Here is a 576,716-nt window from a genome sequence, read left to right as displayed (position 1 = left end):
CATCCCATAGATTTTCATATGTTGTATTTCCATTTTGATTTGCCTCAAGGTATTTTTATTTCTCTTCTCATTTATTCATTGACTCATTGGTTGTTCAGTAGAATGTTGTTTAATCTCCACATATTTGTGAATTTTCCAGTTTTCTTCTTATAAAATCAGATTTATTTTCATGTAGGTGACACTTGATATTTAGTTAGAAAGACAGCAACCAGACCTCTTCTGAGTGCCAGACTCATATTCCACATGCCTACTCAAGATCTGAATTCTATCTGAAACTCAACATGTCCAAGACTGAAATAATGATCTTCTCCCTACCACCATCACAACCATACACACAAAGACACCTGGAGGGAAGTGTTCCATACTTTAAGTATTCCTTATCCAGTTTTACAAGGAAGCAATCTAAGTGTCATCCTTAACACCTTTTCCTCTTACTTCTCATATCCTATCCATCATCAAATCCTTATGTTTACCTTTTAAGTTTATCTGAATATGTCCATGTATAACCAGTTCTATTCCTAATACGCTATCAAAGCTACCACTATATCTTGTCTGGAATAGGCAGGATAGCCTCCTAATCTATCTCTTTGTTTCCACTTTCCCCCTTTCCCTAAACTACCTGTTCTCTGTACAGCAGCTGGAGTCATAGTTTCAAATTGCAAATCTAATTGTGTCACTCTTAAAACCATTCCATGGCTTTCCACTGTATTTATAGTTAAGAGTTAATCTTTACCATAGCCTCCAAGACATTGTATTATCTATATAATCACCCCTAGAACTTCATTTCAATCCAATCTCCTCCTCACTCTCCAGGGTGCTTCAGCCATGTTGACCTTACTTCAATTTTCAAACTACCATGTTACTGCCTATCATAGGGCCTTTGCACATACTGTTCCCTTTGCCTGGAATATTGGTTAGAGGTGTCTGATTGAAGAGGAAACTGGTGTCCTCCTTCTCCGGTAGAACACAGGAATGCAGCAAAGTCCTAATGTAGCAATAGTTGATCAACGTTTTAGGTGCAGGTTTAGACTTGAGACAGCCTTATGGAGGTCCCTGTGTACTTGAGACGGGCATGGATAGCTGCGATAAAACAATCTGATGGAACTTTGGGGTCGTGAAGAAAAGATGACATAGAAATGAACTATGTCCTAGCAGATGCCAGCCTGGATAAATCAGGACCCACGCAAATATAGCCCTCTATCATCGATGTCTACATACCACATAGCCCCCAACCGTGCCCTGAAAATCTGATTCAACCCTGAGGGAAGATGAGGAAACACTTGGTGGAATAAAGGCTTATAGTAGAAATTAAGTTCAGTTATAAAAAAACGTTTTATTTCTTACACATTTGTGTTTTTGGACTGAAATTTGTACCCTATATGCACTGAATATACATTATCTGTTATTTTGCGTGATTGATTGTCTACTTACTTCACAAGATTATAAACTTCATGGGACTAGGGACTGCCCCTGTTCTTGTTCACCAATATATCCCCAACACATAGCACAGTTCCTGATATACAGTAGGCACTATGTTTATTTTCTAAGTGTGTGATTAGTCCAAAATTACATTGATAAATGGTTTATTTAAAAAAGAAATCCATTGTATTAGTTTCCTAGGGCTGCTGTAACAAAGTACCATAACCTGGGTGGCTTGTACCAACAGAAATTTATTGTCTCACTGTTCTGGAGGCTAGAAGTTTGAAATCAAGGTGTCAGTAGGGCCATGCTCCATCTGAAATCTGTAGAGGAATCCTTCCTTGCCTCCTCTTAGCTTCTGGTGGTTTGTTTGCAATCTTTGGTATTTTTTGGCTTGCAGCTACATGGCTCCAATCTCTACATTTGTCATCACATGGTGTTCTCCCTATGTGTCTCTGTGTCTTCACGTGGTTGTCTTCTTATGAGGATACCAGTTATATTGGATTAAGGGCCCACTCTACTCCAGTATGAACTCTTCTTAAATAACTACATCTGCAATGACCCTATTTCCAAATAAGATACTAATACATTCTAAGATACTGGGGGTTAGGACTTAAACATACTTTTTTTGAGGGGGGGCACAATTCAACACAAAAAACCCACATACCTCAAATATTTCATTGGTTCTCTTAAGTACCAGGCCTTGTGTTTGCTGTTGTATATTCATTATGTCAATCGTTCAATCCTCACACTCAATATTATTCTCATTTTACAGAAGAGATAATGGAGGCTCAGTAAGAATAACTCACTTGTTCAAGGTCATTTAGCTAATAAATGGTGAGTCTGGGTGTGTCTGACTCCACCATAACATGCTGTCTCTCAAAAAATATAAAGATGATGAAATTTTTATTTTTCTGTTTTTCCCCCACCTATGAATTAATATATGAAAATCAAACTACTCAGTGTATGTATACATATTTTTATTTCATTGGTGAATCTCTGGTGAAAAATATGCTATTCTACATGATAGGTAATTAAAATAATAGTGACACTTACATTTGTAGAGTACTTCTCAGTTTTTCAAAACATTTACACATAAATTTTCTAAATTAATCTGACCATAAACTTGCAGTTCACTAATAATTCAAAACAAATATTATAAAGTGGATTAATTTACCCAGCCAAAAAAAACAATTTGTTGATCATAGGAAATCAGTGCAGGATATTTTTATCTAGTGTTGTCATCTCTGAGTAAATGGAAAGGCTCTTTTATTTTAAGAATGAATTATGGCTTTTACTTCCAGTAGATTATCCCATTTCTAAGTATGTTGTCTACTTAGTGCAAAGTTAAGCGGCCAGTGGCTGTGCGTTTTAAAACTCAGAACTATCTGGGAGTGAAATTGGAAGCACATTACTTAAGCACTTAATAGTTGACTTTGTGAAATCTATACATCCTGAAAAAAAAAAAAACTTTTTAGTATTTACTATAATAAATGAAAAAGCAGATGTTGGCCCATGTGGGAAGAAAAAATCAATTTTAAGAATAATCCCAGCAAGATATTTGTAACAACTAGCCCTTTGGCTACTGTATAAAATTGTAACTACTTCTGGCTTTATTCCATTGAATATACTATGAAAACTATTATAAAATCAGACCAGGAGTCATAGCAAAATGTGCTAACAAAAATTTTCAATAATTCTGAGACTCTTAACCTCCTGGCCCCTGAACAAATTGCTAGGTTGCTTATACCTGTCTTCTGTGCCTTCTCTCTGAAATGAAACATCTCTTTCCTTCAGTAAGGACCCAGTACCCTCAAACTGTCTCCTAGCATTCTTCCAGATCTGTTTTGCCTATACAATACTTTGAGCTTCTCCCTCCACCCTCCCTATTATAAAATTCTCTGTGTATTTTTCATATTGCAAATGATTGGATAGTGTAGAGATGCCTGATAATATGTTATTCCATCAAGAAATATTGATGTATCAGTTAAGAATGCACTTTGCTGCATGTAACAAAAAATCTTACTATAAGGACTTAAAGAGATAGGTTAGGGATTTAGCAGTCTAGGGCTGGTACTGTAGCTCGATGGTGCCATCAAAGACTTAGATTCTTTCAAATTTCCTCCTTTACCATTCTTAGCAATATAGACTTATGCTCTCATGCTTGTTGCCTCATGATTGTGAGATAACTACTGTACCTCTGGGCCTCACAACTAAGATCCTGGCAGGAAAAAGAGGAGAGTGTGAAGGGACAAAATGGTGAAGGACTTTCTCTTAGCAAGGTTTCACCTTTCAAATCAGAGGAATTCCCTCTCCAGACACTTCCTCATACATCTCATTGATCAGAGTTACTCTTAATTTATTTAGCACAGCTACAGGGAAATTGGAAAATAGAGTTGTTTTTAGCTGGAACATTACCACCATGAACAAAACAAGGCTTCTGTTACTAAGGAAAAAGGAAGACATGTAATAGGCCTGGAATAAATGCAACAAGCAATATCTGCCACAATAGGTATTTTGATGGAAAGATGGAAGGAAGGAACAAAAGAAGGAAGGAGGAAAAGAAAGGAAGGAAGGAGGGAAGGAAGGAAGGAATAAAGGAAGGAAGGAAGGAGTAAAGGAAGGAAGGAAGGAAGGAAGGGAGGGAAGGAGGGAGGGAGAGAGAAAGGAAGGAAGGAAGGAGCGAGGGAGGGAGGCAGAAAGGAAGGAAGGAAGGAAGGAGGGAGGGAGGGAGGAAGGAAAGGAAGGAAGGAAGGAGAGAGAGAGAGAAAGAAGGAGAGAGAGAGAGAAAGAAGGAGAGAGAGAGAGAAAGAAAGAAAGAAAGAAAGAAAGAAAGAAAGAAAGAAAGAAGAAAGAAAGAAAGAAAGAAGAAAGAAAGAAAGAAAGAGAGAGAGAGAAAGAGAGAGAAAGAAAGAAAGAAAGAAAGAGAGAGAGAAAGAAAGAAAGAGAGAGAGAAAGAGCAAGAAAGAAAGAAAAAGAAAGAGAGAAAGGAAGAAAGGAAGAAAGGGAAGAGGCGGAGTCAAGGTGGCGGCTTAAGCAGACTCGGAACTCACCTCCTCCCATGGACACAGCCAATTTACAACTACTCGTGGAAAAATTACCCCTGAGACAGAACTGAAAACTGGATAAGAGGAACTCCTGCAACAACGGACAATCCTAACTGAGATAGAAGAGGCAGAGACTCCCTTCTGGAGAGGAAAAATGCCGCCTTCACAAGCCGCCAGCTTCACGGCCGCCGGGAGCAGCCCACAGGTACACAGCCCTCCCTGGAGGCATGGGGCCCTGAGCCGGGGAGCGCCCCGGCTGTGGGCATTTTCTGGACCCAGCACAATTGAGACCAGCGGCATAATATCTGACTTTGCCTGCTACTAAAGCATTGGGGAGTACCCCCAGAAAACCCAGTTAACAAAGAAACTAAAACTGGCTCTTAAAGGGCCCATGCGCAAACTCACCCGTTTCAGAAAGCATCCTAAAATCACCAGAAAGAAAGGTGAACAGTGCTGTGGTGAAAAGAGACTCACCTAATAGGCCCTGAGTGCATCTCGGTGAGGGGTGAGACCTCTCCAGGGACTGGGACATTGGAGGCAGCCATAGTTGTGGCACAGTGTGGGCGTGCTGACACAGACGCCATTGGAGTTCTCCCTGAGGCCTGCTAGCCCAGGGTCTGCCCCACCCGCTAGAGCACTGATTTAATCCAGCTCAGCCAGGGCAGGCAGCCCACCTTAGAGACTGGCCCCACCCAACAACAAGCCCTCAGGCAACTTGTGGGCCTGCATAGATTGGTGACTGGATTCTCTGCAGCCTGGCAACTGAGCCGACTTGAGCAGGGCAGGGTGTGCACAAGGAGCGGGTGGAGATTGTGGGGCAGTGGCGGAGTGTGTGGGGCTCCCGCCTTGGAGAGACTGGGTCTGCTTGGGGAGGTCAGGGCGCTCACACGGGGCAGGACTGTGTTGACTGTGTGTGTGGACCTGTGGGCGGCAGGGTTTGTCAGCTGCAGAAGACTTGTGCTTCTCAAAGACCCACATAGGAGGTTTGCCCCACCTTCTAAAGCCTGAAACGATTGGGTGCTCCTGTGCCTGAGGCCAGCGCCACCCAGCTGCAATCCTCAGAGAGCTGACAAGAGACCTAATAGGCTAGAGGCTTACACCAATTGTAAGGCCCTGAGCCTAACAACCTGCCACGCTGGGGGCCTACTCACTTAAAAGAAATACTGCAACACAAATGTGGTATTAGAACTTGCAGCCAACTGTGCTGGGGCTCCCCAAACCTGATAAAGAGACTGAAGGGCCCACAACAACTACAAGCAGCTGAGCATTATAACAGCTGGCCAGGAGCATAACTCAGCCTCCCTGGGCGCCTACAGGGAGAGCAAACAGGCCACAACATAAGGACACATGTAGCCCACATAGGGGTCACCCCTGGAACATTGAGAACTGAGGGAAGCACACAGGAAGCCTCCTAAGGCATCACTTACATAAGCCTCCCCAAAAATAAAGTCCAGGACCAGACGGCTTCCTTGGTGAATACTACCAAACATTCAAAGAAGACTTAATACCTATCCTTCTCAAACTCTTCCAAAAAATTGAGGAGGGCCGGAAGCTCCCTAACTCATTCTACGAAGCTGACATTACCCTGATACCAAAACCAGACAAGGACAAGACAAAAAAGAAAATTACAGGCCAATATCACTGATGAACATCGATGCAAAAATCCTCAACAAAATACTAGCAAATCGCATACAACAATATGTTAAAAAGATTATACACCATGATCAAGTGGGATTTATTCCAGGGATGCAGGGATGGTTTAACATTCGCAAATCAATCAACGAAATACACCACATTAATAAAATGATGAATAAAAATCACATGATCATCTCAATAAATTCAGAGAAAGCATTTGACAAGATACAGCATCCATTTATGATAAAAACTCTGAATAAAATGGGTATAGAAGGAAAGTACCTCAACATAATAAAGACCATATATGAGAAACCCACAGCTAATATCATCCTCAATGGTGAAAAACTGAAAGCTATCCCTCTAAGAACAGGAACCAGACAAGGATGCCCACTGTCACCACTCCTATTTAACATAGTACTGGAAGTCCTAGCCAGAGCAATCAGGCAAGAGAAAGAAATAAAAGGGATCCAAATTGGAAAGGAAGAAGTGAAACTCTCACTATTTGCAGATGGCATGATTTTATATATAGAAAACCCTAAAGAATCCACCAGAAAACTTTTAGAAGTAATAAACGAATATGGTCAAGTTGCAGGATACAAAATCAACATACAAAAATCAGTTGCTTTTATGTACACTAACAGCGAAGTAGCAGAAAGAGATATTAAGAATACCATCCCATTTACAATTGCAACAAAAAGAATAAAATACCTAGGAATAAACTTAACCAAAGAGGTGAAAGATCTGTACACTGAAAACTATAAAACATTTCTGAAAGAAATTGAAGAAGACACAAAGAAATGGAAAGATATTCCTTCCGTGCTCTTGGATTGGAAGAATTAAAATAGTTAAGATGTCCGTACTTCCTAAAGCCATCTATAGATTCAATGCAATCCCTATCAAAGTTCCAACAACATTTTTCACAGAAATAGAACAAAGAATCCTGAAATTTATATGGAACAACAAAAGACCCCGAATAGCTAAAGGAATCCTGAGAAAAAAAGAACAAAGCTGGAGGTATCACACTCCCTGATTTCAAAATACACTACAAAGCTATAGTAACCAAAACAGCATGGTACTGGCACAAAAACAGACACACAGATCAATGGAATAGAATCGAAAGCCCTGAAATAAACCCACACATCTATGGACAGCTAATCTTTGACAAAGGAGCCAAGAGCATACAATGGGGAAAAGAAAGTCTCTTTAACAAATGGTGTTGGGAAAACTGGATAGCCATATGCAAAAAAATGAAAGTAGACCCTTACCTTACACCATACACAAAAATTAACTCAAAATGGATTAAATACTTGAATGTAAGACCTGAAACTGTGAAACTTCTAGAAGAAAACATATGCAGTACGCTCTTCGACATCGGTCTTAGCAACATCTTTTCAAACACCATGTCTGACTGGGCAAGAGAAACAATAGAAAAAATAAACAAATGGGACTACATCAAACTAAAAAGCTTCTGCACAGCAAAGGAAACCATCAACAAAACGAAAAGACAACCTAACAATTGGGAGAAGATATTTGCAAACCATACTTCTGATAAGGGCTTAATCTCCAAAATATATAAAGAACTCATGCATCTCAACAACCAAAAAACTAACAACCCAATTAAAAAATGGGCAAAGGACCTGAACAGACATTTCTCCAAAGAAGATATACAGATGGCCAACAGACACATGAAAAGATGTTCAAAATCACTAACTATCAGGGAAATGCAAATCAAAACTACAATGAGATATCACCTCACGCCCGTCAGAATGGCTATAATTAACAAGACAGGAAACAACATGTGTTGGAGAGGATGTGGAGAGAAGGGAACTCTCCTACACTGCTGGTGGGAGTGCAAACTGGTGCAGCCACTATGGAAAACAGTATGGAGATTCCTCAAAAAATCAAGCATAGAACTACCATATGATCCAGCTATTCCAGTGTTGGGTATTTATCCAAAGAACTTGAAAACAGCAATTTGTAAAGGTACATGCACCCCTGTGTTCATTGCAACGTTATTCACAATAGCCAAGACTTGGAAGCAACCTAAGTGCCCATGAAGGGACGAATGGATAAAGAAGCTGTGGTAAAATTACACAATGGAATACTACTCAGCCATAAGAAACGATGAAATCCAGCCATTTGTGACAACGTGGATGGACATTGAGGGTATAATGCAAAGTGAAATAAGTCAGAGGGAGAAGGTCAAATACCGTATGATTTCCTTCATTAAGTAGTAGATAATAACAACAATAAACAAACACATAGGGACAGAGACTGGATTGGTGGTTACCAGAGGGGAAGTGGGGAGGGAGGAGGGTGAAAGGGATAATTTGGTACATGTGTGTGGTGATGGGTTGTAATTAATATTTTGGTGGTGAACATGATGTAACCTATGCAGAAATAGAAGTACAGTGATGTACACCTGAAATTTTTACAATGTCATAAACCAATGTTACTGCAATAAACAAAAAATTAAAAAAAAAAAGGCCAAGAAACTAAAGAAAAAAAGTTTTCAGCTTCATTAGTCATCAGAGAAATGCAAATAAAACCCACAATACAATATTATTAAACATTTAAACAAATGAAATTTTAAAAGTCAAATAACATATATTGATAAGGTAATGGAGCAAAGTCCTATGATCTGCTTTCTGCAAACTGGAGACCCAAGAAAGCCAGTCATATAATTTAGTTGAAGTCCAAAGACTTGAAAGTCAGGAGAGCTAATAATGTAAATTCCAATCCAAGGGCAGGAGAAGATGAGATAAGATATCTAGCTCAATCAGTGAGGCAGGAAAAAAGGTTGAATTCCTCCTTCTCCCACCTTTTGTTCTATTCAGGCCCCTCAAAAGATTGGATGATGCCTGCCCACATTGAGGAGGGCAATCTACTGAGTCACTGATTCAAATACTAATCTCATCTGGAAATAACCTCATAGACACCCAGAAACAACGTCTAGTCTGGGCACCCATGGCCCACTCAAAATGAGTAAAATTAACCATCACAATACCCAAAAGGAACGCAATACACGTGTAACAAATACTCATAGTGGAACTATTCACACTTGCCTGAAAATGAAAACAAGTGAAATATCCACCAAAAGGGATAGCAAGGCATTGAACATGGGATTCAAGAGAGTGGTTACTTCAGGTAGGGAAGGCAATGGGACAGAATGAGGAAGGACTATATATATATATTTAAGTTAAAGCCAATTTTCTACTTTTAGGCTTGGGAATTTGTTTTTTAGGCATTTATTAAGATATAGGGAGGGAGGGAAGGAAGAAAGAAGAAAGGGAAAGAGAGAAGAAAATAAAAGAGGGCTTTTCATATCCAATGATAAGAGGGACCAATATATCATATCATATCAAAGGAAATTGATATGTCATCTGGAAATTATTAAAAATTTTAGAGTTCATGTATGAGAATCATCTCAACCCAATTATGACATGCCTTTAATACCTCATTTGAAATTGAAATTATTTTTAATTGGCATATCCACAACCTTAAATTCAATTAGCTTATAGAAACCAATGACTCACAAAATCTGTATCTCCAGTCCAAAATTTGCTCCAATAGCTTGTTGAGCTCCTTAATTTGCATGTGGAAAGAAGTATGACTCAGGAGTTTGGAGTTTAATTTGAGTTTTATTTCATGTACACCACCTACTGGTTTTATCATTTGTTTAACCTTTTTTTAAAGAATAACTTATTCTCCTTTCAAGTCTACTTTTATTTTTATATTTCCTTATATATTTAAAAGGATTATAGCCCTCTAATTGTCAAATCCAGAAACCTTTTTCTCTCAATAACATTCCATATAATGTCATGAACATCTATTGATTTCACGTCCTAAATACACATCATATGCCTATTGTTTCCTTTTATTCTCAATTACTTATTTCAAAATTAGTGAATAAAATTCAACTGATTATTAAAAAAAAAAAGAAAGGAAGAAAGGAAGGAAAGAAAGAAAGAAGGAAGGAAAGAAAGAGAAAAGGAAAGACAAAGGAAAATTTAAGAAATCTAACAGTGTCATTCCAGACATCAGTGAAAAGGCCATGGGGGAGATATTTTGGAGCATAAGGAGCCTTTTTTGAGACCACTCAAATTATCCATATTGACAGGAGGCTACTTTGTTAATATAATAAGAGATACCAGTTACTGAATACCTACTTTATGCCATGCACTATATGCATTTAATTTCATTTAATTAATTTAATGAAATAATTTATTTCATTTAATTTTCATAGCAACCTTATGAGATAGGAGCACACAGTCTAATTACAATACTATGTAAGAGGTGCTAATAATAGGACACATATCCATGGGAACACAGAGGAGCAATGCATATAATTCAGATATGAGCCTTGTACAAGTTGAGATTGTATATATCTGTTTTCAAGATTCTTTTATTGGTAGTATAAGAGAATATGGTATGGTATAAAGGGCAGATGCCAAATCTAGGTTTTTACTGTAGCCCAGTAAGAAAAGTATGCTTGAATTTACACTAGGCTTGAATGCTATTGTTGATTTTTAAACTTCAGGTCATGTCTACCCAGTGCAGGCAAATTTGGCTCTATTTTTCCAGCAGTATCTTGAAAGTACACCAACAGATAATTTGTCTTGGCGGAATTGCTCATTCTGGAACACCTGTCAATGACAATCCCATAAGAACTAAATCTTTTTCTCAAATTTTTTAGATAATTTATTTATTTTATTTATGGTTTGTTTATTTGGTTGATTAGTTGTTTGTATTTTACCCAATTCAGATAAAGTGGTCATCAATTGCAACTGCTGCTGCTGGTTATCTCTCACAAGAAAAGACTTTTTGCAAAGACTGAAAGAAGATGTTTTGCATGCCTTTCTGAACAACTTGCAGCAGATTGAGAAGTTCCATAATGCATTTGAAAATCTGTTTCCTTTTTAAAGAGCACCAGGTGTTCAGTGCTACACACGAGAACTGCCATTGTTAAAAATACAAAGAAATGAATTGAATATACGGATATTCTCTTAATATGACCTTAACAAGAAAGAGATTTCTCAGTCTCAGACATACATGTTAAGTGTTGGCTGATTGGTCTTCATGAAAAATAAAAGCAGCCTTTCACTAATACCTAAACAACAGCTAACAAAATTCAAACTACCCACCTTAAATACTGAAGAAAATATGGAAGTCTGGCATTATAGACGTAATATCCAGCATTGAGGTGATTCATATTCATATAGCCATTACAAGTGTGCTTTCCTCTTCACACCCAACATTTATACATCTCAGCTTTTAGGTCTATTTTTGTTTTATTTGGCTTTATTAAAAAATGAGTTTGTAATTCAAGTAACCAGAGAGTGTCTCAACAGTGAAGCTACCATAGCTGCCAATATTATCTTAAAGTACAATGACTGCTGTTGAGGGACCTGAATCAATTATTTGACTAGTTATACATGTTTGTACATCTTCTATTAAGTAGAGGTGAGGTGTCCTGAGTTTCTCATTTTTAAGGTTTTTTCATCTTTTTCAAGTGAATGGGAGTTGCAGTGGAGGAAGTTAGGGAGAGAGATGAGGAAGAAAAATTAAAGGCATCTGCAGAGTAAAAGTGGTAAATTTAGTTCACAATCAAACAGAAAAATGATGAGAATGAGAATGAGGTGTTTTAGGTAACATTGAATTGAAAATTCTAAGCCTGTACAAAGCCTTTTGATGCGTGGTTATTATGTATATATGGCCTCTTTTATCTCTGCAAATGGTTTCTACATCATTACTGGTTTCTTCTCTGCAAGGTATTTTGAGTTTGAACAATGGAAATTTTCTGTGTCCTTTGGGCCAGAAAAAATATATGTTTATAGTAGATAAACACATATCTGGTTCACTTTTGTTTTCTGGACCAATCTGGTATGTATAGTTGAGGGAATTGTTGTAAGCCATCGTTTTCTTTGGATTTAATTAAGATGGTAAATTCCTGAAAGCATGAACCCCATCTTCTGTATATTCTAAAGTACATATACTGTGACACCATGAGCCTTATCCTCTCAAGTGACTAGGCAATATGTGCATTTGGCCTGATTGCACTGGGAAAAACATGCTTCTTCATAATTCCGTCCCTGATCCTGGCTCTGGCTCTAATTCTAATCAGCTCCTGGACTGACTGATTCTTCCTGCAGCAATGGCTACACATAGTTACTGACCTTGGCACCTATTAGGAAGTGTCTTAGAGGTACAAAACAAAGGCATGCAGCTGACTACTGAGTCTGATCTGATTTCCAGAGAATTTGTAAGGAAGCACACAACCCCCATTCATCACAGAAACTCTGTAGGTTTACAACAGCTCAGCATCTATGGATTTAAAGAATCAAGCAGAATAGAATTAATCAGGATCAAGAATCTATAATGCTGATTCTAAATTGTTTATTCCACCTCCAGGAATTAGTTTCAATCCCAGTTTAGATAATGCAATATGATTCCCTTCATTCTCAAATACGTTACAGGTTAACTCCATATATCCAAACAAATAGAAGTTATATTGCACCAGCTACTTTCAAAAGGGCTATCTTATATCTCAATAGATAATGTGTAAGCAATATGAATTGCTATAACAGCAAACTCCTCTATGCTCTTACCATAACTGATCTTTTTAAACAATTTTTTTGTAATTACAAAAGTAAACATATTCCATATGCAGAAAATTGTTAAAACACAAGAGTACAAGGACCAAAACTTTATTTGTAATACCACCACCCAGAGATAATCATGGTTAACCTTTTTGCATATATCTATATATCTTTAGTTACATTTATAACTACATTTCTGTATATATTCCAAAGGGATATCATATTGTACATACTTTTTGAAGCCTATATTTTAACTTAGCATTGGATTGTATTTTCCTATGTCAGTAAATATTCTTTAACAACATGATTTTTAATGGCAGTATACCTTACCTCCATAGGAACATACTATGATTTACTTAAAACAATTTTTCATTGCTGGACATTTTGATTGTTTCTAGTTTTCCATTATTATAAATCATATCATGATGAAAATCCTTGTATATTAATTTTTGCATACATTTCTGATGATTTCCTTAGTATAAATTCCTAGGAGAGGAATTGCTGGATGAAAAGTCTTGCATATTTTAACACTTTATATGTTTGTTGCCAAACTATAGCTGGCCTTAACATAGCATGTTTACATTATGTCTTTATATTATATTGCTGTAGAAAGAGAACCCATCAGTTTTTTATATGAAGATACAGCTAAACATAGATTCAAATATTTATATTGGCTACCATTTTTTGCACATGATGAAACATCTGTAAGTGCATTTATTTCTATCTGGCTGTTATTTGTGTGCCAAATCAATGTTGCACACAGCTATTTTTTATTAAATTCAGGATACTACCCAGAAGCTTTCACCTGAACACAGATATCACCAAATAAGACTGGAAAAAGCAGAGCACCAAGTGATTTTTCATCAGCTGAGCCGAGCATTTCCAGAGTGTGTGTGTACCCTGAAAACACAACATGAGTGAAAGTGTAGTGGGGTCAAAATGGCAAGGGTCTTTCAACAAGCCTATACCAAGTGTCTACTTTGTACAAGATATTATGCTACGTACCCTGCATTTGCATGTGCATGGGGTAGGAGAGATTGGTGCAAAGTCATATATAGAAAAATAGAGGCTCTGCTTTCAAGGACTGCCAGGAGATTGTTGCTAGAGAATGGGATAGTCAATAAAAAGGCTATATGGGGGACCTGGCAAAGCCATCTCACCAAAAAAAAAACAAATCTAGACGAGTAGAATAAAACTAAAAAAATTGGTTTGTGACAATCAGAATCAAAGTTTGTTCTAATAACTCTGTATTTTAATCTCATTACCATTCTCCTAATATGAAAAAAAGATTCCCCCAAATTATGCTATAATGCAAAAGGAAATATTCACACACAGAATATAGACAAATAGTGTATTTTCAAGTAAGTCCTAATGGTAATGCTTCATTGTGAAAAATGGTTGTAGAAAGAAGAATTGATGATCATAAAAGGCAGATAACTTTAGAATTGAGGTGGGGATAAGGAGAGGTTTATTGAATTTCAAAGCATTTGTGCTATTATTTATTAAACTTTACATTGATTCTTTGACCACCTACTATATTATTGGCACTGTGCTAGGCTCTGTGGAGACAAAGACAAATAAGACAAGATGTCTGTCCTTATCTAATGGAGAATAGCAGCAATAAATAATGATAATGAATAATTTATATTGAAGCCTTAGTATTTGTATCAGGATTCTTGGTTGCAAAAAGCAGAAATTGACTCTGGCTAAATTAAGCATAAAAGGGTAGTTCATACACTCTCAGTCTGATGGGACCAGAGAACCAAACTTGGTTTCACAGGTTGCACTGATGAGATCACTGACCATGGAAACTACCACTGGAACTTACTTATACTGCTACAGCTTCCAGTAAGTGGACATAGTTTCTGCTACTGCCACTAGCCCATCACCAGAATTATTTCTGGGTGACCCCAATGTCCTCACATTTCTATCTCCCATTCAAAGCCTGTGGTGGGTGATACTGATTGGCAGAGGGTTAATAGTCTCATGCCTTATTTGCAAAGGAAGTTAGAAAAGGGAGTATCTGCTTTTTTCAGACTCTATTGTGAGAAATAGGATATGCCTCATAAAGTGAAGGATTGCCAAAACATAAGCAGATGTTCAAGATGCTAGGCAGCTACAAAGAACTACAAATACCCATTATGGTCAGACACTGTGCTAAGTGATTTATATACCTTTTCTCTTTTAATCTGCAGGGAACCACTATGTTAGGTGGGTGTATCAGTTAGATTAGCCTAGGTTACATTGGAAAAAAACTGCCAGATCTCAGTGGCTTATAACAACAAGTGTTTATATCTCACTCATGCTACATGTCCATGTGAGTCAGCGGGGTAGGGAGGTGGTTTTGTTTTCATTGTCCTCACCTGTGGACCCAGACTGACAAAGCCTTCAGCATCTTGTTATGCCACCATCTCAGTATGAGATTTTACAGTTTACTCTGTCAGAGGAAGAGAGTAAGAGTTAAATCATGGAGATTAAATTCTTCAATTCGGAAGTGAAACAAATCAGTTCTGCTCGAATTTCATTGGCCAGAAATACTCGTCTAATCATGTCTAAGTTAAAGGGGATGGGAAAGCATAATCCTCCACATATCCATAAGTAGAAAGAAAACTAGATTTAGGGTGAATATTAGTAATGTGTTCTGTAGTAGACACTACTTTTATTAGCACTTTCAGTTTTCAGGAAATGTAAACACAGAGAGTTTTAGTAAGGTAGTAATAAATGACAGAACTGGAATTTGAATATTTTCTAAGGTTATATTAAGTTTTATAATAACAATGATATCTAACATGCATTGAGAATCACTAAGCATCATTTTAATTTTCACAACAACCCTTTCAGACAGGTTCAATCATTGTCTGAATTTAACAGATGAGGAAACAAGGGCTCTGAGAGGTTCAATAATTTGCTCAAGTTTACACAGCTAGTAAATAATGGATCAAGCCTGGAAGGAGTAGTGTGGTTTCAAAGCTCATGTTTTAACTACTCTCCTACATAGCCTCCATATACTCTGCTTTCTAACACAATATAAATAATATATGGTTATCAACTGATTTGAATGAATGTAATTGACTACTCAAAGTGGGTTTTTTTTGTAATAGATCTCTAGAGCTACAAGGGATTTTACAGATTGCCTAGTCCAATCATCTGTTTTTTCTCATTAGGAGATTAAGGCCAAAAGAGGAAAAGAGGTTTATATAGAGTCATTGTTATTTAGTGGTAGAGCTAGGACTCAAATACAGGCCCTAGGCAATATTTAGTCATACATTAAACCTGCAGAAGTTTTCTGCATTTTTAGATGCTAAGATTACCTCAGAAGCTTATCCTAGAACATATCTCATCCAGGCTTATGGATATGTCCTCTTTCCTTCATTCACAAGGATATTCTCACTTGTTTGCAGGGAGGCTATGGAGTAGGGAGAGAGAGAGGGAGAATGGTAAACCTATTTGGGTAGACCAACTAACAAAACTTGAGAGGATGATTAATTAAGGGTCTTATAGAGCCTGTTTCTGCTTTAGTTGTGAATTGACTGAAGGAAGAGGAATAACAACCTGGCTTATCCTAGTCAATCACTAAGAGAGTGTCTGAAAATGCCATCACAACTCTCCTAAATGGACCCAAATCAGAAACTGATGAAAAAAGGTGAGGTGAAAAAAGATGAGCAGGCTTCATCTTCTTCTGCTCACTCTCCTTTGTAGCATTTTATTCCCATTCCAAATGTTTGTTTGTTGTGATAGTTAGAATAGCTTCTGTTTAGTAAGTTTCAATCCGATAGTAAGGACTCTTTACTATATTTGTGTTTTAGTTAACAGCTAATTCTATGGGGATCTTAATTACACAGAGTTCTCATTATGCATTCTTGGAATAAAGCAGCTAGAAAACACTGTTTTAAATCAAATCAACATTTACAGCCCTTGTCTAGTACATGGAAGGCACCATGCAAGGTGTTTCTTACCAAAGCTTTTCTAATAGTTTGAAATTCAGGAGCAAGGAGGGTCAGATAGGGAGGAGGAAGAATTTAATTAGTAGAATAAGACTACCGGTGGTGCAATTAAGTCTATAAATGTGTCCTTCTGATATATAAATAATAGCATTTCCGAGAACATGGGGCTGGAGTGTAGTTTGATGTCGGATGCAGTCCATTTTTATTAATAGCTATACAATTAAAGTTGATGAGTTGTTTCCGTGTTCTTTGGTGGTTTTATGTGAGTGATTACAGCTATCATCATTGGAGCTTTAATATGAATTCTGCACCTGGTGGAAATGCACAAAATAAAATTAATTGCTAAAAGAAACTTCCTCCAAATTGTCACATGTCACAAGGAGAAATCTATTTTATTTGTTTGTTTGTTTGTTTATTTAAATTAGGCTTGGGAAGTATGAGAAGTAAGCTATCAGCTTTGAAAAATTTCTTTTGGTGACATTACTGGAGAAGAATCTATCCAAAACCAAAATTATCCTTTCTCTCAAACTAGCAAGTTCTGATTTTTCTATTTCTATTTTAATTTTCCATCTCCCTACCCTACACATCCAAGAAATGACTGAGTTCAGTAAATTCTAGAGCCATGAGGAGTCTCAACTCCATCTTTTCATTGCAATTATCTTAACCCAGACCTTCAATACCCTTCACTTAAATCATTACAGTAGTCTCCAACTAGTTTTCCCACCAGCGGCCTTTCCTCTCTCTTATCTAGTGGTTCACAAACTTTAGTGTACATCAGATTCACAAGAAAAGCTTATTAAAACACAGATCTTGTGCTCCTTTCTAGAGTTTTTGATTCAGTAGGTCTGGAACCAGGCAAGAATTGTATTTGTAACTAGCAAATCAATGATGTTGATGCTGCCAGTTCTGGGATCGCCCTTTGAGTAGCCCCACTCTAAACTGCCCTTTTTCTTTTATACTGCTGTCAAGTCTATCTTCTTAAAGCATAGCTCTGATTATGTATCTCCATTGCTTACAGAATTTCAGTGGATCTCCATTCCCTAACAAATAAAATTGTCTTTATCCTGATGGAAAAGCTTTCCTCTGTCTTCTAGCCCCATCTATCTTTCCCACCTTATCTTCTACCTTTACTCTGTAAGATGTTAGGTTACATACAAGAGCTCTGGAATTAGATATGCTTGGATTTGAATCCTATCTCCACCATTTAAAGAGTGGGGAGTTGGAGAATTATCTTTGGCCTCAGTTTCCTCATTTATAAAATGAGCATAATAGTACCTACTTCTTAAGGTCTTTGTTAGGATTAAGTCAATTAATACACATAGAATACTTAGAACAATGCCTGGAATTCAATGAATGGTAGTTATTATTGTAAATACACTACACTTTAGTCTAACTATACGTCTCATCATTTCCCAAAAAAGCCCCCCTGCTTTTCTTTCTTTACAGTTATGCGTATATTCATGTCTCCCTTCCCCCTCAATCTCTACCTTTTGCCAAATCCTTCTCATTTCTCAAGATTCGTCTCAAATGCCAACTCTTCCAGAAAATATTCCTTTACTCTCATCCCCCAGCCAGGAGGAATGATACTTATTTCTCCTAAATCTACATACCATACCAACATGTACTTCTTTCACTGTGGGTTTTTTTTTTTTTTTTGTATTATAGATAATCATACGGTTTTCATGTCTCCCCTAATTGATTGTAAATTCCTAGAGAATAGGGTTTAATGACTCCCACCCTCAGTACCCGGTAGGTACTTCACCAGGTCTAAAAGGCCTTGCATGAGCTGGTACCTGCCTATATATTCAGCCTCCTCTTGCATCAGTCTACCCCTTATTCTGTGTATTTTGGTCGTATTGAAATTATCCATTCTGGAATGCACCATGTTCTTTTCTACTTCAGAGCCTAACACATGCTATTCCCTCTACCTGCAACATTTTCTTCTGGAGATCTTCCTTGATATATGATCTGGAAGCACCCCGCACTTCTTTGTCATAAATGACATCACATTTGTATGTAGTTGTTTTATGTCTATTTTCCCCATTTCTCCATGAAGAAATCGAACACATCTGTTTTGTTCACACCTTATATCAAATATCTAGTATACTGTTTTTAACCTGCTTTGTTCACCTAACACAATATCATGAACATCTTTCTAGATTGATAAATATAAAACTATATACTCATTTTAATGGCTTCACAATAGTCGACTTTATGAATGATCTATTATTTATTTAACCAATCTTCTATTGATGGACACAAGTTGTTTTCAATTTTTCAGAAATTTAAACTAAGCTTCAATGAACATCTTTGTACACTTGCCGCATTTTTCCTTGGAATAAATTCCTAAGAAGAAAACTTTCTTAGTCAAAGAGTATGAGCTTTTAAAATGCTCAGATTTCCAGTTTTCAGACATGTGAAAGCTTAGGAGTCATCAACAACAAAAAGCTGGACAAACTGAAAATCAACCACTTTTCTTGTCCCCATGAGAGAAATGAGGTCACAGGGCAAACTGCCACCTGGAAATCTGCAGGGACAGGCAAATCCTAAGAGTAACAGCTGAGATCACCTTATCTGGAACAGAAGCTGCTGGAAACATAAAGTTTACAAGAACACTTAAATGACAATTTTGACAAATTGCTGGAGGCTGATCAATACATAAAAAGAATAATACATCACAATCAAGTGGGGTTCATTCCAGGGATGCAAGGCTGGTTCAATATTTGTAAATCTACTAACGTAAGTCATCATGTTAACAGCCAAATAAGGAAAACCATATGATCACATCAATAGGTGCAGAAAAATCATTCGACAAAATGCAGTACCCACTCATGATAAAATTTCTCAACAGGGGCCAGCCCAGTGGCATAGTGGTTAAGTGCGCGTACTCCACTGAGGCGGCCCGGGGTTCACAGTTTCGGATCCCGGGTGCACGCCGATGCACCACTTGTCAAGGCATGCTTTGGCAGCGTCCCATATAAAGTAGAGGAAGATGGGCACGGATGTTAGGCCAGGGTCCGTCTTCCTCAGAAAAAAGAGGAGGATTGGCAACAGAAGTTAGCTCGGGGCCAATCTTCCTCACCAAAAAAAATAACAACAAAAACAAAAATTCTCAACAAACTAGGAATAATTATGAACTTCCTTAACCTAATAAAGTTTATAAACAATAAACCTACAGCTAACATCATACATAGTGGTAAGAGACTGAAGGCCTTCTCCCTAAGATCAGGAAAAAGGCAAAGATATCCTCTCTCATTACTCTTATTCAACATAGTACAGGAAGTCTTAACCTGTGAAATTAGGCGTGAGGAGGAAATAAAGGGAAAACAGATTGGAAAAGAAGAAATTAAACTGTCCCTATTTGCAGATAACATGATTGTCTATGCAGAAAATGCCAAAGAATGTACAAAAAGGAAAACTGTTAGAACTACTAGTTGAGCTCGTCAAGGTTACAGGATACAAGATCAATACAGAAAATTCAACCGCTTTCCTCTGGAACAGCAACGAACGACTGGAGTTTTAAATTAAAAAAAAGTTTACAATAGCATAACAAATGAAATACTTAGGTATAAATCTAGCAAAATCTGTACAGGATCTGCATGCATGCATAAAAATACGAAAAACTGATGAATGAAATCAAAGGAGATATAAATGGAGAAATATTCTGTTTTGATGGGTTGGAAGACTCAATATTGTTAAGATGTCAGTTCTTCCCAACTTGATCTCCAGATTCAACATAATCCCAACAAAATCCAGCAAGCTTTTTGTAGATATAGACAAATGGACTCTAAAATTTATATGGAATGGCAAAGGACCTAGAATAGCCAACACAACTCTGAAAAAAAAAGAACTAAGTTGGAAGATTCACGTTACCTGCTTTCAAGGCATCATAGTCAAAGTTATCATAAGGAAAACAGTGTTATACTGGTGAAAGAATAGACGCATTGATCAGTGGAATAGAATAAAGAGCCTAGAAATAGACTCACATAAATTTAATCCACTGATTTTTAACAAAGGTACAAATAGCATTCAATAAAGAAATGACATTCTTTTCAACAAGTGGTGCCATGAAAATTGGATATCTATATGCAAAAAAAAATGAACGCAGACACAGATCTTACACCTTACACAAAATTTAACTAAAAGTGGACCATAGGCCTAAATATAAAATGCAAAACTATAAGGCTTGTAGAAGAAAACTTAGGAGAAAATCTACACAGCCTTGGGTTTGGTAATGAGTTTTTAGATACAATACCAAAAGCACAATCCATGAAAGAAAAAAATGATAAATTGGACTGTATTAAAATTAAAAACTTTTTCTCTGTGAAAGATACTGTTGCTACAAAGAAATGATAAGCCAGAGACTGGGAGAGAATATTTTCAAATTCAAAACATATGAAGGACACTTAAAACTCAATAATAAGAAAATAAACAACCCAACTAAACATGAGGAAAAGAGCTGATGAACAGAAAACTTGCTCTCGAGGATATACAGTTGTCAAGCATTTAAAAGATGCTCAATATCAGTTGTCATTAGGGAGATGAAAATTAAAACAACAATGAGATACCACTGTAGTCTTATTTGTATTGTTAGTATTTAAACAAAGCTGGCAAACAACAAACAACAACAATAAATGGAGAGAATGTGGAGCAGCGGGAACACACATTCATTGCTGGTGAAAATACAAAATGATCCAGTCACATTGGAAGCAATTTGGGCAGTTTCTTGAAATACTAAACATAGTGTTAACCATATAATCCAGGAGTTATGCTCCTAGGTATTTTTCCAACTGATTTGAAAACATGTCCACACAAAAACCTGCACACAAGTATTTATAACAGCTTTATTCATAATTACCCAAAACTGGAAGCAACCAAAATTCTGTTCAATCAGTAAATGGATAAACACACTGTGGTACAGCCACACAATGACATACTATTCAGCAATAAAAATACATGAGTTATCAATCCACCCAACAACATGGATGAATCTTAGGTACATACTTCTAAGTGAAAGAAGTCATTCTGAAAAGGCTACATACTTTATAATTCCATTTGTATGACATCCTGGAAAATGCAAAACTATAGAAACAATAAACAAGTAAGTATTTACCAGGGGTTTGTGGAGGGTTGACTAGGTGAAACAGGAGGATTTTTTAGAGTGGTGAAACTATTTTATATGATACTGTAGTGGTGGATACATTATACTATGCATTTGTCAAAACCAATAGAAATTTATAATACAAAGAGTAAACCCTAATATCTTCAAATCAAACCCAATCTATTAGGAAGTAAGGAGATCTCAGGATGGAATGCAGATTGTGACAAAATATTCTAACTGTATCAAAGAATTTCACTGAAGGGGACAGGGGTAAGATACTGACTTAAGTAACTTTGGAAGTCAGTGAAGACTGTAAGACTGAAGACAATAGAGACTGTATATAAACACTTTACCTTTGCTGATAGTTGTTTCACACAGAGTATGGGTCAACAATTCTGAAACCACTAAACATGTATACTTGAACGCAATGATTAAGTAAATTATAACAGATAGTGGGAGCCTAGCTACTCATTCTTGGAGTGAGAGGTTAAAGTCAAGCAAGGGGAGAAGGCTAGAATGATTCATGTGGTAATGGATTAGTGCTGGGGATATCAGTATAAATTCATGTTTAGCTGAATATACATACAGATGAATACACATAGAAATATAGATACGTGTATATACATGGGTTAGTATACACACATGTATTTCCTCATTCTGTCAGCTAAAAGGGCTTAGAAGCAATAACATTGCAGTAGCAATGGGCACATCTAGGGCCTCAAATTTGATTTCTGATACCATTCTCCAATAAAAGAAACTTGGGCTCCCTGGAGAGATGACAAATTAGAGAGCTGGAGCAGGGAATATACAAGATGAGCCTGGAACCTGAAAATTAAAAAAGTTCTCAAGCACATACACATACACACAGAGAGAGAGAGAGAGAGAGAGAGAGATGACATTTCAAAGGATCATAGGAGCCACATGAAAGAGTTCCCAAAGGACAACGCTAGAACAGTTTGAGCAACAAAATAAAGTGGTATTGGATTATAACCTAGAGTATAAAATAAATATCCGTGACTGCATACTAATTTAAATAAATGATTGAATGTAAATAAATGGAACAATAGAGAAAAACTCCATTCAGAAGAATTCCAAATAATTTATGTGGATAATGTACCCTCAAGGAAGTAGAGTATAGCTATATGTAGGAGTGTAGGCTACATATAGTGACTTTCCTGCAGAAAGTGCAGTAGGAAAAAGAGGAAAAACAATAACTTTACAACTGGGAAACCTGACAAACACTGCTTCAGTAATAACTCATGTTGATAGTATGTACACTTGATATGATATGATGAGAATGACACTTTACCTCTGTGGTGTTCCTCCCCAAAGCCAATAATCCCGGTCTAAGCGTGAGAAAACCTTCAGACAAACGCAAATTGAAAGACATTCTACAAAATACTCAATCAGTACTTCTCAAAACTCTCAAGGTCATTAAAAACAAGATAAGTCTGAGAAACCATCACAGCACAGAGGAACCTCATGAAACATAATGACTAAATGTAATGCAGTATCTTGAATGGGACCCTGGAATAGAAACAGAATATTAGGTACAAACTAAGGAAACACAAATAAAGCGTAGACTTTAGATAATAATAATGCATCAATATTGGTTCATTAGTTGTGATGAATATATTATAATAAGGTTAACAATAAGGGAACCTCAGTGTAGGGTATATGGAGCTGTCTGTAATATTCTTTCAACTTTTCCTCAAATCTAAAACTATCCTAAAAGTTTAAAAAGTTTATTAATTATTTTTTAAAAGAAACTAGGCTAGAGTGGAAGATTTCTACCAGTAAATATAATTTAGTGATTAAAAGTTTAGTGCTAGATCAGGAGGAGGCAAACAGATCAAAGACAAAGAGTAGAACCCAGAAATTACAGTCATGGGAATATAGTATAAGCTTAAAGTGGCATTTCTCTAAATTTGAAAAAATGTGGAATATTTAAAAAATTATGTTGGAACATTTTTAACAATGCAAGGTATGTTCAGAAAATGATATGACTTGTGAAGTGGTTGAGGGATGGGATGTGTTGAGGTGAGGAATAGAGAGAAAAGACAGTACAGGGATATGGGGAAAATATCAGAGTTAGTATAATAAAGTGATTAGAAGCTTTATCCTTTGGGTCAGGCTGACTTTGGTTTAATTGCTGACTCTACCAATCAGCAAATATGTGACTTTTGGCAGAGAGCCAAACTTCCTAAATATTGTTTTTTTTCATCTGTAAAGTGAATATAATAGCTTCCTTCTTAATAAGGAGGGCTGAATGAGATAATTCATGAAAAACTCTTAAAGACCACATGGCACAAGGCATGTGCTAAATAAATGTTATTATTGTAAAAAATGTAGTTCAGCTGTTAATTGCTTTTACAACAATTAATTAAAGTGGTTATTTCCCATTCACTTTCTAACACTGGAATTATCAGTCTTTTGCCAATTTTATAGGTGAAAAATGGCACCTTGTTGCTCTGATTTACATTTCTTTGATTATTAGTGTGACAAAACATATTTTATTATGTTTAGTGGCCATCTATATTTCTTATTTTGTGAGTTGCTCATTTTTTTCTTGGGGGGCATTTTCTTCTGATTGAGTTGTATAATTTCTTTATATATTAAGGATAGTCAATCTTTTAAATCATATATGTTGCAAACATTTTTCCCCAAGCTTACCTTTTGCCTTTTAGCTTTATTTGAGGTCAGATAATTTTTAGAGGTATCTTAGTAGTTGTAGTTACCAACAGAATTTCCTCCAAAGCAAAAAAATCTTCAAATCTTACAAATGCAATATACCTCAGTTCTCATAGCCCAACCACCCATTCATCTCTTTACCAAACCCAGAATTTCCTTCTATAACTTTCTTGGGAGATGATCGTCCGTGATCTGCTTGAATATTTCCGATTGCAAGAGTTCTTTACCTCATGACATTGAATGTATCACTTTCAGACAGTTTTAGTTATGAAGTTCTTTCTAATATTAAACTAAAATCTATCAATTTATGATTTCCATCTGTTGCTTTGGTTGTCTCTTTAAGATAAACATAAAACGATTCTTTCTTTTCCACGTGACAGCCCTTCAAATACTTTAAGGCAGATCTCATTCTTCTCCTTAGCTTTCTTTTTTCCAACCTGAAAGGTAATTGTTAACATAGGATAAATTTTTTGACAGTTATTGTTAAGGGTGTGATTGTGAGGAGGTAAGCAATTTATTTTTCAATGGAATCAAAATCAAGTTGGTGCCTTCCACCTGTGAATCTTTTATTTCATTCAGAAAGGTCCTCCAGATAGGAAGATAGTGGGAGGAAAATTAAATTTGCCCCATTGTTTAAAGTTCACCTCATTTTTTCCTTTTACTGAATAGTTACTGTGTTATATATGTGATATGGAATGTGTCACTTTTTAGGGCAATTGTAATAAGAAGTACACCACATTAAAAAGGTGCGTCAAATAAAACATTTAATAATTTATAGGAGATTAGCATATCCCCAAGTTTAGCAGCTAGTCATCCCAGTGTGCTGGTTCTTGGTGTGCCTTGTGTTTATGTATATAGAATTTGGTAGCAAAGTGAAAGTTGCTCCACGTAATTTAATCTAACAAAAGTTTATGTACATGCATACAACTCTTACATACATACAAAGAAATCATAGATGATAACTTTTCCTTTTGCTCAGAAATAGAGTATTTCCTAACATCATTCTTATTTATTCTTCGTAACATTGTTCTTATTTTTTAAAAAAATAATGACTATATTTAAAAGAATAATAATAGCAATGAGACTTTCCCTTTATAAACATTCAAGTAATGCATAAAGGAACAAAGAATAAATTTTTAAAAATTAAATCACACCACTCAGAAGCAGCCATTGTTAATATTTGATAGACATCACTCAAGACATCTCACCAGGTGCATATACTGATAAAAGAATGGATGAATGGTCGGATAGATGGACACTGTATCAGTCACCTATGGCTGTATGACAAATAACCACAAAAAGTCAGTGGTATTCAAAAATAAGCATTTATTTCTCATTCACGCTTCTATGGGTTGGCTGGAGAAATTCTTCTACAGCCTGCAGGTCTGTCAGTTGATTTTGCTCCTTATGTTTCATTTTGGTGCTCAGGCTGCAGGAGCGGTGGCTACCCAGGTATGTTTCTCTCACAGTAATGGCAGAACTACCAAAGAGCCAAACAAAACTGTGCAGACACATTTCAAGCCTCTGCTTGTATCTCGTCTACTAATATCCCATTGGCTAAAGCAAGTCATATGACTAAATCCAAAGTCAAGGATCAGAGAAGTACACTTTACTTACCTAAGGCCAAGGCAAAAGTGTGGATATGTAACTCTATTTGTAGAGTCTATTTATATATAAAGAGTGAATAATTGGGACCAATAATTCGATCTATCACACATGGGTAGATAAAGGGATGGAGAGAGAGTCTGATCATCTGGTAGAATTATACAAAAATATAGTCTAAGTTTTCAATTCTATTTTTAAATGAAAGCATTAAATTAAATGTTACTTGAATTTAACAGAAGAAAAAGAAACAACTAAAGGAGTTGCTTAATGTCAAGTAAATGTTTTTCCACCACAGGATATGTTTTTTTAAAAATGTCTTTAAATTTTTAATAAAAATGATTATAAAAATATTGATTTTTTAAGTTATATTTAAACTTCTGACACTGTCTATTGACTCCTTGCTATTAAAGATGAGGAAATCATAGTCTTACACTGCCTTCCTTCTGTCTTCTCACCTCCTGATTTTGTATTATTAATTTTACCGTATCAGTGGTATATGACATTTATATTCTCTTCTGTAATCATAATTCCAATAATTGTTTAATGTTAGTTCTATATGTAAAATGATTTGATAATTGCTACTATTCTTTTTACAACAGCTTCTCTGTTCCCTTTTTTAGTATTTTATTTTACTTTTAATTTCTTTTATGGATATGATCATTAGGTAATTATGTTTTTAGAAAAGTTTCATCGTTACTGTATTCCTCGAGTTGCTGCATGTTTATAAATGACTCATGATTGTTTTCCAACCTGAGATGACTTAGTTTGGTGTCAGGTTTTGGGATCACATTTTCTTTCCCTTAGAACTTTGTAGATTTTGCTTCAACAATCTCTGATATCAGGCATTGCTTCAAATAAATCTGGGGCCAATCTGATATTACCTCCCCTGGAAAAGATCAGTAACTTCACCAGGATATGTCTTGGTGTTGATGGGTCAACCAATTTTTCTAGCGCTATTTTGTGCCCTTTTGTTCTGCAAATTCAAGACTTGCTTAACTTTAGGAAAGTTTTCTTCTCATTTTTTAAAAAAGTATTTTAAAATTTGTATCAAAGTCAGTTCCAAAAGTGAAAAAAAAAAAAAAAACACTGCAAGGCTTATAATGAAAATAACAGTCCCCTGTCCCCGCCTCACTCAACTAAGTCCTGTTCCACAAAGGCAATCACTCTCAAATCTTCTAGCGGTTTATTCAGCTATTTGCCATCCTCAAGCCAGCCTGAGGATTGAGAAGTTTAGATTTGTTTTTAAACAGGTGTCCTTTGAACAAACTTTTTCTTGGGTCACCATTTCAAAACCTTTCTCAGTCTTATTTTTGTATTACTGAGAAGTTTTTATTTTAGTTTCATCGGCCCAGTATCAGAAGGTTTTGTCTGGTCCCTTATTGGTGACAACTAGTCTTTGGTCAAGTTCCAGAGACATAAAGCCATACAGGCACCATCCTTGCAAAAATGTTGCAGCTCTTATGAGGTCTTTTTGATGTAAAACTGTGCCTCCTCCAGGCCGAACACCTGCTTCCTTTGTGTTTTCTCGCTAGAACACTTACTCTTGTGCATAACTTTCTAACTGGAACAATTTCACCACGGACAATTTGGAATTACAATGGCGACTTTGAGGAACTTTTAATAAAAGCAAAATTAGTATTTTGAGAAGTGCCGTCCTACAAAAAACCCCCACAACTCCAACTGACCAATGGTCTGCTTTCTTTAACTGGTATGAGGAGACTTGTAAATGCAATTTGGATTCAAAAATTGCCTTCCTAAAAGATTCTTTAGCTCGAGATAGTGGAAAATGTGAGAAACTTAAAAAATTGTCTCCCTAATCTATACCGTTAGACAGCATTAAGGATTGCATCCTGATGTTATATTTCCAATGTCCTTTCCACTTTTTTGCTGATGATTTAAAATCAAAAGTCACAGTTACAGAATGTAAACAACAACAACAAAAATGTCTGGCAAATCATGAACTGCAATATTTAGCTGAACACTTTGAAGAGATTTTTGATACCAAAAATGAGGAAATTCCTCATGAGAAAACTGTCTTATTTGTCCAGAAGAGAGATAATTTTGTTTGATGTGGGAAACAGTGTCTTCTTTGTTTCTGCATTTCGGGGATTAAGAAATGCTGGCTTTTTACTGGTTCAGCTTGAGAAAATTGTCAAGGACCCATGTTATGTCAAATTAGCTGTATGACACTCTCATTTGTGTTTGCATATGTCAAAATATCTTTTTCTATACTTAAACTTTCTTCTCTCTATTTACAGAGAAGAAATAGTCATTTGCCTGAATCCGGCTCCCTCTCATTTTTTCTGTTTTACTTCCTCTCTTTTTCCCTCTCTTGAGAAACTTCAAAGATTAATCCATCAAAAAATCAGTTAGTCGTTATGTGCACACCGTAGGAATACATAGATCAGATAGACTGGTAAACTTACTATGACATATTTTTTCTTTAATATCCTAATAAGTTAATTATATTTTAAAGCTATAGTTAAACATGTTAAATTATTACCTTTTTGTATACGTTTACTTCTGTGCATGCCTAATTGCATATACTCTATACATAAATGTATATTAATAAATAATTTATTACAAATTGTTATATGAATAATGTACCAAAGAATAAGCCTTGGAGAAATTCAAAGAGGCTGTCATTAACTGTCAGAGACAATCTCAGTTAGGAAAAAGGAAATGGGAAAAATTAGGATGCTCGTTGTGTAGAGATAATATTTGCACGGTTCCCTATGGTATCTGTTCTCGCTTGCTACAGTGAATAATAAACCTAACTGTTCAACTACAGGTGTGCTCCTGCTGGTCTTTGGTTGAAGGACATTGATAGTCCTTTGTGTCCACAATTTCACTATGATTAGCCAATTGTATGTGAATGTTTTCATTCAATGTGCTGAATTAATTCCTTGATCATTTCCTCTCCATTTTTCTCTCTTTTCTCCTTGAACTCTTATTAGTTAGATGTTTGACATCCTAGACTAAATTACCAAATTTTATTATCTTTTCTCTTTTATTTTCCATCTCTTCGTCTTCTTTTCTACTTTCTCGGAAATTTCCTTAACTTCATATTTTCAGCCCTTCCCTTATATTTTGTTGTTTAATTACAGTTATGAGATCCAGAGTATAGAGAGGACACAGAAAAAATGTGGAATTACTTTGGAAAGACCCAGTGGAATATCATAGAACTGCAGAGAAAAGAATTGAACACCAAACCTAATCAAGTCCACTGATCTAACTTCCACTACAGAAGAAATGAGAGGTAAAGACACACATTAAAGTCACCTGAGGAGCAATCAGTCAAATCCAGACTGTGGGAAATTCTACAGGACAAAGCATTCAGTTTCTTCAATCAGCAAATGGTAAGGAAAAAGGAGAAGGTGATCTGTTACAGATAAAGATATTTAAGAGACACATCAACCAAATGCAATCTGTGGATCTGGTTTAGAGCCTTATTCAAACAAAACAACCATAGAAAAAATATTAAAACAATCTGGGACAATGGAACATAGACCAAGTGTTAGAACATATTAAGGCATTATTTTTTAATTTTTTTGGATATGATAATGATGTTATGTATATATTACCTATACTTTTTTGCATGTTTGAAAATTTCCATAATAAAATCTTTTTAAAGACTGCAAGGAAAATGGAGCTGAACTCAAAACCATCACCATGACATTTTCATTTTACTGTTCACCACTGACCTCTTAGCCAACAGAGACTTCCAGAGAAGAAGTGGGGGGAAGAAGAGAGAGGAAAAGAGTAATTGTCATATCACAACGCTGAAAGCCTATGGAAAGCCTGTGACTTAAGAGGACTTGCTGTGAGCCACATCTATCTCTAAAACAGAAGATTGAAGGGCAACATACCCAAGGAAAAGTAAAATAACAGATCTGGTGAGAGGGGCTCCTAAATAAAAACACCCCAAAAAACTGCAGACATACCTGGATTTCTCCCCACTTTCTTATCCTATTATTCAGCAAAAAGACTGTTCCAGTTTAAATAGGAGGAATCATCAGAAAAGAACTTGCATAGCATACGCACATAGATACTGCAAAATAAAAGGATTAAAAGAACGTAATCAAACATCAAAAGGAAAACATACAATTCCAGGTAAATTTCCCAGAGAAATATTCCAGAATTCAGAGAAACAGTTCTTTTGTGCCTCAAAAAAGCCATAGACAATGTTAACTCCTTTTAAGAGAGATTAATGAAGTGCTCAAGAAAAAGAAAGTAAGGTTAAAAATGGAGTTAAAATGAAAGCCACAGAGCTCAGAAAAACTGACGATTTACTTTTGTGGAAATCTACCCAAGGACTGAGGAGACTGGTTTTAGACTTCCATATACCTCCCTCCGACTGATCCCAACTTCATGGTACCTAGCAGTTATGCTTCCTGGTTTGTGATTTGGAATTGCAGCTATTTACTTCTTTTATTGAAAATGGAGATTATTTTCCTCGTTTTTTCATTCTTATTGTTGATATTGGTGGATTGTAACATAGAGGGTAGAGTAAAATTGCCTTTATTCTGCCATCTTATACAAATGGATAAGGTAGCAAATGATTTTTTAAAAATTATTTTATAGAGGTCATATTGGCTTATAACATTGTGTAAATTTCAGGTGTACATTATTATATTTCAGTTTCTGTATAGACTGTGTCGTGTTCACCACAAATAGTCTCATTTTTATCCATCATCATATATAAGTGACCCTTTACCCCTTTGGCCCTCCCTCCGCCTACTTTCCCTCCGGTAACCACCAATCTATTCTCCTTATCTGTGTGTTTGTTTGATTATCTTCCACATATGAATGAAATAATATGATATTTATATTGCTCTGTCTGACTTATTTTACTTAGTATAATACTCTCAGTGTCCATCCATGTTGTTGGAAATGGCACAATTTTGTCTTTTTGTGGCAGAGTAGTATTCCATTGTATATATATATATATATATATATATATATATACAGAGACCAGATCTTCTTTATCCATTCATCCATTGTTGGGTACTTGGGTTGCTTCCACATCTTGGATATTGTGAATAATACTGCGATGAACACAGGGGTGCATATATCTTTTTGAATTATTGACTTCATGTTCTTTGATTAAATACCTAGTAGTAGGATAGCTGGATCATATGGTATTTCTGTTTTTTAATTTTTTGAGAAATCTCCATACTGTTTTCCATAGTGGCTGCACCAGTTTACATTCCCACCAGCAGTGTATGAGGATTTCCTTTTCTTCACATCCTCTCCAACGTTTGTTATTTCTTGTCTTGTTAATTATAGCCATTCTGATGGGTGTGAGATGACATGTCATTGTAGTTTTGATTTGCATTTCCTTAATAATTAGTGACGTTGAACATTTTTTCATGTGCCTGTTGGCCATCTGCACATCTTCTTTGGAAAAATATCTTTTCAGATCCTCTGCCCATTTTTTGATCTGGTTGTTCATTTTTTTTATTGTTGAGTTGTATGAGTTCTTTATATATTTTGGAAATTAACCCCTTGTTAGAAATGATTTGCAAATAATTTCTCCCAGTTGGTGGGTTGTCTTTTCCTTTTGTTCATGGTTTCCCTTGCCTTGCAGAAGATTTTAGTCTGACATAGTCCTGTTTGTTTACTTTTTCTTCTGTTTTCCTTGTCTAAGTAGACATGGTATTCAAAAAGATGCCGCTAAGACTGATGTCAAAGAGTGTACTGCCTTTGTTGTCTTCTAGGAGTTATATGGTTTCAGGTCTTCAGTTCAAGTCTTTAATCTATTTTGAGTTAATTTTTGTGTTTGGTGTAAGATAATGGTCTACTTTCATTCTTTTGCATGTGGCTGCCCAGTTTTCCCAACACCATTTATTGAAGAGGCTTTCCTTTCTCCATTGTATGTTCTTGGCTCCTTTGTCAAAGATAGGTGTCCATAGATGTATGGGTTTATTTCTGGGCTCTTAACTCCGTTCCGTTGATCTGTGTGCCTGTTTTTCTGCCAGTGCCATGCTGTTTTGATTACTATAGCTTTGTAGTATATTTTCTTTTTTTTTTTATTGCCTGTTCTCATTCTAAATAGGTAATCATTTTGTACCTAATTTCATATTCATGATTTTGTATTCTTTTTCTTTCTTTTTTTTTTTTTTACTTTTGTTCACTGGAGTTCCAATATTAGGTTTTCTTTTTTCTTTTTTGTTTATTGCAGCAACATTGGTTTATTGTACAAAATATACATTAATGTAGTATATTTTGAATTCAGGGATTGTGATACCTCCAGCTTTGTTCTTTTTTCTCAGGATTGCTTTGGGTATATGCGGTCTTTTGTGTTTCCACATCATTTTTAGAATTCTTTGTTCTATTTCCATGAGGACTATCACTGGGATTCTGACTGGGATTGCATTGAATCTGTAGATTGCTTTAGGTAATAGGGACATTTTAACTATGTTTATTTTTCTAATCCATGACCATGGAATATCTTTCCATTTCTTTATGTCTTCCTCAATTTCTTTCAATAATGTTTTATAGATTTCTGCTTATAGGTCTTTGACCTCCTTGGTTAAATTTATTCTTGGATATTTTATTCTTTTTGTTTAAATTCTAAATGGAATTGTATTCTTGATTTCTCTTTCTGGTAGTTCATTATTAGTGTATAGAAATGCACTTGATTTTTGTATGTTGGTTGTTTACCCTGCAACTTTATTGTATTCATTAATTATTTCTAATAGTTTTTTGGTGGATTCTTTAGGGTTCTCTATATATAGAATCACGTCATCCACAAATAATGAGAGTTTCCTTCTTCCGTTCCAATTTGGATCCCCTTTATTTCTTTTTCTTGCCTAATTGCTCTGGCTAAAACTTCCAGTACTATGTTGAATAAGAGTAGGCACCCTTGTCTTGTTCCTGTTCTCAAAGGAATAGCTTTCAGTTTTTCACTGTTGAGTATGATGTTGGCTGTGGGTTTGTCATATATGGCCTTTATTAAGTTGACGTGTCTTCCTTGTATATCCACTTTATTGAGAGTTTTTTTTTTTTTTTTTACCATAAATGGATGTTGGATCTTGTCAAATGCTTTCTCTGCATCTGTTGAGATGATCATGTGATTTTTTTATTCTTCATTTTGTTAATGTTGTATACCACATTGATTGATTTGTGGATGTTGAACCATCCCTACATCCCTGGAATAAATTCCATTTGATTGTGGTGTACGATCCTTTTTTTTTTTTTTTTTTTTTGTGAGGAGGATCAGCCCTGAGCTAACATCCAATGCCAATCCTCCTTTTTTTTGCTGAGGAAGACTGGCCCTGGGCTAACATCCATGCCCATCTTCCTCTACTTTATATGGGACGCCGCCACAGCATGGCCTAACAAGCGGTGAGTCAGTGCGCACCCAGGATCCGAACCAGCGAACCCCGGGCCGCCGCAGCGGAACGTGCGCACTTAACCGCTTGCGCCACCGGGCTGGCCCCGGTGTACGATCCTTTTTATGCATTGTTGCATTTGATATGCCAATATTTTGTTGAGGATATTTGCATCTACGTTCATCAGTGATATTGGCTTGTAATTTTTCTTTTTCGTGTTGTCCTTGTCTGTTTTTGATATCAGGGTATTGTTGGCCTCATAAAATGAGTTAGGAAGCCTCCCATCCTCTTCAATATTTCAGAAGAGTTTAAGAAGGATAGTTATTAAATCTTCTTTGAATGTTTGGTAGAATTCACCAAAGAAGCCATCTGGTCCTGAACTTTTGTTTTTTGGGAGATTTTTGATTACTGTTTCAATCTATTTTCTTGTGATTGGTGTATTCAGATTATCTGTTTCTTCTTGAGTCAGTTGTGGGGGGTTGTATGATTCTAAGAATTCATCCATTTCTTCTAGGTTATCCAATTTGTAGATGTATAACTTTTCATAGTATTTTCTTATAGTCCTTTGTATTTCTGTGATGTCCATTGTAATTTCACCTCTTTCATTTCTGATTTTATATATTTGTGTCTTCTTTCTCTTTTTCTTCGTGAGTCTGGCTAAGGGTTTGCCAACTTTATCTTCTCAGAAAAATCATCTCTTAGTTTCACTGATCCTTTCTATTTATTTTTAGTTTCTCACTGATCCTTTCTATTTATTTTTAGTTTCTATTTCACTTATTTCTGCTCTGATTTTTATTTTCTCCTTCCCTCTACTGATTCTGGGCTTTGTTTGTTCTTCTTTTTCTAGTTATTTTAGGTATAGTGTAAGATTGTTTATTTGACACTTTTCTTGTTTCTCGAGGTATACCTGTATTGCTATAAACTTCCCTCTTAGTACCACTTTTGCTGCAGCCCATATTTTGGTATGCTGTGTTTTCATTTTCATTTGTCTCCAGGTATTTTTTGATTTCTACTTTGGTTTCTTCATTAATCCAATAGCTGTTCAGTAGCATGTTGTTTAATCTCCACATATTTGTGACTTTTCCAGTATTTTTCTTGCAGTTAAGTTCTAGTTTCATAGCACTGTGGTCAGAAAAGATGCTTGATATGATTTCAGTCTTAAATTTATTGAGGCTTGCTTTGTTTCCTAACATATGGTCTATATTTGAGAATGTTTCATGAGCGCTTTAGAAGAATGTGTATTCATCTGTTTTGAGATGGAATGTTCTATATATGTGTATTAAGTCCATCTGTTCTAGTGTTTCATTTACAGCCACTGTTTCTTTATTGACTTTCTGTGTGGATGATCTATCCATTGATGTAAGTGGAGTATTGAGTTCCCCTACTATTATTGTGTTGCTGACAATTTCTCCCTTCAGGTATGTTAATAGTTTTTTACATGCTTTGGTGCTCCTGTGTTAGGTGCATTTATATCACTAAGTATTATGTCTTCTTGGTGGAATGTCCCCTTTTTGATTATATAATGCCCATCTTTGTCTTTTGTTATCATTTTTGTCTTAATGTCTGTTTTGTCTGACATAAGTGTAGCTACACTTGCTTTGTTTTGCTTGCCATTTGCTTGGAGTATCATATTCCACCCCTTCACTCTGAGCCCCTGTTTGTCTTTAGAGCTGAGATGTGTTCCCTGGAAGCAGGATATTGTTGGGTCTTATTTGTTTGGTTTTTGTTTTTTTGGAGGAAGATTGCCCCTGAGGTAACATCCGTGCCAATCTTCCTCTATTTTGTATGTGGGACGCTGCCACAGCACGGCTTGATGAGTGATGTATATGTCCATGCCTGGGATCTGAACCCGCAAACCCCAGACCACCAAAGTAGAGGGTTCGAACTTAATGACTATGCAACTGGGCCGGCCCTTAGGGTCTTGTTTTTCAATCCATCCAGCCACTCAGTGTCTTTTGATTGGTCAATTCAATTCATTTACATTTAGAGTTATTATTGATATATGAGGGCTTAATACTGCCATTTTATCTTTTGTTTTCTGATTGTTCTACATTTTCTTTGTTTCTTTTTCCTTGTATTTCTATCTGCTATTTCCATTTGGTGGTTTTCTTTGATTTTTTTTTCTCAGTTTTCTCTTTATTTATGACTTGTGACTCTGCTCTGATTTTTTGTTTTGTGATTACCATGAGATTTGTATAAATGATCTCATAGATGAGGTAGTCCTTTTTCTGATAGCCTCTTCTCTCCATCAGCCTAAGCAGGTTACATCCCTTTCCTCTTCCCTTTCTACATTTTCATTGTCACAAATTATTCTTTTTTGTGTTGTGAGTTTGTGACCAAATTGAAGTGGTTACAGTTATTTTTGATGCTTTCTTTCCATTTATCCTTTATGTTAGAATTGTTTAATAACCTATTCTGACACAGAGCTGCAATTTTCTGATTTTGCCCCTCTATTTATCTCCTTGCTCTAAGTTTTGTTAACCTTTGTCTGTATGTTTCAGGTAGGAGGGCTCCTTTCAACATTTCTTGTAAGTCAGGTCTAGTGGTGATGAACTGAACTCCCTTAGATTTGTTTGTCTGGGAAAGCTTTTATTTCTCCTTCATATCTGAAGGATAATTTCACTGGATAGAGTATTCTTGGCTGATAGTTTTGTCCTTCAGTGTTATGAATATATCATTCCAGTTTCTTCTAGCCTGTAGTGTTTCTGCTGAGAAATGTGATGAAACCCTGAAGGGGGTTCCTTTGTAGGTTATTTTCTTCTCTCTTGCTGTCCTTAATATTTTTGCATTGTCATTGACTTTTGACAGTTTTAATATTATATGCATTGGAGATGGTCTTTTTGGGTTGATGTAATTAGGAGTTCTTTTGGCTTCATGTATTTGCATGTCCAGTTCTTTCCCCAGGTTTGGGAAGTTCTCAGCTATTATTTCTTTACGTAAGCTCTCTGCTCCTTTCTCCTTTTCTGGTCCTTCTGGGATACCAATAATCCTTATATTACTTTTCCTAATTGAGTTGGATATTTCTAGAAGAATTTATTCATTTTTATTAAATCTTAGTTCTATCTCCTCCTCCACCTGAATCATTTCTAGATTTCTATCTTTGATCTCACTAATTCTCTCCTCAATATAGTCTGCTCTATTTTTATTGCTTTCTACACTATTTTTTATCTCATTAATTGTGTTCTTTGTCTCCAGAATTTCTGTTTGTTTGTTTTTTTATAGTTTCAATCTCTTTGGTGAAGTACTCCTTCTGTTTAGTAATTTTATTCCTGAGCTCATTGAACTGTCTTTCTGAGTTTTCTTGTAACTCGTTGAGTTTCTTCATGGCAGCTGTTTTGAATTCTCTGCCAGTTAGATTGTACTCTTCTGTGACTTCAAGTTTGGTTTCTGGAGAGTTGTCATTCTCTTTCTGTTCTGCCATGTTACTGTAGTTCTTCATGGTGTTTGATGAATTGAGCTTCTGCTGGCACATTTGTGGCAGTAATCACCTTTTCTTATTTGGGCACAGCTTTGGTTACTTTTGTTATGAGCTGCTTCTGATTGTCTTTGAGAGCTTGCACTTTCCACCCTCCACTGCCTCTGCTAGAAGCATCGTCAGTGCCCTCCTTGTGCTGTTTGTGCCTCTAGGGCTTCTGGTGCCTTGCTGCTGCTGATGTTGCTGCAGTCTCAGGTGTTGCCACTGAGGTCACCCGATTGTGAGCCCTTCTGCTGCTTCCAGGGTCTCCTGGGTCTTATGTTCCTCCACTGGCTCTCCACAGGTTCTCCACGGGCTCAAATGCTGCTGCCCCATGTACCACCTGTGCCGCTCCTCCCAGGTTGTCTGGAGGTGCTGGCTGCAGTGCTGCCAGGAGTACTTGGCTCATGGATGTTGCTGTCACTGCTGGAGGCCTGGGGATCCAGGAACTTGTAAGCAGCCCCCATTGCTGGCGGAGCCAGTGTCAGGCATGCTGCCACTGGGCTTTAAGTCACTGGTTCTGCTGTGGTTCCTGAGGCCTGTGGTCACAGGTCCTACCTGCCACCAATGGTGGGGGGGCAGAGCAGGGTCTAAGCAGGGAGATGTGGTTGTTGCTGCTCTCTTGTGTAGCCTCTTGTCTCTGGGACCAGCCAGTGTACTCTGAAAACCCAGGTCAGGGTGCCTTGTCCCAGCCAGGAAAATCTGAGTCCTGTACATTTCCCCACTGTTGGAAAGGCCAGGCGACTACTGGGGGATGGGTTGGGGCACCATGCTGAATCTACTGGGGGAAGGGCAGGGAGCAAGCCACACCTGTTTTTTCTGCCCCCACAGCATCTGCTTGCAGGTTTGAGGGCCGGGTCTGCTGGGGGATGGGCAGGGACTCATGGTGTTTCTGCTCCCACTGCGTCTACTTGCAGTTGCAGGAGCCGTGGCACCTGTTGTTGCTGCTCTTGCAGAGACTGCTCACAAGCGTGCTCGCCAGTGCAATGATCCACTCCCTGGATCATCTCTGCTGGAGGAGAGGGCTGGGGTTGCTCCCCCAGTTCCACTGCCTCCCAGGGGTCCAGTCTACCCACCTTCAGATGTATAGATGCATAACCCTCTTAGGCATCCTGTTGTGCTGTGTAGGAAATCCTCTGCTGGTCAATTGAATTCCAATTGCTTGCAACATAATGGGGAGAGACAAAAGGAATAACTCACTCTGACATGATGCTGACATCATTCTCACAACTGATTTTTTTTAATCATCTGGTCCTTTAAACAGGTAAGATGCCACCTATCCTTCCTTTTACAGATGACACAACTGGGACTCATAGAAGTTAATGACTTACTCAAGTCACTTGGTTACATAAATAATTAAAATTGTGGTCCTTTATTAAAATGCAACAGCAGTTTTAATTAGAAAGTCATATAATATGCTACATTCTGAGGAAAACTTGGCTAAGTATCAGGAAATGACTGAGGTACTGGCATCTGTACATATGACTAAAATCTAATAAAAAGTGAACAACTGTTATCACCAACAAAAATGTCTGGCAGTCAAAATGTGCCCATTTATTATTGTGGGAGATTGTAGCCCAGTTAATGAGGTAGAGTGGCAGGGAAATACTACAAAATATAATCAAAACTTCAATTCTACATTCTGAGAAGCTACAAGATGGGTCTCTTACCATCATGATTGATAACTGTAAGTGGCACTTTTTCAAGTAAAACAAAAAATGTATTGGGTAGACTAAAGCTGGGGCAAAAAGACCTCAACTCCCCCTAGAATTTAGGTATTCCTAGTTCAGATGCAGATACAATCCCAAACAAAGGCCACTGCTTGAATCTGGTTTTCATACACAATTTGTATGGAGTCAGAGAGCATACTTACTCCTGTTCTTCAAAGGGAGACGTGAGGAGGAACTGGATTTATTCCCAAATTTCTTGTATATAGAGCCCTAGGGTCTTCACTGAAATTCTTAGAGAACAGTATCAATAGGGTAAGTTCGAGTTATTTCTGAGCCATCTCGTATCGATGTTTCTGGGTATATGTAGAGAGCTATGTTTCTGGGTATTCTCTAGAGAGCTTTGGGACAGCTAAGATTACAAGAGGGGGCAATATCATACATATTTCTTTATTGAATGAGTTTCCAATGATCTTTCAGTAATATTTTTAAATAGCTATACAGTCCTAGGCCTTTTAGATGGGAGAACCCTGCTGGGAGCTACCCTTCGGAGTTGGCATTGTAACACACAGTTAGTTGCCTTGAGTCAGAGATCTAAATGAACATTACCGAATAGAAATATGAGAGGCTGACACTCTAGGGAGTTTTGCTGATAGAAGCTGTTAGGGAGACATCACTCTGAATGGTAGAATTGATTTCACTGTTTCACTATCATCAAACAGATTTGCCAAGAGCCTGTGAGTGGCATGGTTTCTGGAAGCTGGGTCTCAGGGAAGAAAAAGAGTAGGCATCCTTGTTTTATCAGTTGAATGGGTCCCTGAATAAAAGTTAGGAATATTAGAACCTAGTGCTCAATTAATATCCAAGTACTATACCATGTGAATCAAATGGAATCCAGAATACCTATTTTAAACATAACCTGTATTCCTGGCAAGGCTCTAACATTGCTCAGAAGTCAGTTTTTGACCCAAGATGACAGTGACATTCAACCAAGTTTGATGTCAGGCTGAAGTAGGAACTTCTCCAAGTACTACTTTAGCCTGGCTGAATTGTTGTTCAATTAAGAAGCCTAATATCCAACCTTGTCAGCCTTAAACGCTCATAGGCTGAAATAAAATGCCAATGAGAAAATTCTTAGAAATATTCTTTCTCAAAGAATGTCCCAAAAGAAATGCAGGGGTAGGTTGCCTGTAGTAACTCTGTGTCTCTTATACCATGATCATACTAAATCCAATAAACCAAGAAGAGTCAAACTTTAGGAGACTTTCCATTATTTCTAAAATAAACCCCACATATACAATAAGAAATTGAACTAGAGAAGCAATTGGTGGTATACTTAAGTGAAGCGGAACAAATGCCTCAGTGCAATGTCAAGGCACACAGTGTACAGTTTGTAATGTCCCTCAGATAAAAGACAAAAAGTTTTTAAACTTCTTGAGGTCCAGAGAACACTATCCATTGCCATGTTGACTGAAGCTCTTGTCAATAAGTAACTGAGTTTAGCTAAAGCTCCAATTTTGTGAGATCATTGATTTCTTTGACTAAAAGTTTAAAACCAATCTAGGCCTTTCTAAATTTTTTATTGAGGTAACATTGGTTTAAAATATTATATAAATTTCAGATGTACATCATTATATTTCAACTTCTGCATAGACTACATCGTGTTCACCACTAAAAGTCTAATTGCCGTCTGTCACCATACATACGTGCCCTTTTACCACTTTCACCGTCCCTCCACCTCCTTCCCCTCTGGTAGCCACCAATATATTCTCTGTATTCATTTGTTTGTTTGTTGTTGTTTTTTATCTTCACATATGAGTGAAATCATATGGTATTTGTCTTTCTCTTTCTGATATATTTCGCTTAGCATAATACCCTTGAGGTCCATCCATGGTGTCGCAAACGGCAAAATTTTATATTTTTTATGGCTGAGTAGTATTCCATTGTGTACATATACCACATCTTCATTCATTCTTGCATGCATCGGTGGGCACTTAGGTTGTTTCCAAGTCTTGGCTATTGTGAATAATGCTGCAATGAACATAGGGGTGCGTATATGTTTTCGAATTAGTGATTTTGTGTTCTTTGGATCAATAGCCAGTAGTGGAATAGCTGGATCATATGGTATTTCTATTTTTAATTTTTTTTGAAAAATCTCCATACTGTTTTCCATAGTGGCTGCACCAATTTACATTCCCACCAGCAGTGTATGAGGGTTCCCTTTTCTCCACGTCCTTTCCAACACTTGTTATTTCTTGTCTTTTTAATAATAACCATTCTGATGAGCATGACGTGATATCTCATTATGGTTTTGATTTGCATTTCCCTAATAATTACTGATGTTGAACATCTTCTCATGTGCCTGTTGGCCATCTGTATATCCTCTGGAAAAATGTCTTTTCAGATCCCCTGCCTGTTTTTTAATTGGGCTGTTTGTTGTTGTTGTTGAGTTGTGTGAGTTCTTTATATATTTTGGATATTAACCCCTTATGGGATATGTGATTTGCAAATATCTTCTCCCAATTGGTAGTTCATCTTTTCATTTTGTTGATGGTTTATTTTGCCATGCAGAATGTTTTTAGTGTGATGTAGTCCCATATGTTTATTTTTGCTTTTGTTTCCCTTGCCTGAGTAGACATGGTTTTTGAAAAGATACTGCTGAGATTGATGTCAAAGAGTGTACTGCCTATGTTTTCTTCTAGGAGTTTTATGGTTTTGGGTTTTACATTCAAATCTTTAATTTATTTTGAGTTAATTTTTGTGTATGGTGTAAGATAGCAGTCTACTTTTTTTCTTTTGCATATGGCTGTCCAGTTTTCCCAATGTTTTTTATTGAAGAGACTTACTTTTCTCCATTGTATGTTTTGGCTCCTTTGTCAAAAATTAGCTGTCCATGAATGTGTGGGTTTATTTCTGGGCTCTCAATTCTGTTCCACTGATCTGTGTGTCTGTTTTTCTGCCAATACTATGCTGTTTTGATAACTACAGGTTTGTAGTATACTTTGAAATCAAGGAGTGTGATGTCTCCAGCTTTGTTCTTTTTTCTCTTTGATGTATTTGAATAAAAACTAAAAAGTTTAAAAACAATCTATGCTTTTAATACACAAACACTTGACTTTTCCTACCCACAAGTTGGGTTGTTTGTACTATCATGTAATCAAAGAATTGTGGGTGTGATCAGTATTTCCTTTTCTGTAAGATCTATAGAAATTCATTTCACACATACTCCACGTGTGAGGTATTTGTTGTTGTCTGTGCTGTTGAGTGAATTCTGACTCCTAGCATCCCTGCGTACAGCAGAGTGGTACCCTGCCTGTTTTTTTTTTTTTTTTGCCATCTTCTCATCTTCTGACACTATGTCAGACAATCCTCCTCTGCTATTCATAGGGTTTTCCTGGCCAACTTTTTTGGAAGTGGATGGCCAGGTGATTCTTCCTAGTCTGTCTCAGTCTGGAAGCTCTAATGAAACCTGTCCACCATCGGTGACCCTGCTGGTATTTACAAAACCAATGGCATAATGCAACATGCAGCCACCACAGTATGACAATTGACAGATGAATGGTGTTGTTCTTTGACTGGGGAACAAACCTGGGACACGGTAGTGAAAGTGCCAAATCTTAAACGCTAGACTACCAGTGCTGGCTTTACATGCGATGTATACTCAATATTAATTATGTACTTTTTGCAAGGCACTGTGCTAGGTGCATGGGTGTGAATAAAAATATGGATATGATGGAGTTTCTACCCTATTATCTAACAGGAGATATAAGACATGTACCCAGAGACTCTACCACAAGGTAGAAATTGAGGTATAGATGAAAAGGTTGGGGTGGATGAGGAGAGAATTGCCATTTGTTAATCACCTTCTGTGTGGCAGGCACTTTTTGGTACACTATTTTATTTGATTCTCATATTACAAGTCTATTACATAGCTATTATTATGTCCACTTTACAGTTGAGGAAACTGTGGTTGAAAGAGATTAAGTTGCTCAAAGCCACCTGGCCAGTAAGATTCAGAGCTGAGCTTCACACGAGTGCAAGTTGCAGTGCTCAAACCAATCATTAACCTTGCGCCTTAGACCTCTGTTTCTTTTTTATTCTCCATTTGGTAACACACTACCCTGACATTCTCTTATCTTTCCTCTCCCCACCCTACCTCTTTATTAGAATCAGCTTTCAATAGGAGGAAGCATGTGTGGTGAGCTTTCAAATGACACAGAATAAAATTATAATCTTACTTCTACCTCTATTTAGTTGCATGAGCTTGGGTTCAGAGAGATCATGATAGGCTTCATGTTAAAATTACATTTGCTCTTGGCCTTAAATAATTATTAAGAATTAAAAGTACAAAGATGGTGAGGAAAATTTTAGGGATAGGGAAGGCAAAATATAATCTATATGTTTTGGTGACTGATTGACTTTACAGTGAAGGGGAAAAAGGAGAAAGGGAGGTGAGTCAACATACCTCTAAGACTTGGAGCTTAGGTGAAAGGGATGTAGGCAAAACCAATAACAGAAAAAGGGAACACGTGAAGGGAACAGGTTCGTGATGAGCGAAAGAAGATAAGAATAGTGTTTTTGCACATTTTGAGGAATTAAGGGGAAAATGTCTAACAAGCAGACGGAAATCAGATTAGCTCAATCAAAAAATTAACCAACTAATGTGTTCCCTATTGAAGGTAATCTCTTGTCTTAACCAATCTAAAAGGAACTTGAAAGGTGAAGCACAATTTTAGACATTGATGGAAATCCAAAATGGGGATATCTTTGACCTTTGGGGCTTTCAAATCACAAGCTTATTCCATAAAGTTGTTTTGATCTTGAGTAATATTTTACCCTCCCCCCAGCTGCATTCTACCCTTACTTTGAGTGGGTGCTGTTTGTTTATTCAGAAATTGGTTTTTTTATGGTTGTATTAGTGATGCAAATAGAAACAGAAAATTAGCCAGCTCCAGATTCCTGAGTGAAAATATCATAGTTTTCATAGAAAATTTGAATATAGATGGTTTCACAGATTAGAGTTTCCATCTTGTTTCTAGACATAATTGAGATAATGTTGAGCAGGGGGAATCTTTGGTCTCAGAGTTGCTTTTCACTGTTATGGGGTCTGTATTCTAGATTCTGCAGGCATACACTCGCGCATGAATGCATTTATTCATAAAACATGTATTGTGCACTCTAGTATGTGCTGGGCATATAAATATAAATATAGTGTTTATGCATGAAACTTTGATGGTAATATCATCTGAGGGAAAGCAGCGGTAATTATTAATTTACTATTTCCGTTTCTGGAGACTTTGAAACCAGGATGATAAACAGCAAGAAGACAAATTGAAATGGATCTACTTTCTTTTAGGAAACTGAGAAAAATGCTGTGCCAAGGTGATGAAGTAAGACTGAATTTAACATTAAGGAGTGAAGGTTGTGGGACCAGGATACCCAAAAAAATATGGGCCCCCAAATGCAGAACTAACTTTAAGAGTGCCTAAGGGGAAAAATTTGAGAAATTTCAGCAAGGTCTTCCCCCACTTCACCTGCTCCTATTACTTAAAACAGCTATTTCAGGGGCTGGCCCGGTGGCGCAAGCGGTTAAGTGCACGCGCCCCGCTGCGGCGGCCCGGGGTGCGCCAGCTCGGATCCCGGGCAGGCACCGACGCACCGCTTGGCAGGCCATGCTGTGGTGGCGTCCCATATAACGTGGAAGAAGATGGGCATGGATGTTAGCCCAGGGCCAGTCTTCCTCAGCAAAAAGATAGGAGGATTGGCAGATGTTAGCACAGGGCTGATCTTCCTCACACACACACACACAAAAACAGCTCTTTTGGGGTCAGAACCTTTCATTCACTATTAAGCAACTTAACTTAGAATGCAGATGCTCCTGTAAGAAAAGGCACGGTGACTGACATCTGCCGTGAAAAGCAGTATTTGTTAGGAAGGTCAGTGAGTGTCTGAATGGAGAAAGGCAGTATGGTGAGGTAAAAGGCAATAGAGAGAATAAGATAGAGGAAGCAGAGGCAAACTTTGCTGATTACTTTACTGTTTTACCTGAAGATCAAGAGTTTTGTGGAGATTACTAACATAAATTGAGTGGTTGGCAAGTCTGAGATCTGGCCCTGGGAAAAGCAGCTTATTTTATCCAAATACAAAAGTTAATGATTTGATCCCAAAAGTTTATGTACCAGTATCAGATCTGATACCAATATAGAATTTATCAATCACTTCACAGCTTCTCGTGTCCTCTACCCAAGGCACACTCTTTTTTCCCCAGTAGTGAAGAAAACCATATCAGAATCAGAAAGCTGCTCGTTGAGATAGAGTTACTGAGGGTAAAAGAGGTCATACGATAGTTTTGAGGGATATTTCATTAGCGGTAATAAACATTTTGTTATTGTACCCTAGAGTATAGTTTTCTAGTGGCCATAACATTATGTCTGGCCAAGACAGTAACTCTACTGAAGGAGAGGACTGGAGACACACCAAGAGTTATTTCCCCAGGTTTACCTTTCTTGAGATGCTAAACTCACCACTCAGTTCTATTACTCACTTCCACTTTTCTCAGATAAACCTCCAATCTCTTTGTAGTTACTACTCCTACTTTGCAATAATCCTGTTATGGAACGATTTCCTTAGTGGCCTCTGAGAAGGCCTCTAGAAAATCATTTACTGTACCAGATAATTTGATACCAGTCCAATTTCTTCAGTCCAGATCTGAAGAAGAGGCAAACCTGCAGAGTTCTCAGCAATTAGTGAAGTACTCTAGAAAGTAGCAAACACTTATAAAGTGACTTGGAGGAAGCAGGAGTACAAGAAAAGTAGGTGTCCTTTCCTTGACCTCTTATTTATCTCACTTTTTCCTCAAATGTCCATTAAAAAAAAGAGCTGAGTATCATTGCTATTCTATCACTTTATCTCTAACATATAGGGATTGAAGAAACAGAATTTTTAAGAGCTTACTATCTCCTTAAAAACCATATTTTGATACCGCTATTTTTATGTACTTGTTCTCTCTTCTTCTATTTTTCACACAAAGTGAAAGTGGGGGCACATGTGCCAATACTCCTGTCCTTAGATGCAATACCACTCCCTTCCCGACATGATCTCCATTCTTCCACTCTACTTGAAAATCCTACCAGTACTCCTGCTAGTTCACCAATCCCAGAGCTGCAGGAAATAGCCCTAACTACAGACTCAGGCCCAGCCCAAGCTCTGGCATCAACCCTGTTCCTAGTGAGGGAGAATTTGTGGAGCTCTAAATCAGTAACATGTTAGTTTAGCATCAAATCAGTGTTTCTGCTCTGACTTTCTATCTTGCTAGGAAATGCCATGGTAATTGGGCTCTTGCCCTACACTCCATCTTCCATTAACTAAGAGCTTCTCTTGATGTCCACTCTGACTTTGTAGACTAAGATTTTGCCTCGTTCTCCCCTTGAGTCATGTTCTGGCCTGATATCTTGTGGTCAGATACTCTCTACTGGACCTAAGTGATACTGGCTCCTTGCATATGCTGGCTTTTTTAAAAATAATCACTAATTGCTGAGACCTCTTTATATTTGCCTTTTCTTCAGGTCTGGACTATTCCGCTACCAAATGATCTAACTACAGAGACTTTTCATATTATTTCAAGGATGGGTATTTTATAAATAAGACAGCATCTAGGCATTTACTCTAAGATATTTCAGAAGAAAGCCATTTGGCCTGTTCACCATTGCTGAGTCCTTCCAGTTGTACAGGATTCTCTCAATTGGGTATTAGAAGATATTAAGGAATTATTATTAATTTAGTTAGATGTAACAATAGCATGGTGGCTATATATTTAAAAAACACAAAGCCTTTATCAGTAAAAGCTGCATACTGAAATGTTATGGAATAAATGACATGATATCTTAAATTTGCTTTAGAATACTCATGGGGAAAAATTTAAATGTGTGCAGGTGGGGATGGGGTGAATACATGAAGTAAGATTGGCAAAATATCAAAACTCGTTGTAACTGGGTGATGTATACATTGGAGTTAACTATACTATTCTCTCTACTTTTGTATATATTTGAAAATTTCCATTATAGAAATTTTTATAAAAAAGATGCCCTCAATTTCCAAAACTATTAAACACGTCTGCATATGTGTGTATACACATATGTTTATGGCTATATACATACATATGTATGTTCATGTATATAAAAGTATAGAATTTAAAATCCTTGTGGCATGGTTGAGTGAGGAAGGGCTTTGGTATTAGCTAGACCTGGTTCCTAATCCAGGCTTCACAACTGATAAATTATGCAACCTGGGAGTAAATTGCTTAATTTCTTTAAACCTTGGTCTAGTCAATTGCAAAATGGAAATGATAATACCTACCTTGTATGATTACTGAATGGATAAAATAGAGTCTAGCACATAGTATCTATCTATCTATCTGTCTGTCTATCTATCTATCTAACTATCTATCTATCATCAATCTATCTGTAATCTATCTATCGGTCATCTACCTATTATCACTGGAAGTCCTATAGAATTGCTTGGCCATCCAAAAACATATGCACACTTATATGAAGCATATGATTACTTTATGGTCGAATCAGCTTTTCTTACGTTGTGTCTCACAAAAACTGTCTTCACATTTGAATTGTTAGATTAAGCATTTGTTTGACTTTTTTTGTGTGTGCTATTCTTCTTGCATTGGTTTCCTAGTCCTATGAAAAAACAACTTCTATCATTTTATAGACGGTAATTGAGGCCTAGAATGGTAAAGACACTTTCCTAGGTTCATGCAGATAATAAATGGCAGTGTTATGAATATTATGTATCATTTAGAGATATTATTTGTATCTTCCATTTTTTTTCTACTCCATCAAGCTGCTACGTTAAATCTTGGTTACCTTGGTTTTCTTCTCCATGCACTGGGTAGGAAAGGGAGGAGGAAACACCAAAACACCATCTTTAGCTTTTAAAATGCCGGTGATGGTGCTGGCCCAGTGGCATAGTGTTTAAGTTTGTGCACTCTGCTTTGGCTGCTGGGGTTCGTGGGTTTGGATCCTGGGCACGGACATACACACCACTCATGAAGCCATGCTGTGGTGGCATCCCACATACCAAATAGAGGAAAGATTAGCTCATATGTTAGCTCAGGGACAATCTTTCTCAAGCAAAAAGTTGAAGATTGGCAACGGATGTCAGCTCAGGGCCAATCTCTCTCACCAAAAGAATATATACATATACATATGCCAGTGATGCATTGAAAAATCACTCTTAATGAATACATTATGTTTAAAAAGAGTTGTTCCTTTCACTTTAAACTTTGTTCCTGAAAATGCTTTCAATCTATTTCTTCTCTTTGCAAATAAAGTGTTTGTTCATGTTGTAAACATCCCACTGAACTGGGGCTCTGCAAAACTGAGATTTAACCTGGGGACTACTTGGCTTAAAATCAACTAAATCAAACAGACACACATGTGCACATATACAGATTATTCTTAAGGTGTAACCGTTATTAGTTCAGTCCATTAGTCAAACATAAACCTCAACTGTTCTTTTCCTAAGCTGAAATTAGGGAACACTCACTGACTTGACTAGATCTAGACATAGCCTCAGTGGGTTGGTCACTAAGAATTCCCCTGGTTGAAAACAGGCCCCAAGGGGGCCACAAAGGTTTTTCTGTCCTGTTAGTTTTACCTATTTGTTTGTGAGAAAGAAGGGCAGATGGCCAGAAACAGTTGGGACTAGGCATTAAAACGAAACTAAGGGGGATACTTATGACAGGAAGTCATGCAATTATTTTCTACTCTATTCAACCTAGAGTGAATATTTGTGTCTTTGAAAATTATAGGGTAGGAAAGAGGTAGTATTGTGAATGGCCCACAATAAAAAGAATGGTTGAACTCTGATAATTTCTATCAGAAGAGTTCTTAAAATAATACAAATAGAAATAGGACACAGTGGGCTATAATCTCCTCTTGTTTACTTGTCCCTTTATAATGGGTTATGCTTATGACAAGGGGTAGGATGATATATAGATACTTATATAGAATTTAATTATGATAAAGCAATGCCAGTACTTATCTTTGAGCTTGTGATAATTACTATGCAAATAAAGGACTACTTAACAGGAAAACCTTTGTGTGTGCATGTGTGTGCACATAATCATGAAATATTAAAGCCAAAAAGGACATTCGAAAACATTTAATCCAACCTCATCATTTTACAGATGAAGAGATTGAAGCACAAAGAGTTGTAATGGCTTGACTAAAGTCATATAGCTAGGGAGTAGTAAAGCCATGATTAGAATTTAGCTTTTCTCAAAACTTGAAACTACTTAGCACAATACCCTCAAAGTCCATCCATGTTGTTCCAAATGGTGAGATTTCATTTTTTTATGGTTGAGTAGTATTCCATTGTATATATATACCACCTCTTCTTTTTCCATTCATCTGTTGATGGGCACTTAGGTTGTATCCAAGTCTTGGCAATTGTGAATAATGTTGTAATGAACATACAGGTGCATATATCTTTTTGAATTAGTGTTTTTGTGTTCTTTGGATAAATACATAGAAGTGGAATATCTGGATTATATGGTAGTTTTATTTTTAATATTTGGAGGAATCTCTAAGTCAAGACAGAGAAAGACAAATACCGTATGATTTTACTCATATATGGAGGATAAACAAACAAACAAACAAACAAAGACATAGATTCAGAAACCAGATTGGTGGTTAGTAGAGAAGGGGCTGGGGGGAGGGCAAAAGGGATAAAGGGGGACATTTGTACGGCAATGGATGGCAATTAGACTTTTGGTGTGAACATGATGTAGTTTATACAGAAGTCAAAATATAATGATGTACAGCTGAAACTTATATAATGTTACAAACCAATGTTACCTCAATAAAAGAAAAACCTTGAAACTACCATCTACAATTGAGGAACAGTGTTTAATAGTAATTAGGACTGTGGGCTTAAAGTCAGAACACCTGAATCCGCAATCCCAGCTCTCCCCTTTCTTAGCTGTGTGACCTTATCCAACTTACAATCCTCACTGTGCCTTGGTTGACATTTTTACAAAATGGAGATAACAGTGGCACCTCATTGCTAACAAACAGGTGATTAAAATAGTTCCTGGTACATAATAAGCAACCAATAGATGTTAGTTATCGTGTTTACTAGTCAAAGTTTCTCTGCTTATCATGCTACTTACTTCCGGCTTAGAAAAATCCAAGGTAACTTTTCTGAATCATTACTGGATCTTTAGAAAGAAATCTGTGTTAAAAAAACAAGAATTATAGATGAATGCTGTTGGTGTGATCTTCATTAACTAATGTGTTCATGCATAATCCTTAACTGGAATGTTGCAAGCAGCCATGAAATCTATAGTTATGTGTTCCATAGGACTGTTTATAGCGTCAGTCCTGAGAACACCAAGACAGCATTGGTAACTTCACCAAGAACATCAAAGTTGGTCTTTGGTGAGCTCATCCATTAAGTAGCAGCCAGCTGTGTTGCAGGAAGAAGGTGGTGGTAGGGTGGGGTATGGGAAAGGAAAGGCTAAATTGAGTTTCAAAGTGGAGAATGAGTAAAACCTATTACTCTGGCTGGTAGTTGCTTTGGAAATAAGGCAATAATGAACAGTGTACAAGGTATACAAAATATTTTTCTTTAAAGGAGTTTAAAGCTCCCTCCTGCAGCTAGGAACATGAGCCTAAGTCAGGTTACTCTTAGTCAAATACATTTGAAACCAGAGCTGAAGAGTGGGGGGACAATGTATTGTTCTCGGCTGTTTTTAGAGTGATACTTTCCCATTTTTGATCAACAAAAGGCTGAAGGCTAGAGTACCAGCTGAACTCTTCAGTTATTGGCCAAGTTAAGACTTAAATCTAGAAATCTTGATTTTTTTACTCAATGTTTTGTTACTAATAATAAGAACTAATATTTGCTCAGTTCTTACTCTGTGAACTTCAGTTTCCTCATATTATAAGCAGAAGATATTACCTAACATTCAGGGTTTTAGTGAGGATTAAAGAATATAATATACACATATTTCACTTGGAATAGTGCCTGGCACATAGTAAGTGCTCAAAAAAAGGTTAACTGCTATTCTCATGCTCCAGCCTAGGAAGGCTTCTCTTAAAATCTGGTGTTTAGAATTGCATTCAGTGTATGTTTCTGCTCCAGGTTTCACTATTTGCATTATCGTTGTCTCTGGTACCAGGATATAAGCTTGCCTCTAGGACTAAGATATGGGCCTCTACATTTTGTACAAGAATTTTTACAGAGGGTTATTAAGTAACTAGTTCAAGTTCATCCAGCATGTAAGTGGTGAAGCTGGGATTCAAACCAGGATTCTTTTCACACTGAGCTTGGTACATAGTAGGCACTCCATGAATCTTGCCAACAGTGAATGGATGATTCTCAATTTTATTTTGTCATTCACTCATTATACCATTCATGAAATATTTATGTACCTCCATTGTTCTGGGTATTACATTTTTGTTAAGAGTTTAATAGTTCACTGGCATTTAGGAAACCACACTACATTATTGACTTATATTGAACTAACTGCCTGATCAGATTCAATTCACCTGATTGCACTGTCATTCAGCCTATATTTCTCCATCTTGTTCACATGGATATCATGAGAGACCCTGTTAAAGACCCTGCTAACTGCCAGATACAGTCTTTTATTTTAAAATCTTAAATATTTTACAGTCTTCCTTTTAAAATTAGCTCCAGATGCTGCATAGTATAATGGTTAGGTGCTATGATTTGAAGTTGGAACTGGGTTTGAATCCAGGCTGTTACTTTCTAGCTGTGTAGGCTTGGACATGCTAGTTTTAAGTTGGTTTAAGGTCTCTAAGGTTGTTTCTTCATCTGTAAAATGAGTATAATCATATAGTATGAGATAATGGTATAACAATACAAAATTGTAAGATGTAATAGTATAATAATATGAGAGTGGTGATACAAACTCTAGGGCAATTGTAAGGATTAAATGCATGTGAAGTTCTTACCATAGTGCCTGGCACATAGTAAGTGTTGTTATTACTGTATCTCTCAAATGGATATAGTAAGTACCTCATAGGGTGGTTGGCAGGTGCAAATGCAATGATGCATGTAAATTGCCAGGCATATAGCTGGACCTCCTCCACCTACTGTCCGCTCTCTTCCCTGCGCTTACCTTCCTCCCCTTCTCCTCCAACTCCCCTCACAGCCCAAATGCTCAAGTATAGACTCGCGATAGATCAGCTCAGGAAGCTTGACAATAGCTCATCCTCCACATCTCTCTCCACCCCCTGTTAGAACAGTGAGTGTCTGTTCTACGAGACCCACAAGCCTCCCAAAAGATATTAGTTTTCCAATGGATTTTTCACAGACCGCTGCTGAACCACAAGCTAATTAAAATGTTTACTCACTGCAGATCTGAGCTCCATCATATGTAGTGACTTGGTGATGAAAGATAAATCCTCCGAGCTAGTCAGTCCTCTGTGTGATTTCCTTTATATGAAACAATTAACTACACATCATGACTTGATATAAATGAGCCTATATAACAGCCTTTCACTGGTCCCTTAAGCTTGGGCTTTTGCAGCATACTGTTTAGCTGGCCATGGTTGTGTTCTGGTGGCCACTGACTGAATAAAGAAGGAAACACTAAAGCCAACACAGAATTAGTAGCTTGCTTCATTTCTGCTTATTTTGTTATTAGATTACTGTAGGTAAGTCACTTCTAATTTCTAGGTCTCAGTTTCCCCAGCTATGAAATGAAGGTGTCCCTTGGATCATTTATAGCCTTAATATTTATGATCCTATATGATGTGGGTTCTTTTTTTCCTATATAACTGATCTGACAGTGACAATACCTCACATTTGCAAAGGTATTTTACCTTTTTAATAAAAGGACTTCCACTCACATAATCTCATATTATCCTCACTATTATCTTGTAAGATACACAGGGCCAAGAAACTTGAACAAGGCACATGGAGGTTAAATGACTTGTTCTTGGCCATACAGCATATTAGCGACAGAACCAGGATGGGACCCCAGCTCTTCTGACTCCTAATCTAGTGTAAGCACACAGAAAGATGAATTACTGTAATATGGCTGTGTGCTGGAAGAGTCTCCACTTAAAAAATTATATCACCTGTAACTTCATTACTTTTTAAGGTAATTTATCTTCATTATTTTTAAGAGGATAAAGCTGTCACTTTCTTGAAGTATTTTTCTCTGAATACACAAGTTCCTACATAACAGAAAGACCAATAAGTATCATCTGGTAACCATTATAATGGATCATAAGCCCCCAAGAGCTGGCTGACTATCTCAGTGATGTTACTTCGTAATACCCATGCTGTGAAGATATTCTCCCCTCACCAAATTTATGCGAGTCAGCTAAGTAGTAGATGGAGAGCTTTAAATAAAGGTGTCTCCTAGACAAGTGTGTAGAATTATCTACAATAACTCTATTTAACTAGATTTAGCAATTCAGCAACCTCACCTTTTTAGAATTGCATTTGGAACCAAGAAAGAAGTAAAAAAAAATGTATCTGAGCAATAAAAATGATTGTTAAAAGCCAATACACATTATTCACAGGAGAACCCCTTTGAGTCTTTCCCCACGGTTCTCAGAAGGCTGGTTATCTGGTATCTAAATCCTCAGCATATTACAAGTGAGAAGAGGGGCTACAAGAGGCAGGCACACTGACAGCCAAACAGACAGCTGACAGCCTGAGAAAAGATGAGGAAGAGAAAGAAAAGCAATAAAGTCTAGAAACAAAAATTCACAAAGAACAGCAATCTAGGTTCATTTACCCAGGGAGGAATCAGGCCCCAAGGGCATCACTGCATAATAACATAGTACACTATTCAGATTCCGAATGATGTCCCTAACTCATTAAAACATTAGACTAAAAGAAAAGGTTAAAAAAATTTATGGATTTTGTTCTCTGCTTAAAAAGACAGGGGAGGGGCCGGCCTCGTGGTGTGGCGGTTAAGTGTGCGCGCTTCACTGCTGGCGGCCCCTGTTCGGATCCCAGGCGTGCACCAACACACCGATTGTCAGGCCATGCTGTGGCAGCGTCCCATATAAAGTGGAGGAAGATGGACACAGGTGTTAGCTCAGGGCCAGTCTTCCTCAGCAAAAAGAGGAGGATTCGCATGGATGTTAGCTCAGGGCTGATCTTACTCACAAAAAAAAAAAAAAGATAAAAAGACAGGGGAAAAATTCTAAGGATTGACAATGTTCTCAAGAGCTAAATTTTAACTTCTCTAAATCATGAAAATAAAGGAAGACACCTACTAATTAGGTTTTACTTTTATTTTGGTTTCTTTTTACTTCAGAGTAAATCAGCCTTAATTAAAATGAACATGGAAGAAGGATTATTTTATTTTTAAGGAGAGTGGTTAAGAAATAAATCTCAGCTATCTGGAAATCCGTGCTGATTGGAATGACTCATTCCTGAAGGTTCTTCATAGCTGAAATTTACTGCAGTTATATAGCAAATTAGTTAGCATGAGTGATTTTTCCCTAACTTGCCATCACAGACAGAAAATTGCCTACACTGAAATATCCACTAAATTGGCCCTCAATTAATTCCTTTCTGAGCATGGTAACGTCGCAGAGCACTTTAGGCAATGAGATACCAAACGCTGAGCTGGCTGCATATCCCTTTGAGCAAAAGAGAATGTTTAGGATAACAACAGCAAAGGTGCAAAAGACACCAGTACATTCCTAGAAGCAATGTTTCCTGCCTAAATTGTATGTATACCTTATAGATACAAAAAAGGGGATTTTTTATAATATATGGTCTCTTTCCAAAAATCTATGTCTTAATATATTGCAAAAATCTGTTTATTCTTTCATCTCATAAAAAGGTAGCTGTGAATGCTTTAGTCCATCTTCCTGTTATTCTCAGTGGGCACTCTTATATACCTGTGGCAAATAATGTGAGGATGAGTAGAAGAGAGCTATAAATTCAGTATTTTTTTTTTAATTTTCTTAGTGTACTTAATAATTAGCTTTGGAAGAGAAATGAAAACTTCCATGCAGGACACAGGTGCAATGAAGAATTTGGGAGGGAGAGGGCATTTATTCAACACTGGCAAGATTATGATTCTTCAAATGGTGTATTTTAGCTCTCTGCCCCCAAATTCTGAAAATAATTTTCTGAAATTCAAATTAGGGTCACATATCCTAAGCTTCATGCATCTTTTCTGAATTATGAAGATTGAACTGTGCAGCTTTATAGCTGATGCCAACTAAATGATTATATATATATATCACTTTAAATTTGAATGACAGCCTATTTCTAAAAAAGATAAGACAATCAGCAAGTTATAGTTGTACTATTTTCTCTATGTTGAAGAGACATGTTCTGGAATTGCTTGAGATGAGAAAGCTTCAGACAACTTTGAGCCTAGCGACCCATAAGACTGAACTGTTCCAAGGGACCTAGACTTTGATATTTCTGGGAGTCTAATAAGTAGATCTTGGGATAGAAACTAATTGTAAGGGCATATAAATTAGACTAGTTTCTGATGCAATATATTGCTGCTCTAAGTTGGTTGAGGGTGTTACACAGCAGGGGAATGTGATAGGTAACCAGTAGGGTTAATTGCGCTCATTATTGGCTTGGTGCAAAATAATTAAAACACACACACAGACACACACACACATCAGATCATGGCTTATCTTGGGGCTACATTGTAAACTGGTAGAGCACTCCTTTCCCTGCAATGCTCTGCAAGGGAAACAGTCCTCTTGTCCCCCCCCCTCCCCTCTCCTCTCTTTTTCTCTCTTCTATTCTTCTCTCCTCTTCTGTCCCCTCGTCTATAATTCTTCAGTAGCAGTGAGAATGTGTTATCCCCGAAACTGTTAGGCAAACAAGATACCTCAGCATATTTTGGACAGAAGGTAATGTTTTCTAAACATTTGGCTTGCATTTTCTGCTTCTAATGTAATTTTTTGGTCTAGTTTCGTGGTGGGGATGGTGGATCCTGTTGATTTTAGTCACTTGTGAGTTCACTTTGAATGTATTCATATGCTATGTCATAGAGTCGGTTGTCTTAAGCCTGATTAAATGAGGCTGATTGAGCTTCCCAGCAAGCATGCTGCCAGAATCTGCTTAGCAAGAAGTGCAGTTGGAATTGAATGCTTCAGTAGACAAACACAGGCAAGTCTATATACTTCTTTATGTGCTGGTTGATATATTGGTTTTATATTTGCTTGGCTTTCAATCTCTTGGATGAGAGTTTTTTTCTCTTTTAAAATTAGATGATGTCGTGTAGTCAGAAATGTATGCAGCACTTGTGGAGAGTTTTCAGGCAGGATCACGGGAATGCCGATGAGATCTGGAATAAAAGATTTTGCTAATGTCAGCGACCCTAGTTAATTGTCCAGCTTCTTCCTTGTTTAGTGTGTATCTCTTTTTGAAAATGCTTATGTTTCAGGACAATCACTAGTATGGTGGAAAGCGCAGTGCTCAGGGTAGGCACTGTGATAGAAAATGACAGAGGCTGCTTTTTTTGTGAGTACACTCTCACCAGGGAAACTCCTTAGGAAAACTTAGAAACTGTTATCTGGCTGTATATCTGTAGCTCATAATACGTAGGTAGGAAGATAGAAAATGCTTCTTTTTATGTATAAGTACCACATGCAAGGCTTTTAAGGTGGGTAAAATTGTCTACAGTCTCTTACTGGACATGAATGAAGTCAGTGTTTAAAAATTAGAGGCTAAAAATGCCATTGGAGAATGATCTATTTTCTTATGCATGATTTTATACTATTCTAATATAATTAAGGCCATGTTTATTATTTCTGCTGTGGAGAGTCGAGTTGTTTGCTTTTTGGAACAGGGCACAAATAGACTGTTTACATATCTGTTACACTAGGAATTTTTTTCAAAGACATTTGCACTTTGCGGAAGAAAATAATTCAACTTTTACTCAGGTGGATTGTGACTTCTCAGAATTCATGATGCATAACAAAATCAGCCATTTTGATGTTAATTTTGCTTATTGTGATGAAATATGAGTGCATAAATAGATTGGTCTTGCTTATTAACACTTTCTTTTACAAAGCCCGGATATGGCTAATATCAATGGACAGCTTGTTTAGCAAAACAAAAATGGTGAGTTTGTTTCCAGAGTTCTGTGGCTGTCAACTCAGACTAGTGGAAATGCTAATTACACCAAGTATTTCATCCAAGATGATTTCTCATGTGCCTAGATAGCTGATAGATATCTGTGCGTGCACACCCAGAGAGAAACAAGCGCTCTGTTGAAAGATGAGATGAGTCAAATGCCAAAAAAGTTGCCGATACAAGTCATTTTCAAAGTTGTATAGAGGAAGTGAGCAAAAAAGAGAATTTATGATGACAATAAAGGGTGAATCAAAGCCTAGAGTGATAAAATCCAGTTGACAAATTAAATAACACTTATTGCTACTTTTCAAACCTGCACTGACAACTTTGAAGAGAATTTAATTAAATCTTGGCTAGTGTATTTGCCTATTATTGGGAAGTACCCATATATTTCTCAGTGAGTATTTAGTTTGCCACTTCCACACAATAAATTTAGTTTCTTAATATGTAATTAGACTTTTATCCTATTATTATTCAGATTTTGTTAACATAAATAATAAGAAAAATATTTATCAGTCTAAGACTCCTGGATTTTCCCAAGTTCTAACATGCCCTCTGAAAGTCACTTGTTAGATAAGGCAATTTGAGATTGTCTTACTGTAGTACCCAGTGGGTTTGTAAATATGAGTGAAAGCATACCTAAACTGACAACACTTTGTTATTAAATTTATATGCCTATTTTTGAGACTTAAAACTGTCTCACGGGTACTGGCTACTCTACATGTAGCCAGGGATGTATTTTCCAACTCTGAGAAAATGTCAGAAAACTATGCTTTAAAATATTTACATTTTATTTCACTAAGCCTTTATTGTGCATTTTCATTGCAAAGAATGCCACTTAAAGGCTTAAGCAGTATGATGGTGCTTTAGTCTTTCACTTAGCAGAAGGACAATTAGTTCAAAAGTAACTTTCCTGTCATTTTCCTGATTAGTGCCACTTTACTGCCTGCACTTGGCAGATGGCTATTTCATTACTAATCGAGATGAAACTCTAGAAGATGTCTAGTATTCAAGTGATATCTACTGTCTCCATAAGAATTGCCTCAGACTCATCCACTGGCTGAAATTTACCTTTTAAATACATTGCACTGCCAAAGACTGATTAGGAACCCTCGTTAGTTTCCTGACATATTCTCACTGCTCCTTTGGGTTAATTACATTTATTTAAGATCTATAATGCAACTGTGAAAAGTCAGCAATTTCCAGAATATCATAAGTATATAACAAGAAGTGCAATTCTGGGTTTAAAGCTGGTGAACTTTGGCATTCAGTCAGATATTTGATTATTATAATCAGGTTGTCCCAGCACTAATGGTATTTAACGGTAGTTTGAGGTTTCTGCTCTTTATTTTCTACGAATAACATTATAATTTGGATATAGACATATTTAGGGGATTAAAGAACATTTTATCAGAGTCTCAAATACATACATCTTTGTGTATGACAATGGAAATAAGCTCTAAAGTGATGAGAGGACACTTTATTAGGGAGGGCTAATCCAAAAGGTGCTAGCAGAATACATCATGTTCCATTGCTAATTCACAGTTACAACTCAACAAATCACCAGGTGTTTATTAAGCTTTATTGTATGTCAGGTACATGTAGGAAAAGTAGAATAAAGCTGCATGTGTTATATTCTGTTCAATTGTTAATTAATTGTTTAAGTAAAGGCTGCAGCTAAATGCTAAACCTATCTAGAAGGCACATTTACTCTAAGAAGCATTGGCTATATGTGGTCAAGGCAATTTTTACATACTGATTACAGTGTACCTTTATAAAAGAAAATGCATTTAATAAGCAGTTACAGGATTTTAAAAAATGTTGCTAACAACAGTCAACTTGGGTTAGGGATTGTTTATACAGTTTCCGAACTGTACAAATTATTGTTTTTTTTCTTTTCTTCTGACTTTTGCTCCTTTTTTCCTCTCTGAAGCCTGAACAGGTAACGCTTTATATGTTTTATTTTGCTTACTTATTAGTCCCCATGGGAAAAGATTTAATGGGAAAAGAAGTTGAAATAAGACGTTTGAGATTTTCTGTGGATTGATTTCAATTATCCATGTTATTTTTGTACACTGGTATTATGGCTAAGTAGAAGTTGACTATAATATCAAAATAGAACCTAAGTATACCAGTCACATCAAAGAAGGCATCAATATTTTTTGTTCTAATTTCAAAAATGACTAGACCTTTCCTAAATACAGAAGCAAAAAGAAAGGCAGATAGCATGGAGAATTTTGCTACTGCCTAAAGCCCTGATTGAGTTTTACAACTAACACAGGGATTTGAAATGCAGAGGGCCATTAAAGATTAATTAGCAGCTGGGGAAGGTTAGTAGAATACAAATAAAATACACATTATCATTTAAAACAGAGCCTCTAGTACATCCAGTAAAGGGATTATTAAGTAAGCTTCCAGATACCATCGGTGGTGTTTATTTTGCTGAACTATAAACCAGTTTTGGCTATGTATATGTTTATGTGGAACTACCACCAGCAGGTGAGTTTGAATCCGTCTCCCTTTTTTTTAACCTATATGTAAATATCAAAAGTGAAAAAAGAAATTTCTAATTTCAGCTGCTGAAATGTGGTCATTATGAAGATTCAATTTTGAAGAAGGCAGGAAATTATGAAAAATATGAGAAACATATAAGTAAAGAAAATAGCAAGAATATAGCAGTCAGATGCTGGGAAATACCATCAGTGTGGGTAAGATATTAGTTGATGGTGGGAGATTCCTCTTTTTTAATGAGCCAAATTTTGCTTTACTGAGTGGCATCCTAGGGATGGCTCTTAAAATACAGGCAGTTCTGGATTATCTACATGAATGGGGGTGTACAATGGTATGGATATTTGGAAATTGTGTATATTTAACCAAAATTTGTTATATGTTATATATTATAAAACTATTATTGGAGTGGGACATGATGAATGTACCTTCCTAGTTGCATATAATATTAGGCTTACAAGAGCAAGAGAAAGAGAACAGAGAGCAGGGGAAAGCCAGATTGGGATAAAAAAAATGCTATGGGTAATCCATATGCAGTTAATTGAGACTTAGCTGTTTATTTTGATGTTCTGTTGAATAATCATTGAAAAAGCTGTATTTCTTTTATATTTGTAGCTTCTGCAGATGTCCCCAGAGGGTACAATTTTAATAAACTGAAAGAACATAAATGACCTAGGTTCCTAAGTGTGTAAGGTTTTTATGCATATATAAACATGCATTACAGTCGAAGAACCGTAGGATTAATTTACCAGAGTTCATGTTAGTCATGGAAATCCTAGAGTCCTTAAGGAGGCGGTAGTTGTAGTTAGAGGGGGAGTGATGGAGGAGGGGTGGTGCACACAGATGTAATTTCTCTCCTGTCATGAACGTGTTTATCTGTGTGACTTATACTCCAAATATATTTTGGACACCATAAATGAACCTGTTTGTCATGACTTCATCTTGAGTAAAAAGCCTATTTTCTTAGAGTCAGAGATTGTGTCTGGTTAATGCAAGTAGGAATTCCACTGTCCTTGCATCACCTCTCTTCATGTTTAGCCTTTCTGAGAACTCATTTGCCAACTCTGGCTGAGGCCATTTCTGATCATTCTATCTACTTATTTTCATTGATGATTTTATGCTTTAGTTCCTTTTAATAGTTAACCACTGCAATTCTGACAGGCAGTCATGTCAGTAATTAACCAAAAGTTTTGCCGACTAATTAATACATACGTGATAAAATAATAACATCCCAATTGTTCTCTGCTACAGCAGGGAGTCCCGTTTGTGACAGATAAAAATAATTAAGTCACCAAGACTGTAAACTTACTTGGTGATTGTAGGTTAACTAAAATGCAGCTTTTGTTCATCTATACTCTTGATGCAGTTACAAATGCAGCTGTTGAATACCTCAGAGACACAGCTAAAAGAGAAAAAAGAGAGAAGGGATAATTTCAGACGGCTGTGAAAGGATAGACAAGGAGTGTTCTGCAATTGTTTATTAAATATTTTAATAATTGAGCAGTTTAAAATGAATGTTTCATTTTTTAATGACCAATCTGAAGGGAGAGGATTTATTTTTACTGAAGGGAGAAGGTTTATTTTAATGATAAATCTGAAGGAAGTAGGTGATATGGGAATTTTGCTTGGTGAGTAACAAGAAAAGTGATGAATTAACAGATTAACTCTATTCTTTAAAAATGATATCCAAATTAAATACCTATGTTAATGTTTCAGTGCTACAAGACGTCAGTAATGGATCTTCGAATCTCTCTGGTAATATTATTTTCTCTCTTGTATATTAATAATTTCTTTCTGTTATTATAAAGTTTCTGTTTACTCTTGGGCAGTTCATAATTATGGGAAAAATTTCTAAATGTCCTTTATAATTTGGGGTAGAGGCATAGAGAAAACTTAAAATGTCTATAGTTGCTATTTAAACAAAAAAAAAATAACTTCCTTTTAATATTGTCAATACAAACAGCCTGACCTTTCTTGTTTCCTGGATGATTCTGTGACCAGAGCTAATTAGGCAGTTTTACATAATATCCTGCTATCTTTTGACGTAGTTTAACTGGAAAATATCACAAGACATAATTTCTAAAATGGATTATAATGTTGTGCATCAATTTTGAACATCCATTTGTTTAAATAATCTGTAGGTAATTTACTGATATGACTAGCAACATTGATATACCTACTTCTGGTTTTGCAGAGCAATATTTTTCATGTTATCTGACAGCATTGTGACCAAATCAGCTTTTGAAAGAGACAGTATGGAGTGATTTGGGTGTGGGGAAGACTTACCAAAATATCTCTGGTAACTGCTTAAAATTAATCCATGAAAGATTACTCCTTTTGAATCTTGAACAAATTTAATGTTTTAGACTCCCTTATTACATTTAAATACCCAATGGTCAGGGGACCACCTTAAAGCAAATCTGTATCAATTGAGAGTTTATTGGAAATTCACTTTCCTGAATATGGCCTGTCTAGATTGGAAGACAGAATGAATATTTGAAGGAATGAAAAGAGGTGTGTGTTAGGGATGGAGGGTTGACAGCAGAAAATAACTTAAAATTTTGCCTTTGCCTTGCTTCTATTTGTGGCTAAATCCAGATATTGTCTTTCGCTGAGGTCATAATTTTAAAACCAGACCCTAATCTCAGGCTGTGCTAAAATGTTGACCCTTTGAATTTTAAATAATCCCTTTCCGTGTTAGGTTTCATGATGTGCATTTTTTTTCTGGTTCTTTTTGAGACATCCTTGTCATGGCAATTATACCAATAAAATTAATACTTATTAAATAAATATAAAAGAATCTCAATTTGTGTGAAGAAGCTATGAGAGAAGACAGCAATATTAATTTAGAGAACTTCAAAACCTACAGGTTACTAAATTATGCCTCTTTTTTTGTTTGTCAGATTCAATTGATTACATTGAAATCCAACAATAGAATTCTTTCGCCTAATAAAGCATGCTTTATAGTATAAGGCTTATAAGAAAATCAGATAATGATGTGGAATCACCAGATCCCTCCTTAGGTCAAGAATCATTAAAACTGACCATGATTTCATAGTACGTCACATAGTACATATCTTTGTTGCTATTGAGTTAGATTTTTTAACTTTTCAATGTACCATTTTTGCCATTCTGCTAATTTATTTATATTTGATGTGTTAAATATATTTGGAGTTTCATGTTTTCATTCTAATTAGTTTGTTTCATTCTACTAACTTTCATTAAAAATTAAATTGAATAGATTTGAAAGAGGATAACTTTGAGAAATTAAGCAGCTTAAAATGGTCCAGCTGTTGAGGCTGGGGCTGCAAAGGGATAGCATTTGGTTTGTCTGAAACTGCTGCCTGATGCCTGTGGGTGGGTTGCTCTGATTCCAAATGCAAGGACTTCTTATTAAAAATTTTGCAAACACATGAAGAAGAAAAGTCAAATCTCACCACCCAGATTTAGTAATAACAACTATTAACTTTTGGTACATTCCTTCATGCTTTTCATTGACTACATGTAAGTATAAACATAGTTAAATATGCTTTTTAAAAGAAAAATTTACATCATATATGTATATACAAGTAAATATAAATAGTTTAATCCTGACTCTCTTCACTCAACAAAATAAACGTTACTCTTTGGCATTACATTCAGACATGATGTATTGGCTGCATAATACTCTATCACTTGGATGCACCATAATTTATTTAACAAGCGCTCTATTATTTACGTTGTTTCTAATTTTTTATTTTTAATAATTATGACTTTGAGCATATGTATACAAATATTTGCCCATATCCCTGATTATCTTTTAGAAGTTAGAAAGTTAGGTCCATGGGTATGAATAATTGTAAGGATATTTGTATGTTGCCAAATCACTTCGTGGAAAAGTTGTACTGCTTAGTGATCTTACCAGGAGTGTATGAAAACATTATTTGACCTCATATTTATGAGGTTTTATATATATATGTGTATACATAGTGTTTGCCAATTAAAAAGCAGAAAGCACCCCACAATTTCATTGTTTTAATGATAATATCTTTGTTGCTATTGAGTTTGAATTACTTTGTATATTTATTGGCCTATGTATTTCTTTATTTTTTCACGTCCTCTGCACATGTTTCTAATGGGTGTTAGAATATTTTCTTATTGGTATGTAAGAATATTTTATATAATGATATCAATCTATTATTATATTTATTGCAAATATTTTTCTCAATTTATCACTTGACTTTTAGTGTTTATGGCATTTTGACATATAGAAGACTTTTCAAACTTTTGTCATCACATTGACTTTTTCAGTAGTTCTTATGCTTAGAAAGTCCAATCTTAGATCCAACAAATTATTTCCTCATTAAATATTTTTTCATCAAACTATTTGATGCATTTGGAATGAATTTTGATATTAGGTGTGAATAATAATACAACTTTGTTATTTTGTTTCCAATTAGCTACAATAATTGTTTCATAACAATTTATTCACTAATTCTTTTTTCCACTGCTTTGTGATATCATGATTCTGATAAAGTGTTTTCCTTCAGAAAGCTACTACAACAGCATTCTCCCCTGAAAATTCTGAACTAGTTACTGCATTCCAAAATGTTACCCATACTTCTGTGTATGCATATTCCATGCTCTTTGATCACAGGTGCCATAGCCTCTTGCAAATACTTTCCTGCCCCCACCCTCTTAATGCCTAGAGCAGTGCTGGGCACAACAGTAGGTATTCAATATGGCACAGTGGCTAAGGGTAATGGCTCTGGACCTGGACTCTCTTGGTTTGAATCACGGCTCTGCCAAATATAGCTTTTTGCAAGTAACTTGTCTTCTCTAAGTCTCAGTTTCCCCATCTGTGAAATAGACATAGACAATCATACCTATCTTGTAGAGATTTTGTGAGAATTAAATGAGATGAAACATGTAAAGTCTTGACTTCAACGCTTGGTGCAGTGAGTATTCAAGTGTTGACATTTTTAAAATTACTATTGTTATTATTGCTATCATTATTATTGCAGTAGCAATGGTCAGGGCCAGCGCCGACAATAGAAGAGCCCTACTGAGGACAGAGAAGTTCACTGCCTCCTGGATAGAGAAGCACAGGCAATCTCAGAGTTAACTTTGTAATGACAGGCATTGTGGTCTCCTCTTTGTCATAGCATCATATGCCAAAAGAAATCAAGGGACAAGGGGAGGAAAAGTGCCAGAAGAGAATTCTGTAGGTATGTAGGTAACATACTTATTCTATAATTTTATTAGAAACAATACAATAATATAACCATTTTCCCTTGTTGGTTGCGTAGGGGCGCTAAGGTAAAAATTATTTAAAACAGCTCCTTCGTTGACCTGATTTGGCCTTAAAATGAGGCAAAAATCATAGAATGTTACACACAAGAAACCATGTAATCCAAACCCCTTGTTTTACAGATGAGGACACAGACTCGCACAGAGAGGTTAAATGACTTACCCAAGTTTACTTAGAATGTTACATGTTAAGTTTGAGTTTGAACTCAGGATTTCTGAAATACAGCCACGTGTTCTTTAAATTGCCTCCCTACCCATAGCTTAATTTGAAAATGGAGATAGAATAGAGAAAAACAATTACACAACTCTTAAAATACTATATAGTCAAATTTCTAAGATTTCTAGTCCTAGGGTAAATTAGCAATGATGTTTTGTATTATAAAGTACATTTAATGGAAAACAATTGGACGCTGTGGTTAGAGATCAAAACAATTTTTATACTAAAACTGATAGCACTAACATATTTACTTGAACATGGTTATCAAGTTTGAGTTTAAAAAAATAAAATGGACTGTGATTCAACTGTGCCTCACTTGGTAATAACTTCATGTAAAGCCAGTTATTCCAAGTTAGTGCTGATTGAGCCCAGTGATATCTGCAGAGCAGCTGGAAGGAAAGGCATATTCCAAAATGACTGCTCATATATAAACATTTCTTTAACAAACGCAACTTATTTTTCATTGGTATTATTCCTTGAGCTCTATATTCTTAACAGGTGATCCAGAGACAGAAATTAAAATAAAATTAATTAATTCGGTTGGTAAACTGACTAACTAGGCTGCTTTGATCCTCATTCAGATGAATTCAGTTTGGATAAATTATTTTCCTTAAAATGTAATTCCCTGATTTCAAACTGCCTCATAAATGAGGAGGGTTTGAGAGGGAGCAGAGATATTGGTGACGTTAGTGGATCTTATTAGCATTCCAATCATACAGGCCTCTCATGACTCCCTTTCAATTTTTTTTTTCTTTTCATTAAAACAGCTGCTGGCTTTGTGTTCTTACAGCATGGTGAACTCTTCAGTTTGTATAATATTTTTAAACAGTGCTTTAAATTGTGGGCACAATGATAAATGTAAGAATATGGTATTTTTTATGTGCATTGCTCTGGAGCTCTCAGCTCTATTCTCTCAAAACTCTATCTCTTTGATCCCCCACAGTAGGTAATAAAATATTAGAATTCTAAAAACTGGCACAGGGCAGTATATCTGACTGTCATAACTGAGGCGAAAAATATAGATTTGACTCAGTAGCAAAATGAGGCTCAGGGGTAACTTAATACCTTCAACCTTAAAGAGATAGAGAGAGAAGATTAACAGAACAATTTATGGCATAGGTACTTTTCTTTAGGTTTTCACCATGCTTTTCTTACTATCCAAATAGAGAAACAAAATGAAGAAGTATTTACCATTCCAGTCCAAAATAGGTCTGGAATGCTTGAGAACATATGTCAGAATCCTATTCTTCATGTCAGCTGTGCCCCTCGTGTGAACTCAGGCATGATACTTACTAGGACCTTGTACCAATAGCATAGTCATGATTAAACAGGTGATGTGAAGTTCTCAGCCACTATGCTTATTTCCAGCCTCTCTACCCCTTCTCCTGCTACATTCTTTTTCTCAATAGAAAATTGAAATGGCATTGTAATTTGAGGCAGTCCTATTGCAGCACTCTAGCCAGTAAATTGTCGGGCCCTCTAGGAAGGCCAGTATTTTTCTGCCAAGGACTGCTACTGAAAAATGTTAAATTATTATAAAAACCATAGGCTAGGTGGTCCATATAAAAACCAGACCGTGATGAGCAATCTGCTCTTATCTGTGTGTTTGTCTCTTTTCCCTAATGCGGCTCATTAGGGGCTTGTACATGAGAGAGAAGATTCAGTGTTGAGTACTCTTTTCTAGATGTCCCTGTTCAGTTACCTCTTTGTACAAAGATAGAAAAAATATTAGAGGCCATCCTTCTTGTTTTTTGACATAGAAGACAAAGTTTTACTTTTTTCCCCTTCTAATGTTCTTAAGCAAGAATGGACAACCAGTTCAAAAGAACAAAAAATAAAACTTCATTAACTTGTGCACTATTTCTATGAAGTAGTGGTTTCCCTTACATTTACTGTACAAAACACTTTCATAAATTTTGATCCTCAAGCAGCACTTGTAGATGCTATTGACCCTATTTTGCAGATGAAGCAATTGAGGCTCAGAAATAAGTGACTTGCTCAAGGAAATTAAACAATACAGCAGGGATAAGACTGTTGGATTTCCAGGTAAAGGGAAAACTGAGAAAGTTAGACCAGAGAAATAGTTTAGATCATATGAGGCTTGAGAAGATTCGTCAGTGCCCGAGGCAAGCGGATATAAGGCCCCTAGCATTTTTTTCCCAGGCTAATGCAATAATTCTGAATGTAGTCTAAATCAGCACAGTCAAATCTCCATTTACAACCCACCTAGGAAAAATAATAATGCAAAGAAGGATTTTAAATCTATCCATTCATAATCAGTGCACCATGTCAATGCTTTTTGAAGCATCTTATTTGAAGAGACAAATCACAATTTTATATAGTCAAGAAATAGGTGAAGTCACATTCTTGGTCAGGAATCACTTGGCCTTTAGATAGGTAAAAGTACTATTACTGAAATTCTAAAGGGGATCCACTGTCCCCAAGAACACACATTCGTGGTTTCTGAAGTTATTATAGATATCAAGGCATGTCCTTGATGAACAAGGAATATTGAGAATGTAGCCAGTTTTCCCGTCATGTGTAACTACTTTTGCTATGGTGAGTATACTATTTTCCCATGACATTGAGTCACTAAGAAACTTGGGAACTTTCTCTACAAATAGATGGGGGAGTATTTTTGCAGGATTTAGACTAGCAAAGTACAGTACAGTAGTCCCTCCTTATCTGCAGTTTTGCTTTCCATGGTTTCAGTTACCCACAGTCAACTGAGTTCTGAAAATATTAAATGGAAAATTCCAGAAATAAACAATTCATAAGTTTTAAATTGCTCGTGGTTCTGATTAGTGTGATGAAATCTTACGCTGTCCTGTTCTGTCCCGCCTGGGAGGTGAATCATCCCTTTGTCCAGTGTATCCATGCTGTATATGCTACCCACCTATTAGTCACTTAGTAGCCATCTCGCTTGTCAGATTGAGTGCTGTGGTACTACAGTGCTTGTATTCAAGTAACCCTTATTTTACTTCATAATGGCCTCAAAGTGTGAGAGTAGTGATGCTGGCAATATGAATATGCCAAAGAGAAGCCGTGAAGTGCTTCCTTTAAGCGAAAAGGTGCAAGTTCTTGACTTAATAAGGAAAGAAAAACATCATATGCTGAGGTTGCTAAGCTCTACAGTAGCTTTTATTACAGTATATTGTTATAATTGTTCTATTTCATTATTACTTATTACTGTTAATCTCATACTGTGCCTAATTTATAAATTAAACTTTATCATTGGTATGTATGTATAAGAAAAAACATAGTATACATAGGGTTCATTACTATCTGTGGTTTCAGGATATCCCACTGGGGGTCTTGGAACATATTTCCCGCAGATAAGGGGGGACTACTGTAAGTGCTCAGCAATGTCATATGTATCATCTTTCAGATATTTTTGGGATTTGCCATTTTGACATTAGCCTTCTCGCTTTAATTTTTTGCAGTGTATTCTTTGAGGAAAAAATCTATTCAATTTGTTTGATAGTAGAAGACGTTTAGTCAGGAAAGAAGCCAGAGCAAACACCAAGTTTTTTCTCTTGAAGGAATCATGCTGAGATTTGAAAGGGCAAAAACTGATAGACGGTAAAGCTGAGTCATAGGACTAGCCCTTTGGCCAAACTGTGAAATAGGACAAGTACTTCTTAACCCCAACTTTCCACCTTTCTGTCCATGTAGCGTGTGAAGTTCTGTATCTTTTCCTGATATCTTTTCCCTTTATCCACTTATCATACTAAAAATTTAATGTCCTTGGCCTCAATCTCTTGGCTAAGGAATTGATAAACCACCAGCAAGTTGTTAACGAGCACAAATGAGTTTTAATCTGTCACCCTCTGGACCTTCAGATTTGTGCATTAACCCAAAGGAGGGAGTGAAAATGTTACCCACTGTGACAGGCTACTAACTACTAGGGAATTTGAGGGCCAATGTGTGTTTTCCATGTCCCTTATATAATACTATGTACAGAGATTCCCACTGCCTGCACGTGTACTGCAAGTTCTGGTAAAGGATTTAAAAACTAAGGGTGTAAAGGTTGTAAAGAGGGGAAGTAGGAGAGGCAGGCTCAATGGCCTAGTGGGCTCTGCTTTGGCCACCCTGGTTAGGTTCCCGACGCAGACCTACACCACTGGTTGGTGGACGTGCCGTGGCGGCAACCCACATACAAAATAGAGGAAGATTGGCACAGATGTTAGCTCAGGGCGAATCTTCCTCAAGCAAAAAGAGGAAGATTGGCAACATATGTTAGCTCAAGGCCAATCCTCCTCGCCAAAAAAAAAAAAAAATTAAAAAAATTAACAAAAAAAAGAGGGGAAGTGGGGGATATAGCTCAAATTAATGCTATTGATTTCAAAATATGAAACATTCTACACTTAGCTCTATAGTAATGATTTCTAGAATTAGTAGCATGTAGACCTTCTGCAGAATGGTTCTCAGTGGGATAATTTACACATTCCCTGTGCTTACTAGTACACATCTAATAAGTGCCATACTGAGACTTCAATTCAGGTCTCTGTGCCTGACTCCAAAGCCACTAATTTTCATATCAGAATTTCCATACAAGGCACGATCCACTCTCCCTGCTTTCTCTTTCATGTTTTTTTTTTTAATTTTATTTATTTATTTATTTTTTCCCCTAAAGCCCCAGTAGATAGTTGTATGTCATAGCTGCACATCCTTCTAGTTGCTTCTCTTTCATGTTTTTAATCTCATTGAATTCAGTTCTACTTATTCCTATGCCCCTCCTCCTGCCTCACCTTTTCACCTCTCTGGTAGCTCATCTTTTGTGTGTTTTGACACTCTTATTCTCTTGTGACCAAACACTTCGGTATCTGTCTATGTCCAAGGAATCTGGAACTAGATGACTTGGGTTCAAATTCTGAATCCACCACTTATTAGCTTCATGTGAACTTAAGCTGGATACTTAACCTCAGTTTCTTGATATGTAAAATGGAGAGATCATTAATTCCTATATTACAGGGTTGTTTGTTGGATTATATGAGCCAAAATGCGTAAATCACCTAGAACAGTGCCTGGAATATTTTAAATGTTCAATAAATGTTGGTTTATTATTATTTTTCTTCCACCATCTTGCTTTAGTTAAAGCATGGATTTTACCTGAAATGATACTTAAAACTTTACCTTACCCCTGTGCTTCTCATTCTCTATATAGATGGAATTGTTTGCCTCTACAATCTCCATGCCACCTCAATATTTCCCCATATGTTCATCCTCCTTTCCCTCTGTTGTAAAAGAAAGTGTTCCTATTTTTCTTGGTTAACCCTTTATCTCCCATGTCCTTAGCAACCTAACTTTTTTCTTTCTTGTATGTTTGATGTTTCCCTCTCCACTAGCTCCTTCCTCTCAGTCGGCAACTATCCTCAAGGATCATCTCTTCCTCTCAAATCTTTCCCTATCTCTATTGGTTATTCAAATTTCAGTCCTATATCTAGTCTTTATAACACTGTTAAACTTTTTAAAGGTAGATGTGTGGCATGAACTTTGCAGGTAGAGAGCAATATTCCAAACCCCTCTCTAATATTTACAAGCTGGATAATCTTGAATATGTTAACATCTCTGAGCCAGTTTTCTCATATAGAAAACGGGAATAAGAATAACTTCCTCATTGAACTGTTATAAGAATAAAATACTATATTTTAAAAAGTGCTTAGTGCAGGTAATGTTCTATTTCTTGATCTTGGTGTGGTTAAATAGGAGTGTTCAGTTTGGGAAAATTCATTGAGCTGTACACTTATGACATGTGCCTTTTTTTGTATAAATGTTATACGTTTATTTTAAAAATTAAATAAGTGATAACACAGTTCTTGACATGGAGAAGGTACTCAATAATTGTAGATATTATTATTTTTATTAGTAGTGATTGCAATTTGGATTCCACTTGTACCACTCCAAGTTCATCAGTGACCCCTAATCAATATATCCAATGCCTTTTCCTGTTTGAATCTTTGAATCACCTTGAATCTTTTTCCTCCCTTGGCTTCCTCAATATGCCTGAACTATTCCACTGAAATACCAGTTGACTCAGCCATGCTTTTGTTAGCAGACTTCTTTTTAATTATGAAAAATTCTGTGAATTCACATACATACACATTCAGAACTTTCCATAAATATATATAAATATATTTCCATAAATATATTTATATATATTTATTAACAGAGTTTTCCTATCTATGTAAGAAGAACTGCAGAGCCATTATCAAGAAGTTAGTCAGAGGGGTTAGTTTTGACAGGTTATTTGAGTTGATAACAACAGATGTGGAGATGAATACTCATACAAAGTAGGATTTGGGGATCATCTGCACTGAGCAATAGTTTAATTTCAAGAAGTAAAGGATATCATCAAGGGGGTGTATAAAAAGTTTATATTTGTCAGAGTAAGAGGAGGAATAGGAGTAAGGGGACAGGAAAGGAATTTTTGGAGAGGTAGGATTGGAGCTATACAATAGGATTCCAGACAATATACTATTGTCTGGAAAGCCAAATCTTGTATTTGTGATATGCAATTAATTTTACATTAATCTCTGAAGGTAAAATTGAAATAATTGCAATAAAAGGAACAAAAAATCATTAAAAGTCACTGATATTCCCATCTGAGTGGTGGGAGAGAGAACACTAAGACAGGAGCTAGACAATCTGGATTCAAGTGTCAGTCCTTTTATTTAGCTAGTAGTGCTGCACTGGGTAAATAATTTAAACCCCTGAGCTTCAGTTTTCTCATCTTCTGATGGGTATGATAATCTCTCCTCTCAATCATTTTCAAAACTTTGCTGTGGGGCTCAAATAAGATAATATATGTAGAAATGCTTTGCAGCTCACATGGCATCACACAGACGCAGGAGACGATTTGCAAGGTACTTGTTACATATCCCCTCCCATGCACCTGCCATGTGATTGGGTGCTACTACAGTACAGCAAGTGATGTCAAGGAGAGAGATGACCAGTAGATGGATGAGGGCTGTAGCTTAGGGAAGTAGGTTGGATTTGGGATGCATCTCCCAGAGTACAGACCTGGTGGTGAGCTCTCTTGCTTTTAAGAGTCAGTGTTGTTTGAATTCCATTCTGAACGTGGCAACCTGCTGCTTATTCATAGGTGAGTCACTCTTTCTTATAAATTTGTAGCCAAGTCCCGGTAATCAACTGTGCCTGACTTGTATAGGGGGGGTCAGTGAAGAAAATAAGAAAGAAAAGAAATGAGGTGTTTTTGTTGCTACTGCTTTTATTAGCTAATATTGTAAAGATGAAGAATAAATATCTGAGGAGTTAAAGGATCAACTAATGATGTGTTCTATTTAGATTCTCAGATGGATATTTGTGATTTTGCAATCTGGAGAATTTAATTTTATTGGAAATGCTAAATTTCAGGGTTAAATATTTGGGAAATGGAACTTCATAACTGATATAATTTTTGGAATCTTTCCGGCCTTAAACAAATCAGAGGTCTATCTTGTCTGAGTTACTCGAGCCTTACAAAAAAGGAAATGGAAAATATGAATCAAGTGCAATTACTCAGTTAAATTGGATTCATGATTTCATTTATATCTTAATAAAATAAGGAAATGTGCTAATAGCACTTTTGCCCCTGTCTTACTATTTGGCAGGCTTTTGCACATGAAGTAGAAGAGAGAAAAAAAAGCAAAATATCCTGTTTATTAGATGGTATATTCAAAATGGCAATCCATAATGTCTCTGAAAAGCTTGGAAAGCTGTAATTTCTATACTAATGTATGGTATGGTTATTATTATGGGAATTGTGCCAGAGATTCTTTGCAAATATTCCTCATAGTAATAGAAAACTCACCAAATACAACGTAGTTCTAATATTTATCAAAATGAATTACTGACTTTTATTAAGTTATTATCAAGTCAGGAATTTGACTGGTTCTGTTAACAAAATGTAGCAGTGTCTATGTACTCATAAGAATTTAGTCCTGTTTTCTGGCAAATGATACATCATTGGTTGAAGGAAATGAGAAAATACATCTGAAAGCCCTTTGAAATCTGTGACATGATATTCATAAACCCTACTACTGTGTTTTTATTCTTAGTTTTCTTTATTATATAGTTTAAAAAATCTATATATTTGTAAGTATATATAAATATTTTAATATATATATATGTGTGTGTATTATATATATAATCTTAAGGGACAAACAGAAGGGGGATTGAGAAGTAATTAAACTTCACCAGGTTTCCCTAATTACTATTCAGCACACAAAGGTACTTATAAATTACAAATATTTTAAAAGGGAGGTTGGCAACAGTATTAACAAATTAGCACAGATTAGTTTATCAGATTAACTTGCATGAAGCTGAAACTCTGGGGAATAACAGCAAATGAAGTGTTATGCCCCAGCTCCAAAGAGATATAGCCCATTAATTAAATAAAAAAAGTAAAATGTCCACAATTTGAATGTGCCAGCTTTAATCTAGCTTCTGTGAATACATAGGCTTTTGAATGACACGTTCAACTGCCAAAAAGGTAGTCTTTGGCTGCAGGAATCCAAAAGTTATGTCAATCATCATCATCATCGCTTCAATTTGTATAGCAGATATGTATAAGATTCAGAGGTTGAGCAATAAGGAGAGAAGCTGCTTTGAAACAGCTGATTAAGGTGGAAAACATCTGTTTTTGTAAAAGTGGATGTGAGCCAGAATCTTTTATCCTGCTCGCTAACTGATTCTAATAATTTCATTTGGTCAGAAGTCAGTCATGTATGTTCACACTTGTAAAACTCTCACTATTTTTTATATTGCTTCTACCTCTTCCCACTCACTATGCCCTGCTTTCCTCTCTCATCATTAGTGTTTGGACGTTTTTTGGTTGTTGTATGTTTTGTTTTGTTTTTTACCTCTTCTTGTGTCTAGATTCTGGGAGACAGAAAACCTATGTGTGACTTCTTCCCAAAACTTTTTCCATTTGCTTGAGATGCCATTTAATTCTGGTACGTAGGGGGTTTGATGGAAGGAGCACTGCACTGAGGTTCAGATGCCTGGGCTCTTTTTCTAGTTCTGCCACTAAACTGTGTGACTTGGAACAAGTCTCTTCTATCTTGGCCTCAGTTTCCTCATCTGTAAATAAAAGGATTAGATAAAATCATTTTTTCAGGTCTATTCTAGCTACGTTTAGCATTCAATTATTCTATTTGGTGGACTAGATGGTCTCCCTTGGTGATATGGAATGCCTTTGGAAATGTTTTCCAGTGAATAGAGCTATTAGTAGAAATTTTGATTTAATTTACTACAGTTTGTAGATGTTTGCTTTGATAAAGAACTTTAAACATAAATGCATTCACCTATTATGGTACCATATCTGGTCACAGTTTCAGGAACACTTGGTTCAGGAAAAGGAATACTGAGATATGATATTGAGGAGGGCTCCAATAGCATGAGAGAATATTTTCAGCTTTGTTTAAAACGGGGTTCACAAATTCACAAGGTCAAGGGATGTAGTGTTCTGGTGAGGTGATAATTTGTGTTCAAATGAAACAAAATATTCTTCCAAGTTTCATTCTGAGCACCATGTACTAGCGTGGGTCCACTTTAAACCGGCATCATCTAACACCATAGCACATCAAAATGGGAGCTGCTTGAACTAATCGTGAGAGTGTAAGGCTACTAGAGACCCTAGCTCTAGCCTTCCCCCACCTTTGCCTGCCTCAAGTCTGGGCCTCAGTTTTATGGTCAATAAAGTTAGATTAAGAAAGCAAAAAATGGTGGATTTTCCATAAATGCTAGAGAGGGGCACGTCTTCACTTCAGCTCAGCATTCCAGCGATGGTCTCTTTTATTGAGAAATCTGTGACCACCTGTTGTTGCCAGGTTAGTTTTGTTCTTCCCTTGAAGTCACGCTCACTCTGTGTGTGTGTTTCTGTGTGTATTTAATCTTCTCTTGAGAATCCTTAAAGTACGCCCACAGATATTTGGACGGTATCTCAGGAAAAACAAACTTTTTCAATAGCGATTGAGTGGGGGGGGGGGTGAAGGGCGAAGCCCACTTCCCCGGCCAGCCCCCTCCCCCACCCCGCGTAGGCAAGAGCTACGTCACCCGCAGCCGGCGGCTCCTTGGCACGCGCCGGGCGCTGGGGGCAAGCGGTGACCGGCGTGCGGGGCGTGGGGCAGCCAGGACCGGTCCTTCCCCGACCCAACCGCCGGCTTGGTAGCTGAGGGAATCCTGCCCCGGCGGCGTCGGGCCTGAGAGGGTAGGGAAAGAGGCAAGTAGCAAGGTGGCTTGCTGTAACCCTCGGGTGCGGCTGTAGGGGGAGGCGTTTATGGTTCTGAGGAGCATCCCTTTGAAAGCCCTAAACGGCTACGCGGTCTGAGGGGAACGCGGGTACTTCTGGAGGGAAGGAAGCCTACAGTACTGCCTGGGCAGATGGGCGGGGAGAGTGTGAGGGTGACCAGGCGGCCCTCGGTCCCCTGGCCTCAGGTAGTCAAGCTGCCTCTGTCTCGCACATCAGGTCTGAGCCCCACATTGCAAATTGAAGTCCTGACAGACTAGTGGGAGACCTTTGGGTGAGGACAGGGCTGGGAAACTGTCCTGCGAGAAACCCAGGACCCGAGGACGGAAAAAGAGGGTGCGGCAACGATTAGGTTGGCCAACTGACAACTTGCTGGGACGGGGCCGTAGATTGGATGACTCTCTCTGAGGTAAAAGTCTTTAGAGACTTGTTCACAGGGACAGAGTGAGGCAGAAGTAGGACGAAAAATACGGGGTTGGGGGCGCTAGTTCGGAAAAGGCTGACCAGCTCCACATGAGGAAAATTTCCCACAGAAATTTAGCTGTTGGCAGGCGCACGCTGCTGCCTCATCGAGCTCTGTGCCATTTCTGTGGCGGCTATTCCAACCGTCGAATTCCAACCTTTTGATTACGTATCACCTCTATTTTTTTTTTAATCCCCTGAGTCGATGATTCTCCTTTTATGATGATAATATAATAATCCCTCTTAGAATTATTTATATTATTCTCTTATGGGAAAAGAAATCCACCATAATATGATTTAGAATTTTTTGTTTAAATATTAACACCTTATTGTCTTGGATATGGATGATAGAACTTCTATGGTTGTGCGTTTAAAATACATTAAGCTTAATTAAATGCTAACAATTAGAGGCTGTTCAGCTTCTAGTTTATCCCCCTACGTAGGCTATAGACCCAATCCTTTCAACATAAAGGAATGAAATTGGAAAGAAAACAGTTTTCAAAGCTAGTCAACATAAAAATAGACTCTGAGGTCTTGAGGAGGGAAAATTTCTATTATCTTAGTTCACTGATTTTTTACTTATTTTATTTTTTATTCTTTTGCGAGGAAGATCGACCCTGAGCTAACATCTGCCGATCCTCCTCTTTTTGCTGAGGAAGACTGGCCCTGGGCTAACATCCGTGCCCATCTTCCTCTACTTTATATGGGACGCTGCCACAGCACGGCTTGACAAGCGGTGCATTGGTGTGCGCCCCAGATCCCAACCAGCCAACCCCAGGCCACGGCAACAGAGTGCGCACACTTAATCACTTGCACCACCAGCAGGCCCCTGATTTTTTTTTAATTTTATTGTTTGTTTTGCCAGTTTTTCCTTTCCTTTTCTTGACCTTTTAAAGCTGAGATGAAAAACTTTGGTGAATATTTTACATAGCCATATGAATTTGCAAGAGCAGAAAACAGGCAGTAGTTCTCCTCTTATCTGGCATTAAAGGAAGAAAGCAATGAAAGCTGGAAAGACCAAAAACAAGCAAACAAAAAAAATAAATAAAGAAGAAAAAAGAAAAAAGCCATTTAGGTAGATTCAAGAAGTAATGTAAATGTTAAATAGCAAAAAAGAATAGCAAAACCACTGCACACCAAAAACCCCTTTCCTTGAAATTAGAGGATTTTAGGTGATGTTATACAATCATAGAAAGCACAACTACATCTTTTAATTAATGAAATACCCTGTTCCTGGCACATAGTAAACACATATTACACATTTGTTGAATGTGCTTGAATGAAATGAAATTTTTTCCTCTTTATTTTAACAAACTCTCTGCTAAATGCCAGAACTTTGCTAAGTGTTTCTGGTTTACTTTATTTTTATTTTTTTCAGAGTAACTGAAACCTTCAGTTTCAGGAGAGGTTCAGTTCACCTCTGGAGCCTACCCAAACCTCCTTTTCTTTATCTACTGACCCTCCTCTGTACAGCCTCTCCTACCCTCACACCTCAGGTGAAGGGAAAATCAGAGAAGGATCAGCAAGTTGCTGGTGCTGGTAGGCTCGTTGCCACTTTCATCATGCATTTTAAGACTACAAGATAATCTGACAGTAAGCATCAGGATTCTTTCAGATCTTCCTATTCTCCTAGCAGCCCTAATTTTCAGTCTGAAATTGTTCCCCAAGTATGTAACCGTAATACCTGATTGGAGGTTCTAGAACTGTGTTTTCCAGTCTGGTAACCACTAGCGTCATGTGGCTATTTAAATTTCAATCAACTAAAATTAAACAAAATTAAAAATTGTGTTCCTGAGTCTCAGTAGCCACATTTTACATGCTTAATGGTCATATGTGGCCAGTAGCTACTGTATTGAATAGTGAAGATGTAGAATATTTCAACATTGCAGAAAGTTCTGTTGGCCAGTGCTGCTCCAGAAAGGCTGTTAGACACTTGCCATTTCTGCAGTTTAAAAGATATTCAGATTCAAACCTAGTTTTCTTGAGGGGCAAGATATAGGTAAACACAAAATATGCTGTATAGTTCAAGAAGTGGCAGTTCAAGGCAGGGCCTGAGTTAATTGGCTAAGAGGGTGAAAAAACATGGCAGCACGACTCATCTAATTTGGTCACACTTATTTAGACTTGGAAAGTGACACCTATATTCAAGTTTTTTCCAGGAAGGGCTTTAGCTATGATTTTAGACCAATTGTGTAACATGAACATATGTGATTTACATTTGTAAAGCATTTCTACATAGCAAGGTCATACAATTTCGTTAAAAGACAGTAAATGAAAGGGGAAACAGTTAATTTGGAGAGCATCTGCATTATCACAATCTTACTTTTTAAATTGTCATTAATATGTCCTTTGTGTCTTTATATGCCCTATTGTGGGTTTCAAGAGCTGAGTAATATAGGTAGGAACACTGTGAGCTGCAACAAATCAGAGCTTCAAAACTACCAGGATTAATAATGATTCACATTTCTGTAATGAATGTTGTGCATTTTAGAAAGCGTTCTTCTCATTTTTTCTCCTCATGGGTCTCACAAGACACTCCTGATGTAGGTAGGACAGGTATTATTATTTTTTTTTCTCAAGGTTCTTTTCTGTCTAGTCTTCTTTGGCTTGACTCAGATGCCACCTGCTGCATGAAACTGTCTTTTTCCTTGCAGTTAAGCATAAACTTCTTAGGACTTTCTCTGTATGGTACTTGTCTTAAGCTAATTAACAACACTGTTAATAGTTTCACAATTCCTGGAGGGCAGAAGTTGTCTCAGATTTATATATTTTTTTGCATTTTTAATTTTATTCTATTGAGGTACAATTCACTTAATAAGGTTAACCATTTTAAAGTATATAATTCAGAGGTATTTAGTATATTCACTCTATTGTGCAACCATGACTTCTATCTAGTTCCAAAATATTATCACCTTGAAAGTGAACCCCATACTCATTAAACAGTCACTCCTCCCTGCCTCCCCACAGCCCCTGGCGATCACTAATCTTTCTTTGTCTATGGATTTACCTATTCTGGATATTTCAACTAAATGGAATCATACAGTATGCAACCCTGTGTGTCTGTCTTCTTTCACTTAGCATAATGTTTTCAAGGTTCATCCACTTTGTAGCATATATCAGTATTTTGTTCATATTTATATTTGAATTTTCATATTTTACTAAAGAGACACTCAATAAATATTAGTTTATTTAATTAATGGTGGACTATTTTACCCCAAACTCCCATACTTGACAGCATATGCTAATATTATACCATCTGTATAAATAGATAAGGCCTGAACCTAAGTTCTGTTATTTCATTCTTAGCTACTCAGTCTAAGCCTTAAACATTAACTGCCAGATGATTTTCTCTATTTATCCATGCTGAGATATGGCCCAATCGTTTTGTCTTTTCCAGTGAGATCCTACTGTGACAGCCTCTCCCATTGAAGTTCGTGTGTGGATAGAAGGTAAGATGTTTTGAGACATCTTAGCTCTGCATATGACATTTCGTCTTTTACAGGCTCAACTGCCCAAATTTCACAAAATATTAACACATAAAAACACATATTATTGGGGCCGGCCCAGTGGCGAAGTGGTTAAGTTCGTGTGCTCCGTTTCAGCGGTCTGGGGTTCACAGGTTCGGATTCCACGCGTGGACCTTATCAAGCCATGCTGTGGCAGGCATCCTACATATAAAGTAGAGGAAGATGGGCACGGATGTTAGCCCAGGGCCAATCTTCCTCAGCACAAAGAGGAGGATTGGCAACAGATGTTAGCTCAGGGCTAATCTTCCTCACCAAAAAAAAAAACCCAAACAAACAAACAAAAACCACATATTATTTTGCAGTCTTTTACAGAAGATGCTTCAGTATTAATGCTTTGAACCTGAAATCTGTAACTTAAAGATCATAACATTATGTTTTAATAAACATATTCTAAGAATAATTTCCCTGTCATGATTAGTGTCTTTCTTGTATGAATATTGGAATTAATGTATTAATTAAATTTTAATTAATATATTAATATGTGATTTGGGACTTAATAGAATTAATATATGATTATTGGAAGCAACCAAACATTCTAAAATAATGACATGAGATGAACAGTAAAATACACTACCTAACGGATGTGATTTACAATCTTCTATTGAAAGGAGCCAATGCTGACTTAAGAGAATGGACTATATACAGGAATAGATGCAATGAAAGGAAGATTTCATTGCAATTAATTTAATTAATTTTGTTATTAATTATAATTTGTTACATTTAATGTGTAGTTAAACTTCAAGAGCAAAGGCTATGCCTGCCTCCATCACTTGCTGTACACATTAATAGATACTAAAAAAATGTTTACTGATTTAACAGGGAGGAAAGATCCGAAGTCGTCTTTTATCAGGTGTCTTTATTAGCACCATACCAAGGAGCACTTTAGGAAAGATTGGCAATGCTTAGCATTTTTTAATTTTAGAAACTCTTCTAAAGATGATTAATTACTATGGATCTTTGCTTTATTGCAGTGTTTTCTTTACATAGTGATTAGTAAATATGCTTTAGCATTTTCTGTTGTGTTAAGAAAAATGGATTATGCACTACATAGATGAAAATAATATATTATCATTACAGAATTATAGTATCTTTTTCAAGTTTTAATTCTCTATTCATAAAATAGCTTCAGTGCAATAAAATTTCCCTCACATTAAGTTGAAATTGTACAGTTGTCTAGCACAATATATGTGAGAATTTATTATAAAAATAATTTCACTTATGTCAATAAAATTATTTTTATGCAGAGGCGTTTCAAATGAAGAATAAATTCCAAGTTTTCTTGGTTGACATTTTAATTCTAATTTTTATAATTTTTTATTGAAGTTTAATTGGCATACAATATCCTATTAGTTTCAGATGTACATCAATATTTATATACATTACAAAATGCTAACCACAAGTCTAATTATTATCTGTCACCATACAAAGTTATTACAATATTATTGACTGTATTCCCTATGCTGTACGTTACATCTCCATGACTTATTTTATAACTGGAAGTTTGTACCTCTTAATCCCCTTCACCTATCTCTCCTACGCCCCTAACCCTTCCCCTCTCTGGTAACCACCAGTTTATTTCCTGTATCTATGAATCTGTTTCTGTTTTGTTTTATTTGTTCTATTGTTTTTTAAATTCCACACATAAGTGAAAACATATGGTATTTGTATTTCTCTGTCTGACTTATTTCACTTAGCATAATTCCCTCTACGTCCATCCACATTGTTGCAAATGGCAAGATTTCATTCTTTTTTATGGCTGAGTAATATTCCTTTGTGTGTGTGTGTGTATACATACCATATCTTTCTTCATTCATCTGTTGATGCACACTTAGGTTGCTTCTGTATCTTGGCTATTGTAAACAACACTGCAATGAACGCAGGGGTGCATATATTGCTTCAAATTTGTGTTTTCTTTTTCTTCAGATAAATATCCAGAAGTGGAATTTCTGGTCGTATGGTAATTCTATTCTTAATTTTTTGAGGAATCCCCATACAGTTTTCCATAATGGCTGCACCAATTCACATTCCCACCAACAGTGTACAAGGGTTCCCTTTTCTTCACATCCTTGCCAATACCTTTTATATCTTGTCTTTTTCATAATAGCCATTTTAACAGGTGTGGTAGTATCTCATTGTGATTTTGATTTACATTTCCCTGATGATTAGTGATGTTGAGTATCTTTTCATGTGTCTGTTGGCCATCTGTATGTCTTCTTTGGAAAAATGTCTAAGTCCTCTGCCCATTTTTTAATCAGTTTTTTTTTTGATATTAAGTTCTTTATATATTTTTGGTATTAATCCCATATTGGATTGTGATTTGCAAATATCTTCTCCCATTCAGTAGGTTGCCTTTTTGTTTTGTTGATACTTTCCTTCACTGTGCAAAACTTTTTAGTTTGATGTAATCCTCTTTGTTTATTTTTGCTTTTGTTACACTTGCCGGAGGAGACTGGTCCAAAAATAATATTGCTAAGACTGAGGTCAAAGAGCCAAGTGCCTATGTTTTCTTCTAGGAGTTTTATGGTTTTAGGTCTTACATTCAAGTCTTTAATTCATTTTGAATTTATTTTTGTATGTGGTATAAGATAGTGGTCTGGTTTCATTCTTTTGTGTGGAGCTATCCAGTTTTTGCAGCACCGTTTATTGAAGAGACTGTCTTTTCCCCCATTGTATATTCTTGCCTCCTTTGTCGTAGATTAATTGGTCATATAAGCATGGCTTTATTGCTGGGCTCTCTGTTCTATTGGTCTGTGTGTCTGTTTTTGTGCCAATACCATATTGTTTTGATTACTGTAGCTTTGTAGTATAGTTTGAAATCAGGGAACATGATACCTCTAGATTTGTTCTTCTTTCTCAAGATTGCTTTTGGTGATTAGGGGTCTTTTGTGGTTCTATACAAATTTTAGGATTCTTTGTTCTAGTTCTGTGAAAAATGCCCTTGGTATTTTGATGGGGATTGCATTGAATCTGTAGATTGCTTTGAGTAGTATGGATATTTTAACAATTTTAATTTTTCCAATCCCTGAACGTGGTATATCTTTCCATTTATTTATGTCACCTTCAATGTCTTTTGAGTGTCCTATAGTTTTCAGAGTACAGGTCTTTCACGTCCTTGGTTAAATTTATTCCTAGGTATTTTATTGTTTTGGAAGCAATTGTAAATGGGGTTGTTTTCTTAATTTCTTTTCCCAATAGTCATTATTAGTGTGTGGAAATGCAATCTATTTCAGTATATTAATTTTGTATCCTACAACTTTACTGAATTCACTTATTAGTTCTAATAGCTTTTGAGTGGAGTCTTTAGGGTTTTCTATATGTAGTATCATGTCATCTACAAAGAGTGACATTTTTACTTCTTCCTTTCTAATTTGGGTGCCTTTTATTTCTTTTTCTCATCTGATTGCTGTGGCTAGAACTTCCAATACTATGTTGAATAAAACTGGTGAGAGTGCTCATCCCTATCTTGTTCCAGATCTTAGAGGAAAAGTTTTCAGTTTTTCACTGTTGAGCTTGATGTTAGCTGTGCGTTTGTCATATACGGCCTTTATTATGTTGAAGTACATTCCTTCTATACCCACTTTGTTAAGAATTTTTATCATAAATGGATGTTAAATTTTCTCAAGTGCTTTCTCTACATCTATCAAGATGATCATATGATTTTTATGCTTCTATTTGTTAATGTAGTTTATCACGTTGATTGATGTGTGGATGTTGAACCATCCTTGCATCCCTGGGATAAATACCTCTAGATTGTGTTGTATGATTCTTTTCATGTATGTTTGAATTTGGCTTGTTGATATTTTGTTGAAGGTTTTTGCATCTATGTTCATCAGGGTTATTGGCCTGTAATTTTCTTTTTTTGTGGTGTCTTTGTCCAGTTTTGGTGTCAAGGTAATTCTGGCTTTGTAGAATGAGTTTAGAAACATTCTTTCCTCTTCAATTTTTTGGAATAAATTGAGAAGGATTGGTATTAACTCTTCTTTAAATGTTTGGTAAAATTCACCTGTGAAGCTGTCTGGTCCTGGACTTTTGTTTTTGGGATTTTTAAATTACTGATTTGGTTTTGTTACTTGTAATTGGTATTCAGATTTTGTATTCTTCATGAGTCAGTCCTGAAAGGTTGTGTGTTTCTAGGAATTTATTCATTTTTTCTAGGTTTTCCAACTTGTTGGTGTACAATTGTAGTAGTCTTTTATGATGCTTCGTATTTCTGTAGTGTCAGTTGTAACTCTCCTCTTTCATTTTTGACTTTATTTATTTGGGCCATCTCTCTTTTTTTCTTTATGAGTCTGGCCAAAGATTTCTTGAATTTATATTTATAATGAACCAGCTTTTAGTTGCATTGATCCTTTTTTTCAGTCTCTATTTCATTTATTTCTACTCTGATCTTTATTATTTCCTTCCTTCTACTAACTTTGGGTTTTGTTTGTTCTTGCTCTAGTTCTTTAGGTTTTTAAACTGTTTATTTGAGGTAGGCCTGTATTGCTACAAACTTACCTCTTAGAACTGCTTTTGCTGTGTCTCATAGATTTTGGAAAGTTGCATTTCCATTTTCATTTGTCTCAAGGTATTTTTTAATTTCCTTTGTTTTCTTCATTGACCTATTGGTTGTTGGGTAGCATGTTGTTTCATCTCCACATGTTGGTGCTTTTTCAGTTTTCTTGTAATTGATTTCTCGTTTCATACTATTGTGGTCAGAAAAGATGCTTGATATGATTTCAGTCTTCTCACTTTTATTGAGACTTGTTCTGTGGCCTAAGATGTGATCTATCTTGTAGGATATTCCATGTGCACTGGAAAAGAATGTATATTCTGCAATTTTTGGATGGAATGTTCTGTATATATCTATTAAGTCCATCTGGTCTAATGTGTTGTTTAAGGCCAATGTTTCCTTACTGATTTTCTGTCTGAATGATCTGTGCATTGATGTAAGTGGGATGTTAAAGTCCTCTACTATTATTTTTTTATTTGTTTTATTTTTGCTGAGGAAGATTCACTCTGAGCTAACATCTCTTGTCAATCTTCCTCCTTTTTTACTTGAGGAAGATTCGCCCTGAGCTAACATCTGTGGCAATCTTCCTCTATTTTGTATGTGGGTTGCCACCACAGCATGGCTGATGAGTGGTGTAGGTCTGCGCCTGGGATCTGAACCTGTGAACCTGGGCCACTGAAGTGGAGCATCCAGACTTAACCACTATGCCATGGGGCTGGCCCCGTAAAGCCCCCTACTATTGTTGTGTTACTGTCAAATTCTCCCTTTATGTCTTTTAATATTTGCTTTATATATTTTGGTGCTCATATGTTGGGTGCATACATATTTATGAATGCTATATTCTCTTTTTGGATTGACTCCTTTATCATTATGTAATGTCCTTCTTTGTCTTTTGTTACAGTCTTTATTTTAAAGTCTATTTTGTCTCATATGAGTATTGCTACCCCAGCTTTCTTTTCATTTCCATGTGCATGGAATATCTTTTTTCGATCCCTTCACTTTCAGTCTGTGTATGTCTTCAGATCTGAAGTGAGTCTTTTGTAGGCAGCATATAGATGGGTCTGTTTCTCTATCCTTTCAGCCACCCTGAGTCTTTTGATTGGAGCATTTAGTCCATTTACATTAAATTAATTATTGATACATATTTACTTATTACCATTTTGTTAGTTGTTTTCTGGTTGTTTTGTAGTACTTCTGTGTTCCTTTCTTCTTCACTTGGTCTCTACCTTGTGGTTTGATGGTTTTCTTTAGTGTCATAGTTGGATTCCTTTATTTTCATCTTTTGTGTATCTATTGTAAGTTTTTGGTTTGTTGTTACCATGAGGTTCATATATAGACCCATATATATATAGCAGTCTATTTTAAGGTGATAGCTGCCTAAGTTCAAATGCATTCTAAACACACTACATTTTTACTCACACCCCCCTATTTTATGTTTTTCATGTCAGATTTTGCATTTTTTGTTTTTTGTATACTTTCACTACTTATTGTAGTTGTTGTTGATTTTACTACTTTTTTCTTTTAACCTTCATACTACCTTTTTAATGGCTGATCCATTGCCTTTACTAAATATTTGCCTTTACCAGTAAGATTTTTTTTTCTTTCATATATTTTCTTGTTTCTAATTATGGCCTTTTCTTCTCCACTTAAAGAAGACCCTTTAGCATTTCTTGTTAGTGCAGTTTAATGGTGATGAGCTTCTTTAGTTTTTTCTTTGGGAAACTCTTTATCTCTCTTTCACTTCTAAATGATAACCTTGCCAGATAGGGTATTTTTGGTTGGAAGTTTTTTCCTTTTAGCACTTTAAATATATCATGCAACTCCCTTCCGGCCTGCCAAGTTTCTGCTGAAAAATCAGCTGATAGTCTTAAGGGGGTTCCCTTGTATGTGACTTGTTATTTTTCTTTTGCTGCCTTTGAGATTTTCTCCTTATCAACTTTTGCCACTTTAATTATAATATGTCTCAGTATGGATCTCTTTGGGTTCATCTTGTTTGGTACTCTGTGTGCTTTCTGGACCTGGATGTCTGTGTCCTTCACCAGGTTGGGCAAGTTTTCAGCCATTATTGCTTCAAATAAGTTTTCTGCCCCTTTGTCTCCTCTCCTTCTACGACACCTATAATGCGAATGTTAGTATGCTTGATGTTGTCCTATAGGTCCCTTAACTCTCCTTATTTTTTAAAATTCTTTTTCTTTTTGCTGCTCTGATTGGGTGATTCCCACTATTTTGTCTTCTAGATTGCTGATCTGTTTTTCTGTATCACCTAATCTTCTGTTGATTTTCTCTCTTGTGTATTTTCATTTTAGTTATTGTATTCTCTAGCTCTTATTGGTTCTTTCTTATATTTTCTAACTTTTTGTTGAAGTTCTCACCATGTTCCTCCATTCTTCCCCTGAGTTTGATGAACATCTTTATGACTATTACTTTGAACTCTTTATCTGGTAAATTACTTATCTTTGTTTCATTAGGATTATTTTTCTGGGATTTTATCTTGTTCTTTCGTTTGGAACATATTCTTCCATCTCACCATTTTGTTTGACTTTTTGTGTTTTTTTCTATGAATTAGGTGAAATAGCTACCTCTCCCAGTCTTGAAGGAGTGGCCTTGTGTAGGAACATCCTCTGTGTAGACTGTGCATGCCAGGTGGCTTTGGCAGGCTGAGTGGAGCTGGAGTGGATGTGGGCCAGAGAATTCCTGAGGCATGCTGCATCCAGGCCATATCGGTGTAATGACTGGAGCTACAGTGGTCACGGGATGTGGGGTCCCAGGGCATGCTGTGGCTGCCTTGGCAGGATGGCTGGATCTGGAGTGAGCATGAGCTGAGGGGGTTCCAGAGGGTGCAGTGCTGGGGCCGCCTTAGTGGGACAGCTGGAGTGGGCACAGATCAGGGGTGTCCTGGGGTGTGCTACACTGAGGATGCCTTGGCAGGACAGCTGGAGCTGGAGTGGGCTAGAGAGGTCCTGGAGCATGCTAGACTGGGGCCACCTTGGCAGGATGGCTGGAGTGGGTGTACCCTGGGGATTCCCAGGGTGCACTGCATTGGGGCTGCCTTGGTGGGATGGCTGGAGAAGGTGTGGGCTGGGAGGATCTCAGGGCATGCTGGGGTGGCCTTAGCAGACTGGATAGAGCATCTGGACTGTGTTCCTGCCCAAGCTATCAAGTTGGAGGGGAAATGCAAAAAATGGCACTCGCCAACACCTCCCACCTCAGAGAGAGTTCCAGCAGTTCCCTGCCTGCTTGGCAGATGCTCTAGGGTTAGTAAATGGATTCCTTCCTGTATAGTATAAGTGCCCTATAAAGCACTGTTTTTTTCACTGTTCCTCAGGGCCCCTTAGTGATATTCTTTCTTGCTCTAGGTCACTAGAGCATTGAGGGTGGAGTTTCTGTTGATATTGTGTCTCCATGCCTTTCCTACCCATCTCTATATGGTCCTTCTATCATTTGTTGTGCAGAAACTGTTCAATCAGCCCTTGATTCTTCTTCCAAGGGAAATGTTCTATATCTAGGTGTGGATTCGGTGTGTCTCTGGGACGAGGTGAGTTTAGAGTCTTCCTACACTGCATTCTGGACCCTCTAACTTTTATAATTTTTAACATTAAAAACTTAAACACTCTAAAGTCACCCTCACTCAGTAGTTTAGGGAATAAAATCTTGGTTTGTGCTTTTGGAGGGAAATTCCAAGTTTTCTTAACTGCTATTACTATTTTTTTTCTTCTGAGTTATTCCTCTTAATTTTCAGACCTTGCATTTGCAAACCACTGAGAGTAGTGTTAATGCAAGAAAAAAATGTCTTCCTCCCCTGTGCCCATAACATTTCCTATGCTTCTTGAAGCACTTTCTGCCTATTATTTTATTTGTGTGTGTAAGTGTGTGTTTTATCTTTTCCCTATGAAACTGTAAATAGTTTGAAGACAAGGGTAATATTTTATTCATCTTTGTATCTCTGACAACACTCAACATAATACCTTGCAAAGAGTAGCTGCTTAGCTTATTTTTTTATTGACAAAATCATGACTTTAACATTCTCCTTCTCAATTTTTCCTATAAACTTGCCCTTATGACCAGCAGCTTTCAAGTTGCCACACTAAACTTTTGTTTAGTGATATTGGTGAAATCTTATAACAGTAATTGTAAAAAAAAAAAGTAATTTCAAATAAGCAGGCCATGAATTATAGGCATCTTACCTCAATGCTTTTAATTTTCTGATCAAATATAAGATTAAAGACCTTTTCCTTACTGGTATCCTAGCTTCATTTGTTCTTTGGTTTATTATTTATTTATTAACGTTATTAGAAAGGTAAAATGTTTTCTGTTATCTGAAAAGAAAAACAAAGATGATTATGCCGATTTGACTTACTGGACCCCTTTTACACAGTTAATTTAGAGGGAAAAAGCTGGAGCAGGATAGCACTATTGAAACTGAGAATATCAGGGTAGGGAGGTTTCAGGTAGCTGTTATTTTAGCTTTTTCGAGATATTATCATGCATAAACAGGTTACTCTGGAAAGATAATACTTACAGCACTGTCTATTGAATTTTGGGTGCAGTTTGAGACTCAAAAGGGACTATAGAGGAGTACTCTGCTATTGAGACTGCCAGTGTTTAGAAAAATTATTATTCTTTCATTTTGATTTGTTTTTGTTTGTCTGTTTTGTTTTGTTTCTGAGTCATGTAGATGGAGAGTTCTGTGACCCTGAGTCACATTTCTAGACCAGTCCAGATCCCAGGCCTTTCAAAAAACCTCATGTTGTCCTCAGAGTCACTGAAGATTAACACAAAAACTTCATTTGGTGTGGGTTTAATAACAGGTGTTTTTTAAATTTTTTTCATTGAGCTGTAATTGACATATAACAATATATTAGTATTGATTTGTTTTTAAGTAAAGATGTTTTTAGATCTTAGTACAAAATAGAAAGTGTGATTTAAATTTAATGGGTGGAGCATCTTGAATCCATTGAAAGAACATAGGCCGAGAGTTTGGAGACCTGACTTCTAGGCTTGATTGTACCACTAAACCCCATTGTGACCTTAGACAAGCGACTTGGCCTTTACGATTTGTAAATATTTCTTTACAATTGGTTTTGTTTATTTCTCAGGTTTCTTTATTTCTTTATTTCTCAAATTGACAATACATATATATATGTCTGAAAGGTGTATTGTAATGAAAAATAAAAATCAATAATAGAAATATTTGGGGAGGATTAAAGTACAAAATAAATGTGAGATGTATTTAATCATTATTCTACTAATTTTTATCCCACTATCAAACTATTATTATTATTCTAGTGGCTACACTGTCAGCAGCACCAACATATTGTTACTCTCTCTTTTTTTTTTTAAAAACAGGTCTTTATTTTATTTTTTTTTAATTTTTTGTTTATTGCAGTAACATTGGTTTATAACATTATATAAATTTCAGGTGTACATCATTATACTTCTATTTCTGCATAGATTACATCATGTTCACCACCCAACTACTAATTACAACCCATCACCACACACATATGCCGAATTATCCCTTTCGCCCTCCTCCCTCCCCACTTCCCCTCTGGTAACCACCAATCCAATCTCTGTCTCTATGTGTTTGTTTGTTGTTGTTATTATCTACTACTTAATGAGTGAGATCATCCAGTATTTGTCCTTCTCCCTCTGACTTATTTCACTTTGCATAATACTCTCAATGTTCATCTATGTTGTCACAAATGGCTGGATTTCATAGTTTCTTATGGCTGAGTAGTATTCCATTGTGTATATATACCACATCTTTAACCACTCGTCCCTTGATGGGCACTTAGGTTGCTTCCAAGTCTTGGATATTGTGAATAATGCTGCAATGAACACAGGGGTGCATGTATCTTTATGCATTGGTGTTTTCAAGTTCTTTGGATAAATACCCAGCAGTGGAATAGCTGGATCATATGGTAGTTTTATCCTTAATTTTTTGAGGAATCTCCATACCGCCTTCCATAGTGGCTGCACCAGTTTGCACTCCCACCAGCAGTGTATGAGAGTTTCCTTCTCTCCACACCCTCTCCAACACTTGTTGTTTCCTGTCTTCTTAATTATAGCCATTCTGACAGGCGGGAGGTGATATCTCATTGTAGTTTTGATTTGCATTTCCCTGATAGTTAATGATGTTGAGCATCTTTTCATGTGCCTGTTGGCCATCTGTATATCTTCTTTGGAGAAATGTCTGTTCAGGTCTTTTACCCATTTTTTAATTGGGTTGTTAGTTTTTTGGTTGTTGAGATGCACGAGGTCTTTATATAATTTGGAGATTAACCCCTTATCAGATGTATGCTTTGCAAATATCTTCTCCCAATTGTTAGGTTGTCTTTTCGTTTTGTTGATGGTTTCCTTTGCCGTGCAGAAGCTTTTTAGTTTGATGTAGTCCCATTTGTTTATGTTTTCTATTGTTTCTCTTGCGCGGTCAGACGTGGTGCTTGAAAATATGTTGCCAAACCAATGTCGAAGAGCTTACTGCCTATGTTTTCTTCTAGAAGTTTCACAGTTTCAGGTCTTACATTCAGGTCTTTAATCCTTTTGAGTTAATTTTTGTGTATGGTGTAAGGTAAGGGTCTATTTTCATGTTTTTGCATGTGGCTGTCCAGTTTTCCCACCACCATGTGTTGAAGAGACTTTCTTTTCTCCATTGTATTTTCTTGGCTCCTTTGTTGAAGGTTAGCTCTCCATAGATGTGTGGGTTTATTTCTGGGCTTTCAATTCTATTCCATTGATCTGTGTGTCTGTTTTTGTGCCGGTACCATGCTGTTTTGGATACTATAGCTTTGTAGTATATTTTGAAATCAGGGAGTGTGATACCTCCAGCTTTGTTCTTTTTTCTCAGGATTCCTTTAGCTATTCGGGGTCTTTTGTTGTTCCATATAAATTTTAGGATTCTTTGTTCTATTTCTGTGAAAAATGTTGTTGGAACTTTGATAGGGATTGCATTGAATCTATAGATTGCTTTAGGAAGTATGGACATCTTAACTATGTTAATTCTTCCAATGCAAGAGCACGGAATATCTTTCCATTTCTTTGTGTCTTCTTCAATTTGTTTCAGCAATGTTTTATAGTTTTTGGTGTATAGATCTTTCACCTCTTTGGTTAAGTTTATTCCTAGGTATTTTATTCTTTTTGTTGCAGTTGTAAATGGGATTGTAATCTTAATTTGTCTTTATTCTACTTCGTTGTTATTGTATAGAAATGCAACTGAGTTTGTATGTTGCTTTTGTATCTTGCAACTTTACCGTATTTGTTTATTACTTCTAAAAGCTTTTTGGTGGAGTCTTTAGGGTTTTCTGTACATAAAATCATGTCATCTGCAAATAGTGAGAGTTTCACTTCTTCCTTTCCAGTTTGGATCCCTTTTATTTCTTTTTCTTGCCTGATTGCTCTGGGTAGGACTTCCAATACTATGTTAAATAGGAGTGGGCAGAGTGGGCATCCTTGTCTGTTTCCTGTTACTAGAGGGATAGCTTTCAGTTTTTCGCCATTGAGGATGATATTAGCTGTGGGTTTGTCATATATGGCCTTTCTAATGTTTAGGCACCTTCCTTCTATACCCATTTGATTCAGAGTTTTTATCATAAATGGAAACTGTATCTTGTCAAATGCTTTCTCTGAATCTATTGAGATGATCATGTGATTTTTATTCTTCATTTTATTAATGTGGTGTATCACGTTGATTGATTTGCGAATGTTGAACCATCCCTGCATACCTGGAATAAATCCCACCTGTTCATGGTGTATAATGTTTTAATGTATTGTTGTATGCTATTTGCTCTTATTTTGTTGAGGATTTTTTCATCGATGTTCATCAGTGATATTGGCCTGTAATTTTCTTTTTTTGCGTTGTCTTTGTCTGGTTTTGGTATCAGGGTAATGTCGGCTTCATAGAATGAATTAGGGAGCTCACCCCCTTCCTCAATTTTTTGGAAGAGTTTGAGAAGGATAGGTATTAAGTCTTCTTTGAATGTTTGGTAGAATTCACCAAGGAAGCCATCTGGTCCTGGAATTTTATTTTTGGGGAGGTTTTTGATTACTGTTTCAATCTCCTTACTGGTGATTGGTTTATTCAAATTCTCTTTTTATTCTTGATCCAGTTTTGGAAGTTTGCATGATTCTGAGAATTTATCCATTTATTCCAGATTGTCGAATTTGTTGGCATATAGCTTTTCATAGTATTCTCTTATAATCTCTTGTATTTCTGAGGTGTCTGTTGTAATTTCTCCTCTTTCATTTCTGATTTTACTTATTTGTGCCTTCTCTCTTTTTTTCTTGGTGAGTCTAGCTAAAGGTTTGTCAATTTTGTTTATCTTTTCAAAGAACCATCTCCTGGTTTTATTAATTTTTCTATTTTTTTTTAGTATCTATTTCATTTATTCCTGTTCTGATTTTTATTATTTCCATTCTTCTACTGATTTAGGGCTTTATTTGTTCTTCTTTTTCCAATTCCTTTAGGTGCATTGTTAGATTGTTTATTTGAGATTTTTCTTGTTGTTGAGATAGGCCTGTATTGCTATAAACTTCCCTCTTAGAACCGCTTTTGCTGTATCCCATAAATTCTGGCATGTCGTCTTTTCATTTTCATTTGTCTCCAGGTATTTTTTGATTTCTCCTTTGATTTCTTCGTTGACCCAGTCATTGCTCAGTAGCATTTTGTTTAATCTCCACCTATTTGTGGCTCTTCTGATATTCTTCTTATAGTTGATTTCTGCTTTCATACCGTTGTGGTCAGAAAAGATGCTTGGTATTATTTCAATCTTCTTGAATTTATGTAGACTTGTCTTGTGGCCTAATACATGATCAATCCTGGAGAATATTCCATGTGCATTAGAAAAGAACGTGTATTCTTCGGTTTTTGGATGGAATGCTCTGTATATATCTATTAGGTCCATTTGTTCAAGTGTGGCATTTAAGGACAATGTTTCCTTATTGATCTTCTGTTTGGATGATCTATCCGTTGGTGTAATTGGAGTGTTCAAGTCCCCTACTATTATTGCGTTACTGTCTATTTCTCTTTTTATGTCTGTTAATAATTGCTTTATATATTTACATGCTCCTAATTTGGGTGCGTAGATATTTACAAGTGTTATATCCTCTTGTTGAAATTTACCCTTGATCATTATGTAATGCCCTTCTTTGTCTCGTTTTACAGTTTTTGTTTTTAAATCTATTTTTTCTGATGTGAGTATTGCTACCCCAGCTTTCTTTTCTTTGCCATTTGCATGGAGTATCTTTTTCCATCCCTTCACTTTCAGTTTGTGAGTGTCTTTAAGTCTGAAGTGTGTCTCTTGTATGCAGCATATACATGAGTCTTGTTTTTTATCCAATCAGCAACTCTATACCTTTTAATTGGAGCATTTAGTCCATTGAGGTTTAAAGTAGCTGTTGATAAGTATGTACTTACTGCCATTTTTTAACTTTGTTTTTTCTCAGTGTTTTAGTAGTCCTCTATGCAGAATTGATGGTCTATTTCGTTTGACCTCTGTCTGAAAGCTCTACCCTTTAACTCCCCTCCTTTCTCCTTTTATGTTTTTGATATCATATCTAACCTATTTTTTGTGCATTTGTATCCATTACCATATTATCATGGAAATAGATAATTTTTCCTATGTGTGGTCTGCTCTTTTCCCCTTAAATCAGTCCCTTTAACATTTCTTATAGCACTGGTTTCTTGGTGACAAACTCCTTTAATTTTTTCTTGTCTGGGAAACTTTTGATCTCTCCTTCCATTTTGAATGATAACCTTGGTGGGTAGAGTATTCTTGGCTGTAAGTTTTTTCCTTTTAGCACTTTAAATATATCGTGCCACTGTCTTCTAACCTGTAAGGTTTCTGCTGAGAAGTCAGCTGATAGCCTTGTGGGGTTTCCGTTGTATGTAACTTGTCTTTCTCTTGCGGCTTTTAGGATTCTCTCTTTATCTTTAATTCTGTACATTTTAATTATGATGTGTCTTGGTGTGGGCCTCTTTGGGTTTATCTTGTTTGGGGCTCTCTGTGCTTTCTGTACCTGAATGTCTATTCCCTTCCTTAGGTTAGGGAAGTTTTCATCTATTATTTCATCATATAGATTCTTTGCCCCTTTGTCTCGCTCTTCTCCTTCTGGGACACCTATAACATGGATGTTAGTGCGCTTGATGTTGTCCAAGACGTCCCTTAGACTGTCCTCACTCTTTTTAATTCTTTTTTCTTTTACCTGTTCAGCTTGGGTAATTTCTTGTAGTCTTTCATCCAGCTCGCAGATCCGTTCTTCTGTATCCTCTACTCTGCTTTTGAGTCCCTCTAGTGAATTTTTCATTTCCAGTATCGTATTCTTCATTTCTGATTGGTTCTTTTTTATGTCTTCCAGTTCTTTGTTGACATTGTCACTGAGTTCATCTATTCTTCTCCCCAGATCAGTGAGCATCCTTAACACTCTTTGTTTGAACTCTGTCTTGGGTAGATTGCTCATTTATATTTCACTTAGCTCCTTTTCTGGGGTTTTGTCCTGTTCCCTCACTTGGAATGTATTCCTTTTCTTTCTCATTTTACCTCCCTCCCTGTGCTTGTGTCTGTGTATTAGGTAGGTAAGCTACGTCTCCTGCTCTTGGATAGGTGACCTTATATAAATGATGCCTTGGAGGCCTGCAGTGTGCTTTCCTCAGTTCTCAATGTTCTAGGAGTGACCCCTATGTGGGCTACGTGTGTCCTTCTGTTGTGGCATGATTGTTTTCCTTGTAGCCACCCAGGGAGGCTGAGTTATACTCCTGGCAAGCTGTTGTAATTCTCAGCTGCTTGTAGTTGTTGTGGGCCCTTCAGTCCCTTTATTGGGTGTGGGGAGCCCCAGCTCAGTTTGCTGCAAGTTCTAATACCACATTTGTGTTGCAGTATTTCTTGTAAGTGAGTAGGCCCCCTGCCTGGCAGGTTGTTAGGCTCAGGGGCTTACAATTTCTATAAGCCTCCAGCCTTTAGGTCTCTTGTCAGCTCTCTGAGGATTGCAGCTGGGTGGGGCTGGCCTCAGGCATGGGACCACCCAATTGTTTCAGGCTTTGGAAGGTCGGGCAAGCCCCCATGTGTGTCTTTGTGAAGCACAAGTCTTCTGCAGCTGACAAGCCCTGCCGCCCACAGGTCCACACACACGGTCAACACAATCCTGCCCCCTGTGTGCGCCCCGACTTCCTGAAGTGGACCCAGTCTCTCCACGCTGGAGCCCCACACACTCCACCACTGCCTGACACTCTCCACCTGCTCCTTGTGCACGCCCTTCCCCACTGAAGTGGGCTCAGTTGCCAGGCTTCAGAGAATCCAGTCACCAATCTATGCAGGCCCAAAGGTTGCCTGAGGGCTTGTTGTTAGGTGGGACCTGTACCTAGGCTGGGCTGCCTGCCCTGGCTGGGCTGGATTAAGTCAGTGCTCTAGTGGGCGGGGCAGACCCTGGGCTAGCAGGCCCCAGGGAGAACTCCAATGGTGTCTGTGTTAGCACTCCCACACCAGGCCACAACAATGGCCGCTGCCAATGTCCCAGTCCGTGGAGATGTCTCACCTCTCACCGCAATGCACTGAGAGCCTATCAGGTGAGTCTCTTTTCACCAAAGCACTGTGCACCTTTCTTTCTGGTGATTTTAGGTTGCTTTCTGAAACGGGTGAGTTTGTGCGTGGGCCCTTTAAGAGCCGGTTTTAATTTCTTTGTGAACCAGGTTTTCTGGGGGTACTCCCTCATGTTTTAGTAGCAGGCAAAGTCAGATATGCCACACATCTCGATTGTGCTGGGTCCACGAAATGCCTACAGCAGAGGCACTCCCGGCTCAGGGCCCCAGTCCTCCAGGGAGGGCTGGGCACCTTTGGGCTGCTCCCGGGTGGCCGTGAAGCTATTGGCTTGTAAAGGTGGCGTTTTTCCTCTTCAGAAGGGAATTTCTGCGTCTTCCACCTCAATTAGGATTGTCCTTTGTTGCAGGAGTTCCTCTTATCCAGTTTTCAGTTCTGTCTCAGGGGTAATTTTTCCACGAGTAGTTGTAAATTGGCTGTGTCCGCGGGAGGAGGTGAGTTCAGAGTCTGCTTATGCCCCCATCCTGACTTCTCTCCCCCATATTGTTACTCTTTATGGACTTACTTATATCTTACAGGTTTAGAAGATTGTTATCTTTGTCTATATATGGATTTTAATAACATAAAACCAGGTATACCTTAGCTTAGAAAGCATTAATTCGGGGATAATTTTCTTTCAGAAAATATTTGTTGATCTGGAAATGATGAATTAAATTGGAGAGCTTGCAAAATTAGAAAATTAGCAAAGTTCACAGTAATGGGCACTTAGGGACATCTTCATTGCTGACATACATTCACATTGTCAAAATCATTGGCTTTGCACGCTGTATTTGATAGGCAAATCATTCTGCTATAGTGACTATGACAATATTGAATTTATCATTCTGGAAGAGACTTGTGAATGAACAGGGCTTAAAATTAAAAATAAGTTAAGGGGCTGGCCCAATGGCGCAAGCAGTTAAACGCGCACACTCCGCTGCGGTGGCCTGGGGTTCACTGGTTCACATCCCCGGCACACACCAACGCACCGCTTGTCAAGCCATGCTGTGGCAGGGTCCCATATAAAGTGGAGGAAGATGGGCATGTGTTAGCCCAGGGCCAGTCTTCCTCAGCAAAAAGAGGGGGATTCGCAGATGTTAGCTCAGGGCTGATCTTCCTCACAAAAAAAAGTAAAAAAACATAAAAATAAGTTAAGAATGGTAGGTAGAAAAACATCAAGAAAGAGGCCAAGTAATCATTATAGTCTATTTTCTGAAATAATAAAAATACATACATAGGTTTTGGAAGAAGTTAGGTTTAAATCACCAGTTATGAAATTTGATGCATTAACAGGAGAGAAAAATTGTATTTGTAGGTAGGACCCTTTCAAGTGCCTCTTAAGTTACATTTCACAGATGACTGGCTGTGGTGTCTTTATCTCACATCTAAGGTTAGCATAGTGTAGCAGGATAGCTATAGACACTTCTGAAAAAAAAAAAAAAAAGGATGCCACTCTTCCTGGTCTCTATCCTTATTCAAGCTCTGGGGCTGGAGATTTGGTCCTGATAGTTAATACCAGATTGGGATGACTACAGCTGCTACTTACAGACAGGTTGTACCAGATTTACTAAAGTAAGTTATTTACTTTCAGATTGCATGTTGGGCACTTGGGGAACTGCCTTAGCTCTCAGAGTTCCAGATGCTATTACTGGGTATACCGATGCACTTATTTTAACAGTCTGTGTTATAGATGTCAGTGACCTATGGCATTGCATAGAAGATGAATGGCCTGTGTATAAGAAGACTGAGAATATCTTAATATCAGGTATATAAATTGAATAGTGAACCCCTAATAAAAGGAATCATACTTATTGTAGAACCCAATTTTTCCTGAGTCATTAAAGAAACTAGAGTTTTGAGTTTTTTTTTTTTTAACACACTTTATATTTAGGGGAGTTTTAGCTTTACAGAAAAATAGAGGAGCAAGTACAGAGAGTTCCCATATATCTCCTGCCCCTACACATGCACAGTCTCCCTCACTATCAACATTCCAAACCAGAGTGATGCATTTCTTACAATTGATCAACCTACATTGACACATCATTAACACCCAAAGTCCATAGTCGACATTAGGGTTAACTCTTGGTGTTGTGCATACTTTGAGTTTTGACAAATGTATATGACATGTACCTAACGTTGTAGTATCATATAAAATACTTTCACTGCCCTAAAAATCCTCTGTGCTCTGTTTATTCATCCCTCATTCTGCCCTAACTGCTGGCAACTACTAATCTTTTTACTGTCTCCATAGATTTGCTTTTTCCAAAATGTCATTTAGCTGGAATCATGCAGTATGTAGCCTTTTCAGACTGGCTTTTTTCACTTAGCTATATGCTTTTAAGGTTGTTCCGTATGTTTTCATGGTTTGATAGCTCATTTCTTTTTACTGCTGAATAATATTCCATTGCCTGGTTGTCCCACAGTTTATTTATCCATTTACCTACTGAAGGACATCTTGGTTGCTTCCAAGTTTTAGCAATTGTGAATAAAGCTGCTGTAAACATCTGTACAGGATTTGTGTGCACATAAGTTTTCAACTCCTTTGGGTAAATATCAGGGAGTGTGATTGCTGGATCATATGGTAAGATATGTTTAATTTTGTAAGAAAATGCCAAACTGTCTTCCAAAGTAGCTGTACCATTTTGCATTCCAACCAGCAATGATGAGAGCTCTTGTTGCTCTATATCCTCGCAGCATTTGTTGTCGTCAGTGGTTTGGATTTGGACCATTCTAATAAGTGTGTAGTGTCATCTCATTGTTTTTTTAATGTACAATTCCCAAATGTTTTTGAAAAGGCTATCCTTTCTCCATTGTATTGCTTTTTCTCTTTTTACCAGTTAACTATATTTATATGTGTCTATTTCTGGGCTCTCTATTCTGTTCTGTTGATCTATTTTTTGATTTTTCACCAATACTGTTCTATCTTGATTACTGTAGTTTTATGGTAAGTCTTGAAGTCAGGTAGCATCAGTCTTCCAACTTTGTTCTTTTCCTTTGATATTGTATTGGCTATTCTGGGTCTTTTACCGCTCCATATAAACTTTAGAAGCAGTTTGTCAATATCCACAAAATAACTTTCTGGGATTTTGATTGAGATTGCATCAAATCTATATATCAACTTGGGAAGAACTGATATCTTGACAATGTTGAAACTTACTATTCCTAAACATGGAATATCTCTCCATTTATTTAGTCCTTCCTTGATTTCATTCATCAGTTTTATAATTTTCCTCATACAGATCATGTACATATTTTGTTAGACTCATACCTATTTCATTTTTTGAAGTGCTAAATTAAATGGCACTGTGTTTTAATTTCAAATTCCACTTGTTCATTGTTGGTATATAGGAAAGTGATTGACTTTTGTATATTAACCTTGTGTCTTTCAACATTTTTATAATCGTTTATTAGTTCCAGGAGTTTTCTTATACAGATTTTATTAGATTTATGCCTATTTCATTTTTGAAGTCCTTAATGTAAATGGTATTTTGTCTTTAATTTCAAATTCCACTTGTTCATTTCTACTGTATAGGAAAGTGATTGACTTTTGTATATTAACTTTGTATCCTACAAACTTGTTAAAATCACTCATTACCAGGATTTTTTTTCAATTATTTTTAGTTTTCTATATAGACCAGCATGTCATCTGCTAGCAAAGACAGTTTTATTTCTTCCTTTCCAAGCTATATACTTTTTCTTTTCTTTTTTTTTTTTTCTCTTGTTGAATTGTCTAGGACTTCCAGTATGATGTTGAAAAGGAGTAGTAAGAAGGGACATCCTTGCCACTTTCCTGATCTTAGGGGGACAGCTTCGAGTTTCTCACCATTAAATATGGTGTTAGCTGTAGATTTGTTTGTAGATGTTTTTTATCAAGTTGAGGAAGTTCCTCTCTGTTCATAGTTTGCTGAGAGTGTTATCATGAATAGGTACTGGATTTTGTCTCATGCTTTTTCTGCATCTTTTGATATGACCGTATAATTTATTTTCTTTTGCTTGTTGATGTGGTGGATAACATTCATTAATTTTCGAATGTTATACCAGCCTTGCATATCTAAGATGAATCCCATTGGTCATGATGTATAATTATTCTTTATACATTTTTAACATCAGTTTGTTAATATTTTATTAAAGATTTTTGCATCTATGTTCATGAGAGATACTGTTATGTAGTTTTCTTTCCTTGTGATGTTTTGTCTGGCTATGGTATTAAGTAATGCTGGCCTCGTAGAATGAGTTAGGAAGTGTGCCCTCTATTTTGCATTCTGGAAAAGATTGTAGAGAATTGGTATAATTTTTCCCTCAAATATTTGGCAGAATTCAACAGTTAACCCATCTGGGCCTGGTGCTTTCTGTTTTGGAAGGTTATTAATCATTGATTAATTTTCTTTAATATATATATAGACCTCTTCAGATTATTTATTTCTTCCTGTGTGAGTTTTGGCACATTGTGTTTTTCAAAGATTTGGTCTGTTTCATCTATGTTATAAAATTTGTGAGCATAAAATTATTCATAGTATTGCTTTATTATTCTTTTAATGGTAGTGGGATCTGTAGTGATGTCCCCTCTTTGATTTCTGATATTAGTAATTTGGATCCTCTCTCTTTTTCTTTTAGTAAGCTTATTTAGAGGCTTACCAATTTTATTGATCTTTTCGAAGAACCAAGTTTTGGTTTTGTTGATTTTCTCTATTGATTTCTTGTTTTCAGTTTCATAATTTCTGCTCTAATTTTTAATTCTTCTCTTTTGCTTACCTTGGATTTAATATTTACTCTTCTTTTTCTAGTTTCCTAAGGTGGAAACTTAGATTATTGATTTTAGATCTTTATTTTTTTAATATATGCATTCAATGCTTTAAATTTTCCTCTAAGCACTGCTTTTACTGCATCTCACAAATTTTGAGAAGTTGTATTTTCACCTTCATTTAATTTAAGATATTTTTTAAATTTCTCTAGAGATTTCTTTTTTGACCCATGTGTTATTTAGATGTATGCTGTTTAATCTTTGAATATTTTTGAACTTTTCAGGTATCTTTCTGTTATTGATTCTTAATTTAATTTCATTGTTGCCTGAGAGCAGACATTATATTACTTTTATTCTTTTAAATTTGCTAAGGTGGGTTTAATGATCCCGAATATGGTCTATATTGGTGAATATTCCATGAAAGTTTCAAAAGAATGCATATTCTGCTGTATTTGGATGAAGTAATCTATCGATGTCAGTTATTTATTGTTGATAGATGATGCTGTTGAGTTCATCTGTGTCCTCATTGGTTTTGTGCGTGCTTGAACTGTCCATTTCTGATAAAGGGATGTTGAAGGCTCCAAATATAACATCGATTCCTATATTTATCCTTGCACTTTTATCAGTTTTTGCCTCATGTAGTTTGATGCAGTGATGTTAGGTGCATATACATTAAAGATTGTTATGTCCTTTTGGAGCACTGACGTATTTTTTGTTATGTAATTCCTTGTTCTGAATTCTGCTCTGTTTGAAATTAATATAGCTATCCAGCTTTCTTTGGATTAGTGTAAATATAGTATATCTTTCTCCATCCCTTTACTTTTATTCTATATGTGCCTGTGTATTTAAAGTATGTTCCTTATAGACAACATAATGTTGGGTCTTGTTTTTTGATTCACTCTGGCAATCTCTTCTAATTGGTATATTTAGACCATTGACATTTAAAGTCATTATTGGTATAGTTTGATTAATATATACTGTATTTGTTACTGTTTTCTATTCATTACCATTGTTCTTTGTTCAAATTTTTGTTGTCCACTCTTTTTCTGCCTTTGTGGTTTTAATTAAGCATTTTATATATATTTATATATTTACAATTAATCCAGTCCACTTTCAAATAACACTATACCACTTCACTGATAGTGCAAATATCTTATAATATCAAAATACTCGTAATTCCTCCATCCTGTCCCTTGTATCATTGCTGTTATTCATTTCACTTATACATAAGCTATAAATATTAAATATATTTTTGTTATTATTATTTTGAGCACACTGTTATCTGTTAGATCAATTCCAAGTAATAAAAATAAAAGTTTATATTTTATTTTTATCAATTCTTTCTTTAATACTTTTCCTTTCTTTATATAGATCCAAGTTTCTGACCTATATCATTTTCATTCTCTCTGAAGAACTTATTTTTTAACATTTCTTGCAAGGCAGGTCTACTTGCAACAAATTCCCTCAATTTTTGTTTGTCTGAAAGTCTATTCCTCCTTCACTTTTGAAGGATTATTTCACAAGATAAAGAATTCTAGGTTGGTGGGGGTTTTTTCTTCCCACAAGGCTTTAAATATTTCACTCTGCTCTCTTATTGCTTGCATGTTTTCTGAGGAGAAGTTGGATATAATTCTTTTTTTTTTTTTTTTTTTATTGCAGTAACATTGGTTTATAACATTGCAAAAATTTCAGGTGTACATCATTGTACTTCTATTTCTGCATGGACTACATCATGTTCACCACCAAAATACTAATTACAACCCATCACCACACACATGTACCGAATTATCCCTTTCACCCTCCTCCCTCCCCCCTTCCCCTCTGGTAACCACCAATCCAATCTCTGTCCCTATGTGTTTGTTTATTGTTGTTATTATCTACTACTTAATGAAGGAAATCATACGGTATTTGGCCTTCTCCCTCTGACATATTTCACTTTGCATTATACCCTCAATGTCCATCCATGTTGTCACAAATGGCTGGATTTCGTCGTTTCTTATGGCTGAGTAGTATTCCATTGTGTATATATACCACGGCTTCTTTATCCATTCGTCCCCTGATGGGCACTTAGGTTGCTTCCAAGTCTTGGCTATTGTGAATAAGGCTGCAATGAACAAAGAGGGGCATGTACCTTTGCAAATTGGTGTTTTCAAGCTCTTTGGATAAATACCCAACAAAGGAATAGCTGGATCATATGGTAGTTCTATCCTTGCTTTTTTGAGGAATCTCCATACTGTTTTCCATAGTGGCTGCACCAGTTTGCACTCCCACCAGCAGTGTATGAGAGTTCCCTTCTCTCCACATCCTCTCCAACACATGTTGTTTCCTGTCTTGTTAATTATAGCCATTCTGACAGGCGTGAGGTGATATCTCATTGTAGTTTTGATTTGCATTTCCCTGATAGTTAGTGATTTTGAACATCTTTTCATGTGTCTGATCGCCATCTGTATATCTTCTTTGGAGAAATGTCTGTTCAGGTCTTTTGCCCATTTTTTAATTGGGTTGGTAGTTTTTTTGTTGTTGAGATGCATGAGTTCTTTATATATTTTGGAGATTAAGCCCTTATCAGATGTATGGTTTGCAAATATCTTCTCCCAATTGTTAGGTTGTCTTTTCGTTTTGTTGATGGTTTCCTTTGCTGTGCAGAAGCTTTTTAGTTTGATGTAGTCCCATTTGTTTATTTTTTCTATTGTTTCTCTTGCCCGGTCAGATGTGGTGTTTGAAAAGATGTTGCTAAGACCGATGTCGAAGAGCGTACTGCCTATGTTTTCTTCTAGAAGTTTCACAGTTTCAGGTCTTACATTCAAGTCTTTAATCCATTTGGAGTTAATTTTTGTGTATGGTGTAAGGTAAGGATCTACTTTCATTTTTTTGCATATGGCTATCCAGTTTTTCCAACACCATTTGTTGAAGAGACTTTCTTTTCCCCATTGTATGTTCTTGGCTCCTTTGTCAAAGATTAGCTGTCCATAGATGTGTGGGTTTATTTCTGGGCTTTCAATTCTGTTCCATTGATCTGTGTGTCTGTTTTTGTGCCAGTACCATGCTGTTTTGGTTACTATAGCTTTGTAGTATATTTTGATATCAGGGAGTGTGATACCTTCAGCTTTGTTCTTTTTTCTCAGGATTCCTTTAGCTATTCGGGGTCTTTTGTTGTTCCATATGAATTTTAGGATTCTTTGTTCTATTTCTGTGAAAAATGTTGTTGGAACTTTGATAGGGATTGCATTGAATCTATAGATGGCTTTAGGAAGTATGGACATCTTAACTATGTTAATTCTTCCAATCCAAGAGCACGGAATATCTTTCCATTTCTTTGTGTCTTCTTCAATTTCTTTCAGAAATGTTTTATAGTTTTCGGTGTACAGATCTTTCACCTGGATATAATTCTTATCTTTGCTTCTCTATAGGTAAACTGTTTTTCTCATTTGGCTTCTTTCAAGATTTTTTCATTTTCTTAAATTTTCCTCAATTTGAATATTATATGTCTAGGTAAAGGTTTTTTTTTTTTTGCATTTATCCCGATTGGTGTTCTCTGAGATTTCTGGATCTGTGGTTTGATGTTGGACATTAATATTTGGAAATTCTCAGTCATTATTGCTTCAAATATTTCTTCTGTTCCTTTCTTTCTTTCTTCTTCTTCTGGTATTCCCATTACACATATGTCACACCTTTGTAGTTGTTCCACAGTTCTTGAATATTCAGTTCCATTTTTTTCAGTCTTTTTTCCCTTTGCTTTTCAGTTTTGAAAATTTCTATTGACATATACTCAAGCTCAGAGATTCTTTCCTTAGCTGTGTCCAGTCTACTAATGAGCCCATCAAAGGCATTATTTATTTCTGTTACAGTGTTTTTGATCTCTAACCTTTCTTTTTGACTCTGTTAGAATTTCCATATCTCTACTTACATTACCCGTCTGTTTTTGCATGTTGCCTACTTTTTCCATTAGAGCCCTTATCATATTAAACACAGTTGTTTTAAATTCTCAGTGTGATAATTCCAATATCCCTGCCATAGCCGTGTCTGGTTCTGATGCTTGCTCTGTCTCTGTAAACGTGTGTTTTTCTCCTTTTAGTATGCTTTGTAATTTTTTGTTGAAAGCTGGACATGATCTACTGGGTAAAGGGAACTCTGGTAAATAGGCCTTTACTGATTTGGTGGTAAGCTTTGGGGAGAAGGGGAGCATTTTATGTTTCTATGACTAAGCCTTATTTTTAGGTGAGCCTGCGACCTTGGGCTGTGACCTTCATAAGTTCCTCACAGTTTTTTCCCCCACATTTGGTGAGGCAGGATGGCTAGTGGGGGCTGGAATTTGGTATTTCCCTTCCTCCACATGGAAGGTAGAGCAGGCTAGAGTAGGGTATTTTCCTTCCCCCAGGTAGGTTAATCTCTGATAAAACCCCAGTGGGTAAGGCTCTGGTAAAATAGTTTTTCTTGAGGTTAGGCCTCCTAAGAACTGAATACTCTGGTGTATTTAAAAATGGTTCCTTTTGTCTCCCTCTGCAGGAGGCATAAAGGGATTTTTCTGTGATATTCACTGTTAAAAACCTGGTAGGGCTGCCATTGGTAAAACTCACAAAAGTTCACACTCCATATGACTGGACCCACCCTTTCCCCCCACTGGAGTTTTTAACTCTCAAACTTATCCACACTGAATTTCTATCTATTCATCAATTATGGTTTAGGTTTTCTACCCCAATACTTGTTTCCGAGAAAGCTTCTGCTCATAACAAAGGTCATGCTCTTTGTAATTTGTGATTCTCCTTATCCACCTGTTGGCCTTTCCAGTTTTGGGGGCAGCAGCTTTCCCTGTGACCCACTCTTCTATTATGGAACTAAGAACAGTTGTTGATTTTCCAGTTTGTTTAGATTTTACTTATTATTTGGATGGAGCAATGACTTCTAAGCTCTTTACATTCCAGGCAGGAAATTGGAAGTCCTCCTGGCTTTGATTTTTTACGTTTTAGTGAAACAATAGGATGCAGAGCATGTCTGATGCAATTTTGCATGTTCAAATATCTTCCATGTCAAATCTAAACAAAACTATATATAATTCACTTTGAGATCCTGATAGCTTTGGTCACATTCCTTTTGTTCTTGTCCTCGAATGAAATAATTGTTTACAATCTGAAATGCAGGTACCAGATAAAGATTTTTTTGATGTTTCCAGTTGTTAGTATATTGCATTTGCTCTTATTGTCTGAGGACGACGTCTAGCACTAAATCATAGGATTTTTTTTTATAAATATATTTTTAATTTATCATGATTTTGGGTTGCTGAGATATTTTTATGACTGATTTGCCTCTGCTTTATTAGAGTCACCATACTCTTGGTTAACATCCACAACATTACAAACTGATAAAAATCCACATGTCTAAATTACAAATGCCACTTCTGACAAGTTGGTTAATATCCACAACATTGCAAACTGATAAAAATCCACGCATGTCTAAATTACAAATGCCACCTCTGACAAGAGCACTAAATCATAGTTTTCAGTGAGCCAGTAAGGAATGTTTATATCTGATATGAGTAGTATGCATAAATTACTAACACAAAAAGCTGTAAAGAGAAAAAACAATTTCAGTACATGAAGGAGCCTCTTTCAGCAGAGATGACATATATTCCTCCTTAATAAGAGATAAAGGTAGACCAAAAATTAAGAGGTAATTCAGTTTGCATTGACCCCTTTAGAAAATTATAGATTTAGCTTAAGAGTTTGCTTAATACGTAATTCCCTGACTTCAGGCAGGCTGGAGGGAGGAGGGTGGAAGGAGATCCAAGAAATTGAGAGGAAAAGCTGCTGGCGTCAATTGAGCTGTTCAGTATTCCCATCACATAGCCTCTGGCAACCATTTGGAATCTTTTGCTCTTCATTAAATTACTACCTGCTTTGAGACTGCTTGACAGTAACTGTGAATCTCCCCAATTTCTCACACTGTTAGTACCAGTCCTTTGCCAGTTTTTTTTTATCTGCTTCCATGCGTGGGGGATATAGCATGTTACATGTTAATTACTTATAAGGAAGATATCTTAATTGCATAGAACTCTTCTATAGGAGATAGAAATAAAACTCAACTTTTTTTCTGGTGAAATATCATGTGAAAATTAGGTATTTCTTAAATATAAAGTAACCTTTAGGTATGTGTGGGAATTCAGCTGTTTATGTTCCCAGTCAGGGCCCCACTGAGTACTCTTCAGCTATGTGGCTTATAGTCCCATAGCACAATAGAACGCTAACTTGAATTCAGTGAAAATGACACTTTTTAAAATGTATTGCCTTGCAAGTTCTTTCCATTATTGAAAAGGTGTTAGTTTAGAATTGATATAGACTATACTTTCTAGCTGGAGTATATCTGTAAATAGTGTTTTCTAAAGATAATGCTTCTTTCAGGATAATTAATTGGCACTTAGTTCTGCTGGGATGTGTATACCTTTCATGAAAATTTTAATGTATTTAAAAGTAACATTTATTGTGTATTAAGAAAATATGGAGATGAAAAAAGCAAGAAATTAAGAATCATCCATAATCTCTATAATTTCACTAACCAGAGGTAACATTTTCTGTATATGCTTCTAGAAAATTTTATCTGCATAAACACGTGCAGATATATTTTTCCTTTTATTTTTTTTTTTTTAAATTTCAGGTGTACGTCATTATATTTTGACTTCTGTATACACTACATTGTGTTAACCACCAAAATCTAGTTTCAATTCGTCACCATACAAATGTCCCCCTTTACTCCTTTCACCCTTCCCCCACCCCCGTTCTCCTCTAGTAAACACCAATCTGTTCCCTTTGTCTACAGTGTTCATTTGTTATTGTTATTTTTTCTATCTTCCATATATGAGTGAACTCATATGGTATTTGTTTTTCTCCATCTTACCTATTTTGCTTAGCATAATACCCTCAAGGTCCATCCATGCTGTTGCAAATGGCAAGATATCGTATTTTTTATGGCTGAGTAGTATTCCATTGTATACATACACCACGTCTTCTTTATCCATTCATCCATTGATGGATACTGAGGTTGTTTCCATGTTTTGGCTATTGTGAATAATGCTGCAATAAATGGAAGGGTGTATATATTTTTTGGAATTAGTGTTGTTGTATTCTTTGGATAATTACCCGGAAGTGGAATAGCTGGGTCATATGGTAGTTCTATTATTAATTTTTTGAAGACTTTCCATACTGTTTTCCATAGTAGCTGCAGCAATTTACATTCCCACCAGCAGTGTACAAGGGTTTTCTTTTCTCCACATCCTCTCCAAAACTTGTTATTTCTTGTCTTTTTAATAATAACCATTCTGATGGGCGTGAGGTGATATCGCATTGTGGTTTTGATTTGCATTTCCCTAATAATTACTGATGTCAGTTGAACATCTTTTCATGTGCCTGTTGTCAATCTGTATATCTTCTTTGAAAAAATGTCTGTTCAGATCCTCTGCCCATTTTTTAATCAGGTTGTTTGGTTTTTTGGTGTTGAGTTGTATGACTTCTTTATATATTTTGAATATTATCTCCTTATCAGATATATGATTTGCAAATATCTTCTCCCAGTTGTTAGGTTGTCTTTTCATTTTGTTGATGGTTTCCTTTGCTGTGCAGAAGCTTTTTAGTTTGATGTAGTTCCATTTGTTTATTTTTGTTTTTGTTTCCCTTGCCAGAATAGACATATGCAAAAAGATACTGCTAAGATGGATGTCAAAGGGCATACTGCCTATGTTGTTTTTTTCTAGGAGTTTTATGGTTTCAGGTCTTACATTTAAGTCTTTAATCCATTTTGAGTTAATTTTTGTGTATGGTGTAAGAGAGTGGTCTACTTTCATTGTTTTGCATGTGACTGTCTGGTTTTCCCAACACCATTTATTGAAGAGGCTTTCCTCTATCCATTGTATGTTCTTGGCTCCTTTGTCAAAGTAGGTGTGCATAGATGTGTGGGTTTATTTCTGGGCTGTCAATTCTGTTCCATTGATCTGTGTGTTTGTTTTTCTGCCAATACCATGCTGTTTTGATTACTATAGATTTGTAGTATAATTTAAAATCAGAAAGTGTGATATCCCCAGCTTCGTTCTTTTTTCTTGGGATTGCTTTGGCTGTTTAGGTCTTTTGTTGTTCCGTATAAATTTTAGGATTCTTTGTTCTATTTCCATGAAAAACATCATTGGGACTTTGAACAGGGATTGCATTGAATCTGGTGATTGCTTTAGGTAATATGGACCTTTTAACTATGTTAATTTTTCCAGTTCATGAACATGGAATATCTTTCCATATCTTTGTATCTTCTTAGAATTCTTCAAGAATGTCTTATAGTATTCAGTGTGCAAGTCTATCACCTCCTTGGTTAAATTTATTCCTAGGTACCTTTTTGTTGTGGTGACTGTAAATGGGATTGTTTTCTTGGTTTCTCTTTCTGCTAGTTCATTTTTAGTGTAGAGAAACACATCTGATTTTTGTGTGTCGATTTTGTACCATGCAAATTTATTGTATTTGTTTATTATTTCTAATAGCTTTTTGGTGGATTCTTTAGGGTTTTCTATATGTAAAATCATGTTATCTGCAAATAGTGACAGTTTTACTTCTTCCTTTCCAATTTGGATACCTTTTATTTATTTTTCTTGCCTAATGGCTCTGACTAGGACTTATATTGAATAAGAGTGGCTAGAATGGGCATCCTTGTCTTGTTTTTGTTCTTAGAGGGATACCTTTCAGTTTTTCACCAATGAAGATAATGTTACCTGTGGGTTTGTCATATATGGCCTTTATTATATTGAGGTACTTTTTTTCTGTACCAATTTTATTGAGAGTTTTTATCATAAATGGATGCTGAATCTTGTCAAATGCTGTCTTTGTAGGTATTGATATGATCATATGATTTCTATTCTTAATTTTGTTAATGTGGTGTATCATGTTGATTGATTTGCAGATATTGAACCATCCTTGCATCTTTGGAATAAATTTTTCTTGATCATGGTGTATGATCCTTTTAATGTATTGTATTTGGTTGGCTAATAATATTTTGTTGAGGATTTTTGCATCTATGTTCATTAGCAATATTGGCCTATAACTTTCTTTTCTTGTGTTATCCTTGTCTGGTTTTGGTATCAGGGTAATATTGGCCTTATAAAATGAGTTAGGAAGCTTCCTGTCCTCTTCAATTTTTCAGAAGATTTTGTGAAGGATAGGTGTTAATTATTTTTGGAACGTTTGGTCGAATTCATCAGAGAAACCATCTCTGAACTTTTGTTTTTGGGGAGGTTTTTGATTACTGTTTCAATATCCTTAATAGTGATTGTTCTATTCAGATTCTTTATTTCTTCTTTATTTAGTTTTGAAAGGGTGTATGATTCTAAGAATTTATCCATTTCTTCTAGGTTATCCAATTTGTTGGCATATAGTTTTTTATAGTATTCATTTATAATCATTTGTATTTCTGTCTTATCCATTGTAATTTCTCCTCTTTCCTTCCTGATTTTATTTATTGGAGGCTTCTCTCTTTTTTTCTTAGTGAGTCTAGCTAAAAAATTGTCAATTTCGTTTATCTTTTGAAAGAACCAGCTCTTAGTTTTATTGATCTTTTCTGTTGTCTTTTTAGTCTCTATTTCATTTTTTCTACTCTGATTTTTATTATTACCTTCCTTCTACTGACTTTGGGCTTCATTTGTTCTTCTTTTTCTTGTGTCTTTAGATATAATGTTAGATGGTTCCTTTGACATTTTTCTTGTTTTTTTTGAGGTAGTTGTGTATTGCTATAAACTTCCCTCTTAATACCACTTTTGCTGCATCCCATAGATTTTGATGTGTCGTGTTTTCATTTTTGTTTGCCTTCAGGTATTGTTTGATTTCACTTTTGAGTTCTTCATTGATCCAATAGTTGTTCAGTAGCATGTTGTTTAGTATCCACATATTTGTGACTTTTCCAGCTTTCTTCTTGTAGTTGATTTCTACTACAAGAGATCAACTGTTGTAGTTGAAAAAGATGCTTGATATGATTTCAATTTTCTTAAATTTGTTGAGACTTGCTTTGTTTTCCAACATATCCTTGAGAATGTTCCCTGTGCACTTGGGAAGAATGTTCCACGTGCACTTGAGAAGAATGTCTATTCTCCTAGTTTTGGATGAGATGTTCTATATATATCTGTTAAGTCCATCTGGTCTAATGTTTCTTTCAAGGCCAGTGTTTCCTTTTTGACTTTCTGTCTGGATGATCTATCCATTGATGTAAGTTGGGTACTAAAGTCTCATACTATTATTGTGTTGCTTTCAATTTCTCCCTTTAAGTTTGCTAATAATCACTGTATATTTTGGTGTTCCTATGTTAGGTTCATATATATTAATAAATGTTATGTCTTCTTGATTTATTGTCCTATTTATCATTATATAATGTCCATCTTTGTCTCTTATCCTTTTTGGCTTGATATCTGTTTTGTCTGATATAAGTATAGGTACACTGGCTTTCTTTTGGTTGCCATTTGCTTGGAGTATCATCTTCCATCCCTTCACTTGGAGCCTAGGTTTGTCTTTAGATCTGAGTTGGATATCTTGGAGGCAGAATGTTGTTGGGTCTTATTTTTTAATCCATCCAGCTACACTGTGTCTTTTGATTGGTGAATTCAATCCATCTAAATTTAGGGTGATTATTGATATATGAGAATTTAATACTACTATTTTATTTTTGTTTTCTGGTTGCTCTATATTTCCATTGTTTCTTTTTTCTTGTGTTTTGGTCTGCCGTTTCAGTTTGGTAGTTTTCTGTGATGTTTTTCTCAATTTCTTCTTTTTTACGTTTAGTTTCTGCTCTGAGTTTTTGTTTTGTGGTTACCATGATGTTTGTTTAAAGGTCTCATAGAAGAGATAGTCTTTTTTCTGCTGATAGCATCTTATCTTCATTTGCTTGTTCAAGTTCCATCCTTTTCCTCTCCCCCTTCTTTTTGATTTCACAAAATTTTGTTGTCACAAAAAAATTTGTTAATAAAAAATTATGCTGTTTTGTATTGTGAGTTTGTTACCAAATTTAAGTGGTTGTAGTTATTGTTAATGCTTCCTTTACCTCTAACCTTATAACTGTTATAATTCAGTTTTTACTAAGCTATTTTGATATAAAGTTGCAATTTTCTGATTCTGTCTACTTATCACCTTGCTCAATTTTGTATACCTTTGCCTTTTCATTTCGGGTAGGAGAGCTCCTTTCAACATTTCTTATAGGGCAGCTTTAGTGGCAATGAACTCCCTCAGCTTTTGTTTGTCTGGGAATGCCTTTATTTCTCCTTCATATCTTAAGTGTAATTTTACTGGATAGATTATTCTTGGCTCATAGTTTTTATCTTTTAATATTTTGAAAACATCATTCCACTGTCTCCTGACCTGTAGAATTTCTGCTGAGAAATCTGCTGATAGCCTACTGTGGGTTCCCTTGTAGTCTACGTTTTTTTCCTTTGGCTGGCTTTAATATTCTTTCTTTGTCATTTACTTTTGACAGTTTTATTGTCATGTGTCTTGGAGAGAAAGTCTTTTTACACTGAGATAATTAGCTATTCTGTTAGTTTCATGGTTTTATGTATATTCAATTCCCTTCCCAGGTTTGTGAATTTCTCAGCTATTATTTATTTAAATAAGCTCTCTGCTCCCTTCTCTCTCTCTTCTCCTTCTGGGATACCCGTTATCCTTATTTTGCCCCTCTACTTGATAATTCTTGTAGAATCTCTACATTTTTTAAAAATTTTAGTTCTTTCTCCTCTTGTAGCATTTCTGGGTTTCTATCTTTGAGCTCACTAATTCTGTCTTTCATACGGTCTTCTCTATTTACAGTGCTTTCCTAGGCATCCTTTATCTCATTTATTGCATTTTTTAGCTCCAGAATTTCTGTTCAGTTCTTTTTTAGAATTTCAAACTCTTTGGTAAAGTATTCCTTCTTTTTGTTGATTTTATTCCTTGGTTCATTGAACTGCCTTTCAGAGTTTTCTTGTAGCTTGTTGAGTTTCTTCACAACAGCTATTTTGAATTCTTTATCAGTTAGATCACATTCTTCCATGACTTTATGTTTGATTTCTGGAGAATTGTTATTTTCTTTTTGTGATGTTGTGTTACCATGGCTTTTTGTGTTGCTTGCTCAATTTTTCCTCAGCTGGTGCATATGTCATAGCAAAAACTTTTCTTATTTAGTTATAGCTGTGTTTGTTTTGATTCCAACTATTTCATTGATTGAAGATTAGAGCCTTTTCTTTTGTTTTTCAGTCGGTGCCACTATAGCAATAGTTTTTGATTCCTCTTACCTGATCTGTCTCTGGCTAGATTTGAGGATCTGCATGTTCTTTCCTCCACAGCCTCTATTAGGGGTGTCGCTGGTAGTTTCATAGTTGCTGCCTTTGCCTCCAGAGGTCACTGCAGCCACTTGCTTCATCACTAGTGGTAAAGGAATGAATGACATGTTTGTTGTTTCTGGGATCACCTAGTCGGAAGCTCTACTGCTGTGATGAGGGGAGGAGAAGGATGGGGAGGGAGCTAAGTTCATGAGCCTCCACCTTCACTATTGCCCATTTTCTTGTGGCTTCAGGTGCTGCTACAGCTGGGATATCAGAGTTGTGTATGTGCCTCTACTGCTACAACCAGACTCTGAGCAGAGGCTGGGGCCCTCGGGCTCTACTTCTGCTGTTTTGCCTCCCATCGCCACAAGTGTCACCACAACTTGGAGGCTGGAGTTGCACATATACTTCTGCTGCTGCCCACCCTGTTCTCTCTGGATGGGAGTGGATGGCTCAGCTACTGTGGCCAGGGCGTTAGGATCCTGGGCACTGCCTCCACTGTTCCCCTAGTTGGCTCCAATGCACCCACCTTTGTATGTACCAATGTGTATCTCTCTGGCAGCCTAGTGTGTTTGGCAGTATAGCCTTTGTTGGGTCATGGATGTTTTACTTGCTGTAGATTGAAGGGGAGGGAAAAAGGGATCATCACATGCTGAGAATATGATGACATCTTTTTCCTTTTATAACATCGGGTTAGCCATGTAGTTTTCAGGACTCTGACATTTATTGCAGTTTAAAGCATATGATTTGATCCTACCAGTTACTGAATAAAGAAGTAAAGGATTCTTTTTGAGAGTGTCTTTATTAACTTTCTCAGGCATTAGGTACCAAGTCCCTCACAGGAATGTCATTTACAAAATGGATCAAGACTAATTAACAAATCTATTTTTACTATCTATTATTTATTTATTCGCTCACTGAATACACATTTTTCTACGTTATATGCAAAACACTGTGTTTGGCATTGATGGGGATTCAGGAATGTATCAGACAACATCTTTTTTCTTTTTAGCTTCATTTCAAAGCTGGCAATACCAAAGGGGAAGAATGTTCTCAGAGAAACATTATTGAAAATACACAAATGCCAATAAGCTCTTTTGTGATTTTGGTCTAATAGTCATCTTTACACTCTTGAACACTTTATATCAAGTGAGTTATTTAGAAAATGGAGAAACTCAGGCACTAAAAGGTGAAAACAATAATTTTGGGGTCAATCATGGAGCCAATTAACTACTTTTGATGATGAACCAATGCAGGTCTCTAGGCACTAGCTCCAGCCCACTATAGCATATGGTGAACCAAGGGACTTTAGGATGGGATGAAAGAAGTAGATCAATTATTTTATAAAAATGTAGAAGACTGTCCCTGCCACTTGACAACCTTCCTAAGTCATGAGTGGTCCAAAGACATAGCTGTTCTTCCTCTTCACCTTTTATTTCTCATGCTCTCACCTGTAATACAATTTTCAGTGGGAATTTCCTTTATACCCATCTACTGCATTCTTATTTCTAAATCATGGTACAGTGAAGAAGAAGTTTGTGATCTTCACAGGTTGGTTCTAGGAACAGATAGAAGAGCAAGGGACAAAATACTTAGAGTAGATTTGGAATCAGATTCAGCTGTATCTGTCTTCTAGATTGAATACTATAAGGAGATAACCAGCATCTCCAAAGACCTTCAGAGTCAGCCAGACTGAAACAATCAAGTGTTAAAAGCAAGGGGAAAGGGCAGACTGAAAAATAATTGGTATATAATTCTCATACAGTACCCTACATTCAATGAAATAAAACTTTTGAGAGAGTGAACAAAAGCAAGACTAAACTTTGCAGGCAAAGTATTTTGTACAATTTTCTGTTGTTAAGAACTAAGAAAAGATGTTTTAAATTCTCTACACAAAATACAAATCCATTCAACTTCTCACCTTGTTTCATGAATCCTTAACATTTAATGAGCAGAGACTTTTTCTCAACATAGAACTTAAATTTCCTTTATGAGGATAGTGGCGTTTCTCAATGAGAAAAAAATTGTGCCTCAAGGAATACCACAATTAAATATATATCTGGTAACATTTCTGTGTTCTATTCGTAGGCATAAGTGCTGCCTAAACTTCCTTAGCATGTAGAAGAGAACTCTTTATTATGTAATTATGAAAGGGAAAGGGCATCCTCTGAAACACTTGCTTGTGGGTATAGTATTTAGTATGTAGGTCAGAATGTATGAACTTTTACCACTTAAGTATTTTTAGGTGAAATTCAGCAAAATTCAATGTTTTATGTCTTTAATAACTATTTCCTGGGATGAATTTAGAATGAAAAACATAATATTTTGAGTATAAGCTTCCAGCAGGCTCTATTTATTCTTCAAGTAAAGATATATAATCTTGAATGAGAATCAGACAGGAAGGAAGATGTGCATTAATAAAGATATTAGAGTTGTATGACCAAACAGCTATTCATTCTTGTTAAGTTAGGATTATGTAGGTTTTAGTTCAAGGAGCACTAGAGTCAGTTCTCTTCCCTTGAAAGCACATCAAATCATATTTTTATGGGGAAAATCAACAAAAGAAAATATTATTGAGTAAGTACCAGGAATATTGACAAACAACTTCCCTCTCCATTTCCTGCCCTATTCATGTAATCTTCTCCAGTCAGTCTTGTAGTGTAACGAGAATGAAGTTAATAATATACCTTGCTAAGTGTCTGACACCATACAAGTCATTTAACTACTCTGAGCCTCAGTCTTTTCATTGTTAGGTGAGAATAATACATAACCTGCCTGCATAGCAGGGTATTTGCAAGAATCAGAAAAGGTGATAATATGAATAGAAGCACTTTGTATGTTGTAAAGTACTACATGTAAAATAATAATTTTATTCCAATATTTGCATTATATTGGGATATATTTTCTTGTTAACAACTATGGATAACTTGTGTTTCACATTTTTGTTTTTCTAGTCTTTATCTTGTTTTCATCCACTTCCTTTCCCTCTCCCTGTGAATGTCTTTCTCCCTGCCCTTTTGAAAATTTTTATGAAGAAATCAGCAATCATAGCAAAATTGTAGATCAAGTTAGATAAAAAGGAGGAGGTTATCTACGTGTATTTGAGTTAGTGGATTTTAACAGTTTTTAACAGACACCAGTCACTTTGGGAGAGGGATTATTATGTTTTCTCTTTTATAATCAACTCATGTGTGAGTCTTTTTAAATTATTTATTTACTGAGATAATACATAAAATGCATTCGATTTAAGTGTATAGCTTAATGAATTTTTGTATGTATATGTTTTTATAAGACCACAGATAAAAATATAGAACGTTTCCAACATCCCAAAAGTTTCCCTTGTGCCACTTCCTAATCTATTCTTCCAGAGATAACTAGTATTCTCAGTTCTGTGACCATCAAAAAGTTTTCCTTGTACGTGAACTTGATATAAATGGAATTGTGCAGTTTCTCTTTTTTGTGTCTGGCTTTTTTTATTCAGCAGGATATCTGGGAGATTAATCCATGTTGTTGCATGTTTTAGAAGTTTGATTTTTATTGCTATGTTGATGCCAAAATTTATTTATTGATTAAATGGATAGAGATACTATTGTCATAACATAAATATATATGCTATAAATATTATTATACATGTCTTCAGTCGACATGTACCATCGTTTTATTGGGTATGTACCAAGGAGTGGAACTACTAACTTAAATGATAGGCATATGCTTGATTTTAATAGATAGTACCAAACAGTGGTCCAAAGAGGTCAGACCATTTTACACTCCCATCAACAATGAATAAGAATTTCACTTGCTTCACATATTCAACAACACTTTGAATTGTCAGACTTTTACATTGTTACCATTGAGGAGAGAGTGTGCTTGAGTCTTTTTTTTTTAATTTTTTGTTTATTGCACTAACATTGGTTTATAACATTGTATAAATTTCAGGTGTACATCATTATACTTCAATTTCTGCATAGATTACATCATGTTCACCACCCAAATACTAATTACAAGCGATCACAATACAGGTTCTGAATTATCCCTTTTGCCCTCCTCCATCCCCTCTTCCCCTCTAGTAACCAACAAGCCAATCTCTGACTCTATGTATTTGTTTCTTGCTGTTAATATCTACTACTTAATGAGTGAGATCATACGGTATTTGACCTTCTCCCTCTGACTTATTTCACTTTGCATAATACCCTCAATGTCCATCCATGTTGTCACAAACGGCTGGATTTCATCATTTCTTATGGCTGAGTAGTATTCCATTGTGTGTATATACCACATCTTCTTTATCTATTCCTCCCTTGATGGGCACTTAGGTTGCTTCCAAGTCTTGGCTATTGTGAATAACCATGAAATGAACACAGGGGTGCATATATCTTTATGTACTGGGGTTTTCAAGTTCTTTGGATAAATACCCAGCGGTGGAGTAGCTGGATCATATGGTAGGTCTATCCTTAATTTTTTGAGGAATCTCCATACTGCCTTCCATAGTGGCTGCACCAGTTTGCACTCCCACCAGCAGTGTATGAGAGTTCCCTTCTCTCCACATCCTCTCCAACTTGTTGTTTCCTGTCTTGTTAATTATAGCCATTCTGCCGGGCGTGAGGTGATATCTCCTTGTAGTTTTGATTTGCATTTCCCTGACAGTTAATGATATTGAACATCTTTTCATGTGCCTGTTGGCCATCTGTATATCTTCTTTGGAGAAATGTCTGTTCAGGTCTTTTACCCATTTTTTAATTGGGTTGTTAGTTTTTTGGTTGTTGAGATGCATGAGGTCTTTATATATTTTGGAGATTAAGCCCTTATCAGATGTATGGTTTGCAAATATCTTCTCCCAGTTGTTAGGGTGTCTTTTCATTTTATTGATGGTTTCCTTTGCTGTGCAGAAGCTTTTTAGTTTGATGTAGTCCCATTTGTTTATTTTTTGTATTGTTTCTCTTGCGCGGTCAGACATGGTGCTTGAAAATATGTTGCTAAGACCGATGTCGAAGAGCGTACTGCCTATGTTTTCTTCTAGAAGTTTCATAGTTTCAGGTCGTACATTCAAGTATTTAATCCATTTTGAGTTAATTTTTGTGTATGGTGTAAGGTAAGGGTCTATTTTCATTTTTTTGCATGTGGCTATCCAGTTTTCCCAACACCATTTGTTGAAGAGACATTCTTTTCTCCATTGTATGTTCTTGGCTCCTTTGTTGAAGGTTAGCTCTCCATAGATGTGTGGGTTTATTTCTGGGCTTTCAATTCTAGTCCATTGATCTGTGTGTCTGTTTTTGTTCCAGCACCATGCTGTTTTGGTTACTATAGCTTTGTAGTATATTTTGAAATCAGGGAGTGTGACACCTCCAGCTTTGTTCTTTTTTCTCAGGATTCCTGTAGCTATTCGGGGTCTTTTGCTGTTCTATATAAATTTTAGGATTCTTTGTTCTATTTCTGTGAAAAGTGTTGTTGCAACTTTGATAGGGATTGCATTAAATCTATAGATTGCTTTAGGAAGTATGGACATCTTAACTATGTTAATTCTTCCAATCCAAGAGCAAGGAATATCTTTCCATTTCTTTGTGTCATCTTCAGTTTGTTTCAGCAATGTTTTATAGTTTTTGGTGTATAGATCTTTGACCTCTTTGGTTAAGTTTGTTCCTAGGTATTTTATTCTTTTTGTTGCAATTGTAAATGCGATGGTATTCTTAATTTCTCTTTCTGCTACTTCGTTGTTAGTGTATAGAAATGCAACTGAGTTTTGTATGTTGATTTTGTATCCTAACAATTTACCGTATTTGTTTATTTCTTCTAAAATTTTTTTGGTGGATTCTTTAGGGTTTTCTATAAATAAAATCATGTCATCTGCAAATAGTTACACTTTCAATTCATCCTTTCCAATTTGGATCCATTTTATTTCTTTCTCTTGCTTGATTGCTCTGGGTAGGACTTCCAGTACTATGTTAAATAGGAGTGGGGAGAGTGGGCATCCTTGTCTGGTTTCTGTTCTTAGAGGGATAGCTTTCAGATTTTCACCATTGATGATGATATTAGCTGTGGGTTTGTCATATGTGGCCTTTGTTATGTTTGGGTACTTTCCTTCTATACCCATTTTATTCAGAGTTTTTATCATAAATGGATGCTGTATCTTGTCAAATGCTTCCATTGCATGTATTGAGATGATCATGTGATTTTTATTCTTCATTTTATCAATGTGGTGAGTCACGTTGATTGATTTGTGAATGTTGAACCATCCCTGCATCCCTGGAATAAATCCGACCTGATCATGGTGTATAATCTTTTTAATGTATTGTGGCATGCGATTTGCTAGTATTTTGTTGAGGATTTTTGCATCGATGTTCATCAGTGATATTGGCCTGTAGTTTTCTTTTTTTTGTGTTGTACTTGTCTGGTTTTGGTACCAGGGTAATGTCGGCTTCGTAGAATGAGTTAGGGAGCTTCCCACCCTCCTCAATTTTTTGGAAGAGCTTGAGATGTATAGGTATTAAGTCTTCTTTGAATGTTTGGTAAAATTCACCAGGGAAGCCGTCTGGTCCTGGACTTCTATTTTTGGGGAGGTTTGTGATTACTGTTTCGATCTCCTTACTGGTGATTGGTTTATTCAAATTCTCTATTTCTTCTTGATCCAGTTTTGGAAAGTTGTATGATTCTAAGAATTTATCCATTTCTTCCAGAATGTCGAATTTGTTGGCATATAGCTTTTCATATTATTCTCTTATAATCTTTTGTATTTCTGAGGTGTCTGTTGTAATTTCTCCTCTTTCATTTCTGATTTTACTTATTTGAGCCTTCTCTCTTTTTTTCTTGGTGAGTCTAGCTAAAGGTTTCTCAATTTTGTTTATCTTTTCAAAGAACCAGCTCTTGGTTTTATTAATTTTTTCTATTGATTTTTTCGTATCTATTTCATTTATTTCTGCTCTGATTTTTATTATTTCCCTTCTACTGATTTAGGCTTTGTTTGTTCTTCTTTTTCCAGTTCCTTTAGGTGCAATGTTAGATTGTTTATTTGAGACATTTCTTATTTGTTGAGATAGGCCTGTATTGCTATAAACTTCCCTCTTAGAACAGCTTTTGCTGTATCCCATAAATTCTGGCATGTCGTATTTTCATTGTCATTTGTCTCCAGGTAGTTTTTGATTTCTCCTTTGATTTCTTTTTTGACCCAATGGTTGTTCAGTAGCATTTTGTTTAATCTCCACGTATTTTTGGATTTTCTGGTTTTCTTTCAATAGTTGATATGTAGTTTCATACCATTGTGGTCATAAAAGATGCTTGGTATTATTTCAATCTTCTTAAATTTATGTGGACTTGTTTTGTGGCCTAATATATGATCAATCCTGGAGAATGTTGCATGTGCATTAGAAAAGAACGTGTATTCTTTGGTTTTTGGATGGAATGCTCTGTACATATATACTGGGTCCATCTGTTCTAGTATGTCACTTAAGGCCAATGTTTCCTTATTGATCATCTGTTTGGATGATCTTTCCGTTGGTGTAAGTGGAGTGTTAAAGTCCCCTACTATTATTGTGTTACTGTCTATTTCTGTTTTTATGTCTGTTAATAATTGCTTTATATTTTTAGTTGCTCTTGGTGCGTAGATATTTACATGCATTATATACTCTTGTTGGATGGTACCCTTTATCATTATGTAATGCCCTTCTTTGTCTCTTTTTACAGTTTTTGTTTTAAAGTCTATTTTGTCTGATATGAGTATCGCTACCCCAGCTTTCTTTTCATTACCATTTGCGTGGAGTATCTTTTTCCATCCCTTCACTTTCAGTTTGTGAGTGTCTTTAGGTCTGAAGTGTGTCTCTTGTATGCAGCATGTATATATGGCTCTTGTTTTTATATCTATTCAGCCACCCTATGCCTTTTAATTGGAGCATTTAGTCCATTGAGGTTTAAAGTTGCTAATGATAAGTATGTATTTACTGCCATTTTTTAACTTTTTTTTTCTCTTAGTGTTTTAGTAGTCCTTCTCTTTTCCTTTCTCCTTCTATACAGAATTGATGGTCTCTTTAGTTTGACCTCTGTCTGAAAGCGCTACTCTTTAACTCCCCTCCTCTCTCATTTTATGTTTTTTTTTTTATAATTTTTATTTATTTATTTTTCTCCCCCAAAGCCCCAGTAGATAGTCGTATGTCATAGTTGCACATCCTTCTAGTTGATGTATGTGGGACGCGGCCTTAGCATGGCCGGAGAAGCCGTGAGTCAATGCGCACCCGGGATCCGAACCCGGGCCGCCAGCAGCGGAGCGCACGCACTTAACCGCTAAGCCATGGGGCCGGCCCACATTTTATGTTTTTGATATCATATGTAAGCTCTTTTTTGTGCATTTGTATCTGATACCCTCTTATCATGGAAATAGATAATTTTTCCTATTTGTGGTCTTCTCTTTCCCCCTTAAATCTGTCCCTTTAACGTTTCTTGTAGCACTGGTTTCTTGGTGACAAACTCCTTTAATTTTTTCTTGTCTGGGAAAATTTTGATCTCTCCTTCCATTTTGAATGATAACCTTGGTGGGTAGAGAATTTTTGGCTGTAAGTTTTTTCCTTTTAGCACTTTAAATATATCGTGCCACTCTCTTCTAGCCTGTAATGTTTCTGCTGAGAAGTCAGCTGATAACCTTATGGGGTTTCCTTTGTATGTAACTTTCCTTTCTCTTGCGGCTTTTGGGATTCTCTCTTTATCTTTAATTCTGGACATTTTGATTATGATGTGTCTTGGTGTGGGCCTCTTTGGGTTTATCTTGTTTGGTGCTCTCTGTGCTTCCTGTACCTGGATATCTGTTTCCTTCCTTAGGTTAGGGAAGTTTTCATCTATTATTTCATCAAATAGATTCTCTGCCCATTTGTCTCGCTCTTCTCCTTCTCGGACACTTATAACATGGATGTTAGTGTGCTTGATGTTGTCCCAGAGGTCCCTTAGGCTGTCCTCACTCTTTTTAATTCTTTTTTCTTTTACCTATTCATCTTGGGTGATTTCTTCTCGTCTTTCGTCCAGCTCGTGGATCCATTCTTTTGTATCCTCTACTCTGCTTTTGAGTCCCTCTAGTGAATTTTTCATTTCCAGTATTGTATTCTTCATTTCTGATTGGTTCTTTTTTATATCTTCTAGTTCTTTGTTGACATTCTCACTGAGTTCATCTATTCTTATCCCCAGATCAGTGAGCATACTTCACACTCTTTGTTTGAACTCTCTGTTGGGTAGGTTGCTCGTTTCCCTTTCACTTAGTTCCTTTTTCTGGAGTTTTGTCCTGTGTCCTTACTTGTAATGTATTCCTTTGCCTCCTCATTTTTCCTCTTTCCATATGCTTGTGCCTGCATATTAGGTAGGTCAGCTATGTCTCGTGCTCCATCACCTTATGTAAGTGATGCCTTAGGAGGCGTTCAGTGTGCTTTCCTCAGTTCTCAATGTTCCAGGGGTGACCCCTTTGGGGGCTACATGTATCCCTCTGTTGTGGCCTGTTTGTCCCCCCGTAGATGCCCAGGGAGGCTGAGTTATGCTCCTGGCCAGCTGTTGTAATTCTCACCTGCTTGTAGTTGTTGTGGGCCCTTCAGTCTCTTTATTGGGTGTGGGGAGCCCCAGCTCAGTTGGCTGCAATTTCTAATACCACATTTATGTTTCAGTATTTCTTGTAAGTTTGTAGGCCCCCAGCCTGGCAGGTTGTTAGGTTCAGGGGCTTACAATTTCTATAAGCCTCCAGCCTTTAGGTCTCTTGTCAGCTCTCTGAGGATTGCAGCTGGGTGGGGCTGGCCTCAGGCATGGGACCACCCAATTCTTTCAGGCTTTGGAAGGTCGGGCAAGCCCCCATGTGTGTCTTTGTGAAGCACAAGTCTTCTGCAGCTGACAAGCCTTGCCGCCCACAGGTCCACACACATAGTCAACACAGTCCTGCCTGTTGTGTGTACCCCGACCTCCTGAAGCGGACCCAGTCTCTCCAAGGCGGGAGTCCCACACACTCCACCACTGCCCCACACTCTCCACCAGCTCCTTGTGCATGCCCTGCCCCACTGAAATGGGCTCAGTTGCCAGGCTTCAGAGAATCCAGTCACCAATCTAAGCAGGCCCACAAGTTGCCTGAGGGCTTGTTGTTGGGTGGGGCCAGTCTCTAGGGTGGGCTGCCTGCCCTGGCTGAGCTGGAGTAAGTCGGTGCTCTAATGGGTGGTGCAGACCCTGGGCTAGCAGGCCCCAGGGAGAACTCCAATGGTGTCTGTGTCAGCACGCCCACACCAGGCCACAACAATGTCCGCCGCCAATGTCCCAGTCCCTGGAAAGGTCTCACCTTTGACTGCGATGCACTCAGAGCCTATCAGGTGAGTCTCTTTTCACCAAAGCACTGTGCGCCTTTCTTTGTGGTAATTTTAGGTTGCTTTCTGAAATGGGTGAGTTTGTGTGTGGGCCCTTTAAGAGCCGGTTTTAATTTCGTTGTAAACCAGCTTTTCTGGGGGTACTCCCCAATGTTTTAGTAGCAGGCAAAGTCAGATATTATGCCACTTGTCTCAATTGTGCTTGGTCCACGAAATGCCCACAGTGGAAGCGCTCCCCAGCTCAGGGCCCCGCTCCTCCAGGGAGGGCTGTGTACCTTTGTGCTGCTCCTGGGTGGCCGTGAAGTGCCGCGGCTTGTGATGGCAGCAGTTTTTCTCTCCAGAAGGAGTTTCTACCTCTTCCACCTCAATTAGGTTTGTCCGTTGTTGCAGGAGTTCCTCTTATCCAGTGTTCAGTTCTGTCTCAGGGGTAATTTTTCCACGAGTAGTTGTAAATTGGCTGTGTCCGCAGGAGGAGGTGAGTTCAGAGTCTGCTTACACAGCCATCTTGATTCCTCTCCTCTATGCTTGAGTCTTAAAACCTATTTTATTATAGCCAAATAGTTATACCGACTTTCTTATGGTCAGGTTATGCCTGTTATATCTTTTCACATCCTTTTACGTTCCATCTTTCTTTGCCCCTGTGCCTTAGCTGTGTCTGATAAATACCGTATTACAGGGTTTTTAAATCCGATGTTACAATCTCTGCCTTTGAAACAGTGAGTTTGTTCCATTTGTTTAATGAAGTAATATATACGATTTTTGCATACCTATTTCTGTGCTTTTTTCCGTGCTCCTTTTTTCATTTTCTTGATTTTAGATTCTTTAAATATATTTTTCATGTATCTTTTTCTGTCTACTGTTTATTCTTTTAGTGATTATTCTGGAAATTTCACCCTAAACAGTTAATTTTACAAAGTCTAAAATTGAACAGTTAAACTCTTTTCCAAACAGTTTGGAATTTCAAACGTTAGCTTCAGTCATCCTTTCCTTAATATACATGCTAATTTCATCCAGTATTTTAGTTTGGTACTTTTGATAACTCCCCAAATTTGACATCATAATTTTATATAGGGATATATTTACTTTATACTAAAAATATTTAGCTGAACCCCATATTTCCTTCTTGTCATCATCATTCCTTCTTTTTCTTCAGACCGTCTTTCTGGTATCATTCTATTTTTTCCTGAAGTTCATCTTCTGGGAGTTCCTTTAGTGAAAGCCTGAAAAGTCTTAGCTTGGAATTTCTCCATCTCCTATCCATGATTCTTCTCTTTGATCCAGTGTAGAGATCACATGCAGTCCAATAACTAATTCTCTAACATGACCTCCTTGTATAAGTACTTCTGATAGGGACCCAGAAATTGCTGTTCCTTCTGAGTGAAGTTCACAGATAAATCTTCAAATGAGAAAGTAATGTAGTCATTTTTTGTTGCCCATGCAAGATGATTAGCAAGTCTAAAATTTGTTCTATCCTGTGTCTCTTTTTGCCTCAGCTCAAAAGCTCTAGAATGAGGTCTTGCCTAGATCTCTTCAGTGAGAAGGAATTCCTGGTTCCAGGGCCTCCTTTCTTATCTCATACAAGAAGGCTTGTTTCTGGAGAATCAGTACCTGTAGACTTGGCCATTTCCTGCATAATACTGCAGCTTCCCCTATAACAGCTATCACATTTATCTTCAGAGGGAAGGGCCAACTTGCATTGTTTTCCAGTTGTTCCACTCTATCAAGTTACAATAAGTTCTTTCTGTTCAGCCATGGGTTCTATCACCTCAATCTGACCTGACATGTAGTCACAGCTGAAGACATCCATGAATATTTGTGTCGCATGAGGATAGCACCACCTTTTAAAAATAAATTGGGCCGGCCCCATGACTTAGCGGTTAAGTGTGCGTGCTCTGCTGCTGGCAGCCTGGGTTTGAATCCCGGATGCGCACCGATGCACCGCTTCTCTGGCCATGCTGAGACTGCGTCCCACATACAGCAACTAGAAGGCTGTGCAACTATGACATACAACTATCTACTGGGACTTTGGGGGAAAAATAAATAAATAAATAAAAATTAAAAATAAATAAATACCCCAATACCAATCCCCATGGGCCTTGAATATCTGACATCAAAGGACAAGGAATCACGTGATACCCTCTAATCAACTCTTGGCTCTTCCTTTACCAGGTAATTTGTCTTGAGAACTGAGGGTGTCATTTAGCTTATCTCAACAAGCTCATTGTAGATTGATGAAGAAAACCCAGGGCTATTCATGCTAACCTCTGGTTTTCTCAGGCAGGTAAGCACCTTCTAGATTTAAATCATAAGAAAAAGTTTGGAATAAAATGGTTGCTGCTGCCTGAAAGATCACCTGATGGGCAGAAGAATAACAAACTATAAAATTCTTGATAAAGCAGAACATTTTGTAGCATTTAAAAAGTGTTTTCTCTTCTTTAGCCTCAGTCACATTTTCAAGGAAATAAATTCATTATATCTTGGGAGGATGGCAGAAGCTATAGTCCATTTTTTATTCTCCTTTCTTTCTTTCTTTTTTACCTCTAATTCAAATAATATACATTATGGGCAAAGACTAGAATATTCTATCCTTGTTGATAAACACAAGAAAATAATGGGTACTTAATTACTTGGCTATTTAGACTCAGGTAGACAGAAGGCTCTATATGTGGTGAAACAGTTTTAATTTCACTATAATACTTATTTCTTATGGATAAGTAGCCTTTTGACAGTGTATCCCAGAGGTGTTAGTGGTTTTAGACTGCTGAGTATATTTTGTTAGAGTCTCTTGTAATGAAAATGAGCTATATTCTTTTTATATAATTGCAGATGCTTTCCCTAGTGTTGATTCTCTGTCTTTTTTAGTTTCTCCCTCATCTCCTACAAGAATTCAATTTTTGAAAATTATGGTAAAGAAATCGGTAAAGGACATAACAGTGAGTGTAGCAGAGATTGGTGTTTATGCAATGAACAGAATCGTGTCCTCCCCATAATTCATATATTGAAGCCCTAACCCCCATTGTGACTGTATTTGGAGATGGGGTCTTTAGGAGGTAATTAGAGTTAAATGAGGTCATAAGGGTAGCACCCTAATCCAATATGATTATTGTATTTATAAGTAGAGGAAGAGAGACCAGAGTTCTTTGTCTCTCTCATGTGAGGACACAGCGAGAAAGTGGTGGTCTGCAAGTTAGGAGGAAGAGAGCTCTCACGAGAACCTGATCATGCTGGCATGCTGATCTCAGACTCCCAGCCTCTAAATTTGTTAGAAAATAAATTTCTGTTGTTTTAGCCACCAACCTATGGCATTTTTTTTTTATGGCAGCCTGAGCTAATATATTTATTATTATAAAATCTTAACTAGATGTTGTAATTAGTTATCATTAGACTACAGACATTTTATCAGAAATAGAAATAGCATAAGAATATATATGGACTTAAAATCAATATTGTGAAAAGCAGTCTTTGGGTTTGTCTCAAAGTTGATACGTAGGTAGCTGAGTCACTTATACCATGTGCAACTGTGGCTTTATATGGTATCTTGATTTTCAGAATAATGCCCTGAAAATCCTAGAGTGTCTTTGTTATCAAACAGAAGTTCAGTTATAGTAATGAGGCTATACTTACTAAGAGAGCAAAATAAATTCAGACGTTTTTAGAAAGGATTACCAAACAGAGCTCAATCTGTTTGGTAGGTAATTTGGTAATAACTCTGTGCCAAATTCTGAACACATGAACTAAAAACTATAATACCTGAATATTGTAGATTTTACTATGAATTTTTATGAAAGTAATTAACATTATATAAAAATCATATTTAATAAACTTTTAATAAGATATTGATTTTTTGATTCAATATTTGTATATGTTGCAAAATGATCACCACAAGTCTAGTTAATGTTTGTCACCATACATAGTTACAGATTTTTTTTCCTGTTATGAGAAATTTTAAGATCTACTCTCCTAATTATCAAATATGCAATAAAGTATTATTAACTATAGTTGCCATGCTGTATATTACATCCCCATTACTTATTTATTTTATAACTGAAAGTTTGTACCTTTTGACTCCCTTCACCCATTTCACCCACCCCCCACTCCCCATTTCTAGCAACCACCAATCTGTTCTCTGTATCTATGAGCTTATTATTGTTTTTTTTAGATTCCATGTATAAGTGAGATCATATTCTATTTGTCTTTCTGTCTGACTTATTTCACTTAGCACTATGCTCTCAGGGTCCATCTGTGTTGTTGCAAATGGCAAGATTTCATTCTTGTTTATGGTTGAATAATGTTCCATTGTATATGTATGCCACATATTCTTTACCCATTTATCTGTTGATGGACATTTAGGTTGTTTCCATATTTTGGCTATTGTAAACAGTGCTGCAATGAACATGAGGGTGCATATATATTTTAGAATTAGAGTTTTTGTTTTCTTAAGGTAAGTAGCCAGAAGTGGAATTGCTGGATTATATGGCAGTCCTATTTTTAATTTGTTGAGGAACCTCCATACTGTTTTCCATAGTATCTGCACCACTTGACATTCCCACCAACAGTGCATAAAGGTTTGCTTTTCTCCACATCCTCACCAACACTTGTTATTTCTTGTATTTTTGATGATAGCCTTTCTAACAGATGTGAGGTGATATCTAATTGTGGTTTTCATTTACATTTCCCTGATGATTAGTGATGTTCTGTATTTTTCATGTACCTGTTGGCCATCTATATGCCTTCTTTGGAACAACGTCTGTTCAGATCCTCTGCCCATTTTTTAATTGGATTATTTGTGTTTTTTTTCCTATTAAGTTTTATGAGTTCTTTATTTTTTTTAATATTAACTCTTTATCAGATATATGGTTTGCAAATATTTTCTTCCATTCAGTACGTTGCCTTTTTATTTTGTTGATGATTTCCTTTGCTCTGCAGTAGCTTTTTGGTTTGATGTAGTCCCACTTGTTTGTTTCTGCTTTTGGTGTCAGATCCAAAAACATCATCACCAAGACCGAGTTCAAGGAGCTTACTACCTATGTTTTCTTTTAGGAGTTTTATTTTATGGTTTCAGATCTTACATTCAAGTCTTTAATCCATTTTGAGTTAATTTTTATGTATGGTGTTAAGATAGTGGTCTAGTTTCATTCTTTTGCATGTGGCTGTCCAGTTTTCTCAACACCATTTATTGAAGAGACTGTCTTTTTCCCATTGTATATTCTTGGCTCTTTTGTCATAAATTAATTGGCCATATATGCACGCATTTATTTCTGGGATCTCTCTTCTGTTTCATTGATATATGTATCTGTTTTTATGCCAATACCATACAATTTTGATTACTATAGCTTTGTAATACAGTTTGAAATCAGGGGGCATGATATGTCCAATTTTGTTTTTCTTTCTCAAGATTGCTTTCGCTATTCGGGGTCTTTTGTGGTTCTATATAAATTTTAGGATTGTTCTATTTCTGTGAGAAACGCCATTGGAATTTTGATAAGGATTATGTTGAATCTGTAGATTGCTTTGGGTAGTATGGACATTTTAACAATATCAATTCCTCCAATCCATGAGCACGAAATATCTTTCCATTTATTTGGGTCTTCTTAAATTTTCTTCATCAATGTTTTGTAGTTTTGTGTATAGAGATCTTTCACCTCCTTAGTTAAATATATTCCTAAGTATTTTATTGTTTTTGATGCTATTGTAAATGGGATCAGTTTCTTTATTTATTTTTCAGAAAATTCATTGTTAGTGTATAAAAATGCTACTGACTTTTGTATGTTAATTTTGTCTCCTGTAACTACTAAATTCGTTGATTAGATCTAACACTTTTTGGTTGAGTCTTTAGGATTTTCTATATATAAATCATTTAGTCTACAAATAGAGAAAATTTTACTTTTTCTTTTCTAACTCTGATCCATTTATTTCTTTTTCTTGCCTAATTACTCTAGCTAGGACTTCCACTACTATGTAGAATAGGAGTGGTGAGAGTGGGCACCCTTGTCTTGTTCCTGATCTTAGAGGAGAACCTTTCAACCTTTCACCATTGAGTATGATGTTAGCTGTGTGCTTGTCATATATGGCCTTTATTATATTGAAATGTGTTCCTTTTATGACTAATTTGTTAAGTTTTTATCATGAATAGATGTCGAATTTTGTCAAATTCTGCATGTATTGAAATGATTATATGATTCTTTCATTCTATTAATATGATGTATCATATTAATTGCTTTGCATATGTTGAACCATCCCTGCATCCCAGGTATAAATCCCAGTTCATCATAGTGAATTGTCCTTTTAATGTGCTGCTTAATTTGTTTTGCTAGTATTTTATTGAGAAGTTTTTGCATCTGTGTTCATCAGGAATATTGGCTTATAGTTTTCTTTTCTATTAGTGAGCTTTTCTGGTATTGGTATCAGATAATGCTGACCTTGTAAAATGAGTTTGGGAGTGTTTCCGCCTCTTCAATTTTTTGGAAGAGTTTGAGAAGAATTGGTGTTAACTCTTTAAACGTTTGGTAAAATTCACCAGTGAAGCCATCTGATCCTTGGCTTTTCTTTGTTGGGAGATTTTTGATTGCTGATTCAATTTCTCTACTAGTAATTGGTCTATTCAGATTTTGTATTTTTTCCTGAGTCAGTCTTGGCAAGTTGTATGTTTCTAAGAATTTTTTCATTTCTTCTAGTTTTTCCAGTTTGTTGGCATATAGTTGATCATAGTAGCCTCTTAGGATCCTTTGAATTTCTTAGGTATAAGTTATAATGTCTCTTTTATTTATAATTTTGTTGGTTTGGGTCCTTTCTCTTTTTTCCTTGGTTGGTCTAGCTAAGGGTTTGTCAATTTGTTTATCTTTCAAAGAACCACCTCTTAGTTTGGTTAATTTTTTCTATTGTTTTTCTGTTCTCTATTTCTTTTATCTCTGCTCTAATATTTATTATTTTTTGGGCTAACTTTGGGCTCAGTTTCTTTTTTTTCTTGTTCCTTAAGGCATAGATTTTGGTTATTTGATATCTTTCTTGCTTCTTAATGTAGATGTTTATTTGCTATGAACTTCCCTCTTAGAACTGCTTTTGCTGCATCCCACAAGTTCTGGTATGTGTGTTTCCATTTTCATTTGTCTCAAGAAACTTTTTTATTCCCCCTTTACTTTCTTCATTGATCCATTGGTAGTTCAGGAGAGTGTTCTTTAAATTCCACATATTCATGAATTTTGCAGTTTTCCTCTTGTTACTAATTTCTAACGGCATGCCACTGTGGTCAGAGAAGTTGCTTGGGATGGTTTCAATCTGCTTGAATTTTTTAAGGCTTGTTTTGTGGCATAACATATGGTTTCTCCTAGAAAATGTTTCACATGTGCTTGAGAAGAATGTGTATTCTGCTGTTATTGGATAAAATGTTCAGTATATGTCTGTTATGTCCATTTGGTCTGTAGCGTTTTTCAAATCTGCTGTTTCCTTATTGATTCTTTATCTGGATGATCTATCCTTTGTTGAGAGTGGGATATTAAAGTCCTCAACTATTATTGTGTTACTGTTTATTTCTCCTTTTAGCTCTGTTAGTTTTTGCTTTATATATTTAGGTGTCTCCAGTGTTGGGCACATAAATATTTACAATTGTTACATCTTCTTGATGTGTTGACCCCTTTATCATTATATAATGACCCTCTTTGTCTCTTTTAACCATTTTTAGTTTGAAGTCTACTTTGTTTGATGTAAATATAGCTACCTCTGCTTTTTTTTGGTTATCCTTTGCTTAAAATGCTTTTTCCATCCCTTCACTCTCAATCTCTGTGTGTTTTTATGGGTAAAGTGAATCTCTTATAAGCAGCGTATTGTTGGATCTTGTTCTTTTATTCATTCAGCCATTCTGTATCTTTTAATTGGAGAATTTAATTTGTTTATTTTAAAGTAATTATTAACATGTAATGACTCACTATTGTCATTTTTTAATTTTTTTCTGTTTGTTTTGTAGATCCATTGTTCCTTATTTCTCATACTGCTATCTTTTTTTTTGTTTTGATATCCTTTGGTATCAGTATACTTTGACTTCTTTATCGTGTTCTTCGTGTAATTACTACAGAATTTTCCCTTGTGGTTACCATGAGGCTTACATAAAATATCTTAAACCTGTAACACCCTATTTTAAACTGATCACAACTTAACTTCAATAGAATTTATAAACTTTATACTTTTACTTCCCCTCTCTCTCACATTTTAGGTTATTGCTGTTACAATTTATGTGTTTTTTTATATTATGTAATTAATAACAGATTATTGTAGTGACTATTTTTTTTACTATGTTTGGTTTTTATTTTTAACTTTTAAATTAAATTTGCAAGTTAATTATACACCACTATTACCATATTGCAGAATCTAACTATGACTATATATTTGCCAGTGCTGGTGAAATTTACTCTACCTTTTTATGTTTTTATGATGTTAATTAGTGTTCTTTTACTTTCCCTCAAAGAACTCCCTTTAGCATTTTTTGTAAAGCAGGTCTGGTAGTAATGATCTCTCTCAGCTTTTTTCTTTGGGAAAGTCTTTACCTCTCCTTGATTTCTGAAGGACAGCTTCACTGATTATAAAATTCTTGCTTGACAGCTATTTTCTTTCAATATTTTGAATATGTCATCTCATTCTTTCCCAACCTGAAAAGTTTCTATTGGGAAATCCACCAAGTCTTATGGGGGTTCCCTTCTATGTAACTTCTCTTTTTTCTCTTGCTTATCTTAAAATTGTTTCTTTGTCTTTGACATTTGACAATTTAATTATAATGATTTTTGGTGTAGTCCTGTTTGGGTTCAATGTATTTGGGGTCCTTTGTGCCTCATGGATCTGGAGGTCCATTTCTCTCCCCAGGTTCAGGAAGTTTTCAGACATTATTGCTTTGAATACACTTTATTTCCCTTTCTCTTTCTCTTCTCCTTCTGGAACTGCCATCGTGTGAATATTAATTTTTCATTGTGTCCCATAATTTCCATAGGCTTTCTTCAGTCTTTTTCATTCTTTTCTCTTTTTGCTTCTCTAAATGGGTAATTCCCTATGTCCCATCTTCCAGGTCACTGGTTATTTCTTCTGCATGGTAGAGTCAACTTTTGAAACTCTCTATTGAATTTTTGAGTTCAATTATTGTATTTGTCAACTCTAGGATTTTTTTTTTTTATGTTTGCTATTTCCTTGTCAAACTTCTCATTTTGTTCATGCATTGTTTTCTTAATTTTCTTTAGTTGTCTGTCTGTGCTTTTTTGTAGTTCACTAAACTTTCTTAAGAGGATTATTCTGAATTCTTTGTCTGACAATTCATAGGTCTCCATTTCTTTAGGGTTAGTTATTGGAGCTTTATTAGTTTTCTTTGGTGGTGTCGTATTTACATGATTTTTCATGATCCTTGATTCCTTATGTTGGTATCTGCATTTGAGTAGTCAGGTTCTCCTTCCAGACTTTACAGGTTTGCTTTAGAAAAGACAGTTCTCCACCAGTCTGCTTAGTTTGAGTTTCTGAGTGTGTCTGCTGGTAGTGTCCTTGGGCAAGTGGGGCCTGCTATTATGGTCTGTTTTTGGGCAAGCAAACTCTTTGAGCTCTGAGGACAGGGATGGGGATGTGTGTCACTGGCTGAGAACAGGTGGGTAGGACTGATGGCTTGGTTCCCTACCCAAGTGAAGCTGTAGGATCGGCTCTGCAGTTGCCTGGATTCTCTGGTCAGGCTTACTAGATGGTTGGGACTGGGTACTCTATTCAGTAGTAGATGGAACTATGAATTAGCTTCCCTGCCCTGGAATGGCAGCAGGATGGGACCCAGGGCCTGTATAGCTCATTGTTTGGGGACCCAAATCCGGCTAGGGTGTGCACTGAATTTTCTGGTCAGGTGAGACCACCAGTTTTGCTCTGCAGATGGGGGAAGACAAGGCCTGTGTTCTCTATTCAAGTGCCGCTATATGTAGGGCTGTTGAATGGACTATGCAGCCTCCCATGTGCTCTGGTTGGTTTCCCTGGTTGGACAGGCTAATGACTGTATTCAGCAATGAGTCTGGCTACAAATTGGATTCCCTGCCTGGGCACAGTGGGAGAAGCAGCTCTAAAGCCAGTAAAGCTCTGTGTTGTTTTAATTCAAGCTGATCCACACCCTAAGTTCTTTGACCAAACAGGGCCACTGGCTTTACTCTGAAAACTGTTGTCTCTGCCTGACCAACTATTAGCTGAAGGGCCTCTGGGCTGCATAGCTTCCAGGATTTGTCTCCAGCCCTTCTGGTCATATGGGGTCAGAAGACACTCCCAAAGTGGGTGGGACTGTGTCTCAGCTCCCTTGCCTGGGAGGGAGGGGGGCCATTCCAGGCTACTCTGAATTTCCCAAGCAGGCTCTTTGGTTGGGAGGGGCAGGAGGAGTTACCCTCAGCCTTGGCGATGAGTTAATTACCCTGTTTATTCATAACGTGGGAATGCTGTACACCCACTACTCGCTTTGCTCTGGGGGCAATCAGCTCTGCTCACCCTCCTCTCTTCTCAAGTGCTGCTGGGCTGTGTTGCTTCCAGGAGTTGTGATGAGCTGTTCTCCTCAGATGGGGCCTGAAGACACTCTCTACAGTGGGTGGGGCTGTGATTCTACTCCTTACCTGGGCATGGGAAAAATGGACTCTAGGGCCAGCAAAACTTATTTGAGGATCTGAATCATGCAGATCTGTATTCTGCCGAGTTCCCTGGTCAGTGTGCAACCCTGACTTGCTTCTGCAGTTGAGTGAAGCCACTGGTTGGAATTACTTGGGCACTGCAGGTATGAACTTGGTCTGCCAAGATCTGTGTGCTGGTTTTTGAAAACCCATTCCCCCTTTTCTGTCACAGTCAGATTTCCAGTGGTTGACCCCCGCAGATTCCTCTTCAGTTCTCTTGGTGCAAGCTCAGAGTAGAGGTTCCCACAAAGCAACCTATAATGCTGGGGTGGCTGGTTGTCCCCCCGCGTTCTATTTTCCCACTGGAGGAACTGGAGGCTCAGGGGAGACCTCTCAGGATGGTGCTGTGCTGACCTCGGGAAGGGGCAATATGGTCAATGTGTAGCTGCTTCTCTTATACTTCTAATGCAGTCTTGGTCTCTGTGGTGCAGGGAGGTGCTTCAGCCTCACCCCCTTCTTCTATGATTCTCTAAATGGTGTCTTGTTCTTGAATAGTTGTTGTTTTTCTTGTGAGGGGAGAGAAGTCAGGAACAACATATGTCACCATCTTGGTGATGTCACTCGTGCTAATATTTTGTTGAGAGTTTTTGCATCTATGTTCATCAGGGATATTGGCCTCTAATTTTCTTTTCTTGTGGTGTTCTTGTCTGGTTTTGGTATCAGGGTAATGCTGGCCTCATAAAATGAGTTTGACAGTGTTCCCTCCTCTTCATTGTTTTGGAAATGATTGAGAAGGATTGATATTAATTCTTCTTTAAATGTTGGTAGAATCGCCAGTGAAGCCATCTTGTCCTGGACTTTTGTTTCTTAGGAGGTTTTTGATTCCTGATTCAATGTCCTTAATCCATCTGTTCAGATTTTTTATTTATTCATGATACAGTTTTGGAAGGTTGTATGTTTCTAGGAATTTATCCTTTTCTTCTAGGTTGTCCAATTTGTTGGTGTATAATTGTTCATAGTATTCTCTTATGATCATTCGTATTTCTGTGGTACCAGTTGGAATGTCTTCTCTTTCATTTCTGATTTTATTTATTTGAATCTCCTTTGTTTTGGTGAGTCTAGCTAAAGGTTTGTTAATTTTGTTTGTCTTTTCAAAGAACCAGCTCTTGGTTTCATTGATCTTTTCTATTGTCTTTTTAGTCTTTATTTCATTTATTTCTACTCTGATGTTTGTTATTTCCTTCCTTCTACTAAATTTGGGCTTCATTTGTTGTTCTTTTTCTAATTCCTTGAGGTGTAAAATTAGGTTGTTTATTTGAGATTTTCCTTGTTTTTTGAGGTAGATATTGCTGCATCCTATAAGTTTTGGCATGTTGTATTTCCATTTTCATTTATCTCAAGGTGTTTTTTGATTTCTCTTTTGATTTATTCCTTGACTTATTGGTTTTTCCCCTGTATATCTTTGATTGCAGAACTTTTTCCATTTACATTTGAGGTAATTATTAATAGGTATACACTTATTGCCATTTTGTTGATTGTTTTGTGGCTGTTTTGTAATTCTTTTGTTCCTTTCTTCTTCTCTTTGTCTCTTTCTTTGTGATTCTATGATTTCCTATAGTGGTATGTTTATATTTTTTGCCTTTATCTTTTGTGTATCTAGGTTTTTGCTTTGTTGGTACCATGAGGCTTACATAAAATAACTTATATTTATAATAGTCTATTTTAAGCTGATGGCAATTTGTTTGAATGCATACTAAAGCTCTATATTTTTACCCTCCCCCCTTTTTCATGTTTTTGATGTTATAATTTACATCTTTTTACCTTGTATATCCACTGATAAATTATTGTAGTTATAGTTATTTTTGCTACTTTTGACTTTTAACCTTCATACTAGCTTTATAAGTGAATCACCCACCACTATTAAAACATTAGAGTATTCTGAATTTAGCTCTGTATTTACATTTACCAGTGATATTTATACTTTTGTATGTCTTCCTATTACTAATTAGCATCTTTTTATTTCAGCTTGAAGAAGTCCCTTTAACATTCTTGTAAGTCTGATCTAGTGGTGATGAACTCTTTCAGCTTTTGCTTATCTGGAAAATTCTTTATCTCTCCTTCAATTCTGAAGGACAACTTTTCTGGGTAGAATAGTCTTGGTTGGTAGTTCTTTTCTTTCAGCACTTTGAATATATCATGCCACTCACATCTGACCTTCTAAGTTTCTGCTGAAAAATCTGCTGATAGTCTTATGTGGGTTCCTTTGTATGTAACATGTTGCCTTTCTCTTGCTACTTTTGAAACTCTCTCCTTGTCTTTATCTTTTGACAGTTGAATTACAATGTGTCTTGTGAGTCTCTTTAGATACATCTTACTTAGAACTTTCTAGGCTTCCTGCATCTGGATGTGTGTATTTCCCTAGGTTAGGGAAGTTTTTAGCCATTATTTCTTTGAATCTTCCCCTTTTTCTCTCTTTTATCCTTCTGAGACCCTTATAATGTGAATATTGATCAGCTTGATGGTGTCCCATATGTCCCTTATGCTATCTTCATTTTTTTTCATTCTTTTTAATTTTTGCCTCTGTCATTGGATTATTTCCACTGCCCTGTCTTTGAGTTTGCTGATCCTTCTTCCCCTTGATCTGGTTTGCTGTTGAACCCCTCTAGTGAATTCATCAGGTCAATTATTGTATTTTTCAGCTCCATGATTTCTGTTTGGTACTTTTTGAAGTTTTCTATCTCTGTGTTGAAATTATCACTTTGTTTATGCGTTGTTCTCCTGACCTTGGGGATCGTCTTTTTGATGGTTATTTTGTGTATTCAATCAGGGAAATTATATATCTCTATTTCATTAGGTTCAGTTTCTGGATTGTTATCTTGTTCCCTTATTTGGAAAATATTTCCCTGTTTCTTCATTTTCCTTGACTATCTGTGTTGGTATTTGCACATTAGACAAAAAAGCCACCTCTCCTAGCCATTACAGACTGGCTTTGTATTGGAGGATCTCCTCACCAATCTGCCTGGCTAGATATTCTTGGGATCTCTCAAAATTTCATGCTAGTCCAACCTGCTTTCATTGTTCTTAGCGGCCCCCAGGTGTCTATGCCATATCTTGTCAGCAATCTGAGACAAGAAGACTTGAGGAAGAAGTCAATTCCCCAGGCAGCCTCCAGATAAGTTGTGTTTTTGGATGTGTAGTGAACCTCTTTCCCTCCCTAGGCAGAAGTTGGGAGCTGTGGTTTTTCATCTGCTCATTCTGTGCTGAGCCATGGGTGTGGCTATGGAGACAGACAGCCTGAAATGTATACTTTAGCCCTGGGCTAAAATATAATGTGTCCCATGTCCCATCAGTGCTCTGAGACATGCTGGACAGGGCCTAGTCTTCTTGGTAGCTCCTGGAATAGCTGGGGCATTGGACGTATGGTGCACCTCTTTCTCTCTCCAGGGAGAAGCTGGGAGCTGGGGTTTTTCAACTGCTTGCTCTTTGCTGAGCTGGGGGGAGTGTTTTCACTGGCCCTGGGTGCTAGAATATGCCATGTCCCATGTTCTTTCAGTGCTCTGAGATAGGCTAAACAGAAGCCAGTTCTCTGGGTAGCCTCTGAAAAAGTTGGGACAGTGAATATGTGGTACACCTTTTTCCCTCCTCAGGGAGAAACTGCGAGCTGGGTGGTTTTATTTTGATCATGTGATGCTGTTTTGGTGGCAGAGATTATGGCAAGAGTTTATCTGGAATTTCCTTACTAGCTTCAGTGTGGCTGGTTTTGTGCTCACCCATGGTGCAGGAGCCTGTTAGTTTATGAGTTTCTCACAAAGGGAATCTGTCCATGAATTATTGTTGAATCAGTGTGTTCATAGAGGGAATAGAGGTCCAGGGCTTCCTATTTTTCCATCTGGCTAACATCACTCTGTATTTTTATTTTGTCATGACTTTATGGTTCTCTATACTTTCCATATAATAACTAGTTATCATAATTATAGTTCTTAAATGTATATTGCATTAGTTTACTATGACTGCTGTAACAAGTTACTACAAACTTAGTGGACTAAAACAACACAAGTTTATTATCATAGAGTTCTGGAGCAGTAGTCCAAATTCAATTTCACTGGGCTAAAGTCAAGGTGTTGTCAGGGCTGGGTCTTTCTGGATGCTCTAGGGGAGAATCTGTTTTTCTGCATTTTCTGGCTTCTGGTTGCCTCCTGAATTCCTTGACTACACCATTCTAACCTCTTTCTTTCATTCACATCTCTTCTCTCCTATAGTCATATCTTCTGCTTCCATCTTGCAAAGACACTTGTGATTATGTTTTAAGGGCCACTCAGATAATCCAGAATCCTCCCATCTCAAGATACTTAATCATGTCCGCAAAGTCCTTTTTGCCATTCATTCACAGGTTCCATACATTAAGATATGCATATTTTAGGGTCCATTAGTCAGCCTACCACGTGTATGTACGTGTAATATGTGTTGCTTGGAATAAGGTGCTAGGTAGGAGTTCCCACTTTGAGGAATGAAAGATAGATATAAATACGTTATATGCATATATTTCAACAAGTCTGTGGTTTTTAGAGTCTACTTTGAGAATATAAAACACATAGATGAGGATAGCATAGTGGGCATGAGGTAGGCAGGCAATATTAAGCATTTGAAAATACTATAGGATAAAGATTTTCATGGAGTTTGCCTTTCTTGGCTCCTACTTGCAAGTCTATAGGCAATGTTTAAATACCAGGAAAGCCTCTAGCAAAGGAGGAATGTTGGAGGAAAAGTTTGGTGCTTGAAGAAAATAGCAGCAGTGAAAAAAATACAGCATTTCAGGGGGAGAAAAACTGTGATTTCTTTAAAGCAAGGTTTGAATTGAAAATGCCACTCTTTTCATAGGGGAGCAAAAATAGTCCAATGTAGCCAACTGAGGAATCATAGTACTGCTATTCTCGGACATGCTGGAGGGTTTGAATAAGTGTAAAGAATTGCCTGAGTTGATGATTCACATGAGAAAGCCATATAGTATAATTGACAGCATAAATATTTACATACACTATCACGGGACTGTCTCGAAAGTCTAAGAAAAGTGGTATAGAGGATAATTGGTTCTAGACTTTCCTTTTGGTTTCCAAGGTTATAAACAGCTAATGAATTCTGAACAAGTTTAAACTCCAAAGAGAAGTGACTCATTCTGTTTTTTGTTTGTTTGTTTTCACTTTAAAGTAAAAATAGAGGAGGAAAGGAATGGACTGTGTGGGAAGATGAGTGTGTGTGGGGAGTTTCAGATATAAGCTTCTTTAGCTTATTCCATAAATGAATGAAACCTACAATTTTTAGTAAAACATGCCTACCGAATTTTATGTAGATTATTTTTTTTTGTGGTAGGGGGAGTATCAACTTGGCATAATTTATCACTTTTAGTAGCTTTCTAAGATTATTTATATTCACTCTAATAAGGTACATGCTGCAACACATTGTAACGAACAGTCATGTCACTTCATAGAGACTCAGTAGTAACCTATAAAATATAAGTAATGACAGACAACTGCTAATTTTATAATTACTTGGAGATTAAAGCTGTTTGTAAAAACTGTTCAGAAGTAGCATATATTTGTATCTTTTGACTCATCCAGTTTCCTTAAAACCCAAATCTATTGATTTTATTTTTTAACTTGTGGAAATTTCAAATATGTGTACAAGGTAGAGACAATTATATGATGAACCTTGAAACATCCATCGTTTAGCTTCAATAATTATTATGATTTAAATTGTTTCCACAGTACTTCTATTCTTTTCTTCCCTATCCCCAATATTCATTTGAAGCAAATTCCAGTTGTCACATGATTTCATCTGTAAATATTTCAGTTTGTATTTCTAAAAGATAGAGACTAAAAAATAACTACAATACCATTCCACCTAAAATTATCACTCATTCCTTAATATGCTTTTTGCATGTGTGAGAAAGATTAGCCGTTAGTTAACATCTGTTGCCAATCCTCCTCTTTTTGCTGAGGAAGATTGGCCCTGGGCTAACATCCATGCTCATCTTCCTCTACTTTACATGGGACACTGCCACAGCATGGCTTGATAAGCGGTGTATATGTCCGTGCCCGGGATCTGAACCCGCAATCCCTGGGACACTGAAGCGGAGTGAGTGAACTTCACCACCACGCCACTGGGCCGGCCCTTCCTTAATATTTTAAATTATCCACTCACTACTCACATTTTACCAATTGTCTTACAATTTTTTTCAGCTTGTTTAAATAGAAGTCCAAATAAGGTCCATATGTTGCCATTGACTGACATGTGCCTTTCAATCTATGTTTCCTCTTCATTTCTTTTTTTTCCATTGTAATTTGTTGTCATTAAAGAAACTGATTTGCATCCTTATAGAATCTTTTAGCAAATTCATTTGTTCCCTATATTTTATGTAGACTGGTTGTTGTATGTAGAGGTTAGATCACAAATCTATTATTTTAAATAGGTCTATTTTTTTGTTCCTCATCTAAGATCCAAGGAGAGAAATATGTCCAAAATATCAATTTGTCACTTTTGTAATTCTTGGAATACAGAGCTTTAGTAAAACAGTTATAAACAGGCTAACTCTTGCATTAGATGGATTAAAGGGAAATGACAGGGATCACTTTAGTTTTCAACTGTTTGTTTTTATTGTCAATGTAACTGATTTAAATGTTATTTATAAGACATTTAAATAATTATTATAAGTTTTTGAGGTAATATGACCTAGTGAAAAGGGCTTCTAATCATATCACCTAGAAATGTCATCTTGAACTAATCATTTATCCTCCTGAATATCAATTTCACCACCTAGAAAATAGGGATAATACTAATCTCAAAGAGCTTTTGTGGAGATTAAATGAGACACTGCTTGTAGAACACTGTATCTGTATCTAAATATGTTACTGCACAAAGATGAGGTTCTCTTGCCTGACGCACATAAAAAGCCAATTATTATGGCATCAACTTTTGAGAAAAGAAAGAAAACTTTATTGCGAGGTTGACCTGCAAGGAGATAGGAGGCAAAGCTCTCAAATCTGTCTCCTCGATCCAGGGCTTGGGGTAAAATTTATGGGATAAAATGGCAGGCTGATCTGAAGTGTGGAGAAAGATGACTGAAAGTAAGGAGAAGTGAGGTAATTGATGATCTGTGCAAGTGTATTCAAACTTCATGGCTCTTCATAGGATGCCTGTTCACAAAATGGTGGTGTTAGCATGATCTGAGGGTGGAGTTTTTGACCCCTTGATGTCAAAAGGGTCACCTATCGGGCATTTGCACAGGCCCAGTTGATGGGTTGGTGGTCTCAACCAGCCTGAATTGGACAAGGGATCAACTCTCAGTTCCTGAAAACCAACTCTTAATTACTCAGTTGATAAGAAGAGGTCAGTTGAACTGGTCCTAGTGGGCACATGGTTACAAATCTATGTATCTCTTTCTATCAGCTATCTATCTATCTATCTATATCTATCTATCTATCTATCTATCTATCTATCTATCTATCTATCTAATCTACCTATCTATCATCTATCGTGAGAGAAATATGCACTCATGCACACTCATGAGCTCTGCTTCTAATTTTCCCCCTTGACTAAGTAATTGTAATAGCTAGACCTTATATATACTATATATACTTTGTGTACTACAAGTCAGTTTAAATCCTAAGTATTTGGAACTAACTTGTTTGTAGTGCACCTATAGTAGTTTGACTTTTTCTTGTAAAGCCTTTTTTTTTGTTTGCCCTTGTGATCAGCCTTTCTTAGTAGAGAGGAAACTGTGGCTCAGAATATCAACTGAGTTGTCATGGGAACACTACAGAGCTAGAGATCTGAACTCAGGTCTTCTGATTCTGATTCCAAAGAATACTCAGGTATTCTTTCCATTTCACTGTCTCAATGAGACTGTATAGGCAAAGTCAAAATACCTTACTTTCTCAAACAAAATCTTATTTGTATGCTAGTGTAATACATATTGGATGCGAGTGGAGCTAAACAGGGCATCTTGGTGATTTTATGCCAATGTGATAAAGCAAGGGGAAAAAGGAAATATGTGCCAGCTGTGTTAAAATGACATCGTGCAGCATTATGCCTTTTCTATTACTAAGAAATCAAAATACTATAACACAGACATTAAACAAACTTGTCAACAGGTAAAGTTTTGCTTGAAAACTGTAAAATATATTACACACAGGAGTTGGCAAGTGCTAACTTGTATGTCAGCATTTATTAGTTGTTACAGAACCTGAAAAACTTATAAATGGAAAAAAATGGCAAATCATATTAATATGAGATAGGAAAAAGAGAAGTCTTATTTGGAAACCATAGGTATAAATTCAATTCTGGGACCAAATGAGAGAACTGAGAATTTGAAACTTCAAGTTTTATTTGATTTTATAGTGATACAATCTTAGTGCATAATTTTTCATCATATTGACAGATCAGTGTTGTTCATTCATTAATAATCTGAAATTGACAACTAAGTGGGTGTGGTATACAACAACAATATTGGAACAGAAATCATGTGCATTGGCTTGCAACAGTTCTATGCATTGGGGCTAAGGCAGTAAGGAAATGAAAAAATCTTCCCATATTTGCAAGTTATGGAGACCTCTGCTTGTGTCAATTAATCTAGAATAACTACTTTATGTAGTAAAGTGTCATTTTGCTTTTATATCATACCATACTGAGACACCAATCTGCTAGGCTTTGAAGATATAGGTGAAATAATTGTTGGCTTTTGAAACAAGGGTACTCTATTTTTGTTTAATGGCCTAGTGAGTGCCTATAATAAATATGTGTAGTAATTATCTGATTTTGAACGAGTGTTTGTAGTTTCCTGTTCCAGGAGAGCAAACCTTTTACACCTAGTTAATTGCATTTGGAGTAGGAGGGCCATTTTTATTTTCAAGAGTTCTACCATGTGGATGTATGGATCACAAAGACTTTATCTCTGAGAAGTGTTCTTTTCTCTTTTAATGAGAAGGATGTAAGTGATAGCACTGTGAGAACAGTAGAGATCATATATCTTAGTGACTTTTATCATGGACTCCATTTAATTGAAATAGATTGAAAATTGTAAAAATGAGAATTGGAAAACTTTTATCAGCCTCCATTTTTTATTGTCTCACAATGGAGGAATAGCAAGTCAGATACATGGAATGTCAGATCTAGAAGAAATCTTAGGGATATTTTAGTTCAACTTACTTATTTTTATGGATACAAAAACTGAGGCTCAGAATGTTCACACATCTTGTGAGTTGGTTAGTGGCACAGCTCTGTTTCGAATCCAGTTCTGAATTCTAGTGCTTTTTAAACCACATGCATTGCTCTTTTTTGATACTTTTTGATTACTAGTGTATGAAACTTAATTAACAGTCGATTCTTTTAAAATATTATCCTGGGATAAAACATAATTCCACACGATTTAAAGTTTAGTTAGTTAGTTTAAAATTTAGTTGTCCATGAGAGAGAGAGAGAGAGATCTATTAGAGATATGCAAACCATATTTGAAAAATTGGGATAATTTTAAATGCCAGTCCTTAGGTGCTATTTGAATATTCAAGTGACCATGTCAGAATGGATTCCATTGTTTATTCTCTTCCCAGAGTTATGAAATACTTGTGAAGTCTGTGCTTTGATTCTTGTTAATCCCTTCACATGAACTGTCCTCCTTTCATTTAATATGACTCATTAATCAAGCTCAAAACCTATGTCTTCCATGAAACCCTTTTTTTCCATGATAGCATTCAATGAGTTTGTCTAATTTACTGTGATTACTGTATGGTGACTCATAAAAATACCTATTTGATCTCCCTTCTCCATTGATTTCACATAGTACTTATATCTTACTTTAGACATCACAATTTAGCATTCAAAAGTCAGAGTTCTCGAGATTTCCTTAAAATACACTGGGATTAAGTTGCCTTTTGAACAATTAAGTAAAATTGACCCAGCAGAGCTTGTCAAGCAAAAACTAGGGTGGAGAGATGAGATTGTTCCCCCAGGGCACCAAAATTTAGAGAATATAAAAATGTAAAATAATAGTAATGCAATTTTTAAAGCCAACTCTGGCTTTGGAGTTAATGCACGTTGGCATTAACATCAGAAATTTTTAAGATGGGTAAAGCAATAGGAGGGTATCAAAAGAGATATCTTGATTATTCAGTTTAAGATTAATTCCTCCCTCCATCTTCCTACCTGTTGTAATTGTCCTTACTACCCCATTCTCTCTGATCTTGGTCCTATTGCTAATCATTTTTTAGTATCAATTACTTTAGCATTTCTCATACAAGCACGTTTTTTTTTCAGAATCACTTGCTCATCATTAATATCACCATGCACCAGAGAATTATCTAGTATTCTTTCCTTTGGCACAGTCTTGACAGTAACATGCAAAAAGAATATTATGGGAGTTGTAGCACTAACTTTCTATTTTGGAAACCTTGTGCTTTTTGGTGAAAGTGAGGAGGGAGTCACAGGAGAAAATAGACAATAAATTTTCATTTCTATACAATCTCGTGGTTGTACAGGAATACTTTTTTTTATTGTGCTGTGCTTTTTACTGTGCTTCATAGATACTGTGTTTTTTATTGAAAGTTTGTGGCAGCCCTGTGTCTAGCAAGTCTATTGGCGCCATTTTTCCAACAGCATTTGCTCACTTCATGTCTCTGTTTCACATTTTGGTAATTCTCGCAATATTTCCAACTTTTTCATTATTATTATATTTGTTGTGGTGATCTGTGATTAGTTATCTCTGATGTTACTATTGTAATTGTTTTGGGGTGCCACAAACCATACCCATATAAGATGGTGAACTTAATTGATAAATATTGTGTATGTTCTGAGTGCTCCACCAATAGGCCATTCCCCCAGAGGAATAGAGATTCCTCTGATGGATCTGGGCAAAGTAAATTGGAAACCTTCTGGAAAGGATTCACCATTCTAGATGCCATTAGGAACATTTGTGATTCATGGGAAGAGGTCAAAACATTAACATTAGCAGGAGTTTGGAAGAAGTTGATTCCAACCCTTATGGATGCTTTTGTGGGGTTCAAGACTTCAGTGGAAGAAGTAACTGTAGATGTGGTGGAAATAGCAAGAGAACTAGAATTTAGAAGTGAGACCTGAAGATGTGACTCAATTGCTGCAATCTCATGATAAAACTTTAACGAATGAGGAGTTGCTTTTCATAGATGAGCAAAGAAAGTGGTCTCTTGAGATGAAATCTACTTCTGGCAAAGGTGCTGTAAAGGTTGTTGAAATGACAACAAATAATTTAGAATATTACATAAACTTCATTGGTAAAGCAGCAGCAGGTTTTGAGAGGATTGACTCCAATTTGAAAGAAGTTCTATGTGGGTAAAATGCTATCAAACAGCATCACATGCTACAGAGAAATTGTTTGTGAAAGGGAGTCAATCAAAGTGGCAAACTTTGTTGTCTTATGTTAAGAAATTGCCACAGCCACCCCAACCTTCAGCAACCACTACCCTGATCAGTCAGCAGCCATAAACATTGAGGCTAGACCCTCTACCAGCAAAATGATTACAACTCGCTGAAGACTCAGATGATGGTTACCATTTTTTAGCAATAAAATATTTTTTAATTAACAACTAAAACACATAAATACTCCTAACATATTCTTACCCCCTTTTCCAGTCTAAAGAAATGATTGTTAATATTTTTCACCATTAAGATCCCTTTTATTATTCATTTTTCTGTAAGGGCCCCATATATTAAAATATTTTCTTTACCAAAAATACATTTATTAAATAATTGTGTTAATTGTTATAAGCCAACATGATTTATGTTCATAATTTTGATCAGTGAGGTATGACCAGTGTTACCATAGTAAGTTAATATAATTTGAACTCAAAACAAAGAAATTTGGCTTTTAGTATACCTGTGCATCTTTATTACATCTAAATATTTGATTTTGGTTAAGCTTTCTAAAATACTGAAAATAGCTTTCACACTCTTATAACAACATCAATGGATCGACTTTATATATTCCACTATATAATTCATTCACATATCCTTAAGAAAATAAAGTTTCTTCAGGTTAATTCTGTAAATCTTCATCTTCTCAAATAGGCTTCTATTTGTTTATTTTCAGAATGATTTTGCAGACGTTTCTCCTGTATTATATAAGATATAACACTTTGCATTTGTTGCAGATTGGCTGGTAGAGCAATATTCCCAACATGCTGAAATATACAAATGGATAATACTTTATCGTACTTCACCTCCTATCTAAACCAAATTCTTAACATTCAAGATCCTTCCATTTGTATGCTTTCTGAGAGCTCATGTGTCCTTTCTTTGGAGGAGTAAATGATCAATTTTGCTTCTAGTCACTGAGTAGAGAGGAGCTTCAGACTTTTCTGAGAAGGTACCAAATGAAGACATTAGTTTATAAGGCAGTTAATTAAATGTAGATTACAGAAAAGATAGACTTTCATCATCTTTGAAAGTCTTTAAAGTCGACAGTGGTAAATACTATGTGGAAAATACTTAGTATATGCACCATTGATGTATTATAAATAACTGGCACTTGACAACAGTTATGGTCAGCGCAGGGATCTGAACATAGTATTGAAAAAACATTGCCCAGAATTGGTAAGCAAAAATCATGACTTCCAAGGTTTTGCATGACTAAAGGAACCCCATTGAATCAGTTAAACTTAAGGCAAAATCACAAACCATCACATTGATTTTTTTAAGAATTAATAAATTTATTAATCAATAAAATTTAATAAATTAATAGATTTTAAAAATTAATACTAAAATAATTATTTTTAGAACAGCTTTAGATTTACAGAAAAATAATTGGAAAATACAGAGAGGTACCATCTACTCCCACTCCCTCGCACACAATCTCCTCTATTATTTATATCTTATATTAGAGTGGTACATTTATTACAATGTACCACATCAATGTTAGCCCATTGTTATTAACTAAAATAACTTGTTTACATTAGGTTTTTTCTTTGTAATGTACATTCTATCGGTTTTGACCAATGTATAATGACTTGTGTCCATCATTAACGTATCACACAGAATAGTTTCAATGCCCTGTGCTCCACCTATTCATCCCTCCCTGCCTCCCCCTTAACTCCTGGCAACCACTGATCTTTTTATTGTCTCGATAGTTTTGCCTTTTCCAGAAGGTCATATAGCTGGAATCATACAATATGTAGCCTTTTCAAATTGGCCCTTTTCACTTAGCTATATGCTTTTGATTCCTTCATGTCTTTTCATAGTTTCATAGCTCTTTTGCTGTTTTTTTTTTTTTGGATGTCTCAGAATCTATCCATTCATCTATTGAAGGGCATCTTGGTTGCTTCCAAGTTTTGGCAATTATGAATAAAGTTGCTAGAACCACTATGTACAGGTTTGTGTGGACATAAGTTTTCAACTCATTTGGGTAAATATCAAAGAGAGCAGTTGCAGGATCATATGGTAAGAGTATATTTAGTTTTATAAGAAACTGTCAAACTGTATTACAAATGGCAGTACTCTTTTGCATTCCCATAACCAATGAATGAGAGCTCCTGTTCCTCATCCTTGCTAGTCTTCGGTGTTGTCAGTGTTCAGGATTTTGGCCATTCTAATAGGTGTGTAGTGGTATCTCGTTGTTTTAATTAGAAACTCCCTGATGACATATGATGTAAGCATCTTTCCATATGCTTATTTGCCATGTGTATATATTCTTTGGTGAGATGTCTGTTTAGATCTGTTGCTCTTTTTTTTTTTGGTGAGGAAGATCAGCCCTGAGCTAACATCCATACTAATCCTCCTCTTTTTGCTGAGGAACACCGGCTCTGAGCTAACATATATTGCCAATCCTCCTCCTTTTTTTCCCCAAAGCCCCAGTAGATAGTTGTATGTCGTAGCTGCACATCCTTCTAGTTGCTGTATGTGGGACACGGCCTCAGGATGGCTGGAGAAGCGGTGCGTCGGTGTGCGCCCGGGATCTGAACCTGGGCTGCCAGTAGCAGAGCACGCGCACTTAACTGCTAAGCCACGGGGCCAGCCCTGTTGCTCATTTTTTAATTGGATTGTTTATTTTCATATTGTTGAGTTTTAAGAGTTCTTTGTATATTTTGGATTCCAGTCATTTATCAGATATGTGTTTTGCAAATATTTTCTTCCAGCATGTGGCTTGTCTTTTTGTTCTCTCAATAGTGTCTTTCACAGAGCAGAAGTTTTCTTTTTTAATTTTAATGAAATCCAAACTGTCATTTTTTTTCTTTCATAGATCTTTCTTTTGATATTGTATATAAGAAGTCATAGCCTAGCCCAAGGTCACCTAGATTTTCTCCTATGTTAACTTGTAGTAGCTTTATAGTTTTACATTTTACATTTAAGTCTATAATCCATTTTAATTTAATTTTTGTGAAAGGTGTAACATCTGTGTCTAGATACACTTTTTGCATGTGAATATCCAGTTCCTCCAGCACCATTTATTGAAAAGACTGTCTTTTCTCTTTTAAATAACATTGATTTTTGTTTGTTTATGAAGAAAGTATCATTGAGGGCTTGCTCTGTTATCCTGGAATATTCATTAAAGATTAATCTAGATTCTATAGAGTAATACTCTTGTGCTTTGTTTTTAGATATTTGTAATATAATTGATTGAATCACACAATAAATGTTTATTGAGCATTTACTATGTGCTGGACACTGTTCTAAGTGCTGGCAGTACAATGGTGAGCAAACACATATGATTCCTGTTTCTATGAAGTACAGAGACTAGTGGGGGAGAATTACAGCATTCATTGAATTTCAGTCAAAATGCTCTATTGAGATCTTATAGAGCAACTAGTTGTCTTCATTGTACAGAAAAGGACAGTAAGGTTAGAAATTATAAATTACTCCCTCCAGGAAACACAGTTCTTGGAAGAGATGAGACTAAAATCCATGTAAACTGGCTCTCAGTTAAGTGTTATTCCTGCTCCTCTATCCTCTCTGTTTTGTCTTATATGCTAATTAGAAAGTTCATAACACCTATGGTGAAAATAATGTACTCTTTGAGTGGAGATAGATACATTGCCAAATGTTGAACCCAAAGAAAAAGGATTTTTACTAAAGAAAAACAGGAAGGCTAATGATATGTAGTACTCTTATGTCATGAGTTGAATCAGGCAGACACAGACTAAAGAAGAGAGAGCCTTTGAAACTCACAGCCTGTAAGGGAAGACGTCATCATCCGTAAGACTGATCTTTGAAACTGGAATAACCAAAGAGAATTGGAGCCACTTCATCACTTGTTCCTGAAGAAATGGGTTAGAATAAATTATAATATTTTCCTAGATGATACCTTCTTTGACTTAGAAAATTCGTCAAACAAAACAAAATAAAACAAATATTATGCTGCTCACTCAGTAGACACTAGCACATCAGGGGCACCCAAAAATATTTGTTTTGGAAAATAATCATTTATTTGAATTTTTTAAAACTTAAACTATTTATTTTGAGATAGTTATAGATTCACATGCAGCTGTAAGAATTAATACAGAGAGATCCCAAGTACCCCTTAAACAGCTTCCACCAACAGTAATATCTTTTAACATTATAGTACAATGTCACAACTGGCATATTGACATTAATACAGTCAAGATACAGAATATTTTATCACCACAAGGATCTCTCATGCTCTCCTTTTATAGCTACACCCAATTCCCTCCAACCCTACCTACCACCTCTTAACCTTTGACAACCACTAGTCTGTTCTCCATTTCTGTAATTTCATCATTTCAAGAGTGTTATATAAATGGAATCGTATAGTTTGTAATCATTTGAGTTCCTCTTTTTTTCATCCAGCAGAATTCTGTGGAAATTTTTTTCCAGGTTTTTGCTTGTGTCAATAGTTCATTTTATTGCTGAGTAGTGGTCAGTGGTATGGATAGTTAAATCACCCTTCAAAGGAAATCTAGGTTGATTTCAGTTTTTGGCTATTACTACTAAATCTGCTATAAACATCGATGCACAAGATTTTGTGTAAATATGTCTTAATTTCTCTGAGGGTAAATGCCCATGAGTTCAATTCCGGGTTGTATAGTAGTTGCATATTTAGATTTTTAAGCAACTGCCAAATTGTTTTCCAGAGTAGTTATACCATTTGACAGTCCCTCCAGCAATGTATGAGTAGTCCAGTTTCTCTACATCCTTGCCAGCATTTGGTGTTGTCACTATTTTTTTTTTTATTATAAGCCATACTGATAGGTGCTTAGTGATATTTAATTGTAGTTTTAATGTTCATTTTTCAAATGGCTAATGATGTTGAAAATCTTTTAATGTGCTTATCTGCTCTCTGTATATCCTTTTCAGTGAAATGTCTCTTTATGTTTTTTGCGTATTTTCTAACTGTATTATTATTTTTTTGCTGTTGTTGAGTTTTGAGTTATCTATATATTACAGATAATAGTTATTTTTCGAATATGTTGGTTGAAAGTATTTTATCCCACTTTATAGCTTGTCTTTCAGTCCTCCTAATAGCCTTTTGCAGAGCAAAAGTTTTTTTTTTTTTTAATTTTGATGAGGTCCAGTTTATCAATTTTTACTTTTATGGATCATGCTTTCATCTTCAAGTCTAAGAAACATTTGCCCACTCAGGTATCCCAAAGATTTTCTCCTATGATCTAACGTGAGATAATTATTTTGTGTAGTGTGAGGTTTAGGTTGAGTTTTATTGTTTTGCTTATGAATGTCCATTTGCTCCAACATCATTTGTAGAAAAGGCTGTCCTTTCTAAAATGTGTTGATTTTTTCCCCTTTGTCAAAAATCAGTTGGATATATTCGTATGGATCTATTTCTGGATTCTCTGTTCTCTCCTCTTGATCTATATGCCTTTACCTTTGTCACTGTCATACAGTCTTGATTACTGTAGCTATATAAGTCTTGAAATAAGTTAGACTGATTCCTCCCACTTTTTCTTCTTGAACATTATTTAAAAACTATTTTAGTTCCTTTTCCTTTCCATATAAATTCTAGAATAGTCTTGTCTATCTCTATGAAATTTTGCTATGATTTATATAGGAATTATGTCAACTTGTATATCAATTTGGGGAGAATTGACATCTTTACTATGTGGAGTGTTCCAATCCATGAACATGGTATGTTTCTTCATTCATTCAGATGTATAATTTCTTTCATCAGCACTGTGTAGTTTTCAGAATACAATCACTATACATATTTTGTTACATTTGCACTTAAGTATTTCATTTTTTGAGTCTGTGCGCAGGTTTTTGTTTGGACATAAGTTTTTAACTCATTTGGGTAAAAAAAGTGCAATTGCTGAATCGTATGGTAAGAGTATGCTCAGTTTATAAGAAACTGCCAAACTGTCTCCCAAAGAGTTGTACCATCTTGCATTTCCAACAGCAATGAATGGGAGTTCCTGTTTCTCTACATCGTCTCCAGCATTTTGTGCTGTCAGTGTTTTGGATTTAGGCATATAGTGGTATCTACTAATAGGCATACAGTGGTATCTCATTGTTGTTTGAATTTGCAATTCCCTAATGACATATGATGTTGAACACCTTTCCATTTGTATATCTTTAGTGAGGTGTCTGTTCAGGCTTTCTGCCCATTTTTAATTGAAATGTTCATTTTCTTATTGTTGAGTTTTAAGAGTTCTTTGTATATTTTGGATAACAGTCCCTTATCTCATGTGTCTTTTGCAAATGTTTTCTCTCAGTCTGTGATTTGTCTTCTTATTCATTGACATTGTCTTTCACAGAGCAGAAGCTTTTAATTTTAACGAAGTCCAGCTTATCAGTTATTTTCTTAATAGGTTGTGTCTTTGGTGTTGTAGCTAAACATCATTGCCATGCTCAAGATAATCTAGGTTTTATCCTATGTTATCTTCTACGATTTTTATAGTTTTACATTTTACATTTAGGTCTATGATGCACATTGAGTTAATTTTTGTGAAGGGTATAAGGTCTTTGTCTGGAGTCATTTTTTTTTTTTTGCATGTAGATGTCCATTTCTTCCAGGTCCATTTGTGGAAAATACTGTCTTTGGTCCATTGTATTGCCTTTGCCTCCTTGTCAAATATCAGGTGACTCTATTTATGTGGGTTTACTTCTGGGCTTTCTATTCTGTTTCATTAATTTCTCTATTCTTTACCAATACCACACTGTCTTAAGTACTGTAGCTTTATAGTAAGTTTTGAAGTTGGTCAGTGTCAGTTCTCCACCTTTGTTGTTCTCCTTCAATATTGTATTGGCTATTCTGAGTTTTTTGCCTCTCCGTATAAACTTTAGAGTCAATTTATCGATATCCACAAAATAACTTGCTGAGATTTTGATTGAGATTCTGTTGAATCTGTAGATCAAGTTGGCAAGAACTGACAGCTTGACAATATTGAGTCTTCCTATCCATGAACATAGAATATCTCTCCAATTATTTAGTTCTTAAATGATGTCTTTCAACAGAGCATTGTAGTTTTCTTCAGATATATCTTGTACATATTGTATTAAATTTATACCTAAGAATTTCATTTCGGGTTGCTAACTCATATGGTAAATGGTAGTGTATTTAATTTCAAAATACACTTGTTCCTTGCTGATATATAGGAAATTGCTTGAATTTATATATTGACCTTGTGTCTGGCAACTTTGCCCAAATAACTTATTAGCTCTAGGAGTTTTATTGTCAGTTCTTTTGGATTTTCTATATAAATGATCATGTCATCTGCAAACAAAGACAGTTTTATTTCTTCCTTCACAATCTGTATACCTTTTATTTCCTTCTCTTGTCTTATTGCAATAGCTAGGACGTCTAGCATGATGATGAAAAGGAGTGATGAGATGAGACATGCTTGCCTTGTTCCAGATTTTAGTGTGAAAGTTTTGAGTTTCTAACCATTAAATATGATGTTAACTCTATATTTTTTGTAGATGTACTTTATCAAGTTGAGGAAGTCTTCTTCTATTCCTAGTTTGCTGAGAGTTTTTATCATAAATGGGTGTTAGATTTTGTCAAATGCTTTTTCTGCATCTATTGATATGGTCATTTTATTTTTCTTCTTTAGCTTATTGATATGGTGAATTACAATAATTCATATTTGAATGTTGAACTCGCCTTTCCTATCGAAGATAAATGTCATTGGTCATGGTGTATAATTCTTTTAATATATTGTTGGAATTGATTTGCTAATATTTTGCTGAGGACTTTTATGTTTATGTACATGAGAGATATTGGTTGTAATTTTTTTCCTTGTAATTTCTTTGTCTGGTTTTGGTATTAGGATAATGCTGGCTTCATAAAAGGAGTTAGAAAGTACTCCCTTTGCTTTTCCATTCTGGAAGAGATTATAGAAAATTGGTATAATTCCTTCCTCAAATATTTGGTATAATTTGCCGGTGAACCAATGTGGGCGTGGTGTTTTCTCTTTTGGAAGATTATTGTTTTTCAGTTTTTAAAATAGGTATAGTTTTATTAAGATTGTCTATTTCTTTTGTGAGAGTTTTGGTAGATTGTATCTTTTAAAAAATCGGTCCATTTCATAAAGTTTATTAAATCTGTGGGCATAGAGTTGTTCATAATATTTCTGTCTTATATTTTTAATATTACCTTTTTCATTTCTGATATTAGTAATTTGTGTCCTCTCTCTTTTTTCTTAGTTCTTCCGATTGGAGACTTATGGGTTTTATTGATCTTTTCAAGGAACCAGCTTTTTGTTTTGTTGATTTTCTCTATTGAGTTCTATTGAATTCTTGTTTTCAGTTTCATTGATTTCTGTTCTAATTTTTAATACTTCTTTTCTTCTGCTTTATTTGGATTTAATTGCTCTTCTTTTTTTAGTTACTGAAGGTGGAAGGTTAGATTATCGATTTTAGATCTTACTCTTTTTTAAATATATGCATTCATTTCTCTAAATTTCCCTCTAAGCACAGCTTTTGCTGTATCTCACAAATTTTATTAAGATGTACTGTCACTTTCATGTAGTTCAAAATGGTTTTTAATTTCTTTGGAGATTTCTTCTTTGACTCATGTGTTATTTAGAAGTGTGCTGTTTAATCTCTGAATATTTTTGAATTTTCGAGGTATCTTCCTGTTATTGATTCTTAATTTAATTTCATTGTTGCCAGAGAGCAGACATTGCATGATGTTTATTCTTTTAAATTTGTTAAGGTGTTTTTGATGATCCTTAATGTGATCTATATTGTTGAATGTTCCATGTGAGTTTCAGAAGAATGTGTATTCTGCTGTATTTGGGTGAAGTAGTCTATACACGTCAATTATATCCAGTTGATTGATGGTGCTGTTGAGTTCAACTATATCCTTACTCATTTTCTGCATGCTGGATCTATCCATTTCTGTTAGAGGGGCATTGAAATCTCCAACTATAGTAGCAAATTTATCAATTCTCCTTGAAGTTATATCACTTTTGCTTCATGTATTTTGAGTCTCTGTTGTTAGGTGCATTCATATTAAAGATTGTTATGTCTTCTTTATTGTTATGTAATGACCTTCTTTATCTCTGATAAATTTCCTTTATCTGAAGTCTGCTCTGTCTGATATTAAAACAGCTATGCCCAATTTCTTTTGTTTAGTGTTAGCATGGTATCTTTCTCCATCCCTTTATTGTAGAATATAATTGCCGTATTTCATGTGAGTTTCTTGTAGATAACGTATACAAGAATTGGTTCTGATTCTCTCTGACAATCTGTCTTTTAATTGAAGTATTTAGACCATTGACATTTAAAATGATTATTGCTATGATTTGATTTATATCTACCGTATTTCTTACTGTTTTCTATTTTTTGCCCTTGGATTTTTTCCTATTTTTGTCTTCTACACTTTTTTCTGTTTTTTGTTGTTTTAACTGAGTATTTTATATGCTTCCATTTTCTTTCCTTTCTTAGCATATCATTTATCCTTCTTTTTACTTTTGTTCATGGTTGCCCTAGAGTTTGTACTATATATTTACAGCTAATCCATGTCCATTTTCAAATAATACTATACCACAAATGCAAAAATACTCAACAAAATACTAGCAAACCAAAATCAAGAGCACATTAAAAGGATCATACATTATGATCAAGTGAGATTTATCCCTTGGATGCAAGAATGGTTGAACATATGCAAATCAATAAATGTGATACACCACATTAACAAAATGAAGGATAAAAATTACATGATCATCTTAATAGATGTAGAAAAAGAATTTGACAAAATTCAACATCATTTCATGATAAAAACTCTCAACAAGTTTGATATAGAAGGAATGTACCTCAACATAACAAGCCATATGTGACAAGCCCACAGCTAACATCATACTCAAGGATGAATAACTGAAAATTTTCCTCTAAGATTAGGAACTAGGCAAGGATGCCCACTCTCACCACTTCTATTCAACACAGTACTGGAGGTCCTAGCCAGAGAAATTAGGCAAGAAAAAGAAATAAAAGACACTCAAATTGGAAAGGAAGAAGTAAAATAGTTTCGGTTTGCAGAAGATATGATCTTATATATAGAAAACCCTCTTACATAAAGAGTCAACCAGAAAACTAGTTGAACTAATAAAAGAATTCAGTAATGCTGAAGGATATAAAATCAACATACAAAAATAGTTGCACTTCTATATACTAATGATTAAGTGTCCAAAAAAGAAATTAAGAAAATAATCTGATTTACAGTTGCATCAAAAAAATTTAGAATACTTAGGAATAAAGTTAACCAAGGATGTGAAAGATCTGTATACTGAAACTATAAGACACTGATGAAAGAAATTGAAGAAGACATAAATAAGTGGAAAGGTATCTCTTATTCATGGATCGGAGAATTAATATTAAATTGTCCATACTACTTAAAGCAATCTACAGATTTAATACAATCTCTATCAAAATTCCAATGGCTTTTTTCACAGAAATAGAAAAAATCCTAAAATTTGTGTGTAACCACAAAAGACCCCTAATAGCCAGAGCAGTCTTGATAAAGAAGAACAAAGCTGGAGGCATCACACTTCCAGATTTCAAGCTATGTTACAAAGCAGTAGTAATTGAAACAGTATGGTATTGCATAAAAACAGACACATAGACCAATGAAGCAGAATGGAAACATCAAGAAAAGTCCCATGCATATATGGTTAACTAATCTTTGGCAAGGGCTACAAGAATACACAATAGGGAAAGGATGGTATTTTCAATAAATGATGCTGGTATAACTGGATGTCCACATGCAAAATAATGAATTCAGATGCTTATCTTAAAACACTTAAAAATCTAACAAAAAATCAACTCAAAATGGATTAAAAACTTAAATGTAAGATCTGAAACTGTAAAACTCCTAGAAGAAAACATAGGGAAAAAGCTTCTTTACATTGATCTTGGCTGTTATTTCATGGATGTGACCTCAAAAGCACAGGCAACAAAAGCAAAAAATAAATGAATGGGGCTACATGAAACCAAAAAGCTTCTGCATAGCAAAGGACACAATCAACAAAATGAAAAGCCAACCTATAGAATGGGAGAAAATATTTGCAAACTATATATCTGATGAGGAGTTAATATCTGAAATATGTAAGAAAGCATATAACTCAATAGTAAAAAATCAAATAACCCAGCTAAGAATTGGGCAAAGCAACTGAATAGACATTTTTTGAATAGAAAACATATAAATGACCAACAGGTATGTGAAGAGGTGCTCAAAATAACTAATCATCAGTGAAATTCAGATAAAAAACAATGAGATACTATCTCACACTTTTTAAGATGTTTATTATAAAAATACAAGGAATAACATCTGTTGGCCGTGGTGTAGAGAAAAGGGAACCTCTTGTACACCATTGGTGAGAATGCAGATTGGTACAGCCATTATGGAAAACACTATTGAGGTTCTTCAAAAAATTAAAAATAGAACTGTCATATGATCCAGCAATCTCACTTTTGGATATATATCCAAAGGAAATTAAATCTTGAAGGGCTATCGGCCCTTCCTTCCATGTTCTTTGCAGCATTATTCACAATAGCCAAGATACGGAAACAACATTAGTGTCTATTGAAGGATGAATGGATAACAGAAATGTGATATATATATATAGAAATATTATTCAGCAATAAAAAAGAACATGGATGGTTCATCAACAACACGGATGAACCTGGAGGACATTATGCTAAGTGAAATAAGCTAGAGAAGGAAAAGAAATGCTGTATGATCTCACTTATGTGTGGAATCTACAAGAGCGTAGGATGGTGGTTGTCAGGGGCTGGGGGTGGGAGAGATGTTGGTCAAAGGATACAAACTTTCCGTTATAAGATGAATAAGTTCTGGGGATCTAATTACTGCATGGTAACTATAGTTAGTAATACCTTATTGTATACTTGATATTTGCTAAGAAAGTAGATCTTAAGTATTTTCACCACACATAAAAAGTGGTAATTATGTGAGGTAAAGGATGTGTTGATTAGCTTGATTATGGTAGTCACTTCACAATGTATGTATATATCAAATCATCACATTGTACACCTAAAATATATACATTATTTTTGCCAATTATACCTTTATAAAGCTGGAAAAAACCCAAATACCAAAAACTAAATAACACTATACTACATCAAGTATAGTGCAAGTACCTTATAATAACAAAATATTCTTAATTTCTCCCTACTGTCCATTGTATCATTGCTATCATTCATTTCACTTATATATAAGCAGACAGAAGTATATATATACATATTAATAATTGTATACATTGTTGCTATTATTATTTTGAACAACCTATTGTCTATTAAATCAATTAAGAATAAGAAAAATAAAAGTTTTTATTTTACTTTCACTTATTCATCCTCTGATACCCTTCCTTTCTTTATGTAGGTATGAGTTTCTGATCTATGTCATTTTATTCCTCTTTAAAGAACTTGTTTTAATATTTCTGCAAGGCGGGTACAACAAATTTCCTCCATTTTTCTTTGTCTGAGAAAGTCTGTATTTCTTTCTCTTTTGAAAGATAATATGAGAGGTTACAGAACTCTAGGTTGGTGGTTTTTCTCCCAACGCTTTAAAATATTTCACTCTAATCTCTTTTTATTTGCCTGGTTTCTGAGATGTTGGATGTAATTCTTATCTTGTTCCTTTACAGATAAGTTGCTTTTTTCTTCCGTATTCTTTCCATATTTTTTCTTTTTCTAATTTATTTGTAGTTTTAATATGATATTCCTATGCCTAAGTGTAGTTGTGTTTGTGTGTGTGTGTCAATTTGATGCTTAGTGTTCTCTGAGCTTCCTGGATCTGCGATTTGGTGTTTAACACTAACTTTTAGAAATTCTCAGTCATGATTGCTTCAAATATTGTTTCTGTTCCTTTTTCTCTTTTCTCCTTCTGGTATTACCATTGCATATATGTTACATCTTTTTCAGTTGTCCCACAGTTGTTGAATAGTCATACTGTTTTTTGTTTCCACTCTTTTTTCTTTTCAGTTTAGTAGTTTCTATTGACATATTCTCAAGCTCAGAGCCTCTTTCCTCAGCTCTGTCCAATCCCCTAATGAGCCCATCAAAGGCATTCTCCATTTCTGTTACAGTTTTTGTCCTCTAGCATTTCTTTTTGATTCTTAGAATTTCCCTTTCTCTCCTTACGTTATCCATCAATTCTTGCATGTTCTCATTTTTTTCCTTTAGAGCCCTTAACATAGTAACTACAGTTCTTTTAAATTCCCAGTCTGATAATTCTGGTATCCCTGTCATATGTTATTCTGGTTCTGATGCTGGTTCCGTCTCTTCAAACTGTGTTTTTTGCCTTTTAGTATGCCTTTTAATTTTTTGTAGAAATTTGGGCATATGGGTCAAAGGAACTCCAGTAAATTGGTCTTTAACAGTGTGGCAGTGTGGTTTGGAGGATGGGGAGGTATTCTATGATTAGGTTTCAGTCTTTTGGTGAGCCTGTGACTCTGGATTGTAAACTTCATCAGTGCTTCTCAGTACTTCCCCCCTCCTTAAGTGGGACGGGATGGCTAGAGGGGGCTGTTGTTGGGTATTCCTTTTCCCACACATGAAAGGCTAGAGGGTACTGGATTTGGATATTTCCTTTCCTCCATATGCAAGGCTAAAGCAGGCTGGAGTAGGGAATTTTTTTCCACCAGGTAGGTTAGGCTCTGATAAAACTCTAGGAGTTAAGGCTCTAGTAAAATAGTTTTTCCTGAAATCCGACCTGGTTAAGAAGACCAGAATGCTCTGAAGTATTTCAAAATGGTTACATTTCCCCTCCTCCTGCCACAAGTACAAAGGGACTTTTCTCTGATACTAAATGTAAAGACCTAGTAGAACTCTTGGAGGTAGCAGTCAAAAAAGCATGGGGTCGTCTCTACGACTGGGTCCCCCTGGAGTTTTTAACTCTTAGACTTGTCCACACTGAGCCTACTGCAATTCATCAATTAGTTTAGGTTTTCCTACCTGGCACTGGTTCTCTCAGAAGTTTCTGCTGATGGGTTTCTGCTTCTGTAAGTTGTGATTCTCTGTATTTGCATGTCTGTCTCTCCAATTTTAAGAGCAGCAGTTTGTTCTGTGACCTCACTTCTCTGACAGTTCTAAGAAGAGTTGTTGGTTTTCAGTTTTTTCAGCTTTTCACTCGTTATTAGCATGGAGTGGTATCTTCTAAGCTCTTTACTTGTTGAACTGGAAACCAGATTTGCTGTAGGGTTTTTTGTAGAAGCTCTTATCAAGTTGCGGAAGATCTTCTATGTTCCCAGTTTCAACATCTAAATTCTGGGTGTTGAATTTTGTTAAATGCTTTTCTACATCAATTGATGTGTTTATGTGATTTTTCTTCTTTAGTCTGTTTATATGGAAAATGGCATCAATTGATTTTCAAGTATTGAACCATCCTTGCATCTCTGAAATAAAACCCACTTGGTCATGGTGTTTAATTCTTTATATGTATTGTTGAAATTTATTTGCTAATATTTTGTTAAGGAATTTTGCAACTATTGAGTTTTCTTTTTTTTTGTACTGTCTTTGGCTTTGATATTGAGATAATTTTAGCTTTAAAAAATAATTGGAAAGTCTTTCCTCCTTTTCTATTTTCTGGAAAAGATTATGTAGAATTGATGTTAATTCTTATTTAAACATTTTGTAGAATTCTGCAGTGAAAACATGTGGGCCTTGGCATTTCTTTTTCAGAATTTTTAAAAAATTACAAATGCAATTTCTTTAGTATATATTTAGCTATTCAAATTATCTACTTTATATTAGGTGATGTTTTGACTCTGAGAAAGTGGTCCTTTTTATCACAGTTGCTTACTGTGTATGTATAGGGTTGTTTACAGTATTCTATTGTTATCTTTTGAGGTCAAGTTCTATAGTGATATCCCCCATTTAAGTACTGATATTTCATTCTTGAAATTTGTAGGTCTTTTCTTTCTCTCTTCATTAGTATTGCCAGAGGTTTGTCAATTTTATTTATGTTTACAAAGAACCAGCTCTGTTTCATTGACTTTTTTCCTGTTTTCAATTTCATATATTTGTCTTTCAATCTATATATATTCCCTCTGTTTTCTTTGGGTCTATTTTGCTCTTTTTCCTCTAGTCTCCTCTTTTGCTCTGTTTTCCTCTTTTTCCTGAGATAGGAACTTAGGTTATTTATTCAAGAATTTTACTATTTTAGGGATGCATTTATTGTTAGAAATTTCCAACTTAGCACTGTTTTGACGGTGTCTCATACATTATGATATGTTTTATTTTCATTTTCATTTGGTTCAGTGTATTGATTTGATTTTCCTTGAGACCTCTTTGTCCCATGGTTTATCTAGGAATGCATTGTTTCATTTCCAAGTGTTTCGAGAATTTCCCCTTATTTTTCTGTTATTGATTTTTAGTTTCATTTCATTGTGGTTTGAGATTATTCTTTGTATGATTTCAATTCTTTTGAATTTGTTGAGTTTTTTTTTTTTATGGCTCAGGATATTGGTCTAGCTTGGTATATTTTCCATGAGCATTTGAAAAGAATGTGTAATCCTGCTTTTGGGTGAGGCTTTTCAGAAATATCAATTAGATCTTGTTGATTGATGATGTTGTTGAGTTCTTCTATATTTACTGATTTTCTATCTACTTGTTTTATCAACTGCTGAGAGCAGTGTTGTGAAACCTCCAACTATAATTGTGGATTTTTTCTCTTTTCTTCTCAGGTCTATCAGTATTTGCTTCACATATTTTGTGGCTCTGTTGTTTGGGGCATATATATTTAGGATTGCTATTGCGTCTTGGCAGATTAATACTTTTATTATTATATAATGTTTCTCTTTGTCTCTGGTCATTTCCTTTGCTCTAAAGTCTACTTTATTGGATATTAATATAACCACTCCTGATTTGCTTTCATTAATGTTTGTATGACATATCTTTTTCCATCTTTTTGATTTCAACTTGACTATATTATTATATTTGAAGTGAGTTTTTTGTAGAAAACATGTAGTTGAATTATGTTTTTTAATCCACTCTGCCAATAATTTCTGTCTTTTAATTGGTATATTTAGACTATTTGCATATTTCATTACAACTTTCATGAGATACAATATACATGCCATCATCATTTAAAGGTATACAATTCAGTGTTTTTTAATGTATTCACTGAGTTGTGCAATGAACCTCACTTTGTACCTTGAGAAGATTTTCATAACCCTAAAAAGAAACCTCACACCAATTAGCAGTCACTCCCCAAGCTCTAGCCCATGGCATCCGCTAATCAACTTTTTCTGTCTATAAATTTGCCTACTCTGAAATGAATGAATTGAAATGATGAAATAAAATCATGGAACATGTGGCCTTTTAATTCTGGGTTATTTTGCTTAGCATGATGTTTTCAAGGTATATCCATGTTGTAGTATGTATGAGTCCATCATTCCTTTTTATGGCTAAATAATATTCCCCTTTATAGATATACCAAATTTTATTTCCCCATTTATCAGTTTATGAACATTTGGTTTGTTTCCATCTTTTTCAGTTATTATGAATGATACTACTATGAACATTCACGTACATATTGTTGGGTAGATGTATGTTTTTAATTATTTGGGTATATACCTAGGAGTGGAATTGCTGATTCATATGGTAACTCTGTGTTTAACATTTTGAGGAATGGCCAAACTGTTTTCCCAAGTGGCTTCATCATTTTACACTCCCACCAGCAATATATGAGAGCTCCAATTTCTCCACATTCTTACCAACACTTGTTATTGTCTTTCTTTTTATTATAGCCATCCCAGAGGATGTGAAGTGGTGTCTCATTGTGCTTTTGATTTGCATTCTCTAATGACTAATAATGTTGAACATCTTTTAGGTACTTTTTGGCTATTTGTATTTCTTCTGTTGAGAAATTTCTGTTCAAATCCTTTGTCTATTTTTTAACTGATTTTTTTTTAATTTTTGATTTTTATAGACACAAGTATCATATGATATATAATTTGCAAATATTTTTTCCCATTCTATAGGTTCTCTTTTCACTGTCTTGATGGTGTTCTTTGAAGCAAAAAAGTTTTTAAATTTTGATGAATTTCAATTTTCTATTTTTCTTTTGTTACTTGTACTTTTTGTTTCATATCTAAGAAAACATTGCCTAATCCACAGCCACCAAGATTCACTTCTGTGTTTTCTTTTAAGAGTTATATAGTTTTGGTTCTTACATTTAGGTCCAGAATCCATTTTGTGTTAATTTTTTATCCATTTTGAGTTGTTTTATGTATGGTGTGAGATGGCTACAAATGCATTCTTTTGAGTATGGATATCCAGTTGTCTCAATACCATTTGTTAAAATGGCTGTTCTTATAGACGATATGAAAGGGCTACACACTGTGTGGTTCCAAGTATATGATATTTTGAAAAAGCTAAAGCTATGGAGACGGTAAAAAGGATCACTGGTTGCCGAGGGTTCAGGAAGAAGGAGTGAGGGACAACAATGTGGAGCACAGGGGATTTTTAGAGCAGTGAAAATATTCTGCATGATACAGTAATGATAAACACAAGTCATTATATGTTTGACAAAACCCATAAAATGTACAACACAACGAGTGAACCCTAATGTAAACCATGGACTTTGGTTAATAAAAATATATCAAAATTGGTTTATCAAATATAAAAAAAATATGTTGCACAAGTGCAAGATACAAGTAATATGAGAAACTCTGTGGTGGGGAGAGTAGATATCTGGGGACTCTCTGTACTTTCCATCGATTTTTCTATAAACCTAAAACTGCTCTAAGAAAATGAAAATCTGTTAACTTTTAAAAAGTTAAAATTCCCAATGAATTGTCATCATTGTACAAATCAATTTACCATCAATGTAAGGGCTTATTAATGAGTTTTAAATATTGCATTGACCTATATGTCTAACTTTATGCCCGTACCACTCTGTCCTGATTGCTATAACTTTGTAGTATGTTTAGAAATTGAGAAGTATGAGTCCTTTAACTTTAATCTTCTTTTTCAAGGTTGTTTTGTCTATTCTGGGTCACTTAAACTTCCATATGAATTTTAGGATTAGCTTGTCACTTTCTGCAAAAAAGCTAGCAGGTTTTTTGATAGAGATTGTGTTGAATCTGTAGATTGCTTTAGGAAATATTGCCATCCTAACAACATTGTCTTCCCATCTGTGGACATGAGATATCTTTCTTTTATTTAGGTATTCTTTAGTTTTTCTCCAACAGTATTTTATAGTTTTCATTGTACAAGTCATACACTTCTTTTGATAAATTTATTCTTATGTATTTTATTCCTTTTGGTGCTATTATAAATGCAATTTGTTTTCTTAATTTCATTTTTGGTTGCTCTTTGCTGATGAGTAGAAATACACATTATTTTTATATTGATCTTGAATTTCGTATCCTTGCTGAACTTATCAGTTCTAATAGATGTATGTGTGTGTGTATGTGTGTGTATTATTTAGGATTTTGTGTATACAAGAGCATGCCCTCTGCAAAAAGAGGTAATTTTGTTTCTTCCTTTCCAACCTTGATTTCTTATTTCTTTTTCTTGTCTAGTTGCCTTGGTTAGAACCTCCAGTACAATGTTGAAGGGTAGTGGCAAGAGCAAGCATTCTTGTCTTTTTCCTCTTCTTAGGAGGAAGGCATCTAATCTTTCAACATTAAGTATGATGTTCTGTTGGTTTTTAGCAGATTCCCTTTATAGAGTTGAGGAAATACTTTCTTTTCTTAGTTTAAGTTTTTTATCATGAAGGAATATTGAATTTTGTCAAATGCTTTTTCCACGTCTATTGAGATGACCATGTATTTTACTTTCCTTTATTCTACTAATATGGTTTGTTGCATTGATTCATGTTTGCATGTTGAAACAACTTTGCCTTCCTGAGATAAATATCACTTGGTTATGTCAAACATTTATATTTAATGTGATTATTGATATGTTAGCTTAAGCTTGTCATATAAATTTTTTGTTTTTGTTTGTTCTGTCTGTTTTTTATTTGTTTTCTTTATCCTTCCTTTCTAGGAGTTACATGATTGTTTTTTAGAATTTAGTTTTGATTTTTCTATAGTGTTTTTGAGTGTATCTTTTTGTGTACTCTTTTAAGTGATTGCTCTAGGTATACATACACACACACACACACACACACACACATTATATATACATAGCTTACCACAGTCTACTAGTGCCATCACTTTACATGTTGAATGAAGTATAGAAAACTTACCTCCTTTTATGTCCTTTTACCCTCCCCTGTTTATAATATAATTGACTTGAATATTTGCTCTATATACATTTAGAACCACATCAGTGTTATAATTTTCCTCCAAACATTAAACGTAATTTAGAAAACTGAGAAGGAAAGCCTGTTGAATTTACCCATCCTTTTGTTTATCATATTTGTTTTTCCGTTCTCATATTCCAAATTTCCATTTTATCTTTCCTTTCCAATTAGAAAAGTTCCTTTAGCCATTCTTTTAGGGTGCATGTGCTTGCGAAAAATTCCCTTAGTTTTCTTTCATCTGAGGATGTCTTGATTTCCCCCTTCATTCTTGAAGGATATTTTCCCTGGTTAAAAGATTCTGGGTTGACAGTTCTGTTTTTTTGGCCTTTGAAACATATTGTGCTACTTCCTTCCGGCCTCCTCGGTTTCTGATGAGAAATCTGCTGTCATTTTATTGTTTTTCCATTGTCGGTAAGATCCTATTTCTCTCTCACTGCTTTCAACATTTATTTTCCCTGTATTGAGATGTAATTGACATATAACATTGTGTAAATTTAGGTGTACAATGTGATGATTTTATAGACATATATATTATGGATTGATTACCACAATAAAGTTAGTTAAGGTTATTTAATACATCTATCACCTCACATAGTTATTTTTTTTTGAGGTGAGAACATTTAGGATCTACTCTCTTAGCAACTTTCAAGTATATATTACAGTACTGTTAGCTGTACATTAGATCCCCAGAGCTTATTCATCTTATAACTGTGTTTAAAATACTTGTCATATAATTCTAACATATCTGTCATCTCAGTGTTGGCATCTATTAATTATCTTTTTAATATTCAGTTTGAGATCTTCCTGGTTCTTAGTATGATGAGTAATTTTAAATTGAAACCTGGACATTATTATGTTACGAGATTCTGGATCTTATTTAAATCTTCTATGGTAGCTGGCTTTCCTTGACTCCACTGCAGTGGTGGAAGGGATGGGGGCACCAATTCATTGCTTCCTGGTGGAAGTAGAAATCCAGTTTCCTCACTCAGCATCTGTAGACACTTGAGTGAGAGCATCTTGTTACTTCTGGCTGGGGATTCCAGTTTCCCAAGTGATCTCTACTGAAATCATGGTTTTCAGGGTTGTGGGCTCATTACTGGTTTGTGAAGATAAAATTCCTGGCTCCCTAATCTGCTTTCTCTGTTACATCCCTAGTGAGGGTGGCAGGTAAGGGGGAGTGGAACAACTTGTTACAGCTTGGTGAGATTGGAAGTGTAGGCTTCCCACTGGACCTTTTATGGAATGGGTGAGAGTTGTGACACTTTTCTCTGTGGTGTTTGGCTGGATTAGAGCAGTTAAAGGTTTTCTGTATTGCTAGAATTCCCTTTTCTTGGTCCCTTGGCTAGGGAGAGCAGGCTTTTTTCAGGACTTGCTTTGTCTGCACCTGTTTGTGTTTGAGTTCCTGAATTCTTTAGCTCCAAGTGTGAGATATATGAAGGGAAAAAAAACCCACAGGGAATTCACTACCCTCTCTTTCCTTGGATCCCCAGGTTGCTAACCAGTCTGTCTTCTTCTCTCCATCTTTCAGAATCTTCTTATGTTTTCTTTGTATATAATATCCAGAGTTTTTAGTTGCACTTAGCAGAAGGAATAAGGAAAAGTACACATATTCCATCTTTGAGGAAGTGGAAACTGTTTTTTTAAGGAGTAAAAATATTCATCGTAGAAAAAACAAAGTTTTATGGATTTTGAAATGTAGAGTCATTTTATGCTTTGGTAGTGTTTTTATTTTGAATTATATACTATTGGGGAGGAACATATTTTACAATGCTTAGTGCCTCTAAATATCTTACTCTGGCCATAAAAAACAAACAAAAAGCCCAACACCTCCTGTAATGCTATTTGATCTAGTCAGCTTGTACTAATATAGATCTTAGATAAAAGGGGCTAAAATTTTATCCCTGTTTTCATCAACCAATTAGAACATATTGAATGCCTGATAGTTACTCAGCAGGTGTGGTAGGTATTGGAGGTATATATCCTTATTCCAACAGTGACTATTTTTTGTTTGGTATGGTGCCTTATGGTTTTCAAAGCACTTTTATGCCCTTTATCTAATTTGGCCTTAATGAGACAGGAAGGTATTATTATTCCAGTTTTTCCTTCCTTTACAGAAGGAAATTAAGGCACAGATAATTATTTTAAAACTGTATTACTTATTTTAAATTACCAATTACATATTGTTAATATGTAAAACTTGATTGATTTTTGTATATTGACCTTATATACTGCAACCTCACTAACTCAATACTAATGAAAACAACCCAGTTTAAAAATGGGCAAGAGACATGAATAGACATGTTACCAAAGAAGATATAGAGATTGAAAATAAGCAGATAAAAAGATACTCGATTATTAGTCCTTAGAATGCAAATTAAAACCACAATGAGATACCATTACATACCTATTAGAATGACAAAACAGAGCAAAGCCAAATGAAATAAAACAAAACAATAAGCCCAGAAATCCCTGGCAATACCAAGTACTGGCAAGGATGCAGTGTGAATTGAGCTATCAGACATTCCTGTTGAGAATGCAAAATGATATACCACTTTCTTTTATTTGTGAGGAAAATTAGCCCTGAGCTAACATCTGTTGCCAATCCTCCTCTTTCTGCTGAGGAAGATTGGCCCTGGGCTAACATCTGTGCCCATCTTCTTCCACTTTTATTTTTTTTTAATTTTTTTATGTTCTTAATTTTTTGTTTAATGCAGTAACATTGGTTTATAACATTGTATAAATTTCAGGTGTACATCATTGTACTTCTATTTCTGCATGGATTACATCATGTTCTCATGTTCACCACCCAAATACTAATTAAAATCCATCACCACACACATGTGCCTAATTATCCCTTTCTCCCTCCTTCCTCCCTGCTTCCCCTCTGGTAACCACCAATCCAATCTCTGTTTCTATGTGTTTGTTCTTATTATCTACTGCTTAATGAGTGAGATCATATGGTATTTGACCTTCTCCCTCTGACTTATTTCACTTTGCATAATACCCTCAGTGTCCATCCATGTTGTCACAAATGGCTGGATTTCATCGTTTCTTATGGCTGAGTAGTATTCCATTGTGTATATACATCACATCTTCTTTATCCATTCGTCCCTTGATGGGTGCTTAGGTTGCTTCCAAGTCTTGGCTGTTGTGAATAATGCTGCAATGAACACAGGGGTGCATGTATCTTTACGCATTGAGTTAGCTAGACTCACCAAGAAAAAAAAAGAGAAGGCTCAAATAAGGAAAATCAGAAATGAAAGAGGAGAAATTACAATGACCACCTCAGAAATACAAAAGATTATAAGAGAATAATTTGAAAAGCTATAAGCCAACAAATTCGACAATCTAGAAGAAATGGATAAATTCCTAGAATCATACAACCTTCCAAAATTGGATCAAGAAGAAATAGAGAATTTGAATAGACCAATCACCAGTAAGGAGATCGAAACAGCAATCAAAAACCTCCCCAAAAGTAAAAGTCCAGGACCTGACGGCTTCCCTGGCGAATTCTACCAAACGTTCAAAGAAGACTTAATACCTGTCCTTCTCAAATTCTTCCAAAAAATTGAGGAAGGGGGGAAGCCCCCTAACTCTTTCTACAAATTCCTCCACTTTTGTATGTGGGACACCTGCCACGGCATGGCCTAAGAAGCGGTGTGCAGGTCTGTACCCAGGATCCGAACCTGCGAACCCTGGCCCACCGAAGCAGAGTATGTAAACCTAACCACTATGCCACCAGGCCAGTCCTGATATACCACTTTTGAAAATAGTTTTGTATAAAGTTTGACATACACTTACCGTATGACCTAGCAATGCTTTACTGGTATTTATCCAATAAAAATTAAAAGTTATGTTAACACAAAAACCTGTACATGAATGTTCATAGCAGCCTTATTTGTAGTAGCCAAAAATTGGAAAAAAGTCAAATGTCCTTCAATAGCTGAATGTATAAACAAACTATGGTACATCTATACAATGGAATAATACTCAGTAATAAAAAGGAATGAACTACTGATAACATAGCAACATGTGTAAATGTCAAATGCATTACGCTAAGTGCAAGAAGCCAAACTCAAAAGGCTATGTACTGTATTGTTTCATTCATATGATGTTTTAGAAAATGCAAAACTATAATGACAGAAAACACATCAGCAGTTGTCAGGGCACGGATTAAGGGAAGTGCCTGACTACAAGTGGGAATGAGGAAATTTTTTTCGGTAAAAGGACTGTTCTATATCTTGATTGTGTTAGTGGTTACAGAACTGTATACATATGTCAAAACTCATACACTGAAAAGGGTGAAATTTACTGCATAAATTAGATTTCAGTAATAAACAAATAAATATAAAAATATATCTGAAAAAAAAAGAGCAATTGTTACACTATTGGTCCAAAGTCTTACACCTTCTAAATATCTACAAATATTATATTGTAAGCTCCTAAAAAGCGGACACCATCTTCCATTCTTCTCTGTATCCATAAAACATAGTAAAGGTCCTGGCACATAGGAGGCACTTATTAAATAGTTGTTAAATGGATTTTCAGTTTTGTAAGTTTAAAAATTGCCTTTTAATCCGGATTAATGACCTCAAGATATCCAGTCATCAAATAAAGATAGACTTATGTTTTTCTTTTTTTTTTTAATTTTTTGTTTATTGCAGTAACATTGGTTTATAACATTGTATAAATTTCAGGTGTACATCATTATACTTCTATTTCTGCATAGATTACATCATGTTCACCACCCAAATACTAATTACAACCCATCACCACACACATGTGCCGAATTATCCCTTTTGCCCTCCTCCCTCCCCCCTTCCCCTCTGGTAACCACCAATCCAATCTCTGTCTCTATGTGTTTGTTTATTGTTGTTATTATCTACTACTTAATGAAGGAAATCATACTGCTGCTGCTGGGTATTTATCCAAAGAACTTGAAAACACCAATGCGTAAGGATGCATGCACCCCTGTGTTCATTGCAGCGTTATTCACAATAGCCAAGACTTGGAAGCAACCTAAGTGCCCATCAAGGGACGAATGGATAAAGAAGCTGTGGTATATATACACGATGGAATACTACTCAGCCATAAGAAACGATGAAATCCAGCCATTTGTGACAACATGGATGGACATTGAGGGTATTATGCAAAGTGAAATAAGTCAGAGGGAGAAGGTCAAATACCGTAGACTTATGTTTTTCAAAACTAAATTTACTAATGCTGGGAAAAGGGCAACTACATTTTAGAAAGATTTTCAACCACAAAGAAAAAATCAAGGAATTTGGGATAGGTCTTATGCAAATGAGAATATCAGGCATCCTGACTAATCCAAGCTTTTCTGTATTTGATTCCTTTGATTCACTGAATGAAGTGGTTGTGATTTTTTGGAAGGGGCAGAACTAAAGTTTATATTTCCCTACTCTGTGTCTATTTTAAATGAGATGCCTTAGCAGCCCAAGCTGACCAAAATTTTCAGCCATGTTGATTTTTCATCCTCCAGGCTTAGCTGTATGACCACCATGTAAGTGATACTGACTTATAATAAAGCTTATTTAAATGATTTTGGAATCAAATTGCATGTTACATTAATCATCACTATATAGCAAATAACATTTAATACATTTCTGGTATATTTTGAACACTGGAGCTCTAATTTACTGACTTGTACATGTATTGATTATCTATTCTTGCATAACAAATTACAGCAAATTCAGTAGTTTAAGATAACACCATTTATTTATCTGGTGGTTTCTATGGGTCAGGAATCCTTGCATGGCTTAGCTAGGTCCTCTGATTCAAGGTCTTTCACACGGCTGCAATCAAGGTGTTGGCTGGGACTGTAGTCATCGCAAGGCTTGACTGGGGAAGAGGTCACTTCTAAGCTCATTCATATGGTTGTTACCAGGATTCAGTTCCTTTTGGATTGTTGGACCAAGTGCTTCAGTTCATTGCTGGCTGTTGGCTGGAGGCTGCCCTCAGTTCCTCCGCATGTGGATTTTTCCATAGAGCAGTTCACAACATGGTAACTGGCTTCATCAGAGTGAACAAGCAAGAAACAGAGAGTGCTAGCAAGACAGAAGTTATAGTCTTTTGTGACCTTATTTTGGAAGTGACATCCCATCACTTTCACCATATTCTTTTGGTTAGAAGCAAAGGTCTAAGTCCAGCGCATACTCAAGAGGAGGTAACTACATAAGGGCATGGATACCAGAAGTTGGAAGCTGACTACCGCAGTACTCTTAAGGGCCAGAATAGGGCCAGTGCACCTCCCAAAACACTTTATTTAACATATTTTCCCGGAAGGCTGTGAGTCAGTACCCTTCAGTGATGTTCTAAAATTCATAAAATTCTTTTGGGGGTTGGGGTATTATATATGACAAACATAATGTCACAGAGGATGAGGTTGGTAGTGAGAAAAGGGAGGTAGTGAGATGAAAAGCCGTTAGGGAAAGGTAATGCGAAAGAAGTAAAATAAGCATAGGTTTTCCATAATTTTATAGAACATTGTAATATTTCCATGTAATTTATTTTTTTATTAAATGATTGTGTGCCTTGTTGGTTCTAGTTTACTGTACAACTGCAGGATCCGGGGACAGCCGCAGACCATCTTAGCAAATCCTACCACAATGTATACCCAATGGCAGACTGCAGGGTATCAGCTTCACTGCAAAACATTCAACAACTGGGGAACTGTGGATTTTTAGTTTTCCCCCGTAATAGGATCTAACTGTATATAATTGACCATCTGTTCTGACTATCCTCCTGTGTGTTTTGGTAGTTGCTTTCCCAGCCCCAAATCCAAGCCCTGCTCTGAGACTTTATCATCTTTGGTCTTCTTAACTCTCTTCTCTAGGTTATTTAGCATCAGAAAGAACATGCTGGAGGTTATTTAGCTTAGGATACCATACATTGATATAATTATGTTTAATATAATTATGGTTACTACAGTGTCAATTGACAAAATTAATTAGGAGTACTTAAAAAGACAGTTTCTGAAACTGTTTTTTCTCTACTCAGAATGACATTTTTAATTCCTAAGAATGGGAAGAAAACCAAATAAACAAATACTTCCCTAAGTAGCTCAAAGGAAATCTGATGGAATATCAGGGTCTCTCTGCAGTGGTAAATAGGTCTTTGTTCCATGTCCAAGGGTAACACATGAGCTTTACCTGGTGTTTTAAAATGCAGCTTTTTATTATTATTTAGGTATAATGAGGCCAACAGATCAGGATATGATTGCCATTGAAAAGAAAGTTTGTTACAGTTCCCAAATGGATGGGGCATGTCCCACCATCCAGGGCCACATGGGGAAGCAAATGAGTCAGTCAGGAGGGAGAGAGTGAAGGAAGAATGTGGGCAAGAACCTTATTGAGGTTTCTGCAAGAAGGGGCAGGTGAAGCAAGGTAAGCAGGTTTAGGATTGGCTAGTTTGAATAATTTCAGTGGGCTCTGTGGTGTGGGAGCTGTCTCTAGTTGTCTGATAACCTGGCCCTGAGGTGATGAGGGCAGGGAAATAGTGTTCCAGAGTGTAAAAGCCAGATAGAAGAAGTGGTGGGGGGATGTGGGCTCTGGATTGGTTAGTTTGCATGTGAAAAGCAACTCTCACAGGAGAGTTGTTGTTTAAGATCTTTAGGAATTGGCCAGCCCTGGGAGGTTCAGTCTCTCCAGAGTCAGCAAAGTCCCAAATGTCAAAGCATTGGAAGTACAAAAAATGAAAAGGCATGATTAATAACCTTGACCTCAGCTTATGATACATCTTTTGCAGAATAGATGCTCCACACATTTTAATTTTTTTAATTTCATTTTTAAAATGATATACAAGAAAATTGACCTTTTTGATGTACAATTCTGTGAATTTTAACACATGTATAGAGTCAGGTAACCACCAGCACAATCAGGATATAGATAACAGTTCCATTATTCCAAAAAACTCCCTTGTGCTATACCTATGTAGTCACATGCTTCCTCCATCCCTAACCCCTGGCAACGACTGATCATTTCCATTACTATAGTTTTGCCTTTTTGAGAATGTCATATAAATGAAATGATACAATATGTAACTTTTTGAGACTGGCTTCTTTTACTCAGGAAATGCATTTGAGATTCATCTAAGTTGTTATGTGTATCAATAGTTTGTTTCTTTATATTGCTGAGTAGTATTTCCTGGTATGGAAGTACAAAAAAACATGCTTTGTTTATATATTCATCCGTTGAAAAACATTTGGATTGTTTACAGTGCTAGCAATTATGAATAGATCTACTATAAATATTCATGTACAGATTTTGGTTGTTCCATGTATTTTTGTTTACCAAATGGTGAATATAAAGTCAGCTTCTTTTATACCTCAGATTCTACTCCAAACACCATCCCATCCTTTGTGAATGCTCTCAGATTCAGTACTTTAATTCACTCTCTGACCAAGGTGGTTCTAGTTCTAAAGAAATTCCGCTTCTTTAGAGGAAGAAATTATGAAGAGCAACTACTACTGTATTGAAATTTAAAGCAGACCCAGACATATTTACTCATCCTTCAGTATGTCTCTGACAACTCTTATCTCTTTGTACGTATTAGCACAGGAGCTTTTAAGAAGATTTAAGGAATTCTTCAGACTCAGTTGCTTCCCTTAAAGATGATTTGGCTCTTTTGGGAGCAGTTTAACCCTGCTCTGGCATTTGTATAGAGTGAAATAAAAACCGAGTCCTTTTTGGCCCAAATCCTTTGTGGATGAGAAATATAATTAGAGTAAATCAGCTTTGAAACATTTATTGATTGACATCTACAACTGGGGAGGTAGGTTTATATTTTATTGAATTAATATAGAGGTGGTTCATTGATGTTCTGAGTAAAAAGTGATGTATAGAGCATGTTCTTTTAATTTTTTATAAATACATCTTTTCATCCTGATGAGAGAGAGTAAAAGGAGAAGTAATAGCTAATTTTTATTGTAAATTTGAACCCTATGGGGACCAACAACAACAATAACAACAAATAAAATTTGCCTATTGATGCAATGATCAGGGTTTTAAATCTGCAACTTTATATGAGATTTTAAGATGTGCTTTAACAGAAGTAGTAAATGCTGCATAATAGCCTAATACGAGCAGGAGCAAATACTAATGGTGGGTAAAAGTGAGAGTTCCCTGGACCAATCCTCACTCTGATATAAATCTCTGAAGTCTTTCCACTATTTTAGACTTTGAGATATAGGTGGGGATATGTTTGGGATACGTAGAGTTTCAGAGAATGGTGGGATAGCCTGACCCTTTGGTAAAGCCAGTTTTATGTCTCTGGTGCAAATCTTTTGACAACTCACTGCCATGTGCTTGGTAGGTCACTTGATTGCTCAGTTTATGGAATTTCTCTTTGTTGTGATAGTAAGCATGACTATGGGCTCATCCAAACAGGGTTAGGATTTCTGGCATTTAAGTAACAAAAGACACTCCCCCAAACCCAAAAAACTGTGCAATGATTTTTCACTTGTGTATCTGAGAATTGTAGGATATTGGACTGGAAAGGAGCGTGGGGAATTGTAGGATATTGGACTGCAAAGGAGCATGGGTATCATTTAGTGCACCCTTCTTGTTTTACAAAAATTAAATGAAGTCCAGAGAGATTAAGTTGCCCAAATCCACATAGGTAGTGACAGAGCATGACACAACTCAGATCTCTTGACTTCTGCAGTCAGAGTATTTCATTCCATAGATGAAAATGTTAAGTAACAAATCAAAGCCAGGAAGAGGCAAAGACAGTGTTTCTCAAAATTTATTCAATTAAACGTCTGAATCTCTTAGGGTGTGGGGAAGTGAGGTGCTTTCTAAAAATTCAGAGTCCAGTATTGGTGGTGAACATGATGCAGTCTATACAGAAACTGAAATATAATAAGGTACACCTGAAATTTACACAACGTTATAAGCTAATATGATTTCAAGTAAATAATTTTAAAAAATTCGGAGTCTAGGATCTCACTATAGATATATTGAAGTAGACTCTCTGGGGATGGGGCCCCAGATTCTGCATTTTAACAAGCTTCCCAGGTGATTATAATCTACCCTAAACTTAAAGACCCATTGGGCTAGTGGGCCACATCCAAATAAAAATAAATTTCACCATGTATCTTCTAATCTTTAATGGCGAGAATAATAGACAATTACTTTTGGCAAGACATGATCTTTTGGTACTCTACAAGTCATATCTTGTAGATTAACTGTCTTTTTCCCAGAGTAGCCTTGGTATCCAGGTGTTTTTTTTTTTTTTTTTTTTTTTTGGTGAGGAAGATCGACCCTGAGCTAATGTCTGTGCCAATCTTCCTCTATTTTGTATATGGGATGCCTCCACAGCATGGCTTGGTGAGCAGTGAGTAGGTCTGCACCTGAGACCCGAACCTGCGAACCCCAGGCCACTGAAGTGGAGCGTACGAACTTAACTGCTATGCCACTGGGTGGCCCCCGGTATCCAGGTTTTTGAGGGAAACATTAGGGCACAAATATAACAGCAGGATTCAATATAAATTCAACAATATTATATAAATAACATTTATTTATTATTTATATAACTATTATATAAGTAATTTATATAATAAATAAATTAGAGTTATAACATATTATGTAATAAATTAGAATTATATAGGGCTGGCCCCGTGGCTTGGTGCTTAAGTGCGCGCACTTCGCTACCGGCCGACCGGGTTCAGATCCCAGGCGCGCACCGACGCACCGCTTGTCCGGCCATGCTGAGGCAGCGTCCCACATACAGCAACTAGAAGGATGTACAACTATGACATACAACTATCTACTGGGGCCTTGGGGAGAAAAAGGGGAAAGAAAAAGGAGAAGGATTGGCAATAGGTGTTAGCTCAGGGCCGGTCTTCCTCATCAAAAAGAGGAGGATTGGCATGGATGTTAGTTAGCTCAGGGCTGATCTTCCTCACACAAAAACAAATAAACAGACAAACAAACATTATAATTATATAATATTATATATTATTATATAAATTATTTATATAATATAAATAACAAATGAAACAGCAGCTTTTCTGTTCTACCTGGGGGATTGGTAGAGACAAAAGTAGAAGGGAAAATTGTACTATATGCAAAAATATAAGATATTAACACCATGTTTGGTTGTACTCAATTAGTTTGTAGATTCCTGCCTAGTAATAAAAATGAAAAAGAGAATTGTAGGGACAGGGATAGAGTTAAAGAAAAGGTTGAAAAGAAACCAGCATAATTTCATTTGCTGTGAGAGTATGTGTGTTCATTGTTTCAACAATATATTCAAGAATATGTATGCTTCCATTAAGGAACAATAAAAAAGTTTAGGGTTTAGTGATCTTTTTAAAAAATGTGTATTGCCTGCAATGTAGACAAAAATAAAATAATGCATCTAATCCTTTTTAAAATTATTTATCAATTTATCTGGTATTACAAGTTTTCTTGGTATGTTATTTTATAATCTTAGTGACTATAAGCTATTGTTGGATTTAAATTTTATTACATGACTAGTGTTATATTTAAGTTTCATCACATTTTAGATAAAAATAAAAAAATAAAAATAAAAGAAATTTCATCACATTTTAGACATTTTAGAACATTTCATGCTTGTAAAATTTTGTATAAGTCAGTCTGTGTGTACACACATTTGAATAACCTTCCTCCTAGAAAGCACCATTTACATTGGGCATGCTTGTAGCCTATCTTTCTAACTGAGTTTCCATAAGGTTCTGGGCTGGCTCCCCAGTATGAGACCATGAGAGCTACAGGGATGTAAAATACCACAAACATTTTACTTATGAAAGTCATAGGGAGTAAAAAAAGCTTAAGAATGTGTTTGTCACTTCTCTTTTGTTTTTTCGGTATGCTCTTGACTACCAGAAATGCCAAATAAATGTTTGGAAACAAAAATTTACAGCTTTGAAAAACATTTAAATTTTATCTTATTAGTGAATAGGATTATAAAGTGCTTTGGATTTGAGAACAGGCTTCCACTGAACACCTGGCCTTTGCAGTAGACTCACATAGTAGTATTGTATAACACTGATCATCATATGATATGATCTATTGGTACTTGAAGAGAATGAGGAACTTTAGCAACAACATTTAATCAAGCTAGAAATGATGAATTGGAATGTGTTTTCTGAGTAGGATGTGTTTGAGTATTGAAAAAACATTTGAAGGGTGAAATTTCAGGTGTGAAAATCTGGTTGTGTTCACTTGGGCAATTAAATGAACTATTTTGATTCAATTTACTGGTTTCTAACTTAATTACATATTGATTAGTATAGTACAGTATTAATATATTTAATTAAACCAACCATACATATAAATACACTTACATGGTTCAGACTTGGTAACTTAGAGATTAATTTTATCCTTTATACCCATCACATTGAATATTTTTATACACCATACAATGTGGCAGTTCTGGGAAGGAAGAACTAATCTTTATGGATAATATGTGATTTTGAAATTTCCAGTCTCAAAAGGAACTTTAGTATTGATAGTACTCAAAAAGCAGAAACAACCCAAATGTCTATCAACTGATAAATGGATAAACTAAATATGTATATACAATAGAATATTTTTCTGTCATAAAATGGAATAAAATACTGATATGTGCACAACATAGGTAAACCTTGTAAACATTATGCCAAGTGACAGAAACCAGACACAAAAGGCCACCAATTATATGACTCCATTTATATGAAATCTCCAGAATAGGGAATTCCATAGAGACAGAAAGTAGATTAGTGTTTCCTTAGGGCTGGGGATGATGGGGAGATAGGCGGTGATAGCTAATGTGTATGGGGTTTCTTCCTGAGGTGATGAAAATGTTCTAAAATTGACTGTTGTGATGGTTGCACATATTTGTGACTACACTAAAAACCATTGAGTTTTATGCTTTAAAAGGGAGTGCCTTATGGTAGGGAATTATATCTCAATAAAGCTGTTATTTTAAAAAGTAACTTTAGGTTGAATTTAAAGAATTAAGGAATTTTCCAAGGGTGGAGATTTTTGAGTGGAGAAGTCCACTAATTCTTGCTATTACGATATTGTTGTTTTCATGATATACAAGTACTCATGGCTGAAATAGGGTTTCTTTTGGTGTACAATCATCATTTATGGACGAGATCTGTGAGTTGTGGCTTTAAGAAATATATCATAATTATGATTAGGCTGTACTGAAATCAGTTTTTGATCTATGTGTCCAAGGCTTTTGTCAATGACTTCATTTTCCATAAGATAAAACATCATTTGGATTGGAATGACCTTTCATTATCACATTGTTGCTTAACATCTAGTCATGATTCTGTAATTCATAACATATTCCTTAGCAATAAGTTAATGATTCACTTTGTGGAAATAATAATATATAATGACCATGAATAACCTTACTAAATCGTAGAGCCATTAGACCCTTTGATCTCTCTCAGGTATTTATTTAAGCTCTCATTTTTTTGAAATACTGTAGTGCATTATAGTGGAAGAATCACTGGACTAGCATTTTAGAAAATTGGCCATCATTGCTCTGACAGTAACTGGCTGTTATGTATAACCTCTTTAAACTTCATTTTATTCATTTTTGCAATGAGAGGGTTGGCCTAAGTTTTCTTTAAGGTCAATTCTAACTGCAAAATGTAATATTTGATTTTATATATCTTTTATGGAAGCTGCTAAAAGCCCCTCCCCTCAACTTAAAAAAAAACAGATATATTTGGGACATTTAATATTTACAAAAGTAAAAATCCAGGGTTCCTATAATCAGAAAGTGGGCAGAAATATTCATTTTCTCTAGACCTCACTTTGAACAAGAGTGTATTAGTCTGCTTGGGCTGTCATAACAGAAGACCACAGACTGGGTGATAAATAAACAACAGGAATTTATTTTTTCACAGTTTTGGAAGCTGGAATTCCAAGATCAAGGTGTCAGTAGGGTTAGTTTCTGGTGAGACCTTTCTTCCTGGCTTGCAGATGGCCACCTTCTCACTGTGCTTTATGTGGCCTTTCCTCTATTCACATGCACACTTCTGGTGTCTCCTCCTTTTCTTATAAGGACGTCAGTCCTATCAGATTAGGGCCACACCCTTATGACCTCATTTAACCTTAATTATTTGCTTAAAAATCTTCAGGGCCAGCCCTGGTGGCCTAGTGATTAAGTTCAGCACACTCCACTTCAGTAGCCCAGTGTCGGTTCCTGGGTGCAGACATACACTGCTTGCCAGTCAGTGGCCATGCTGTAGCAGTGGCTCACATACAAAATACAGGAAGATTGGCAACAGATGTTAGCTCTGGGCGAATCTTCCTCAGCAAAACAAAATAAACCCCCCTGTCCTCAAATAGACCCACATTGAGAGTAAGACGTCAACCTATGAATTTTGGGGGGAAACAGTTCAATCCATAACATTCCACCCTGTGCCTTCCCCCAAAAAATTCATGTCCTTCTAGCATGCAGAATACATTTAGCTCATCCCAACAGCTCTAAAAGTCTTAACCCATTTCAGCATACTCCAAGTCCAAAGTCTCATCTATATATCATTAAAATTAAGTGTGGGGGAGACTTGCAGTATGATTCAGCCTGAGGCAAAATTTCTCTTCAGCTGTGAACCTGTGAAACAAGACAAGTTATGCACTTATAAAATACAGTGGTGGGACAGGCATAGGATAGTCATTCCCATTCCATAAGGGAGAAATTGGAAAGAAAGGATGACAGGTCCCAAGCAAGTCCAAAACCTAGCAAGGCAAATACCATTATACCATTATGTCTTTTTTTTTTTTTTTAAAGATTTTATTTATTTATTCTCCCCCCAAAGCCCCAGTAGATAGTTGTATGTCATAGCTGCACATCCTTCTAGTTGCTGTATGTGGGACGCGGCCTCAGCGTGGCTGGAGAAGCAGTGCGTCGGTGCGCGCCCGGGATCCGAACCCGGGCCGCCAGCAGCGGAGCGCGCGCACTTAACCGCTAAGCCACGGGGCCGGCCCTATACCATTATGTCTTAAGGCTCAAGAATAACCCCTTTGTTTCAATGGTCTGCCCTCTGGGCCCACTGTGGCAGTGGCCCCATCCTCTTAGCCATGGGCTGCAAACCCTTCCCCTCAGCCACAGGCAGTGGTCTTGCCCCTGAGGCTCTGAGCAAGGGCAACCTGTCCTGCTGAAACTGAGGAGGTGGCCCCACCCCAAAAAACCAAAGGGGAGACAGCTTTGCCCCCCAGGCCTGTGTGCTCTGGGCCTCTGGTGGCAGTGATAGCCCTGCCAATCTCTAAATCACCCTCATGCTTATTATTCCCTTTTCTTGACATGTTCGCAGCTGCGTAGCTCTGTTTTCCATTCCTCTAGAATCTCGGAAGTCCAAAAGTCTTCCCTATTTTATATTGTTTCTAACCCTCTTAGTCCAAACCGGCAGTGTCTTTGTTGATACAATCCCACCTCTAATCCTGGTTTCTACTGAGATGGCTGATTAAATCCGTGGGTAATCTCTTTATGGTGTGATTATCTAGCTATACTCTTGGTGTTCTTTCCAAGACATGCTTTCTCATTTTTTCAAAATGGATGGGCTGAAAATTTTCCAAATCTTCAAGTTCTGTTTCCTTTTTCTTTAACAATTCCTCCAATTTATCTCTCTCTTTTTGAATTTTACTATAATAAGTAAGGAGGAACCAGGCCACAACTTCAATGCATTGCTTGGAAATCTCCTCTGCTATATATCCAAGATCATCATTCAAAAGTTCTATCTTTCACAAAACACTAGATACAATTCAGTCAAGTTCTTTGCCACTTTTTAACAAGGATTGCTTTTACTCCAGTTTCCAATAACAAGTTCCTCATTTCTGTCTGAGATCTCATCAGAAGCACTTTTAAAGTCCTTTTTTTGTTTAGTTTTTAAAAGCATTTTATTTTGAAAAAGTTTGCACTTACATAAAAGATGTAAAACTCTACAGGGTTGTTTTATACAGTCCTTTTTTTAAAAAAATTAAGAGTCTCTTCAAATCAATCCCACCTTTTTCCAACACACACATCGAAAGTCTCCTGGGGTCTACCCATACCCAGTTTCAAAGCCACTTCTACATTTTTAGGTATTTGTTATAGCAGCACCTCACTTCTTTGTACCAAAATCTGTATTAGTCTGCTTGGGCTTTCATAACAGAACACTACAAACGAAATGACTTAAACAACAGGCATTTATTTTCTCATAGTTCTGTTTTTTTTTTTAATTTTTTGTTTATTGCAGTAACATTGGTTTATAACATTGTATAAATTTCAGGTGTACATCATTATACTTCTATTTCTGCATAGATTACATCATGTTCACCACCCAAATACTAATTACAACCCATCGAGGCTGGAAATCCAAGATCAAGGTGCCAGCAGGATTGGTTTCTGGTGAGACCTTTCTTCCTGGTTTGCAGATGGCTACCTTCTCACTGTGTCTTCACATGGTCTTTCCTCTGTTCATGTGCATATTCCTGGTGTCTCTTCTTCTTATAAGGACACAAGTCCTATTGGATTAGGGCCACACCCTCAAGGATGACCTCATTTAACCTTAATTATCTCTTTCAAGTCCCTGTCTCCAAAAACAGTCACATTGGAGGTTATGCTTCAGTGTATGAACTTTAGGGGAACACAGTTCAGCCTATTGCAGATGTCTTCTGGGACAACTGTGTAAAGTTGAAATTTTGAACATATTCTATTTTAAATACATGAGGTAGATTCATTATTTAAAGGCAGCTAATAATAATTACTTTGTAAAGAATCTTTCTTTCATAGTAGTAATAGTAATCGTGGTGGTGGTGGTGGTGGTGGTGATGGTTGCAGTAGAAGTAATAAATCATCTGAAATTTCATATGTATCAAGTAATAGAAATATAAAACTTTTATTGTCCATCACCAAAGCTTAAGAGCTTAACTATTGTGCTATGTATGATTAAAGTCCATTTGAAAAAAATAGCAATTATTAACAGCATCATCCTTGTTGTAGGAGGTAAACTGGCCAATCTGCAAATGAAAATGTCCTGAATTTTTCTTCCTTCCTTCCTTCTTAAAGTCTAGTGTTTTTTCTGCAATCATTTGTTGAACATTATATACAAGTCAATATGTTGGGAATGGGGATTAGTGGTGAATTGACATTTTCATTGCACTTCTACATGTTCTTCCAAATATTTGTAATACGGGCATATCTATTTTAAAAAAATCCATTCTGCTACATAGTCCTTGGCATCAGTACTATAGCTAGCTCCATATCTCTGTAACATAATATATTGGATATCATTATAGGTTGAATTAATTAAATATGAATGGACTAATCTCACCCAATTGAGAAATATCACCTTATTTTTGCTTAACCATGTTAATGCTTTCCTATGACTCTTCAAATCCCTAAACTAGGATAACTTAAGTCACTTCTAACACATTTTAAAATGCCTTATTCATGTGAATGTCCAAAGAAAAATTCTCACAATAACTTTGTTATGAGTGATAGAAAGGAGAAAGGTGACTTCTGAATTATTCATCACTTCATTTCGGCTTCTAGAAATAATATATTATTATATACTGTTTGACGTAAAATTTATTATTGTTAATATTAATCCACTTATTCGTAGAATTGTGCTTAGCAGCATATTGTTTGTTAATGTTAAAGAATATATTAATTAGGGCCATGGTTTTAAAAGAGCCGTTTTTCAAGTGGAAATGTTACCTTTAACTCCAATTTATGTAGAACAAGCAAATCTTTAGGCTTGACTAATAAGGTTACCTGGCCACATGTAAATCTAGCTGCTATGTGATTTATGAGAAATAATGATTGTATGTTTATTTGTCCATTAAACTTATAGTAAGAGATTTAGTTTTATAAACTGACAGCTTTTAATATGTATCACACAATGGTAATTAGTTAAAACATTAACTGGATTTTAATATACATTGATTAGGATAAGAGGATTTTTCAATAGCTTCATTTCTCATGTTTTAAAACTTAAATGCAAGACAGGAAATAACAAGTGTTGGAGAGGATGTGGAGAGAAGGGAACTCTTATATACTGCTGGTGGAGTGCAAATTGGTGCAGCCACTATGGAAAACAGTATGGAGATTCCTCAAAAAATTAAGTATAGACGTGCCACATGATCCAGCTTTTCCACTGCTGGGTATTTATCCAAAGAACATGGAAACACAAATGTGAAAGATACATGCACCCCTATGTTCCTTGTAGCATTATGCACAATAGCCAAGATTTGGAAGCAACCTAGGTGCCCAACAAGGGATGAATGGATAAAGAAGATGTGGTATATATAAGCAATGGAATACTACTCAGCCATAAAAAATGATGAAATCTTGCCATTTGTGACAACATGGAGGAACCTTGAGGGTATTATGCTAAGCAAAATAAGTCAGAGGGAGAAAGTCATATACCATATGATCTCACTCATAAACAGAAGGTAAAAACAACAACAAACAATCACGTAGAGACAGAGATTGGATTGGTGGTTACCAGAGGGGAAGAGGGGATGGAGGAGGGCAAAAAGAGTGATTAGACACATGTGTATGGTGATGGATTGTAATTAGTCTTTGGGTAGTGAACATGATGTAAGCTACACAGAAATTGAAATATAATGATGCACACCTGAAATTTATATAATGTTATGAACCGGTGTTACCACAATAAAATAAATAAATAAATAAATTGGAGTATAAATAAAAAATAAAAAAATAAAACTTAAATGCAATATTTATATGTAAATATATTATACACGTGTACACATATAATACTGGAAAAAGCCACGTTCTTCTCATTTCTAACTGATTTTATAGAATATGTTACAACATGAAGAATACACCATTTTAAGCTAAATCATGTTTATTAAGACATAATAGAAAGCAACAATCAGCATTTTCAGAAGTGTTATCTATATATACTTTACACATTCAATGCAACAACATAAGCTATTATAGCATAATTTTTAGACCACAAATGAAGAATAATAATTCCTCAAGAGAGTGTTCCTTTTTGTAGCTATAGTCCACTAATAGTTTGCAGGTGCTAAATTATACACCCCAATTATCTTATCACAGTTTGCCACCTGTAGGTTCACTAAGCTGTATGTATCCTCAAAAGTAAGCATGTGGCTTCACTGTACATGGTTGGTTTATTTTGGAGGATTTGATACACTCCTGCACCTGCAAATAATTATGAGTCAAACACTAAATGTATAAGAATGAAGGCTATCCTTGAAAATGTTAACAACTCCTCTAAAAATATAACGTTTGGAGAGCATATAAAAGTAGCCCAAGACCTGTTCATTAAACCTTAAATGGGTGACTACCTGGTAAAATAAATGATTTAAATTGGAATGAGATTCTCCTAACATAATAACCAAAATATCCAGGATATAATTTAAAATACTCATCACACCAAGAATCAGAAAAATCACAACTTGAATGAGAAAAACAATCAACTGACACCAACACCAAAATGAATCAGATGTTGACATTATCTGATAAGGATTTTAAAGCATCTATTATAAAATTACAAATTCTGTTGAAATAAATGAAAAAAATAGAAAAGCTCAGAAAAGAAAAGGAAGTTATTAAAAATAATTCAATGAAAATTATGGAACTTAAAAATACAAAAACTGGAATAAGAAACTTATTGGATGGGCTCCATAGTAAAATAGAAATGACAAGTGGATAGAATCAGTGAACTGATGACAGATTAGAAGGATTTTTCCAATCTGAAAAAGTGAAAAAAATAGATTAAAAAAAATGAACAGAGCCTCAGGAACCTGTGGGACAATAATAAAAAATTCAGCATTCCTATCATCAGAGCTCCAGAAGGGGAGGAGAAAGAGAGTAAGGCTGAAAGAGTAATTGAAGAAATGATGTCTGGAAACTTTCCAGATTTGGCAAAAGGCATACACCTACACATATAAGAAATTACCCCAAAGAAATGGGAGTTTTGGATGTTTCATCTTTAGGATGAACCCAAAGAAATTCAAGTGAAGACATATCATAATTACATTTCTGAATACTAAAGACAAAGAAAATATCTATAAAACAGCCAGAAAGAAATGATACATTACCTATAGGTGAACATAAATTTGATTAAGAGCAGATTTCTTATATGAAACCATGGAGGTCAAAAGAAAGTGGTGTAACATTTTTCAGTAGCAGAAAGAAAACTGTCAAGCATAAATTCCACATTTAGTGAAACTGAATGAAAAAATGAAAAAGAAATAAAGATATTCTCAGATGAAAGAAAAGTAAAGGAACTTTTCACTAAAAGTGTGGCTAACGGAAGATCTTCAAACAGAGAGGAAATGATTAAAAAAAGAGGAAACTTAGAGCATCAAAAAGGAAGGAAAAACAATGGAAAGTACACAAATGTGAGTACATACACAAACTATCCCTCACCTCATAAGTTTTAGAAATAATGTTCGATGATTGCAAAAAATAATTATAACATCTGATACTCAAGGCAATGCTATTTAAAAGTGAGGAAAGTGGAGAGACCTAATGACCTAAATGAAGGTAAAGTGTCCACACTTTACCCAGAGCAACTACTAGGAAAACCACGCAATGAGATAAACTCAAAAAGTAACATGGCAGACTTAAGTTCTAATATATTAATAATTACCTTAAATGTAAGTAGCCTAAATATGCCAACTAAAAGGAAGAGATTGGCAGAGTGGATGAAAGAAAGAATGATCCAGTTATATGGTGTTTACAAGAAACTTACTTCAAATTCAATAGCATAGATTGAAAGTAAAAGGATAGGAAAGATACACCATGAAAATATTAACTTAAACAAACAGGAGTGGCTGTATTAATATCAGATAAAGTAGAGCAAAGAAAATTTACTAGAGATGAAGAAGAAAATTACATGATGATTAAAGGATCAATCTACCAGAAAGTCTTATGTGAACCACCAAAATAACAGATCCTTAAAATACATGAAGCAAAAACTGATAGAAATGAAAGGACAAATAGATAAATCCACAATTATTGCTGGGAAATTCAACACACTCCTCTCAGAAACTAATAGAACTACTAAATAGAAAATAAGAAAGTCTATATAATATCTGAACACCACAATCAACCATCAAGATCTGATTCTTATATAGAACATTGTATTCGACAAACAGAATATACATTTTTTTTTTGTGGGGGAAGACTCACCCTAAGCTAACATCTGCCAATCTTCCTCCTTTTTCCTTCCCTTTTCCCCCCAAAGCTCCAGTACATAGTTGTGTATACTTGTAAGTTCTTCTGGTTCTTCTATGTGAGCCACTGCCACAGCATGGCTGCTGACAGACGAGTGGTGTAGTTCTGTGGCCAGGAACCAAACCCGGGCCGCTGAAGCAGAGCACGCTGAACTTTAACCACTAGGCCATCAGGGCTGGCTCAGAATATACATTTTTTGCAAGTGCCTACAATGCATATTCTAAGACAGACCATATCCTGGGAAATAAGACAAACTTTAATACATTTAAAGAATTGAAATCATACAGAGTATGTTCTCTTACCATAATGGAATCAAATTAGAAATCAATAACAGAAAGAAACAGCAAAATCTCTAAACAAACACTTGGAAATTAAATAACACACTTCTAAATAAAATATGGGCCAAAGAAGTCTCAAAAAACTAAAGGTATACTTATAACTGAATGAAATGAAAATACAACATATCAATATATGTGGGATGCAGCTAAAGAAGTCCTCAGAGGGAAATATACAGTATTAAGTGCTTATACTAGAAAGTAGTAAACATGTCTAATCAATAATCTAAGTTCCTACCTTAAAATAAACCTGAAGTAAGCAGAAGGAAGGAAGGAATAAAGATAGCACAAATCAATGAAATTGAAAATAAGAAGACAGGGAAAATCAATGACACAAAGATCTAGTTCTTAAAAAAATAAATGAAATTGATAAACTTATACCAAAACTTATGAAGATAAAGAAAGAAGAAATAAATCACCAATACCAGGAATGAAACAGGAAATATCACTACAGATACTACACTACACTAGAGATCCAACAGAACACTACAATAATTAAAATGATCAAAATGAACACCATGAACAACTTTAAACTCATAAACTTGACAACTTAGAAGAAATGGATCAATTCCTCAAATACCACAAACCTCTAAAACTCACAAGATGAAACAGATTATCTGAATGGTCCCATAAATATTAAAAATTTGAATTCATAATAAAACTTCAAAAAAGAAATATTCAGGACCAAATTATTTCACCAGGAAATTCTATCAAACATTTAAAAAAGAATTAAAGTCAATTTTACACAATCTCTTCCAGAAAATAGGAGGGAACACTTCCCAACTAATTTTATGAAAACAGTATTGTCCTGATACCTAAACTAGAAAAAGACAGAACAGAAATTAAAAACTACAGACAAATATTCTTCACGAACTTAGACATAAACATCCTCGACAAAATGGTAGAAAATAGAGTTCAGCAACATATAAAAAGAAGTATACACCATAACTAAGTGCAGTCTATTCCAAGGTTGCACGACTGTTTTGACATTTGAAAAGCACTCAGTGTAATCTACCAATATCAACAGCTTAAAAAAGAAAAATCATATAGTCATATCAATTGATACAGAAAAAAAACACTTGACAGTATTCAATACCCGTTCATAATAAAAACTTTCAGAAAACTAGGAAAGATCAAAAGATAAGGATAAACTGTTCCTAAATGCAGATGACATGATTGTCTACATAGAAAATCCCAAGGAATCTACAAAAAGAAAAAACCCTCATAGAATAAAAAGTGAGTTCTTCTAGGGTGCAGAATAAACAATCAAATGCAATGAATTGCATTTTCATATAGTAACAATAAACAGGTGGAAACAAATTATAAACATAATACCGTTTATAATCACTCCAAAGAAAATTAAATGTTTAGGTATATACTTAACAAAACATGTACAGAATGTGTAATATTAAAATTAAAAATTGGTGATGAAAGATATCAGAGAAGACTTAAAAACTTCAGAGACATATTATGTTCATGGATTGGAAGACTCAACTATGTCAGTTTTCTCCAAATTGATCTGCAATTTCTATTAAAATTCTGCAAAGTTTTGTAGACATAAACAAGCTTATTCTAAAATGTATATGGAAAGGTATGGGCCTAGAATAGCTAAGAACATTCTTGGTAAAAAGAATAAAGTTGGAGGAATCACTTTACCCAATGTTAAAGGTTACTATATGGCTGCAGTAATTAAGATAGTGTGGTATTGGCAGAGTAGATACACATAGTCAATGGAACAGAATAGAAAACACGGATCGACATAAATATTCCCAACTGATTTTTGACAAAGGTGCAAAGGCAATTCAACAGAGAAAGGACAGCCTTTATTACAAATGCTGCTGGAGCAATTAGCTATCCATAGGCAAAATAATGAAATTGGACCTAAATCTTATATCTTATACAATAATTATCTCAAAATGGATCACAGATTTAAATGTAAAATTTAAACTATAAAACTTAGAACCAAAAATGGGGAAAATCTTTGGGATTTCGGGGTAGGCAAAGAGTTCTTAGAATTGACACTAAAAGCACAATTCATAAATGGAAAAATTGATAAATTGAATCTCATCAAAACTGTAATTTTTTGCTCTGTAAAAGACCTTGTTAAGGGGAGCAAAAAGACAAGCTACAAACTGGGAGAAAATGTTTTAAAATCACATATCTGACAAAGGAAGAATTCTGAAATGTCAACAGTAAAAACATCAAACAATCCAATAAGAAAATGGGCAAAAGACATAAAGAGACATTTCACCAAAGAGGATCTAGAGATGGTAGGTAAGCACATGAAAAAAGGTTCAACATCATTAGCCACCAGGAAATACTAATTAAAACCACCATGTGATATTTGTACACATCCATCAGAATGGCTAAAATAAAAAAAGGATGACAACCTCAAATGCTGGTGAGAATGTGGAGAAACTGGATTGCTCGTACATTGTTGGTGGGAATATAAAATGGTGCAGTCACTCCGGAAAACATTTTAGCATTGTCTTATAAAACTAAACTGTTAATTACCATATGACCCAGCATTTGCATTCTTGGGCATTTATCCCAGAAGAATGAAAACTTATGTTCACACAAAAACACAAAACTTGTACATGAATGTTCATAGCAAATTTATTTGTAACAACTGAAAACTGGAAATGACCCAGATGTCCTTCAAAAGTTTAATAGTTTAAAAAATGTGGTACTTCCATAGCATGGAATGCTACTCAGAAATAAAAAGGATTACTATTGATACATACAACAATTTGGATGAAATCATCAGGGAATTATACTGAGTGAAAAAATCCAATGCTAAAACGTTACATACTGTATGATTCCATTTATATAACATTTTTTAAATGAAATTTTAGAAATGAAGAACAGATTAGTGGTTGTCAATGTTTAGAGACAGGGATAGGGTAGGGCAGGAAGGAGATGAATGTGGTTATAGAAGGGTAACACATATAATCCTGATGGTGATAGAACTGCACTATATCTTAAATGTGGTGGTGGGTACACAAATCTACACGTGAGAAAATTGTATAGAACTAAATACACACAAACACAAATGAGTACATGTAAAAGTAGGGGAGATTAAATAAGATCAGTGGATTGTATCAATGTCAATATCCTAGTTGTGATATTGTACTATAGTTTTACAAGATGTTATCATTGTGGATGAAGTGTACACATAATCTCTCTGTATTGTTTCTTACAACTGCAGAGTCTACAATTATCTCAAAATAATTTATTTCCCTTGGAATAAACTCCTTTTCTTTGTAGCATGAAAAAAATGTTATGGAGAGCTACATCAGTTTTAGATAATTTGCAACATAAGCAGATACAACCTCAAATATTCTGCGTACAAAAATGTGAGCTAACAAACAGATAAAATTTAGGTGTATTATTCACGCCATGTCTCTATCACTACCTACCTTGAGTAAGTTATTTAATTTGTTTAAGCTTCAATTACCTGATTTATAAAATGAGGATAGTAACAGTTCCAAGCTTATAGAATTCTTGTGTAGATTAAAAAAGTACTGTAAGTAGAGTGCTTACAGTGCCTGACATACAGTGTATGTTCAATAAATAATACCTGTTATTAGTATTATTTTTATGCTACTAACATAATATATGTAATCTTAATCATAATTATTTGTTTGCATTTTGGCATCTCCCAAATGTTTCCTAATGGACCAATTAGATACTATAAATACAAAAATAAATAATACATGCTCCCCACTTTGAAGTAATTCTGTTGAATTTCGGAACAACTAGGGGAGAGTACTGTTCTATCCAACTGCCCCATTTAGTGTGCAGCTATTGATGTTGAGTTTCTTGCTTTCTGGCAAATGATAAATCTGACCAATGATGGGAAGAATCCATTCTTAGAAGAGTTCTGCAGCATACTTTACACTGCTGATGAAGCCAAAACTAAACAATAAATGAACACCCCTCCCCAAACAAGCAAAACAATCTACCACCACCACCATCACAACAACAATAATACTATCAAAAATTTTTGCTGCCTCATCATTGCCTAGAGAAGAGTCTGTAAATCCCTGTGACAGCTTTGAAGGCTCTCCATAATTTGACACAAGTCATTCTTTCTTGATATCTATTACTATAAGCTACACTACCCATCATTCTTTTCCTTTACACCTTCAAGTAACCCTGTACTACCTGCCTTGCAAGAATGTGCCTGGATTTCCTGTCTTTAATTTTTCCACTCTTTGTCCTCTTCCTAGAGAGGTAGTCCACACCTCTTTGCCTATAGAAATCCATTTCATTCTCCAAGATTTAGTTCAAATACTATCTCATCCATATAGTCTTCACCTATATTCCCCAATAGAATGGACCTCTCTTTCTTCCATCCTCTCATAATTCTTTCCTTGGATCTCTATGGCATGTATCATATTTCAGCATTGGTGATATATTTACCTGGAATCTCCCAGAGAGTTAAGCTTTTTGAAGGAGGACATGGTAAGTTCATCCATTTTTATATTCCTCACAGTGCCTCAACAGTATCTTGCACATAAAAAACGCTCACTAAATGTTTCTTGTATTCAATTTATTGAATATAAAATGGCCCAAGTTTGGTGATGATTTTTGTGGACATAAGTGAACTATGAAGTGAGGTTCTGTGCCCCCCCCTTTTTTTCCTGAAGCACATGGAATGATGAAGAGTTTAAAATTTGGATCTAAACTAAAAGATCAATGATTACAAATTCTCCAATTTGAATATAAATAATATCAACAGATTAAGTAAATAGTGACCTCAGGAGAAAACAAATCTATGGACGAATATTCAACCTCTGTATCTGCCAGCCGTTTCTACCCCAGCTTTATTGAGATATAATTGACGTATAACATTGTGTAAGTTTAAGATACACAATGCATTGATTTGATACACTTACATATTGCAATTTGATTACCACCATAGTGTTAGCTAACACCTTCATTATGTCACATAATTACCATGTCTTTTTTGTGGTGAGAACATTTAAGACTTATTCTCTTAGCAAATTTCAAGTATATAATACGGTGTTGTTTTCTATAATTACAATATTGTGCGTTAGATCCCCAGAACTTATTCATTGTTTCACTGAAAGTTTGTATTCTTTGACCAACATCTCACCATTTCCCCCACCCCCAGACCATGGTAACCACCATTTTACTCTGTTTCTATGAGTTTGGCTTCTTTAGATTCCACGTGTAAGTGATATCATACAGTATTTGTCTTTTTCTGTCTGACTTATTCACTTAGCATATCGCCCTCAAGGTCCATTCATGTTGTTGCAAGTGGCAGGATTTCCTTCTTTCTTATAGCTCAATAAAATCCCATCTTCTTTATCACACCTAAAAAGCTTCTGTAGAGCAAAAGAAACAGTCAACAAAATGGAAAGGCAACCCACAGAATGAGATAAAATATATGAGATCTTCTTTTTCCATTCATCTGTTGACAGACACATTATTTCCATAACTTAGCTCTTGTGAATAACACTGCAATAAATGTGGAAGTGCAGATATCTCTTCAATATTCCGTTTTCATTTCCTTTGGATGTATACCCAGAAGTGGGATTGCTGAATCATGTGGTAGTTGTATTTAAAATTTTTTTAGAAACTTCAACACTGTTTTCCATAGTAGCTGTACCAATTTACATTCCCACCAACACTGTACGAGGGTTCCCTTTTCTCTACATCCTCACCAACACTTATCTCTTGTCTTTTTGATGATAGCCATTCTAACATGTGTGAGGTGATGTATCATTGTGGTTTTGATTTGCATTTTCCTGATAATCAGTAATGTTGAACATCTTTTCATTTACCTGTTGGCCATTTGTATGTATTCTTTAGAAAAATGTCTACTCAGCTTCTCTGCCCATTTTTAATTGGATTATTTGGGTGGTTTTTGGTGTTTAGTTGTGTAAGATTTTATATATTTTGGATATTAACCTTTTAACAGATATATGGTTTGCAAGTATTTTCTCCTAGTCTATGGGTTGCCTTTTCATTTTGTTGATTGTTTCTTTTGCTCTGCAGAAGCTTTTTTGTTTGATGGAGACCCACTTATTTATTTTTGCCCTTGTTGCTTGTGCTTTTGGTGTCATATCCAAAAAATCATTGCCAAGATCAATGTCAAGGAGGTTTATCCCTATGTTTTCGTCTAGGAATTTGTGGTTTCAGATCTTACATTTGTTTTTAATCCATTTCAAGTTAATTTTTGTGAGTAGTGTAAGATTGGGGTCCAATTTCATTTTTCTGCATGTGGTTATCCGGTTTTCCCAACACCATTTATTGAGAAACTCTCCTTCCTTATTGAGTATTATTGGCTCCCTTGTCAAATATTAGTTGACTACGCCGCCTGCTTTTTGACTTAAGCTACAATAATGTGCCTGGAGTGGACTGCCTAAGTTTGAATTCATGCTGTGTCACATCCTTGCTTGTGACCTTGGACAAGTTAACTTAATCTCTTTGGGCTTCTGCTCCCTCATCTGTAAAATGAGAATAATAAATAGACCCTATATCAAAGGGTTATTGTGAGAATTCAATGAATTAATCTTGGAAAGTGCTGAGCATATTGCCTTGCCATATAGTAAGCACTCAACAAATATTATTATTGAAAGAGACAAATGGGATTTTGTTTCATTTTTTAAAAAATATTTTGCTCTTGTGTTTTGTATTCTGAGGGACTGTATTGAAAGAGATTGATGACAGAAGCTGTAAGAACAAGGATTTTGTTAAGTAGTTCCCACAAGTTGTCATATTCCCTAAATCAGTTTGTCCTAAACTTTAACCTATCTTTATGGTTTTTGTCATGTCTATGTGCTGAATGCACACAAAATTTGCTTAATATTTTCCTTTATTTCAACTCTCTAGTTAAAATTTAAATATATATATAGTTAGAAAGGGAATTTTACATCATTACAATAAGTGGAAAAGTATTATTTATCATAAATAGAAGATGTATTAACAAACATTGAAATAGTACAAAACTGTTAAAAAGTAAAAAAATATCCCCAAATATCTGTATATCACCTAATGCTAGTTGAAATACCATTACTGGTGTGCATAGCACATTTTAAAAACATTTGTCCTAGGTAATACTTTAAATATCCTAAGTGTGGATCACATAGGATATCCATACACAGGTTTTTGTGTTTGTTTTGTAACTTTGTGCCAGGTACTTTAATGGACCGAATTATGTACAGTTGGAGAGAGGTTAGGGATTTTTCCCTTGATTATATAGATATCAAAAATGGCACATAAAGCTATTTCTTTTGCTTTAGATGTAGGAAGAGAGTTTCAGCTTTTATAGTAATACTAGCCAGATGATTCAGGGAGAACTCCAGGAAGGTAGTGTTAGTGTTTTTGCAAGTCTGTCTCATGGTAAAATGATTTTAGGTCAGATTTACCAAATTAAATAGTCCACAAGCAGGATATTAAGAAGTATATACGCAAGGTTTTAAAGAGCAATTGGGAAGTCAACTAGAGCATGCTAGGTGGCTTTAAGGTCAGGAAATCGACTCCCAAGATACAGAGACTCCTTATGTTTCAGTTCCTTTATTTCAAAATGAAGACCCCATATTTCAGCTCATGGATTGTGTATGATGTTCATTAAGGAGCATAAGGTGCGTTTTACTCCAAGTGGAAACTTGGTCAACACAATTCTTTAGAAATTGTCAGGATTCCATCTGTTGTCTTCCATGTAATGTACACATTAAAGTAACAATCTGAGATTACTTGTAGACTAGAGTAACAGAATATTTTTGAAAGTATCTTTGTTGAGGGTAACCTTCTGAAAGTAGTTTACAATAGAATAGCATCAGGTCTAGTTGATTATAGGAGTAGATTCATCAGAAAAGCAAAAGATATTACTCATATATCACCATGGTTGTAGACTGCAAGAGGGAGTGGAAGCAGGGAGCCTATGGCAAATGATTCTGTAGACCAAATGAAAGATGTTGGTTTGAATAAAAGATAACAGTGGTGACAAAGGAAAAATGGTAGGCTATTATTCAGCCATCCCAAGATGTCTTTTCTGAAGAAGATTTAATGTTATGGGAAAATGCTCATGGTGTAACTTGAATGTTAAGGGAAGCTAGTTACAAAACTGCATATGCAGTATGGATATACACAAAAAATATCTTGCTGAGTAATTTTCATTTTCTTCCTTATAACTTTATGTAATTTACAAAATTCTATACAATAAGCATGTATAAATTGTTTAGGTGATAAAATAAATTTTAGAATAAAACACATTGTGATGTACTTAGAAAGAGCTGGACTGAAAGTTTTGTTTATTATTATTAAGTACCATCTTAGCTTGAGTGATCTTGAGCAAGTGGTTTAGCATTTATTGGGTTTTGAGTGTCTTAACCAAAAAGACAGACGTTGGATTAGTTGACCTCTAAAATCCCTTTCGTCAGTTCTTCAACTTCAGGGGCAATGTTATCTTCTTTTATAGCCCCTCCCCCCAAGTTCAGCACAATGCTCAATGAATTGGGGGCTTATTAACAATAATTAATTGACTGGAATTTTGTATGGAGCATGCATTCTTATCTTCATGTTTGTGCTTACTATAGTATTTTCTTTCTCTTTTTAATAACTTTGCTAGCAGATGAAATTCAATGGGTACTGGCCAATGTTCTGCTCACATAATCTTTAGAAAATGAGACCATATGACTTTGGATGGTGTTTGCCACTGGCAGACGTACTAGTGTCTAGCGTGTGTTCCTTTTTTTTGTCCGTGGGAAGAGTAGCAGGCTGGGTTGGCCATGATGGAAGTAGTAAAACTCATTTTCAAATTGCTAGTAAGTTGTCCAATGCTTAAACAGTCGCAAACACTATTCATAAGTATATAGCTGAAAATTTTTATCTTTTAAATTTATCTCAGTAGGTAGCATTTGGTTTTATTTTAAAGCCTGATTTCCAAGCCAGCTCTTTTATATTGTACAGGATATCCAAATAGGTGGTTCCTGTTTACCCATTCAAATACTAAATGGAGTATTCTTTAACAAGTGTGAAAGGTGTTCTTATGCATTACTCATAAGTAAAAGGAGAGTTTAAGGCTATAAAGGCTGTTCTGTTTCAGAACAGGCCTTTTACAAATTGCTTTTTTTCTTTCAATTCCAGTAATGGTTAAAAAGCCATTTGCGACAACCTGGATGGACCTTGAAGGTTTTATGCTAAGTGAAATTAGTCAGACTGAGAAACACAAATACTGTATGATTTCACTCATATGTGGAATCTAAAAAAACAAAACAAACAGGCAAAAACAAACTCATAGATACCCAGAAGAGGTTGGTGGTTACCAGAGGAGAGGGGGGCTGGGGGGTGGACAAAATGGGTGAAGAGGGTCAATTGTATGGTGCTGGATGGCAACTAGACTTTTGGTGGTGATCACTTTGTAGTGTATACAGATGTTGAATTACAATGTTGTCCACTTGAAATTTGTATAATGTTGTATACCAATTTTACCTCAATAAAAAAAGCAATTTTTGTCTCCTACCCATACATTGAAGTTATTTATGAAGCACAGTTAAATCTTTTAAAAATTTGGAGATATTTAACAGAGTAAGATATATACACGTAGTCATACTAATAATTTGTTAGCTATGAAAATAAGTCTATTATACTGTTTTAAAATGTGGGCTAGGATAGTTATTTTTTGTGCAATTTCTTCTCCGTTAAGTGTGTTGTGTTTTTGCATTTTCTTTTGTTTGTATTGATGATAAAAGTATAAATTCACCTCTTATCCATTGATTTAATCATTTCTGAAGATATTTTGATTCCTTTTCTTTTAAAGTTGGGGAATTTAATTTACTTTGGCAAAATAATCTGAAGATACACAATCAGATTCAGTAATAATAAAAAATATGCATGATCTCACTGATAAAAAAGAAGTTCAGCAAATATGCTTTCAGTTCAAACAACTGAAACACTGAAATAATTGCCTTTTTCCATTGTATACTCCTTTCATTAGAAAAATAAACTTGTAAATCATGATTTAAAAAAAAATCTAGGGAATGTTTTGAGATTAGTTCAAATGTAGTTTAGTATTTCATAACTTTTATCTATCATAAATTCATAGAGTTTTATTTATTTAATGAATTTTGTGTTTATTGTAATGTGAATGAGAGATCTCAGTGTGCAAAGCTCTGTCCTATGTGTTGTCCAGATAAGGAGACAAAACGGTCCCATCCTCTGAAGTTCCAGGTTAAGTTCTGTAAAGGAAGACATAAAGGGAGAGGGGGAAAAAGAGAGTTCCTTGCACTTAAGAACTTACAGCTGTAGAGTGTTTTACCGCTTATGTGACACTTGATATGAAGCAGGTAGAATTCCAGTTTCACGGACAGAGAAACTGAGACACAGGGAAGTTTACTTGCTCCAGCTGTATGGTAAGACCAGAACTGGATAAGTTTTCTGCTTCCAAGTCTTGTGCCTTTTTTACTTTACTGTAGTATTTGCTATGAAGAGTAGTCACAGGAAGAAGGTTTATGTAGATCCAAGTTTCTCATCTATATTATTTTCCTTCTCTCTGAAGAACTTCTTTTAGCATTTCTTTCAGGGCAGGTCTACTGGCAACAAATTCCCTCAATTTTTGTTTGTCTGAGAAAGTTTTTATTTTTCTTTCACTTTTGAAGGACAGTTTTTCACTCCACTCTCTTCTTGCTTGCATGGTTTCTGAGAAGTCAGACGTAATTCATATCTTTGCTCCTCTTATATGGAAGTTTTTTTTTACCATTTGGCTTCTTTCAATATTTTTTCTCTACCTTTGAGTTTCTAATGTTTAATATGATATCCCTAGGTGTAGCGTTCATAGACGTTTCACATTGGAAAATGTGAAAGTAGGTTAGTTTTAAAATGTTGTTCTAATTATACTCTGTATAAAATGAACTGTGAAACGTCAGGGGAAATGTAGTCTGTTAAAATTAAAGCAGATATGTAAATTTTTGATATGAGGTAATGGAAAGATTATTAGACTGAATGTCAGGAGATCTAAGAAAATCACTTAGCTTCTCTATAAAATTGGAAAATATAATTTTTTCCATGTTCAAACTTACAGAAGAGTTGTGGCAAATTAGAATGCTATTAAAAGTACTTCTAGAATTATAAAGCATTGCACAAATGAAGATAACTATTATTACGTCCAGAGTTTTACCCAACACAGATTTATCCAAGGTGGTATCCATAATGATATACAGTGATAACAAAGAACCCATCCTAATAGTTAGATTGTATGCCCCAATTTTAATATTCCTCACTCTATTCTTTATTTCCCTAATCAAAACATATACAATTAATCAGCTGTCATTCACTCTACATTTTGCTGTTTTAAATAGAGACATTTCTTTAGCTTTCTTGTCATAAATGAAGGGAGCAGATTCCTCCCAACTGATGTACCTTTTCCAAGAACCTCCTTCCAAGCCTACTACTTTAACAGTGGAATTGCAGTTTAGCCTCAAGGTTAGGTTTCTAGGGGAAATAGCTCCATTATAGCATAGTACGTAAGAACATGGGCTGTGGACCCAGATTGACCTAGTTGAAATTCACCTGTACCACAGACTAGCTATTAATTTCCACCTTCTTTGGGAAAATAGGCTCTTCCAGGCTAGCCTTCCAGGAATGCTTTCCTTACGAAAGCTACAAAACAGAATTCAGTATTCACTTCTTATGTAAGAGTTATGATCTAAACATTACTGTCATGTGGGGATATTTTTTCTTAAAAATGATTCTTTTAGGACAATTTTAGCTTCACAGCAAAATTGAGAGGAAGGTACAGCAATTTCTCATATACCCCCTATCCCCACACATGCATAGACTCCCCCATCATTGACATTTTCCACCAGAGTAGTACATTTGTTACTATTGATGAATTTACATTGATGCATTGTAATCACCCAGTCCATAGTTTACATTAGAGTTCTCTTTTCATGTTGTACGTTCTGTAGATACGGACAAATATATAATGATATGTGTCCATTATTATAGTATCACACAAAGTATTTCCACATCTCTGAAAATCCTATTCTTTCCTCCCCACTACCTCCAACCTCTGGCAACCACTGATCTTTTTACTGTTTTCATAATTTTGCCTTTTCCAGAATGTCATATAGTTGGAATCATACAATATGTAACCTTTTAAGATTGGCTTCTTTCACTTAGTAACGTTCCATGTTACTTCTCCATGTCTTTTCATGGTTTGTAGCTCATTACTTTTTACCGATGAATAATAATCCATTGTCTGGATGTAAAACAGTTTGCTAATCCATCCATGTATAGATGGACATCTTGGTTGCTTACAAATTTTGGCAATTACAAATAAAGCTGCTATGAACGTTCATGTGCAAGTGTTTGTGTGGACATAAGTTTTCAACTCTTTTGGGTAAAACCAAGGAGAATGATTGCAGGATCTTATGGTAAGAGTATGTATAGTTTTGTAAGAAACCACCAAAATGTCTTACAAAGTGGTCGTACCATTTTGCATTCCCACTAACAATGAAAGGGAGTTCCTTTTGCTCCACATCCTCACTAGCATTTGGTGTTGTCAATGTTCAGAATTTGGGGCATTCTGATTGGTGTGCAGTGGTATCTCATTGATGTTTCAGTTTGCATTTTCCTCATGGCAAATGATGTGGAGCATCTTTTTAAGTGCTTATTTTCCATCTCTGTATCATCTTTGGTGAGGTGTCTATTAAGATCTTTGGCCCATTTTTTTTATCCAAAATGTTCATTTTCTTATTGTTGAGTTTTAAGAGTTCTTTGTATATTTTGGATAACAATCCTTTATCTGACATGTATTTTGCAAAGATTTTTTCCCAGTCTGTGGCTTATTTTTTCATTCTCTTGATATAGTCTTTTGCAAAGCAGAAATTTTTAATTTTAGTGAGGTCCAGTTTATCAATTCTTTCTTTCAAGAATCATGCTTGTTAGTATGAATCTAAAATGTCATTACCAAACCCAAAGTCATCTAGATATTATTCTGTTATCTTCTAGGAGTTTTATAGTTTTGTATTTTACATTTAGGTCTATGATCCATTTTGAGTCTTTTTTTTTTTTTTTGCATGTGGGTGTCCAGTTGTTTTAGCACCATTTGTCGAAAAGACTATCTTTGCTTCATTGTATTACATTTGCTCCTTTGTTAAAGATCAGTTGACTATATTTATGTGGGTCTATTTCTCAGCTCTGTATTCTGTTATATTGATCTAGTTGTCTGTTCTTTCACTAATACCAAACTGTCTTGATTACTGTAGCTTTTATACTAAGTCTTAAAATCGGGTAGTGTCAGTCCTCCAACTTTGTTCTTCTCTTTCAATATTGTGTTGGCTATTCTGGATATTTTACCTCTCCAAGTAAAATTTGGAATCAGTTTGTCAGTATCCACAAAATGACTTGCTGGGAGGGATAATGTTTTTTATTAAACTCTTTTTATTCATCCCTTTAAAGGCATCTTATCATGAAAGAACATGTTGGTTTTATTATTTTCTGAAGTGGAATCAATTTAAAAAATAAAGCCTATATCAGGTTATAAATTAAAGTGATAACAAACCACATGCCTAATAGAATTTTCTTCAAAAAATGAGTTAATTACATGCTTCTTGCAACAAAAGGAGAAGAACTTTCTGTGCTTGACTAACTTGCATGATGTTTTTATCCTCTAGCTTTGTTTACAAAGTCCATTAGAATCCGTCCAGGAAGTGATGTTAATTCAGTTATTTGTCAAGCTGTGCATAAATTATACCATCCATTCAATCGGCTTCTTTTTATTTCAGAAGAAAGCAAGGCAATTTTCTTCTTAAACATAAATCTTGAACTGTAATATGTGAACTCCATAAATACTTCCTATAAAACAGTACCATTAACACCAGTCATCACAGAGCGCTATAAGTTAAATGGCTGGCACACACTAAAAGCTGTCTTTGGTTGATGTGTAGTTATTCTAATACTGATTTTGGTGTAAAGCATTTGTAGAGTTGGTGATAGAATTACACTTCATACACATTTATAAACTGAGTTTCAGGTTGAGGAGAAATATTACTGCTAAGTACCACTTAATGAGCATTTACTTAATTCTGAACACTCTTCTAAGCACATTGCCTGTATTGTTTCATTTATTCTTTACAACTGTCTAAGGAAACTGAGGCACAGAGGTGTTAAATAATTTGACCAAGGTCACATAGCTAGTATGTACTGGACCTATGATTTAAATATAAGCAGTCTATTTCTAGAGTTGGAGATCTTAACCACTATTCTACGTTGTGTTCCAACATTTGCTGAGCACTTACTATGTGCTAAGCACTATTCTAAATGTTTTAAATGGATTGCTGGGATATGAGGTTGCCCTTTGTCTATTCTCTTGACTGCCCTGACTCACGTGTATGAAATAACCTCATATATAAAGCCCTAAGCCTTTTTTTGCCACGCTGGGCACCTTTGACTTGAAATAGAGATGATAAGGTTGAACAGGAAATTGCTGAATATATCAAATAAGTGCCAGTGGTGGAAGTGCCTTTCAGGTCCCTGAGCTATTTTATAATAAGAGCCCTCAGGGCTTTACCACTCCTCTTGAGATCGCCTTTTCTATCTAAGCAAATAAATATCACCTTGACATTAAAAAGATATTTCATCTTCATTGAGAAAGATTGTTCTGAGAGACTTGAAATGTCTTTCTAAATTACGGTTTTCTTCATCCTCTCTCAGCAATGATTATAATGAGTTTTTTCTTATGTGTTCAAAACCTATGTCTTTGTAACGGATTGCTTTGCCTTTTAACATCCTAAATGGATCCTTAAGGTCTACAATGAACTGGACAATTTTAGATCTTGACATATTTATTAATCTTCAGTTAGATTATTTGTTTTAGGATAGCTCCAGGTCTGCTCTTGATATAAGACTTTAGCACATATCTTTTAAATCATTCAAGGCCAAGTATTTCTAGGGCTTGGAATATTCTAGTCCCTCTCTGGAAGCCAAAGAGTAATAGTGAGCCCTCAGATTTATAGCAGAATAGATGCCTCCCTATAATTCGGACCACAGCTATTTTCCTTCTCCTCTCTGCTCCTAGACCTATTTTATGATACTCTCTCAACACTTCAGCCCAGCTACATCACTCCGTTCTCTTAAGTCATAGCACTTACTACCTACACCTATTATTTGGCAAGTGAAAAACAATCTCCTTGAAATGTCTTTTGCACTGTTGTCTTGCTTCTTGACATTTTATTATCAAATAGACTTTAAACACCTCAATGACAGGGACCATGTTACTCTTTGTCTCTACAGACTGTAGAATAATATATAGTATATCATGAGGGTTCAATAGATATTTGTTGGTTGATTAATTTATTTATTTTTAAGGAAATGCTAGTATATTCTGTTCTAAAACGTCCTGTGTATATAGGAGAACACAGCTCCTTTCTCAGAATAAGAGAGAGACTGATGGGTAGAGGTGAGGTGGTAGGGGTGGGGGTAGAGGTGCACATGCATGTGGGGTGGGAGGGAGGCTGTTTTTTGGTAAATATCAATTGTCAATTTAAAAAAAAATTTATATCAACAACAATATATTGACTTCTGGTGACAAATAATTGGAATTATAGGGAACATGAGATTAAAATCATAGATTTTGAATAAAAACTATATACTGTCTTTTTTTATACAAGTGTATTATTTTTATTTTACAAATATTACAACTGAGGTTCTAAGAGATTAAATGATTTAAACATAGAAGTGATGAAGGGAGAGTTAGAACCCAGGACACTGGTAATTTATGGCATAGCTTGTCATTTTCATCTTTACTAAAGTTTCTGTGTTGGGTATTGTCTCACTAAAGGAAAAAAGACTTTTAAGACTCATCTTTTGGTGTACAGAAGTGGTAGCTGGGATAGAAAAGGTTGCTTGAGGAGAAAAATAGGCAGATCAGAAAAAGCAAACTCATGGTGGGAAGAAGTTAGAGACTAAGGAGGAGTGTTGTAGATGATTCAGGACTTCAAAGCTCCAAGTAGTCAGAGAAGTTTGTGGCAGTAACTTATCAACACAGCAGAGAAGAAAGATAGCTAGAGTTGAGTTAGCTAAATTAAGGGTGAATTTGTTATAAAATCCATTAAATTTTTCTAACAACTTTTTCTGGGAGAAGTGGGTCATGGTGTGCAGGGCAATTGTGTATCTTTGGAGAAAATACAGCTTATCAGATTTGTGAGATGCAGCAAAAGCAGTGTTTAGAGAGAAATTTAGAGCATTGAATGCACATATTAAAAATAAGAAAGATCTAAAATCAATAATCTTATTTTACACCTTAGGAAACTAGAAAAAGAGAGCAAATTAAATCCAAAGTAAGCAGAAGAAAAGAAATATTTTCATTTTCACGTAGTTCAAAATGTTTTTTTTAATATCTCTGGAGATTTCTTCTTTGATATATGTGTTTTTTAGAAGTTTGTTGCTTAATATCTAAGTATATTGGGATTTTCTAGCTTTATCTTTCTGTTATTGATTTCTAGTTTAATTTCATGGACGACTGAGAGCAAACATTGTATGATTTATATTCTTTTAAATTTGTTAAGGTGTGTTTTATAGCCCATAATGTGTCTATCTTAGTGAATGTTCCATGTGAGCTTGAGCAGAATGTGTATTCTGCTGTTGTTGGAGTAAGTAGTCTTTAGATGTCCATTATATCCAGTTGATTCATAGTATTATTGAGTTCAACTGTGTCCTTACTGAATTCTTGCCTGCTGGAGCTGTCCATTTCTGAAAGAGGGGCGTTAAAGTCTCCGATTATAATGGTAGATTCATCTATTTCTCTTTGTAGTTCTATAAGCTTTTGCATCAAATATTTTGGTGCTCATTGGTAGGTACATACACATTAAAGATTGTAATGTCTTCTTACATAGTTGACTCTTTTATTATAATGCAGTGCCCCTCTTTATCCATGATAACTTACCTTGCTCTGAAGTCTTCACTATCTGAAATTAATATAGCTACTCTTTCTTTATTTGATTAGTGTTAGCATGGTATATCTTTCTCCATCCATTTACTTTTAATTTATATGTCTTTATATTTAAAATGTGTTTCTTGTAGACAATATATAGTTGGGTCTTTTTTATCTACTGTGACAATCTCTGTCTTCTCATATGTGCATTTACACTACTGGTGTTCAAAGGGATTATTGATGTAGTTGGATTAATATCTACCATATTTATTACTGTTTTGTATTTGTTGTCCTTGTTCTTTTTTTGTGTGTGTGAGGAAGATCAGCCCTGAGCTAACATCCACGCTAATCCTCCTCTTTTTGCTGAGGAAGACTGGCTCTGAGCTAACATCTATTGCCAATCCTCCTCCTTTTTCCGCCCCCCCAAAGCCCCAGTAGATAGTTGTACGTCATAGTTGCACGTCCTTCTAGTTGCTGTATGTGGGACACAGCCTCAGCATGGCCGGAAAAGCGGTGCCTCGGTGCGCGCCCGGGATCCGAACCCGGGCCGCCGGTAGCGGAGCACACACACTTAACCGCTAAGCCATGGGGCTGGCCCTGTCCTTGTTCTTTTATCCTATTTTTGTCTTCCACAATTTTTCTGCCTTTTGTGCTTTTAACTGACCACTTTATATTCTATTATTTCTCATTTCTTAACATATCAGTTATACTTATTTTTGTTGCTATTGTTAGTGGTTGCCCTAGAGTTTGCAATATACACTTACGGTTAATCCAAGATCACTTTCAAGTGACACTGTATGACTTCACGGGTAGTGTGAGTATCTTATAATAACAAAATAATCCTAATTCCTCACTCCCATTCCTGGTATCATTGCTAAGATTCCTTTCACTTATACATAAGCATACAATAGCATATACATATACACACACATTAGCATACATTATTGGATACATTGTTGCTATCATTATTTTGAACAAATTGTTGTCTGTTATATCAATTAAAAATAAGAAAAATAGGGCCTGGCTCCAGCCCCTCTCTACCATGGTTTGGAGGCAGTCTTGCCCACTCAGGGATCCAACAGCAGCCACACCCATCCATGCCCCTGGTAATAACCCCACTCATCTCAAACCCAATGCTGACTCTGAAGCAGCCTTGAGACCCAGCTCCATCCTCACCATACCATGTTCCAGAAGCAATCCTACTCACCCAAGGACCTGGCAGGAGCCAATCCCATCTAGGCTACCAGTAATACGCCCACAAACTGGATAACACTGCAGATCTAGATGCTCCCTGTGACCTGGCTCCAGGCCTGCTCTACCATGATGCAGAGGCAGTTCTGCCTGCCCAGGGACCTAGTGGGTGCCACACTTGTGTATACCCCTGGTAACAGGCTCACTGACCTTGGACCCAACTGCATACCCAGAAATAACCCTATGACTTGGCTCCATTATTGCTCTTCTGTGGTATGGAGTTAGTCAGTTTTGTCTACCAAGAAACCTGGCAGGAATCATGCTCATCCATGCCTGTGGTAATAAATGCCCACCAACAGGACTGCAGTGAAGACTGAAAGAGATGCATCTTCCTTCATAAAAGCACAGGCATGCAAAGAAAAGCATGATACAGATCATGAAGAAACAGGCAAACATGACACCACCAAAAGAAACTAATAAATCTTCAGTCATCTGACTCTAAAGAAATGGAGATCCATGAATTGTCATTATTTTAACAATTCAAAATAATCATTGTAAAGATCAGTGAGATATAAGAGAACACAGATAGACAACTAAATGAAATAAAAAACAATACATAACAAAATGAGAAGTTTAATAAAGAGATAGAAATAGAAAGAACCAAACAGAAATCCCAGAGTTGAAGAATACAAAGACTGAACTGAATTTCAGCAATTTGAGCTGTTTAGAGAGCTTCAACAGCAGACTCAATCATGCAGCAGAAAGAATCAGTGAACTTGGTGACAAGTCATTTGAAATTATACAGTTAGAGGAACAAAAAAAAGGATAAAAAATTAAAGAAAGCATATGAGACTTAAGGGACACCATCAAGAGAGATAATATTTGCATTATGGAAGTCCCAGAAGAAAAGATAGAGAAAAAGGGACAGAAAGCTTATTGAAAGATATAATAGCCGAGAACTTCCTAAATCTAGGGAGGGGAATATACTTCTTAATTCATGAAGCCTAAAGCTCTCTCAAATAGGTTGAACCTAAAAAGGATTATAGTAAGACACAGTATGATCAAATTATCAAAAGTCAAAGACAAAGAGATAATTTTGAAAGCAACAATAGAAAAGCAACTTTTTACATACAAGGAAGCCCCCATAAGACTATCAGCAGATATCTCAGTAGAAACCTTGCAGGACAGGAGAGAGTGTGATGATGTATTCAAAGTACTGAAAGAAAACACTGCCAACCAAGAATAAGTTACCAGGTGAAACTGTCCTTTAACAATGCAGGGGAGATACAGACTTTCCCAAACAAACAAAAACTAAGTGAATTAGTCACCACTAGACCAGCCTTGCAAGAAGCACTAAAAGGAAATCTTCAAGTTGAAATGAAAAGAAGCTCAATAGTAACATGAAAGCATATGAAAGTATAAATCTCGGTGCTAAAGATAAAGACAAACTCAGATGTATTATAATACTGTAATTGTGGTGTACAAATCATTTTTAACACTAGTATGTAAATCAAAAAACTAATGCAGTAAGAATAACACTAACCAAAGAAAATTGTTAAAGGGAACACAATACAGAAAAAAGTAAAATCTGTCATCAATTACATAAAGTGTGTGTGTGGGAAAGTATAGACTTTCTGTATGTGATTGAAAATAAGCTGTTATCATCTTAAAACAGACTGTTATCACTATGAAATACTTGATGTGGACTCCATTGTAATCACACGAAATATGTACAGTGAATACATAAAAAATAAAGAGAAAAGAATCAAAGCATATTAGTTAAAGAAAAAACCCATCAAACCACAAAGAAAGCCAAAAAGAGAAAAAGAGAGGAACAAGAGAACAACCAGACAGGAAATAGTTAACAAAATGACACTAGTAAGTCCTTGCTTACCAATAATTACTTTAAATGTGAATGGACTAAACACCCCAATCAAAACACATAGAGTGGATGAATGGATTAAAAAAACAAGGGCTCAACTATATTCTATCTATAAGAGACTTACTTTAGATTTAAGAACACCAATAGGCTGAAAATGAAGGAGTGGAGAAAGATATTCTGTGCAAGTGCTAACGAAAAGAGAACACTGGTGGCTATATTTATATCAGACAAAATATACTTTAAGTGAAAAACTATCATAAGAGACAAATAAGATCATTATATCATGATAAAAGGGCCAATCCATCAGGAAGATATAACAATTGTAAATGTATATGCACCCTAAATCAAAGGTCCTAAATATAAAATTAAATATTGATAGATCTGAACAGAGAAATGGGCAGCGATGTAATAATAGGAGGAGACTTCACTACCCCACTCTCTACAGTGGGTAAATCATCTAGAAACAAAAATCAGTGAGGAAACAGCAGAACTGATCAAGACTGTAGACCAAATTGGCCTAATATTACAGTACTTGCCATTCAACAGCAGAAGAATACACATTCATTTCAAGTGCACATGGAACATTCTCCAAGATAAATCACATGTTAAGTTACAAAAAAATTCTAACAGATTTAAGGTGATCAAAATTATTCCTAGTATCTTTATGGGCCACAATGGAATGAAATAAATCAATAACAATAAGAAAATGAGAAAATTCACAAATAGATAAAAACTAAACAACATACTCTTGAACAATCATTGAGTCAAAAAGGAAATCAAAAGTGAATTTAAAAAGCATCTTGATGTAAACAAAAATAAAAACACAGCATACCAAATCTTATGGGATGCAGCAAAAGCAGTACTAAGAGACAAGTGTATAGCAATAAATGCCTACTTTAAAAAAGAAAAAAAGATCTCAAATAAACAACCTAACATGATACCTCAAGGAAGTAGAGAAAGAAGAATCTAAGCCCAAAGTTTGCAGAAGGAAGGAAATAATAAATATTACACTAGAAATAAATCAAATAGAGACTAGAAAAACAACAGAAGTCAACAAAACAAATGATTTATTGAAAAAAATAAAATTGATAACCCCCTTAGCTATGCTAACTAAGAAAAAAAGAGAGAAGATTCAATAAAATCAGAGATGAAAGAGGAGATATCATAATGGATTCCTCAGAAATAAAGAGGATCATACAGGTCCATTATGAGCAATTATATGCCAACAAACTAGATACTCTAGAATAAAAGGATAAATTCCTAGAAACATACAACCTACCAAAACTACATAAAGAAGAAATAGAAAGCCAACAGACCAATATTGAGATTGGATCAGTAATCAAAAATTTCCCCAAAAGAAAAGCCCAGGACCAGATGGCTTCATGTGTAAATTTTACCAAAATTTCAAAGAATTATTGTCAATCCTTCATAAACTCTTCCAAAAATTAGAAATAGAGGGTACACTTCTAATCTTATTTTATGAGGGCAGCATCACCCTGATATGAAAGCCAGACAAAGACACCAGAAGAAAGAAAACTACAAGTCAATATCTCTGATGAACATAGATGCAAAATCCTTAATAAAATACCAGCAAATGAAATTCAGCAACACATTAAAAGGATTATATACCATGACCAAGTGGGATTTATCTTTGGGATGCAAGGATGGTTCAACATACACAAATCAATCAATGTGATACACCACATTAACAAATGAAAGATAAAAATCAAATGCTCATCTCAATGGATACAGAAAAAAAATATTGACAAAATTTAACATTCATTCGTGATAAAAGCTCTCATTAAAATAGGTAATGAAGAAACTTACTTCCACACAATAAAGACTGTATATGACAAGCACACAGCTAACATCTTAATCAATGGGGGGAAAACTGAAAGCTTTTCCTTTAGGATCTGGTACAAAGCAAGATTGACCACTCTCATCACTTTTTTATTCAACATAGTACTGTATATCTTAGCCAGAGTAACTGGGCAAGTAAAAGAAACAAAAGCCATCCAAATAAGAAATGAAGAAGAAAAATTTTCTCTATGTGCAGATGCCATGATCATATATGTAGAAAGCCCTAGATATTCAACAAAAAACTATTGCAAATAGTAAACAAATTCAGTACAGTTGCAGTATACAAAATCAACATACAAAAATTAGTGGTGTTTCTATACACAAACAATGGACTATCCCAAAAGGAAATTAAGAAAACAATCCCATTTGAAAAACCAACAAAAGGAATAAAATATTTAGGAATAAACATAATGAAAGAGGTGAAAGATTTGTACACTGAAAATTATAAAACATTAATAAAGGAAATTAAAGAAGACATGGATAAATGTAAAGACATCCCATATTCACAGATTGGAATTATTAATATTGTTAACATGCCCATAAAACTCTTAGAAGAAAATATAGGCAGTACACACATCAGTCTTAGCAGTATCTTTATAGAATACCATGTCTACTCAGGCAAGGGAAACAAAAGAAAATATAAACAAATGGGCCTACATCAGACTAATAAGCTTCTGCAAAGCAAAAAAAAAAAACGATCAACAAAATGAAAAGGCGGCCTACAGAATGGGAGAAAATATTTGTAAACCATGTATTTGATAAAGAGTTGATATCCAAGACATATAAAAAACTCATATAACTCAATAGCAAAAGAACAAATAACCCAATTAAAAAATGAAACAAGGTCCTCAATAGAACTTTTTTTCAAGAAGATATACAAATGTTTAATAGGTTTCTGAAAAGCTGATCAACATCACTAGTCACTAGGGAAATGCAAATCAAAACCACAATGAGATCTCACTTTACCCCTGTTAGAATGGCTATTATCAAAAGGACAAAAGATGAGTATTGTTGAAGATGTGGAGAAAAGGGAACTCATGTACACCGTTGGTGGGAATGTAAATTAGTATAGACATTATGGAAAACAGTATGGTGGTTCTTCAGAAAATTAAAAATAGAACTACCACATGATCCAAAATATCACTTCCGTATATTTATATATTCAAAGGAAATAAAATCAGTATCTTCGAGAGATATCTGCACTCCTATGGTCATTGCAGCATTATTCACAATGTCGAAGATCTGGAAACAACCTGAGTGTCCATTGATGGATGAATAGATAAAAAGATGTGGTATACATATACAGTGGAATATTATTCAACCTTAAAAAAAGAAATCCTGCCACTTGTGATGACATAGACGAACCCTTAGGACATTATGCTAAGTTAAATAAGCCAGACACAGAAAGATAAATGTCACATGATCTCACTTACATGTTGAATCTAAAAAGAAAGAAAAAGTTGAACTAATAGTAGCAGAGTGTAGAATGGTGGTTACTAGAGGCTGGGGGTTAGGGAAAAAGGGGAAATAGAGATAAAAAGGTGCAAACTTTCAGTTATAAGATGAATAAGTTCTGGAGACCTGATGTATAGTATGGTAACTGTAGTTAATAATGTTGTATTGCATACTTGAAATTTGCTAAGAGAATAGACCTCACGTGTTCTCACCACACACAAAAAATGGTAACTATGTGAGGTAAAGGATATGTTAAATAGCTTGATTATTGTAGTCATTTCACAACGTATACATATATCAAAATCTCACTATATATAATAAAATATTATTCAACCTTAAAAAAGAGAGAAATCTTGCTATTTGCAACAACATAATGTGGAAGAGACATTATGATAAGTAAAATAAGCTGGAACCAGAAAGACAAATACTGTGTGATCTCACTTATATATGGAATCTAAAATAGTCAAACTCGGAGATGCAAAGAGTAGAATGGTGGTTGCCAAGGGGTGGAGGGATGGGAGTAATACAGATATGTTCATCAAAGAATACAAAGTTTCATTTATGCAATGTGAACAAGTTCTGGAGATCTAATGTACAGCATAGTGACTACAGTTAATAAAACTGTATTGTATACTTTAAATTTGCTAAGACAGTAGATCTTAAGTGCTCCCACCACACAAAAAAAATGGTAACTGTGTGAGGTGATGGATATGTTAACTAGCTTAATTGTGGTGATCACTTCATAATGCATTTGTATGTCAATACATCCCATTGTATATTTTAAATATATGCAATTTTAGTTTCCAATCATACCTCATAAAGAAAAAAAGGAATAAGGAAAATAAAAATTTCATTTTACTTTCACTTATTCCTTCTCCAGTGTTTTTCTTTCTTCATGTAGATCCAAGTTTCTAACCTATATCATTTTTCTCTCTCTAAAGAACTTCTTTTAACATTTCTTATAAGGCAGGTCTATTGGCAACAAATGTCTGTTTTTTATTTGTCTGAGAAAATCCTTAATTCTCTTTCACTTTTGAAGGATAATTTCTCAGGGTACAGAATTCTAGGTTGGTGGGTTTTTTTCTCTCAACACTTTAAATATTTAACTCCACTTTCCTTTTGTTTGCATGTTTTCTAAGAAGTCAGATGTAATTCTTACCTATGTTGCTCTTTAGCTAACATGTTTTTTATCCCCCTCTGGCTTCTTTCAGGATTTTTTTATTTATCTTTGATTTTCTGCAGTTTGAAAATGATATACACATGTGTAGATTTTTTTGGCATTTATCAATTTTTTGGCATTGATTTTTTGTGTGCTTCCTGCATCTATGGTTTTGGTGTTTGACATTAATTTAGGGAAATTATCAGTCATTATCATTTCAAATGTTTCTTACGTTCTTTTCTTTATTTCTTCTCCTTCTGGTATTCCCCTTATGTAGATTTCACACCTTTTGTAGTTGTCCCAGAGCTCTTGAATCTTCTGGGTTTTTTCAGGTCTTTTTTTTCTGTTTGCTTTTCAGTTTTGGAGGTTTCTATCGAGATATATTCATTCTCAGAAATTCTTTCCTCAGCCATGTCCAGTCTACTAATAAGCCCATCAAGGCATTCTTTATTTCTGTTATGGAGTTTTTGATCTCTATCATTTCTTTTTGATTCTTTCTTAGAATTTTCATCTCTTTGCTTATATTACCCATCATTACTTGCATGCTGTCTACTTTATCCATTAAACCATTAGCATATTAATCATAGTTGTTTTAAATTCCTGGTCCGATAATTCCAACATCCCTGTCATATCTGAATCTGGTTCTGACACTTGCCATGTCTCTTTGCCCTTCAGTACATCTTTTAATTTTTTCTTAGTAACTGGATGTGATGTACTGGATAGAAGGAACTGTTGTAAATAGGACTTTAATAATGTGGTTGTAAGATGTGGGGTGAGGGGAAGTGTTCTATAGTCCTGTGATTAAGTCTTAGTTTTTTAGTGAGCCTGTCTCAGTCTTTAGTGAGCCTGTCCCTCTGGACTGTGAACTTCACACATGCTTCTTAGTCTTCTCCCACCATAAGTGGGACAGGATGTGTAAAGTGGGCTGGAGTGGGGGTACTTCCTTTCCCTTAGATCGGTTAGGTTCTGATAAAACTTTAGTAGATTACACTCTGGTTAAATATTTTCTCCTGAGAGCAGAAATTCTTAAGAAGAACAGAATTTTGTGTCATAAATTTAAAAATGGTTCATTTTCCCCTCCCCTTGCTGATAGCAAAAGGAGATTTTTTCTTCAATACTCACTATGAGAACCTGATGGAGTTTCAGGAGGTACAACTGAAAAAAGTGTGGGACCCTTGATGACTGGATTTCCCTGGAATTTTTAGTCTCTCAGATTTGTGTACACAGAGCCTCTAGAAATTTGTCAATTTCAGCTCATGTTTCCCTATCCTGATTTTGGTTCTGGTGGAGGTTTTATCTTGTAAGTTTCTGCTTCGGTAATTTGTGGTTCTCTGTATTTGCCTGTCCTTCTCTCCAATTTAGGGGGCAGTGGTTTGCCTTGTAAGCTTACTTGTCTTACTGATTTAAGAAGATTTGACTTTTTAGTTTATGCAGCTTTTTACTTGTTGTTAGGATTGAGTGGTGACTTCCAAGCTTCTTACATGCCATACCAGAAACTAAAAGTTCTGATTAAGGTTTTAGAGCTGTTATAATAACAGATATAGCAACATAACTAGTGCTTTCTCAATTTTTCAGAACATAATCTATTTTAAATGTATGTGTCCTAGGTTTTAAAATTCAAGATGCTTTGAATGGAAATATTTAATAGGTGAGAGCACGATCATAAAAATAGGCCAAATGACTTGCTGCTTGCCATGACAAATCTATGGCAAAGTTAGAGATCTAATAGAACATATGCCAATATCAATTCCCTTGAAAGAACTATTAGTGTGTAGAAATCTTTGTCTGAAGCTGTTTGTTTTTAAATATACCATTTTGTTTTGTCTTTCATCTTAAGATGGCAGTAGACATGGTGGTGAAATTCCATTGTAGTGAAATTTAGTGATACAACTCTAGAAAACTGTTCAGGTAGCTAAGGAGCATAATAAAATACAGACTTGCATGTGGAATGGAGACTACCAGTGTGTATGGTTTTAAAAGAGAACATAGACTGGGGTTCATATTCATTATATGACATACTTCTAAGAGACACAGATAGTAAGAAAATTCTAATTTTTGGAAATAAGTTATACTTATTGATTCTTTACAAATTGAAACAGGGAGGTTTTTTTTTTGTGTCTTTTCAGGGGAAAACATACAGATTCTAATTTCTAGAGTACTTTTTCATAGAGCATAGCTATTGTAAGGAAACATCACATATTCAAGCACCTTTTGATTTGCCTTTAAATGCGACAGATTTTGAGAAAGTATATAGATAACTAGGGTGGGTATTAAGCAGTATTTTTTCTCTTTTTTCTTTATTTTTTAAATTTTTGTTTGTTGCAGTAACATTGGTTTATAACATTGTATAAATTTCAGGTGTACATCATTATACTTCTAGTTCTGCATAGATTACATCACGTTCACCACCCAAATACTAATTACAACCCATCACCACACACATGTGCCTAATTATCCCTTTCGCCCTCCTCCCTCCTCTCTTCCTCTCTGGTAACCACCAATCCAATTAAGCAGTATTTTTTATTGTACTTGTATGCTTCATTGGTATATTTCTTTTGATTTGAATTTTCTTATTTCATTCCTATGAGCTAATTCTATTTCTTTGGGGCCCTGGATGTATTTTTACATTTATTTCATATCCCTACCAATACTTGTAATTTCTTTATATTATTGGGTTTGTTATCTTGTAGAGTTAATGGAAGGAAGGTTAATAATACAAAAATGTTAAATCTGGTTATTTATATAGATTTGTATTTATCAAAATACATTTACAAAGCCTGAGTTATTGTGCCTATAACTATTTTTATTGTCATCTAATTTCAGTTAACATAATATTAATTAGCACATATACTTGAATTTTGTTGATTTCCCATCAATGTCATGAGGAGAGATAAATTCTCTTTTCTACATTTCTCCGATTTAGGACTTCAGTGTCCTAGAAGTTTAAACTGGGTCATACTTTCTACAGCTCTGACAATATTTTAAAAGTAGAAGATGAAAACAACAAAAAAACACGTAGAAACAGAGATTGGATTGGTGGTTACCAAAGAGGAGGAGGGGAGGGAGGAGGGCAAAGGGTTGATTAGGCACATGTGTGTGGTGATGGACTGTAATTAGTATTTGGGTCATGAACATGATGTAATCAATGCAGAAATAGAAATATAATGATGTATACCTGAAATTTATACAGTGTTACAATCCAGTGTTACTGCAATAAAAAAACTAAACAAAAAGCTAAAATAAAATAAAATAAAATAAATAAAATGTCTCATGTTTTAAAGGAATAAAAGGGAATTTTCTGGAGAAATAACTGTGTACCAGTCATTATGTTAGGTGGTTTGGATATACTCATTTCATTTAACTATTAAAACAACTCTTTTGAGATTGTTAGGTCTTATCTCCATTTGACAGATAGAACTGTGGCTTAAAGAGGTTGAACTTCTTTCCTCCCTGAAAATCCCATGCAAAACCAGGTCTCAAGGCTCTCAAAATATACGTTATTACTACCACATTTTATCTCCCTAAATCCATAACTCTGTGATGTATTGCTTTTTCCCATCTTGAACGTAGTTATTTAATATTGTCTTCTTGTTTTCTCCCTTTCTATATTGCTTCTGACATGTTTAAATTTATTGTAGCCTGGTTATGGTTTGTTTTGTTCCACTTAGGTGCTGCTGTAAATGGGACACTATGGGTTACACCATTCCTATATGCTGAGATGATGCTTTTTATCACTGGCATTAATATTTGTTTTCACAATTCAGTGAAAATATAATGGAAAAAGACAGCTTGCCTTCCATTATGGTCACAAAACAAACTAATCTCATTTTAAGAACATAGTATTTGAAATGACACAAGTTCAGCAATTATGGAGTTTGTATATTTCTTAAGATACCGAACCTAGATTTTATTCCAGTTATAGTGCTCATAGAAATAAATTGCCATTATAAGGAGGTTTTGTGTGTTAATATGGAAATTAACATTTAGAAACCGATAGCACACAGTTGTGAAATTTAGGATGTCTGGTATGGTATTTTAAAATCTAATCGTAAAACAAATTGACAAGTATGTGTACTCTAAGTGGTATTCTCAGAGAGATGTCATACTATCTAGATGAATTATTATTAGATTCCCCTTCTGGCAATGGTTTAGGCCAACCATTTTTCATTTGTTGAGAACAGAGTTGTACTTTGCTGACCGGTTTGATTTATTTGCTGAGGAATCAATTCCACATTTGGGCAACTAAGTTTATAGGGAAGGTATCAGGTATGGTGAGCTTGAAGGAAAATTGTGACCATGAGTCTTATTGGGATAGACTGCCAAATTCATCAAAATTATTTCAAGCAATGGTTCACTAATCCCAGAATTACTTTTCATAAAGTTCTATTTGGACATATATTTATTTATTTTACTTGAGTTATGCCTGTGTATAGAGGTGAACAATAACATAACATAAATATAATACAATACATAAATTCAATAACATAAGTAGCTATTCTGTCCAGGAAACATCCTAAGTAATATAAAAGAGGATAGACAACCAATTGATCTTTTCAAATAATAGTATTTTATTTCATTTGCCACAAAGTTATTTTTTCTCTTAATTATTTACATCAATTTTATTGAGGTATAATTTAGATACATTAAAATGCACCTATTTTAAGTGTACAGTTTGATGAGTTTTGACACATGTATACATCCATATACCATGACTACAGTCAAGATGAAGAATCACCCCAATAAGTTTTCTTGAGCCTTTTTGTGGTCCATGCCCCCATGTCTGGCCCCAGGTAACCACTGATAACTGCTTTCTGTCACTTTAGATAAGTATTACATTTTCTAGAGTATCATATAAATGTATACTGTTTTGTTTCTTGCCTCTTTTGCTCAGCATAATGTTTTTGAGATTCATCGATGTTGTGTGTGTATTAATAGTTTACTCTTTGTATTCTTGTAAAGTATTCCATTGTATGGATATGCCACTATTTATTTATTCATTCATCTGTTGATAGTTTATTTTCTCGTTGTAGATTATATGCTTCTCCTCATACTTAGTAAATTTTTATTGGATGCAGTACATCACAAATTTTTATGTTGTTTAGTGCTGGATTTTGTCTTTATTCTTAAAGGGTGGTAGGTTTTTTTCTGTCAGACAGTTAAGTTACTAGCAGATCAGCTTGATCCTTTCAAGGCTTGTATTTAAGTCTTTTAAGGTTGGATCTAGAGTAGCCTTTACTCTTCTGCTAATTTATTTCACTGCTAAGGCATGACACTTCTGTTGTCTCTACAGAATACCTCACATTTTTAATGAAATCTCTCCACTATGGCTCATAGGATCTCAAGCTACTCTCAGTCCTCTGTGAATTCTGGGAATTATTTGGCTTAGATCTCCTCAGTAATAGTTCTTGATTTGCAGTTGTTCTTTTTCTGGACTTATAGCATTTCACCCTACATTTGTACACAATGATATTCAGCCAGAAATTCAAGGTAGCTATGATGAGATTTATGGATCTTTTTCTATGTGTGGTATTTTCCTCTGTAGTACTCTGTCCACAAATTCTAGCCACCTCAGCTTCCCCAAAGTCCATTTCTGTGTCCTCATTTCAGGGAGAATGTCAGGCTCTTTTTGAACTCTCCCTTCCTGTGCTGTGGTCTGGAGATTGCCTCCAGGCAGAAAGCTGAACTGATTATAGGGTTTACCACTTTTATTTCTCTTCTCTGGAATCATGGTCTTGTGTTACTTATTCAATATCTGAAAATTTTTGTTCATATTTTTGGCCTAGTCTTTTAACTGTCCACAGCAAGAGTGCAAATCCCATAGCCCTTACTCCTTCGTAGGTGGTGGTGGTAATCTAATTTTTAAAAATTATTTTATTGAGGGGGTAATCTAATTTTAAAAAGGTAGAAATAGATACTGCAAATATCTTATGTCTCCATAGCTCTGGCTATAAATTTCCCTTTTTACATTATAACAAATTGAAAATGAACAGTGTCCAACACTTTGCAGAATTACACATATATTTAAGTACCCCAAAGCTTAAAGTTTAGAATTATTCCTGTTCTAGTATTCAACCCTAGTTGCACAGATGAGAAAACTGAGGTGCATAGATATTTGGTGACTAGAATCAGAAGAAATAGGACTATTGTCCAAATTTTCTGACTCTCAGGACAGCATTGTTTCCTCTATACTGGTCTTCTAGTAGCTCTGATGATAGATGACTGATTGGCTTGCTCAGAATCCTATACTCAGGAAATTATAGACTTGTGCTAGTATTGCTCTTTGCATAAATGATTATTTCTGAATTCTTATTAGAATTTTCAGTCACTTGTTCCTAAAGGCAGGAGTATATCAAATTTAAAAGCAAAGTGTCTGGTTTTAAAACCTAGAGCTCTTTTCTCTCCCCAACAAATTTACAAATGTCATGATTGGCTTATTCCAGGTACTAATGTTTGGTAACATTCATTTTCCCACTATTGACACTGATTAGGCTGTGTATATGTCTGAATCCAGAAAGAATCTAGCTATAGCATCTTTAAACACTATATTAAATTTATATTAATACATTTAGAAAGTGGTACAATTCCTTAGTGTAGTAAGTACTCCTCAGGGTTAGTGGATTTATTTCAGAAGAGTGAAGAAAGATGTGAGGCCCTTAGGATATAACTTATTTGTAACCACATAGATAGTCCAAAGAATTGCTCTATTTGTGAGATTTAAGCACTTTTGAAAAATGACTGTAAAAACCAAGCTTTTAATAATGTAAATTATTATGTATTGACATGTGTTATTATGTAGTGATATAGTGATTTATTGCGTGGTGATGGATGATATATACACGGCTAAACTAAGCCAAATGAATTAAATATTGATAAAAATTATTTTTTAAAAATATCTGATGGTAAGGTAGCTATTTCACTGTCAGTTGGTGAAGCATTTGAAAAGAGATCAAGAAACTTCCTTTTTTTACTATATACAGCTTTTTTCTTTCTTTTCTTTGCCTTTTTTAAACAAAATTAAGAATAATGAATTAATAAGTGAATAGAAGATCTGCTTATTACTCAAAAATACCACTTTAATAATACTTTCCATTTTCTTTGAAAGTACCAATTATTTTATAACATCTCATTTAGTAATTTTTTGGCATGGGTGGGTGAGGTAATTTCTAAAGAGTTGTTTCAAGGTTATTACTCTGCAGTTCACATTCAAGAAAAGAAAAATAGTTTAGCTAGCTGTTCTGCTACACTTTCATGGGACACTGTCTTTTTGTTTTTGTTTTGTTTTGTTTTTTTGCAGTGGCCCTTTATGTTATATTCCCAGAACCATGCATATGGACTCAATAGGCCCCATATGTAACCTGGCATAACTAGATCCCTAGGCACAGTGGCTTTGTATTCTTTCCAGGTTTTTCTCACAGGCCTCAACAACTGAAATGTTTGTTGACTATTTAAAATCATATTTGGAGGAGTTAAGGGAGCTGTTTTCTTGTACCAGTAATGGTCAAACACCTTGCAGCACTATTAAAAATGACATCTTGGGGCCGGCCCGCTACTGGCAGCCCGGGTTGGGATCCCGGACATGCACGGACGCACTGCTTCTCTGGCCACATACAGCAACTAGAAGGATGTGCAACTATGACATGCACCTATCTACTGGGTCTTTGGGGAAAAAAAGGAGGAGGATTGGCAATAGATGTTAGCTCAGAGCCGGTCTTCCTCAGCAAAAAGAGGAGGATTGGCATGGATGTTAGCTCAGGGCTGATCTTCCTCATAAAAAAAAAAAAAAGACATATTATTCCATTTGCTATGTTCATTCCCCAATCCCTTATAGATCGATTCATAAAAGGCTGGTAGAGAGCAAGAGGATATATATATATATATATATATATATATATATATATATATATATATATATATATATATATATTTACATACACACACACTCCTTATATAAATAATCTGACTCAAAGAAATCAGTGATTTTTCCAAAGTAACAAAAGTAGTTTATGGCAGAATTGAAGGAAAACAGTCTGATTTTCTGACTCCTGGTCTAGTACTTTTGCTGTATCACATTCATTGTATCGTGCCAGAATGAGTTGCTCAAAAGATTGAGGATTTCAAGGTTTCAGTGCTCAAAAATCTGTTACTAAAAAGTGTTTGAATCTTAATATTTTCATGCAGGGACTTGCTTGTTTTTTCCTGATAAAGTGGACAAATTTTGGAAACTTCTAAATTTTAGATTGAAAAACAATTTGTATATGAAATAAATAAAATATTTCTACAGTTATTATGCCTTTATTTTCTGAATATCAATTACTCTCTGATTTAGTTAATAAATTATCATTCTCTTTTTCAGTTTCCAGAATTTTCTGGAAATTGCATGTCCTTTTAGATTTCCTTACAATTATCTTCCCATTTTTGTGTTACATTTTACGATAGCAATGACAATTTTCAGGTAGGGTTGTATAGTATTGACTTTGGACTCTCTTTCTTGAAGCATTAACATGACAAATAATATGATTGCCAGAAGGAGGTAACATGATTTGCTTTATTTCCTTGGAGAGGAGACCATTGTGTAAAATCTTGTGAAGAATGTAAAACCTAGGAATGTCCATTTTTGTAAGATAGCCCTTTGTTTTGAACTTCTTCTAAAGCAGTTACTTAGGTAGCTTTCTGAATTTTGGAACTCATTTCATAATAGTAGTGATAGAAGACCAGATTTATATATGATAAATCAATATTTTATTAAAAGCATCAACCCTTCTTGCATAAGGCCATTTTAAACTGGGAGAAGTACAAGCGCTATAGGCAGATGATTAAAATTGCATTTAGTTACTCTGAGCCTAATTGAATTGGTTTGATTATATCAGGAGAAAATACAGAGAGATGAAGATTTATAATGAATAAAAATATTCTAACTCACCATCAAATGTTATAGGACTAGAGGACATATATTTTAGGAACATTCAATACTTTAACTTAACCAGCTAGAATTCTATTTTTAAGCTCCATCCTATTCAACTTTTTGAAATTAAGAATTTTCTTTTTATAAGAAATAAACATTTCATTGCAAAGTGGAAGAACAACGTCCTTGGCTTCTTTACTTTCAGAAGCAGACTCTCTTTTCCCCTGAATAGTTTAACATATAAAAAAGGAGAAAATTCATGTAATTGATTTTAGGCATATACAAATCTGTGTACAGATATAGAAAATAAAAAATATAGCCTCCACTTTTATGTTATCTTACTGAAGGCTATGATGGCCACTTTAGCTGGCTAACATCTGGAAAAGATTCACAAAAAAAGAGAAAAAAGTATTTTGATTTGGCATCTAAGTAGAGAATTGTGTGGTTTGACATAATGGTGAAATAGAGTTTTTTGAGCCAATTATCAGTATAATGAGGATGCACCAAGGGAAGAGTAGACTTGTGGATTGGTGAGGGCATAAAGGGAAATAATCATGAAGAGAGAGAAGAGAATAAATACAGTCAGAGGAAGATCTGCTTGGTTTTATTGGCTTGTGTCAAAGACCAATCTTTTCAGTATTCCATCCTTTTCAGTCCTTTGTACCAGGCTTGCTTCAAAGGGACATTTTGATCTTTTTAAGATGTTACTGCAATAAACAAAAAATTAAAAAAAAAAAAAAAGATGTAGTCCTGGCATGGGCATTAAGTTACCCATGAACAACACTGAGAGTTTTGGCAATGAATGCAACACTTGTACATGAGGTATCTTGAGGGGTTATTAGTTTTGTGGGTTTTGTTTTTATAATTTGGTTTGGCTTTTTATATTGTTGTTTAAAACAATTTATAGTTGTTTGATAATTACGAATTGATAATTTGTAGATTGGTGTGAAGAAAATGAATTATTGTAAGTGGGAAAATAAGAATATGAATAAAGTTAATTGAACCTTGTAGTGAGTATGAAAAATTATAAAGAGAACATCTATCACATAGAGGAGGTCTGGTGATTCATATTGAGGTATAAAGACTAGAGGCTAAAGGTATGCTCGAGAAGTCCCTGGCAAGAATCCATTAGCATTTTCTCTTTTACACTAAAGATGAGATCATTTATTTCTAATAATCAAGTCAGGAGTTCTGACCCATAAGATGGCTGAATTAGCCAAAAATTGTGAAAGGGAACCTTTCTCTTTGATTTCCCTTTCACCTAGCTTTTCATCAACATCTTACTCCTTCTCCCCATTCAGCCATTGCCATTTATTATCTGTGTCCCATCAACATACATAATTGCATTACCTTCCATTCTATATACTGGACTAGCCCTGGTTATGGGCATAGGCACTTAAGGTTTATATAAGTATGCATGTGTCTATTCTCTTGGTCTAGTATGTAAGTCATAAGGTGAAGGAAATAATTTTTGTCTCATTCTATTTCAATGGGTAGCTAGCCTCACTCTTATGGATTAACTATCTGGATCCACAGATATAAGTTATAGGATCTTTGTGGAATCATTTGAAAACGTAATAATGAACAAACAATTGAGTGATATTAAACGTTACTATTGATTAATCCATTTCTCCTCAGTGTGGCAGATTGAGTAGTGGGAATTAAGAGACAAGAGTCAAATTTACATATTGGAGGACTTTATTTTTTGTCCTTATTCAATATTTCTGTTGATTCAATTAAACCACATTATAGATCACCAGTTGGAAAAGGATAAAAAGAAAAACATGCTCTTAATGCAGGACATTTTCCAAAATATCTTGTGATCCTGATAGAAAATCTTGTGAAAATGGGTGACCTGTAGATGAATGTGGTGTGCTTTTATTTTGCAAAATACAAATTATTAAGATTTGAACCAAAAAGCTTCTGAGTATTTTAAAAAATGATGAAAGTTTGGAAACCATTCTCTCCTATTTTAAATTAGAGGGTTTTCTTTTGGGGGGTGGATGGAGAAGCCCACAAAATAACAGAATACATATATGCAGAAATACTTTCATGTAATGAGTTTTTGACTTAGATTCCAGTACAGAGATTGAGCCAACATTTTCGAAAGTTGACCAGACATCTTCAATTACATGTTAAAAGTAATGCTTTTGAAATAGTAACCTCTTGTTAGTTACTTTTTTATTTAAATAAGCAAGTTATTTGGTTAAGTTGTATTTGGAAACAACACCCTCTTTTTGAAGATCAGAGAGTACTTTTGCAAAGTCAGGAGGTTGATGAGACTTCCCAGAGTAATAGACAAATGTCTCTGGATCCTTGAGAAAGGAGAGCAATAAACGGAAGAGATAGAAAACTAGGTCCACACACAAAAAAAGTAATTCCACTTTTTGCCCTACCTCTTCCATAAATTTCAGGCCCATTGTTTAGTCTGTTCCTGATTATGACCTCCCCTATCTGTACCTCTTATTTTTTCCCACGTAGTCTATGATGGACGTTTATGTGGTTTCTAGTTTTTGGCCATTATCAATGATGCTGCTATAAACACACTTGTACAAGTTTTTGTCTGGATGTATGTTTTCAGTTCTCTTGGGTATATACCTATAGTGATACTGCTGGGTCATATAGTAGCTCTATGTTTAACTTTGTAAGGAACTGTCAAACTGTGTTCCAAAGTAGCTGTACCATTTTAAATTCCAAACAACATTGTATGAGTGTTCCAATTACTCCACATTCTTGTCAACGTGTCGATTTAACTAAGTCAAACTTAATTAAATTGTATTTATCGATTTGTATAATTTATTATCTTTTTTTATTATAGCTATCCTACTGGGTGTGAAGTAGTATCTCATCGTGAGTTTGATTTGCATTCCCTAATGACTAATCATTCTGAGCACCTTTTCTTGTGCTTATTGGCCATTTGTGTATCTTCTTCAGAGAAATGTCTATTCCTGTCTTTTGTCCTTTTTTTTTTTAAAAACTGGATTACTTATCTTTTTATTGTTGAATTGTAAGAGTACATTTTCTAGATGCCAGCCTATTATCAGATATATGATTTGCAAATATTTTCTCTTACTTTGTGGCTCGTCTTTTTAAATTTCTTGATAATATCCTTTGTAGCACAAGTTTTTAATTTTGATAAAGTCCAATTTGTCTATTTCGTTTCTTTTGTCACTGTGCTTTTGATGCCATATGTAAGAAACCATTGTCTGATCTGAGGTCATGAAGATTTACTGCTGTTTTCTTCTAAAACTTTTATAGTCTTAGCTCTTATGTTTTGGTCTCTGATCCATTGTGAGTGAATTTTTATATATGCTGTGATGTAGAGGTCTACATTTATTATTTTGCATGTGGATATCCAGTTGTTCCTGGACCATTTGTTGAAAAGAATATTCTCTTCCCATTGAATTGTCTTGGCACCCTTGTCAAAAATCAAGTGACATTGAATGTAAGGGTTTCTACACTTATTTTTGTCGTTTAATGAAGTTCTTTAGACTTTGAAATTAGTAAAGCCCCACTACTGTGGATACTCTGCCAAGATATAGAATTTGCTTCCCTAAATGGAACCTTCCATTGAAATGGCATTTATTAAAATGAAAGTTTACTGGTAGGAAAAACAAATGAAATTCTCCAGAAAGCCAGTAGATACAGTGGGAAGAGAGAGAAAACTAGATCCACAAAAAATAAAATGTCAAACATAAAAGTAGAAAGGCCTAAAATCCAGGAAATAATACATGGAAAAAGAATATAGTGTCATTGAGTTCACTTACCTGCCAATACCAGAAAGTCATTTAAAATATTCCTGTTTTTTTGTCCATACTTAGTATATGTTCAGGGGAACAAAAAACCTGTTAACATCAAATGATTTCATAATCCAATATAGTCAGTATGTAAAACTGCTAAATCCCTAATTCTCTCTTGAGTGTATCATGGTCCTAGTTCATTTATATATTTTTTGGTCTTCAATGTCAAATATTTTTTCCCACTTTGCTAACTGATTTTCTAAAACATGTGAGCTTTTCAACCCAATAAAATATGTGTCTAGAAATTGGATTTCTAGACACATTTTTTGTTGTTACTCGTGCAAAGAAAGATGACATTTTTCCTTCTTTCCCTCTCCTCCACCTTATTTATTTTTGAGCTTTCAAATACATTTACTCCTGTCTGAATAACACCAGGAATTAAAATGCCAGCCCAATTTGTACATAAAAATAGATTATGGTTCCTATGGTAGATTTCAGAGTTAGACAATATTGCTGAGGATTTAATTGGCACACTTTCCAAAATTTCCTGTGTTTATGTCTGGGCTAAAAGTCAAAATGCCTCTTGGGGCAAGAGGTAAAATGTGTCTACAGGCTAAACACTGGCGTAAGCTTTGACTAGTACGGCTGAAATAAAAAGTTGTATTATAAGTTATTTATATAAGTGAATATTTTTATTCATGTTGTATCCACAAATACTTATATTTGTATAGGTGAATTTTTTCACTTATTGAAAGTTGTGAAAATCATAAATAAAATTATTTTCTGATATTATATAAAAGATTATGGAGGTTTCATTTCTGGAAAGCCAGTGTGAGGAGCTCCACAGACCCATTCCCCAGAGAAACAACCATAACTGGTGAAAATTGTAAAGCAAAACAAAAACATTTAAATTATCTGGAAGTTGTCATAAGGGCATAGAGCAAATGAAGAAACATTTATACAGGAAAATCAACTAAGTCTTGGGAAGAACAGTGAGAGTCTGTGACACTCGAGCCATGATCTGCTCTGCCTTCCCCCTAACCAGCTCAGAGTTATGGAAGCTCCACTTGGGCTGGTGTGGCCCCGAAGATTGGATTCCTTCTCCCTTCAGCTCCCACTCAAGGGATATGGCACCAGAAAGGGGAGTATATCTCACCCCCTTCAGCTTTGAGTTTCAGATGCGAAATTTGGTTAGGTGCAGCCATGAAGTTGGGAGCTCATTTTCTCCACCCAACCTCTACTCATAAGACAGTGGCTCTACCTCAGGTTTAGCAAGCAACAGTAGTTGGCCCCCTATCATAGCTATGTCTGTATATCTATCTATCCTTAAGGGCAGGGATTGAGCATTACATTTTGTATTTACTTCAGTGCTCGATAACCATTTACTGATCAATTGAAAAGTAAAGCATTAAGCAGGCAATTTCTTTTAGGAAAGGACAAAAGAAATTGAACATTTTCTGATGTTGTGTGATATAGAGTGCTTTCTGCCTCATTCAGTATATGTGAAGTGCACTAATTACATTTTAAGCATTTATTTTCAAGTTCCATCCAGTGAGAGGCTGAGAGATATTTTTAAACTTGGGGGATACATTTCACCATGTAGTTGGAACCATGGACAAGATGGTCTTGAACATACTCAGGATTTCTATAGGTTGACCTTCTAAAAGTGATTATATTCTTTGTATAAAGTTCTCTCTTTGAAAAGGAGAGCTTTTTAAAAAGTGAACTTTTCATTTCCTTCAGTGCCTAAATTTCTCCAGATAAGCTCAGATTTTTAGTGTTGTTTAATCATAAATGATTTATTATTTTGACAACCTTAAGTTCACCTTAATTTTTAACTTTAGATTGTCAAATTTTATTATGTATTGCTTAAGATAAATTGAGACTAGGAAAGAACAACCACACAGTAGTAATGTAGTAGAGAGAAGGGCATAGACTTTATTTCTGTATAATTTTTAATTCTATGTTACTGCTTCTTATGTGTACCATTTCAATGATTTGTTTCATTGGCTCTAACTCTCATACCTTTATCAAAAGGCACAGTTTTGGAATTATAAATGACCAGTTTATTATACACAGACATAGTATTAGTGATTTTAGGAAAATTAAGTTGAAATGAGATGTAAAATTAATTGCTCATAATTTTAAAAATGATTTTCAATCTGAAAATTAAGGAAGACTCTAAACTTCATAGGAAGGAAATATCTTGTACTAGAAATGTTATAGGAATTACCAAGAATGTGGTCTGTGAATTTAAAAGCTGATGAATGGAACAAGTCTTAGATTAGTTGGAGAAGGCAACTGTTTTAATGTTATGACCTAAAGGAGCTTATGAGAAAGCCTAATCCCTAGTTATTTTCTCACTCATAATTGGTATTATCCTGGATTCAGTGATGGAAACACTGAAATGTATTAGGCAAGGTAATAATCTAATCTGATTTGCCTTTTAGAAAGATCATTCTGGTCATTTCCTGTTTATAGAAGAGAATGGGACTGGTCCATTTTGATGAGAAGAAAAGGGAGATGAGAGTAAAGCTTAGTACTATGTAGCCTGTTAGGTTGCCATTTTAGGAAATCCAGGGCATTACAGGACAAGAAAAGAGGGAGAGGGCTCTGAAGATAGTGTCCACTCTAAATTTCAGTCTGGGTAAGAGCAGAAAGGCAATGATTTTATATAAGATAATTTCTGAAAAGCTTTTAAATAAAATCACAGATTCACAAATCAGTAGCACTTGCATTGGCCTGATTTTCAACACCAGTTTTCTTTTTGTGTTTAATGGTGATCTAAATTTGACACCTATCAGACTATGTGCTCATAAATTTGTATGAAAACCTTGTGTTATTAATGTGAAAGAATACGCAGAATATTCTAACCTTTCTTAGTCTGCTGCTTTTGTACTGCCGAAGGTTCTGCCCTCATGCTGAGGGTTAGACATCATGGGACTAATTCTCAGTCTATTTGGTATATATTTCCCTATTCTTCTTTGGCTCTATATCTTGTGAGAGGGATTCTTATCAGATGTTCATTTTTAATTTGTTAAATTTCTGAGAGCTTATTAAAGTTTATGGAAGTTTTTAAGTCTAGTTTAATACCAACCAGTCATAATACAATATTACATAGCAGAAAAATCCCTGGCCAGAGTTAGGATACTCTAGTTCTAGTCCTAAAAACGTCACTCACTAGCTGTGTGACCATGTTTGCTAGGACCCCAGCCAGCTCTAAAATTCTTTGATTTTTGTGATTCCTTGCTGATTTGAACTTCAGATGTAAAATCCATGCTTCAAGGAAAACTGCTATGTTTATTTTTTGTTTTGCACCTAAAAAAATAGGCTAGAGGCTTTGGGGTCTTCTCAGTTTATTCTCATATTTAAGCATAAATCAATAAAGTAATTTGTGTGAACACATTTGTCTAACACTTCCCTTTTTAGTGTCACATTTCTTTGACAGTGTGCTCTTTTACTGTCTACAGAACACTATAGTTGTTGAGAAAGAATAATGATTAAGAGTGTAGGGATCAGTAATATTTGGTTATTTGTCATAGTTAAATGACATGAACTCATATAAAGTTCAAAAGATAGTTATTTACCCATGATAAAAAAAAGTTTTGGTACATGTCTTATTACCTATTGTGCTCTTCACTCCTCTCCTAGAGTATGTTTGCTGCTGTGATTATTATAAAGATGCCTCACAAAAGCTTTTATTTTCAAGTCCCAACATTGTATATTCTCAATTATTTAACCAGAACATTCTGTTTTCTCCCATTTTGACTTTTATTCTTATGATGATCTTCTTACTAAAGACAGGGATAAGGACAAGGCTTGGTCAAAAAGAGGGCTCAAAGGAATCTTACTAAAGTTTGATCAAGGAGGGAATCCTTGTTAGTCTCTCCTCTTGTTCAAGGAAAAAGACAGTATTAGAAGAGACAGAATTATTTCCTCTGAACAATGTAAGTCCATTTATCATTCAGTCGCCTTTTGTTCATGAAAGACAAGCTGATCATCTGTTGAGATTTGGTGACAGTATAGGGTACTTGCTGTATGGTGCAAGCAATCAGGCATTTAATGATGGGGATTTCTATGAAAATAAAAAGACAAAAAAAAGATTAATGATTGGACCAGACCCTAAACCCAGTTTGTGGGTCCCGAGTGTAGCCAGTTGTGAAGATTTCTAGATATTGGGCTCAAACCATCTTTAGATGCTACAGTGAGGATGGCAGTGGCAATCTGACAGATTTCCCAGTTTTCAGTTTGAATGTTTGGGTGATAGCATAGACATCAAAGAGGTTTCAGTAATATTGTCCACAGTCACAGTTATTTCCTGGAGCAAAGCATGGAAGATGCGGGGGTTCCAGTGAACTTCATAACTTAACGTAGCAGCAGCTATAGGCATGTAGGTTGCCCATATATGATCTTCTGTGGTGATGAATTTTTTGAAGTTTATATCAAGTTGTCTGGCCTCAATTCTCAGGGCTTCCTTAATCCTGGGGGGAAAGGCCAGCTGCAAGATAACCTAGAGTCCCAGTAAGAATCTGGGCAGTCAGATTTTAGTTCTCAGTGACACCAAATCAGGAGGATGAGAGAAAATTTGGAAATACTAGTTTGGAGCATTGTAGCCAAATATTGAAAGAAATTAGAATTTGGTAAGAATTAGAAAATTTGATAAAGATTGACTAAACACGTATGATGGCAAGATCCAGGCCAATTTCTAGGTAAATTTAAAAAAAAAGACATATAGTTTACAAATGGGTGCAAAATACCTCAAAGACAATGAATGGGACTAGCATCTGATAACCCACAAGAGTGTGCTATAGTTTCTACTGAAACATAAAATTTCTCTTTATATTCACCTCCCGTCCACCCATTTTGATCAAAGATAATAAAAGTAAGATTATTCTTGTTTACAAAATAATTCTGGTCTATGAGATTTGGCCTGATGATTTACATAAGTGCAGCGAGAAGGGTGATTGATTACATAGTTTAATTTGCTTCAAGTTTTCATAAGGAATTTGCTTGAAGTTTTCATAAGGAATCTTAGATTGGACTTTTTAAAAAAATTTATCCATCTATTTATTTATTTGAGGTAACATTTATTTATAACATTGTATAAATTTTAGGTGTACATCATTATATTTCACTTCCTGTATAGACTATATCAAATGCCTTGAGGCTAGGAAACCAAGCTGAGAATTCACCACTAGACTTCATCTGCAGTACCTATAGATTTGGGTGAAATCCTTTCTTCTCTCAGTACTCAAAATATCCCGAGGTTCCTGAGCCTGCCAGAGAATGACCTTCCTTACTCACCCGTAAGTCTGGGCGCCATGTTAGCCAGGTACCAAGCCAGTTTTCCCAAGAAAGTTTTGTAATCATTGGTTCCATAAAGTCAACCTTACTTCCTTAAAACTCTCTGGTCATAACTGATTCTATGCACATCATTCTTAAATATGACACACCAGTCAAAGCATTGGTTATGTATTAAGTTTTTCTAATTATGTCCTGTTACAAGGAGGAAAAATTCTTATTGAACTTATGAAAATAATTATATTGCCATGAAAATGAGAATACTCAAGAAGAGTTTCCAAATTCTTGAGGGATCAGGCAGGGGGAAAAAGATGTTTCATTTCTGTTCACAAAAGTATAATGTACTAAACTTTTGAGTTATAGATAGCTTAAGGAAGAAGAAAAAGAGGTTCCTTAAACTGGGAAAATAGAACATTAAAGCATTAATAATATTCCAAACAAAAGCCATTATCACCCCTCATCAGTTTACATTAATTCAGTCCTATGTAATTAATTCTTGTTCTGCTCGATCTTGGTTTAGCAGTTTCATGAACCCATTAGATTTTCCACTAAACTTCTGGAAATCCTGACTCAGTCCAGTGGTATGGTCTCAAAGTTAGTTAAGCAATGCCACCAGAAGCCTGTATTCCAGAGTACCTGGCATAATCATTTTCATGGGTCTCCAAGATGGTCCCTTTTTTTTTTTTTTTTGGTGGGGAAGAGTGGCCCTGAGCTAATATGTGTTGCCAATATTCCTCTTTTTGCTTGAGGAAGATTGTCCCTAAGCTAACACTGTGCCAATCTTCCTCTACTTTGTGTGTGGGATGCCGCCACAGCATGGCTTGATGAGTGGTGTGTAGGTCCACACCTGGGATCTGAACCCAGCAACCCAGGGCTACCGAAGCGGATTGGGCAAACTTAACCACTATGCCACCAGGCCAGCCCCAAGACAGTCCCTTTTTGTTGAAGATGAAGCGCTCTAGCTTGTAGCTGATTGTAAATACTTTCAGAGAAGCCTCAGTGTAAAACCAAAACTACCTATGGATGACTAAAAGACTTAAAATGGCTGTGGTTAAAGCTCTGATGAGAGTTCATTTTACAAGGAAATTTGGTTGTTTCTGGGGCATATGACACTTTAAAATAATAGCTGGAATTATGACTGATAATATACTTTTTTGTAATTTCTCTTTTGATTTCTTCTTTGACTCATTGGTTGTTCTGTCACATATGATTTAGTCTCCACATATTTGTGAATTTTCCAGTTTTCTCTTGCAATTGATTTCTAGTTTCATACCACTGTGGTCAGAAAAGATGCTTGATATGATTTCAGTTTTCTAGATTTATTAAGGCTTATTTTGTGGCCTAACATATGATCTATTCTGGAGAATGTTCCATGTGTGCTTGGGAAGAATATGTGTTCTGTTGCTTTTGAATGGAATGTTCTGTCTATCTCTAAGTCCATTTGGGTCTAGCGTGTTGTTTAAGGCCAATGTTTCCTTATTGATTTTCTGTCCATATGATCTATCCATTGATGAAAGTGGGATATTAATGTCCCCTACTATTATTGTATTGCTGTCTATTTGTACCTTTATGCCTGTTAATATTTCCTTTGTATATTTAGATGCTCCTATGTTGGGTGCATAAATATTTACAAATGTTATATCCTCTTGCTGGTTTGACCCCTTTATCATTATATAATGACTTTCTTTGTCTGTAATTACAGTCTTTGTCTTAAAGTCTATTTTGTCTGATATAACTATAGCTACCCCAGCTTTCTTTTGGTTACCATTTGCATAAAATATCTTCGTCCAACCCTTCACTTTCAGCCTGTGTGTGTCCTTATATCTGAAGCAAGTCTTTTTGAGGCAGTGTATAGATGGGTCTTGTGTTTTTATCTATGCAGCCACTCTTTGTCTTTTTTTGTGCGTGTGTGAGGAAGATCGGCCCTGAGCTAACATCTGCCAGTCCTCCTATTTTTGCTGAGGAAGACTGGCCCTGGGCTAACATCCATGCCCATCTTCTTCCACTTTATATGGGACACTGCCACAGCATGGCTTGCCAAGTGGTGTGTCGGTGCATGCCCGGGATCTGAACTGGCGAACCCCAGGCTGCCGCAGCGGAGTGCGTGCACTTAACCGCTTGTGCCACTGGGCCCCCACTCTTTGTCTTTTGCTTGGAGAATTTAGTCCATTTACATTTAAAGTAAGAGCACAAAGATGGCGCCAGCTGGCCTCCATCCCCAGAAAGGAGAGTATTTTAGCAGGCTTCTAGATTGTGTTAAATTAGATGACTTCTAGATTGTGTTAAATTAGATGCCTGCCCCTCAGGCTGATGCTTTAAAATAAGCAAATAAGCCTCTTTCATAGAAAGTCTGGGAACTTGTCTGTCAGATGGCTGCCTCTGTGCTGGGTCTTGAGGTGCATGAGTCTGTGCAAGCCCTTTAAGAACTGTTTCTCAGTTTTCTATAACCTTGTGGATCTCCTGGACACAAACTCCATTGGTTTTCAAAGCTAGATGTTTGGGAAGCTTGTCTCTCAGGCACAGGTATTAAAAGTTGGGGTGCCAGATGTAGGGTTCAAACTCTTCACTCCTCAGGGAGAAGCTTGGAGCTGTGAGTTCCCTCCCAATTGCGGTTCACTGCACCACGGCCGGGGTTTGTTGCGAGATTGTGTCCCAGCCTCTCCTGCCCGGTTCAATGTTGGTTTTTTTCTCATTTTTCCGATGTGTAGGAGTTGCTCAGCTAAGTTTTGGGTTTTTTTTCAGAGGGAATTGTTCTGTGTCTAGCTATAGATTCAGTGTGTCCGTGGGAGGAGATAAGTACAGGATCCTCCTATGTTGCCATCTTGAACTGGAACTTCTATATTTTCTTTTTTAATGTAAACATTTCCCTTTAAGAATCATGTGTGTTTTTTCTATTTTGCAATGTTCTTTGTTAAGATTTAGTATTGAAATAGGGTTATCTCCACACTACCAAGATAAGAGAATCACTGAGGACACAATGTATTTGATTCAGAGACCTGGGATGCTTTTGCGGTACTTGATTCCAAATAGCCATCTCCCAAAATAGATGAGATTTGAAGCTCACTCAGTTTAGAAGAAACTCTAGCATCATCTCACAAATAAGTAAAAACACATTTAAAAAGTCAAGAAACTGAAAGTAAATCTTTGATAGATTCGTAGTTACTCAAGGTGTGATGTTTGAGCTTCCTGTTCCCATGCGCCTATTCTGGTCTGTGGCATAAATTTAAATTTAGTGCTTTTAATCAATAAACAGATATTTATTAGTTACTAATTGTGTACAATGCTAGGTGCTGTGGGGGAATACCATAAAGTATATAAATCACAACCCTAGTCACAATGCATATGAACTGGGTAGATACAACGTGCAGAGGTGAAACTAAAACTAAAAGGTTACAGCTAAAGAATGTATATGATGAGTGTTAATTGCAATATCAACAGCTCAATATTGCAAAGACACTCCTCTCTGCAGAGCGCTGGTAGCCTAGAGGGCATCTCTGTGAATTACAAGTTGCCCCCTCTGGGCAGCAAATTAGGAAAAAAGGCTCTCCCTCTGAGCAGACATAAGCCCTTTGGGAGCAATGGTTAGAGAATTGACTGTGCCTGTAGGTGAAGAAAAAGGGACCATTTCCTCCAAAGGGAATATAGCCTCACATCAGGGCCCATAGCTTTGAAGGCAGAATGCAGCTGAATTTTAGTCCTCATTTGCTGCCTAACCTGCTCATCTTTGCACAAGTGCAAAACCATATGTTGTGACCTTGTGCTTCTGTTTGGCTTTTAGAGTGGCAAAAATACTTCAGAATAATCTACAAGGTTGTTTACTTCATTTCCTATTTATTTATCATCTTCAGTTAAGGGTCAATGAAAAAAGTGAAAAGAATTGAAACAAAGCAAAAAAAGTCAAAATTATTACTTGATTAGTGAAAGAATAGAAACTGTGGGCTAAAATAGGATTAGAGTGCTATCTGTGCCTATATATTAGAGTCAAGAGTAAATTAAATCTGCTTATGTGTTAGAAATTAAGGACCTTTGCTATGGTGTCTGCATTCAGGATACTTTTAAAAGAGTTGTTTTCCTATTTTCTCTTGAAAGTATTTAGAGGCATGATTTTTTTAAGTATATAAAAATTTTAACATTAGAATGAATTTTAGTTGTGAAAAACTATGAACTCATCTTCTTTATGGGGATATATAATCCCTACAGAAGAGAAATTGAGAGTAAATTCGTATTTGTGACATCGAAGCCAGGAAAATGGATTTCCTTTCTAGGTACGGTACTTTGTGGGCTGGTCAGACTGTATTGAGAACCTGTCAGACTGTATTGAGAACATCCTGATAGACATCTTAATTCTTTCTACTGCACTTCAGGCAAATATAGTGGGCAATTTTCTTGCAGAATTCCTAGATTCCACAGTGACAGCTGAAATAGAAATTGTTGGTATAAGTGGCTTATAGCAGAGCTAATGTGCGTACTGGCAATTTCATATTGCCAGCTTGAGACCAGTGAAACTAACCTGGTTCCAGACACAAAGTGCTATTTCAGTACTCTAAATAACATTCTGAAAGAACATTGTAATTCATCTTCGTAACGTGGGCAATTACTACCTGTATACTGAACTGGTTAGAGTCTAATGTTTTTCAAAGTGGTTTGAGATTTTTTTCTAAAAAAAAAAAAAAAGCAAAATGTGTGTGAAAAAGTTACATCTCTTGACCTTCAATGGGGGTCATGCCAAAAGATCCCCCTAAGGTTATGGTACAGGTGTCTCAATAATATACAAGGTTAGAGAGATCTACTGTTTACAAATATTTAGTTTGATCTAGGACTTGATGTCTGTTGGTTCTTTGTTCTTATTGTTAGACTTTCAGAGGACATGCTATCTTTCTTGAAACAGTTATCTATTCCTTGGGGACAATCTTTTGTTTGTCCCTACATGCCTCCTCAATGGTTCATATAGTACTTAACACAACAAGGTAGGTGCTAAGTCCGTGTATGCTGATTGGTTCATCAATACAGTAACACACACTGAAGGCAAATGTGTAGCATCTGTTCAGACAGGCTCATAGCTTCAGTTGATTTTAAGTTGGATAGTTTCTAGTACTACCAATAATGTCACATACATCTTGAACTTTTCTATCAGTGTTAATCTTTGGTTCCTATGAAATGTTTAATTTTTAGGATAAAATTACCATTCAAATATCCAAGAACATAGCCAATGTTTCTCAATCTCAAGAGGGATGTTATTGATATTTGGGGGGAGATGTGGGTGTAGATGAAGGCATAATTCTTCCTTGTGAGGGACTGTGCCAAACAATGCAGGATTTTTAACATGCCTGACTCCTCCCCACTAAATACCAGTAGTGCTCTCCAGTTGTTTTGAGAACCAAAGATACCCCTATACTTTTCCATACTACACAGGGGGAATTGGGGACTGCCTCTGGTTGAGATCCACTGAGTCAGTGATGCAGTATTAATTTGCATTTGACTTCCATTTATGGGAGTATCTACTGTGTTCTGGAACTTGTTCTAGGAGCCAAGAAGAATGCAAAGATGAATTTATGCATACTCCATAATTTCCATTACCTAGCAGGGAAATAACATGTGGCAGCAAATAAGTACAACATAAGGAAGATGAAAGTGAAGAGAGTGAGAAAAAACACAGAAGAAACATATTTGAAAGAGACGTAGGATTTTAAGTGAGAGGTGATGGGGAGAATTTTGAGTGTGGGACATAGCATAACAAAGGCACAGACATGGGAAAATTCAGAAGGTTTGCAGGAATGTAAATAATTTGGTTTATTTGAATAGAGGCTTTCTGTATTGTAGTAATTTGAAATGGAGCCAGATTATGAAAGACCTTGAGATCCAATTTAGGTTTTATTTTGTAGTGTGGGGAGCCATTGAAGGCTTTTGCGCAAGGGAGGGAAAGAAATCAGAACACTGAGGCAATTCTTAATGAAACATTACTATTATAGGCTAGATATGTAGATAACAGCAATAAATTTAGGTGGTACAATCATAAAGAGGGAATGAAAAGAAATGTTTTGCTGTTTAAGTAGTTGAAAAGTCTGCCAAAGGCCAACTAGATTGGTGTGCTAAAATAAGGAAAAGAGCTTTTTTTTAAAATCAAGTATACAAATAGTTTTCACTTGAGTATCCACTGATTGGTTAGTGGATGCTGGCTGTCTAAAACAGTATGTCAAAAAGGAATCTATGGTTGAATCCTAGCTTAAGGAGAGTGTGGTGATAATTAATTATATCTGACATGAGAATGGAGTTGAGGAGTAGAAGGACAAATGCCATGTATTTGCCATCCCAACTACAGAGCAAAGGTTTAGACCAAATAAAAGTCTAGAGGGCAACTATCAGAAAACAGTGAGAGGAAATTCAGACAACTGCCACAGTGACTAGACGGTGTTATATAGACTTCAGTCTTGCTTAGAGTGAAAAGATATATTGGTCCTAGAGATTTTTTTAGTAATATCTGCATACGTGGATTAAAATTCATTATGAAGTGGTATCTCCCAAAGGAAAAGAGCACAGCTTATATAGAAAATGTAAATTATCAGGAGTTTTAGAGGCTGATAAAAGGAAGGTATGAGTTTATAAGCACAAGTGGCTACATTGCTGATTTATTTAACTGCTTGGTAATGGTAAAACCTGGTTCAAGTTAATTTGCCCTATTTAAAGATTTAGTTCTACCATTGATCTGAGACCTATTTCATTTACATCCCATCTGTTTTCTGGTTTGTTGAATGAATTTCTAATGGCAGTGGATTCTAAAGTATTGTTTAATCATAAGGTCTAAAAGCTGTTACCCACCATCCCCCCAAAAAAGAAAGTCAAAAATTCAAAGTTAAAATTTATGCAACCATTTCTAATCCCTGAAGTTTATGCCATGTTTTTGTGGGGAGGTAAGGGATTATATGGGTGGAGGATAGGGTGGATATTTTGTTTTGTTTTACTTTTTTTCTGGAGTGGGACAGAAGTAGGAAACAGGGATTATGAAAACACTGATTTATATGGGAAATTATCTATGGATTCTTTGAATATGGTATTTTCCTTACCTTCTTATTTTCCAATCATCTAGCATCGTTGCCGTCTAACTTCTCAGCTAGACTTCACTGAACAGAATCTGGGAAGAAGTAGGGATTAAGATGGGGATCAGTAAAGTAGATTTAATTCCAGTCCTTCTATTTATTAAGGGGTCCTCTGGAGCTATTCAGGGAGTAATTTAGGTCGGGTATATCTTCTTGCCACCCATCTTATCATCAGGAATAATGACACAAACAGTTCAATGCTTGTTTATCATATATGATGCACTGTGCTGAGACCACTTTACTTCCATTATATTATCAAATACTAGCAACAACTATGGGCAAGGTGTTATCATTACTTTAATTTAGGAAGTTGGAGTTTAGAAAGATGAAGTGACTTTCCTGAAATCATGCAACGAGTAAATGTCAGAGCCTGGATGTGCACTGAGGCAGCTTGGTTTTAGTGTTTTACTCATAACCATTGAATATACCACTTTTATTATGCATTATATGGATTATGCATATAAACATATATACATAATATTATATATACATATATATGGATTATATTATGATCCAGAGCTTTTGTCTATGTCCCTTCGTAAGTTCAAATCTTCTTTGAATGTTATCTCCCAAAGGAAAAGACCAGAGCTTATACAGAAAATGTAAATTATCAGGAGTTAATTATCAGCAGTATGTGTATGAGTAAATTATCAGCAGAATGTGTATGGACAGGTGTGAGCTGAAGTGTTGTGTGGCAGTGTATAATTCCACAGCTGACAGCAGTGGATGTTGAAAGAACGTGCAAAGGCCCCTAGACCAGCTTTTCTTTTTTTTTTTGTCTTTTTTGTTTATTGCAGTAACATTGGTTTATAACATTGTATAAATTTCAGGTGTACATCATTATACTTATATTTCTGCATAGATTACATCATGTTCACCACCCAAATACTAACTACAACCCATCACCACACATTTGTGCCGAATTATCCCTTTTGCCCTCCTCCCTCCCTCCTTCCCCTCTGGTAACCACCAATCCAATCTCTGTCCCTATGTGTTTGTTTATTGTTGCTATTATCTACTACTTAATGAAGGAAATCATACGGTATTTGACCTTCTCTCTCTGACTTATTTCACTTTGAATTATACCCTCAATGTCCGTGCATGTTGTCACAAATGGCTGGATTTCATCGTTTCTTATGGCTGAGTAGTATTCCATTGTGTATATATACCACATCTTCTTTATCCATTCGTCCCTTGATGGACACTTAGGTTGTTTCCAAGTCTTGGCTATTGTGAATAACGCTGCAATGAACACAGGGGTGCATGTACCTTTGCTTTTAAAAACACTTTCATTAGATCTTCCTTAGAAGCAATATGAACCAGAAAATGGATACGAATCTGAAACAGATTCCATCACTTCACCAACCAACAGCCTATACCCTTGGATCGCTGGATTTTGGACAAAGTCCATACATATCATTTTGGCCTTCAATTATATGTGTGATCTTTTGAGCCACTGATGACATAATTAATAAGGTAGTCTGATTAACTTAACTCACGCTATAAGCATGAAAACTTTGCTAATCAAGAGACATGGTCATTTCTTTAAGGAAGCATGAAGGCTGGTGAAGCTAAATGCCATGATGCATAAAATTCATTGCAAATATCCAAGGAGACATTTAGCAAGCCTAAGAATTGATTAAAATTCCACAGTCAATCAGCATGCCCCTTCCAAGTGAGAGCGTCAATTAAAGGCAGAAATCTCATTCTCAACATCTGACACAATCTTCCACGTTTTAAAACCATCTGTATTTTGATATACTTTCTCACAGACATAGTGGTGATGTTCAAATTACTGCCAAGGATGTATTTTATGATTAAATACTAAGCTATCAATCTGAACATATGTGACTTTCAAGCTGATTTATATGGCATACACACCCACACTTACCCAAAGTTTCCATTTTTATCCCATGTCACTTTGTCCCATCAGAGCTTGCTATTAATAGTATTGATATACAAGTTTGGGTCACAGTGTTATTCTCAAATACTGTTTGTGTATGAATATGTGCATGCATGTGCTTGTATAAATTTTAAATTTATTTTCCCAAATCTATGAGTAATTTATATAGTCATGACCCCATTGTATATTTATTGGGATTTAAATAAGTCATCAAGATTACTCTGTGTGTTTTGTTTATAAAAATTTAGAGATTTTCTTTTTAGTTTAAGAAGCTGCAAGACCCACTGTCATAATAATAACTAACATTTGCTACTATTCTAAGCACTTTTCATGTATTAACTCAATTCTCACAACAACCCTATGATGTAGGAACTACTATTATCCTCACTGTACAGATGTAAAACTGACTCAAGGAGAGGTAAGTCAATTACTTAAGGACACAAAAGCAAGTAAGTGGCTGAGTTAGGATTTAAATTTAAGAACTCTAACTCTAGATCTCATGCTCTTAACTACTATGCTATACTACTTCTCATAATAATTGAGATGCCTAAGATTGGAAATGGCTTCTGATGACAACTACAAAATATCTCCTAGAACGACATGCTTGAAGATGTAAGAGATAGCTGACCACAATCTCAGAGTAATCTAAGTGCAGCCAGCTAACCACATCTGTGAATTTTTGGAAAGATTATAATACATCTGTACAACTCACCATTCCTTAATTTCACTCATTTGTTCAGCAATGATTTAATGAATGCTTCTACGTGCACAGAAATTGTTAGAAATTGTGGGGGATAGGAAGAAACACAACACAATCCCTGCATTTAAAGAGCCTACAACTTGGTTTTAGGCAACTAAACAAAAACACAAACAAAAAGTTAATAAAATGTATGTCACACTAAAAGAAATATGCCCAAGAGTTAAGTGAATGAGAAATACTGTAGGTATTAGTTAATCAGAGAAGTGAGAGATCAGATGAATTTGAGTGACTGGGCAATGTTTTCACACACATGTCCTACACAATGAAATTGCGACCCAGTATTTCCTACCACTATAAGCAGCATGTAATTCAGCTTCACCAATCAATGCTTTATGTTTCTGCAGTCTACTATACTGTGAATGGATTAATACAATACTATTTCAAGTCTGATTTGGATTCTTATTTATACACGCTATAAGTATATGGAAGAGGACAGGAAAAATACTGAAAATAATTCAGGAAAAAAATTCTATATATTCCTGAATCGTATTAGTCAGAAATTGGCAAATTAAATTATTTAAACCAATAACACAACTGAAAATTAAAGAGATGGACCTACAGCCAAAAGCATTTCAAATTTTCTGAAATTCAACAATTAAGAAAAATCCCATCTATCTATATTTTATAAGGAATTGGTATGTACTTGAAATAGAAACAAAAAACAAGGCCAAAAAAGACATCAAATGTATTTCAGAAGCTCTTCATTTACTGAATTTCAAGCAACAGATGATTGTTAGCATTTTAACTGAGAGCTTCTTCAAACTAGCAAGGCATAAAAACTGTATGTGATGGAGCCTAGACATACTACTATGAGCAAATTACAAAATTAGAATCCAGAGATAGCCAGGAATTTCAAATGTACAAAACAAACCTCACACGAACAGAAAACTGTCACTTATATTTGATGTTACAGAACAACAGTTGTACATAAGAAAGATGTTAAGTAAATCCAATAGAACTTATTTTAAAATATAGTAAAAATATTGTAGAAATAAACCGGCTTGAAGGAAAACATATGGTATGAAATTACAAAACTAAATGAGCAAGCTATAGTAAAACTCCACCTAAATATTGAGAATTATATTTAAAATGGTTATTTGAAATTACAAACAAAATAAACTCTAAATATTATCTTCTTTAATGAGACTATGAGCATAGATAATTTAAAGTAAATGCATAATACACATCTTATATGTATTTGTAATTCCAAAGGGGCATGTTGATTTGTGTGTGTATATATACATGTGCGTTTTGTACCAGATATGTTTCATAATTTTTGAATGGCTTATGTTGCTATTTAAATTATCAAATGGCCACTACTTGCATACTACTTTGATAAAAGTGTAATACCAGTGAATGGTAGCTACACATTCTGCCATGCATGTAGTGAATTGTGTAAGAACACTTGTAATAAAGATGTTTCTAAGAATGCTAAAAAAAAAAAATCAAATGTCAAATGATCAGTTGGGGGTGGGGAGGTTGATTTAAAATGTTTATATAAACGAATCACAAATTGGATGAGGGACCAAAATATTAAACGTTGAAAATACCACTGACAAAAAAAAAATAATTCCTGTTGAGATCCAATTTTTTGCTGCCTAGAAGAGATCCCTTTGCCTCAACAGGAGTCATTTACAAAACAGATCCCAGATAAAATCGTGAAATAAGAAAAGCTGGTCTTCGGGCAAGAGAAACAATAGAAAAAATAAACAAATGGGACTACATCAAACTAAAAAGCTTCTGCACAGCAAAGGAAACCATCAACAAAATGAAAAAACAACCTAACATTTGGGAGAAGATATTTGCAAACCATACATCAGATAAGGGGCTAATCTCCAAAATATATAAAGAACTCATGCATCTCAACAACAAAAAAACTAACAACCCAATTAAAAAATGGACAAAAGACCTGAACAGACATTTCTCCAAAGAAGATATACAGATGGCCAACAGACATGTGAAAAGATGTTCAAAATCACTAACTATCAGGGAAATGCAAATCAAAACTACAATGAGATATCACCTCACGCCCGTCAGAATGGCTATAATTAACAAGACAGGAAACAACATGTGTTGGAGAGGATGTGGAGAGAAGGGAACTCTCACACACTGTTGGTGGGAGTGCAAACTGGTGCAGCCACTATGGAAAACAGTATGGACGTTCCTCAAAAAATTAAGGATAGAGCTACCATATGATCCAGCTATTCCACTGCTGGGTATTTATCCAAAGAACTTGAAAACACCAATGTGTAAAGATACACGCACCCCTGTGTTCATTGCAGCATTATTCACAATAGCCAAGACTTGGAAGCAACCTAAGTGCCCATCAAGGGACGAATGGATAAAGAAGATGTGGTATATATACACAATGGAATACTACTCAGCCATAAGAAACGATGAAATCCAGCCATTTGTGACAACATGCATGGACATTGAGGGTATAATTCAAAGTGAAATAAGTCAGAGAGAGAAGGTCAAATACCGTATGATTTCCTTCATTAAGTAGTAGATAATAACAACAATAAACAAACACATAGGGACAGAGATTGGATTGGTGGTTACCAGAGGGGAAGGGGGGAGGGAGGAGGGTGAAAGGGATAATTCGGTACATGTGTGTGGTGATGGGTTGTAGTTAGTATTTGGGTGGTGAACATGATGTAATCTATGCAGAAATATAAGTATAATGATGTACACCTGAAATTTTTACAATGTTATAAACCAATGTTACTGCAATAAACAAAAAAAAAAAAAGAAAAAAAGAAAAAATATAAAAAGCAACGGGAAGGTAACCTGGCAGAGAGAACTGACATTTACTCTATCAGATACTCAGTCATCTATAGAGATTAGGTTGTTTTATTAAACGTGTATACTTCACAATTCTTTAATTTATTCCTACAGTCGTATTGATAGTACATTACATTTTAGTGCAAGTATCTGCTGCAGTTCATAAAACAGAATGTGGAAACTGGGATGTGTGAAATATTTAGGGCATTATAATTCACTCTCCAAACATCATGAAGAGTAAGGAAAGCTCAAGTCATCTCTGACAAGTCATTCAACTTTCAAGTATAGTTACTGAGTGGAGTTTCAAGTGCATATGAGCATCATCCATAAGAACATATATCTCATTCTATTGAACATAACTAGATATAATTTTCCCCTAGCCAACTGCTAGCATGAAAACTGACCCATACAAATTTCAGTTTATTTTTCTATCATATTTAATCACTGTAATGAATTAAGTACTGTAAAATCTGCTATAAACGGGAAGATTACCTTAGCTTTTAAATTTCTTTTGACAGAGTTACACAGCTTCCTCTTGATATTTCTGATTTACTTTTAGCCATTCATATAATATGTAGTCTTCTAAATCAAATACTTAATTCTTTCCCTTTAATGAAAGGAAATAATAAACCTGAAAAATTAGCTGAGAGAGAGAAAGACACCCAAGCCTAGGTAGGTACTTTGCAACTGTTTGAATAATATTGCTGGTTATTTTCTAGCGTGGAGCAGAGAAGTTTTCTCTATCATGAAGTTCCAAGAGATGGGAAATGGGAAATCTGAATAAATACCTGTACTGATAGAAGTTGGGATTATTCCAGGTGGCTTCACTTTTTAAAATTTAAAATACAATAAGAAACCTTACTAATTTACAAGTAATCAAGGGTAGGCCGGTCTGAATGTAGGGATAGAGAATTATAAAAATTTAAAATAAAAGAAATATGGTTTTATTACTTTGAGAGGCAGCTTATAATAAGAATGAAACTAACAAAAGTCATTACAGGTCATTAATAGATCTTGCTTTAATAAATAGATAAGAATGCAAACATGATTTATTTAGCTTATCAGTACAATGAAATATATATTTGGAAATTACTTGACAAGTTTTAAAAAGTAATTTAAATATTCCTCATGAAATCTTATTTACATTATCTAATTAGTTAGAAAATTATCTAAAGATATTGTAAAGGTAAATATTCCCCTGACTTAATTATTTTTTAAAAAACAAAGTAATGAAATCTGTATTAATCAGCTTATATTACTATTAGTTCCCAGAATATTAGCCACACTCACTTTCACAGGGATGTTCAATGTCAAATTTCAAGTAAATTATAAGTTAATTTTTGACTATTTCCACTGTGTTCTACTGTTAATATGGATAACCAAAGATGAATGATAATTTCATCATTTATTCAGTCTTCTGATGCTTTCAATTATTCAAAGCTCAGTAACCTTTCATGTCAGGTTATATTAATTTATTTTCTCTATCATATGATACATTGTGTCATGTTATTTATGGATCTTCTAATTACTTCTCTCTAAATAGATCTAGATATCACAGAAGCAGTTCATTAAAACATATACCTGAGAAACTTTGGATATTTTTGCTTTGATTATAGTTATGAAACAGTTTACCCAAGAGACTGTAATCTCCCCAAATAATTCACATATATTAATGGTATAGATTCTTAGTTGATAAAATTCCAAATATTAAAGCAGTCACAAATCAAAAACCACATTTTATCTCAGTTCAAATAAATCCATTTTAAATATTATTATAACAGATTACAAATATGCTTTCAATTATAATCTCTGACTGTACCTGCATATTTAACAGGGTCTCTTTTGTTAATTAAATTTTGTACTTAAGCATTTCTGTAAGGACCTACAAAAATTAGTCTCTCCAAAGCCTTTCTAACTGAAGATGCTGAATGTAAGATGGAGTGTTGGAATAAAAAGTGTAAACGAATCATTGACGAAAGAACCACAAGCAATTCTATGCCAGTAGAATTGTATAGTTATTTTACAAGAAGGTATATAGCTCTATTTTCCTTGACATCTCCTTTACTTCTTTTATGTCTTTTTCAGAGTGGGATTACAGTTTTCTGGTATATGGAGAAAACTTTGAAAGAGCGGAAATCAACAGAGAGAAGCTACTTAACATCACCTGTCAAACACTTAATGAACTCGGCATAATCCGGACTGACCACCAGGATATCATATTAAAAGCAGTCGCTAATATTTATAAAAAAGTGAGTATAGCACTGTCCTATATTGCCTACAAAAAATGAATTAAGGACAAGAAGTGTGTTTCTGTCTGCTATATGATCCACAGTAAATTGCGTGTTTTTTGCCTTTCCAGTTCAAAGGTAGTTATGACTGATATGGTCTCTAATTACTCTGCTTAAGAATTCTGTGGGCCCTTCTCATTCCTATATTTGAATTGTGGCACTGTCTGAAGTGGTTTCTGTTTCTTGCAGTGCCTTAAGGATGATGTGTCTCATCATTCTTGGGAAAACTCAAGGATATTCTGCCTAAAGTTACTTTCTCCCGGAAATGAAAGTTGGAGATGGATGTTCTAGGGAATTACCTCAGAAATTCCTGTAAGATCAAAGAATTGAGAGGACTGCTATATCTACTGAGGCTCAAAATGAATCAAAGAATGATGAGCGAGTTATCAAGGCCAGACATGACATTCCAGACAGTTGTCTTTGCACCTAAAAATAGAGTTGTGATTTTATATAATAGCCAAGTCAACACAAAATTCAATGATAAATACAAAGGGCAAACTATTTAATAAAGATAAAGAAAATTTAGAGTTATTATTTCAGGGCTGTGATCATGCTAAAATCCATCCATCCATTCAATAAGTATTTATTGAAGACCTTTAATTACTTGAGTAATTTAAGCAATATCATATGCCTAATTGTGTCTCATGAGTTTGATTTCCCATGTTTTCTTTTGACAGGCTTAACAACACTTTCTCTCTAATAGATTTTAAAATATTCTAATATACCATATCTCTTTTGGATGAATTTTATCCTTTCACTTTTCTGTAAGGACACTGTGTACTTATTTTTAAAATAGTCTTTGTGTGTCTTTTTCATTTTCCAGTTAGACTTTATACGAGTATGACAATATGTATATTTGATTACACTTTATATCCCATTAAGTTAGGTATTCAATTGAGACTATTAACTAGTGAATACCGTGAGAATCTTTGCACACTTCCTGAATGAATTGAGTGTGTCAGTCATAAAAGGGCTCAGTTTTAGCAACAATCGCCTAGACTATTTAAGCACCAGTTTATTTCCATATGGAAGACTTGTGCTGGAGACTGTTGGTTATATCAAGAGCTCAAGTAGTTGTTCTCTACAGAGTAGAATAGCATTTTAAAATATTTGATGGGGGAAAACCCCTAACAGTATCAGTTTCTTTGAACTAGCCAGCCATTCTCTAGAATATCTTGACATCAAAGTGCAGTTGTTCCTTGTTCTTATATAATCTCATAAATTAATTTTTGTGACTAGGCTACCATGTTACCCATCCTCAGCAGTGTGTTTCAAAGGAGCTTCTTTTGATGAAAAGGGAAAAAGGATTTGTAATGTATAAATCGGTACTTCTGTCAAGTTTATTGAACTATATATGAGCCGGAGATCTTAAAAACATATACCCTCTAAATATTTCATGACCGTGTTTATCTTGCTTGGGATCTGTCTGACTAAAGATACTTTCGCTGAATAGCCAAGCTGTAAACCATGTTTCATTGAATTTCAGATGCTACCATTGAGGTGTGCCATTATTTCATTTACCACTATGAAAGAAAAAAATGCGATCAATTAGACTAAATGCTTTCTTCTCACGTGGATAAGCAATCACATCCTGATTTTAGAGATTTTAAAATACAAAAAAAAATAATCTGCCTCTTCCAATCAATGAAATATGGTATTATGTAAGTCTATATGGTCCCTAAGGCATGGGTTGTGGTAATATTTTGGAAGATCAAACTGAAAAGGTACACATATTCCTAGAGGTCGTAGAGAGATGAGTTTTTATATAGCTAGTTGATTTTTGGTAAGGCTCTTTCTGACTCAAATTCTGAAAATAAGCCAAATATCATATCATATCTTAACTGGACATCTGGTGCTTCCAGGATGGAACAATCATAACTACATTAGAAGCAAACAATCATAACTACATTAGAAGAAAATTCATCAAGAGAATGTAAGCTGGAAATAATCAAACAGAAAACGTGGTCAGGGGACAGGCTGTGAATAACAAATGATTTCTTAGGGGAAGAGGAGTATATTTGTTTTATTTTTGGGCTTTCATGGAGGAATGAAAATTGAAAAATGAGAGGAGAAAACAACAATCATGGGATATAACTATTATCCTTGGCATATATTTAATAGAAATCCATCATTATTTTTTAAATGTCAAATGGAAAGTGGGTACATGGACCACATGCATACAGATTTTAAATATGTCATAAAAGATAAAATTAAGAAATATAGATAAGAAATAATGGTACAAAATAATCAGTTTTTCAGCACGCTCTGTATTACAATTTTATAGAGCTCAAATATGGTTTATATGTGGTTAGAGGGTGGGAAATCAGGTTTAGAGATAAAATTTTGAAGGCTAACACCATACCAGGTGATAGTGGAAACCTTGGGAATTGTTGATGGAGAAGATCAGAAAGCTCAAGGTGGAGATTTTGAGGTAATAATCTTAATAATACCACTTGACTTTGCATAGCAAGAAATCGTTTATAAAGTACTATCCCATATTCTAGTCTGATTTTAACAACTTTGAGAGATAAGAAAAGAACATCAGGCATTCTAAAATACACACAAAAGTAAAAATTAAAAAAATAATATGATAAAAAAAGAAAGAAAGGAACATTAGGGATAAATGCTATTATGCCCATTTTCTAGATGAAGAAACCAAGGGTCATAAAGTTTAACTGTCTTGCTCCATGATTGCTTGATGAGTAAATGATGGAGATAGGTCTAGAATTCAGGTCTTCTGGCTCAGTATTCTTAAATCAAAGCAGGAAGCAGAGAAAGGATGAAGAGGAGTGAAGGAGAGAATGAATGAGAGGGATCTAGACGCTATCAGAGGAGCCAGGAAATCACTAGAAGTTAAGGAAGATGTGTTTGAGGAGCACATTGTCAGCAGAGTCAAATGTTACCAGAAAGGTAAAAGAAATTTGTATCACACTTTTAAAGGAAGTAAAGTTGGGGGCAAAATAGTTTCCTACGTTAAAAATTAAGTATGTTTGAGCCAGCCCTAATGGTGGTTAAAGTTTGGCGTACTCCGCTTCGGTGGCCTGGGTTTGGTTTCTGGGTGCAGAACCACACCACTTGTCTGTCAGTAGCCATGCTGTGATGGCAGCTCACATAGAAGGACTTACAACTAGAATATACAACTATGTACTGGGGCTTTTGGGAGGAAAAAAAGAGAGAGAGAAGATTAGCAACAGTGTTGGCTCAGGGCGAATCTCTCCCAGCCAAAAAAAAAGAAAAAAAATGCTTATTTGTCATGCATTAAAAGAAAAATTAAGTATGTTTGACAGGGAGATATAGGTTAACCAAACATAACAAACTTATCTGTGTTACTTCTGTCGGGCCCTTCTTAAATATATCATTTGCTTCATGGGCTACTGCCATTATCAGGTTTGCATATTTAAAATAAGCTAAAGAAGAAGAAAGAATTGTTGAATTTTCATGCTTACACATACTCATCTTTTCTTGTTTAAGAAAGTAGTATCATGTATTATTAAAAACCTCAACAAGAACTTTATGTCCCTGGTGGAAGATCCCTCCTTTCTAGAAAGACAAAGGAGCATTTACTGGCAGATGCTGATGTATAATCACATCTTTTTTTTTTTTTTTTTTTTTTTTTTTTACTGTATAGCCGCATGCAGTCAGAAATATTCAATGGATTTGTCATCAAAGCATAAAAGTTGAAAATCTGGTTTTAGTGGATTTACCATTTTTGCTACTGGACTTTCTCTTCTCTTTGAGTTAATTACAAGGAACAATACTAGGCACAAACAATATCAAAGGAAATAGGATATTATTGATGTTTTAGATGTTAATAGATGTGTTCATGCACATTTGGCAGTGTGGAGACAGTAAACTAATTTGGATATGCATCAAAGGGTAATCATTGAAGTTTTATACCAGTTAATAAATGAAAATTGTGTTTCATATAATTAAAGTTTAGGTTATGTGAAGATAATTACCGACAAGTATGATAAGGTAATATCATTATAAGTAGAAATTCAGCTCTGTGACAGCAAGGACTTATGTCCTTCAGAGGAGTAGGGAAGTTTCTTTTTCTGGAATGAAATAATAGTAGTTAATTGAACTACAAATCTGATATGTCTTTTTAGTATCACAGATCACCATAATTACTATCAGTGCCATTTAGAGAATTTGGGGAGCCTTTTCAAGGATTTACAATTGGTCATCTATTCTAGTAAAAATAGCAGTTGGGAAATAATTGGTAGGATATAATTTTTGCAAAAGTAGAAAAATAGAAGGAATGGTGGCAATTATATTTCAAAATGTCCGTATTGTAATCAAAATAAGTTTTTCCTTTTATTATATGAAAAAGTAATTTATTTTTGTGTTCTTTTCTGATTTGTCCTCACACCTAGCTCATGCTTAAATCTGGGGCAGAATTCATTACTCTATAACAAGAAACTTAAGTTACGACTTCCTGTTTGAAGCTTTTGAGTACGGAGACTGCCATCAAATGTGGGTTAATAGTTTATTTTACCGATTATTTTCTTATATCTGAGAAATCCAGAAAAATATAGAAGAAAGACACTCTATTGCTTTCCTTATGACACTATTGCTCAGTTTCGTGTAAAATCTCATGTACTTTGAAGGTTGGAATAGAACGCTAGATATTCTGAAAGTTCATTTTCCTATATGCTTCCTCTTGAAATATTGAGTAAAAGGATGTGAAAAATGTCTGCCTTTACTTCCATTGTGAAACTAATTCAAAAAGTCCACTAAAAAATTCCAGTGGAATCAGACTGCCAAGCAGTGTTTTCAGATACTCAGGCTACTGTTCCCTCCTTCAACCCTGTAAAATATAGTTTACTGTACAGCTTCCTTTAAAAATATATCCAGTTGCCTTTTGGTCCCATGTTGCTGTAACAAATGGTCCTAAGTTGTAATCATGTTAGAAGAATGGAATGTGATTTAAATGATGACAAAGCAGATGGTTTACTATTCAGCAGTTGGAAGGAAAGATTAGTAACTGATTTCTTGGCTTCAAGACTTAACTCATTCAAGTTAATTTTACCTGCAATGAACTTCTTTGAAGATTATCTAAGACAAAATTTAAAAATCTTTATCTCCCATCTCAGAAACATAAACCTTTTCAGCATGTGCTGATTTTTCATTAAAATGCCCTTTATTCCTTTTTCTTTCCCACTACAATGAAGCTAGATTTCAATAGCTCTAAACAGATTATATAGGAAAAAAATTCCTCAGTTAATTTACTTACTAAGTACCCCAGAGAAATTTGTTAATGAATGGCAAAATTTGAGGAACTTGCATTATAATGAAAGATCTTTAAGTGTACTGGAACAGAGAAATAGGAAGATAGGAAAATAATTGGGACTGCTTATGGTGTAAACTGGATATAGTCTTACTCTGCCTCTGTGATACCATAGTTATGGCTAACTAATTGCATATTCTAAAACATTATCACCTTTTCTATCTGCTTTTCATTCTTTATGTTATAATTATATTGAAGTTGATCAAAACTCAGTGCTCAAATACTTAAGCCTTTTCACCCAGAGCTAAAGGGATGGCTCTCTGTTCTGTGAAGGGAGCCTATGCAGCATATATTCATATCTGTTAACTTTAACAGCTCCTGTTATGCCTTACCATCAGTATATGTTTGCAATTAAAGTTCATCTTCCTGTTTTTCTATTCTTTAGCATTCCAAGGAAAAAAATATTAAGTAATTATAAAGCCATGCAATCCAAATAACCCTCACTTTTTTTAATTTTCTTCTACAATCTCATTTTTCTAGCCCTATTAATAGATATTAAAGTTAAATATAAGGACTAAAGACATGTAATGCAAAAACTAATGCCTGACCAACTGCTTGACTAGGTATCTGGTTCCACAGAGGCAGATTGCATGGGAAGCTGAAAGTTAGGGGAATTATGTTATTATCTCACTAGGTGATTTATCACTTACATAGCCTATAGAGCAGGAAGTTCCTCAAGTTCATTCATAGTTATTTAAATTCCAGAATTGGTAGCTGGTTGATTTTTATATTGACTCTGAGGTAGGTTACAGTCGTGATGGGGGACTTGAACTATTTGGACAGCTGCTGGAAATGTCATTCTATTAATAGCAAGACATGTGTCTGACTATGCCTACCATTCTTTTTCTTTATTACTACTTACTAACTATAAGATGACATGGTCACTCTCTCCAAGGCTTCTATGACTTCTAAATAGTTCTTTCATAGTCAGAATTTGGACCAGAGAAACTGTTCTTATCATGGTTTTCTTTTCTAAGAGTTGAAATTGCCGAGAGTGCAAGTCTCCAGACTCAGGTGAATTTTATCTCAGGGTATGGGGGTGGGAACTAAATACCTATACATATTATTTCAGAAGGAGGCTCAGTAATCTTGAATGGGAGAGATGCCAGAAGCTTAAGAGATAGGAAATTTTTTATCTTAAACAGCTGTTTTACAAAGTTTCTCCAAATATAAATATTTTTAAGATGTAGAAACGTTGGTTGGATACAAATACAGTCAGGTTGATTTTTACATGATTAAATAACTGCACTAAAATGATATTATTGAGTGCATTTAAACTTAATTCTCACAGAAATAGAATTGAAACTCACTGAGCAGAAATTACCCACATAGTTCATCTTATATTTGCTTTTTTAACAGCTTAACTTCATTTTAAAATCTGATTTCTTCTTCCTTGGCTGTATTTTCTTCATAAATTGTCTTGATTTTTTTTTCCCCTTAGAGCAAAGTTGAAGAGCAAGCCATGCAAGGAGAAGATCAGGTAAGAAAACAACAGTAACAACATCAAAAAAATCTATTGAGGATAATTAGGTAAAAAAAATAGTTTGTTGTAACACTAAGGACCTAGGTATGATGAGACAGATGTACTCAGCTTTATAATTTCATGGTTCAAAGTATAGTTACTAAATTTCTTTGGAATTGCTACTCTTAACAGCTGCCTGTAACGTGGGAAAAAAGTGAGTCAACTGGGATCTTTTCTATTTTGTACACCAAGTATCCAGCTGGAAACATCTGCATGACTAATGAGTTCACTTTGCATGGGACAATTTAATTCTGTTTCTGTAAAAGTTCTAGCATCTGATCTCTTTTGGCTCTGGGCTTTCGGGTGCTGTGGTATTTGAATACATTGTCACCTCCCTTCTCTTCTGTACTATTTAAGCTCTGTGTGCATGTGATATAGTGTATAATGTTGTCCAAGTTATTACTGGACAATTACAAGTTATTTTGTGTTTTTGCTAGTGTGTGAGAGTTTCTAAGTAGTGGGAATTTCCCTATTTTTTCCATTTTTTGGTGGGTGGTATATTTGTTTACCAGAGAATTTCTTGTAATTAATTTACCATTGTCCTAAGGATGTGTTTTGTAAGTGAGAAAAGTTTGCAAGTGAATATACAGAGGGACTGTTAAAGCACGGATATATTTTATCAAAGAGAGACTGATTTATCCATTTTCAGTCATAGAACTTAACAGAAAAGAATCATCAAATATGGTTAGCCATGGCAGGTATGGAAAAGACACTTAGAGATTCATTTGTAAATGGCATTGTAGACAATCAACTTAGTGTAGATTGTTCACAATGTATGGATTTTTAAAAATATGTCATTATCATCCTTGGTGGGATTAAATTGGATATGTAAACACTCAATTAGAAAATCTGATGATCCCTTATTAGCAGTGAATAAGATGGACATCTTAAACCTAGCTTAGATTGTAAAGAGTTTCTATTGAGCTATTTTTGAGGATTGATATGAACTCTCTCCTGAGTTCTGAGATTCTTGGGGATTCACATATTTTCTGGTTTTAATCACTTTCAACCTACTATTACAGTATATTTTTTAGTGTCTATAGTCATCCCCAATAGGAAAAGACAAATATATTTGCAGTTGTAAACTAATTGTTGTCAAATTTAGAGTTCTCCAGTGAAATTTTATCAAAATGCTGTTTGAGTTAATCTTATCTGGGGCCACCACATTCATTTATCCACAGATACTTCTGTTTGTTGTAGATTTTTTCTTTATTTTTAATTCAAGGGTACTATTGGAAATGCATTCGATTAGTTGGGTGTATGGCAACCTCAAAGATATCGCATCTCTAAATTATTCAACAGAGTGGTTTAGAATTTAGACTGTAGAATCAGCCTGCTTGGGTTTACATTCCAGATAAAACTTACTAGCTAAAACCTTACACACATTACACAATGGCGCAGAGCTTGCTTTGCTTTACCTGCAAAATGGAGACAATGACAGTGCTAAAAATTGTAAATATTACCTGAGATAATTACTTCTAGTTTTATTGTACATAGTGCTTAATAAATATTAGCTACAGCTGCTATTTCTCTCCCTCCTCCTCCTCCTTTTCCTTCCATTCTTCTGCCGCTTCCTCCTCCTCCTTCTCATTATTATTATTAATTATTATTATTATTATTTGAGACCTCTATCCCATGCTCTCCTGGCTCTTTGTCCCCAAACCACACTACATAGTTCAGCCAGAATAATCTTTCTTCAGCATCATCCTCAAACACTCCCTTGTGCAAAAACCTGATTAAAATCAGACTGTTAAATCTACCATTCAAGGCCCCTCATGAATTTAACACCTATCTATAATGCTAGCTCTTCAATTCATTTCTCAGCATTTCTGACTTTTATACTTTATTTCAGGTAATTAAATCCTCTTGCTATTGCTGGTCAAAAACAACAGGTGCTAAGAATGAAAAGGAAAGGCCATGGCTTTTTCAAGCCATCTTGAAAAATTATGATGGTAGCAGTAAAAGCAATAATATTAACAGCTAACATTTGTAAGCTTTACCATCTGCAAAACAGTCATATATAAATAAATATATATAAAGAACTATGTTTATATAAAACTATGTATAACTATATCTATCCATCTATCTAAATTATATACTTTCAGGCTTACAAAATGCTTTACAGATCCTTTCCTAACTGATGTTTTTCCTCACTCAGACAAGGGTCAAGGATTTGTCTGGAGGGGCCAACATGCATAAATAATACATGCATTTTTGAGTATTAGAACAGACCATAAGGAGTCTTTTTTGAAGAGAATACCACAAGCCTTCTTAGAACAGATAGATTAGTGGCTTCAGAACTGATGGTCAAGTCCCTAGGGATTTACTGGGGATAAGACTCTTCAACTAGGAGTTTGTGAGGAGGGGTCATCCCAAGTAAAGAGAAGAATTTGAGCAAAGGAACAAAGATCAGAAAGCACAAAGTGTGTTTGGAAGACAATGAAAGACCATAGTCTTTCCTATAGGGATGTAAAGCAAGATTAGGCTGGAGAGTCAATGAGGATGTCTGTAATGGTTTGAATTGCTAGGAATGGAAGTTGTGGAGAAGTAAAATTCTAATGTGGGTTCCTAACCCTTTGATTTCTTAAGGCCCAAAGAGACTACTGTTGGCTTTGTGTACAGAGTCATCTTATAGGTTCCTTTTCTTTCATGTTTTGGTTATCACCACACTTGGTAGAGAAGAGAAAAAACATGGTTATCTTTGCCTTTGTCACATGTCAAAACACTCAGGATTCTTATTACCCTTGGATGTATGCCTTTTTTAGATGGCAGGAGCTTTGTATTTAATCTTTTCTGTATCTGTACACCAAAGTCTAACTTTTTTAGGCATAATGAATGAAAATTAATGAAAAAAGTGAAATGATAAAGCAGTGGTGTGCTGGTAAATGTTTAACAACTGGCTACTTGGAAAAAACAGGCATGATATATAAATATAGACATAGATAGATAGATAGACAGAGATTGGATTGGTGGTTACCAGAGGGGAAGGGGGGAGGGAGGAGGGCGAAAGTGATAATTAGGCACATGTGTGTGGTGATGGATTGTAATTAGTATTTGGGTGGTGAACATGAGAACACGATGTAATCCATGCAGAAATAGAAGTATAATGATGTACACCTGAAATTTATACAATGTTATAAACCAATGTTACTGCAGTAAACAAAAAAAAAGATATATAAATATATATGAACATGTATGATATAAATTTACTGATATTAAATATATGTAGCACATAATTTACAATAATAATAAAATGCGCAGTATTCTTTATTGTAAATTCCATATAGGCAATTGATTTTCAGGGAACGCTTTCATTGATTTTTAATGAAGTCTTGTCTTGTAGCCAACTATGTTTGTAGTTAACAAGTGAATGTAATTTCACCATGAATGTTAGGTGATATTTTTGTTTATGTTAACAGCTTACACAAAAGTGAATCAATGAATATGTATATTGAAAGTTCACTCTTCCATCAATAATATGAGTTACTTCTTGGTTGAAGCAAATGATAGTTTTTGAAACTCAGAAGAATATTTACTCAACTTTTTGTGACACACAATACGATAGCTACAGACATGACAGTCACACCTCTAAATTTAATCTGCATTATTAACATTTCTCCATCACTTTTATAAATAAATCTAAACAATGAACAAAACAAGAAATCAGGACTTGATTTGTAGAATCAGAAGTTTGTCAATTTCCATGGTATAAATATTCCCTCTGCAGCTGATTTCAGTCTACTAATGTGATGGAGTTGGGAAGAAATTGACAGTAGTACACCACCATACGATAAAATAGATGTAAATGACTCAAGAGAACAGATAATAGTAAAATGTGGTAAAATGGTAAAGAGATGGTGAGTTTTGAGCATTTATTGCCTTTGTTTTAAACATAATTTATTTAATTGTAAATTTATTTAATATATTTATTTTTAATAATGGCTGTGTTTAACAGCCAGCTTCTAAAATTCCTGACAATTAACCAATTACCTCTAGCAAGCCAGTATGAGCTAGCTTTAGTATACCACTGGAAAATAGTGTCATTGATTCATTAAAATCTCTAAGTGATCCTGGGTGTTATCAAGCATATTTTTTATTGAGATGTAATTGACATATAACGTTGTGTAAGTTTAAGATGTACAACATGTTAAAATGATTTGATATATTTATATATTACAATATGATTACCACTGTATCGTTAGCTAACACCTCTATCACATCACACAATTATTTCTTCTTTGTGGTGAGAACATTTAAGATCTAGTTGCTTAGTGACTTTGAAGTATGTAATGCAGTATTGTTGACTATAATCACAATACTTTGTATTAGATCTCCAGAATTTATTCATCTTCTAACTACAAGTTTCTACCCTTTGACCAACATCTCTCCCATTTCCCCACCCCACAGTCTCTGGAAACCACCATTCTACTCCCTGTTTCTAGGAGTTCAGTCTTTTTTAGATGCAAATCAAAACCACAATGAGATGTTACCTCACACCTGTTAGAGTGGCTATCATCAAAAAGACAAGAGATAACAAGTGTTGGTGAGGATGTGGAGAAAAAGGAACCCTTGTGCACTGCTGGTGGGAATGTAAATTGGTACAATCACTGTGGAAAACAGTATGGAGGTTTCTCTAAAAATTAGAAATAGAACTAACATATAATCCAGAAATCCCACTTGTAGGTATATACCCAAAATAAATAAAAACAAGCTATTGAAAATATATCTTCACTCCCATGTTTATTGCAGCATTATTCACAATAAACAAGATATGGAAACAATTTAAGTGTCCATCAATGGATGAATGGATAAAGAGGGTGTGGTACATATATGCAATGAATATTATTCAGCCACAAGAAAGAACAAAATCCTGCCTTTGGTGACAATATGGATGGACCTTGAGGGCGTTATGCTAAGTGAGATAAGTCAGACAGAGAAAGGCAAATACTGTATAATATCACTTATATATGGAATCTAAAAAAGCTGAACCTGTATCAAGCATGTTGAGGCATTGAACATCATTAATCATACAGAGGAATTCACCATAGTAAAGTAGCAGTTGTTAAAATGATTACTACCTATAAACCTTTCCTGAATGCAAAAGTCTGCATATTTAATAGTATCTTTAGTATTGATCATTTGTGGTATTTTTATAGCATTTTTTGGGGGAAACTTTCAATAAATTTTTAAACAGTAAATACACCACCAAATATTATAGGAGTAGGAAACATCAAGATGGGAAAACAAATGAAAAAGAATAGGGAGTCTGAGGTGGAGGAGCCTGAGGCATGGAGATGGTAGCAGAAGGCATCCATCTCAATAGTGACGCTGAAATAAATATCTCCAGGTGTATCAGTTTTCTATTACTGCCATAATAAATTACCACAAACTTAGACGCTTACAACAATACTAATTTATTATTTTACAATTTTGTGGATCAGAAGTCCCGTATGGGTCTCAGTGGGCTAAAATTAAGGTGTCTACAGAGCTGCTTTTCTTTCTTGATGTACTAAGGGAGAATCCATTTCCTTGTTCATTTAGGTTGTTGGCAGAATTTACTTCCTTATAGCTGTAGGGCTGAGGTCCCTGTTTCCTTGTTGGCTGTCATTGAGAGTGATTTTTAGCTTCTAGAGGCTGCCCACATTCTTTGCCTCATAGTGCCCTTTCTTCATCTTCAAAGCCAGAAAAGGCTGATTGAGTCTCTCTCATGCTTTGAATCTCTCTTCCCTCTCCTTGCATTGTGACATGTCTGCGGCCTCCTTTTCTGCCTTCCTCTTCTGCTTTTAAGAGCCCATGTTATTGCACTGAGCCCACTTGGATAATCCGAGATAATCCTTCCATTTTTAAGGTCAGCTGTTAAGCAACCTTAATTCCCTTTTGCCACATAACATAATAGACTCATAGGTTCCAGGGATTATGACATGGACGTCTTTGTGGAGGACCATTATTCTGTTTATCACAGCAGAGCTTTTCTATAAGCAAGATTTGAAGCTACTGATCTTTATTTCTGCTTTTACCCCTTTTGGTGTTAAGTAATGATGCCCTACCACTCTTTTCTTTCCATCTATTCCCCAGGAATGTCTGTTGTTAGACATTTTATTCACCCTTAAGTATAAATGGCTAAAATATCAGTGTTAGCGGGGAAGCTACATTGTGTTTAGATTAAATCCTTTACATCTTTTACCTCAAGCAGCTGATTTTTAATTCTGTTACTACTGTGTGACCTTGGATAAGTTATTTAACTTCTCAGATCTTCAGTTTTTTCATCTACTGAATAGGGTTCAAACAGATCCCTTGCACCATTGTTGTGAGAGTTAGAAATAGTATAAGTAAATCCTGAGTCCAGTGCCTAGTATATAGTAGGGGTTCAATAAATGATACCTGTTATTATTATATGCTATTATTTCATTGACTATGTTCCATTTGAGGTAAATTTTACTTAGTCCTGGGTCATCAATTATGTACCCTGTCTATAGTGCATGTTTACAGCCAGATGATTATATTTTACAGTAAAAAATCTCACTAAGTATTGGTTTCTGGCATTGATGGATCTAATTTACACAATTGATATATCTAATCTAGTGTAAGAATTTTAAGAATAAATTAATATACCCCTGAAACTCCTAATAAAGACTTTTCATTGGTTATCAGTAACAGATAATAAGTTTTTTTTTTTTTTTTTAACAAAGACACTATTTACATTATGGTGTGTTTGGCTCTTTAGCCATGTAAAACTATAAGCCATCCTTTACTTTAAAAAATTCTACTACTTTTTGAAATATAATAATATACACCTGAAATTTGTATAATGTTATAAACAGCGTTACCTCAAAAAATTTTACTACTTGAATACTCTATATACAGTTAGTTATCAAGCCCTGCTGATGTTTTTCTTTGTTGCTTCTTTGAATCTATCTCTTCTTTTCCATTCTCACTGATGAGGTACAAGATGTGGCTGTGCTAGCCAATAAAGAACAGAAATGAGAGTCATGAAAATCAGGTAGGCTGAGGAATTATAAGATCCTGTAAGTCAGGTGATGAAGTCCAGGAAGTGAGATGTATATCTAAGGAGATGATAGTGATCATCAATGGTGTTTTTAAAAGCATGGTATTGGTTGGATAGATTGTGTTTCCAGTGGCAAGGAACAGACATTTAAGTGTTTGAAATTTGTTTGGCAGGATCTAAGAAGAAGGAAAAGCCTAACCACATCCTCTTCTTTCTGTTCTTTCAGACGGCTACCAAGCCTCAGATCTTTAGGAAACAAGAAAACTTATAAGAAAAGTAAATATATAGGATATGAGACTATATTCCTCTGTATCTCTGGTTAGCTCTTCTAACGATTTATGAAAACTCTCTTTGCTTTATTAAAAACAATCTAACTTTTTCTCTTTAATGATACTGATATTTGGAAGTCTATAGAGGATAATAACATTTCTAAGTAAAATATTTAGCCACTACTAGGCAGCTCATCTCCATAGACCTGGATATTTTGAGTCATTCTGCCTCTCATATGCTATCTTTTGGCAACCCTTTGATGGCGCAACTACACTTTGGGAGCATAGCTGATCCTTTGGAACTAGTATCTTTTTCTGAAGTACAGTGTAATGGTTAAGTGTACAGCCTCCAGACTCAGACTAGCTGGGGTTGAGTATTTCCAATAACTTATTTTTTGTGACCTTGGGAGATAATAATTATTATTTAATCTAACATTTGTTGACTACTTTTTGTGTGTCAGTTATTGTGCTAAGTAACTTACATGAATTATTTTATTTATTTCTCTTTGCTTTTTTGCATCAGTTTCCTCATTTGTAAAATGAGGTTAATAATAGTTTATATATCATCGAATTGTAATGAAGATTAAATATGTTAAGGTAATGCAGAGTGCCTGACTCAAAAATAGCACTATGTTAGCTGTTATTATAATGATTATCATTAGTCCATTCCACTCTTCTTTCTTTTTTCAAATTTGCTAGGAGCTAAAAAATCCTTTTTGAATGTTCTGGCGCCTACAAAATTCAGCAGGTGCTGACCACATGTTGTTAACTGATCTTGATAAACAGAGTAAAGCATGCTAGTTTAAATAAGGTCGCAACCTCTCTCTTGCCCCATGGTCTATCTGAGTTTGTAGGAACTTAGTTTTATGTTACTATGCTTTCAGATTGTTCTAAAACCCCAGTAGCTACTCCAATGGCTTCAAATTTTTTTCAGATAAGGTAAATGAGAAGGTGTGATCTATGGAAGTTGCTTTGTTTTAAAAATTAGATCACAATAGGTTCATTTGTTTTTTATTCAGCCTCTGTGTTCATGGAACCATGAAGTATTTGATTATCTTCATTACCTATTAAAAACTGCAAGATTTTCCCTGATGTGTAGTGACAAATGACATTTTATGAATTATAGCTGATATGTCTTCTTTCAGTAGGCTTTTACTATACCTTAGATTTTTTAAACATCTCATTAAGAATTTTTAAAACTTTAATTTTAATGTAACGGTAGTTCTATTTTTACCATTCAAAGAAAATATCCATTTTTATATCAAAAAGCTCTTTAAGGTGCTCTTTTTTTTTTTTTTTCAATATTCTTGGACTTTTCCCTAAGTCCAAATCTGTCCAACTATTGATGATTTTTATGTCCCCTTTCTTATTTCCTTCTCCATTTATCTATACTGCATACCACCCCTCTTCCCAATACTTCTAGCTTGGATAGTGGATGGTGGCAGCTATTAAGAAGAATATAGACTTTCAGCTGAGGAACCCTTGTGCCTTTTGCATGAGTTTCCTGTCAGGAGAGCAGACATTAGAATAAATAAATAGGTTCACGAGGCTTCTAACATCACTTATCCATCTACTAGACCCCAAGAGGGAGACGTCAGGCAGTATAATCAGTTCGTGTCCCTTAGCACATGCTACCAAACCCAGCATTTGAGCCCTTATCACTCAGTAATACACGTCATTCGTAATTATAAATTCCCCAAAATCAAAGGATCCATGCTATAATATCATGAATGTGTCATTGAGCTGTTACTGGAAGCCAACTTGTGATCATATGAAAACTTCCATCCCCAAATAACTTCCAAAGCACTCCATCATGAGTAGACTTGAAAGACAACAAAGCTCAACTTTTACTTTTAGTATCTGAAGTTTTCTCTCTTATCTTAGTTCTTTTGATTGTGACTCAACTTTTTCAGTATAGTTATCCCCTTACTTGCTGTTCTTTGTATGCATGTTGTGACAAAGATTGTTGAAATGTGTGAGGTCTTATCATCAGAGTTCATTGCTTGATGTAATTTATTTTCTATGGAGATTAAAAACTTTATTTTACTTTCTCCATGCCCATAATAAAATGAAAGGACTTTTTCAGTATGCCTTCTCAATGACATACTCTATTACTGTTAAACAAATAGACAGTTTTCTTAATCTGTATTTTATTTGGAAATAGAAATGCATCATTGCACCTAAAATGATCTAGTACCTGGCAGTTCAAGATTGCCAAATTCAGTCTTATGACATTTGTGAAGGCTGTGTTGCTCATAGATCAGATACTTTAAGTGCCTTCTATCTTCTATTTTTATTAAGTTTATAGTGTATCTTTGGAGGTACAATTAGTATAGAGATTTTATAACTAGTTTTATCACTTTCTCTGAACAATGTGGAATCTTAATATGACATATAGAAAATAGATAGCATGGATGATACATTATTGAAAAGTACCATTTATGAAAAATACAGTGGAGTCTGCTGTTCTGAAGCTCTGTTATTTGATTTGAAGCATTTTATTTTAAATCAAATTGACTCTTCATGCATGTATTTCTATCCGTACTACATTTGTGGGAATAGCATCCCCAGTCACTACTATAAAATTAGGGGACTGAATGGATAAATGCAATAATAAAATCAGTCCTTGTTGTGAAAGGCTGAGCTGTGTTGAATATCATCTTATTATTTATAAAGTTAGTGTTATTCAGAAGGACCTAGCCGTTTCTCACTGTTGGTCTCTGTGCTACACTGTTTACTATGGTTTTCAATAATCTGCGCTGAGTGATGTCACCCAAATGGTGGAGTAGGAGACTCTGGCCTCCATCCACCCACAATACCAAAAATTAGAGCTATCCATGAACCAAAACAGCTCTGGAAGAGTTCTGGAGTCCAATTAAGAAACTTCAGCAACACAGTAGAACAAAAAACTTAATAACTACACAAGAAGCGAGGGAAAATGGCTTTATTTTGCCTGTATCATTCAATCATCAACCTGGCATTGATCAGAACCAAGAGGGAACGCCCCAGCTAACAAGACTTCTTGCAGATAAAGGAAGAGTGGGATGAGTGAACTGCTTCCACAGCCTTTCAGAAATACTCAGTGGGATAAAAATAGTCTCTTCAATAAATGGTTTTGGGAAAACTGTATATTCATATGCAAAAGAATGAATTTGGACCCCTATCTTACACCACTCACAAAAATTAACTCAAAATGTATTAAAGACTTAAATTTAAGACCTGAAACCTTAAAACTTCTAGAAGAAAACATTGGGGAAAAGCTCCTTGACATTGGCCTTGTCAACGAGTTTTTGGATATGACACCAAAAACACGGGCAACAAAAGCAAAAATAAACAAGTGGGACTACGTCAAACGAAAAAGCTTTTGCACAGCAAAAGAAACAATCAACAAAACGAAGAGGCAACCTACATAATGGGAGAAAATATCTCCAAACCATGTATCAGATAAGGGATTAATATCCAAAATATATACGGAACGCAGACGACTCAATTGCAAGAAAACAAACAACCCAATTAAAAAGTGAGCAGAGGACCCATAGACATTTTTCCAAAGAAGACATACAAATTGCCACCAGGTACATGAAAAGGTGCTCAACATTGCTAATCGTCAGGGAAATGCAAATTAAAAGCACAATGAGATATCACTTCACACATGTTAGAATGGCTATTATCAAATGAAAAAGAGATAAGTGTTGGCAAGGATGTGGAGAAAAGGGAACTGTTGTGAACTCTTGGTGGGACTGTAAATTGTTATAGCCACTATGGAAAAGAGTATGGAGGTTCCTCAAAAAATTAAAAATAGAACTACCATATAATCCAGCAATCTCGCTTCTGGGTATATATCCAAAGAAAATGAAATCACTATCTTGTTCATTACAGCATTATACACACTAGATATAAACAATCTAAGTGTCCATTGAATATTATTCACTCATAAAAAAAGAGGAAATCCTGCACTTGCAACAACATGGATAGACCTTGAGGGCATTATGCTATGTGAAATAAGTTATACATAGAAAGGTAAATATTATATGATCTTACTTATTTGTGGAATCTAAAAAAAGCTGAACTCATAGCATAGAACGGTGGTTGCCAGGGGCTTGGGGGTGGAGGAAAAGAGTAGATGTTGGTCAAATGGTTCAACATTGAATAAGTTCTAAGGATCTAATACACAGCATGGTGACTTACTCTATTATATACTTGAAAGTTGCTAAGAGAGTAGATCTTAAATGTTCACACCACACAAAAAAATTGTAATTATATGAGATGATGGATATGTTAAGTACACTTAGGGTGGTAATCATTTCACAATATATACATGCATCAAATTGTCACGTTGTAAACTTATACTTAAACACTGTTATATGTCAATTATATTTCAATAAAACTGGGGAAAAAATAGAGGAGTGAGTGAATGATAAAAATGTCTGCTCAACATGAAGAAAATAGCCTTAGAGTGATATTAAAGAAATGTGAATACACTGTATGTAGCAAATCTCTGCAGTTACGCATAGAAATGCTTTCTTTTAAGAGTGAACTATTAGGATAATAGTACTGTTGAATAAATGATATTAGTAAGTGGAAGCTCTGCATTGAAAATAAACATGGGGAAGAAAGATGTAGAGATGTAACTAAAAGAGGTGACTTTTCTGATCATAAAGAAGAATCACTCTCTGAAAGTCTAGCATTTCTATAGCTAATGGCCTCCATTGTAAAAGGTTGACATTGACTTCTGAGAAGCTGAGGTTATTATTAAGGAATAACTTAATAGATACTTTGAAAAAATGTTTTTTTTTGTTCTGTATTGAAAGTAAAGGAGAAAATTATCAAAGTTGGATTCCAAAGATTAGACTTTGCATAGTTAAGACAGGAAACTAGAAGTATTTTTGCTAAAGTAATGTGAGAGGGAGATCATAATGTGGAAATTTACTGTAATTTAGTTAGAGTGAGTCTGACTGACTGAGGAAAGTTGTTAATGATCATGCTGAGTGACTTCTTTTAAATGACATTAGGTCGTACCTACACTATTGACAGCATCTGTGCTTTATGTACTATAAAATTAATTATGAGTTTCAGAAAAGAGTTTATATTCCAGAAACAATGCTAAAGTTTTAAAGTTCTCTTGTGAAGTTCCATGCTACAGCATGTTTTAAAATATCTCAATGCTTGCTCATGCTTTGCTAATGACTACTATTGGAAGCAGATGTGAATAGTGAAGTGATGGACTTGAGCAACTCCAGGAGTTTTGCAGTTGATAGGTTTTTCAAAGGGTTGAAATAGTGGTGTCTGTTGCCAGAAATATGAGAAATGAATAGCATTGGAGAACAATAGGTTATAGGCATACTCAGGGGAAAAATAAGGGTTTAACTTAGTCTTAAAAATAAATTGGACAGATGGAGTTCATTTTCCTTTGCTTCATGATGTCTATACAAATAATGTTTTGATATCTTCATACAAATAACAGACAAAAGTTTATAATACAGGCATTTTAACAATTTATGCACATGTAACTTTTCTATTAATGTAATTAGTGTAAACTAATAGACTAAATTCTATTCACAAAACTAAATATATGTATACATGTGTGTATACATATATTTGTGCATATATACACACATATATACATATGCAAATGTGTATATATGGATATGCATACATGTATACATATGTATATATACATATAGTACACACAAATATATATGTGATTTATAAGATATTTTATATCTTTTCACAAACACACTATAGTGTGTATAAAAATTAAGATATAAAATTGGCAATCTGTGAAAATATTTCAAAAATTATTGGGCCAGATGGAGCATTTTGAAATGTTACAATACAATAATGTCAGCTATACTGACATTATGCCAAACATTAGGATGAAAATGGGAGGAAAACTGTCACCCACCTTGATGTTCAATATCATGCATAGGTTTAGCTAATTTTTCTTATTTTTAATCTGAAACTTTGAGTGTTATGTAGTTCTTAATTCCTCTGTGCCCCAGAAGTCAGTATGTCTTAGAAAATTAATCAATAATGTCTTCTGAAACCAAAAAGCTTATTCCAAGTCAACAGTTTGACTTGAAGTAGTAAAAAAATGCTCAAAGAAATGTGTACCTTATATCACTTAGAGATGATGAATTACCATGGTATAATAGAGGGTAATATTCTGATCCTGAGTTGTGCTAAAAAAGGGTAAAATTAATTCTGGCCAGTAAAAGTGGAGTAACATAACATGCTCCTAATTTAGTTCATTCAACAAATTGGGTTGAATGCCAACTATATGCCAAACGTTCCTCAATACTGCAATAAACTTGACAGCATGTTCCCTGTACTCATATAGCTTATATTCTAAATAAAGAAGATAGCCAATAGAGAAGAAAACAAATGAATAATGTCGTGATGTTTGAAAAAAAGCAGCAAAACCAAAATATGTTCACATAGATTTCATTTTTCATCATGTTTCCTAGAATGTTGATCACAAATGAAGCGTAATTATGCATTAATATTTAACCTCTGACTTATTCAAAGAGATATTACATCTACTGATTTAATTGAAAACTCCAATTTTGAATTTTTTTCACATCACCCTGGGCAGTAAAGCAGCCTCTGCCCATAGTCCAAAATAACACAGTTTCCATTGAAGGAAGAGAACTGAGGGCAGGAAAACATTCTTAGGGTGATATCTGACATTTTTCATAAAGCTGAAGGAATCACATTTTGCTGGAAGCTATATTTTTCAAAAAAATCCTTTAGTAATCTAACATATATTTGTGTGTGTGTGTGTGTGAGAGAGAGAGAGAGAGACAGAGAGAAAGAGAAAGAGAGACTACGCTAATAAGTGAATTCCTGAAAATGCCCTTAGGAAATACGTTTATTGTTATGTCTGTTTACCTTTCTACTTCAAAGGCCAATTGTTTAAGCAAGTGATTGTACTTCAAGTAAAGCTTTTGAACATATTAAATTGTATACCTTGAGACTGACTCCCTGGTGTGAAATGCCAAGCTCGCAAAAGAAAACACACCTGCTAAATAACAATACATTTTCATGAAGTAGTTGTAGCTAATCAAGATAGAAGCCTTTCACAGAATGTAGTGAATCATGGAGATCTTATTTTTTACACTAAAGGCCACATCAAATACCAAAGTATTGCTTTTTGTTCACTTTCAATTACTCAAATGGTTCAGGATCTTATAAAAAACACAAATCTTTTTTTTCCCTTTAAAGGAATATTAAACTTGTGAATGTTAAGTCAGATCATTTTTCCAGCTTTATTAAGACATGATTGAATAATAACATTGTGTAAGTTTAAAGTGTAAAATATGATGATTTGATATAAATATATATTGCGAAATGTTTACCACAATGAGGTTAGTTAACATATTCTTTACCTCACATAATTACCATTTTGTTGTTGTTATGGTGAGGACATTAAAGCTCTATTCTCATAGCAGCTTTCAAAAATACAATGTAGTATTGTTAACTGTAGTTACCACGCTGTCCATTAGATCCCTAGAAAGTATTTGTCTTATAACTGAGAGTTTGTACCCTTTGACCAACATCTCCCCATTTCCCCCAACCCTCATTCTACTCTGTGTTGCTGTGAGTTTGATGTTTTTAGGTTCCACATATAAGTGAGATCATACAGTATTTGTGTTTCTCTGATATCTCTCAGAATAATGTCCTCAAGGTCCATCCACTAGTCACGGATACCAGGATTTCCTTCTTTTTTTCTGGCTAAATAATATTCCATTCTATATCTATATCTGTATCACCTATCTATCTATCATCTATCTATCTATCTATCTATCTATCTATCTATCTATCTATCTATCTATCTATCTATCTATCTATCTGATCATATTTTCTTTATCCATTCATTCATTGAGGGAAACTTAGGTTGTTTCCATGTCTTGGCTAATATGAATAATTCTGCAATAAACATGGGAGAGTGGTTATCTCTTTGAGATAGTATTTTCATTTTCTTTGGATATATACCAAGAAGTGGGATTCCTGGATTGTATAGCAGTTCTATTTTAATTTTTTGAGGAGCCTCCATACTGTTTTCCATAGAGGCTGTACCAATTTATATTCCTAGTAACAGTGCACAGAGTTGTCTTTTCTCCATATCCTCACCAGCATTTATTATCTCTTGTCTTTTTGATAATAGCCATACTCACAGGTGTGATATGATGTCTCATTGTGGTATGGATTTGCGTTTCCCTTATGATTACTGATGTTTAGCATCTTTTCATGTACTTGTTGGTCATTTGTATGTTTTCTTTGGATAAATGTCTATTAAAGTCCTCTGCACATTTCCTAATTTGTTTGATTTTTTGTTATTAAATTGTATGAGCACCTCATATATTTTGAATATTAACCCCGTGTCAGATATAGGGTTGGCAAATATTATCTCCCATGCCGAGGGCTGTCTTTTCATTTTGTTGGTTGTTTCTTTAGCTCTGCAGTAGCTTTTTAGTTTGATGTTGTCTCACTTTTGATTTTTCTTTTCGTTGCTTGTTGCTTTTGGTGTAATATCCAAAAAATTGTTGCCAAGACCAACGTCAAGAAGCTTTTTCCCTTTGGTTTGTTCTAGGAGTTTTATAGTTTCAGGTCTTATGTTGAAATCCTTAAGCCATTTTGTGTTCATTTTTGTAAGTGGTATAAAATAGAGGGCCAATTTCATTCTTTTGCATGTCGATATCCAGTTTTCCCAGCACCATTTATTGAAGACACTATCCTTTTCCCATTTGAGTGTTCTTGGCTCCCTTGTCAAAGATTAGTTGACAATATATGCATAGGTTTATTGGTTGGCTCACAAATCTGCTCCATTGGTCTATGTACCATACTGCTTTATTACTATAGCTTTGCAACATAGTTTGAAATCAGGAAGTGTGATGCTTCCAGTTTTGTTCTTCTTTCTCAAGATTGCTTTGGCTATTAGGAGACTTTTGTAGTCCCATTCCCATTATATGATTTTTTTCTATTTCTGTGAAAAATACCATTGGGATTTTTGATAGGCATTGCACTGAATTTATAGATGCTTTAGATAGTATGGACATTTTAACAATAGTAACTCTTCTAATTCACGAACATGTGATATCTTTTCATTTATTTGCGTCTTGTTCAATTTCTTTCATCAATGTCTTATGGTTTTCAGTGTACAGAACTTTCACCTCCTTGGTTAAATTTATTCCTAAGAATTTTTATTGTTTTTCGTACTATTATATATAGAGTTGTTTTATTTTTTTTCTCTTTCATATACTTCATTGTTAGTGTATAGAAATGCACGTGATTTTGTATGTTGATTTTGTATCCTGCAACTTTACTTAATTCATGTATTCTAATGGCTTTTTGGTGAAGTCTTTAGCGTTTTCTATGTATAAGATCACGCTTTCTGCAAAAGACAGTTTTACATTTTCCTTCCTATTTGGATGCCATTTATTTTTTTCTTGCCTAATTGCTCTGGCTAAGATTTCCAGAAATGGAGTTTGAAATGGAGTGCTGAGAGTGGACACCCTTGTCTGGTTTCTGATTTTAGAGGAAAACTTTCGAATGTTCAGTGTTGAGTATAATGTTGGCTCTGGGCTTGTCATATATGGCTTTCATTATGTTGAGTTATGTTCCTTTTGTACCCAATTTTTTGAGCGCTTTTAAAAAGAAATGGTATTGCATTTTGTCAAATGCTTTTTCTGCATGTATTGAGGGGATCGTAGGATTTTATCCTTTTTGTATTAATGTGGTATATAACATTTATTGATTTGTGTATGTTGAACCATCTTTTCATCTCATAGATAAATCCCACTCATTCATGCTTTCTGATCCTTTTAAGGTGCTGTTGAATTCAACTTGCCAAAATTTTGTTAAGAATTTTTGTATCAATATTCATCAGGGATCTTGGCTTGTAATTTTCCTTTCTTGTAGTGTTCTTATCTAGCATTGCTATCAGGGTGATGCTGGCCTCATAAATTGAGTTTGGGAGTGTTCCCTCCTGTTCAGTTTTGTGTATGATTTTGAGAAGGATTGGCTCAATTCTGCTTTAAATGTTTGGTAGAATTCTCCCATAAAACTGTCAGGTCCTGGGCTTTTCTCGCTTGGGAAGTTTTTAATGACTGCGTTAATCTCCTTTGTCATTATTGGTCTGTTCAGATTTTCTATTTCTTTATGATTCAGTGTTGGTAGGTGTATGTTTTTAGGAATTATCCATTTCTTCTCTGTTATCCAATTTGTTGGTGTATAATTGTTAATAGTTGCCTCTTATGAGCATTTGTATTTCTGTGGTTTCAGTTGTAATATCTCCTCTTTCATTTATAATTTTGTTTGAGTCCACTCTCTTTTTTCTTTTTCATTCCAGCTAAAAGTTTGTCAATTTCATTTATTTTTTTAAATCAACTTTAAGTTTTATTGATCTTTTTCTATTGTCTTTTTAGTATCTATTTTATTTTTTTTCTCTAGCCTTTATTATTTCTTTCTTTTTGCTAACTTTGGGCTTAGTTTGGTCTTCCTTTTCTAATTCCTTGAGTTGTAAAGTTAGGGTATTTATTTCAGATCTTTCTTTTTTCTAAAAGTAGACATTTATCACTATACACTTAGTACTGCTTTTACTGTATCTAACAGGTTTTGGTGTGTTGTGTTTTCATTTTCATTTGTCTCTAGATACTTTCTGATTTTCCTTTTAATTACTTCCTTGACCCATTGTTTTTTTTTAATTTTCATGTATTTTTTTTAAATATTTTCAGTTTTCCTCCTCTTATTGATTTCTAGTTTCATACCATTGCAATTAGAAAAGATAATTAATATGATTTAAATCTTCTTAAATTTGTTAATGCTTGCTCTGTGGTCCAACGTGTTGTCTATCCTGGAGAATGTTTCATGTGCACTTGAGAAGAATGTGTTTTCTGGTGCTTTTGGATGGAATGTTCTGTGTATGTCTGTTAGGTCCATTTGGTCTATAGAGTTATTCACATCCTCTGTTTCTTTATTAATTTTCTGTCTGGATGATCTATCCAATGTTGAAAGTAGGGTATTGAAGTTTCCTATTAGTCTATTGCTGTCTATTTCTTCCTTCAGTTCTGTTAATATTTGCTTTAAATATTTAGGTGCTCCAATACTGGGTGCATATATACGTACAATTTTATATTCTCTTGATGAATTCACCCCTTTATCACTATATAGTGTCCTTCTTTGTCTCTTGTGACCGATTTTGGCTGAAAATATTTCATCTAAGTATTGCCACACCTACTCTATTTTGGTTACCATTTGCATAAATATCTTTTTTCATCCCTTTACTTTCAGCCTGTGTATATCCTTAAAGTTGTAATGAGTCTCTTGTAGATATCAGATTGTTGGATCTTGTTTTTTAATCCATTTAACCACTCTGTGTCTTTTGATTGGAGAATTTAGTCCATTTACATTTAAAGTAGTTATTGATAGGTAAGGACTTACTATTGCTATTTTGTTTTCTGACTGTTTATTCTTTTAGTTCCTTTACTCCTTTCTTCCTCTCTTGCTGTCTTCCTTTGTGATTTATTTTTTATAGTTCTATGCTTGAATTCCTTTCTCTTTATTTTTTGTGTATCTACTTTAGGTTTTCTCTTTATGGTTATCATGAGGTTTACATAAAACATCTTATAGATATAACAGTGTATTTTAAGCTGATAATAACTTACTTTTAATCACATACAAAATCTGTACACTCTTACTTTTTCTTACCCCATATATTATGCTATTGATGTCACACTTTACATCTTTTTATATTGTGCCTCCAATAACAAATTATTTTAGCTATAGTTATTTTTAATATTATTGTTTTTTAACCTTTATACTAGAAACAAAAGTGATTTACACACCATCATTACAGTATTAAGGTATTCTGGCTGTGAATTATTCCCCCTGCCTGGGTGTAGCAGGGGAACCCTCCATGCTCAGTACAGGCTTTGCTCTGCAGGTGATCAGCTCTGCCTGCCTGCGTCCCTGCTCAGTCATTTTTGGGCTACACAGCTTACAGGTGCTCTCGCCAGCCAGATGGGGCTGCGAGACACCTTCCATAATGTGGGGCTATGACTCGACTCCTTGCCTGGGCATGGGCAAAAGAGGCTTTAGGGCTGAAAAAGTCCTCATTTGAGGACCTGAATCAGGCAGACCTGCACTTCAATGAGTTCCATGGAAAGAGTGTGCCACCAACTTGGTTCTGCAGATGAGGAGAACCAGTGGTTGGGATTAACACTTGAGCACTGCAAGTATGAACTTGGTCTGCCAACTTTTACATGCTGGTTGTTGAAAGCTTCTCCCCCCTTCTCTCTCACAGTCAGATTCCCACTGGTCAAGCCCTACAGATTCCCCTGCAATCCCATTGGGGCAAGACCAGAGTAGCGGCTCCCACAAAGTGACCCACAATTCTGGGAAGGCTGATTGTCCCCCTGGGCTGTCTTTTCCCACTGGAGGAACCAGAGGCTCAGAGGAGACCTCTCCGCATGATGCTGTGCTGGCCTGGGGGAGGGGCAATGTTGTCAGTGTGTAGTAGGTACTTTTACTCTTCTGATGCAGTTAGTCTTGGTCTCTGTGGTGTAGGGGGGTGCTTCAGCCTGACCTCCCATGTTCTAGGATTCTGTCAATGGTGTTTGTTCATGAATAGTTCTTAGTCGTTCTTCCTGTGAGGGGGAGCAAAATCAGGAATGACTTATGTTGCCATCTTGGTGACATCACTCTTCAATTGATAGCATATTCTGAATTTTACTATATATTATGTTTACTACTTAGTTTTATGCTTTTATATGTTTTCATGTTGTTACTCAGCATCCTTTCATTTTAACTTGAAGAACTCTAGCATTTATTTTAAGGTAGGTCTGGTGGTGATGATCTCCCTTAGCTTTTGTTTGTCTGGGAATGTCTTTATTCCTTATTCATTTCTGAAGGACAGTTTTTCCTGGTATACTAATCTGAATTGTCAGTTTTATTTTTCTTTCAGCTCTTTGAATATATTCAGCAGTTTGAATATATTATCCCACTGTTTTGTGGCCTGGAAGGTTTCTGCAGAGAAACCCACTGATAACCTTATGATGGTTCCCTTTTATGGGATGTGTTGTTTTTCTCTTGATGCTGTCAAAATTCTCCTTCTTTTTGACTTGTAACATTTTGATTATAATTTGTCTCAGAGTCATTTCTTGTAGGTTGATCTTGCTTAGGGTTTTGAGCTTCTTATACCTGGATGTCTTTATATCTCCCCAAATTTGGGAAGTTTTCAGTTATTATTTCTTTAAATAACCATTCTGCCCTTTTCTCTCTCTCTTCTCCTTCTGAGATTCCCATGATGTGAATGTTTGTTCACTTTATGGTGTTCCATAATTTGCATAGGCTTTATTTACTCTTCTCTATTCTTTTTTCTTTTTGTTTCTCTACTTAGCTAATTTCAAATGATCTGTCTTCGACTGCACTGATTTTTTTCTTCTGCATGATCAAGGCTGTTATTGTAGCTCTATTGAAATTTTCAGGTCTGTCATTGTATTTTTCAGCTTTGGGATTTCTGTTTTGCTCTATTTTACAGTTTCTATTTCTTTATTAAACTTCTCATTTTGTTCATGCATTATTTTTCTGATTTCATTAGTTGTCTCTCTGTGATCTCTTGCATTTTATTAAATTTCTTTGAGATGATTATTTTGAATTCTTTGTCAGGCACATCATAGGTCTCCATTTCTTCAGGGTCAGTTACTGGAGTTTTTTAGTTTCCCTTGGTGGTGTCATATTTGCCTGATTCTTCATGTTCTATGTAGCCTTGCATTGATGTCTTTGTGTTTGAAGGATCAAACACCTCCTCCAGTCTCTACAGACTGGTCCACAGGAAAAAACCTTCTATCAGTTCCCCATGCTAATGGGATTACCTCCATATTTGCTGTTGTGCTGGTTTGGAGCCTTTTGAGTTATGAGGCTGTCTCTGGGTCTGTAGTGTGCCACGCTTGATGAGCTTGTTACCAGGGGCTCAGGCAGGTGTGATCTTGTCTGGACCCTGGGTAGATAAGACTACCTCCAGTACCTTGTTCAGTAGAGTGGTGATGGGACAAGGGTCTGCTTCAGGGTCCACAGTTGGGTCCTCAGAGAGCCAGCTTATTACTAGGTGTGTGGATGAGTATGGCTCCTTCCAGGTCCCTTGGACGGCTCCTGCCTGGCCATTGGATAGCTTCCTGGGCGGGCAGGACTGGCCCTTGGTCATGGCTGAGAGGTTCTGGAACTGAACCACAGGGCTGTTTCAGGTTTCAAGCCAAGACTGTGGTCTGCAGACCTTGCTCTTGAGGCATGGATTTGCGTGTCTCCTGCCAAGTCGCTGGGTAGGCAGGACTGCTTCCTGATTGTAACTGGAGGGGCTGGAGCTGAATAGAGGTCCATTTCAGGTACTCCTGAGGTGCAGACACGTGCGTTACCTGTCATGTCCCTGTGCTGGCAGGATTGCTTACAGACTGAGGCTGGGAGCTGTTACTGAATTTAGGACCCTTTCAGGATCTCTGGGAGCACATATTGGAGTGTCTCCCACTGGGTCCCTGGGATACTACTGCTTGTGGACTGTGGCTGGGAGGAGCTAGAGCTGAGTATAGTGCCCTTTCAAGATCTCTGGAGGCACAGACAGGAGTGTCTACTGCTGTGTTCCTGGGCCAGCAGGTCTGCTGGGGGACTACAGCTGGAGCCAGGTATAAGGCCTTTTCAGGATCTCTACTGCTTTGCAGACAGGGGTGTTTCCCACTGGGTCTCTGGACCCACAGGACTTCTGGCAGATTGTGGCTATAACGGGGCTAGAGCCAATTATCAGACCTTTCAGTATCTCCAGGGGCACAGAGAGGGGTGTCTCCTCCCTGGTCTCTTGGTCGGCAGGTCTGCTGGTGGACTGTGGCTGTGAGGGGGCTGGAGCTGAGTATAGGCCCCTTTCAAGATCTCCAGGGTTACAGATAGGAGTATTTCCCACTGGGTGCCTGAATCTGCACGTCTACTCGCAGACTGCAGCTGTGAGGAGGTTGGAGCTAAGTATAGGGCTCTTTCAGGATCTCTAGGCATGTAGACAGGGGTATCTCCTGCTGGGTCCCTGTGCCACCAGGGCTGTTTGTGGACTGCAGCTGGGCTGGACTAGAGCCCAGTTATAGGGTCCTTTCAGAATCTACAGTTGGATCAAGTTTAGCAGGCTTACCTCCAGGTGCTCCCAGACTATAGCCAAGAGGGGCTGGAGCTGGTTCACCAGCCACTTCAAGATCCACACCCAAGACCAAGGTCTGTATGCCTATTACCCAAAGCATGGGTGGGCCTGACTCCTTCTGGGTTCCTTAGCATATGGTTCTGGACTGTAGCAGAGTCCTCAGGGCTACAGAGCTATTTCTGAGTCTGTAGCCAGGACTACATTTGGTGAGTCAGTTACCTGAGTTTGGGCCTACCTTCTCAAAATGGCTCCTCTAGGTCTTGGACTGGACTGAGTTTTATAATTTCCTACCTGGATCCCAAAGCTTCTATAAAGGCACTTTTTTTGCATGGATGGATGCCAAATTATTGTTGATGAGTTGGGATATGAGCAGGGGACATCTTATTCAGCCATCTTCCTGATGTCATTCCATCAAAGTTGTATTTTTAATAACTCAAGCAAGCTTCTGCCACCCTATCAGCCCCTGGGACATCCTAAGACTCCTCATTTCTCTCCTAATCCATATCTTCTCTATATGTTACTTTATTTTTCTTGTAACTTACATTAATTCTTGTTGTTCTATCAATTTCTTCTATAGAATATATCTGGCCTTATATCATTTGCTCCTCAGAAACACTCTCACCCACACTTTGGTGCCTGCATAGGCTCTATGCTTAGCTCTACAAACACTTCCATTTCCCGACTGGACATCGTTTGGCTGATCTTGGCTGGCTTTAGTACAACCCACACTAGGAATTTGAATGTTTTGGAGGGGGATGATGGGTGGCTGTTTCCTCAACACTTGTGTTTGTTCTCATTCCAGGATTTAGTGTAAAATAGCACATTGTATATGGGCTCCCACCTACTGAGTCAGCTGGACTCATTGTCCCTTGCTGAGCCCTGAGCCTTCTTGGAAATAAGTTACATTTGGAACTCACTATGTTGTATATTTAGGCAATATTATCCTTTAGTTTATATGTCTTTTAAAGAATCTGAAAAGGATGCACAACTGGAATAAGTGTGTTGTTCCCAGAAAGTGGCTTCTTAGTCAACAAGGAGAAAATACAGGAAGGATTGTTCTCTGAGCTCACTGTTTTTTGATGTTTTTTATTAGAGACTTGGCTGAGGAATAATGAGAAGACTAAGTGTTAAGAAAATGTCAGACTGTAATATGTTGTGGTGTAGTTCACTGGTAATTAATCAGAATACAGAATTAGGGGGCCAGCCCCATGGCCTAGTGGTTAAGTTTGACACACTCTACTTCAGCAGCCTCGGTTTGGTTCCTGGGAGCAGACCTACACCACTTGTTGGCGACCATACTGGGATAGTGACCCACATACTAAATAGAGGAAGATTGGCACAGATGTTAGCTCAGGGCAAATCTTCCTCAGCAAAAAAAAAAAAAAAAAAAGAATACAGAATCAGAATTCAAAATGACCCTTATTGAATATAAATTAAATATTTCAGTGGCATGTCACTATGGGCTTTTGCAGAGGGTGTAGGGATGCAGTTTGCAAAATCATTTTATTGTTATTAAGTAAATGTTTGTTGGAAGGCAATTCTGTTTTTTTATCTTGTGTCTACTTTTGAACGCCTCACCAAAAATGGGGTATGGAGATATATATACGTTGTGATTATACATTATGTATTTTAAAATGCTTTTCAAATATTGTTTATTATTTTTATTTTTTTGCTGAGGAAGATTGGCCCTGGGCTAACATCTGTGCCCATCTTCCTCTACTTTATATGGGACGCCGCCATAGTATGGCTTGACAAACGGTGCGTCGGTGCAGGCCCGGGGTCCAAACCTGCAAACCTCAGGCCACCAAAGCAGAGTGCACGCATTTAACTGCTATGCCACCAGCCTGGCCCCAAATATTGTTTATTTTTTATTATTCCTTTTCATCAACTCAATAATTCTATGAAGAACAGCAGAGTTTGTTTCTATTTGACAGATTGAGAAACTGAGGTAGAGTGGTTAAATAATTTGATCAAGGTTACAGAGTTAGGTAGTGGAAGTGATAGGACTAGAGTGTGGATCTCCTGACCCTTTATATTTTATGTTAGCCTTCATTCATTCTTTCAATAAATAAATACTTTTAACACCTTCCACATGTCAGGCATTATTCTGGAGGCTGGGGATATGGTGAGACAAAAACATTCATGGTTCCTGCCCTTATTGAGTTTATACATACCAAAAATATGAAGATTAGTAGATAATGAAGTAAAGACTTCTAAAAGGCTGCACATAGTAGAAATATTGGGTAAAGATATTTAAAAATGTAGTTTGGTATGAAATGTAAAGTAAGAGAATGGTTAAATGAAATGTGATATTTCTATGTGTTAGAGGTATAACATACAGGAGAGAAAGTCATGGAAAGAAGAATTTGATTTAAAAATGTATGTATGAAAAGGTATTTAGGGACTGTTTTGTTATGCCCATAGGGATGAAGGAATTAGGAAGGTACATTAAAGAGAAGGGACATTTCTTGCATTATCGTGTCTGAAAAGGAAAACTAATGAGATGGCATTGTTTACTATGAGGGATGAAAAAAATTCTAAAACAGTTAAAAGCATGCAATTGTGGCCGATGATTTTGTCATCAAAGCAACGTATGGAAGAGAAAAAAGTGGATAAAGTGGGAAATAATAAATGGTAAAGAATGAACATTTTTTAGAGGTAAACAAGTATGTGTAAATGACTTTTTTAAGTCTTGCAAGTAGCCTCTGCTGGAAACAGGAAGAAAATAAATGTCTATGTAAGAATGTTTTCTTTATAAATATTTGTGTTTTGGCATTTTTTAATCCTAAAACTTTTAGGTTATCTTTTTGTGATATGTGATTATTTTCATAATTATTAATGATGGTAGTGATAAAAAGAATAAATTAAAACCATATGTTTATTTACAGTTTAAAGAATTATTTCACATCATTAATCCACTTTTTCCTCAACTATAACTTAGCATTTTTAACCTTCAACCTTTGACTATAATCTAGAGATTTCATTAAGGATATCATTTTATCAGTAAGAGAATTAAATCTTGAGTCAGTCAGTTATATGATTAGTAAATTTTAGGGATCTTTGAGTTCAAGTCTAGCGCTGGAAAAGAGCATCCGAGTGCTTGGGAACTCTTTTATAATGCTTATACTTTTGTTAATGAAAGCCACTGATTTTATATTTAAAAATGTATTGCGTCTGGAAAGTACAACTATTATGGATGTGCTCTATTTTTAAGCATCAGGAGCTGTGTCAGATAATCACTAAGCAATGTAGAGATTTTTAATAAGAGTCTGCTATTTACCAGTATTACGTAGATTATGACTTTAAGTTCTTTGGAGAAAATTGTCCCATATAATGCCATTTGCATCACAGTAGGAGACTCTCATTATATTATATTGTCTTTCATTTATGTTACTGTCTATCCTACTGGGTCCTGAAAACAAAATATTTCTCCATGTTTTGACTTTAATCTTTGTGTATTTGTGGCTGGTTTTAGGCAAATAGCAAAGTAGGTGGATGTTTCCACTCAATAGATAACTGAAAAATTAAACAGAAGATATAACAAATATTTTGTCTTCTGTATAGTTAACTTATATAAGGCCAGGTCTGGGGACTTATAGATCTTATTTATGATTCAAGATATAAACAAAGAAACATTAGAGCCTTAATTTAGCAGTAAGCCATGTCCACACTATGGAATTTAAAATGGTTCTTCCACCTTTCCACAAGACTATGGTACCTAAATGAAGAAAATGATTTGGTGTAATATTTAGCCTATTTTCTATTTTTAATTGAAGTATAATTGACATACAAGTATAATTGAATACAATAGTGATTCGATATTTATATACATTACAAAATGATCAGCACGATAAGTCTAGTTACCATCTGTCACCATACAAACTTATTACAATGTTATTGACTATATTCTCTATGCTGTACATTACATCCCCATGACTTATTTATTTTATAACTGGTGTTGACCTTAACCAAATAGACAGCCAGTTATTTCTTCAACAAAAATGGTTTATTTGAGATTAGCAAAGAATTGCAGTTGAGGGTCTGTAACCATGGTGAGCCACGTGAAAGTTCCCTAGCAGCAAGGGAGGAGAAACTCTTTCATAGAGGGGAAGAGGATGTTGGGGGGGCCCATTGTAAACAAAGAGTTTGAAGTGTAGGGCTTTTCATTGGCTGAGTTGTGACAGTCTCTCATCAGATAAGCCTCTTGCCTGGTCAAGAAGAGAAAGTCTTCCTTCTTCCTGTTGGGCTCTGCTATTGATGTAGGGCATGAGAGTTCTCCCTTTTGGCCTCCCAACTCCAATTTAATTAGGTTTCTATTTATTAATTTCCGCATTTTCCCTTTTGATGGAGATCTTTCTCTGCAAGTATCACTGATCAAGGGTCAGGTTTTTCCGGTTTCAGCAGCCTTTTGTCCCTCAATGCCAGGAAGGATAATTCCTGAGTGTTGTGTCCCACATCACACGGAAAGTACACAGATTGGAAACTTATTTAGGTCACATTTGAATAACAGGGAGGAATAGAAGGGAAAACTCTCAGGAATTTTTCTTTTCTAAAGCCCATAAGTTTTCAATATGATAGGCATTGGAGCTCATCTGAAGCATTATGTCACCATCAAAGGTTTGGTAGACAAAATTCCAACAGGCCTGGTCCAGACATCTTGGGAAAGCTTGTATGTCATCTGCTTCAATTCTGTGAAATATTTACTTTCAAGTCACCAGATGATGTGCAGGTCCAGTCAGAGTTTGGTGTTGTCTTTAGGTGTATCATGTAAATCCAAAAGTCTTTGAAGGCTTTGAATCCAGGGGTTTTGAAGCACAAGAGTTGGATAACAGTACCTGATAGGGACCTTTCCAGTGAGGTTGAAGAGAGTCCTTCTGGAAGTGTCTTTTCCAATAGATGAAAGCTCCAGGTTGCAAGATACGATGCTTAAGTTCTTCGTCTCCTTGGAATGCACTGTGAAAACATCGCTTTACCAAAACATGGTTATTTTTAATAGAAGCAATTAGGCCTTTAAAATATTAGAGTAAATATCCTTTTATCAGCTATGGGTCAAAAGAGGCTGGAGCCAAATGCATTGGGCATCCTGTGACTATCTCAAAGGGTGAGAGTTTATGAGTTCCAAAGGGGGTGGATCTGAGATTTAGAAGGACCAATGGCAAAGCTTTTGGCCAAGGTATTTGGAGGGTCTCTACAAATTTTGCCGATTGAGCCTTGATGATGCCATTGATGTGTTCAACTGAACCAGAGGATTAGGGTGGTGTGCACAGTGAAAATGTAAAACCAGCCAAACAGCACAGACTTGTTGAAGTACCCGACCAGTAAAATGGGTTCCTTGGTCACTATGAAGTTCAAGAGGAATTCCCCAGGTAGGGATAATCCTTTCCAAAAGGACTTTAGCCATGGAAGAGGCATTAGCCTGTCTGCAAGGGAAAGCTTCAGTCCAGTGAGAAAACATACAAACCTGACTAAAACATATTTATATCCATGAGATGGAGAAGCTGTATGACATACATTTGCCAAACCTTGAATGGTCCATTAGGCCATTTAAAATATCCAGGAGCAGTGCAAACAAGCTTCCCTGGATTGTATTTTGGGCAAGTGGGTCAAGTGAGGTAGGCACTTTTTATGGTCTTGCTAATATTCTCCCACCAATATTGATTCATGAATGCTATCATTTTGTCAGTAGACCAGTGGTTTAATGCATGTATAGTGGTTAGGAGTGGAAATTTTAGAGTCTCTGGTAGGACTGAGTTGTTATATGACTTGAACCAGAGCTTTCTCATTTTATCAAATCAATAATTCTTGAATTTACACTCTTGTTTTTCCTTTTCTGAGGCCAATTCTTGGGCTTCTCTAGTCAGTTATTCTGACTTACCATTTGGGAAAATATCCCTTTGGACCATGACAGAGGTTTGGCTATTATTGGTTCCTTTAAGGGCTGCATTCATTGTGGAAATATAAGAAAGGTGATTTCCTTTAGCTTCCAGAGTGTCAAGTTTAGAATGCCCTGGGATCTTAATAATAGCTAAAGCAGCAGGTAAAAGTATAGCATCCAACAATTCCTAAGCATAGGGGACATTTTTAATTTTATTTCCGCTGGAAGTAAAGAAGCACGTTGCTTCCACAACATTCCATAATCATGAGCTACTCTGAAAGCATATCTACTATCAGTATAAACATTGGCAATCTTGTCCTTGGCTAAAGTACAAGCCCGTGGGCTGAAGTAGCCATAGGTAAAGGTGCTTCCTCAATGATATCAAAAGGAGTTTGCACTAGCATCCCCAGCACAATATTTGTCATTGTCACCTTTAAATAAAGACCATCAGTAAACCATGAGAAGTTAGTGTTACCCAAAGGAGTTTCCTGCAGATCATCACGAGGAGTTAGGAGGTGATCCATCAGTATTAAGCAGTCATGAGGGACTTCATTGGTAATGGAGGGGAGAAGAGTAGCAGGGTTAAGGTTGCTACAACATAAAAGAGTTATGTGAGGAGCAGTTAACAAAAGGAATTCATAGAAGGTGGGGCACTGGCTGAAATATGTTGAATGTAGTGAGAATTCAGGAGGGCTTCTACTGCATAAGGTACAAAAATGGTTAAAAGGGACCCCGCCAGTGCTTTTCTCGGTAGCTTTAAGCAAAAGGGCAGAGGCAGTAGTGGCTCTAAGGCAAGGGGGGTATCCCTGTGCCACAGGGTCCAGTTGCTGGTTATAATACCCTATGGGTCGATGATGGTCCCTGTGTTTTGGGGTGAGTACCCCAAGGGCTTTTCTTTCTTTTTCATGTATAAAAAGGAAAAAGAAAATCTGATAATTGGGATATCCAAGGGCAGGTGGGTTCACCAAACTCTTCTTTAAGGCCTTAAAGGCTATGTCGTCCTGTTCTTCTCATAAAATTGGATGGGGTTGTTGTTCTTTAATAAAATATACAGAAGTTTGGCCATAAAAGAGTAATTTGGAATCTAATTTTGGCGATAACCAACTAGCCTGAGAAAATATCGCATTTGGTGCATAGTTTTGGGTTTTGGGAAACTTAGGACACCATGAAGCATATTTGAATATAGATGTAGTCCTTGTTCTGATATCTGATGCCCTAAATATTGAACCTGGGTTTGGGCAAACTGCAATTTGTCTTTGGTGACCTTATGTCCCTTTTAAGGCTAAAAGCTTTCGCAATTGGATGATGTCTTACTGTGAGGAGACTTAGGAAGGAGAACAAAGAAGCAAATAATCCACATATTGCAACAAGGTAGAACCTCTAGGGAACTTTGTATCATCCAGAACAGCCTTCAGGATTTGTGAGAAATAAGGAGGACTCTCAGTAAAACCCTGAGGTATTACTGTCCAGGTGAATTGTTTTTCTTCCCAAGTGAAGGCAGAAAGGTATTGGCTAGCTTCATCAACTGGAATGCTAAAGAATGCACTACATAAATCAATTACCATAAAGAATTTGCTTCCAGTGAGAATGGATAACAGTGTTGTTTATTGCTTGGGGGTCCTGGACAAACCTCCACCCTCAACCCGTGGGTTTTCTCACAGGTAAAATATGAGTATTACAAGGACTAGTACAAGGCCCTGAGCCTTGTATTATGGGCTTTATACTTTGAAGAACTTATTTACTTACAGGGTATTGGTTACTTCTGGGGCCAGGTTTTGAGAGATCTATTTGAATCTTAGTGAAAGTTGCTCTGTGAATGTTACCAATATCAATTGGAGATTTAGCCTGTAAGAAAGGTGGTAGCTGATTCAACAGGGACAAATGATTAGCGTTTGCAGAATCAGCTCTAGTACTGTCAGAGATGGAGCAAATAAAAGATGTCAAAGTGTTCTTTAATTCACTTGGTTGGCTGTTTTGATGACTGCTGTCAAATTCTAGAATTATTTTCGCCTTTCTGGAGAAAGAAATTCCCGCATGATATTTTTCTAAGAAGTCTTGGCCTAATAAATGAATAAGGGTGAAATAACTAAGGAGAAAAAGAGTGTGTGTCTCTCAAAGAGCCTAAACAAAAGGAAATAGATTCAGAGACAGGGACCTTTTGATGTTTATTAGAAATTCCTACTGTTTGAACCATTTTAGTATTCCAGGCAGGGAGTGCTTTATAGTAGTGGGGTTCAGCACTGAGAGTGTATCTTCAGTGTCAGGAGAGAAAGTGATTCATCTCCAATCTGGAGAAATGTTTCTCCAAGCCTATTAAGAGGGAGGATTGGGATGAGCCCCTGTAGTTCCTCACAGCCGTATCATTGGAAATTTGGAGAACATTGGAAAGTCTCATTAGAGGGCTGAAGGCTCTTGAAGCGCTTAAATTTGTAACAGTCTCTTTTCCAGTGTCCTGGCTGTTTGCAATAATAACAGAAACCAGGAGTTTTTTGGTTTCATTTAGGGGCCTTCATTTACTGGAGTTGAAAATTAAGAATTTTAGTGGTCTTTCTTTTAGGTGACTCATCTAGAGTATGAGAGTGTTTGTTTGCCAGATTAACTAAATCTGGAGTACATAGTTTCCCAATGCATCCTGGTTCTTTTACTAGAAGGGAAAGGTCCTGGTTCAGCCATTTAATAAGCATAAAGGTAAAAGCTACCTGGTAGAACCAACATCTGAAGGAAGACCAGAATTTTCTTTAAAAACAATCTGAAGTTGATTGTAATAGTCATGAACAGGTACCTCAGGTTTTTATGCACAAGCCTGAATTTTGTTCCAATCAACGGGCTTTGGGAAAGCCCCATGAATTGCCTGATGAAGTCGTCTAGCAATTGCTGGGGCCCGATCATACAACAGGTCAGCAGATTGGGCTCCTGGTTGTAATTTTAGAGACCTTTCAGGATTTTCCCAATTAACAGTTTTCATCCAGTGCTGGGCCTGGCCTTCACTGACAAGCGTATGAACCAGCTGATATAAATCAGAGAAACCGGGTTGATAAGTTTGAATGACTATGTTAAATTCCTCAGCAAATCTGTAAGGATCTTCGGTTACTTGTGGAAAATCTTTGACTATAGCTTGCAGTTCAGCTTTAGTCCAGGGAATATAAGAAATTAAGAGTTTAGCTGTTGGATCTTTTTTTTTTTTTTTTGAGGAAGATCAGCCCTGAGCTAACATCCATGCCAGTCCTCCTCTTTTTGCTGAGGAAGACCGGCCCTGAGCTAACATCTATTGCCAATCCTCCTCCTTTTTTCTTTCCCCCTTTTTCTCCCCAAAGCCCCAGTAGGTAGTTGTATGTCATAGTTGCACATCCTTCTAGTTGCTGTATGTGGGACGCGGCCTCAGCATGGCTGGACAAGTGGTGCCTCGGTGCACGCCTGGGATCTGAACCTGGGCCGCCAGTAGCAGAGCACATGCACTTAACCGCTAAGCCACGGCCGGCCCCTAGATCTTCAGAAGGCTTAATTTTAAAGGGACAGGTTCTGATCCGTTCAGAGGAAGAGGGAGTGTGGAGAGGTTCAGGGAAACGGGGAAATTGGGCAAGAGGGTTAATATGGGAGAACTGAGAGCATAGAGGAGGTGTAGGTGGTATAGACGGGAAGGTGGGATATGGCGTCAGAGGTGGAACCCGAGCATGAGGAGCGGGGGAAGAGGAACATGAGGCTTTGGAAGCCATTTTATCTTTCTTCAATCATTTATTCATGTCAGTTAATCTTAACATTTTATTTTGCAAAGAGGCAATTTTAGTCTCCTGATAACGTTTGGAAGCCTCAAAATACCAACTGAAATAGATGTTCCATTCAGTTTTCAGTTTTGGAAATTACAGAGCTATGGTTGTCCAATTCAGTTTTAGGAAAAGTAAGTTTAGTGAGTTCAAAAGTTCCCCATAATGGCCATTGATAGTCTAAATTACTTCTGGTTATATCAATCCATTTAGTTAAAAGTGCACATAAGGAATGAGCATGGTTTTTAAATTTAAAATCTGCCATGGTCCCTGTAGATAGGGCTCTCTCAAAATATTTAGATAACTGGGATCCCATTTCTTAGAGATTTTTCTCTAGAGTAAAGAAATAATTCTCAAACAGCCTGAGCAGCTCAAACAGCCTGCAGCCTTAATACCAGCCAGTCCCAAGAGAACAGTCTGATTTCATTAAGGTGGACCAAAGGTCAAATCAATGCAGTTCTAAAGAACAGTCCAGTTCCCAAGGGAATCAGAAGGAAGGTTGATCAACGTGGTTCTAAGGACTACTCCTAAGGGAGTCAGGCCAAAGGCTCGTTCCAATGAACAGCACAGTTCCAATGAACATTCCAAAAGTCATAACAAAGGCTAATCAGTTCCAAGTATGGGAACAGTCCAGTTTCAAAAGGAATCAGATCCAAGGTTGTTGCAGTTCAAAGAAACAGCCTGATTCAAAGAGTCAGGCCAAAGTGCCACCCGAGTACTTGCAGAAAAATAAGGCCCTAATCAGAAAAGGATGAAGCCTTGAAATAGATCTTGAATAAAGTGTGGAGAGCCTCAAACACAAAGAGGGCAGAAGCTCAGATCCAAGAGAAAGACTTACCCTCAAACTCCAGGGTTGGCGAAACAAGCAGGAGCTCAGTGGGCTCTTTTGTGGGTACCACATTTGTTTCCTCCACATCCTCCAAGTCATCAGGGATCTTCTCTGGATCCCCATACAGGCCACCAAAATGTTGACCTTGAACAAATAGACAGTTATTTCTCCAGCAAAAATGGATTTATTCAGGATCAGCAAAGAATTACAGTTGGGGTCTTCAACCATAGTGATCCATGTACAAGTCCCCCAACAGCAAAGGAGGAGAAACTCTTTTATAGAGGGGAAGGGGAAGTTGGGAGGTCTATTGTAAACAAAGAGTTCTAGGTGTAGTTGCTTTTCATTGGCTGAGTTGTGACAGTGTCTCATTGGCTAAACCTCTTGCCTGTCAAGAAGAGAAAGTCTGCTTCCTATTGGGCTCTGCTTTTTTTTTTTTTTTAATTTTTGTTTATTGCAGTAACATTGGTTTATAACATTGTATAAATTTCAGGTGTACATCGTTATACTTCTATTTCTGCATAGATTACATCATGTTCACCACTCAAATACCAATTACAACCCATCACCACACACATGTGCCGAATTATCCCTTTCGCCCTCCTCCCTCCCCCTTCCCCTCTGGTAACCACCAATCCAATCTCTGTCTCTATGTGTTTGTTTATTATTGTTATTATCTACTTTTGATGTAAGGCATGAGAATTCTCCCTTTTGGCCTTCTGACTGCAATTTAATGAGGTTTCTGTTTATTAATTTCCACATTGGAAGTTTGTACCTCTTAATTCTCTTCACCTATTTAACCCAGCCCTCAACGCCCCCCCCCGGTAACCCCCAGTTTGTTTCCTGTGTCTGTGAATCTGATTCTGTTTTGTTTTATTTGCTTTGTTTTTTAGATTCCACATATAAGTGAAATCATATAGTATTTGTCTTCCTCTAACTTATTCCACTTAGCATAATACCTTCTAGGTCCGTCCATGTTGTCACAAATGGCAAGGTTTCATTCTTTTTTATGGCCGAGTAATATTCCACTGCATATATATACCACATGTTCTTTGTCCATTTCTCTGTTGATAGACACTTAGGTTGCTTCTATGTCTTGGCTATTGTAAATAATGCTGCAATGAACATAGGGGTGCATATATCTTTTCGAATTAGTGTTTTTGTTTTCTTTGGATGAATACCCAGAAATGGAATTGCTGGAACATATGGTAGTTCTATTTTTAATTTCTTGAGGAATCTCCATACTGTTTTCGATACTGGCTGAACCAATTTACATCCCTACCAACATTGTACAAGGGCTCCCTTTTCTCTACATCCTTGCCAACACTTATTTTTTGTCTTTTTGATAATAGTCATTCTGACAGGTGTGAGGCCGTATCTCATTATGGTTTTGATTTGCATTTCCCTGATATATTTAGTCTTTTTTCAGCCATACAAATTCACAGTACCTTTTGCAGAAACCTCTGAGAAAATTCCGATATTGTTAGGTAGAAAATATCACTTAGGCTTATCAGTATGGGTCAATATTCTCTAGATAGATCTGTTCCATTCTCAAATTCTCACTGTGCCTGCTACAATAATCTTATTCAGCTATGATTCCTGCCCCACCTACATTGGGCAGAATAATGTTAGAACATGCAGCACACATAATCAATCTGGCAGTAATATCAAGAGTATTTGGATAAAGCTGGTACATAGAGAAGAGTCTGCTCTGCCAGCTTAATGGGATAAAATATGTTTCTGAGAGCTAAAGGAAGTACACATGACATTTCTCTCTACTATTGTTATTGTCATCAGTTCTTGAAAGCTCTATACTCTCTAAAACTAATGAAGATCATATACTAACAAGAAATAATTAACTGTCAACTGGAAAAAAGAATTGATTTATTTCATTTCATGAGTCGTAATAGAATCTTAAAAGTCTATAATTCAAATTTTAATGGAAACATGAGAGATTGTCTCTCTTGGCTCTCAGTCTGCTTATAGAATCACAAAGAGGTTGAAGTAAATAAATACCTCTTTTGGCACACTATGACCTTTATGGTTTCAGAGGAATTTCAATATCGTAGAGCAAGCTAACATTTGAGAAACAGTTTTGTTAGACACCTTCATGACTTTATTGATATGTGTAGTTAATAATGAAAAATTCACATTAGTCTGCTAATATATGTGGCTTTTAAAATTTTTCAACAAGATTCTCTCTTTTACCGTTTAAATAATACTATTTGCTGTTAGCTATCCATGCTAAAATAATCACCATTATGACACTCCTGGGATTTAACTTCTCAATTCTAAACATTCCCAAAGTATAAGTTAATTGACCTACTTCTTTTGAATTTACTGAAAAAATGTTTTCTATCTGCAAAATAATTCTAAAACAAAAAAAAAGAGAAGACATATATCTGATTTTCCCTCTTTAAAGGAAGTCTAGTTAAGTATCAACCGAAAAAAGGATAGTATTTATCAATTGTTTAACCTTAAAAGAATTTTCAAAAACTACATTAGAAAAGTCAATCCAAATTTACTTAGAATATCAGAGGGACTAGCAGTTTAATTTCTTTTAAGTTTCATTAGGACTGTAAAGAGATTACCTGCCATTTAGTGTCTGGTCATTTAGAATTCCTAAAATATTGTGATTCTTTTTGGCATATACTAATTATATTTAAATAATAATAGGTCTGTATTGTATAATATTTGATATCTTCAATAATTCTATGCATGGACAAAGCAGGATAAAGACCAGACATAGATGTCTTTCTATTTCAGCACACTGACAATAGTATGGCATACGTCAAAAATTCCCGTCTTTCCCTATCCCTCTAGGGCCAGATACATTTAATAATGTAGTAGAAAGAGCACCGGGTATCAGCAGGCTTCTGTTTCCAGGATATGATCGGCTAATAATTAGCTGTGTGACCTTAGAAAACCATCTATGTTAGCTGGTAACTGAAAAATATTCTTAAGACTACAAAGTCAGGAAATATGTTACCCATTAATTCCTTAAAATTACTGAAAGATGTATTTTAGCTGACCAAAAGATGAATAAAAAAGAATTCAAGAACAGAGAAGTTGCAGTATAAAAGAATGGCAATGAGCAATGAAACTAGTAAAGCATAGTTTGTCAAAATAATCTTCGTTACTATAGTTATAAACAACACAAAATTTTGAAAAACTCTTGAAAGATAAAGTATATACTCCAATAATATTAATTTATTTTAATATTCATGATAATCATTTATATCTAAAATCCTAGATTATATCAATAAAATTTGAAAAATGTTGGGAAGCAGAAGATGGAAGTAAAAGCATGCTAATGTTTATATCTTAAGTATTGGCATTGATAATTTCATTCTGGAATTTATAAATAAAAAAGTAGAACCCATCATTTTCTATATCACTTTCTTTTCCATATTCTAAAACATTTTGAAAGAAGGAAAAAATGCCCAAATACACATTTTACTTTGCCAATCAGCAAATGTAAACCAAGCTTATTTGCAGGAGGTGGATGCTACAAAACAAAGCTAATCATCAGGAAAGTGGAAGATAACCTATTTTTAGGTTGATTTGTGATATTTAAAGTGAAACACTACAAGTGAACATCCGAACATATCACATAACATTTTACATTAGGAAGAAGTAATTATTGAAGAGATGTGCATTTGGTTTTCTGATTTCATAGAATCCCTATAAATATGATCTTTTCACATAATATCTTGTTGGACCCAGGCCAAAACTACTCATAAACTTATTTCTTACATAATTAAATAAAATGTCCCTGCACCTCAAAATTTTAAAGATTAAAAGGGCAGGTCATTTTTAATAGGTTCCCTCACTACTTAGTGAATAACAGATTGTTCCTTGACCATTAAACCAAGAAGTTAGAGTAAATTCTTCCAAAAAGGAGGCTACATGGGGCCTTATTGCAACTCTGTGGTTATTTCTGATAGCCATTTGATGAGGCCCTGGACAAAAGCGTAATGAATGGGAGTGTGTGTACGCATGTTCATGCAAAGAGAAAATATGTAAAAGAGATAATGTCTAATCACTTGAAGTGGTACATTTAAATACAGGTACCCAATTAATAATTTTACAGCTCCTGTATGTTTAAATTACCAGCTCTCATAAAGGACTATACATGGTTTCTGGGGCTCTGAGATAAATGAAAACTAAGGATACCCTTTCCTGTCTCTCAGATCTATACCTATTCCTGTCCGGAATACAAAGTAATATGGATTCTCCCCTCACTAGATTGTATTCTGAAAAAGAAATGAAGTAAGTGTACTAATAAGGCAGGACCAGAATTAACATGTCCTAACTGTAGGCAAGTAGTTTTTGCCACATTCTAAAATTACATACCTCAATATTCCCATGGCCGATGCTTATTGCTTTCATGCGTTTTATGTAACTACCACCATAAATGATATATAAGTATTACCAGAAACAGTACAAAAAGAATGAAAAGTGTTTGATGTTAATTTTGCATCCTTCTTATATTACTTCAGCTAAATGGTATTGCTGTTGAACCTATTCCATATTTGTAGTGTGTTAGATAAGTGCTGCCTTATTTCTTCCCCCCAAACTCCCACTTTAATTTCAGAATGACAAAAAGATGCCTACCAGATTCAGAAAACAAAGTGAACATCTTGAGCATGCTATTGATCGTGTTCTTGTCATGATATCGGAAAGAAGAAGGGCTCGTACTCTCCATGGCGCTAATGAACAACCACCTCATAACATTCTTACAGCTGCTCTTGAACTGATTAATATGGTCAAGATGATACTAAACACTCTGGAAAGGTAATTCCTAATATCTAAACTGTAAAGCCTTAAGATAGTTGCATTTTTCTCTCTTTCTCCCTCTTCGGAAAACTTATGTATGGATTGGATTTTATTTCTACGATATCTTTCAAAGATATTTACGGATTTTTATTGATGTTCTGAATATCTCCATAGGGTGAACAACATAATTATATAACACCCTTTAAATGAACCAATATTTGATCATCTTACAGAAATAGTGTTTGTTTTACAAAGGATTCACTTTGGGCTTCCTTTATAGATCCAACTCTGCTGCTGCATTAGAAACAGCACTTGTTTTTCTACAGTCCTTCAGGAATGCACAAAAGTTACACCAAAGTTCTAAATTACCACATCTAGACTCTTCACAGCAACAAAACAGTATTTTTCTTTTTCTTTTTCTTTTTTTTGTGAGGAAGATTGGCCCTGAGCTAACATCTGTTGCCAATCTTCCTCTTTTTGCTTGAGGAAGATTTTCCCGGAGCTAACATCCGTGCCAGTCTTCCTCTATTTTGTCTGTTGGACACCACCACAGCATGGCTTGATGAGTGGTGTGTAGGTCTGCACCCAGGATCTGAACCTGCAAACCCCGGGCCACCAAAGCAGAGTACATGAACTTAACCACTATGCCACCGAGCTGGCCCTCAGTTTTTTTTTTTTCTTTATATGCTAATTACATTAGGGATTTTTAATAAACAAAAGTCAGTCCAGTTTTTAAAATTCTGTGTTGCTAAGAGGAGGCTATGGAAATCAAAGGCTATTGAGTTCTAATCTTGTTTTGATAATAACATCTATATAACATTAATATTTAAATTTACTAATTGTTGTTTGGATCAAAGACTGTAGTCAACTCTATTTTCTACACACAAATCAAGCATTATATGTGTATTTATTCCTAGGCCATCTGCTTCTGCTATCAGAAAGTATTACATCCCAAAGATAGAGAGGTTAGATAGTGAGAGAGGGAAGCATGCTTTTATAATTAACGAGAGAAGTATAAGAGGGAGAAGTCATGATACTTTTCTTTTCCCTCTTTGTTACCTGCTCTCTTACTGATTCTTTATCATCTCTTTTCATTGCAATTGATACTTGATTGATAAACCCATTTTGTTCACATAAAGAAGGGATGAAGTGACTGACCCACTTATTCAAAGAAATTTCATATTGACTGTTAGGGGAAACTTAGGAAATTCATCAGTTCCTCTACTTCCTCTCTTCTGAGCTCCTTACAAACATGCCTCTGGTAACAAGCTGAAAAACAGAAAGTAATTGGAATAATTGGAATGAACTCAACTTAAGGAGAATAGGAAAGGGGTAATCGTCAGACAGCAAAGATAGCCACAGCACTGAGTAGGAGCAACAAAGAGGACCCCCAATATAAACATAATCTGTTTCACTGATAGTTGATAATTCACAGTATTAGATTTTCTCATTTTATTAAAGTAGTTTCATTACAAAATTCACATGGGGCCAATATTAAGAGGGGCTCTTTGGCCTAGTCTTACTACCACCAATTTGAGGTGAGCAAATCGCTTCTTTGCTTTCATCAGTGGAGCCAGGTAAGACTAAAGGGGACTTATATTGCTCCTGCAATACTCTGTAAAAGTAGTCCTTAAAACAACCAGTTATATTCCTCTTTAAGAAATGATATAATCTATACAAAGTGACCTCAGATAATAGCTTTTGAATATGGCCAATTTATGGATCATCTTAGTATCTTTTTTACTAATTGCTTGAAGATTTTAAAGTTTAGTTTAAAACATTACAGATTCTCATAGTCCTTGCTTAGGAACTAGTGACTACTAAATTTATACTGAATTTAAATTATTTTAAATTTATACTGAATATAAATTATTTATACTGAATAACCTTTTTACTAAGCTGAAGACCTATTGAACATTCTAAATATGATCTTTGAACACATAAAAATGTTATAAATAAAACACATCAAAAAACACAATGGCACGTCTTGCACTTGACATGAGTTGCTATAGACCACCTCAGTACTTTAAAATTTCTTGGCTTTAATCTCTTCTCATTTCCCAAAGACCTCTTGGGAAAGTCCCTATGTTTTGAAAATTGTGTCGGGGACTCATCTGGCTCATTTTCGATCAGATAGTAACATGGATTTTAAAAATGATTGGGGGTCAGCCTAACTTGATTTCCTACAAAATAATTAAATTTCCCTTACCAAATATCTGATTAGAGTGTCAATTGGAGGAATTGATTCTTTTCTCTCTGAAATTGAATAATTGTGTTACTGGGGAAAATTATTTCTATGGTTTACACTAAAATTTGCCTCATCTCTGTGTTTCTAAGAGAAAATATGGGGAAGATGCTGTTAAAATGTAAATTTTCCATTATTAGATTTAATATTGAATTTTTCTGAAATTGTGAATCAAACTATTATTTGACTTGGTTTAATCAAATCTATAATTTCAGGCCTAAAACTTATTTCAGTTTTATTAAAAAGAAGGATATGAATCTGGTGAGTCATCTTGGTAATAGAAATAATAATTATTTTTGAGAATTCAAGTTAATTCAGGAGTTAATTCAAGATGTCATCATGAAAAAAAGGGGAAAAGGTAGTTGTATGACTTCGCCCCAGGAAGAGTTTCCTCTTCCTTTTTTGTATTTTCCTAAAAAGTTTAGCCATTTTAGTGAGTTACTTTAACTTTTTCAACTGAACTACAGCATGCAAAAGATTGACTTTACAAGTACTGTAAGCTTAGACATATATGATAGAGCTTCATTTAAGTACAGCTTTATTAGTAATAGAAGGAACATTTTAAGATTTACTGTAGAACTTATGGGCTTTAAAAAGCTCTTAATTATGGTGCTAAATGGAAATCCTCAAGTTTGTTGACAAGGATTTCTTTCATTATGTTATATTTCCATTAGTCATTAAAATTTTAAGTGGTTTACTGATTTGAGGTAGACAGAAATTATGGTAAAATTCATATAATAACTCAAGACCACTTATCCAAGCATAACTACCCAAGATTCTACCTGTAAGAAAACATAAATTGAGCATGTTTCACATTGAGGATTAAGGGAGAGGGTGGGATGAGGTGATAGGCTCTACACTAGCCCAATATTTTCTTGCCTATTTGCTCATATATTTTTTTCGTTTTGGCCTAGAAATAGATGAGAAAAGAAAAACTGCCTAGGGAATTTTGCTCACATGTTTCATGCTCTGGACATAGTTAAAGGAGATTGTTCTATGGATCTGGCAGCTACTTTTGTCACACAAGTTTATAAATTTAATTATAAGAAGTAGTTTGAATCATTACCCATATTCTTATGTGCTTTAGAAATAGACCTCCAGAAAATGGCACTTTCATGTAAATATCAGGGATTGTAATCTCCTAGGAATTTGAGTCAGTTTATAAATTACTTTTCCTTGCTAATTCTTTTTTTTTTTTTTAATTTTTTGTTTATTGCAGTAACATTGGTTTATAACATTGCAAAAATTTCAGGTGTACATCATTGTACTTCTATTTCTGCATGGACTACATGATGTAGTCCTTGCTAATTCTTAAAAATAAAACTTCATTTCCCTTGTGAGAGTAAATGTGGTTTCAGCCCTGTAATGCTTGTTAATTTATTTTACAAATGACATTCTGAAAATTGTTCTCCATTTTTGGAATATAATAGGATAGGTGAAGTGAGTGATCTTTTTCCAACAAAGCTATGTAGGTTTTATCACCTCATTCAAATTACTGCTTGTAATTACAGGTCCCCAAACCACAGAAGCCTAAGAGCTATACTAGATAAAAATAATAAAGGCAAAACTTTTCAATTGTCTGTTTTGTCCTAAGTAAAATATATCTTTTTCATTTGTGACAAATACAATGAATTACCAGATACAGACAATCTCTATTTTTCAAGGAATAAATAATCTATTTATAGATAACATAATTAATATTTGATGTGTTTCCTTCCTCCTCTTGTTCTTTTCATGTAGCCATTTGTACAGTAAGCTAGCCAAAGTAAAGGAAATAAAAAAACTTAAAAATTACCCACTCTGCCTTCCACCTTTTTATAGTAACTTGAAAACAGCAATAACTACTGTAAATTGTGCACCTTCCATACTACCACTTTATTGAGACCATAGATATATTACATTGATCAGCTTCCATATAAGTTTTCTGTTATTTTTTGATATAACTCTGTGATGTCTAAAATTCAGATGACCCTTGGCACTTTTTCAAAGTGATCTAAAGCTCTATATATTGTGGATTATAATTTTCGATTTCCTAAGGCATAAATCTGTGGTATTCAATGAAATGGAGATTGATGGAATCTCTTGTCATCCTTCTCTGGCAGGCCTCCATTTGATTGCATGTCAGAGTTTTCCAGTCTGAAAAGCCATCTCATTAAACATATCACATTACTGAAACATTTCTCTGAACAGGTAAGACATGGTTTTGTTGTGCTGTTCTCCATACATCCTCATATGCATTTATTCATCAAACCCTATGCATTTATCTTCAGTAACATCTATACAACCTATTTCTTTTTTTAAGGTTTCCAGTGCCAAAACTGAAATTCAGGTCCATATTTTGTTATATAAAGATAGAATATTTGTATAGCTACTTAATGGATTTGTCAACTCAAATCTCTTTTCTATTTATTCAATTAGAATTTACCACTATTTCTGCATTATTCTAAAATAACTATTAAGCTGATCAGAAACCTTCAAATGCTCACCTTTATCCAATGAACATAGTCTAAACTTGTTAAAGTACCATTCACAACCTTCCTTAGTCCATAATCATTGATTATCATATCCTTCTGTTTTATGTGACCCCTATACTATCATTAAGATATTTGACTCATTCATCCTTAAATGTTCCATGTACAATTCTATCTCTATCCTTTTTATCATACTATTTTCTCCACCTAGGATTTACTACCATGACTTCTCCCCTTATCTAAGTAACATACTTCTTTTAAGGAGTAGTTAGTTAATTCATTTATTTGTTCATACTTCCATTCAGCCATTAATCCATTCATCAGTCAAACAAGGTGACTCCTTTTGTAGTTACTATTTTCTGGAATTTAGCATATGGTACTTTGTAAGCTTGTATTAATTCCATAATCATTTGAAGTTTAGCTATATGCAGAAATGTGTACTAGGCTTTATAAAGGAGACACGAATGAATAAGATAGAATTCTTCCCCTCAAAGCCTAGTAGGATAATGAGATATTTAAACAATCATGTTTAATTTTTAACATATAGATCATGCCTTAACATATACATCATGCCTTAATAACAACTCTGAGGTCAGGGATTATCTTACATTGTTTTATATTAAAATTGTTCAACATAACCTTTTGTACATAGTGAGTGACTAATGAATATTTCCTGATGTTTAAACATACCTAGAATTCCTGAAACAGTATTCATTATCACAAGTATTGTGTCCATGTGAATTGTATTTGTTCTATCAGAAATTAGTTCGAAGATTGGTTATATGTGGGAATATACAATATTAATAGCTAATACCTATATAGCAAGTACTACTTGTCAGGCATTGTTCTAAGTGCTAGTTATAATAACTTTTTTAATTTTCAAATATTCATTTCAAGCTGGTTGACTGGCTTAAATTTCTTCAGGTCATGGTGAATATAATGAGAAGACCAGGAAGAATACGAGTCACTAAGGCCCAACTATATTTTGCATTAATCTGCAGATGGGATTTTTGGTTCAAGGGGCCTCTTCTCAAATCAGTCCCTAGCATTTCTTCTTGTCCTATGATAGAAAGAATCATGGCAAATTTTATATCTTATGAAAAGCCTTAAAATTAGACTGCTGTTTTCAGCAAAGTCACTCCAGATTGTTATTAGACCAACCATCTCACTGAGAAAAATTAGAAAATACGGACAAAATAAAATAAACTCTTCTGTTTGAGGACATCAAAGACATTAAGGCAAAGTGGACACATAAATAAATACAAAGCTACAGAAATATTGAAAGCAAAGGGATGGAAAAAGATATGCCATATGAACAGATAGATTAAAAATAAAAAACCTGGCCTAGTTATATATATATGAATTAGATTTTAAGGCAAGAAGCATTGTAAACTAATACTATATTATATAATTAAAATTTGCTAAGAGAATAGATCTTAAGCATTCTCACCAAAAAAAAGGTGACTATATATGAAGTTATGGATCTGTTAATTAACTTGATTGTGGGAGTTCTTTCACAATATATAGATATATCAAATCATCATGTGTACGCTTTAAATATATTACACTTTTATTTGTCAATTATACCTTAATAAAGTTGGGGGAAAAAGGCAAGAAGAAATCACAATGAGAATTTGAAAATATTTTGAACTGAATGATAATGAAAATATGATATGGCAAACTGATGACATGTAGTTTAACTTACACTTAGCAAAGATTCATAGATTCAGTGTATTTAATAGAAAAGAAGAAGAGCTGAAAATTAATGATCTAAGCATTCATCTCAAGAAGCTACTACAAAAACAACAAATTAAATCCAAAATAAATATAGAAAGAAAAACATAATTAAAATAAATGCAGAAGTTAATGGAATAGAAAGCAAACAAGAGATAAGATAAAAACTGCAAATTAGATTATTTGAAAGTAAAAATTATAAACTCTGACCAAACTTTTTAAAAACCCACAAATACAATATCAGAAATGAAAAGGAGGACATCACTTGAGATTCTACATATATAATATAGTTCATAATACTCCTTTTATGCCAAAAAGTTGAAAATGTACATGAAATGAAAATATTCCTAGAAAAAAAGATCACAAGAAAATTGACACAAAAAGAAACAGAAAATCTGAATTGTCCTATACAAAAAATCTTACTAATTAAGTGTCATCCCTCCACCAACAACATTAAGAACACAGGGATCTTGTTAGAAAGGCAGTCTCAGGTCTCACACCAACCTACTGAATCAGTATCTGAATTTTTACAAGATCTCCATGTAATTCATATACACATTAGTATTTGGGAAGCATTGTATTAAATAAATTGAATCCATAATTATAAGTTTTCCCACAAAGAATACTCTTGCCTAGATAATTTTATCTGTAAATTCTTCAAAACATTTAAGAGAGAGATAGCACTAACCCTATACAAACTCTGCCAGATAATAAAAAAAAAAGAAAGCACTTTCCAACTGATGTTATGAGGCCCTTATAACCTTTTTATACCAACTTTTATAAAGACGTCACAAGAAAGGAAATTTATAGGCCACTCTCTCCCATGAACAAAGAAGCAACAATCTCAAAACATAGCAAATTGAGTCCAGTGATAAATACCCATGAACAAAGAAGCAACAATCTCAAAACATAGCAAATTGACTCCAGTGATAAATAAAGATTATAATATATCTCAGGCCCATTAGCATTATTCCAGGAATGAAAGGTCAGTTTAACATTTGAAAACCAATTAATATAATTAACCAGAGTAAAAGAATAGTGGTGAAATGGTGAAAAGATGTAGAGAAAGCATTGAGTAAAATTCGTCATCTATTCATGATAAAAACTCATAGAAAACTAAGAATAGATGGCAATTTCCTTTATTTGATAAAAGCTGTCTACAAATAAAGTACAGCAAATATCATACTTACTGATGAAATATTGTGAACCTTCATCCATGAAATCCAAGAGATCAGTATGTCCACTATCTTTACTTCTATTCCACATTGTACTCAAGGTCCAAGAATGTGCAATAGGACTAGAAGAAAAAAGGAAATGTGTAAGTGTGGGAAAGGAAGGAATGAATCTGTCATCGTCCTCAGATGACAGAACTGTGTTCATAGAAAATTCAAATCATTCTACAGATTAAATATTAGAATTGATAAATTAATTCAGTAAGATTGCTATACACATGGTCAGAATACTAAAATCAATTTCACTTCTATATACTAACTTCCAGTAGTTATAGAATGGAATAAAAAACACCATATGCCATTTCCAATAGCATGCAAAAGATCAAATGCCTAGGAAAAAATATACAAAATATATGGAAGATCTCCTCATAGAAAACTATAAAATATTTTGAGAGAAATTAGAGAAGGCTTTAATGAATGGAGAAATATCTCATGTTCATGGACTGGAAGAGTCTATGTTTTAAAGATGTTGGTTCTCCTAGTTTTATCTATAGATTAAATGCAATTCAAATCTAAATGCCAACAGGATTTTTCTTTGGAGACTGGCAAGTTGATTCTAAAATTTGTATAGCAATTCAAGAAGCCAAGAATAGCTAAGTCAATGTTGAAGAAGAAGAAGTTGGTGAACTTACACTACTGGATTATAAAACTTATTATAAATCTATATTAAGACAGTATTGGCAAAAGATAGGCACACAGACCAATGAAGCTGAATAGTGGATATAGAAATGCCTGGGACTTATAATGGATGCTTGATTTATCATTAAAGGACACTGGGGAGTAGTGAGATGAGAATGGTCTTTTGATTTCTACCTCACACCATAGTAAAAAATTCTGTACTAGGTGGATTGCAAATCTAAATGTCAAAGGTAAAACATTATATTAAACATCTCTTAAACAATACACAAAAAGCAAATATTGATAAATTGGACTTTTGTTCTATTAATAAAAAGAACTTCTTTTCATAAAAGTTATCATTGAGAAAGTAAAAATACTGGCTACAAAATGTGAGATGGTATTTGCAATAGATATAACCAAGAAAAGAGTTAGAGCTAGAATTTACAAAGAACTCTTACAGAGCAATAAGAAAAAGACAATTTAATGAGAATATAGGAAAAGACCTGAACAGGCACTTCAGAAAAGAATATTTTGAAATAGCCAGAAAATGTGTGGAAAGGTATTCAACCTTACTCATCATCAGGGAAAATACAAATAAAAACCATGTAGATGCTATCAGGCACTCACAAGAAAGGCTAAAGTTATAAAGACTGACAATACTAAGTGTTATGGAGGATGTGCAGCAATTAAAGTTCTCATACACTGGTTGAAGGAGTATAATTTGTTGTAACCACATAGGAGAACAGTTTCAGAGTATCTATTAAGGATGAATATACAAATATTATATAATACAGCATTACATTGCTAGGAATATACCCAACATAAACATATACATCTGTGCACCAAAATTTATGTTCATAGCAGGATTATTTATTGTAACCCCAAACTGAAAACAACCGAAATATACCTCAACAGTAGCGTGGATAAATAAAATGTGGTCTATTCATATAAGAAAATACTAGATAGCAATGAAAAGGAATAAATTATAAATATTAAAAACAAATTATTGAACGAAAGAAGCTAGACAGATGAGCATATACTGTATTATTTCACTTATATAAAGTTCAAAACAAATCTAAGCCATGATATTAGAAGTCAGACCAGTAGTTATGTTTGGGAAAGGGAGGGTGTGGAAAGGGCATAAGAAGAGTTTCTGCAGTGCAAATTATTTTCTATTTCTTGATCTGGGTGGTGGTTATATGTGTGTTCTCACTTTGTGATAATTCATTTATCAGTACTGTTAGGATTTGTGTACTTTTCTACATGTAGCCCGTATTTTAATAAAACTCTTAGTTTGTATGTATGTTCCTCAAAATACTCCATGTCTCCTCTACTTTTAGATGTAACTGATACTTATATTATCCATATGAAGGATACCCCTATAAAGAGATTAATTTCATGCTACCTTGCCATATTACATGAAATCACAACATCAATGTTCATTTTCTAGAGTAAGGCGTTATCCCCTGAATATCTCATGAGTGAGTCCATGTTATTTGGGACTCTGGTCTCTAATTTTGCCTGGATTTCATGGTATGAAAATTAGAAAATTTACTTATACATTATTTTGTGGCCTTGATTTTGGATGAGCATTTTCCCATATATATTCATGAAAATATTTCACTATGTTGTCTAAAGTTTTCTCATAATCACATTTTTAAAAATATAATTTGTAGGAATCTTTCACCTAGGAGAAAAACCTGAAGGCATGTCTTTTTCATGGATAAGAGTCTAATTTTTCCAAAGACCAGTCATGTCCACAAAAATAAAAGTATTGCTTTTTTTCTCTAAAGCTTCGAAATTATTTTTAGATTTTCCATTTGAATACTGAATAATGACATTGAATAATTAATTGAGGTGGTGATAGTTTTCCAGATACCTCTGTCTTTTCATTCTTTCAGGAATAGTATAGGGAATATTATTCTATATATTATAACTTCTGTCATAAAAACAGCTAAGTACACTGTGATGTATTGTGCTTTTAATTCACCTTTCATAGATGAAGGGATGGAAGAGGCAGAGGAGAGTAAGTTAATTAAGAAACTTTTGTCGGGATCATCATTGTAATCTCAGTGTGGCAAATTTTTTATCATCCTTAATGAATCACATTTTATCCAATGTTAACTCTTATGTCTTATTCTTCAGTTAAAATAAGCAGACTGAATTTTCTTTTCATTATATTGAAAGACAGGAAAGAACTTGAGAAATTTCCAAATGTTTTTAAAGTTATTGTTATAACATAATACATTGTTCAGGGTTGCCTAGTTGATGGAGAATCAGGTTCCCTCACCAAAAATACTTTAAACTATTTCCTAATGTTGTTTTAATGTGGGACATTCTGTCTTTTTAAAAATAAATCTTTCTTAATTTAGATATAATTTACATACCATACAACTTACCAATTTAAGTAGAAAAATTCAGTGCCTTTTAGTGTATGTGGAGTTCTGCAACCATCACCACAAATGATTTTAGAAAATTTTTACCACCCCTCAAAATACCCCATCCCCATTATCAGTCATTCCCGATTTCCCCAACTACCACCACCACCATGCTTTACCTCAGCCCTAGGCAACCACTAAACAACTTTCTGTCTCTGTAGATTTTCTTAGTGTGTACATTTCACATAAACGAAATAATGTAATATGTGATCTTTTGTGACTGGCTATTTTCACCTAGGATAATGTTTTCAAAGTTCATCCATGTTGTATCATGCATCAATACTTCATTCCTTTTTATTGATAAATAATATTCCATTGTACAGAAAACTGCATTTTGTGTATCCATTCTTAAGTTGATAGACATATGGGTTGTTTCTACTTTTTGGGTATTGTGAATAATGCTGCTGTGAACTTTCATGTACAAGTTTGTGTAGACATATGTTTTTATTTCTCTTGGGTATATACCTAGGAAAGAAATTTCTAGGTCAAATGGAAACTCTATGTTTAAATTTTCAAAAAAGTGTTAGTTGTGTTCTAATGTGTCTGTACCATTTTACAGTCCCACCAACAGTGTATCCAGGTTCCAATTTCTTCATATCCTGGCCAACACTTGTTATTATATGATGTTTTGATTATAGCCATCATTGTGAGTGTGAAGTGCTATGTCATTGTGGTTTTGATTTGCATTTCCCTTTTGGCTAATGATAATGGCACTTTTGCCCATTTTTATATCTTTTTTGGAGAAATGTCTGATTGTATCCTTTGCCCATTATATAATTGGCTTGTCTTTTTATTACTGAGTTGTAAGGATTCTTTATATATTCTGGATACAAGTTCCTTATAAGATATATGATTTGCAAACTTTTCTGCCATTCTGTGGGTTTTCTTTTCACTCTTGGTGGTGTTCTTTGATTCACAGAGGTTTTTAATTTTGATGAAGTCCAATTTCTTTGCCTTTTTCCTTAGCTGTTGGTGTTTTTGGTGTTGTGTTTTTGGTTTTTCATATCTTAGAAATTATTTACTAACCCAAGGTCATAAAGATTTATGCTTATATTTTCTACTAACAGTTTTATAATTGTAGCTCTTATATTTAAGTTTATGATACATTTTGTGTTAATTTTTTGTATAGTGTGAGATAGGAGTCCAACTTCATTCATTTGCACATGGATACCCAGTTGTCCCAGCACCATTTTTTGAAAGGACTGTTATTTATCCATTGAATTGTTTTGGTACTCTTGTTGAAAATCAGTTGACCATAAATGTAAGGATGTACTTGTGAACTCTCAATTCTGGTCTATTGATCCATATGTATACCTGTGTGCCAGTACCGCACTGTCTTGCCTACTGGGAGCTTTGTAGTAAATTTTGAAATTAGTTACCTGTGAATCCACCAACTTTTTTCTTCTTTTTAAAGATTATTTTGACTATTCTATATTCTTTGCATTTCCATATGAATTTTGAGATTAGCTCACCAATTTCTGTCAAAAAAAAAAGAGATGGTGTCAAGATGTGCCATAGGCAGACTCTGAACTCACCTCCTCCCACAGACACAACAAATTTACAACTACTCTTGGAACAATTACCCCTAAGAGATAACTGAAAACTGGATAAAAAGAACCCCCACAGCAAGGGACGGTGCTGACTGAGGTGGAAGAAGAAGAAATTCCTTTCTGGAGAGAAAAAAGCCACCTTCTAGCCATGACTCTTCATAGCTGGCTGGGAGCAACCTTAAGGTTGAAGCCCTCCCTGGAGTAGTGGGGGATCTGAGCAGGGAAGCATTACCACAATAAGCAACTTTTGGACTCAGCACTACCAAGACAAGTGTCATAATACCTAGCTTTGCTGGATATTAACTACAATGGGAAATAACCCCAGAAAAGCTGTCAGACATAAGGGGAAAAAAAGCTTGCTATTAAAGCGCCCACACACAAATTCACTGGTTTCGGAAAGCAACCTACAATCACCAAAAAGAAAGATGCAAAGTACTTTGTTAAAAAGAGACTCACCTGATAGGCTATGGGAACATCTCAGTGAGAGGTAAGACTTCTCCAAGGACTGAGACATTGGCGGCAGCCATTATTGTGACTTAGTATAGGCATGCTGACACAGACGCTGGCAGATGCCATTAGAGTTATTCCCCTGGCCTGTTAGCACAGGGGTCTGCCCCACCCACTAGAGCACTGATTTAATCCAGCTCAGCAAGGTCAGGCAGTCCACCCTAGGGACTGGTCTCACCCAACAGCAAGCCCTCAGGAAACTTGTGGGCCCACATAGGCAGGGTGCCTGGAACCTCTGCAACTGGGCGAGTGGGTCTGCCTCTGTGGGGCAGGGCATGTGCAAGGGGTGGACCTGCATTGGTGGGGTGTGCGGGACCTCTGCAGTGGGACGATTGAGTCCATTTCAGTGAGTTAGGGCATGTGCACAGGGCAGGACTGTGTTGACAGGGTGTGTGGCCCTACTTGTGGTGGGGCCTGTCAGCTGTAGCAGACTTGTGTTTCTGAAACAGCTACATAGGGGATCGGCCCCACCTTCCAAAGCCTGAAACAATTGAGTGCTCCCTGGGGATGGCCCCACTCAGCTGCAACCCTGAGAGAGCTGACAATAGCCCTGCAGGCCAGAGGCATGCAGCAATTGTAAGCCCCTGAGACTAGCAACCAGCCACACTGAGGGCCTAATCACTTAGCAGAAAAACGGCAACAGGAATGTGCTATTAGACATTGCAACCAACTGTGCTGGTGTGCCCCACACCTGATAAAGTGACTGAAAGGACCATAGTAGCCACATGGAGCTGAGCATTACAACCAGCTGGCCAAGGGGACAACCTAACCCCCCTTGGCACCTGCAGCAAGAGCAACCCTGCCATAACAGAAGGACACACGTAGCCCACACAGGGTCACTCCTGGAACATTTGGAACTGGTGACTAGAGGAAAGCACACGTCTAGGCCTCATAAGTCATCTCCTACATAAGGCCACCTCTTCAAGATAAAGAGACATAGCTGACCTACCTAATACGTAGAAACAAGCACAGAGAAAGAGGCAAAGTGAGGAGACAAAGGAATACGTTCCCAGTAAGGGAACAGGAAAAAACTCCATAAAAAGAACTAAATGAAACAGAAATGAGAAATCTGCCTGAAAAAAAGGGTCAAAAAAAAAAGTCATAAGGATGCTGACTGATCTTGGGAGAAGAATGGATGAACTCAATAAGAAGTGCAACAAAGAATTAGAAAATATAAAAAAGAACCAATCAGAAATGAAGAATACAATACTGGAAATAAAAAATTCACTAGAGGGACTCAATAGCAGAGTAGAAGATACAGAAGAATGGATCAGTGAGCTGGAAGAAAGACTAGAGGAAATCAGCCAAGCTGAACAGATAAAAGAAAGAAGAATTAAAAAGAATGATGACAGTCTAAGGGACCTCTGGGACAACATCAAGTGCACTAACATCCACGTTATTGATGTCACAGAAGGAGAAGAGAGAGACAAAGGGTCAGAGAACCTATTTGAAGAAATAATAGCTGAAAACTTTCCTGGCCTAAGGAAGGAAACAGACATCCAGGTACCAAGAATTAAAGATAAAGAGACAATCCTAAAAGCCACGAGAGAAAAGGAACAAGTTACATACAAATGAAACGCCAAAAGGCTATCAGCTGACTTCTCAGCAGAAACCTTACGAGCTAGAAGGGAGTGGCACCATATATTTAAGGTGCTGAAAGGAAAAATAACCTATAGCCAAGAATACTCTCTACACAGCAAGGTTATCATTCAGAATGGAAGGAGAGATAAAGAGTTTCTCAGACAAGCAAAAACTGAAAGAGTTTATCACCAAGAAACCAGCTTTACAAGAAATGCTAAAGGGACTTATTTAAGTGAGAAAGAAAAGACCACAAATAGGAATAAGAAAATTATCAAAAAAAAAGTAATAAAAGCACTGGTAAAGGCAAATATACAATAAAGGTAGCAGATCAAACTCATTTGAAGCTAATATGAAGGTCAAAAGGCAAAAGTACTAAAATTTTCTGTTTCCCTGATAAGAGGGTAATAGATACACATGCACAGAAAAAGAGATTAGATATGGTATCAAAAACATAAAATGTGGGAGGAGGGGTATAAAAGAGTAGAGCTTTTAGAAAGAGGTCAAACTAAAGAGACCATCAATTTAATATAGATTGCTATTTATGTTGGTTATTATATATGAACCTCATAAAAATCACAACCCAGAAACCTGTAATAAATACACAAAAAATTAAGAGAAAGGAACCAAAACATAATACTAAAGAAATCCATCAAACCACAAGGGAAGAGAGCAAGAGAAGAAGAGAGGAACAGAGGAGAACTACGAAAACACCCATAAAAAAGTTACAAAATGGCAATAAATACATACTTATAAATAGCTGCTTTAAATGTCACTGGACTAAATGCTCCAATCAAAAGAAATAGGGTGGCTGATTGGATGAAAAAACAAGACCTATATATATGCAGCATACAACAGACACACTTCAGACCTAAAGACACTCACAAACTGAAAGTGAAGGGATGGAAAAAGATACTCCACACAAATGGCAATGAAAAGAAAGCTGGGGTAGCAGTACTCATATCAGACAAAATAGACTTTAAAACAAAAACTGTAAAAAGAGACAAAGAAGGGCGTTACATAATGATCAGGGGAACAATCCAACAAGAGGATATAACACTTGTAAATATCTATGCACCCAACATAGGAGCACCTAAATATATAAAGCAATTATTAACAGACATAAAAGGAGAAATAGACAGCAACAGAATAATAGTCGGGGACTTTAACACTCCACTTATACTAGCAGATAGATCATCCAGACAGAAGATCAATAAGGAAACATTGGCCTTAAATGACGCATTAGACCAGTTGGACTTAGTAGATATATACAGAACCATCCAAAAACCGCAGAATACACATTCTTCTCAAATGCGTGTGGCACTGTCTCCAGGATAGATCACATATTAGGCCACAAAACAAGTCTCAGTAAGTTTAAGCTGATTGAAATGATACCAAGAATCTTTTCTGACTACAATGGTATGAAACTAGAAATCAACTACAGGCAGAAAACTGGAAAAGCCACATATATGTGGAGATTAAACAAAATGCTACTGAACTATTGGGTCAGTGAATAAATCAAAGGAGAAATTAAAAAAATATTGGAGACAAAGGAAAATGAAAATACAACATGCCAAAATTTACGGGATACAGCAAAAGCAGTTCTAAGAGGGAAGTTTATAGCAATACAGGCCTACCTCGACAAACAAGAAAAATCTCAAACAATCTAACAGTGCATCTAAAAAAACTGGAAAAAGAAGAACAAACAAAGCCAAAATCAGTAGAAGGAAGGAAATAATTAATGAAAATCAGAGCAGAAATAAATGAAATAGACACCAGAAAGAAACAGAAAACATCAATGAAATTAAGCTCTGATTATTTGAAAAGGTAAACCAATTGACAAGCCATTAGCTAGACTCACCAAGAGAAAAAGAGAGAAGACTCAAAATCAGAAATGAGAAGGAGAAATTACCACAGACACCTCAGAAATACAAAATACTATAAGAAAATACTACAAAAAGCTATATGCCAGCAAATTGGATAATCTAGAAGAAATGGATAAATTCCTAGAATTGTTCCAGCTTCCAAAACTGAATCAAGAAGAAATAGGCAGGGCCGGCCCCGTGGCTTAGCGGTTAAGTGCGTGCGCTCCGCTACTGGCGGCCCGGGTTCAGATCCTGGGTGCGCACCGACGCACCACTTCTCCGGCCATGCTGAGGCCATGTCCCACATACAGCAACTAGAAGGACGTGCAGCTATGACATAGAACTATTTACTGGGACTTTGGGAGAAAAAGAGGAGGAGGATTGGCAATAGATGTTAGCTCAGAGCCGGTCTTCCTCAGCAAAAAGAGGAGGATTAGCACGAATATTAGCTCAGGGCTGATCTTCCTCACAAAAAAAAAAAAAAGAAGAAATAGGCAATTTGAATAGACCAATCACCAATAAAGAGATCCAAACAATAATCAAAAACCTCCCAAAAAATAGTGGTCCAAGACCAGATGGCTCCCTGGTGTATTCTGCCAAACATTCAAAGAAGACTGAACACCTAGCCTTCTCAAACTCTTCCAAAAAACTGAAGAGGAAGGGAAGCTTCCTAACTCGTTCTAGAAAGCCAACATTATCCTGATACCAAAAGTAGACAAGGACAACGCAAAAAAAGAAAATTACGGGCCAATATCACTGATGAACATTGATTCAAAAATCCAAGGGGCCGGCCCGGTGGCTTAGCGGTTAAGTGTGTGCCCTCCGCTACTGGCGGCCCAGGTTCAGATCCCGGGCGCACACCGATGCACCGCTTCTCCGGCCGTGCTGAGGCCGCGTCCCACATACAGCAACTAGAAAGATGTGCAACTATGAGATACAACTATCTACTGGGGCTTTATGGGGAAGAAAAAGGAGGAGGATTGGCAATAGATATTAGCTCAGTGCTGGTCTTCCTCAGCAAAAAGAGGAGGATTAGCACGGATGTTAGCTCAGGGATGATCTTCCTCACAAAATAAATAAATAAATAAATAAATAAATCCTCAACAAAATACCAGCAAATCGAATATAAAAATACATTAAAAAGATCATACACCATGATCAAGTGGAATTTGTTCCAGGGATGCAGGGATGGTTCAACGTCTGTAAATCAATCAACGTGATGCACCACATTAACAAAATGAGGAATAAAAATCACATAATCATCTCAATAGATGCAGAGAAAGCATCTGACAAGATACAGCATCCATTTATCATAAAAACCCTGAATAAAATGAGTATAGAAGGAAAGTACCTCAACATAATAAAGGCCATATATGGAAAACCCACAGCTAATATCATTCTCAGTGGAGAAAACCTGAAAGCTATCCCTCCAAGAACAGGAACCAGACAAGGATGCCCGCTTTCACCACTCTTATTTAACATAGTACTGGAAGTCCTAGCCAGAGCAATCAGGCAAGAAAAAGAAATAAAAGGGATACAAATTGGAAAGGAAGAAGTGAAACTATCACTATTTTCAGGTGACATGATTTTATATATAGAAAACCCTAAAGAATCCACCAAAAACTTTTAGAAATAATAAATGAATATGGTAAAGTTGCCAGATACAAAATCAGCATACAAAAATCAGTGGCATTTCTATACACTAACAACAAAGTAGCAGAAAGAGAAATTAAGAATACAATCCCATTACAATCGCAAGAAAAAGAATAAAAAGCTAGGAGTAAACTTAACCAAAGAGGTGAAAGACCTGCACACTGAAAACTATAAATCATTGTTGAAAGAAATTGAAGAAGACACAAAGAAATGGAGAGATATTCTGTGCTCTTGGATTGGAAGAATTAACATAGTTAAAATGTCCATACTTCCTAAAGCAATCTAAAGATTGAATGCAATCCCTATCAAAGTTCCAACGACATTTTTCACAGAAACAGAACAAAGAATCCTAAAATTTATTTGGACCAACTAAAGACCCCAAATAGCAAAAGGAATCCTGAGAAAAAAGAACAAAGCTGGAGGTATCACACTCTCTGATTTCAAAATATATTACAAAGCTATAGTAAGCAAAGCAGCATGGTACTGGCAGAAAAACAGACATGGAGATCAATGCAACAGAATCGAGATCCCAGAAATAAACCCACACATCTATGGACAGCTAATTTTCGAAAAAGGAGCCAAGAACATACAATGGAGAAAGGAAAGTCTCTTTGATAAATGGTGTTGGAAAGACTTCACAGCCACATGCAAATGAGTGAAAGGAGACCATTTTATTACACCATACACAAAAATTAACCCAAAATGGATTAAAGACTTGAATGTAACCCCTGAAACCATGAAACTTCTAGAAGAAAACATAAGCAGCATCCTCTTCGACATCGGTTTTAGCGGCATATTTTCAAGTACCACGTCTGACTGGACAAGGGAAACAATAGAAAAAATTAGCAAATGGGACTACATTAGACTAAAAAGCTTATGCACAGCAAAGTAACCATCGACATAATGAAAAGACAACCTTACAATTGGGAGAAAATATTTGGAAACCATATATCTGACAAGAGGTTAATATCCAAAATATATAAGGAACACATACATCTCAACAACAAAAAAACTAACAATCCAATAAAAAAATTGTTGAAAGATATGAACAGACATTTATCCAAAGAAGATATACAGATGGTCAACAGGCACATTAAAAGATGTTCAACATCACTAATTTTTAGGGAAATGCAAATCAAAACTACAATGAGATACTACCTCACACCCGTCAAAGTGCTTATTATTGAAAAATCAAGAAATATCAAGTGTTGGAGAGGTTGTGGAGAAAAGGGAGTCCTTGTACACTGTTGATGGGAATGTAAATTGGTGTGGCCACTATGGAAAACAGTATGGAGATTCCTCAAAAAATTAAGAATAGAACTACCATATGATCCAGCTATTTCACTAGTGAGTATTTATCCAAAAAGCATGAAAACACAAATGCATAAAGATATATGCACCCCTATGTTCATTGCAACATTGCAATAATTCATAGTAGCTAAGGCTTGGAAGCAACCTAGGTGTCCATCAAGAGATGAATGGATAAAGAAGATGTGGTGTATATATACACAATGGAGTACTACTCAGCCGTAAAAAAGGATGATATCTGGCCATTGGTGACATGGATGGACCTTGAGGGTATTATTCTGAGCAAAATAAGTCAGAGGGAGAAAGTCAAATACTATATGATCTCACTCATAAGTAGAAGATAGAAACAACAACAAACAATCTCATAGAAACAGAGATTGGATTGGTGGTTACCAGAGTGGAAGGGGGGAGGGAGGAGGGCAAAAGAGGTGATTTGGCACATGTGTGTGGTGATGGATTCTAATTAGTATTTGGGTGGTGAACATGAGAACATGATGTAATCCATGCAGAAATAGAAGTATAATGATGTATACCTGAAATTTATACAATGTTATAAACCAATGTTACCACAATAAACAACAACAAAAAAATAAGAAATGTGAATTTCATATAAATTTCACTTGCCATGAAATATTATTATTTTTATTGTTTTCAACATTTACAAATGTAAAATGACATTCTTAGCTCATGGGCTGTACAAAACTGACATTGTGCCAGATTTGGCTCACAAGATTTAGTTTGCTGACCCCTGGCTTAGAGCAATAAAGGTGTGTTTCCTGCTGTTGCTATACATTTGAAACACTCGTTGACAGAGGGGTTCCGCTCATTGTAGTTACTTAGAAATCCCCATGCTAATGGAAGCTTCTTCTCAACACATGCTTACACAATCATGAAGGCAAGAAAAGGGAATATATGGAATTGCACACTAAAGCTTCCAACCAAAAGGGGTACTCATTGCTTCTGTTCACATTTTATTAGCCATAGCATGTTACATAGCCTCTCTTAACTTCAAGTGAAGCAAGTAAGTGTGGAAGTACAGCTCTATCATTTGCCTGGATGGAGGAGAAACTATCATAAGTCATGCTTTTTTTTTTCAGTCTTAGGCCTCTGAAATAGCATCTTATCTAATCTACCATCCCTACTTCCTGTCTCACTGTACTCCAATTTAACCATCAAGCTCTGTCACATTAATTAAGCACAGCTTTAATTATATCATTGGATTCCTAGTGCCTTCAAATTAGAAGTTCTGATTATAGCATTTAGGGTCTTCCGTAAGTTGGGTCTCAGGGACATTTCAAACTGTATTACCCATTTACCCCCTAAACAAATCCTGTTTAGGTAAAATTCCATTTTATCTATAATGCTGGCCATTGCACAAACCTACCCTCTTGTAGTTCATTATACTATACTTTCTACCTGGAATTTCTGATGGAAGTGGATACCCTGACTGAAAATGAGAAGCCCACCGTCTGTAAGTCCATTGAAAATTAAGAAGCCTGAAAAAAATTAAAAAGGAGTATTACTCATACTCTGGCCTAAATTGAGAAATGAGCAACTAAGATTTAAATAAACAACTGTTGCCAAATAAGCATCTCCCACCACTGCTCCACCTCCTTCCTCCAGCAATTATCAGAAATAGTACTTAAGACATTGCTTAGAGTATGTACGTGGTTCTTCTCAGTAGCCACAAGCTCACATATCACTGCCCTGTGTTTATAGGAGGAACATTAAAGACTCATAAACACCTACTGTCTGCTAGGCTTTGTGTTAGCCACTAAGGATGCTGAGATGAAACAGTCCTCATCTTAAAATAGGGCTAGGTATCCTCTGTAGCATGAGAACATCAATTTTTGGGAGATGAGGTATAGAAGTAGGGACGTGGGTGTATTGAAGACAAGCTTTGTATATTCAATCTTAGAAAGTCAGACTTGTAAAGGCCCCTAATGAATGTCTACTCTATCTGCCTCACTTTATGTGTGGGAAAAAAGAGACCCAGAGAGGGGAAGTTACTTTCCATGGTTACTACCCCATGATAGTCATTGAAAAAATATAGGGTACCTGATTCTCAGACAAATGCTCATAAATAGTTATATGATTCTCAGATGGAAATGATAACTTTCAGCTCCATTTCACAGGTGGTATACTTATCAGCATACTGGCATTCTTGATGAGATTACATACACACTACTCAAAAGGTAAGCTTCTGAAATTGCATCCTAGGTCCTTCCTTCACCTAATCCCACTCCAAACATATTGACAATGCAGAGATGCAGATAAATCATGAGGGTTGCTTAGAGTCTCCTTTAAGTCCCTTCCACATACTGGCTAGTCAAACAGTGGTGGCCGTGGCCTAGCTCTCTAATCAACTGGATACCACATAAACACTTTATATTGCACTTAGTTGATGCCAAGCATTGTGTGTATGTTAATTTGTTTAATCTCTATGACAGCTGTATGAGATAAGTATATTATCTCTTTTTTACAAATTGGGAAGCTAAGGCATGAGGAGTTAAGTAATTTGCCTGAGGTCACACAGCTATTAAGCAGTGGGACCAATACTTTGAACCCAGGTGGTCTTGCTTTAGGACAGGGTTTCTCAACCTTGGAACTATTGACATTTTGGGCCAGATAAGTCTTTGTTGTTGGGGGGACTGTCTTGTGCATTGTAGGATGCTCAAAATGTCTCCACACATTGCCAAATTTCCCCTGTGGAACAAAATTGCCTCTGACTGCAAACCACTGCACTAGAGTCTGAACTCTCAACCATCGTTGCCTTTAGATAGTATTTCAAAATCCTTTACCTTGATGGCTGTTTCTCAATAAAATAACACTGCTAAATAAGTGAATATATATGTATACAAATGCAAATATTTAAGTAGATGTTATTTGGATTCATTGTTAATTGTTGTTTTCCATTATCTTTTGAGTCCCTTCTAGAAATTGAATAACTAGTTTTGCATAGTCTTCAGTTGCTTCTTAGGAATGAGCAAAGAAAATGGTTTCTTGAGATGGAATCAACGCCTGTTGAAGATGCTGTGAAGATTGTTGAAATGACAACAAAGGTTTTGGGATATTACATACTTAGTTGATATAAAGCAGCTGCAGGGTTTGAGATGATTGACTCTAAGCTTGAAAGAAGCTCTGTGGGTAAAAAGCTATCAAACAACATCACATGCTACAGAGAAATCACTTGTGAAAGGAAGTTAATCAGTGTGGCAAACTGCATTGTTGTCTTATTTTAAGAAATTGCCATAGCCACCTCAGCCTTCAGCAACCACCACCCTGATCAGTCAGCAGCCATCAACACTGAGGCAAGACTCTTCACCAGCCAAAAGATATAACTCACTGAAGGTGCAGATGATAGTTAGAAGTTTTTAGCAATAAAGTATTTTTTAATTAAAGTATGTACATTTTTTTAGATATAATGCTGTTGCACACCTAATAGACTACAGTATAGTGTAAACGTAACTTTTATATGCCCTTGGAACCCAAGAAATTCATGTGACCTACTTTATTGTGATATTCAGTTTATTACGGTGGACTGGAACTGAACCCGCAGTATTTCTGGGGTATGCCTATACAGAAAGCTATAAAAGACAGTTTGGGAGGCAATTAGAAAATTTTAAGTATAGACCGTACATTAGGTATTAGTTAAAATTAATGTTATATGTGATAATGGTATTGTGGTTAGTAGCAGAACGCTTTTATTCTTAGGAGATGCATGCCGAACTACTTAGTACTGAAGTGTCATGATGTCTGCAACTTATGTTCAAATGATTCAGCAAACATACATGCATGCACACACAGGCATATTTACATACATACATAAAGAGATAACACAATTATGGCAAAATGTTAACAATTGGTAAATCTAGGTAAAGAGTTCCCAAATACCCTCCACCCATCTTTTACTACTGTTAATATCTTACACAGTCATAGTATAATTGTCAAAACCAGGAAATTATCATTGGTACAAGCTATAAAATAAACTATAGGCCTAATTTGAACTCCGCCAGTTTTTGAACTAAAGTCCTTTTGCTGTTTCAGGATGCAATTCAGGATACCACATTGTATTAGCTGTTTATGCCTCTTTATCTCCTTCCATCTGTGACAGTTCCTCAGTGTTTTCTAGAATTTCATAATTGCGACTGTAGAATACTGGATACATATTTTATGGAACATCTCTCAATTTGGATTTTTTTGATGTATTCTCACGATGAGATTGAAGTTATACATTTTATGTGCAGTTTTTAGATTTTATTTTAAATTTACATGCAATAAAATCAATTCTTTTGCATACAATTCTATGAATTTTAACACATCTAGATTTGTGTAACCATCACCACTTCAGGATATGGAACAGTTTCATCACACCCCAAATTCCTGCATACTATTTTTTGTAGTTACGACCTATCAAACCCTAACCCTTGACAACCACTGATCTGTTCTCCATCACTTTAGATTTTTTCTTTTTGAAATGCCAAATGAATGGAATCATAAAGCTTATACTCTTTTGAGACTTACTTCTTTCACTGATCATTGAGATTCATTCAGGTTGTTTCATGCATCAATAATTTATTCATTTTTATTGCTGAATAGTGTTCCATTGTAGGGATGTACCAGAGTTTGTTTATCCAGTCACTTGTTGAAGGACATTTCTGTTTCCATTTTTTCAGCATTATAAATAGAGCTACTATAAACATTTGTGTATAGGTTTCTGTGTGAACATGAATTTTTATTTCCCTATGGTATATGTAAGTGTGGGATTGGTAGGTTATATGGTAAGTGCATGTTTAACTTCGTAAGAAACTATGAAACTATTTACCAGAGAGGCTATACCATTTTTCACTCCCACCAGCAATTTATGAGAATTCCAGTTGCTTCCCATACCTTTCTAGGATTTGGTAATATCAGTATTTTTAATTTTACCCGTGCTAATAAGTATATAGTAATGTCTCATCATGGCTTTAATTTACAGTTCCCTAATTGCTAATATGCTAAAAATCTTTTTATCTGCTTATTTGCAAACCATATCCTCTTAGATGAATTGTATTCCCAGGTCTTTTGCCCATATTTTAATTGGGTTGCTTGCTTTCTTACTCCTGAGTTTTGACAGTTCCTTATAAATTCTGAATACAGGGCCTTTTTTGGAATTGTAATATGCAAATTTACTCTTTCAGTATGTACCTTGTCTTTTTGTTTTCTTAACAGTGTCTTTCACAGAGCAAAAGTTTTATTTCTTTTGGAGTCTAATTTATAATTTTCTTCTTTCATGTATCTTGCTTTGGATCACATCTAAGAACTCTTTGCCTAACTCCAAGTCACATATATTTTTTCTATATTTGCTTCCAGAAGTTGTATACCTTTAGGTCTTATATTTACATCTATGTACCATTTTAAGTTAATTTCATATAAAGTGTGAGATTCATATTGAGGTTTGTTTTTCTTTTTTTTTTTTGCATATGCATGTCCCATTGTTACAAAATGATTTGTTGAAAATGTTATCTTTCTCCATTGACTTGCCTCTGCATCTTTGTGAAAAATCAGTTGGCCATATATGTGTGGGTCTATATCTGTACTGTCTATTCTATTCCATTGATCTTTGCATTTATCCCTTCACCGTTACTACACTGCCTTGATTATTGTAACGTTGTAATAAGTGTTCAAATCATATAGTGTGGTTCTTCCAACCGAATTCTTTCTCAAACATTTTTTGGTTCTTCTAATTCCTTTTCCTTTCCCTATAAACTTTAGAATCAAATTGTCTATATTTACAAAAGTTATGCTAGGATATTGATTGGAATTGTATCAAGCTGTAGATCAATTTGAGGAAAATAGACATGATTACTATATTGAGTCGTTTAATCCCTGAGCATGGTATGTCTCTACATTTATTTAGGTTTCCTATGAAATGTGATTGATTTTTTTGCATGTGTTTACCTTGTATCCTGCTACTTTGATAAACTCATTTTTTTTTAGTTTGTTTTTTAAAATTTTTTGTTTATTGCGGTAACATTGGTTTATAACATTGTATAAATTTCAGGTGTACCTCATTATACTTCTATTTTTGTGTGGATTACATCATGTTTTCATGTTCACTACCCAAATACTAATTACAACCCATCAACACACACATGTGCCTAATTGTCCCTTTCTCCCTCCTCCCTCCCTCCTTCCCCTCTGGTAACCACCAATCCAATCTCTGTCTCTATGTGTTTGTTTGTTGTTGTTATTATCTACTACTTGATAAAGGAAATCATACGGTATTTGACCTTCTCCCTCTGACTTATTTCACTTTGCATAATACCCTCATTGTCCATCCATGTTGTCAAAAATGGCTGGATTTCATCGTTTCTTATGGCTGAATAGTATTCCATTGTGTATATATACCACATCTTCTTTATCCATTCGTCCCTTGATGGGCACTTAGGTTGCTTCCAAGTCTTGGCTATCGTGAATAACACTGCAGTGAACACAGGGGTGCTGCTGGGTATTTTCTCCTGTTGCATAAGTTACCTTTTCAATTTTTGATGGTTTCCTTTGCTTTGCAGGAGACTTTTAGTTTGATATAATCCTGCTTATTTATTTTTGCTTTTATTGCCTTTGATTTTTGGAGTCAAATCCGAAAACTCACTGCCAAGACCAATGACAAGGAGCTTACCTCCTATGTTTTCTTCTGGCAGTTTTACAGTTTCAGGTCTTACGCTCAAGTCTTTAATCCATTTTGAGTTGATTTTTGTTTATAATGTAAGAAAGGGGGCCAGTTCCATTCCTTTGCATGTACCTGTTCAGTCTTTCCAATGCCATTTTGAAGAGACTGTCCTTTCCCCATTGTGTTTTCATGGCTCCCTCATCAAAGAATAGCTAACCATATATGCATGGGTTTATTTCTAGGCTCTTGGTTCAGTTGCATTGGTCTATGTGTCTGTTTTTATGCCAGTACCATGGTGTTTTGATTACTCGAGTTTTGTAATATAGTTTCAAATCAAGAAGTGTGATGCCTCCAGCTCCATTCTTCTTTCTCAAGATTGCTTTGATTGTTTGGAGTCTTTCGTGGTTCCATACAACTTTTAGGATTGTTTTTTCTATTTTTGTGAAAAATGCCATTGGAATTTTGATAGCGACTGCATTGAATCCATAGATTATTTGGGTAGTATGGACATTTCAGCAATAATAATTCTTCCAGTCCAAGAACATGGGGTATCCTTTGCTTTGTGTCTTCTTCCATTTGTTTCATCAATGTCTTATAGTTTTCAGTGTACAGATCTTTTACTCCCTTGGTTAGATTTCTTCCTAAGTGTTTTATTGATTTTAGTGCTATTGTAAATTGAATTATTTTCTTAATTTCTTTTTCAGATAGTTCATTGTTAGTGTATATGAATGCAGCTTATTTTTGTGTGTTGATTTCAGATCCTGCAAAATTACTGAATTTATTAGTTCTAATAGTTTCTTGATGGAGTCTTTAGGGTTTTCTATATATAAGATCATGTCATCTGCAGAGACAATTTTTCCTTCTTTCTTTCCAGTTCAGATGACTTTTATTTCTTTTTCTTGACTAATTACTCTGGCTAGGACTTCCTGTACTGTGTTGAATAGAGGTGATGATTATGGACACCATAATCTTATTCTTGATTTAGCGGAAAAGCTTTCAGCTTTTCACCATTGAATATGATGTTAGCTGTGGACTTGTCATTTACGGCCTTTATTATATTGAGGTACTTTCCTTCTATATATAATTTGTTAACAATTTCCATCATGAAAAATATTGAATTTTTCAAATACTTTCTTTGCATATACTGAGACTATAATATGATTTTTATCCTTAATTTTGTTAATGTGGTATATCACGATTATTGATGTGTGGATGTTGAAGCATCTTTGGATATAAATCCCACTTGATCATGCTGTATGATCCTTTTAATGTGTTTTTGAATTCAGTTTGCTAATATTTTGTTGAAGATATTTGCATCTATGGTCAACACTAATATTGACCTGTAATATTTTTTTCTTGCAGTGTTCTTGTCTGGCTTTGGTATCAGGGTAATGCTGGCCTTATAAAATGAGTTTGGAAATGTTCTCTTCTTTTCTATTTTTGGAAGAATTGAGAAGGACTGGTATTAGTTCTTTAAATGTTAGGTAGAGTTCACCAGTGAAGCCATCTGATTCTGGAATTTTCTTTGTTTAGAGGTTTTTGATTACTGATTCAGTCTCCTTACTAGTAATTATTCTGTTCAGATTTTCTATTACTTCATGATTCAGTCTTGATAGGTTATATGTTTCTAGAAATGTATCCAATTCTCTTAGGTTGTCTAAATTTGGGGCGTATAATTATTCATAGTAGTCTTTTATGATCCTTAATATTTCTGTGGTATCAGCTCTAATGACTTCTCTTTCGTTTATACTTTTATTATTTGAGTACTACCTAATTTCTTTCATTGCTGAATATTATTCCATTCTACAGATATACCATATTTTATTTACCCATTCATTAGTTGTTAGAAATTTATATTTTTCCACTGTTCGAGTATTATAAATAATGCTGCAATGAATTTTTATGTACAGGTTTTTGCATGGACATATATTTACATTTCTCTTAGTTATATATCTGGGAGTAGAATAGCTAGGTCATATAGCAACTCAATGTTTAACTGTTTGTATAGCTGCTATGCTCTTTTTCAAACCAGCTGCACCATTTTACATTCCTATCAGTAGTGTGTGAGAGTTTAATTTCTCCACATTGTCAGCAACACCGGTTATTATTTTTCTTTTTTATTATAGCCATGCTAGTGTGTGTGGCATGTTATCTCATGGCTTTGATTTGTATTTTCCTGAAGGCTAATGATGTTGAAGATCTTTCCATGTGCTTATTGGATATTTATATATATTCTCTGGAAAACTATCTATTCAGCTTCTACCCATTTTTAATTTGGTTGTCTTTTTATTATTGAGTTGTAATAGTTCTTTATGTAATCTAGGTAAAAGTCATTTTTCATATATATGCTATGCAAAACTTTCTGCCATTCTGTGGGTTTTCTCTTCCATTTCTTCATCATTCTTTTGGAGCACAGGTTTTTAAAAAATTATTATATTTTTAAAATTTTTGGTGAGGAAGATTGGCCCTGAGCGAACATCTGTGCCAATCTTCCTCTATTTTTTTTTTTTAAGTGGGATGCTACCACAGAGTGGCTTGATGAGTGCTATGTAGGTCTGTGCCCAGGATCTGAACCTATGAACCCTGGGCCACTGAAGCGGAACACGTGAACTTAACCACTATGCCACCAGGCCAGCCCCTAAAAATTATTTTTATTTTAATATTGCCCAGGCTGTTTTTCCTTTTGTTACTTGTACTTTTGTTATCGTATCTAAGAAACCGTTGCTTATTCCAAAGTCACAAAGATTTACACCAATATTTTCTCCTAAGAATTTTATAGTTTTAGCTCTTGAATTTAGACCATGTATCCATTTTGAGTTGATTTATGTATATGGCATGATGTAGGGGTCCAAATTCATTCTTTTGCTCATGGAAATTTAGTTTTCCCAGCACCATTTGTTGAAAAGACTATTGTTTGCACATCAAATTATCTTGGTACCCTTGTTGAAGATCAATCGGCCATAAATGTGAAGGTTTATTTCTGATTTCTCAATTCTACTCCATTGATTTTTATGCCTATCCATAAACCAGTGCCACGGTATCTTGATTACTGTAATTCTGTAGTAAGTTTTGAAATTGGGAAGTGTGAGTCCTCCAACATTGTTCATCTTACTGAAGATTATTTTGGGTATTCTAGGTCTCTGAATTTCCATAGGAATTTTATGATCAGCTTGTAAATTTCGGCCAAGAAATCAGCTGTGATTTGATAGGTAATGTTTTGAATTTGTAGATCAGTTTGGGGAGTATTGCCATCTTTTAACGATATTAAGCTTTCTGATCCATGAACACAAGATGCCTTTCCATTTATTTAGATGTCTTTTAATTTCTTTCAACATATTTTGTGGTTTTCAGATTATAAGTATTGCACTTCTTGTGTTAAATTTATTCCTAATTATTTTATTCTTTTTGATGACATTATAAATGGAATTATTTTCTTAATTTTGTTTTTGGCTTGCTTATTGTTCCTGTATAAAAATACAATTTATTTTTTAATAACGATCTTGTATTCTCCAAAATTGCTGAATTTGTTTATTAGTTCTAATAATTATTTCATGGATTCCCTCAGGAATCTCTATATACAGCATCATGTCATCTGTAAGTAGAATTTTACTTTTAATTTTCCAATCTGGGTGTCTTTTATACCATTTTCTTGCCTAATTCCTCCAGCTAGAACCCCCAGTAAAACGTTGCATAGAAGTTGCAAGAAAACACATCTTTATCTTTTTTTCTGATCTTAGGGGAAAACCATTCAGTTTTTTACCATCAGGTATGATGTTCTCTGTGGTATTTTTTTTAGATGCCATTTATCAGGTTGAGGACATACCTCTCTATTCCTAGTTTCTTGAGTGTTTTGTTGTTACTATGAAGGTGTGTTGAATTTTGTCAAATGCTTTTTCTGCATCTGTTGAGATGCTGATGTGTTTTTTGTTCTTTGTTATTTTGATGTGATACATTACATTAATTGACTTGTATATTAAACCACCCTTGGATTCTTGGAATTCCCTGGTCATGGTAGATAATCCTTTTTATATTTTGATGGATTCAATTGGCTAGTGTTTTGTTGAGGATATTTGCATACCTGTTTATAAGAGTTATTGCTCATTAGTTTTCTATTCTAGTACCTATTGTCTTGTTTTGGCATGAAATAAGTTGTGAATTACAAAGTATTCCCTATTCTTCTGTCTCTTGGGGGATTTGATGTATAATTGGTGTTACTTCTCTCTTAAAGATTTGATAGAATTCACCAGTGAAGCCATCTGCCTCTGGGGTTTTGTTATGGGAAGTTTTTGATTACTAATTCAGTGTCTACTTGATGGAATTTTATTCAGAATTTCTAGCTCTTCTTGAGTCAATTTTGGTAGTTTGTGTGCTTCTATGAGTTTGTCTATTTTATCCCAGTTATCCAATTTATTTGTACACAGCTGTTCATAGTATTCCCTTATAATTGCTTTTTCTTTAATGTAACTAGTAATGTCCCCTCTTTAATTTTTGATTTTAGTAATTTTATTCTCCTCTCTCTCTCTCTCATCAGTCAAGCCAAAGGTTTGTTAAATTTGTTGGTCTTTTATAAGAAAAAACATTTTTGGTGAGTTTTCCTATTTTTTTTGTTGGTCTGTATTTTATTAATTTCCACTCTAATTCATATTATTTTCTTCTTTCTTCTTGCTATGGGTTTAATTTTATCTTATTTTTCTTTTCTCTTAAGATGGAAGGTTAGGTTGCTGATCTTAGGTCTTTCCTTCCCCCAGATTTATTGACAAATAAAAATTGAGAATTGGTATTAATTCTTCTTTAATTGTATGGTAGAACTCACCAGTAAAGCCATCTGGTCATCTTTTTTGTTCAGAGGTTTTTGATTACTGATTCAATCTCCTTAATCACTATTGGCCTGTTTAAATTTTCTGTTTCCACATGCTTCAGTCTTTGTAGGTTGTACGTTTCTAGGAATTTATCCATTCCTTCTAGGTTATGCAATTTGTATTGTATTGTTGTCTATCTCTCCCTTCTGATCTATTAATATTTGCCTTATATATTTAGTTGCTACAATGTTGTGTGCATATATATTTACAGTTGTTATATCTGCTTGATTAATTGACCTCTTTATCATTATATAACAACTTTCTTTTTCTCTTGTTATAGTTTTTTACTTAAAGGCTATTTTGTCGAAGTATAGCCACCCTTGCTCTCTTTTGGCTTCTATTCGCATAGAATAACTCTTTTCATCCTTCAATTTTAGCCTATGGGTGTCCTTTAAACTCAAGTGTATCCCTTGTAGGCAGCACATAGTTGGATCGTATTTTTTTAATCCATTCAATTACTTTATGTCTTTTGATGGGATAATTTATTCGATCCATTTATCTTTGAAGTAATTACTGATAGGTAAGTACTTACTATTGCCATTTTGTTAATTGTTTTCTGGATATTTTTCAGTTCTTTTGTGTCTTTCTTCTTCTTATGCTGTCTTCCTTCATGATTTGATGAATTTCTGTAGTAGTATGTTTTAATTCCTTTCTCTGTATATTTTGTTTATCTGCTATAGTTTTTTTGCTTTGTAATTACTATGAGGTTTACCTAAAACATCTTGTAGTTAAGACAGTTTATTATAAACTGATAACTTTAATCACATACAAAAGCTCTACCCTTTTACTCCCCCACACACATTTTGTGTTTGACATCAAAATTTACATTTTTATATTCTGCAATCATTAAAAAATTACTGTAGCTATGGTTATTTTTAATACTTTTGTCTTTTACCTTTATACTATAGTTGAATGTGATTCACATACCCCTTACAGTATTAGAGTACTCTGAATCTATTTACTTGCCTTTAATGGTTAGTTTTATACTTTCACACATTTTTATGTTACTAATTAGTGTCCTTTCATTTCAACTTGAAGAAATCCCTTTAACATTTCTTGTAAGATAGGTTTAATGGTGATGAACTCCCACAACTTTTATTTTTCTGGGGAAGTCTTTATCTCTCCTTCATTTCTGAAGGACAGCTTTGCCAGGTATTCTTGATTGGCAGTTTTTCTTTGTTGCTTTGATAATATCATCCCACTCTCTCCTAATCTGCAAAGTTTCTGATGAGAAATCCACTCATAGACACATTGGTGTTCTCTTGTATATGATGAGTCTCTTCTCTTGCTGCTTTCAAAATTCACTCTTTGTTTTTGATTTTTGACAGTTAGATTATAATGTGTCTCAAAATCTTCTTTGGGATGAACCTGTTTGGAGACTTTTGAGCTTCATGAACTTGGATGTCCATATCTCTCCCCAGATTGGGGAAGTTTATAGCCATAATTTCTTTAAATAATTTTTCTGCCCCTTTCTCTCCACCTCCTGGTACTCCTATTATGTGTATATTAGGTCTTTTGATGGTGTCCTATAAATCCCTTAGGCTTTTTTCATTCTGTTTTGGTTTTTTCTCCTCTAACCTTATAGTTTTGAATGATTTGTCTTTAAGTTCACAGATTCTTTCTTCTGCTTGATCAAGTCTATTGTTGATGCTCTCTATTCCTTTATTTATTCTTTGCATTCTTCAGCTCCATAATTTCTGCTTTGTTCTTTTGTATAATTTCTATCTCTTTGTTGAACTTCTTATTTTGTTCATGTATTGTAATCCTGATTTCATTGTCTATATGTGTTCTCCTACAGCTTGCTGAGCTTCCTTACAATAATTCTTTTGGGTTCTTTGTCAGGCAATTCATAGATCTCCATTTCTTTGGCGTCAGTAACTGGAAAATTATTGTGTTGCTTTGGTGGTGTCATGTTTCCGTGATATTTTTGTGTTCCTTGAAGTCTTGTGTTACTGTATTTGTATTTTATTTTATTTATATTTTATTTTATTTATTTTATTTTATTTTATATTTTATTTTATTTTATTTTTTTGTGAGGAAGATCAGCCCTGAGCTAACATCCATGCTAATCCTCCTCTTTTTGCTGAGGGAGACCGGCTCTGAGCTAACATCTATTGCCAATCCTCCTCCTTCACCCCCCCAACCCCCAGTAGATAGTTGTATGTCATAGTTGCACATCCTTCTAGTTGCTGTATGTGGGACGCGGCCTCAGCATGGCCGGAGAAGCAGTGCGTCGGTGCGAGCCTGGGATCCGAACCCAGGTCGCCAGTAGCGGAGCACGTGCACTTAACCACTAAGCCACGGGGCCAGCCTGTATTTGTATTTTAAAAAAGCAGCTACCTGCTCCAGTCTTTTCTGACTGGCTTTGAGAGAGAAATACCTTCAGCAGTCAACCCTGCTACAGATTCTGAAGTTTTCATACCCCTTTTCTATGAATGTTTCTGGTCCCCACCTTTTGTTCACTCTTGGAAAGTAATTTTTAAGTAATTTTGTATGCCTTTTCTTAATCCCCCAAAGCCAGGTCAGGTGTTGAGAGCATTCTGTTTGTTTTCCCTAGGATAGTGCCCTGAACTGCTCAGATCTTTTGCTTTTTCATAGTTCCACAGAGTTGGGCCAATTTTCTGTGCATGCTTGTGAACAATTTGCAAAGGCTGACACTTGAAGTCCATGGGGGCACAGCAGGGATATGTCCATGAGGGAGGAGATTGAGGGTGAGGTGCATGGAGTGGTGGGGCATCTATGGGTCAATTGTGAGTGTCTGCAGGCAAGGGATCCCAATCAGTTCATGGATAGGCTTCCTGATGTAGTCTGTGAAGTGGTTAGTAAGATCTGCAGCCCTTTGATGAGTTCTGAGCCCTGATTGCTGTGTTTCCAGTCTTTCCCAACCCCTCAGCCGTGCTGATCACTTCTGCATTCTGGGTGGGCCAAAAAAAATTGGGCCCCCTAGGCAGTGTCCCACACAGTTGGGGAAGCTGGAAAATCACTCACATTACTCTCACTTTCCTTTATGGTAGAAATTGCAGACCAAGGGAGTCTCTCTTGGCACTGAGCTACGTCACCTTGAGGGAGGGGTGATGTGGGTAATATGAAACTGTTGTGCTTGCCTTCTTTAATGCATGTAGTGCTGGATTGTTTTGCTCCAACAGTACGCTGGAACTTCTCCTTTGGACTCCTGGACTTGCACAAAGGTACTCTTGTGCGTGGATGATTGTCAAAAGTGATTTTATGTAGGGAGATGATGGTAGAAAACTCTTATTCCACCATCTTGCTGATGTCACTCGTTTTTTAACATAGGCATATACAGCTATAAATTTCCCCAAAAGCACTGTATTAGCTACATCCCATAAGTTTTGATATGCTGTGTCTTTATTTTTATTTATCTCAAAGTATTTTTTAATTTATTCTGTGATTTCTTCATTGACTCATTTGTTATTTAGCAATGTATTGTTTAATTTCCAAATATTTGTGACTTTTCCAAATTCTCTACTTTTATTTATTTCTAATTTCACTCTATACTTTGCCTGATTTTAATCCTTTCAGGTTTATTGAGGCTTTTTTATGGCCTAATGTGTTCTATCCTAGAGAATATTTCAAGTGCATTTGAGACAAATGTGTATTCCACTCTTGTTTGACAGTGTTCTATTCATATCTGTTAGGTTTACTTTGAGTATAATGTCGTCGAATTCTTCTATTTCCTTGTTTTTCTTCTATCTAGCTATTCTTTCCAATATTGAAACAGGATTATTGAAGTCTCCAACTAATTGTTGAAATATCTATTTCACTTCTCAATTGTGTCAGCCTTTGCTTTGAGTATATTAGTTTATGTTGTTAGGTCCATATATTTTTATAAATTTATAACTACCTTACAGATTAACCCTTTTATCAATATACGATGTTCCTCTTTATTTCTAGTAATATTTTTTGTTTTAAACTCTATCTGATCCAACTTAATTCAGTCCCCTCTGCAGGGACAGCTTTTAAGGCCAGTCTTTGAAGTTTGTTCTGACCCCAGGAGAGGTTTTCTTTCCTGTCTTTTTCCTTGGTACTCTTTGGTAAACTAGTTGGCCTAACATTTAGCTTGTTGCTGTCATGGAGCTACCAGCTTCCTTTTAATTACTTACCACTAAAATCTTGATTGTTTTTGAGAGTGTCCTTAGGCTCAAACTCCCCCACAGTCTGTTCTAAGTAAATTCAATCCCTTTGGAGAAAGTTCTGGAGCTGTCTGTTCTTATGTCCTGTCTCTCTCCTTGAGCAAAATATTTGAGCCACAGCTCTGGAGCTAGGGACAGGAACAGTGGCTTACTTCTCATATAGTGATGCCCTTGTTTTATGAGCACGTCACCAGGTGTGCAGTATAGTCTTTTGTCTTCTTGGTTTGAATCTCTCAGTGTGGAACTTCCACTCTAGGAGTGAGCTGAGGTGAAGGATGATTTGGTCCCTAGTATTCTCTGCCTTCCACACATGAGGCAGAGCCTCTACTCTATGAATGGAGGCTGAGTGGAAAAAGGAAACCCTGACTTTTTTGCTGCACTCATTTGGAATTTAGCTTCTGCCACATGGAGCTGGGGAGGATGAGAATTGCTGGTGGCCAGTCCCTCTAATGGAAGATACTGTAGCCCTTGATTCAGAGCTGGTGGTGAGAAAACCTCATCTTCATGACCACAGTCACCTGAAATGGAGTTTTCATCACACTGATCTGGGAGGTGGGTAGAAGAGGGACATATTATAGCTCAAGTGCCAGCAACTCTTGTCCTTCTGACCAAGATTTGATAGATTTTCTAAAATAAATATTTATTCATTTGCCATATGCCCCTAGGACAATTTCCAGAAATTTAAATGGTTGGTTTTTAAAAAATTATTTTCAATAAGTATTTATGTTTCACTGGAAGACTGGCCCATGGAGCTCCTGACACTGCCATTCCAGCAATGGATCTCTATCCTGGGTTTTTTGAACATTATATTATGTGCCTCTTGGTCTTGTTGAAATTATGTGACATTTTGCATTAGTATGCAATTATTCATGTTATATTTAGAAGACACATTTTGAACAGCCTTCTGTAGGTTGTGGCTCTAATATAACTTCAGTTTTCAAAAGTTTTGCAACGTTACCTTATTTGCCTCACGTTTGTGCTACACAGTAACCACTCTGAGAATTGAGCAGTGGACTCTCCCACAGTCTGGTACTCAAAATTTGTGTATACTGTTTAGGGTTATGTCTATGAATATGTAGTTTGAGGATCAGCTCCAGCTCTCGTAAACAACTTTAGGGGGTAATTTTCCTAACCTCCTCCCTCTCCTTGATCTTTCCAGAACTTTCTGGTTCCCTGAGGCTCCTCTTTTCTGGTTTTTCTGCCAGACACCTGAGACTTTTTATTTTCTTCCACTGCACATTTTCTGAAAATCTGTCCTCATCAAGGAAGGCACCATGAGAATATAGAAGAAAATAATGGGTGTTCTCACCTCCCTCTAGGGACCACAAATACTCTGATTAAGAGAAAATTACCCTCTCGGAGTTTTAGGTTTTTGCTGGCACTCGTCTTACTGCCACTGCCACTAGAGGATTCCTTTGCATGCTAGAGTATGAGAGAATGAAGAAAAGGAAGAAAGAGAAAAATCCTTGTTATTTCCATATACTTTCTGAGAGTTTGAGACTCTCTTTCCCCCTCCTGTAGCATTCATGCAGCTTTCTCTGTCCACAGTAATTCCCCCCTGCTCAGTTTAAGTCTGAATTGAGTTCAGACCAGTAGTTACTACAGCAAAAAACATGGTAAATTTGCCACTGGTTCTGTGTTACATCAAATTGTGGCCTTTTTTTCCAATCCACTGTTACTATTTTTTCTCAAAGTCATCAAATAGCTGGTTCAATCATTCTGTCCTGATTTGATTGTTTTAGTCAGTGGGATAGTCAGAGAGTAGTCCACTTACTCCATCTTATCTGGAACCAGAACCTCATAGATTTAAACAAAAATGTATTGTGTTATAATCCACTACTGCATCATCCTTTTAGATGTTCAGATTGTCCAAAATCTAATCAGTGGAGACCCATTCAAGCCAATTTCTTTGTCTTTTTGACATGATCATATTAATCTCTGATCACTTTCTTGATTTCTGGACCAAAACTATTTTCCAGGCTTATTTTTCCCCAGACTTGAAATAAACCATTTGTTCAAAGATCTCTGGTTCACCTTAGCTGGGAATGATATTAGTGGCAAAACTTTGGGTACTAGGTGTGATCTTCGGTACTGGGGTGTCATTGTTTCTAGGCCTTTATAGTAGATAGATCTAGTATGGGGTGGGGGGAGAGAGAGAGAGAGAAGGACAGAGGAGGAGAAGAGAGGGAATATTAGATATATTTTTAACCATGTGTTCATACTGATTCTTCCAACTAAAACCCAACTCCATAGAGTTCTTTCTTACCATCCTTCATTTCATATTTTATATCATTTTACTCATAGTGAGGAACCTGGCACACAGCAACATTAATATATTTGCTCATTTACTCTATTCTACAATTCACTAAAATAATTTAGAATTACAACATCAATGCCAACATCAGCAATAAACCTAAGTTCAAGATTTCTTTGCAGTTCTTTATGAACTTGGAATATATCCCACTAATTGTGTTTATTCAGCATTCTTGGAATATATTCTCCTAAGTGTGAATTAACTAGCAGGCGATCGACCTGGTTAGGTTCAAACCACAATTTCTTTCTTGAGTTATCTGAGTAGTGGTTCAAATTTCACTCCAGCTGTTTTGGGTCTGTCCTACGCGTGCATAGCTCATGGGTAAGCATGAATTTTTTGAGGATTCATACACAAACTAAAGAACCTTTCTTCAACTTTCTCTACTCAGTGAATTTTCCCTCAGTATCCAGCCCACAAGGGGTTTCTATTACTGGTTCCTCTAGACAAAAAGACTAGGTTTCTAACAATTTTAGCCTCCAGAACTGCCTCAGTTACTTTGCTTCTCAGCAACTGGATCTCTCCCTCAGGGCAAAGTCATGAGAGGTAAACAAAACCAAAAACTAGGAAACTCTCCCCTTTTTGTTAGTGCTGTCGAGTCAATTCCGACTCCCAGTGACCCTGTGTACAGCAGTGCAGAACCCTGCCCAATCTTTTTTGCACCATCCTCTCACCCTCCAGCGCTATGTCAGACAATGCTCGACTGCTATTCATAGGGTTTTCGTGGCCAATTTTTTTGGAAGTGGGTGGCCAGGTCTTTCTTCCTAGTCTGTCTTAGTCCGGAAGCTCCACTGAAACCTGTCCACCATGGGTGACCCTGCTGGTATTTGAAATACCGGTGGCATAACTTTCATCGTCACAGCAACAGACGGCCACCGCAGTATGACAACCAACACACAGGTGATATGGTTCCTCGACTGGGAAACAAACCCAGTGAGAGTGTCAAATCTTAACCACTAGACCACCAGGACTGGCTGATTTACCCCATGTGGTCATAAATCAAAATATTGACTCCTCTACACAGTTTACTTGCATTTGTTTACTATTCAGTGTCCTCACATAGTTTTTCTTTTCAACTTTGTTTAGAGTTTTAAGTTTTAATAAGTAGGAGGGTTGGACTGAGGTGGACTTACAGTGGAACCTAACTTATATAGTGGAACCTAAACATTCCTTATTATCTTTTGATAGTTGCATGATATTTGATTGAATAGATCAATTAGTCTTCTGTGGATGGACATAAGGGTGCTTCTAGTAATTTCTTATTACAGATAATAGTGCAGTGAATGATCTAGTGCATGCTATATTTTGTATTTTTGGAGCTCTATATTCAAGATGATTTCTAAACATGGAATTGCTATGTAAAAGGGTATACATATTTTGTTACGTATTGCAAAATTCCCCACCATAGGGGTTGTACCATTTTCTTTGAACTGTCCATGTCTTTTGTTTATTTTTCCTTTAAATTTTCACTCTAAAATTTTAAGAGCTCTTAGTATATGAGGGAAATTATTTCTTTATCTGTTGCATACATTTTATCCAAGTTTGTCATTTTTCTTTTAATTTTGCTTTTTGTTTGCCGTGCAAATGCTTTTAATTTCTTAATGTAATTTTGAGTCTTTATTAGAAAAGTTTTTTCCACAAACTAAATTATAATGGAATTTATCTGTGTTTTTTTTTAACTTGTATGGTTTCCTTGTTTACAGTCAGATCTCTGACGATTTGGAGCTTATTCTAGTGTATGGTGAAAGATATGGATCCCATTTTCTATTTTTTCCAAAAGCTTAACCAGTAGTCCCAACATTTCATTTAATAAAAATGTCCATCATTTCTCCAGGATTTGAAATGACTTTTATCATATATTAAATATATATACTTCGGTCTACTTCTGAACTTTTAATTCGGTTCCATTGCATTGTCTGTCCACTAGTGCTTTAATTATAGAGGCTTTTATAATATGTTTCAATATCTACTAGGTCACTTCTCATCTGTCCTGTCTTTCAGGACTTTTCTAGCTATAATGATGCAAAGTACTTCTGAAACTAAGTTTGGGTAGGAAAAAGCACACTTGAATCCTAAAGGTGAGTACACAGTAGGTAAAAGGAATGTACAGATAGGAAAAGCCAGGTACATGAGGCTAATTTTTCACTCTTTAAAAAAATTTCCTGGGAATGGAACTGAAAGGATAATTTTCTTCCCATGTCTTCTCTAAGGTAACAGTTGTATTTACCTGTGTTAACTGAGGAGAGGTTTACAGAGTGGTGCTTTCAAATTAAAAGAAATGTGGATTTAAAATGTTGTCTAACTAAATTTTCTAGGTAGCTGAGCATTTCTATACAAAAGATATTTAAATGAATACATTTTTTGATGTTTCATAGTAGGAGCTTTCCAGGGGAAATATCTTTGCTGTGGAATCTCCAGTGCACATTAAGCATATTGATAGTAATTGTAAATAAAATACATTTTTTGTGGTATATTTTGCATTGTTTAGTGAAAGCTGGAAACTTAATTTGTTTATACATATTGCATGATATCTCAGCTAAGATATAGTGAATTTATATTTTCTAGTGCGTTTCATGAAATAGAAACTAAAGAGTTTTATTCTCTGACTTCCATATTGTTAGTCCCATAATAAAGGATTCCAAATGAATCTTAATTATTATGTTAGCATATTAAATTGTATCTGTTTGCCATATTCTAGCATGCAAAGTCTCTTTCACTACAGATCTTAAAGAGATCAAATTTTTAAGCAGTGTTATCAGTCATCGCTTTCTCTCTTAGACACACACACATATTGTGAGATTTTAAAAATAACCTATTATTCTTTTCTGATGGGAAGGCCTAATTTATTCCTGACTTAACATTTATTGATGATATATATTGGATTCCTTATAATTTTAACTTTAAGGATCATGTTTGTGGATGTTCATATCATGTCAAATTACAATTCTCGTAGAAACTAGCTTTAATTTTCATAAACTAGACTACTTGGTTGGGGAGAAATAAGTTAGTTAAGAAATATGTGGCCTTGTCGTCAGTCTCCAAATGATGCCAAATATCTAAACATTTGGAACACCAGTGAAAAATGAAGCTAGACTTGAATTATATTGATGCTGATAAGAGTTTTTATAAATACATATAGATATCCAGCAATTGCAGTCAGAAGCATATTTCACTGAGAAGTGAGAAGTAAAAAATACATTTGCCTTAATAAAGACCATATATTATAAACTAAATTCTTGTCGTAGATTTCCGTATACAGAATGTGGGACTTTTGACCTAGAGCATGTATGTAAAGATAAATAGGAAGAAGAGATGATTATTTTGTTTTTTAGAGCTCTTCAATGCAATCAGTTTTCCCCAAATGAAGCTGCATATTTCGTTCCACATTTTGTCTGCTTGTTTAAAAATAAATAATTTACTCTACCTAAGGATATTTCAATGTTTCTTTATTTTAACAAAGTTAAGATGAATAGAATAACTTTTAAGCATCTGGATTATGGATACCAATAATTATTCTGTTAAGACAAATAGACATAATCCTAGTGTTAAAAGACAGAGTGGTTTAAGTATGTCTTTAAAATTTCTTAATGCTTTTCCAGAAATTGTCACTCTGATTAGTTTTTTCCAGTACCTTTTTTTTTTTTTTTGAGGAAGATCAGCTTTGAGCTAACATCCACGCCAATCCTCATCTATTTGCTGAGAAAGACCGGCTCTGAGCTAACATCTATTGCCAATACTCCTCCTTTTTTTCCCCAAAGCTCCAGTACATAGTTACATGTCATAGTTGCACATCCTTCTAGTTGCTGTATGTGGGACGCGGCCTCAGCATGGCCGGACAAGCGGTGCATCGGTGCGCGCCCAGGATCCGAACCCGGGCCGCCAGTAGCAGAGCGCGCACACTTAACCACTAAGCCACGGAGCCGGCCCCTTCCAGTACCTTGTATTGGATTTTAAAAATTAGATTGGATAATTGTCTCTCCTCAGTGGTAAGACAATTAAAATGTTTTCAACCTGTTGTCTTTATTAACAAACTTTAAGCAAGTTTAACACATTAATATTTTTAAATCATTTTTGTTATTGTGGTAAAATTAGATATAACAGAAAAGTTGCCATTTAACCATTTTAAGTGTAAAATTCAGTGCCATTAATTATATTCATGATGTTGTGCAACCATCACCACTATCTATTCCCAGATTTTTCACCACTTCAAGCAGAAACTCTGTACCCATTATGCAATAGCTTCCCATTACTCCCTTCTCCAGACTTCTGGTAATCTCTAATTACTTTCTGTCTCTATGAATTTGCCTATTCTACACATTTCATGTAAGTGCAGTCATACAATATCTATCCTTCTGTGCCTAGCTTATTTCAATTTGAATGATGTTTTAAGGTTCATCCATGTTATAGCATGTCTCAGAACTTGATTCCCTTTATGGCTGAATAATATTCCATTATAGATATATGCCACACTTTTTTTTATTCATTTATCTGTTGGTGGACACTTGGGTTGTTTCCACCTTTTTGCTGCTGTTAATAATACTGCAATGAACATTTGTGTACAGGTATCTGAGTCTCTATTTTCAATTCTTTGGGGCATATACCTAGGAGTGGAATTTCCGGGTCATATGGTATTTGTATATTTAGCTTATTGTGGAACTGCCAAAATGTTTTTCACAATATTTTCTTAATTTTACATTCCCGCCAGCAATGTACAAGGGTTCCAACTTTTCCACATCCTTGTCCTAGCTATTGTTATTTTCCATGTTTTTCATTACAGCCATCCTGTTATGTATGAAGTAGTATGCCATGATAGCTTTAATTTGCAGTTCCCTGACAACTAATGGTTTTGAGTATCTTCTCATGTGCTTATTGGCCATTTGTGTCTGTTCTTTGGAGAAATGTCTATTCATATTCTTTGCCTATTTTTAAATTAGGTTGTTTGCCATTTTTTTGTTGAGTTATATGAAATCTTATATATTCTGGATATTAAACCCCTATCAGATATATGATTTGAAAATATTTTCTCCCATTTTGTAGGCTTTTAAAATTTTTCTTGGTAATATTCTTTGATTCACAAAAAAGTTTTTTTTTTTTAATTTTTATGAAGTCCGATTTATTAATTTTTTCTTTTGTTTCTCATGCGTTTGGTGTCATATCCAGGAATCCATTGCCAAATTCAGGTCATGAAGATTTACTTGTATGTTTTCTTCTATGAGTTTTATGTTTTCAGCTCTTTTTTTAGGTCAGTGATTCATTTTGATTTAATGTTTGTATATTGTGTGAGGTAGGGTTATAACTTTGTTCTTCTGTATGTGGAAATCCAGTTGTCCAATCACTATTTGTTAAAGAGACTGTTCTTTCCTGATGGACTTGGCACCCTTGTTGGAAACCATTTGGATATAGATTTATGGGTTTATTTCTGGACTCTCAACTCTGTTCCACTGGCCTGTACGTCTATGCATATGCCAGTACCACACTGGTTTCATTACTGTAGCCTCGTAGTAAGTTTTGAAATCAAAAGGTGTGAGTCTTTCAAGTTTATTCTTCTTTTTCAAGATCATTTTGGTTATTCTTGGGCACTTGCAATTTCATATGGATCTGAGGATCAGTTTTTCCATTTGTGCAAAAAAGGCAATTGGGGTTTTGATAGGGTTTACATTTAATAAGTAAATTACTTTGGGTAGTATTGACGTCTTAATATTTCATCTCCCAATCCGTGAACATGGATGGGTGCCTTTCCATTTATTTAGGTCTTTAATTTCTTTCAGCCATATTTTGTAATTTTCAGTGTACAAATCTTTCACCTCTTTGGTTAAATTTGTTTCTAGGTATTTGATTCTGCTAGATGCTATTGTAAATGAAATTGCTTGCTTAATTTCCTTTCTAAATTGTTCATTGCTGGTGAACTACAACTGATTTTTGTGTGTTCATATTATACCCTGTAACTTTCCTGAATTTGTTTATTACTTGGTGTAGCTTTCTTGTGGATTCTTTGGATTTTTTATGTATAGGGTCATATCATCTGAGAAGACAGATCATTTTTCTTCTCCTTTCCATTATGGATGCTTTTATTTCTTATTTAAGTTTAATTGCTCTGGCTGTAACGTCCAGTAAATGTTAAATAGAACGTTCAATGTAGGTTAAATAGGTTAAAAAAAAAAAAGCGGAATAGGTGAATGCAGGCATCTTTGTTTTATTCTTGATCTTAAGACAAAAGCCTTCAGTCTTTCAGCATGGAGTATAACGTCACCCATGAGTTTTTCATAAATGGTATTTATCATGTTGAAGAAATTCTCTTCTATTCTTAGTTTTCTGAGTGTTTTTATCATGAAAAGGAGTAGGATTTAATCAAATGCTCTTTCTGCATCAATTGTAATGATCTTTGATTTTCCCCTTCATTCTGTTACTGTGGTATATTACATTGATTGATTTTCTTATGTTGAACCATCCTTGCATTGCTGGGATGAATCCCATTTGTTCATGTACATAATCTTTTTAATATACTGTTGGATTCAGTTTGCCAATATTTTGTTTAGGATTTTTGCGTCTGTATTTATAAGAGATATTGGTCTGTAATTTACTTTTCTTTGATGTCATTATCTGGCTTTGATATAAGGGTAATACTGGCTTCATAAAATGCATTAGGAAGTGTTCCCTCCTCCTCAACTTTTTGGAAGAGTTTGAGAAGGATTAATGTTAATTCCTTGAATTTTGATTGAATTCACCAGAGAAGCTATGTGAACCTTGAACTTTTTTTCTTTGTTCAGAGGCTTTTGATTAATGGTCCAAACTCTTCACTAGTTATTGATCTTTTGATATTTCTATTTCTTTTTGAGTCAGTTTAGATAATTTGCATGTTTCTGGTAATTAGTGTATTTTATCTAGGTTATCTAATTTGTTGGTATGCAGTTGTTTATCATATTCTCTTGTTATCTTTTTTCTGTCATGTTGGTAGTAATGTCCTTACTTCCATTTTTTATTTTAGTTATTTGTGTCTTCCTTCTTTTATTCTTTGTTAGTCTAGCTAATTGTTCGTCAGTTTTACTGATCCTTTCAAAGAATCAACTTTTGGTTTTATTACTTCTCTCTATTGTCTTTCTAATCTGTATTTTATTTATGTCCACTCTAATCTTAATTATTTTCTTCCTTCTCCTAACTTTGGGTTTAGTTTGCTCTTCTCTTTCTAGTTCTTAAAAATGCAAAGTTAAATTACTGATTTGAGACATGTCTTTTTTTTTAATGTAGATATTTACAAACATAAATATCACTCTGATCATTGCCCTCACTGCATCACATAAATTTTCATATATTGTGTTTTCATTTGCATTTGTCTCTAAGTATTTTATAATTGCCCTTATAAGTCTTCCTTGGACCTATTTGTTATTTAAGAGTATGTTGTTTAATTTTTATATATTTATGTATTTTCCAGTTTTTTTTCTGTTATTGGTTTCCAATTTATTCCATTGTGGTTTGGAGATATTTTCTATGATTTTAATATTTTAAAATGGATTGGGACTTGTGGTTTAACGTATGATCTTCCTGGAGAATTTTCCATGTGTACCTGAGAAGAACGTATGTTTGGTTGTTGTTGCAGAGTATTCTATATATTTAGTTTAGTCTAATTGGTTTATAGTGTAGTTCAAGTGCTCTATTTCTTTTTTGATCTTGTGTCTAGATGTTCCATCCTTTATTAAAAGTAGAATATTGAAGTCTTCAGTATTGAAGTCTTCAGTTATTATTGTTCAACTATCTCTCCCTTCAATTCTGTCAATGTTTGTTTCATATATTTTGGGGCTCTGTTGTTCAGTTATGTGTTTATCATTGTTATATCTTCTTGATGAATTCAACATTTTATCAATATATAATATTCTTCTTTGTCTTTTCTAATAGCCTTTGACATAAGTTTATTTTCACTGATGTTAGTATATCCACTCCAGCTCTCTTTTGGTTACTGTTTTCATGGAATGCATTTTTCCATCCCTTCAGTTTAAGCCTGTTTGTCTTTCGATCCAATGTGAATCTCTTTTAGGAACCATATAGTTGAACTTTTTTCTCCATCCTGCCGATATCTCTGCCTTTTGATTCTAATGTTTAATCTATTTATATTTAAAGTAAATAATGACAAATAAGGACTTACTTTTGCCATTTTGCCGTGTTCTCTGTATTTCTTATAGATTTTTGTCCCTCATTTTATCTGTTACTAACTTCTTTTGTGTTTACTGAATTTTTTGTAGTGATATGTTTTGATTTTCTTCTCATTTCCTTTTATGTATATTCTATAGATATTTTCTTTGTGGTTGTCATGGGGATTATATACAATATCTTAAAGTTAAAACTGTCTAAAATTTGTGTTGATACCAATTTAACTTCAATTGCATACAAGCACTCTACTCATATACAGCTCAATTTCCCCTTTATGTTATTGATGCCACAAATTGTATATGTATACATTTGTACCCAGTAACATAAATTTTAAATAGATTTTAATTATTTTTATGAATTTGTTTTTTAAATCTTGTAGAAAATGTAGAGTTATGAACCAAAATTACAATAATACTGGATTTTCTATTTGCCAATGTATTTACTTTTACTTGAGAGATTTATTTTTTCATATATATCCTAGTTCTGTCTAGCATCTTTTCATTTCAACCTGAAGGACTTTCTTTAAGATTCCTTATAGGGCAGATCTAGTGATAATGAACTCTCTCAGCTCTTGTTTATCTGGGAATTTCTTGATTTCTATCTCATTTTTGAAAGACAGTTTTACCAGATATAGAATTGTTGGTTAATAGGTTTTACTGTTTTCTTCCAGGAGGTTAAATATATCATCCCACTGCCTTCAGGCCTGCCATGGTTCTGATGAGAATTCCTTTTACTTATGAATGGCTTTCTGCTTTCACAATTCTCTCTTCATCCTTGGTTTGTGACAATTTGATTATAATATGCCTCTTGTGAATCTCTTTGTGTTTATCTTACATGGAATTTATTGAGCATCTTGGATGTGTAGATTCATGTCTTTCACCAAATTTGAAAAATTTGTGTCCATTATTTCTCATATATTCTTTCTGTCACTCTCTTTATCTCTCTGTATTCTCCTTCTTGGACTCCCATTAAGGTTATATTGGTCTGCTTGGTGGTATCCCACAGGTCTCTTAGTTTTGTTCATTTTTCCTCATTCTTTTTTTCTTTCTGATGTCAGACTAGATAATTTCAATTGCCCTACTATCAAGTTTACTGTTTCTTTTTCCTACTTCCTCAAATCTGTTGTTGAACCCTTCTAGTGAATTTTTCACTCAGATATTTTACTTTTTAGCTTGAGGATTTCTGTTTTTTCCTTTTTGTAATTTCTATCTCTTTATTGATATTCTTATTTTTTTCATACATCCTTTTCCCGATTTCCTTTAGTTCTTTGTCAATGTGTTCTTTTAGCTCTTTAAGCATATTTAAGAAGATTGTTTTAAACTCTTTGTTTAGTAAGTCCAACGTCTTGCCTTCCTCAAGGATGATTTCTGTCAATTTATTTTGTTTCTTTGAATGTGCCATACTTACCTGTTTCTTTATATGCTTTATGATTTGTTTTGCAGGAAAATGAACATTTGAGTGTCATAATGTGTATAATGTTGGAATCAGATTCTTCCCCTTTCCCAGGGCTTGCTATTTTTATTTTATTGCCTAAGTCTGTTGTAGTCCTTTAGTATAGTGATTTTTTCAAACTATTTTACCAAGACTCTATTCCTCTTCCTGTGTTGCTACTGAAGTCTCTATTCACTTACCTTGTGTTCAGCTAGTGTTTTGACAGATTTCCTGAATACCAGGAACTAAATATAGAATAGAATCCCACCTCTCCAAGTCTTTTCAGATTAGCTTTGTACTGAGACTCTTCTTAATACATAGCCAGATTGGTATTAAACCTATAGATCAGCTCAAGGTAAAAGCTTAATGTATTCTCAGATGTTTTATGAGAATTTGTCTTGCCCTGGGCATGCATGTTGCTTTCTAATTTCCCCTGTGTGATTGGATGATTTGAATGCTCTAATTTCCAAAGAAATTCTCCCCGGATTTTCCTACCAGATTCTAGGTGGTCTTATTGTGTGTCTCAACTGTAGCATTTTGCCCTAGGCATCTGCAGGTTGTTTGTTCACTTTACAATATTTTTGAGCAATGCTTGCCACATTTTCAGCCTTAGAGAGTTCCAAGTTTGGCAAAATGGATATGAGCACCTTCCATCAGTTCTTCAGGTAGACTCCAGATATGTTAGAGGAGATATACACAATAATTTGTGATTAAAATTTGCTCTGTTCCCTCTGAAATCAGGGAATAGGGTCCCATATTGGGAACATAGGTTGCTGTCTACACTAAGGAAGGGATGGGGCAAAGACAGTTATAATAGCCACAAAGCTTTCCTACCATTTTTAAGCTGCCTTTTTCTTGATTCAGCATTTGTTGGGTTGCTTTAAACATTTAAATGTTTTCCATAGTTTGAAAAAGTTGGTTTTCACAGTTTATTTTTGTTGTTCAATGTTTCTGTAGAGGGACAGAATCTTGGACCTGCCTACTCTGCCATTTTGTTTACCTACACATTAATATTTAAATATCTCCATTAAGGATATTTTTTATTATTTGATTGATATTTTTTATTATTTGTTTGATATTTTTTATTAAGAACATCCTTTTGGATCAGCTTTTCTGAATTGAAATGTCAAGAGTTTAATAATAAATCATTTAACATGACAAACAGTGTAAGCCCAATTATTTCTAGATAATGTTCAGTTTAATAAATACATAGAGACTTCTGATTAACATGGTAGCCTGAGTTAGTGCTGAAGATATTCCATTCTATCCACACACATAGAAATGCCAGATAAAATTTAACAAAAAGTCTAATACATATTTGAGCTCAAAATGAGGAAGGAAATACCCAGATGCCATGTAAAAATAGTGAGCTCAAAATGAGAGTAGTAGAAATTGTTTAAATGTGCAGTGGTTCATGTGTATCGGATTCAAATATAGATCTTAGGTGCTTAAACCATGGTTTTAACACAAAAATATGTAAGATATTGCGCTTTAATTGGAGAGCTGGAAAAGAAACCCCTACATAAGCTGACAAACCTCAAAGTGCTTTCATGTTCACATAATTAGCCTGAATAATATTCTGCCCATTAGCCTAGGAAAGCAGCAGAGAAGCTTTTGATCCCCTTTTGGATATTAGCATAAAAAATGATACTCATAACAAGTTGTAAACCCAAGCCTGTACCTTGTTCATATCTATGATCTGAACTATAGAATCACTGTGGTGTGAGAAGAGAAAGCTGAGAAATTAACATAAAACATATCCATATCCAGTAAAACCTCTTGGACGCTCGCAGAGACAAAAGTAAAACCACTCTGTAAGGATACCCTCAAAATGCAAGACATATTAGTTAAATTTAAGGGGCTTAAAAAAGTTCAGGAGAACCAGACCAAGGTGTTTTCCTTTGTGAAGAAGGTGCCAGGTGTTATCATGAAAGACAAAGATTATTAACATCTCTTTCTCTCTTGTATCTCCTGGTGTCAGAGGTCTTTTCTCTCTAGGTGAAAGGTTGTTGCTCTCCTTCCACTGCTACAAAACTGGTGTACCATATTCCAGTAGCTATAACGTCACTTTTTTTCAGCAATAAAGTGGAGGACCATTTATTGCCTATTTGACTATGAAATTTGATCAACAGATGTGTGACCTATTTTCATGGAATTCCCTCAAATATCATTAATTGATCTGCAAGACTTCATTCTTACTTCCCCAGAAAACCATGTTTCTATCAGTGATCCAACCTTGTCCCCGAAACTATGAATAAACTGTCAGATTTTAACCTACTTGCAAACTAACAATTTAACCTGCCACAGTTTTATAGATCTCATCAGAAGATATGAGATTCCTTGTCAGATACAATGGAATTTATTACTCACAGCAATAGCAGTAACTAGAGTATCATTTTTTTCTTGGGCTGGTTCCCTGAGCCCCAATTGTCACAGGATGATGTGAAGAGAGTCAAGTGACATCTGCACACAAAGTGGTTGTGTTACAGGAAAAAACCTGAGTTTAGGAAATCAGAATCTTTAATAATGGGAAGTAAGCATGCTTGCCCTTTGTGCCAGAGTTATAGATTATCTATATCATGAAAAGCCATTTGCTATACTAGCATCCTTGAGAAGATCATCCAGAGCAAAAGCAGTCAGAGCCTCTGCTCACAAGAAATGCAGACACATGAGAGACACATGGAGAATTGTCTCACAACAATTGACATCCCCACAAATGAAAATAAAAGAAGAACGTGAAAGTCATTATAAATAAAGTATGCTTGAAATGATTGAAGAGAACAACAAATTTATTTAAAAAAACATAATATAGTAAGTAGAGAACAATATGAAGAAAAAGAATGGGGGATCTGAAAAAGAACCAAATAAAATTTTGAGAAAATAAATCTGTAGTAATTTAAATTTAAATAATCATGGGATAATTTAAATGCATATTAAAAACATCTAAAGAGGAAATAATACAGAATGTATTATATAGAAAGAGAGGAAAATAGGAAAAAGAGGCTAAAATGTGTACAATTTAATTAAAAAGTTAATATACATCTAATTTAGAGTTACCAAAGGAGTAAATGGACATAATGGAAATGAAGCAATATTGGAAGATATACTGATTAAAAATTATCCAGAACTGATTAAAGATATGAATCCTTAGATTCAGGAAATTCAGCATGTCCCCAACAGAATAAAGCAAAACAAAATAAAGAACTACATACACACTAGCATACATAGCAGTGGAATTGCATACCATCAAAGAGAGAGAAAATAGTCTTAATATCTATCTCAAAGAAGAGACAGATCAACCATAATAAATGACAATTAGAGTAATAGCAGTCTTATCATCGCCAAAACTATATACCAGAAGATAATCAAATATCATCAATTCTGAATAAAATAACTTTTAAGTTAGAATTATTTAATTCAAGAGGGAGGGCAAAATAAAGATATTTTCAGAAAAACATTGCAGAAGTTTACTATTCACATAGCCTCACTGAAAAAATAATTAAAGGAATCTTTAAGGAAGGAATGAGAAGCAAGTAGCTATGGTAAGGAAATAAGCTATGGTGAGTGACAGCTGGTATGAGAATTACCCTTCTACCACAAAAAAAACTATAAAACCTGGATAAAATGTATAAAATAACTGTTTACGAGTGTTGAAAAACAAGCAAAGCTACATCAAGAGAAGGAAAATGTATGACGTGAGCCCGAAATTCACACTGGATTTTCCCGAGGATGTTTTCAAAACCACAGTGCAGAGAAATAGAGCATAAGCACAGAATAGCAGCCCCACTGGGAAGATAATCTCAGGGCCATCATGGTAGTTGGGCCTTGGAGAAGGGGTGATTCTCAGAGAGGAGAAGGCCATAGAGAAAGACCTGTAAAAATCTGAATAAAATTTACCTTGGTTTTTTACCTATTTCTAGGTATTGCATTTTCAAAGTAAGACTCTGATAGGTCTATCAGAAAACAGCTGCTAGGAATTTGGAATGCTAGGTAGATATTTCATAGGCTGCACAATTCTTGGCAGATAGAATTTCAAGTTTAGACAAAACCAGGGTGAAGAGACCGTTTTGAATACCCAGAGCCTTCAGTTAAGACCTCAGAAAAGCCCTATTCTATGGTTAAGGAACACACTCCAGGAGAACCATCTTAATAAAGTCTAAAACCGAGTCTAAACAGGATCAAGGTGACCCAAGGTAATTTAACTGTCTGCCACAATATTATTTAACATACTTTAAAGGAAAATACCATAATCCAGAACCTCCACAATGTGTCATCCACAATATCTGAAATATAATAAAAATTACTAGATATGCAAAGATAGGAGAAAATGATTAATAAACAAGAGAAATAACAGTCAAAAGCAGTATACCAGAAATTATCCAGATATGGGAGTTAGCAGAGAAGGGCGTCAAAATAATTGTGATTATTATAGTTAAGTGCTATGGACTGAATGTTTGTGTCCCCCAAAATCCATACGTTGAAGCCCTAATCCCCAATGTGGTGGTATTTGGAGACAAGACCTTTGGGAAGTAATTTGATTTAGATGAGATCATGAGTGGAGGCCCATGATGGGATTTGTGCCCTTATAAGGGATTGAAGAGACCAGAGCTCTCTATCTCTCTCTGCCATGTGGGGATACAAGAAAATGGTCATCTTCAAACCAGGAAGAGGGCCCACAGCAGGAATGCAATCAACCAGCACTTTGATCTTGGACTTCCCAGTCTCCAGAACTGTGAAAAATAAATACTTATTTGTCAAGCCACCCAGTACATGAAAATTGGATATAGTAGCCTGAGCTGATGAAGATATAAAGAAAGTAGAAAAAAAGATGGATAATTCCAAAAAGTAATTAGAAATGTATAAAAATAATTAATTGTACATTCTAGAATTGCAAAATATCATATCTGAAATTAAGAGCTATTTGGACAGATAGGTTCAACAGCAGGCAGTATTAGTGAATTTGAAGATTAAGTAAATTGAAAGTACCCAAACTAAAGCACTGGGAGAAAAAAAGAATGGAGAAATGAGAACAGAACACGTATGACATGCTCAAACATTCTAACACACATGTAATTTGTATCCCAAAAGGAGAGGATAGAGATAATGTGACAGGAGCAATATTTAAAGCAATAATGTCTAAGAATATTTTTTCAAATATGATGAAATACGTAAATCTACAGATTAAAGAAGTTCAGCCATCCACAAGCAGGATATAAACAAAGAAGACTTTGCCTAGACACATCGCAGTCATTTAAGTAATCATTTAATTTATTGAAAAATCAAAGACAGAAAAAAAAACTTAAAATTGGTCAGAGAAAGAAAACATTCTTCAAAGAAGCCACAATAAGATTGATGGCTGACTTTTCAGCAGAAGCAATGGAAGCCAAAAGTGGGATGACAAACCATGCTGATTTCTCCTAGACTGAGAGATTTTCCAGGAAGCAGGACTTTCAGTGCTAAAACTGAAAAAGTTCCAGGCAAACCAGGATGGTTGGTCACCCTAGCCAATGGACAATTTTGTGATAACTTTAAAATAGTGAAAAACAAAAGTCCTTGCCAACTTGTATTCTTCATAATTGAAGGCCAAAACGAATATATGTAAATATCCTTCAAAAATGAAGGCAAAATTAAGATGTTTTAACCAAAATAAATGCTGAAAGGATTTGTCACAGAAGACCTGCAAGACAATAAAGGAAGTTCTTCTGACTGAAGGAAAATTATCTCAGATGGAAGTAAGAAATTGCAGAAAGGAATGAGGGGTCCCTAAAATGGTAAATATATGGGTGAAATATAAATGAATATTGCCCATTTAAAACAAGAACAACATTAATGTATTATAAAATGTATAACATTCATAAAAGTAGAAAGTATGACAGCAATAGTGCATCTCTTTTGTAAAATTCTAGGCATTGTTTAAGAAGTGGTGAAATTACTAATTTAATGTGGACTGAAATCAATCATACACATATTGTAATCTGTAGTGTAGCAGTTATCAAAATAGTTCCTTGGTCTCAGGAACTATTTACACTCTTAAAAATTATTTTGGATTCCAAAGAGCCTTTGTTTATGTGGGTTAAATCTATTGATAGATTCCATATTAAAAATTCAAGCTGATAAATTGTTAAAATATTTATTAATTCATTTAAATGTAATAATAGTGAACCCATTACTTGTGAAAATAAATAGCATATTTTTATGAAAATAAATGTTTTCTAAAACAGAAAAATAAGGAGAAGAGTTACTTTTTTTTATATTTTTAAATACCTTTAATTATGGTTTAATAGAAGACAGCTGGATATTCATATTGCTTCTGCATTTAATATATTATGATATCACATGGCATATCCCTCTGGAACACTCCACTCTACACTAATGAAAAATGAGAGTAAAAAGGCAAATACTCTCAATAGTATTATGAAAATAATTTTGACCTCATGAACCCCCTGAAAGAACTTGGGGACACACAGAGTTTCCCAAACCAAACTTTAAAAATCTACTCTACACTAACCATGGAAAGAATATGAAAAGATGGCATAAGTCAAAATCTAATAGATGAGGAAAAGTGAAATAATGCAAATATTTAATCCAAAAGAACTCCCTAGAAATTGGAATAAAGAAACAAAGAACAGATGAAACAAAGAGCAAACAAATGTTATAAAAACGATAGATATAAATGCAACTATATCAGCAATTACCTTAAATGTAAATAGTTTAACACTCCGTTTAATAGACAAATATTTGAAGACTGTATTGTAATTAGATCTATATGATTTTTATGAGTTACACTTTACATATAAGGACACAGAAGATTGAAACTGAAAGGATGGAAAAGATATGTCATGCGAAACTGAAACTAAGTGGTGTTCAACAACCTGGATGACTATTACAGATAGTATGATGACTGAAAAAAGCCAGAGAGAAAAGAATATGTACTGTATGTTTTCATTTGTATGAAGTTCAAAGTAGACAAAAATAATTGATTATGAGATAAAACATTGGTTTACCGCTTGGAGTATAGACTGGGAAGAAGCATGAGAGAACCTTATTGGGTACTGGAAAGTTTTTATATTCTTACTTGTGTTGTGGTTATGCAGGTATATGCATATGTAAAAAAATATCATCAAGCTATAAATTTATGATCAGTGCACTTGCATGTTATTATAAAATAAATAAATGAATTTATTAGAAAGAAACTAGTGGGCAGGAAAATCATTAAACATGTCATTTATCTTTATAAGCTTTGGCAGTTAAATAAGACTAATTTGTCAGTTAAAGAAAAGATGGAACTAAAATATTGGACAATGATAACACAAAAGATAGAAGAGAGGAGATTGGAGTATAAGAGTTTTAAGGTCATTGTATTGATCAGAGGAGGGTATAGGTATTGATTAAACAGATTAAGTCTGCTATGCATGTTAAGGTACATAGAGTATGTAATGTCTTGACTAGTAGAGTGGAAAACAAAGAGAATGAAGAAAATGTGTTTTAATAGAATGCAGGGAAGATGAAGGAAAGGAGGCAAGAAAAAAAACATGGTACATAGAAGACATAATAGGATGGTAGAATAAGTCCAAATGTATCATAATCAGAATAAATATAACTGGATAAAAGCCATCTGTTAAAAGACAGAGACTTGCAGATTGGTGCTATTTCCCTGGATTCTGAAGGACGCCTTTCTGTAACTTGGAAATGAATAGATTATTTGAAACACGCTAGTATTATTATTTAATATTTATTCTGTGTCTTTAAATAAATAACAGATTTTATATCAACAATTAAACACTAATTTTCTTTGTTTCTTTTTCTTGCAGTCTGATCTCAGCCATGAAATGGAATCTGATATGATAGATGTGGTAAGTGGTCTTCTAAGATTTTGTTTTATAAAGTAAAATATTTCACATATACTATATTCTTTTTAATACTACAGTACTAAATAATTATATTTCCTTTAGTACTCTGTATAAAAGTATAACTGCATACATATATAGTGCACGTTTGAAGGATATTTTGGTTTATCTTGTGTGTCACCCAATAAAATTGGATGAAACAAGGAAAAAATTAAATATCTTTTTACAAAAGATAATATTCTAAAATTTGAGGTAAAAATAAGGCATTAATTAATTGAAAAAGTATAATTATAATGGACAAATATGAACAGTATCTTTCCAGCATACTCTGAAACAAAAACAAAAAATAGTTCTTTTATTCATATTTCTGATTTGGAAAACTCTTCCCCTGAGAAATAATTTGCTTGTTTGCAGCTTTTTTTGGCAGAGACTGGAACTGTTCTTTGGAGTCTTATTTACCCAAGAGAACAGGCCTTAATACACTTCATAAGTCAGAGTTCTTTGAAATCATGTATATCCAAAATATCAGCATTGAGAAATTCATGTACATAAAATGCCACTGTTGGGGAAATATTTTTTCCTCAACTAGTCCCAGCAAAAGAAAACTTGAGCCTACACCTATTGCCTTAGGTATCTATATTCATTCTTTGTTTAGAAAAAAAATATGATAGATTGCCTGAATATTTTAGATGTGACTGAAATGATTTGAACTGCTTATATTTCCTCCTTTCTAAATCAATCTAGTATTCATTTGAAGGAAATTTAAGGGGCTCGAATACTCATATAATTGTAAATGGTTTAAGAGTAGTTTTTTAGCTTTTGGTTTTTGTTTTTTTGTGTCCATTACTTAGCAGTTGTTTCAAGCCTAAAGAAAGCATCTAATACTAAGTCTTTTTTTTATTTTTTTGGTGAGGAAGATTCGCCCTGAGCTCACATCTGTTGCCAATCTTCCTCTTTTTTTGCTTGAGAAAGGTTTGCCCTGAGCTAACATCCATGCCAATCTTCCTGTGTTTTGTATATGGGTCACTGCCACAGCATGGCTGATGAGTGGTATAGGTCCAAGTACGGGATCTGAACCTGCAAACCCAGACCACTGAAGTGGAGCATGCCAAACTTAACCACTAGGCGATCGGGCCAACCCCCAATTCCACTTTTAACATAATATCTAGAACAAAAGAGAAGACCTCTCTGCTTTAGAAACTACCTCTTTTTACAGTTTGATGATGTTTGAACGTAATTTCTTTGGCTTTAAGACTTGTTCCTTGTCAGAAAAAAATATCTCTGTGGGATATGCAAAGTTAAGCAAGTTCATGTTTTCCTTTTAAGTGCAAGAAATTTTTTGAGTCCTTTCTGAAAAACAGGTTTTGATAAGAACAAGTTTAAATAAAGCGCGAGGACACTGAGTTCATAGAGGGGGAGACTGGAGAGGAAGAAAGAGGAGGAAAATAGGCTACTTGATAGTTTTTCCTAGGGGCAGGAAACTTTGCTCTTGAAGCATTTGTTTTAGTTAAATATAAACTGAATTCAACTTCAGTAACAAACTAGGAGCCACCAAAGGTATAGTTGCAAATGAAGTGGCTCCGCATTCTGTATGTGCCATAAATCATCATCACATTTTTCTCATTATTAAGTCAGAAAAAGTCCTGTGCCTGAGATTATCCTATTTAGGAAGTCATGAAAAGACTTGATTTATTTCAAAACATTCTTCATGCTTTTGTAGACTGGAAGGCTGTAGTGACATGTTATACAAATGGAACAAATCTTGAGCTTTCTAATAGACATTACTGCTTAAATATAAAGAAATAGATTTTTAAATGTTTTTTATTAATGATATTATAAGCACACAATATCTGTTATCTAATGTTTTATTTTTCACCCTGTTTTCTCCAAGCATTCCTGGCCCCCCCTTCCATTTTATTTTTCTATATCCTTCAGGTTTTCTCTTCCTAATCATTTCTATTTTCTCTTGCTCTGTTTTTTCTCTTTCACTGTTCCATATGGGACCTGAAAGTAAAGTATGATGTGAAATACAGGAAATGTTCATAGACTTGGAGAATGTATATGATGTTAAAACATGTCAGCTTTCAAAAACTAATTTTAAAAACCACCTAAAGTCTAAAGAATTTTTATATGTTTCTAGCCACATTGCTCAGGATTTATAATTATAGCTATGTCTACTCTCTAAGACGTGCTTCTTCGTCAGAAATTATATTGACATTACAGTGATAGAAAGACATGCAGGAGAAAGGAAAAATTATCCTTGTCTTTCTCTATAGGGTGGTCTGTTTTAAGACTTCCTAAGTGCCTAATATTGTAAGATACAAATATTTGGTTCTCCTTAGAAAAGCACAAATTGATAATATATTGGCTCAGCTGTCAGTTCTGGGATCCAATTTTTGGTATACCTCAAATAAAATGAAAAATATCATAGAATCATATATTCTTAAACTTGGAAGGCACTTTAGTTTTGGTCCAACCATCCACTCTAGTATTTGAATTACTTCTCATGTATTAAACAGGGCCTAACATATGCCAAACACTGTGCTTGTTGCTTAACATTCATTTAATTTCATTTTATTCACATAATCCTTTTGATGTGAAGTACATTTTAGAAATAAGGAAGCTGAGGCTGATAGAGTTCTAAGTCATTTTTTCAAGATCATACAACTAATAAGTTGCACATATTGGATTTGGATTCAGGTTATTGTGACACTAAAACCCATCTTCTTTCCTTTATACCACGTATGTATACAGCCTGTGCTCATATACCTGCAGTTCTAGGAATCTCTCTACCTGGGAAGCTCATCATAGATAGCTCTCACTGTTGGAAAGTCCTCTCTTAAAATGATATAAAATCGGCTATTCTATAGTGTCCACCCATTGTTCTTACCTCAGCTACCAGAGGTTGACAGAACTAATTTAATTATTCTTCCACATAATTGCTCTTCATATATTTTACAAAAGCAATATTCTCTTCCTCAGATAAACACTCTCAGTTCCCCTGACAATTGTGGTTGCTGTGGTGTGAATATGGTACAAGGTATCCATGATTCCTTTTAATGAGGTACTCAGAACTTATTGATGCTCAATAACTATGACAGCCAGTATAGAGCATTAATCTGTCACATCTCTTATTCTAAATGCTGTACTATTTTTAATGCTGCCTAAGATGGAATTCATTTTTTATTGTTTTGTTTTGACTTCCCCCATCACACTCCTGACAAATTGTGCTTTTTGCCCAAATAATAATAGAAAATACTTTCATAACATTTACTATGTGCAGACACTCTTCTAAGTATTTTACATATGTTAACATTCATTAACTAAAATTCCATAGTCATTTTCCCACAGCCACTATCATTTCCCCCCTTCCTGCACTTTAGTATTTGTTTTTTAGAAATTATGCAGTTGGCCTTATTGAGTTTCATCATTACCACTTATTCAGCTCTTTTACAACTCTAATTCATTCACTCAACAAATGTTTACTGAACATACATTACATGCTATGCACTGTTCAATATACTAGCAACAAAATAGGCACATATCCCTGCCCTCATCAAGTTTGAATCAACAGATAAATAAATAAAATATATAGTATGATAGATGATGGTTAGTGTTACAGAGAAACATACAGTGAGGAAATAGGATCAGGTGCTGGCAAACAGGGTTGAATGTTAGGGAATGCTTCAATGGAAAGGTGACTTGAGCAAACACCTGAAGAAGGTGAGAGATCAGGCCTTGAACCATGTGGCTATCTGGGAGAAGTGTGTTCTAAGTTGAGTACATAAAAGGCAAAGAGTATGAGTGAGGTACATGCCTGATGTATTCCAAAAATAATGAGAAGGCCAACGTGGCTGGAGTGAGATGTCGGGGGAGAGGGAGCGGGGAGTAGAGTAATCAAAGCTGAGGTCTGAGTAAATGGATGGGGGGCAGATTGCATAGGTAGTGGGCCTCTGTAAAGATTTAAGTGTTTTTCCCTCAACATTTCCTTATTTGAATTTTCAAACTTAGAGAAAAGTTGAAAGAATTATACAGTAAATAGTGATATCCATACCACCTCGATTCTACAGATAACATTTTACTATAGTTGCTCTATCAAACATCCAAAATCTATCCATCCATCTACCCACCAATCCATCTTATATTTTATGGTGCACTTCAAAGTAAGTTGCAGAAATCAGTACACTTCACCCCAAATACTTCAGCATGCATGTCATTAACAGAACTTCAATACTAGTGTTCAGTTCAATTTTATAGATAAAATTTATAAAAATTAAATGCACAAATCTTAAGTGTGTCATTCTATGAGTTTTGACAAATACACACATCTGTTTAACCCAAACCCCTGTGAAGATATGTAACATTATCCTCACCCTAGGAAGTTCCCTCATGCTCATTCTGAGCTGAGTCATTCCTGATGCCCTTCCCTCACGTTCCCACCCCCTCACTAGGAGGCAACCACAGGTCTGATATTTTTCCACCTCAGATTAGTTTTGACAATTCTGGAAATTCATATAAATGGAATTATACATTATATGCTGTTTTTGGTAAGGCCCTTTTCACTCACTATAATGTTTTTTATATCAGTTGATTTTTCCTTTTGTATTGTTATGTATTATTCCGTTGTTTAAATATACCACAGTTTATCTTTTCTTCTGTTGATGGACATTCCTATTGTTTCCAGTTTAGGGCTATTATGAATAAAATTGCTATGAATATAGTTCATGGAAGGATTTTTTTAAGACTATTTTTTTTAGAGCAGTTTTAGGTTCACAGCAAAATTGAGAGGAAAGTACAAAGATTTCCCATATACTTCCTACCCCTACACATGCATTGCCTCCCGCGTTATCAACATCCCCCACCAGAGTGGTACATTTGTTACAATTGATGAACCTACATTCACACTTCATAATCACCCAAAGTCCATAGTTTTTATTATGGTTCACTCTTAGTGTTGTACATTCTATGGGTTTGGATAAATGTACAATGACATATATCCATCATTATAGTGTCATAGAGTATTTTCACTGCCCTAAAAATCCTCTGTGCTCCGTGAATATTTTTCACAGTTTTTCTGAGGACATACATTTTCATTTCTCTTTGAAAACACCTAGGAATGATATTGCTGGGGAAGATGCATGTTTAGTTTTATAAGAAACTTCTATAGCTTTTCCGAAAGCAGTTATATCATTTTGTACTCCAATAAAAAATGTACAAAATTTCCAGTTGCTCCACATCCTTGCCAAAATTTGGCATTGTCAGGCATTTCTATTTTAGTCATTTTGGTGGGTGTGCAGTGGTATTTCATTTTGGCGTTAACTGATTATGTTAAGCACTTTTTACACCTGCTTTTCTGTCCTTTAACATATCATTTTTTATGTGCATAGGGTCTGCTCAAAACTTTTGCCTATTTAAAAAAAATGGGTTGTTTGTATTTTTATTATTGAGTTATTGGAGTTCTTTATATAGTCTGGATACCAATCCTTTGACAGATATTTAATTTATGAGTATTTTCTCCCAGTGTAGAGATTGCCTATTCATTTTCTTAGTGTTGTCTTGTAGTGAGGAGTAGTTTTTAATTTTGATGAAGTCTAATGCATCTTTTTTTTTCTTTTATGCTAGTGTTTTCTCTGTCATGTCTAGTTAAACTTTGCCTACTCCAAGTTATGAAGATACCCTTTTATGTTTTCATTGAAATACTTTATAATTTTAGTTCTTACATTTAGATTCATGATCCATTTCAAAATGATTTTTTTTCTGTACAGTTTAATATAGGGGTTACAGATCATTTTCCATATGGATATTAAGTTGTTTCAGTACCATTTGTGGAAAAGAGTTTGCTTTTTAATTGTATTGTTTTGGTGGTGGTGTCAAAAATTGAATGACTGTGTAAGTGAAGGTCTGTTTCTGGCCAGTTTATTCTGTTTCATTACCTATTAGTCAATCTTTATGCCAGTACCACACCATTTTGATTACTGGAAATTTAAATTAATTCCTAAAGTCAGATAGTGAATAAAATTTCTACCCTTAGAATCACACACTTGGATTTAAATATTAGGTCTTTGGAAGGACCCTGTTGAAACCATACATGTTAACTCATTGTACAATGCACAGTGGGGCATTAACATAGTATTTCCCGCTGACATATTAGCACCATTTAGACAAGACTTTTGCTTATTTTGTTTATTTGTTTGGATTTGGGGTAAAATGGAGCCAAGGAGGAGACAGGAGGCAAGTGTGGCCTGAGGCCAATCCCGAGGTTCTACTCTAGCGTATAATAGTACCTAGTTTGAAAGAAACTGTGTTGGAAGAAACTATGAGGTGAGACTTCTACCACAATTGGAATGTCTTTTTTCCCTCTTTGCCTCTGTAATTTCCCAGGTGCTTTATTCTGAGGTGCATCAAAGGGCATGGTAGGTAAGGAAGGAGCTCATTCTTCTTTAATCGCCACCAAAGAAGACTACCTATATTACTTGTAGAGTAAAATAAACAATTCCAAAAGAAGTTCTATGCATGCATCATAATTTCTAAAGGCTAAAAAATGAGTGTTTGTATGACTGGCATTTTTCAGGTGGTGTCTTATATTTTTAAAATTTATGTAATTCACGTTATCCAATCTCCTTCATTTTGTATGACCTAACTAAATATAGAGGCTTTGGTTATTTTTAATCCACAACATTTATTTCTTTTTCCAAAATCTTGCTCTTGGGAGTAAATAATCTATCTTTGTGATTGGAAGAAGTAGTAGCCACATCTGCACCATGAATCAGATGAAAAATGCAGTTGGATAACTTCTGTGACAGTTTTTGTGACGTGGAACAAGAAGTAGGCAAGAGCAAAAAGTGAATGAATTTTCTTCTTTTATTTGAGAATAAGTAATTGCAAGTAAAGGTCAGATTCCAAATAAAAGCAGAGTAATAGCAAATGTACATATTAGTTCTCAAAAGCTGCACTGATGGTGCCTTACTTAAAGATATTAACAGCTAATACTTACATGGTGCTTACCACATGCCACACACTATTCCAATCACTTTGCATACATTTACTCATATAAACCTCACAAAAATTCTATGAGATATATGCTTATAATTATTCCCATTTTACAAATGAGGGTTCTGAGGCCCAGAGAGATTAATTAACATGTCCAAAGTCACGCTGCTAGTTATTGTTGGAACTAAGCCCGGCTTTAGAGTCTGTGCTGTTAACCACTATACTGTACTTCCTCTCTGTTTATAACAATCCTACTCAGATTCAGCTACCCTTTTCAAGATTAGTCTGATTGTTAATTTACCTCTTAACCCAAATTTATGTGACATTCTTTTATCTAAATCAGAAAACCCTAGGTTTGAGAGAATTTATATGAAGATGGAGGAACAATTAAAGAGTGAAACAACAAAGGGAAAAGACAATAGAAATTGCTGCAAGGGGTAGAGATTTAAAAAAATAAGATGGTAACAAAGTATATACTTTTCTAGGGTGTTGTAAATGTTTGTTTATACTTCATCAGATACTAACTTATTATGGCAATTGGGTTCATGGAAGCTTTATGAGAAGAAAACACTGGAATGTGGATTTTTATTTAAAATATGTTGAAGAATGTGCTATCTCATAGAATTTTGCAATAAATACTCTTTTAAGTCAACTAATTTATTAATTTAGAGTGAATTTTTCATGTCTGATCAAAAAATATGTGTGCTAAAATTGTACCTTCAGAATTACATTCAGAGTATCAAAAGGCAGTGCAGTATTTTGAATACTCAGCAGGTACTATTTGTACATAATGTTATTCAGTGATTTTTCAGATGTTTACAGGAAGATTGGAATGAAATAGAGTCCCCTGTGCATTGATTTGACTTAATGATCAGATTCCTTTAAAACCACTGAAGGTCTTGATGTGAGTAATGTGACAAGTTTCTGGCGCATAATAAGTGGTGATGGCTTTAGAAATTAAGATGCCATTTGAGTGATATGATTGATAAATTAGGATCACCAGAGAAGGCAATATAATTGTGCCCAGAAGCATCCATTATCTGAAAATAATAGCTTTTATGAAATGGAGAAATTAAATATCTTTGTAAAACAATTTAAAGATTGTTGTTTAAAGGGAGGCAATGTATAGATTCATTTTCATTCATCGTTTTTCTTTTATATTTGTCCTTTTTCAAATGAGAAAGAAATGAACTTTCATTACTTTTTAAATTTGTATGTTTTAACAATTTTATTGAGATATAAATCACATATAAAATTCATCCATTTAACATGTACAGTTCAGCGGATTTTAGTATATTTACAGAGCTGTACAACAACATAATTTTAAAACATTTTTATCACCGAAAAATGAAACACCATACCCAACATGTGGCAACGTAAAACATACCAATATGTGACATTTTGTGACTGGCTTCTTTTACTTAAAATGTTTTCAAGGTTCATTCGTGTTGTAGTAAGAATTAGTTTTTCATTTTTTTTTACTGCTGAATAATATACCATTGTATGAAGTATGGATATACCACATTTTCTTTAATCATTTATTAGATGATGGCGATTTGGGTTGTTTACATTTTTTAGCTATTATGAATAATGTTGCTACGAACATTCATATACAAAATTTTGTGGTCACGTATGTTTTTATTTCTTTTGGGTAGATACCTGAGAATGAATTGCTTGGTCATATGGAGAATCTGTGTTTAACATTTCAAGGAAATATTTTCTAAAGTAACTGCATCATTTTACTTTCCCACCAGCGATGTTTGAGAGCTCCAATTCCTCTGCATTCTTGCTAATGCTTGTGATTGTGCACCTTTTATTATAGCCATCCTGAAGATATGAAATGATATCTCATTGTGATTTTGATTCACATTTCCTTAATGATGTTAAGCATCTTTTCCTGTGTTTTTTTTGACATTTGTTTATCTCCTTGAAAAAATGTCCCTTCAAATCCTTTGCCTATTTTTAATTGGATTATTTCTCTTTTTATTATTGAGTTGTAACAGTCATTTATATATTTTGAAACAAGTCATTTATTTTGGATATAATTTGCAAATATTTTCTCCATTGTGTGGAGTTTCATTTCACCTTCTTAAAATGTCCTTTGAAACAGAAAACTTATTTTTTTCGAGATTCCTGATAGATATAATTGACATATAACATTGTAATAAGATTAAAGTGTACAATTAGATGAATTGATACAGGTATATTGTGAAATGTTTATCACAATAAGATTAGTTAAAACATCCTTCATTTCACATAATTATCATTTTTTTATTATTTTGTTTTGTTGCAATAACATTGGTTTATAAGATTATATAAATTTTGGGTATACATCATTATAGATTACATCATGTTCACCACCCAAAGACTAATTACAATCCATCACCACACACATGTGCCTAATCATCCCTTTCACCCACCTCCCTCCAACCTTCCCCTCTGGTAACCACCAATCCAATCTCTGTCTCTATGTGATTGTTTGTTGTTGTTGTTATCTTCTACTTATGAGTGAGATCATACAGTATTTGACTTTCTCCCTCTGACTTATTTCACTTAACATAAATACCCTCATGGTCAATCCATGTTGTCACAAATGGCCAGATATCATCCTTTTTTATGGCTGAGTAGTACTCCATTGTGTATATATACCACATCTTCTTTATCCATTCATCCCTTGATGGACACTTGGGTTTCTTCCAAGTCTTAGTTACTATGAATAATGTTGCAATGAACATAGGCGTGCATATACCTTTATGCTTTTTTGGATAAATACCCAGCAGTGGAATAGCTGGATCATATGGTAGTTCTATTCTTAATTTTTTGAGGAATCTCCATACTGTTTTCCGTAGTGGCACACCAGTTTACATTCCCACCAACAGTGTACAAGGGTTCCCTGTTCTCCACAACCTCTCCAACACTTGATATTTCTTGTTTTTTCAATAATAGCCATTTTGATGGGTGTGAGGTAATATCTCATTATAGTTTTGATTTGAATTTCCCTAAAAATTAGTGATATTGAACATCTTTTCATATGCCTATTGACCATCTGTGTATCTTCTTTGGAGAAATATCTGTTCAGATCTTTTGCCCATTTTTTAATTGGGATGTTAGTTTTTTTGTTGTTGAGAAGGATAACTTCCTTATATATTTTGGATGTTAACCTCTTATCAGATATATGGTTTGCAAGTATCTTCTCCCAATTGTAACGTTGTCTTTTCTTTTTGTTGATGGTTTCCTTTGCTGTGCAGAAACTTTTTAGTTGGATGTAGTCCCATTTGTTTATTTTTTCTATTGTTTCCCTTGTCCAGTCAGATATGGTACTTGAAAATATGCTGCTAAGACCTATGTTGAAGAGCATACTGCCTATGTTTTCTTCTAGAAGTTTCATGGTTTCAGGTGTTCAAGTCTGTAATCCATTTTGAGTTAATTTTTTTTTAAAGATTTATTTATTTATTTTCCCCCCAAAGCCCCAGTAGATAGTTGTATGTCATAGTTGCACATCCTTCTAGTTGCTGTATGTGGGATGCGGCCTCAGCATGGCCAGAGAAGCGGTGCGTCGGTGCACGCCCGGGATCGAACCCAGGCCGCCAGTAGCAGAGCGTGCACACTTAACCGCTAAGCCACGGGGCTGACCCCTTGAGTTAATTTTTGTGTATGGTGTATGATAATAGTCTACTTTCATTCTTTTGCACGTGGCTGTACAGTTTTACCAACACCATTTACTTAAGAGACTTTCCTTTCTCCATTGTATGTTCTTGGCTCCCTTGTCAAAAATCAGCTATCCATAGATGTGTGGGTTTATTTCTTGGATCTCGATTCTGTTCCATTGATCTCTGTGTCTGTTTTTCTGCCAGTAACATGCTGTTTTGGTTACTATAGCTTTGTAGTATATATATATATATATATATTTTTTTTTTTTTTTTGGAGTTGTAGTGTATTTTGAAATCAGAGTGTGCGATACTTGCAACTTTGTTCTTTTTTCTCAGGATTCCTTTGGCTATTTGGAGTCTTTCGTTGTTCCAAATAAATTTTATGATTCTTTGTTCTGTTTCTGTGAAAAATTTGACAGGGATTGCATTCACTTGTGTCAGGGGAAGAGGGGGAATCTCCCTCTGCCCTTTTCCTTAAGGTTCTTATGGCTGGCCAAATAATTAACAAGACAGGTTAACAGGAGAAAATAATACCAAGTTTAATAACATGTATACATGGGAGAAAGCAGGGACACTGCATTTCTCAACACAATAGCAGAAATTTTCGTCTTAAATACCATGTTTAACCAAAGACAAGGAGGATGTTGGGGGTGGGGGTGTCAGTTACAGGAGATTATCACTAAAGCACTGTAAACAAGAGTAAGGTTTATTATGCAGTTTTAAGGCCTCGCCTTCCACATTGATAAGTTTCTAGAAATGAGGTCATCCCCGCTCTTCCCAGGACAGAGAGTGAGATACCTTTACAAATGGAGACTTCCCTGGTAAATGATTGTCTGGCAACTCCTCGCAGGGCCATCCAGAGAATGTGGCCAGAGAGACAGAACTTCCTATAAGATGGGCTTGTTGGTGCCTTTTCTATTGTAACCTCTATCCTACATTATCTTTATAGCCGTCATGATAATAACTCCTTCCTGAAACAGATGTTTTGTTTTAAATTCTTTAGGCAGTTTGGGAGGGGAAACTCAAATATTCTTCCTGAGTTCTCTGAGTCCTTATTGTCTTCAGCTCGAAATAATCCGAATACCAGAGTGGTGCCTCCTGGGGTAGCTTGCCCTGAGCACCATCAGTTGCTTTAGGAAGTATGGACATTTTGACTATGCTAATTCTTCCAATCCAAGAGAACAGAATACCCCTCCATTTCTTTGTGTCTTCTTCAATTTCTCTCAACAATATTTTATAGTTTTCAGTGTACAGGTCTTTCACCACTTTGGTTAAGTTTATTCTTAGCTTTTTATTCTTTTTCTTGCGATTGTAATGGGATTGTATTCTTAATTTCTCATTCTGCTACTTTCTTGTTAGTGTATAGAAATGCCACTGATTTTTGTATGCTGATTTTGTATCCGGCAACTTTACAATATTCATTTATTATTTCTAAAAGTTTTTGGTGGATTCTTTAGGGTTTTCTATATGTAAAATCATGTCATCTGAAAATAGTGACAGTTTCACTTATTCCTTTCCAATCTGGATCCCTTTTATTTCTTTTTCTTGCCTGATTGCTCTGGCTAGGACCTCCAATACTATGTTAAATAAGAGTGGTGAAAGTGGGCATCCTTGTCTGGTTCCTGTTCTTAGAGGGATAGCTGTCAGGTTTTCTCCACTGAGAATGATATTACCTGTGGGTTTTCCATATATGGCCTTTATTATGTTGAGGTACTTTCCTTCTATACTCATTTTATTCAGGGTTTTTATGATAAATGGATGCTGTATCTTGTCAGATGCTTTCTCTGAATGTATTGAGATGATCATGTGATTTTTATTCCTCATTTTATTAGTGTGGTGTATCACGTTGATTGATTTGCAGATGTTGAACCATCCCTGCATACCTGGAATAAATCCCACTTGATCATGGTGTATGATCTTTTTAATGTATTGTTATATTTGATTTGCTAGTATTTTGTTGAAGATTGTTGCATCAATGTTCATCAGTGATATTGGCCTGTAATTTTCTGTTTTTGTGTTGTTCTCGTCTCTTTTTGGTATCAGGATAGTGTTGGCTTCGTAGAATGAGTTAGGAAGCTTCCCCTCCTCTTGAGTTTTTTGGAAGAGTTTGAAAAGGATAGGTATTAAGTCTTCTCTGAATGTTTGGTAGAATTCACCAGGGAAGCCATCTGGTCCTGGACTTCTGTTTTTTGGGAGGTTTTTGATTACTGTTTGGACCTCCTTACTGGTGATTGGTCTATTCAGATTCTCTATTTTTTCTTGATTCAGTTTAGGAAGGTTGTATAATTTTAAGGATTTATCCATTTCTTCTAGATTATCCAGTTTGTTGCCATATAGCTTTTTGTAGTATTCTCTTATAATCTTTTTTTATTTCTGAGTTGTCTGTTGTAATTTCTCCTCTTTCATTTCTAATTTTGTTTATTTGAGACTTCTTTTTTTCTTGGTGAGTCTAGCTAAAAGTTTATCAATTTTGTTTATCTTTTCAAAGAATCAGCTCTTAGTTTCATTGATGTTTCTATTGTTTTTTTAGTATCTATTTCATTTATTTCTGCTCTTATTTTTATTACTTCCCTCCTTCTACTGATTTTGGCTTTGTTTATTCTTCTTTTTCCATTTTCTTTAGATGCACTGTTAGATTGTTTATTTGACATTTTTCTTGTTTGTTGAGGTAGGCCTGTATTGCTATAAACTTCCCTCTTAGAACTGCTTTTGCTGTATCCCATAAATTCTGGCATATCGTATTTTCATTTTCATTTGTATCCAGTATTTTTTGATTTCTCTTTTGATTTCTTCATTGACCCAATCATTGTTCAGTAGCATTTTGTTCAACATCCACATATTTGCGGCTTTTCCAATTTTCTTCCTGTAGTTGATTTCTGTTTTCATACCGTTGTGGTCAAAAAAGATGCTTGGTATTATTTCAGTCTTCTTAAATTTATTGAGAATTGTTTCATGGCCTAATATGTGATCAATCCTGGAGAAGGTTCCATGTGCATTTGAAAAGAATGTGTATTCTTCGGTTTTTGGATAGAATGTTCTGTATATATCTACTAAGTGCATCTGGTCTAGTGTGTCATTTAAGGCTGATGTTTCCTTATTGATCTTCTGTTTAGATGATCTATCCATTGGTGTAAGTGGAGTGTTAAAGTCCTCTACTATTGTTGTGTTACTGTCTATTTCTCCTTTTATGTCTGTTAATTGCTTTATATATTTAACTGCCTCTATGTTGGGTGCATAGATATTTACAGGTGTTATATCTTCTTGCTGGATTTTTCACTTGATCATTATGTAGTTTCCTTCTTTGTCTCTTGTTACAGTTTTTGTTTTAAAGTCTATTTTGTCTGACATAAGTATTGCTACCCCAGCTTTCTTTTCATTGCCATTTGCGTGGAGTATCTTTGTCTATCCCTTCACTTTCAGTTTATTAGTGTCTTTAGGTCTGAAGTGCATCTCTTGTATACAGCATATATAGAGGTCTTGTTTTTTTTATCAAGTCCACCACCCTATGCCTTTTGATGGGAACATTTAGTCCATTGACGTTTAAAGTAGCTATTGATAAGTATGTACTTATTGCCATTTTTATACATTTTTTCTGTGTATTTTAGTAGTTCTCTGTTCCTTTCCTCTTCTCTTGCTCTCTTCCCTTGTGGTTTGATGGCTTTCGTTAGTATTTATGTTTGGGTTCCTTTCTCTTAGTTTTTTGTGTATTTATTGTAGGTTTCTGGTTTGTGATTACCATGAGATTCATACATAATAACCTATGTATATAGCAATCTATGTTAAGTTGATGGTCTCTTTAGTTGACCTCTTTCTAAATGCTCTGTTCTTTTACTACCCTCCTCCCACTCTTTATGTTTTTGATATCATATCTAATCTCTTCTTGTGTTTGTATCCGTTACCCACATATCATGGAAATAGATCATTTTTTCCTATTTATGGTCTTCTCTTTCCCCTTAAATAAATTCCTTTAGCATTTCTTGTAGGACTGGTTTCTTGCTAGTGAACTCCTTTAATTTTTGCTTATCTGGGAAACTCTTTATCTCTCCTTCCATTCTGAAACATAACCTTGCCAGGTAGAGTATTCTTGGCTGTAGGTTTTTTTCCTTTTAGAACTTTAAATATATTGTGCCACTCTCTTCCAGCCTGTAAGGTTTCTGTTGAGAAGTCAGCTGATAGCCTTATGAGCTTTCTTTTGTATGTAAATTGCTGCCTTTTTCTTGTGGCTTTTAGGATTCTCCCTTTATCTTTAATTCTGGACATTTTAATGATGTGTCTTTGTGTGGGCCTCATTGGGTTTATCTTTTTTGGTACTCTCTGTGCTTCCTATACCTAGATGTCTGTTTCCTTCCTTAGGTTAGGAAATATTTCAGTTATTATTTCTTAAAATAGATTCTCTGCCCCTTTGTCTCTCTCTTCTCCTTCTGGGACACATATGACATGGATATTAGTGCACTTGATGTTGTCCCAGAGATCCCTTAGACTGTCCTCATTCTTTTAAATTCATTTTTCTTTTACCCATTCAACTTGGGTGATTTGCTGTAGTCTTTCATCCAGCTTGCTGTTTCCTTCTTCTGTATCGTCTATGCTGGTTTTGAGTCCTGCTAGTGAATTTTTCATTTCCAATATTGTATTCTTCATTTCTGGTGTTTCTTTTTTATATTTTCCAATTCTTTGTTGAAGTTCTCACTGGTTTCCTCCATTCTTCTCCCAAGATCAGTGAGCATCCTTATGACTTATTGTTTGAACTCTTTGTCAGGTAGATTGCTCATTTCTGTTTCATTTAGTTCTCTTTCTGGGTTTTTTTCCTGTTCCCTTGCTTGGAGCATTTTCCTTGCCTCCTCATTTTGCCTCTTTCTCTGTGCTTGTATCTATGTATTAGGTAGGTCAGCTATGTCTCCAAATCTTGGAGAGGTGGCCTTATGTAGGAGATGCCTGATGAGGCCCATCAGGGAGTCTGGGCTGTCCCCTGGGCCAGCTGGTTTTAATGCTCAGCTGCATGTGGCTGCTATGGAGCATTGAGTCGCTTTATCACATGTGGAGGGCCCCAGCACAGTTAGCTGCATTGTCTAATAGCACATTCCTGTTGCAGTTTTTCTGTTAAGTGAGGAGGCCCTCGGCATGGCGGGTTGTTAGGCTCAGCAGCTTACACTTGCAGTAGGACTCTGGCTTACAAGGTTCTTGTCAGCTCTCTGAGGATTGAAGCTGAGTGGGGCTGGCCCCAGCAGGGGAGCACCCAATTGCTTCAGGCTTTGGAACGTGGGGCTGATCCCCTATGAGGGTGTTTGAGAAGCACAAGTCTTCTGCAGCTGACAAGACCCATGGCCCGCAGGGCCACACACCCCATCAACCTGGTCCTGCCCCGTGCATGCACCCTGACCCCCTGAAGCAGACCCAGTCATCCCACTGCAGACGCCCCACACACTCCACCCACTCCTCATGCACACCCTGCCCTACAGAGGTGGACACACTAACCAGGCTGTATAGGATCGAGACACTCAGTCTAAACATGCCCACCAGTTGCCTGAGGGCTTGCTGTTAGGTGGGGCCAGTCCCTAGGGTGGGCTGCCTTCCCTAGCTGAGCTGGATTAAATCAGTGCTCTAGTGGGTGTGGTAGACCCTGAGTTAGCAGGCCAGGGGACAAACCCCAATGGTGTCTGCCAGCGTCTGTGTCAGCACACTGGTACTAGGTCACAATAATGGCTTCCAGCAATGTCTCAGTCCTTGGAGAGGTCTCACTTCTTACCAAGATGCACCCAGAGCCTATCAGGTGACTCTCTTCTATTTCCGTGAAGAATGTCATTGGGATTCTGATTGGGATTGCATTGAATCTGTAGGTTGCTTTAGGTAATATAGACATTTTAACTATGTTTATTCTTTCAATACATGTACACGGGATTTCTTTCCATTTCTTTATGTCATCATTGATTTCTTTCAATAATGTCGTGTAGTTTTCATTGTATAGGTCTTTCATCTCCTTGGTAAGATTTATTCCTAGATATTTTATTCTTTTTGATGCAATTGTAAATGGTATTAACTTTTTGAGCTCTCTTTCTGTTAGTTGGTTATTAGTATACAGAATTGCAACTGATTTTTGTAGATTGGCTTTGTACACTGCGACTTTGCTGTAGTTGATTATTTCTAATGGTTTAGGGTTTTCTACATATAAAATCATGTCAGCTACACATAGTGAGAGTTTCACTTCTTCATTGCCTATTTGGATTCCTTTTATTCCTTTTTCTTGCCTAATTGCTCTGGCCAAAACCTCCAGTACTATGTTGAATAAGAGTGGTGAGAGTGGGCAGCCTTGTCTTGTTCCTGTTCTCAGAGGAATGGCTTTCAGGCTTTCCCCTTTGAGTGTGATGTTGGCTGTGGGTTTGTCATATATAGCCTTTATTATGTTGAGATACTTTCCTTCTATACCCATTTTGTTGAGAGTTTTTATCATAAACGGATGTTGTATCTTGTCAAATGCCTTCTCTGCATCTGTTGAGATGACCATGTGGTTTTTATTATTTGTTTTGTTGATGTGGTGTATCACGTTGATTGATTTGTGGATGTTGAACCATCCCTGCATCCCTGGTATAAATCCCACTTTATCATGGTGTATGATCTTTTTTAATGTATTGCTGCATTTGGTTTGCCAATATTTTGTTGAGGATTTTTCCATCTATGTTCATCAGCAATACTGGCCTGTAATTTTCCTTCTTTGTATTGTCTTTGTCTGGCTTTTGTATTAGGGTGATGTAGGCCTCGTAGAATGAGTTAGGAAGTGTTCCATCTTCCTCTATTTTTTGGAATAGTTTGAGAAGGATGGGTATTAAATCTTCTTTGAACGTTTGGTAAAATTCACTGGAGAAGCCATCTGGTCCTGGACTTTTATTTTTGGGGAGGTTTTTGATTACTATTTCAATCTCTTTACTTGTGATTGGTCTATTCAGATTCTCCATTTCTTCTTGGTTCACTTTTGGGAGGTTGTATGAGTCTAAGAATTTATCCACTTATTCTAGATTGTCCAATTTGCTGGCATATAATTTCTCATAGTATTCTCTTTGTATTTCCATGGTATTTGTTGTAATTTCTCCTCTTTCATTTCTAATTTTGTTTATTTGAGCCTTTTCTATTTTTTTCTTAGTAAGTCTGGCTAAGGATTTGTCAATTTTGTTTATCTTCTCAAAGAACCAACTTTTTGTTTCATTAGTCCTTTCTACTGTTTTTTTGGTCTCAATTTCATTTATTTCTGCTCTGATTTTTATTATTTCTCTCCTTCTGCTGACTTTAGGCTTTGTTTGTTCTTCTTTTTCTAGTTCTGTTAGGTGTAATTTAAGGTTGCTTATTTGGGATTTTTCTTGTTTGTTATGGTGGGCTTGTATCACTTTAATTTTCCTCTCAGGACTGCTTTTGCTGCATCCCAAAAGGTTTGGTATGGCATATTTTCACTTTTGTTTGTTTCTAGACAGTTTTTGATTTCTCCTTTAATTTAATCAATGATCCTTTGGTTGTTCAGTAGCATGTTGTTTAATCTCCACATTTTTGTCACTTTCCAAGTTTTTTTTCGTGGTTGATTTCCAGTTTCGTAGCATTATGATCTGAAAAGATGCTTGTTATGATTTCAATTTTCTTAAATTTATTGAGGCTTGCTTTGTTTCCCAACATATGGTCTATCCTTGAGAATGTTCCATGCATGCTTGAGAAGAACGTGTAGTCAGCTGTTTTTGGACGGAGTTCTCTATATATGTCTACTAGGTCCATCTCGTCCAGTTTTTCCTTTAAGTCCACTGTTTCTTTATTGACTTTTTGTCTGGATGATCTATCTATTGGTGTAAGTAGGGTATTAAGATCCTCTGCTATTATTGTGTTGTTGTTAATGTCTCCTTTTAGGTTTGTTAATAGTTGCTTTATGTACTTTGGTGCTCCTAAGTTGGGTGCGTATATATTTATAATTGATATGTCTTCTTGGTGGAGTGTCCCTTTTATCATTATATATTGCCCTATTTTGTTTCTCTTAACCTGTTTTATCTTGAAGTCTACTTTGTCTGATATGAGTATGGCAACACCTGCTTTCTTTTGTTTGCCATTAGCTTGGGCTATTGTCTTCCATCCTTTCACTCTGAGCCTGTGCTTGTCTTTAGAGCCGAGATGTGTTTCCTGGAGGCAGCATATTGTTGGGTCTTGCTTTTTAATCCATCCTGCCACTCTGTATCTTTTGATTGGAGAGTTCAATCCATTTACATTTAGGGTAATTATTGATATATGAGGGCTTAATGTTGCTGTTTTGTCACTTATTTTCCAGTTTTTTTGCATTTCTTTTGTTTCTTTTCCCATTTGTTTTAGACTGCCAATTCAGTTTGGTTGTTCTGTCGTATGACTCTTCTAGTTCTCTCTTTGTTTATCATTTGCGATTTTGTTTTGATTATTTGTTTGGTGGTTATCTTGAGGTTTGTATAAAAAATCTTGTATAGGAAATAGTCCATTATATGATGGCCTCTTATTTCCTTATACTTAGTCAATTCAATCAGTTTCCTCTTCCCCTTCTAAGTCGTTCTTGTTATACCTTATTCTATCTTGTGTTGTGGCTGTGTGTTTACAGTGATGAGGTTATAGTTATTTTTGGTGATTTCCTTCCTTTGATCTTTGATTTTGGTATTTGAGTCGTTGCTAACCTATTCTGGTAAAGATCTACTATTTTTCTGATTTTGTCTACCTATTTTTATCCTTGCTCCAGGCTATGTATTCCCTTTCTCTTCTTTTTTTGAGGCCTCAGGGCCTTCTTGAGTATTTCTTGTAGTGGGGGTCTCGTGGCCATGAACTCCCTTAGCTTTTGTTTATCTGGGAGAGTTACTATTTCTCCATCATATTTGAAGGATATTTTTGCTGGATAGAGTATTCTTGGCTGAAAGTTTTTGTCTTGCAGTATTTTGAATATATCATTCCAGTCTCTCCTAGCCTCTGAAGTTTCTTTTGAGAAATCCACTGAGAGCCTGATGGGAGTTCCTTTGTACATTATTTTTTGTTTTTGTCTAGCTGCCCTTAATATTGTTTCCTTGTCATTGACTTTAGCCAGCCTTACCACTAGATGTCGTGGAGTGGGCCTTGGCCTATTGACATATTTAGGCAACCTATTGGCTTCACTTACTGGTATTTCCTTCTCCTTCCCCAGATTTGGGAAATTCTCAGCTATTATTTCCTTGAATAAGCTCTCTGTTCCTCTTTCCCTCTCTTCTCCCTCAGGAATACCTATAATTCTTATGTTACATTTCCTAATAGAGTCAGATATTTCTCAGAGACTTTCTTCATTTCTTTTTAGTTTTAGTTCTCTCTCCTCTTCCATCTGGAGCATTTCTGTATTCCTATCCTCTATAATGCTAATCCTTTCCTCCATATTGTCAGCTCTGTTCTTTAAAGATTCCAGATGCTCCTTTATTTCCTCCATTGTGTTCTTCATTTCCATCTGTACTGATTGATTTTTTTTATGATTTCAATCTCTTTTGTGGAGAATCTCCTTATCTCATTGAATTGTTTTTCTGTGTTATCTTGTATTTCGTTGAGTTTTTTTATGATAGCTATTTTGAAATCTCTGTCATTTAGGTTATGGATTTCTGTGCCTTCAGGGTTGGTTTCTGGGTGCTTGTCATTTTGCTTCTGGTCTGGTGATTTCATGAACCTTTGCATTGTGTTTCCTGTATTCACTTTGCCTTTCCTCATCCTGGATGTATCTGGTTGCAATTTCCACCTGCCGCCACCGTGTGGGGGTTAAGGGCTGTGTAATATGAGCCCCCTGTGCTCTGCCCCGGCTGTTCGCTGTGATCGGCCGGCCTCTCGGTCTGGTCTTGTTGGCTGAGCTTCAGTGTTGGACATGTGGGGAGGGGGGGCTCTCTCTTTTGCCGGCTGGGTCCCAGGCGTGGGGGCCTTCTTGCTCACCCCTCATTATCTGCCTCCTGGGGTGCTCAGATGTTGATGGCACCCCTGCAGTACTTCTGAGTCCTCCATGTGGGAGTTTCCCACTGGCTGAGAGAGCCCCAAGAGCTACAGTTTCCCCGCAGAGGGCCGCCCCTCCCCCGTCTCTGAGAGCCGTGGAGACCCAGATCGCTGATCTGATGGGGAGGGAGAGGAGTTTTCCTTACCTCTCCCCGCTTCATACAGGGGCCCCAGCCAGTCCTCTCTCAGATCTGTGGCAGTGTGGATCTTTCCGATCTTCCTTTTTGCTGTCCAGGAGTCCATTGATGGTCTGTGACTGTTCCTTTTCTTGTATCTTATCGGGGGAAGAGTTTACGGGAAAGCTCACTCTGCCATGATGCTGACGTCACTCCAGGTGAGTCTCTTTTCACCAAAGGACTGTGCACCTTTCTGGTGATTTTAGGTTGCTTTCCGAAATCGGTGAGTTTGTGTGTGGGCCTTTTTAAAGCAAGCTTTCTTTTCTTTATGTCTGATAACTTTCCCTGTTGTTGTTGGTAGCCAGTGAAGCCAGATATTATGACACTTGTCTTGGTTGTGCTGGGACCAAACAATGCTTATAGCAGTAATGCTCCCCCGCTCAGGTCTCCCACTCCTCCAGGGAAGGCTGCATACCTTTCAATTGCTCCCAGGCAGCCGTGAAGTCTGTGGCTTGTGAAGGTGGCTTTTTTTTCTCTCCAGAAAGGAATTTCTGCCTCTCCTACCTTAGTCAGGACTGTCCCTTGTTGGGGGGGTTCTTTTTATTCTCTTTTCAGTTCTATCTGACAGGTAATTGTTCCACGAATAGCTGTAAATTCGTTGTGTCCATGGGAGGAGGTGAGTTCAGAGTCCAGCTACACTGCCATCTTGACACCAACCTCCATTTTGTTATTTTTATGGTGAGAATATTTAAGATCTATTCCCATAGCAACTTTGAAGTATACAATATTTTATTCTTAACTGGAGTCACCGTGCTGTACATTAGATCCCCAGAATTTGTTCCTCTTATAACTGGAAAGTTTCTATGCTTTGACCAACATCTCTTCATTTCCTCTATCCCTCAGCCCTGGCAACCATGAATCGACTCTCTGTTTCTATGAGTTTGGCTTTTTTAGATTCCACATATAAGTGAGATCTTAAAGTATTTGTCTTTCTCTGACTTACTTATTTCACCTAGCATAATGTACTCAAGGTCCATATTGTTGCAAATGGTGGGATTTTGGTCTTTCTCATAGCTGAATAATATTCCATTATATATATATGTATATATAAGTGTGTCTGTGTGTGTGTATACACACATACACACATGTTTGCATAAACACACATATATATATCACATTTTCTTTTTTTTTATTGAGATAACATCATATCTTTTCAAATTAGTGTTTTCATGTTCTTTTGATAAATTCCCAGAAGTGGAATAGCTGGGTCTTGTGGCAGGTCTATTCTTAATTTTTTGAGGAATCTTCATACTGTTTTCCATAGTGGCCTCACCAATTTACATTCCTACCAACAGTGTACAAGGGTTTTTTTCCTCCACATCCACTCCAACACTTGATATTTCTTGTTTTTTTAATAAGAGCCATTTTGATGTGTGTGAGGTGATATCTCGTAGTTTTGATTTGCATTTCCCTAAAAATTAGTGATGTTCAACATCTTTTTTTTTTTTTGAGATTTTATTTATTTATTTCCCCCCAAAGCCCCAGTAGATAGTTGTATGTCATAGCTGCATATCCTTCCAGTTGATGTATGTGGGACGCGGCCTCAGCATGGCTGGAGAAGCGGCGCGTCAGTGCGCGCCCGGGATCCGAACCCGGGCCGCCAGCAGTGGAGCGCGCGCACACCTAACCGCTAAGCCACGGGGCCGGCCCTCAACATCTTTTCATGTGCCCGTTGGCCATCTGTATATCTTCTTTGGAAAAATGTGTGTTCATTTCCTCTGCCCATTTTTTGATCAAGGTTTTGTTTTTTTCTTGTTGAGTTGTATGAGTTCTTCATGTATTTTGGAAATTAACCACTTGTTGGATATATGATTTGCAAATATTTTCTCCCAGTTGATGGGTTGTCTTTTCATTTTGTTCATGGTTTCCTTTGCCATACATAAGCTTTTCAATTTGATGTAATCCCATTTGTTTATTTTTCTTTTCTTTCCCTTGCCTGAGGAGACGTGATATTCAAAAAGATACTGCTAAGGCTGATGTCGAGAGCCTATGTTTTCTTCTATGAGTTTTATGGTTACATGTCTTACATTCAAGACTAATCCATTTTGATTTAATTTTTGTGTATGGTGTAAGATAATGGTCTGCCTTTATTCTTTTGCATGTGGCTGTCCAGTTTTCTCAGCACCATTTCTTGAAGAGACTTTCCTTTCTCCATTGTATGTTCTTGACTCTTTTGTCGAAAATTAGGAGTTCATAAATGTGTAGGTTTATTTCTGGGCTCTCAATTCTGTTCCATTGATCTGTTTGTCTCTTTTTCTTCCAGTACCATGCTGTTTTGATTACCATAGTTTTGTAGTATACTTTGAAATCAGGGAATGTGATACCTCCAGCTTTGTTCTTTTTTCTCAGGATTGCTTTGGGTATTTGGAGTCTTTTGTTGTTCCATATAAGTTTTAGGATTCTTTGTTCTATTTCTGTGAAAAATATTGTCTGAATTCTGACAGGCATTGCATTGAATCTGCAAATTGCTTTAAGTAATGTGGAATTTTTAACTGTGTTAATTCTTCTAATCCATAGCAAGAAATATCTTTCCATGTTTTTGTGTGTCTTCCTCAATTTCTTTCAACAATGTCTTAAAATTTTCAGTGAACAGGTCTTTCACCTCTTTGGTTAAACTTATTCCTAGGTATTTTATTCTTTTTATTGCAATTGTAAATGAGATTGTAGTCTTGATTTCTCTTTCTGCCAGTTTATTGTTAGTGTATAGAAATGCAACTGATTTTTGTATGTTGATTTTGTACCCTGCAACTTTACTGTATTTAATTATTATTTTTAATAGTTTTTTTGATGTATTCGTTAGGGTTTTCTATATATAAAATCATGTCATCTGCAAATAGTACCAGTTTCATTTCTTCCTTTCCTATTTAGATACCTTTTATTCTATTATTTTCTTTGCCTGATTGCTCTGGCTAGGACTTCCAATACAATGTTGAATAAGAGTGCTGAGAGTGGGCATCTTGACTTATTCCTGTTCTTATAATGAAAACTTTCGGTTTTTCACCATTTAGTTTGATGTTAGTTATGTGTTTGTCATATATGGCCTTTACTATTTTGAGGTTCTTTCCTTCTATACCCATTTCATTGAGAGTTTTTATCATAAATGGATGCTGAATCTTGTCAAATGCTTTCTGTGCATCTTTTGAGACGATCATGTGATTTTTATTCTTCATTTTGTTAATGTGGTGTATCATGTTGCTTTATTTGTGGATGTTGAACCATCCTTGCATCCCTGGAATAAATCCCACTTGATCATGGTGTAGGATCTTTTTATTGTATTTTTGTATTTCGTTTGGTAATATTTTGTTGAGGATTTTGCATCTATGTTCATTAGAGATATTGGCCTATAATTTTCTTTTCTTGTGGTGTCTTTGTCTGGTTTTGATATCAGGGTAAGGCTGTCCTCAGAAAGCGATTTAGAAGCACTTCCTCCTATTCAATTTTTTGGAAGAGTTTGAGGAGGATATGTATTAATTCTTCTCTGAATGTTTGGTAGAACTCACCAGTGAAGCTGTCTGGTCCTGGACTTTTGCTTGTTGGGAGGTTTGTGATTATAGATTCGACCTCCTTGCTAGTAATTGGTCTAATCAGATATTCTATTTCTTCATGATTCAGTCTTGAAATGTATGTTTCTAGGAATTTCTTCTAGGTTGTCCAATTGTTGGCAAATAATTGTTCATAGTAGTCTCTTATGATCCTTTGTATCTCTTGTATTAAATAAGTTTGAGTTGTAACATCTTCTGTTTCATTTCTGATTTTGTTTATTTGAGCTGTCTCTCTTTTTTTCTTGATAAGTCTAGCTAAAAGTTTGCCAATTTTATCTTTTCAAAGAAACAGCTCTTAGTTTCCTTGATCTTTTCTATTGTCTTTTTAGTCATTTTCATTTATTTCATTTCATTTTTTTCTGCTCTGCTCTGTTTTCCTTCATTCTACTAACCTTGGTTTCATTATTTCTTTTTATTCCTCATTCCTAGTGGTATAAAATTAGAATGTTCATTTGATATTTTTCTTGTTTCTTGAGGTAGACCTGTATTAACTTCCCTCTTAGAACTGCTTTTGGTGCATCCCATAAATATTGGCATGTTGTATTTCTATTTTCAGTTGTTTCAAGGTAGTTTTTGATTTCTGTTTTGATTTCTCTGTTGACCCACTGGTTGTTCAGTAGGCTGTTGTTTAATCTCCACTTATTTGTGAATTTTCCAGTTCTCTTCTTTTAATTGATTTCTGTTTTCATACCATGTGGTCAGAAAAGATGCTTGATGTTTCAATCTTCTTAAATTTATTAAGACTTGTTTTGTGGCCTAATGTATGACCTATCCTGGAGACTGTTCCTTGTGCACTTGAGAAGCATGCATATCCTGCTGCTTTTGGATGGAATGTTCTGTATATATCTATTAAGCCCATCTGGTCTAATGTGTCGTTTAAGGCCAATGTTTCCATGTTGATTTTTCTTTCTGGATGATCTATCCATTGATGTTCCCTACTATTATTGTGTTGCTGTCTATTTCCCCCTTTAGTTCTGTTAATATTTGCTTCTACATTGGATAGGAGGTGCTCCTATGTTGCGTGCATAAATATTTACAAATGTTATATCTTTTTGTTGGATTGACTCCTTTATGATTTTATAATGCCCTTCTTTTTCTTTTATTACAGTCTTTGTTTTAAAGTCTACTTTGTCTGATATAAGTATAGCTACTCCAGCTTTCTTTTGGTTTCCATTTGCTTGGAACAACGTTTTCATCCCTCTCCTTTAAGTCTGTCTGTATCCTTAAACCTGAAGTGAGTCTCTTGTAGGCAGCATATAGACAGGTCTTATTTTTTCATCCATCCAGTTACTCTATGTCTTTTGATTTGAGAATTTAGTTCATTTACATGTAAAGTAATTATTGATAGGTATGTACTTATTGCCATTTTGTTAATTATTCTCTGGCTGTTTTGTCATTCTTCTCTGTTCCTTTCTTCTTCTCTTTCCCTCTTCCTTTGTGGTTTTATGACTTTCTTTAGTGGCATTCTTAGATCCTTTCTCATTATCTTTTGTGTTTCTACTGTAGGACTTTGCTTTGTGGTTACCATGAAGCTTACATATAATAACATGTATTTGTAGTAGTCTATTTTAAGTTGATAGCAACTTAAGTTGGAACACATTCTAAAACTCAACATCACCCCCACCTTTTATGTTTTTGACATTACATTTTTTTATTTTGCATAACCCTTAACTAATTGTTATACTTATTGTTAATACTTTTGTCTTTTAACCTTCATACTGGCTTTATAAGTGATTAATCCACTATCTTGACCATATATTTACCTTTAGAATGAGATCTATACTTTCATATGTTTTCTTGTTACTGATTAGTGCCCTTGCTTTGCAGCTTAAAGAAGTCTCTTTAACATTTCTTGCAAGGGTGATTTAGTGGTGATGAATTCCTTTAGCTTTTTCTTGTCTGGAAATCTTATTATCTCTCTTTCAATTCTAAATGATAACATTGCCAGGTAGAGTATTCTTGATTGGAACTTTTTTTCCTTTCAGAACTTTGAATGTATTGTGCCACTCCCTTCTGGACTGCAAAGTTTCTGCTGAAAAATCTGCTGATTGTCTTATGGGGGTTCCCATGTAAATAACAAGTTGTTTTTCTCTTGCTGCTTTTAAGATTCTCTCTTTTTCTTTAACTTTTGACAATTTAATTATAATGTGTCTTGGTGTGGATCTCTTTGAGTTCATCATATTTGGAACTCTTTGGACTTCCTGGATCTGGATGTCTGTTTCCTTTCCCAGGTTAGGGAAATTTTCAGCCATTATTTCTTCAATATGTTTTTTCTATCCCTTTTTCTCTCTCTTCTTCTACTGTGACGCCTATAATGTGAATGTTGGTCTGCATGTAAATCCATTAAGCTGTCTTCACTTTTTTAATTCTTTTTCTTTCTTTTTGCTGTTCTGATTTGGTGGGTTCCAATGCCCTGTCTTTGAGGTCACTGGTCCTTTCTTCTGCTTCATCTAGTCTGCTGTTGAACCTGTCTGGTGTATTTTTCAGTTCAGTTATTGTATTCTTCAGTTCTGTGACTTGGTTTGGTGGTTTCTTATATTTTCTGTCTCTTTGTTGAGGTTGTCACTGTGTTTATCCATTCTTCTCCCAAGTTCAGTGAGCACTTTTATGACCATTACTTTAAACTCTTTATCAGGTAAATTACTTATCTCCATTCCATTAAGGTTTTACTCAGGTTTTTTTCTGGTTCTTTTGTTTGGAACATATTTCTCTATTTCCTCATTTTGCTTGACTCTCTGTTTGTTCCTATGTATTATATGAACTTCCTACCTCTCCCAGTCTTTAAGGAGTGGCCTTGTGTAGCAGATGAACCTTATCATTCAACCTTCCCCTAGTTCTTGATATTCTCACAAAACTTTGGATTGTCCAAGAGCATATTTTATTTTTAATAGCTCCCAGATGTTGAGGATATGCCAGACCAGTCAGTATCCCAAAGGGAGGGTTCTCAGTCAGCACTTAGTTTCAGGCTTATTGAATGTCAGACCCTTAAGCAGCAGCTTTTAAGATATGCAAATATATACAGTCCTGTGGGACCACAAGCTTTTAAGATATGCAAATATATACAGTCCTGTGGGACCACAATTGTAAACCCTGCTGACCTCCAGACCAGGTGATCTGGAGGTATCCCCTAGGTGATAGTTGCAAAAATCAGGGCTCCAGATGAATATATAAGCTCCTTTCTGGAAGATAACAGTAAGCTGTAGGGAGGCAGAGGGAGAACGCAAAGATGGTGTCCTCTGGCATACATTCCCTGAGAGTACCTCTGTAGACCTCTAGATGTAGGGCAAATCTGAAGCCTGCCCTTCAGACTGAAGCTCCAGGACAAGTAAATAGTCCTCTTTCACTGAAAGCTTGGGGGTGTGTTTCAGTCTGCTCTCTATGCAGTTCCCTGGGGGTGGTAGCCTGCCAAGAATTGTCTCTCCAATTGTTACAGTGCTTCAAGACCCAGAAATGCAAGCCCTCTGGCCCCCAGAACCAAGCAACCAAGGGGCATCCCCTGTGCAGCAGCTGCAAAAACCAGGGCACCAGACCTGAAAACTGAGGCAATAGACACTTGTAAGAGCTCCCCTCCAAGAGATACTAGTGCTCTGAAGCACAATAGAGAGAGTAAGAAGATAGCACCTGCCTTCTGAGGTGTCTGGAAAGGTTACAGTCAGCCCTTATATGTGTGTTTGATTAGAAGCCTGCCCCTCAGGCTCCAGCTATGATGATTAGCTAATAGGTCTCTTTCACAGAAAGACTCAGCCCCTGGGTCTGTTGCCTCTTGCTGTGCCCTGAAGCTGATGGCTGTGTGACAAATCTATCTTCATTGGTTATATTCCTGTGGAACTACAAGCATAATCCCTGCTTGCCTCCAGAACCAGGTAATGTAGAGGTGTTCCCTGGCAGCAGCTGCAAAAATTGGGTTGCCAGACAATGGTATAAGCTCCTTTCTGGGAGATACCAGCAAGCTGGTGTGATTCAGTGGGAGAGTGCAAAGGTTGTATCTACCAGTCTCTGTTTTCTGAGGACACCTCTGTTGGCCTTACGTGTGTGCCAGTCCAGAGGTCTGTCCTTCAGGCCAAAGCCTCTGAATATGCACATATGCCTCTTTCTCAGAAAAAATGGGGGTGTGATTTAGTCTGCTCTCCGTGCAGTGTCCTGGTGGTGGTAGTCTGCCAAGAACTGTCTCTCTAATTGTTAGAGTTTCATGGGACCCAGGAATGCAAGCACCCCTGCCTCCAGACCCAGGCTTTGAAGGAGTGTCCCCTGGGCTGCAGCCACAAAAGCTGGTGCACCAGACATGAAAAAAAAAAAAAAGAAAAAAAAAACAGCACCAGTTGTGCTTTAAAGCTCCCCTCTGGGATATACTGGCCTTCTGGAGCATGGCAGAAGAATGTGAAGATGGCAGCCACTGAAAATAAAAGAAATAAAAAAGGGGAAAAAAAGTATAGCTCCTGACAGTTCTCACAAGGCAGAGAGAGAGTGCAAAGATGGTGCCCACAGGCTTTAGCGAGGTGGAGGGAGAGAGCAATGATGGCATCTGCCAGTTGGACGGTAATGATGGCACCCCCTGAGACACAGAAATAAACAATGGTGCCTGCCACCCTCCAGCTTTAGGAATTTAGAGGTAGAGTACAAAAATGGTGCCTGCCCACTCATCTGTTCCCAGAAATTATCCCAACAGGCCCCTGCCCCTCTGGCGGGTACTTTAAGGTTAGCAAATAAATCTCTTTTCACATATAGTATGGGTGCTTTTCAAACTGCTGCTTCTGCACCAGGGCCTGGGGTACATGAGCAAAGCATTAGGCTGTGCATGAGCCTTTTAAGAGCAGTTTCTCAGTTTGCCACAGTCTTTTAGGTCTCATGGACGTGAGCCCCATTGGTTTTCAAAGCCAAATGTTTTAGAGGCTTGTTTCTCAAGTGCAGGTTTTAAGTGTTGGAGTGCCTAATGTGGGGTACAAACCCTTCACTCCTGAGGGAGAAGCTCCAGATTTGTGAGTTCCCTCCCAATTGTGGTTCACCACGCCAAGGCTGGGGTTTATAGTGAGATTGCTTCTCAGCCTCTTCTACCCACTTTGATGTGGCCCTTTTCTTGCTTGATGTAAAAGAGCTGTTCAGCTAGTTTTCAGAACTTTTTCAGAGGGCATTGTTCCCTATGTAGCTGTAGATTTGGCCTGTCCATGTGTGGAGGTGAATTCAGGATCTTCCTATGTCACCATCTTGGGCCATTTTTTGCATTTCCTTGATTATTGACTTCACGATTTTTGTGTGTTTTTTTGTTTTAATTTTTTTCCAGCTCTTTTTGAAGTACAATTGACAAATAAAATTACATATGTTTAAGGTGTATCATGTGATGGTTTGATATACATATACATTGTGAAATGATTGCCACATTCGAGCTAATTAAAACATATATCATGTCACATAGCTATCTTTTTTTTGGTTTGGTGAGAACACTTCAGATCTACTCTCAGCAAATTTCAAGTAAACTATGTTATTATTAACTATAATCACAATGCTGGAGATTATATCTTTAGAATTTATTCATCTTATAACTGAAAGATTGTACCCTTGAGCAAACTTTCCCTATTTTCCCCACCCCCAGTTCTTGGTAACCACAGTTGTACACTCTGGTTCTATGATTTTGACTTCTTTAGATTCTACATAAGAGTGAGATCATATAGTACTTGTCTTTTTGTGGCTAATTTCAATTAGCATAATGTCGTCAAGTTTCATCCATGTTGTCACAAATGGCAGGATTTCCTTCTTTTTATAGCTGAATAATATTCCATTGTATTTTTCTTTATCCATTCATTCATCAGTGGACACTTATGTTGTTTCCTTGTCTTGGCTATTTTGAATAATGATTCACTGAGCATGGGGTGCAGATATCTCTTTAGGATACCAATTTCATTTTCTTTCGACATATACCAAGTAGTGGGATTCCTGGATCGTATGGTAGGTTTTTTGTTATTTTTTGAGACATGTCCATACTATTTTCCATGATGGATGTACTAATTTACATTTCCAACAACAGTTTACAAGGATTCCCTTTTCTCCACACCATCACCAACACTTGTTATCTCTCATCATTTTGATAATAGTAATTCTAATACATGTAAGATAGTATCTTATTTTGGTTCTGATTTCTGTCTCCCTGATGATTAGTGATGTTGAGCATCTTTTAATGTACCTGTTGGCCATTTTATGTCTTCTTTGGAAGAATATCTATTCAGATTCTTTGTCCATTTTTTAATCTGGTTATTTGGCATTTTTTGCCTTTGAGTTATATGGGTACTTTATATGTTTTGGATATTAATGCCTTATCAGATATATGGTTTGCAAATATTTTCTCCAACTCCATAGTTTGCATTTTCATTTCCTCCTTTTATTGATGATCTTCATCCCAATATAAAAGCAGTATTTCTTCCTCCAAACACCACCTCTTCGATCCAACCAATGGATCAAGGAGTTATAGCAGTTTTAAGGCCTACTACCTGAGGAGGACCTTTGTCAAGGCTATTGCTGCAACTAAGGAAGACACAGAGAAGACACTGATGCAATTCTGGAAAGATTACAATATCTATAACTGCATCAAGAACCTTGCTTGTGCTAGGGGTGATGTCACCAAGGAGTGAATGGCATATGGAAGAAGACGCATAAGAGATTCATCCATGATTTGAAAGGGTTTGCCAAGAATGAGAAAGTTGCAAAAATCAACAAGGCCAGGGTGAGATGGCAAACAACTTTAACCTGGGTGTGGATGAGGATGACATTGAGGAGCTCTTAGAGGTGGTTCCTGAGGAATTGACTAATGAGGAGTTGTTGGAGCTGGAACGAGAATGCATAGCTGAAGAAAAGGCAAGAGAAAATGAAAGAAAGAAAAGAAGAAACAGGAGAAGAAAGAGAAGAAGAACCCCCAAGAAAATTCACAGTGAAGGGTTTAGCAGAAGCTTTTGCAGACATAAACAAGCTCCTTTAAAAATTTGAAAACAGACTCCAAAACTGAAAGGTTTTCACTAATAGAGAGGAATGTTCATGGTGCATTATCTGCTTACAAACAAATCTATGATGATAAAAAGAAGCAAATCAAGCAAGCCACCACGGACATATTACTGAAAAGAGTGACACCTCCTCAAAAAGAGGCTCAGGCAGGTCTTTCAGGAGATATTCCAGAAGAAGGCACTGTTATCATAGGCAATGTCAGCTCCATGCATGTTATTGCCCCTGAAGATCTTCCAATGGGACAAGATGTGGAGGTGGAAGACAGTGATATTGATGAGCCTTACCATGTGTAGGCATAGGCTAATGTGTATGTTTGTGTCTTAGTTTTTAACAAAAAAGTTGAAAAAGTAAAAAAAATAAAAATTTTAAAAATAGAAAAAAGCTTGTAGAATAAGGATATAGAGAAAGAAAATATTTTCATACAGCTGTACAATGTGTTTGTGTTTTAAGCTACGTGTTATTACAAAAGAGTCAAAAATTTTAAAAAAATTAAAAAGTTTATAAAGTAAAAAAGTTACAGTAAGATTAATTTATTATTGAAGAAAGAAAAATATTTTTTATAAATTTTGTGTACAGTATTATAACATCTACAGTAGTGTACAGTAATGTCCTAGGCCTTCACATTCACTCACCACTCACTCCCTGAGCTCCATTTATGGTAAGTGCCTTATGCAGGTGTACCATTTTTTTGTCTTTTGTACTGTATTTTTACAGTATTTTTACTGTACCTTTTCTGTTTGGATACACAAACACTTACCATTGTGTTACAGTCATCTATAATATTCAGTACAGTAACATGTTGTACCAGTTTGTAGCCTAGGAACAATAGGCTATACCATGTAGCCTAAGTGTGTAGTAGGCTATATCATTGAGGTTTGTGCAAGTACACTTTATGATGTTCACACAACAATGAAATCACCTAGCAATGCATTTCTCAGAATGTATCCCCATCATTAAGCTACACATAACTGTAATATAGTTTGAAATCAGGAAGCGTGATTCCTCCAGCTTTGTTCTCATCAAGATTATTTTGGTTATTTGGAATCTTTTGTGGTTCCATATGAATTTTAAGATTGTTTTTTTTCTGTTTCTGTGAAAAATATCATTGAAATTTTGATAGGGATTGCAATGAATCTGTAGATCGCTTTGGGTAGAATGAACATTTCCACAATATTAGTTCTTCAAATTCGAAGACACAGGGTATCTTTCACTTTATTTGTGTCTTCTTCAATACCTTTTACCAATGTCTTATAGTTTTCATTGTACAAACATTTCACCTCTTCATTTAAATTTATTCCTAAGTATTTAATTTTTTTGATACTATTGTAAATGAGATTGTGTTGTTAATTTCTTTTTCAGGTTGTTCATTATTAATATATAGAAATATAACTGATTTTTGTACGTAAATTTTGTATTCTGCAACTTTACTGAATTTGTATATTAGTTCTAACACTTTCTTGGTGGATTATTTAAGGTTTTTTGTATTTAATATCATGTCATCAGCAAACAGAGATGATTTTACTTCTTCTTTCCCCATTTGAGTGCCTTTTATTTCTTTTTCTTGCCTGATTACTATGGTTAAGACTCCCAGCACTATGCTGAATAGGAGTGGTGATAGTGGGCGCACTTGTCTTATTCATATTCTTGAGGAAAAGCTCTCAGCCTTTCACTATTGAGTATGATGTTAGGTGTTGGCTTGTCATAAATGGATTTAATATATTAAGGTACATTCCTTCTATACCTAATTTTTTGGGAATTTTTGTCATGAGAGGATAATGAATTTTTTCAAATACATTTCTGCATATAAGATGATGGTATAATTTTATACTTCATTCTGTTAATGTGGTGTATTACATTTATTGATTTGCACATGTCAAACCATCCTTGCATCCCAGGAATATATCCCACTTGATCATGATGTATGATTCTTTTTTTTTTAAGTTTTTTTTTTGAGGAAGATTGGCTCTGAGCTAACATCTGTTGCCAATCTTCCTCCTTTTTTCTTTTTTTCTCCCCCAAGCCCCAGTGGGTAGTTGTATGTCATATTTGTACATCCTTCTAGTTGCACTATGTGGGATGCTGCCTCAGCATGGCTTGATGAGTGGTGCATAGGTCCATGCCCAGGATCCGAACCTGCAAAACCTGGGCCACCGAAGCAGAGCATGCGAACTTAACTGCTACACCACCGGGCTGGCGCCTGTATGATCCTTTTAACATGCTGTTAAATTCGTTTTGTTAGCATTTTGATGAGGAGTTTTGTTTCTGTACTCATTAGGGATAGTGGCCTATAATTTTTTTTTCCTGTAGTGTCCTTATCTGGCTGGTATATGGATGATGCTGGCCTCGTGAAATGAGATTCAAAGTCCTTTTTTCTCTTCTAATTTTTGGAAGAGTTTGAGAAGGATTAGCATTAATTCATCTTTAAATGTTTGGTAGAATTCACATGTGAAGCCATCTGGTCCTGGGTTTTTTTTTTGTTGGGAGGTTTTGAATTAGTGTTTCAATCTCGACTCTATTGATCTGCTCAGATTTTCAATTTCTTCATGATTCAGTCTTAGTAGGTTGTATGTTTCTAGGAATTTATCAATTTTTCTAGATTGTCCAATTTGCTAGTGTATAATTGTTTATAGTAGTCTCATGATTCTCTGTGTTTCTGTGGTAGCAGTTGTAATAGCTCCTCTTTCATTTATAATTTGAGTCTTCTCTCTTTTTCTTTGTTAGTCTAGCTAAAAGTTTGTCAGTTTGGTTTTTCTTTTCAAAAAAGCACTCTTAGTTGCATTATTTTTTTTCTATTGTCTTTCTAGTCTCTATTTTATTTATTTCTACTCTAATTTTTATTATTTCCTTCCTTCTGCCAACTTTTGGCTCTGTTTTTTCCTAATTCCTTGAGGTATCGAGTTAGTTTGAGAACGTCCTGTTTTCTTAATGTAGGAATTTATTGCTATAAACTTCCCTCTTAGAAATGCTTTTGCTGCATCCCATAAGATTTGGTATGTTGTGTTTCCATTTTCATATGTCTGTATGCACTTTCTAATTTTCCTGTTGATTTCTTCTTGACCCACGGGTTATTCAGGAGTACGTTGTTTAATACATACATATTTGTAAATTTTCCAGTTTTCCTCCTGTTATCAATTTCTAGTTTCTTACCACTATAGTCACAAATGATACTTGATATGATTTTAATCTTCTTAAATTTGTTAATACTTGCTTTCTGGCCTAACATATGATCTATCTGTAGAATGTTACATTTCTATGAGAAGAATGTGTATTCTACTGCTATTGAATGGAATGTTCTTTGTATGTCTGTTAGGTCCATTTGGTCTAAAGTACAGTTCAAGTCCAGTGTTTCTTTATTGATTTTCTGTCTGGATGATCTATCCATTGTTGAAAGTGGGTTATTTAAGTTCTCTGCTATTATTGTATTACTGTCTATTTCTCCCTTTATGTAATATTTGCTTTAAATATTTAGGTGCTCCAATGTTGGGTGCATATATATTAAAAATTGTTATATTCTCTTGATTAATTGACCCCTTTATCATTATATAGTGACCTCTTTTCTTATAATTGATTTTGACTGAAATTCTGTTTTGTCTGATATAAATATACACTCTTCCACTCTCTTTTGGTTACCATTTGCATGGAGTGTGCTATCCTATCCCTTCACTTTTACCCTATGTGTGTCCTAAAAGCTAAATTGTGTCTCTTGTAGGAAGCATATTGTTGGATCTTGGTTTTTTATTCATTCAGCCACTTTATGTTTTTTATTGGAGAATTTAATCCATTCACATTTAAAGTAATTATTGATAGATTAGGAGTTACTATTGCCATTTTCTGCCGTTTTAATTGTTTTCTGACTGTTTTGTAGTTCATGTATTCCATTCTTCTTCTCTAGCTGTCTTCCTTTGGGATTTATTTTTTGTACTGGTATGGTTGAATTCCTTTCTCTTTCTCTTTTGTTTATCAAAAGTTTAAAGCTTGCTTTTTTTTGTTACCATGAGGAGTACACAAACCTCTTATAGATATAAAAGTCTTTTTTTTTTTTTTTTGGTGAGAAAGATTGGCCCTGAGCTAACATCTGTTGCCAATCTTCCTCTTTTTTCTTGATGAAGATTGTCGCTGAGCTAACATCTGTGCCAATCTTCCTCTATTTTGTATGTGGGATGCTGCCACAGCATGGCTCCATGAGAAGAGCATAGGTCCGCGCCCAGGATCCAAACCTGCAAACCCCAGGCTGCTAAAAGTGGAGCGTGTGAACTTAACCACTATGCCACCAGGCCGGCCCCACACATTACATCCTTTTATATTGTGCATCCATTAAAAAAATTTATAGCTATAATTATTTTTGATATCATTATCTTTTAACTTTTACCCTAGAGATAAAAATGATTCATGCACCACCTTTACGGTATTAGGGTATTCTGAATTTGACTATATATTTACCTTTACCAATGAGTTTTATACTTTTATATGTTTTCACGTTGTTACTTAGTGCTCTTTCATTTCAACCTGAAGAACTCCTTTCAGCATCTCAGTCAGGTCTACTGGTGATGAACTGCCTTAGCTCTTGTTTGTCTGGGAATGTCTTTATCTCTCCTTCATTTCTGAGGGACAATTTTACCGTGTATAGTAATCTTGGTTGACAATTTTTTTTTTAGTACTTTGACTATATCATCCCACTTCTTCCTGGCCTGCAGAGTTTCTGCTGAGAAATCCACTGAAAGCCTTATGGCTAGTCCCTTGTATGTGATACGTCATTTTTCTCTTGTTTTTTTTTTTTTTTTCAAAATTATCTCTTTGTATTTGACATTTAACATTTTGATTATAATGTGTCTCAGGGTTATCTTCTTTAGGTTGTCCTTGATTGGGATCCTTTGAGCTTCATGTTCCTGGATGTCCATATCTCTTCCAAGATTCAGGGAAGTTTTCAGCTATTATTTCTTTAAATAAGCTTTTCATGCCTTTCTCTCTCCTCCTTCTGGTACTCCCATGGTGCAAATTTCCATTCATTTGATGATGTCCCATAAGTCATGTAAGCTTTCTTCACTCTTTCTCATTCATATTTCTTTTGTTTCTCTAACTGGCTAATTTCAATGACCTATCTTCAAGTTCACTTATTCCTTTCTCTTTATGGTTAAGTCTCATGTTGAATCTCACTATTAAATTTTTCAATTCTGTCATTGTATTCTTCAGCTCCAGGATTTCCATTTAGTTCTTTTTCATTATTTCTATTTCTTTATAAAACTTCTCATTTTATTAACGCATTGTTTTCCTGATTATGTTTAATTTTCTATCTGTGTTTTCTTGCATTTCACTGAGTTTCTTTAAGATGATTATTTTGAATTCTTTGTCAGGCAATTCATAGATCTCCATTTTGGGGGCAGTTGGTTATGGAGCTTTATTAGTTTCCTTTTATGGTGTCATTTTGCCTATTTGTTTATGATCCATGTAGCCATGTGTTGTTGTCTATGCATTTGAGGGAGAAAACACCTCTTCCAGTCTTTCCCGACATGTTTCAGCAAGTAAAGATCTTCTCTTATTGGTTCCCTGGGCTGTTGAGATTATCTCTGAAATCTCAGTTATGCTGGGTTAGAGCCAGCTAATGAGGCTATTACTGGATCTTCAGTGGGGTCTACATGTGGCCAGCTTAGATCCTGTCTGATCCCTGGGTAGACAGGACTACTTCCAGGATCTTGTTCAAGAGGGTGGCACTCCAGAGGCCTGGCTAAGCATGGATCTCTGAGTGGGAGAACTGCTCATAAAGCACAGCTGGGACAGTTTGGAGCTAAATTGCAGATTCATTTCAGGGTCTGCTGTCAGACTGAGTTTGGCTGACCTGACTCCTGGGGCACTGATAGGGGCATGTTTCCTGGGGGGCCCTGGGCCACCAGGACTGCTTGAGGACTGTGGCTGGGGGACCTGGAGCTGAGCATGAGACTCTTTCAGGATCTCTAGTTACACAGATAGGAGTGTCCCTCATTAGGTCCCTGGGCCAGCAGGACTGCTTGCATACTATAGCTGGGAGGGGCTGGAGCGCAGTAAGAAGGCTATTTCAGATTCTATAGTCAGACTGTGTTTGGTGGACTTACCTCTAGGGCTCCCAGACCATGGCTGAGAAGGTCTGGAGTTGGATAACAGGTCACTTCAGGTTCCAGAGTTGGGACCAAGGTCTGCAGGCCTATTACCCAAGGCACAGGTGGGCTTGACTCCTCCTGGGTCCCTTGGTGTGTGGTGCTGTTAGCAGGATGAAGGCCAAACATGGACGTTGCTGAGTCCACAGGGGTAGGGAGCTGTTTCTTGGTCTGTATCTGGGACCACGGTCAATGGGTTAGCCACCAGGGTACATGCAAGCCTGCCTTCTCAAAATGGATCTCCTCAGTCTTAGACTGTACTGGGATTTCACTATCTTCTACCTGGACCTCAAAGATCCCACAAAGGCATTTTTGTCTGTGGATCACTGCCAAATTATTGTTGTAGAGGGGCAATACTCCACGATTTTTCTGATGTCCCTCAAGTTCACCATATTTTAATGTTTATTGTCTATGTGTGCTTTCTCTTTTGTGAAATATCTGATTAAATATTTCCCCATTTTTTTTCTATTGGGCTGGTTGTCTTTTCTTCTTATTGGTTTGTACTTTGTTCCTTGTATATTCTAGATATTAGTCCTTTGAGATTACATGTTTCAAATGTCTTCTCCCAGTTTGTGGTTTGTGTTTTCACTTTTTTCATGGTTATCTTTATTTTAGCATAGAATTTATCAATCTTTTCCTTTCTGGCTAGTGATTTCTGTCTATTGTTTAAGAGATCCTTCATTATCCCAAGGTCAGAAAGTTTTTCTTCAGTATTTTCTTCTAAAAACCTTTAAATTTTGCATTTCACATTTATTATTAATCCATCTGATTTTTTTTGCGTAAGATAGGGCAGATATCTAATTTTATTCTTCTCCAAATGGATAACAATTCTTCCAGCACAATTTATTGAATAGTTGCTGTTTCTCTACCATTTTGCAACACCATTTCTATCGTATATCAAAGTTCCATATGTATGTGTATCACTTTATGGATGCTCTATTTTCTTCCATCAATTAATTTGTCTATCCTTGTACCAATACCACTCTATCTTAATTACTATTGCTTTCTAAGAAGTCTTCATATCTTCTAGGACATCTCCACTTACATGCTCTAATGTAGAGTTTCTCATACTTGCCTGCTCATAACTACTACTTGGAGCACTTGTTAAATATATATATTTCTTGTTTCTACCCTATGCCTACTGAATAATAATAATAATAATAGTTATCTCATGCCTTTATACACAAAGCTTTTTACATGTATTACACATACATAATTTACACTTGAATTTGCATGTATGTAAATATGTGTGTAAATATGTATATGTATTTTCATATATGCACCAGGCTCTATTTTACATATATTCACTCCTTTAATCCACACAACAATCCTATGAGGTAAGGTTCTATTGTTATGCCCATTTTATACATTAGGGAACTGAGGCAAACAAAGGTTATTTAATTTACCTACAGTTACACAGCTGTTAAGTGGCAGAGTTAAGTTGTGAATCCAGGAAGTCTGGTTCCAAAATTGATAACTTTGACCATTGTGCTATACTATCTATTCTGAATCTTCAAGCGGCCTATTAATCTATATTTTTCACAAGTGTTCCTTGTGATCATTAAAGCTAAGAAAGAGAGACATTGGTAGGAAGAATATGTAAAATTTCTGGTACTGGCTTATTTTATTAACATGGTAGATTCTTCTAACCTATAATTCTGTTTTTTTCCCAAAAGTACCTTGCTTATTCACTACCAAATTGAACATTATGGTGTATCATCAGTGACCTAAATAAATATGGTTCTCAGACAGGATTTAGTTCAAGATTTAAGAAAACAGGCACTTTGCAATGCCTGAGCCTAATAGACCACTTTAATAGTATTAAGAAATAAAATTAAATTCTTCGAATATTGTTAACTTCAAAGAAAATCATCCTCCACCATAGATACTTAATTCCTGTCCTAAATGCTACCACCTACTCTACACCTCTCATTAGTCATTCAGGTGCCACAGGTAAGATATTTATTTTTTTGATGGTATTGCAGGTGCATTCAAAATTGCTTTCACTTAATGATTAGAAATGAGCCCCATTTGGGCAGTGGTGGTGTGAAAAAAGTTAGCAGGATTGAGAATGCTGTTTTTAGAAAAACTTGCTTGGAAGGTTGGGCCTTGGCTGGAGTCTGGGAACTTGGATTTTCTCTGCTTGCTGAATGATAAGAGTGGCTCATTGCACCTATAGTGTTTGTACAAACAACACGGTTTATGCTGAACACCTGATTTCCTTCTGGGACTCTGGAATTTTCATATGTGCCAGGCAGAGTGTGCCTACGTGATCAACCCCCAGTAAAAAACCTTGTATACTGAGTCTCTAATGCGCCTCCCTGGGCAGAAACATCATACACGTTACTTCAATTTTGTTGCTGGGGATAGAGTGTGCTCTGTGTGATCCCTCACGGGGTGGAGAAAGCATAAGGAAGCCTGCATGTGGATTCCTCCAGAATCTGCCAGTATCATTTTATGTTATGATCCAGCCATGTACTCTTACTAGTTTAATAAATTTTAGCCATGAGTACAACTACATGCTGAGCCCCATGAGTCCTAGCAAATCTCCAAATGGGGGGTCTTGGGGACCCCCACCCCCGATACAGGTGGTATTACTGCTGCTCCTGCTGCTGCTTCTTGGATCAATATGATGTTTTGCTTCCTTTCCCAAGAGCCACATTACAGCACAAGGTGCCAATGTTTCCCTGGTTATACTGAGTAAGCTGTGCAGAATATTGATTTTTTCATTTTCAAATAAAACTTCTTGGAAAACGTAACTGAATTATTCTCTATTTTATATTTAATTTTGGAATACAAATATCTACATAAAGTGGGAGGATAGGTTTGATGATTTCTCAATTCTTTACTGTTCTGAGATTCTGAAATTCTACAATTATAGTGAGCCAATATTAATTCCTCTGAGGTTTGGTCCAGATAACATTACAGGCCATATGCTATGTGTCATAGATGAGGTCAGACAGTAAAGAACATGGACTTTGCCCTTATTCCTTGATCAAAAACCAAGGAGATAGATGGCTTAAGGAAATCATTTTTTCTACATTATAATAATTAAATCACATAGATAAACAAATCATTATACACAGCCAGCTAAAGAATTCCAGAGCCTTAAAAGAGCCATATCATCCAGTCCAGTGTTCCTGCCCCATCCTCTCCACTATCTAGACAAAATGCATTTTTATTTATCTGAGGTTTAAATATAATAATGATGATACCACCTTATATTGGTATAGGTTATTATAGTTTTAAAGGTACTTTTTTGTACATCAAGAGAGACAATATTGTACAATGGTCAAAGTATAATCTTTGAAGTCCAGCAGATAGAGGGTCAAATCCTGCCTCTACCTCTTATCATCTATAAGACTAAGATAAATCATTTGACATCACTTGATTTCCCCATCTGCTAATTGGAGCTAATAATACCAAACTCATAGGGTTATTGTGAATTTAATTTAGAACACAGACTCACACACACATCCACATTGCCTGTCATAAAGTAGTCTCTCAATGAATAGTCTGTGAGGTAGAGTAGACAGCTATTGTCTTTCCTGTTTTACAGACACTGTCAGAAAGATTAATTAATTTGCCTAAAATTATATAATAAGTTGGATTTACTATGCTGCTACTGGATTACAAATTTTTCATCTCTTCATAAAGTTTTCTATTAAATCAGTGGTAAGCTGATATTTGAATTATTTTGCGTGGGGTGTTTTGTTCTTATAATTCTTATTTTTTACAAATTTGTTCAGTGGTCATTTCAGGGCCAACATCCATGGCTCACTTAGCTCCTGAGTGGCCCATAAAGAGTCTTCTAACGAGGATTCTTCAGTATAATCAAGTCTTCTGTCCTTTTAAGTTATGACAGAGGATAATCATTTTGGCTTAGATATTCTTTGGTGCCTCCAAATATGTGCCTCTAAGTTGATAATTGCATCTGAAATTTTAAATTGAAGCAGATATCTCATATCCCATAATGAGTGCTTGGGAGATCTAATCCACTCTCCATAACATAGTGGATATGTTCTTAGGCTTATGGTGAGTAGTAGTTTCACCTTTGAGAACTCTTATATGGAAAGGGTAAACTGAGAAAAGAATATCAAGAAGAATGAAAAATTATTTCAGATGATATTTGGCCTTTTCAATATTGACCAGTATTGCCTATTCAATACTGGTTTTAGATTTGGAAAATACATTTTGTTTTGGTTTCAATTAGATAAAGGGGCTATTTGGTGTAAGGAAATGTGTCTCAATCTTAGGATTTATTTTAAAAGTCCAACATTTGGCTTCAGCTCAGGATTCATCAAATGAACTTTGTCAATTCTTATCCTTGGCTCTTGGTTCAGTTATGTTCATATCCTTGAGATAATAAAACTTTCCTGTATTTTGAAAGCTTACAAAATACTAGTCTTTTATTGGACCCTAAAGTAGTACATTCCTTGGATCATATAGCTGCCTGCCCATATCATTGCCCATAGAATGAACACCATTACTTTTAAAATTAACATAATCCAAATATCTTGGAAACATGAAGTTTCCTTCAGTTTAGATAATTCGTAGTCAAAAAGTTAGAAAATTACTAATTCAGCCATAAAATAATCTAAAAATAACTGACAACATGTTTCTTCTGCTCCTTTCCCTGTAATTCCTTTAAAGATAGTGATTTGATATGTAGTGAGCTCCTGTCACATGTATCACAACCACAACTCATTTGCAAAAAGAATATCATTGAGGTAATATATTTTGACCTCATCCTGCAGGAGGCTTGTGTTAATATTTTCATTTTGTTTCTTATCTCTGACCTTTGGGCTGTAGTCTTAGGTACAGGAAATATTTTATGTGTTTTTTGCCACGCATTCCTTTCAGCATTCCCTACCCTTGTCTCTTCCAACATTCTGTCATTATCCTTATATTTGCTGCATTTGTCAAGCCTTGAAGGTTATGTTTTTTGTTATCTCTGAGTTTTAGCACTTTACCTAACTGACATGGTAGCATAGACTCCTCTTAGTTGTGCCAAGAGGAAATGTGATTTACATGTTAAATAATTTTCTTGGGCTCTTGTTGGTCCCTTTGTTTAAAGTGTTGCTTGATATAGACTATTGGAATTAAAGCGTGGCTGATTTGATAGTCCTTAGCTGCAATAAGTACTGTTGACGAACCCTTCCTATGCCTGCTACTTCTTCCTAAATGCAATAATTAATTTATATGCCCCATAGAGAAAGATTACAAGCCCGCAGGAGCTGGAGTGGGGGACCTTGACATTGCAGATGCATTATGAAAGTCCTGTACCTCAGTGGTTACAGGAAGGAGTGGAATAGTTTAAGATATCACCTTCTGTTTTACAATTTTTCCTGAAGCTTACATTGTATCACTGTAGAATCACAAGTCCCCTAAGGCATTGGCTTATATTTTCAAAGGAAATAAAGCCTCATTCTCAGAGTGGTTGGGAAAGTAAGTTAAATAAATCATCTTATTAATGAAAATAATGCTACTTAGAAATTTGTGGCATATTTCTTCAGGCAGTTCAAATTGTTTGATATACTTTTAAACATTTATTTTTATACTTTTTTCTTGCAAGGTAAATGATAGTCTTACTTTAAAACACAGATCACATGGGATATATTTTGTTACTAATCTCTTACTACCTTATGTGTATATTCCAGATTATGATTTACAAAGCACTTTTCATATATATATATTTATGTGTGTGTGTGTGTATGTGTGTGTATATATATATATATATATATAATGTCTCATTTAATTATCACAACAACTCTGTTCAATATTATTATCCTCATCTAACAATAGAGGTCATAGAGGTTGAGTGATTTGACTGAGATAACCATTTTTAAAAATAGCAAAGCTGACCTTTAAACCCACGACTTCTGACTTACATTTCAGTGCTATTTATAGTAAACAACATTTACCTCCTGCCATTCCTACTAAAGAAATAAGAAAGTTGTCACAGAGAAGTAGATTAATACATAAGAACCACTCAGGACATAAATTATGGAACCCAGCCTAGGTTCTAAACTGGTCTGATTTGCAATCTGCAATATGCTTATGCTTAAAATTCACATTTTCTATAATCTAGGAAGCAAGTGGGGCAAGCAGAAGGGGGAGTCACTCTCAATGAAAGTTTTACTTTGCTAAGAATAGAAGACAAACTTTTGAAACTGTTAGATGAATGGATATACATAATGAAAACCCAGTAGTTGCAGAAGAGAGATGTTAAATCATTATCTAGGTAAATCCAGGTCTACCAGTGTAGCTGTTTCCTTGGCATAAGCCATTGTAGAGGGACAAAATAGTTTTTATAATTGTTCATCCAAATAATATATATGGAATGATTATCTTGTTAGTATCTCTCAGCTTCTCAAGTAAAAAAAGTGACATTTTCTAAATGATAAATATTTGAAGAGACAAAGTAAGTTGGGTCAAAGTTTCTTACTGGCTATATTTTCCTTCCTTATGGAGTGTCTGAAATCATCAATTGGTCTCCAACTTCCTTTCACTACCCTAAGTGAGAAAGTGCAAAGCTGTAAATTCAAATTTGGGGTTTAGCTCAGTATTGAGCAAATGAACTCTGTCTGTTCCTGTATCTCATCTCCCAGCTAAATGAAGAGGAGATGAGAACGGCATATCAATTTCAAAAGCCAGCCTTAGTGCTTTTCTGATCCCATTACCCACATCATTATCAGAAGCACAACAAAGGCTGTGCTGTAAAACAAATGTTGTTGATTATTGAACTTATTTAATGGCATAAATTACAGCTTGACTAAAAAGCATGAAACAAAACACAGATCACATTCTGAGTAACATTTGTGTTATTATAATTGATTTATCTGGAGCATGTCTCAATTTTTGGCTTAGTGTTTCAGGAAAAAGAGTGGGCCGTTTAGACATGACAAATGCCAGGAAAAATAATAAATATTTTTTCTTTTCTTTCTGGCCTTTTCTTTTGTTTCTTATTGTTATCCAAAAAGTGATACCATTGAGAGAAAACCATCTGACAGAGTTCTAATAGTGATTGCACTAGGCAGAACAACTTTTTAAACTCTCCCTCTCTGTTGTATCTTTAGAGGTCAAACTGACATTCTTTACCCTTGGCTACTATTTATGGGACCTTTAAGAGATGATACTACTTATCACTTCAATTCCTTACTCTGTTAATTTTTATTACCCTTTATAGTAAGCCATTGCTTTTCAATTAGAGGCTTTTTCTTCTTTGTTTACCAGGAAGAAAAATAGGGCTGTGGGGGGAAAAAATTCATTAAAATTAGTACACCAAGTTTGAAACTAGTTTGAAATCATTTTACACAGAACAAGAAACATAATTAATAATTGTGTACGTTTGAGGCTTTATCAGCAATTAGCCAGTGTTCATAATGCTGTCCTGCATTCTCACAGTAAACTATGAATGGAAGCTAGTGTTTTCAGTAAGATAAAAGAGTGATGGAGATGGCTCATGCCTTATTTTTACTTATCTCTAGGCCATTGTCCTCCAGCAAGTTGCAACCTGTACAGTAACCCTTATATTGGCAAAAAAGAGTGTGGAGGGGGAGAATAAGGGTGAGAGTGAGATCAAAGTACACCATTTCAAAATTCACCAGAAGATAGGTGAGGAAATATGTTTTAACAGTTATTCTAACAATAGCAGCAACACCCATGTCATATTTATTTTCGGGATGAGTTTACCCCATTCCCCAAGTCCAGCAACCACATAGGCATTTTTCTTACAAAAGAGGCAGTGGATAAACATAGTCCCATGATAATCCCAGCTGTAATTACTAGCTGTAATCAGAATGTTGTACAAGGAAGATTCATGGGATATCATCATTAAAGCATATGTATTTTTATTTCCCACTGTTTCTTTAAACATCAATGGAAGATGAAAAATTGGGCAGTTCCAAGATTTTCTGCTCACTCAAGTGATAGAAATTCCTGAAGTTATTTAGAATATCTAACTCCATGTAGAAGTCAGAGCTTCAACTTGATTCAAAGTTGCACCTAATCCCCTCTCCTAGCTATGGCCTTCTGGAAGCAAGAACTTGAAGTTCGGTAAGGGAGATTCATTTCTTCTTTCTTTCCCCACTCCTCACCTCTCAGTTTGCCGGCTGATTTCTGATCTCTTCAGAGTCAAAGTGGAGATAGGAGAGTGAGGGGATAGGGCTGGGAAAGAAAAGGAGCCAGGAAAGTTCTTACTTAATTAGTACTACTGTCAGTTGGCTTTCTGCTTTCAGGACCTACCTGATGTTTATTAAAGTTATTCTGTACACACTGTGTTAGCAGGGTTTACAAATTGCAAAATATGTTCCATGCTCTTAAAGAGTTGATAACCTAATTTGGAAAAGAAGGCCTGATAGCCTAATTGGGAAAATAAGGCATCCAAAGAAATGAAAGGATCACGTGAGACTATGTTGCAGTATCTGCTAACATCGCCTAACTATAGGTTTATAAAATGGTGAAGCAACTTAACACTATTTTACTACTGCTTCTTGCCCCATTCCTAATACAATCGTGGAAGCTCTGCTTCATTCTTTTCCTCCCACCTGCCCCAAATCTTTTCTCCTCACTCATGTGGTCTTAGTTAAGGATTTAGATGGTAGATTGCTCTGCAATAGAATTTTAATGGGAAGATAGTCATAGTGTACAGAGAAGGCTAAAATCAGCTATAAGATTTCACAGATAAAACTGGAACTCAATAGGGTCCTGAAAGCTGGAAACAGTTTGGCTAGACAAAGGTGAAAGTAAGGACATTTCAATCAAAAGGAACAATCTGGAAACAGGAATGAGCATGGTGCATTGGTGTAACACTTAAGAAACCAGCTGGTTGGAGCATGAAGTTCCAATTAGGAATGAATTTATTTCATTCAGTAAACATTTAATGAACATCTAGTATGTTACAGGCACTGGGTTTAGGCAAAAGAAATACAAAGAGCACAAAGATGTGGTCCTTGCCCCTTGGACCTCAAATCTTATGTTGTAACAACCTCAGTTTCCCCATCTGAAAATGAAGAGTTTGGACAGATGTTAAGATAACATCCAACATAAATATTCTCTGAATCTGCTTTAAAAACAATCAACCTATGCATGTATGGAGAACCTATGTCATATTTATAACTTTACACTTTAAATGTACACATTAAATTGAAATATTTACCAAGGATAAAATACACATTTGGTACCAGCATGGATATGGATTTTTGTCTATAGGTTTTTTCAAGTCATTAAGATTGTAAGCTATTTTGCTCTTTAACCATTCAAATCACTGTGTTTTCCCATGACCCCTTTACCTGAAGCCAATGTTAGACAATCATTTTATATATTCTTTGGAAAAGTTTGAGAATTGCTTTTATGCCCTCATACTCATCAACAATAAATATTTGTGTAGTTCTACTATGTACTTGGAATTGTGCTAAGTGATAGAGATTCAAAGAGTTATATATAAAAGCTACAGTTCCCACCTTTGAGGTTTACTGACAGGTAAGTAGGTGGTTTATTGGGCTATTATTTATAACTCTTTCTTTTTATTCAAAGTTTTCATTTCCTTTCCTAACTCTTACTGACATTTTAGAATCAAGTTCTATGTGTTATAAGAAAATATTAAAATTCACACAGTTTAAATTTCCTTTAGAGAGTTTGCCCTATTTAAAGAAAATGACAATATGGTCCCTGAAAGCATATATACAGGGATATTAAAAAGTCCCCACCAAAAGTGCATTTTGAAATAAATCCACAGTAAATAGATATTTATGGAACTCATGATAAGTAAATTTAATATTTACCCTGTTTCCCTGTGGGTGAGATTCTGGGTGATAGTTAATTTCTTCTTAGGCTCTTTTGCCTTTTCTAAAATTTCCATGAAAAGAATATATATAAATAAATGAACATTTGAAATCTATTTTTACTTCTTCTCACTCATCTGCATGTTAACCACACCACAATTGAGAGGACCTAAAAAATTAAGCCCAGTTTTATACTTTGATACTACACACTTGACTCATTCTGGAACCAAACAAATATATTTTCATTGTGTTAGTGAGTCATGTAATATCCTTCCTTGAATATAAATATGAATATATATATATTCATTTTTTGAAAAATGAAAGTTATGGCAACTACATATTAGAACTAAGTTAATGACATTGATATGCGTTTCATGCATCTTTTTTCTTTGTTTTCTTCTTTTCTAGTGCAAGGGTGTGACTAAAATCTGTCATTACCTAATGGCTCTGCCACCTGATCTTGCAGGACCAGAAACACAAATTCCAAAATTTATTACCCCGGAAGAGAAGCCACCTCGAGAGCAAGTGGTAAGCAATTTTTAAAAAAGATTTAGCTTTAATATAAAGCATTTAGAAAAGATTTGTTAATATCAATCAAATCCTCTCTAGTTTAACACAGCCATCATTTTAGGTTTTTTGGTTTCCTTCCAATGTTTCTCAATGTATACAATCTATAAGATGATGTAATCATATCTTGCTTTTCCATGTAGTCATTATATTAATTTTAAGTGATTGCATTATATATCATTGAGTTTATATACTGTAATTTATTTAATCATTCAATTATTGTTGGATTATTTAGATTGCCACTAGTTTTCAGGTATTAATAGTAAAGCCGATATAGTTATCTTTGTAAGTATAATGTATTTTTAACCATTCAGATAATTTCCTTGAATATATTCCTATGATTCTGATTATGGCGACAGAGTATACAGTTATTTTAAGATTATTTGTATTATCAAATTATCTACCAGAGAACTCTACCAAATTAAACCCTACATTTTCACGAGTATTGGATTTTATCTCTTTATTCTTGCTATAATTGTAAAATCAAACCTCATTTTGGTTTTAATACGTATTTAATTGCTTGTACATTTTTCTTATATGGTATATGTGTTTCTCCTATTTTATCCATTTCTTTATCTTTGTAATTAAAATTAATTTTTCTAATTTGCAAGTAATTACTCCTTATTCTATAAATATGGAAAATATAGAAAAGCATTTGAATTGTTTTAACCATTAACAATATTTGTGTATTTTCTTCCAGTGTTTCTTCTAATCATATTTTGCTTACATAATTATGACATATACACACACATATATATATATAATTTAATCATATGAACATAACATAATTTACTTGATATCTTCTCCATTGTTGACATTCAAATTATTTCAAATTCTTGCTATGTTACTATTATATATACTGCTTTGATATACATAAGTGTGCATCTTCATGCATAAAGCTTTTTTTCAGGATTAGTTGCTTAGGTATGGAATTATTGGTCCAAGGGTTATGAACATTTTTAAGTTTCTTAATATATATTTAAAAATTGCGTTTCTAAAGTGTTGTATCAGTTTACACTTCTATCAGCAGCATGCATGCATAACCATTTCATTATGCTTTTACTATTTAAACAAATAGGATTATCTAGGTGAAAAATAGTCATAATCATAATCTTAGTCATATTTTGTTTCTCTTACAATTAATGAGGTTAAATGTTTTCCATTATATTTATTAGCCATTTTTGCTTCCTTTTAGCTGAATTGCCTGTTCATAACCCTTGACCATTTAAGCACTGGGGTCTTAATGGTAACTTATGTGCATTTTATATTACTTATATGTATGTGTTCCAAACTTATTATAAAGATTTTCATAATGCATTGAGATAAGGAATTTTTAAGTTCAGAAATATGAAGCCTGGAGATTAATTCCCAGTGAAGTCTGCTTGCATATTTTAAGTACATTATTTTAGCCCAATCAGGCTGTTGTTGCATCTATCTTAGTATTTGAGTTTCCAGTACTTTTAAAAAGTAATGTGGTTATGACTTATATCTCCTTAAACAAAGAGCACAATAACCTTCAGACTTGCTCCAACTGAAAAATGATTTAATGTGAACTTTTTTTAAGCTATAATTGGAAGTAATCCTTCAAATGTCTTGCTTGTATTTTCAGAATCATTTTCGCTTATTGCTGTCTTACTTTATTGTTGTCTATGTACACATAACAAAATTATTATTACAGTGGCATGGAAAACCTAATCTTATTGTAATGTTTTAATGAAAGAGAGAGGGTAGAGATTTTTAATACAGAATTGTTTGGGTTGAAATAGTCAGTTAATGACCTGAAAAAATGAATAAACCTTTAAAATAGAAGCTGTTACCTTATTGTTCAATTGGATCAAGGGTGTCATTAAACTGTAAACTGGATGCAAAAAGAATATGACATTATATGCTGATGGTGAATTACACAAAGTAATGATTTAAAATATTGAATAGTAATTTATTTGGCTCTCATTAGCAGAGTTAGATAGAATTTTAACCTTGTGCAAGAAATACAAATCCAAAACATGTTAGGAAATAAACTTCATAAATACAGAAGCAAATAAATTGGAACAATAGTAGAAATTAGTATGAGGTTTAAATAGTTTTCTTGAAATCCCTACTTTACCACTAATTACCTAGATGCAAACTTGAACAAGTCGTATTTCCTTTCCAAATCTCAGTTTCTTCTATGTAAAATGCAGGGCTTGGGTGAATGACAACTGAGGTCACTTATAGTTCTACGAATCTAATATGGTTTCACAGGAGGCCCACAATTTTATTTCTTCCCATAGTGGCCTCTCAAAGAAGTCATTAACTAGTGCATATATTCTGCCTAATGATTAATTAATTCCTAACATGGAAATGGATTGAGTATTATTGATTTTCATCAAAATGTTTGTTTTGTAGCTATAGATTCTGATGTATTTTGGGAAGGGGGAGGGTCTTAGGAGTTCAAAAGATATCAAATCAAATTCTCCCAGCTGATTATTGGTGAGGCACACTTAACAGGGGAGGATCCAGGTTTTGAAGAACTTGAACCTTATACAGTTTGAGGGTCCCTCTTTTAAAAAAAAATACAAAATTATATACAAATTGAAATTTGGAATGAGAAAAATCACAACAAATTATAAATTTTAAAAATTTGAGAAATATTACAAACATAAAATATTCTCAGGGCCTTGGAAGGGGCCTGTACAAGTGAGGGGCCCTAAAACGTATGCTTCTTTGGCTTCATGGTAAATCTGTCTCTGGGATTAGGCATGTTTTTTTCTCTGCATACTTCTCTCTGGCTCCATTCCTTATCATTAACAGTTCTTCTAACTCCATAGAGACAAGTAACGTGAAAGAGGAAAACGACATTGAAGGTCAAACAGTAAATACTATATAGATACGGCTTTTGTGTCAGCAAGGAATGTACCAAGCCAGTATGCTTCCCTCTATGTCAGCTGCCTGAATTATTTTTGCTAAACTGCATTAAACACTGGCCATAAAGTTGCAACCTCTTTGGGATGGGTGTAAAGTTTATGAGATGCTTTCATTTAGAGGGCTAAAGAAACCTACCCACAAATGTGGGCCTGTACCAACTACAATTAGAATAACTAGTAATTTTTCCATCTGGGACCATTCTTTCATGTTCAGGGAAGTGTACTGGCACATTGGCATCGTCTCTACCAGCATCTTGTCACACTCACTTTTCATCTAATATGCCTGGCTCCATGTGCTTTTCGTGCACTTGGTGTGTGGATAATTATGACCATCAATTTGATCAAGCATTTTGAAGACCCATATGTTTTCATTGTCATAGCCCATAAATTCTTGTACAATCTGAAATGTGTTATTATATGCTGTAGTTTTTCAATCAAAGTTTCTTCTGTTTTTGGCCACCATCTAAAATACATTATTTGTAACATTGCAATGCTGTGAGTAGCCAATGCTATCATAGTTGATTTTGAGATCTATCATATTTCATGAAATTGTGACATCTATGCCAACTCTAGGTTATCAGCATCAGCAATTCAAAACAAAAATTAAAGGCACAAAATTTAATTGTACCTTTGGAATATAACATACAACATTCTAATTAATAGATGTGGGTATGAAACAATATGCCTTGTTGAGGAAACTAACAGTACAAGAAAGCTGCCTAGAATGATTAGATGGCAGGAAAAATCAACCTTAATGCTCTACTAAGGGAGAAATCTAAGAAGTAACTGTATTTATCTAAGTTAATGGAAAGTTTTTAGCATTTTTTTGACATTTAAAAATCCAGTAGACTACTCGGTGGGCTTTTTGTTTTAAAGTAAATCAATAGTGGAATCATTTCCAAGTGTAATAAAAATTAGAATTACAAAATACATGTTTGTATGTTGAAATATTGCATGGCTACAAGGTATTTTCATTGTAAAGATGCATCATCTAAAAGGAGTGTTTTGTGTTCCCAGAATGTGTCATTACAGTACATTCTGAAAAATCTATCATTTAGTTCAAAAAAAGTGGCTCCGCCCTTCTACCCTCAGAAACAAAGTTTCAGAATCTATCTATTCCCATGTGACAATGGCAAATAATGAACTATGTTACAAAATTGTCTAGCTTAAATGGTTCATCTCTGCTCAGGAAGAGAAGCTAGAAGTACTGGCTGACATCTTGTTTCTATTCAAGTGGCACGACCCAGGAGATAAAACCAGGAGCCCACAATTAGGCAGTAGGCTTACTGTGTTCTCCATGGGCCTTTCTGCAATAACTGTTTGACCAATGACCCTGATAGGTTTCCAGCAGTAGCTAGTCTGAGTGTGATTGCTGTGCTAAATTATCTTCATCAGGAAGATGCTTTACAGTAGCTCACATTTAAAGAAGAAAGTATGGATTTGAAACTCACACAGTATCTGCCTGTCTTTTTGCTTCTCTTCTTTTTCCCATTCCATCTCACTTCTTTACCTTCACCTTCTCTCTCATTTGCTCTAAGTGTGATATGATCAGTTACTTGCCTAACTCACAGCCTTCCTCCATGACTATTTCCCCCAGTGCCATGGGAGTGTGGCAGTAATGCCAGTTCTATGAATAAAAATTTAAAGGCTGTCCATGACCCTAAAAATAAACTCTGGAAGACACAATTCCATACATTTTGTTCTTTTGAATAAGAAAAGATGATTTCAAATTCAGTATGTCTTATTCAATTTTTAAATATCTGCATATGTATAAATAGCCAATATTTATACCACATCATAGTTTACTTTCACGTGCATCATTTCTTTTGAAACGCATACCATCATCTCATTTAGTCCTCAAAACGACTTGTGATAGATAAGGCAGGAAGTATTTTCATATCGATTTTTAAAATTAAGAAATCGAGGCCCGGATACATTATATCACTCTCTATCCTTGCTTGTCATTGCTATCTATCAAGTTCGGTGAGATTGTCAATATCACTTATTTATTTAATGATCTGTGGTCAGCTGTCTTTTTCTCACAAGCTAATCCAAAATTTCACCACTTCCAAAAAAAAAAGGTCCCCTATCCAACTCCAGCCTACTTTCAATCTCAGCTTATGGCCTCACCAACCCCATCAGCAAAAATATTGGGCCAATCAGTTATGAACTTCTTTGGAATACGGCAAGTAATGATGGACTTGGTATTTTGTGTCAACCTTCCAGCTGAAAAACAGTAGAAAAGCTTGACAAATGTTTAAAATCTTTAAAGGCATTAGAGAGCTAACAATCAGTGAACAAAATGGGGCCAAGATCTGGGACAAGAAGGAAACCTAGACTGTGAAGCAATGCAAGCCAGAAGAAAACGGAATACTATTTTCAAAAAGTGAACTGAAAGTACTGAAGGGAAAAATAACTGCCAACTTAGAATTCAATTTCCCATAAAATATCATTCAAAAAAGAAAGTGAAATTAAGACTTTTTGGAGAAACAGCGCTGAGAATTTGTTACCAGGACGCCCAGCTTAAATGTTGTTCTTCAGCAGAAGATAAATGATCCCAGATGGAAGCTCGAGGGTGCAGAAAGGAATGAAGAGCAACAAAAATGGTAAATATGTATGTAAATATAAATGATTATTGACTGGGTAAAATGATAATAACAGCAATAATAATATGGGGTTTAAAATATATAGAATGTAAACTCATTACAACAGTAGCAAATAAGGAGGGAGGAGGGTAAATAAAGTTCAAGTATTCTAAGGTCTTTGCACTTTTCAAGAAGTGAAAAAAGTACTTTGAAAAGCCATGGATGCTTGTGGTAACCACTAAGAGAATAATAAAATAAGGTATAACTATCAAGCAAATAGATGGGAAAATAACAAATAATAGTTCAAAAGAAAGCAAGAAAGAAGCAAAGGGAAGAAAAAATAGGCAGAAAAACTAGAAATCAAGTAGTAAGGGGGTAGATTTAAACCCAAATATATCAGTAATAACATTCAATGTAAGCAAACTAAATGCTCCAATTAAAAGAACAAGAATGTTATACTAGGTAGAAAAATCCCAACTATAGGCTGCTTATAAAAGACATGCCTAAAATATAAAAATATGGAATGTTTGAAAATAAAATGATGGAAAAATATATACCATGCATTTCAAATAAATTTGAAATATTAGACCAAGTAGATGTCAAGGCACAAAGCAAGCATTACTAAAGATAAAGATGGATATTTCATAAGATAAAAAGTTAGTTTCATCGGAAAAGTAAAACAATTTTAAATTTTTATGTATATGATTATAACATAGCCTCAAAATAAATAAAGCCAAAGGTGTTTAGCTCTTCAGCTTCTTGCACTCCCACCTTCAAAATGATTCTTATCCACAGGCAACCTTATTTCCTCCCCTCCAGGCACAGAGGAGGACATATTTCTCCTCCTTTCTAACTATGGTCCTCTTGTCTTCTCATGTCCTGAAGCACCTTGTTTTTCATTTTGATTTGCCTCTTAACTTTCCTTCTCACCTCCTTCTTTCACTCAATCTGTATTCACACAGCCAAGATTCCTAAAAGGACAATCTATGTTATGAATCCCTCACGTCTCACCCGCTACTCAACCCGCAAAAACCAAGCTTCTGCCCTCATTACTCTACTGAAATTTCAGTCCTTACCTTACTTTATCTGCAACATTCACGCAATTGACCATTGCTTCTTTGAAACTCTTCTTACATTGGCTTTTGTGACATCATACTCTCTGGGTTTTTCTCACGATTATCTGGCCATTTTTCTCAGTGTCCCCGATTGGATTCAGGTTTTTTATTCCATAAATGTTGCTCTTTTCCCATGCTTTGTCCTGAGGTTTTTTCTGTCCATTACCTCTGCCTCAGTGTTTCTTAAGGTATGATTTTTTGACTACATACATAGAATTACTTAGAGGCACTTGTTAAAAATGCAGATTCCTGAACTGTACTCCCACACATTCTGAATCATAATCTGTAGGGATGGGGCTCAGGAATGTGCAATTTTTAACAAACTCTCAGTAATTCTGATGCAGGCCAATGTTTGAGAAACACTATCTTTCCTTTTACCTAAGGAAACTCCTATGGTTTTAAACTATTATTCATATGCTGGCAACTTCCAATCTGTATTGCCACCTAGACTTCTGCCCTAAGTCAAAACTCAATTATGGTTCAACCTGTCTGTCTAGAGGAAGAAGGTAGAGGGGTGATTTGGCTAAAGTCTGTAAAGTTCTAAAATAGATGAATAATGTGAAATATGATTATTTAAACTGCAAAGAGTACTGCACAAGGAGTCATGAAACAGGTTGTAGTCTTGGTTCTATCAATTACTAGCTATATGACCTTTGTCAACTAACTGAACCCCACACAACTTCAAATCCTTATTTGTAAAAATAAAAAGGTTATAATAGATAAACGTTAAGCCATGTAACATTGGACAAGACATTTAACTGCTCTTAGTTTCTTCAGATATATAACGGAGTTAATGATAACCAATAAGGTTATTGTGAGAATAAATTGAAATACATTCAACATATAGGAAGTGTTCAATAAAAATGAGAGAGGGCCGGCCCCGTGGCTTAGCGGTTAAGTACGTGCGCTCCGCTACCGGCGGCCCGGGTTCGGATCCCGGGCGCGCACTGACACACCGCTTGTCCGGCCATGCTGAGGCCACGTCCCACATACAGCAACTAGAAGGATGTGCAACTATGACATACAACTATCTACTGGGGCTTGGGGGTAAAAAAAAGGAGGAAGATTGGCAATAGATGTTAGCTCAGAGCCGGTCTTCCTCAGCAAAAAGAGGAGGATTAGCATGGATGTTAGCTCAGGGCTGATCTTCCTCACAAAAAAAAAAAAATGAGAGAAAGCACTATTATATATTATGAAAAGAATCCTAGTAAACATTATGATGCTTTATCTCTTAATAGGCTATTGTTTACAGTGCATTCCAACAAATTATTCATCTTCTTACTTTCCCATCAAAAAGTAGAAATACAAATGAAATTATGCAACATCAGTTTTCAAAATTGATCTTAAAATGTGCAAATATTCTAGACGAATAATTATTCTTTCTGAAGAAAAATTTAGTTGTGTGATTTGATTGCCTTCCAAATAGAAATTTACTGTAAATCTATAAATATTTAGATTTAATAAATAAGCATGATGAGTTTGTACAGAAGTAAAAAAAACATTGTGAGATGGAATTAAAAAGAAAGAAATATTTTGCCTCAAATTAGTTGCTTCCGAGAAAGAATAGAGCAACTTTTTCACTCATTGACTGATTCATTGATTTATTCAGTAATCCTGTTTTGGGTATCTACTATGTGCCAGGCACTCTGCTTGGTTATGGGAATGTGCCTCATATCCCGAGGAGTTCACAGGCTAACAAAGGACCATGAAGTAAAAGAGCTGTTATTTTAACCTGGAAACAAAGTCAGCCTTTAATTCCTTGATCATGGGGTCATTCTGAACGAATTTCTCATGGATGGTAAAAATTGTAACAGGCAATGAAAGTATTATTTTGAGGGTAGATGACCCAAATGAGTAGCCAATAATTCATCTCAAAAAGTGGGCAATTAGTAGTAGTTTGTAAAAGACAACATTCTGTGTGGTTATGATAGTTTATCTGATTTATGATACGATGCTGTGGTAGCTCCACTATTTGTCCAGCATTAATAAATGTTTACCAACAACAACCAAGAAATTTAAGTAAATGTCAATAATGAAGTTATGTTTCTATGCCCTAAGATAACTTTTTCACTAATGTTTCTAGTTCTAAGTAAAAACACTTTAAGTAGTTCATTCCAAAACAGTTATCTTTTGTCTGATAATTTTATTTTAAATAAAATCAACAGATGCCTTAATAATCCTGAGCCATTTTAAACTTAGGGTTATGAGCAGGAATTGTCTTCCTAGTGTAAGAGAGAAAGTTGGTTTTACATATTTTGGACAATAGTGAACTAGGATAAATCATATTGTCTCAGAACTAACAGTGAGTACTTTTACTGATTTTATTTGGTGACTTCCCAATCACCTCTAGATTTTAGAAAAACAAACAACATACACATAGGTAAATGCAATTTTCTTTCTTTCTTCATGAATCTAAAACAAAAGTTCAGAGGTTTTTTTTTTTTTCATTTTTTCTTTTTCTGCATACGTGGAAATCCAATTGAATCATTTTTTAAAATACCACCCACTGCTAATTTTTTTCCCTAAAACCTACTTTTCCCTAGGATTGTATGTCAGATGAAATTGGGGGAAAATGTGAGTAACCCATGGTATCAAGAAGTTTTTTACAAATTGTATGATGGCCAGTCACTTCAGATGGCATTTCAAAGTAAATAAACTTTTAATTTCAATTTTAATCATAGATTTATAACCTTAATTATGCATTCCCAGCACACTATCTTGTTCTAGAGCCCATCATGCCAACCAACATTCATTTTCTTAAAAATATTTATCTTAGAGTTTACCAACATATTAAGTATTCTCGTAATTTTGAGGCAACCTACATATATCGTTTTTCAGCTATCAAAGGCTTTGGACAAATGGAAGTGTTTCATGTAATACTATGGAGGATGCTAATGGACTGGACCAGGTTACTATAGGGAATTCTCAGAGACAATAGATCACAAGATTTATTGATTTATTGTTGGCAGCATAGTTTGTGTTTAAATTATTTTGGGCTTCACTTTTGCTATGTATACTTGAAATTTTTAGAACAAATCTTTGTCAGTGCAAGGGTTTTAACTTAAGTACTTGTCAGTGTTTACTAACAATATCAGTGATTCCAAAGATAATGATAATACAAATGGTTTCTTGATATACCATTCAAAATACAAAATTTGGAAATAAGGTCGTTAGCTGACATTTTCCAAGAAAATAGTTATAATGTCAAAGATAAACACAGCCAGACACTTGTTAAATGTGGTAAATTCAGATTTTATTCAGTAATAGGGAAGGGAACTCTATGTAACCTGAGCTTAACTCTGCCAAAACAAAAGGCAAGAGACTTTGTTAAATGCTGAGTGTATGCTAAAGGAAAGACATTGAAAGGCATTAAGGGGGATTTGGTCCATGTGACTAAGCTATCTGGGTTTGTTAATTGGCACTTATCCAGAGGAGGAACAAACTTCTCATATCTTTATGACAGGAGGTAGTGGTGCAAATTGGAGCAAGGCACCCATTGAAGTTAGGCCCTTTCCCTCCCACAGGGACTGGAAGTGACAGCTATCTCCTTGAATGTTTGCATTCCAAGGAAATGGCTCCCAGGTCTTTGAGAAGAGAGTTCTGGGTGGTAGAAGATTTACATCTCAAAGTACAAAGAAAGGACTTATAGTTGCAAGCTTTTTAAAGTAACTGCTCTAACAGGGGATTCAGGGGCCTACCAACCTATCCTGGGTTTTGGCTAGAACAAACCATAAATTCTCCTGGCAGTGTTGAGCTTTTTCAGGCGGGTATTTTAAGGTAGGTTGGGGTCATCGTAGGGTCATGGCCTTAAGCTGTTAGAGGCCTTGCTAGAGTTTGTTCAAGTCTTTTAGTATAGGGGTTGGATGGAGTTGTTTTGTGCCCAGATTTTTTTGCATTTCTCAATGGTAACTTTCCATTTGTCATTCAAGGTGCTACAATTTAGAGCTCTAATGACAGATTTTTCTATTTTTATTAAGTAACACTCGCTTATGGAATATATATAGGACATTTACTATTAATAAGTTAAAACTTCTTAGAATGTCTTGTTTGACAACTTAAAAATACACAGATCGGTCTTCTTGTAGTGGAAATCCATAATCAATGGGGCTTACACACATATTGTCCATTATTGATTAGTAGAGCACGAAAGTGGAGAGTAGCAACAAAGATTTAAGCTGTGTTCATGTGGCACAAAATAACTATTTTGGTAGAGTTTGGGTCTAAATTGATAGGTTGTTTTGGTGTTTTTTAGGACCAGTATCTCAATCATAATATTTCAAGAGGAGATGAAATTTAAATGTTTGTGTGGTCCTGACCTAGGAAAAATATTATGTTACACTAAAGGAAGAAAATGAATCCAGAGTCTTTGATCTTCAAAGCAGAAAACTGCATTTCAGATCTTTATTAATCCTCTTTTTAAGCAAAAGTCATCGGGGCTGGCCCGGTGGCATAGTGGTTAACTTGGCGCACTCTGCTTCAATGGCCTGGGGTTCTCAGGTTCGAATCCTGGGTGCAGATGGACGCACCCCTCATCAAGCCATGCAGTGGTGGCATCCCACATACAAAATAGAGGAAGATGGGCACAAATGTTAGCTCAGAGCCAATCTTCCTCAGCAGAAAAGAGGAAGATTGGCAAGAGATGTTAGCTCAGGGCCAATCTTCCTCACCAAAAAAAAAAAAAAAAAAGAGTCATCTTACCTGGGTCCTATTCACAGATGATGTAATAATGAGTGCTAAATCTTTGGCTAAATATTTGTATTTTATAAAGGGTTTTGGACATGTTGTTTTATCCTAAAGAAGCAGCTGTATGTGGTTTGGAATTATATTCTCTGTACTAGCCAAAAAGAAAGTATTTTGGCAATCTATAAAAAGACTTTACATCACACCATGCAAGCAGTAGATTGCCTTGCTTATATTCAGAGCTATAAAAAAAGAGTAACGTGAAAACAATGAAAGCTTTCAATCTTGTATATATTGCCAATAGCAGATTACATAGGGTTTTAAATATCTGGCCAATCTCCTTAGTGAGTTCATGTGATCTTCTGGACAACCTATCTGTAAACTTTTCTGACTCCTTTTTAAATATTATTGTAATCTTCAAGGTTGATCAGCATCCTAAATGGGAAAACTCAGTTCTCAATGTCAAATTAAATAACCTGCATATATGTTGTTTAATAACTCTAGAATTTTTCACAACTCTTATGAGAGAGTTATTGTGGGTGTTTGAATTTCATTCTTCACCACTATTTAACCTCAGAATCTAATTAAATTACTTCAATTGTCATTCATTCTGACAATGGTTTCTCACAGTGAGACCAAATTTGTGTTTTTCTTTGGGATAAAAGAAGAAAGGCATATTAGAGTATTATTTTGGATTTTAAATATGAATGCCCATTGGAGATGATCTTTAGATCACTTTGACCCTCTGCCTGTAGTAGTTGTGACTGTACCAATATCAAACAAATAAAGGAAGTAAGTAAAACACTATTTCTGCTTATATAGGTTAGCCGTTTTGTCACACAAAGGCTGTTTCTACTTGGTGCAAAGCACAGACCTGGTATTTACTCATTTAGTCTGAGAAATAGGATTGGTCGTAACTCAAAGTGAATTTGGAGGTGATGGGAGGCTCGTAATTTATTAATATAGAAAATACAATTAGATAATCAACAGTCATAGGATGGGAGTAGAATGCAATATAAAGCCTGTAGTATTTCTACAGTTTTAAATATTAACTAATACCCTTATCATGTATAATGATAAAACCATGCTTATTATATGTAACAATCATTTACCTGTTAAAAGCTCTTTTTCTACCTCCACCACCAATTTGATTTCATTATTTCCCAGTATAGCTTGGACCTTCTAAAGTAAGTATTCTGATTTTGTCTGTTGCACATAAAGCATGTGACTAATTTTCCTTGGTAAAAGACACAATATGAAAATCCTTACCAAAAGCAATATGTTTTTAATGTTTCATGGTTGATTGGAATATCTTGGAGTCTGTGTAACAACACTATAGTCAGCCAATTAGCAATGTTGTTCTATCTTGTTAGCCTCTTGGACCTGTATCATATTAAACATCCATTAAATAAGCGGTTGTTATATGTACTTGGTTTGGGTATTACCAAAACTGTGAGATTAGTTTTCAAATGTATCTATTTACCCTGTTTTCATTTATAGAAACCATTCTAATAAGTTTTGCATATAAGGTGAATATTTAATGTGATGTAATATTTTTTACAATAAGTTCCATTATAATTTCAAAGACTAAGTCCTACAAAATATTTCATTGAAATGAATCTTGCCAGTAACCACAAGTAGCAATCTGAGTCAATGCATAATCTGTTGCATCTAATTGCGTACATAACCCCTGGAAGAGGTTAGCCAAAAGGATTGTTAATCCATATGACCTCATACACTAATTTTAAAGCACTTATATATTATAATCTATTACATAGTTAACTTCTATCATATTGGAAGTTTTAACTGACTTTCTGGAATTTAAATATTTAAATAGCCCCACTCCAATAATTTATTGGAATTTACCAGCTGGAAGAATCATTTGAAGGTGCTTTTGCATATGCTTTCATTCAATAAAAGCCAATAATTGTTTTGCTTTTAATAACAAAACAGTTCCTTTTGTTATTGGCGCATTGGCTTCTTGTTGTCCCCCAGGATAGAAGTCAAGAGAGACAACAAACGGGAGTAGAAAAGTAAAAGTTTGTTAGCTTGTGCACAAAGGAGGCACAAGGGAGCCCGTGCGGAAAAGAAAAGGGCAGGTGACCGGCTTGTTAGGGAGTGGGATTTTGGGGCTTTTCTTGTGCTTGTGCTGTTGTTCGGCATTCCACCACGTGTTGCATGTATCATTAGCATGCTAGCTCTCCACCCCTGGGTGTGATTTTTACTATGGTAATGGGGCTAGGGTCACCTGCAGTCAACTCCTGGGTGCTAGGGGGCATTCGTAAGCCTGGGAAAGTCCCAAAGCTGCAGAATGTGGACCTTGGTGGTCTCGATCTGATTCTCTTAGCTTGCTGATTGGTTAGGGAACTTATCTTGTTAGGCCAGGGGCCTTGCGAACGACCCTATCTTGTTAGGCTGGTTCCTGTCTCACTTTTAAGTAGAATTTAGCATGTTCATAGAACCTTATTTTCATCAATTATTCAGATATTGGTTAATCAAATATTTAACTAGATTGTAGATTTATTGACAGTAAAAATCAAATCTGTTATTGAATCCAATGGCCCAACTCATAGTAGATGCTCAATAAATCCTACAGCATCTGATATCTGGAAGAGTCCATATATACCACCTTAAAGAGTAATCCTCTTATAATATGATTGAGAATCCTGTGGTTCAGAAAGGTGAAGTAAACTTATGACATACAATTAGTTCCTGGCTGAGAGCAGATGTTTGCTCCTCATTAATAACGGGAAAATTTAAAGGTGACAAAGTTGCTTTCTGAAGCTTTTCTAGGAATGAGTACTAGTGTAGTGTCAATGACTCAGAAGAATTCATCAGTATGAAGATAAAGTCATAGTAGAGACTTTATCCAGTGTGTAAATATCTAACTTCCCTTTATAAAAGTATGTTTCCTGAACTGCTACTTTTTATTCTCAAATTGTAGCAATATTTATTTTGATAAAACATCACCTTTTGCTGTCTGCCGCTCGTTGTATTTTCTCAAGCAATTCAGATATAATTGACATCTTATTTGTGCCCCTGGAGTGAAATTTTCCTTAGGATCCATTGGAAGTACCAATGGTCTAGTAGGGATTAAGAGGATGTATGACCCATCTGTTTCAACCCTAATGAACCAGTATCCCAAATGCCCTCTGATTTCTTTCCCTTCCAATTTCTCAACTCATGGGACATTACAAGACTTTCTTTTCTCAAGTGGCCATTCAGAAAAGAGAAAATAATGGCAGGGAAGAAGTGGGAAATAGGGATCCACCGCTATGTGAGCAGAAAATTTTAACTCTCTGTTGTGAAGAGGGATATTGACTCCTATAAATAGACTGCTGTCTATAGATACAAAGATCAAAAGTTAGTCAACACTTCCATATAATGCCATACAAATGTGTTCCACAGAGAGCTGTTTCCACTGGGGCACTGCTTCTCAATTATGCAAATAGATTATATTTACTACACAACTATTTGTGCTCAGGCAAGTGGAACTTTGCAAAACAAAGCAGCTATTTGTAAGGCCACTTCCTGAAGAACCCTCAATAATATACCATCTCTGACTGACTCCTCTGGAAAATTAAAGTAAGCTTTACAAATTTCAGACATTCACAAGGGGCAATTAGTTCCATATTTGAGTCCCTTTCTTTTCCAAATATGGTGTTTATTGCAGAAGCTCCACTGAAGATAGATGTGTATGTGTGTGTGTGTATAAAGAAAATCATAAGTAAAACAATAATTAAAACAAGATTAAGGTTCACTTTTTTCCCCATTGAAACCTCTTTTTTAGAACCTTTTCTGACTAATATATTTACTAGTAAATAGGGCTGATTTCTCCCTCTTTGCATCTGCCAGAAAAATGCCCAGGTCCTGGATTTTCATAAAGAGCACTCTTCAGTTATTATTTTTGGTTTAACTGGTGATGTCCTCTGGCGATTACGGTGTCTAAGGTCCAACATGACTATAGAGGGACTACACTATCCCTCTCTATTCACTCATTTATTCATCATTAACTGAGTACCTACAATATGTTAGGAACTGTTCTATGTGAAGCAGTGAACAGAAACTGACACCCTTCCTAAAAATCTTATGGAGTTCATGTTCTAGTGATTCATAATGTTTATTCATAGAAAGGATGCATTTTTCCCTTCCTTCTCCCTATCTCCCTGTAAATTTTCTTACTTTAAGGAAAAGCCCAAAAGTGAATGACAAGTGTAACCCTGCTCAAAACAAGTAGTATCAATGTTTTCTCTAAACTCATGAAACTTATTCTCTAGGTGCTTCTGAATAACATTATGATTTGGTGAAAGAATTTTCTTTTCAAAACCAGCAACATTTATAACAATACTTAATGTTAAGTATATTGGATTCCCACATTTTCATATTCAGAGAATTACAAGATACATTACTAAGACACAACTTAGATATCAATAGAACAATAAATTACATAGATAATTAAAATAGATATTGGGGCATTGTGAACTCTGCAACACACATCTCATATCTGGGGGGAGACTACGGGATCTGGAAAGCTTCATTTCAGCTTTTTGCATGCAGTTTTTTGTTGTTGTTGTTGAGGAAGATTGGCCCTGAGCTAACATCTGTTGCCAATCTTCCTCTTTTTCTTTTTTCTCCCCAAAGCCCCCCAGTACATATTTATATATCCCTGTTATAGGTCCTTCTAGTTCTTCTATGTGGGATGCTGCCTCAGCTTGGCTTGATGAGCGGTGAGTAGGTCCGCGCCCAGGATCCGAACTGGTGAACCCCGGGCCACCTAAGCAGAACATGCAAACTTAACCACTGCGCCACCAGGCTGGCCCCCTGCATGCAGTTTTTAAAGTATCTTAATTCCAACAAGAAATTGAAATAATAGTAACAGTCACAGTAATAATTCTAACACTCATGTATTCCATACTATGTTCCTGGCACCATTCTAAATGCAGTACATATATTAGCATCTTTAAATATAACAAAGACCCTATAAGATGGGGACTATTATTGTCCTAATTTTACTGATGAGGAAACTGAAGAGTGTTTAAATAAGTTGACCCAAACAGAAATTTGGCATCAAATTTAAGATTGCCTTTGAAGTTAAAAAAATAGTTACATTATACTGTTTACTATGATCCTTCCATTCAAGCTATGACTTGATATTTGTCCTCCAAACTTTCCTGTCCAAAGAAAAGACTTTTCCAATAAACTCTGATTGAGAGTGTTCAAAGGGTCTATTGTTGTGTTCTTTATAGTTGAACGTAGTTAGTTAATGTTTAAATATGGGCTACTAGGTTTTTGGAAAACTGTACCCCTGGTCCTAAGTGCAGCCTTCCTTATCACAATTTCAGCGCTTTGCAAAACCCATACCAAATCAACTTAATTGGGTCTTTCTAATGAAAAACCGCATAAAAGTTTTTCATTATCGCTTTCATTCTTAGAAAATCGCCAGGATAGAATTTGTGTTTTCATGTAGGTATTCATAGAGACTCGTTATAAGAAATCATGTGTGTTTTTACTGGCTCTGAATAAGTTTTACTTAATTTCATTTCATTTTATTTCGTACATTATATTCAATTGTGAACTCTTACAATCTGCTGAAATTCCAAAAAGCTTAATCCAAAATGTGTTCTTCTAATGCCATTGTACAAACATATTTTATTTATGTATACATTGCAATACTAAAAGGAGCTTGTTTGTGAAGAATTAACCACCCATGTATACTACTTAATTCTCCTGCTATTTCTTCAATGGATTGTTAAAGAAAAAATTATTCATGATACTTATTAAAATGGTAAAGCAGACTTTATTCAGGACTATTGCAACAGGTATAGAGACTACTGCAATGGGGTTTTGCAGTAGGGGAGAGACATTGGGCTCAACTCCAAATACAAGGAAAAGTGGGAATTTATAGCCAAGGAGCAGAGTGGGAGGGAGTGGTGGATGGTAAATTAATAAGAGGGTAGGATAATTCTTGCTAAACTGACCTAACAAGAGTCTTACTGAAGGCAGTCTAGGGTGATCAGACATCACCTAGGGGGTAGTGGGGTATGTGGGGGAAGAGGGAGAATCCCCCTTTGCCCTTTCCATTAGGTTCTTATGGCTGGCCAAATAATCAACAAGACAGGTTAGCAGGAGAAAATAATACCTAGTTTAATAACATGTATACGTGGGAGAAACTCAGAAATGAGCAACTCGTCCCTCTGTCTAAGCTGCTTGCTTAAGTATTGTAGCTAAAGGCGAGGAAGGTGTTGGGGGTGGGTAGTGGTCTGGGACTTCAGAGGGCAAGAAGATAATTCTTTTCAGGGTCATCTATAGATAATGTGGTCAGGGAGAGATAGAGTTTTTTGATAAAAGGGGCTTGGTGCCCCTCCCATTGTAACATCTATTTTACATTATCATTACAGCCATCATGATAGAAGATCTGTTCCAGGAAGGAGCCACCATGTCAAATTCTTTAGGCAGTTAGTGGGGGAGGTCAAATGTCTCTCAGAGAAAACAATCAAGGTAAAGAGATATATTTCAGCGTGGCCAAATCTTGATCTCCCACAATTGCATATATTGCCTTTGGGAATTTAATGTAGGCACTCTATTTTTTCCTCTGTTAACTTCTCTTAAATTAACTCTATTATATTTGTTTAAGGTACCTAAGGATAAGAGACAGACAAGAGAATAAATACATTTTGTAAAATGTTTATCAGCAATTGGATTTCAAATAAATATTTCTCAAAAGCCATGTTTTCTAATTTGACTATAAAGCCTGTTTTGTGTGTATCTACGTGTATATCATAAAATTAATTTAAATTAATGTTAAAATCAACTTCCCTTTAACTATGTTTATGATTCAGCCAAAGAATTGAATTGAATCCTGATCTTCTTTGGCACAGTTCTATGGAGATGGCATTAGAAATGAGTTCAGAGTTTATAAGCCAGGTGTCAGTATTATCACTACTGCCATCATCAGCCTTCATACATTTTAGTCTTTTATATTCACAAAATGTTTTGACATTTATTAGTTTATGTAATTAATTCTCACATCAACTCTATAAGAAAGGTAGAGAAGGTATTTTTGTTCCCATTTGTAGATGAAGTTGAGGCTCAGATTTGTTCCAGGTGACTCATCCAGTAAAGATGATATGAATAATATTTATAAAATTTATATTTTTACATATAAATATATTATATATTTATATAATATTTATATAAGTATGTAAAATATAAGATAATATACATGATATTTTATTTATAATATATACTTAAAATATATTACATTTTAATTATAATTATTTTATAAGTATAAAATAATTATACTATGTATGTTGTATAATTATAATAAGTAATTATATTATATATAATTATATTTGTATTGTTATTATATTATATATTTATTAGAATTATATAATATAAAATATTTTATATACTTATATAATATATATATAAAATCTCCTTTACTGACTGAGTCACCTTGGGCAAGCCTGAGTCTCAACTTCTTTATATTTATATAAAATGATATTTTCTGATAAAATAAGCTATTAAATATATTTTGCAATACTAGGGCAGAGTTTTTCAAGCTCAGCACAATTGACATTCGTGGCCGGTAATGCTTTGTTTGGGGGTGGGGCTTGTTCTGTCTGTGATTGTAGGATGTTTAGCAGCACTCCTGGCCTATACTTATTAGATGCATCTCCCCAGTTGTGACAACCATAAATGTCTCCAAATGTTACCAAATGTCCTCTGTAGTGAAGGAGTGGGGGTCAAAAATCACAGCAGGTTGAAAACCACTGTGCTAGAAGTAGAGAGGATTTTTTTTTTAACAGAAAATGTTCTGAGAACCACAAAAAGGCTTATAAGGGTGGCTTATAAGATACCAGCTTTAATGTATCAAAATTCAGTGTTTCTTTTTGTAAAATGACTTCTACTTTTTAAAAATAAAAGCATTTATTTTAGCTAGGAGATTTTTATATACTGAATATTTTGATACTCCTAATAACTGCACATTAAAGCCTAGTTTATTCATGAGATATGGTGCTCATTATGTGATCAGGTCCCTTGGCTTTTAAGGAAACTAATTCAGAATTAAGTATGTGATGTTAATCTCTCTATATCAAAGAGTAGACTTGGAAAGACAGCAAATTCAGGAGTTTTAAGTCACAGCATCTCTTTTACTTCATGATCGTTTTTTCAAAGGAGGTGAGTTGGGATTTAGCCCTTGAATAATTGGTAAAATTTGGACAGAGTGGAAGGAGGTTATTCACAACCAAGAAATTAGTATGAGCAAACACTCTGGGCATTTTAATTACGTTATATTTTGGTTTGTGTATCAGCCTGGTTTGAGAAACGAATTTCTGTTTAAAAATATTTAGAAGTACAGATGGAAATGTAGATTATAAGGAGGCTAAGGAATTTACTAGTATAAATTATATCTGTATCTTTAGGCAATTAGATTATTTGAGGTTTTCAATCAGGCAAATGACATAAAAGTGGTTGTTTAAGGAAAATGTAACTGGATGGATTGGAGGATAGAAGGGCAGGGAAACCAAATAGGAGGCTTCTTTCTTGAATCAAGGTGTGAGGGAAGGAGAGAGGAACTAACATTTAGGATGCCCACTATGTACCAGGCACTATGCTGTTTTAATTTGTTACCTCATTGAATCCCTTTGCATTTCCATAGCAGTCCCCATTTCACAGATGAAAATGCAATTAGGAGAGGTTAAGTAGCTTGCGACAATTCGTTCTGCTAGCCAGGTGCTTGAAATAAGATTAAATTCCAGGTCTGCCGTATTTACAGATAGCAATGGAAGAGGCAAGGGAGGAAAGAATGAATGGAAGAGACGTTACAAAGGCTAAATCAATAAGACTTAGTGATAATTTTTTTTTTATTGATGTTTTAATGGTTTCTAACATTGTGAAATTTTGGGTTGTACATTTTTGTTTGTCCATCACCCCATATATGACTCCCTGAACCCCTTGTGCCCACCCCCCACCCCCACTGCCTCTGGTAACCACAGTCCAGTTTTCTCTGTCCATGTGTTGGTTTATATTCCACATATGAGTGAGATCATACAGTGTTTGTCTTTCTCTTTCTGGCTTATTTCACTTAACATAATACGCTCCAGGCCCATCCATGTTGTTGCAAATGGGACGATTTTGTCTTTTGTTATGGCTGAGTAGTATTCCATTGTATATATATATATACCACATTTTCTTAATCCAATCGTCAGTCGAGGGACACTTAGGTTGCTTCCACTTCTTGGCTATGGTGAATAATGCTGCAATGAACATAGGGGTGCATAAGCCTCTTTGGATTGTTGATTTCAGGTGCGTTGGATAGATTGCCAGTAGTGGGATGGCTGGATCATAGGGCATCTCTATTTTTAATTCTTTGAGGAATCTCCATACCGTTTTCCATAGAGGCTGCACCAATTTGCATTCCCACCAGCTGTGTATGAGGGTTCCTGTTTCTCCACATCCTCTCCAACATTTGTTGTTTTTTGTCTTGGTGATTATAGCCATTCTAACGGGCGTGAGGTGGTATCTTAGTGTTGTTTTGATTTGCATTTCCCTGATGATTAGTGATGTTGAGCATCTTTTCATGTGCCTATTGGCCATCTGTATATCTTCCTTGGAGAAGTGTCTGTTCTTTTCCTCTGCCCATGTTTGTTCGGTTGTTTGTTTTTTTGTTGTTCAATTGTGTGAGTTCTTGATATATTATGGAGATCAACCCCTTGTCAGATGTATGTTTTGCAAATATTCTCTCCCAGCTGGTTGGTTGTTTGTTCATCTTGATTCTGGTTTCATTTGTCTTATAAAAGCTCTTTAATCTGATAAAGTCCCACTTGTTTATTTTTTCTTTAGTTTCCCTAGTCTGGGTAGGCATGTCATCCGAAAAGATTCCTTTGAAACCAATGTCAAATAGTGTGTTGCCTATATTTTCTTCTATGAGTTTTATAGTTTCAGGTCTCACCTTCAGGTCTTTGATCCATTTTGAGTTAATTTTTGTGAATGGCGATAGCACATGGTCCACTTTCATTCTTTTGCATGTGGCTGTCCAGTTTTCCCAACACCATTTATTGAAGAGACTTTCCTTTCTCCATTGCATGTTCTTAGCACCTTGTCGAAAATTAGCTGTCCGTATATGTGTGGTTTTATTTCGGGGCTTTCAATTCTGTTCCATTGATCTGTGTGTCTGTTTTTGTACCAGTACCATGCTGTTTTGATTACTATTGCTTTGTAGTATGTTTTGAAGTCAGGGATTGTGATGCCTCCTGCTTAGTTCTTTTTCTTTAGGATTTCTTTAGCTATTCGGGGTCTTTTGTTGCCCCATATAAATTTTAGTATTCTTTTTTCTATTTCTGTGAAGAATGTCATTGGGATTCTGATTGGGATTGCATTGAATCTGTAGATTGCTTTAGGTAATATAGACATTTTAACTATGTTTATTCTTCCAATCCACGTGCATGGGATATCTTTCCATTTCTTTATGTCATTGTGGATTTCCCTCAATAATGTCTTGTAGTTCTCATTGTATAGGTCCTTCACCTCCTTGGTAAGATTTATTCCTAGGTATTTTATTCTTTTTGATGCAATTGTAAATGGTATTATCTTTTTGAGCTCTCTTTCTGTTAGTTCATTATTAGCATATAGAAATGCAACTGATTTTTGTAGATTGATTTTGTACCCTGCAACTTTGCTGTAGTTGTTGATTGTTTCTAACAGTTTTCCAACAGATTCTTTAGGGTTTTCTATATATACAATCATGTCATCTGCAAACAGTGAGAGTTTCACTTCTTCGTTACCTATTTGGATTCCTTTTATTCCTTTTTCTTGCCTAATTGCTCTGGCCAAAACCTCCAGTACTATGTTGAACAGGAGTGGTGAGAGTGGGCAGCCCTGCCTCGTTCCTGTTCTCAGAGGAATGGCTTTCAGTCTTTCCCCGTTGAGTATGATGTTAGCTGTGGGTTTGTCATATATGGCCTTTATTATGTTGAGGTACTTTCCTTCTATTCCCATTTTATTGAGAGTTTTTATCATAAATGGATGTTGTATCTTGTCAAATGCCTTCTCTGCGTCTATTGAGACGATCATGTGGTTTTTATTCTTTGTTTTGTTGATGTGATGTATCACGTTGATTGATTTGCGGATGTTGAACCATTCCTGCGTCTCTGGTATAAATCCCACTTGATCATGGTGTATGATCTTTTTAATATATTGTTGTATTCGGTTTGCCAATATTTTGTTGAGGATTTTTGCATGAATGTTCATCAGCGATATTGGCCTGTAATTTTCTTTCTTTGTATTGTCTTTGTCTGGTTTTGGTATCAGGGTGATGTTGGCCTCATAGAATGATTCAGGAAGTGTTCCATCTTCCTCTATTTTTTGGAAAAGTTTGAGGAGGATGGGTATTAAATCTTCTTTGAATGTTTGGTAAAATTCACTGGAGAAGCCATCTGGTCCTGGACTTTTATTTTTTGGGAGGTTTTTGATTACTATTTCAATCTCTTTACTTGTGATTGGTCTATTCAGATTCTCCATTTCTTCTTGGTTCAATTTTGGGAGGTTGTATAAGTCTAAGAATTTATCCATTTCTTCTAGATTGTCCAATTTGTTGGCATATAATTTCTCATAGTATTCTCTTATAATCCTCTGTATTTCCATGGTATCCGTTGTAATTTCTCCTCTTTCATTTCTAATTTTATTTACTTGAGCCTTTTCTCTTTTTTCTTAGTAAGCCTGGCTAAGGGTTTGTCTATTTTGTTTATCTTCTCCAAGAACCAACTCTTTGTTTCATTAATCCTTTCTACTGTTTTTTGGTCTCAATATCATTTATTTCTGCTCTGATTTTTATTATTTCTCTCCTTCTGCTGGCTTTGGCGCTTTGTTTGTTCTTCTTTTTCTAGTTCTGTTAGGTGTAATTTAAGGTTGCCTATTAGGGCTTTTTCTTGTTTGTTAAGGTGGGCTTGTATCGCTATGAGTTTCCCTCTCAGGACCGCTTTTGCTGCATCCCATATGGTTTGATATGGCATGTTATCATTTTCGTATGTTTCCAGATAGTTTTGATTTCTCCTTTAATTTCATCAATGATCCATTGGTTGTTCAGTAGCATGTTGTTTAATCTCCACATTTTTGTCACTTTCCCAGTTTTTTCCTGGTTCATTTCCAGTTTCATAGCCTTATGGTCTGAAAAGATGCTTGTTATGATTTCAATCTTCTTAAATTTATTGAGGCTTGCTTTGTTTCCCAACATATGGTCTATCCTAGAGAATGTTCCATGCGTGCTTGAGAAGAATGTGTAGTCAGCTGTTTTTGGGTGGAGTGCTCTGTATATGTCTACTAGGTCCATCTCGTCCAGTTTTTCATTTAAGTCTAATATTTCTTTATTAACTTTTTGTCTGGATGATCTATCCATTGCTGTAAGTGGGGTGTTAAGATCCCCTACTATTATTGTGTTGTTGTTGATTTCTCCTTTTAGGTTTGTTAATAGTTGTTTTATGTACATTGGTGCTCCTATGTTGGGTGCATATATATTTATAAGTGATATGTCCTCTTGATGGAGTGTCCCTTTTATCATTATATATTTCCCTTCTTTGTCTTTCTTAACCTGTTTTATCTTGAAGTCTACTTTGTCTGATATGAGTATGGCAACACCTGCTTTCTTTTGTTTGCCATTAGCTTGGAGTATTGTCTTCCATCCTTTCACTCTGAGCCTGTGCTTGTCTTTAGTGCTAAGATGTGTTTCCTGAAGGCAGCATATTGTTGGGTCTTGCTTTTTAATGCATCCTGCCACTCTGTATCTTTTGATTGGCGAGTTCAATCCATTTACATTTAGGGTAATTATTGAAATATGAGGGCTGAATGTTGCTGTTTTGTCACTTATTTTCTGGTTCTTTTGCATTTCCTTTGTTTCTTGTCCCATTTGTTTTGGACTGCCAATTCAGTTTGGTTGTTCTGTCTTATGATTCTTCTAGTTTTCTCTTTGTTTATCATATGTGGTTTTGCTTTGATTATTTGTTTAGTGGTTACCTTGAGGTTTGGGCAAAAAATCTTGTGTATGAGATAGTCCATTATCTGATAGCCTCCTATTTCCTTATACTAAAGACTTAGTGATAAATTTTAAGGCTAGGATTGGGATATTGGAAGGTGAGAAATGAAAGTTAGACTTTGCTTTTATGAACAGCTGTCAAGTCACAATTGTACTTGGCAGTCTTAAATAAAGGTGGAGAAAATGACTTTCTTACTTGCAGAACTGCCTTATTTCTGAATACTAAATGTAAAAGGACACTTTACTTTAAAGCCACTCTGTAGCTAGCCAAACCCCAAGTCATCTACAGTCTGGAGGAGTCTAAGCAAATAACTTCATTTTGGGATGACATTATTTTGGAGGCTCTTGGGCAAACAAATGGTCAAAAATCCTGAACCAGAGTTCCTTAGGCTACTGGAAGTAAATTTAATGGAGGCACAATGGCACTATCACCTTATGTCCTTCTCAGTGTTTGGAAGCATTTTGATGATTTTATTCAGGCTTCTAGAAATTGAGCTAGGCTGGAAACACAAAGACCTATTACATCTAGAAATATGTGTAATTACTAGCTTGTATGTGTTCATTATTTATAATTTTCAGATAGAGGAAGTGATCCTAGAGTCTATACCTATATGTAGTTTTGACATAAACATAGTCATTGTCAAAGGATGGAAGGATCATTAATTTATCCAGGAAATTACCTTTGATGATAAGATGCTCAATTTGAAAGCCCAGCTGTAGGTGTAAATGGCATGTTGAAGTGCTAATAGCAGTAATCCTTTAGCTAGGCAGAATGGATTTTTGTTATATGAGACCAATATGCATTCTCTTTGTATTACCACTTTGCACCACAAAGAATAAGAAAAGGTCTGGCTTTGGGACTATTTCATAAAAATTCCTGGAAGCCAAATTAAAATGAAATTTAAGCAGGCATTAGATGAGAGCCAAGCCTTTTTAACCTTTTCATCTACATTTAAAGAAAATCTTGATACTAAATCACCAAATCTGAAACTTATTGCTACAACCCATTTATATAACATATTTACTAGATTTCTAATTTGGCCTTTTGAAAATTGTGTAAAACTTTCGTGTACTGGACATTAGTTAATTAAATGAGGAAAAGCTTGCTTGCAAAGCTCCAAAAGAATCATATTAGAGTTTAGACTGCATGTGCATACTTACCTCTGGCACTGTTTTTGATATTTTCCTGGACCCAGCACGTTGTGTGTTTTCTTCTCATTTTGTAGTGAATAGAAGATAAAGGACAAGAAAGTGAACTGAGTATATCATCAATTGGCAGTAGAGACCTAAATAACTTTTTCAGTGTTAATGTTCTGTTCAAACAATCTTCTTAAGTTTGATCACTTTGAATAGAAAATTTGTTCCATTATAATAATTAGAAAACTTGTTTGGTTTGTTTTGTAGGGGAAGAGGGAGAATCCCCCTCTGCCCTTTCCCTTAAGGTTCTTATGGCTGGCCAAATAATTAACAAGACAGGTTAGCAGGAGAAAATAATACCAAGTTTAATAACATGTATACATGGGAGAAACCAGGGATACTGAGTTTCTCAACACAATAGCAGAGATTCTCGTCTTAAATACCATCTTCAGCTAAAGACAAAGGAGGAAGTTGGGGGTGGGGGGTGTCAGTTACAGGAGATTACCACTAAATCACAATAAACAAGAGTAAGGTTATTATGCAGATTTAAGGCCTCACTTTCCACATTGATAAGTTTCTAGAAATGAGGTCATCCCCCCTCTTCCCAATACAGGGAGGGAGATACCTTTACAAATGGAGATTTCCCTTATAAATGTAAATGTTTGTCTGGCAACTCCTTGCAGGGCCATCCAGAAAATGTGGCCAGAGAGACAGAATTTTTGATAAGATGGGCTTGTTGGTGCCTTTCCTATTGTAAAATCTATTCTACATTATATTACAGCCATCAGATAGTAACTCCTTCCTGGAACAGATCTTCTATGTCAAATTCTTTAGGCAGTTAGTGGGGGAGGTCAAATGTCCCTCAGAGAAAACAATCAAGGTAAAGAGATATATTTCAGGGTGGCCAAATCTTGATCTCCCACAGTTTCTATTAAGAGACAGGATAAGAAATAGTTTCATAATAGAATAAGATTGAGAATTTAGGTTTCTTCTGAATATAATTGTCTTTAGAAAATATTTATCATTGACTTGATATATAAATTTTTGTAATGGCAAAGCCATATACTAATCTATCTACTTTAAACAACAGCAAGCTCAAATTGAAAAGAGTTAGTAATCTAAATAGACAGTTTTGTAAAAGTAAGATGTCTACTGCATTTTTCATAGTGTTATGCTAAACATTTGTTATATAGAGAATTATAAAAGCCACTTTGGCAAAACAAATGCATTACAAGAAAAATGTATGGATCTTTCCAAATTTTGTACAATCAATAATTTCTTAAAAGTAGTTTATCTATTGATGAGGTACTTGATTAGATATTTTTAGTTATGGTATTTCCTGCTATGGGAATTGATATGCTCTTTATTTAACAAAGCCATTTCTCTTTAAATATTATTTTTCATTTTTGTTATCTTAGCTAACTTTCAAAATAGTTATAATTTAAAGACAATTTACTAAGTAATTAAATATAGTAACTAAATACATTTTTGTACTTAGTGAATTCAGATGTTTCACATTTGAAAGGGTGTAGTTCATGATTGATATGGTACAAGGGTGGCAAAAATAAGGAAGAAATAGTGATTTTTAAATTTTGCACATTGCCCTGATTACACATCATCTCAAATTTAGAATATGCAAGTTTCAGGTAGAGTTGCAAACACAAAGTAATCTATCATTAAAAGTTTAATCAAATTGACTTATTTACTTGATATTTTATGTAAAAGGAGTTCAGAAGAAATATTGAGCTTCAAGTCCCATCCCTTCCTTTGGAAGCCAATTTATTCCATGGATATTTGGAACTTAGTTTGCTTAATTTATATTCCTTTCCCGAGATTGGAGTAAGGGGTAAATAAAGCTATTTGATATCTGCATGCTCTTTGGTAAATACTGAGAAAAATTTTCCAAATATTTTATAACAAAGCAAAGATTATAGTCCTTTTTGGCTTTGGTAGAATTAACTTCTAATTTTTTTTCTAGGCTTGAAATCTAGTTATATCTTCAGGGTAGCTATAGAGAATTATATAAAATTTGAAATCTCTTAGAATGCATTACCACTCTAAATGTATTTTCCCATCTAGTCTCTCGTTTGATCCTCACTACAGCAGGATGAAAAAATCTGAGTCAGAAGTATTATTCCATTTACAAATGTGCCAACCAGCAATAATTAGAGCTAATATTTGATGAATAGTATGCACACTTCATATGCATTATGTCTTTTAATCCTCACAATGACTGAGTGACATGTAAGTACCATTACAGATAAGAGAACTAAACTTTAGAAAGGTTATATTAATTTCCTAGGGCTGCCATAACATATTGTCACAATTTGAAAGGTTTAAAACAATAGAAATTTATTCTCTCACAGTTCTGGAGGCTAGTAGTCCAAAGTCAAGGTGTTAGGCAAGGCCATGCTCCTTCTGAAGGCTCTAAGGGAGGATCTTTCCTTACCTCTTCCAGTTTCTGGTGGTTGCCACCAATCCTTAGTGTTCCTGGGCTGCAGTGGCATCACTCCAGTCTCTGCTTCTGTTGTCACATAGCCTTCTCCTTGTATATCTGTCTCCAAATGTTTCTCTTCTTATAAGGACACCAGTCATTGAATTTAGGGCCCACCCTTATCCAGTATGACCTAATCTTAATTTGATCATCTCCACAAAGACTCTCTTTCCAAATAAGGTCACATTTACAAGTACCAGGGGTTAGGACCTTAACTTCTTTTTGGGGAAATCAATTCAACCCACAATAGATGTTAATGAACCTACTCAAGGTCACAGAGCTAGTAAATTGCAAAATCAAGATTGAACTCAATCTGACTCCAGAGCCCATGTTCCTGAATACTATACCCCACTGTCTCTAAACATCAAACTGATTAAAAAGCTTTCCCTAAGTCCTACAGTGAGTTACATGACAAGACTAAAACTAAAGCCAAAGTTCTCCTGACTTCTAAACCAGATTATGAGCTTCCATGTATAGTGTCATTTCCACTGCATGATGATACCTTGAGTAACCCTTGAAAATTCTCTTAGGTAAGGTTTTATTGTTATGATATTTTCAATAAACTTTTTTTTCCCATTGGAAAGTCAGACAATGAATTTAGTGTTTTTGCTTATTTGCAAAGGCAGAGGGAACTTGTCATGACTCAGTGCTTCTCACATTTCCCCCTAAAATGCCCTTAGGCAGTTGGAAGTAAATGTATTTCCTCTATCCCAAGTCTTGAGGTATCATGAGAAGTTTCCAGGAATCAGATCAAAATTTCTTTACTATATATAGTGTTATTTTTAATTCATGCCAATTATTATGTCCAAGTATAGTTTCATATAAAAATAATATTGTGATTTTCATGGAATAAAAATGACTCTCCACAAGGAAGGAATATTTTTGTCCTGTGTCTTCTAGTACCCCCAGGCAGACCACCATCTAAAACAGGTATCACTAAAGAGTCTGGGAGTATTATAGTTGAAAAAAAATTCAAAGAATGGTAGTAAGTTTAAATTCTAGGGCCAGAGATCACCAAATTACATAGCAGTGCTTGGGTGTGTCTGATAATTTCCTCTATTTTTGGAAAATCTTTCCTCTATTTGAGGCAAAATAGGGAGGAAACTATCTAACTACAGAACTAGATGAGACTGCCAAGCCTACAAGTCTTTCAGTCATTCTGATACTGTGAGAACTCAGTTTTCCAGACAGAAGGCCTAGTTTGAATTTTTAAGTGTTTGAACCAGTCTCTCAGAAAAGATAGCATGACATTATCTGATGAATACAGTATTGATTTAGTATTTTTCTGGTACTGAATTCTATTTTGAATACTATTTTGATGGATATCACCCCAACAACTTCCATTAGAAAATTTTGATGACTTACAAATTCTAAACAATATGTACAAATCTACCTGGAATATTATATTCATGGTTGCAGTGAGTATTTAAAAATGACCATGACATGTTAAAAATTAGCTCCACTAAAAAATAATGTGAACCAGTTGATGATCTCTTATAATGTATTACAAAAGGAATCGCTTTAATTTTCTTTTACTTTGGTGAACAGGAGACCACACATCAACATTATAGGAATTACTGAAATAGCTCTGATTTAATACAGTACATATATTTTACCTATGTGAAATTTAATGAAGAATCTCTTTCATGAGCATATTATATACAATTAAATATCAAACTGTTTAAAGGCAATATAAAATTTTGAAGAAAGATAGTGCTCACATTAAAGGCAGGATGAAGATACTGAAGATTACCATGGGGAATTCAAAAGCTAGGCTAAATTCACTTCATTTAAAAGAAGTTTACTTATGACTCTATTATATCTATAATCTCTCCTTTCATTTTATTCACGTGCTTTTTAGAATTTTCCTGTATTTACCTAATGTTTAGTGCCAATTACATTCTGTGAGAAATCCTTTGTTTTTCATTTCTTCTTTATGACTGAGGTGTGTCATTTTGATTGAGAGCAATTCTTAATGAGCTTGAATGCTGGGCCTCAATACCATAGTTTCTCATTCAGTAGGTGTGGGGTGTGGTCCAAGAATTTGCATTTCTAACAATTCCCCAGCTGATGCTGATGGTTACAATCTGGGGACCATACTTTGAAAATCACTGGTATGGTCTATAGCAAGAGCATGGCTTTAGAACTACTCAAACCTAGGTTTCAATCTCATCTCTTCCTTTACTATCTTTGTGGCCAAGGATAAATCATTTAACTCCTCTGAGATTATCTGCAACTTTGCTATATTTTGACGAATAGTCTCAAATACAGTACCTTACAGTTAGTACATACTCTAAAATATAGTAGCTATTATCAGTATTATATTTTCCATATAACCTTAGGTTGTTGAAATAGATCACTTTTAATTTCATTATTCAATTTTACTCATTCATGTTATAATTAATAAAGAATGAAAATGTCCCTTAATGTCCTCCTGGACACAAAGGAAAACTGAATCCTCGTTTTATTGGCACCAGAATGGGCCTTATACACATTGTCTCTGCACCCTACCCCCCCCCATCAGATTCCAACCAAGGGAGTCTGTAACCTAGGGTATGCAAAAAATAATATTTCATGACAGACTCAAGGGCCTTCAGTCTTCCACATCTGGATCTCCTGTTATACAATATTGAACTTAGTAGTACACTTTCAGGAAATTACAAGACATCCTGATATGGAGACAAAAGAATTACCATAGATGCATTCTACAGATTAAAAAATATATGTTTTCTGTTTTCAGCTGCACTAAGAAACTACAGCAGCCGTGACGCATGGGGATAGAGGATACATTTAGCCTCGCTTTGTAAACTTTGCAAAAGATAGAATGGAGTCCTCAAAGAAGGCCTATGATCTAATTATAAAATACCTCCTATATAAAATTATAAAATATTATCAAGGGATCATCTATTCCAACTCTTTCATTTTATATAGAAAAGAATGAGGTCCAGAAAAGTAAAATGATTTGCTTAGTTATGTTAGAGTGGAGTTTTAAAATATTTATTGTTTTCAATCCTGGTCATTTTGAATTGATTCCTTGAAGTGTCCAATCATATATTTGAATCACTTTGAAGTCAAAGTTTTGTTTCTTTTTTAAAAGAAGCTGAAGATGATCTGTCTCCAAATTTACTTGATAACAAATTAATATAGTTGTTTCTATTGAACTTTTGAAATAATTTCTATTGCTTGCATTTTAATAGTAGCTGATATTACCCAGCTAGTCTTTTCCCAAAGGTGTTACTTAGATTTCCTTTTCAAATAAACTTGTTATTTAGAATTTTAAATAGTTTACATTGATGTCATAGAGAGCTAGCTTATTTTACATAATTGAAACCCATGGATTTGATGATTTTGGGGCTGGATTATATTTAGATAGCAGAGTCCACGGGTGATAAGAGATATTACAGATCCATGGTATTAACCACCCTAAATATTCCTATATCCAACTGGAGAAAGAAACTAAATTTCTAGAAAACTTAAACTTTATGGCTAGTGATATCTCCAGTCAAGAAAGAAATCTTGAGGTAAATGGGAAAGAGGTTAAATTGAAGAAGACCTCCTGGATTAGGAAAGGATAATAGGGCACTCTTAACAAGAAGAGCCCCTTTAATATCCTACAGAGCCTGATATGTCATGGAGCATAAAGAGCATAGCCATAGGGAGCTGAAGGCAACAGAAATAGTGCCGTTCTGTCAGGAACAAATTGAAAAAATTCATAATTTTCTACTTCTCATTTTGCCATTATCTGTTACAAGTGAAATGTATTTCTGGATAGCGTAGAAAGTGAATGGTGGTCTCTGCAAATGGTTAATGTAATTATTTTTAGATAGAAAAGAGTGGAATGATAGTTATGTCACTGAAATTTTCAGACTCACTGTTTATTTGCAGTGGGTAAAGAGGGATCACTTAAAATTTTGAGGGTTCTTTTTGGAGGTGAGTGTAGGTAGAATTGTAATGATCACTCAACCCTTCTATGAAGCATGTAGTGTTATAGAAAATCATTCAACTCAACTACTATGTTTATATCTCTGTTTTTATTTAAAGGAGTGAAAATATACTTTGACGTTCTGAACCAGTAAGCTATGTTTGTGTTGTGTGTGTGTTTGCTGTTTAAATCAGCATGTTCTTAACTCTTGCTTCTATAGTTGATGAATTGTATTTGAACCCTAAGAAAAATTTAGTAAAGGACCATTGCCCCAAGGGTCCTCTTTTCTTTTGAGCACCCAAGCATCCAAGGGGCTGCTTATTCAGATAGCAGTGCCAAACACTTCTTCTTTTAATTAAATAGTTGCAAAACACTGCTATCATTTATTTTTTTTATTGAGGTCATAATAGTTTATAACATTATGAAATTTCAGTTGTACATTATTATTTGTCAGTCACCATATAAATGCGTCCTTTCACCCCTGTACCCACCCCTCAACCCCCTTCCCCCCAGTAACTACCAAACTGTTCTCTCTGTCCATGTGTTAGTTTATCTTCCACATATGAGTGAAATCATGCAGTGTTAGTCTTTTTCTGTCTGGCTTATTTCACTTAACATAATACCCTCGAAGTCTATCCATGTTGGTGTGAATGGATGATTTTGCCTTTTTTATGGCTGAGTAGTATTCCGTTGTATTTATACCACATCTTCTTTATCCACTCATCTGTCGATGCACACTAGGGTTGCTTCCATGTCTTGGCTATAGTGAATAATGCTGAAATGAATATAGGGGTGCATAAGTCTCTTTGGATTGTTGATTTCAAGTTCTTTGGATAAATACCCAGTAGTAGGATAGCTTTCTACTTTTACTTTTTTGAGGAATCTCCATACTGTTTTCCATAGAGGCTACACAAGTTTACATTCCCACCAGCAGTGTATGAGTGTTCCCTTTTCTCCACAGCCTCTCTAGCATTTGTTATTTTTTGTCTTGGTTATTGTAGCCATTCTAACGGGTGTAAGGTGATAACTTAGTGTGGTTTTGATTTGCATTTCCCTGATGATTAGTGACATTGAACATCTTTTCATCTGCCTGTGGGCCTTGTGTATATCTTCTTTGGAAAAAATGTCTGTTCATATCCTCTGCCCATTTGTGATCGGGTTGTTTGTTTTTTTGTTGTTCAATTGTGTGAGTTCTTTAAATATTATGGAGATTAACCCCTTGTCGGATATATGATTTGCAAACATTTTCTCCCAGCTGGTGGGTTGTCTTTTCATTTTGATCCTGGTTTCCTTTGCCTTGCAGAAGCACTTTAGCCTGATGAAGTCCCACTTGTTTGTTTTCTTTTGTTTCTCTTGTCCAAGGAGACATGGAATTCAAAAAGATCCCTCTAAGACTGATGTCAAAGAATGTACTGCCTATATTTTCTTCTAGGAGTTTTATGGTTTCAGGTCTTACCTTCAAGTCTTTGATCCATTTTGAGTTAATTTTTGCATATGGTGAAAGATAATGGTCTATTTTGTATCTTTTGCATGCGGGTGTCCAGTTTTCCCAGCACCGTTTATTGAGGAGACATTCCTTTCTCCATTGTATGTTCTCAGCTCCTTTGTCGAAGACCTGTCCATAGATGTGTGGTTTTGTTTCTGGGCTTTCAATTCTGTTCCATTGATCTGTGTGTCTGTTTTTGTACCAGTACCATGCTGTTTTTATTATGATAGCTTTGTAATATATTTTGAAGTCAGGGATTGTGATGCCTCCAGCTTTGTTCTTTTCTTCAGGATTGCTTTAGCTATTCAGAGTCTTGTTGCCCCATATGAATTTCAGTATTCTTTGTTCTATTTCTGTGAGGAATGTCATTAGGATTCTGATTGGGATTGCGTTGAATCTGTAGATTGCTTTAGGTAGTTTGGACATTTTAACTACGTTTATTCTTGCAACCCATGTGCATGGGATACCTTTCTATTTCTTTATGTCACTATCGATTTCTTTCAATAATATCTTACACTTTTCATTGTATTGGTCTTTCACCTCCTTGGTTAAATTTATTCCTAGATATTTTATTCTTTTTGTTATGATTTTAAATGGGATTGTCTTCTTGAGTTCTCTTTCTGTTAGTTCGTTATTAGAGTATAGAAAAGCAACTGACCTTTTTAAGTTGATTTTGTACCCTGCAACTTTGCTGTAGTTGTTGATTATTTCTAATAGTTTTCCAATGGATTCTTTAGGGTTTTCTATATATAAAATCATGTGATCTGCAAACAGCGAGAGTTTCACTACTTTCATTGCCTATTTGGATTCCTTTTGTTCTTTTTTCTTGCGTAATTGCTCTGGCCAAAACCTCCAGTACTATGTTGAATACGAGTGGCAGGAATGAGCACCCTTGTCTTGTTCCTGTTTTCAGAGGGATGGCTTTCAGTTTTTCCCCATTGAGTATGATGTTGGCTGTGGGTTTGTCATACATGGTCTTTATTACATTGAGCTACTTTCCTTCTATACCCATTTTATTGAGAGTTTTTATTATAAATGGATGTTGGATCTTATCAAATGCTTTGTCTACATCTATTGGTGATCATGTGATTTTTATTCCTCATTTTGTTAATGTGGTGTATCACATTGATTGATTTGCGGATGTTGAACCATCCCTGTGTCCCTGGTATAAATCCCACTTGATCATGGTGTATGATCTTTTCAATGTATTGCTGTATTCAGTTTGCCAACATTTTGTTCAGGATTTTTGCATCTATGTTCATCAGCAATACTGTAATTTTCCTTCTTTGCATTGTCCTTGTCTGTCTTTGGTATCAGGGTGATGTTAGCCTTGTAGAATGTGTTAGGAAGTGTTCCACCTTCCTCTATTTTTTGGAATAGTTTGAGAAGGTTAGGTGTTAAATCTTCTTTGAATGTTTGGTAGAATTCTCCAGAGAAGCCATCTGGTCCTGGACTTTTATTTTTGGGAAGGTTTTTGATTACTGTTTCAATCTCTTTACTTATGATTGGTCTATTCCGATTCCTTAATTCTTCTGGATTCAGTTTTGGAAGGTTGCATGCGTCTAAGAATTTACCCATTTCTTCTATATTTTCCAATTTGTTGGCATATAGTTTTTCATAGTATTTGCTTATAATCCTTTGTATTTTCTCTGGTATTGTTGTAATTTCTCCTCTTTAACTTCTAATTTTATTTATTTGAGCCTTCTTTCCTTTTTTCTTAGTGAGTCTGGCTAAGGGTTTGTCAATTTTGTTCATCTTCTCAAAGAACCAACTCTTTGTTTCATTGATCTTTTCTACTGTGTTTTTGGTTTCAATTTCATTTATTTCTGCTCTGATTTTTATTATTTCCCTCCTTCTGCTGAGTTTGGGCTTTGTTCTTTTTCTAATTCTGTTAGGTGTAGTTTAAGATTGTTTATTTGAGATTTTTCTTGTTTGTTAAGGTGGGCCTGTATTGCTATGAATTTCCCTCTTAGACCATCTTCTGGTGCATCCCATGTGAGTTGGTATGGTGTATTTTCATTTTCATTTGTCTCCAGATATTTTTTTATTTTTCCTTTAATTTCATCAGTGATCCATTGGTAGTTCAGTAGCATGTTGTTTAGTCTCCCCATCTTTGTCACTTTCCCAGTTTTTTCCTTGTAGTTGATTTCTAGTTTCATAGCATTATGGTTGGAAAAGATGCTTGTTATGATTTCAATCTTCTTAAATTTATTGAGGTTTGCCTCGTTTCCCAAAATAAGGTCTATCCTTGAGAATGTTCCATGTGCACTTGAGAAGAACGTGTATTCTGCTGTGTTTGGATGGACTGCTCTCTATATATCTATTAAGTCCATCTTGTGTAGTTTTTCATTTAAGTACACTATTTCCTTGTTGATTTTCTGTCTGGATGGTCAATCCATTGATGTAAGTGGGGTGGTAAGGTCCCCTACTATTATTGTGTAGTTGTTAATATCTCCTTTTAGGTGTGTTAATAGTTGCTTTATGTACTTTGGTGCTCCTGTGTTGGGTGCATATATATTTATAGGTGTTATGTCTTCTTGGTGGCATATCCCTTTTATCATTATATACTGCCCCTCTTTGTCTCTCATTACCTGTTTTATCTCAAAGTCTACTTTGTCTGATATAAGTATCAGCAACACCTGCTTTCTTTTGTTTGCCATTAGCTTGGTGTATTTTTTTCCATCCCTTCACTCTGAATCTGTGTTTGTCTTTAGAGCTTAGATGTGTTTCCTGGAGGCGGCATATCGTTGGGTCTGTTTTTTTAATCCATCTCGCCACTCTGTGTCTTTTGATTGGAGAATTCAATCCATTTACATTTAGAGTGATTATTGATATATGAGGACTTAATGCTGCAATTTTATCTCCTTTTTTCCGGTTCTTCTGCATTTCTCTTGTTTCTCATCCTGTGTTTTGGACTACCAATTCAGTTTGGTAGTTCTCTATGATGGTTTTCTCTTAGTTTTTTCTTTACTCATCATTTGTGTCTCTGTTCTGATTATTTGTTTAGTGGTTACCATGAAGTTTGTATAAAAAATCTTGTAGATGAGATAGTCCATTTTCTGATACCCTATTTCCCTAGACTAAGTCGATTATATCCCATTCCTCTTCCCCTTCTAAGTTATTATTGTAACAACTTATTCCATCTTATGTTATGAGTGTGTGGTTAAAATGAGGAGATTTGGTGTTTTCCTTCCCTTTATCTTTGATGTTATAATTAAGTGATTGCTAACCTGTACTGATAGAGAGCTGCAATTTTTCTGATTTTGTCTACCTATTTTTCTCCTTGGTCAAGGCTTTGTATCCCCTTTCTTTTCCTTTTATTTTTTCAGTATGAGGGCCTTCTTGAGCATTTCTTGTAGTGGTAGTCTTGTGGCGATGAACTCCCTTAGCTTTTGTTTCTCTTGGATAGTTTTTATTTCTCCATCATATCTGAAGGATATTTTTACTGGATATAGTATTCTTGGCTGAAAGATTTTGTCTTTCAGAATTTTGAATATATCATTCCACTCTCTTCTAGCCTGTAACGTTTCTGCTGAAAGCCTGATAGGGGATCCTTTGTAAGTTATTTTGTTCTGCCTTGCTGCCCTTAATGTTTTTTCTTTGTCATTGACTTTTTCCAGCATTACTACTATATGCCTTGGAGAGGGTCTTTTTATGTTGATATAGTTAGGTGACCTATTGGCTTTGTTCGGTTGTATTTCCAGCTCCTTCCCCAGGTTTGGGAAGCTCTCAGTTATTATTTCTTTGAACAAGCTCTCTGTTCCTGGGGCCGGCCCCGGTGGTGCAAGTGGTTAAGTGTGCGCGCTCCGCTGCAGCAGCCCGGGGTTCGCCGGTTCGGTTCCCAGGCGTGCACTGATGCACCGCTTGTTAAGCCATGTTGTGGCGGCGTCCCATATAAAGTAGAGGAAGATGGGCACAGATGTTAGCTCAGGGCCAGTCTTCCTCAGCACAAAAATAAAAAAAGCTCTCTGCTCCTTTTTCCCTCTCTTCTCCCTCTAGAATACCTATGATCCTTATGTTGTATTTCCTAATTGAGTCAGATATTTCTCAATTTCTTCATTGTGTTTTAGTCTTAATTCTCTCTCCTCCTCCATCTGAAGCAATCCTGTATTCCTATCCTCTAGATTGCTAATTCTATCCTCCATATTGTCAGCTCTATTTGAAGACTCCAGATTTTTCTTTATGCCGTGCATTGTGTTTTTCATCTCCAACATTTCTGATTGGTTTTTCTTTATAGTTTCAATCTCTTTTGTGAAGAAATTCCTGATTTCATTGAACAGTCTATCTGTATTTTCTTGTAACTCATTGAGCTGTTTTATGATAGCTGTTTTGTATTCGCTTTCATTTAGATTATAGATTTCTGTGCCTTCAGGAGTGACTTCTGGGTGCTTGTCATTTTCCTTCTGGTCTGGAGATTTAATATATCTCTTCATGCTGTTTGAAGGCGTGGATTTGTGTCTCCACATAGTGATAGTATCTGGTTGCAGCTTCCACCTGCCACCACTGGGTGGGGGTCAAGATCTGTATATTTTGGGCCCACTGCAAGCACTGGTCTCTAGCTGCTGCTTTTCTAAGGAATGTGTGAGTGCTCTGGTCAACCAGCTGAGCTGTAGCACTGGGTGGGTGGAGAGGCGCTTTCTTTTGCCTGCACGATCCGAGGGGCTTCTTGCTCTTCCCTCACTATCTGCTCTCCTGGGATGATAGCCTGATGAAGACACCCCTGCAAAAATTTGGTCACCTCCACTTGTGGGTTTCCCACGGGCTGTGAGGGAACTTGGGGAGTGACAGTTTTCCCATGGAGGGCCACCCCTCACCCCTCTCCTGTGAGAGCCAGGCAGTCCCGGGGTCACTGCCATTCGGGAGGGAGAGGAGCTCTCCTTACCACCTTCCACTTCCTCTGGGGGTTTCAGCACCTCCACCTTCATATGTATGGCTGCTTGGGTCTCTCAGATGTCTTTTGTGTTGAGTGAATGTTCTCTGTTGGTATATGAATGTCCTTTTTGTTGTATCTTAGGGGGGAGAGTCTAAGGAGAGAGCTCACTCCACCATGATGCTGACGTTTACTCTGCTATCATTTTTTAAATTTCTACAGTTCTATACAATGTATTGACAATATGAATTTGTCCCATCTGTTTGTAACATTCTAAAGGAGTCTTAAAGATAATTTGCTCTTGATATCAGGGAAATTTCTTTATGCTTAATCATTAAGTTGGTGTGAATAGTCACCTGTCCTCCATATTCATGGCATTTTGGAGCTGTTATGTTAGGGGCATATATGTTTATAATTGTTTTGTCTTCTTGATGAATTTACTCTTTTATTATTATCAAAAATGTCCTTCTTTGTCTCTAGTAACAATCTTAGTCTCTTAAAGTTTGTTTGGTCTCATATTAGTATAGTCATTCCATCTCTCTTTTGGTTACTGTTTGCATGGTATATTCTTTTCCATTCTTTTACTTTCAACCTATTTGTGTCCTTGAATCCAAGCTGTGTTTTTTGCAGAAGACATGTAATCAGGTCATGTTTTTAGTTTTATCCATTCTGCTGATCTCTGCCTTTTAATTGGAATGTTTAATTTATTAAATTTAATGTAATTATTGATAAGTTAGGATTTACACTTGCCATTTTGCTATTTGTTTTCTATATGCCTTATGTTTTTAATTTCTCCTTTTATATTCCATTACAGACTTCTTTCGTGTTAAATATATTTTTCCTAGTGTATCATTTTAATCCCCTTGTTTCTATTTCTCTCTATATTTTTATTTATTTTCATAGCATTTGGTCTGGGGGTTACTTTTAACGTCTTAATTTATAACAATCCAGTTCAGGTTAATAACCAACTTACTTTTGAGTATACAAAGACTTGTCTCCTGTATAGCTCCATTCCCTCCTGCCACTTCTGTGCTGTTATTGTCACAGTTGCATCATATATATGTACGTATCAACTTAGGTTTAAAGTTAATGCTTTATGCAGTTGTATTAAATCAGACAGGAACAAAAGAGATATAAACAAAAAATACATTAAATCCATCTTTTATGTTTACTTATACAGTTACCATTAAGGATGTTCTTTATTTCTTCATATGAATTGAGTTATTATCTGTTGTCTTTTCATTTCAGCCTGAAGGATTCCCATTAGTATTTATTGTAGTGTAGGTCTTCTAGTGGAGAATTCTCTCACATTTTATTTTGAAAATCTTAATTTCTTCTTCATTTTAAAAGGACAGTTTTGTTGAATATAGACTTCCTGGCTACAGTCTTTTTCATTCAGCACTTTAAGTATGTCATCCCATTGTCTTCTGGCCTCTATGGTTTCTGATGAGAAATGGGATGTTAATCTTATTGAGAATTCCTTGTACATGTGAGTCAATTTTCCTTTGCTGCTTTTCTAGATTCTTTCTTTCTCTTTGGTTTTGACAGTTTAATTTTAATATGTCTTCGTGGGGTTCTCTTTGAGTTTATCCTCCTTAGAGTTTATTGAGCTTCCTGGATGTGTAGATTAATATTTTTCATAAAAATTTGGAAGTTTTCACCATTATTTTTCAAATCACTTTCTGCCCTTTTCTCTCTCCTCTCTAATTCTGGAATTCCTATTATGTGTATATTGGTACACTTAACATTGTCCCACCAGTCTTCACGGCTTTGTTCATTTTTCTAATTCTTTTTAAGTTCTCTTTCTCAGAATTGATAATCTCAATTGACTATCTTCAAGTTCACTGATTCTTTCTTCTGCCTATTCAAATTTGTTGTTGAGCCACTCTAATGAATTTTACATATCAGTTGTTATATTCTGCAACTCCACAGTTTCCATTTGGTTCTTTTACAATAATTTCAGTTTCCATATAGATATTCTCTATCTGGCAAGACATCATTTTCATTCTTTCCTGTAGTTCTTTAGAAATTGTTTCTTTTAGTTTGTTGAACATATTTAAAACAGCTGATTTAAAATATTTGTCAAGTAACTCCAACATCTGGGCTTCCCCAGGAAGAGTTTCTATTAACTACCTTTTTCCCCATGTGTGTGCCATATTCTCTTGTGTATTTCTGTTTCTCATAATCTTTTTTGAAAACTGGACATTTTAAATAATATAATGTAACTACTCTGGAAATCAGATTCTCTTCCCTCCCTAGTGTTTGTTATTTTTGCTGTTTGTTATTATGGTTTGTTTGTTTAGTGACTTTTCTGAACTAATTCTTTAAATTCTATAGCATTGTCTTGTGCAGTCAGTCAAGTCTCTGCTCAGTTAATTTAGTGATCAGCTAACAATTGCACAGAAACTTGCTTAAAGGCTTGGTATCAATTCATTTCCCAGTCTTTGTTGAGAGCCTCATGTGGGTGTGCCTTCAACACACAGCTAGGTAGTTGACAACTTTGCCTTAGCCTTAATTTTGTGCTTTTCCAGAGCCTCAATATCAGCCAGAAATGAGAGCTTAGGGCCTTCTCAGGTGTTTCCCAAGCGTGTTCATAGCCATGGGTATGCACACAGCTCTATGCATACCCATGGCCTATTCTTCATGAATATGTTGGAGGTTATCAAAGCTCCTGTGAACATATCATTCCCCAGTTTTTCCTTTAAAGATTTTTAGTTAGTTTATCATTTGTCCCAGCTGTTATCTGCTGCCTCAGACAGTCACGATGTTAAATATTGCTTCTAATTGTTTTCAACAAATACCCCAGGGAAAACGTTTCACACCGAATGAACTCCTAGCCAGGTCAAATAAAGACACCCTTGTGAGTGGGGTCTTTCATGGAACCATCAGACAGGACAAATAGTGACAGTTCTCTGGGAATAGGGCTTTGGAGGTGCTCTATCCCTATTTTGCCTCCTCTGGAGGCTACTAGGATATTGGTTTCACCATGATTTCAGAAAGTTGGTTTAACACAGACAGGGGAAATGAGAATAGGATGAGTGAAAATGCCACAGAGCTCACTGTTCTTAGTGAGATTCCACCATTTTTCTTGAATAAATTCTTTCTGATTGCTGTTAACCTTTAGTTATTTTCCAGAGTTCCAAAAAAACTGATTCTGATCTTTTTTCCAGTTTTCTTGTTGCTTTTATGGAAGGAAGAATTTTTCTAGGTCACTACTCTGCCAGTTTCACTGATATCACTCCCATTCATATTCACGGAAGAAGAGCAGCATTCCAAATTGGAGTTATTAACTAAGTATCTTACAAAAAGTTCAGACACAAAGCAACCTGTGCAGCCAATTTTTTAACAATCTATTGCCTATTTTGAGATTTTGAAATTACATTGAAACCATGGTATCTAATATTCTACCCATTTAAAGTTAAAGTATTCTTTATTGTAAGTATAGGTTTTTGGACAATGTAGGGTGCTGATATTTGAGGAATTAAAAAAATATATTAACATCAGATTCATCAGCAGTACTCAAGTCAGCCAGCTGCCTTTTTTCATTGTATATAAATGATTTTAGTTGCAGTTGTAAAACTGTTAGAAATGTTAGATTTTAAAATAAGATAAAAATTATGGAGAAAATTAGATATGTTTTTTCAGGACTGTGGGAATAAAACTATCCAATTAACAGAGTGGATGTGGGATATTTAAAGAACTGAAAAGGAAAGAAGATAGGCACATATGGCTCAATAATTTTCATGTTTATTTGTTTCTTTACAAGATAGGTCTATTAGCCTTTGACTTAATCTTTACATAATGTAATAGCAATCAAAGTAGACTTCCCCATTTGTATTCTTACCCCATATGGGTCGTTAGACAGAATATGGATGTTTATTCATTCATACTTTTTGCACAGAAAAATATACTGTTGACTTAGCAAAGATTATGTTAGTATATCTTCATAAAGCATAACCACGTTCTGAGAGTGAGGGTGTTGCAAATTGTTTGGATGTCTTGAAGAAAGGAGTAAAGTTTTGGAATGGCTTTTGGGGGTATGGGAATTTGGAGTAAAATAAGATGAACTGGCAGCACTGAAGGTCCAATTGAAATTGCAAGAGGAAAAGTCAGCAATTAAAGGTTGGACAGGAGCTAGAAAGCTGGGAGGTATGTAGTGGAGCAGGAAAACATTGGTATTTCAATTCTTCTGTGACTAGAATCAGAAAGATAGAAATTTATTGATTTGTTTTTTACTCTGTTCATTCAAGTTTGTTTTATGTATTTAGATATTCTATATTTCTGTCTCTGGATCCCACTTAATTTGTGTATTTTAGATTTAGCTAAATAGGGAAAAGTTTAATGATTTGCAAATTTGTGGAAAGATTTCAAGCAAATAGCTCATTTGCATTTTGACAATCTTGAAGTCAAAGAAAGTCCTAATATGGCAAAGAAAAATTATATCTGTGTTAACAGAGCAGTCATTTTACCTGGTCTAGAGTAGATCAATAAAATACCTTGAAAAAAGAAAAAGTCAAATGTTTTATCTTTCTTCAGAGACTAAAAGCAGCTTTATTATTTTCCACCACACAGTTCAGGGCTGACCCACATTTTGAATATCATATCCTGTAATTTTGTTCACCCCCAGAGAAATAGAATAAACTTACCATCCTTAGTATACTACTGCCAATTCCACCTATGCCACTGTTCATGCTTTTTCCTTTTCCTGAAACCATTCTCAGCCATTTCTACTTCTTTAACTTCATGCCATCCTTTTAAGCCCTGTTGATAATATCCTTCCTGAAGCCTTTACTAATCATCTCTTGTCAAAAATAATAATTACTAACATTTATTGAATAACTGCATTTTTGCTATAATGCCATATATGTGTTGATTTTAAAGAACTAAAAAAAATCCTCATGTTCTACATAGTTGCTCACAAAAAAATAGTAGAAATATAGGAAAAAATAAGGCTGAGGTAGACCGTTCAAAACCTATGGAACTTTGTAACCATAATCCCAACAATAAAAACAACAATTCTAATAAAAACTATATAATATACCTTGGGGCTCATACTTCCTCTTTCAAGATATTAGTCCTTGAAGAAATTTGCTTTTAATAGGTGCTAGTTTCATCGACATTAAAAATATGATTCAAGGGGAACCTTCTACAAAAAAAAGTCAGTTTTTTGTTAACATAAGGAAAAGTGTCACTTCCAGATCTCTAGATACCTTAACATAGAGGAAAACGTATTGGTTTTTGAAGACCCCACTGGCAGTAAAGGAAGGTACTCCTGTGGGATTTTTAGCACTTTCTTAATGTCTTTATATTTTACTAAAGCTTTCTCTTTAATTGTGATAAAGCTTGCTCCTGATAACTTCAAAAAATTAGCATGCTGAGGAAAATTGTGTAACATAGTTTCAAATTTATTCTGACACCATTTCCCTTTTATCAATTGCATATGAGCTAATGTGCTGTAAAGAAACATACCTTGTAGCAGAAATGGCTATATTTACCATAGCCCAAGAACTGTTCTAAATTGTGTACATAACATTAACTAATTTAATTCACATCAATATGTGCTATTGTTATTCTTATTTTATAGATGAGAAACTTGATACACAGACATTGAATAACTTGCTCAAAGTTACACAGCAAAAAGTAGCTGAGTGGGATTTGGACTTCGGTGGTATGGTTCTGTGTTCCTTATTCTTAATTACTATGCTATATCACTTCTCTGAAAAGAACTTGCTTTTGATTTGATTCCTGTAACACCGTAACCATACCTCTTTTGATATTTATCACATCTTGTCTTTTTTGTAGTGTTCATTTATCCTTTGTCAAACCGTGTGTCATATTTGGTTCAGAAAATATAGTAACTAAAGTTTTGATCTTTGTACCATTTCTTGCTGTGTCACCTTGAGTGATTTGGTTACTATCTCTGTTTCTTAATGTTCTTATCTGCAGAGAGAAAAATTTAGGCTGTCATCTCCAGTGTCTCTCAGTGCTTAAATTTTGTTTGCATCTCATACTCATATTCACATATATTAACATTTGGCACTTTCTGTCGATCCATATAGCATTAGTGTCCTGTTCCAAATTTCACTGCAAGATTGTTTCTTTTTATGCTTCCATTATTAAAAAATTTTACAGTATTCCTGAATCTTATGATGCCTTTCTTTTACATCAGTGCATCTTTAGTTCTTTGACTTTATTGTTCAGTTTAGTTTAACAAGCATTTATGGAGCCCCTACTATGTGCTTGGAATAAGGGGCAAAAACAAATACAATATGGTTTCTGCCCGTGAGATGCTGGCAATCTAGTGGTTAATTTGTGAAAACTTGGCTAGTGCCTAGTCTCAAGAAATGGCTTGTTATTTTAAAAACGTTTCCTATATCTCTCCACTTATGATAAATATCATCAAATTCAAGTTAATTTCCAAAGTGTCTCTTTCAAGTATGTTTTTGTTGACTGATTATATTACGCATGTCTGTTAAGATTCAGAAACTTACCTTGTAACAAGGTATTAAGAAATAAATTGCTGAATTCTGTTGACTTTTGTTAGTATAGTGTATTTATTAACATAATAGATTTAAAGCAAAGAGGAAAAAACAGCTTTCTTTAAAATGTTTACACATTTTTAAAAAGGAAAAATTTGTTGGCTAATGAAATGAAAACCATAAATCTTTTAGGCACTAATCTGTAGTCTTGAAATTGTGTTGTGTAGGGGAAAAAGTATATCTCCCTATTTTTGTAGTTATAAATCTATTGTATATATTATATGATATAGTATATAGTATAACTATATTACATATATTATAATATGCCACTATATTATAAAATATATGATTAATGTATAATATACAGTATTCTATATCATATAATATATAATAGTATACATTTATACATAGTGTACTAAACAGGATTTAATGTGCTTTATTTCTAGTCTGAATATGAATTCTTTTTTCTTTATCAACTAAAGTTAGCCTTCAGAGTTTATTTTCAAAAGATTTATTGATTGATTTGGTTTATCACCACTTTTTTTAAATCGTGTGAAGTAAAAAGTAAAAGTCCTTCCCCTAGATGTAGTCACTGTTAACCGTTTAATACATATTCTTCCTCACTTTTTCCAATTCATACACAGACGTGACATTTAATTTCAAACTATCTTATTTATTTCAACATGGAATAAATTAGAATAAGAATGTAAGAGCAGAAAGGCCTTTTTGCACTTAACTGAAATAAGATAAAATGTAGCCCACTCTAACATTAAAAGGTGTTATTCCTTTCTTGCACCCACCTGCATCTTAACGGTCAGTCTCACCTGTATTGTTTTCGGTACTCAGCCTTGGAGTTGTAAAGAACATGAATTGCTGATTTCAATTCCCCCTCTATATCGTAGTGAAGTAATTAGTATATAGCTTCACTTTTATCAAAAGTGATAAAAATAATAGTTGAAATCCCCTCTTTCTTTTTCTGAGATTTCTTTGTCAAAGCTATAACCCATCAATTTTAATTTCAGCTGATTAAAGGGTATTTTTACCTATCAAATTATCTCTAATCAATCAACACTTGGGCTTTCTCTTGAGAAACTCTGCTAAGAACATAAAAGGTGATATTAGATCACTGTTAACTATTAAAGTCAAAAAGTATGATTGAATTTAACTGTCATTATGCTAAATGGATGAGGATAGTTTTAATAACTGAGCTGAAAGATAGCACAATCCTAGCTAATGTTCGTAGTAAGAAAGAATCAACAAATTTGTGAATTATTTTTTACACATACGTTAAAGGTGTGTTAGTCTTAATTGAAATACTCTAAATAATGTCATGGCAGCTCACCTATCAAGGAAAATGGACTTGAATTCCCAAAAGCATGTTTGATATTTACCCGTCAGTTTTCACAGTGAGGACCTCACTAACGTTTTTCATGTCTTGACATGTCACAATGTTTAAGGCCTTTCCGAAAGAATGAATGTCCTTCGCAATTAATATGCAAATTAATTAATTTGGCGATGTTTTTCATATTCTGAGGACAAATACTGGTAAGTATTAGTTTGTGGGGCCTATGTGGAAAACACTTGATTCACGTTATCTCATTCAATCTGTGCAACGGCCATGTGAGAAAGGTATTAATAGTATTCCTATTTTACAAATGAGGAAACTGAGACTTAAATAGTTTAATTTGCCCAAAGGTACACAGCTTAATATATTTCAGAGCCAGGATTCAAAACCACTGGCTCCAAATCCTGTGCTGTTAATCATTATACTAACTGCCGCTGAGAGAGTGAAATAATTGGTTACATAATGTAACACAGAGCACCTATTGCTCTCAAAGATTGACCTTATTTGTAAGTGAAGTAGTTTCTCCAACCGAAGTGTCTTCTCTACTATTAAAGATGTATTCATTTATGTAATCAGTACACTCTTCCTATGTTAAATCCTTCTTTTAAAATGTTCTTAGAATACATAGCACTATGATAAATGTATCAGATCACGTTTTGTGACATGAAAGAAATCACAGCTATGCGAGAATTGGCGTCAAGGAAGGCTAAGGGAAATGGAAGTTAATATTGGAGAAAGTGAAGAGAAAAGTAATTGGAAAGCACCTGAGACAAACATTATCTACTTCATAGTATTGTCATTGACTAGTTTTAGTGCTGTTAATTCTGCTATGAACTGGTCTATTCAGACTGTGTTGAGGTCAATGCTTTTCATGTAATCTTAGATGCTAATATCTTAAACTCAACTTTGAAGTGGTAACAGAAGTAATCTAATCTAACTCTATACTCTCTAGATGATTTTTTATGCACGCAAATGCCCTATTTTTGACAAGACTTTTTTCCATTTATATCTACTTTTTGAAGTGTACTAATCTTACATTTTTTCCAGGAATAGAAGGGAATTTAAGATGATCCAATGTATGTATACATAGTGTATTTCTCCAAATGTCCATATTAAGTGAGGCAATATTAATATGGCACTGCCGTAATAAATGAATTAATATTTATAAATCACTAAAAACAGAGCCTGGCATATAGCAAGTGCTATGTAAAGACTTAAATAAATCCATTCATATCTTTATAATACAAATTTAGACTTCTATGTTTATTAGACTTGTTTAGTGATTAAGTGTGGGCTCCAGCACCAGACTACTTGAATTCAAATCCCAACTCCATTATTTACTAGCTGTGTGACTTTAGCCAAGTTAATTTAATTCTCTAGGCCTGGATTTTCTTGTCTGTCAAATGTGCATAGGAATAGTACCTAAGTTATAAGGTTGTTGTGAGGATTAAAGGAGTTAACATAGAATAATGCCAGACAAATAGGAAGCACTCAATAAATATTAACTGTTTATGTAATCGCCATTGTACATGTGCACAGTTTATGATCTATTTTTTAATTAAAAATATTAAAAGGCTGATTAAGATGTCTGAGCCTTTTATAAACAACCATGGTTTCCTTTTTATAACACATTAGGCTTGATATTTAATGGGCTTTTCACTTTTGCTTTTAGCGAATTGCCATTAAACCTGAAGCAATGAATTTCTCAATGGAACATGGACCTGACTATGTGCCTCCAGCTCGACATCTATCAATGGTGAGTGGGTTGAATTCTCCATTGTGAGCATTGAGAAGTTAACTATTGGGGGAAGAGATACATAAACTTCACCACTTAAATAATATTCCACGTGTAGCTTGAATTCAGGGACTTAGAATTTGTTTCATTACAATATTATTTGGACTCAAATAGAATCATGCTACCATGGACTCTAGTTAAGATTACCATTCAGTAATCTTGCAAGAACAATTGAAGATTCGTTTATTCATTTAATAATTTATTGAACAGCGTAAATGCTATTGATGACTATCTGGGCTCTTCCTTCCCAAGTGAACATTGGCTGTTATTCAACATTTGACTCTGTTGACTCTTCCTTCCTTGACACTTTATGTAACAATTATTTTTTCTGTAACCTTCTTCTTTTTTCTAACTTCTCTGATTCTCAGTGGCTTTTACTAGCTCTTATTCCTTAACATGGTGTACACAGCCCTTAAAAATATGATCCCAGCTGAATTTCCAACCTCATCTCCTGCAACTCCTTGTCCTGGACTCTACTAGCCATACTAGACTACTGCTACATCTGCAAATACTCCATGTGCTCTCCCTCATTGTGCCTTTTGTTCAGATTTTTCTCAGCGCTTAGATTCCCTTCCCCCTCCTTCTCTGCCTGAGTAATTCTTACTCATTCTTAACATTCAGTTCAAATGTCACTTCTCTTGTGATATCTCGCCTGACACCCTCAGGTAGAATTAATCAGTTTTTTCTTTGTGGTCATGTGGCACTTTGTAAATAATACTATCAAACAGCTCATCACACTGTATACTAGTCAGTCTGTGCCATGTTTTCTTATTGATTTTTGTAATGACAGCCAATAACATGTTACCTTGAACATAGTAGGAACTTAATGTTTGTAGAATGAGTGAATGTATGATTGAATGTGTGTAGGTATGGGTGGATGAATGGATGAATGGATGGATGGATGGTCAAGGTCCCAGAGTAAGGCCAGACCAGAAAACCATGAACAACTGTGAGTAAACCAAAGGTACTATTTTGTCCACTGGGTTCAGAGAATAGGAAAACGAAAGTCCAAGCAAATCCTAATAAACACAGTGGGTTCTGGTGTTTTTATTCAGCTATATCCATCCCTTCTACCCAAGGAAAGGAGATCTCAGAATCCAGTCCTAATAAGATGGGATGATTCACTCTCTCAGGACACAAATGCACAGGGACTGTATCTTAGAATGTTCCTGGCCCCTCTAACATGATTATAAAGTGATTAGATTCTTCCAACTTGTACTCTCACATTCACAAAGTGATTTTCTTACATTGACATACTTATTCATTTACCAGGATCCTGTTATTTAATCATTTTGGAATCATGTTTATCAAATAATATATAAGTACAAGAAAAATAAAATTGTTTAGCTACTCTAATAGAAGCAACTTCACAGATGATATTCAGAAATTCCTCGCTTCCATTTCCACAAAATGTGAACTAAAATATAACATATTAAGGAATAATAATTCATTCTGTCTAACCAGCTTAATATTCAACAAAGAGTCACATAAACACATATTGGCAATTTTCTCATTATATAATTTATAATATTGATTTACAAGATAAAAAAAACCACACAGTTGACTATAATTACATGGCAACCACATATTATCAATATTATGATAAAATATTTGAAAGGTAGAAATAGATCCTAAGTTCTTCTTGTGGAATGGGGGCTATGCAGTGCCAAGGAGCCACCTTTAAGGGGAAAATGTCAATAAAGCAGTCCTAATTTGGTTTATTAATCTTTAAAAGCTAAGTGATGAGGACCAAAAGGGGTGCTAATTAATATTTGATTCAGAAAGTATTACCATCAGTCATTTTCTGGTCATGCCAAGTCCTGGGTGTTCCACTCATTTTATAAGTGCTCTTTGCTTGGAAGCTGCTAACTGTATGTGTCTAAATGAGTATGAAAGTAAAAGCCCATACACATGTGATAATGATGCCTCAGTTGTCTGTCTCTTTACAGTCTCTTCAGAAGAGATGTAAACCTAAGGGTATGAAGAGAAATAATTGATCTAATCACTAAGTCTATCACTAAGACAATGAAAGAAATTTTACTTTTCAGAAACACTTTAAGTCCCTATTCCACATACTTTTTGAGTGTAGTTACATGGACTGTCATCTGTTGCCAAAGAAACATTCATTGAAATGTAGGTCTAAGTAATAATAATCGCTATCATTTATGGAGTGTTTACCATACTGGACAATATGATAATCATTTTATGAATGATGATTTGTTTAACCTTTTTGTCAAGCTAATGAATTATATATTATTATTTTCTTTATGCTACAGATGAAGTAGTTGAACCACATAGAGTCTAAATAACGTGCCCAAAGTCACATAGCTATTAAATGGCAAACAATCTGACTCCAGAGTTCATGCTCTTGTTCAATATGCTATACTATTTATATATTGTCTAGCATTTGCCTACAGAATTGCTATAATGAGCTCACTCTAAAACAACGTTTTATTTGGTTTCCCCACTCTCTTTCCAGAAAGACTTATAGGGATTGGCCTATCTGAAATTAAGACGAGGCTATGGAATTTTTGGCAGTGTTAGTGTTAGCTAGGTTTCTGAATGGCCAAAGTACAGTGGTAAAATATTAAATACCTCAAGAGGACATTTTCATTGAGAAGGGTTATATAGTCTCTTCACTGAAAAATAATGACCTTTAAAGTTCTACTTTTACATTTTGTGTTTCTTCCTGATGAAAAAGGAATTGTCATCATTTTTCATTAGGTGGTATTGTTATTGGTCCCTGTAGTGCTAATTGAAAAGGCTGTTTTTACCTGGTTTTGCCTTTAATATGCATAACTTTTCAATTAAATAGAAAATGACAACCTGTAACACATTACTAGTGGTGAGAAACAGATTGTGAGATGTCAGAAGGCATCTGTCAAATTCAATCAGTGCATTCTCAAGTGTTTTCTTCTTATTTAAAATATCAACCACACTTTGACAGATTTCTTCTGTTTATATGTTGGTTGTTTGCCTATATACTCTTACTATATGTGTCCTTTTTCCTCTCAAGACAGGCTTACATAATGTATTATGGCTTATTTGAGTCTTCAAAATATGCTCCCCCTTGAGCGTGAATCATCCTGTTAACAAACCAAGTTTTTTTGTTGTATTACAGAAATCATTGAACATACCCAATTAATTTTGTAGGTTATTAGGAAAATAGGTACACTGACGAATGTGTGAATTTAAAGCTCCACAGCTGTTGTTCACAGATTTTTATACTATTCTTTTTATTAATATTGATAATTTTCAGGTCCATCTAACTTTCAAATTGATGATCCCTTCTATGCTCTGTAAAGAGATTATTCTTTCTATAAACACTACGTTGTGATACTGTGTCATTCTCCTACTCAGAAGCTTTCATGGCTCTCCATTACCTGCAAATTAATTCCAAATGCCTTTACTTGTCAATCAAAACAGTGCTAGTAAAATGGCAGCACTGTTCTCTCGGTACCCTATCACTGATTTTTGTTTTGTTTGTTTGTTTTGTTTTGTTTTGTTTTCTGTTCCTGCCATAGTGAGTCTCTTACTCTTCTTGGAATTCACCATGTACGTCTCTAGCTGTTTGCCTTTGCTCATATCATTTCATCTTTCAGAAAATGTCAAACTCTGTTCTTTCTGATTATCTGAATGTTCTCTCTCCAAAATGGATCTCTACCTTCTTCATGAGGTCTTTTCTGACCATTCCACCTCCTATAGAATGTCGTAAAACTTTGTCTGTGTATACTTTGCATTGTTATTTCTCTTTTATGTGGAGATACTGCCTTGCTAACCAGATTTAACCTCCTTCAGAGAAAGGACTTGGTTTATCCTTCACAAATGTAAGAGAATGCCTAGAGCATATGAAACATAAATATTTGCCAATTTATTCACTAGTCTCATAGATTTTTATCAACATTTCAGGCATTACAGTGGAAAGAGCAGTCAATTAGGAGTTAAGAGATCAGGATCATGGTCCTGACTTGGTCACAAATTAACAAACTGTTTTACATAAGACAGATCACTTGGCTAATTCTTATTTTTCCCTCTCAGGCACTTCATCAGTGAGATGGTGATAATGATTACTGTTCTACTTACTTTATAGTTTTGGGGTTAGGGTTGGATATGGTTATTCATGTGAAAGCATTTTGAAAAAATAAAAAGTGTTATACAAATATAAGAGATGGTCATAGATAAGTATAAGATTTCTTTGCTGAAAATCGTCTTGACCAAATTATTTGAAGAAAAATTGTATTTGTTATAAGTATGTTCTGCTACATAACGTACCTAATTTTTCTCAGAGTAGCAATACTGAAGTGGAACTACAAGGACCTTGGAAAGCCTCAATTTAAGGCATTTTCTTACCTACTAGTGACCAGAAAGCAAAATAGGCATGAACATATACCAGAATTCCATGTTGAGATCTACAAAATTTTATCTCCAATACAATTCAACCCATAACTTAATTACATTTGCTATAAGTTGAGAATTAAATTCTTGAGTGAGTTGAGTCTACAAGAGTTAGTAATGTTGTAAGGACAGGGTTTGGCAGAATCTGTGTTGAGAGGATTTCCCTGCAGTGCAATTAAAATATCAATATTTTGGTTTTCATTTCTTGCAATTGAATTAAGGAACATTCTGGAAGTCTATAGTAAATGAAGGAATAAGTATCCAATGAAAGGACCAGAAAAGACTTAGTGAAATTATTTGTAGAAGGAACTCAGAGTAAAGCATATTAAACAAATAAATATTAGAAAAACTTGGTAATATTTCAACTGTCATAGGTGGTATCTCAGTGAACGTACCACTCCATAGATGCTAGCTTTATCTATATAGTAGTAGAATTGGAGATAATTATCTAATGATCTTTCCATATCACTTTGGACCCCAAACTATTCCTGAACTAGTCTAATATCAATGGAACACACCAGAATGTGAAGGGCAAATATTCTGTTTATAATTTCATAAGTTAATTATTAAATTTAATAATCTGGGAGCTGTACTTACTTGAGGTGTTTATCAAAGAAGGAAAAGAAGTAAAATGTTTAGGGGTCTTTATTGATGAAAATCCATATATGAATGAAACCTTAATAGAAAATATGAGACAGATCAAAGATGCTAACCCCAGCCTGTTTTCAAATGGGTTTGGATATTTTGACTAGTTCCAGTGAATTTGTGTTGAATGCCTACATCAAAATTTGTAGGTTGGCGATCTACTGGCCACACTCATCCATAATTTTTTCATTTGAATCAGTTTGCAACAGTTATAATGCAGAAAATTTTCATTAAAATTCTGGATTTATGACTCCCTGGAAAAATCAGAATACCTGCCCACACTAGGCTCTCATTTCTGAAGAGTGACAATCCATTGGAATACTGCCTGCCTCCTTAAGAATGGAGCATGCATTCTTTAGTTTGCCACAGTCCCTACTTGTTCCCTATTACATTATACCAAGCTTGTATTCCTTATATAGGTTATTTAACTTGGGCCCTGTAGTATTTGAGTTTGTAACCCATGGCCTACTTGGGGCAATACTGTGGTGACCACTTTACATATCTCGTTTAATCCTCATAATAACACTAAACGGTACATACTAATATCCGTGTTTACAGATGAGGAAACTGAAAGACAGATGGTAAGTTTCAAAGCCATAATTTCAAGGCAGGTTTTTCTTGGGATCATTATTTAGTGAATGAATGAATCATCCCAAAAACTGCACTCTTTTTACCACACTACACTGTCCTTTATGATCTGGAAGATCAATAAATTCCCCCTCAGCCCTCTCTTCCCCAGATAAATAACCATAGTTCTTTTAATTAGCCTTTCCCTATACCTCCTTAGTGCCCTTCATGGTTTCCTTTTTAATGTTTTAGTTGTACTGTCTCTAGTTGTACTGTCCAGACTTAGATCAAGAAATTTTGTAAAGCTCTGACAATTTCTGATGGTAAGGGAAATAATTTCCTTACAAAATTTCTATATGTTTCACTCTAATATATGCAATTAAACATGTTTGTTTTCTTTATCACCTTGTGTTCATTGTGACCCTTGGATCTTATTACTTACGTATACAGAGACCAGTTTTTCACCTTGCATTTGCATATTTGGTTAATCTGCTCCGTCATCTCTGTAGGTATTCTGGAAGTTATCCTTTGTCAAATGTCATTCTGTGTTTTTGAATACATCTCTTATTACCATAATTATTTTTAAGCTCATTCTGTTTTCCAAGGTACCTCCTACTAACACATATTGTGGCATCTGCAAACCTTATAAGATTTTACTAATCTTTTCACTACAGCATAGATAAAAATGTTAATAGCATTGAATCCAGCAGTGACTCTGACAGGGAGTACTTATTATGTCTTCCTCGACATACAGTAATTCATCGGAAACCATTTTTCTCAGTCATTCTTCAGCCAGCTGTGTACTCACCTCAAAATTTTATAGACCCCACTTTGTTAATGAGTCTTTCACGAACTATAGCATCAAGTAATGCTCTAGGCAAGGAATGCTGCCTCTTCAGTCTACAAGACATGACACTCCGTTGAAAATGTTTCAAGTTTGGTGAAACTAGGAACATTGAAATACCACTCTGTGCTATATACTAGACAATGAAGAGGGCACAATGGAGAAGAGATACAAAGTTTACAACCTCACTGGGAATATAAAATGGAAGAATAAGTGAAGGTAATTAAGCACACAATACTAAGTAGTCCATGGTATATGTGTTTCAAAATCTGTGGGTTGTGATGGTCAGGAAGCTTCACAGAGGAAATAGAGTTTTAGGTGGAACTTGAGGTGCAGTGGATGAAGGAAACAAGACATTAATAACAGGCAGAGACATACCAGAGGGGAAGTGGGGAGGGAGGAGGGCAAAAGGGATAATTCAGCACATGTGTGTGGTGATGGGTTGTAATTAGTATTTAGGTGGTGAACATGATGTCATCTACGCAGAAATAGAAGTATAATGATGTACACCTGAAATTTATACAATGTTATAAACTAATGTTACTGCAATAAACAAAAAATTTAAAAAAAAAGAACAGGCAGAGACATAGAGCTGGAACATAAAGGCATGCTTGTGGGCCAATAAGTGGATCCGTACTCTCAGAAAGTATTTATAAGGCAATGGAGTAGTAGATAGGAAATTTTGTGTAAATTATATTTTGGTATTAGGTTTAGTGATTATTTCTGCATTTTGTTTTTAATATGTAGATCTTAAGCCAGCAAGTCTAAATTTATTCCTTCCAGAATACTGGGACTACTCTATTTTTTTCTTCATGCAATATACACTTCCCCATTCTTCTGTGAAAGAACAGTTGGATAGATTCTGTGGAAGCTAATTGATGATCACAACTTGTCAGCTCTATGCATTTAAATAAAGCTAGACTACTTCAATAATTTTTATCAGCTTTATTGAAATATAAATCACATACCATAAAATTCACCAATTTAAAGTATACAATGCAATGGCTTTAGTATACTCACAGAGTTTTGCAACCATCACCACAATCAATTTTGGAAAATTTCATCGCCCCAGAAAGAAATCCCATATCCTTTATCAGTTATTCCCTATTCTACCTTTTCTCCAGCCCCCGGCAAATAGTAATCTACTTTCTGTCTCTATAGATTTGTGTGTTCTGGACATTTCATATAAATAGGATAATACAATATGAGCCTTTTGTATGTGGCTTCTTTCACTTAACAGAATGTTTTCAAGATTCATACTAGTTGTAGAAGTTCTCTCCACTTCCTTTTCATTGTCAATTAATATTCCATTATATGGATAAATCCATTCATCAGTTGATAGGCATTTGGGTTGTTTCAGCTTTTTGGCTATCATGAATAATGCCACTGTGAACATTCATGTGCACATTTTGTGTGGACATAGATTTTCATCTCTCTTGGGTATATACCTAGGAGTGAAAATGCTGAGTGATATGCTAACTCCACGTTTGGCCATTTGAGGAACTGCCAGACTGTTTTCCAAAGTGGCTGCACCATTTTAAGTTCCCACCAGAAAGGTATGAGGGTTCCAATTTCTCCACATCCTCACCAACACTTGTTATTATTGGTCTTTTGGATTATAGCCATCCTAGTGGATGTGAAGTGTTATCACATGTGGTTTTGATTTTCATTTCACTTATGGATAGTGATGTTGAGCATCATTTCACATGCTTATTGATCATTTTAATTTCTTCTTTGAAAAAATCTCTGTTCAGATCCTTTACCCATTTTAAAATTGAATTGTCTTTTTATTGTTGAGTTGTAATAGCATTTTATATAGTCTAGATACAGATCCTTTATAAGATATATTATATACAAATATTTTATCCTATTACATGGTTGTCTTTTTACTTTACTGATGGTGTCTTTTGAAGCACAATTAAAAAAATTTTGGTCAAGTCCAATTTATCTATTTTTTATTGTCATTTGTGCGTTTGTTGTCATGTCTAAGAAGGCTTTGCCTAACCCAAAGTAGCAAAGATTTGCTTCTATATGTTCTTCTAAGAGTTTTATAGTCTTCACTCTTGCATTTAATTCTATGAGCTATTTTGAGTTAATGTTTATGTATGGAGTCAGGAAGGGGTCCAATTTCATTATTTTGCATGGGGATATCCAGTTGTCTCAACACTGTTTGTTGAAAAGACTATTCTTTCTCCCACTGATTTGTCTTGGCACCCTTGTCAAAATCAATTGACTCTAAATGTAAGAGTTTGTTTCTGGACTCTCAATTCTATTCCACTAATTCACATGTCTATCTTTGTTCCAGTAAAATACTGTCTTGTCTTGATAACGATAGCTTTGTAGTAAGTTTTGAAATCAAGAAGTACTAGTCCTCCAACTTTGTTCTTCTTTCTCAAGATTTTTATTTTTTTTTGCTACTCTAGATTCTTTGCATTTACATATGAATTTTAGGATCAGCTTGCCAATTTCTACAACAAAAAAAGCCACCTGGAATTTGGGTAGGGATCATATTGAACCTGTAGACCGGTTTCAGAAATAGTAACATCTTAAAAATAGTAGGATCTATGAACACTGGATGTCTTCATTAATTTAGACCTTTAATTTCTTTTAACAATATTCTGTGGTTTTCAGAGTATAAGTTTTGCACCTCTTTTGTTGAATTTGTTACAAAATACTTTATTATTTTTGTTTCTATTATTAATGGATCATTTTCTTATTTTCATTTTCACATTGTTCATTGTCAATGTATACAAATGAAGTTGATTTTGTAAATTGATCTTGTAACCTTCACTTTGCTGATCCCGTTTGCTAGCGCTAATAGTGTTTTTTTAGTGGATTTTCTAGAAATTTCTATATACAAGTTCATGTCCTTTACAAATAGAGATAGTTTTACTTCTTCCTTTCAAGTGTGAATGTTTTTATTTCATTTTATTCCTAATTTCCCTGGCTGCAATCTCCAGTACCATGTTCAAGAGAAGGGGCAAAATCATAGTCGTAACTCTCTTGTTTCTGATCATAGAGAGAAAGCATCCAGTCTTGCAACACTAAATATGAAGTTAGCTCTTGTATTAATCAGGGTTCTCCAGAGAAATAGAATCAGTAGAATGTATATATGTATCAATGTATGTGTGTATATATATATATACACACACACACACACAAACACACATAGAGAGAGAGAAATAGATTTATTATAAGAAATTGGTTCATGTGATCATGAAGGCTGACAAGTCCCAAGAGCTACAGTTGGCAAGCTGGAGATGCAGGAGAGCTGATAGTGTAGTTGCAACCAAAATGCCAGCAGTCTCAACCCAGAAAGAGCCAATGTTTTCAGTTTGAGTCCAAAGGCAGGAGAGAATCTATGTCCCAGCTCACAGCAGTCAGGCAGAAGTCACCTCTTACTCACAGAAGGGTCAGCGTTTTGGGTCATGTTTTTAATCCAGTCACCAATCTCTGAATTTTAATTGGAGTGTTTAATTCATTTACATTTAATGTAATTATTGGTAAGATGCATTACAGCTGACACTTTGCTACTTATTTTCTATGCCTCTTATGTATTTTTGTTACTCTATTATTCCATTAGTCCCCTCGCTTGTGTTAATTTGATGTCTTCCAGTGTACTATTTAATTCCCTTGTCATTTCTTTTACTATATATTTTTGAGTTAATTTCTTAGTGGTTTCCCTGGAAATTATACTTAATATCTTAATTTAAAGCAATATAATTTTGGTTAATACCAAATTAATTTCAATAATATATAAAATATTGCTCCTATATAACTTCCTTCCCTCCCACTTCCTTTACTTACAAATGATATCTCTCTACATTATATGCCAATCAACACAGATTAAGGATTATTGCTTTACACAGTTTCCTTTTAATTATATAGGAGAAAAAGAGTTAAAACCAAAAATTCATTTATATTGTCTTGTGTACTTACCTATGCAGTTACCTTAACAGTGTTTTTCATGTAAATTTTAATATTTCTATAGGGAAGGTATGCTAGTGATGAATTATCTCAGTTTTTTATATTTTTAAACTTGGAAATTTTACTTCAAAAGATTTCTACCTCTTTCTCTCTCTCTTCTTTTTTTGCAACTCCCATAATGCATATGTTGTTGTTCTGCTTGATGGTGTCCCACAGGTCCGCTAGGTTCTATTCATTTTTCTTCACTTTTTCCCTTTCTGCTCCTCAGACTTGATAATTTCAATCTTCATGTTAACTAATTCTTTCTTCTGCCTGCTCAAATCCAGTGTTAAACCCCTCTAGTGAATTTTTGTTTTCCATTATTGTACTTTTTAGCTCCAGAATTTGTTTTGTTCCTTTTATAATTTCTATTTCTTTGTTGAAATTCTCATTTTGTTCATATATTGTTTTTCTGATTTCCTTTAATTCTGTTCATGATTTCCTTTAGCTTTTGAGCATATTTAAGACAGTTGTTTTAAAGTCTTGTCTAGTAAGTATGATGTCCATACTTCCTCAGGGATGGTTTCTGCACATTTATTTTGTTCCTTTAAATGGGCCATGTTTTCCTGTATCTTCATATGCCTTGTGCTTTTTTGTTGAAAATTGGTTATTTGACTGTTATAATGTGTTATTTCTGGATATCAGCGTGTCCTCCTTCCCCAGAGTTTGCTGTTTGTTTTTTTTAATATTTGGAGACTGTAGTAGCCTATTTATTTTAGACTTTTTCAAACTTTTTGCAAAGACTATTATTTGTCATGTGTGATCCCTGAAATTTCTGTTCCTTTAGCCTGTGTTCAGGTAATAGTTTGACAGAGATTTCCTTGAATACCAGGAACTGAAACAAACAAACATAAAAGCACGCACACGCACAAAAGCATACCAAAAAGCAGGAGAGAAGCAGAAAAAACAGCAAAAGAAAACAAAAAACCCCACCTCTCTCAATTTTTGTAGAATTATTCTGTGTTGGGCAGCCATTCAATGCTTGGTAAGGCTTGCTCTGAGCCAACAGATCAGCACAAAGTGCAAGTTAAGGTCTTCTTAGATCTTTTCTGAGCGTGCATCTTGCGTGACTAGATGAGTAGCTTTCTAAATTTCCCTGTTATACTTGACTGCTTTTGAATGTCCTAACTTCCCAAAGAATCTCACCCCACCTTCTTCTCTGGGCCTTAAATGGCCTATTGTATGTCTCTGCCAGTAATCCTTTGCCCCAGGCATTTGTGAGTCTATAGTACATCTTGCAGCTTTCATGAGCTATGTCCACTGCTTTTCTCTCCTGAGATTCAATTTCTGCACAACAGAGATGAGAAATTGGTGTCAGTCGTACAGGGAGCCCCCAGACAGATTAGAACAGACATACACAATAATTTGCAAATAAGGTTTTCTTTATTCCTTACACCAGTTTGATGGAGGGAACGGACAACTAGGCATTTTGATATGTGTTTTTTTTCCCCAAACGATTTATGTATTTATTTTTAATGTAGCAATTTTATTTTATTTATTATTTATTTTTTTATTGTGGTAACATTGGTTTATTACATTGTATAAATTTCAGGTGTACATCATTATATTCAGATTTCTGTATAGATTACGTCATGTTCACCACCCAAAGACTAATTACAATACATCGCCACACACATGTCCCTGATCATCCCTTTCATCCTCCTCCCTCCCCACTTCCCCTCTGGTAACCACCAAACCAGTCTCTGTCTCTATGTGATTGTAACTGTTTTTATCTTCTACTTATGAGTGAGATCGTATGGTATTTGACTTTCTCCCTCTGCCTTATTTTGCTTAGCATAATACTGTCAAGGTTCATCCGTGTTGTCACGAATGGCTGGATTTCATCATTTCTTATGGCTGAGTAGTATTCCATTCTGTCTATATACCACATGTTCTTTATCCATTCGTCCCTTGATGGGCACCTGGGTTGCTTCCAAGTCTTAGCTATTGTGAATAATGCTGCAATGAACATAGGCATGCATGTATCTTTATGCATTCATGTTTTCATGTTCTTTGGATAAATACTCAGCAGTGGGATAGCTGGATCATGGTAGTTCTAGTCTTAATTTTTTGAGGGATCTCCATACTGTTTTCCATAGTGGCTGCACCAGTTTGCACTCCCACCAGCAGTGTATGAGAGTTCCCGTCTCTCCACATCCTCTCCAACACTTGATGTTTCCTGTCTTGTTAATTATAGCCATTCTGACGGGAGCGAGGTGATATCTCATTGTAGTTTTGATTTGCATTTCCCTGATAGTTAATAATGTTGAACATCTTTTCATGTGTCTGTTGGCCGTCTGTATATCTTCTTTGGAGAAATGTCTGTTCAGATCTTTTGCCCATTTTTAATTGAGTTGTTAGTTTTTTTGTTGTTGAGATATATGAGTTCTTTATATATTTTGGATATTAACCCCTTATCAGATATATAGTTTGCGAATATCTTCTCCCAATTGTTAGGTTGTCTTTTCATTTTCTTGATGGTTTCCTTTGCTGTGCAGAAGCTTTTTTAGTTTGATATCATGTTTTAATGAATTTTTAATTTCATGAAATTGTCAAATTTTTGACACAAAATTTTGCATAATACTCTTTATGATATTATTCTTTATTGATATTAATATTCCTTATGCTAGTAATTTTTTTCACTTCTTTTGATCATTCTTGCAAAGGAGCTATCAATTTTATTAATCTTTTCAAAAAAACAGGTTTTGCCTTATTTAATTTTTTTCTATGTTTAAGGTTGGTTTTTATCTCATTGATTTGTGCTTTTATTTCTATTATTTATTTTTTCTTCTTAATTTGAATGTAGTTTGCTCTTTCTTTCCTAGCTTATTAAGATGAAAACTTAATTTATTGTAAACTTTCTTCTTTTCTAATATAGGCATTTTCACCTGTAAGTTTCCCTCTAAGCACTGATTTAACTATATCACACAAATTTTGATATGATTTTTTAAATTATTATTCAATTCAAAATATTTTACAGTTTCTCTGACGATTTCTTCTTGGACCTATGGGTTGTTTAAATGGGTTACTTACTTTGCAAATATTGATGATTTTCTAACTACCTTACTGATTTCTAATTTAATTCCATTGTGGCCAGATGTTTCAATATTTTGTAATTTATCAAAACTTATTGTGTGGTCTAGCATATGCTCTACCTTGATAAAAGTTTAATGTGCACTTGACAAGAGTATGTGCTCTGCAGTTGTTGGGTAAGGTGCTCTGTAAATGTCTTTCATGCTTTTAATTCTTTGAATATATTTCTTATAGCTGCATTGAAGCCTTGGACTTTAATACAGGGCCTCAATTCCTTGTTGGCTGTTGGCTGGAGACCTCTCTCAGTTCCTTGACATGAGAACCTCTCTATAGGACTGACAACATGGTTGCTGGCTTCCATCAGAGCCATCAAGCAAGAGAGAAAGAGAGGTCAAGTAAGATGGAATTTGCAGTCTTTTTGGAACCTAATCTCCGAAGTGACATTGCATAATTTCTGTAGTATTCCATTCATTAGAAGTAAATCATGGTGTGGTAATTGCATGAGGACATGAATATCAGGAGATGAGATTGTTGGTAGCCATCTTAGAGGCTGCCTACTGCAGGGGCTACTCTATTTAGAAATATTCAAAGGAGATCATTCCCTTTCCATAGGAAAACTGTGATTTTTGTTCATTTATTATAAATTAGATAGTATAAAGTAGTAAATCACATCCATTTTCATAATTGTCTAAAATATATTCACAGCTAGCTGTCTTTTTGATGTTTACTATTTATAAAGGCTATAGCTCTCCCCAAATGCCTACTTAGACAACTCAGGATTCTCTCTGGACCTTCTCCCCTCCTTGAAGCACAGCTAGTTCTTTGACTTTCTTTTCCTTCTTACACTTCTCTGACACAGTTTCCCAATTTGCTCATGGCTTTTTTTTTTTTTTAACGCTTTTTACTTCTCAGCCTCTCCACCAGCTCATTCATTTATAGCAGTCTGTACCTTAAATCCTTAAAGGATGGACAGGAAGGGAAAAGCAGAAGAGAAGTGGAAATACTGATTATTTCTCCAATGCTTCTCCACTGTTCTTTAATAGCCTTGCAGTAGTCACGCCCCTTATATGACAAAAATCAAACAAATATTTATTGAGCGACTGCTATGGAAAATGAGGAAATTCTCCAGAGTTTCTTCCATTCTAAAAGTCTAGAATTTTGTGAGTGGTGCACTGTGCTAAGTATTGTGGGAAATGAAAAGAAATAAAATTAACTGGAAATTTTAGTACTTTTCTTATTTTAGAGTCCCCTGAGTTTTATATCTTTTTGTACAATTACAGCATAGTCTAATATTTTAATTTAGATTATATAAATGCCCAGGGCAGATTTCACACTTACAAAATTTACACTCACATATGTAACAACAAATAATATTTTATATAGTTATTCTTATATATTTTAGTTTTATTTTTTAATTAATCTTTCTATTTTAGAATAGTTTAAGATTTACAGAAAAGTCGTGGAAACAATACAGATTTCCATTATACCTCACATCTAATTTCCCCTGTTGTCTTTTTGTTTTGTTTTGTTTTAAGACCACATTACTGAGACATGGTTTACATGTCAAAAGCTGTACCTATTTAATGTATACAACTCGATGACTTTGGGGATAAGTTTACACGCATGAAACCATCACCACTACCAAGGCCATGACTACCCATCACCTCCCAAAGTATCCTCCTGCTGCCTTTACTATTATTTGTGTATGTGTGTGTATATGTTAAGAACACAAAATAAGATCTACCCTTTTAAAAAATCTTACATATACAATACAGTATTGTTAGTTATAGGCACTATGCTGTATAGTAGATCTCCAGAATTTATCTTGCATAGTTTAAACTTTGTAACCTTTGGCCATCACCTCTCCATTTCCTACTCCCTCTAGCCCTTGGAAATCACCATTCTACTCTCTGCTTCTATGAGTTTCACTATTTAGATTCCACATATAAGTGAGATCGTACAGTATTTGCCTTACTTTATCTGACTTATTTTATTTAGCATTGTGTCCTCTAGGTGTATCCATGTGTCACAAATGCCATGATTTCCTTCATTTTAAGGCTGAATATTTCATTTTATGCATATACAACATTTTGTTTATCATTTTATCCATGAGTGGACATTTAACTTGTTTCCATATCTTGCCTATTGTGAATAATGTTGCAATGAACATGAGAGTACAGATATCTCTTCAAGATCCTGATTTCAATTACTTTGAATAAACACTCAGAACTGGACTTGAAGAATCATGTGGTAGTTCTATTTTAAATTTTTTGAGGAACATCCATATTGTTTTCCATAATGTCTGTACCAATTTACATTCCCACCACTAGTGTATAAGGATTCCTTTTCCTCCATATACTCACCAACACTTGTTATCTTTTGACTTTCTGATAATAGCCATTCTAACAGGTGTGAGCTATATCATTGTTCTTTTGATTTGCATTTCCCTGATGATTAGTGATATTGAGCACCTTTTCATATACCTGTTGGCCATTTGTATGTCTTTTTTGGAAAAATGTCTATTCCGGTCCTTTCACCATTTTGGTGAAAGTTGGGTTATTTGGTTTTTTGCTGTTGAGTTGTATGGGTTACTTATGTTTTTTGGATATTAACCTCTTATCAGATATATGGTTTGCAAATATTTTCTCCCATTCCATATGTTGCCTTTTATTTTGTTGATTTTTTCCTTTCCTGTGCAGAAACTTTTCACTTTGATGTAATTCCACTTATTTATTTTTGCTTTGGTTGCCTATGCTTTTTGTGTCATATCCAAAATATCATTGCAATACCAATGTCAAGAAACTGTTTTTCCTATGTTTCTTCTAGATGTTCTACAGTTTCAGGTCTTACATTTAAGTTTTTAACCTATTTTGAGTTGATGTTTGTGTATAGTGTAAGATAGTGGTCCAATTTAATTCTTTTGTGTGTGGATATCCAGTTTTCCCAATACCATTTATTGAAGAGGCTATCCTTTTCTTTTTGTATCCTTGGTGCCCTTGTCGAAAGTAGTTGACCATATATGCTTGGGTGTATTTCTGAGCTCTCTGTTCTGTTCCATTGGTCTATGTATCTGTTTTTATGCCACTACCATACTATTTTGATTACTGTAGCTTTGTAATATAGTTTGAAATCAGGAAGTGCGATACCTACAGCTTTGTTCTTCTTGCTCAAGATTGCTTTGGCTATTCATGGTCTTTTGTGGTTCCATATGAATTTTAGGATTGTTTTTTCCATTTCTGTGAAAAATGGCATTGGAATTTTAATTGTATCTGTAGATTGCTTGGGGTAGTATAGACATTTTAACAATATTACTCCTTCCAATCCATAAACATGGGATATCTTTCCATTTATTTGTGTCTTCCTCAATTTCTTTCATCAGTGTTTTATAGTTTTCAGTGTACAGCTCTTCACCTCCTTGGTTAAATTTATTCCTAAGTGCTTTGTTCTTTTTGTTAGTTATTTTTAAACAGCAAATGATAGCTTGTTTTTATATACTTTGCACAAATACATTTCTAACACTGTAACTGGGTGTTTAATCATGAGCAATAAGAAAAGAGCAAAATGAAGAACTGGCCTATTAGCTAGGATTTTTCTACATTCATAAGTCACATATATTCCCCTATTACTGCTGCCAGAGTTTGTGAGTCGGCATAAATCAATCTGATCCTGGTGATTACTAGCTTTTCCATTAGCAAAGAAAAATAATTTGCTTGTTGCAGCTCAGTGACTTTTTATGGAATCAATAGTCACCAAGGCTGCAGGGGAAAATCACACTGTAAGTTTTACAAAGTTCATATAAATTAATTGATCTATAGAACATAGTTTTTTCTCTCATTCAGAGGCATTGTATCTATGACTTGGGAATTTATCAGCAAATCAATAACTAGAAACAAAAAATAATAGAGATACAATTCTTCTGTTATTTCCTTATCTTTGTTTTAGTCTATTCATCCACTCATTCACCCAATAGCTGTATATGGAGCCTCCTCTTTAGTTTTGGGTATTATTTGAAGGTATTGAGTTTAAGCATTGAAAGTAAAAATTATGGGTCTTTTTTTCCTAGTAACTTACATTATAGATAGAAATGAAAACTCGAACTCAGGGGTTATAATCAGATAACTTCAGGGTCCAGGAAGCTATCTTAAATGATTGAAGCAGACCATATATATAAAAATAGGAAGTGGTTTGGAAAGTATAGATCAGGAAGCATAGGCTTGTCTAACTGGATTCAAATTCAAATATTTTTTTTAAAATTGTGTCAGCCAAACATAACAAATTCTAGAATCACATTAGACTCACAGGCTATTAATATAAGGCAATAGATGATCAAGTCCAAAAAATGAGTGCAGACAAAAAAGTGAAGTGTTGTAGAAATTCAAAAGAGAAAAAACTGTTAATCTGAGACTTTTTAGAATAAGATTTAATCTGCATTTAAAAGATTTAGATGATGAGAATGGGGTAAAGCCTTACAGGCAGGAGGAAATCTATCCATCTTGTCCCTTCCCTTAATCTCTGACATTTTCTTTTAAACTTGTCTTCTTGGTAATTTATGAAAATAATATCCTCAGTGCAAATTAAAAGCCAAAAATTTGTTGTTATCCATGATATTCAAAAAAAAACTTCTACTCTACCCCCTAAATTACATCCAATTGCTGACAAGAATTGTTTCCATTAAATAACTGAATTTATGGGGGGTTTAAACCTAGTTGGCTAAATTTAAAAACTCATATTTAGACAATTTAAGGTAAGGCCAGTGAAAGCATCTATTTATGGCATATTTTTCATATGCATTAATGATATCATAAGGAAATATACTTCAAATTTCACCATTGATATATTTTTATATGTGTTTATGATGCTTTTGTCAATCAAGCCCCTCCATATCTAAGTTGAAGTTTAATTCACCACTTTAGAAAAAAAAAATTTGAACGAGATGATTTGATCTGAAATTGTCTCAAGTGAAAAACACTTTTAAATTTAAGCAAGTAATGTGGATGGATAATCTTTAAGATCAAGTCACAATGCCTTAAAACTTTACCCTGATATCCTTGTATGAGGTAAACCTCTGGTTTCATCTATCAAATGTGTTATTAAATAGCTCCTCAAATTATTGAGCATGATTTACACAAATGCAGATCATAATAAATGCCATAGTTAGAGTTTAAAAGAAAAATAGAAATTGTCTAATGTGATTCACTTTTTTATTGAGTAAAATTTTCTTTACCTGGAAAACAAAACAAAACAAAATGCACCTTTAAAAGAAATTCGCATTTTGGGGGGCAGGGCAAATGAAACCAGGAAAAGATACATATTGGTAATAAACTATTATTAGCATAGTTTGATTACGTCATTTTTTTGCCCTAAATAGTCTAAATATATAGTCAGAGACAACCTAAACAAATGGGCAGAAGTAAAAAAGCCTAACGTTTATTGAATGCCTAATATGAGCCAGATACTATTCTCATTACAATCTTGTGAGATGGAAGTATTATTAACCCTAGTTCACAGATAAAGAAATTGAGGCTCAAAGAGGTTTAATTACTTGGCTAAGGTTCCATAGCTCATAAGTGGCTAAAATTGAATTCTAACTCAGATCTAGATGGTTCTACAGTTCACATTCTTCCCATTACACAATATCTTTTAGAGTAGAAGTTGTTTATATGACATCATTTGAGCTCCCTCCCCCAATCTCCCTCAGCAGATTGCCTTATTTGGAATTTTCAAATAATATCATTTATTTTGAGCCTCTGAAAGAACTGGGTATTTTAATTATGTTAAAGTGGCTACATTAAATCAAGGGAGGCACATCAATACTACCATTCTTACAAATTTAAAAACGGAACTTCAAGTAAACAATACACAAAATAGTTATCTGTAGTTAAGAAGAATGCTATTCTGGGATAATGGGAAAAGGATCATCAGAACAAGATTCCCTTAACGTCAGAGAAGCATTAGACAGAGAGTCTATGAAAAGAATACCAAAAGGAAACTGATAATCGTCTTCACATTTATTTATTTATTTTTAATTAATACCTGTCTCTCCCATTGGACTAACTATAAGCTGTTCAAGGGCAAGGACTATGTCTGTTTTTGTGTACCATTATAATTCCACTGCTTATAATAGTGCAAAGTATATAATCAATGATCAACAAATAGTTGCTGAATGAGTTAGTGAATGACCGATGTTACTACTGCATATGTGTGTATATCCCAACCCAATATGCAGCCATATACCTACTAGACAATTTTGAGCTTGTCAATACTCAGTTGAGCACAGTGTCCTAAGCACTCTAGTTTTAATATGAAAGTATTCCCTTGTGCTCACAGACAGACCTTCACATTTACAATCCACTTATCACTTACTGAAAACTCTGCCTTAGAATATATTCAGCAGGAATCATCAATACATATCCATAAAAAGATTTTTGATATTTGCTTAAAAACAATTGAGTGTCTCACAGTAGGCATATAACTTTCTGAAGCTTTATACTTATTATTCAGCTAGGAACGTGCTGAACATTAAAATGTAGCACTTTGTCCAAGCTGTCTGATACCTAATTCCTATTGGACACACACAAACTGCCAGTGTGGTACAGTGTAACAGAGCGTAAGTGAATAAGCCAGTAGGATGAAGCATGAGTGCTAAAAATGGACTAGTCTTCTGCTCGGGGATAGTTTGTCTGAGCATTAGTCATAGACTGTTCTAAAGAATGAAGTTCCCCTCCAGTAGATACTGATGAAATTCACATGGATCGATTTGTGAAATACTCATTTGGTATCCTTAATTGAAAAAATAGCCATCAAAAAAAAATTGAGATTGCAGCATTTATCAGTACTCTGAAATGTATTAAACCAAAAAAAGAAGAAAAAGTCTGTATTTAATCAAAAGAAAACTCTCTAGTTGAGTTTTTCATTATAGTGTAATCTAAAAAGGCATTTTGATTTTACTAGGATTATGGTTGAAATTTTTTTTGTGATTATTAATAATATCCTACTGGTCTCTTATCTGATAATTTTCTGTCTGTTTCTAGAATTTTCACATGCCCCTGAAATGATTTGTACTGTTTTGTGAATTCATATTTGATAGGATCTTGAGCCACTTGAGTTCTTTGCTAAGAACTTGAGCTACTTTTCCTAGTTTTTGATAACATTTCACCATTTCTAGAAAGTGTATTTTGGCTAGTCTAGAATCTTAAGTTAGTGCTTCTCTACAGCTTTCTAATTGGTCTGTTTCTTTGTCTATAAAAGGTTGATAAGTTATTAACAAAAATTTATATTGTGTTTAATGTGTGCCAGACACTATTCTAAGAACTTTACAAATATTTCCTTAATAATCCTCATAATAGCTTTAAGAGATAGGTGCTATTAGTATCCCCATTACAGATGAGAAAGCAAAGACACAGAGAGGTTAAGTGAGTGGTCTAAGTTCACACAACTAGTTAGAGGTATTAAGCCAGTTTGATTCCAAAATATGTACTCTTAGCCACTCACTACATTATGATGGAAAATATCTGGCTTTAACTTATTGGATAGTAGGCATAAAATAAATGGTAGGTATTACTATCATTATTATTATTATTGCTACATGTTTTATTTTCCTGTTTCTATATTGCAGCTAATGTAGTTTTCAGTTTGAAGGTCTTAAGTTACAATCCAGCCTTTTGCAATTCCTAGCTATAAAGAAAGACATTGAAGATGGAATGTGAAGCTTTTTTGTTTATACTATAACTAAGGGGGTCAGACAACGTTTCCCAAGAAAGGTGACAGCCAGAGATTTGTCTTCAAGGAAAAGAAGGAGTAAGCCAGACAGCATTTGTAAAGGGAAAGACGTGTGTGACTCGTCTGAGAAACTAACTACTTCAGTATGACTGGAGCATGAGGTTCATTCATTTATTTACCAAATATTTATTGAACACTTATTAGTTCCAAGCACTAGGCTAGGTGCTTAGGGTGCTTCAGTGAATAAGATAAAATCCATACCCTCATGGAACATTCATTCTCATTGGGGATGACAGGCAGTAGACAACTGCAATATAAGTAAGTGTTCTGAAGGAAAAGTACAGGCTCATATTAGAGAATGTAACCAGAAATTTGATCTACTTTGAGGGGACAAGAGGCAAAGATCTTGAGAAAGTCATATTTAAGATGATATCTAAAGGATAAGTGTGAGTTATCCAGACAGAGATTGATTTGAGGTAGGACTGGGTGGAGGGATGTGTGTGGAAATGAGTGAGATAAAGGAGCAGGTAGGAAGGAACCAGATTATCAAAAGCTTCATATTTCATGTTTTAAGACGTTTGGTCTTCATTTTAAAGGGAATAGGATGTCACTGAAGGATTTTAATTAGGGAAATGTCTGATTTGCAATTTAGAAATGTCATTTGGGTTACATGTGGGAAATGGATAAGAGATAAGGCAACAATGGGGTCAGAGAAAGCAGATATGACCCCTAGACTCTTAATCCCCTTATGATATAGCCTCTTTTGTGTCAAATTATTAGCTATGTAGGTTCAGTTGAGATTCTCTTCAATCACTTTTTAGCCATTCAGTTTTTTAAATTAAAGTTGACTATATTGAGGCGTTTTCCCCCTTGAGAATTTGATAAATTATTTATAGAGGTTTCCTGTGAAAATCCATGAATATTTAAAAGTTGGCTGTCAATATTTCTGTGTGCTACCTAGAGACCTGAGGAAACTATTGGACATCTTTAAATATGCACGTATAACATAGGACCCTATGAATAGAGGGGGAAGTAAATATATGAAAAAATTCAATAAAGATAATAAGAGGTATATTGTGCTGTATTTTTTCATATTTTAAACTTGATATAAGTTTTGTGCTATAAGATAACCAAGGCTAAACGTTCATTTTCATATAGAAGTTGTTTAGAATACCCCAAAATTCCATTTAACTTCATATTTCCAAACTCCTGATCCTGGAAAAATGTGGGGAAACAACTCATTAAATTTTATTGAATGATATAAGAATGAGTAGTTCATGTTTCAGGTACAGTTTTCAAATGTCTCAACAGTTTGGACCCAAACAATAAAATAACTTTAAAATTCATTTACATCTAAATATGGTTTTTGATTAATCATAAGTTTTTCTTTGAACAGAGGAATTCTAGCACAAGTTCTTCCCTGTGAGAGTTGAATTTTCCTTCTGAAAAAGATCAGGAAACCTCTTTTCTGGATCCAAACAGTAAGGCACTTCTATTTGCCAATATTCTTTTATCTGGGTGTTAAATTTATGCATGTGTCCTACCTTTAGAAATATATATTGTGTTTTTAAGAATCAAAGAGTAATTTGTGCCTCACACCCAGAGACAAAGAATATATACATTTATTTGTGTGAAAAATTTCACCTTTTTTTGTCAAACTCTTGAGCTGATGTATGATATGTGAGAATTGAAAGCAAGCAGAACAGAATTGCTCCATGGCTCCTATTTCTCCAGAACTAACCTAATTTTCTCTCAACGAGTCTCTGGGCCTTCCTGCTGATTTGAAATGGCTGAATTCATTATAATTAAGGTACAACCCAGAGCTAAGATTTCCAAACCACATAGCAAGGGCACAGTAGTAAATGAGATTAGGTTTACAGAATGGAGTCAGAAATACAAAATAAGTAGATAGGTTGAAACTGTTGGAGCACTAAACACTTCTCCACCAAGAGCTATGACCCTGAATTAAGGAACAACTCTATTCCTCAAGATACCTGGAGCAGATGATTACTGCGTTCATTTGACTTCCATAAGGGACTTGACTCTAGTGCCAAATTTGGTGGCAAAGTAGGAGTTAGATCTTACCCAATATTCCAGTGTAAATTTTGGCTGAATATTTCTGGCTGAAATTTCTTCATAATTGGAATGGAAAGGTTATCTCATGGTGTCAGGCAAGACAAAGTATTCTTACCTCCAAGCCCTCTACAAACACAATAATGCCACTTCATAGATATTACGCAAAATACAGCTGCTGTGTTTTATTCATTTTTCCAGGCTGCATATAGTTTTATGCCATTCCTTCCTAACCTAATCAGTGACATTCATTTCAGTATGGTATATAAAGCTACAGTGAGCAATAGGCTCCAAATTTAAAAGTCAAGAAATCCAAACTGCCATTTTAGGGTCTGAAAATTTGGGAGTGCCGCATAAAACACCCAGATATAACTCTCTTTCTACACACACACACACACACATACACACACACACACACTTTACTCTTGATGATTTCGTTTTAACAATACGTAATCACATATAAAAATAAAGTAACAGTCTTCTTTCTGGGAAGCAGAATGTAGATATACCCTGGACATTATAAAATTATAGATGAGAAGACTCTGAAAGGTAGAGAAAAGAAAGCACACTGGCTAGGGACTTCGAGATCCAAGGACTGACAGGTTGGTGAGTTCTCTTGGTTTCTTTTCACCTTGTATATCCCATACTTGGCACAGAAGATACCAGAAAACCAGATATGCGTGTGGGAGAAAACCAAAAAAAAGCCCCGACAAAATTCTCCTGTCTCTGGCCACAGGACTAGGAAAAGGGCAGCCTATCAAGACAGAAAACTCTTAGACTGTAATTGCTTTACATTAACCAAACATCACAGAAAACATTGTAACTCCACCCTCACCCATACCAGGAAAGGCCAAGTGGAAAGGGTAGTGTTCCATTCTCACCAGGCTGTAGTAAGTCACCCCAACCACCTCACAAGGCTGGTGTCAGGGAAGGCCGAGTGAGGATCTTGGACTTTTGTCCTTGCCAGGCTGTAAAAAGACCTCCCCCTCCACAGTGTCAGTGGAGACTACATGGGAAGCCTGGACTTCTAGCCTCATCCAGCATTAACCAGGCACCCCTTTTCTTCCCCAATGGGGTGATGTCAGTGAAGAGTCAGGACTTTTGCCACTGCCCAAGAGTGATGAGGCCACCATTGGTCCTCCCCAGTGTCAGTGGAAGCTATGTATGAAGCAGTAATGAGGCACTCTTACCACTCACAGCCAAGGATTTATTATCAGAGGCCTAGTGGAGAGCCAGAACTCCCACCCCTGCCTAGAAGTAATGAAGAGTTCCCTTCACCTCATGTGCAAATAGATGCTGAGAGGGGAACCTGGATTTCTACCCACAAATGGTAGTAATGAGTCAGCATTGCCCCTTCCTCTGATGGAATGATATCAGTGAAAGCCAGCCAAAACAAAAGTTTTAAATAATATATGGCACTTCATAATATAATACCCAAAATGTCAAGGTGGAAGTCAAAGATCATTCATACCAAGAACCAGGAAAATCTCACCTGAGTGATAAAAGATGATCAAAGAAACCAACACCAAGATGACTGAGATGTTAAAATTATCAGGAGGATTTTAAAAGAGCCATTATAAAAATGCTTCCATAGGTCATTACAAACATGCCAGAAACAAAGGAAGAAATAGAAAGTTTCAATAAAGAAATAGAAGATATGAATACCCAAATGGAAATTTTAAAACTGAAAAATACAGTAACTGAAATAAAAAACCAAATGGGTGGGCTCAATAGTGGAATGAAAGGGATGGAGCAAAGGATTAGTGAACTTGAAGACAGAACAATAGAAATTACCCAATCTGAACAACAGAGAGAAAATAAACTGGAAAACATAATAAATAGAGTGTGGAGACCTGTGAGATTATAACAAAAGATCTAATATTTATGTTATTGGAGTTCTGGAAAGAGAGGAGAAGGAGGGGAGGGCTGAAAAATCTTCAGATTTGGCAAGAGACACAAACCTACAGATTCAAGAAGCTGAATGAACTCCACACAGGATAAACCTGAAGAAATTCACATCAAGATACATCATAATTAAGCTTTTGAAAACTAAAGACAAAATAATCTTGAAAGCAGCCAGAGAAAAATGGAACCTCACCTGTAGGGGAAAACAATTCGAATGACAACAGATTTCTCATCAGAAACCATGGAGGACAGAAGAAAGTGGGAAAACGTTTTTCAAGTAATAAAACAAAAGAACTGTCAACCCATGATTCTATATCCAGAGAAAATATACTTTGTTAATAAAGGAGAAATTCTCAGATGAAGTAAAATGAAAAGAATTTGTTGCTAGCAGACCTAACATAAAAAAATGTTTAAGGAAATATTTTCTAAGGAGAAAGTAAATGGTATAAAAAATGATGGTGAAACATTAGAAAGGAAGAACAGAAGGAATAAAAGTAGCATTAGCTAAGAGACCCATCATGCAACATAATTTTCATTTCTTTTTTGTGGTAGGAACAATTAAGATCTAGTCTCTTAGCAACTCTGAAGTTTATAGTACAGTATCGTTGTCAATAATCACTCTGTTGTGCCTTAGATCCAGGACTTATTTATCAACTACTTGCAAGTTTGTACCCTTAAACAACATATCTCCAATTTGCCAATTCCCTAGCCACTGATAACCACCATTCTACTATCTGTTTTTACAAGTTTGGCTTTTTTAGATTCCACATATAAGTGATATCATACAGTATTTGTCTTTCTCTGTCTGACTTATCTCATTTAGCATAATGCCTTCAAGGTCCATCCATGTTGTCATAAATTGAAGGATTTTCTTTTTAATCATGGCTGAATAGTATTCCATTGTATATATATATATCACATCTTCTTTATCCATTCATCTGTTGACAAACTCTTAGGTTGTTTCCACATCTTGACTATTGTAAAGAACACTGCAATAAACATGGGAGTGTATATATCTCTTCAATATCGTGTTTTTATTTTCTATGACTATTTATCCAGGAGTGGAATTGCTGGATCATATGGTAGTTCTATTTTTAATTTTTTTAGAAACCTCCATACAATTTTCTATTGTGGCCAAACCAATTTGCATTTCCACCAAGATTGTACAAGGGTTCCCTTTTCTCCACATCCCCATCAACACTTGTTATCTCTTGTCTTCTTGATGATAGCCATTCTAGCAGGTGTGAAGTGATATCTCATTGTGGTTTTGATTTGCATTTCCCTGATGATTAGTGATGTTGTGCATCTTTTCATGTACATGTTGGACATTTGGATGTCTTATTTGTAAAAATGTCTGTTCAGTTCCTCTGCCCACTTTTTAATTGGATTATTTGGTTTTTTGCTATTGAGTTGTGTGGGTTCTTTATATATTTTGGATATTACCTCTTATCCAATACATGGTTTGCAAGTATTTTCTCCCATTCCATAGGTTTCCTTTTCATTTGTTGATTGTTTCTTTTGCTGTGTAGAAGCTTTTTAGTTTGATGTAGTCCCACTTGTTGACTTTTGCTTTTTTTGCTTGTGCTTTTGGTGTCATATCTAAAAAATTATTGCCAAGACCAATGTCAAGGAGTTTTTCCCTATGTTTTCTTCTAGAAATTTTACAGTATCAGGTCTTATATTTAAGTCTTGAATCCATTTCAAGTTAATTTTTGTGAGTGGTGTAAGGTAGGAGTCCAATTTCATTTTTCTGCATGTGGATATCCAGTTTTCCCTGCACCACTTGTTGAAGAGACTATCCTTTCTTCATTGAGTATTCTTGGCTCCCTTGTGAAATTAGTTGACCATAAATGCTGTGGTTTATCTCTGGGCTGTCTATTGCTCTATGTACTTATTTTTATGCCAGTACCATACTATTTTAATTACTATAGCTTTGTAGCATAGTTTGAAATCAGGAAGTGTGATGCCTCTGGCTTTGTTCTTCTTTATCATGATTACTTTGGCTATTTAGGGATATATGTGGTTCCATACAAATTTTAGCATTGTTTTTCCCATTTCTGTGAAAAATGGCATTGGAATTTTGATAGAGATTGTGTTGAATTGTAGTTATTTTTAATTATGTAAGAATTGATGAAATCCTTGTCATGTATTTCCCAATGGCATCTCTCAGTCAATCTTTCCTCACTTTTCTATAAAACAAATTATTAGCAGCATTCTCATGCTCTGTAGATTCTGTTTAAGAGGAGGCAAGTGGGACTGATGAGTCTAGACAGAAAACTGTCTTAATGACCTATGTTGAGTCTTAAAACTCTTCTAGGCTCCCTACTTTGAGAAGTGATACTATCAATAACCAAAATGCCTGGTGAAAGATTATTCATTTCATGAAGCTTTTGATCTCTAAAGAGAGGCGACATAGCGTATTGGAAGATTTATAGACATTCAAGTGAGTTAGTCCTCCATTTGAATCCCAGGTCCAGCATTTTTAAACTGTGTAACCTTGAACGATTTAAATTAAAAAATAATTGTGGCAACGTTTTATATAGTGCCTGGCACATAGTAGGCACTCAAATATTTGCCTTCTTGTTTTTATTGAGGAGTCAAAAAGATGCTCATTAGATACACTTAGCTCTCCACATTCCTTTAATATTTAGGAAATTCCTTTCCAAAGTATTATGAAATTCCTGTTTTCTTTCCTCTATAGCTACTGATTATTGTGTGTGAACTTTATATAAGTAAACTAATTCATAGAATTGATAAATAAATGAAGTCATTTCAAAGTATACAACCATCAGGTTAAGGGTTTTTTTTCATATTTGACTATAGGTTAGGTAGTATCTCTTATTGGTCAGGTGGCGTAGTGCAGGCCAGTTCAATGTAATGTAGCAAATACAACGACAAGAATCAGAAAAAAAAGGAGACCTCGATCTGTTAATTGTACGTATATGAAGAGTCAAAGAATCCTTACAAATAGATAAAAATAATTCTTATTCATGGTAGTAGCAGTAATGGTAAAGAGAGATTCTGAAGTCAAAAGAATCCTTCAGAGTGCTGCAATGAAAAGTAAGCTGCCAGTAAGAACTGTAGTGCTCAGTAGGCATTATTTACACTATCTTAATCCCCTTTTTGCCAAGAGTTTTAAATTCAATATTTTAAGAGACTGTCAATGAGATAATACCTCATTCTATAACATGAAAGTCAGTGGGAAAGCAAGATCTATTTTACCAAAATATATTACTCCATCTACCTTGGTTAGTGTTTTTGGTTTCCTAAAGCAGAGGAAAATTATATAAAAATATTTCTTAATGATACCTAGTTCCACACCAAGAAAATAATTTGTTATATCTTACTTCTTCTATCCATTCCCTATTAATATCATTCTTAACTCATTTCATATCAATAGATGTTTGAAAATAATTTCTACACTAATTATGAACTAAAAAATAGAAGTGAATACTATGATAAGACTACTTTCATGAACTAAATAGTATTTAAATATAATTGCTTCCTTTTCCTCCAAATGCCATGCTGTTCATGTTGTTTCCCTAGTCTGTAACACCGTCCTGTTCTTTTCCATTTCTCTACTCCTACCCATTTTAAAGACTGTGATCCAATGATTTTGCTACCTCTGCTCTTATCGACAAAGCACTCCTTCTCTGAGGGCCATTCGCTGCAATAAAATGTTAAAGCTAAATACAAAAATTTTAAATATATTGTTGTTAAACATATACAGTACCTTAAACATAAGGTACTGTATATAGCTTTCCAATTTTTCCACATGTGTTGTCTTGTCCGTGCAACTAGATTGTTGGTCCCTCAAAGTCAGATATTAGTTCTTAATCAGTGTCTTAGTCCATTTGTGTTGCTGTAACAAAGTGGCAAAGACTGGGTAGCTTATAAACAGCAAGAATTTATTTCTCATGTTTCTGGAGGCTGGAAGTTCAAGATCAGGGTGTCAGCATGGTGGGTGAGGGTGCACTTCCTGATTGCGGACTGCTGACCTCTCATTGTGTCCTCACATGTTGGAAAGGGCAAGGGATCTCTCTGGAGCATCTTTTATAGAGGCACTAATCCCATTCATGAGGGCTTTCTCCTCATGACCTAATCACCAGCCAATTGCCCCCACCTCCTAATACTATGTAAACTTTTTTTGTATTAATCATGTCTAATGGAAACCTGTCTAAAATACATTATGCACAGTTCACTGACTCTTGAACAATTTATTGAATATAGTCTAATCATTTCCTGATGACTCACATTCACAATTTTGAAAATCAGTTATTGTACTTCCATGTAATACAGTGACACCTAAAATAACAAGCTTTTAAAATCACTAACCTTTCCATTTCTTTGTGTCTTCTTCAATTTCTTTCAACAATGTTTTATAGTTTTCTGTCTACAGATCTTTCACCTCTTTGGTTAAGTTTATTCCTAGGTATTTTATTCTTTCTGTTGCAATTGTAAATGGGATTGTATTCTTAATTTCTCTTTCTGCTACTTTGTTATTAATGTATAGAAACACAACTTATTTTTATATGTTGATTTTTTATACTGCAAATTTACCGTATTCATTTATTATTTCTAAAAGTTTTTTGGTGGATTCTTTAGGGTTTTCTATATATAAAATCATGTCATCTGAAAATAGTGACAGTTTCACTTCTTCCTTTCCAATTTGGATCCCTTTTATTTCTTTTTCTTGCCTGATTTCTCTGGCTAGGACTTCCAATACTATGTTAAATAAGAATGGTGAAAGTGGGCATCCTTGTCTGGTTCCTGTTCTTAGAGGAATAGCTTTCAGTTTTTCACCAGTGAGAATGATATTAGCTGTAGGTTTGTCATATATGGCCTTTGTTACGTTGAGGTACTTTCCTTCTATACCCATTTTATTCAGAGTTTTTATCATAAATGGATGCTGTATCTTGTCAAATGCTTTCCCTGCATCTATTAAGATGATCATGCTCTTGGATTGGAAGAATTAACATAGTTAAAATGTCCATACTTTCTAAAACAATCTGTAGATTCAATGCAATCCCTATCAAATTTCCAAAAACTTTTTCACAGAAATAGAACAAAGAATCCTAAAATTTATATGGAACAACAAAAGACCCCAAATAGCCAAAGGAATCCTGAGAAGAAAGAACAAAGCTGGAGGTATCACACTCCCTGATTTCAAAATATACTACAAAGATATAGTAACCAAAACAGCATGGTACTGGCAGAAAAACAGACACATATATCAATGGAACAGAATCGAGAGCCCAGAAATAAACCCACACATCTATGGACAGCTGATTTTCGACAAGGGAGCCAAGGACATACAATGGAGAAAGGAAAGTCTCTTAAGTAAATGGTGTTGGGACAACTGTACAGCTATGTGCAAAAGAATGAAAGTAGACCATTATCTTACACTATATACAGAAATTAATTCAAAATGGATTAAAGACTTGAATGTAACACCTGAAACCATGAAACTTCTAGAAGAAAACATAGGCAGTACGCTCTTCAACATCGCTCTTAGCAGCATATTTTCAAGTACCATGTCTGACCGGGCAAGGGAAACAATAGAAAAAATAAACAAATGGGACTACATCAAACTAAAAAGCTTCTTCAAAGCAAAGGAAACCATCAACAAAATGAAATGACAACCTTACAATTGGGGGAAGATATTGGCAAACCATATATCTGATAAGGGGTTAATCTCCAAAATATATAAAGAATTCATACATTTCAACAATAAAAAAACTAAGAACGCATTTAAAAAATGAGTGAAAGATCTGAACAGACATTTCTCCAAAGAAGATATATAGATGGCCAACAGGCACATGAAAGGATGTTCAACATCATTAACTATCAGGGAAATGCAAGTCAAAACTACAGTGAGATATCACCTCACTCCCGTCAGAATGGCTATAATTAACAAGACAGGAAACAAGTGTTGGAGAGGATGTGGAGAGAAGAGAACACTCGTACACTGCTGGTGGGAGTGCAAACTGGTGCAACCACTATGGAAAACAGTGTGGAGATTCCTCAAAAAATTAACAATAGAACTACCATATGATCCAGCTATCCCACTGCTGGGTATTTATCCAAAGAACATGAAAACCTGAATGCATAAAGATACATGCGTGCCTATGTTCATTGCAGCATTATTCACAATAGCTAAGACTTGGAAACAACCTACGTGCCCATCAAGGGACAAATCGCTAAAGAAGATGTGGCATATAATACACAATGGACTAGTACTCAGCCATAAGAAACGATGAATTCAAGCCATTTGTGACGACATGGATGGACCTTGAGGGTATTATGTTAAGCAAAATAAGTCAGAGGGAGAAAGTCAAATACCGTATGATCTCACTCCTAAGTAGGAGATAAAAACAACAAAAATCAATCACATAGAGACAGATTTTATTTGTAGTTACCAGAGGGGAAGGGGGGAAGGAGGAGGGCAAAAGGGATGATTAGGCACATGTGTGTGGTGATGGAATGTAATTAGTCTTCGGGTGGTGAACATGATGTAATCTATACAGAAATCTAAATATAATGATGTGCACCTGAAATATATATAATGTTATAAACTGATGTTACCTTAATGAAACATAAATAAATAAGGAAAATAATAAAATAAAATCACTAACCTTATTTTACACATAATACAGTAGTATTTGTGTAAAAGACCTGAGGATGAGTCAACACCAACAGAATAAGTCTTATGACAGGATTTGTTTCCTTTACATACTTAGAAGTAAAGAATTTGAGAGCTGGAAAAGTCCCGAGAAATTATTTAATCAAAAATTTTTAGTTGACTATACTGAACCACAGAGCTGGTTTGTTGCATAACCAAAACAAGACAGCAATCTACTATACTATTATAATTTAACAGTATGTGGATATTTTGTCAGGCTGACCTCTAGACTAATAGGGAATCACTGTGTTTCTGTTGTGTGCCCATAAAATTTAGCATATTTCTGGACATATAGAAGGTTGTTGGTTGTAATGAGAAATATATAATAGATAAGAACTAGCAAAAACTGAATAAAATTATAATAGAAGCTCTTATATATGAAATTAAAATGTTATTCATAAGTACATATTATGTGTAGACAGCTTTTAATGCTGCTAAATCTTCCCATTCATATACTTCTCTCTTTCAATATGCAGTGAATTCTGTATCTTTATGCACTGATTACTCTAGTAATTGATGAGCTATTCTGCTAGTATAGTCTATACAAAACATGTGGCAACCTTTTTGTAGAATGAATTAAAAGACTTGTTCTTCATGGACTGCTAATGTGCCATTTAAACATACTTGTTTTACATGTGAGAAAGAGGGTTACCTCTGAACAGGAAGGAAAGTAGAATGTATCTTGGAAGAGTACACAAAAAGATGCTCAGTATCATTAGTCACTAAGCAAATGCAAATCAAAACCACAATGAAATACCTCTTTTTTATTGTTTTTTTTTTTTTTTAGTGAGGAAGTTCAGCCCTGAGTTAACATCCGTGCCAATCCTCCTCTTTTTTTTTGGCTGAGGAAGACTGGCCCTGAGCTAACATCCGTGCCAATCTTCCTCCACTTTATGTGGGACGCCGCCACAGCATGGCCTGACAAGCGGTGCATCGGTGCGCGCCCAGGATCTGAACCCGGCCACCAGCGGCGGAGCGTGCACACTTAAACGCTACGCCACAGGGCCAGCCCCTGAAATACCTCTTTTTACCCACTAGAATGACTATTATTTTAAAAAAAGTTTGTGGCAATGTTTAAAGAAATTGGAACCCTCATACATTATGGGACGGAATGTAAAATGGTGTAATTTCTGTGGAAAATAGTTTGGCAATTTCTAAATAAGTTAAGCGTAGAATTGTCATATGATCCAGCAATTCGACTCATAGGTATATACCCAAGGGGACTGAAAAGGTATGCCTGCACAAAAACTTGTACACCAGTGTTTGTAGCAGCATTATTCATAATAGCCAAAAAGTGGAATAACCCAAATATCCATCACCTGATAAATGTGTAAACAAATGGGGTATATTCATGCAATGGGATATTATTTGGCCATAAAAAGGAATGAAGTACTGATACATGCTACAACATCGATGAACATTGAAAACATTGTGTTAAATGAGAGAAGCTAGTCACAAAATTCCAAATATTGTATGATTCCATTTGTCCAGAATGGCATTTCTACAAAATTAGAGAGCGGATTGGTGGTTGTCAGGGGCTAGGGGACGAATGGGAAGTGACTGCTAACGGGTATGGGGTTCTTTTATGGGGGGATGAAAATGTTCTGGAATTAATAATGGTGATGGTTGCACAAGCTTATGACCATACTAAAAACCACTTAATTATGAATTTTTAATGGGTGAATTATGTGGTAGGTGGATTACACTTTTGCACCTTATACATAACATTTCAGTCAATGACAACTGCATATATGATGGTGGTCCCATAAGATTATAATGGAGCTGAAAATTTTCTATCCCCTAATGACATTATAGGCATCATAACATCACAGCGCAACACACTTCTCACAAACCTACTGGACTGACAGTCATGTAAAAGTATAGCAGATTCAATTATGTAAAGTACATAATACTTAATATAATGCTATTAAAATACTATGTTACTGGTTTCTGTATTTACTATACTATACTTTTTATTGTTATTTTAGAGTGTACTCGTTCTACTTATTAAAAAAGTTTACTGTAAAACAATATGCCATGTTTCGCTGGTGGCAGCCTCATACATCTAGTGTTTACTGCATCTCTTGACTACATCATTTTCTCTTGTGCTTGATTTAATCTCATGTTTTTTTTTTCATCATTGCCCCCAAGCATACAAAATCCACTGCTAATGTTGTGAGTAAGAGGCCAATGTTGAGTGATTGACCTGGAAACAAAATTAAGTGATTAATGACTGAGCCAGCCCTGGTGGCCTAGTGGTTACAGTTCAGCATGCTCTGCTTCTGCAGTCTGGGTTTGGTTCCCGGGTGCAGAACCACACCACACCACTCATCTGTCAGTGGCCATGCTGTGGTGGTGGCTCACATTAAAAAAAAGAGGAAGATTGGCAACAGACATTAGCTCAGGGCAAATCTTCCCCAGCAGAAAAAAAAAGTGATTAATGACCACAAAGATGGAAAATCAGTGATGGTATTGCTTGCCAGTCAGGCATGTCCCATTCCACCATAGCTATGATCTTGAAGAACAAGAACAATATGACAGAAGCTGTTAGAAGATCTGCTTCATTGAAGGCAACGAGACTAACAAAAATTCAAGAAGGGCCTATATCAGACATGGAGAAACTTTTGTTTTTGTTTTTGAGGAAGATTGGCTCTATGCTAACATCTGTTGCCAACCTTCATCTTTTTCTTTTTTCTCCCCAAAGCCCCAGTACACAGTTGTATATCATAGTTGTAGAGTTGTAGCTCTTCTATGTGGGACGCCGCCTCAGCATGACCCGACGAGTGGTGAGCAGGTCTTCGCCCAGGATCCAAACTGGTGAACCCCAGGCTGCCAAAGCGGAACGTGTGAACCCAACCACTATGCCAGTGGGATGGCACCGTGAAGAAACTTTTAATGACCTAGATTGAATACCAGACACAGAAGCATATCCCTATCAGCACCATGATGATCATGGCCAAAGCAAAAAGTTTATTTGCGATGTTGAAAGAAAAGGTTGGACCCAACTATGATGTTGAATTTACAGCTAGCTCTGGGTGGTATAAATGACTCAAGAATTGTTATTCATTACATAATGTGAAAGTGAGTAGTGAGTCTGAGAGTGGTGATGTGAAGGCAGCTGAAGAATTTTAGGAAATTCCAGATAAGCTTATTATGGAGAAAAATTACTTGCCAGAGCAAACATTGAATGTAAATGAAACCTTCCTATTCTGGAAATGGATGCCTGAAAGGACTTTCATCCATAAGGAGGCCAAGTCAGTGCCAGATTTCAAGGTTTTTAAGGACAGGATAACAGTCTTGCTTGGGGGCAATGATACAGGCTACAAATTGAAACCCTTTGTGATCTGGCACAGTGAGAACCCTAGAGCCTTCAAGCATATCAATAAGCACACACTGCCAGTGTACTACAGGAGCAATAAGAAGTCATGGATGACCCAGCTCCTCTTCCAAGATGCCCTCTTGAATTGCTGTGCCAGTGAAATGGAGAAGTACTGTTTGGAGAATAACATATCTTTCAAGATTTTGTTTACTGTTGATAATGCTCCTGGACATCCTCCTTTTATTGGTGATCTTCATCCCAATATCAAAGTGGTGTTTCTTCCTCCAAACACCACCTCTTTGGTCCACAAATGGATCGAGGAGTTATAGCAGATTTTAAGGTCTAATACCTGTGGAGGACCTTTGCCCAGGCTATTGCTGCAAATGAGGAAGACAGTAATGGAATTCTGGAAGGATTACAATATCTATAACTGCATCAGGAAACTTTCTTGGGCTTGGGGTGATGTCACCAAGGAGTGTCTAAATGGCATCTGGAAGAAGACACTCAGAAGGTTCATCCATGATTTCAAAGGATTTGCCAAGGATAAGGAGATTGCAAAAATCAACAAGGCTGTGGTTGAGATGGCAAACAACTTTAACCTGGGTGTAGATGAGGATGACTTTGAGGAGCACCTAGAGGTGCTTCCTAAGGAATTGACTAATGAGGAGTTGTTGGAACTGGAATAGGAGTGCATAGCTGAAGAAGAGGCAAGAGAAAAGGAAATTGCAGGAGAAGAAAAAGAAGAATCCCCAATAAAATTCATAGTGAAGGGTTTAGCAGAAGCTTTTGTAGACATCAACAAGCTCCTTAAAAAGATTGAAAACATGTACTCTAATGCTGAAAGGTTTTCCTTAACAGAGAAGAATGTTCATGGTGCATTATCTGCTTAAAAGCAAATCTATGATTAAAAAAGAAACCAATCAAGCAAACCACCATGGACGTATTTCTGAAAAGAGTGACACCTCCTCAAGAAGAGCCTCAGGCAGGTCCTTCAGGAGGTATTCCAGAAGAAGGGATAGTTATCATAGGAGATGTCTGCTCCCTGCATGTTATTGCCCCCGAAGACCTTTCAGTGGGACAAGGTGTAGAGGTGGAGGACAATGATATTTATGACCCTGACCCTGTGTGGGCTTAGGCTAATGTGTGTGTTTGTGTCTTAGTATTTGAGAAAAAGGTTTAAAAATAAAAAAATTAAAAATTTTAAAAATAGAAAAGAGCTTATAGAATAAGGATATAAATAAAATATTTTTGTGCAGCTGTACAATGTGTTTTTTTAAGCTGTGTTATTACAAAAGAGTCAAAATTTTATAAAAATTAAAAAGTTTATAAAGTAGAAAAGTCACAGTAAGCTAAGGTTAATTTATTATTGGAGAAAGAAAAATTTTTTAAAAAATTTAGTGTAGCCTAGGTGTACAGTGTTTATAAAGTCTACAGTAGTGTACAGTAATGTCCTAGGCCTTCACATTCACTCACCACTCACTCACTGAATCACCCACAGCAACTTTCAGTCCTGCAAGCTCCATTCATGGTAAGTGCCCTATACAAGTGTAGTATTTTTTGTCTTTTATATTGTATTTTTACTGCGTATTTTCTATGTTTACATACACAAACACTTACCATTGTTACAATTGCCTACAGTATTCCCTACAGTAACATGCTGTACGGGTTTGTTATATAGGAGCAATAGACTGTATCATATAGCCTAGGTGTGTAGTAGACTATACCATCTAGGTTTGTGTAAGTATACTCTATGATGTTCACACAATGACGAAGTTGCCTAATGATGCATTTCTCAGAACATGTCCCCATGGTTAAGGGATGCATGATTGTACACCTCAAGAAAAAATATTTCCTGTGTAGCACACAGTAATTGTTGGCTTAACTTGGAAAGTAATTTTAGTAACTGCCTTTGGTTTAGGTAGTACTGTGACTACCAAAACATGATCTGAAAACACCCTGGAAGACCTGGTGGTGTATTAGAGCTAGTTCAAACTTGTTCACAATAACCTGTTGTTTGCATCTCTTCCCAACCATGGCAGGAGTATTTACACCGCCAAAACCAGCAACCACTAGAAATCAGCGCTCTTTATTTATCCCAAAGAGCCAGCTGTTACACATTTACAAGCACACCACTGATGAAAATCCATACCACGTTTCCAGGGAGGCTTCAGGATAATGGGCGGAAAGGAAAGGGCTTCAAGGGCGTTTAGTGACTCTACTCCTGGAAGGAAGAGAAAAAGTCTGCAGTTCTATGATGAGTGTATAGGAAGGAGAAAGATATTAAAGGATGAAGATAGGCACCTCCTTGTTGTAATTTAAGATTAGCAAGCAGCTATTTCAATTGACAGATTCATTCACAGATGTGCCCACTCACACTACCCTCCCTTCCCAGTCTTGTCTACCCATGAAAACAAACAAAAACTTGAAGTGATAATAATTTGTTGTAACTTTAGTGATTTCAATGATAATGTAGCTAAGAGTTGCTTTTATAAATGTGTGATCTTTCATTTAGATTGTTTGGAAATCAGTGCTTCTTGTCTCTTTCTGTTGTTGTTTCTCAACTTGACATGCTTTTCTGTGTCAGGAAAGGAAAGCTTGCCTATTCAGTGGCCAGAGAGCCAGATTTTAGCATTTCCCAAGTTATTTTAATTTAGAACTGAACAAAAGAAAACATGTGATACAGTGAAATTTCCCATATCCTTTCTTATTTGGGCCAGCTACTTTCTCTTTATATAATGACAATAGAGATTGTACATTATACAAGTATTTTTTATTGAAATATATTTGACATATGACATTGTGTAAATTTAAGGTGTAAACATGCTAATTTGATATTTGTATATTGTAATATGATTGCCATTGTAGCAATAATTAGCACCTCGTTATATAAGTACCCAAGTATTTTTAATTGGTTTCAAAAAGCAGCAGTTAAGAATACAAAGGGCTCAGGGTAAACCAAGTCCCACTTTTGAAAAAAGTTCAAAGCTCATATTCTACTAATGGCGAATGAGAAACATTATTTCTGTACATGGAGATTAGCACCTTTTTTTCTAATGCATGCTCTGGAGGTTCTATTTTGCTTGAGGCTCATTCACACAGGCAGACATTTAAATTTCCCAGACTGATCTTTTCTGTTTCATTAGGATGATTTTAATATTACTCTTATTAAAGAGAGAAGTGTCTTAGTCTATATTTTGCAACCTAATTACTGAATTTATACTTTGGAAAATTCAAATGGGATAGGAGTCTTGAAAAGCATGATCTACAGTGTATAGAAGCTACATAGAATTGTTAAAAGTTTAATATACATTATCATTTGCATGAAGCACCAGTTATCAAATAATATTTTCAGATTATGATAATAACTTTATTTCCTCAAAGATATTTTAGAGCGATAATTTATAATAAAATATCCTACTCACTAAGAGCATTTTTAAATTTTGTTCTTCCATAGCATTCAGCTTTGTAGTTCTGAATATTGTAGTCTTCAATTTTAATAGGGTTCCATTGAAGTATTTGCTTTAGAATGATTTATCAACGTTTAAATTATTTATCATTTCTTTTTAACAGAATTACATAAAAGCAGAGAGGTGCATGAATTCTAAAATTTTCTCTGTAAGAATAAAAACTTTATTTCTTCTTGGCATGCTTAAAATAGTGTAAACATGGCCTTTGACTATCAGATATTTGCAAAGAATGAAAATTGTCAATCTAATAGATTTTTTCATTTATATATATATATATATATTTTTTTTTTTTTTTTTTACTAATCGATATCCAAATAATTGTTTTAAAACTATTGGTGCTAGGGGCTAACCCCATGGTATAGTGGTTGGGTGCGATGCGCTCTGCTTCAGCGGCCCAGGTTCCCAGGTTTAGATCGTGGGCATGGACCTGCACCACTCATCAGCCATGCTGTGGCAGCGACCCACATATAATGTGGAGGAAGATTGGCACATATGTTAGCTCAGGGCTGATCTTCCTCAGCCAAAAAAAAAAATATCGGTGCTAAACTGAGTGTCTTGCATTCAATTTATAAATGTTTATCTCTAACACAGAAGCTAAATGTGACTAGCCTCAGTTTTAAAAGATATAAACTATTGAATAGAAGATACAAAAAGACAAAGAATTGTTTCTAGCTATTTGGCCTAGGAAAAATCTGACTCAATGAACCTCTCCTAAGTAATTTGAGCTAGGAATTTTACAGAGAGCTTATGGGTGATCATTAGTTATATCTGTAGAGTAAAAGTAAAAATTAGACTGGAAAATTTTCCTCATCTTTTCAAAAAATGAGCATAATGAGACATTCCCTGCAGATCAAGTGGAGATTATGTAAATGACAGTAGTTTGTATGTTCTAAAGCATGCTACACATGTAAGGGATTGTTTTTATCTGATTTGTTTTCAAAATTGACTTTTGCACTATTTCATAAATAAAGTAAATTTGGGAAATAAGAGAATGGCAAGGCATAAGTGTCCAGGCCATCTGCATGCACCCCTGTTACCAACAAAACACTGATACGTCATGTACTAACATTGGCTACACGTTTATTACAGTGTATACTCAATGAATGTACAGTTTGTTAGCATTTTTGTGTGTGAAATTTGCTTTTGGGAATGTCCATCAAAAAGCTAGCTAATACTATTCCCAAATATTTGAGTGGGCCTGAAACCGGCTCCATAAGCAAGTTGAACTGTTAATCCAATATCCATCGTCTATTTAGACTTTTATGAGTATCACAATTACAAAAATGCTTCCACTAAGCAACCTTAGTACGATTCAAATTGAAATATCAGCATTCTTTAAACAAGCAAAACTTTCTCTTTCCCAATCCAATAGACGACTTGCAGTATAAAATATTTTAACTATTAATGAAATATTAGTAGAATGTCTCAGCATTCCTTCTCCAGCATTTTCACTCTTGGATTTCTTTCACAAGGAATTTAGATGCTGAAATTTGAGCCGTATATTAGCTACTTTAAGAAATTCTATGGTTCATTGAAATTCATGATTATTTTGTGGAAAATTTCTGCTTTTTAAAAAACAAAAAAACTTCTATACAGTGGCTTTAAATTTATGCATTCTATGAAATCATTTAACAAATTTTGCTTCAAGTTCTATGACAGGTGATTGACTATAGAGGTTTTTTACTTCTGTGTTATGTTGTAATGCAATAATGGAAGAGAGAAGCAACAAGGATGTCTCATAGAGAATTTCCAGAAGTCCACCATGGAAAAAGAGGGAGAAAGAGCTTTACTTTATAAGGAAAAACACACAGTACCATATACCATGATTTAGTTAAACATCTTGAATGTACTGGTAAAAGCAAAGGTGCATTGGTACTCTTTTTTTATCTTTCAACCTTTTGCTGAGCTTTCAGTTGAATATCATATTTTGTATGAGGAGGTAGCTATAGGACAAAAGAAAATGCAAGCTATTAACACTTAGCAGGTTTCAAGTATGAATGGAGAGAAAGTGAAAATTCAAAGAGAATAAGAAAATATTAACTAAAAAATAAATAAAGCTATCATTTTCCCAGGAGAAATTATTTATAAGGCTGTAAGAAAAGTCAACTATATGATTAAAGTTTGTTAAAAAATCAATTAAATTGGTTCTTTTTTCATTATGCAAAATTATTTAAATCCAACTGATTAAATTTAATCATCTTCTACTTATCGATATTGCTGCACATGTTTCTTAATTGACAACAAACCCCATCTCCCAAACTAGACTGGTGATAGCTAATAGCTGCTTCTCAGGTTCCATCCTGTGGGGACAAGTGAGTTCCTCTTATGCAGGCAAGGGGCAGTCCAAGCTATCCCTTTCACTCATGGGCTTACTTGGTCTGACTGGGCCTAGCCTGAGACCAGCCAGAGGTCCCAACTCTCTTTCCATTCATTTCTTAGGATATCAGTACTTATTTGTGTCTTCATTTGAAAATCCAAGTAACGAATTAGGGAAACAAGTTTTCTTTTTCTGTCAAATGTGCTTTCTGAAATCAAGTATCCAAGAAACTTTCCTCAGTTTTTTGTTTTCCATTGTGTGCCCAGCAATCTTTTAGATAAATCAAATTAGAGCTTAAAAGAGAAGTCTATGGAACCCACAAGTTTCATTCAACTTTCCTTCAATAATTTTGTAAGATTAATGGACATTGTATATACTAGAAGGAACAAGATGCTTCTTTGGCAGAGTTTTCTTTTCTTTTACCACCCTGCTGCTGCTGGTTGTGACTAACATTCCATTTTTTTTTCCTGAGAAATTCTTGCCCTGTGCCAATCTTCCTCTATTTTGTATGTGAGCCACTGCCACAGCATGGCCACTGATAGACGAGTGGTATAGGTCGGTGCCCGGGAACTGAACCCAGGCCGCTGAAGCAGAGTAGGCTGAACTTAACCACTAGGCCACCAGGGATGACCCTAACATTCCTTTTACTTTACCCTTTAAATGAAGAAAAGAATGATTATGCTCTACTTCCCTGACTCTTAAAAATCATTCGACCATGTGCCGCCAGAGGATTCTATGTGAACCATGTTATAGGTGGCATTATTGACACCAAAGCACTTTAAACCTCAATTGAAATTAGCAATTGTTAATCATAATATATTTGTAGGCGATAGTTATTAAATGTGCTATTGTTATTAATGTATTTCTTATGTAATTATTTTTTTAGTTCTCCTATCTTAATTTGAGTTGATTTCCCTCTATGGGTTATAAATTTACCTTTACTATTTATACTAATAAAATTGACTAAAAGACTATATCCATTCACTATATGGCTGAAGATAGAATAAACCTGTCAAATTAGTTTAGTAAGTCTTTTTCTGCTTGCAACATTTGTTCTCTAGCAACACAATTAGTATAATTTGTCAAATGTGGTCTCATTCCTAATTCTATGGAAATGATCTTGTCTGAGATTTAAACTTTGAACTCATTATTTTCATTCCAAGAAAAACTGATTATTTGCACAGAGTGGAATTCTGTGTTATACATTTACTGTGTATAATTTCTCACCTGCATAACCTTGGGGTGCCTCATGAAAATTGTATATTTAGTGTTCATTGAAAAAACATATACCAAACACTGCTTATTGGAAGTAATCTTTGCTTTTCTTTCATATGGATTAATATCTAAAGAACATACATATGTGCCATTTTCAAACATTTGTATAGATGGATTTTTTTCTGCTTAACTAATTGCTTGAAAAGGGAGAGATATTTAAATTTTAAGTTATCTTTACTATAGAAACTTCAGGATACTATTGAAATAGATAAACCAGACAAGCCTTTTCAGGGCTTAAAAGATTGCTTAGTGCTATCATCTTCTATGATTGCAGTTATGATTTATAATAACTCTTAAAATTATTTGCCTTTCCATGAGTTATTGGTAATGTATATGATAGTTGATCTTTAATTAAGACCTTAAAGAAGTTGCATTAGAGTCACTGTATGAATATCCCAAGAATAAATTAGGAATGCTAGCTATAACACTGATAATATGGTTTATAATTATTCCATGCCTCTTATAGCTAATCATTGAGTAAAATACTAAGTTTATTTAGAAGCAAGATTGTTACAAGTGATAATTCAGCATGCAGAGAGGACAAGATAAATTACAATCTTTTTTTCTTGAAAACCTTTTGACTTCTTAATCTGTTAAAATATTTTTTTTCATTATCAACATCATCAGCATCATCACTCTTCCAAGAGTTATCATAGTTTAATAAACAATTATCTTGTTGTCGTGGAACAGACTAAAAATAATTGTTCTTTAACATGTCACTACAAGAGATTTTGTCAAGGTTTAAACAAGTAAAATAAAAACATTGGCAGCAAGTTATTGTAGTTGGTTTGGCTGATATTTAATTACTGAAGTCTGTATTCTGAAAGAAGAAACACATAGGAATATGTTAGCCTGTAAGGAATATCTTGAAATCACCTTGGTTACCACTCTCACTCCATATCCCATTTAAAGATTTTATTTATTCAGTTTTTTCCCCCCAAAGCTCCAGTAGATAGTTGTATGTCATAGGTTCACACCCTTCTAGTTGCTGTACGTGGGACTCGGCCTCACGTTGGACGGAGAAGTGGTGCCTCGGGGCGCTCCCGGGATCCGAACCCGGGCCGCCAGCATCAGAGCGTGCGCACTTAACCGCTAAGCCACGGAGCCGGCCCTCCATATCCCATTTAAAAACAAAATCTCATGCAGTTTTATGTTTTACATTTAAGTCTCTAATCCATTTTGAGTTAATTTTTGTGAAAGGTATAAGTTCTGTGTCTGTACCTGATATAGACGAAAAGCTTTCAGCTTTTCACCATTGACTATGATGTGAGCTGTGGGCTTATTATATATGGCATTTATTATGTTGAAGTATGTTCCCTCATATATACCCAATCTGTTGAGAGTTTTTATCATGAATCAATGTTGAATTTCATCAAATACTTTTTATGTATCTATTGATATGAGCATAATTTTTATCCTTCATTTTGTTAATGTGGTGTATCACATTGATTGATTTGTGGATGTTGAACCATCCTTGCACCCCTGGAATAAATCCCATTTGATCATGGTGTATGATATTTTTAATATACTGTTAAATTCGGTTTGCTAATACTTTGTTGAGGATTTTTGCGTCTGTGTTCATCAGCAATATTGACATGTAATTTTCTTTCCTTGCAGTGTCCTTGTCTAGTTTTAATATCAGGGTAATACAGACTTTGTAAATTGAGTTTGGAAGTGTTCTTTTTCCTTCAATGTTTTGGAAAAACTTGAGAAAAATTGGTATTAATTCTTGTTTAAATGTTTGATAGAATTCACCAGTGAAGCCGTCTGGTCCTGGACTTTTCGTAGGTGGGAGGTTTTTCTATTACTGATTCGATCTCCTTACTAGTAATTAGTGTGTTCAAATTTTCCATTTTCGTGATTCAGTCTTGGTAAGTTGTATATTTCTAGGAATTTATCCATTTATTCTACATTATCCAATTTGTTGACATATAATTGTTCATAGTAGTCTCCTATGATTCTTTGTTTTTGTGTGGTAGCAGTTGTAATGTCCTCTTTCACTTCTGATTTTATGTATTTGAATCCTCTTTTTTTATTAGAGCATTTACTTTCTCTTAAGAGAACTTTCTTTAGCCTTTTTAAAAATTTTTCGTATTTTTTATTTTTTGCTGAGGAAGACTCACCCTGAGCTAACACCCACTGCCAATCTTCCTTTTTTTTTTTTTTGCTTGAGGAAGATTAGCCTTGAGCTAACATCTGTGCCAGTCTTCCTCTATTTTTTATGTGGGCTGCCACCACAGCATGGCTGACGAGTGGTGTAGGTCCACACTTGGCATCCAAACCCACAAACCAGTGCCACCAAAGCGGAGTGCACTGAGCTTAACCACTACACCAGAGGGCCAGCCCCTCTTTAGCCATTTTTTGAGTAGGTTTGCTTACAACAAATATTTTCATTTTCCTTCATTTGAGAATGTCTTAATTTTTCCTTTATTCTTGAAGGATATTTTTATTGGGTATACAATTCTGGGTTGACAGTTCTTTTATTTCAGCACTTGAAAAATGCTGTGCCACTTCCTTCTGGCCTCCATGGTTTCTGGTAAGAAATCCATTGTCAGTCAAGTTATTTTTCCTTATACGTAAGGTACCATTTTTCCTTCACTGTTTTAGAAAACTAAAGAGTTTTCTGAAGTTTGACTTTGATGTGTCTTGGTATGAATTTCTTTATGTTTATCTTCCTTCTGGTTCACTCACCTTCTTTAAATTTTAGGGTTTGTTTTCTTTTTCTTTGGCCAAATTTTGGAAGTTTTCAGCCATTATTTCTTTGAGTACTTTTTCAGCCCTCCTCTATTCTCCTCTCCTTCTGGGCCTTCAATAACACAAAAGTTGTATCTTTCTTATAGTCTCCTAGGTCCATGAGGCCCTGTTCTTCTTTTTTGTTTTGTTTTGGTTTTTGGTCTACCTTTTCTCTAATGTTCAGATTGAGTTATTTATATTATTCTATCTTCAAATTCACTGATTATTTTTTTCTCTTCCATTCTGTTTTTGAATTCAACCATTAAGTTTTTATTTTTGTTATTGTGTTTTTCAGTTCCAAAGTTTCTGTTTTCTTTCTCTTCATATCTTCTATTTATTTGCTGAGAATTTCTATTTATATATTTTATGAGAATTTCTATTTTTTTGTTTGTTTCAAGTGTGTTCATGATTGCTCACTGAAACTCAAATATTTTCTCTGCTTATTTCTCTCTTCTACTTAGGGGACTATCATTACACCTTGCTGGGATGTTTGATGTTGTCCCACAGGTTTCTAATGCTCTGCTCATTTTTCTTTAATCTTTTTTCTCTCTGTTATTTGGACTGGAGGAAAGCAATTGATATGTCTTCAGGGTCCCCAATTGTTTTTTGGGTTTTTTTTGCCATCTCAAATACAGTTTTTAGTCCATCCAGTGAATGTTTTATTTTTGTTATTGCACTTTTCAATTCTAGAATTTCTATATGGTGTTTTCTTTAGATTCCATTTATTGTGATTTCTTATTTGTTGAGTAATTACCATCATATTTTCCTTTAGTTGTTTAAGCATGTTTTCCTTTGGTTCTATGAACATATTTATAACAGCTGCTTTGAAATCTTTGTCTGCTAAATATAAAATCCAGGTCCATTCAGAGTCAATTTCTATTGACTGCATTTTTTCCTGGGTATGGATTACATGTTTTTGTTTCTTTACATGTCCCCTAGGTTTTTGTGGAAACTAGATATTTTAGATACTATATTAAAAGCATTGGATTCTGTTTTATTTTTCTGAGTGATGTTGGTTTTTTTAAGTAACTTGCTAGGACTTAAAACGTGGCATTTTTTACTTATTCTCCTAGAGTTCACCACATGTCTACACAGTTTAGTGATCAGCCAATGCTTTGGGCAACGTTTGTGCTTGAACCTCTCAAGACCATGAAGGTTCCGCTCATTGATGATCTCTCTGTGCATAATTTGTGAAACGTACTCAAAGTTGTAGCGAAATCTCAAGTCTCCATTGGCTTTTAATTTTTGCCAGGCTCTTTCAGGTCTCCCCCATGCAAATATGCAGTTTCCCAGTCTGCCAGATATATGGTAACTTATCTTAGCCCTTTTATAGCTCTCTCATTTCCTGGATTTTCCTGTGAAATTTCTGGCTGACCTGACACTTGCCCCAGTTGGATCTGTATTCTTGGTCTAGCAAAGCTTCCAGCATTTCCCAGTTGTTCCTGAGTTTGTCCCTTTAGCTCTCAAATCCACAGGTTTCAACCCCCTATTTAAAATTCATTCCACTTCCTTTAACAGTTCCTGGTTTTCACAACCAGTCCTATGCTGATAAACTATTTTTGCCACTGGAGTTGGGGAGGGTGGGAAAAATCTCCAAGCAAGAAGAACATCCATTCTTGCTTTTTATTACCCAAATATTTGTCATTTTTTCAAAAATAAACATATCTCAAGTGTTTGTCTGCTTTTGGTCAATTTTCAGTTCCCTGAAGTGTTTTTTTATATAAGTTTGTCTATGTTTGTACTTTTATTTTGCAGAGACAGATTGCCAAACTCCTGATACCACTATAATCAGAAGTCCCTTGCTAACATTTGCCTGGTTTTTCTCCCTCTTTCTATACCTCATGAATATTTTTTATACTCTGGTGCTGAGTTAATCCCCTCAAATCATAAGTGTAATCATGTCATTGCTTCCTGACCTTCAAAGTCTCCCTAATTGTCAATAGAAGAAAAGTCAAGATTCTTTGGAATGGCTTTTAAGGTCTTCCATAAACTATTGTCAAGCTACCTTTCTAAAACACTTCCCTACAACTGGCTTCCACTCACCCTTTGCTAGTGCCAATTTGACACTATATTCTCTGTGCTTTGTCACTTCTGTACCTTTTCTCGTGCTTTTTGCTTTGTATGCTTTTTCTCTCTCATTTAAGCCTATCCAGATTCTACCCATCTTTACATTTCATCTTGAATATCACCTCTTCCATTAAGCATACACAAGATATACCTACCAGGAAACCATCTTTCCTTGCTTCCCCTGCTGCACTTATCTGTATCTTCTTTATGATATTTATCATTTCTAGTAACATATTGTATTATTCCTTCCAATAACCCTGTGTGGCAGCAATTTGATGGTAGATCCATGCTTGATTTATCTTGGTGTTCGTTTGCAGCATCTAGCACAGTGCTTTCCATATTTGAAGCTCAAATAATATATGCTGGAAGAAGGAAGGATTAGTGGCTCCCTAATGTCTATATTTTCTAGATAATACAAAGCCTTGATTCCTTGGCTTTGCATTCAGTGTCATCATCTTACCCTTGTAGCCTTTCTTCCTATTGCTAATAATACAGAAGAACCAACAAAAGGGGGTGAAAAGAGAGAAGTAGCAAAACTATATTATGTTAGCAAGTTAGACTTGGTATTACAAAAACTTGTGAAGCAAATTTAAGTTTTATAAACTTAGTTTAGAATAGAATCTACAAAGAACTGTATCAGAGATATTACAGGACTAGTAAAACATGGAGGAAAAATTTAAAAATTCATGAATTATAATCCTTAATTTTTCTTTTCCAGAAAAATTATTTATTTGCTTAAGTGGTTCTACCTTAATTTAGGTTATTCATGGCCAAATTGAATATATTATTAATGAGATGTTCACAAATATTACACTTTATTTTAGGGAGTCCGATTTCATCAACAAATATGCTGACACGTAGTAAAGTCATAATAAAACATTTAGGCTCACTCATAATTTTGAACAATGGAATCATCAACATGACTGCAATGCATAACTTTGCTAATTGTGTTTCTGTTCTTTTGGATACAAGACATCTTTTGTTTTTAGTTACTCATATATTCTATCATTATCATATAATGGCAAGCATCCCATAACTTATCAGATGGAGGGGTTACTTCTACATCAGTCTTAAGCTCTTGAGTACATCCAAGAAAGATGGGACCCTTTAACTATGTCCCAGAAATCACAAACATCTGTGGCATGATACAATTATACAACTTCCACAAACATATTGAACCAATGCCTATGACATCAGACTACCAATATAGCATCTATGAACTCTGACTACTTTATCTTACTTCTCATTTGGAATTGTCTGATTTGAATGGGAAAGGGATATTTCCTTTTTGAAAAAATTAGACAGTCATCTGAGACTTAAAGAAATGAGATTCTGGTATATCATACCTGCTATTCACTATCCATTGACTATATCAAAATATAAAGCTGCTCTTAGGAAGCAACTAGAATGTCGCATCTTTAACTTTGTAGATGAAAATTATGATAACAACCCATCAAAACAAATATAAATGAAATTAACTGGAATAAGAAAAAGTTATAATGAGTAACATCAGACAAATCATGAGGCACATAGCTCATTATCTGCCTGAGCAGTCATATAGCAACAAAAATTGAATGCTTTATATCACTAAATGTTTTAAACATTTTCTACCCAATAATATACTAATTATTTAACTCAATAAAATACTAGTAAATACTCAGTCAATCAAATTACCATAGAGCAGAATTTTCTTAGCTACATTATTATTTAAAGATAATTTGGGACCAAATGATAAATAATAATAATAGGTACATAGTGAGTGCTTTATTATTTACCAAACATTATGTTAAACAATTAATCTCATGCAATCTTCACATCAACTCTTTTATCCCCATTTTATAGAAAAGGAAACAGAGGCATAAAGAGGGTAAGTGACTTGCCCAAGTTTATACAGTAATAAGTGGCAGAATCCAGACTTAAACCCAGGCCAGTCTAATTCCAAAGCCCATGCTCTTAATCATACCCTCTGGTTGATTCCTATAATATTATAAATGTACTGGGAAGGAGCTGGAAGACAATCCAAGGCAAAACTGTGATGTGAAATTTTTTCAATGCTTCCTACTTTCTAATAGAGTTCTCACATTTTTAAATTTCTATCAAGATGCTTCTCTTTAATTTTTATAGCAAATAAATATGTTTTGTATTAAACATAGATTTACTTCAATTTATAATCTTGTATGTTCACAATCAAAAATAATAAAAAGCAGTCCAATGATTAAACAAAAATCTTGCTTACAGATTACTTGGCAACTGTTATAAATTCATTTTTCTCTGGAATGTACTTTCCAATATATTTTGTAAAAAGTGCAACATGACTCACTAGTTATGAAGGGTTGAAAAAATTGTATTACTGATGGAAGGCTGAGAATTGATAGTTAAAAGGATTATATTTGCTTAATGAAACCATACTTATGTTGTATAAGGCTTGGAATTCAAGCATATTGCTATACATAACTAGATAACTGGAAAAAGTTGAGAAAAAAATCGCATATATATAAAGAAAAGGAAAAAGAATAAGAAAAAAAATCAGATCAAGTAATTATCTCATAATAATGTTTATTCTTCTTTGGAGTGTAACTAGAAGTACTTCCTTACAATTTTAAATGTGATAATTTTAACTAGTACTAATCTTTCATATATTATTGAGTAGTTTGACAAAGTACGTGTGACTAAAAGAGATTTTCATAGGGAGTGAGGACAACATTGTCAAATGAATAAGTGATTAATTTATACTATGTACAGTCCTCTCACTCACAGGGTGGAGGTTGCACTGTGAGGCTTGTAAACTTGAAATGGAAAGCTTTCATTTGGAGGAAAGAGGAGTGATTTTCCTTATCCACTGTCTTTGTAGCCACCTCTCATTAGATGTGAGATCCCCATTCCTGCTCTTCTGGAAACAGAGAATCTATTATTAACATCCCCCCACCCCTTATTCTCTTAGCATCTCTTAGAATCAGCTTTTAGGTGTAGGGTAAAGAAAATCTTAGGTGGTTCAGCACTCTATAATTCCACAAAGTCTTTTAATGTAAAAAGGCCTCTCCATGTGTAGTATTTGTGAGTTAATTGGATCATTTTTTTAAATGTGAAAATCTTCCTTTGCTCTTGAGTCATACAAAAACAGATGCTGGGCTAGATTTGGCTCACAGGGCATAGTTTGCCAGCCCCTCGTCTAGCTCATTGTTTCTTAAACTGGGCTGTACTTAGGCTGCTTGTTGAAAATACTTGGATATTCTGGCTTCTTTCTTTGACATTAAATTGGAAATAAACATTCTTAGTAGTGATGCTTTCCCGAAGTAAACCTCTAGGGAAATGTATAATGTACAATGGTGGGGATAGTTTACAAAAAGAAGGACGGATGAAGTCAAATTCCATGAGTAGTGGGCTTTACTTCCTTCAGAAGGTAAAGGGGCTCTTTGCCATGCTCTTTCCCTACTCCCCTTAAACTCCCTTAAAACTTTGTAAATCACATGCTATGATTTTATTTTCATATAATTGCATTAAAGATTAACATTAATTATACAGTGATACTTTTTACTAAAAAAACAGATTATGCAGAAAAAAACTTTCTATAAAGTATAATATGAGTCATTAGTGGAACCTTTTTGTTATCTTCACATTCCCATGAACCTGGGAGTTCCCTTGATGTCATCTGTCAGACTCTGAGGCCTAGATGAGTCTATTTTTTTTTGGAGAACAATGACTAGTTAGGGTACAATTATATATTATAGGTGTATGGCCATGGCACCAATGTCATCAGATCAGCAAATGATCTGTCTAATGAATTTCTTCATCTTACTGGCTGAATTAATCTGTTAATATTATGGAATGAAATACCAAGTTAATTCTATATAAGATGCAGTAAAAATAGCAGATATAAATAAAAGAGAGATGAGGATATAAACCTTTGGACAGAGCTTTACAAGCTTAACTGCAAATCAGTTTAGTGTACAGTGTAAAACTGTAGGTTAATTCTTTAGCGGAAAGGAGCAACTCTGGAAAGAGGGAGCAACTTTTTACAGATTCATTAGTTGGAGACATATTTATTTAATAATCTATTTTAATTTGGTTTTCCTAGCAATTTTTTTCTCTCAATAAGAACTTCTCAGTACTATACAGAATTACATTTCTCAGGAAAGCATAGTCTTAGAGATAAAGAGAGATTAGCTTTTACAGAATTCTAATGAATTTATAAATATCTTTTTCTCTCTTTTGATGTTAATTGAAGTTTAATAATTATCAAAAATATGTTTATTTCAGAAGTTTCACCTCTGGAAGGTGGTACTACTAGGAATAGCGCTTAAACATTCTGGTACTCTATACCGTCTTTAAAAGTATTCCTTGACTTCCCGCCCACACTACAGAGATGGTAAAATAATCAGTGGCTGCAAGAAGTTTAGAGAGAAGAAAGAGATATATGAATAGGTGCAGCAGAGAGATTTTTAGGGTAGGGAAACTATTCTGTGTGAAAGTGTAATGGCAGCTATGACATTATGCATTTGTCAAAACAGAGAACCGCACAACACAAAGACTGAACCCTAATGTAAACCATGGACTTTAGTTAATAATAATAATATATTGATTCATCAATGGTAACAAATGTAACGCAAGATGTTAATAACAGAGGAAACTGTGGGGCACGGGGAGAAGAGGACATATATGGGAACTCTCTGAACTTTCTGCTCATTTTTTCTGTAAACCTAAAAGTTATCAAAAAAAATAAAGTCTACTAATTAATTAAAAAAAAAAGTATTCCTGCTGAGGAAGACATTTGGCTTAGTGTTCCAAAGGCAGACATAAAACTTATATATAGTCAAAGCCCCCAAAGCTTCAAGCAGTATGCCAATCCTAAATAACCAATGTGAATTCCATACTTACTGTATTTTCTGTTAGATTTTTTTTTCAATGTAGTAGAATATGTAGCTGCCTAAGTTCTTTTGGAAAGGGTAGAAACATTATCTGTATAGTTCCTCAGGAGTCCAGGTATCCTGACAAATCAAATACATGAATCAGGACATTAGTTACCAATTTATGAAGATAGATATTATTTGATTAAGCATAGATTATGTCTAGTTGAACACAATTTGCTTGTATATTCCCTCACGCTTTACTTTTTGTCTTAACTTTCAAAATAATGAAAACTAGTTACAGAGCAGTCATGATAGAAAAGTCAGTACTATGATTTGAGAACAGGAGTCAAAGAAGTTCTGAGTATTTGCACTCGTTAGATCAATGTTTAGAAGCACATGAAAATTATTTGCTATCTACCTCCCCTAGTATGTGGAAGGTTCAATATTTATGTCTGTTTGCCATATAAATCAACATTACCTTTCTCTTTATTATCTGTTAGTCATTTACATTTTATGAGTCTTTACCAGTTTTCATAGTGAATGTTTTCTCTTAGGCATTATCTCATTTGAGCCTCACAGTTATCTGCTGAGACAGGAGATTCCAAACATTTTATTATAATCAATTCAATATAATCAAGAGTATATTAAAACTCATGGAGTATTTTTTCTTATATTGTACCTAAATGACATGTAAAATTATAAGTCTATTAATTTTTCTCAGGTTTTATTGAAGATGGAACAAATCTCTTCACATAGATAAAATTCATTTTGATCGTTCTTCAACTTCCTCTTCTAAGCTTGAACTTCTTTGCCTAAAAGACACACTTGTTATGTCATGTTCCACTTTGAGGTTAACAACAAAATATTAACAGCAATTTTGATGTCTTATGAAGGTCCTTTTGGTTGAAAGGAACAGAACCCCAGTCATAGTAGCTTGAGCAAAAAAAAATGGTAAGAACTTAAGTCAAGGATCGTGATTACCTTAGCAAACTCAAAGGCAGAAAGTAGAGTTAATACTTAGGAGGAACTGGAATCAGGAACCCAGGTAAAAAATATTTCCATCTTTTCTCTAGAGGTGTATGATCTCTTGTTTTTACCTCCTTTATGTATACCTGTTTTATTCTTCACACTCTCTGCACATTGGCTTTTTTCTACTTCTCTAGGCATATGACAGACATTGCTTTTCCATAGTGCCTTAGATTGCTTGTCCTCTTTTCAAACAACCAGCAGAAAAGACTGTTCTGAATTCTAACTCTAAATCCCCAGGAAAAGTGAATCTGAATGCTCCACGTTAGGTCAAACGCCAGTTACCTACAACCAAGGGACTGGGTAACATAGCACCAATGCAGCATTTGGGAATGGCCATTAATTCATGGAAAGTAGAGGCTAGGAAGACAACTCACAATGTGTCTATCATGTCTGCCATTATACTTAAATATTAATTTTGAAGTTATACTTTGGAAAGGTTCTCACTATGACTGTCCCTTAAGCACAGGAGAAGCTAATGAAGTGAAACCCTCTCCTCAATCAAATTGTTTAGGTGGGCTACGTTTCATGTTAAATGCAACTGAGAAATTATAACTTTGTTTATGATTTATTTTGCTTTGCAGCCAATAACTACAGCTAGCTCATCAAGTGAACCCATATTTCCCCTTCAAGGTATATCCCTTCAAAATGAAATAGCACCTGACAGATTTGAATATTTTTCTCCAAAAATGCTCAACACTCCAAGGTAAGCCTCACTGATAATCAGGTCTGCATACATACAATCTTAACTTAGAGTAGAATATAGAAATAATTTACTTTTATTTTCCACTAATTTTTAACATGATATTCAATTCGCAAAATAATGATGAATTGATTGGATATGGACAAGAAAATAGTACCTTGCAAAGAAGTAGCCTAGTCAGGCAATTACTTTCAGGTGCGTTGGAAAGCAGTTAATGTGAGGGTAAATGCAAGTGAGTGTGAAATCTGCCTACACTGGTATTCTTCCAATTTATTCACAAGAAGATTAGTGGTGTCTCTTTCTTTCTACAGCCTGATAAATAGAAACATGTACTCCGTAATATTTTCCTACAGAGGGATTTTCGACAGAGAAATAATGTATTTGCTGACATTTGATGAATATTTTTTAAAGTACTCATGTTTGTCTTTTCTTTAAGTAATGAAGGAGCAGTTATGATGCCACGTGATGAAGGAAACAAATTTGAAACAGAAATTTCTGATACAAAAGGTTCTGAAACTTCAGCTGGTTCTTTGCACCATAAAAGTCTCCAAGACCTAACAGTAGTTGAAAGTGACACGCCTCTGCTGGACTCTGGCTCTGAGAGATGTGCGATGGATTCTGACTCTGATAGAGGCATTGGTTTGGACTCTGACTTAGAGCAACACTCGAAAGACTCTGACTCAATATTATGGGGAATGGACTCAGACTCAGAAAAACATCTCATGGACTCAGACTCTGTGAAATGCCAAGCAGAAAAATACCAAATGGCTTCAGGCTCTGGGAAAGACCTTATGGAGTCGGAGCAACACCTAGTAGGAGTTGAACAATGCCAGGTGGACTTTGAGTCTCTGAAACACTGGATGGACTCAGATTCAGAAAACTGCTTGGAAGATTCTGACTCTGAAGAATATGTGATGGACTCTGACAGTGAAAAACCTGAGATAGACTCAGACTCAGAAAAATACCCCATAGCTTCTGCATCTGTGAAACACCTGCTGAAGGCAGAAAAATGCCAAATGGCCTTAGATTCTGTAAAACGCCTGATGGAATCTGAAAAAAGATTGATGGAGACTGAACAACACTGTATGTTCTCTGCTTCTGAGAGGTATGTGATGGACTCAGACGTGGAAAGTGATGGAATGGGCTCAGCTTCTGCACCTGGGGTACATTTGATGGGAGAAGAAAAACACCAGGAGAAGACTAGATCTAAGATATATATGATGGACTCTGAGTCTGAAACATGTAGGATGGACTCAGAAAGATATGGGCTAGCCTCAGGAGCTGTGAAATGTCTCATGGATGCTAAAACATCCCAGTTGAGCACTGACACTGAGAAGCGCTGGATGGATTTTTGGTCTGAAAGACGCACAACAGACTTAGATTCTGAAAGCCTGGGGATAGCTTCTGATTCTGTGAAACACATGATGAAGGCTGAAAATTGCCAAAGGGCCTCTCACTTGGAAAAATTCTGGATGGACCTCAGGTCTGAATCTGAAAGATGCTGGACTGATTCTGAAAGACAAGAGTTGGACTTTGGCTATGGAAGATGCTGGGACAGCTCTAGAATATATCGACATAGGTCTGCAAGACTTCAGGGTAGCTCTGAAAGATGTCAGGATGACTTTCAAAAAGAGTGGGATAACTTAGAAAGACATGAAATAGACTCTGATTCTGAAAAACATCAAGCAAATTCTGATAATGAAAGATACCAAAATAAGTTTGAAAGTGAAAGACACATGATGAAGATGAAGAGGAAACAGTGTCTGATACAATCTGAAAATCAGAGACTTCAAGTGGATGAAAAGAGGGAAAGATATCTTGTGGAGTCTTACAGCGAAAAAGAGCACAGGATTGTATCTGACAATGAAAGACACCACCTTGACTCAGAAAATGAAGCGCAACGGCTTGGTGCTCGCAGAAAGGATAATCGTCCTCAGGGTAAGCTTAAATGTGTGTGGCTTTTGAAAGCAGCTTGTTTACAAGTTTAATAACATGATGACACTTCCAAAATGACAGTAGCTTTTTTTTTAATCTAGATTTTGAAATTTACTGGTGTAAAATTGTTAACAATATTTGTTTAATTTCTATCAGAATGCCTCCTCTTTCACAAATGATATTGGCCGTTTGCTTTTTCACACTCTCCTTTTTGTTGTTGTTTTTAACTGAGGTAACATTGGTTTATAACATTATATGTTTCAGGTGTACAACATTATAATTTTATAATTTGACATCTGTATATACTACAGTGTGCTCACCACCAAAAGTGTAGTTTTCATCCATCAGCATATAATTGACCCCCTTTACCCAATCTGAAAATCAGAGACTTCCCCCGACACCCTTTCCCTCTGGTAACCACCAATCTGTTGTCTGCTTCTATGAGTTTGTTTTTGTTTTGTTTTATTGTTTGGTTTAGTTTTTTATATTTCACATTGAGTAAAATCATATGGTGTTTGGCTTTCTCCGTCTGACTTATTTCACTTAGCATATTACCTTTGAGGTCCATCCATGTTGTTGCAAATGGCAAGATTTCATCTTTTTTTATGGCTGAGTAGTATTCCATCATATATGTATACCACATCTTTATGCATCCATCCATTGATGGGCACTTAGGTTGTTTCTATATCTTGGCTTTTATAAATAATACTGCAATGAACATAGAGGTGCATATATCTGTTTGAATTAGTGTTTTCATATTCTTCGGATAAATACCCAAAAGTAGAATAGCTGGATCATATGGTACTTCTACTCTTAATTTTTGGAGGAATCTTTATACTGTTTTCCATAATGGCTGCACCTATTTACATTCTCACCAATAGTGTATGAGGTTTCCCTTTTCTCTACATCCTCTCCAACACTTGTTATTTCTTGTCTTTTTGATAATAGCTTTTCTAACGGGTGTGAGGTGATATCTCATTGTGGTTTTGCTTTGCATTTCCTTAATAATCAGTAATGTTGAACATCTTTTCATATGCCTGTTGGCAGTCTGTATGTCTTCTTTGGAAAAATGTCTATTCAGATTCTCTGCCCAATTTTTAATCGGGTTGTTTTTTTGTTTTTGAGTTGTTTTGTTTTGTTTTGTTTTTGAGGGTTTTTTTTTTGTTTTGTGTTCTTTATATATTTTGAATATTTAACCCCTTATCAAATATATGATTTGCAAATATCTTCTCTCATTCGGTAGGTTGTCTTATTGTTTTGTTGATGGTTTCCTTTAGTGTGTAGATGCTTTTTAGTTTGACGTAGTCCCATTTGTTTATTTTTGCTTTTGTTTCCCTTGCTTCAGAGGACATATCTAAGAAGATTTTTCTAAGACCAATGTCCAAGAGCATACCACCTATATTTTCTTCTAGGATTTTTATGGTTTCAGGTCTTACATTTCAGTGTTTAATCCGTTTTGAGTTAATTTTTCTGTGTGGTGTAAGATAGTGGTCTACTTTCATTCTTTTGCATGTGGCTGTCCAGTTTTCCTAACACCATTTATTGAAGAAACTTTCCTTTCTCCATTGTTTGTTCTTGGCTTCATGTCATAAATTAGTTGTCCATATATGTATGGGGTTATTTCTGGGATCTCAATTCTGTTCCATTGACCTGTGTGTCTATTTTTCTGGCATTACCACACTGTTTTGGTTACTAGAGCTTTGTAGTATAGTTTGAAATAGGGAGTGTGATACTTCTGGCTTTGTTCATTTTTCTGAGGATTGCTTTGGCTGTTCGAGGTCTTTGGTAGTTCCATACAAATTTTAGGATATTTTTGTTTTATTTCCGTGAAAAATGCTGTTGGGATTTTTGACAGTGATTGTACTGAATCTGTAGATTGTTTTAGGTAATATGAACATTTTAACAATGTTAGTTCTTCTAATCCATGAGCATGGAATATCTTTCTATTTCTTTGTGTCTTCTTCAATTTCTTTCAGTAACGTCTTATAGTTTTCAGTGTACAGGTCTTCCACTTCCTTGGTTAAATTTATTTCTAGGCATTTTATTCTTTTTGTTGCAATTGGAAATGGGATTGTTTTCTTCAATTCTCTTTCTGATAGTTCATTTTTAGTGTATAGAAACCCAATAGATTTTTGTATATTGATTTTGTCCTCTGGAACTTTACTGTATCCCTTTATTATTTCTAATAGTTTTTTTTTTTTTGTGATGTCTTTAGGGTTTTCTGTATATAAAATCATGTCTGTAAATAGTGACACCTTTACCGCTTCCTTTCTAATTTGGATGCCTTTTATTTCTTTTTCTTGCCTAACTGCTCTGGCTAGGACTTACAATACTATGTTGAATAAAAGTGGTGAGAGTGAGCATCCTTGTCTTGTTCCCCATCTTAGAGGAAAAACTTTCACTTTTCACCATTGAGTATGATGTTAGCTGTGGGTTTGTCATGTATGGCTTTTATTATGTTGAAATACTTTCCTTCTGTACCCATTTTATCGAGAGTTTTTATAATAAATGGATGTTGAATCTTGTCAAATGCTTTTTCTGCATCCATTGATATAACATTTTTATTCTTTAATTTGTTCATGTGGTGTATCATGTTGGTTGATTTGTAGATGTTGAACCATCCTTGCATCCCTGGAATAAATCCCACTTGAACATGATGTATGATCTTTTTAATGTATTGTTGTATTCGGTTTGCTAATATTTTGGTGAGAATTTTTACTTCTATGTTCATTAGAGTTATTGGCCTGTAATTTTCTTTTTTTGTTGTCCTTGTCTGGTTTGGTATCAGGGAAATATTGGTTTTATAAAATGAGTTAGGGAACATTCCCTCCTCTTCAATGTTTTGGAAGAGTTTGAGAAGGATAGGTATTAAATCTTCTTTGAATGTTTGGTAGGATTCACCAGTGAAGCCATCTGGTCCTGGACTTTTCTTTTTTGAGAGGTTTTGATTACTGTTTCAATCTTTACTAGTGATCAATCTATTCAAATTTTCTATTTCTTCATGGTTCAGTCTTGGAAGGTTGTATGATTCTAAGAATTTACTCATTTCTTCTAGATTTTCTAATATGTTGATGTATAGCCATTTATAGTAGTCTTTTATGATCCTTTGTATTTCTGTTGTATCTTTTGTAACTTTTCTTTCATTTTTGATTTTATTTATTTGAGCCCTCTCTCTTTTATTCTTAGTGAGTATAGCTAAAGCTTTGCCAACTTTGATATTTTTTCAAAAAACAAGCTCTTAGTTTCATGGATCTTTTCTAGTATCTTTTTAGTTTCTATTTCATTTATTTCAACTCCGATTTTCATTACTTCCTTACTTCTACTGTCTTTGGGCTTCATTTGTTCTTCTTTTTTGAGTTCCATAGATGTAAGTTTAGATTGTTTATTTGAGATTTTTCTTGTTTATTGAGTTAGGCCTGTACTGCTATAAACTTCCCCTTAGTACTGCTTTTGCTGCATCCCATAGATTTTGGTATGTCATATTTTCATTTTCATTTGTCTCTATGTATTTTTTTATTTCTTTGTTGATTTCATAATTGGCCCAGTAGTTGTTCAGTGGCATATTGTTTAATCTTCACATATTTGTGATTTTTCCAGTTTCTTATTGTTGTTTATTTTTGATTTAATACCATTGTGGTTGGAAAAGATGCTTGGTATGATTTCAGTCTTCTTAAATTTATTGAGACTTGTTTTGTGTCCCAACGTACGATCTATCCTTCAGAGTGTTCTATGCGCACTTAAGAAGAATCTGTATTCTGATGCTTTTGGATGGAATGTTCTGTATATATATATTGAGTCTATCTGGTCTAATGTTTAATTTAAGGCAAATGTTTCCTTGTTGACTTTCTGTCTGGATGATCTATCCATTGATGTAAGTGGTGTATTAAAGTCCCCTACTATTATTGTATTGCTGACAATTTATCCCTTTAGGGAGAAACAGTTGCTTTATATATTTTGGTGCTCCTATGTTAGTTGCATATACATTAATGAATGTTATGTTTTTTTGATGGATTGTCCTTTTTATCTTTATATAATGTCCATCTTTGTCTTTTGTTACCTTTTTTGGCTTGAAGTCTATGTTTTCTGATATAAGTATGGCTACACTTGCTTTCATTTTGCTACCATTTGCTTGAAGTGTCACCTTCTACCTCTTCACTTTGAGCCTATTTTTGTCTTTAGAGATGAGATGAGTCTCCTGAAGGCAGCATATAGTTGGATCTTGGTTTTAATCCATCCAGCTACTCTGCGCCTTTTGATTGGTGAGTTCAATCCATTTACATTTAGGGTGATTATTGATATATGAGAACTTAGTCCTGCCATTTTATCTTTATTTTCTGGTTGTTCTATGTCTCCATTGTTTTTTTTTTCCCCTGTCTTTTTGTCTACCATTTTAGTTTGGTGATTTTCTATGATGTTTTTTTCAGTTTCCTCTTTTTTTACATTTTGTGTCTCTGCTCTAGATTTTTGTTTTGTGGTTACCAGGAAGTTTGTATACAACATCTCGTAGATAAATAGTCCTCTTTCTGCTGATAGCATCTTATTCATTTGCCTATGCAGGTTCCATCATTTTCCTCCTCCCCTTTTATGTTTTTGTTGTCATAAATTATCCCTTTTTATGTTTTGAGTTCATTACCATATTGAAGTAGCTGTACTTATCAAAATGGCAGTAGCTTTAACAGATTTGATCCTGAGATCATTTTATCAGAAATTCAGAGAAAAGACATTTTAATCCCAGATTTCCAATTCACTTTTAAAAATTAGGCAAATCATCTCTTTTTAGTTATCTCCTTATCTTAAAAGAAGGAAAATTAAGAATTATTAGCAAAGATGGTTATTCTGGTCTAGGAAACAGCATGTTGAATTTAACTTCCATCAGTCTGGAATGGGTGAATAGAGATTGCTCACAAACCTTTCCCCATTGTCAGTTACTGTGAAGAGAATAAGCATCCAAGCCTAACTGTATAAACATTCAACTTATCTTGTTTCTCTCAAAGTTATTATAAAAGCTCTTTAATTTTCAATAAATAGTTGGCGTTACCATGTTAGTCACATTTAGTACACCACACTAAATCATTAAATTCTCTATTTCCTAAGCCATTTTATTAAGGTATGTTTATTATGATAAGGGAACTATTATTATCTCATGGATAGTGTTTTTCTTCACATTAGTCATTTTCCACCAAGCCTTTCAGCTACAACTCGAAGCACACAAAAAACTAATAACTTCCCCTAAGCATTCATAAGATACCTTCCTTCTGAAAAATAACATGAAGTTCTATTCCTCAATAAACTCCAGTGACTTTTCAAAAACTGAGTATTTGAAATAATATGTATTTAATTTATTATCAGTGTTTCTTATTTTAATATGCCATTTCCACATGAGTCTTGAAATTTGTCCTGTATAATACTGACTTTTTCATGTCATATGCTTTTATGTGGGTGGAGTATTGAATCCAATAAAAATAAAGTACACTACATATTTTTGGGCATTTACTAACACAAAGTGCTATGCAGAGATTGCCATGGTAGTCAGACAGGTACATTTATCTTCAAGCCATTAATTCAACTGGAATAACTGTGTGATATTTTATTTGAACAGTCAAAGGAAAATATTCGTCTGATTTATTTATATTCCCTGAGAAAAATTCTGATTTCTTGTTGAAATGCAATTCTATTGGAGAAGATTAAGTAATGTGAGAAATTAATTTCTGAGATCCTTTTATAAAGCAGCATATTGGTGGAGTGGTGATAAATGTATTACTTTTTTGTGAGGAGAGGGAAAAAATCTTAAAACAATGTTTTCACTGGATTTGAATTTAGTAACACTAAGTTAATTCTCCCTTAATCCAATATCATTCTGTTCTAATACCTCTCAATGAGGTAATACTAGCAATCCTATAAGAATTGCATTAATCAGCATAGAGGGTATAAAGATTCACATTTCTCATTCAACTTCAGTTTTTAATATTTTCAAATACCATCTGATAAAAGTCCAGTAAAGGTGCAAAACTATTGCTCAGGGACTCAACTTCATTGTTATTGATGTGCTTTGTAAATTTTTTTCAATCAAATGCTTACTGTATGCTCAGCATATATTATAATAAACATATAAAAGTATAATATCTTAAACTTATATAGCACCTTTCAAAGTCCATTAATGTAAAAATAATACTAGCATCTGATGTTGATTGTGTCAATCACTGTGCTACACAAATCACATGCATTATTACATCTAAGCCCATTCACTGTTGTCATCTCCATTTACCGATAATAGCTAAGCTTTATACAGCATATCCAGTAACTGTTCTAAGCATTTTATGTATATTAATTTGTTAGTACCAATTCACTAGCACAAATTAATTAATACTGACTCACTAGATTTATATGTATGAATTCATTAAAAGTTCACAACAACCCAAGGATGTAGGCATTATTATCATCTCTGTTTTACAAATGAAGAAACTGAGGCACAAAGAAGTTATGTAATTAACCAAAGTCAGACAATAAATGAGAGCCAGGATGTGAACCCGTGCTCCAAAGTCTGTGCTGTTAAACTTGAAGACATACTATCTCTCTGCTCTAAGAGGTATGTACTATGCCAGTTTTACAGTGAGGACAATGAGGTTAAAATTTTCTGCTGACTTTTCTTGGACTTTGAACCTAGGTTTATCTGACTCCAGAGCCTGAATTCTTAATCAAGTTTAATTATGTTACTTATATCTCAACTCTTTTTTAACCTCATGATCTTCTAATTTAGAAAGAACTACTACACTATAGCATTATTGTACCTGCTTCAAAAATGGGGAAACTGAGGCTCAAGCAGACTACTTCACTAAATGTTACATAGGCAGTTAGTTGCTAAGCTAGAGCATAGAAACATCTAGGCTAGTGTTATCTCAACTATATCTTTGATTTCATGAAGTTTATAATCTAATTGAGAAAATAATATTATTCCACATGAAACTAGTCAATTAACTACACTTTCTATGAGTCTAATTTTTTATAAAAGGCTTTGACACCTTTGAAAAATTTGCAACTGGACAGTAATTATCTAATTTGTGAATTATTATTAATATAAAACATGCATTGATATATGGTCAATCCACAGGTGGAATCTCTTCCAAACATAAAACCAAAATTTTGCTAGCTGCTTCCACCCATCTTCAGCTGTTATATATTGAAAATATAAACTGATAGGCTAAATGTGATTTAAAAAATCCTGGAAATAAAATTGAAGCCTATGGGCATAGAAAAATTGCTGTTTGTGCTAGTCATCTCATATTCACTCCCAAATGAGCAATACACTCCTCTTAAAGTCAGCTTGCACCGTGTCAGTCTCTTCTCTATGCCGTCTTATAGTGAAGAGATAGAAGGAAAAGCAGCTTTGCTGAAACTCCCAGGCCCAGAATTAAGTTTCTTTGTTCCTGTGACTACAAAACCTAAATGATAGTAGTTATTTTTTTTTAACAAATGAACAGTTGATTGCAAAACCCCTTAATTTTTATTTTGTCTTTTTTACAAAATGCCTTTTCTGAGAACAGTCCAGAGCTCATTGATAATATTAACTCGTATTCTCAACTTCTATGTTTATAAGTCATAATGATGCTTAGAATTTATGTTGCACTTTAAAATTTTACACCAAGTACTATCATTTTGGGATCATTGAACTGAAATCTCCGTTCTGTCTGACACAATCACATATCCATATCCCCTCACTCCCATACTCCACCATAGCCTATTGTTAGCCTTTTTGTTCATTTAAAAAAATTGTGGTTAAATATACATTACATAAAATTTACTATCCTAACCATTTTAAGTGTACAGTTTAGTAGTGTTAAGTACATTCACATTCTTGTGCAACCAACCTCGAGAACTCTTTTCATCTTGCAAAACTAAAACTCTATACCCATTAAACAATAACTCCCCATTCCCCTGTTCTCCCATTCCCCCAGTCTATGGCAACCACCATTGTACTTTCTGTATCTATGATTTTGACTACTCTAAGTATGTCATATAAGTACTTATCTCATATATAGTATTTGTCTTTTTGTGCCTGGCTTCTTTGAATTTGCATAATATCTTTGAGGTTCATCCATATTGTTGCATGTGTCACAATTTCCTTTCTTTTTAAGGCTAAATAATATTTCATTGTATGCTTATACCACAGTTTGTTTGTCCATTCATCTGTCAATGGACATTTGGGTATCTTCCAGCTTTTGGCTATTGTAAATAATGCTACTATGAACATGTATGTACAAATATCTCTTTGAGATTCAATTCTTTTGGGGTATATAATCAGAAATAGAATTGTTGTATCATATGGTAATTCTATTTTTAAATTTTGAGGAACCGCCATACTGTTTTCTATGATGGCTGTACCATTTTACATTCCCACCGACAGTGCAAAAGTGTTCCAATTTCTCCACATCCTCACCAACACTTGTTATTTTTTGTGTTTTTGATAGTATCCATCCTAATGAGTGCTTGGTAGTCAATTTTATACCCACTATTTCATTTATTAGGATAAGAACTGGCTACAAAAATTTTTAGAGAGAGTTAACTGATCATCTGCTGAAATTTTATATGGGGCAAATATATCACCAGTATATGGTGGAATATTTTTAACTTAGTTTTCAGTATTGTTTTAATAAACTTCATGAAAATTGAGAAGAGGATCACCATTACTAGTATATTTGAAGAAAAATAGTATTCTCAGAAACAATTTTTCACTACAGAATCATATAATATAAATTTTTCCTTTCTACAATCTTATTTTATTAGTAATTGGAAAATAATGGAGTCTATTTAATATGTTTATAGGTTTTTGGAGGCCTGTTTTCCTGTCACCTCCACTTGGCCAAGGAAGGGAAACCGAAGAACAACACTCAGTGCAACAAATTGATAACAAAGGTGAATATATTCAAAATAAATTGACTAAGGATTTTATATAGTCTTTGTCAATATTTGGAAAAATTTAAGTCAGGACTTGTTGTATCAGGGATCCCCAAGACAATATCCAGGTACAATGATTCTCTAGGAGGATTCACTGGACTCAGCATACAGTAGTTACTCAAGGATATGATTTACTACAGCAAGAGGACACAAAATAGAATAAAATCAGTAAAGGGAAAACACACATGGAGTAAGTCTAGCAGAAAGTAGGTACGAGGTTCCAAGAGTCCTTTCTCAGTGGAGTCACACAAGAGCTATTTAATTCATCCACTAACAACTTACGACAACATATATGAAATGTTGTCTACCAGGGAAGCTCATTAGATTCTCAGTGCCCAAGGTGTTTTTTTTAAACAGCTTTATTGAGTAAGAATTCACTCATTAAACTATGCAATTCAGTGGTTTAAGTATATTCACAGATATGTGCAGCCATCACAACAGTAAATTTTGGGACATTTTTATCACCATAAAAGGTAGCCCTGTATTCTATGGTTATCATCTGTCTAACTCTTCCACTCCCCCTAGCCCTACGAAAGCACTAATCTACTTTCTTTATCCGTAGATTTCTCTATCCTGGATATTTCATATGAATGCAATCATATAATACATGGCCCTTTATAACCGCCTTCATTCAATTAGTATAATGCTTTCAACGTTAATCCCTATTGTAGCATGTATCAGTATTTTATTCTTTTTATGACCAAATAATATTCCATCATATGGATATATTGCATTTTTTTGTGTGTGTTTGTCAATTGATTACAACTTTTGGCTGTTATGAAGTACATTGCTATATTTATGTACTTAGACGTGTTTTCATTTCACTTGGACATATACCTAGGAGGGGAATTGGTGGGTCTTATGGTTACTCTATGTTTAATCACTTAAGGAACTTGCAGACTGTTTTCCAAAGTGAAGGCACAATTTTACATTCTCATCAACAGTGTATGAGGATTCCTATTTCTCCACATCCTCATCAACACTTGTCATTATCTGACTTTTTATTTTAGCCATCCTAGTAGATGTGAAATGGAATATCATTGATGTTATTGATTTATATTTCCCCAATGACTAATGATGTTGCATATCTTTTTATGTGCTCTTTTACCATTGTATATCTTACTTGAATAAATGTCTATTCAGATCTTCTTTTATATTTTTATTATTTTTTGTTATTGAGTTGTAAGTGTTCTTTATATATTCTGAATACATGTTTCTTATCAGATATGTGATTTTCAAATATTTTATCCCATGCTGTGGGTTGTCTTTTCATTTTCTTGATGGTATCTTTTGAAGCACAATTTTTTTTTTAATTTTGATGAAGTCCAAATTATCTACTTTTTTCCTCATAGTGTGGTTGTCACATCTAAAAATCATTTGCCAAATCCAAGATTGTGAAGATTTATGTGTGTGTTTCTTTCTAAGACTTTTATAGTTTTAGTTTTAACATTTAGTTGTTTGACCCATTTTGAGTCATTTTTTGTTTATGATGTGATGTGAAAGAATGACTCATTCTTTTGCATGTGGCTGTCCAGTTGACCCAATACTACTTGTTGAAAAGACTATTCTTTCCCCATGGAATAGTTTTGGCACACTTGTAAAAATCAGTTGACCAGAGACCCATGGTTTTATTTCTGGATCTCAGTTCTATTCCATTTATCTATTTGCCTATCCTTGTGCAACCCCACATTGTCTTAATTACCGTTGATTTGTAGTAAGTTTTGAAATCTGGAAGTATAAGTACTCCTACATTCTTCTTCTTTTAAAGACTATTTTGGTTATTTCAGTTCCATTGCAATTCCTTATGAATTTTAGGGTTAGCTGGTCAATTCATACAAAGAAGTCACCTGAGATTCTGAAACAGATTGCATTGAATCTGTAGATCAATTTGTGAAGTATTGCCATCTCAACAATATTAAATCTTCTGATCCATGAGTATGGAATGTTTCTCCATTAATTTAGATCTTTTTAAATCTCTTTCAACAATGTTTTGTAGTTCTCAGAGTATGATTTTTGAACTTCTTTTGTTAAATATATTGCAAAATATTTTATTTTGTTGATGCTATTATAAATTGAGTTTTTTTTCATAATTTAATTTTTGGATTCTTCATTGCAAGTGTATAGAAATACAATTGATTTTTTAATATTGATCTTCTATCTTAAATCTTAATGAACTCATTTATTAGTCCTAATAGTTTTTAGTAGAGTGTTTTTATCATGAAAGGGTGTAGGGTATTGTCAAATGTGCTTTCTGCATGTATTGATATGATTATGTGATTTTTTTATTCTATTGATATGATGTGTTACATTAATTGATTTTTTTCATGTTAAAATTGATTTTGCATCCCTAGGATAAATCCCAGTTGGTGATAATGTATAATCCTCCTAACATGCTGCTGGATTCTGTTTTCTAATATTTTCTTAAGGATTTTTACATCTATATTCATAAGAGATATTGGTCTATAGTTTTCTTTTATTATGATGTCTTTATCTGGCTTTGTTATCAGGGTAATTCTGGCCTCAAAGGATGTGTTAGGAAGTGATCCTTTCTCTTCTGTTTCATGGAAGAGTTTGAGAAGGATTGGTGTTAATTATTCTTTAATTGTTGGTTGAATTCACCAGTGAAATCATCTGGTCCTGTGCTTTTCTTTCTTGGGTGGTTTTTGATTACTCATTCAGTCTCTTCAATTGTTATAGGTTTGTTCAAAATTTTTACTTCTCCTTCTGCCAGTTTTGGTACTTTATGTGTCTAGGAATTTATCCTTTTCATCTAGGTTATCTAATTTGTTGGCATACAATTGTACATAATATTCTCCTATAATTCTTTTTATTTCTGTAAAGTCTTCAGTAATGCTCCACTTTCACTTCTGTTTTTAATAATTTTAGTCTTCTCTCTTTTTTTCTTAGTCAGTCTAGCTAGAGACTTACCAATTTTGTGATCTTTTCAAAGAAGTAACTTGGTTTTATTGATTATCTCTGTTGGTTTTCTATTCTCCATTTCAGTTATCAATACTCTAATCTGTATTATTTCCTTATAGATGTAGATTTAACTTTCTCTTCTTTTTCTAGTTCTTTAAGGTGTAAAGTTAGGTTATTGATTTGGAATCTTTCTTTCTAAATGATGTAAGCATTAAAAGCTATAAATTTCCTCTGATCACTGTTTTTTCTGGATTCCATCACTTTGGGTATGTTGTGTTTTCATTTACTTGCATCTCAAAGTATTTTCTAATTTCCTTTGGAGTTTGCCTTTAACTTCATTGGTTTTTTAAGAGTATGTTGTTAAATTCCTACATATTTGTGAATTTTCTAGTTTTCCTTCTGTTAATAATTTCTAGTTTCATTCACTTGTAGTTAGAGAAAATAATTTGTATTGTTTTATTCCATTAAATTTACTGAGTATTTTTTTTGTGTGTGTGAGGAAGATCAGCCCTGAGCTAACATCCGGGCCAATCCTCCTCTCTTTTTGCTGAGGAAGACTGGCCCTGAGCTAACATCTATTGCCAATCCTCCTTCTTTTTTTTTTCCCCTTTTGCTCCCCAAAGCCCCAGTATATGTATGTCATAGTTGCACATCCTTCTAGTTGCTGTATGTGGGACGCCGCCTCAGCATGACCCAACAAGCAGTGCATCGGTGCGTGCCCGGGATCTGAACCCGGGCCACCAGCAGTGGAGCACGCGCACCCAACTGCTAAGCCAGGGGTCTGGCCCCAAATTTACTGAGTTTTTTAATGGCATAGCGTATAGTCTATCCTGGAGAATGTTCCATGTGCACTTGAGTATAATGTATATTCTTTTGTTGTTAGGTGGAATATTTTATCAATGTCTATTGGTTTTAATTGGTTTATAGTGTTGTTCAAGTTTTCCATTTTCTTGTTAATCTTCTGCCTAATTGTTCTACCCATTACTGAATATGGGGTACTGCAATCTCCAACTATTATTGATATATTTTCTACTTCTTCCTTCATTTCTGTCAGGTTTTCCTTTATGTATTTAGGTACTCTGTTATTAAGTGCATATATATTTATAATTGTAATATCTTCCTCATGGGTTGACAGTTTATCATTTTAAAATGTCCCTCTTTATCTCTAGTAAAGTTTTTGTTTTAAGTTCTTTTTTATGATATTAGTATAGGCACTCCAGCTTTCTATGGTTGCTGTTTGCATCATAATATATTTTCCATTCTTTAACTTTCAATCTGTTTGTATTTTAGAATCTAAAGTAACTCCTCTAGGCAGCATATAGTTGAATCTTATTTTGTTATCTAGTCTGACAGTCTTTGCCTTTTGATTGGATTGCTTAATCCAATCACATTTAATATTACTATTATTATAGTCAAATTTATGTATGCCATTGTATTTTTCATTTGCTATGTGTCTTACGTCTTTTTTGTTCCTCTATTCCTCCTTTACTGCTTTCTTTTGCTTTAAGTGAATATTTTCTAATGAAGCATTTAATTTTTTGTCAAGATTTTCTCACTATTTTTTGTTTATTTCCTTAGTGGATGCCCTATGGCTTACCATGTACAACTTATCAGAATCTCCTTCAGACTTATGATAACTTAATTCCAATGAGATATAGAAATGTTAGTACTATATTTCTCTATTCTTTCTCCCCATTTTATATAGTTTTAATGTTATACGTATGGTATGTATTCATGTTAAACACCCTCAATACATTGTTATAAATATTACTTTATATAATTTTATGTCTCTAAAGAATCTGAGAGAAGAAATGAGATCAAGGATATATTTATAGCTATTACTATATTAATTTTCTTATTTATCATTTCTGATTCTCTTCATTTGTTCTTCTGGTTTTGAATTATCATCAGGAGTAATTTCTTTAGCCCAATTCAACTTTGCTCCAACCCACCTGTCCTGTTATTGGCAAATATATTACATTTCTGTATATTATAGCTTTGTAATACATTATATATATATTATTTTATAAAATTGATTTTTAAAATCAGCTAACAGTAGAAATAAAAAATATGTATTTATACTCCCTTTCATAATTACATACCTACCTTTACTGGTGGTCTTTGTTTTTACATATGGATTGAAGTTACCTTCTGGGGTCACTTGCTTTCTGCCTGAAAAACTCCATTTACAGTTCTTGGGGGGGTGGCATCTGCTAGCAACAAGTTCTCTCAGTTTATGTTTATCTGGGAATGTCTTTGTTTCCTCTTAATTTTTGAAGGATAGCTTTGCTGAATATAGGATCCTTGGTTGCCATTATTTTCTTTGAACACTTTAAATATGTTATCTCACTTCCTTCTGGACTTCATTGTTTCTGCTGAGAAGTCAGTGATTAATCTTATTGGGTTCCCTTGTATAGGATGAATTCTTTTCTCTTGCTGCTTTCAAGATTTTCTCCTTGTCTTTGATTTTTATCATGTTTGCTATGATGTGTCCATTTGTGTATTTCTTTGTGTTTATCCTTCTGACATGAGCTTCTTGTATGTGTAACTTAGTGTTTTCCAATAAACTTGTTGGGTTTTTAACCATTATTTCTTCAAATATTTTTTATTCTTTTTCTTTCTTCTCTCTTTCTAGTACTCCCAAGTACTGGTATACTTAATGGTATCCCATAGTTCTCTGAGGCTCTCTTCATTTTTTTGATTATTCATTCTCTCTGTTCTTCAGATTGCATAATCCTTATTGATCTGTCTTCAAGTTTGCTAATTCTTTATTCAGCTAGTTAAAACCTATCGTTGAGCCCTTCTAGTAAATTTTTATTTGAGTTATTGTACTTTTAAATTCCAGAATTTTCATTTTGTTATTTTTTATAATTTCTTTCTCTGTGGTCATATTCTCTTTTTGATATGACATTGTCATCATACCTTTCTTTATTTCTTTAACTATGGTTTCCTTTAGTTTTTTAAATGCCTTTTTAAATGGCTACTTTGAAGTCTTTTTCTGTTAAATCCAACATCTGGTTGATCTTAGAGACAGTTTCTGTTGCCTCTTTTTTTTTTTTTTTTCTTGTATATGGGTCATACTTTTCTGTTTCTTTGCATATGTCACAAATTTTTGTTGAAAACTGGACATTTTAGCTAATATATTCTAGCAACTCTATATACTATTCTCCCCACTATGGAGCTTATTGTTGTTACTTGCATGCTTATTTGTTTAGTGGCCGGCTGAATTTTCACAAAGTCTATTTTGCCCCCATAGTTTCAAGCCTCTTATATCCCTTCAGACGTGCACAGCTTTGGGTTGCCCATGGTCACTCTGATGACAGTGATTTTGGCAGGGCTCTCTTTGTCTCTTTCCCTAGGCACACCCAGCTGTTAAGCTCCACTAGTTGACTGCTAATTGCTCTATTGTTTTCAACAATTCCCTGGAGCATAAATTGCTCTATAGACTAATCCAATCAAATTTAGTCTTCTTTGAAGGAATATAACCTTAGGGCAGTATTTGATATTCATCTGACGCTATGAGTGCTCCTCCCAGCTGTTTTTCCCTGATTTTCTCCTTAAACTAGCTGCATACAGTTTAACCTTTATCTTTATTGACTCTACTAGTCTCCTCTCAACTGCCATTCACCACAACCTCTCCTGTTTTTGAGTATACTCTTAGTCTTGAACTTCTCCATGCTTTGTAGCAAATGAAGTCAGTTACTTTGGGAAGAGATTAAGAGCTATTTGTTTTATAGCATGCTTCTCCCCCCAGGTAAAATCTCTGAGACAAATCTCTGGAGCTGGGGGTAGGGACAGTGGTGCACTTCTCTCTGGGTGACAACTCTGCTTTAGGACCTAAGTGCTCAGTGGAGGTAGACAGTAGCCTCAGGTTTTCTTGGTCTGTTTCTCCTGGCATGGAACCACTGCCTTATGAGCTGAGACAAAAACAGTTGGGGCCCCAGTAATCTCAGCAGCACCACACTCAAGATAAAACCTCTGTTCCATGAGTGGGGACTCGCAGGAAGAATAGAACCTCCATCTCTTGGCCATACTCTCCTGGACCTTAGCCTTGGTAATAGGTAGCTGGGAGCAGGATAATAAGTGCTGATCCTGCTCCTCTGGAGAAAAAAGCTCTCCAACCAGGAGCTTGGGGGAGAGGTAGCACTGTGTTCTTGGTTGCATCTGTCTGGAATGGAGTTTCCATCCTGCTGTCTTGGGAGAGGGGAGGGAGGGAGCACCCTTGCTTCAAATGTCACAAATCTCTTTTCTTACTGAATTTTAGTAGATTTTCTTGAATAGATGTTTCTTTACTTGTTGTATGCCCTTAAGACTATCTCCAGAGATTTTAAATATTTGATGTTTTAACATAATTTTCACAAGTTTCACTAGAGAGTGGGCCCATGGAGCTCCTCACACTGTCATGCCAGAATTCAATATCCTCAGTGCCCAGGGATTATAGTGGAAGCTGGTCATGTGGATACCCTCTGCCTAGCATGTGCCAAAATTCCAGACTTTCAGAAAGAAAGCAGATGTTCACCATAAGCCACATGGTTTGTACAAACAGTTTAGGCACAGTGAACCACCATTGTACATTCTGAGAATGTTGGGCATCCTCCCCAAATTCAAATTCCTAGATGCCAGCCAAGGGCCAACCTTGCAAGCAAGACTTTCTAAGTATAACAGTCTCTGGACTTCTGTTAACCCTTTTCTGCATAGTCTACCCCCTTAGCCCTTAGCCTGGGTGTCTTTATAGGAAAATTATTAGTAGTAGGACCCCATACAGCAAGATGATATCAACCTGCAGTGTTAATCCCAGTTATGCCTCTTCAAGTTCCTTGATTTAGCCAGCTAAAACAAATTCCATTAATCAGAAAGATCTATCTTAGAAAGCCAGATTGCATCCTTCTTAAGTTTCTATATTAAAATTTTTTATCTGGCCCAGGGCATCAATTCAAGCATGGCATAACTCTGCCTAATAAATTGGAGCTGACCTGAAAGCCTTGCAGAGCCAAGGCAGTGTCATAATAGGATACACACACAAGAGGTACAATCCGGAAAGGCACACATTGAACCCTTGGAAAAACACCCCCAAATAGGACATAAATTAGTCAATCAATACAGGTTAACAAGAATCTCGCTATGGCCTTCCTCCATGGGATCTTCTGCCTTAGGATTTTCAGTTCAATCCATTTCGGTTCTGTCCTTGGTTTCAGAAGGATTGCCTGAAGGCAGTCAGTTCAAAACAGTTTTGCTTGTCCATGTCACCAATTTATTCTCCTCAGGAGCATGGATGACATCTATGGTGTTTTATGTGGAAAGGGCAGAAGCTAGGACCAGCCCCTACTGTCTCATAATCAGCACTGTCAGGCATGATCTTAGGCTCAGCAGTAAGTTTGAATTAAAAGAGCTCATAGCAGCTTAGAAAGTCAGCACAAAAAGTTCTCCTTCAGGAAAAGGAGACAGCTTCCAGGAACAATTTTGATAAATAAAGATCATTAATGCCCCCTCCCCCCACCATGCACCCATGCCTCCCCAGGTGTAAGAGTTTCTTTTTTTCTCCATTGTTACAAAATCAGTGTGTCTCATTCAGTAATATTTACATTTCATTTTCAGCCACCCCCTACTTTCACCCAGACTTTTGTCTGGATGGGTTGCAGGCAAAAGGTACAAAAGCATATTTATAGAAAAATATGTTTATACAACTTAACCAGGAAAACGCATCATGTTCAGGAATTGGTCAAGACAAAGTCCTGAATTTTCAAAATGAGTGTACATAATCTCCCACCATTTTCATCCTGATGATTTATCATCTGATAAGCAGCCTAGAAAAGATCAGTTCCTTTCTGAGGACAGCTTCTTTTAGCAAGCAAATTTATATATTAAGGTGTGAGTACCAGGAGAAAGGTGAAGGAAGTAGAATCAGACTATCAGTCCATTGTTGCAAACTACAACTAATCTGGGAGTCAACAACAAGTCAACAGCAGTGAGACATCCCCCAGAGGGAGTCGAGAGTCAGATCTATCAGGGGTGGGCAGAGAGGTCACATACCCTGTGGTGTGCCCCCCTCTCAACTTACAGTTTGGACAGGAGTCAGAAGTTAGGAATGTAATTAGTCTCTATATCAGAAATATAAATGTTATTAGCATTTTGATTTTAGATGAACTCATCAGAGGACAAGCTCTTTCCTGTGGGTATTTGTATGTGACCCAGACAGTCCAGTCATCATCCATGATGCTTTCATAGTTAATGGCCACACAGAGGGGTATCCTAAGTCTGAAACAGTCTTAGAATCCGAGTTCTGTTTATTGATTGGAGAGATTTCACCAGATTTCTGTTTGGTACAGCTAGTGTTGAGGCTAAAACAGCTTCACAGCAGACAGTATCAGATTTCGGCTTAGAGTCAAGTCCAGGCAATAAGGATCTGTGAATTCAGGATTCCAAAAAAAGCAGTGACTTTCTTTCAGCAGCAGCAAAGCCAAGACACTGCGCAGGGCCAGATAGCTGTGTTTCAAGTCCATATGACAAGCAAGGTTTTCCTAAGCCCTTTTTATCGTGCCAGTCTTAGAGTTCAACTTGACCTGCTCAAAAATATGCACATTAGGTCAGAAAATTATCAGGCACTAAGGGTCAGACATCTGATGTAACAAGCGTTCCTTAGCAATTAAAAGCTGCTTTTTGAAACTTCAACTCTATCTCCATCTAGCGATTGCCTCTATTTTTTTGTTGTCTCCCTTTTATCAAAGGCTCTGATAGGCAAAAAATAATAGTAAAAGTTATCAGTTATGGGGACTTGTTTTGTTTCCAATACTCAAAGCATTTAAATTTCAAACTGCTCAATGGTGATGAAAAGCAAGGGAGTTGTATCTCATTAACAACTTTTTTTGTGATGCTTTCTCTGATCAAGATGATTCCTCTAGCACTTATATTACAAGCATTTAACATTTTATATCACTTTTATCATACATCCAGATACAATAGCCACAAAATAAAAAGAATTAAAAATCCTTTTTCCCCTCATTGAAAGTTTACTTACCCCTAGCAGTAAATTTAGGATTTACAGGGTTGACATTACAGCTGCAGGGAGATATGTGCTGGAATACAAGGGGAGGAGGGCTGTTAAAACAACAGCAGCTAGGCTGAAAAAATGTCTAGAGTGTTCCCCTCTCCTTTTTTTTCTGTTTTATCTAAAGCTTTGCTGGAGCCCTGGGAACTGATTTAAGCTTTTTTTCCTCCCACTTGAAGGAGATAGCAACACAAACTTTTTAACATTTTTGACCCATCCAAAGCTCACATTTGGGAATTTTGGGGCCCTTTCACCTGTCACATGAAGGAAAGAACAAAAACCAAAGACATCACCTGGGATCCACCTTTTTTTCCCACTCTAGCCAGCATGGCCAAAAGCAGGCAGGTAATCCAGCAAGCCAACTCTCCCAGGAATTTTTACATTCCGTAGGTAAGTTTTACCTCTCACAATAGATAGTATCTCAGGTGCTATTTCATACTATGGATGATTCTAACACCAAAGAAGTTTTGTCATCCCTTGCCCTTTCATCTTTTCTTTTACCAAAAAATTGCTTTTTTCATATTTCAGTGGGTCAGCATTATTTTAGTAAGTCCCACTCTGACATCAACTGCATCAGAGGTCCCCAAGACAATCCCCAGGTTTTATGATTCTCTAGAAGGACTTATAGGGCTCAGCTTACTGTTGTGCTCATGGTTATGATGTATTTCAGTAAAAAGATTAAAAGCAAAATTAACAGAGGGCAAAAATGCATAGGGCAAAGTCCAGAGGAAACCAGATGCAAGGTTCCAAGAGTTCTCTCCCAGTGAAGTGACACAGGGTGCATGTAATTCCTTCAACTACAAATTATGACAACATGTGTGAAATGTCTACCAGGGAAGCTTCTTAGAGATTCAGTGCCTAGGGTTTTTATTGGGAGCTAGTCATATAGGTGTTCTTTGCCTTGCACATACCAAAATTGCAGCCTTTTGGAAGGAAGGCAGGTGTTCAGCATAAATCATATTGTTTGTACAGACAGTTTAGGTGTAGCAAGCCATTCCTATCAGTTCTGGGAATATTGGGAATGTTCCCCAAATCCAAGTTCTTAGATGCCAACCAAGGACCAACCTTGCAAGGAGGCTTTTGTAAAGATAGCAGCCTCAGGCCTGTTAGGTTAACTTTTTTCTAAACATCTATTTTGTATCTACAATTTTTATACCCTTTGCTTTTATGTATAAAAGTGAAGCTGAGTAAAGAAAGAGACTAAAATGGTTCACTCTCTTCTCCTCCCCCCTCCAACTTAAATTACTCTTCTTTCCTTCTAGTATAAACTTCACCATCATATCTGGAGTCATCCCATACCCTTTCTTTCCCCTCTCTCATACACACACAAACATACAGTATGCATACATGTTTCGTTGATGTCAACGCAAAGGCGTTAATGAAGAGAAGGGGTGTGGAATGAATTGTGGAGCAAATTTCATGCATTAAGTGAAATAAAATTAGAACCTCCCGCCAAATAAATTCTGGACACCACTTTGCCTCTTATATATCTCTTAATCACCCAACATCCTTACACCTAGATATCTTATATGTGGCTGGAAAGAATTTCTAACTTGACATAAAGTTTGTGGGAAATTAGATAGAGATGAATGAAAATAGAGTAAAATCTACACTTTGCTTTCTTTACATTAGGAATCTGATGTAACACTCACTTCAGGAGTTTATGAAAATGCCAAAGTAAATATCTTTTTCTGAGAAAAGATTACTAGTATTATTAGAATCTTAGTTTCTTTGTTTCAGCATTCGTTTAGCTTTCCGTAGATTTATTTGATACACATTTAATTTGCTTAATACTTATTTAAAGTGATCACAATTAAATCCAAACTGAATTGGTTAAATAAACTATAGTCTATCCATACAATATACCAGTGTATATTTATAAAATTATAATGTAGAAACAGCGCTATATGAAATGAAATATTGAAATGTATATCACAATATACTGCTAAATGAGAAAAGCAGGTAACTAAACTAATACACTCACAAATATTTCTTGAGCCATTATTAGTGTCAATCACTGTTCTATGTTCTGAGGATACTGGAGTTACCAAAACAGAAAAAAAAATCTTTGTCTTAATATATTTTACATTCTAATGAAGAGAGACATTAAACATAATAAATATCAATAAATTACATAGTGTGGTGTCAGGTGATAAGGGCTATGAATAAAAAGAAAGCAGAGAAGAAAGACAGAGAGTGCTGGGGGAGGCTGGCAGTTTTGAATGGGGGGGTCAGGAAAAGCCTCAGTGAGAAGAAAACATTTGAGGAAATACTTAAAGAAGTGAAGAAGCTAACCATGCACATATCTGGGAAAAAGGTACTCTAGGCCAAGGGAGCAGAAAATTCAAAGGCTAATGTGAGTAAAAGTGAGGGGAGAATTACAAGAGATAAAGTTAGTAAATTAATACAGATTCAGATCATGGAGGACTTTGTGGGCTTTTGCAAGGTCTTTGGCTTTTACTCTGAGATGTGAACAACTGACAGGAGTATGACATAATTTCACTTACGTTTTAATAGAGTCACCCTGGATCCTTTTTGAGAATAGACTATAAGGAGTCAAGGAAAGCCCCAAGTAGACTATTTAGAAGGCTATTTCAATGATTCAGGTGAGAAAGGATGAGGGCTTATACCAGACTGGTAGCAGTGGAGGTGGTGAGAAGTGGTCAGGTTGGCCATATATTTTTTAAAGTTAGAGGCAACAGGATTTCCTGAGATTTGGATGTAGGGTATAATAAAAGAAAAGACTCAGGATAATATCAAGAGTTTGGTCCAGTCAACAATATAAGGAATATTTGGCATTTGTTGTGATGGGAAAGATTGTAAAAAACAAGTTAGGGTCAGGGGATAGGGGAGGAAACTAGAAGTTCAGATTCAGATTTGGACATGTTAGTATTGAGATATCAATTAAACAGTCAAGAAGAAGTATCAAATAGGCAGTCGTACATACAACTCTGAAGTTCAGGAGAGCAGTCTTGGCTGTAAAAAATACATTTAATAGATTAGATACATAGATAATTGATCAAATCACTGATATATAGATATGTTTGAATGATATTGTCAAAAGAGTTATTGTAGAAGAGAATTCCAAGGACTGATTTCTGGAGCAATCCAAGGATAAGATGTTAGGGAGATGAAGAAGAACCAGCAAAGGAGACTGAAAAGGAGTAGCCAGTAAGATAGGAAGAAAAAAATCATAAGAGTGTGTCTGGTACCCTGGAAGCTGAGTGAAGACAGCATTTCAAGGAAAAGGAAGATATCAGCTGTCTTAAATGTGAATTACATGTCAAGGAAAATAAGGGATAAGAATTTACCATTGGATTTAGTAATATGAAGGTCACTGATGAGCTTGATAAAAATATTTTAAATAGAATAGTGATGACAAAAGTTTGATTGGAGTGGGTTTTAAGAATATGGTAGGAACAAGGCGGAAAATTAGTTCTAAATCTTTCCACTTTTCCTCCTGGAAACTATAAAAAGTAACAAGAATGGGGAAAATAGATATTAAGTGAAACTAGAGGACAAAACCTGTAAAGATATGTAGCCAAAATTGCCCAGTACCAGAATAATTTTCGTGACTAACTGTGCTGTGATAGTATGTTGATGCAACAGGGAAGAGTGAGAAGAGTGAAAGAGCCTATTAATGGTAAATCTAAGCAAAGAAACCTGGAAAACTACCCTGGCTTCTGGCCTTGTCCTCTTCCAGAGTAATTATCTGTTAATAGCTTGTTCAGAAAAATTGAAGTCTTTCAAATGGCAAAGAGAGTTCTGCTTCCAGTTAGGATGTAGAAGGTTACTAGATAATTCTCAGGTCAATTCTTATTCCTCATACTCCTTGTCCTATTCCACCTTAACAATTAATATGACACCAGATAAGCTACAAAAGTATACATTTAAAAAAATCAGTGAGTTGATAATGCAAAGTAATCTATATGAACTAATTTCCAAAAAGAATGAAACCCTTCCAAGATGGGCAAGACCCCCAAGCAATTTAACCTTTGAAGGCACATTTGATGGAGGAGTGTATTGGTTATCTATTGCTGTGTAACAAACTACTCCAAACTTAGTAGCTTAAAACAATAAATATTTATAATCTCACAATCTCTGTGGGTCATAAATCCAGGAGTGGCTTTTCAGGGTGGTTCTGGCTCAGGATCTCTCATGAGGTTGCAGTCAAGCTGTCATCCAGAGTTGAATAGGGAAGGGTCTGCTTCCATGTTCACTCACATGGGCCTCTCCATAGTCTACCTGAATGTCTTCACAACATGGCAGATGACTTCTCTCTCCCCAGAATTATTTTACAACATAGCAGCTGAATTCCACCAAAGTAACTGATTCAAGAGAGAGATAGTGAGAGAGATACCCAAGAAAGAAGATGCACTCTTTTTATAACCTAATCTAGGAGTGACATACCATCAATTCTGGCACAATTTAGTTAGCAAAAGCAGGTCACTCTCAAAAGGAGGGAATTAAGTTACACTTTTTGAGGGGAGGAGTATCAAGGAATTTGTGGACATAACTTTGAAACCACTACAAGGAGTGAACTCCCCAAAATAGTAGATATTCTCAGAATAAAGATAAACAAACTGAAATTTTAATAGTACATCTGGGGTGGCAAGACAGAAAGGAAACCAGAGGAGCCTCATATAGAAAAGAAATCCTTTCCACCCTACAATTCTTCTCATGAGGCTTTATCCAAGTGTATAGAGCTTTGGAAGGATGAGGTAGGGCAAGATGGCAGAGAGATAGATCTGGTGGCACAGAAAGCCAGGGTAGGGGCTAGAGAGTAGATACAGATCACTGTTGGCAGAGAAACTTAGTAGTTGGTTTGTAAAACACAGAGATCTCCAAAGCTTCATGGATACTTAGATACCAAGCCCTGCTGGAAGGAAGAGTGTGATCCTGCCCTTAAAACATTTGAAACCAATGTTGAGCTGAAACAAACTAAAGCTGTAACCCAATCCAGATACCAATTAACCCCAGATGAAGAAATATAAATCAGCCCTTCACCCTAGCAGTTTAACAGAGGAAGGAGGGGGACTGTACTTTCCTAGGGGAAAATATTATTTAGTATCTAATTTTCTTTTAGATACAATTTTATACATAATTTCTAAGATATACTCAAGTGAAGAAGTGAATAAACAGAAAAATGAGACCAATTAGCAAGATTAAAAATGTCAAGAAGATACACCAGAGAGCCAGATTTTGGAGTTAGAAAATAATTTTAAAATTATAAACATGTTAAATAAATTAGAGGAAAAGATTAACTCAATGGGTTATAAAGGAATTGGCAAACGTTTTTTCCATAGAAGGCCAGATAGTAAATATTTTAGACTTTGTAGGTGTATGGTGCATATTCTTTATTTTTTGCATCCTTTTAAAAATGTAAATGCAATTCTAAGCATGCAGCCTATACAAAAACAGGCCATGGGTCATAATTTGCAAACTCCTGGGTTAAAGAATGGAAGTTTCACCAGAACAATGGAAATTATGAAAAAAAACTACCAAGAGGAAATTCTGGAACTAAAATATACAAAATTTGAGATGAAGAATTAGTTAAATGGGCTTTATAGCATACTAAGCATAACAGATAAAAGAGAGTTAATGAAATTAAAAAGCAGGTCAATAGGAATTTTCTAAACTGAAGTACAAAAAGAAGAAAAAAAGAATGAAGAATAAAAATTGAGAAAAGTATCAGAGACCTGTGTGACCAATATCAAATGTCATAACATACATTTAATTGGAGTTCTGAAAGGATAGAAGAGATAGAATGGGACAGGAAAAAATATTTGAAGAGATAATGGCTGAGAATTTTCAAAAAATTATGGACGATATCATGCCAAAGGTGAAAGAAACCTACCAAACCCCAAGCAAGACATAAAAAAAGAAAATTACACCTAGATATGTGATAGTGAAACTGCTATAGGCAAAGGTAATGATAAAATATTTTAAAAGGAAAAAATGGATATATCATATTCTGGGAATAAGAGTAAGACTTATCTAACTCCTTATCAGAAACAAGTTGAAGCCAGAAGAGAATGGAACAGCACTTTTACCTTGCTGCAAGAGAGAGAAAAAGATCAATCTAGAATTTGGTACACTTGAAATTATCATTCAAAAATAAAAGTGGAGTAAGTAACATCATCAAAATGGTGGAATAGGAGTTTTCTACCATATTCCCCCAAGAACACTGATTTTGACCACCATCAACAAATGAGAGTGTCTTTTAAGTATAGGAATCCAGTGGAAAACTTCCAGCACACCATTGAAACAAAAATATCCAAGATTGGATGCATTGAAGAGAGTAAAAGGAATAATTTCACTTCACCTGTGTCACCCCTCCTCTAAGGCAGCACAGCTCAGTGCCAAGAGAGACCTTCTCAGCCCACTGTTTCTCCGAAAGGGAAAAGTAAGAACTTTCCCGGTTTCTTCCTTGTAGTTGATTTCTAACTTCATGGCATTATGGTCTGAAAAGATGCTTGTTATGATTTCAGTCTTTTTAAATTTATGTAAGCATGCCTTGTTTCCCAACACATGGTCTATTCTTGAGAATGTTCCATGCGCACTTGAGAAGAATGTGTAATCTGCTGTGTTTGGATGGAGTGCTCTGTACATGTCTGTTAAGTCCATCTCATCTAGTTTTTCATTTAGGTCCATTATTTCCTTATTTATTTTCTGTCTGGATGATCTGTCCATTGATGAGAGTGGGGTGTTAAGATCCCCTACTATTATTGTGTTGTTGTTAATATCTCCTTTTAGGTTTGTTAATAGTTGCTTTATGTACCTTGGTGCTCCTGTATTGGGTGCATATATATTTAAAAGTGATATGTCTTCTTGAGGGAGTGTTGCTTTTATCATTAGATACTGTCCCTCTTTGTCTCTCATTACCTGTTTTATCTTGAAGTCAACTTTGTCTGATATGAGTATGGCAACACCTGCTTTCTTTTGTTTGCCATAGCTTGGAGTATTGTCTTCCATCCTTTCACTCTGAGCCTGTGTTTGTCTTTAGAGCTGAGATGTGTTTCCTGGAGGCAGAATATTGTTGGGTCTTGTTTTTTTAATCCATCCCACCACTCTGTGTCTTTTTTTTTTTTGTGAGGAAGATCAGCCCTGAGCTAACATCCATGCTAATCCTCGTCTTTTTGCTGAGGAAGACAGGCTCTGAGCTAACATCTATTGCCAATCCTCCTCCTTTTTTTCCCCCAAAGCCCCAGTAGATAGTTGTATGTCATAGTTGCACATACTTCTAGTTGTTGTATGTGGGACACGGCCTCAGCATGGCGGGAGAAGGGGTGCATCGGTGCGCGCCCAGGATCCGAACCCGGGCTGCCAATAGCGGAGCATGCACACTTAACCGCAAGCCATGGGGCCGACCCCACTCTGTGTCTTTTGATTCAAGAGTTAAGTCCTTTTACATTTAGGGTAATTATTGATATATAGGGACTTGTTGTTGTTATTTTATCACTCTTTTTCCAGTTCTTTAGCATTTCTTTTGTCTCTCGTCCCATGTGTTTCGGACTACCAATGCAGTTTGGTAGTTCTGTATGGGGGTTCTCTTAGTTTTCTCTTTCTTTATCATGTGTGATTCTGTTCTGATTATTTGGTTGTGGTTACCATGAGGTTTGTGTAAAAACCTCGTGGATATGATAGTCCATTTTTTGATGGCCTCTTATTCCCTTAGACTAAGTTGATTCGATCCCTTTCCTCTTCCCCTTCTATGTTATTGTTGTCACATCTTATTCTTTCTTGTGTTGTGAGTTCGTGTTTAACATGATAAGGTTATATTTATGCTTGGTGCTTACCTTCCTTTGATCTTTGGTTTTATAATTAAGTGTTTGCCAATCTATTTTGATAGAGGACTGCAATTTTTCTGGTTTTGTCAACCAATTTTCCTCCTCATTCAAAACTTTGAATCCCCTTCTCTTTTTTTGCTCAGAGATGAGGGCCTTCTTGAGCCCTTCTTGTAGTCGGGGTCTTGTGGCAATGAACTCCCTTAGCTTTTGTTTATCTGGGATAGTTATTATTTCTCCATCATATCTGAAAGATATTTTTGCTGGGTAGAGTATTCTTGGCTGAAAGTTTTTGTCTTTTAGAATTTTGAATATATTGTTCCAGTCTCTCCTAGCCAGTAAAGTTTCTGTCGAGAAATTGGCTGAGAGCCTGATAGGAAATCCGTTTTATGTTATTTATTTATTTTTTTTGTCTAGCTGCCCTTAATATTTTTTCTTTGTCATTGACTTTTGCCAGCTTTACTACTATATGCCTTGGAGAGGGTCTTTTTGTGTTGATACATTTAGGAGATTTATTGATTTCATTCACTGGTATTTCCAACTCCTTCCCCAGGTTTGGGAAGTTCTCAGATATTATTTCTTTGAACAAGTTCTCTGCTCCTTTTTCCCTCTCTTCTCCCTCTGGAATACCTATAATCCTTATGTTGGATTTCCTAATTGAATTGGATGTTTCCCAGAGAGTTTCTTCATTTCTTTTTAGTCTTAGTTCTCTTTCCTCCTCCATCTGGAGCACTTCTGTATTGCTGTCCTCAATATTGCTAATTCTTTCCTCCATATTGTCAGCCCTGATGCTTAAGGCTTCCAAATTTGTTTTTATCTCCTCTATTGTGTTTTTCATCTCTAAGATTTCTGATTTTTTTTAATAGTTTCCATCTCTTTAGTGAAGAAACTCCTGATTTCAATGAATTGTCTGTGTTTTCTTGTATTTCATTAAGTGTTTTTATGATGGCTGTTTTGAATTCTCTGTCATTAAGGTTATACATTTCTGTGCTTTCCAGGTTGACTTCTAGGTGCTTGTCATTTTCCTTTTGGTCTGGAGATTTACTATATTTTTTCATGGTACCTGTTGGTGTTGGCTTACCTTTCCTCATAGTGAAAATATATGGTCGCAGTTTCCTCTTTCTGCTGCTGGGTGGGGGTCAAAGGCTGTGTATTCTGGCCCGCCTCAATCTGTGGGCACTCTTGTCATCCCCTGGCTGATCTGTGGTGTGGCTGAGTGGAGGCTGCTGGGGGGAAGCGTGGAAACAGCCAGAGCTGGACCGCAGCTAGGCCGAAGCAGCTGGGGCTAGGGTGCGGGTGGGTTGAAGCAGCTGGAGCTGAAGTGCCGCTGGGCCAAAGAAGCTGGAACTGGAGTGAACTAGGCTGAAGAAGCTGGAACTGGAGTGCACTGGGTTGAAGAAGCTGGAACTGGAGTGTGCTAGGCCAAAGAAGCTGGAACTGGAGCGCACTGAGCCGAAGAAGGAGGAGCTGGAGTGCTGCTGGGCTGAAGAGGCTGGAACTGGAGTATGCCGGGCCAAAGAAGGGAGAGCTGGAGTGTCACTGGGCCAAAGAAGCTGGATCTTGACTTCGGTGGGGCAAATAAGGGAGAGCTGGAGCGCTGCTGGGCCAAAGAAGCCGGAACTGGAGTGTGCTGGGCCAAAGTAGCTGGAACTGGAGTGCACTGGTCCAAAGAAGCTGGAACTGGAGTGTGCTGGGCCAAAGAAGGAGGAACTGGAGTGTGGTGGGCAGAAGTTGCTGGCGCCAAGTCAGCTGGAGCCTACGCACAGGCCAGCCAAAGCAGCTGGAGCCAGGAGGAGGGGGGGTGGTCAAGCTGAAGGAGCTGGGGGCGGGGCACATTCCAGCTGAAAGAGCTGGGGCTGCGGCATGGTGGGGACAAAGTTGCCATTGCCCCTGGTACAGGGGTGCAGGCTTGCCCCACTGCCGGTCGGGCCGGGCGCCTGGGGGCCGCAGCCTCTGGGGATGGGGCTGAGCTGAAGCGCCACTGTGCTGAAGCACCAATCGGGTGGGCCAGGTGGGGGAAGGGTGCTTACTTTCACCACCCTGATCTCAGAGGTTTCTCACCTCGCTGTTGCTCTCTGCTCTCCTAAGGGGCTAGCTTGTTGAAACTACAGTTTCACAACAGTTCTGCTCCCTCCATAGGGGGATCCCCTCAGGCTGTGATGGGTCTTGGAAAGTGTCGTTTGTCACGTGGCAAGCCATCCCTCCCCCTCCTCTGAGAGCCCCATGGTCTCAGTCTCTGGGTCACAGTCCTTGGGGAAGAAAGGGAGCTCCTTTTACCTCCTTCCACTTACTCTGGAGATTCCAGCACCTCAGTCCTCGTTTGTACAGCTTCCTGGGTGGCTCAGCCGTCCCCTGTGTTGTGTGAATAGCTTCTGTTGGAATATGAATGTCCTTTTTGTTGTGTCTTAGAGCAGGAGAGTTCAATGGGATAAGCTCACTCTGCCATGATGCTGACATCATTTATCAATGCCATTTTTTACAGAAATATGAAAAACATTCCTACAATTTGTATGGAATAGAAGACCCTGAGTAGCCAAAGCAATCTTAAGAAAGAAAAACAAAGCTGCAGACATCACACTTTATGATTTCAAACTACATTACGAAGCAAGAATAATCAAAATAGTGTAGTACTGGCATAACAACAGACACGTAGACCAATGGAACAGAATCAAGAGCCCAGAAACAAATGCGTGCATATATGGTTAACTAATATTTGACAAGGGAGCCACAAATACTCAATGGGGAAAGGAAAGTCTCTTCAATAAATAGTTAGGAAAATTTGGTATCTTCATGCAAAAGAATGAAATTGGACCCCTGTCTTACACCACTAACAAAAATTAACTTGAAATGGATTAAAGACTTAAAAGTGAGACGTGAAAACATAAAACTCCTAGAAGAAAATGTAAAGATAAAGCTTCTTGACGTTGGTCTTTGCAATGATTTTTTTGGACATGACACCAAAAGCACAAGTAACAAAAGCAAAATTAAACAAATAGAACTGCATCAAAAGCTTTTGCACAGCAAAATAAACAATATCAATAATGTGAAAAGGCAACCTAAGGAATGAGAGAAAATATTTGCAAACGATAGCTGATAAGGGGTTAATAATTAAAATATATAAGGAACTCATACAACTCAATAGCAAAAACAAATAACTTTATTAAAAAAATGGGCAAAGACTGAACAGACTTATTCCAAAGAAGACATACATTTGGCCAACAGGCTCATGAAAAGGTGCTCAACATCACTAATCATCAGGGAAATGCAAATCAAAACCACAATGAGATATCATTTCACACCTGTTAGAATGACTGTCATCAAAAAGACAAGAGATAAGTGTTATTGAGAATGTGGAGAAAAGGAAACCCTTAAACACTGTTAGTGAGAATGTAAGTGTACAGCCCCTACAAAAAAACAATGTGGAGTTTCCTCAAAAAAATTTAAAACGAAACTACTGTATGATTCAGCATTCCCACTTTTGGGTATACATCTAAAGAATATATAATCACTATCTCGAAGAGATATATGCATCCCCATGTTCATTGCAGTATTATTCACAATAGTCAAGACATGGAAACAAACTAAGTGTCCATCAATGGATGAATGGAGATATATATAATGTATTATATATGTATTATATTATTATAATATTTTAATTTAATAATTATATAATATATATTATATATTGCATATTATATATATATATATATATTATTCAGCCATAATAAAGAAATCTTGCCATTTGCAACTATATGGTTGGACCTTGAAGGCATTTTGATAAGTGAAATAAGTCGGACAGAGAAAGACAAATATTGTATGATCTCACTTATATGTGGAATCTAAAAACGCTGAACTCACAAAAACAGAGTAGAATGGTGGTTGCCAGGGGTTGGGTGGTGGGGGAAATGGGGAGATGTTAGTGAAAGCATACCAACTACCAGTTGTAAGATGAATAATTTCTGGGGATCTAATGTACAGCATGGTGACTCTAGTTAACAATACTGTATTATATACTTGAAAGTTGCTAACAGAGTAGATCTTAAATGTTCTCACCACCAAAAAAAGCAATTATGAGAGTTGGTGGATGTGTTAACTAACCTTATTGTGCTAATCATTTAGCATTATATACATGTATCAAATCATCACATTGTACACCTTAAACTATACAATGTTATATGTCAATTATATCTCAATAAAGCTGGATAAAAAAATGAAAGTGAAAAAAGACATTGTCATGCAGAAAAATATCTGAGAGAATGTATCACCAGCTTATAAATGCTACCAAAAGATAACAGCTAATAAGCCATGAAAATGGAATCATGAAATATATTGAATTAAATTTAAAAATGGCAGAAAAGTTGTTAAAGAAGGACAAAAAACAGATGGGACAAATACAAAACTAATACCAAGATGATAGAACTAAACCTATCAATATCCATAAGCATATTAAAGTTAGTGGTCTAAACACCTGAGATAAAATACAGAGAATGACATAATGAATAACAAAGAAAAGTTAAATTCTATGCTGCTAGAAGAAACACACTTGAAATATAAACACACAAATTGGTTAAAATTTAAAAGAACATTTATATACCATGCAAAAACTAATAAAAAGAAAGCTTTAGTGGCTACATTAACATCACACAAAGTTGATTTCAGAGCAAAAAGTATTACCAGGCATAAAGAAGGTTATTTCAAAATGATAAAAAGGACAATCTATCAAAAGGATAATTTGACAATCCTGAACATTTAGGCACCTAATAACAAAGCTTCAAAACACATGAGGAATAAACTGATAGAACATCAAGGAAAGATTGGCAAATTCGCAACTATAGTTGGAGATATGAGTACCTCTCTTGATAGAATAAGTAAACAGAAAATCAGTAAAGATACAGAAGATTTGACCAATACTATCAATTAACTTGACATAATTGCCAATTACAGAACACTTCACTCAAGGAGAGCAGAACACACATTCTTTTTGGAGCACACAGAACATTTTACAAGGTAGACCATATTCTGGACCATAAAACATGTCTCAATAAATTGAAAAGGACTCAAGTCATACAAAGTATGTTCCCTGACGAGAATGGAACTAAATTAAAAATCAGTAACAATATAATTTCTGAAAAACACCCAGCTATTCACAAACTAAACAATATACTTCTATGTAATCCATAGGTCAGTTTAATATCACAAGGGAAATTAGAAAGCATTTTAAACTGAATTAAAGTGAAAATATAACCTGTCAAAATTTGTGCAATGCTACTAAAGCAGTACACAGGAGGAAATTTCTACTAGAACTTGAGGTTGGTAAGTTTCCATGATACTAAGCTGGTATACAAAAATCAATTATATCTCTATATACTATCAATAAACAGCTGGAAATGGAAATTTTCAAAAGCTACCATTGACAATAACATTAAAAAATATGAGGATGCAAAAGAATGAAAGTGGGCTATCTCCTGTCGCCATTCACAAAAATTAACTCAAAATGGATCAAAGACCTGAAGGTGAGACCTGAAACTATAAAACTCCTAGTGGAAAATATAGGTAGTACACTATTTGACATTGGTCATAAAGGAATCTTTTCAGATGCCATGCCTAGTCAGACTAGGGAAACTAAAGAAAAAATAAACAAGTGGGACTTCATCAGATTAAAGAGCTTCTACAAGACAAATGAAACCAGGATCAAAATCAATAGACAACCCACCAGCTGGGAGAAAATATTTGCAAAACATATATCTGAGAAGGGGTTAATCTCCGTAATACATAAAGAACTCACACAACTGAACAACAAAAAAACAACCTGATCAAAAAATGGGCAGAGGAAATTAACAGACACTTCTCCAAAGAAGATATACAGATGGCCAGTAGGCATATGAAAAGGTGTTCAACATCACTAATCATCAGGGAAATGCAAATCAAAACAACACTAAGATATCACCTCACACCCGTTAGAATGGCTATAATCACCAAGACAAAAAACAACAAATGTTGGAGAGGATGTGGAGAAACAGGAACCCTCATACACAGCTGGTGGGAAAGCAAACTGGTGCAGCCTCTATGGAAAACGGTATGGAGATTCCTCAAAAAATTAAAAATAGAAAAATCCTATGATCCAGCTATCCCACTACTGGGAATATATCCAACGAACCTTAAATCAACAATCCAAAGAGGCTTATGCACCCCTATGTTCATTGCAGCATTATTAAATATAGCCAAGAAGTGGAAACAAACCAAGTGTCCCTCGACTGATGATTGGATCAAGAAAATGTGGTGTGTATATATATATATATATATACAGTGTAATACTACTCAGCCATAAAAAAGACAAAATTGTCCCATTTGCAGCATGGATGGACCTGGAGGGTATTATGTTAAGTGAAATAAGCCAGAAAGAGAAAGACAAACACCACAGGATTTCACTCATATGTGGAATATAAACCAACACATGGTCAGAAAGAACTGTATTGTGGTTACCAGGGGCAAAGGGGGTGGGGATGGGCACAAGGGGTGAAGGGAGACATGTATATGATGATAGACAAACAAAAATGTACAACCAAAATTTCACAATGTTATAAACTATTAAGACATCAATAAAAAAAAATACTTCAACAACAGCAACAAAAAAATATGAGGGCCGACCCAGTGGCGTAGTGGTTAAGTTCATGCATTCCCACTTCGGCAGCCCAGGGCTCGCAGGTTCAGATCCTGGGCATGGACCTACACACTGCTCATCAAGACATGCTATGACAGGCGTCCCACATACAAAATAGAGGAAGATGGGCACAGCTGTTAGCTCAGGGGCCAATCTTCCTCACCAAAAAAAAAAAAAAAATTAAAATATATGAAATGTGAGGGATAAATCGGACAAAACATGCGAGATGTGAACAATAAAAACTACAAAAAGATTTCTGAGATAAATTAGACCACAGTAAATGGAAAGATATCTCATGTTAATGAGTCGGAAGTCTCAATGTTAAGATGGAAATCTTCTCCAAATTGATCTATAGATTTAATGTAGTCTCAATCAGAATCCAAGAAAATGTTGGACAAAAAGTTGGCAAGCTATTTCTGAAATTTGTATGGATATGCAAAGGCCCTAGAATAACCAAAACAACTTTGAAAAAGAACAATGCTAATACTAGCAGTTTTAAAGACTTTTTACAAAGCTACAATAAGAAGGCAGTGTTATTGTCTTAAGATAGATGAATAGATCAATGGAACAGAAGACAGAGTCCAGAAATAGATTCACACATATACAGACAACTTATTTTTTAAAGAAAAGTCCTTATTTTTAATAGAAATTTTAGTTCAAAGCAAAATTGGGTAGAACATACAGAATTCTCACATGCTCCCTGCCCCTACACATGCACAGCCTCCCCCACTATCAAGATCTTGCACCACAGTGGTACATTAGTTATAATCAGTGAACCTGTATTGATACATCATTATGACTCAAAGTCCATAGTTTACGTTGGGGTTCACTCTTAGTGTTATACATTTTATGTATAACACATTTTCACAAATGTATAATAACATGAATCCACCATTATAGTATCATGCAGAATAGTTTCACTGACCTAAAAATCCTCTGTGCTTCACCTGTTTGTCCGTTCCTACCCCTTCTCCTCTGGCAGCCAGTGATCCTTTTACTGTCTCTATAATGTTAACCTTTTCCGGAAGGTCATATAGTTGGAATCATACAGTATATGGCCTTTCCAGGTTGATTTCTTTCACTTAGTAATCTGCATTTAAGGTTCCTCCATCTTAATTAGCTATTAAGCCATCTTTTCATGGATGGCTTAATAGCTAATTTCTTTTTAGCACTGAATAATATTCCATTGTCTCAATGCACTACAGTTTATCCATTCACCTGCTGAAAGACATGTTGATTGTTTCCAAATTTTGGAAATTATGAATAAAGTTGCTATAAATATCCACATGCAGGTTTTTGTATGGGCATAAGTTTTCAATTAAAATTTTCAAATCATATATCTGGTAAAGCACTTTCATAGAACATACAAAGAACCTTCAAAACTTAATAATAAGAACCTTCAAAACTCAATAATAAGAAACAACTCAATTAAAAGTGGACAAAAGATTTCAGCAGGAATGTAACCAAATATATATACGGGTGGTAATTAAGTAAATTAAAAGATGCTTAACATCACTTTATTAGAGAAAGAAATTAAAATCACAGTGTGATACCACTACAAATTTTTTTTTAAATAGCTTTGATTACAAAACTTGCCAGACAAAGTTTTGGGAAGGATATGAATGATCTTAATCTCATACATTCATGGTGGGTGTGTAAAATGTTACAACCATTCTGGTAAACAGTTTGACAGGTTTTGTAAAGTTAAACAAACAGCTACTGTATGACCCAGCCATTATACTCCCAGATACCCAAGGTAAATGAAAGCATATGTCTATTTAAAGACTTGTTTATGAATGTTCATGGCAGCTTTTTTTATATAAGCAAATACTGGAAACAACCAACATATTCATCAACAGGTGAATGGATAAGCAATTTGTGGTATATCCATGCAATTCTCAACATGAATATCAAAATAATTATGCTGCAGGAAATAAGCCAGAAATAAAACAGTACATTCCATATGATTCCATTAATATAAAATTCAACAAAATACACACTGATCTATAGTGACAGAAAACAGATTATTCGTTGCCTGGAGATGGATGGTGGATAATGTAACGTATGGGCAGGAGAGAGAGATTACAGAGAGACTTGACAAAATTCTAGGATGTGATGGATGTATTAACTATATTGATTTGGTGATGTTTTCATAGGTTTATACATATGTTAAAGCTTATCAAAGTGTGCACTTTAAAATGTGTAGTTTTTCTGTGTCCATTATAACTCAATAAAGCTGTTAAACTTAAAGAAAAATATTCTCTCAGTCACACTAGCCACATTTCAAGTGCTCAGCAACCACATGTGCCTAGTGGCTATTATATTGGTCAGTACAGATATAGAACATTTCCAATAGTGCAGAAAGTTATTTTGGAAAGCACTATTCTAGAGTAATTACTAGCATAATTACACAGCAAGGTATAGCCAAAAATCATAGAGAATACAAAATGTAACAATAAGGAAATACTTGATAATAAAAAAGAAAGAAGGAAAAAGGACCAAGGATCAGATGGAATAAATAGAAATCAAATAGTTAAATAGTAGACATAAACCCAAATATACCAGTAATTACATGAAATTTAATTTGACTAAATTTTAAGAGAACTTCAATTAAATTACAAAGATTATAAGACTGAAATAAGAAACAAGACACAACTGTACACTGTTTAAAAGAGACGCAATTTATATATAAGGGCATATATAGGTTGAAATTTTTTAAAATGGAAAAAGATATACCATGCTAGTATTAAACTGAAGACAGCTTGTGTGGCTGATTGATATCACATTAACTAGAGATGAAAACCAAATGCATTACCAGAGAAAAATAAATATATTTAATATTTATAAAATGGTCTATTATGTATCAAAGACATTATTTTCTTGAAAGTGTATGCACTTAATAATATATCTTCAAAATACCTGAAGCAAAAATTGAAAGTACCAAAAAGAAGAAATAGACAAATCTACAATCATGGTTGGAGATTTTAACACCCCTCTGTTAAATATATCACAACTTAGGATAAACTGACAATGTTTTTAAAAACACAGCATCGAAAATGGACAGAAGAAGAAATAGAAAAGTTTAATCACTCCATATCAAATAAAGAAATTCAAATTTTAATTTAAAAACCTTCCCACAAAGAAAACTTTATGCCCAGATGGCTTCATTAGTATGTTTTAACAAGCATTTAAGGAAGAAACCGCTCCAGGCTTACAAAAATTCATTTAGAGAATAGGAAGAGAGAAGACATCCGCCACTTGGTTTATGAGGCCAGCATAACTCTGACACCAAAACTTGACAAAGACATGATAAGAAAAGGGATACATAGAAGAATATTCCACACAAACATAGAACCAAAAATCTTAAACAAAATATCAGCAAATTAACTCAGCAAACTATTAAAAGATGTTGCATCATGACTAAGTTTTATTCTGGAAATGTAAGGTTGACAACATTCAAAAATAAATCAATAATTTACCACATAACATAATAAAAGAGAAAACTCTTCCGATAATTTACAAGAGATACAGAGAAAGCATTTGAGAAAATGCAGCACATGTTCATTATTTTTAAAATTCAGAGCAAATTATTACTGGGAAAAATTTACTCAATTTTATAGAGGGTATCTACAAAAAAATCTACAGCTATTATCATGCTTAATTATGAAATGTTGAGTACTTTCCCCCTTGGTTCAAGAATAAAATGTGATATCTGCTCTCACCACTTCGCATTTATACTATAAGTCCTAGTCAATGTAACAGGCAAGTAAAGAAATAAATGATAAAAGGATAGGAAAAGAAGAAACAAAACTGTCATTTACAGATTACATGATGGTGTATATGGAAAATTCAAATGAACTGACAAATTACTGAAACTAATGAGGTAAATATTAAAAAGTCAATTGTATTTCTGTATAGCAGTAACAAAAACTTAGAACATAAAATTTAAAAAACAGTAATACAATAGCCTCCCAAAGCATCGAACATGTAGGAAAACATTTAATAAAAGATGTTTAGATATCTACAATGAACACCGTATAACTTTTCTGAGAAAAATTAAATAAGATCTAAATAAATGGAAAGACTATGCTAGCTTCTTGCATAGGACAACACCATTTATTAAGATGTCAGGGGTCCGGCCCCCGTGGCGTAGCAGTTAAATGCTCACGCTCTGCTACTGGCGGCCCAGGTTCAGATCCCAGGCGCGCACCGACGCACCGCTTGTCCCGCCATGCTGAGGCGGCATCCTACATACAGCAACTAGAAGGATGTGCAACTATGGCATGCAGCTATCTACTGGGGCTTTGGGGAGAAAAAGGGAAAAAAAGGAGGAGGATTGGCAATAGATGTTAGCTCAGGGCCAGTCTTCCTCAGCAAAAAGAGGAGGATTGGCATGGATGTTAGCTCAGGGCTGATCTTCCTCACAAACACAAAAAAAAAGATGTCAGTTTTTCCCAAATTCAATTGAATCTGAATAAAAATCCCATCCTCTTTTTTTGTAGAAATTGACAAGCTGATTATAAAATTTATATGAAAATGTGGAAACGTGAAATGACTGCTATAATTAAGACAATCTGGAAGAATAAGGATAAAGATGGAGGACTTACACTATCAAATTTTAAGATTTTATAAAATTCTCTGGTAATTAAGATAGCATTGTTTTGGCATAATCACAGGCTAATCGATCAATGAAATAGAAAAGAGTCCAAAATAAACCCATTCATACATGGTCTCTTGATTTTAGACAAAGGGGCCATGGTAATTCAATGGAGAATGTAATTTTTTCTATAAATGGTGCTGGAGAAGCTGGGTATCCATATTAATACCTCATATTATACACAAAAATAATTTAAGGTGGATCATAGCCTTAAATGTGGGAGCTAAATGAAAACAATTGAAGAAGAAAACATTGTACTATATATTTATGATCTTAGAGAAGGCACAGATTGCTTAAACAGTACACAAAAGGTACAAATCATAAGATTAAAAAAATGATATATTGAACCTCATCAAAGTTAAAAACTGTTCAAGAAAAGACATCAAAGAGTGAAAAGGCAAGCCATAGACTGGAGAGAAGATAGATTAGATAGATAGATAGATGATGATAGATGATGATAGATAGATAGATAGATAGATAGATAGATAGATAGATAGATAGATAGATGATAGATAGAGATAGATGATAGATAGATAATATATATATTTATATATTATGTATATGTATATGTATGTATGATAGGCAGAATAATGACCTCTCAAAAATGTCCATATCTCAATCCCCGGAACCTGTGACTATGTTATGTTACATGGCGAAGGGGAATTAAGGTTGCAAATAGAATTAAAGTAAAATAGAGAGATTATCCATAAAATAGAGAGATTTTCCTGGATTATACAAGTGGGCCCAGTGTAATCACAAGGGTACCTAAAAGTGGAATAGGAGACAGAAGTGATTAGAGCAATGATATATGAGAAGCACTCAACCTTCCATTGCTCGCTTTGAACATGGAGGAAGGGGCATGAGCCAAGGAATGTGGGCAGCTTCTAGAAGCTGGAAAAAGCCAAGGAAACTTATTTTCTCCTAGCCTCCGGAAAGGAATCTAGCCCTGCTGACACCTGATTTTTGTCCAGTGAAACCCATGTCAGACTTCTGACTTACAGAACTGTAAGATAATACATTTTTATTGTTTTAGGCCACCAAGTTTGTGGTAATTTGTTATAATAGCTATAGGAAATAACCAGAAGAATAGTAGGATAGATTTAATAAAACAGAAAATAATGAGTTTAAGACAGAAAAACAATATATATAATAATAATAATAAAATATATAAATCCCAAGCTAACCTAATCAAGGGAAAAAAAATGAGCCAACACAAAACACAAAATTAGAAATGAAGAAGAGAAAATAACCAAATAAACAGCAGAAATTTTAAAATCATACAAGACAACTTTGCAGAAACAATGTGGTACTGACTCATGAATAGATGAACAGACTAAAAAAAGGAAAAATGTTCAGAAATAGACACAAAATATATATCAATAATTTACTGTATTAAATATATATGTTTAATACAGTAATAACACTTTTTTTTTTACATTTCCAAGGTATCTCAGGCAAATATTATTGTAAAATACAATAAAAATAAATTATTGGGAAATGAAATTTTAAAAAGCCAAAGATATATAAAACCTAAGCTTTATTTTTTATTAGATTCAACAGACATAAAATTATTCTTTCAAATTGCTGTAAAAGCTTTTAAATGCTTTATTTCAATTTGTGTTCTTATTATAGACAAGTAATAGTTCGCAGACCATCACCAGTATACGTACCACACTTTGAGTTGGCACTCAGTGAATATGTAATAAAGAAGGCATCTCATATCGATGGAATTACAGTGAACATTTTAATAAATGGTTTTGCAACAAAAGGATATACATATGGAAAAATATAAAGCTGGATTTATACCTCACAATATATAACAGGATAAACTACAATTCTTTTATGATCTTAGAATGGGAAAGCTCTAACTATGACTCATAAATTCAGAGGCCCTAAATGTAGATATTAACAAATTTGACTACATTAAATTTTTCTGCATGTCATCAAACCTATAAACAAAATCTATATAAAAATGGCCACCTGGGAAAAAAGTAATTGCAACTTGTATCACAGGCAAAGGACTAATATTCCTACTATATGAAGAGCTCCAAGAAATTGATAAAAGACCAACCAGTTGAAAAATTTGTGCAAAGCATAGAGTTCACAGAAAAATAAATAAAAATTTGTTTGTATATGAAGATTTTCAACTTCACTGATAGTAACTGAAATAACTACACTGAGAAACCATATCTCACCTATCCAATTAGCAAAAATCCAGAGGTTTGAAAACATACACTATTGGCAAGACTGTAGAGAAACAGATAATCTACATTGCTGTAGGGGCTGAAAAATTGAATAACCTTCAAGTAGGGAATTTGTCATTATCTATCAAAATTAGCTATTGCACTTTGAACCGGCAACCCTACTTCTAGGAATTTAATCTACAGATACACCAGCTCACATAGAAATGATGTATGTACAAGATTATTCATTACAGCACTGTTTGTAGTAGCAAAAGATTGGAAACAACCTAAGTGTCCATATAGTTAATGAACTAGCTAAATAAATAAGTAAACAAGTTAAACTATGAGGAATCCCAACAGAATATCGTGCAGTTCTGAAAAGGAATGAGGAAATTCTTTATGCACTAATATTCAAAGATCTCAAGAATGTATTTTTAAGTTAAAAGAGCAAATTATAGAAAATTATATACAAAATTCTATCTTTTGTTTCAGAAGGGATTGAGATACAGTATATCTATTCATTTGTATTTGAATAAAAAAACACTAAGATACACAAGAAATTTATAAACAAGGAGAGGAAAATAAGAGGAATGGAGTATGTGACTAAGAATGAGGCTTCTCAATGTGTAAATTTTTATGTGATTTTTGCTTTAGAATAATATGAATGGAAAACCTATTAAAGTAAAATTAGACTTAAAAAAGAGAGACTGGAAGGAGAGATATTGGAGATAGCTGATTATATATACACCTCTTGAGTTTTGCTTTAAAAGTGAGCAGAGATGGGGCCGGCCCGTGGCTTAGCGGTTGGGTGTGCGCGCTCCGCTACCGGCGGCCCGGGTTCGGATCCCGGTCGCGCACCGACGCACCGCTTCTCCGGCCATGCTGAGGCCGCGTCCCACATACAGCAACTAGAAGGATGTGCAACTATGACATACAACTATCTACTGGGGCTTTGGGGGAAAAAAAGGAGGAGGATTGGCAATAGATGTTAGCTCAGAGCCGGTCTTCCTCAGCAAAAAGAGGAGGATTAGCATGGATGTTAGCTCAGGGCTGATCTTCCTCACAAAAAAAAAAAAGTGAGCAGAGAAATGGGAATGGAAGCTCTGTGAGGAAAGACGTGAGGACATTAGGGGGTGATAAACAGTGAAAACATCGTAGGATCAATGTATTTTAGGATCCAGTGGTAATGAAGGCTTGTTGGAGTCAGGTAGCTATAGGAGTATTTGGAAGTCAAGATTTTTTTTTATAAATAGAGGAGAAATAATAGCATGTTTGCATGATGGTGGAAATACAAAGGATGATCCAGGCGAGAAGGAAACATTAAAAGTGTAGGAGAGGGCCGGCCCGGTGGCTTAGCAGTTGAGTGCTCGCGCTCTGCTGCTGGCGGCCCGGGTTCGGATCCCGGGCGCACACTGACGTACCGCTTCTCTGGCCATGCTGAGGCCGTGTCCCACATATAGCAACTAGAAGGATGTGCAACTATGACATACAACTATCTACTGGGGCTTTGGGGGAAAAAATAAATAAATAAAAATGTAGGAGAAAGAGGGAGAATTAAAGTAGTGTCCTTGGAGAGCCAAGAGGGAGTGGGAACTTCTATACAAGTGAATGAGTTGGTTTTAGTTGGGAGCACAAATATGTTCATTTTTAATAATGAGAGAAAGCAGAGTACATAGATGCAGATTCTAGTAATGAGAGCTTGTAAAGTTCTTTTTTGATTTTTGCAGTTTTTTCAGCGAAGTGAGAAGTAAGATCATCAGCTAAAAATGAGTATGGGGAGCAGGTATAGGAGGCTTGCAGGCCGAGCAGAAGGTATGAAATAGTTTACTAAGAGACTAGAAAAATGAATGGACTAGGAAAATGTTGTATTATTTTTGGACTGTGTTATGGGCCCAATTGAAACTTTTGGCCATAAAAATGAGGCTAGTCAACAGGGCAATAGGTTTTTCTTCAGACACATTCAGCTGCATGAATGCAGGCATGGAATAGGCAGATATTTGAATTTAAATCAGGTTGAGGTTTTACCAGGGAAGTAATGAAAAGAGGAAAGGCAAGGGAATTAAGGATTTATGCAAGAAAGTGATTGTAATAAGTGAGCATGGAATTTAAGCTGGATGAGGAAGGATATGAAGACATTAGGGGGTGATAAACAGTGAAAACATGATAGGATCAGGCCCCAGTGAGGATGAAGGATTGTTGGAGTCAGGTGCAATACATATGTACAGTATGATCCTTGTAAAGATATACATAATGGAACATTATATAGCAAAATTTTATCAATGTTTTTATATGAGTAATTAAATTATGGAGGATTTTATTTTCCTCGTTTTTGTTACTTGCATTTTTTTTTCTTTTAAGAGATATACTGCTGATCACTTTGGGGAAAGCAAAAATGGGGAGATAGAAAACTTAGAAAATCATGATCCCTGGTCTATTTCCTTATGAACATTTCGATTTTTCTACTCTAAGCATACAATAATTCTTTTGTACTTTTCCATTGAGGAGAAATTCACATTACATAAAATTAACCATTCATTGGTATTTAGTACATTCACATGTTGTGCAACCATCACCTCGATCTAGTTCCAAGATATTGCTATTGTCCCCAGATGAAACTATATCCATTAAGTGGGCCTTCCCTATTTTCCCACTACTACCTCCCCAGGCCTGGCAGCCACTTATCTGCTTTCTGTCTCTATGGATTTCCCTATTCTGGATATTTCCAAATAGGAAATGAAATCATAGAGTATGTGACCCTGTGTGTTAGGCTTCTTTCATTCAGCATAATGTTTTTGAGTTCCATGCACATTGTAGCATGTATCAGTATTTCATTCCTTTTTATGGCTGAATAATATCCCGTTGTGTGTACGTTCCACATTTTGTTTATCCGTTCACCTGTTGATAGACAATTGAATGGTTTACATGTTTTGTTTATTGTGAATATATATATATGATGTATATATACAGATGATGTGTGTATATATATATATGATGTGTATATATATATATATGATGTGTATATATATATATAAGTGGTAATTCTACGTATGATTTTCTGAGGAACTGCCAATCGGTTTTCCACAGTCCCTATACCATTTTACATTCCCACTAGCAATGTGTAAGGATTTCAATTTCTCACCAACACTAGTTATTTTTTTTATCTTAGCCAGCCTAGTGGATGTGAAGTGGTATCTCATTGTAGTTTTGATTTGCGTTTCCCTAATGACCAATGATGTTGATCATCTATTCATGTGCTTGTTGGCCATTTGTGTATCTACTTTGAAGAAATGTTTATTCAAGTCATTTGTCAGATTTTTATTGGGTTAATTTTAATGGTTAGGTTGTGTATTAGGTTCCTAGGTCTGCCGTAACAAAGTGCCACAAACTGGGTGGCTTAGAAACAGACATTATCTCACAGGCCTGCAAGCTAAATGTCCAAAATCAAGTTGCTGGCAGGGCCATATTCCTGAAATCTTTAGGGGGAGGATTTTCCTTGCCTTTTCCAGCTTCTGGTAACTCCAGACATTTATTGGCTTGTGGCAGCATAATTCCAATCTCTGCCTTCATCTTCACATGATGTTCTCCTTGTGTCTCTTCACATGGTCTTCCCTCTATTCATCTCTGTGTACCAATTTACCCTTTTTATGAAGACACTAGTCATATTGGATTAGAGCACACCGTAGTGGCTTCATTTTAACTTAATTACCTCTGTAAAGGCCCTATTTGCAAATAAAGTCGCATTCAAGGTATTGGGAGTTAGGACTTCAACATACCTTTTTTAAGAGACACAGTTCAACCCATAACAAGTTGTAAAAGTTTTTGTATGTTTTAAATACTAGACTCTTATCAGACACGCAAGGTCACATACTCTATGATTTCATTTCCTATCTGGAAAATATTTGTTTGCATTCAATATGTTGTCTTTTCACTTTGTTGATAGTGATCTTTGATACACAAAATTTTTTAATTTTGATGAAGTCAAATTTACCTTTTTTATTTTGTTGTTTGTCCTTTTGGTGCTATATCTAGGAATCTGTTACCAAATGCAAGGTCATGAAGATTTACCCCTTTGTTTTTGTCTAAGAACTTTATAATTTTCACTATTATATTTAGGTCTTTGATCCATTTAAAGTTAATTTTTGTATGTGGTGTGAGGCGGGGGGACCAGTGTCATTCTTTTGCATATGGATATGTAGTTGTCCCATCACCATTTATTGAAAAGACTATTCTTTCTCCATTGAATGGTGTCTTGGCACCCTTGTCAAAACTCAATTAATTTATTAGCTTCATTTTGGGGTGATGAAAATATTTTGGAACTAAATAGAGGTGAGGTTGCACAACATTGTGAATTGGATTCTTTAGGATTTTCTATTATAAGATCATGTCACTTGTGAATAATTTTACTGCCTTTCTAATTGGGATTTCTTCTTTTTTTCTTGCCTAGTTGCCCTGGCTAGAACTTCTAGTATGATGTTGACTAGAAGTGGTGAAAGAAGGCATTTTTCTCTTGATCCTGATCTTAGAGGGATGTTTTCTGTCTTTCAGTATTGAGTATAATGTTAGCTATGGATTTTTTGTAAATGCTCTTTATCATATAGAATAAGCTATCTTCTATTCCTAATCTGTTGAGTGTTTTTATCATGAAAGTGTGGTGGATTTTTTCAAATGTTTTTTCCATATTAAATGAGATGATCTTTTCTTCTTTTATTGTATTAATGTTTGTATATTAGATTGATTGATTTGGGTATGTTGTGAACCTCCCTTCCATTCCTTGAATAAATCCCACTTGCTCATGATGTACAAGTCTCTTAATATGCCATTGGATTTGGTTTGCTAGTATTTTGTTGAGAACTTTTGCATCTACATTCATAAAGGATATTGGTCTATAGTTTTCTTTTATTGTGATGTCTTTATCTGGCTTTGTCATCAGGGTAATTCTGGTCGTCTATAGGATGAGTTAAGAAGTATTCCCTCCTCTTCTAATTCTTGGAAGAGTTTAAGAAATATTGGTGTTAATTCTTTTATTGTTTGGTAGAATGCACAAGTGAAATCATCTGGTCCTGCACTTTTCTTTGTTGGGAGGTTTTTGATTACTGATTCAATCTCTTCAATTGTTATAGATCTGTTCAAATTTTCAATTTTTTCTTGAGTCAGTTTTTATAGCTAATGTGTTTCTAGACATTTTTCTATTTCTTCTAGGTTATTTAAAATGTTTATGCACAATTGTTCATAGGATTCTCCTATAATTCTTTTCCTTTCCTTAAGGTCTGTAATAATGTCCCCACTTTCATTACTGATTTTAGTAATTCGAATCTTTTCTTATTTTCTTAGTCAGTCTAGCTAGAGGTTTGTCAATTTTATTGATCTTTCAAAGACCAACTTGTAATTTCATTGATTGTATTTTTTTATTCTCTATGTTATTTATCTCAACTCTATTCTTTATTTTTTCTCTCTGTTGGCTTGCTTTGGATTTAACTTGCTCTTCTTTTTCTAGTTCTTTAAGGTGCAAAGTTAGGGTTTTTTTTTTTTTTTTGAGATTTTTTTCACTTTTAATGTAAATGTTTATAGCTATACATTTCCCTCTGAGTATTATAATTATTGTTTTGTACACTTGTCTTTTAAATCATATAGGGAAAAAAGAAAAGTTACAAACCAAAAATACAATACTCCTGTCATTTATATTTACATATGTAGCTAACTTTACCATTGTTCTTTATTTCTTCATATGGCTTTGAGTTACTGCCTAATGTCCATTAATTTTATCCTGGAGGACTTAACTCTGGCATTCCTTATGAAAGGACAGGTATACTAGTGATGAAATCCCTCAGTTTTATTTTTTTTTAATTTGGGAATGTCTTAATTTATCTTTCATTTTTGCAGGATAGCTTTGTTGGATATGGAGTTCTTGGTTGACATTTTATTTCTTTCAGCACTTTAAAATATCATCCCAAGCCTTCTGGACTCCATGGTTTCTGAGGAGATATTCACTGCTACTCTTATTGACTATCTTTTGTATGTAAGGAATCGCTTCTCTCTTTTGACTTGCAAGATTCTCTGTCTTTGGCTTTCACCAATTAACTATCGTGTTCTCAGCGTGGAGCTCTTTGAGTTTGTCATATTTGAGTTCAGTGAACTTTCTATATGTGTAGATTTGTGTCTTCTGTCAAATATGGAAAGTTTTTGATGATTATTTCTTGAAACATTCTCTCTCCCCCTTTCTCTTTCTCTCTCCTCTTCCACTGGTATTTCCATTATGTGTATGCAACCGTCACCTCTATCTAGTTGGATAATCTCAATTGGCCTATCTTCGAGTTTGCTGAGTCTTTCTTCTCCTTAGTCAGTTCTGCTATTGAGCCCCTCTAGTGAATTTTTCATTTTTGTTATTCTACTTATCTGCTCCAGAATTTCTCTTTGGTTCCTTTTTCTATTTTATACCTCTTTATTGATATCCTCTGTTTGTTGAGACATTGTTCTCTTGGTTTCCTTCAGTTCTTTGTCCATGGTTTCCTTTAGCTCTTTGAGCATATTTAAGACAATTGATTCATAATCCTTGTCTTGTAAATCCAATACCTGGGTTTCCTCATGTCTGGTTTCTACTAATTTCTTTTTCTCTTATGAATGGGCCATACTTTGTTTATTTTCATGCATTGCAATTTTTGTTGAGAATTGGATATTTTGAATAGTATAATATGACAACTCTGGAAATCAAATTCTCCACCTTCCCTGCAGTTTGTTGTTGCTGGTTGTTGTGAGGTTTTGTTGTTTGTTTAGTGACTTTTCTAAAGTATATTTGTAAGTTTTGTATTTGTTTTCATGTATGGTCACTAAATTTTATATTCCATTACCTTAGTGGTCAGCTAATGTTTTGCCAGTTTTCATAAAAGCCTGGAACCAAGGGGAAAAACAGAAAAGAAAAAAAAAAAAACTCTTCCGGTCTTTACCAATTGGCTCTGCATTGGGGCACTCCTTCAGCATTTATTCAGACCATTTACAGCAGTGTCTTAGCCTTCACTTCTTGCTTGTGCAGGTCCTGAAGGTCAGCCAGGGATGAAAACTTAAGGTCTTGTCAAGCCCTTTTTTGGTGAAGAGCAGACAAGTAGAATAACAGAAATGAAAAATTCATTAGACCGACTCAACAGCATATTTGAGTAGGGAGAATAAAGAATCAGAAAACGTGAGGCTGGGCCAGTTGAAACTGTCTAATTTTCTCAAGCATATGTAGTCTGGGCATGCATGTAGCCTTTTTTTTTTTTTTTTTAATGAGGACGATCAGCCCCGAGCTAACAACCATGCCAATCCTCCTCTTTTTGCTGAGGAAGACTGGCCCTGGGCTCACATCCATGCCCATCTTCCTCCACTTTATACGGGATGCCGCCACAGCATGGCCTGACAAGCGGTGCATCAGTGCGCGCCCGGGATCCAAACCCGGGCCGCCAACGGTAGAGCATACGCACTTAACCACTACTCCACGGGGCCAGCCCCATGTAACCTTTTGTAAAAATTGAAATATATTTGACAAATAACATTGTGTAAGATTAAGATGTACAACATGTTTATTTGATACATTTATATATTGCAATATGATTGTCATTGTAGTGTTAGCTAGCACCACTATCATATAACATAATTCTTTCTTTTTGTGGTGGGAATAATTAAGATGTAGTCTCATAGCAAGTTTGATGTTTATAATACAATATTATTGCCTGTAATCACTATACTGGGCGTTAGATTATTTATCTAATTATCCCAAGAATTATTTACCTTGGGAATAAGATAAGTTGCAGGTTTGTACCCTTAAACAACATCTCTCCTATTCTCTCACCCCCCAGTCCCTGGTAATCACCCTTTTACTCTTCATTTTTACAAGTTCAGCTTTTTTTTTGCATTCTACATATAAATGATATCATACAATATTTGTCTTTCTCTGTTTGACTTATCTCACTTTAGCATGATGCCCTCAAGGTCCATCCATGTTGTCACAAATGACAGAATTTTCTTCTTTCTCATAGCTGAATAATGTTCCATTGTATATGTATATACCACATCTTCTTTATCCCTTCATCCTTTGGTGGGCACTTAGGTTGTTTCCATATCTTGGCTATTGTGAATAATGCTGCATTAAACATGGTAGTGTATATATCTCTTTGATATTCTGTTTTCATTTCCTTTGGGTATACACAAAGTGGAATTACTGAGTCATATGGTAGTGCTATTTTTAATTTTTTTGAGGAACTTCCATACTGCTTTCCTTAATGGGTGCACCAATTTACATTCCCACTAACAGTGTACAAGGGTTTCCTTTTCTCCACATCCTCACCAATACTTGTTATTGCTCATCTTCTTGATAATAGCGATTCTAACAGGTGTGATGTGATATCTCATTGTGGTTTTGATTTGCATTTCCCTGATGATTAGTGATGTTGAGCATCTTTCTTGTACGTGTTGGCCGTTTGTATGTCTTCTTTGGAAAAATGTCTATTTAGTTCCTCTGCCTGTTTTTTAATCAGATTGTTTATTTTTGTTGTTGTTATTGAGTTATAGGAGTTCTTTATATATTTTGGATATTAACCTCTTATCCAATATATTGTTTGAAAATATTCTCTCCCACTCTGTAGGTTTTATTTTCATTTTGTTGATTGTTTCTTTTGCTGTGCAGAAGCTTTTAAGTTTGGTGTAGTCCCATTTATTGATTTTTGCTTTTGTTGCTTGTGCTTTTGGTGTCATATCCAAAAAATCATTGCCAAGACCAATGTCAAGGAACTTTTTCCATATGCTTTATTCTAGGAGTTTTATGGTATCAGGTCTTATGTTTAATTCTTTGATCCATTTTGAGTTAATTTTTGTGATTGCTGTAAGATAGAGGTCCAGTTTCATTTTTCTGCATGTGGTTATTCAGTTTTCCCTGCACCATTTGTTGAAGAGACTATCCTGTCCTCATTGGGTGTTTTTGGCTCTTTGTTGAACATTAGTTGACCGTATTTGGTGGGTTTAATTCCGGGCTCTTTATTCTGTTCCATTGTTCTATGTGTCTATTTTTATGGCAGTAACATATTTTAATTACTATAGCTTTGTAGTATAGCTTGAAATCAGGATGTGTGATGCCTCCAGATTTGTTCTTCTTTCTTATGATTGCTTTGGCTATCCAGGGTCTTTTTTGGTTCCATACAAATTTCAGGATTATTTTTTCTATGTCTGTGAAAAATACTGTTGGAATTTTGATGGGGATTGTGTTGAATGGCTTTGGGTAGCATGGACATTTTAACAATATTAATTCTTCTGTTCCATGAACTGGGATGTCTTTCCATTTGTTTGTATCTTTTTCAGTTGCTTTCAACAAAGTCTTGTCATTTTTATTGTACAGATAATTCACTTCCTTGGTTAAATTTATTCCTAGATATTTTATTATTTTATGCTATTGTGACTGGGATAGTGTTCTTTATTTCTTTTTCAGATATCTCATTGTTAGTGTATAGAAATGCAACTGATTCCTCTATGTTGATTTTATATCCTGCAACTTTATTGAATTTGTTGATCAGTTCCAAGAGTTTTTGGTTGAGTCTTTGGGATTTTCTATATATGAGATTATATCATCTACAAATAATGACCCTATTACTTCTCCCTTTCCAATTTGGATGCCTTTTATCTGTTTGTTTTGCCTAATTGCTCTAGGTAGGACTTCCAGTACTATGTTGAATAAGAGTGGTGAGAGTGGGCATCCTTGTCTTTTTCCTAGTCTTAAAGGAAAAGCTTTCAATTTTTAACTCTTGAGTATAATGTTAGCTGTGGGTTTGCTGTATATGGCCTTTATTGTGTTGAGATATATTTCTTCTATACCCAATTTGTTGAGGGTTTTTATCATGAAAGGATGTTATATTTGGTCAAATGCTTTTTTTCTGCATCTATTGAGATGATCATGTGATTTTTGTCTTTCATTCTATTGATGTGGTTTATCATATTTATTGATTTGTGTATGTTGAACCCTCCTTGTATCCCATGGATAAATCTCGCGTGGTCATGGTGTATAATCCTTTTATTGTATTCTTCTATTCGGTTTGCCAATATTTTGTTGAGAATTTTTATATCTTCATGCATCAGGGATATTGGTCTATAATCTTCTTTTACTGTAGTGTCCTTATCTGGCATTTGTATCAGGGTAAGTCTGGCCTCATAAAATGATTTTGGAAGTCTTCTCTCCTCTTCAAATTTTTGGAAGAGTTTGAGAAAGATTGGCATTACTTCTTTAAATGTTTGGTAGAATTTCCCAGTGAAGCGATCTGGTCCTGTGGTTTTCTGTGTAGAGAGGTTTTTGATGACTGATTCAGTCTCTTTACTCATTATTGGTCTGTTCAGATATTCTATTTCTTCCTGATTCGGTCTTGGTAGGTTGTGTGTTTTTAGGAAATTATCCATTTGTTCTAGGTTATCTAATTTATCGGCATGTAATTATTCATAGTAGTCTTTTATGATCCTATATATTTCTATAGTATCAGTTGTAATGTCTCCTGTTTCATTTTTATTTTATTTATTTGAGTGTTCTCTTTTTTTTTCTGCATTAGCCTAGCTAAAGTGTGTTAATTTTGGTTATCTTTTTGAAAAATCAGCTCTTCGTTTTGTTGATCTTTTCTACTGTTATTGTTGTCTCTATTTAATTTATTTCCACTCTGATCTTTATTAATTCCTTCCTTCGGCTAACTTTGGGCTTAATTTGTGCTTTATTTTTTCTAGTTTATTGAGGTATAAAGTTAGATTGCTTACTTAAGATCTTCTAATTTCTTAATATATGCATTTATCACTATAAACTTTCCTCTCAGAACTGCTTTTGAAGCATCAACATCCTGTAGGTTTTGTTATGTTGTGTTTCCATTTTCATTTCATTTTTTAAATTTCCCTTTTGATTTCTTCTTTGACCCAGAATATAGCCTTTTTGATTCCTGAGTATATGTAGGAGTTTTCAAAGCCCTTATTCCACCCATGTATCTCCCTGTACAACCTCTTCCTTCTCAGGCTTTTTGGTCTGCCTATTGCTTGTCCAAACTGTCGTTTCTTGCCCCAGGCTGCTGTGGACAACACTTGTGCATTTAAATGTTTTCAGCAAAAGCTGTCCAGGAAGTCGCCCAGCCATGGGAATGCTCCAAGTTTGACAAAACAAAGGGAAGTTCTTGCAACAGGCCATCAGGGAGCTACTAGACAGGTTCAAACCTACAGCTACAATTCTTTGAGAATAAAGCATATATTGCTCCCTCTCCTACTAGCAACCTGCGCCGTGAATGCAGGCTGTCATCCTCACTGCCACCACTGATCTGCGGTATGGAAGATGGTAGTTGGACAGTTTAAAATTCTGTTGCACTCTTGTATTACAAAGCAACAGCTCTTTCTTCATCAAGCTTTCCTCTGGTTTTTGTGAGTTTTTGATTCCAGAGTTCTGAAAAAGTTGATTCTAACAGCTTTTGCCACCTCGTTACTTGCTTTGTGGAGGGATTGAATACTGAAGTGCCTTTACTCCTCCATTTTCAGTGATATCAGTCCTCTTGTGTACTTTTTTGAAGTAAGATATTTTAAAAGTTCAGCTGTAGCAACAACAACAAAAGCAAAACTCAATTATGCAAGTATTCTGATTTATATATAATAAAATTATATACTTATTGATGTTTTATTAAAACATTTAGCAAAAAAATTGAGAATCATGGAAATTTGGGGAATGGAACAGCTTTCAGTAAAAGTATTGCTGTCATTATACTAAGACTATCTTCAAGTTTAATATCTAACTCTATGCCTAACTGATGTAAAAGAAATTAGCAAACACCTCTTTTATTTAGTTTTTCTCTTTTCTGCTTTGCCTAGACTACTGACTTAGTATTTTCACCTACCCAAATAGAATACAGTTATCTCCTTTCATGTGAATACCAAGTCTTTTTTCCAAAGTTAATGACATAGGTATCAATTAAATATAATTCAAGTTATCTCTTAGCAATTATTATTAATATAATTGTTGCTTTGCAGGAATCTGCATTAGTCATAATCTTGCTGTGCCCATAGTCTGTTTTGATAGCTTTTTCCTTAAATTATATTTAAACAAATACTACTTCTAGTAACAACATATTTTATGATAAGCTTTATTTTCACTCTATGAAAGAGTGTGGAAAAAATAGCTATTGCACTTCTTGGAGCAATAGTACTGTAAATATATATAAATCAAAAACACCTAAAAGTTTTCTCCTTATAATTGAACAATCATGTTTTTCCTAACTTTCAGAAAATTAGGAGAATTAACAGAATAGTGTAAAATTGAGTACTAGTCACTAATATTATAAGATGCACAAGGGGAAAAAACTATCCCAACAATCTCAACGATACTATACTCTCCTATCTTAGGAGGGTAGAAATGCCTAACATTTATTGAATATCTCATTTAACCCTCATAATAACTTTAAATAGTAGATATTATTATAATTGTTTTATGGCTGAAGAAACTAGGGCTTGTAAATGTTGTATAACTTGCCCAAATCATATCACTAATACATGGCAGAATCAAATTTTCAAACAAGGCTATTTGACTCAAAACCAATGCTCTTCTCAACACATCGTATTGAGTTTTCTAAATCGCATAGAAACAAAGCTATTCTACTCTGATAATGTCATTAAGATTCTACTTTATTGTCATTTATTCATTTTTATCCCCTCCTCTAAAAGTTATAAAAAGAGCAAAAGTTTTAGATTACCTCTGACAGAGGTCTCCACTATACACCCTATGCATTCTGTGCTGTAGCCACACCAAACTCTGCAGCTACAGATTATAATACAGAAATAAATTGATGATTATAAATGCTCTATTTTACCTTTTGCATAGAAATATATTAATTTGCTTTTGGAAATCATAAATACATCTTCAGGCTTATTAAACAAGAGATACTTTCTCGGTTATAATTTAAGTTCTCTGTCTCTGTAGAGCAGCCTGCATACTGCTGTTTCATTTTTATCTCACTCTTAATGTTGTGCCTCACTCCTGATCACAGAATAAAATATTAACCAATTTAGGGATACAGTATAAAAATCTGAGATAAATAACTATGTTTCATTTTTTGTGTCTTAATAAGCTCAAAGTGACACCTGCTTGAGCAGAAAATTTAGGATCATGGCCTCCTTTTGAAATATAAAATAGTAATAACCTATTGAAGGAAATGGCATTTTTTCCTCTGCAAAGATTTGTGTTGTAATGTGAGTGTCAAAGTCAAACTTCACTATCTTTTTCATTATTCTTGCTCATATTTTACTCTTATCTCTCTTGCAGTTTCCAGAATTCAACTTATAAGATACCTGAGTGATGACAAGATTGTGAGATTCAAAGAGGTTTCTCCAACTCTCACTCATAAGCAAGACTCACAGCCAAAGTTAAAGGAAAAGCACAGCCACAACCCTTATCCAGACCGAAACACATTCATGGATAACAAGCATCACAGAAATGCCAGCTACAAAATTTCTGTCTCTAAGAGTCGTTGCAAGAACTATAGATACCAACAGACTTTTCAGAGTTCTGGGTTTCAGATGAATTCTATTCATCTCCTAAGTGCTGAGGATTACACCTCTGAAGTTTCAGCACCCGCCTGCCACCCCACCTCCATGAGCCCTTGGTCTGCTGTATGCCTTAAGACTCACACTGGAGCTCCAATATGTTCCAAATGTTTCATGGAAATCAATAATTCTTTTCATAAATGTCTCATGAATTCTGATGATGATTCAGACCCTGACTGTCCTTTACATTTCCAAATTTCCTTGGATTCTAAATATTTTCTGAACCCCAAATCTATTAAACACTGCAAGACTTCTCAGAACAGACCTTTATCTCAATCCCTGGATCCTAAGCATCCTGTGGACATCCGCTGCCCTCTACACCAGGAGGATTCTAAATATTCCTTGGGTTCGACTACTTATTTACCTTGTAAAAGTTGCTCAGCTCTCCAAAATCTCATAGACTCTACTGTTACCCATACCTTTCCCCTGAATCCTCAAAATACCATGGCCCACCATAATACCCCTGACCCAGACAATGTTATCAACACTAGCAATGTTGCTAGCCTTAAAAGTGAGGGCAAGTTTAACCTTATTGCCAAACTTGAAAATGAGGCCAATCCTGACAATGAGACTAAACTGGTCAGTGCTGGCAATCTCAAAGATAAGGCCAATGCCGAAGACAAGCCTCTTCTCAAAGATGACACAGACTGTGAAGATGAGACAGACTCCGAAGATGACAAAGATTCTGAAGATGAAATAGACTCTGAAGATGAAAACAACACCAAAGATAAGAAAGATCCCAAAGATAAGTCTGACCCTGATGACACTGATCCCAAAGATAGCAATGCTGAAAATGATGCAGGCACAAATAATGGTTCTGATCCCAGTGGTGATGCTGACCCTACAAGTGGAGCTGATTCCAACAGTGATGGTGACTCTAACAATGGAACTGATTCCAACAGTGAACCTGACTCTAACATTAATAATGCCACTAACAATAATGCCAACTCCAAATATAGTACTGATTCTGAGGAAGACAAACACACTAACAATTCAGGAGATGCCTCTGGCCTAGACAGTCATGTTGTTCAGAACTGTACTGCTGAATCCAACAATGACACTAATCCAGACTACACCTCTAGGCTCCAAAATGGAACTGGCTTGGACTACACGTCTGGTTCCAATAGTGGTGCTGGGCCCAGCAATGCCAGTGGGTCAGGCAATGACATTTGCTCCAACAATGGTACTGGCCCTAGCAATGGACCTGGCCCCAACAACAATAGACTTGGCCCTAACATCAAAGTATCTGGCTTCCAAAACAATGGCTCTGACTCCCAAAATATCAGACCAGGTCCCAACGACTCTGGCCCCAACATCAATGGCCTTGGCCCCAACAATAGCCCTGTCCCCAACAACAATAGTCCTGGCTCCAACCATAATAGCCCTAGCCTTAAGAAAGACTCTGACTCTAACTTTAATTCCAGGCCTAGTAATGCTACTAATCACAATAGTGCTATTAGTCCTAACAAGGATACTGACTCCAACTATGATACAAAACCCACCAGTGCTGCTGGCCGCAACTACGCAGCTATCTCAAACTATGACTCAGACTTTGACTATGTCCCAGGATTTACCCATGCAGTAGGTTCTAGCTTTGTAGTCAATCCCAACTATATTGCCAGAAACAGCTATGCTGCCAGACCCACCTCTACATCTAACACTGTCAATGTCACTGATACCAGCAACACCACTAGTTATAGTGGTACTGTTAGCCCTAGCTATACTGCTGGCACCAACTGTGCCTCAGATAGTAACCATGACCCTAGATTTACTCATATCATTGACTGTAACTCTGTAATCAACCCCAATTATGATGCCATAGGTACTCATAATGTTCGTAATTCTACTAGTACTAGCAATATTAATAATCTCTCTGAGCCAGAATTGGAAATTGGTGCTGATTCCTCTATTTCTAATATTTTTTATGGTAACTCTCCCACTTTTGCTGCTGGCACTATTTACACTTCAACTCTTGAAAATCTGACCACCTCTAAGTTTTATTATTCATCTAAGCTTGGTAGAAATTATACAACTTTTGATGAACACAAATGTAGTGCCTGCCTCAAAGTCTTTGCTGGCTCCATGGACTCTGCTAGTTTTCATCATGCCACTGAGTCCAAGGATGTCCTTGATGCCAAGGAATGTAGCTTTTTAAAAGATTTCTCTAGGGTCCAGAATTCCATTGGTATCAAGGATCTTGCCAGTTTAAATTTCCACTCCAATTCAAGTATTTTGCTCCCTAGTTTTGATATTATAGTAGAAGCTGAACTACCAGATGTTGTGAAGTTTGCTATATCATCAGGTGCTGCGAATCAATTTTTTAAGGTAAGTTTATATAAGTGTAGACTTTAAATTTCTTCTCCATTTCCTATAATTCAGAGTGTTAGGTAATTGAACAGGATCAAAAAGTTCCTTTTTAAATTTATTTAGGTATGCGAGCCGTGGAAGAGAGGAGACGAGGTATCCAGTATTACTTCTTCTTTGACCCCTGTAGCCAGCAACATGGTTTTCCATTTGAAAGACCCATCTGCTATACAACTGACAAATAGCAAAATGGCCTTGATTGTACTGTGACTGGCTTGTCTACTACTCTATCAAGGGTTGCATAGCTCATACATGTAAACCTAATCACAGGCAACCTAGTGATATTTTACCTACCTCCTCTCACCTATACATGGCCTGGTGTTGGTTCCTTCCCTCTATGTGCAGAGAGAGAATCAAGTTAAATAAACCTTAAATACCATGGATCAAGATATTTTAAAACAACTATCTCTCAAAAATCTCATTTTATGAAGACGGCTGTAAGAAATAGCCATGATATTCTAATCTTTCACTTAAATAAGTAGAATTTTAATTACTTTGGTGACACGATATTAGGGAGCAAAGACACCCAAATCTTTGCTACTTTTGACTTAAAATTTGCTTTATCTTGTTTCTCCTGAAAATAAGTAAAATTATATTTTTAAGTGAGTCTTTATTAAATGTCTCTTCTAGCACTCTGAATTGCATGCAAAAACTAAGATTGTTATGTGTTTGATAAACTATTTTTGATAGCAACAAATAGTATTATTTTTGATGAAACTTTACCAACATGTTGTCATTGAGACATAATTAAGTTGGTATGCATTGAATTTTAGCCTTGTTATACTTCATTAGACATGATAAACAAATACATTTAATTTGGATTATAGTATCTGAGTGCATAAATGTGCAACTTGAAATAATTACTTTGTTTTCTACTAGAATGTGTAATTGAATGTAACTGTACATATTTAAAGTAAGGCATATTTTCTTATAACCAAAATGAAAGTGCAACATTTGTATTTCCTTAATGCTTTTACTTTAATAGAGAACAATTTTGCAATATTCCCAAGAGACCACAGCTCCCTGGAAACAGTTGTAATTACCTAGTATGGTTTTGTAGCTTCTCCTTATATAAACTTAAGGGTAATGTTGCCAATTATAAGTAATAAAAATAATATTGCTAAGGGACAAGCCTTAACATTAGAAAAAAGAAATGTTTTCTCCAGTTGTCTTTCACAAGTGAACTTTTGCAGTAGTATGAAAGCATTTAAAATGTGTTTTAATTTATAGCTTTGGTGTTTCTGGCTGAATGAAAATATGGTTATAATAAGTTTTAGCTTACTAGTTAAGGAATATAGCTAACATTTTGCATTTGAAATCATATTATCTAAGAGCTATGTTTCCTAAGTTGTGGCATGTAAAACATATTATGTTCATTTTACATAAAAACTAGCTGCAAAGTAGGATACTTTCCCCAAAAAAAACAACCAAATTTTTCAACTGAAGGGTATTTGATTCTCAAAAAATGTAATAATAAAAATTAGCTCTTAATAGAATATCTAGTCATATGAATACTATGCCCTGGGTACATACATTTCAGCCTTTTGACCATGACTAGATAATGGAAATATATGCAACCACTTTATTTTCATTGGAGATGGACAGACTTCACAATGCATTCATCAATATCTTGGGAAACTGTATTTTGCATGCCTTCATTAGCAAAGCATTTTTCTGGAAGAATGGATGATTGCCTTCCCTTAGAGCTTTGGTATTTCCACATTTTCCTAGTTTATTACATCCTTGTTCATATTTCCATCACAAACAACTACAATGGGGATAACAGAGGTACTTTCTCCATTCAAACAATTTAAGAAGTGAGAGAAGCTCACTTTAAAGGGAATAAAACTTTTCCACCAATCATAAGTGAGCCAGACAACTAACTCAACATCAGAACATATTATCAAGCCAATTTTACCATCTTCATTCATTCCTTCAACAGGCATTTAATAATTAAACCATGTAGCAGTCTCAAAAAATATAGTGAAAAACATAGTGCCTAAGTGAAAAACATAGTGCCTTTTAAAGTGCTTGCAGCCTACTTACCTTAATAGGAAAACAAGTGGCCATTTGAGGGTAGAAGTTATATGAACACAAATAAAATAGTGTCTCACTGAGTTTCCAGAATGGCTAGAAACATTTTGGATGTTCAGATAACAACGTCACCCATATATTAAAGTAGTTGGAAATATGTGTGTGAATTATTATTTTGTGTTTCACTTTTCAGAAATAACCAAACAAGGTCATAATTCCTGAAATTATCTTTTTTTTTTCTAGTAAAGGTTCACATTGACTTCCATGGATAGTGGTGTTAGAACTGTGTTACTAAGAGCCTAGTGTCATTTAATAAGTTATCTAGAAGTTATTTATAATTTTGCAGAAACAACTTAATTCCATATAAGAGATAGAACTAATAGTCAGTCTACCTTTCTTAAATTTAAATTGTGAAAGTAGCTTTTATTTATAAATAAAATTTACTCAAGGATTTAGTTATTTTAAGTCCATGACAGATTCTGATGTACTTGAGAAGACTTGCATTAGGGTCATTCAAAGAAATGGCCATTTCTGATTTATGGTAGATTTTTTTAAAGAACAAAGATGATTCACTAGTGACACTGAAGAAAAATGTTCATATAGTACAGTCTATTATAACCAGAGTTTTGTAAATATGGAGTTATATAGGCATTCCTAGCAACAGATGCCTGAACATACCAATCAAATGTGTTATGCTTTTTTCACCAAAGTCTCTTAAATTAGTACCTCTAGCAATTGCTTCAAAAATTAACCAACAAAAATGCTTTTGTTTATAAGTATCTTGAATATTTCAGGAAGCCTACAGATAAGTCTTTGTTCAGGAGTGGCTAAATTTGCAGTATCATGTCTTCAAAGGGAAGATTGGCTGAAGTGGCCAAAAGTTTTCATACTTTCATTTCAAAATTGTCTGACCAGTGCATCACTTCCTTCCTGCTCATATAGCCATGGGGATACATGAAAAGGTTTAATTCTTCTGCTTAATAGTCATTTAAATAGGTCTTAGTTAAGCCCAACCTGTAGATAGGTAAATATAGTACCCACATACTCCAGATAATCAAAGCAATGTCCCATCTAATAGCTTCTTAATTAAATATATTTACATACAGATAAACAGTTTTTCCATTCCTAGCTTTTTAGGAATATACTGTGTTTTGTTACAGTGGAATACATGTTTTCTGGGGATTTTTAATTTAAGATACAACGAAACCATCTCCTATCCAAAGATACTGGCAACTTGCTCAAGATCTGTTAATTGTTAAAATACTTTACTGAGGCTATCTGTGCACCAAATCTTTCCATAAAGTCACTCCTTTATATATCAATTTGATTATATTCCTTAATAATACTAAAGTGCTTCCATGCTGTCTTATTGCTGGATTCCTTTTTAGATAAGATAGGGTCCTGAAAGTGTTCAATTGAGATAGAGTGAACTAAGTTGGAATCTCCTTTCGGAATGAATTAGTAAAAGATCTAAAATTGAATGTAACTAAATCAATAATATTGAGCAAATCAAAAAGTTCCTCCTGCTAACAATGTGATTTGCCTATTGTTCTCTGAATAATTTGGGAGAAAACAATTGTTAATCTGCTAAAAGATCAAGGTCTCAGATTGAATGCAGTCTTCTCCCTTTATCTATACCATGTGTAGTTTTCTAAGCTAACCACAAACCTACAACGACCCAGGTGAGCAATCCAAAGGAGAACGAGTTGCCCCAAGCTCAAGGTAAAGAGCACTTTGTTACTGCTTCTGTTGCAGAAAATCTGTGCCAATGACCTTTTTTTGTAGGAATTTCAGAATCATGTATTTTCCCTGATGGCTCAAGGTTCTTTGGCCCAGCCCCCTCAAATGTAGCAACAGGATCACTGATGCATCATATCTAGGCGGATAGAGAAAACCACACCAAATCAACTTGACTCCAAATATTGACAGAGACTAAATTAACAGAACTTTAAGACTGTCACTCAACATCGTAAGTCTTAAATAATTGACTAAAGAGGCATTTTAATTCCAGAAATGTTTGCTACAATGACACAAGTGTGGATATGATGTATTCTGTCATGTTTTACAGGTTTGAAAAAACTAAGGCAGCTGTGTCTGAATTTATTCCATCTTCTACTTAGAGGGACAAGTAATAGGCTACATTTTCCAAAGCTTTTACGTCTGAGTTTGGACATATTGGGTGTCAAAGACAATAAATGTGAAATGATTAAACAAGCAAAGTATTAAATTTCAGTTTTGCCTTTCATGAGTCATGTCAACCCATCCCCTTCTTAAGATACCTGGATTCATTAAGTGGAATGTTTATGGAATAGAGACTATTGACCCAGTGTAATTGAGTTCCTCAATAAAATGAAGAGTGGGGATAAGCAGGTAGCAGTATGAAAGGAGTATATTGTAGGTGAAGGCAAAGGAAATAATATATGGAGAAAGAGGGATAGTGTGGAATAATAAACATGATTGCAGTAATCTTTCCTTTTTTAATCATATCATTGAATCCCAGTATGTTCTGGCTAGTCTAAGTCCATTTGTAAAAGAAATATTTTTCTTTTACATCATCCTTTGTACTTTCTGAATTGCCCCTTCTGATCACACACACACACACACAATTGCAAACTTTTCAAAGTTGCAAATACCAAAAATATAAGCACCCTGTGTTAACAAACTCTCACTTATTCACTACCAGCTTCTGTTTTTCCCATTGTGAGGTCACTCTATCTCCCTAATCTTCTTGCTCCATTCAGAAAGTAACCAAGCTGTCAAGCTATTCTGAGCCAACTATACTACCTGGTTGCTGACTCGGGAATCTTAGCCTCCTGATATATATATCCCCTACCACCTCCTTTTTACTCTCTCACAGAGAGCCTATACAAACACACATGCACACACACACACATGCATACACCCTACAGAAAACTTCCTCTGCTTTTGGGTTACTTTGGGGACCACAGCCACCTGAGTTTTTACAGTGGTTTTAATAAGAAAATCATTTTTATTACAAACAACTGAATTATAAATGAATTTCTAGAACACAACTTTTTTATAAGTTGGGAACAATCTATATTTGTTCACACTTGCTATCTTGGTACTTCCTAAATAAAAATCTGGCTAGTCAAGTAGTGAGTGAAATGGAAACAACAGAAGAAACAAGCACCAGCAGTATTTTATTTCATCCCATGTGTACTATACCATCAATGGACACTGGTCACAGCCAAGAAGCAGAGTTCCTCCAACCTGACTACATAATGATAGATGAGGCAAGCAAAGTTTTGTTCTAGGTCCTGAAAAGTCCATTTCTAGATAATTGCAAAAGGCTCTGAATCAGAAAAAAATGACTAAGATTGCTAATTGTGAGAGTTTAAGCAATAGGTCAGAAAATTCAGTTCTCAATATGATTGTTTTCGTGGTTTCATACTACTCTTGAATATAGTTTATAAATAGAATATGACATGACATTACAAAAGACTGGGGAGACATCAATGCTAAAATTGAAAAATACATAAAATCCAAGGTGACTCTTCAGGCAGCCATTTTATAGCCAGCATTTAGTAGCACTTGCTATCTGACATGCATATTGAGTTTTACATGTATTAGCTCATTTAATCCTCTCAACAACACGATGAAGTTACATAATTATCCCTATTATCCCTATTTTACAGATGAGGAAACTGAGGCATTATGTAGTCAAGTAACCTTTTTGTGATCACACAGCTACCAAGTGAAAAAGAATCAGAGCCTATAACTAAAAATTTACAATTAATTTTATATATTGAAAAGAACATGTAATTAAAGGTGTCAAGTATAGTAAACATTGTATTAACCTAATATTAACAGACAGCTAGGTCCCAAAATAAGCATTACTGTGGTGCCATCTTAGTATTTTAAGAGACAGTATTATACCTGTGATTGTAAGGTGATCGTAGTAGTTTCTTGGGCATGGGTTTGAAGCTTTCAAGGGTCATAATATCCAATATTTTCTATTAAATGATCTATATAAGATAGTCTAAGAATAAAAATATAATTTTCTTTTATTACCACTTTTAACTCCCAAGTTTCTTTTTATCCTATTGTTGCAGCTCAACCTCCAGACAGGTATCAGACAAAGCCTTGGCACTTGATTAATGAAAAGAATACCTTGAGATGGAAAAGACAAAGGCACAGCCAAGAAGGTTTTAAGGATATGAGCAAATAACTTCGAAAATTGCACAGTTCCCTCAGCAATGTTTCTTATATGTTCATTCTCACATCCCTTCCCCGTTACGTGACCATGCCTTTATTGTCTATTGGGGCCAACAGTGTTGCTTCAGAATACCATGTGACAATTGGCCGATTCATCTTATTTGCTTCTGGCAGACTCTGGAATTAGGAAAAGGACACACTGTGGTCCTTTCTAGCAACCATATAAAATAATTTGATATTGTTAATGACTCAAAAATGCAGTCAGATTTTTCAACCAGAAATTCTCTTCATCTTTTGTGTAAGTCTCTGTCTCTAGAAAAAGATGGTCTTAACTTTTGAAAAATCTTATAACAGATGCCTTTAATATTGTGATGGCCACTCTAGATTTAATATCACCCATAATAAATTGCTCTTTTATTGTTAATGTTGTTTATTATTGTTATTGTTTTGTGACTGTGGTACACAAAATTAAAATAGTTGAGACTCTCAGTATCCTGCAGTGTTTGCTTAATTTGCTATTTATCCCCTTAAACCTTGCTAACATAGGAAAACAGATAACATATGTCCTTTACCAAGAAGTTTTAGAGATGAATGCATTGGATGTAATGAGGCTATCTCTGGAGCTGCCAGAAAGCAACTCAACAAATGGTGTAGAATTTTAATAGTTCACGGCAAGAGAGCTGAAAAATACAGTGAAATAAATAAAAGAAAAATACTTTTCTTTCCTTAACAGTTAGAACAGGGGCTAGGCTTCCAAATATACTTAAAAAAAACAAACACCTCTTTGTGACTAATAATTACCAGATACACTTTGAGGACTGCAGGACACATAGGCAATCCAGCCATGCTGACATACCAAACCTCTTTTTAAGACCTCCACAATTTGCCAACACTCTCTCTGTGTGCCTTATTTTTTATTACTTAAATCCAACCCTCTGCTCCAGCTAGGTGAATCTCCCCACTTTTTCCCTCCATTGTCTTGCTTGTAAATATAGGCACGATATTCTTTTTGGTACCTTCACTAAACTGAAGACCTACCTCACCCATGAAGCCTCAGACTTCTATGAATAATATTGATCCTTCCATTCCCAAGTTTCTATTCTTAAGGTCAGCTGAGAAAGATCATAGTGCATTTGAGGAACCATCCATAATTTGGCATGCATATAGTACCTGGTGTGGCTGGGGGCTGGTGGGAAGTGAGATTGGAAAAGTAAGCAGGAACCTTGTCTTCCATAGTAGGAAATTTAGATTTCATCCCAGAGGTGATAGGTAACCTTTACTGAATTTTAAGCATGGTGGCAATGTGATCTGGTTGTTCTTTAGAGAAATAACTGGTGGTGGTGTGGAGGACGGATTTAAGGAGAAGGCATAGGAGAAGGAGAATAGAAGGACATCTGTTAGGACACAGCTGAGGTAGTCCAGACTCTAATTCAAAAGGTCTTGAAATAAAGCAATAAGTAGTAAGAATGGAGAGGAGAGGACACATTTGAGAGCTATTAAAATAGCTGGAATTACTGGATTATTTGATGTAGGAGAAAAGAAAGAAGGAAAGGTTTAATATAACTCCCAGCTTTCTAACGTGGGGAGATGGTGGTGCCATTAACCAAATTGGGAAATAAGAAGGAGAAAGGGGAGAGTGAGGGGGTGATATCAGTTTGTGACAAATTAAGATGGAGATTCCTGAGTAACATTTAGGTGGTGATATCTAAAATTCATCTAAGGTACGCTCTGACCTTTAATATACCCCAGATGTAGAAGGAAAAAAAAAGCACAATGTTAAGAATTCCTTGTATTTATATATAGTTGCATGAAGCATTATCACAATATTTGATCTTAATAATTACCCTTTAAAGTCATCATCACATGTAGTAGTAGCCTCATTGTACATATAAATAAGAAAACAAAGTCTCAAAAAGACAAAATACGTTGTTTAAAGCTACAGATATAATAACTGGAAGAACTTGGAACTGGAACATTTGTATGGCAATGATGGGTTCCAGAAAGTAACCCATGGCTCAGAGAAAATGCTCGTAACAGAAATTCTATTTCTTTGATTTCCAGAACCCTGACATTGTGTTATTTTATGTTAAGTTAAAGAAGAAAAACCTCAAGAAGAAAGTAACAAATTACATTTTTACACAAAAAACAACTACTATGGATATAATTAATCTATAAGATTTCTATGCTTTGTCTGCATGGTCATAAATTAAAAAATAAATTTGCTTTTTTTCCCCAATTTTTTTATTGTGGTAAAATACACATAACATAAAATTTACCATCTTAGCCATTTTTTTATTGAGCTAACATTGGTTTAGAATATTATATGAGTTTTATGTGTACAACATTATAATTTGACTTCTGTATAAACAACAATGTGCTCACCACCAAGATCTAGTTTCCATCTGTCACCACACAGTTGACCACCTTTACCCATTACGACCCCCCCCACAGACTCCTTCTCCTCTGGAAACCACCAATGTATTCTCTGTATCTATGTGTTTGTTTTTGTTTTGTTTTGTTTGTTTGTTTCTTTTTTATATTCCACATATGAGTGAAATCATACAGTATTTGTCTTTCTTCATCTGGCATATTTCACTCAGCATAATACCCTCAAAATCCATCTGTGTTGTTGCAAATGGCAAGATTTCATCTTTTTATGGCTGAATAGTATTCCGTTATATATATACAGCACATCTTTATCCATTCATCTGTCAATGGGCGCTTAGGTTGTTTCCATGTCTTGGCTATCATAAATAATGCTGCAATGAACATAAGCTTACGTATATCTTTTTCAATTAGTTTTTTTGTATTCCTTGGATAAATACCCAGATGTGGAATAGCTGGTTCATATGATAGTTCTATTCTTAATTTTTTGAGGAATCTCCATACTGCTTTCCAGAGTGGCTGCACCAATTTGCATTCCCACCAGCAGTCTATGAGGGTTCCCGTTTCTCCATATCCTCTCCAACACTTATTTCTTGTCTTTTTGATAATAGCCATTCTAAAGGTCATGAGGTGATGTTTCAGTATGGTTTTGATTTACATTTCCTTAATAATTAGTGATAAACATCTTCTTACGTGCCTGTTGGCCACCTGTATGTCTTCTTTGGAAAAAATTTCTATTCCTCTGAGCATTTTTTAATTGGGTTTTTTGCTGTTGTTGTCGTTGAGTTGTATGAGTTCTTTATACATTTTGGATATAAACCCCTTACTGGATATATGATTGATTGAAAATATCTTCTCCCATTTAGTAGGTTGTTTTTTTCATTTTGTTGATGGTTTTCTTTGCTATGCAGAAGCTTTTTAGTCTGATGTAGTCCCATTTGTTTATTTTTTCTTTTGTTTCCCTTGCCTGAATAGACATGGTATTTGAAAAGAGGCTGTTAAGACCGATGTAAAAGAGCATACTGCGTATGTTTTCATCTGGTTTTATGGTTTCACATCTTACATTCAACTCTTTAATCCACTTTGAGTTAAATTTTGTGTGTGGTGTAAGATAGTGGTCTAGTTTCATTCTTTCACATGTGACTAGACAGATTTTTCAGCACCATTTATTGAAGAGACTTTCATTTCTCCATTGTATGTTCTTGGCTCTTCAACATAAATCAGTCATCCACATATGTATGGGTTTATTTATGGGCTCTCAATTCTGTTCCATTAATCTGTGTGTCTGTTTTTCTGCCAATAACATACTGTTTGATTACAATAGCTTTGTAGTATAATTTGAAATCAGGGAGTGCGATTCCTCCAGCTTTGTTTTTCTTCCACAGGATTGCTTTGGCCATTTGGAGTCTTTTGTGATTCCAGAAAAATTTTAGTATTTTTTTGTTCTATTTCTGTGAAAAATTTCATTAGGATTTTGACAAGAATTGCATAAAATCTATAGATTGCTTTAGGTAATATAGACATTTTAACACTGCTAATTCTTCCAGTCCGTGAGTATGGAATATCTTTCCATTTCTTTGTATCTTCTTTAATTTCTTTCAACAAAGTTTTATAGTTTTCAGGGTACAAGTGTTTCACCTCCTTGGTTATTTTTTTTTTTTTTTGGTGAGGAAGATTGGCCCTGAGCTAACATCTGTTGCCAATCTTCCTCTTTTTGCTGAGGAAGATTGGCCTTGAGCTAACATTGGTGCCCATCTTCCTCTGTTTTGTATGTGGGACACCACTGCAGCATGGCTTGATGGGCGGTGTGTAGGTCCACGCCTGGAATCTGAACCTGTGAAACCCAGGCTGCTGAAGTGGAATGTGCGAACCCAACTACTTCACCACTGGGCCGGCCCACCTTGGTTAAATTTATTCCTAGGTATTTTATTCTTTTTGTTGTGATTATAAATAGGATATTTTCTTAGTTTCTATTTCTGCTAGTTCATTGTTACTGTATAGAAATGTAAAAGATTTTTGTATATTGATTGTGTATCCTGCAACTTTACTGCATTCATTTATTATTTTTAATAGTTGTCTATTATAAATAGAAGTCTTTTTTTTTTTCTTTTCAACCCATCACCACACACATGTGCCAAATTATCCCTTTCACCCTCCTCCCTCCCCCCTTCCCCTCTGGTAACCACCAATCCAATCTCTGTCTCTATGTGTTTGTTTATTGTTGTTGTTATCTACTACTTAATGGAGGAAATCATATGGTATTTGACCTTCTCCCTCTGACTTATTTCACTTTGCATAATACCCTCAATGTCCATCCGTGTCGTCACAAATGGCTGGATTTCATCGTTTCTTATAAATAGAAGTCTTTAGGGTTTCTATATAAAATCATGTTGTCAGGGCCAGCCTGGTGGTACAAGTGTGCACGATCCACTGCGGCGGCCCAGGGTTCGCCGGTTCGGATCCCAGGTGTGCACCGATGCACTGCTTGGCAAGCCATGCTGTGGTGGCATCCCATATAAGGTGAAGGATGATGGGCATGGATGTTAGCCCAGGGCCAGTCTTCCTCAGCCAAAAAAAAAAAAAGAGGAGGATTAGCAGATGTTAGCACAGGGCTGATCTCCTCACCAAAAATTAAAATAAAATAAATAAAATCATGTTGTCCACAAATAATGATGGCTTTACCTCTTCCTTTCTAATTTGGATGCCTTTTATTTCTTTTTCTTGCCCAATTGCTCTGGCTAGGACTTACTGTACTATGTTGAATAAAAGTGGTGAGAGTGGGCATCCTTGTCTTGTTCCTGATCTTGGAGGAAAAGATTTCGGTTTTCACTGTTGAGTATGATGTTAGCTGTGGGTTTGTCATGTATGGCCTTTATTATGTTAAAATACTTCCTTCTGTTTCTATTTTATTGATGTTTTTTATAATAAATGGATGTTGAATCTTGTCAAATGCTTTTTTATGAATCTATTGAGAAGATCATAACATGTTTGTCCTTTAATTTGTTAATCTGGTATATTACAATGATTCATTTGTGGATGTTGAACCATCCTTGCATCCCTAGAATAAATCCCACTTGATCATGGTCTATGATCTTTTTAATGTATTGTTGTATTCAGTTTGCTAATATTTTGTTGATAATTTTTACATCTATGTTTATCAGAGACATTGGCCTGTAATTTTCTTTCTTTGTGTTGTCATTGTCTGGTTTTGGTATCAGGGTGATATTGGCCTCAAAGAATGAGTTAGGAAGTGTTCCCTCCTCTTTAGTTTTTTGGAAGAGTTTAAGAAGGATAGTTATTAAATCTTCTTTGAATTTTTGGGAGAATTCACCAGAAAAGCCATCTGGTCCCGGACTTTTGCTTTCTGGGAGGTTTTTGATTACTGTTTCAATCTCCTTGCTAGTGATTGGTCTACTCCAATTTTCTATTTCTTCATGATTCAGGCTTGGAAAGTTGTATGAGTCTAAGAATTTATGCATTTCTTCTAGGTTGTCCAATTTGTAAGTGTATAGGTATTCATGCTAGTCTCTTATAATCCTTTGTATTCCTGTGGTATCCATTGTAACTTCCCTTTTTTTGTTTCTGATTTTATTTATTTCAGCCTTCTCTCTTTTTTTCTTAGTGAGTCTAGCTAAAGGTTTGTCAAATTTGTTTATCTTTTCAAAGAACGAGCTCTTAGTTTCATTGATCTTTTCTATTGTCTTTTTAGTCTCTATTTTATTTATTTCCTCTCAGATTTTTGTTATTTCCTTCCTTCTACTGACTGGGCTTCATTTTTTCTTCTTCTTTTAGTTCCTTTAGGTGTCAAGTTAGATTTTTATTTGAGATTTTTCTTGATTTTTGAGGTAGGTTTGTATTACCATAAATTTCCCCTTAGTACTGCTTTTGCTACATCTCGTAAGTTTTAGTATGTTGTATTTTCATTTTCATTTGTCTCCACATATTTTTTGATTTCTCCTTTGATTTCTTCATTGACCCAATAGTTGTTCAGTAGCATGTTGTTTAGTCTCATATATTTATGATTTTTACAGCTTTCTTCTTGTAGTTGATTTCTAGTTTCAGACCACTATGTTCAGAAAAGATGTTTGATATGATTTCAATCTTCTTAAATTTATTAGACTTGTTTTGGGTCCCAACATATGGTCTATCCTTGAGAATGTTCCATGTGCACTTGAGAAGAAGGTATCTTCTGCTGCTTTTGGATGGAATGTTCTGTGTATATCTGTTAAGTCCATCTATTCTAATGTGTCATTTAAGGCTGAAGTTTCCTTCTTGAGTTTCTGTCTGGATGGTCTATCCATTGATGTAAGTAGAGTGTTAAAGTCCCCTACTATTATTGTGTTGCTGTCAATTTCTCCCTTCAGGTCTGTTAATAACTGCTTTATATATCTTGGTGCTCCTGTATTAGGTGCATATATATTAATAAATGTTGTGTCGTCTTGATGGATTGTCCTTTTATCATTATATAATGTCCATCTTTGTCTCTTGTTTTCTTTTTTAGCTTGAAGTCTATTTTGTCTGATATAGATATGGCTACATCTGCTTGGGTTTAGTTGCCATTTGCTTGGAGTATCATCTTTCATCCCTTCACTTTGAGCCTATGTTTTTCCTTAGAGCTGAGATGAGTCTCCTGGAAGCAGCATATAGTTAGGTCTTATTTTTTAATCTATCAAGCCATTCTGTATCATTTGATCAGTGAATTCAATCCATTTATATTTAGGGTGATTATTGATATATGAGGACATAGTACTCCTATTTTATCTTTTGTTTTCTGGTTGTTCTATATTTCCATTGTTTCTTTTCCCTTGTTTTTCTGTTTGCCATTTCAGTTTGGTGGTTTTCTATGATGTTTTTCAGTTTCCTCTTTTTGTATATTTCATGTCTTTGCTCTAGCTTTTTGTTTTGTGGTTACCATTAGGTTTATATAAGCTATCTCACAGATAAAATACTCCGTTTTCGGCTGATAGCATCTTATCTTCTTTTGCCTATACAGGCTCCATCCTTTTCCTCTTCCCCCTTTATGTTTTTGTTGTCACAAATTATCCTTTTTTATGTTGTGAGTTTGTTGCCAAATTGAAGTAGCTGTAGTTATTTTAATGCTCTTTTCCCCTTTAACCTTTATGCTATAATTAAGTGTTTAACAACCTATTCTTATATAGAGTTACAATTTTCTGATTCTATCTATTTATCACCTTACTCAAAATTTTGTGTACTTTTACCTTTTTGTTTCAAGTAGAAGATCTCCTTTCAACATTTCTTCTAAGGTAAGTCTAGTAGTGATGACATCCCTCAGCTTTTGTTTGTCTGGGAAAACCTTTACTTCTCCTTCATATCCAATGGATAACTTTGCTGGATAGAGTATTCTTTGATGACAGTTTTTATCTTGCAGAATTTTGAGTATGTCCACTCTTTCCTAGCCCATAGAGTTTCTGCTGAGAAATCTGCTGATAGCTTAATGGGGGCCTTCATAGGTTACTCCCTTTTCTCCCCTGGCTGCATTTAAAATTCTTTCTTTGTCATTGACTTTTGACAGTTTTAATATAATGTGTCTTGGAGAAGGTCTTTTTGCATTGAGATAATTAGATGGTGAATTAGATGTTGTATTAGCTTTGTGGACATGTATATCCAGTTTTTTTCCCCAGCTTTGGGAAGTTCTCAGTTATTATTTCTTTAAGTAAGCTCTTTGCTCCCTGCTCCGCTGTTTTCCATCTGGGATATCCATTATCCTTATGTTGCCTTTTCTAATGGAGTCAAATATTTCTCATCGAATTTCTTCATTTTTAAAAAATCTTAGTTCTCCTCCTCTTCTACCTGAATCTTTTCTAGATTTATGTATTTAAGCTCACTAATTCTATCTTCCATATAATCTGCTCTATTTCCAATGCTTTCTAATGCATTCTTCATCTCATTTATTGAGTTCTTCAGCTCCAGAATTTCTGGGGTTTTTTGTTTGTTTTTTTTTTTTTTTTAGAGTTTCAATCTCTTTGGTAAAGTATTCCTTCTGTTCATTAATTTTATTCCTGAGCTCATTGAACTGCCTTTCTGTTTTCTTGTAGTCGTTGAGTTTCTTCATGACAGCTATTTTGAATCCTCTATCAGTTATATTACAGTCTTTTGTGACTTTAAGTTTGGTTTCTGAAGAATTGTCATTTCCTTTTTGTGATATCGTGTTTCTGTGGTTTTTCATGGTGCTTACTGAGTTATTTCTCTGCCTACACGTTTACAGTAGTGAACACCTTTCTAATTTGGGTAAAGCTTTATTTAATTTGATTCTAACAATTCAACAGATTGGTTAACTAAAGGCCTTTTTTTAAAATTTTTCAGTGGGTGATGCTATAGTGCAAGTTTTTGGTTTCTCTTACCTGAGCTGCCTCTGGGTATATATGAGAATCAGCACTTTCCACCCCCACAGCCTCTGCCAGAGGTGATACTGGTGCCTTCCTTGTCACTGCTTTGCCTCCAGGGTCGCCTGTGCCTTTCAGCTACTGGTGTCACTGTGGTTGCTGGCATCACTGCTGGGGGCACCAGGATGGCAGGCACCTCCACTGCATCTGGGTTTGCTGGTTTGTGGGCACTGCCACCATGGTGGGGGGAGAGAGGAAAGCTGGGGTTGAGGGTACCTCCACCGCCTCTGGTGATGTCATGTTCACAGGTGCCACCACTGCAGGCAGGGAGGTCAGTCATGAGCACCATTGCAGCTGGAGGGACCATAGTCACAGGCCCCCCCGTCACTGCTGCCTGATTCCCTGTGGCTGCAGATACCACAGTAGCTGGGAGGCCAGAGTCATGTGCATCTCTGTCTCTGTTTCCTGGGGCTGTGGACTTGCTATGGCTGAAGAGCTGGCATTATGGTCACTGCCTCTGCAGTTTCCCCAGTTCCACCTCCTCCGTATGTTCTAATCCATCAGTCTTCAGATGTACAGATGTGTGAATCTCTCCAGCATCTTGGTGTGTTGGGCAGAGGAACCTTTGTTGATTTATGGATGTTTTGCTAGTTGTAGATTGAAGGGGAGTGACAAAGGGAGCACCTCACACTGCCATGATGCTGATGTCACTATGTCTTAACCATTTTTAAGTGTACAGTTCAGTGGTATTGAATACATTCATAAAGTTATCCAACCATCACCACCATCCTCCTCCATACGTCTTTTCATCTTGTAAAACTGAAACTCTATACCCATTAAACTGTAACTCTTCATTCCCCCTTTCCCCAGCCCCTGGCAACCACCATTCTGCTTTCTGTATCTATGATTTTGACTAAGTAGCTGATGTACTGGAATGATACAGTATTTGTATTTTTGTGACTGGTTTCTTTCACTTACCCCAATGTCCTCAAGGCTCATCCATGTTGCAGCATATGTCAGAATTTCCTTCCTTTCTAAGGCTGAATAATATTCCATTATACATATATAGCACATTTTTCTTATCCATTCATCCAACAATGGACACTTGGGTTGCTCCCATGTTTTAACTTTAGTGATGAATGCTGCTATGAACATGAGTGTACAAATACCTCTTTGAGACCCTGCTTTCAATTCTTTTAAATACATACACAGAGGTGGAATTACTTCTTCATATGGTAATTCTATTTTTCATTTTTTGAAGAACTTCTATATTGTTTCCATAGCAGCTGTACCATTTTATATTCTATCCAATAGTACACAAGGGATCCAATTTCTCCACATCTTGGCCAACACTTGTTACATTGTGGGGGTTTTTTTTGTTTTTTTTTTGGTAGGTGCCATCCTAATGAGTTTGAGGTGGTATCTCATTGTACTTTTAATTTGCATTTTCCTAATTATTAGTAATGGAAAGCATCTTTTCATGTACTTATTGGCCATTTTTATATCTTCTTTGGAGTAATGTCTGCTTAAGTACTTTGCCCACTTTTAATCAACTTATTTGACTTTTTTTGTTGTTGAGTGTTAGGAGATCTGTATATATTCTGGATATTAATCCCTTATCACATGTATAATTTGAAAATATTTTCTTTCATTCTGTTGTTTTCTTTTTTACTCTGTTGATATTGTCTTTTGATGCACGTTTTTTTTTTTTTTTAGTTTTCACAAAGTCCAATTGGTCTGTTTCTTCTTTTATTGCCTGTCCTTTGGTGTCATATTCAAGAAACCACTGCCAAATACAATGTCATGAAGCTCTTGCCCTGATTTCTTCTAATAGTTTTAGGTCTTACATTTAGGTTTTTTTGATCCATTTTAAATTAATTATTGCATATGGTGTTGGGTAAGAGTTCACCTTCATTCTTTTCCATGTGGATATCCAGCTTTTTCAGCACCATTTCTTAGAAAGACAATCCTTTCACCATTGAATGGTCTTAGCACCCTTGTCAAAAAATCATTTGGCCATATATGTGAGAATTTATGTCTGGGATTTCTAATCTTTCCATTAGTCTATATGTCTATCTTTATGCCAGTGCTACACTGTTTTGATAACTGTCACTTTGTAGTAAGTTTTCAAATCAGGAATTGTGAGTCTTCCAGCTTTGTTCTTTTTCAAAATCATTTTACCTGTTCAGAGTCCCTTGAGATTCCATATGAATTTTAGGATGGATTTTCTATTTCTGCAAATAACATCATTGGAATTTTGATAGAGATTGCATTGAGTCTATATATCACTTTGGGTACTGTTGACAACAATATTAAATCTTTCAATCCATGAACGTGGCATGTGCTTCCATTTATTTATGTCTTCTAATTTTTTTCAGCTATGTTTTGTAGTTTTCATTATACAAGTCCTTAACCTCCTTGGTTAAGTTAATTCCTAAGTATTTTATTCTTTTTCATGCTATTGTAAATAGAATTGTTTTCTTAAGTTCCTTTTTTCCTTATTTGTTGTTAGTATATAGAATTGCAACTGATTTTTGTGTTGACTTTATATCCTGTTACTTTGTTGAATTCATTTATTAATTCTAACGAGTTTTATTTGAGTGTGGAATCATTAGGATTTTCTATATATAGATTATATCATCTGCAAACAGAGATAATTTTATCTCTTCTTTTCTAATTTGGATGCCTTTTATTTCTTTTTCTTGCCTAATTGCTCTGGCTAGAATTTCGGGCACTATGTTAGATAGAAGTGGAGAAAGAGGGCATCTTTACTATTTTCCTGATCTCAGAAAAAAGCTTTCAGTCATTCACCATTCAGCGTGATGTTTACCGTGGGTTTTTCATGTATGGCTTTCATTATTTTGAGGTAGTTTCCTTTTATTCCTAGTGTGTTGAGTGTTTTTATCATGAAAAGGTATTGAATTTTGTGACATGTTTTTTCTGCATCACTTGAGATAATCATGTGAGTTTTCTCCATCATTCTGTTAATGTGACATAGTATATTGATCAATTTTCACATGTTTAAATATCCTTAAATTCCATGAATAAATCCTACTGGGTCATGGTGTAATCCTTTTAATATGCCGCTGAACTGAGGTTTCTAGTATTTTGTTGAGGATTTTTGCATCAGTTTTCATAAGGGATATTGATCTGTGGTTTTCTTTTCTTGTAGTATTTTTTTATGGCTTTGGCATCAGAATAATGCTGGCCTCATAGAATAAGTTAGGAAGTGTTCCCGCCTCTTCAATTTTTTAGAAACATTTGAGAAAGATTGACATCAGTTATTTTTTTAATTATTTTATTGAGGTCATAATAGTTTATAACATTGTGTAGTTTTCAGGTGTACATTATTGTATATCAGTTTCTGTATAGACTGCATCACGTTCACCACCAATAGTCTAGTTTTTATCTGTAAGCATACATATGTGCCCCTTTAATCCTTCTGCCCTCCCCCAAACCATTTCCCCTCTGGTAACCATTTATCTGTTCTTCTTATCTATGTGTTTGTTCATCTTCCACATATGAGAGAAATCATACAGTATTTGTCTCTCTCTGTCTGGCTTATTTTGCTTAGCACAATGTGCCGTGTTGTCACAAATGGCACAATTTTTCTTTGTTACGGCTGAGTAGTATTCCATTGTATATATATATATATATATATATCACATTTTCTTTATCCATTCGTCCATTGATGGGCACCTGGGTTGCTTCCACATCTTGGCTATTGTGAATAATGCTGCAGTGAACATAGAGGTGCATAAATCTCTTTGAATTGTTGATTTCAAGTTCTTGTGATAAATACCCAGTAGTGGGATAGCTGGATCATATGATATTTCTATTTTAAATTATTTTGAGGAATCTCCATACTGTTTTCCATAATGGCTGCAACAGTTTGCATTCCCACCAACAGTGTATGAAGATTCCCTTTTCTCCACATTCCCACCAACATTTGTTATTTTTGTCTTTTTGATTATACCATTCTGACAAGTGTAAGGTGATATCTAATTGTAGTTTAGATTTGCATTTCTCTAATAATTAGTGATATTGAACATCTTTTCACGTGCCTGTTGGCCATCTGTATATCTTCTTTGAAAAAATGTCTGTTCATATCCTCTGCACATTTTTTTGATCGAGTTGTTTGTTTTTTTGTTGTTGAGTTGTATGAGTTCTTTGTATATTTTGGAAATTAATCCCTTGTCAGATATGTGATTTGCAAATATTTTCTCCCGGTCAGTGGTTTGCCTCTTCATTTCGTTCATGGTTTCCTTTGCCTTGCAGAAGCTTTTTAGTCTGATGCAGTCCGATTTGTTAATTTTTTCTTTTGTTTCCCTTGCCTGAGTAGACATGGTATTCGAAAAGATGCTGCTCAGACTGATGTCATAGTGTGCTGCCTATATTTTCTTCTACGAGTTTTGTGGTTTCAGGTCCTACATTCGAGTCTTTAATGCATTTTGAGTTAATTTTTGTGTTTGGTGTAAGATAATGGTCTACTTTCATTCTTTTGCAAGTGACTGTCCAGTTTTCCCACCACCATTTATTGAAGAGACTTTCCTTTCTCCATTGTATGTTCTTGACTCCTTTGTCGAAGATTAACTGTCCATAGATGTGTGGTTTTATTTCTGGGATTTTCAGTTCTGTTCCATTGATCTCTGTGTTTGTTTTTGTGCCAGTACCATGCTGTTTTAATTACTATAGCTTTGTAGTATATTTTGAAGTCAGGGATTGTGATGCCTCCAGCTTTGTTCTTTTTTCTCAAGATTGCTTCAGCTCTTTGAGGTCTTTTTTTGTTCCATTTAATTTTTGGGATTCTTTGTTCTATTCCGTGATGAATGTCATTGGGATTTTGATTGGGATTACATTGAATCTGTAGATTGCTTTAGGTAATATGGACATTTTAACTATGTTTATTCTTCCAATCCATGAGCGTGAAATATCTTGCCATTTCTTTATATTTTCTTAAATTTCTTTCAATAATGTCTTATAGTTTTCAGTGTATAGGTCTTTCACCTTTTTGGTTAAATGTATTCCTAGATGTTTTGTTCTTTTTATTGTAAAGTAAATGAGATTGTATTCTTGACTTCTCTTTCTGCTAGTTTGTTATTAGTGTGTAGAAATGCAGCTGATTTTCGTAAGTTGATTTTATACCCTGCAACTTTGCTGTAGTTGTTGATTATTTCTAATAGTTTTCTTATGGATTGTTTAGGGTTTTCTATGTATAGAATCATGTCATCAGCAAACAGTGAGTTTCTTCCTTTCCAATATGGATTCCTTTTATTCCTTTTTCTTGCCTAATTGCTCTGGCCAAAACCTCCAGTATTATGTTGAATAAGAGTGGTCAGGGTGGGCACCCTTGTCTTGTTCCTGTTCTCAGAGGCATGGCTTTTAGTTTTTTACCATTAAATATGATGTTAGCTGTGGGTTTGTCATATATGGCCTTTATTATGTTGAGGTATTTTCCTTCTATCCCCATTTTATTGAGTTTTTATCTTAAGTGGATGTTGGATCTTGTCAAATGCTTTGTCTGCATTTACAGAGATGATCATGTGATTTTTATTCCTGATTTTGTTAATGTGTTGTATTACATTGATTGATTTGCTGATGTTGAACCATCCCTGCATCCCTGGTATAAGTCCCACTTAATCATGGTGTATGATCCTTTTAATGTATTTTGTATTCAGTTTGCCAATATTCTGTTGAGGATTTTTGCATCTATGTTCATCAGTGATATTCGCTTGTAATTTTCCTTCTTTGTGTTGTCCTTATCTGGTTTTGGTATCAGGGTGATGTTGGCCTCATAGAATGAGTTAGGAGGCATTCCAACTTCAATTTTTTGGAATAGTTTGAGAAGGATAGGTATTAAATCTTTTTTGAATGTTTGGTAGAATTCTCCAGAGAAGCCATCTGTTCCTGTACTTTTGGTTTTTGAGAGGTTTTTGATTACTGTTTCAATCTCTTTACCTGTGATTGGTCTATTCAGAGTCTCTATTTCTTCCTAAGTCAGTGTTGTGAGGTTGTATGAATCTAAGAATTTATCCATTTCCTCTAGGTTATCCAATTTTGGGGCATATTATTTTTCGTAGTATGCTCTTATAATCATTTGTATTTCTGTGGCATTGTTGTAATTTCTCTTCTTTGATTTCTAATTTTGTTTATTTGTGCCTTCTCTCTTTTTTCTTAGTGGGTCTGGCTAAGGTTTTGTCGATTTTGTTTATCTTCTCAGAGAACTAGCTTTTAGTTTCATTGATCCTTTCTATAGTTATTTTGGTCACTATTTCATTTATTTCTGCTCTAATTTTTATTATTTCCCTCCTTCTGCTGACTTTGGGCTTTGTTTATTCTTTTTCTAGTTCTGTTAGGTGTAGTTTAAGATTACTTTATTGTGGCGCTGGCCCAGTGGCATAGTGGATAAGTTTGCATGCTCTGCTTTGGCAGCCTGGGGTTTGTGGGTTTGCATCCCGGGCGTGTACCTGCACTCTGCTCATCAAGTCATGCTTTGGTGGCATCCCACATACAAAAAATAGAGGAAGAGTGGCACAGATGTTAGCTCAGTGACAATCTTCCTCAAGCAAAAAAGAGAAAGATTGGCAATAGATGTTATCTCAGGGCCAATCTTCTTCACCAAAAAAAAAAAAACAAGATTACTCAGTTGAAGTTTTTCTTGTTTGTTGAGGTGGAACTGTATTGCTATGAATTTCCCTCTTAGAACTACTTTTGCTGCATCCCATAAGAGTTGGTATGATGTGTTTTCATTTACATTTGTCTCCACGTATTTTTTGATGTCTCCTTTGATTTCTTCAAGGATCCAATGGTTGTTCAGTAGCATGTTGTTTAGTCTCTACACATTTGTGACTTTCCCAGCTTTTTCCTTGTAGTTGATTTCTAGTTTCATAGCATTGTGGTCTGAAAAGATGCTTGATATGATTACAATCTTCTTAAACTTATTGGGCCTTGCCTTGTTTCCTAGCATATGGTCTGTCTTTGAGAAAGTTCCATGTGAACTTGAGAAGAATGTGTATTCTACTTTTTTTGGATGGAATGTTATATATATTTCTATTAAGTCCATCATGTCTAGATTTTCATTTAAATCCACTTTTTCCTTGTTGACTTTCTGTCTGGATGATCTATCCATTGATGTAAGTGGGGTGTTGAGGTCCCCTACTATTATTGTGTTGTGTTTCTGATAATTTCTCCCTTTCAGTCTGTTAGTAGTTGCTTTATATATTTTGGTGCGCCTGTGTTAGGTTCATATATATTCATAAGTGTTATGTCCTCTTGGTAGAAAGTCCCTTTTATCATTATATACTGCCCCTCTTTGTCTCCCTTTGCCTTTTTTATCTTGAAGGCTGCTTTGTCTGATATAAGTATGGCAACACCTGCTTTCTTTTGCTTGCCATTTGCTTGTAGTATCATCATCTGAGCCTGTGTTTGTCTTTAGAGCTGAGATGTGTTTCCTGATGGCAGCATATTTTTGGGTCTTGTTTTTTAATCCATCCAGCGACTCTTTGTCTTTTGGTTAGAGACATAAATCCATTTACATTTACACTTAGAGTGATTATCGATATATGAGAGCTTAACGCTGGAATTTTATCTCTTGTTTTCTGGTTGTTCTATATTTCCATTGTTTCTCTTCCCTTGTATTTCTGAATGCCACTTCAGTTTGGTGGTTTTCTGTGATGGTTTTCTCAGTTTTTTCTTTATTCATGATTTGTGGCTGTGCTCTGATTTTTTTTTTTTTTTGTGGTTACCATGAGGCATTTATAAAAGTTCTTGTAGATAAGATAGTCCATTTTCTGATAGCCTCTTATCTCCATTAGCCTAAGCAGGTTCCATCCCATACTTCTTCCCCTTCTAAGTTATTGTTGTCACAAATTAGTCTGGTTTATGTTGTGAGTTTGTGACTAAAGTGAAGTGTTTATAGTTATTTTTGATACTTTCCTTCCCTTTATCTTTTATAATTAAGTTTTTACCAGCCAGTTCTGACAGAGAGCTTCAATTTTCTGATTTTGTCTGTTTGTTTATCTCCTAGCTCAAGGCTTTGTAAACCTTTGCCTTTTTGTTGCAAGTATGAGGTCATCCTTGATCATTTCTTGTAAGGGAGGTCTAGTGGCAATGAACTTCTTCAGTTTTTGTTTATCTGGGAAATCTTTTATTTCTCCATCATATCTGAAGGATAGTTTCACTGGATAGAGTATTCTTGACTAAAAGTTTTGTCTTTCATTATTTTGAATATATCATTCCAATCTCTCGTAGCCTGTAAGGTTTCTGCTGAGAAATCTGCTGAAAGCCTGATAGAGATTCCTTTGTAGATTATTCTCTTCTGCCTTGCTGCCCTTAATATTTTTTCTTTGTCATTGATTTTGTCAGTTTTACTATTATATGCCTTAGAGATGGTGTTTTTGCATTGATGTAATTAGGAGTTCTATTGACTTCATGTATTTGTAAGCCCAGTTCCTTCCCCAGGTTTGGGAAGTTCTCATCTATTAATTCTTTGAACAGTCTCTCTGTACGTTTCTCCCTCTCTTCTCACTCTGTAATATCTATAATCCTTATGTTGCATTTCGTAATTGAGTCGTGTATTTCTCAATGAATTTCCTTATTTTTTTAAGTCTTAGTTCTCTCTCCTCCTCCACCTGAAGCATTTCTATATTTCTATCCTCTAAATCACTAATTTTGTCCACCATAATGTCAGCTCTGTTTTTTAAGGTTTCTAAATTTTTTTTTTTATCTCATTCATTGTGTTCTTCATCTCCAGAATTTCTGTTTGTTTTTTTGTTTTTTAGAGTTTCAATCTCTTTGGTGAAGTATTCCTTCTGCTCATTAATTTTATTCCTGAGTTCATTGAACTATCTTTCTGATTTTTCTTGTAACTTATTGAGTTTCTTTATGACAACGACTTTGAAAACTTTGTCATTTAGATTGTAAATGTCTGTGGCTTCGGGATTGGTCTGGAGACTTGTCATTTTCCTTCTGCTCTGAAGTGTTTTTATGGTTTTTCATGGTGTTTTATGAACTGATCCTTTGCCAAGGCATTTGTAGTAGTATCAGGTCGCAGACTCACTTGCCACTTCTGGGGGTGGTAGGGCAGGAGCTGTGTTTTCTGAACCCACTGCATCTGCTGGAAGTTGTTCCGATAGGGCTCATCTGAATTTTCCTGCTGGCCCCAGCTGCTTGGCAGGTCGCACACACACGTGCAAGTACTATGGTGCGGAACCGCTGCCTTGGCCAGGGACAAGATGAGCTGGTGTGCTAGGTGGGAAGGGAGGGGCCAGTTCTTTGGCATGCATGGGCCCACTCTGCACTCACAGGTGGTTCTCTTGAGCTGCTACGCTTGGTAGAGGCACCATGCTATAGCTAAGCCACGCCAATCAGTGTGGAGCATTCCTGTGGGCCTGGCTGCAACTCAAAAGCAAAAGCATCCACGTGCAAGCCTGCCTGCCCCCCTGCCTCCTCTTAGAGTCACATGCCAGCTGCTGTGTGAGGACGTATGTCCTAGATAGCTGCCACTGGGGAGGGGGAGCAGATCTACTCACCTCCTTCCACTGGTTCCCGGAGATCCAGTACCCCCACCATCAGATGTATGACTGTGTGGATCTCTCAGACATCCTATTGTGCTTTGTAGAGAATCCTCTGTTGGTTAATGAATGTCCATTTGGTTGCAACTTAGGAGGGAGAGACTAAGGGAACAACTCACTCCATCATGAAGCTTATGTTACTTTCCATCTTGATATTAGATTTTCTTTAAATGTTTGGTAGAATTCACAAGTGAAGCTATCAGGTCCATGGCTTTTCTTTATCAGGAGATAGTTTATTGATTTTTTTATTCAATCTCCTTACTAGTTATAGGTCTATTCAGATTTTCTATGTCTACATGATTTATTCTTGGTAGGTATTGTGTTTCTAGGAATTTGTCCATTTCATCTAGATTATCCAATTTGTTGGCATACAATTGTTCATAATACTCTCTTATAATCCTTATATCTGTAGAATCAGCAGTAATGTCCCCGATTTCATTTCTGGTTTTAGTAATTTCAGTTTTCTGTCTTTTTTCTTAGCCCATCTAGCTGAAGGTTTGTCAATTTTCTTGATCTTTTCAAAGAACCAACTTTAGTTTTATTGATTTTCTCTGTTGTTTTCTATTCTTTATTTCTTTTATCTCTGCTCTAATCTTTATCATTTCTTTTCTTCTGCTAGCTTTTAGTTTAGTTCTTCTTTTTCTAGTTCCTTAAGTTGTAAACTTAGGTTGTTGATTTGAGATACTTTTTGTTTTTAGTGTAAGCATTTATAGCTATAAATTCTTCCCTTGGCACTGATTTTGTGCATTCCATAAGTTTTGGTATTTTTTTAATTTTTTGTAGTCTATAAGTATTTTTAAATTTTCATTGTAATATCTCCTTTGATTCATTGGTTGTTTTTACTTCTGTTATTGATTTCTAACTTTATCCCATTGTCATCAGAGAAGATACTTTGCATGATATTTACCTTTTAAAATCTGTTGAGACTTAATCTCTGGTCTAACATATGGTCTTTCCTGGAAGATGTCCCATGTGCACTTGAGAATGTGTATGCTCTTGTTATGTAGAGTGTTATGCATATGTGTATTAGATCTAATTGGTGTATTGTGTTGTTTAAGTCCTCTATTTCCTTATTTGTCTTGTAGTTCTATCCATTATTGAGAGTGGGTCATTGAAATCTCCAACTACAGTTGGAGAATTGTCTATTTCTCCATTCATTCCTATCAGTTTTTACTTCATATATCTTGATGGTTTGCAATTAAGTGTGTAAATGTTTATAATTGTTATATCTTATTACTGTACCAAATGTTTTGTTAATATATGATGTCCTTCTTTGTCTCTTGTAAACTTTTTTTATTTAAACTCTATTTTGTCTGATATTAGTATAGCCACGCCTGCTCTCCTTTGGTTACTATTTGCATGGAGTATCTTTTTTCCCTCTTTACAATGCCAATCTGTTTGAGTCTTTGGATCTAAAGTGAGTCTCTTGTAGATGGCATGTAGTTAGATCATTTTTTTTAATCCATTCTACCAATCTCTGTCTTTTGATTGGAGAGTTTATTCCATTTACATTTTAAGTAATTACTGATGATGAGGGACTTCTATCATTTTGCTATTTGTTTTCTGTATGCCTAATAGCTTTTTTGTCCCTTATTTCCTACATTACTGTCTTCTTTTGTGTTTAGTTGATGTTTTTGTAGTGAAACATTTAAATTTCTTTCTCATTTCCTTTTGTATATATTGTATGGCTATTTTCTTTGTGCTTACCATGGTGACTACATCTAATATTTTAAAATTATTACACTCTAATTTGAATTTATTCTGTCTTAACATCAATAACATACAAAAACTCTGCTCCTTTGACAGCTTTATCCCCACTCCTTTTGGTTGTTGATGCCACAAAATTACATCTTCATTCATTGTGTTCCCCAAAACATAAACTAATAATTATTTTAAATACATTTATTTTCTTAAATTTTGTAGAAAACAAAATATGGAGTTACAAATCAAAGTTACAATACTATTAGCTTTTAGTCTAAAAATTGTTTTTTAAATATATTAGTCTCTTAAATTATATAGAAGACAAAAAGTAGAGTTACAAACTGTTGCTACAGTAATACTAGCTTTTATAATTGCCCATGTATTTACCTTTATTGACATCTTTATTTATTAATACCACCTCAGGTTAGTGTCTAGTGTCCTTTCATTTCAACCTCTAGGACTTTCTTAAGCATTTCTTGCAGGGCAGGTCTAGTGGTAACAAACTACCTCAGCTTTTGTTTATCTAGGGATGTCTTAAATTTTCCCTCACTTTTGAAGGACAGTTTTGACAGATATAAGATTCTTGGTTGACAGATATTTTTTCTTTTAGCACTTTGAATATATTGACCCACTGCTTTTTCGTCTCCAAAGTTTCCGATGAGAAATCTGCTGCTAATCTCATTGAGGATCCCTTGTATGTGACGAGTCACTACTCTCTTGCTGATTTCAAGGTTATCTTTTTGTCTTTGTGTTTTGAATGTTTGATTATAATGTGTCTCATTATGAGTATCTTTGAGATCAGCTTACTCAGAGTTCATTGAGGTTCTTGAATGTTTATATTAACGTCTTTCATCAAATTTGGGAAGTTTTTAGCCATCATTTCCTCAAACATTATTTATTCCCTTTTTTTTTCTTTTTTTCTTCTCTTTCTGAGACTTCCACAATGTGTATGTTGGTCTGCTTTATGGTTTCCCACAGGTCCATTAGGCCCTATTCACTTTTCTTCAATCATTTTTCTTTCTGTTGCTCAGACTTGGTAATTTCCATTGTCATATCTTCAAGCTAGCTAATTCTTTTTTTCTTCCAGCTAAAATCTGCCTTTGTATACCTCTAGTGAATTTTCCATTTCAATTATTGTACTTTTCAGCTTCAGAATTTCTTCTTGCTTTCTTTTTATGTTTTCTGTCTCTTTATTGATATTTCTATTTTGTTCATACATTGTTTTCTTAACTTTCTCCACATCTTCCTTCAGTTCTTTGAGCATCTTTAAGATAGTTGTTTTAAAGCCTTTGTCGAGTAGACCTGCTAGCAGGTCTTTTTCAGGGACAGTTTCTGTTTATTTTTTTTTTGCTTTGAATGGGCCATACTTTCCTGCTTCTTTATATACTTTGTGATTTATTTTGTTGAAAACTGGACATATGAATATAATAATGTGGTAACTCTGGAAATCATATTCTTCCCCTTATGCAAGATTTGCTGTATTTTCTTATTGTTTTTGCTTATTATTTTTGTTTTTATGATTGTTGTAGGCTATCTTTGTGTCAAGGATTAGCCTGAGATGTAAACTTAAGGTTTTCTTATGTTTTTTCTGAGCCTGTGCCTTTCCCTGGGCATGTGAAGTCATGTTCTAATTTTCTTCAAATATGCAGTTGCTTTTCATATATGCAGTTCTAGTCTTTAAAGTCTGGCTCCCAAAAGGGGGAAAAGAGAAAAATGAAGTAGGTAGAGGAATGGCACCAGCCCTTAAAATCCCCTTAAAGTCACTTTAA

General features: G+C 35.3%; 1 protein-coding gene across 1 annotated transcript; it reads left to right on the top strand.

The window, feature by feature from the left end:
• Positions 1–94,859: 94,859 nt before the first annotated feature.
• Positions 94,860–555,336, top strand: LOC101400542 (uncharacterized). Its single transcript, XM_087426455.1, has 14 exons — positions 94,860–94,926; positions 242,145–242,308; positions 249,079–249,117; positions 286,666–286,865; positions 291,195–291,282; positions 341,404–341,445; positions 389,081–389,200; positions 436,958–437,041; positions 490,545–490,666; positions 491,100–492,601; positions 501,419–501,508; positions 501,742–501,744; positions 546,091–548,696; positions 554,843–555,336. The coding sequence occupies exons 1-14, from the start codon at positions 94,869–94,871 to the stop codon at positions 554,882–554,884; spliced, it is 5,160 nt and encodes a 1,719-aa protein (XP_087282581.1). The 5' UTR covers positions 94,860–94,868; the 3' UTR covers positions 554,885–555,336.
• The last annotated feature ends 21,380 nt before the right edge of the window (positions 555,337–576,716 follow it).

The sequence above is a fragment of the Ceratotherium simum genome, chromosome X, assembly GCF_057802395.1.
Source record: "Ceratotherium simum simum isolate JZ-2026a chromosome X, ASM5780239v1, whole genome shotgun sequence".
Classification (NCBI taxonomy): Eukaryota; Metazoa; Chordata; class Mammalia; order Perissodactyla; family Rhinocerotidae; genus Ceratotherium; species Ceratotherium simum.
Note: the sequence above shows the minus strand (reverse complement) of the source record. Positions and strands in the feature narration are given on the sequence as shown.

What these genes read in the sequence shown, in the direction of transcription:
- LOC101400542 (XM_087426455.1), top strand. Translation starts at nt 94,869, where the DNA reads ATGTCCCAGTCCGTGGAGATGTCTCACCTCTCACCGCAATGCACTGAG. An exon ending in TGAAACATTTCTCTGAACAG is followed by an intron (nt 291,283 to 341,403) that starts GTAAGACATGGT and finishes TTTTTCTTGCAG; the next exon opens with TCTGATCTCAGCCATGAAAT. An exon ending in AAAGGATAATCGTCCTCAGG is followed by an intron (nt 492,602 to 501,418) that starts GTAAGCTTAAAT and finishes ATATGTTTATAG; the next exon opens with GTTTTTGGAGGCCTGTTTTC.